Below are 576,716 nucleotides of genomic sequence, written 5' to 3' on the forward strand. Positions count from 1 at the left end.
TGGAGCATATAGTGAAGTATAAAGAGTTAAACATCAACTCTTACCCCTATTATCTCCAACTTCAACTCTACTTATGGTAATATTTTGTTGTACTTCCTGCAAATCTTTGTTCTATAAACATTTTCAGTGCTCAAAGCCTACTGTGTATGTATGTGTGTGTGTTTATACCTGGTACTGGATTCTTTATCATGTTTCATGTATGATATGCACTATGAATGATACGCACGTATGGTATGCTAGCTATGTACTCAAACAGATCCTAATTCCTCTTTATGATTTGTTTGAATTATGATGTGTGCTACATAGACGTCTTGTAGAAGATCACGCATTTCATCATTTTTTGGTATATTTATTTATTGAGAAGTGAGCAATGTAAGTAATAACCACTTACATCTTATTACTAATATAGGTATGACAGTTTGGCTTTTCGTGTTTGTGAAGTAATATTATTTTGAAGATGGTGACTAGCCTTTTTATTTTTCCATTTCCTCTCACATCGAGAGTCTCAGAAAGCCTCAGAAGTTATGGAGGAGCTTTGAGAAAGTTGGGAGAAGGATGGATGGAAGCAGGCACTGAAGTGAATGCATCTAGTTTGGGGCCATAGATATTTGATGAACAGGACACAGAGCATTTTGGTTAGCCAAGTTTTAATGAGGTCCTTTTAGAAGTGATTCATTGGTGTCTAACATTGTCTACATAATATTTAACACAAATTCTGATGTATGAGTCAAAATGAGTTAAACAATACTTGAAGGAATGACTTGAGAATTGGATTAATAATGACAAATTCTGAATAAATGCACACATGAGGATTTTATGAACGCGTGTTAAATCTCTGTCTTTCACAGGTGGGATACTCCAGTTTTCCTTCCCGACAGGTTGTTCGAAATTTTGCGGAATTTGTCTTTCTACGATATCCAGGTTTACACGCAAATTCAACAACATCGCCTGTTTCAGAATAAAGTTTCTGGTCCCCCCTCCATCGTAGTTCTATGTTATGTTTTTCCATCATTTCTGGTGATACTACACATGGATCTGAAGGCCAAAAAAAAAAATTAACACCTTAAGGGATATACAAATAGTGTAAACAAAAATTCTCACTCAAGTTGAATCTCCTGTGCTGTCCAGGATGTCGTACTTAAAACCTTTTATAAACCAACTCAGTGAAAATCCAGCATGTGGATTTAAACCACTTTACACAATTAATGATGTAAAAATCAGGTATTGTGTTTAATGTGTGAGACTAAAGGTTATAATCAAAGATTCATAATGTCAATCATCAGATGAAAATCTTTCATTAAAGAATGTTTTGTTGCTGTTGTTGCTTCAGTAACAATTTCTCAAACTTTATTGCCTCATACGTTCCTATTTGATAGCAAGCATTCAACAGAATGGTTGGTTATCAATCCATGAAAATCTATAGTAAGCAGCAAAACTTTGTATTACTTACACTGATTTTCCCAGGACCCATGAGAATACTTAAATATTTACCTAAGCATTTTGGTGGTTTGGTCCATTCTCCGTTCCTACATGTTATAATCCTGTTTCCCTGAAGTTGGTGGAAGGACTGGCATTGGTACTCAACTGTTGATCCTGGAGGATATGCTGGTGATGGGAATGTGGTAATGTCTCCATTGTCGATCGGTGGAGGGGGTCCGCATTTTCCTCTAGGGTCTAAAAAAATATTATTTGAACTATTGAAAGATAAAAAAAACCACAGGTTAAAATAAAAATATAACTCAATATGTAATATCAAGTCTTGTGATTTCTGATAACAGAAATGATTCATTGACGAAATTTTAATCGTTTAAACTGAGAGACACATTTTTAAGCCCTTCTTTTCACTCTCCATGAAAGCACACATAAAGCATTCACAGACACATCTGTTTTACAATATTCCAGTATTAAAAAATGTTTTTCTTAGTGAATATATGCTGGATATGTTGGGATAGCTAAGACAAACAAAAAAGATTCTTGTTCTTTAAACAAGATATTGAGGGGCTGTTGGATATCTAGTCATTTTTTTATCGATTTACATTTTTATTGTAAGAGAAACATCACTCCTTTAATAAGATTCAAGAATTACAAATCTACGTAATGTGAAAGGGAATTGCTGGCTTCCTGTTCTGTACAAGATGAACTAGAAAGCTTTCTGTTTCTTCTTTCTGCTTAGTATAGCTAAAAACCCTGAACATATTATAAAAAGCAACAGAAGAGATTTGGAAAGATGTAGCAAGGAAGTCCATAAGGTTAGGGACATTGGGATTCTAGGAATTAAAGTGCAATGAGTTCTTTTGGTTTCATTTTGTCTTCTATGTATACTGGACTGAGCACTGAAAGAGTCTGCAACCCAGAAATGATATCAAAGTTAGGCAGGGAAAAAAACAGTCCCGGGGGTAGTCTGCTCTCTTTAGACTAAAGCTCAGGAAGTAAGCAGCCTACCAAGACACAAACATTTTTTACAACACCTGCATTACTCTAGAAAAACATCATAGAATAAAACTAAGAACAGCCCACTCTCCACCTTCATAAACAGAGGTCAAGTGAGGAGCCTGGACTTCCATCCACACTCTGTGGGGAACAAGACACCTGTCTGCGTTTCTGTGGTGTCAGTGGAGGCAAAGTGGGGGCCTGAATTGGCACCACTGCATGTCAGTGATGGAGACCTGATAAAGAAAAGATTTCAATAAAATCCAGAGTCTCAAGCTATAATACCCAAAATGTTCAGAATACAACTGAAAATCACTCATTGTCCCTAGGACTGGGAAAATCTCCAAAGAGAAAAGATAATCAAGAGAAGACAGCATTGAGATGACACAGATATTGGAATTAATGACAATGGTTTTTAAAAATCCAATGGGAATTATAGAACTAAAAAATAGAACAGAATAAAATAACCTTACTGGATGTGCTCAGTGTTAGATTGCTGATGACAGAAGGGTAAATAAACTTGAAGGTAGAACAATACAAATTACTTGCTTTGAAAATGGACTGAAAACAAAAAATAAGACAGAACTTCAGGGACCTGTGTGAAGATAGCAAAAGGTTGAAGACTAAGGAAGCAAAAAGAAGGAAGTTAGACATGAGAAAAAAAAAATTCAAAAACTAATGCTGAATATTTACCAAATTGGGCACAAGGCATAAATCTATATATCCAAAAAGATGTGTGAATACTAAACAAGACAAAACCAAGAAATTCATGCCAAGATACATAATAATCCTACTGCTCAAAACTAAAGAAAAAGAAAAGATCTCAAAAGCAGCTAGATAGAAATTATGCCAACCTATAGAGAAAAAGGATTCAAATGACAGGGTGCTTCTCATCTGTCACCAAGGAACCAGAAGGAAGTGACATTTCTCAAGTGCTAGAAGAAAAGAACTGTCAACTCCTATTCCATATCCAGTGGCATTATCCCTTAGGAAGAAAGGGAGAAATAAAGGCACTCCCAGACGAAGGAAAATGGAGAGAATTGGCCTCCAGCAGACTTATACTTAAAACAATGGCTAAAGGAATTCTTTAATAGAAAGCAAAAGATAACAGAAGGAGGAGTGAGACTTCAGAAAGGCAGAAAAAACAAGGGAAGTGATAATAATAGGAACAAATATAATAGACTATCTTTTTCCTAATGACTTTGTTAAATTTGACTGCAAGATTACACTATTTGATAAGGTGCTGTATGTATATAAAGGAAATACATAAGACGTTTATATTTAGAATGTGGGGTACTAAATGGACCAAAATGGAAGTAAAGCTTCCACAGTTAACTTGAGGTGGCAAAATGTCAATACCCATAGGCAGCGGTAAGTTACATGTGTATGTCTTCATGCCTAGAGCAACCCCTAATAAAATTGTGCAAAGAGATATACTCAAGAATACTACAGACATATTAAAGTAAAATTATTTTACACGTTCAAAAAATCTATAGGGAAGGCAATAAAAGGAAACAAGAATCAGAAACAGAGGAAACACACAAAAGCAAATAATAAAATGGCTGACAGAGCCCCTAACAAGGCAGTAGTTACTTTAAAGGTAAGTGTTCTAAATACACGAGTTAAAAGACTGAAAATGGCAGATTGGTTACAGAAACAAGAGCCAACTACATGCTGTCTACAAGAAACTCACTTTAAACATGAAAACATAGGTAGTTTCAAAGTAAAATATTGGAAAAAATAAATACCAGGCAAAACTTAATTTGAAAAACTAGAAGTTACTCATATAATATCTCCTTTGTTGGCTCCCCTTATTTTCTGAACTCTGAACACTGGAGTGTCCCGTGACCAAGTTCTCAGACTATTTATTTTTTACATAGTTACACTAACATCGCAGATGAGCTCTACTAGTAAAATACATTTAAATAGAATCCATATGCTAAAGAAACCCAAATTTAGTTCACATTCTATGATTCTCACCCCTGCCCCACTGCCTATTTCATGTCTCAAAGTAGAATTTCAAAGGGCTGTCAAAGGTACTCAGGGTATCTTGATTACATTTATTCCTCGGCAAGTAACTGAGCATCTTAATGGTTAAGATAGGGAATTATCTGGGATTCCAATTGTTCTTCTAATCTGGACAAATCTTTCATCAAATAAATGTGCCTTATTACTTAGTCCATCCACAAAAGGAACTGGATTTTAAGCATCATCATTTTATTTGTGTTTACAAAATTTATTCCATAAGAACTGCTTCATTCTCCCTTTAAAGCAATGTATTTTGTCCCTAAGATATACTCTAACACTGGGGGGAAAATAAGACAGTCTACCTTTGCATTGAGGTGGGTCTGTCCAGGTTCCATTCAAACATGTCACCTCTGTTTCCCCAAATGGATAAAAAGGTTTGATGCATTCGTAACGTACTCTCTCCCCAGATGGATACCTCATCGTCTCATTTGAGGTAATGGCATTTTTGACTTCAGGTGGTTTCTTACAGGAAACATCTGAATAGAGAAGGAAAAAAGTATCTCCAAGGTAATGATCATTTTGAGTAGCAAATCAACAAATGAGATTCCAACTATATTTCCAGAGGGGTTTCAAATCAATCAATCTGTCATAAAAGATTGCTTCTTTTAATAAATTTACATGTAAGATTGAGGAAAAGGAGAGAAAGCAATATTTTTTTAGGAAGACTTAAGCTTCTCTACCTTAAATCTCTCCCCGATTCTTTACTAGAAGATTGATAGATATTTGTGTGTGTGTACGGAGGGAAATGAAAATGAGTTTTTCTGAACATTTCCCTTTGAATTCTCGTTATAGAAATTAAAAATGAATTTATAAACCACAAGAAAATCATAATAAATAGAATTTTGATAGCAGAATTTGGCTTGCAACCATCCTATATGTGAATTGTAGTTTTAAGCCCCTAGAAAAATAAACACAAGTAGACACTTGCTTAGAGAATAAGTCAAGCATGAAAACACTTTGAAGAATATCATTGTTGAAGAAAGAAGTTTAGTAATCAAAGGATCCAAACAGGAGGTGTAGAAAAACAACAGAAAAATAACTGTATGATTTATAAAAACACTATTTAATGACTTTTGGGGGGCAAATGCTTAAGGATACTACAATGAGTCATGTGTAATTTATCAGTGAGATTCAGGTAGATATGATGTATAATTGGCTATGGCAACGGTTCCTAACCCAAAGTGTGCATGGAGCCTCTTGACCCCAGAGTTTGTGATTCAACAGGTCTGACTACGCCTGTGAATTTGCATTTGCACTTCCAACAATTTCCCAGAAGATGCTGATGCTGCTCTTCCAGGGACCGCACGTTGAGAACTACTGAGCTATAAGACTAACTACTGAGTACACAATTCCATCCTTTGACGTTAAGGCATAAACCTTCTTTGGCCTGAAATCCCGGCCTGAAAAAATAATCTATGTCCACTTTATGATGATGCTAGAGGGAATTCTATATTATGTTACTTAAGGCACTTTCATAAATAAATTTTAAAATTTCATCGAAGTACCTCTGCATGTTGGCCTTCCTATCCATTTGCCGTTAATACACTGGACAAAACTGGATCCATCCAATTGGTAATATTCTGGACATTTATAGGCCACTTGTTCTCCTGACCTATATGATTCCTTTTTCTGGCCTATGAGTATGGTATCATTAAAGACGGGTAAGCTAAGACAATCCGTTTCTGAAACAAAAAAAAGTACTTGTTCAGTAAATCATTAAAAATATATAAAGGCCAATAATTATTCTAGAGTAATAGTTAGCTACATATAAAACCAAAGAATGCTGTACAATATTTTTCTTCACTTGAAAAAAAAAACGTTAGCAGTTTTGACTTAATTACATTGAACGGTTCTTCATTCATCAAAAGTATAACATTGAAATAGTGATTTTGAAACTATGAAGAGATATGGACACATGTAATGCTTGAGACCATACTTCTTACATTTGAATTCTTATTTGCCTATAGAGGCCACTGGCATTTTGGACATATTTCTACTTTGTGCTTCCGTCAAAATCTGTTAACATTAATTATGTCAAATATCTTAGAAAATTCTATATTTGCATGGAGATATCTGAAAAAGCAACAGTAAATTGAATAATAATGAGATTGATCAGCAGGGGCCAGCTTTGATACAGGAACAGAAATGAAAAGTCTGAGAATGTATATCAGAGATGTCACAAGCACACACAAGACGATGTGAAAATGAAATAATTTGGCTCATGTTGTCAAACTCTTCTTATTTCCTGGATTAATCATCTCTACCAGAATCCAGATCTTTCCAGAGATACCTTGTTAAATTCATAATTACTCCTTAGTTTCATATTTGTACCATTTATGCTCTGAATTAAAGATATTTGTCAGTTTTAGAATAAAATCAAATGTACTATACTTATGCATTGTGGCGGATCAGACCACTTTCCTCCTAAACATTTTATAGATGCAGGTCCGTCAATCCCAAAACCTTCGGTACAGCTGTACGTCACTTCTTCTCCATATTGGTAACTGTCTAACTTGTGAGCTAGAACACCGTGCAGAATCAAAGCTGGTGGTTCACAAGGAATTCCTTTAAAAAAATTAAAGAAATGAAACAATGAATCTATGTTTCACTAACCCTGAAATTTAATTTTATGCACCAGTTGTTATATTTGGTAGTTTTAATTTACAAGACATGGTCACACAGGAGCTACCATCACATTACAGAGAAGATGTACGAACTTTTCCTAAAACTACCATTCTGGGGTGTGTCCAGCTGTCAACTTGAACAAGAACTTGAAACTAAAAGTGTCAATATCTTTACGAAAGACTATCAATGCTTCTCTAACCAATCATGAATAATAAAAGCAAACAAACTGAGAATTAATCCTCTTCAGAAAAGTACTATTTACTGTAAGAAATCAGAAGGGATGTTGTAGGGAGAACATAAGAAATTTTTTTTAAAACCTGGAGGCAAAGCAAACACTACAACTTACCTGAATAGGTAGGAATATGAATAGGTATATCACTACATAGATAGGTTTAATTTCACCATACATCCATTTTTAATACCAAAAAAGCCAGAATTAAAAGTGATTTTATGGTGAACCAATAACATTAACAAAACTGATTGATGTGATTCTGGAAAAATTATGGGTAAAGTATGTAAAAGATAGATAAATATATAAATGACTTTATATATTAACAAACCTAAAGGATTCTGTCTCATGACAGAATTTGAAAACTGATTATTTTTAATGAATTCTTCTGAAAATAGGATTTCAGTTTGTGTACTGTCCTTACCTACACACTGAGGTGGAGAACTCCATTTTCCCATGTGGCATCTTATCCCACCGCCTTCAGATAAGCTGAAACCATCTTCACAAATATAATTTAATCTGGTGCTATGTGCATAATACTTGGGTTCAGATCTCTTTTTCCTTTCTTCTGTAGATTTAGATGATTCAATGGTACCATGTTCTATATGAGGTGGTTGAGAGCATGGGGTTTTTTCTATATGAAGAAAAGAGATCAAGGAGTCAACCACAAATATAATGTTTAAATTGCCAAAGAAAATAAAATACTCTTTGGGACTTTAAAATAAGGATAATTTGAACAAATTAAATTATTTAAAAACTGAAAACTATTTGAAACTTGCAAGGATGTAAGTCTCCATAAAAATCTATGCTACAATCCACTTCTTCAATATGCCCCTTGATTCTTGTCCTGTTCATCCTGAGGAGTAAAATAGGCCTGAACAGAAATTTTATCTGGTATTTACATAGTAATCCAAAGTTTTTGTCTGTATTCTTTTCACATTAGAAGCGAAAGAATGCTGATTGCTTTGTATACCTAGATTGTAATTCACTGTTTCAAGATAAAGTGGAATAGATACAGAGAAGGCCTTCATCTTGTTCATTTACACAAAACACAGAGGAGTATTAGCTTATTTGAGAGAATGTCATGAAACAAGTTACACACGACTGACCCACACAGCGTGGTATTGACTGCCATCTGCCGTCTTTGCACACGATTTCTTCTCCTCTCTGGATTAGATACTCTTCTTTACAGAGAATAGATATTTTTTCTCCATCCTGATAATTCACTGTAGTTGTCATGTTTTGAGCATTGGGAATCTGAGGTGGAGGTGGGCACAATTGCATTTGTACTTCTAAAAAGATTAAATTTAGATTTCTTGATTAAAAATCTTAAGTTAAAAATATTAACAAGATAATTCAGTAAATAGGAAACTCAATAATAATGCACCATAAATGATCAACTAATAATGTTGTAATCTATGCTTCAATATGTTTACCTTTCAGCTTGGATAGCCCTTTAATCTACCAGGTTTGCTTTATATTCTCATGGTCTTCCTTGGAGTTTCTTCCTTTTATTCTTTCTATGATCAATCCTGTATAATTTATGTAAAATCTAGTTTGATTATTTCTAACAATGAGGTGGTTCTAACTTAAATACTCATTCAATACTAGGCACCAAATAAATGCTGATATTGGGATCTTTTTTACAGATATTGATGATCAAATATTTTGTGATTAGATTAAAACCCAGGAAAGATGTTCTACCAATGGAGGCTGATTGGCCAGAGGAAGAATCACATTTAGTTAGTGATCAATTAATTTGATAGAGCTTCTTGGCCAAGATAAGAAGTAGACATGTTCACTAGTGGTTTATAGTGTGCTGTTAAAAGTTCAAAACTCCCCTGGAGGTACTGTTTACCAGCTTGCCTACATTGTTAAGGGATATATAGATCGATGAAAGGCACGCAGTTGAACAGGTTAGATGGCCTGGCTTCAGTTACCCAACCAGCAGCTTACAAAAGATTTCTTTGTAAACTTCTGTCTGAGCACCCATAAAACTGAGATACCTCAGATGTATCTTGGTAGTTCCTAATCTGAAGGCAAAGCAAGTCCTGTTCAACTGAGGGAAGACTCTGGATGTTTATCCCTGGAAGCTTTAGGACCTCTTTACGATTTATTGCTTTCACTTTCTGTTGTCATGCTGTGTTTTTATTTCAATAACAATAATGAGGGCTGGCCCGGTGGCCCAGTGGTTAAGCGCCCACGTTCTGCTTCTTGGCGGCCCATGGTTCCCCGGTTCGGATCCCCGGTGCGGACATGGCACTGCTTGGCAAAAGCCATGCTGTGGTAGGTGTCTCACGTATATAGTAGAGGTAGATGGGCATGGATGTTAGCTTTGGGCCAGTCTTCCTCAACAAAACGAGGAGGATTGGCAGCAGTTAGCTCAGGGATAATCTTCCTCAAAAAAAACCCCAAAGGAATGAAAGAAGTGATATCACCTAGGATACTATAGAATTAAAAGAAAAATAAAATACTAAGTGGCTATTAGAAACAATTGTATACAAACAAACTTGATAAATTAGATTAAACAGAGATATTTATTGAAAAATATGACTTCCTTACATTTGGACCAAAGACAATATAGAAAATATGAATAGCCCACTACCTATCAAATAAATTAAATTCTTCATCAGGAAAACCTTCCAAAAACACAATCTACATATCAGATTGCTTCACAGTTGTATTCTATCAATCATTTAAGGAATAAATAATACAATAATAATAGGTATAATAATCTTGCATAGGTATGTTCAGAAAACAGAAGAGCAGAGAACTCTTCTCAATTTGTTTCATGAGGACACAAAATCCCTGATGACAAAACCTGGCAGAGACATTTCCAAAAGAAATAACTGTAGATTAATATCCCCCGTGAACATAGATGCAAGAATCCTTAAAAATATATTAGCAAATCAAGTACGTGAAAATAGAGAGAGTATAATATATCACCACCAAGGAGAGGTAACTCTAGGAATGAGAGATTTGTTCAACATTCAAAAATTTATATATGCCATGCGCTACATTAAGGTAATTAAGAGTGTCATGTTATCAAATCAATAGATGCATAAAAGTCACTTAAAAACATTCAACCATGGTTAATGATACAATTTCTCACTCAGCTAAGTTGGAACAGAAGGATATTCCCTTAATCTCATAAAGGGCAACTACAAAAATCCTACACTGACATTATAGTTGTAGTAAAACATTGAATACGCTCTCCCAATGGTCAAGAATAAGACAAAGACATTTGTTCTCATCACTTCCTTTCAACAGTTTCCTTGAGGTCCTAGTTAGTGCAACAAGATAAGAAAATAAACAAAAAATAAAAATAGACCAGCAGAAATAAAATCTTGTATTTGCAATGATATAGTTGTTTACAGAAAACTGTAAGAGACCTGCAAAGCAATATCTAGAATGAATAAGGCAACTTAGTATAGTTTCAGAGGATAAAATTAATATACAAAAATCAAGTGCATTTCTTTATACTTGCAGCAAAAAAATGTGAAATGTAATTTTGAAAAGTTACATTTATAATATTAAAAATAAAATATGAAAAAATTTCCTGGAACTGTAAATCTTCTACATTTCGAACATTACTTGGGAGCCAGCCCTGATGGCCTAGTGCCTCCACTTCTGCAGCTTCAGTTCCCAGGCACAGAAGCACATCACTCATCTGTCGGTAGCCATGCTGTGGTTGCAGCTAGAAGAACCAGAAGAACTTAGAACTATACACAATTATGTACTGGGACTTTGGAGGGTAAACAAAAGGAGAAAAAAGGAAAAAGATTAGCAACAGATCTTAGTTTAGGGTGAATCTCCCCCTGTGGAAAAAAAAATGACTGGGAAAACAGAAGCAAAAGTAAACAGTTTAAAAGATATATCATGTTTATGGAATTGAACACTCAATATGGTTAAGATGTCAGTTCTCCCTAATTTATCTTTCATTATATAAACCATCCTTTTCATTATACTGGCAGATATGCTATAGAAATTAATGTGTTCCCTGAAATTTCTATGTTAATGAAAAGGCTAGAAGAACTAAAACAATCTTGAAAAGAAAGAACATAATTGGAGAATATATACACACACCAGATTTCAGGACTTAATGTAATGGAGTAGTTATCAAGGCAATGTGGCAGGGCTAAAGAGAGATAAATGGACAAATGGACTGTTCCTTTAGATTCTGCCCCCTAAATTACAGCCAGGTGGATATTCATTAACCAACAGAGGATTCCCTACAAAGCACAATAGGATGTCTGAGAGATCCACATAGCCATATCTCTGAAGGTAGGGCTACTGGATCCCCAGGAAGCATTTTGAAGGAGGTGAGAAGATACCCTGCCCCTCCACATTGGTAGTGATCTTGGTCACTGGTCCACACAGCAGACAGCACGTGACTGTAAGAGGAGGCAGGGGAGCAGGCAGGCCTGAGCCTGAATGCTTTCACTTTTGGAAGTGAAGTCCAGCCCGCAGAAATGTTCCCACTGAGTGGTGAAGCTCAGCCACCACGTGGTGCCCATACCAAGTGCAGCAGCCCCAGTGAACTGCCCATGAGGACAGAGTGGGTCCATGCAGGTGAAACAAAGTGCCCGTCCCCTTCTGACTAGCATGCCAGCTCACCTGGTACCTGGCCAAGGCAGTGGTTCTGCCTCAGAGCACCTGTGGATGTTTGTGTGACCCGCCAAGTGCCTGAGGCCAGGAGGCAAACACAGATGCATCCTATCAGCACAATTTCCAGCAGATGTAGTGGGTTCAGAAAACACAGCTGCAGCACCTCCCGGAAATGGTAGGTGGAATCTGCGACCTGATACTACTACAAATGCCTTGGCAAAGGATCAGGTCATCAAACACCATGAAAAAATGCAGCAACACTTCAAAGCAGAAGGAAAATGACAAGAATCATAAACCAATCCTGAAGTCACAGCAATTTACAATCTAAATGACAGAGAATTCAAAACAGTTATAAAAAAAACTTGAGTTACAAGAAAACTCAGAAAGACAGTTCAATTAATTCAGTAATAAAATTAATGAGCAGAAGGAAAACTTCACCAAAGAGATTGAAACTATCAAAGAGAAACAAATTTGAAATGCTGAGGATGAAGAACACAATGAACAAGATGAAAAACAATCTACAAACCTTCAAAACCAGAGCTGGCATTATGGAGGACAGAAGTACTAATTTAGAGGACAGAAATATAGAAATGCTTCAGGTGGAGGAGGAAAGAGAACTAAGGTTCAAAAGACTGAAGAAATACTTTGAGAAACTTCCAATACAATTAGTAAAAGTAACATAAGGATTATGGGTATTCCCAAAGGAGAAAGGAGCTGAGAGCTTGTTCAAAGAAATAATAGCTGAGAACTTCACAGCCTGGAGAAAGAACTGGAATTACAAGTATATGAAGCCAATAGAACTCCTAATTACAGCAATGCAAAAAGATGTTCTCCCAGACATGACAGTAAAACTGCAAAAGTAAATGACAAAGAAAAATTAGTAAGGGCAGCAAGAAAGAAGAGACTAATCTACAAAGGAATCCCTATCAGGCTTTCAGCGGATTTCTCAGCAGAATATTTACAGGCTAGGAGAGTTTAGAATGACATATTCGAAATATTGAAAGACAGAAGCTTTCAGACAAGAATACTCTATCCACTGATACTATCCTTCAGATACAATGGAGAAACAAAAGCTTTCCCAGATAAGCAAAAGCTGAGAGAATTCATCACCACTAGACCTCCCTTACAAGAAATGACCAAGCATGCCCTCATACCTGAAATAAAAAGGCACAGGTTTACAAAGTCTTGAGCAAGGAGATCAAAGGACAGACAAAATCAGAATATTGCAGCTCTCTGTCAGAATAGGTTAGCAAACACTTGATTACAACATAAAAGAGACAGGGAAGGAAAGCATCAAAAACACTTATAAACACTTTATTTTAATCACACACTCACAATACAAACAAAGAATAGTTTGTGATGATGAAAACATAAAGAAGAGGAAACGGATGGAATCTGCTTAGGCTGATGGAGATGATAAGCTATCAAAAAATAGACTACCTCTTCTATGAGATCTTTTATACAAACCTCACAGTAAGCACTAAACAAAAAATCAGAATAGAGACATAAATCATAAACAAGGAGAAAACTGAGAAAATTATCACAGAAAACCACCAAACTGAAATGGGAGTCAGAAATACAGGGGAAGAGAAAGAAGGGAAATAGAGAACAACTAGAAAAAAAGAATTAAAATGGCAGTATTAAGCCCTCATATATCAATAGTCATCCTAAATATAAATGGACTGAATTCTCCAATCAAAAGACACAGAGTGGCTAGCTGGAATAAAAAACAAGATGTAACAATATCCTGCCTCCAGGAAACAGGTCTCAGTTCTAAAGTCAAACACAGGCTCTGAGTGAAGGGCTGGAAGATGATATTCCAAGCAAATGGCAAGCAAAAAGAAGCAGGTGTTGCCATACTTATATCAGACAAAGCAGACTTTAAGATAAAAAACCTAATGAGAGACAAAGAGGGACAGTATATAATGATAAAAGGGACATTTCACCAAGAGGATACAACACGTATGAATATATATATGCATCTAATACAGAAGCACCAAAGTATATAAAACAGCTATTAACAGAACTAAAGGGGAAAATTAACAGCAACACAGTATTGGTAGGGGATCTCAATACCTGACTTACATAAATGGGTAGATGATCCAGACAGAAAGTCAACAAGGAAATAGTGGGCTTAAATGAAAAACTAGAAAAAATAGACTTAATAGATAAATATAGAACATTCCATCCCAAACCAGCAGAATACACATTCTTCTCAAGAGCACGTGGAACATTCTCAAAGATAGACAGTATGTTGGGAAACAAGGCAAGCCTCAATAAATTTAAGAAGATTGAAATCATATCAAGCATATTTTCTGACCACAATACTATGAAACTAGAAATCAACTAGAAGAAAAAAGCTGGCAAAATCACAAATATGTGGAGATTAAAGAACGTGCTACTGAACAACCATTGGATCCATGAAGAAATCAAAGGAGAAATCAAAAAATACCTGGAGACAAACAAAAATGAAAATACATTATACCAACTCTTATAGGATGCAGCAAAAGCAACCCTAAGAGGGAAATTCACAACAATATAGGTCCACCTCAACAAACAAGAAAAGTCTCAGATAAGAAATCTTAAACTACACCTAACAGAACTAGAAAAAGATCAAAGCCCAAAGTCAGCAGAAGGAGAGAAATAATAAAAATTAGAGCAAAAGTAAATGAAATAGAGACCAAAAAACATTAGAAGGATCAATGAAACTAAGAGCTGGTACTTTGAGAAGATCAACAAAACTGACAAGCCCCGAGGCAGACTTACAAAGGAAAATAGAGAGAAAATTCAGATAAATAAAATTTTAGAAATGAAAGAGGAGAAATTGCAACAGATACCACAGAAATGAAAAGGATTTTAAGAGGATACTGTGAAAAACTATATACAAACAAATTGGATAACCTAGAAGAAATGGATAAATTCTTAGACTCATACAACCTTCCCAAACTGAATTGAAAAGAAATAGAGAATTTAAAGAGACCAATCACAAGTAAAGAGATTGAAACAGCAATCAAAAAACTCCCAAAAAATAAAGTCCATGACCAGATGGCTTCTCTGGAGAATTCTACCAAACATTCAAAGAAGATTTAATACCTATCCTTCTCAAATTATTCCAAAAAATTGAAGACAGAATACTTCCCAACTCATTTGCTGAGGCCAACATCACCCTGACACCAAAAGTAGACAAGGACAACACAAAGAAGGAAAATTACAGGCTAATTCTGCTGATGAATAAAGATGCAAAAATCCTCAAGAAAATATTGGCAAATCAGGGCCAGCCCGGTGGCATAGTGGTTAAGTTCTCATGCTCTGTTTCAGTGGCCCAGGGTTCACTGCTTCAGATTCCAGGTGCGGACCAACAGACTGCTCATCAAGCCATGCTGTGGTGACGTCCCAAATACAAAATAGAGGAAGATTGGCACACATGTTAGCTCAGTGACAATCTTCCTCAGGAGAAAAGAAGACTGGCAACAAATGTTAGCTTAGGGCGAACTCCCACTCCCAAAAATATATATATATATTGGGAAACCCAATACAGCAAGACATTAAAAGGATTATACACCATGATGAAGTGGGATTTATACCAGGGATGCAGGAATGGTTCTCCATCCGCAAAATCAAGCAATGTGATACACCACATTAAGAAAATGAGGAATAAAGATCACATGATCATCTCAACAGATGCAGAGAAAGCATTTGACAAGATCCAACATCTGTTTATGTCAAAAACTCTCAATAAAATGGGAATAGAAGGAAATTACCTCAATATAATAAAGGCCATATATGACAAACCCACAGCCAACATCAGACTCAATGGTTAAAAACTGAAAGCCATCCCTCTGAGAACAGGAACAAGAGAAGGGTGTCCACTCTTGCCACTCCTATGCAACATAGTACTGGAGGTTTTGGGTGAAGCAATCAGGCAAGAAAAAGAAATAAAAGATATCCAAATTGACAATGAAGAAGTGAAACTCTTGCTGTTTGTGGATGACATGATCCTATCTGTAGAAAACTCTAAAGAACCCACCAGAAAAATATCAAAAACAATCAAAAACTACAGCAAAGTTGCACAGTACAAAATCAACTTCCAAAAATCAGTTGCATTTCTATGCAATAATAATGAGATAGCAGAAAGGGAACTCAAGAATACAATCCCATTTAAATCCCAACAAAAAGGATAAAATATCTAGGAACAAATTTAACCAAGGAGGTGAAAGACTTATACACTGAAAACTATAAGGCATTATTGAAAGAAGTCAAAGATGACATAAAAAAATGGAAAGATATTCTATGCTCTTAGATTGGAAGAATAAACATAATTAAAATGTCCATATTACCTAAAGTAACCTATAGATTCAATGCAATCCCAACCAGAATCCCAATAACATTCCTCATAGAAATAGGACAAAGAATACTAAAATTTATATGGAACAAGGACAGACCCCAAATATCTAAAGCAATCCTGAGAAAAAGGAGCAAAGATGGATGCATCACAATCCCTCATTTCCAAATATGCTACAAAGCTGTAGTAACCAAAACAGCATGGCACTGGCACAAAAACGGACACAGATCAATGGAATAGGATTGAAAGCCCAGAAATAAAACCACACATCTACGGACAGCTAATCTTTGACAAAGGAGCCAGGAACACACAATGGAGAAATGATGGTCTCTTTGATAAATGCTGTTGGGAAGACTGAACAGCCACATGTAAAAAAATGAAAATGGACCATTATGTTACACCATACACAAAAATTAACTCAAAATGCATTTAAGACTTGAATGTAAGACCTGAAAGCATAAAACTTCTAGAAGAAAATATAGGCAGCACACTCTTTGACATTGGTCTTAGCAGCATCTTTTCAAATACCGTGTCTACTCAGGAAACAAAAGAAAAAATAAACAAATGGGAATACTCAGAGTGAAGAGTTCTGCGAGGCAAAGGAAACCATGAACAAAACAAAAAGAAAATTCACCAATGGGGAGAAAATATTTGCAAAGCATATATCCTACAAGGGATTAATTTCAAAAGTATATAAAGAACTCATACAACTCAACAACAAAAAAATAGACAATCCAAACAGAAAATGGGCAGAGGATATGAGCAGATATTTTTCCAAGGAAGATGTACAGATGGCCAGCAGGTGGAAGAAAAGATGTTCAGCATTGCTAATTGTTAGGGAAGTGTAAATCAGAACTGTGGTGAGATGTCACCTTGCACCTGTCAGAATGGCTATAATTGCCAAGACAAAAAATAACAAACATTGGAGAAGATGTGGAGAAAACGGAACCCTCACACAGTGCTGGTGGGAACACAAACTCATGCAGCCACTATGAAAAAGAGTATGGAGATTTCTCAAAAAATTAAAAATGGAAATACCACACAATCCAGCTATCCCACTGCTGGGTATTTATCCAAAGCAATTGAAATCAACAATTCAAAGAAATTTATGCACCCTTACGTTCATTGCAGCATTATTCACCATAGCCAAGACATGCCCATCAATTGATGAATGGATAAAGAAGATGTGGTATATATATATATATATATATATATATATATATATATATACACAGTGGAATACTACTCAGCCATAAAAAAGACAAAATTGTCCCATTGGCAAAAACATGGATGGACCCTGAGGGTATAATGATAAGGGAAATAAGCCAGACAGAGAAAGACAAACACCACATGATTTCATTCACATGTGGAACATAAACAAACAGATGCATAAAACAGATTGGCGGTTACCAGAGGGGAAGGGGGTTAGGAGGTGGGTGAAAGGGGTAAAGGGGCACACATATATGGTGATGGATAAAAATTAGACTATTGGTGGTGTGCACGATGCAGTCTATAGAGAAACTGATAAATAATAACGTACACCTGAAATCACACAATGTTATAAACCATTACGAGCTCAATAAAATAATTTAAAAAAAATAAAATATTTTCGCTCCTCAAATAAATAAATACAAACTAAAAATGGACTAAACTGTAGATAGGAGATTTGTTTTTCTATTGCCGTGAAACCACTCTCTGTATGTTCTAGGATTGAGGAAATTGTAAAAATATTGAGGATAGTGAGTCAAGGTGTCCTACACTTAGAGAAGAAAAATAGAGATACGAAAACTGGAAAACTGGAATAAACTATGTGCTGTTCAATTCAAATTGGTGGTGTCAAGATGACTTAGTTTTTAAGATAAATATAGATAAATAGATAACTAGAGAGAGATACATACAAACATACATAAATATGTAGATAGATATATTCATACATAATAGTCACAGGTGTAGGCATAGGGAGATTTGCAAGTAATAGAAGGAATTAGAAGCACTGGTGCTCTCATAGTAATGAGCACACCTACTGTCCAGATCTTAATTTAAAGGCACCAAGTTTCTGGGTGGTTTGTTCTATAGTTGACTGCTGCACATGATACAATTAATATGTAGAATCAGGGTTTGGTTAGTTCCTAAATTACTATCCAGCTTGAAACTTATTTGTCATAATAAATAGCTAAAATTTTGAAAAATACAAATATATTACTTTTACAAGTTAGGAAGAAATAGAACAAAACTTTGAAAAGATTGCAAGTAAGGCTTACCTGGGCATGTTGCTTCAGGTTCCCATCTTCCATTTACGCAGGTTGAGTGTTTGTCTTTTCCCTTACATTTGTAACTTATGTTGGCGTTATGATTAAATTCAATCTTATGTGAATAGCTTTCCTCAAGTGTAATTAACTTTGACAATTTACACTTCGCAAGTTCATCTGTTGCTATAACATGAAAATGTTTTCTTGAAAAGACTAATTAGAAGAATCAAAGCGACTACGACAAAAAAAATAGCTATACGGTCAATAGTATTATGAAATTAAAATGTATGCCCATACATTCCACCAACCAAACTTGGTTCCAGATCATATTGCACAAGATGGGCTATTCTGTATGAAAGAAAATCCTGTGTCCAGTATTTGAAATTTCATAGAAAATATCCATCATAAAAACATTTTGCATTTAGGGGACTAGAAGAGCATAAGAGGTTGACTTTTGCGGATGGTGTACATAGCGAATAGTCATCCCATGGTTAAATTTGGTTCCATATTTAAAATCTGTGCAAATGGTCACATTCATTTCTTTCTTGATCTCAAGTATCTCTACAGTACTTTTTACCCAAAGTCTTCAAACATTAAAATAAAATAATTATTTGTGGAACTAGACTATATGAAGTTGTTAGTTTAAAGACATTTTTTCAAGAAAGGTGGGGTAATATAATAAGAAAAGTACATCTAAGGTATATTGTATAGAGTGTGAATATTAAAGCAGACATTTAAACAGAGACACAAAATTGGAATAAGAAATTGGGTTCGTAAAGTCACAATGTTTTCTATATATACTCTCAGAATTTTCAAGAAGCTAATTTATACACCAGATCATTCTATATTTCAATAATATTATAATGCCATAATAGTAAACTTTTGCTGGTTTGAGTATGAGTTAAATATTGACTATAGAAGCTTTTGAAATAGTTACATATTTCAAAATTCAATGCAGATAAGAATCCTGTTTGATTCTGATAAAATATCACTGTAGGTTTTTAGTATTACTTGTTAATGATTTGTTAATGATCAGAGTCAAGTAAGGATGAACAGAATAAAGAAAAGTCAAGTAATTGGCCAACGAAATGTAATGATTTTGTACTGCAACCTTGAAAAAAAATAAAATAAAAAAGACTAACTCAAAACACACCAGAGGCTGGAGAAATAGTGCTGTTTTTAGGACTAGTCCAGCGTGTTGAGGAAGACAAAACTAGATCTTCCTCAAGAGATGGTAACTGAAGGAAGATCAATAGTCAAAGGGAGTGGTGGTGAGGTTGTCATTCTGTTCTGTGATTTCTTGGTTTCTGAAAGGATTTCTTTGTTTATTAGGAGAAAATAAACACAGTGAGATGAGTGAACAGCCAGAGTAGAGGGAGGTGCAAAATAAACATTGAGAGGAGAAACTTGGAATAAAGCCTCTGACAGCTGGCAGGGGAGTACGTGAAGTCGAATATAGGTAGAGGATTCACCTCAGAAAGGAAAGCTCTGAGAACAGATGGCAGTAACAATTGAAGCAGATGTTTGGTATAAGTCAGAATGAAAATTGAGAATTTCCATACCTAATATTGCCTTGGGTTTTTCCCCCATATGAAATGAGATAAGATCATTTGTGGAGACAGAACAGGGCAAAGATGAGGTTTGGTCTTGAAGGACTTGCAATACTTTTGAGAGGAATGTGTTTAGAAAAATCTAAAGATTAAGAAGCAACAAAATTTACTGATTCATGTAACAAACTCCTATTAAATGTCATCTGCATGTACAGCCCATTTTTGGGTGTTGAGAATACACAGTGAGCAAAACACATATGAAATCCTGCTCTAGAGGAGCAGAGGCTCAGCTCTGCCTTCTCCTTGAATAAGTAATGACTAGAAGTCTGATGAATAACTAATACTGGACATCCAGGGCTCTCTTTGAATGCAGGACCCACAAAACTCCAGGAAAGAACTCATTCTAAAGGAAAATCAAGAGGGTCCCCAGGATTCTCCCAGTTAGTCATCAAAGACGTGGTCATCTAAAGGTGGGGATGATTCACTGACAGAGCAAAGGGCATCAATCAGGTTAGTTTCCTGGCCCGACCCTGACTGTCTTCTATGACTGAGCTACGCTACTGAACGAGAGAGCTTGTGACCCACCCACCATCCGGCTCATTAACTTCTTTTACTGCATTTGAAACAGACTGAAAAATTATCATTGTTAGAAACTCTGAGAGAGGCAAGATTTCCGTAGGAGTGTAGCAAATGCATATTTCCTCAACTTTATTTCCTTGTTTGCCAGGGCCCGAAAGAAAGAGTACCATAGAAAAACAAACATGGTATTTCTGCAAATAGAGTTCTATTTTCCTGGTAATTAGTACTATTTTAATCATATACATACCTATAGGTAAAATGTAGCTTCACACTTATAAACAATGTTAATATGAGAGACAGAAAGATTCATAAATTTCTATTGCTATTTTATGTCTGTCCTCTGGACACACATATTGAATTATCAACAACAAATGTTGGGATTCATTATAATTTAAAACCGACATTTTCAAGATTATGTCTAAATTTTTAAAAATATGGTTGTGAATACAGTTTTTACAATAAAAATATTAAATCCTATTGAATGCCAATTTGAGATGCGTATTCTCACCAATGCACTGTGGAAGTTGGGTCCACGTTCCACGAATACACATAATTGACTTGTGTCCAATCATTGTAAATGCTTCTCTGCAAGTGAACTCTACTGAGTCTCCATGGCGATAGGGAGGGTCAGAAGGCTCGACATAGCCATGATCAAGGTCAGGTACATCTCCACATGTACTCTCCTCCTCTGTGAAAATTTCACAAAAATATGTTTATTTATGTATATATATGAAAACAAAGTGTTGATTTAAGTTTAAATATTAATATTTTCATACATTACCAATACACGTAGGCAAGGTGGTCCATTCTCCGTCAACGCATTGAATTTTGTTTGAACCCTTCAGCAGAAATCCAGGTTGGCAAACACATTCTACCACTTCGCTGTGTCCATATTCTTGCTTCTGTGCTTCTTTAACTTCCCCATTCGGGAGTTGAGGAGGTGGACCACACGATCTTGCTTCAGCTACAGTAGAAATGCTGTGTAATTAGTGGTTAAATTGTCTACTTACAACTTAAAAACTCAGTCAAATGGAGAGATTTTTCTTTCATTAATTTATTATTTATTGTCTAATTTATTAAAGCATTCTTAAACAATGACAAAACAATGGTGTTTACAGCAGATTCATGTTTCCTGGTTCTATTACTTATACTACTGAAGTAGCACATTGGAAGTATATTTAAGCCCAGAAAATATCTTCAATAATCTAGATACTCTAAAGATGTATGCAAACCAGTTAATATATATAGTGTATAACTTACAGCAATATTCATATTCCACTGAAACATTTTATCAAAACTTTTTGAAAAAATACCGTCATTTGAGGCAACACATATTCGCCTTGATTAAGTCATACCTGTGACTGAACTGACTATGAGCTGCTTGAATATTCTTTAGACATACTCAGTGAAACTTGAGGTAAGACCCATGCCATGTAAAATGTCCAACATTAATGGCGGGCTTGTAGGCAAAGGAAAAGTAATAAAGGAAATCTCCCTAGTGTCCGATACCATGTATGTATGTACAGAGACTTCCACTGCGTATTTCAGGAAACAACTGGAGATTAATTTCTTAAAGAAGTAAATCTGCAGTATCCACTACAGAACACATGTCTGTCGCAGGTATATCTCTGGCTTAATTCATTAGATTATAAACACAGACTGGAAGCCAACAGAAAATTAAGAGAGAAAAACAATGTTGATATCCACAATTCTAATTTTTGTTTCAGCAATTGTAACACATATTCACCTTTACATGTTGGAAAACCAGGGGACCATCCAAAGTGGTAGCACTGAACTGAATCGGCTCCAACAATTATAAGTCTTTGTCTGCAGGAGAATTTCAACACGGCTCCAACTTTGTAAATGTCTCTCTTGGGCTCAACATTTAAATATCTTTCTATTTGGGGAATCTTGCATTCTCTTTCTATAACAAAGGTCAAATAATTTAATGAGAATGTATAATCATTGCCAAAGTAATTTTACATGTGTCATATAAAAAGAGGTGCTGGGAACTGCACATACAGAGGCACCAGGTAAACCTCTTGCTTGAAAACTGTTACATATTAGGTTTTCTACACCCTCTAAATCCACATAAGACTCTTTGAGAAATATTACGGCATTGAACAGCAATATACGTGTCCTGCAAATTTATTTGTAAAGTCAGCTTGCTTAGTCTAGACCTGATTTTATCGCTGTCACTCATAAAATTTAATGTTACATTTTCTGTACTCTCACAACATAAAAGTATTTTCTCACATTAAAAAGCTAATGCTACAATTTTTAAATTGCACAGTTAAATAAAAATTGGTATTTTTCCTGAATTTAACTGGGGAACCAGAATACACAGAAGAGGAATTTCTAATGCATTTTAGTTAGAAGAACATTGAAAATTGCTTAATAAATATTCTGTAAGCGAAGAATCACACTGAAACATGAAATAAATTGAAGAACCATGTTCGAGTCACATAGCTAGGCAAATTCTAGGTATTCCAAATAGTTATATAATATACAACCATCTATTCTTACTACACTTTTAATTTACACTACCCACTAATTGTTAATTATTTTATTCAAATTAAAAATGTGTAAAATTATCCCTTAAAACTTGTAAAATTTGTGACTGCTAAATATTAAAAAAAATGCATTTTTCTCATTTGGAATTTTTCTATCTTGCCAGTTAATTTAAAAATTAAAAACAAATTTAAAAATTAGAATTAGACTAAAATGAAATTTTATACAATCTAAAAGTCAAGTATTAAAACATATTCATAAAATTAGATATGTAAACCTTTTAAAAGTAATGCCACACAAAGAAACTCAATAAATTGCTTTTTTCTTGCTTTAATGTTGACTTCTGTAGCTTAGTTGAGAAGATAAGGCTTGATGAGAACCACTGGGATTCATCTCCTAAAATTTGATTCCAGTTTTCTACATAGCAATTCTTTCACTTGCATGTGTCTTTGTCTGTATATTTTGTGCTCCTTTTATATAAATTTTCTGTCTCATCACGTTGTGAAAAATGCTGCTGTAACAACAACAAAAGGTCTTGCTGTTGGCTATTTTAGAACTGTCATATTTATATAAGGATAATGACTTAAGTGGGGGCCAGCCCTGTGCCCAAGTGGTTAAGTTAGTGTGCTCTGCTTTGGTGGCCCAGCGTTTCGCCACTTCGGATCATGGGCGCAGACATGGCACCGCTCTTTAGGCCATGCTGAGGCAAGATCCCACACACCACAACTAGAAGGACCCACAACTAAAAGATACAACTATGTAGTGGGGGGATTTGGATAGAAAAAGCATGACCAAAAAAAAAAAGATTGGCAACAGTTGTTAGCTCAGGTGCCAATCTCAAGAAAAGAGAAGAAAGATAATGACTTAAGAAATGTGATTTAAAGAAGAGTTTGAATGGGCATACTCTGAATTAAAGATATTTATCTTTATCCAAAAGTCAAAATCCTAAATCCTAGCACTGATGCTGGAAACGTGAGTATGATTTTTTTATCTGAAGTGCACATTTATTTAAGATTGCTGTAAGTTGGGCTTAAGTGGCTTATGATAGCAACTACTCATTGGAAACCTCTCCCCAAAGGAGAGAACACACAGGATATTTGAAATAAACTCAGATTTCAGCCAATCTGTGTGCAATTTTCTGCTACATGGTTGAGAGAAGTTATTTGAAAAGAATACTGAGCTGTCATTTGTTCTTTCAAATTTTGGAGGCCTACACTGTCGTGGTGAATTCCTACCGATGGGTTCACAAGGTCATTCGTTTTTATAAAATTTGCCATTAGCTGCCACTGCTGTCTCTGTCGCTCCTACTTCCTCTCCTTTACGTTTCCTGTCATGTGGTAACACTGGAAAGAGCATGGGAATTATATATTCATGATTTTGCATTCTTGTTTTGAAAAGAAAGCTCCTCAAAATTGTAAAAGCTTTTGTCTTCACAAAACCAGCATCTGCTTCTAATCCAGAAAAGAAGTTCATGATCATCTTAAAAGCCTCCCCTTCTACTTGGAATCAAATCCAAACTCTTTTCGACCCCTCCTTAGCCTGCACTTCCAATGTCATCTCATATCTCTCTCCCCCTGTCACTCCAGACTCCAGGCTTTATGATCTTCGAATTTGTTCCGAGGTTTTCAACCTCTCTTTGCATAGATGCATTTCCCTATGAAGTAGATCTTTCCATCCCTTCCGATATTCTAAGTCCTTGGATTCTTTTGTTTCTTTGAACACAGTTATACATCAAAAATATTTAAAATATTTTTACCATTTGTTTCATTATTTGGATTAATTCATTGGTGTTTTTCATGCTGAGATGAAAGCTCTTGAAATGCAGACCCATGTTTGTGCTTTTCACCATTTTCTCCTGGTCTATTTCTAGCCCACGATAAGCGTTTTTTGACAACCTGAGTGAATCAGATTTAAGCGGGACCGAGACACCGCTAAGCACGTCTACCTCAGCTCTATGAGAGGCTCACCTGCATCTCTCCCAGAAGTCTCTCTTAGAAACTTTTCTACTCCACCTAGTGTTCCTTCTGCTCCTCTCCCCATGCACCACTCAATCTCAGATGACTGTGTCTCGTACTTCTTTGGAAAATAGAAACCATCAGCTCCTGCTTCTTCCCAGCATGACGTTTACACACTCATTTCCTTCCTTCCTTCCTCCTGTGAAAAGTTGGAAGTAGCCCTGTCCGCACCAAAGGCTGGTACTTCCACGGGAGCCCTGGTTCCCTTTCTCTCCCACCTTCACAGGGAACTATCCACCTCATGTGTTCCATCTCTGCCTGCTTCCCTCCCTACTCCATCCTCCCCAGCATTCAGCCCATTCTCATGTCTCCCAACTTTAAAACATAAATACTCCCTTCAGTGCATAATTTCCTCTAGCAATTTTCCGAAACTCCTATTGTCTGACACAGCCAACTTTCTTGAAAGAGTTCTGCCCATATGCTATATGAAATTTGTTACTAATCATTTTTCTTCAGTAAATTCTATTTAGGTTTTGCCCTGTATACTCCATCGAAAACTGCTCCTGTTACAGTTATTTTTGGCATCGATGTAGCCAAATCCATCACACTTTTATGCTCTTCAATATGGACATATCAACTGAATTAGAAATATTCACTACTTGAATTATCATAATAAAATAATATAATTGGGCTACAATTTCCTTGAGTTTATTATATGGCAGGCACTGTGGCAAGAACTTTATATGGATAATTTAGTCTATTGATCAACACAAGCCTTTGAAATATTTTGACAATTGTAAATATTAAAACACGTTACAGATAAGGAAGAGTAAACAAAGCTTCAAATAGGCTTGGTTGTTGACCTAAGATACCTGCTTAGCAAGTGTTAGAATTGGAAGTAGAACCTGGCCAGGCTGACTCCACAGGCTCCACTATTAATCATTCTGGTCTAGCTCCTCTTCCTTTAGTCATTTCCTTCTCTCCATATCTAGGACGACCTTCATTCCTACCCTTTTTTCTCCCGATTCTCAGAGGCCCCCTTTTTTCCATCTACTTAGCTGCCTATTGCTCTTCTGTCTGACACCTAAATGTTGGAGCACTTCAGGGTCCAGTCCTGAGCTCTCTTTTCCTTTCATTCTATATTCTTTTCCAATTTGATATCATCATTTATATGGTGGTAATCCCACAAGTATATCTCTTGGCTAGACCTACACATCTAACTGTGGTTTACATATTTGATTTTCATTGTCCATGGGCAGCCCAACCATAATGTGTCAGAGTCAAAAATTGTGATGGCCCTTCCAAAACGCTCTCTCTCCTGCCAGAACCACGTCACCAAAAGGCATTGCCATTTACCTGCTTGCTTAGAAAAATCGAATCAATAAACATGTGAGTTGACCTCTTACACTTTCTTATTCATTTCATGACTTCAATGTTTAAAGTTTAAAACATTAAACTTTAATGTTTTAAGTCTAAAGTTCAAATGTCTAACACATTAATTTCATAACTTTGCCTTTGCTTTCTACCACCAAAATGTATCTCATATCTCTCCTCTGCTCTGCGTCTCTCAGTCACCGTCGCATCACAATCCCCTCTCTTTCTCACCCTACATGGACTCCTGAATCTTCTTTATTCACCACAAGCACAGCGTAAAGGAAAAGAAAACTTTCAAAAATCCAAGAAAAATTATATCATTCCTTTCCTTCAAACTCCTCTATTGCTTTTGTCAACCATAAAATCAATCCAGTTGCGAACATGCACTGAAACAACCTGGATAAGCCTTCCTTTGCCTCCTGTCCAGACTCAGCTCATGAGATTCTCTTGAGTACAATTCACCCCCTGACTTTTCCTACATGTTGTATTTTTTCCAAAGCTTTGCAAACACTGTTCCTTTGGCTTGGAACACTCTGCATCCACTCAGTTTTCCACAGATTCAAGCCCTACTTCTAACCCTGGAAAACAGACAGCTGGTCGGCAAACATTAAAGAGAGTCATGTCCTAGTCCACAGAACTTGTTCAAGGTCGGAAAATAAAGAGCTCCTCTCAGGGCCTGCAGAAATGAACACTCAGGGTGGGAGGGGTAAAGCAGAAACTCAGGAGCAAAATAGCTGAGTGAGTGGTAAGAAATTAGAATTTTGCTAATGAGTGCCCAGTTTTAAAGAACATGAAAGTTTCCATTCACAATAACTAAAACAATTGTACTTTACTCACAAATCTATGGTGTATATGGCCCATAGGAAACATTACTTTAACACAAAACTTTAAAGATAGATTATGATCTTTGGGTTTCAAAACACCCTCTCTTCCCAATTTACATTAACTCAGGAGACACCTTGATTTTAATCACTGTTCCATAAAATGACTATAGACGCTTCAAATTTGTTAAAAATGTTTCATTTGGAACAAATTTTGTTAATTTTGTTAATCCAGGAAAAAAGAAGACCTGAAAAAACAGTACTTACCATAACATGTGGCTGTATCAGACCAACCATCCTTACCACAAATTATGGAGCCTGTGGAGCGTCTACCTCTGCTTTCATATCCATCATGGCACACATAGTCCAAGGTGTAATTGAGCTTAAACCATGTTCCATTACTTTTGGCTCTGGCATTCTCAAATACTGGCATATCACAATATTCTAATGCATAATAGAATTGATTTCTAATATTATTAAATGGACAATCTAAATGAGTAAGATCCATCCCAAGGGAAAAAAGGAAAAATCTTTCTCAATTCATATATGCTGATAAATTAAGTATCATATGAAAAAATCTAAGGATATCAGTGATAAATCATTGTCATGTATTCATTACACAAAACAAAATATTTCTACATAGCATTTTTCTCACCACTTAAACTCTCTGAAAGTTTAAGAATATTCTCCTCAATTCAATTATGCGTATGCATTTATCCCACGTTATTAGTGAAATAGTCCAGTACAATGTTTAGCATAGCAGAATAGCATTTTGTGAGTTAGCAGTTATAATATATATGTCAGAGAAAAATGGATTAGTTGAATAAAAAGATTAATTTTGAGCAGTGCAAGTAACTTTTTAAATATTCTATAAAACTGTGCATTAAAGCATACTAATTTTTAAAGATTTTATTTTTTTCCTTTTTTCTCCCCAAAGCCCCCCGGTACATAGTTGTATTTTCTTGGTTGTGGGTCCTTCTAGTTGTGGCACGTGGGACGCCGCCTCAGTGTGGTCTCATGAGCAGTGCCATGTCCGCGCCCAGGATTCGAACCAACGAAACACTGGGCCGCCTGCAGCGGAGCGCGCGAACTTAACCACTCGGCCACGGGGCCAGCCCCAAGCATACTAATTTTTAAAGCTCACATGCTGACGTTGATTTCCCAAATATTTTCCTAAAAAATGAAAACAGTACAGATGGATGTTCTAAATACCCTCTTCACTTAAAGTGAATATGTTAAATATCATTTCAAAATGTGTCACTGTGTGGCTTTAGGGTAATAAGATAAACTGAGCAAATTGTTCTTAGAAAAATCTACATAAACGTCCAGGTAGTGGGACAGGGAAAAATTTGGTACAATCTAGAAGTGTTTCTCAGTCTCCACTTATTAGATGTTTAGGAAGATTTACTAAGCGAAAGGATTTTTCAGAAGTGGACCTATCCCATAGTATAAAATATATATAAATTATACATAATCCAAAATTATGTATTATGAACCCATATCTTCACTTAAAAAAATAACTTTCATGCCTAGGACCAGAGACTGTGACATAAAACTCTGATCATCTACAAGCAGATGCAACAGGCACAAAGCTCTCAGTTAATAACAAACGAGTTTACAAAGAATACACATAAGGCTCCCCAACTAGTTTCAAAACCCCAGAAGTTCTTAAAGAGGAAAAACTTGAACTGAAATATGGACTGATATTCTACCCCACTAGTAATTAATCTTGGAAGGCAAAAAATTATACGCTTGTCTCAAAGTATTTTTTTTTTATCTTTTCAAATGGAAGCACCTTAGTCCCGCCCCCAAAGAAGAATTAAAGTGAAGTTTTGTGCAATGACCATCAGGATAATGAAAACTAACATCATCAATTACTTACTAATGCATGAGGGTTGAGCTGACCATCCACTCTGCAGACATGTAACTGATCCTGATGTTTTACCATCTGCTGTTACATATCCTGGCTTACACTTATATTGTGCCCGTTTATTTAAGGGATATGTAAAGTCAGGTTCAGAAATAAATCCATTCTCAATTTCTATATCTGATTTTGAACATGTTTCTAAAACGGAGAAAGCATAAGGAAAAGACAAGCACATGTCATTGGTAAAGGAAAATCTGGAGAAGTTCTAATCATTGACCTTTTCTGTCAGAGAAAATAAGCTATGCGTTTCCAAAAATATTAAATCAAGATACTCCATTAAAAAGTCTTTGGAACAAAGCAGGATTTAAAATACTCAGAATCCAGAATCCCTTCTAAGAAATCACTAGAAATCTGTCAGTCTGATGGAGAGCATGCCCGAGCTCTCATAGCAATGGGTCCTTTCCTGGGGCTTGCATTAAATATTACCTAGTTTGGATTTCTTAAGCAACCCCAGAACTCAGTTAAACAATTGGGGTATCTCACATCAGGTGATGATCTCAGAGAATCTTCCACCATAGCTACCGTACTCTTTGGCTCTGAGATTTTGAAATGTTGGTCATCATAATTGGGTGCATAAACTATATGGATATAAGGAGTTCAATGAAGATGACAAAGATCAACACATTCATTGACCTTCTAAGCCTAAAATGATGATTTCTCAAATTATGTATAATTTAACTTGAAACAGTGAAAGTAGACTCCTGTCAGTTACTGTGTCTCCTCACAGAACTCTGCTTCATTTGTTAAATACATGTGGATAAAGAAGAAATAAAAAGAGATTAAATATTTTGAATTGAATGATAATAAAAACACGTTAAATAAAATTTTGGGACTTGACACTAAGATAGTGCTGAGAGGAAAATTTTACCATTAAATAACTATAATAGAAAAGAATAAAGACTGAAAATCAAGAATTGTTTCTGCTTTAAGACATTAGAAAAAGAAAAGCAAATAAAACCCAATGCCAGTGTAAATGTGAAAAAAATAGAGAAATGTTGGTAAGATGATAGAACAGCATGCTTCGACCTCACCCTCTCCCCTAGACACAGCAAATTAACAGCTATAGGTGTATCACTTCCTTTTATTAGACATACAAAAACTCATTGAGAGATTCCTGCAAACCACGGGAGTGAGAAAATGCCAATATCTTAACTGGTAGGAGAAACTGAGATACACTCCCATCATAAGCCCCATCCCTGCTGTAGCACCATCCAGTCGGAAAGGAACACCCAACTCCCAGCTTCTACTTCAGGAGCAAATGGTTGGAAGCCCACATCTCCTGCCCCAAGTTTCCAAGTGCTACTCCAGGGTCTGGCTTCCAACTCTCTTGTCTCTGGGAGCTAGAGGCCCCCACATTTGCTAGTCTCCAGGTGACTACAGAGGACAAAGTGTCACTTATGAATGGGTGTGTGAGCACTTCTCACAGTTCATCCCCAGCTGAGTGCTGAGTTAGTAGGTGATAAGCCCAGCTCCCAGTTTCTCCCTGGAAGGAGGTGGACAGCACATCCAGACCCCCAACTTTTCAGGCTGCTGCCTAAGGGACTGGCTTCTAATTAACTCATCTCTGAGAGCTGACAAAGATCACAATTTTCCAGATACCTAGGGGATCCAGAGAGCAAAATAATGGTTTGAAAGAGCATGCAATGTGAAGGTGTATGCATGCATTTGCCACAGCTGCCCTCTCTAGCTCAGGGCAGAGCAAGTGAAATGATAAACCCCAACTCCTAGCTTTATCCTGAGTACAGAAGGAACTGGACCACACATCTAACACCTCAAATGTTCTGCCTCCTCCTGGAAGGACTGGCTACTATCTCGCCTATCTCAGGACACTCATGGGACTGGAATTATTCTAGACTCCTGGGGAATGCTAAGTACAACACCAGTAGGTTGGATGAGTGCAGAGTTTTGAGAGGCACCTAGAATCTCTGGCTGGGCTGACTGATGATTGGTTCCTCTAAGATCAGGCAGAAGACCAGTGTGCCCACTCTCACCACTTTTATCCAATAGAGTACTGGAAATCCTAGCCAGAGCAATTAATCAAGAAAAGGAAGTGAAAGGGGTAAATGGGCACATGTGTACAGTGATGGATGGCAACTTTCGGTGAGAAACATGAGGTAGTATACGCAGAAGTTGAAATAAAATAATATACACTTGAAATTTAAATAATGTTATAAACCAACGTGACCCTTTTAAGAAATTTTAAAAACAGCAAGATAAACATGTAAATAGATAAAAGGCACCCAAACTTGGAAGGAAGAAATAAAATTGTCTCTGTATGCAGATGACATGATCTTATCTGTAGAAAATCCTAAAGATTGAACAAAGAAGCTGTTAAAACTAATAAATAATTTCAACAAATTCACAGGAGATAAAATCAACATACAAAAATCAGTGGCATTTCTATATACTAATAAGAAACTGTCTGAAAAAGGAATTAACGAAACAATCCCATTTACATTAAGGGCAAAAAGAATATAACACTTAGGAATAAACTTAACCAAATAAGTGAACGACTTATACACTGAAAATTATAAAACGTTGATGAAGGAAATTAAAGAAGACAGATAAATGCAAAGATATCCAGTATTCACAGATTAGAGTCTTGAATATTGTTAAATGTCCATACTACCTTAAGTGACCTACAGATTCAATGCAACCTCAATCAAAATCCCAATGGCATTCTACAGAAATAGAAAAAACAATCCTAAAATTAATAAGTAACTACGAAAGACCCCAAATAGCCAAAACAATCTTGAGCAAAAACACAGCTGAGGATATCACACTTTCTGATTTCAAAATATATTATAAACCTACATTAATCAAAACAGCATGGTTGTGGCATAAAAATAGACAAATAGATCAATGTAAAAGGATAGAGAGCCCAGAAATAAATCCAGACACATGTGATCAACTGATCTTCATCAAGGATGCCAAGAACACCCCATGGGGAAAGGATGGTTTCTTCAGCAAATAGTGTTATGAAAACTAGATATCCACATACAGAAGAATAAAACTGGGCCCTTATCTTACACCATATACAAAAATCAGCTCGAAATTATTGTATTGCTGTTAATTTCTCCTCTTCAAACATGTCAATATTTGCTTTCTATCTTTAGGAGTTCTGATGTGGGGTGCATATATGTTTAAAATCGTTATATTTCCTGTTGAATTGACTTTTTTATTATTATATAATGACCTTCTTTGTCTCTACAGATGGTTTTGGACATAAAATCAATTTTTTTCATATAATGATAGCCACTCCTGCTTTCTTTTGGCTGCCATTTTTCAAGACATATTTTCTCCCATCCCTTCACGTTAATTCTGCGTCTTTAAGTCTAAAATGAGTCTTTTATAGATAGCGTATCATTTGTTCTTGTCTTTTACTCATTCGGGTACTCTATTCTCTTAATAGTTGGGCTTAATTCATTTACATTAAGTAACTGTTGATAGATGAGGACTGACTTGACACTTTGCTAATTGTTTTCTGCTTTGCAATAGTTTTTTCAGTCCCTTCTCCTCTTGATGTCTTCCTTTGATATTTGATTACATTTTGTAGCTATTTGCTTTAATTTTTTTCTCCTTTTATTTTGCATGTCTATTACAGTTTTCCCCACTAGGTTTATGGAAGTATAATGAACAAAATCATATATATATAATGTGTACAATGAGAGAATTTGGTACACATAAACACTGTGAAATGATTCTGTAAATCAGGTTAATTAACACATCTATCACTTCATATAGTAATCTTTTTTTTTTGTAGTTGAAATGCTTAAGATCTCCACTCATCAAATTCCAAGTATACAATACATTATTACCAACTATGGTCACCATTCTGTGCGTTAGATCTCCAGAATTAGCCATCTTATAACTGAAGGCTAACACCCTTGGATCAGCATCTCCCAATTTCCCCCACTCCCTAGACTCTGGTAACCCCCAGTCTACTCTCTGTTTCTATGAATTTGACTTTTCGTTCTTTTTTCTTTTCTGATTCCACATATAAGTTTTATCAGTAAGTATTTGTTTGTCTCTGGCTTGACACAATGTACTCTAGGTTTATCCATGTTGTTGTAAATAGCAGGATTTCCTTCTTTCTCCTGTTTGGAGAAAATATATAAATATTTTCCATCATATATATATATACATATATACACACATATATACATGAAGGAATATTATACAATGGTATATATATATGCATATATATATATATATATACACCACATCTTCCTCATCCATTCATCCATCCGTAGACACTTAGGTTGTTTCCATGGCCTGGCTATTGTGAATAATGTTGTAGTGAAAATGGGAGTGAAGATCACTTTTCCAGATGCTGATTTCATTTCCTTTGGATACACACCCCAAAAAGGAATCATATGATAGTTCTATTAAGTTTCTGAGGAACTTCCATACTCTTTTCCATATGGTTGTAATAAATTACCTTCCCACCAGAAATGTACGACTATTCTCTTTTCTCCACATCTTCACCAACACTTGTAATCCCTTGTCTTTTTGATAAAAGCCATTCTATCAGATATGAGGTGATATCTCCTTGTAGTTTTGATTTGCATGTACCTTAGGATTAGTGATTTTGAGTACCTTTTCACGTACTGGTTTGCTATTTGCATGTATTTTTCAGAAAATGTCAATCAGATCCTTTGCCCATTCATTAATTGGATTCTTTATTTAGGCATTGAGTTCTCTAAGTTCATTATCATATTTTTTATTAAACTCCTATTAGATATATGGTTTGCAAATATTTTCTCCCATTCCATAGGTTGCCTTTTAATTCTAATTTGCTGAAGAGAAGCATTTTAGTTTGATGTAGTCCTATTTATTTATTTCAACTTTTGTTTCCTGTGCTTTTGGTGTCATATAAAAAGAATCATTGCCCAGACCGATGTCAAGAAGATATTTGTCTATGTTTTTTTCTAGGAATTTTATAGTTTCACGTCTTATATTTAACTCTTTAATAGATTTAGAGTTAATTTCTGTCAGTGATTTAATATAGGGGTCTCATTTCATTCCTTTGCTTGTGGATATCCAGGTTTCCAACACCTTTTACTGAAGACACTGTGTTCCCATTGTGTATTCTTTGCACCCTTGTTGAATATTAGTTGTGTATATCTGCATGGGCTTATTTCTCGCCTCCTGACTCTGCTCTTGATCTCTGTGTCTATTTTAATGCCAGGACCCTATAGTTTTCACTATTATTGCTTTGTAATGTAGTATGAAATCAGGACGTGTGGTGTTCTTCAGGACGCTTTGTTCTTCTCTCTGAAGATTGCTTTGGCCATTTGTGGTTCCACAAGAATTTTAGGACTATATTTTATCTTTCTGTGAAAATGCCAGTGGGATTTTGATAAAGTTTGCATTATCTCTGTAGGTGACTTTGGGTAGTATGGACATTTTAACAATATTAATTCTTTCAGTTCATGAACATGGGATATCATTCCATTTATTTGTGTCTTCTTCAATTGATTTCATCTGTCGTATAGATTTCAGGTTACAAGTCTTTCACCTCCTTGATTACGTTTATTCCTAGATATTTTCTTCTTTTTGATGTGATTGTAAATGATTGTTTTCTTAATTTCTCTTTCTGATAGTTTAGTGTTAGGTGCGAGTTATGTTCATATGTTGATTTTTGTCTCCTGCAGCTTTAATGAATTCTTTTATTAATTCTAACAGTTTTTTGTGCAGTCTTTAGGGTTTTCTAAGCATAAGATCATGTCAGCTGCAAACAGACACCACTTTACTTCTTTCTTTCCTATTTGGAGTGACTTTTATTTCCTTTTGTTGCCTAATTCATTTGGTTGCGACCCCACTACTATGCCGAAGGAAAATGATGAGAGTGGGCATCCTTCTCTTTTCCTTTCTCATTGAGGAAAAGCTTTCAGCTTTTCACTATTGAGTAAGATGTTAGTTGTGGCCTTCTCATGCATGATATTTATTATGTTGAGGTACATTCTTTCAATACATAATTTGTTGAGAGTAAGGGTTTTTTCCTTATCATACAGGGCGTTGAATTTTCTCAAATGCCTTTTCTGCATCTATTGAGGATATATGTTTTTCACCCTTCATATCCTTAATGTGGTGTGCCAAGTTAACTGATTTGCATCTGTTGAACCAGCCTTGAATCGCATGGATAAATCCAACTTCATCACGGTATATGATTCTCTTAATGGGCTCTTGAATTCAATTTGCTAATATTTTGTTGATCACTTTTGCATGTATGTTTGTCAGTGGTATTGGCATAAAATTTTCTTTTTAGTAGTATTCTTGTTTGGCTCTGCTATCAAGGTAAGGCTGATCTTGTAAAATGACTTTGGAAGTGCTCCCAGCTCTTCAATTACTTAGAATGGTTTGAGAAGGACTGGCATTAATTCTTCTTTAAATGTTTGGTAGAATTCAGTGAAAACTTCTAGTCCTGGGCTTTTCCAGTCCTGGGCTTTTCTTTGTAGGAATGTTTTTGATTACTGTTCCAATCTTACATTCCTTGTCATTGGTCTGTTCAGATTTTCTACTTCTTTAGGATCCAGTCTTGATAACTTGTATGTTTCTATGAGTTTATCCATTTCTTCTAGGTTAGCCAATTTGCTGGTGTATAATTATTTAGAATTGTCTCTTGGGGTCTTTTCTAATTCTGTGGCATCTGTTGTAACGTCTTTTCTTTCATTTCCGATTTTATTTATTTGATCGCCTTTTTTCTCAGTCTGAGATTCATCAATTTTGCTTATCTTTTTCAAAAAAATTAAGTCTTAGTTTTGTTGATTTTTAATATTTCTTCTGGCCTCTATTACGTATATTTCTGCTCTAATTTTGGTTATTTTTTTATTTTCCTAACTTTAGGCTTAACTGTTCATTTTGTAGTTTTTGAGGCTTAAAGTTAGATTATTTATTGGAGGTCATTCTCTTCTCTTTCTGGCATCTATCACTAAAAACACCTCTCATAGAACTACTTTTGCAGCTCTCTAGTATATTGTGGTTTCTGGTTTGATTTAAGATGTATTCTGATGTCCCTTTTTGATGTCTTCTTTGGCCCATTGTTTTATCAGGAGTGAGTTGTTTCATTTCCACATATTTGTGAATTTTCGTTTTCCTTCTGTTGTTGATGTTTAATTTCATAAAACCATAGTCAGAAAAGATAGTCAGCATTAGTTTAATCTTCTTAAAAGTTCTAAGACTTGTTTTGTGATCTAACGTTTTATCTATTCTGGAGAATGTACTGTGTGAGCTTCAGAAAATATATACTCACCTGCTGTTGGATGGAAAGTTCTGTATGTGTCTTTTAGGTCCATTTGGTCAAAGGTATATTTCAAGTTCAACATTTTCCTGTTGAATTTCTCTGTGGATGAGCTACTCATTGTTGAAAGTGAGGTATTGAATTCTCCTCCTATTATTGTATGGCTGTCTATTTCTGCCCTCAGATATGTCAGTATTTGCTTAATATTTTTACGTGCTCCAAAGATGGATGCATCTACGTTTACAATTTTTTTGAGGATTTGGCCCCTCCATCATTGTATAATGGCTTCTCTGTGTCTTGTTACTATTTGACTTCAAGTCTATTTGTCTGATGTAAGTTTAGCTCCCCCCGGGCTCTTCTGGTTTCTGTTTGCACGGAGTGTCTTATCCCGTCCCTTTACTTTCAGCACATCTGTGTCCTCAGAGCTGAAGTGAGGCTTGTAGGTGGCGCATAGTTGAGTCTTTTATTTTTTTATCCATTCATCCCTCTATGTCTTTTGATTGGATAATTTAATTCACTTACATTCACAATAATCATTAATAGGTAAGGACTTACTAATGCCATCCAATTAATTGTTTTCTAGCTTCTTTGTAGTTCCAATGCTCCTTTCCCTTTCTCTTGCTGCCTTCCTTTGTGAATTAATGACTTTCCATAGTGCTACACCTTGATTTCTTCCTCGTTATCTTTTCTGAATCTACTATAGGTTTTGCTTTGTGGTTTACATGAAACTAACATACATATCACAGATAAGTTTAAGCTGATGACAAAGTCACTTTGTTTGCACGCACGAACTCTACCCTCTTACTCCTCTCCACGTATTTTGTCACAATTTACATATGTTTATATGGAGTATCCATTAACAAATTATTGTAGCTATAATTATTTTTAGAACTTCTGTCCTTTGATCATTCTATTGGAAATAAGTGACTTGTACACCACCATACTAGAGTATTTAAGTATTCTAAGTTTGACTATCTGTTTACCTTTACCAGTATCTGATTTATCTTTAAACGTTTTTATGTTAGTAAATAATGTCCTTTCATTTCAACTTGAAGAACTCCTTTTAGCATTTCTTTTAAGGCAGGTCTAGTGTTGGGGAATTTCCTCAGCATTGAATTGTCTGGTAATGTCTTTCTGTCTCCTTCATTTATATAAGACAGCTTTTCTGGGTAAACTACTCTTGGTTGGCAGGGTTTGTTTTTTTTTTTTATTTCATCACTTTGAATATATCATCCTACTCTCTTCTGGTGTCAAGGTTTCTGTTGATGAATCTCCTGATATCGTTATGTGGGTTCCCTTGTATGTGAGGGATTTTTTTTCTCTTGCTGATTTCAAAATTCTGTGTTTGGTTGTGCCATTTTTATTAGTAAGTTTTGTAAAAGATGCTTTTGGGTTAAATCTGTTTAGGGATTTGTGAGTTTCTTGATTTTGATTGTCCATATCTTCTCTCAGATTTGGTAAGGCCTCAGCCATTATTTCTTTAAATAAACTTCCTGCCCCTTTCTCCAACTCTTCTCACTCTCGGACCTTCTCAATGCCTAAAATGTTTCCCTTGATAAACTCCCATAATTCATGTAAGCACTCTTCACTCTATAGTTCTTTTTCTTTTGTTCTCCTCTGACTGGAACCTTTCAAATAACCTGTCTTCTACTTTACATAGACTTTCTCCTGTTTGGTAAAATCTGTTGTTGATGCTCTGATTGTATTTTTCATTACATTCATTGTATTTTTCAGTTCCAGAATTTCTGTTGGCTTCTTTTCATGGTTTGTGTCTCATTGTTTTCCTGATTTCCTTGAATTGGGCTTTCTTGTAGCTCATTGAGCTTCCATAACCAAGTTTTTTGAATTCTTTATTAGGCAAACCATATGTTTTCATTATTTGGTGTCAGCTACTGGAAAATTATTGTGTTCCTTTTGTGGCATCATGTTTCTTTGATTTTTCTTAGTTCTTGACATGTTGCATTGCTGTTTTTGCATTTGAAGGAACAGTCAGTTCCTCTAGTCTGTACTGAGTGAGTTTGGTAAAGAACTAACTTCTTTCACCCCAGCTAGGGATTCTGAGGTTTCTCCAGAACTTTTCTATCTATACACCTGCTCTACCTGTCTTATGACCTCTGGGAGGGAATTCTTACAGTATATGCATTCTCTCAAGCCTGCCAAGACAGTCTAGGTCCTGACAGCTTCCTGTTTTATTTCCCTGGGGCAGTGCCAAATGATCAATTTGGGCTCCCTTCCATTCCTGTGGAGTCAGATTTGCTTTCTGAGTCCACAGGAATGGAAAGGCTCCCATTCACTACTTTTGGAGGAGTACAGAGGGAGCCGACCATGGGAAGGGGAGTGGAGCGTGTGGGTGAGAGGAGTGATGTTTTAGGGGTGCCCATGAGTGAGCAGGATCTGCAAGCAAGGGCTTCCCTGTGGTTACTGGGTGGGCTTCCCAATGGAGGCTGCAAAGTGGTTAGTAGGATCTGTGTCCCTTGAGGGATTCTGAGCTCTGGCTACTGTGCTCCTAGTTTTTCTCAAAACCCTCAGTCATGCAGATCACCTCAGAATTATGGATGTAGTGGGTAAGAAATGAGTCCTTTTGTCAGTGGTACGCACACCTGAGGAAGCCAAACACTCACTCACATGCTCTTTCTTTCCCCAAGTGAAATATCATGGGCAGAGTGGATCTCTCTTGGCACTGAGCTGTGCCACTTTAGGGGATTGGTTAATCAGCTAAGTGAAATTATTCTTCTCATCCTCTTCAATACGTCCAGTCTTGGATAGTTTGGGTCCAGTTGTGTGCTGAAACGTCTCTGCTAAGTTCTCTAACTCTCAAAAAGACACTCTTGGCCATAGGTCATTGTCAAAGTTGGTGTTCTTTGTGGGGAAAAAAATAGAAACTCTTTCTCTCCCATCTCGTTGAAATCACCCTATATTACAGGTTTCTTTTATGCATTTCTTTGACTGTTTTCTTGACTAATGTCTATCAGTAGGCTCATTTATTTTGCTACATATGTATCAAGAATCTTTTATATCCATTCATACACACTTGAAAAAAAGAAAATCAAATAGGCCCATTGGCAAAAGAAGAAGTCGAGATAAACATTTTGTCACAGTTAATATAGATGAGTCTTAGCAAACCATAAACATATTGGGATCACAGATCAGTTTACTTACTGACACGGATACATCTGGGAGGAGGGGACCAGCCATTCTCTGTACATGTCATTAAGCTCTGCTGATCTGGAAGACTGTAGCTAGAATAGCATTCCACTTTTACAGATTCACCCTGTAAATATGTTCTTCCCCAATGTGGAAACTTTCCATTTTCCAAGTTAGTGGAAGTACATTGTCCTAAGGATCATAAATAAAAATTTTAAGAACCCATAAATTTGGCAAAAATAGCAAATTACCAACTTTATTTACAATATTTAAATTGAAATGAATAAGCATCCAAAAATAATATAGAACTTAAGAAAAACTAACGTTATTACCATTTTTTAAAATGAAAAATTAATAGTCAACATTATTTACTTTCAGTTTTATGATTAAAATATGTATAAAAGATATAGATATTCCTGTGAAGTCTCTATCTTTATCTCTCATGTGGTTTTCATGAAAATCTTCTCCTGAAAGGAAAGATCTATACTGGTCATTTTGGCTGTAGAACTCATCTTTGGCCTTATTTTTTTCATATAAAACTTAGTTCTATTCCCCTATGTGTTTTTCTCTCTCCACTCTTTGAAATATCTCTACACATACAATTATAAAGAGGTTTACTTACTGAGGCATGGTACTGCTGGTGACCATCCTTCTGCTCTGCAATAAATATAACCCCCGCGATATTTTGAAGGAGTCACAAAATTTTGATTACAGTAATAGTAATAATATTTTCCAATAGGCACTGGAAAGTATGGTTTATAATAATCTTCACCATATAGATATCCATGTTTTATTTCTGGAAAATCACAAGGCTTCACTTGCAATATAAAAACATAACAAAATTAGTATAAATAATGTTTTATCTTAATAAAAAATCAAACTAGAGATGAATTATTTATTCGATGAATTATATTCTCTTACTAGCATAATTACACTCATTGCACTAGCATTTCTAGGACGAGAAAAGTTATAAAATTCAGATGACTGAGGTACATAGGGAATTCTTTGGTAAAGAAGATAAAATTATGGCTTGTGTGTCATATGATATATGAACTTATATTAAGACTCTCCAGGAAGAAAACTGTACAGACTTATTTAATTCTCCTTGAGTACATGCATCCTAGCCCTGGTTGATTAAATGAGCATCTTGGTTGAGAGATGGAAGTACTGATTTTATCACTTAGCTCATCTGTCTTCTTTTCCTTTTTTTCCCATTCTCATCAGAAAGCAGAGCCCTGTCTTTTTTTCTCAGACCAACTCAATGTAGGAAGAGAGTAAAGAGTTTTGGTTTAGTGGGGTTTATTGGATTAACATTCATTAGTTTGTTTTCTACTTATTGGAAACAATGTGAGAAGGAGAGAGAAGAACAAAAATTTTCCATTGATCACATCATACAGAAAAATAACATTCTTATTCATGCCTCCAATCAGTCATTGAGGAAACTTTTCCTTTCTTTCTTGAACTAGAGAAATGAAGTAGGAATATTTCTTAATACCTAAATACTTAAGATTATAGTATACATTTGATTGTTTATTTCTAATTTTATTGGAGAATGAGATGTCTGTAAATATGTCATAAATATTTTAAATGAGATATAATATAATTAAAATTTGTTGATTTAATCTAATATGGTAAGTACTTTTAACATGTATGTTTAAGCACATGTTCATATAGTGATCAACTTCCTTTTTTGTTTTATTAGAGAAATTTTTCAAATTGTTTCTACAGACTCATTATGTGGACTATAAACTTTGGATCTTTGCATATACTCACGTCTTTCTTTAACAAAGATTTGTATATTATACCTTCTCTAGGTATACATTCTTGGCCTGAAGTCTACAGCTCTTATCATTGATAGATGTTTTCTCCACTTTTTGAAGCGTCCAATATTGAGATTAAAATGCTCATTTAGTCTCATTCATTTTAAAAAACATTCTAGGTTTTTTCCCAAAAATTTTTGGAGGTTTAGGGTATTTTGTCTTCACCTTTGGATGAATTTCTTCATGATATGTTACGATGTGTGTCATTTAACAATAACTCTACATTGAGCAAGCTCGAGTCTCTGGATTAGCAAAACTGATTCTTAAGGAAATTAATTCATTGTTCCATTAAATTATAGAGGAGAAAATTGAACCCTGGTTGTCTAATTTCAGAACAAGCATGGTATCCCCCTCATTATGGTGTTTCAAAGGATATGAAATAAATAAATAGTCTAGTGAGATTTCTTTTCAAAAGGAACACAAAGGGGATTGATTAAAAGTATATGTTATCATTGTCACAGGACTGAACATTTTTGCTATTTTGCTCTTTCATGTGGGCACACGTAAATCTATCCTTACCAGCTAACAAGATCATTCCTCAAGCAAGTCTAATATTTCACATATGGTCTGATCAGCACTGACATTGGCAGGACTTAGAACAGTCTCATTCTACCTCTCACACTTCTACCAATGCAGGTTGTGGTCTCATTAGCATTTATGGTGGTTCCATCATAGATTTGACTCAAACTGACCTCAAAATTGATGAAAATATTCAATGATTTTTAAAAATGTTTCAATCTGTCCATACTCCTGCAGCTAATTCCTTTGACCAATGCTCAGGATCTTATAGTTATCATGGCTAAATGCCATGTTATTAGATTCAACCTAGAGTATAGAATTCTTATTGAAGGATGAATCTGAGCTAATAAGATTCGGAACATCATGCCCTGTATCATTGCTCTTGTGAATTTGTCTATATTTCCTCTAAATCATAATACTGTTTGATGACACAGATGAGTAATGCAGTAGGCCTAAGAACAAAGTCTTGCATCTGAGAATCAGATAAGCTTATTTAATGAAATTACAAGCTATCTCAAAAACCATCTAACCCATCAATTGCCCATCTTGTCCACAAGAACTTCAGAAAGTCCCCTGTGGAATAAACTTATAGAGATCCAGATACAGTTGGGTTGATCTGTCATTTTTATAAACCAACCATAAACATGATTAAACATTTCCCTTACGTAAGTGGTTCAAGATGGCAATGTAGAAGGATTCTGAATAGACTTATACCCACAGACATATCAAATTTACAGCTACATAGAAAACAATTTCTTCTGGAAAAAAAGCAAAAGCTAGCTGTGTGACTGCTACACCTCTGGCAAAAGCAGAAAAACCCACAGTGAAGTGAATAGGAGAGTGTGGACATATCTCACCATAAACCTCACGCCTTGCACGGTGACTCATAATCAGGAGGCAATGCAAACCCCAAGCTTTTCCCTGAAGAGTGAAGGGTTTGAACCCCACATCTAGCACCCAAACTTTAAGACCTTCACCTGAGAGACAAGCCCCAAAACCACCCAGCTTTGAAAGTCAACAGGGCTTGTGCCCAAGAGATCCTCAAAGCAATAGTGAACTGAGAAATCATTTTAAAGGGGCCCACATGTGTGGACTCACTGACCGGGGACCCAGTGCAGAGGAAACCAACCAAGAAGTTTCCAGATCTTCTGTGGAAGAGGCTTATTTGCCTGTCATAAAGCATTGGTTTGAGGGGCAGGCATTTAATTTCATTCACATCTAGAGGCCTCCTGAATGACTCTCCAAAGATGGAGCCCTGTGGATCCAGTCTTTGTTTTCTTCCTCTTCCTCACTTGAGGTCTCTGGAATCTCCTGGAAAGGATCTTATACCCTTCTGTGATGCCCTGATTTTTGTGGCTGGCACCCAGTAACAGCTTGCGGTTGCCTGGCTTTGGCGGCCAGCTGGGCTTATGCTTGTAGGTTCCATCTTTACGGGACTGTACAAAGGGAGAGAGAGGTTTTAACAGGCTACCATCCCAGGGCACAGCAGAGAGGCACAGACTGAGACACCCATCTTTCTGTGAGAGACCTACTAGATTCATCTTCACTTCTGTGGCCTGAGGGGTAAGTTTCTAATTAAACACACACCGAAGCACTGACTTAATCCTCTTCCAACACCCTGGGAGGTACATGCTGTCTTCCTCTGCCATTCTCCAGAGTACCTGTAACTCCCAGATGGGAGCTGGTACACGTGACTGATCCCCAGCTTTTATGTCTGGTGCACCAGATTTATTGGCTACCACCCAGGGGATGTTCCTTGATCACCTAGCTTTAGTGGTCAGTAGGGGTTGTGGTCATGGGTCCCATGGGACCACAGCAAATGGAGAGACAATTTGTGGTCCTCTACTACACACGTGGCACAGTGCAGAAGCAGACTGAAATACAACCTCAGTCTTTCAGTGAAAGAGGCTTATTGGCTTGTCCTGGAGCTTTGGTCTGAGGGGCAGAATCTGGTTTGGCACACATCTAGCAGCCTACTCACTGTTCTCCAGGAACCGAATCTGGTGGACACCTGTGTGCTTTCCCTCTGCCTTACTCCAACTCACCGGTGTCTAGACCCTCATCTGGTGCCCCAATTTCTATGGCCGAAGCCCAGGGAACTCCTCTAGATCACTGGGCTCTGGTGGCCAGTGGGGCTTATGCTCAGGGTCCCACAGGACTGTAACAAAGAAAGAAAGCATTTTTAACTGGGTACCACCTCCAGGGCACAGTGGAAGCAAGAGAATGAGGAGTCCACTCTTACTGTGAAAGAGGCCTAATAGTCTATCTTTATAGTTCAAGCCTGATGGGCAGGCTTGTAATTAAACACACAACAAAAGGCATATGGCAATCCTCTCTCAAGAGACCTTGGAGGGGAGGTCATGTCTTCATGTTCTCCGCCTGCCAAGCTCAGAGTGCTGGTACCTTCTGGAAGGAAGTTGATGCCCTGGATTTTACATCTGCTGCCCCAGTTTTTGTGCCACTTCCCAGGGACCACCCCTTGTTTGCCTGGATCTAGTGGCCAGCGGGGCTTGTGCCTATGAGTCCAAAAGGAGAGTAGTAAAGAAAGAAATAATCCTTAACTGTCTACCACCTCACAGCTCAGCTCAGAAGGAGCAGACAGAAATGCCCACATCCCTGTCTTTCCCTGAAAGAGGTATATTTGTATACTTTGAAAGCTGCTGCCTGATGAGGCTGGCCTTGTGGCATAGTGGGTAAGTTAGCATGCTCTGCTCTGGTAGCACGCGTTCATGCATTTGGATCCTGGGAGTGGACCTACACCACTCATCACTCATGCTGAGGCAGTGACCCATGTTCAAAATAGAGGCAGACTCGCACAGATGTTAGCTTAGGGCAAATCTTACTCACACTAAAAAGAGGAAGATTGGCAATAGATGTTAGCTCAGGACGAATCTTCCTCACAAAAAAAAAAAAAAGAAGAAAAAGCTGCTGTCTATGGACTTGGCTTCCAATCAGCCTGAATCTAGGTGCTGACTGAGATTCTCCCTTTTGAGATAATGACAGGGCTTGCCACACCGTCAATTACTGAGAGCCACTAAAAGTAAATCACAAAGACTTCAGAGACAACAAAGAGCTAAGACATGGTTGAGCAATAAGGTTCATCTCATACATGAGGTAGCACAGTAAGAATTTCCACAAAGAGGTACTAAAGATAAGAAAGTACCAAATAAAAGTCACAGAGCTGAGAAATACAATAACTAAACAGAAAAATACAATAAAGTGGTTTAATATCAGAGTAGATAAAGCAGAAGAAAGGAGCAGTGAAGTCAAAGACAGGGTAATGGAATTCACCCACTTAGAACAGCAAAAAAAAAAGGAGAGAAGAATGAAAAAGAGTGAAAATAGCAGATGGGACTTATGGGAAACAAAAAGCAGACCAACGTTCACATAATAAGAGTCCCAGGAGGAAAAGAGAAGGAGAAAGGGGCAGAAAATTCCACAGGAATAATGGTTGAAAACTTCCCTACCCTGGAGAAGGAAACAGTATCCAGTTTCAGAAAGCAGAGAGAGTTCGAAATAAGTTGAACCCAAAGAGAACCAAACCAACACACCTTATACTTAAAAGGCCAAATGTCAAAGACAAGAAGAGAACTGTAAAAGTCACAAGAGAAAAAAGACTTGTTGTACAAGGGAACCTCCATTAGACTATAAGCAGACTTTTCAGCACAAACTTTGCATGCCCAAAGGGAGTAGCACAATATATTCAAACCACTGAAAGAAAAAAAGCTGCCAACAACAATACTCTACTTAGCAAAGTTGTCCATCAGAATTGAAGGAAGGCTAAAGAATTGTCCAGACAAACAAAAGCTAGAGGAGTTCATCACCACTAGATGTCATTTATAAGAAATGTTAAAGGGACTTCCTTAAGCTGCCATGAAACAGTGCTACTCAGTAACAGGAAAGAATATGAAAGAATAAATTTCACTAGTAAAGGTACATATAAGGTAATTCAGAATAATCTAATGTTCTAAAGGTGTTGGGTTGATCACTTAAAAAGTTAGTACAAAGATTAAGAGACAAAAGTAGTAAAAGTATAACTGCAATCATTTGTTGAGATATACAAGATAAGACTTAAATTGTGACATCACAAATGGGTAAAAATGTAGGACTTTAGAAGGAAATCAAATTTAAGTTGTTATCAAGTTAAAATACACTGTTGTAAATGTAAGATATTTTATATAAGACACATGATAACCACAAAGGAAAACCTATGTTAGCTAAATAAAAGTAAAAAGAAAGGAATCTAAGCATACTACAACAGAAAGTCATCGAATCACAAAGGAAGAGAACAAAAGAAGATACAAACAAGCGAGGAATTACAAAACAGCAAGAAAACAATTAACACTACGTCAAATGGCAGTAAGTGCATACTTATCAATAATTACTTTAAACGTAAATGGACTAAATTCTCCAATCAAAAGACACAGAGTGTCTAAATAGATTAAAAGAACAAGATCCATCTACACTCAGCCTATAGGAAACTCAATTTACACGTAAGGACACACACAGACTGAAAGTGAAGGGACAGAAAAAGGTGTTCCCTCCAAATGGAAACCAAAAGAAAGACTGGGTAGCTACACTTCTATCAGACAAAGTAGACTTTAAAGCAAAGACTGTAATAAGAGACAAAAAGGACATTACATAACGATGAAAGGGTCAATACACAAAAAGATATAATATTTGAAAATATCTATGCATCCAACATAGGAGCATTTAAATATATAAAGCAAATATTAACAGACCTAGGGGGAGAAACAGACAGCAATACAATAATAGTAGGGGACTTTAATACTCCACTTTCATCAATGGATAGATGCTACAGACTGAAAATCAATAAGAAAACATCAACATTAAATGACAGATTAGACCAGACGGACTTAACAGATATGCAGAGAGCATTCCATCCAAAGGCAACAGAACACACATTCTTCTCAACTGTACATGGAACAGTCTTCAGGATAAAGCACAAAACAACTTGAGTACAAAACAAGTCAATATATTTAAGAAAACTAAAATCATCAAGTATCTTTTCCAACCACAATGGTATGAAACTAGACATCAATGACAAGAAGAAAACTGGAAAATCCACAAATATGGACATTAAACAACATGCTACCAAATAACCAATGGGTCAAAGAAAAACTCAAAAGAGAAATCAAAAAATAACTTCAGACAAAAGAAAATAGAAACACAACACACCAAAGTTATGGGATGCAGCAAAAGCAGTTCTATGAGGGAAATCTGAGCCATAAATGCCTACATTGACAACAAGAAATATGAAATAAACTAACTTTGTATCTGTAGGAACTATAAAAAGAAGAACACACAAAGCCCAAAGTTCGCAGAAGGAGGGAGATAACAAAAATATGAGTGGAAATAAATGAAATAGAGACAAAAAGGCAATAGAAGAGATCAAGAAAACTAAGAGCTGGAATTTTGCAAAGATAAACAAAATTGACAAACTGTTAATGGACTCACCAAAATAAAAAGATAAAGGCCTCGAGCAGGCCTGATGGCCTAGCAATGAAAGTTCAACATGCTCTGCTTCAGCAGCCCAGGTTCAGTTTCCAGGTGTGGAACTATGCCACCCCTCAGGTGTCAGTAGCCACACTGTAGTGACAGCCCACATAGAAGAACCAAAGGAACTTCAGCTACAGACAAATATACTAGGATTTGGGGGGGGGCGGTAAAAAGTGAAGAAAAAAGGAAAAAGATTGGCAACAGATGGTAGCTCAGGACAAATCATTGCGTGCAAAAGAATAAATACTTAAATAAAAAGAAAGAGGACTCAAATAAATAAAATCAGAAATGAAAGAGGAGATATTCTCACTAATACCTCAGAAATACACAGGATCATAAGAGACAACAATGAACAATTATACCACCAAACTTGACAACGTAAAAGAAGCAGATAAATTTCTAGAAACACACAACCAACCAAGACTGAATCATGAAGAAACAAAAAATATGAACAGATTGATCAATAATAAGGAGATTGAATTAGTAATCAAAAACTTCCCCAAAACAAGAGTCCAGGACAACAGGACTTCACTGGTGAATTTTACCAAACGTTAAGGAAGAATTAATGCCAGCTCTTCAAAAAAAGTGGAAGAGGAGGGAACACTTCCAAACTCATGGTCTCCCACTGATTCCAAAACCAAACAAGGACACCACAAGAAAAGAAAATTGCTGGCCAATATTCCTGATGAAATAGACATCAAATCCTCAACAAAATGTTAGCAAACCAAATTCAACAATACAGTAGAAGGATCATACACCATGATCAAGTGGGATTTATTCCAGGGATGCAAGGATAGTTCAATATTCCCAAATCAATCTCTGCCATATACTATATTAACAAAATGAAGGATAAAAATTATATGATTACCTTCACAGGTAGAGAAAAAGGATTTGGCAAAATTCAGCATTTACTTTACTCTCAACACAGTGGGTATAGAGGGAATGAACATCAACATAATAAAGGCCATATACGCTAAGCCCAGAGCCAACATCACACAGGTGAAAAGCTGCCTCCTCTAAGATCAAGAAGAAGACAAGAATAGCCACGCTTGACATTTTTATTTAACATGGTATTGGAAGATCTAGCTACAGCAATTAGGTGAGAAAAAGCAACAAAAGCATCCGGATTGGAGAGGAAGAAGCAAAACTGTCATTATTTTCAGATGACGTGGTATTATATTGCAGAAAACCCTAAAGAATCCACCAAAAATATGTTTGAACTATTAAACGAATTTGGTAGATTCATAGGATAAGAAATTAATATATAGAAATAGGTTGCATTTCTATATACTAATAATGAATTATCAGAAAGAGAAATTAAGAAAATCTAATTTCCAGTTGCATCAAAAGACTAAAATACCTATGAATAACTCTATCTAATGAGATGAAAGACCTATATATTGAAAACTATAAGACAATGATGAAAGAAATTGAAGAAAACACAGAGAAAGATAGTCCATGCTCATGGATTGGAAGAATTCATGATGTTAAAATTTCCATACTACCTAAAGCCCTCTACAGATTCACAGCAAGCCGTTTCAAAATTACAATGGCATTTTTCACAGAAATAGAGCAAACAATCCTAAAATCTGTTCTGATCCACAAAAGACTCCAAAAAGTTGAAGCAATCCTATGAAAGAAGAACAAAGCTGGAGGATTCTTGCTTCCTAATTTCAAATTATATTTCAAAGATATAGTCCTCAAAACAGTATAATATTGGCATAAAAACAGACACATAGATCAGTGAAAAAGAATAGACAGCCCAGAAATAAACTCATGCATATAGGGTCAATTAACTAATAACAAAGGAGCCAAGAATATATAGTAGGGAAAAGACACTCTCTTCAATAAGTGACTTTGGGAAAACTGGACAGCCATATGCAAAAGAAAGAATCTGAACAAAACAAAACTACCTCAAAATGGATTAAAGATTTGAACTACGACCTGAAACCATAAAACTCCAAGAAGAAAACAGAGAGGGTAAGGTCCTTTACATCAGTCGTGGAGATGATTTTTTTGATTTGACATCAAAAGCAAAGGCAAGAAAAAACTGAAAATAAATGAGTGGGACTATATTAGACTAAAAATCTTCCGTACATCAAAGGAAAACATCAACAACTGAGATTCTCCCTACCAAATGGGAGAAAATATTTGCAAATTATAAATCTAATAAGGGATTAATACCCAAAATACATACAGAACTCATACAATTCAATAGTAAAATAAATCTAATTAAAAATTGGCCAGAGGATCTGAACATTTTCTCAAAGAAGCCATACAGCTGGCCAACATGTACATGAAAAGATGCTCAACACCATTCATCATCAGAGAAATTAAAATCTAAACCACAATGAGACATCACCTCACACTTGTGAGAACAGCTATCATCAAACAAAAGAGATAACAAGTGTTGATGGGGATGTGGGAAAAGGGAACCCTTGTGAACTGTTGGTGGAAATGTAAACTGGTGTAGCCACTATGGAAAACGGTATGGAGACTCCTCGAAGCATTAAAATAGAACTACCATATGATCAGCAGTTTAACTTCTGGGTATTTATCTGAAGGAATGAAATCACTATATCCAAGAGTCTGTAATGCCATGTTCATTGCAGCATTATTTACAGTAACCAAGACAGGGAAGCAACGTAAGTGTCCATCGATGGATGAATTAATAAGGAAAATGTGCTGTATATAGACAATGGAATATTATTCAGCCATAAAAAACAAGGAAATCTTGCCTTTTGTGACAGCATGGATGGAACCAGAGGGCATAATGCTAAGTGAAATGAAGCCGGCAGAGAAAGATAGGTACTGGATGGTCTCACTTACATGTGGAATCTAAAAAAAGCGAACTCGTAGATACAGAGAACCAGTTGGTGGTTGCTAGAGGCAGGAGTTGGGGGGCAGGTAGGCAAAATGGGTGAAGGTGGTCAAGAGGTACAAACCTTCAAGTTACAAAATAATTAAGTCATGGAGCTGTAATGCACAGCATGGTGACTATAGTTGTATCTGCATTGCATTTTTGAAAGCTGTTATGGGAGTATATCTTAAAAGTTGTCATTATAAGGGGAAAAATGTGTAAATATGTGTGGTAAGATTTTAACTAGACTTCTTGTTGTGATCATTTAGCAATATATACAAACATCAAATCATTACGTTTTAAATCTGGAACTAATATAATGTTATGTGTCAATTATAACTAAGTAAATAAATACTTTCCTTATAACTGATAAATATTGATGTCTGTTTCTTACTGATAATAGCTGTCTCTTCAAGGGTCTAATTTTTTTTTTTTAAGATTTTATTTTTTCCTTTTTCTCACCAAAGCCCCCCCGTACATAGTTGTATAGTCTTTGTTGTGTTGTGGGTCCTTCTAGTTGTGGCATGTGGGACACTGCCTCAGCATGGTTTGATGAGCAGTGCCATGTCTGCACCCAGGATTTGAACCAAAGAAACACTGGGCCGCCTGCAGCAGAGCACGCGAACTTACCCACTCAGCCACGGGGCCAGCCCCAGAGTCTCATGTTTTGAAAATTCATTTTGGACTTACGCCTAGAATTAACATCGAGGCCACTGACCTGTTATTTGTATCCATTACATTTTTCATTCATGGAATATCCAGTCTAACTGGGTTCACTTTTACAATGAACAGTGATATATAAAGAAAAGGATTATAATTGTAGAGACAGAAAACACTTGAAAAAGAGCAGAGGAAACATCCCCAGAAATAAAACACTCTGTTGAATTGAGTGGCATTTTGTTCCGTGATGGTTTTAGAAAATTCCACAATGTCTTCAACACAGCTCCCTCCAAAAAGTGAAGCCTAATTCCTCTCCCCTTGAGTGTGCTGGACTCAGTGACTCACTTCTAAGGAGTAGGTATGGCTGAAGTGACAATATATGACTAAGTCATAAACGGGATGGAGGATTCCTTCTCTCTCTCTCTCCAATCACTGGCTCTGGAGAAAGTTAGCTGCCATTCAAGCAGCCTATGGGAGACACCCATGTGATACGGAACTGAGGCTTCTACCAAAAGCCACGTGGGTGGGCTGTCTTGGAAGCAGGTCCTCCAGCCCAGCCAAGCCCTCCAGTGACTGCAGCCCAGGCCAACATCTGGACTGCAACACAGGAGTCTGACTCAGAACTAGCCAGCTAAGCCATCCCAACTTGCTGACCCATAAAAATTCTGAGGTGAGACAGTTTTGTTGTTTTAAGCCAAAAGTTTTGGGGAAATTTGTTACATGGAAATAAATAACTAATAGGCTAGGTGTTAAAAGACACCAGTCTTACCCAATGTTTTAGTTCAGATGTTAGAATTACGTTAGAGAAATATATATTCATAAACACACACACATATCTAATGTTGAAAGGCAAAAAATAGTTTTCTATTTAAAATGATGTGTTTCTGATCTGACTTAGAATTGGCTATATGAAAAGCAAAGAATGCTTTTAATGCCTCTGCTTTACATAAACAATAAGGCAAATGTTTGGATTTACTACATTCCTAGGTTTCTGTGTTTAAGAGAAAGTGATTTCAGAATTAAGAAGTAGATCAAGATAAGAATGCAACTTACAGCTACATCTCGGAGAAGGTACCCAGCCTGAACTGGTGCATCTTGCTGTATTTCCTCGAGTTGCGGGATAAAAGCCATTTGTACACTCGTATCTGATTTCATCTTCACTTCTGTGTTTAGTCCTTCGAGGTGAGTAGACACCATTTGGAATATAAGGTGGATCACATGTTACCTCTGAAAAGAAAAAGGATATGTAGATGATGTAGAGACCACTGCCCATTAAAATAATCAAGTACATGAAAATAAAGAGCATAGATGTTATGTTTTTTGTTTTTACCGCAGCACAGAATGGCATTAAAATGAGCACGGCCTTGTACCCTTCCCTTATATCACTCATTTCCCTCCACTATATCTCTCATTTGACGTATTTGTGCCTCCTGGACTCGAATCCTCTTTCTCCAAAGCCATCACATACATCATGATATTCCATACGTGGCAATGAATTCATGATCTATCACTTCGACTACTCTTCCCACTTCCTTCAACTTCCTTGGCTTCTGTAGTTTTCTTAAGGACTGTTTACAAATGTTCTGAGCCTCTTCCTTCCAGAAAGTTGGTAGGATTGCATATCCCTTCCCCTTTGAAGAAGACATGGCCACATGACTTGCACAGGACAAGGAAATGAATGTGGAAGTAATATGCTTCCCTTCACGGAGGAAGTTTTAAAAGCCATCGTGTGCATTTTTATGATCTTTTCCCCACAGCTGCCATTGTACCACAAAAGTAGCCACAAGCAATACATAGACAAATGGGCATGGTTGTGTTCCAATAAAACACTGTTTCGAAAAAAAGAACAGACTAGATTTGATCTGTAGGCTCTAGTGTGCTACCCCATGACTTAGTCTATCCTAAGTTATACAGCTCCTTCTTGGTCCTTTCCATCAACTTTGCTGTATCTCAGCAATGGATCAATTTGCAAGATTCCCTTTCTAATAAAATACTATGTCTTTTAACCATTGTAGAAATGCACTAGATTTGTATTGGTGCCATGCTGTATTTTAGACTAAACACCTGTGATGGACATTCAGAATTCCCTGAAATCCATTTATATGCCCCTAATTTATTTCCAAATCCATTTCCCAAAGTAAGTGACTTATAGTCTCCTCATTTTCCTCAAGCCACCTAACACAACTTCTCCTGCATTAAGAGATAAGCAGTCCTTGCATTCACAGAAAACAATTGAGACTACCAGTTGTGGGTTCCCTGGATTTCTTTCCGGCATTCTTTCAACTTAGCTGTATCTGTTCTGGACTTAAGCTTTTCCTTTATTCTTTGATGATAAGACTTGCACTTTTTTTCTCATATTCAAGCTAGCTTCTCAAGTCTGTCATTTTCCATGAATTATGAATCGTTATTTATTCCTTCACTCTCTCTCATTTTTGACCACTTTCCCGTAAGTGGATATGCAAGCTTCTCCAATTTTAAACTCCTCTCAACCCTGGGCCCAAGTTCGGTTAATGCACTGCACTTCTCCTTCTCTTCACAGCCCAGATCCTTAAAATACCATCTTATAATTGCTGTCACCTCTTTTCCACCTCCCATTTATTCTCCAACCAACTGTTATCTGGCATATAACATCTAAATTATGCCGGCATTGCTCTAACAACGTCACCAGTGTCCTCCAATTTCCAAATCCAAAACTCTCTGTAGTCCACATATCACAGTGGCTGCTGTATATTACGGGCTCCTTAATTATTTGTTAAACTGGAAAGATATAAACCTTCTGTGATATTTGACACCGTTGATCACTGTCTCCTTGAAGTTCTCCAATGCCTCACATCCTTATGTTCACCTTCTCTTTGTCTGAACAGCACCATTTTATCTTACTTATTTTACCACTAGTTGCTCCTCTTCCTCTGCTCTTCTTAATTTGCAGGACCTCCCTGCTTCCAGGTCTCATCTCCTACCACGTTTCTGCCCACTCTCTGCCCTACCAACACGATAGCCTTCTGTCCTGTCTTCACACAGATCAAGCTTATTCCTATCATCTGCACTTCCTGTTCTTTATTTCTGAATGATTCTCCTCTAGATCTTCATACCGATTCTTAACACCATTTCAGAAACATCTTCCCTGGAGACCCTCCAGGTATTTTGTGAATGGATATCTAGGCTTCACAGTTGGTTCTACAGGGGTATTTTCCTGGTTCTGTTGTTTTCCTCTTCACATTCTCTGTGTGATTTAAGACACTTCCATGATGAAAAGCTACCACTGTTAGGCTAATCACTTCTTCAGTGCGATCCAAATCCGTCTGTCCAACTGCGACTTCACACTGGACAGGTCCATGTATATAATTCAAAGGCATATTCAACGTCAAACTAAATCATCATCTTTCTCTCCATAGGAGCTTTTCTTCCTGTGTTCAACACTTTAATATGTGACACAAGAACCCCATGACAGAAGCCTAGACACTTACCCCATGTTCTCCTCCCCATTACTCTGATATTCAATCAAACACCATAGTCTAGATAGCTGTAATTATTGCTTATATATTGCCTTCTCTCCATAGTATACTTACACTACATATTTTCAGCTCCTAGAGGTATTGCAATAGTCTCTTAACTGGTCTTAAGTTTATACCCCATTCTGCCAGAATAAGCTATAATATATTTTTGCTGCTAACGTGATAATATACTTGTATTAGCAATGATTATATGAGAAAAAATAGAAATTATATGTGACCACCTAAACACGAATATTAAGTAAAATATGTCTTCCATGCTTGACGTTAATTGACATGAACTTCAAATGACTTTAAATGTGTTCTGTTATTTTGTTTTGTTTTTTCTCTCACTTCATTCTGCTGTATTTATGATGTTTTGATATACCCACTGCAGTCCAGTTTACATATATTAGTTTTTACTTCATATTATAACTGAACTTAATACCAATGTTTAAAGTCAAAAGCTACAGATATAGTCAAAAGCTCTAGAAAACATGAGTTTCACTAAGAGACCAACCAAATAATATTGGGAGAATTTTGTTAAATTAATGAAGAGTAGAAGAACTCTGGTGATTATTTTCAAGCAGTGGATATGAATCCTTTGATAAATTTTAATTCTCTAATCTCATAATCTCCATGAAAATAAATGATGCTATTAAAATATTGCCAGAGTAGGTGCCTCTATTCAGAATAGAAGTCTTTGACACTGTCCAAATGTGTTAGAAACAACCAAGAAGCGTTTGAAATAAGGATAATTCAAGGTTAACACTCATGTTGTGAATCAGTAGAAAATTTGGTCTGTACAGGAAACGGATGGATTTGGATGAAAGGAGGCTTTTAGTTAGTAGGTCCTTGTAGTTTTCATTATTTCTGTAAACAACATATTGTCAGAGACTGTCCCTTATGGGATTCAGAGACCAGAATTTTGACAAATCACCCTCAAATAAAACCCCTGACACACACAAATCATAGACCAGGCAGAAGAAAATCTAAGTATTTCATCCTAGATTACTTTATGCAAATTTTCTTTCATTATTTAGTTCCAAGTTTCTTACAGATTTGGAGAAAATAAGATATATGGATTTGGAATTCATCATATATCAGCAGGTAGATCCTTTCATTGCACCAAGAAAATAAGGAGTATTTGTGAGGTATTAGCTGAGGCACAGAGAGTGGAGTTGCTCTTAATAAGAGCTACATCTAGTTAATGTAAAACGCATTCCAATAGGATGAAGTATGTTGTAAGAGACAGTGCATGCTTATCTAGTTTGGGGTGAACTTCTCTTTATTTGTATTGATCTTTAGTAAACTATCTTGTGAAAGAAAGTGCCCAATTCCAGTGCATCCCAATTCTGGCATCTCTCTCCCTAAAGAAAGCAGGACCCTAAAGCATACAGTCCTAAATTTTTAAGTTATGACTTGTGAGTGAGAAAATGAAGCTCTAGAAGGAAAATGTTTAGGAAATATGGAATCTTGACTCATTTACACACACACACATGTGTGTGTGTAAATGAGTCAATTTTCATGAGAAGTAGGCCTAGGAATTATAGTAACATATATAAGAACAACAGAGATTTCCCATCGTTAAAACAAATATGTGTTAAGCAAGAGTTTTAAGTAGATAGCTAAGTGACCAAGAAAAGTAATAATCAGATGACTTCTTTGATGCAATGCTGTCCTGAGTCCTATGCCCAAGTAAAAATGAATCCTCAAAGTCTTTGAATTCATTGAAACCTGGAATGATGGCTTATTCTAATGTTTATCCTCAATACAGAGCAAGCAGCCTGATATAAATGTGTTTGATAAGCTATATTTTGAAGATTGGCTGGGGAAGTTAATCAACTATTTAAGAGAGTTTCTGGAAGTGAAACATATTGCAGAGGTTAATGTCAGAGGACTTGTGCACCCGCTTTCTTGCCTTAGGAATAAGGGATGCCATGAAGACAGACAGGCAGACTCCACACACCACCAGCCCAACATGGATCTAACGTGGGTTATCACTGTCTTGTGTTTTTTAATCCCTTTCTAAAATATTTTCTTAACAGTGTCTGAAAGTGGAGGTCCCTCAATTGTGCAGGAGGATATATTTTCCAAGGAGCTGCTTGTGAATTCAATAGAAATTTTTTTATAAAGAAGAGAACCAACTCCAAACTAACTCTAGTTTTTGTAAAAGAGGAACACTGAAACAAGGTTTATACATGGAATTATGAATCCTATGATTTAAAGTTCAGAGGACTCTTGAGAGGCCAGCCCTTCTTCCCCCCACTACGGCAGAATCTGTAAAGTCGCCCTTCTAGCAGGTCCCATGACCTCTGATTTCGTGTATGGTACACTGCCACTTGTTTCACTCACTGCAGCAGCCCTCATCAAAGCCTGACTCATCCCTTTTCATAAACATCTGCAAATATTTCAACACAGTTCTTACCTTGCTATAGATATACCTTCTCGCTATTCTTCTCATGATATGATTTCTTAAACTCCTCAACTATCTACATTCTCTCGTCTAGGTCCTGAGAATTTTACATCATCCCTTTAAAAAATGAATTAGGTTAAGTAGAACACAATATTCCAGAGATAATTTTCGGTGAGCAAAGAACACAGTTGAGATGAACTCTTTGTCTTTGTCTTTGTCTTTGTGAACCTCCTTCCACTGTGAAGCCTAAAGAGCTCATGGTTTCTCTCAGCACCATCGTCACTGTTGGTTCGTATCGGGCCTGTGGTTAATGACGTATCCATTTTCTTCCACTTAATCCCATTGTCAGTTGAGCATTTCCTCATATGATATTAATGTAATTTACTTCTTAAAGTTAAATTCTGGGCTTCAGAAGACCAATCTAACGGTTTGAGAAGTGTATATACCTGGGAATTGGGAAATCTCTTGCAGTTCTGGCTCCGCTCTAGACTTGTTCTTTGACCACAGACCAACTACTTAATGAGCTTTGAAACTTTCTGCTCCTGTTTATGCCCATCTTCAGAGTGAGAGATTCATACCAATTGATCTCAAAGTGGTCCTTGCACACAAAAAATTTTCAAGACATATTGTCATTACAATAGTTGATTCCTATAAACATTAATACTCCATTATGAGAAAAAAAATAAACTTCTTAACTAGAAGGAGTATATAAATTAAAATAACTGATAAAAAATCAAAAGATATAGAAAAGAAATATAACATTACCTCTACATGAAGGGATTGGACTCCATCCAAATTTAGTGCATGCTGCATCCCCTCTTTCACTGTATTCAAAACCCCTGTTACATTTATACTGAAATCGTTCTTTTTCTTTAAAAGTTGTCTTCTGAGATATAGCATATCCATTTAAAATTTCTGGTACTTGGCAGGAAATTTCTAAATAGAAGGGATTAAATTCCAAGTTGCTTATTATATATTAAAGGACTATGTCCAAGATAGTTATAGAAAGACACAAATTTTGTTTTCATTAGGTAAATCAGGCAACCAAACAAATGTTCTGCTTTGACTTGAATGCTTGATGAATAATTTATCTGTTCTTCTTAGCACTCATTTTTGAAGGAAATTAAAATTCTGATTAAAATTATGCTGCTAATTTTATTTGGTTTGAGGATAAATAGTCCTCTTGAAATAAATAGTAGCCAGTAACACTAGTCAACTATCTATACAAAACTAAATATAGATATAGGCTGATTGTGATAAGCATTTTCACTGAGTGACCTGTTAAAATTATGTATTTTTTAGTTGTTGATAATAATTATAGACAAAATACTTTGTCAAAGAAATTACTTTAACTCTTTGTTATTGCACCTCTGAAAAGCAACTGATTTTCTGCATTTGTGTTTTCACCGTCCATCCATGTTTTCTGTCAAAAGAAGACTGGCCATCATCTTTGACATCATCATCTCTCCAACATTTTCCCCTGGGATTAAAGCAACAACAATGAATTTCCCAGGTCCTAGTCTCTCACCTTTCTAATCTGTTTTCCTGTTTATAACTTAATGACCTTTTTTCTTGTCACTTCACTGATCCACTTAAAATTTTCATTGATTCCCAAGTCAGTTTGATACAAGGCAAATTCTTCAGCAAGCCATATGGAGCACCTCAGAACCTAGTACCAGCCGATCTTCATCCATCACCGACTTATCCCCCACCTGCATCCTACACAAGGGCCCCTCGAACAATGGGAACAGGGGAGCTGGATGCTGCATGAAGCCTCACTGCATGTGCACCTTCCTCTCCATGAGCTTCCTCTGACTGATGTGCTTTCCCCTCCTCACCTTCATCTAATCAATTCTCAATCTCCCTTGAAGACTTATCTTATGCATTAGCCATTCCAGCCATGATTCACTAACCACAGAAATTTAGTTGTAAGAAGAAAACATCACCCATGAATTTCTAGAGTATACAGTATTTACTACACTGAATATAAATATGTTTATCATCATTGACTTGACTAGTTATGTTAGAAAGAGTTCTTAAGAAGAGGAATGCTTTTCTCTGCATCTCATTGTAGGATAGACTACACTAAGAAAATATAAATATTTTGGAGATTTTAGATAATGTTAAAAAATATGGCAGAAATTTCTACCTACAAGTGTTGGTAAAACAAAGTATGGTGATTTTAAATAAATTGACCATAATGTTTCATTACAAGACAAAATCATCAGATTGTTCACGATGCATAGGTCAGCGGTATTAGAGTGAAAGAAATCTTGACTTATAGTTTACTAGAGAACTTTTTAAAAGAGACAACAATTATTTAGTGGATTCAATTCAGTTCAGCAATATTTATACTACACTCACAGTGCAAATATAAAACAGGGCCACTTCCCGAGTGGTTAAGTTCGCGCGCTCTGCTGCAGGCGGCCCAGTGTTTCGTTGGTTCGAATCCTGGGCGCGGACATGACACTGCTCATCAAACCACGCTGAGGCAGCGTCCCACATGCCACAACTAGAAGGACCCACAACGAAGAATATACAACTATGTACCGGGGGGCTTTGGGGAGAAAAAGGAAAAAATAAAAATAAAAAAATAAAAAAAAAAAAATAAAACAGGGCCACTTCCTATAAGCACAATTCAAAATCAGAATGTCAACATGATGAGTCCGTGGAAATAAATAATGAACCTTTGGCTTTTCAAATTAAAAAAAAAAAGACCTATCCTGGAAGCCAATATTAAAACTTACAGCAAAAATGCTTTGCATTTCATTTTAGCCAAAAAAGCCAATGCCAATTAATTATGGTTATGAGCATAGACTTTGGTGTCAGATAACCAGGGTTTAAATCTTAACTCTACTATATATGCCATGATAATTTTGGACATGTGATTTTACTTCTTTGCACCAGTTTCCTCAGTTATAAAATAGAGGTGAAAACAGTACATAAATCATACAGTCATTTTGAAGGTAAAATGAGATGACACTTGAAAAGAACTTAGATCAATGACTAGGCAACAGTAAGTGCTCAATAAATGGCAGTGACTATCAGTATTATTCAGATTCTTTAGGAAGCACAATGTTTTGAAACATACATTTTCATGAGAAAAACTAACTCATTCAAATAATCAAATGAACAGTGAATGTTTCTCACCCACACATCTCGGTTTTTCTCCACTCCAATTGCCATCTGCTGAGCAATGTATTTCTGTAGGCCCATCAAGCATGAGGCCTGAACTACACTCAAACCGTACCACTTGTCCGAAAGTGTATTCCTGGTCTAGTTCCAATGCACTGCTGATAAGTCTCCCATTCTCTGGTTCCGTCACTGGTAAACACTTAACAACTGAAAAAAGAAATATAACTTTTTCTAATAGAACTTGAAAACTTTATCATGAAAAATATGCATATATACATACATTTTATCTGTAAAATCATCAGCAAGTTAAGCTTGGAGGAAATTACTTAAATGTTTTTTTTTTTTAAAGAAGCATTGGATATACCTGTTTGCCAGAGATAAATTCTGCTAAGTGAAAAACAATAGTAAGTTTAACTCTGATTCTTTTCTATGAAGTGGACAAAGAAAATTACGACTTTGAATGACTGTTTCTGTTTTTGTAGTAACAAACAAGTGTTTCTCGAATAATTGAGAAATATAAAGCTTGGGACAACTCAATACAAAAATTCCATTTAAGTCTCACAATAATATAACACTATATTCCCACAAGGTGTAAAAGCAAACTTCCTGATTATATTTACTTCGACAGAGAAATAGTCTTTAATTTTCTTTCCTATTCCACATCAGTGTTCAAAGTAATTTGAGTCCTGCTTTTGGTTTTACTTAATATTATCCAACATCCCTTAGGTTATGGTATTCAAACTTTTATTTTACAGTAGGATGATCCAGGATGCTTGTTAAAATGGAAATTCTATGGCTATCTCCCTGCCCTATCACCACAGATATATTGATTCAGTAAATCTTTAATAACCAAAAATTCCAGTTTTTATCAAACACTTCAGGTAATTCCAATGTAGATGTTCCCAGAACATTATTCTCCTCCTCTCATTTCCAAAGATGAAAGATCTTCCATTCTCTTCTTTAGATAGCACGATTTTTGAGTGATCACATTTCTCCTCCACTCCTCCATCACTACCTCCTCCTTGTTTCTTCTTCCTTTCTCTCCCTCCTTCCCTCCTTCCCTGCCTCCTTTTCTGCCCCTCTCTTTCTGTCTTCCTCCCCACCATCTCTCCCTGTTTACTTACTTCCGAGCACGGAACTGGGAAAGACTACTCTGATTGGTCTCTTTTATTTCCATGATGACTAAAGATTGAGATTTCTAATGGGAAATTTGGAAACAGGATCTACATTTTCTCACTCAAATTGTTTGCTTTATTGGTCAGTAAGAAAGGGCAGAGTTCTCTCTTATTTCCTGCATCTTTTCTGATTACTGAAACACAAAATAATGTAGTAATAAAAAGGCTAGATATCCACTCAGTCCTATACTAAAAGCCACAAAAATAATTTGAGTAAGAAATATTTAATTATAGACTTTAAGGATATTTTAATCTAGGACTTTTTTACATCTTAGATATTTTAAGTATCTTAATATACTCATCAATGAATTTTACATCTACCTTCACATAGAGGAATATCATTGGTCCATCCATCTGCATCACATTCACGGTAATTAATCGAACCTATCAGCTGATACCTGAAAACCAAAAATAACAGAATGGTGAGCTAATGTGTGTTTATATGCAGTTTCAAGTTCGATACCAATCTAAATGCCCAGAAACTCCATTTCAGGGAAAATTAACAGCATCTACATTTTCTTCCTTTTCTTTCTTTCTTAAGAAAGGCCCTCAAACCCTCAGGTACACTGACTTGGAATAATCTTAATCCTTGGTTCACAGCGCAAACTCATTACTGTTTCGTGACAATACATTTTTATTTTATCATTGAGTCAGCTAATCAGTCACATTTAACACTGTACAAAGTTCCATGAACTGCTACCAGAAACAAAGCCAAAAATATGATAGTAACCAACAGCTAACCACGTTACCCCTCCTCCAATCTTATTCACTACTCCCATCCTCCATGACTGTGACATTTTGTGGATACTTTGGGCTTTTGCCATAATCAAAGATAGAGCTAGCAAAAATTTCTTAGATGAAGGATAGAGCTTCATTTTCAGCACTTGTCTCCATCTTCCCATCTCCATCCTAGAGATTCTTTCCAGACTGTGGTCATACAGTCAAGTCAATGTCAAATTTATCTAATTATGATTACTCATCTAGCCTATCCTTAAAATCTAAAATGTTCTACTTGAATGAAAGTTTTCTGAGGCAGGTGGAAAATGGGTAGTCATTGTCAGAGGCTTTAGATCAAGGTAAAGCATCCTTCTCGATATTATGGTGGACACCTGGAGGCAAAAGGCTTTTTCTCAGAGAAACAAATAAGGAGAAGGTATTTTGATAACCTATAATCTGATCATTACAAAGACAGACAATTTTGAAAAGGGGTCTTTCATAAGCTTCTAGATAATTCTACATAGACAAATGTTTCCTTCATCTGCAAATAGGATTTTTCAGCCCATTACACAAGTAAAACACACAAACTTTCTCCCTAGAAAATATAATTTTTCTTTCTTTGATTGTTATTGATTTGGAAAGAAAACATTTCAACAGATTAAATAGGAGTCACAGAACTTGAAGTCAAACATTTACTCTATATCTCTATCATATAAAGGAACAAAAGAATTGGTTTTTAAAGGTTATCTCTCTCCTCTACTGGTACCCACTTCCAACAGAGCAAGCAGATTTCCTGGTTAACATTTTCCATCTACAACAGAGACTCATCCATTCTTCCAAAGCTCTTTGAGGAATTCTGCAAAATTCTACATAAAACCTCCTAGGAGCCATATACATGGGAGGGAAGTGAGAAGAGAGAGAGATTGCCCAAATGTTGCTAGCTGGAGGAAAGTAATGCAATCCTGGCCAGGCAAAATACCAGAAAAATGTTTTACAGAGTGCCTCCTTAAAACTACTTACTTGTAGGATAATAAAACTGGATACGAATATTGAATATCCTGATAAGTGGCTAGTATTCGGCTAAATAAGTATTCAGCACAGAAAAGATGGATGGGGACAAGGGATCAAAGAAGATGGGTTGATTGGCAGAAACATGGATGTAGCAAACCCACTTTACCATTAGATTCCACAACTGGGTCAAAAAATTTACACCCCCTCTCATATGTAAAACAATCCCTCAATAAAAGTTTAAGATAGCATAAAATACTTCTGTTTGCTGACCTTGCATGGTCCAAAGACTTATTCTACTGACAAATATCTAGTCCCATTGGGGGCCCAAGTTGAGATGGAAACAGTCGCTTTTATAGCAAGTCTACAAGAGCGTTTACTGATAATGTACACAAGATGCAGGAGTCAAAGCTGAGTTAACCAGAGCAAGAGTCAGAGGCAAGTATGTCACTAACTTCTTTACCAAATTAAAAGTATTACTTATAACTGAGATTTAGGGAATCTAGTGGAAGAAGTTTATGAATCTGATCCCTTTTGCCAAGTCAAGAGTGGAATCTGAAAAAGCCAGACTAGCCCGGATTGAAGGGGATATTTCAGAGGTGAACGGTGAAGCAAATTGGCAAGTTCATGTCTGATGGTCTTAATCTATTTGGCCATGTGTAATAAGGTCAGCAGTAATGATTGAAGGTTGGGCTAAAAATGTCCTTGAAAAATCTTCCTCAAGTAGTGACCAAGGAGAGAATAAATAATAAGAACTAATACTTATTGAGTGTCTACAATATCCCAGGAGCTCTTCTAAGGCCTTCAAGTGTGTGTCTTATTTATTTCTCCTGCCAATCCTATGATGGACCTGAGGAAATGGGAGTAAAGAGAGATTTTACAAAATGCATACAGTTATTGAAGGGTGGGATTTTGGAATGCAGGCTTCAAAGCCTAAACTTTAAAATATTATATTTTATTGCCTCAAATCAAGAAATGAATGAGAAGAGAATAATAAGACCCCATTTGTAATCTCTTGATCTCATTTATATTTGCATAGTATAAAATTGTAAGGATACTGGGTTTCCCACATATGAAACTTTCTTAAAAATGACTTTTTGACCTGGCTTGGAATTACAAGGAAGAAAGAACACTGAGGAGGTAACACAGTGTTAAGATTAGCCATGCGATCCCAGTGGGTGGTTAGACACACAGAGCTAATGTTTATGAACCTAGTAGCATTTTTGGTCCATATGATAAGAATAATAATTTGCAGACCATGGAACCTTAAAGTATGGTAGTTATTATTTCAGTGTAAAAGTTTTGCTTCTCCTAAATTTTATAAGATTTTATCAAAATAGGTATCATGGAATCTAATTTGGTTACCATTCGCACCATGCCTGACGCATTGAACTCCCATAATACTCTGCACATAACAGAGTGTAGTGAGGACTAGACCTGAACCCTTATTTACCACCACACTATTTTCCAACCCTATTATAAATACACTCTGTCAGAGTAATTGTAAACCATTTTAACTTTTCAGTGTTGAGGAGATAATATGCTATCCAAATATGATAATTTCCATTAGAGTTTAATTTTTCAAGTTGGTTGTGTGCTACTTGTAAAGACGCTCGTAGAGAGATATAGTAACTTTAAAAATTATAAATTAGTCCAGTTCCTATTTACTATATCAATTATAAATGATCTCGGTTATAAACCTCTTTTTATATTGATGACTTACCCCTCAACACATGTATAAACAACCTTTGCGCCATATGTAAATTCATCTCCTACCGCGAGATGGAAAGAACCAAAAGGAGTATCCCCAGGATGTCCACAGGGCCTTTCTAAAATAAAAAAGAAAAGATAGAATAGTAGTACACCACACCAGCAAACACATCTCATGTACGTGCTCAGGAACAAAGATAGTCGATATTATATCAGAGGGCAGAATTGAAGATATGGACAAGTGAAAACTGGCAAAGTTATTATTTTATAATTGAATTTAACTGCATGCTTGCTTTTTGAATTTTGGAAGATTACAACCCTTTTTTTAAGAATAATGATGGTGTATTGTTTTGGATTTAAATGACAATAGTGATATAATTCAGTCAGTATTGGTACAATTGGAAACATTCAGTATTTTCAAAATTAAAAGTTTTCATAAATTTTACAGATGTATGAAATACTTACTCCGACATATCCTCGATGGATTAAGAGCCACCCATTGTCCATTCCTGCATTGCATTGTAATAGTTCCAAGAGTTCTATATCCAGGGCGGCATTTATATGTAGCTTGAGTGCCCTCTTTATATGTTTGTTCAGGCCAGGAGCCTGATAGAATTTCTGTTTGTTTTCTTGGAGGAGGTTCTTTACAATCTGCAAGCAATAAAAATAAGTGCTTAAAGTAACTATTTAAACATATACTACGTTGAAGTTATTTTTGTTTTAAAAAATACTTATATGGTTACAAGTCCAGCCAAATGTGTGCCTTACTTTATATAAAATATGCATTTTACCTTACAGAAATTGAATCTACATAAACTTGTAAGAATAGCTTTGCAGAGAAATAATACTTTACTAGATTATCCTTAACTGCTGCACTGCATTCTACTATTCATTCATTAATTTGGAAAATATTTATGGAGCACTATTCTAAGTTCTGAAGAAAAAGCCAATGAATAAAAGAGACAAAGAGTGGAGTGGAATTTCCTATAGTCTCGCAGAAAAAGTCAGTAAGAAAAGGGGCCTGCTTCAAATACAGAACTGGTGTCCTCATTAAGACACCTGCCATATTTGGAAGTCACTCAGGGTGAGATTTAGAGCAGAGGTCAAAACACCGGAGAAGCAAGATAAATCTATCATAGTCTTTCAGGATGGAAGAAGAGACCAACTAAGTTCTTGATAAAAACTCAAGAATTTCTCTACCTTGAGACTTTCAAATCCAGAACTGGACGGACTCAAAGTAAAAATGCAACTGGAGCCCGTCTGAGTTTGATTCCTGATTGAATCACCAAAGAGTAAACACTCTTGTCAGTGGGGGTAAATAATATAAACTTTATCATTACATTTATTTCACATAAAATGCATGGCTTTGGATAAAAATTAAAAGACACACAAGGAGTGCCGGCTCCACGGCCAAGTGGTTACGTTTGCACGCTCTGCTTCAGCAGCCCAGTTTTGCCGGTGTGGATCCTGGTGTGGACATGGCACTGCTCATCAAGCCAAGCTGAGGTGATGTCTCACGTAGCACAAATAGAGGGACCCTCGGCTAGAATATACAACTACGTACTGGGGGGCTTTGGGGAGAAGAAGAAGAAGAAGATAAAAGACATACAAAGAAGCAGAAAAAAAGTGACCAAAAATGAAGCCAAAATAAAATGGCTGGGAGAAGCAGACCCTCAGATCTAGACATTGGAATTCGTGTCAAAGTCTTTAAAATAGCTATCCTAAATATGTTATTAAAAAGATAGATAAAATGGGTAAAAGGATAAAGATATTCATATCTACTTCTTTCTTCCATAACTTCTTTAATTGCCTGCTAGATCAGATACTATGTCATTTTTGTAACCCACTATTATTTATTAGTGCCATCCATCTGCAATCATATTTATTAATCTTTTCAGAAAACTATGAGTAAATAAGAAAAACATGAAGTTTAGTGAATAAAGCAAATTATAAAAAGAGGATACACACAATAAAATATTTTAAAATTAAAAATTCGATTTATGAAAATATAATCTATGCAAAACTTAAAGGAAAATTAACTGCATAATCATTTTCAACACAAAAGCACTGCTTGCAATAATAAAAGCATTAACACCACCAAAGGGAAAATATCAGAATATGATAGATCATTTTCTTAAGAAGGAGCAAGAACATAGCCATTACTAATAATCAAAGACATGAAAATTCAATGTGAATGATATTTTTTGGTGAATTTCAATGACAGCAATGTAAAGGAGATGACAATCAATTTTGTAGGAAATGAAGTGATATAAATATTATTATTAAATAAAACTAGAAGTATAAGTGACTATAATCTTAACAGAAAGCAATTTGGTGATATATAGATAAAGAATCTTAAAAGAGCTCATACAAATTAAAAAATAACTTCAATCTAAAAAAAGTATCCTAAAGCAATAATTAAAGATTTGGTGAGATATTTATGTATAGGATATTTATTCCAACATTTTTATAGTGGACAAAATGGGAAACAATTAGAATGTTAAAAAGCATGGATGTTAAATTGTGGTACATTCACCTCAGGAAATATTATCAGGCTTTTAAAAATCGTGTTTTGGGGAATATTTAAAACTGTGGGTAAATAATAACATAAGAGTAAGGGGGAAAGGTAGTACAGACTTCCTGTTTCTAGTGAAGTTATATTAGATCAGGGATCAGAATGATTAGATTTACAACTGACTTTTCAATAGTAATAACAGAAACCAGAAGATGCTAGCCATTCACTTCAATTTGCACAAGGCAATAAGTATCTACCTAGAATTCTATATAAAGAAATAATTTTCAAGATTAAAGACTTCGATTAATAAAATTTGAGAGAATTTGCCATTATAGATTCACATTAAGGGAAAATAAAGGATGTACTTCAGGAAAAGGAAAATGATCCCAGATACAAGGTTTGCAATGAAAGAAACAAAGACCAAAGAAAACAGTACAAATACAAATAAATCGAAATGAAGACTGACTATAAAAAACCAAAATATAGTCCTACATAGTTTTAAATACATACATACGAACACACATATACATATAGACAAAATAAATGGCAACAGTGAGTTAAATGAGAGAAGGAAAAATAAAATTAAAGTCTTATAACTTTAAGGCTCACAACACCTAGAAGAATGGAAAGGAATTAACCAGCTGTGATGGCTTTCATGATACATCAACTTGGCTAGGCAACCATCCAATCATTTAATCAAACACTAATCTAGGTATTCCTGGGAAGGTATGTGGCCAGATACAATCCTAATCAATTAATTTTAAACAAGGAGATTATCTAGGATAATCTGTGTGTGCCTGATTAAATCACTTGAATGGTTGTAAAACAGGACTGAGGTTGCTCCAAAAGAGAAGAAACTCTACTGTGGACAGCAGCTTCCTTGCCTGTCAGTTCCAGCCTATGTTCCTCCTTTTCTGACTGCCTGCCCTGTGGATTTTGGACTTTTATCCAGTGCCCACAATTACAGTAGGCAATTTCCTGTCTCATGACAGATCTCTCTTTAGATAGATAGGTAGGTAGGCAGATAGGTAGATAGATAGATAAACTTTTACTGATTCTGTTTCTCTGGTTGAACCCTAACTGATAAATTAGCATTAAACTTTGATAAGTTAAGAAAGTATGTTTTAATTACTAAGTTAACTGCCAAAATTATAGAAGCAAAATTGAGATGAAAACTTCTAGCTTACTTGACAGCAAAATATTAAATTATAATAATTAACCAAATCAAAAGACGGTAAGGTCAGGGAGAGGAAGAAAGACAAAAAAAGGGATCAAGCTGAGTGTTAGGTTTTAACTCAAACATATAAGTAATTTTATTATACAGAAATGAATTAAAGGTTCCAGTTCAAAGTCAATGGTTTTTTGACAAGATAAATAATATTGATCTCATTCTGGCAAAACTGATCAAAATATTAAAAAAGAGAGAAGGCACAAATAACCAAGATAAGGAATGAAAAAGGGATACCACTAGAAATCTTGCAAACATCACAAAGATTTTAACTGGGGCCGGCCTGCTGGCACAGCGGTTAAATTCGCATGCTCCGTTTCGGTGGCCTGGGGTTCCCCGGTTGGGATCGCAGGTGCCGACGTGGCACCACTTGGCAAGCCATGCTGTGGTAGGCATCCCACATATAAACTAGAGGAAGATGGGCACGGATGTTAACTCAGGGCCAGGCTTCCTCAGCAAACAGAGGAGGATTGGTGGCAGATGTTAGCTCAGGGCTGATCTTCCTCAAAAAGAAAAGAAAAAGATTTTCACCAAATACTTTAAACAACTGTTTGCCAATACCTTTGAAAATATTGATAAAATGGACAAATTCCTGGAATTTGCACAACAAATTCCAACAAAATTTTTGTACAACAAAAAAGTACAGCAAGACTGACAATGAGATTTTACAGATCTTGAGTCCTATGACCAAAATAAACATAGAAAACTTCAGCCTCTGTTTGTGGAGTTAGTTGGCTTCACCAGCTACTTCTACAAAACGTACAAGGAGAAATAATCTTGTTTTTTTTTTTTGAGGAAGATTAGCCCTAAGCTAACTGCTGTCAATCCTCCTCCTTTTGCTGAGGAAGACTGGCCCTGAGCTAACATCCATGCTCATCTTCCTCTACTTTATATGTGGGACGCCTACCACAGCATGGCGTGCCAAGTGGTGCCATGTCCGTACCCAGGATCTCAACAGGCGAACCCCGACCACCGATTAGCAGAACATGCGAACTTAACTGCTGCGCCCCCGGGCCGGCCCCAGAAGTAATCTTGTTTTTCAAAACTTGACAAAGCTGTTAAAAAGAAAAAAAAAAAAAGTCAATGGGTAGAGGACTTGAACAGTTATTTTACCAGAAAGGAAATCCAAGTGATCAATAAACTAATGAAAAATTGCTCAAACTGAACACGAAAATTAAAACCATAATAAACCATGAATAAAATAAAATGACATTGGCAAAAACAAAAAAACGTCTGAAATCCTACCACTTGGAAAGAATGCAGAGGATCAGGAATCACTGGTGGGAAGGAAAATTGGAACCACCACAATAGAGAAGAGTCTAGCAACTCACAGTGAAATTGAAGACATGCATTGTCCCATACTCAGCAGTTTTATTCCTGGGAATATATTCTGGAGAAACTCGCACACGTGAACCAGATTTCATGTGTGGTAATGTTGATAGCCATGTGGTTTTTGTAATAGTCAAAAATGGAAATAACGGCAATGTTCATCAACAGTTGAATAGATAAAAATTTATGGTATATCCATTCAATGGAATAATACACCAATGCCACAAAATGAGACGAAAAGAAAAAATAATAATCACATAAAGTAAAAAGACACAAAGGTACACTAAGGATATTTCATCTATATAAATATATCTATTTATACCTATCTATATAAATATATAATATATATCATATAATGTTACAGCACTATTTCATCTATATAAAATTTGAGAACAGATGTATATATTAGCGATGTGTACATAGACTGTGAAACTATTAAAGAAGAGTAAAAATACAAATTCCATAAATATTAAGGTAATGTTTTCATCTACAAGAAAGATAAGAGCTTTAATCTAGAAGAAAGTGAAGGGATTTGTTGAGGAGGCTGAGAATGTTCCACTTCTTGACATGGGTGATTATAATTATTTGTAATACAGTACATTCACATTTAACTCATATAGTATATTTCACAATAAAGATATTAAAGTAATAGAATCTGCATATACAGTATGATTTTTATTTTCCAAAAACTTAATTTACTATGTGATAAATAAAGAGGAGAACACCAGGAAATTCATTAAAAAGCTCATGTCTATGATTATAACTGCTAATATTTTTAATACTGCTTACTGCTTCATTTAGATATAACTACTCGATGTTAGAATGATTGTATTAGTAAACCCCCAACACATTACTTTTAAAAAAGCAAATTCAAAGATACTCATCACCATACATATTTATTGATATTATTTTCATTGCTAAACTCTTTTCCTTACTTGGTTTTATAATAATGGTTTAACATTCTAGTCTAGACTTTTTTTTTTTTAAACCAAGGGGAAAAAAATAATCAGCTGAGCTGAATCCCATCATAGGACATATCCATTATGGAAACAGTTTACAACATATCATAGAACAGAAAGCTCCACATGAAACTACATTTTTAGGTAAGAAACAATACTTGTATGGGCTTTCATATGCTCGAACTTTCTTTTGGAGTTTTCGCAAATTTTTAGCACATTTATATTAGGGAACTTTGTAATAAATGATTCCACATCACCATCTTGATTTCTATAATTTAAGTAAACATACTTTTACGCCACTAGATGGTGCCAATATTCTATCACAAAACAACAAAAACCGCCCGTCCTCCTACTCTCCCCTCCAGAAAAAGCCTGAGTTTTTGTTTGGCTTTTTAAAATTTAATGTTCATGCTTTTACGGGAAATTTTCCGTTTAATTATGGGCTAATATGTGTGTTTTTCACTTTCAAATTTCAGATCCTCTTCATGGCGTTTGGGTTATTAGAAAAATAAATTTCAAAGGTAGATGCAACATTGGGAGTAGAAAACTATTTTCCACTAATATATTAACATTTTGGTAAAATTAGTTCCTATGCCGTTATTAAGCTAGTGTAAGGAAAGAGTAATAAAATTTTTTCTTATGAATTAATTTATTCAATTTAAATTATTGTTATTAAAGTAATGAATTTACCAACAGAGTAATCCATCCACAAAACGTTCAAAGAAACGCATCCACAAAAAAGTTCAGCCCGTGGGCTAGCCAGAGGCAAATGATTTTTCCTTTTGGTTATTGTAATATTTCCAGATAATACATTTATACCTCTAATTCCTCATTTTTCAAATTTAGTTAATTGCTTTTAACTACCAGATATAAAAGACGAAGTTATATCTCTTTCACATAATCTTCCTACCAGCTCCTCACAATATTTACTCTGCATATATCTGTTTACTCTACATCAAAGCTTCTCATACTGATTACCCTTTTCACTGAAAATAATATTCAAAACTCTGACTCTTTTTCCATGAACTTGAAATGGCATCTTTGACTCTGTAAATAAAAGGTATTATCACCCCTACTTCATTTTTCCATCTTTCCACTGCCATCTCCAAAATCTTAGCTCTGATTAGCATCATCTGTCACCTTGACCGTGAAACAGCCTGCTGACTATCTCCAAACTTGCTGCTCCATTCCCCACAGAACTACGAGTGATGATTCCAAATTTGGTCATGTCACTCCTGTGGTTAAAATTCTTCCATGATTTTCCTTTTTCTTGTAAGACATTCCAAACTCCTTACTTTGGCCTTGGACGCCTTGTCTGGATCTTGCCATTCTCTCTGATCTCATCTTGTCACCTCTAGCATTTACTCAGTGTGCCAAAGCCACTGGGGCTGCTTTGTCTATGTTTTGTTGAGTGTCGCAAATGTATTTCTTTTTCTTTGAGTCTTTTGCGCACGTTGTTTTCTCCTCCTCAAAACATTTTTCCCACAGACTTTTGAGGGTTGGCTTTGTCTCATCTTTCAGGCTCTATTCAAACATTATTTCCTCAGAGTGATCCACTTATTTCTAGTCTCCAAGACCAGCCCAGCTCAAGTCCCCAAATGTCACTATCCCATCTCTGTTATTTTTCCTCAGCCCCTTCTTTACCTCCTTCGCAACATAGTTCACGATTTGTAATTATTCTTATGTTTGCTAGGATTTCATCTATCTTCCCATCAAAATGTACGCTCCCCAAGATTAAGGACCATCTGTGTCCTGTTTTTCATAATGGAGGGATTTTCCTTAATACCCAGATCCTGTAACTTCAAATATACTTCTTGTCTACTATTGGTCTAATCTTTAACATATTTAGTATTATCAACTCATGTCATAAAAATGTTTAATGATTCATATATTGTCCTATAACAATAATTAAGCATATCTTAGGGCATGGCTTTCATTTGTCTTAATTGGCAAATAATTGTTCAAGCTAAGTTAAAACACATTCTCAAAGATTTCTAATTAGACAAAAAGAGTTATTTTAGCCCAAGTAGTCAAACAGTTGGCATGTATGTATAACAATCACATTTGCTTGAATTAAATTGGCAGTTCTTGAAGAAATAGGGCAGGGGGCTTATTATAAGTAGCATTAAAATATTTTCAAAGGCATGGAAACATTTCTTAAGGTAGAATTTATCTTAAAACTTCTATTATTTTTTTTGAATAATCATCTCACTTCTCAAGTTCTAAGTTAATGAGTAAACTAAGCTTCCTTATGTCTTAGTATTCACTTGAGTTTAAACAATGAATATTTCATCTTGTGTGTTTGAATAGTCATTTAAATGCAAATTAATTTTCTTTTTTGTAAAACACTACCTGGTGAACTTTTTTACTCACTTGATCTGATTTTCCAATTTAAAATTATTCAGTCCATAAATAAAGAGTATAAATGGACTTGGCTATTGGACAAGAATAGGATTCTTTTTTATTTAATTTGAGGCACACAGCTATAAAATTTTGGTCAAAGTTAAAAAACATACTTGACATTTTAATAATCATGATTTACCTAATGTTTTCACTTTCAAAATTTAAGGTAGTTTTATTGACAAAATGAAAACAGAGCTAATTGCTTGTTTTCAATGTCGATATACCTATAAACAGTTATTTATTTCAAAAGTTTTCTTACTCAAAAGAAATGAATCATGATAAAATTAAATATTTGAGAAAACCATAATCAAATTTATGCAGTATTCCTTTGGTAGACTAAAGTTCATCTCTGTTCCATTACTCTTGTTTTCTAAATTATTTTGTGAAAAAAAAGAACAGAAGACATTACTTTTTAAATTGCCTAATTCTAAACTTAGTAGATATTAGAATATATTATAAAGCAAAACTAAAAATCAATTTAGAAAAAAAGAAAGCAAATGGACAAAAGGGAAATAGCAAAAACAGATATTTTATGTTAAATTTCTTTCCTGTCTTCTCATTGGTATATATGCATATTACTTACATTTGCATATATATGATATGGTCCAATTAGATTTCAAAAATAAGACATATTCAGATTATTTTAAAAATAACATGAGAAGACTGAAAGGTGATTTGGGAAGTAATTTATGAATACCCGTGTAAAGAAAATGTCAGTTGCAATGAAGTTCTTTTTAAACAAACTCTAGAAAAAGCAAATGGAGATTATGTTGCATTTAATAATGCTTTGAAGAAATAAAATTATATATTTAAAATTTAAAAAGGTAGTTATACAGTTACCTTTTAAAATTTTAACAGTAAAAAAGTGCATAAAGATAATTCCAAGATCATAAAAAGCAAACTGGAGAATAGGCAATAGCTATAAGAAACTGGGCAGAGCAGCAAGTACATCCTAATTAGGATTGAAACAAGTTACTGTCAGGATGCAGCTTGAAACTTCCACTGAAACCAAGTTTCATGAAATGTCTAGTATTTGAATAGCTAACATCTAATGCCAATTATTGCTCAAGTCAAAAGTTATTTTCTTAAAATAAATTGTTAGTATATAGGGACTAAGGTTTCATAAGGCTTAACTGGTTACTACAGAAAGGAGCTCAGTCACGGGGTGACATTAAAATGAGGACCCTGAAAACTCTGTAGCAGAAATGATTTAGCATCTTAATAATCATCATGAAAATCTTGGGAATACATGTTAAAAGAGAAAGGGAAGAAAAAACACTATACCCAATTTTACGTGTAGTACTGTGGTAGTTCAGTTAAGGGAAGAATTAGAAATATGGGAGATGATCTCAGTCCTCCAGTTTTACAGAACTTCTGTGGTTGGTCCTTCATATACACACTCAGTGTCTCCTGAGTCTTGAGTGTCCTCGTCATCCTCATTTGGTGAACTCCTATTCAATCATCAAAACATACCCAAGATGCCATCACAATCCTGACATATTTCTCTGTCTTCATTTCATTGTACCTTGTACAAACCAACTCCTTAACCCTATCCCATTCCATCCTCTCATTCTGATTTGGGTTTGTTGCCTTCCCTAAATGATCCTATAGTCTCCTTTGTTTATCTTCATCACAATACTTTATATGACAAAATACCATATGCTAATAAGATACACAATCACTCCTTTTTTCCCCACTAAGTGACCTCCTTTTGGAAAGTGCAAGTCATAGTGTCCCGTACTTAGCAGTTACTTAAAAAATGATCGAGTGAAGAAATGAATGAATGAAAGAATGAATGAATATAAAACTTTCTTGGAGCCTTTCCATTATATTTGTAGATCATGGGCAACTTGTGGAAAGAGCATAGTAGATGGTAGCAAATGTAAATGATAAGAGAAGACATGGGAACAAATGTTTAGTGCACTTAAATTTCTGTTGCGTGAACTCAAGAAACTCTAACATCTGTAATTCCATTGTACGTCTCATCCATGCGTCCTAAGCTTGAATCTATGTTATACTTTTTGAAGTCAGAAATCATTTTAACTTACCTCAAAAAAAACTTTTAGGAATCTTTGAAGGAACATTTCTATAATCACTTTTCTATTTATTACATTTCTGGTTAACAAGGTTTACGAGAAACTTGGCTCTCTCAGTTAAAATGTCAAAACAAATAAAAGTATTCTGTCAAATCTTTTTTCCTCCTTTCCTTTTATTATTTTTGTGACTTTTTTTCCTGTTCCAATACTTTTGCTTTCTCTGAGCCATTTTTATAATGTTTCCTTATAATGTTAAACTAAAATGTAACACTTTTTTTTTTTCAATTACATCATGTCCTTTTTATGCACTGTGTTCTGAGGCTGGTTAAAGTTAAGAAACGGGTAAAGTATGCAGTAGTTGTGAGCTTAGGCTAGATTGGTTGGCAGAATCTCACAGGCAGGCAGGTGGGGGATGGTGTGTGGGGTGAAGAGGGGTAGGCATAGCTGGGAAAAAGAAAAAGTGGCAAACGCTGGAGAACAATCAGGAATTGAGCAAATGAAAATGGGTCAACTTAGACTTTGGCTCCAGCCTTCAAAATCAAACGCCACAAATGAGGAATCTTTGCTAACCTGTGCTTCCACTTACGTCTGGGAACTTACTTCTCGCTAAGAATAATTTTAGCAATACTTAAACAATTCCATTCTAGTTTAACATTATATGCGGGCAAAAGAGCAGCAAATGCATTTCCAGGATATGCCTAAACTGAGGTTCTTAGAGTTCCTGACAGTCCTGGGGGCATTTTCTCTACCCTTTCCCACAGCACTTGCCACAGCACTTCATCCATCAGATCTACCCCACCTGAGAATACTTCTTCATCCAGAATTGCTCAATCCTGTTCCTACCCTCCTCCTCATCATCCATTTCCCCCAAAAGATTGTTGTGGAAAGGTTATCAACTTATAATAATTCACAGTAAATTGTGGTGAATCATACTAACTTTATCCCAAACTATTTATTCAGAGCATTTGTCATTCCACATAAATTTTAGATTGGTTGAATTTAAGGTAACATCAGCATGTAGGACATGTTAGAAGGAAAGAAGATATTGAAGATGATTGGGCCATTGAAAAACTTTAAATTATACCATATAGGTAAATACCAACACTAATATTTCTGAAAATGTGGGGTTTTATGGGGGGCGGGGGAATTCTTATTTAGCACACTGGAATTGAAACATAGAATTTAGGATTATAAACCATTATCACAAGTTTTCTGGATTATAACCATACATAATTTCACATATATCCTTATGAAAGAGTAATTTTTATTAACATAATTAATTCTTATGATATTTATATCAGTTCTTTTCTTTTCCATATTAGGATTAACTCAAATTTGAAGCCATCTTGTACCTGAAACAATATAATATAGAAAAAAGTAAATTCTCCTCTCTCTGATGGGATAGAATCTCTCTCTCTTTGATCTGTACTGTATTTCAGGTCCTGCAAGAAGTGTTTTGCCCTTTAAACCTCCAGAATCAAAAAACATCTCTTTCCAAACAACACAGCCAGAGTGTCCTTGGACATGTTTCAGTAGAATTTGAATTTACTTTAATCAGCCTCGAATTTCTGGGCTGTGGCTAATTTCAAGGATGATGCAATTTTTAGACCCTCAATCTAAAAGCTCTACTTGAAAAGTTTTGTCATAATACAACCCAGAAAGCAGAAACTATGTGGTATGATTGAGGATTGAGGAACTGTTTCTGAACTTTGTCCTGTAAACCTGGCCAGATTCTGAGTAGCCTGTGACGACTCCCCCGCCATGATTTTTTTACAGGAAAGCAGCTAACTTTCCTGTACTGCTAGGAATGTGAATGCAGACAACCTACTGCATTAAAAAGGTATTACTTGGTATGTAAAAAAAGAAAAGAAATAGAAAGTTGGGCTTACAAACTCTTCCTGTTGGCCATTATTCCTCTTTAGTAGTGAATAATATTTTTGAAGGAATGTTCCCTCCTAACAGGGTGGAGGCAATTTATGAAATGCTAAAATGTTTTGTCTAGTTGAGTACAGCAGATTGTGATAGCACGCAAAACTATCTTTTCTCAATTTCTCAGTTTAGCATTCAGTATTCAGTTTAGTATTTCTCAATATCTCAATTTAGTATTCCATATTTATGTCTACGTGGATAATAAAAGCAGAGGCAAATGTTGACGTATACATGGATTTTTTTTAATGATCAAGTATACTCAGTTGAGCAAAATTTCTGTTAAGTATGGCAGACTGATGGAGTTGATTGACATTTCAAACTAATTTAGTTTCAGAACTATTTGGCAAACAAGGAATAAAATTGCACTTCTCTATCAACTGAATATTTATCTAATTTTTCTCTACTAGCTTGTGCATTAGATGTGCTTTTGTGAAAATCATGAGGCTAACCTAAGCGTTGCTTTAAATACCAAAGTTGTACTTTATCTGTTAGGAAATAGCCAGATTCACAGTTATTCTCACTATAATATGTATAGTGCGAATGCTCAGCTCACAGCTGAAACTGATATCTCATTTAAACGTTCATTGATGAAATAAGTCAGCTGGAACCAATTACATAAGCAAGGAGTTTAAATCATTATTATTTAATTTTTGTCACATACTCTGTAACACCTGATTTTAATAATATTTCAAATTCCACTTTTTAATCACTTAAGCAGTTTAATTAAACTTGGCATCGATTCTTGAGTTTTAAACACGAGCTAGAAATAAAATAAATCCTCCTTGCATGACAAATGATATCTACATGAAAACTCAGTGAACAATATGTAAATAGGGAAACAATAAAAGCATTCCTATTAGAAGAAAAGACGAAAATATTTATGTCAAGAAAAATGTGTTTGCTGCAATTGGTAACATTAACATTGTTCTGGAACTCTTTGCCAATACAACAATATTTTACTTTTAAATACTCATTGTAATATGTATATGTGCAGGGAAATGATTGTACACGTAGTTTAAAAAGTGGCTGGATATAAAACTTACAAGCTAAAAATCAAGCAATAACACATTAAAATGTATAATTGCAAAAAGGTGCTATCTTTCCAAAAGTATTAAACACACTTGAATAAGCTTTAAAAAATTACTAAAGGATATAACTAAAAAAAGATGTCTGCTTTTATTTTCCAGGTTGAAACACTCTCAAGGACAGAGGTTTTGTGTTATTTCATAATATTTCTCAATGCTCAGCAGCTGACATTATGTAAGCATTCAATCAAAATTTGTTGACAGTGAAAAGTTTTGCGAATTTATGAATGATATTTAATTCACTTGGTTTGAAAATAGCAACAAAATATCTATCACATATGTAGTTACCTATCATGAACTAGGAGAGAAAATTTCCAAGACGAAACTTTTTAATATATCAAGTAACAGTGATAGAATTAAATTTAAATATGAATCCAGAAATTGTCTTACTGAGATCAGAAAAAAACTCTACGCTCATATTGACCACTCCTAAAGGCTGCTGTTCTCAAATGTATCTTATATACAATCACAGGAAGAAACTCTACTGAACAAGTTAGCTGTTACAAAGATTGCATATTCAATTTTTTTCACCTTTATATAATATTATCATTCGAATGATACAAGTAATGCTTATCTACAAGACTTTTAAGACCATGGCAATATCAGTCAGAGATGATAAATGAAACCTAGGGAGAGTTAACATCTATATCTGAAATAAATTCTATCATTATATGATTTGAAGGATTTTACTGTCTAATTTATTTTCTGGTTCTATATATGTTCACAAACCTCTTAATACTTTCACATAAAGCATTTTGGTGAAAATTCTAAGCCAAAAAATTAAATTATATTTCATGATAATTACAAGGGAAATGATTATCACATTACGGTTTTCAAAAATATTCATTCAAACATTTTCTGAAATTTTTCATTAAATAAAATTATGACGAATAGTCAGATACGCCATCCAGGAAAGCGGCGTATGTTTTTTAAACTTAAAATCAAAAGCCACTCACACACTAAACTACAGACCAGTAATTAAATCACACTTTCTAGACCAAATTTTTATTATCACTGTGAAAAGTATATTAGCCATTGTTTGATAATATAGCTGTAGAAAAAAGTCTTCCGTTTTTACTCTTACCTTCTGCAACACACACAGTCCATAAGACAAGCCACACAATCTTCGCTGCCAATCTCATTTTGGGGGTCTTATAGGGGTACATTTAACAGCTGACGCTGCTCACACTAGGTCAGGTTCTCCTCTGCTAAAAATCTCTGACTAGCACAGGAAAGTACTTGCTCCAAAAGGAAGTTGAAACACAGCTCGAGAATTGAAAGGATTAATAGATGCTCCGCCCATGAGAAACTTTTGCAAAGTAAAAGAAAAAAATCAGCCACAAGCCCCAGCAGTGCCGGAGTTTGAACCCGATTCTCGCTGCATTCCTACAGAACGCTAATGCTGACACTCACTCTTCATTTGTTTTTATAAACCTAGGCATGTTCTCCGTTGGAACATGTTCAGGTTCTTGGAATGTGCAAAGCAGTAGCTCTGTGATATCCTCTGGATTTCATAAATCCTCCAGTTACTGCAACTCCATTCAAGTCTATTGTGTGTCAACCTCAGAAGATAAAATAATAGAACTCTTTCAAAAATCATTCACGGAACTTGAGCTTAGGCAACGCTTTCACAATCAAGACCCAGACAACGTGAGTAAACTTTGCCAAGAATGCAGTCCTGGCTGATTTGAGGAGCCTACTTTTCCCACAATTCATGAAATTCTTCTTCTAAGGACTTGTTATATAGGTGTGTAAAGCAACAGGCTCACTCTCATTAGATACAAAAAAGTTTAGTAATTCAAACATCAAGAAATTGAAATGCTGATTTTTTTAACTTTGTATGGAAATAAAATATGAATAAAGAGAATATAAGCAAGTGGTTCGCTGAATATCAAGAAGGTAAAGACAGTCAAACACAAGCAGCATCAAGGTGAAGAAACTGAATAGCATTCTCTCTCTGGAAACTGCTAGTATTCTTTTTCATTCAACCTTTCTCACCCCCTTCCTCACCACCCACAAGGTAACCACTATTCTGATTTCTAAGAACATGGAATAGATTTGCCTCTTTTTGTACTTTATATAAATCAAATAATAAGATATTTATTCTTTTTGTTGTGGAAGTTAATTTTTAAAAGCCTTAGCTAAATTAAAGTTGGAAAAGCCTGTAGGCAGAGTTCTCACGCTCCATCATATATTGTCACTTACACCGAAGCAGAAGAGCTAGTCCATTGCATCTTGGACAGAAAGTAAAACTGCTTTACTACTGAAAGAAGATTTCTCTCCTCACCCAGAAACAGCCCAGCCAATGAGAAACCCCTGAACTGTTACTTTCCCCCAACGGAGTTTCATTTAGAACAGCCCCTCCCTACTCCCGCTTTTTCACTATAAAAGCAGCTTCCCTTCTTGTTTACTGGGTTTGCCTATGGTTTGCCACAGTACATATATCCCAAGTTGCAATTCTTTTAGCTGTTCTGAATACACTCATTTTGAGATAAAATAACAAGCGAATTTGCTTTTGAAGTTCACAGTGTTTACAGCCGTTCACTAAAAATGATGCTTACGTCTCACAAACACACTGTTGGGTGTAGTTGCATCTCATTGATGTCTAGTAAAAGTGAAAGTTTGCTCCTGTCATGCATGATCTATTGACATCAATGAAAATACTGTAACACTTATGTCTGTGCGATGAGGACATTGAAAGCAAACTAGTTTACAATATCTCAATTCAAATAGTATTTGATATTATTCATAGCACAAGAACTCTTTTAATGCCCTGAATTCTTGTAGTTCATTATATCAAGAAAACTTGACAGTTTTTGCAAAATTTGACAACAATCCTAAAAATTTATAGGACATTACAAATCACGAGTTGAGAACCTGAAAGGGCTTTTCTAATATTTCAATAACAAGTAAAAAGTTTAAATCAACCATGCTAAAGACTGCATAGAGTTGTATAAGACAATTAATGTACATATTATGTTAAGTTTCTGGTTTTTATACTGTCCTTGGTATTTGTAATTTTTTTAACTTTATAATTTATAGTAATTGATTTCTAATTTTAATTTTTTTTTATTTCTAATTTCAAATAAATATTTACATTCAAATCTAATTTTTGTTCTCAGTTCGTGGTCTTTTCCTTAGGGAAGTCTGTCCAAATTGTTTGTCACTTCCCAAAAACCTCGATCTTTCCTGATGACAGCGCAGTATTAAAAGTGACAGGTAACAACCAAGTTCAGTCAGTAGTATGAAATCTACCACACCTTAGGGCAGCTTATGTAGTCCTAAAGACAAACTTAGAGGGACAATGCTTTGTACCTTTGATGTCACCTGAAAATAGTCACTGCATAACAATTTTTTTTATCAGTTTGGGATAGGAAGTTGGTACCTACGGCTTCTGAACCATTGTCCATATTGACAGCCACAAACAACTTACTACTATTCAAATTTAAGTTAACTAAATTAAAATCCAGTTCTTGACTGCCACTTCTGATGGAGATAGAACATAGGGCATGGACTTATCCTTCCACCTGAACAACTAAAATCAACCAAAAAACTGACAAAAATGTATGAAAAAGAGTTTTCAAGATAAGGGACATCAGGCCATAAAATATAGGGATTTCTGAGAGATGGGAACCAAAAGAGGTGAGCCCTATGATTGCTCTAGTTTATTTCCTTGAGAGAATTTTTACCATTGGGGAAGCCTGATAGAGCCAGATAGATTCCCTCAGTCGAGGAGAGGGAGCAGGGGATAGCAAGGTGGTTAGAGTCTGCAGGACAGAGTACTAAAAAGAGTAGCTGCACAGAAAGAGACATCCAGAGAAATGTAGATTATTCCTGCAATCATTCATATTCAGCTGAGTACTGATTAGTGACTGCATGCATGTGAGAAAACTCTCTAAAGCCAGAAAAAAAAAAAACCCATATGGAAGGATGAGCAGTAATACTCCCTGATTCTTGCACAGTACTGAGTGTATTGCCTATTCCACCAGCAGACTGAATAGTTAGATGGCACAGAAGGGTTTTGTTTCAGTAGTTGGTAGTAGTTAGCTTTAAGGTGAGCACTCTTCGACTTTCACCTAATAAATGTTAAAAACAGAGCCAAAGGGTCAAACTAATCAACTTAACTGCATCCAAGAACAGAAACCATGAATATCTACAGGAATTTTTTAAAATCCAGGATCCAACAAGGTAAAATTCAAAATGTCTGAGAACTGATCAAAAATCACCAGGCATGCAGGGCCAGCCCAGTGGCATAGTGATTAAGTTTGCACGCTCCCTATCAGCAAGCCAGGGTTTGCCAGTTCAGGTCCCAGGTGTGGACATGCACACTGCTTATCAAGCCATGCTGTGGCAGGTGTCCCACATGAAAAATAGAGGAAGACGGGCACAGATCTTAGCTGAAGGCCAATCTTCCTCAAAAAAAAAAAAATCACCAGGCATGCAAAGAAGCAGAAATATACAACCTGTACTAAAGAGAAAATCGATAAACTAAAACTGACTCACAACAGACATCAATGTTATAATTAAAAGAGAAGGACATTATAACAATGACTTTAACTGTATTTTATATGTTCAAAAGATAAATGCAAACATGGAAGATATAGAAACGACCCAGAGACTAAAACTGCAATGGGTGAATGAAAATTATACTGGATGAGAGTAAAGATAGATTAGACATTGCAAAAGAAAATATTAGTGAACTTGGAGAAATAGCAAAGAAACTATCCAAAAGGAAACACAGAACTAAAAGAGAATTAAAAAACATTAGTGAAATGTAGCACACATTCAAACTTGAAGAGGAGGAGAGACAGGAAAATTATTTGAACACATAACAGCTAAAAATTTTCCAAATTTGATAAACTCGCAGTTCCGTGAAGCTCAATGAACCCAAGCACAAGAATTCTGAAGAAAATTACATCAAGGCACATCATAATCAAATGGTTCAAAATCAGTGATAAACAGAAAATGTTAAAAGTAGACAGAGAAAAGAAGACACATACATACAGAGGATAAGAATGACAGCAGATTTCTTATTGGAAATAGTGCAAGTGGGAAGATAGTGGAGAAGCATTTTTAAGTACTGAAAAGTCACCATCAACCTAGAATTCTATATTCAGTAAAAAAAAAAAAATCTATAACCTCAAAGCTAAGAGAAAGACTTTTCAGATACAGAAAAGCTGAAAGAATTCATAACTAGCAGATCCACACTACAAAAACTGTTAAAGGAAGAATTCAGGCAGAAGGAAAATGATACTCCAGGAACATATGAATCTACACTAAGGAATAAAGAGCACAGGGAGTGGAAATTGTGGCTACATTGTTTACCGTATGTAAATAATTCCCCAATAAAGCTTTTTTTAAAAAAAAAAAAATCAAGTCTTCAGTCTCACAGTCTCATTTCAAGTACTCAATAGCTCCCTGGGCAGTGCCTGTTACCTGGGACAGCACAGATATAGAGCATTTCTGTCATCACAGAAATTTCTGTTGGATAGTGCTGTAAAAATGATTTGGTGGTCCAAACTCAGGGCCCATTATTCTCAGAAAAGCAATGAAAAAGAAGGTGGCATTTTCCATGGGCTGATCCTGATATATATTCAAAAGAGGAGGATATAAAATAACATCACAAATTCTTAATAATGCAACTCGTAGATATATCTACTAGGTAAACCAATCTAATTTATCTTTAATAATCACAGATATCAGTAGTATAATTCACTTGGGAAGATTCAGTCATCTTTTACTCAACATGTGATTTTTATTTTTCCAGTTGACATGGTTTGGTTTTTCTATCGGTAACGTCACAAAACCACTATCATTTTGATTGAGAGCGGCACTACTAATGCAGAATAAAAATTAAAGTTGCAAAAAAACAAGAGAAAAATTGTGAAGAGTCCATTATCCTTTCTTACTCCAATTATTCAGACCAAGAGCAACTTGTCATTTTCTGTTGCTGTTCTTGACTTGAGGTCAAATTTTCCTCCCCTTACTGACTCAGAGGTGTAAGAGTCTCCTTCCACTCGTGATAGAAAGAGCTTAAAACATCCTGAAAAATTTCCTTGCTATCTTTCCTCCTGGATCACAGGAAAAACAATGGACAAGTTACCATATATAAGCATGGCTTAAGGTTAAGGTCATCTTTCAGATTTATTTTAGAATACCTCCTCACTTACATGGAGAAGCCCGAAACATTCTAGAGTTCCCTTTCCCACTCCTTCAGAAGTTGGTACCTTATTCCCTACAGGACCCTGATAGCATCATCCAATTTAATAATTTGCATGGAAGTAAAGAACAGGGACTCCAGATTTTGTTTAAGTCTATTTGTGAGGAATTGAAAACACCAGGACCTCCATTCCTATTTATTGCCTTTATTTTATTAGGTGCATTTCTAAAACTGGATTGCAAGTTTTTCAAATCATTCAATCCTTTAGAGGAAAATGAAAAAAAACTACCATCTCCTTGGCAACGTCCTCAGTCAAATTGGAACACATGCAGAAAGCTTTAAAAGCCCTCAGAGAAAATTGGTTCTCCTTTCCCTAAACCAGCTGCCTCTTCTAAAGTCCTCTTTCCCAGGTTCCCAGGCATTCATCCTGGGGACAACAGACAACATACCCACACAATTCGGAGTCTTTTTTAGGCTATATTAAAAACCTGTGAGCAAAGTCACTTGTCTGGCCCTGCACTGACATGACTTTAACCATCCAAGTTCTACAGATCTTATAATAATTGCTGATTAATGATTAATTTTCATGTGTCAGGTGCTGTATTAAATGTATTATCTACTTTAAATCCCTCAGATAATTCTTTTATTCCCTTTTTATCATAGGGAAGCCGTGACTGACTTAAGTAGATTCAAACTCATGCTGTCTGGTTCCACAGCTGAACAACTGAACACTAGGCTTACTGCCTTTCTGACTCCAAGTCATATATTATTCCCAAACTTTGTTACCAACTTTTGTTCTGGACTGAGGAAACTCTTAGAGTTGGTCTTTTTCCAGTCTCTAATGAGGACTCGCAGGAACACGATGTAATATTTTGTGTAATGACACTAAGCTGCATTTTGGAAGATTATAATTTCTTTTTGTAAGTTATCCTTCTAAAAATACCTAATAAATTATGTACTGTAAGATAGAAGTAATCATTTATTGGGGAAAAAGATAAGTCCTGCTTATGATGAAAGTTAGCTGAAAGTAAATGGCTATTAGTGCAGTTAATATAACCAATTAGGTAAACTCATAGGTCATCGTTTAAATGAAATTCCATACAAAAGTGATATCTGAGAATTCACATTTGTTTAAATTTTGACATGTATCCAACAATTAAAAGGAATAAAACATATGAAAAAATCACACCGGGTGTATGATCAGGTTTCAGTAGATTAGATATAAGATTGTATTTTCATCATATCAAAAACAACTCAAGTGCTGCTGGTTCCATTGTTAAAGTTTTTATTCCATTAATAAATTCTATTAATAATTATTATGTTATTAATAATATTCCTATTTAATGTCAGCAACAAATCAGCAAAAAGTCGGTTGATTTTAAAACAGAAACCGTTTTCTTTCAGATATTCTAAGGGAATAAAATACCATTCACAAAGTATTTCTCAAAAAAAAACCTTTAAAAGTAATCTCCAAAATTTCATTTTATAGAAATATTGTAATTTGAAAATTACCTCATAACATAGTTTCAGTAAACCAAAAGATGGAACATACTCTTAATTCCTTGAGACTTCCCTTAATAGTATTACAGTTTTTATTTTTCCATGATAAACATGTTTAGAAATAAATTTGAATGCCAAGATTATGAAGATCCCTTTAGATTCCACATAAAAATCTATTTTTTTCGTTGTTCACAAATTAAAATTTGTCAATTCTGAAAGGCTACAGTGCAGCGGTCTTACGTATAAAAAAGATTGAACTGCTGAATAAGATAGTCAATTATACTCATCTCATTTGTTATCTTTAGTTCTGCCTCACTAGTGGTCCAAACTCAGGCTTATTGTAATGATCTATTTTGTGGGATACGAGGATAAGAATGACTATTCTGATACTGACATCTTTAAATGGTTACAGCATTTAATTTTTAAAAGGCATTAATAGTGGAAAAAAATTGGCTAACCCAAGACATTCCTATGATAAGATTTATAATTAATTAATAACTTATTTTTTGTTCTTAAAAACAATGGTCAAAGTCAGTTGAAATTTATTCTTGATGAAAAAATGGTTGCTGCTAGATGTTGATATAATCCCTCTACCACTTATCTAATGGGAAACACAGCACAGGATTCAGGGATAGAGGAGCCAAACAGAAGTATTTATCGAGTCCTTATGTTAGTTTAAGGTGGAACTACATATTGACCTTAGTAACATGAAATGAAATGGTATCCTGATTCTTTACACAAGAGCTGGCTGCAAAGACATACTGAATAAGAAAACACAGCAGGAAAAGATAAGAGAGAGAGACAAATAAAGAAAGATATACCTCTTCGATATAACTGTGAAATATTGGTTATGTAATATTGGCTAAAATTAATTTAGGAAGGAGATTTCTAAAATGAGAATAAATTTGTGAAGTTACAGACGCTATGAATTTTTATATTACAAACCATTTCAAATTATTGTCCCAGAACATTATCCTAATTCCCAAACTCCCAATAGCACATAAAATCATGCTGTGGGGGCTTTGCTAACCTTGTGAAATTGCTTAATAGAAAACTTTTCGATAAGTATTATTATAATAAGTGAAAAAGCATAGTTTATTTTTGTTTCGATCACTTCAAAAGATTTTGAAATAATGGTTTATGATTACGGAATTAATTTCTTCACCACTCACACACTTCTCAGTTATTACTAATTTGGGTTTACGTCTCCATCTAAAGCAATTATCTTGGGAAACTCCCAGGAAGCTCTCTAGGCATTTAGTCCTTTTCGATATGTTGGTTTCCTAGGGCTATTGTCATAAATTACCACAAACTGGTTGGTTGAAAACAACAGAAACTTATTTTCTCACAGTTCTGGAGGTCAGAAGTCTGAAGGAAAGATATTGTCAGGGCAACAGTACCTCCAGGGACTCTAAGGAAGGGCTCTTCAGGGCTTCCTCCCAGTTTCTGGTGGTTGCCGTCAATCCTTGTAATTCCTCGGTTTGCAGTGACATCACTCCAATCTCTGCCTCCATTATCATGTGGCCTTCTTCCCTGTGTGTCGAGATCTCCCCCTTCTTTCTCTTATAAGAACACCAACCACTGGATTAGGGACTCAAATCCAGTATAACCCAATTTTAAATTGATTACATCTGCAAAGATCCTATTTCTAAATAAGGTCATGTTCATGGGTACGAGGATTAAGACTTAACATCCTCTTTTGGGGAGGACATAATTCACCCTCAACACTCAATCTTATAAAAATTGATGAATTTGACACTACTGACCTTTCTTCTTTGAAACTTCCCCTTCTTGTCTTCCATGATACTGAATTTTCCTGTTCTTAACCTTCTCTAACCTTGTTTCTCTCTGTTTTCTTGATTGTTTTATCTTCTTGTTCTTGTGTCCTATATAGGATTCCCATGATTTTGCCTTTAGTTCTTTCTCTTCCGTAGTCTCAAATTCCATGCATTTAATAAGCAGGCACTGCTAACTACATGTGCTGGACACTAGTTATGTAGAGAAAAATAATCATAATTCCTGCTTGGGAACTTATGGTAAAACAGAGGGACACGTAAATATACCAGTAAGTGTAACACTGAGTAGAAAAGAACCATAAATAATGCAACAAGAAAGCCTTAAAATAGAGAAGACAGTTAAACTGAATTTTGAAGAAATGAGTAAGTGCTCAACAGGCTAGTTTTCATGAATTTCTACTACAGTTTTTTTTTTCTTGGTAGAAAGGCTTTAATTATGAAGTACATTTCGTTAATAGATATGAGAATATTCATAGTACTATTTTTCTTCCTGTTAACTTTTTAATGAACATTTTTTAGAATAGTTTTCAATTTATAGGAACTTTGTAAGGCTACCACAGAGAATCCCGGAATACCTCTCCCCAGTTTCCTCTATTGTTAACATCCTACATTACTATGGTACATTTGTCACAACTAATAAACCAATATTGACACATTGTAATTAATTAAACTCCATGCTTTACTCAGATTTCCTTAGTTTTTACCTAATGTCCTTTTTCTTTTCCAGAATCCCTTCCATCTGAAGCATCACATTATCTTCAGTCATCATGTCTCCTTCAGCCCATGATAGTTTCTTAGACTTTCCTTTTTTCTTTGACAATTTTGAGGGGAACTGAGCAGCTGTTTTGAAGAGTGTCCCTCAGTTGGAGTTTGACGTTTTTCTCATGATTCTATTGAGGTTATAGGTTTTGGAGGAAGATCACAAAAAGGAAGGGTCATTTTCATTACATCAAAGGCACATGGTATCAACATGAAGTCATTGATGATGTTCACCTGAACTACCTGGCTAAAGTGGCGTTTGTTAGATTTCTACACTGTCACATTGCAAACAAGTTACTAAGCACGGTTCATACTCGAGAGGTGGGGAATTAAGCTCCACCTCCTCATGGAGAGGGTATTTGCACAAATTATTTGGAATTCTGCAGTACTAGAAATTTGTTACTTCACTCCCATTTATTTATCTACTCAATCACTTGTGTATATCAGTATGGATTTATGGATGTTTAGTTTATACTTTGGGTGATAATCCAATTATACATTATTTATTTTGTTTTTCAAATGGTTCCAACTTTGGCCATTGAGAGCTCTTTCGGGTGACTCCTGTGTCCTTTTGTCACACCTCGTCATTTTGCTGTTTTAGCACTTCCTTACGTTCTGACACTAGGATCACCTTGTACATTCCCTGCCCCAGCCCTAGAATCAGCCATTTCTCCAAGGAGCCCTCAATCCTTTTATTGGAGGATAGTGCTAGAAACCAAGATTCAATACTGACTGTGCTTGTTGCTACTGGAGCTAGGTTCTTTCAGTTGGCAAAGGCAGGAAATATACGCATGTATATCAACCTATGTATATACACGTATGTATAATAATTTCCATATCTACCCATCTGTATCTATATTAAATTAAACATGAGCTTGGATTTGTGGCTCTGACTCTAACCCAATACTACATGGTTTATTCTAGCCTTCCTCCTTGCTTATCTGCCAACTTCTTTTTCCAACAGTGAGAAACCTGGTTCTTACCATCCAACATCTACTTACTTTTGTTCAATCCCAGGATACACGTATAGTGTTTTCAGAATTATTAACCCACATCCATATGAGAGAGAACTTCATTAACTAGAGTAGAAGTTATGCACAGTTCCTTTGCTTTTAATCTTATAGTTCCAATAATTTCCTAAGTCACTCAGGTCAGCACCTATTCTCTTTTCCTCTTTAGTGAGGTTATGTCATACATTTGTAATACAGCTAATTCTTTTGTTGCATTCTGCATTCCATCCTGAGACCCCCTCAACCTCCTAATTGATGTTGAAAATTTGGATACAGTAATGTTTACTCTATGTGCTATAAAGTTTTATGAATTTTTGACAAATGCGTAATGTCATGTGTCCACCACTACAGTACCACCACTACCATAAACTGCCCTAAAAAAAAAAAATCCTGCGTTCTTCACCTAATTAAATTGTGAATTTCTAACTCACTAATTTTTATTACTCTCTCCCTTATTCTCCAGTAAATCTCTTACTATCTTGGCTAAAGCCCTAAATTGTCTCTACTTTGAATTATAAAGATGGGGGCTGGGAGAGGAGAGGAGGATAATATTGAAACATTCACTTTGTTACCATATAAGGAATTCTAGTTTTGTAAAATTACTTTCTTTCAAGTTCTGTTTCTTAATGCATCAATAGACCTATTTGATGAAACAAATCTGCCTAGAGCTTAACACATATACAACAAATTTGCCACCAGATTCAAATTTTATACATATTATTTATCTTAAATAATTTTATTCCCTATAGCTTATCACAACTGTGGCTAGAGTGCTATATTCTGACAGTAATAGAAATTTCTTCCATTGTTTCATCATTAAACATTAAATTTTCATCTATTCAGTTTCATTGAAAAAACAGACAAAATTTTGCCAAATATCTTTACGATATATGGCAACATCAAGTGAGGGTTTTTGTTTTGATTTATTAGTATAGTCATGTGAAGAGACTCTTCAAATTGAGGCATGAGTAACCGGTTAATAGGTATCTCAAACCTAAGATGCATAAAACAAATGTGTTAATTCACCACTCCATCCCAAGAAAGCCTATTTTACCCTCAGCAGTTGGGTTGATGACAAAATGTGGACCGAACTTAAAAAACTTATAGAGATGGGACAAGCAGGATAAGGACTAGTTGTAGGATCTGGTCCCCTACTTGCCCCTCAGTTGGAAGACTCCAAACATTCTTGAACTTTCCAGATACAGGATTTTACGTGGCTATTATGTTGGATTTTGTTTCTGGACTGTACTTGCCATTCTTTTGCCAAGCTATATAGTCAATCAATTAAAAACAAGAAAAATGGATTGTATTTTGCCTTCATTTCTTCCTTCTTTGACACTCTTCTTTTCTTTACATAGATCCAAGATTTGACTTATATTGTTTTCCTTCTGCCTAAGGAAAACATTTTAACACTTCTTGTAAGACAGGTCTATCAGTGATAAAATCCCTCAGTTTTAGTTTTGGTTTTTTTGAGAAAGTCTATTTCTCCTTCAGCTTTGAAGGATAATTTTGCTTAGTATAGAATTTTAGCTCAGTAGATTGTTCGTTCAACACTTTCAATATTTTACTCCACTCTCTTCTTAATTTTGTGGTTTCTAACGAGAAGTTGGCTATAATTCTTATCCACATTCCTATAACAGGTAAAATGTTTTCTTTCTCTGGATTCTTTAGGATTTTCTGTTTGGTTTTCTGGCGTTTGAATGTGATACGGCTAGGTGTACTTTTTTGGTACTTATTCTGCTTGAATTTGTCCAAGCTTCATGGATCTGTGGTTTGGAGTCTGTCATTAATTTTTGAAAATTCTTGGCCAGTATGACTTCAAATATTTCTTCGGCTCTCTTCTATGTTTCTTCTCCTTCTGATGTTCTAATTACACGTTACTCTTTTTGAAATTGTCCCAGAGTTCTTAGAGGTTCTATGCAGCTTTTTTTTTCTTATTTCTTTTTTGCTCCTTGAGTTTTAGTTTGGAAAGTTTCTACTGACATATCTCCAAGCCATCTGATCCTCTCCCTGACCGTTTTCAGTCTACCGATAAGCCCACCAAAAGCATTCTTTATTTCTGTTAGTGTTTTTGATTTCTAGCATTTCCTTCTGATTCTTTCTCAGAATTTTTATCTCTCTGCTGACATTATCTACGTTTTTGCACGTTGTCTATTTTATCCCATTAGAGCTCTTAACATACTCTTCATAGTTATTTTGAATATTCTGTCTGACAATACCACCATCCATGTCATATCTGAGTGTGGTTCTAAAGTTTGCTTTGCCTCTTCAGAATGTTTCTTGTTGTCTTTTGGTAGATCCTGTAATTTTTTGTTGAACACCAGACGTGTTATATCAGGTAATAAGAATTGAGGAAAATAGGTCTCTACCATGAGGATTTATGATCTTATTAGGAACCAGGCTTTGTTTAATGTTTGCTGAGGCTAAAGATGACAGAGAATTCAGTTCCTCCAGTGTCTTCACTTCTGTCTCCCTTCTGGACTTTAGACTCCCTACATACTCTTCCTCAGAAAGAGACTGTGTCTATCGCTCTTTCATCTGTAATCAAGAGGAGTCCTGTTGGTGTGGTGATAAGGTGTGGGGAAAGGGGGGATGCTGTATAATCTTCCAATTAAATCTTATTCTCATGTTGAGCCTGAATCTTTGGCCAGTGACCTTCACAAGTGGGTTTTTCTTGTATAGCCTTAAAAAAAAATCCCCAGGGCCGTCCCACTGGTATAGCAGTTAAGTTTGCACGCTTCGCTTCAGCAGCCAGAGGTTCATTGTTTGGGATCCTGGGTGCGGACCTACACGCTGCTTATCAGGCCATGCTGTTGCAGGCATCCTACATACAAAATACAGAAAGATGGGCACTGCTGTTAGCTCAGGGCTAATCTTCCTCAAAAAACCCCCACAAAACTCCCCCCACTCAAGGTGAGACAGGAAGGCTACAGGAGGCTGGAGTGAGGAATAGTCTTCCTTTTGATTCTGGACAAGGCTCTACTCAAATATTCCTCTTGGAGTGTAGGCCTTTGTTATGGAGAAGGCTCTGGGCATATTTCCCAAGGATTACTCTCCCTCTCTCCTTGCAGATTCAGGAGGGGAATCTTTCTTGGGTCTTCATTGTGAGAACCTGGTGGGGTTCCTGGAGGTAAAGCCCACAAAAATGTGAGGGTCTCCTGCAAGACTGCAGCCCGCAGGAGTTGCTTGTTCTCACTCTAGTCCATGCTCAGTCTCCAGCAATTTGTCAAAATTACCGTTTAAATCTTACTAGTTTATGGCTTGGGAGACTTTTGCTCCAGATAAGTAGATCTGCGCCATGACTTTCTGGATTTACCCCTCTTTCTAGATTTCAGGGTGGTGGTTTACTTGCAAACTCAATTCTTTGTTGGTTTCGAGAAAAGTCATTGCTTTTCAATTTATCCAGCTTTTTCTCCTTTTAAGGACAAGAGTAACAATTTATTGGAGCTGAAAGCCCTCTATATTGTTGATATGAATGCTTCAGCTGCTCAAATGCTTAGGCATCTTGACTGGATACAGTCTGGCTTCTAAAATCGCCAGAAGAATGCGGGACTAAGACTGGTCTATGTCTGGGATGCTTGCCTAGTTTGAACAATTGAAACCATGTTTCAGATTAGGAGAAGAAACACTACTCTTCCGACAGAAGAATTAGTGCAAGCAGAGACACGTCTCAGATTACCTTCAATTGTATCAGCCCTGAGCAGACAATGGAAACCACTTCAAACTACAGTGGTTTAGAGTGGCCATTGTTGTTAAGATTAAATGAGGTCATAAGAGTGAGATCCTGGGGCTGGCCCCGTGGCCGAGTGGTTAAGTTCGTGCGCTCCGCTGCAGGCGGCCCAGTGTTTCGTTAGTTCGAATCCTGGGCGCGGACATGGCACTGCTCATCAAACCACGCTGAGGCAGCGTCCCACATGCCACAACTAGAAGGACCCACAACGAAGAATACACAACTATGTACCGGGGGGCTTTGGGGAGAAAAAGGAAAAAATAAAATCTTTAAAAAAAAATAAATAAATAAAAAAAAAAAGAAAAAAAAGAGTGAGATCCTACTCTGATGGGACTGGTGTCCTTGTAAGAAGAGGAAGAGGCACCCGAGATGTCCCTCTCTCCACACATGCACAGAGGAAAGGCCATGTGAGGACACAGTGAGAAGGCAGCTGTCTGCCAGCCAGTAGGAGAGGTCTCACCAGAAATCAACCCTAGTACCTTGACCTTGGACTTCCAGCCTCCGGATATGTGAGAAAATCAATGCCTGTTGTTTAAGTCACCCAGTCTATGGGATCTTGTTACGACAGCCCTAACTGACTAATACAAATGGTAAAGATGAACTGTGGTTCTGTAGACAGCAATTACAAAGAAGTTAGGTTCAACAGCTAATGAACTCCTTTGGACATTGCGGCTAGCACATACCACAGTTGGAAATTTTGTTACAGCCTCTGCACCAAGCCAACAGACTGAGAGCCAAAGCCCTACAGCTAAAACCTTGAAATCAATCCAAACATTCATAACTCAAGTGCTGCCCTGAAGCTTGTATCTCCTTCAGACGCCACAATGTTACAAATATCTGTGTACAGCCTCACAGCTTTTTGATTGAAACCTTTGGCAAAAGACCATCAGTACCTCTCAGCCTCTGGGATTCTGCTCTAAAGGGTGTCTTCATGCTGCCGAACAGCTGCACTTGCCCAATAGATTCAGATTGTCCCACTACAAGTAACGCCATAACTGTCTAATGGAATCTCTAAATAAGAGCCAAAATGGCCCTTGAGACCTTAGTCACCCTAACAAATCTATCTTTAGATGCAAAGACAACAAGGTTCATTATAAAACAGCTTGCCTCCAGGGAGGACAAATTCAGCGGAATGATGCAGCCTTCTAACATAAGGATGGCTTGCCAATAGCCCACAGCATTGACTGCTGGGCAAAATGGGCTGAACATCAAATGGTGCCCCTGAACATGGAGCACATCATCTCAATACTAACTGAAATGTGCCTTTACACAGACCTGTGAGCAGACACTAATGCCTAAAACTGTCAGACTATTGAATACACACTCAGGACTATAGTACTAAAATACACCTTTGTGAAACCGGATATGACAACTTGTTTATGACCTTAATCTCTATATTACATATGCATATGTCCAAATAAAGGGACTATGTTTAAGTAAAAGTATCTTCATTGACAAAGCCGATCAAGAATGTAGTAGGGCTATTATCTCTACTGTAGCCCACATAGTGTACTCAAACATACCACGTTAACGAAATCAGATAAGAAAACAAATATCATCTTCAAAGCCTTTACTATTTGTCATTACACAAGCAAGGACCTCTACAGGGCCAACTGATCTGATTATCTTCAAATTCCTATGTTTCACATGGCCATATCCCCTCTGCCTTGACAATGCCTCTAGAAACCCATGAATCAGGGAGTGGAGAATGAGAAAATGTTGAGAAGGAATAGCATACCTCTCCTCTTTTCATAATGGTGTTGTTAAATATATGTAACATCTTCCTTTTGTGTGTGTGTGTGTGTGTGTGCCTACTGTGACCTCTGAAGTATATGGACAGTTTTTTAAGTGCTTACTTTAACCTCAGTGGGTGGAGGCAAAGATCATATTGCACAAACAAGGATACCTGAGCAGACATGAACTTGGACATTGACTGTGCCTCAAGTGGTTTTATTGACCCTCTCCTCTGTCCCCATAGATTGCTTATGAGAACAACATGATGACTTTTGTGTTCCTATGTAACTCACCACTCTGGACATAGGACAATCAGTTTGTCTCACTCCCAAGAGAGAAATCAGACTTTAACTGGTTGCATGTGAAAACCCCCAACCCTGAGAGATGGGTGGGGGAAGAGAGGGCATAAATAATTTTCTCTTTTCCAATTACAGATATATACAAATAGCCTCCAACATCCTTCTACAAATCTTCTAGGCAATACCTTATAAGATGAATATCTCTCAAGTTTGGATATGCCACTTCCCACTTGATCCAGCTGTGTGGTTTCTCACTGATGCTCCACTCTCAGAAAAATACGGGCCAACTTCTCCACTCCAAGACACATTGTGAAACCCACTATGAGCTTGTGTCAATCAGAGCCAATAGAATTACTGACAATGAATGAGTCTCCCTAGGGGATGAGACAAATCTGGTTGGGTTGGAGGCTCATTTTCTTCCCCTTTTTGGTAGCATAGCAAAGATTTGGTCCAGCTTGACTGAAACAGTCTGAGGAGAAACAAGGTCTTTGGCTGATGTCAGCATTCTCAACATTCAAGGTTTTTCCCATAGTACTTGGTTTATAGACTTTGGTCCTTAAATGGCAGCTCTCTAATGTTCCTCTTGCAATTTCTTGAAACCATTTTTGTTAACTAAATTGTGTGTAGATTTGTCAATGATTTTGTTCTCTTGTGTTTCTCTCTCCTCAATATCTCTTCCTCTTTCTTTTCTTCCCTCTTTTCCTTCCTCCCGCCTATCTTGTTAGATAGATAAAATTTAAAACATATTATTGATTGTTAAATAAACATTTTTGTTGTTATGCACTGATCCTCTTTAACTCTGCTAATGTTTTGCAATGTAATGGATTATTTTTCAGTTCAACTTTGCAACTCTCTCTTTTCACTGCTGAGTTTAGCCGAGTTAGTGTAATCGTGATTGTCAATTGTTTTCATTGTTTTCCCTACAATCTTATAATAACTTCCTCTCTTTACTCTTTTCTCTTTTCTTGACTTTTTTTTTCAGTTTTCTTTTTTTATTCAATTGTCTACCTCTATTTTTATTCTTTCAATGGTTACCTTTAAATTTTATCATACAAATTTAATTTTATAAATATAAAGTTAATCTATTAACTTTAATTACTTTCTCAAACAATGGGACATTTTAACACTTAATAAATCAGTTTATCCTTTTCCCAATTTACATGCTATTATTGTCCAATATTTTCATTCTGACCTTCCTTTTAACACCATTAATTAAAAATTATTAATTTTTAGACAGACAATATTTATTTAAATTTACCTATAGATTTACCAACATAATTGCACCTCAGACCAACTCTCTGTTGTTATTCTACAGAAGCATGTACGGTTAATTTTATGTGCCGACTTGACTGGGTCACTGGCTGCCCAGATATTTGGCTAAATGTTATTTCTGGGTGTGTCTGTAAGGGTGTTTCCAGACAAGATTATCATTTAAATTGGTCTATTTTTAGTAAATTCTTAGCCTTTGTACTGAAAATAATTGTTTTATAATTTTTCTTCAGGACTCAATTAGAGGCTGATTTTTATTATCTCTGAGCAACATAAAGATAGTACTCCACTATCTTAGAGTTTCCATCTTTGCTGAAAGAGCTTCTTACTGTCTAGTAGTCTTTGTTTTGTTGGTGACTGGTCCTTTATCTCTACTTACTTTAAGATTTTCTCTTTGTCTTCGGGGTCCTTAAGTTTAATTGATATATGCCTAGCTGTGTGTTTATATTTACTTACTTACATCCCTTCTGCATTCTTTGCTTTCTGTTTTTCATTTGTTCTAAAAACTTCAATTTGTTCTAAAAACAAATTTCACTTATTTTAAAAAATTTCATTTGTTCTAAAAGCATTTGATGTCTTCAAGTGTTCTCTCTTTTTCATGTTAAATATTCTCTTTCTGGGACTCAGATGAGAGATAGATTATGCCTTCTCTTTATATTCTCTATTTCTCTTTCATACATGCTGCACTCTGGGTGATTCAGATTTACATATTTATTTATATTCGGTGACTGGTAATTTTGATACTTGCAGTCTCTATGACTGTCAATATTTTGGGTTTTGTTTTGGTCATTCTCACTCTTGAAGGCAAGATCCTGTGTGTATTTGACCATCTTTGATTGTCAACTGATATTTACTTGATATGTGGGAATATTGAGGGCCCATTGTTTTTGTAAGAGAGAGAATATTTTCATTTGATTCTGGCATGTTCCAAAAGTCAACATGGTGCCTTGGAACATTTTAGATATCTCCAAGTGTCCCAGTAGCTAGATAAAGTGGCAGTAAAAAAGTAAACCTAGAATTTCAATGGCTGAAGATGACATTTCTATTTGTTTTTATGTATAAAAATACGAGGCCAGCCCCACTGGTCTAGTGGTTAAGTTCAGCATGCTCCACTTAAGCAGCCTGGGTTCAGTTCCTGGACATGGACCTATACAACTCATCTCTCAGTGGCCATGCTGTGGCGGCAGCTCACATACAAAAGGAGGATGATTGGAAGCAGACGTTAGCTCAGGGAGAATCTTCCTCAGCAAAAAAAACAAAGACAAAAACAAAAAAACCTCCAAATATATAAAATGCAAACATATACAAAATGTTGTATTTGCATACGTAACATACATTCAAAAAATTTAAACAAATTTTATATATTTGATAAATGTGTTTATATCACAATATTTTATATTTGTTTATACTATTTCTCATTCATGCTACTTGCTTTTAGTGGGCAATTCATAGACTGGCAGTACAAGTTGTTCTCACTCCAACATCTAGGCCATCTGGAATGCCACCAGACACCAAGACAGAGGGAAAGAGATCTGACAAATTGCATACAATTTCTTTTTTTTTTTTTTTTTCTTTTTTTAGGAAGATGAGCCCTGAGCTAACATCTGCTGCCAATCCTCCTCTTTTTGCTGAGGAAGACTGGCCCTGAGCTAACAGCCGTGCCCATCTTCCTCCACTTTATAAGTGGGACGCCTACCACAGCATGGTTTGCTAAAAGGTGCCATGTCCGCACCCAGGACCCGAACCGGTGAACCCCGGGCCACAGAAGCGGAATGTGCGAACTTAACTGCTGCACTACCAGGCCGGCCCCGCATACAATTTCTTACGGCTTCTGCTTTCAAGATCACACAGATCCCTTCAGCTCCCATTTCATTGTCCAAAGCAGGTTCTACGCATGTATTTAGTATAGAAACTGTGAAGTACGGTCCTGCTGAGTACCTCCAACATCCTTCTTTTGTTACATACCGATTTTGTTAGCTTTAACATTTTTTCTATGGTTCTAACATTTATATTCAATTTTATAATTAATTTTTCCATTTTCCTCAAATCTTAGCTTTGTATCTAAGTGGACTTACTTTTTTACCATCAGCACTTTCCAATTGTGGCTTCTTTGTTATTGAAATCTTAATTCTGATTCATCTTTTTTTTTCCCCTTTCGTTTCATAATCAAATTTTTAAGACAGGCTCTTGGACTCTATTCCTTGATTTATTGCATATTCATGAATTATTTCCTTTATACTAAAATGTCAACTTTACTGAATCTAAAAAGTCTTAAGTCACATTCCTTTTTCATAAGGGCTTCATAAATATTATTTCACTCATTTTTAACATATGATTATGCGCAAGAGTCTAATGTCATTCCTATTTTTCTCTTTGGATAATTTGTCCCCAGGATTTTGATAGGATGCTTTTTTATTTTTTTAATCAATCTAGATGTGTTTACCTTTTTAAGTTATAAAACAACATACACTGTTTTAATAAGTCACATTAATACACAGAGGTATAGAAAATCTTAACAGCCTTTGTATCCTCCATCAATCTCATCTTCCTGAGCTTCTCTTTTCATTCTTTTAAAATATAAACATTTATTGCATTACAACACAGAAACAGAAAATGTGCAAATCATATGTCTAAAGTGAATTAATTTTATAAATGTGAACATATCAATGTAAGCAGCATATGGATGAAAGAACAATACAATGCTAGTATTCTAGAAGCCCCTCATGCTCCATTCCAGTCATTCCTTCCCCAAGGAGTAACCATTATCCTAACTTCTAATAGCTAAAATAGTTTTGCCTATCTTTTAAAAAACAGCAAACAAAGAAGTTCTTTGGTAAATAAAATTTCACATGGACACAAAGAAAGATGAAAGTTAACATTGTTTATATTTTTTGTTAATAAACACATTTTTCTACAGATAGTGTAATATCAAGTGCAAAGAGATGTATATGTTTCCAATCAAAAAAATTCAATTAAATCTTGTGAGCAATTTGAAAGTGGACTAAATTTCCACACCTGCAAATATCAATGATTGTGGAAAGGATGGTTGAGTTTTGATTCATTGCCATATGCTTAATAACGTCTTTTTGTCTTTACCGTTAGGCTAGTGATGACAAGCCTATTTAGCAAAGTTTTCGCAACATTTTGAAAAAATATTTTATTGAAATATTACATACAAATGCGCGTGAATCACCGTAGAGGACCCATGAAACCAGTACTGAGATCTTTAAACAGAAAATTACCAGCACAAGTCCCTCTCACTCTCCTGACTTCTAAAAGTAGAGTGTTTCTGTGCACTATGTAAATGGCACCATACACTCTTTACTCTTTTGTGGCTTCTTTCACTCAGCTTTATACGTGTGAGATTCACTGTTGTGGGTAGTTGTACTTTGTTCTTTCCCATTGCTGTATCTCATTCTATTGTGTGACTAACCACATTTTGTTCATCCATTCCACTGCTAATGGGCATTTGGGTGTTTTTTGACCATTACAAATAGTATTGCAGTTTTATACATGTCCCATGTCATTTGGTGCACATGTATATACATTTTTTAAGAATACGCCTAGAAATGGAATTGTTAGATTGTAGGGTGTGCATGCATTCAGATCTAGTAGATTTAGTAGCAAACAGTTAGCTAAAGTAGTTATACCGATATCCATTCCTGTCAGCAACAAATGAGAGTTCTGGTTTCTCCATATCCTTCTCAATACTCAGTGTTGCCTGGCTTTTTCATTTTAGTAATTTTTTATGGGTTTGTAGTAAGAACACACTGTAGTTTGAGGTAGATTATTGATCAGTTTTATACTATTCATCAGTCTTTTTTTCTATACTTTTATACAAAGATATACAGATTTTTCCCATTTCTTCCTATTTTTAATCAACACAATGCACACATGATTATTTATAACATATATATGAGGAATTACTATAAAACAAACCTATCCACGCTTAAGAAATAGAACATCATCTTTGTAGAATTCTTTATCCATCTTTGAAATTCAATATTTTCAAAAACGTTCATCTTCCTTTTTCTTATTTAACCATTATTTTAAATTTATCATGTATTTTGTATTAATTTAGTTCCAGGAGCAATGGAGATAATCTTACTCTGTAGTTCAAAGTCATCTTACTTATTTCATTTTCTTTACTTATTTTATTATTGCCAATCCCCCTCCAATTTCTCTTTACCTCCTTCCAATTGCCAAATATGTTAAATAATTTGATGGGTAAACATTTTTTGTGCATTTTCTTCTAAAACATGTAATTCACATTTTTGTATGAATTATTTTTCCAATAGATCTCATCCTTGTTCTTAATTCTTTTTATTCAGCATAGTGTTTGCATTATCTCCCCATGTTTGCATATATATCACTGCACAGTTTTCCATGACGTGCACCTATCACAGGTAACTTGTCTGTCTCCTTCAGTGACATTCACGTACATTATTCCAACTTCTTGCTACTCCAACAATGATGCAATACACCTCTTGTACTGTCTCCTTATGGATGATTATGAAAACTTCTAGAGCTATTTTGTTGGCCCAAAAAATTTATGTGTATCAAATATGATTTCACACTATAGATGGCTCTCCAGAATATCTACACCAGTCTGTCTTCTCACACAGTACATGAAGCTTCCAGTATCCTTATATGTCACTATTATTTTAATTTGCATTTCTCTAGTTACTAATCTGAGGAAACATTTCTTCCTATACTTCATATACTTACTATTTTTTGTTTCTTTTTCTACAAAATTCCTGTTCATACCCTTTTACGGTTTTTTAAATGAGAAAGCATGCCTTTTGTTGCTGATATGCAGAAATTTCTCATATTATGTGTTATCCACACATTCTACATTAGCTCCTCAGTGGTTTTAGGTGTTGTCAGTGTCAGATTCCAATTCTGTCACTGGTCTGTAAACTTTAACCAGGTGTCCTTCATTTAGAAAGTCTTTGCTTTTGTATGTTTATCTTGTATCCAGCGATCTTGATGAAGTTTTTCATCAATGTTAATGACTTCCTTATTAATTCAGCTTCTTCCAGTATTTTTCTTAGATTTATTGTTCTTGATCAATATTTCCTAGTATACAAATATGCCCTTTTAATCTCTGTACAGAGGATTTCCTTCTTTGCAGAAAAGTATGCTTGTAGTAAACCTTTGGATTTTTAAATTTATATTCTATTTTCATATATTACTGTCTTCTGTTCTCACAATTGGTGTTTTTGAATATATTTTCTGTTCTCATATTCCATAGCACCAATTATTCATATATTGTACTTTATTTGTCTTCTGCATCTATGATTTGATCTCTATTGAGTTTTGTTTAGTCGTTTTTTGCTCCACTTTGATTTTCTCAAGTCTGTCCTTCATGTCCCAAAACATAGAAAACAAAGTGTGTGTGTGTGTTTGTGTACTCTGCTTCTAATGTTGATTTGATTTCTATAATTATTTTATTTCTCTCTTCCATTTCTTTCTGAGCTCTGCGATCCTATATTTTACTACTGATCTTATAACTTTTTTCTCCATGTTTCCTTTAATTCATTTGAACTCAAGAAGACTTGATTGATTAGAAACTATCTTTTTACTTATGGTATATTTCTTATTCTAGTGGCATTTTCTTTATTTGCTTTTCTTTCTTCTTACATTGTTTTTTTCCTACTTAATTTTTTATCCGTGAGTATGTCATCATGCTTACTTCTTTCTGATTTTTACTAATTTTAAATGGGGCACATATATCTGGTTCAAATATTTGCTGAAATATAATTAAAAGTGAGAGATGTAAACTGAAGCTATGGAAGCTTAGGTCATGTCTTCATCATCTCTGTTTCGTCATCTCTTCAGTAAAAGTCTCCACTCATTATTTACCTTTTCCATGTTTGTGAGCAGAAAATCTTCAGCATTTTCACAGTAAAGCCCTATGTCCAGGTGTCTATGACATATTTAGCAGTTATTAATTTATTTTCATCCAGCTTTGATTAGCTGTCACCAAGAGGATGACGGTGTAGGCGCTCTCTTCTTGTCTGCTTTCTGAAAAGATGATATATCTATGTAGCTCCTTATTCAGCCTTCTCTCACTCATCAGGCTCGCTTTAGAACACCTGCCTTCCAGTCACACCTTCCATGTAGGGTGTCTTTGATCCTTTCAGAGCTGTGCCATCTTCTTTGAGGGAGCTCTGCACTATCAAAACTATCTCTAGAAGTTTGTACTTGCTCTTGTCACCTTCTGCCACTTTGGCCCCAATAATTTCTTTAAAATTTCCATTTGGAGTTTGTGACTTGGGCTGTGACTGTCTCCTTGTCCCACTGAAGATATAGCAGTCTCTCTTTTACTTATGACTTTCTTCTACTGCTTTATGGAGGTATAATTGACCTATAACAAACCGCATATACTATTTAAAGTGTACAAGCTGAGAAGTTTTAATATAGCTACATGCCCATGAAATCATCATCACAATCAAGAAAATTAATATATCCACCACTCCCAAAAGTTTATTAAAGTTTTCTGCGTTTTGGCTGCTCTTAAGTTCTTTATTGACTGTTTTCTTTTCTTTAAACTGAAGTATAACTGACATACAATATCCTACTACTTTCAGTTGTACACCGTAGTGATTCAATATTTATATACAGCATTCTCTATTTTTTATACTTGGTTTTGTTTCAGTTGGCATTACAGAAGAAAATGGATAAAATCACAGAAGGGAAGAATGCTTAATTCACTGAAATTGGGTAAAGTTTAGGTCAGTAAAATTCTTTTCTAATTTTTTATCTTTTGAAGCCTGTTATTATTGTGAAATTTTGCATTTTTTTATTGGATCAGGTGGTCTGATGCTCTGTGGTAAGTGTGTGATTATTGCAGACTGTAAAATTTGGGACCTGAACTTGGAATGTTGGTTCATGCCAATAATTAAAAAATTAGGATCCAAACAGCAGTGGAATTTTCTGAGAAACAAAATGTAAACCAGTTATATCACTTAGTTTTATTGGGAAATGATTTTGGTATCGGGTCAAAAAAGACTGGTAATTATTCATAGCAATTTGAGGAGATTGCTATATGTGACATAAATTTATCCACTAGTTAGGAATTTTTTCAGGTAAAAGTGATAGAAATTCAGTTCAAATTATCTTAAGTAAAAAGAGAACTTATTGATTCCTACAACTGGGCGTTCTAGGAGTGGTGTTTACTTTAGTTATGGCCAGCTCCATATATTAAAAAATATCTCGTGTTGCAGCAAAATGCTGGTCATTTCCAAGCCATTCTCAAGAAGGACACACAGGGCTCCTAGTTAGAAACGCCAACAGCAAGTGAATTTTTTGCTCCCAATATCCATACATGAAAGATTCCACTTTTCTATTGTTCATACTTTTGGATTCAGATCATATGCCCATGAAGGTGTGTAGGAATGGGTGGTAAAACCTGCCATGATCAAATGAAAGAAGCAGGACTTTTATATACAAGCACAGGATTTTGGTAGATGAAAAGTTAAGTCCAATACAATTAGCTGATATGTATCCCAATATCCTGATTGTAATATGATCTCAGAGAAGCCTTTACGTTTCTACTTTAAAGATGCGCAGAGTCCCTGAAGACTCTTCTGTTGTTTTGCTTTGAAAAGGATTGGAGGAAAGAACAAACCATAAGACCAGACTATTTCACTGATTTTTGTTCTTTAATTGTAGATTGGAAAACCAATAACTCAGGATATTTACCCTGGTAGGTCCAAGTTTTGCTGAGAATCCTACATTTAAAGATGCTCTCTTGTTTCTGTTGGAAGTGAATGAACTAGTCTCCAGAGTTTCTGCAACCACTTTGAAATCACAGGGACAGATACAGAAGGCAGAACAGTTAAATGCAGAGGAGGTAAGTCTTTTGCGGCATCATTAGTTCACCATATGAAGCCTTAGCTAAAGCGTCTCTAACTCTGAATTTTTTCCATACGTGAGATAACAAATTTCTTTGATTTTTTTTATGGCATAGTAGGTCAAGTATTCTGTTACTAATAATTAAGAACATCCTAAGTGATACACCAGGACATTTTGGCCCACAGCCTTTATTTTCTGTCAAAATCTCTTTTTCTGAGAATTAATAATCTGCTAATTAGCAGATTGGTCTTATTCACCTTAATGTTTTTTGATGTCCCTCTTCCCATAACTCCTCTTTCTCTATTTACCTAGGTCCGGTACCTACAATTTTCTCCCCTCTATCAAGCATCCACATTTCACTTTTGACTTGACTTGTTCACTCGGTGTTTCCTGTAGAGTCCGGTTCTGCTTCTGCAGTATCTCCAACATGGATCTCTTTATTACCATTGGGTTATCAATTGGGCTTCTACATTTTTCTATCATGTTTGATTCATTCCTAATCATTAGCTCTCCTGTTATTCTAACATAAGTGACCTAGCTTCTGGTTGCTCTTTCTAAATGAGTGAGTTTCACCTAGGAACTTGGAATCAATCCTTCCTCTGTGATTGGGTTTATCAGGGAGCTGTTCCTCAGCAAGAGTTTTTAGCATTGAAGGAAAATGAGAAAGAAGGAACAATTGGTGGGAAATTAAAAAACAAAGCTATTTGATTTATCATGTTTACCATCTTGGTCCCATTTGACCCATGTTCTGGTGTAATTAAGCTATAGAAAATTTATTTTCGAAGGGTTGCCTAAGTAAAACAGGTAAGTCATAGAGAAATCATGGCCTTAGAGAATTTGGTAGTTAATACCCAGGAAAATAATCTATCAATGATTCAGGAAATCAGTCGAAAAGCTCACTTTTGGCTGTCAGATCATTAACATCTAATGGCATTCAGCTTTTCTGTACCACACTGTGCACCTTGGTGATCTTCCTAGGGCTTCAGTTCAAGTGAGCTTGTAGGTTTGTAGGCAACAAAAAAAAAAAGAATAAAAGGAGATAGAAGTGCAAAGGACAAATTAGAGGAGTTTTTCATTTATGTTCCCTAAATCTAGGTGACTGCCTTGTCAAAAATGTTAGTCCTCATAGTCTTAAATATCATATATTGCATTTATGCATACTAACCAGTATTTCAATATATTTCATATTGATTTTTGAGTAGGAGTTTGTGAACTTTCCTCTTAATTATTGATTTGGCTATGACATTTCCAGATTGCTTTTTCCCATATCCTTATTTTCTGCAACTGTAAAGTTTGCGTGGACCCAGTGTAAAAATTGCATTACTCATTTAGCTCTGTAGCACATGTTCAGCTCGTTGCATCTGAACTCAATATGGTGCATATTTTTTTTCTGCTTTGCATGTGAATATAATTCAAGATGCTTGTTTTAATTTTAAATGCCTACATGATCTGGCTTCTAACTAGAGAATATTTAAGGTACTTTTCTGATTATCCATATTTATAATTTCCATGGGAGTTCAGAACAATCACTGAGCAGCCAGATTTTTTTTTTCTTTTTAACTTTAGTACATTGGTGTTGTTTCAGTTGCTCTGAGGGTACATACTTTAGTTTATCTCTTAAAAGGTAATCAAAGCTGTCGAACCGGTTGTGTGAAATTTGAAAAGTATAATTAAAATCATTAGTTGCTAAACAGCAAAGATGAGATTGTATTAAGAAAAAGACTTTTAAAAACGTGGATGTCTTCATTTTGAAAACCACATGTAATAACAATGGCAAACTATGTGGTGAACACCATTCTAAAATATTTAGATGTGTTAATGTGTTTCACCCTCAAAAAATAAGTACTCTAATTATTCCATTTGGTAGATGGAGAAAGTGAAGCACAGTGAGTAAATTGCCCAAGGTCAGGAGGCTAATAAATGCCAGTGTCAGGATTCAAACCCAAGCAGTACAGATTCGGAACTCATAGTTGATGACTAAAGAATATTGCTTTTCAGGTAGGTGGATGGGTAGACTAGGGAGCAATGGAACCAGCTGTGGGGGGAGGCAAAGCCTAAGGGTAGGTTTTAGGCTAAACCATGCCCATCCCTGGAATTCAGAGCCTAAATGACAGAATTGCAAGAAAGGATTTACTAAGATTTTATTTGAGTGTGTGTTTGTGTGTAAAAGACAGGATACAACTTTTGTACTCCTCTGGCTGGAGTGATCTAGGGGTGAAAATGTGGCATTTACATTGAAAACGAGATACATGCTGACCCACTACGTTCAAATAATGGATGTATATGCCAAATGAAGTAGTCCAATCTCAGATAGCTAAAAAAAACTGAAATCACTAATAATATATCACCTTTTAGATATCAATCTCTGCAATGATATATCTCTAGCTTTAATGACATATCTCACTTTCTATAATTTTGTTCTTTCCCTCAAGACTGAATACAGAATATTCAGCTGAGGCAAACGGTTGCTGCTTACGGCTATGTCTAGCAATTTCCTCCCTCTTCTCAACCCCTAAGTGAATATTCAGAATTTGTTATTAGTATTAGTATTTGTATTTTTCTGTTTCATTCCTATTTTTATAATAACAATATAAAATGTACAGTAAACACTCAAATTTTTTATACTTTGTACATTCAAATTGTACAAATCAAAATGGTAATGGACACAGAGCTACCATTTAATATGTTGAAGTGGCAAGCTATCTGAAAATAAATAAAAATCCAAATTTGGTATATGAAGGTAACATAATTAATATTTACAACATAACTTTATGAATAAAGAAAATGTATGAATGTCAAGGATCTTATGTATTCATACACACCAGTAAGCTCAATGTATCTAACACTATTATTTATCAAAAAAGTGAGATTTTCCTAATTTCTCGGATTTATTGTTATATGTTATGTTTACAACATCATGTTATTTGCAATGAAAACTATTGTTAGCTTGTAACCTAAGGACACTGCATAATAATCAGGAAAATTGGACTTCCCTATCATTTATACTGAAATTGGTTACTTAGTGATTGATTTTAGGTTTCCAATGCCTCTGTTTAATGATCTTTAAAAAGAGAAGAATATGTTTTATTAGTATAAAATATTGTCAAATTGCTATAAGTTTTAAAATAACAAGTTGAGGATCATTTTTAATACTGGAAAGAACAGACAGTAACTGTGTAATTTATGTTGTTCATGTAGTATAGAAATAATATAGAAATCACCTAAAGCTTTCCTCCTTGTAAATTAAATTTTTAAGTAAGAGGAATCAAGAAAAATTAATGACAATATTTCAACGCAAGTAAAAGCATTTCAATTGCTAAGACCGTACCCTATATATTTTTTTCCTTCTTGCAAGCATTACTTTATTTCTCAAATCAAGCCCTGCATGAGAGAACTCTTACACCTTAATATAAAGCTCTGACTAAAATGCTTTTTAAATTTGCATGCCCTACTTAAAGTATGACACATGCACGTGCATGCATACACACACGTTTAAAAATAATGCGTAAGCTACATGTAAAAGAATGAAATTGGACTACTGTGTTACACCATATACAAAAATAAACTCAAAATGGATTAAAGACTTAAATGTAAGACCCGAAACCATAAACCTCCTAGAAGAACACATAGGCAGCAAGCTCTTTGACACCGGTCTTAGCAATATTTTTTTAAATATGGCAACAGCAACAAAAGCAAAAATAGACAAGTGGAACTATGTCAAACTAAAAAGCTTTTGCACAGTGAAGGAAACCATCAACAGAATGAAAAGGCAATCTACTGAATGGGAGAAGATGTTCACCAAGGACATAACTGATAAGGGGTTGATATCCAAAATATGTAAAGAAAGCATACAACTCAATATTTAAAAAATCCAATTAAAAATATGGACAAAGGATTTGAATGCACATTTTTCCAAAGAAGACATACACATGGGCAACAGGTACTTGAAACGATGGGCAACATCTCTAATCATCAGAGAAATGCAAACCAAAACCACAATGAGATATCACCTCACACCTGTTACAATGGCTCTTATCAAAAAGAGAGGAAATAACAAGTGTTGCCGAAGATGTGGACAAAAGGGAACCTTCATGCACTGTTGGTGAGAATGTAAATTGGTTTCCACTACATTTGGTTGGTTTCACTCTATACTGTTTCCACTATTTTTCCTCAAAAAATTAAGAATAGAACTACCATATGATCTAGCACTTCCACTTCTGGGTATTGGAAGGAAACAAAAATACTAATTCAAAGAGAATATGCACCCCTATGTTCATTGCAGCATTATTTACAAAAGCCATGACATGGAAGAAACCTAAATGCCCCTCAACTGATGACTGGATAAAGAAGATATGGTATATATATACACTATGGAATACTACTCAACCATAAAAAAGGGTAAAATCGTCCCATTCACAACATGGATGGACCTTCAGGGTATTATGTTAAGTGAAAGAAGCTAGATAGAGAAAGACAACCTCTGTATGACTCCACTCATATGTGGAAGTTAAACATGTAGACAAAGAGAACAGATTAGTGGCTACCAGGGAAAAGGCGGGGTGAGGGATGGGCACAAAGGGTGAAGGGGTGCACCTACAACACGACTGGCAAGCAGTAATGTACAACTGAAATTTCACAAGGTTGTAATCTATCATAATCTCAATAAAAAGTTAAAAACAAGAAAAAGCTTTTTAAGAAACTGCTAAAAGAATAAAATAAAGTCATTATGTTGTATACTTGAAACTAATATAACATTACACGTCAATTATACTTCAATTAAAGAAAATAATGTCTTTATGTGCAATGCAATTTTACCATATTGGAATTGAAAAATCTAAGTAATTATTTGAACAAATCTTATTTCTTTCCTTGTCCTCTCCTTACTTTCCTTTTTTGTTTTCCATCACTCAGCAAACGTGTTTCTGTGTCCATACTCTGTACCTGGAGCTGTTCTGCTTGCTGACAAGATCAACAAGGCTTTTGTCCTTATGGAGCTTAAATCGTAGTGGGAGTGGAGGAGCAGGGGCCAAAAAGCAAAGAAATATATGCAATAAATTAGATAATATAACTATTTTTAAAAGATAATTAAAATTGTGATATAACAGTCTGATGTAATACCGAGTGACTAGGTGGCATCTTTGTGTTGGGTGACGAGGAGTCTTCTCTGATGAGTTGATCATGAAGTTATGAGGCAGACATGGGAAGAAGGGAGGAAGAAGAGATCAGGGAAAACAAATAGGTGATTGCCAGTCCCTCTGGTGGAAAAGAAGGTAACTGAGGCTGGGGCATCGTGATGATAGGGATCATTGGGATATTGACTGATTATAATTATAATTTATAATTTTCTTTCATAATTTAGATTACCAATTGGGAAACACAAATAGCTACTAGTTATTGACCATAAACCTTTCTCAGCTATATTGGGAAGAGCACGCACTTTGGAATCAGAAAATCAAGACTTTGAAATGTGGCTTTGCACCTTGTAGCTGGGTGATATCATCTGAGCCTGTTTTCTCATCTTTCAAATTTGGACAATGTTATTTAGTTCTCTACAAGAATTCTTGTAAAGCTCCTAATGTAACATCTGGTGTGTAATAGTCACTCACACTGCAGCTATTAGTCTTCTAACATTTGTATGTTCTTAAGCTTGAAGAGTGACAAAGATATGACCTCATCCATTCACATATGGAGCTTCTCATTCACTCAGTAGACAGTTGCTGCAAATCCACTATTTGACAGCTACTGTGAAGAAGGCAAAGTCACAGTTGTCATTACTTGCTTTAGCAGGTTTGGAGATGACAAGGGTCAGGGTGGAGAGATGATCATGAGCAGGTGCCTCCTATAATCCATCAATGAGCAGGATTTGGGACATTAGCCTTAAGGGTGGGAAGATCAAAGATAAAACCTGAAGTTTTCCAAACCTGATGGATATTTTTCCCTCACATATATATGTATGTTTTCCATATATATATATGTATACGTTTTGTGGGTAGAAAAATAATGTGGGTATGATTCCTGGATTACTGTAGGAGAACACATTTCTAAGTTATTGAATCATATTTGGCACTAAATAATTCCCCCTTTGGCTCTACATTCTCCCTCCAAAAATTCAGTCAAAGTGAAGAGGGTTTAGAAGCCAACAAATGGAGATGATACGTCTTACCATTAAGAATGATGCTGAATAAGACGTGCATTTAGAGAGTTATTTGAAGAGAGAGGGAAGCAAGGAGGAAGATCACAGAGAATTTTACTATTAACATAATAAAATGTTGCCTGTCTCCTCGCACATTTAACCTCCCAGACAAGTTTTATTTTTAGAATGACAAAAACCACTAGAAGTGTTGTGTAAATTACGTTAATTATTGGAATGTTTTTATAAATCTCCACATGGCCTTCCCCTATACGCCTTACCTGTGCTTTTCAGGTGGGAACTGTGAATCAAACGTGATATTCTGCTTTTCATTTTCTCTGTACTGCTTCTTCTTTTCAGTGTTGCTGAAATAAAAATGATTCTGCTCATGTAGCTGGACATGCTTAGAATATAGGACAGGTTTTGTTACATTTCTCTTCCTGTAGATAGAATCTATTTTAGCTTGAATCAAGGGTCACAGAATAAAACTAATCAAGAAAATAGAGGAACACACGTCTCTTTCCTCTGGCGGTAGAAGTTGAATTCCCTTCTGGCTTTGCACCCACCTCTCTACTCGATCCCTTCTCCCCAGGCACTTTTGTGGGCTCAGCCTCTGCCCTCCTCTTCTCTCACAGTACTGAAAGCCAGGTGCATTTATCCTTCCTTGGTTTCAACAGCCACCTCTGTATTGACGCTTCCCAATTCTATACCTCTGGACAAGAATTGGCTCCTAATAGTCAGACCCATATATTCAAACCCTCTTAACTTCTCCATTTGACTTTTTGCGGATGGCTCAATGTGAAATCATTTTCTCACTCAAACCTATTTCTGTATTCTCATCTCACCCAACAGCAATATTTTTCACCTACTTACTCATCCCAGAAGCTAGAAAGTATCATTGATTCTTCACTCTCCATTAACTTTCACCATTTTTCAATTGTCAAGTCCCGTCAATACTGTCTTCTTAATTTCCTGTAAATCTGTCCTTTACTTTCTATCTGCATTGTAACCACTGACTCATTTCAGACAACTGGCACATCTCACCTGAAATACTGTATAGCTCAGTAATGGTTTCCCTTCTTCCATTTTTGTCCTCCCCATCAATTATCTACACTGTTAGCGAAGTGATCTTTCCAAACGTGAATTGGGCTGTGCCACTTCTCTACTTAAAATCCTCAAAAGACTCATCATTGTCTTCAAGTTAAAACTCAAACTTGTTGGCATGGTATGCAAGGCCCACGCAGATGTGGTCCTTAGTAAATGAAAGCAGCTCCTGGCTGCAATCTTTCAGCCAACGTTTCTCCCTCCATCCCTCCCTGCCCCTTCCCCACTGAAACATATCCTGAGCTCAAACTACAAGATGCTTCGGCATTTGCTGGAAGCTGCCATTTCTTTCTTATATCTATTATTTGTACTTTTGTATTTGCTGCTGCTTCTGTCTCCATTTCACTCACTTTTTTTTTTATTCTTCAATGACATCATCTCTTCCAAAAGGCCTTCCTTGATTTTCCAAATCTAGAATTAGATGTCTCTTTGTTCTCCTTAGCAACATAGCAGCCAGTGATAGTCACTAGTGTGACCTATCACATTCTAGTGTATTCCTGGATGGTCTGTCCTCCCTCAGGACCTCTCCCTCCCCACTAGTCTATGAGGAGAAGTTCAATTCACAGTAACTACTTAACAAATCTTTGATAAAAAAATGATTGAACGCATGTCTCCTTCACATAGAGATGTTGTTATGTACCTTAATGATGCTATCTGAATAGACGTGGATTATCCTCTTTTTCTGCCTACGCAGATGAAGCATCTATAAAGTGGGTAGCCTAACATATAGAAAATTATTTTTTCTTTTTAAAATTCATTTTCAAATAGCTTTTACAGGGCTATTAGACATAATCAATGGCAGTTTTGAGAATTTTGTTGTAAAAATGATATATGTAACATGCACATACTTTTGAATTTGGGGTACAGAAACCTCATCAGACTCTATGATCGCAGCTATGTTCATTATTCACAAGACAGTTATTAACAAGTTTTTTTTTAATAAAATCATTCTTCCCACAAGGGAATGTATCTTTTCTTCTTATATTTAAATATATGTGATCAATCAATATACTGGCAATCAGAGAGTTTCTATTAATTTATATTAAAAATATTTTCTATTTTTCTATTAAAAAAGGGAAGAAAGTAGAAAATATTCCCAAATGTGTTTTCTAGAAAAGAAAATCTTAAACTGGGGAATCAGTCTTCTCCCTAATCCTAATTCTTGAGACTATCTCTCCATCAGCATAATAATTCAGATGATGTTGGGGGAGCAGTCTTTGGTTGGCGTGGGACCAAACTAGTCTATTGCTCTGATTGACACTAGATATTGATTAGCGGGCTTAAGCACACCAGCGAGAAAGGTGCAAAATCGACTGGACAGAACCAAGTTTAAAATTGTTTGTAAAAATCGAATCTGATGTTGTAGTAGAATGAAAGCTTTCACACACACAAGGGGAACAGAGTCTATGAAATAGGAGATTAAAAGAGCACAGTGAAAAAAAGAAACCCAGATAAAAAGAGCGAAAGAGGAAATAAACTTTAACAGCAGGATATGACATGACATGACATGAAAAAAAAAAAAAAGAATAAAAGTGTAGAAGGACAGGTGGGAGAACTAAAAGCCAAAATTAATAACAAAAAAATAAAAGTCTCTGGGGCTGGCCCCGTGGCCGAGTGGTTAAGTTCGCGCGCTCCGCTGCAGGCGGCCCCGTGTTTCGTTGGTTCGAATCCTGGGCGTGGACATGGCACTGCTCATCAAACCACGCTGAGGCAGCGTCCCACATGCCACAACTAGAAGGACTCACAATGAAGAATATACAACTATGTACCGGAGGGCTTTGGGGAGAAAAAGGAAAAAATAAAATCTTTAAAAAAAAAAAAAATAAAAGTCTGCCTATAGAAAACTGAAAAGAAAATATAAAGGACAGTAAAAGAATCTTCCAATCATAAAATAAGTTTCAATGACCAAATATTGCTATATCTTAAGAATGTCAGGATAGTATTTCTTATATTGCATTATTCTTTTAACTTTCTTTAATTTAGAAGTATATATAAGATTCTTCACTTTGACAATTTTAAGGCCTACAGCAAATCAGTGTATCGTTAACGTGGCGTCTCCAGCTGGTTGCGCAGGCACATTAAGGTACTTGATATCATTTGAATCCGTAACAGCTGGGCTGTAACATTTTCAGCTGAGCAGGATTTTACCTATTTAACTTTTTTTCTTTTTAATGTACTTGCTCCCTCCTAAAATATTATCTGAGCTCCTGGAAGCCAAATAATTAAGATTGTCTCAAATGTGGTAATAAAATAAAGGAGCACAGTTTTAAGTGAAATGTTGTTGCTTTTCTCTTCAACCCTTGGCATCTCAGGAGTCTGACTATAGCTATTTTTGTCTTTTTTTAGTGCCTTGTTTCTGAGTCTCTTACTAATATGTAAATATTTTAGATTCATGCCAAATATATAAAGGCAGACTATAATAATACAAATAAAAGTATAAATATTAACCTAGAACATTAAAAAAGTAAACTTCATAAAGCTATCTTAATAGCAGATGATAAGATACAGAGAGTCTCTGCCCCCCGCACCCCCCGCCCCCCGACAAACTAACAATGTAAAGATACAACATTCTTATCTGGCAAAGCAATTAAAAAAGTTTATGCAAGAGCACATAAGCAAATGTGAACAAATACTAATTCTTAGCTTTAAAACCTTTTAAAGCATCTCAACACACAGTTGTCAAGATTCTGCTATTTTGAAGGTGCTGTGCCAGAAAGATAAGTCAAAGGGACGGGGGATATGTAAGAAAAATTCATAGCTAATCACACCACAGGCCAGAATATAATAAACACTGCAAGCAAAATACAACAGGTAGGAAGGGTTCAAAGAAAGAAGGCATCACACTAGCAGGAAGAATCAGGAAATCTCATGGAGGATATGCCGTCCTAGATGGGTCTGGAAGGGTGGGCAGGATCTGGAAGACAGAGACATAGGGTATGACTTTTCTTTTTCCACTATGATGCTTCAGGTTTAGGCTCTCAGCCTATTTCATCAGATAGCACGTTTTTGCTGATTTCTCTTGCATTTCTGACTTTCTGTATCAATCCTCCACTACATAGCCTCACTGAGAAACAATCATACCAAATTAATCACTGTCTCCTGAGTAAACCAAACATTTTTAAAAATCACTTTGCCTCTCCCTCTGCTTGCTCACGGCTGTCTTCTCTTCCCTTAAGCGGGTTGCAAACGAATAGAGTACAGAAGGCTTACTTCATTTTCAGTGTCTTTCCTGACTCCCCACCCCATGAATAAGTGCATTATCTCATAGGGATTTCCCAAACTCTTTACATGGTGTTTGATTACTGTTTCTTATATTGTATCACCTCATTTATAAGCTTGTTCCCCCAAACAAACGATGAGACTCCTGAGGGCATGGGCGATGATAAAAATCTCTGCATCCTCAGTCCCGGTGTCTCTCCCATGCTAACTATCCACCGTCCACACATATATATACATATATACCCTGGTGAAATGAGTTCTTGATGGAAGAACAGTAGGCGCAAATAGAACCGGGGCTTGTACAGCAAGGTTCACATACGTAGCCGTTGATACTGAAGAACAAACTCGGGCCTCTGGGGGTTCACCTCTTCCTCTGGCTGTGGACTAATAACAGGAGCACACGGGAGGTTAAGGGCATGCCACCTGGAAGCCCACGTCGCCGCCAGTAGCAGCGACCGTAATTTACTGGTCTATAATCCTCCATGCGTTTCAACGTGCTTTCCCGGCCATCATGTAAACGTTTCTCTTCGGTGGCCTAAAGTGGCCCTTCATTCTCTTCCAGAACCAGGGAAACACCTCCCTTTCTTTCAGATTGGGAGAAAAAACCCAGGGACTTTCCTGGGGCTGGGAGCGGGGATTCCCTCTCCGAGAACGTGCATTTTTCGCTCCGCCTACCCGAGCTGCAGGCGACCAAGGCGAAGGAGCTTGGGGCACCTTGGAACGCTCCAAGCACCCTGGGTCCCCCTCCTCCCAGAGAAGGGTCTGGAGCCCGGGAATCCGCTAATTAAGCTCGCCCCCATTGGTTGTCCCCAAGGCACCTCCATGCCGTCACTGTGTTATGCTAATGAGGGGGAGTCTCATTGGCTCGGCCTCCGGTGGCCGCGCCGAAGGGCTCCTGCGGGGAGAGCCGGGTGGGCTGCGTCTGGGACCAAAGCCCACGGGACCCTCGCGCCGCCCCGGGCTGTGCCGGGCGCAGGCCCGCCGGGGGAGCTGCTGCGGAGGCTGCTCTCGGAGGAGGATCTTTACCTGCCTTTCAGGAAAGTGCTTCCCCAGCTCGCCGCGCACACTCCCACCCCTCTCCCCTCTTTCTAGGCACCGCGCGGCTTTTTTCGGCGAAGTAACTTTTGCATTCCCGCCTCCCCCGAGTCCTGGGGACCAGAGGCGGTGCCGAGCCTGGGGGCGGTTCCTTGGCAGCGTTGATTCTTGTCAGAGCCAGACTTTTGCTCCTGGGCTTGCTTTGCATCCTCCCCATCACACCCTCAGGAGAGACGAGCCAGCCCCCTTTCAGCCGCAGCTTCCGGCTCAAAGCAGACCCCCTCCCCCCATCCCAGGCCCGGTCCCCTTCTCCTGTCCCTCTGTCGGCCACAGCATTTTTCTTAGTCCTCGCCCTCTACTCCGCAATATTTTCTTTCTTTCTCCTTCCTCCCCTCCATTTGTTGTTTTATGTTTCCCACTCTTTGAGGAAGGATGGTTGATTTGGAGAGCGAAGTCCCCCCTCTGCCTCCCAGGTACAGGTTTCGCGATTTGCTGCTAGGGGACCAAGGATGGCAAAACGACGACAGGTGAGTGGTGTGGTGCAGTGCTGTTCCGTGAATACAGCTGACAAGGAGACAGAGATGGAGAGGCTCAACAGGGGAAAGGAGGGAGAGGAGGAAAAGGGAGCCAGAGACTGGGGGAGGGAGTAAAAGGGACTCTTGGGTATGTCTCTCCATTTTGACTCTATACAGCAATTGCCATAGACAAGGAACTCTTTTCCTTTTTCACTTTCTTATTCTTGCAGTGCATTTATTTGGTGCTTATTCTTTTGTCTCTATGTGCTTTCCTAGGGTGTGTGTAAGGCTGGTATGAGAAGTGCAATATGTCCAAATGGCACGCAATATCAGGGCCAAAGAATTTTCATTTTTCTCCCCTTAAGCGTTGTTCATCAAATTAAAAAATGTATCCAAGTTGGTTGAAAAAGCACATTAGAAACTTAAAATCTCCTGCACCTGTTTACTAGCTCCTTGTCAGTGTTGTCTTGGTCGGTGTCCACCTGCCACTGGGGATTTTATGCTCTTTAAACATTTGGAGTTGCAGGTAGACAATTGGTTTATATATGTAACAGGTAGTTAGTGAAAAAACGTTTGCAACTGAAAGTACTCACTTTGAACAGGTCAGTGTGACTCCTATTAATAATGGTGTTTGTATAGCATGATCACACCTTTTCACAATTAATGTATTTTTAACCTAAATAGTATATATGTCACAAAATTAAAATTGTTTCAACTAGAATATTTATCATTAGCAGAATATTGCTCATGTGTTTTATCTATAGCATCACTGCTTTGCCTAAACTTTTGAAATTCCTCCGGCTATCTCTGTCTCATTATTTAAAAAGCACTTTTTATGTTTCATTGAATTTGGTATTTTCTGGAATAGTCATTTCATGTATCACATGCCACACTTCCTTGTTTTTAAATGATATATGCATAATAACTAGGCTCTCAACTCAATTGAAATGTTTCCTTGAAGTTCAGTTTGTTATTGATGCTGTATTTTAATACGTAAAAGATCCATTATTGGTCCAATTCAAAATCTCCTCCCCGGTCACCACTGAGCAATACCTTCCTTCTTTTCCTCACCATCTCAGCGCCCAATACCAACTCCTATCCTTACACAGAGGGGATTTTGTCTTGGGCATCGAGTATAGACTTCTTTGGTCTCATATTAGTAATTTAAAGGGACACGGATGTTTCATAAAGGGTAATATTTCAATCCGATCTCTTCTTTTTAGGGAAAAACATTTATATTGGTTAAAAGTTAAAAGAATAAATACCAATTTACCAGTATGCATGGAGAGTAAGGTGTTCTGGTTGACTGAAGATAAAGAAAAGACTATTTAAACAAATTTGCAGTGCTAGTTGACATTTAGATAAACTGTATCAGCCTAGTTAAATGATTAATCCAGTGAAGTGCATCTTCGTAGTGATTGAGTCTATATTGTTACTTCGGGACCTCAGGATCATCATGGAGAATAGAAATACTCATTGTAGAAAGCATGAGGCAGGCTGACTACATAGTAGCATTGTTTGTTTGTTTTTAATATTCTATCCAAGATATGAATGTGGTTGCCCTCATTTTCCTAAGGATGCTGCAGATATATTTCAGGAATTAAGAATTTTGGTTAGTCGAATGCTCTCTAAAAAAGTCACTGCTATATTAAAAGAAAGTTTTGTACATTTATTTAAAATATCTATTATGATAAAAATTTATGCTAGTACAACTTGAACTTAAAAATTAGGCATTATTGGGCTGGCCCAGTGGCACAGCAGTTAAGTTCGCACGTTCCACTTCGGTGGCCCGGGGTTCGCTCGCTGGTTCAGATCCTGGGTGTGGACCTATGCGCCGCTTGTCAAGCCATGCTGTGGTAGGCATCCCACATATAAAGTAGAGGAAGATGGGCATGGATGTTAGCTCAGCGCAGTCTTCCTCAGCAAAAATGAGGATTGGCAGCAGATGTTAGCTCAGGGCTAATCTTCCTCAAAAAAAAAATAATAATAATAGGCATTATTTACTATTAAAATGAGGCATTAAACATTTCAAAAATTGTTCATCCATTTTTAAAGATTTGACTAATTTTGTGGCTTCATGAAAACTTAATATTTAGTTTTGGTTCCCCATCTTTGAAGATAGGATCCTTTGATTAACAGGGACGCAGGCTTCAATCCTTTGCTCATTTATTCACTAGCTGAGTGGCCTTGGGCAAGTTATTCAGCCATTATGAGATTCAATAATGTTGCTTCTGTAAGGTACAAGACTAACACTTAGTTGGCACTAAGCACTGGCTAGTGCTATATGTTAACTGTGCTATATGTTACATATATATGTGTGTGTGTATGTGTATATAGATATATAAACAAATATATTAACCTTTGCTATATGTTATCTCAGTCAATTCTCACACAATCCTTGAATGGTGGATAATTATTTTAAGGACTAGGAAACTAAGTTTCTGCGAAATTAAATACTTGTCATGGTAATATATTTTATAACTGTAAAGATGACACTTGGGCTCAGTTCTGCGTAACTCAAATTCCTCAAGAAGCTCTGAGCTTCTTTCCACTCAATTTGCATTTATAAGGATAGTTTATAGCATCTAGCATAGTTTAGGTGCTCAATAAATGTTAGTTTCCTTCTTCACTTCTGATTTGCAGTTTGAAATTCTTTTTAATTTTTCTTCAGAATCCTAAATTAACATGTAGTAAGTAAAGCTATCTCTTTGGTCTTTAATATGGTCACGAATTTCTCTTTGCAATTAAGTCTGAGTAGCAATCTCATTCTACTCGGTTGTCTCCATGGTCTCATTTCCTAGAGTTGAGAAGGAAGCAGTCTTTCATATGGGAATAGGTAGACAGGTTCAACCGACAGATACACCTAGTGCTCTGCCTATATTCCCTAGGCTGTTTTCTATGAATACCTTTTGCCTGAGGTTTTCTGGTTTATTTTGTTTTTTCCCCTGACCTTAAGAGCACACCGGGCCCACTTGGAAAGCAAGCCAGAAGTGCCACTGAGTATAAAGGGATTCGTTAGATAAATACCTTAGCTCCTTGATTGGGAAAATTCTGAACCATGGTCTACACTGTCCAGTGGGATTGAGCTCCAGTTGCCCATAGTGGTAACTGACTTGATATTGCCAGCTTTATTGGCTTCCTTCCCCACCTCTGCCCTACTGGCATTTTCTGGATCATTTCCCAAATAAACAACTTATGCTGCAGTCCTCATCTCAAGGTCTGCTTCTAGGGGAATCTGAACCCGGATAGATATCTTCTTGCTGTAGGGTCACATCCTAGAGAAGATGAGGCAATTAGATGATGGGAAAGTAGACACTTTCTATGTTGCTCTTCATTTTAAGAATTTAAATTTAATCTTAGTAGGACAGGTTGACTGACGTGTGACAATGAGTGAGGCATAAGATTGATGTGCGAAGGGGTGTTGGTATAGAGAGAATATTGGTGGGCTTATTGGGAAACAGGAAATGTCTGTGCCCCACCACAGATATTTTGTGAGCTAACCTTGGCTAGTTCAATTAAATTTATATTGTACCACCTTTTGGTAGGGACACACACACATATAACGTATGTGTAATAGATCTGTGAATATATATATGATGTATATGCAATAGATCTGTATTCTATATGAAATATAGAATGCATAGATAATATGTGTATAATGTATATATCAATGCCATTCTTACATAATCACTTCTCCCTCATTTGCATTTTGATACCTTTTCTGAATAGAATATAAGGGAACAGAGTTAGACACAGGAGTGCAGATAATTTAGCACATGAGTGATACTAGTTCTGGGAGGGCATGAGATAAGTTTGAGAGTTGCTAAATGACAACACTGCTTATGCCTTAGGGATGTCTGTTATGTATACGATGCATGTTTATTTCTTTGCCATCCTGAGTAAAACACAAAAATCCAGTTCAAATGCTTCGTCTAATATTTCTTTAATGGTCATTTATCCATTCAGCTAATATCTGAATGCATACTACATCCCAGGGCTCAATCAAGTTAGGTTTGGGGAAGAATATAGGAAAGAATGTTGGACAGTGCTTGGTCAGGAGGTGTTCACGGATACGATTAGAGGTGAACTTCAGCCCAGAATACTGACAGTATTGTTTGTATTATGAGGATATCCTTGCAGAATTTCCATTTTAAGACTGTCAAGATTGTGCACCATTTGTAGGTAGGATATTCAATGTTTGCTTGCAAATCAAGTAGCTGAAGTCACTGTATTAGAGATGGCTCAAAGTATTCAATATGTTTTGAATCTAATATTTAGAATACTTAGTATCTTCAAAGTTACTCTATGATTGAAACTAAAATGACCGGAGACTAAATTTAACTGGTTTTATATGGGAGCCATTCTGTAGTATGTAGAATTGTTGTAGTGTTAAAATCCATTGTTTTCTGTTTTAATATTTCTAAGATTTGTGAAACAATAAAGATATAGGATATTCTCCTGCAGTTAAAGGTTGGTAAATTTCAGGTTTTAAATGCCTTCAGCCAGTTGGAGCAGCCCTTCTCATCCTTCATCGTGACTTAGTAATTTTAAAGTTTGGAAGACAATGCACTTGATGTTGGATAAATTATCACAACTGTGGATAAATTACTGTTAATGGACAACTCTCAGTGGCAGTCGTACAGGAGTAGGCTATTTATTTAATTAACACCATTCTATTTTCAAATATCTGATCAGTTTCATCTCCAGTAATTTTAAGTATTCTTTCATATTTTATAGGTGGCATTTAAAAGTAATACAAGCAAGTCGCCTAATGCATTGTAGTTATTGAAAACATAAAAGGGTTTGAACAAAGAGTACAGTTCAATCGATTAATAGTTTCAGAGTGTTTATAAAATGAGGAAAATGGGTAGCTTTTGGAGTATGTTTAGATGTCATACAATGCAAATATATTACTTTATATAATCTAATTAAATTGGGGGAATGGGTTTTAGAGTGGCATATGGCATATTTATATAACTTACCAATTTTATCCCCCTTAATAAATTATATATTATTTTGAAAAATAGTAATTTAATGTAAAGTACTGACTCTAAGTTTGGAAGTTCAGGTCAATAAATCCACTTCTAAAATACTTTGTGTTATTAAGAAGAATGAAATGTTATTTTTACTGTTTAATTATATAGTGGAATCAACCATGCATATGCAATATCTATAAACAAGATTTAAGCATTTATTGTTAGAGAATCCAGACAGTGCTGTGTTTCTTAGCACTGTCTATACTGTTAAGGGAAATCTCCACGAATAAAGCAGTAAGAAGTTATGTACTACTGAAGTAGGTAATGGTGCAAAAAATGACTTTAGACATATATAGTATAAAACATAAAATGTGGAGGAAAATGCATTGTTTAATAATTATTGTTTTTTGATAGTCACCAAGAATTCAGATATTTATACTTTATATAGAACGTATATGATTTCTTCCTTTTGATCTGCTGTTATAGATAAAATTGAAATGTGGCTTTTCAAACTACTTAGAATTTCTTTTTAAAGTTTGATTCCATTCAGCCACTCTCATAGATCCACTTTTTGTAGATGGTTATGTATTAGTGATACCTTTTCGGTGAGTATTATACTTTTAACTTTTCAAAGTACCTCTACGTACAATAAATCTTGGACATGGAAGGTTGGAATGTAGTAATTTCATTTTCCACATAAGGTATCTGACATTTTCAGGAGATTAAACTTTCTACTAAAGGATTTCTCCATTGCAGCTTCAAGTTAATCTTGAGGGTAGGTGCAAAAACATTCTTCCAGATAGATGACCAAGAAAATGATTTCAGCTAACTTAATTGTTTGATCAAAATCATGAGCATACTTTTTGTCTTCTTTGTTAATAATGTAACTCAAGTTCCTCAAAAACAGATTTGGAAGGTAATATGAAAAATAATACAAATGAAGGCTAAAAACTCATAGTTTGATCTTATTATTGGTACGAAATAAAAATTAAATTAACAGTATATTTAGTTATAACATGTACCTGTACCTAGGCCACCATTTTATCTTTTTGCTGTTTTTAATAGTGAATATGATATTTATATTGGCTTTTAAAAATCATGTTCTTGTTTATTAAAATGTTTTATATGTTTGAAAATCATTTTGTCGTTGATGGTTTATCTGTTTTATTAATGTATTTATATATTGCCAATGTTGTCTTTTTATGCCCTACGCTTGTCTAATTTCCTTTAAGGAAATGGCACAAAAAGAAATATTTTTCACAGTGAAATTTAACCGGTTACTTTACGTGTTTATAGTGTGAAACTAAATTAGCTTGACCTTTTCTGAGCAATATTTAATACCTCTGATAAGATGTTTTTAAACTAGTGCTTTTCCTGAGTTTTAAATTGGTAATTAAAATTTTCTCTGTAAAAGTAATCAAAACAATAGATAACGATCCAGAGAGAAAATTACTTTTACTCTTTGGCAATCCTTGACCAGATAAGGGATTTTTTTTTTTTTTATGGATCATAAAAAAACAATTCTTTTCACAAGGATCTTAATCATCAGACAGCAATCAAGTCACAATTTAAGAGAAAATCACTTGGAGAACAGAGTGAGAAGAAAAGGTTGCATCTGGAGCATGGACAAAATTTCATCCTCAGTACAAATTCAGAATTGGTTGTGTGGAGTTGTAGAAAATGAGATATAAGTGAAGGCAGGGGATTGCTGGCCCTTCTGATATTGCACGTGCTGCCCAAGTAGAGCAGATATGGAGAAGCAGGGCCAGAAACTTCTTTCTGGTAGAAGTAGTGGTGGCATGTAAATTCTTAAATTTAAATCCTTAAAGTTGTATGCAAATGACCAAACTTTATGAACAAATTAGAAAGTCTGAGCATAGATATATATTTTACTCTTGCAGTTAAATAAAATATAAAACATTGTTGAATCTGTCAAACATTTAATCGGACCATATTAAATATATCTAATATACATTTATAAATAATGATTATTGTACTTCATTCGAGTTAACATAGAAACCAAGAAATTTGCCACATGTTACAAGCATGAGCTTTACTTTGTCAGCTAAACCACGTTATTAGTTTTCTTTTGCCTAAAACAGTCAGTATTGACAGCTTTTCTCTTATGAAGTATACCATTGTAGTTTTCTTAGTTATACACTCATGTATTACAGAACAAAGGCTGTGGTTCCTTAGGAGCTGAGGTTTCCTTGTACGCCCTGTGTAGATGCACTTGCCAACCATCTCTCCGACCTAAAGCTTTCTGCATATATGTTTGGCCTCATAATTTGTCCCAGTATCTGGGCACTGTATGACCTGGAGCCACTGTGATATTTGATCTCATGTCTCTCATGTAGAAGAGTCACCACGTAAATGCCTACAGCAGATAAATAAAAACCCAGGCTCTGTGAAGGCAAGAAAGCACCATGAAAATGGTCTTGGATCCTTCATATCTGATCATCTGGAAGCAGAAGAGTGGATTAGAAATTCTTGACCTTGATTTCTCAATAACTAGATACAATTAGAACAAGCTGACTCTTAAAAAGAATCTAAGATGTACTATAACCTCAAGGGAAGAAGGAACCACTGCACATACTTGGATAAAATGTATCATTTTTGTAAACTAATTCAGTACACTAGTGGTATTAGAATTGTCTCCTTTGACTGGGAAGTGGAGATGGGTTTGGAGTTGGGAAGAGAAGAGATTAGAGGCTGGAAAGGAATAGAGAGAAAATGCTCCTAGGTGTTGGGGAGAAGAAGACCCAAAAGAAAGGATACTGAGGACAGTGAGATTCCTCTTCACAATTTAGTTTTGGATCGATCATATTTATCTTCATCTCTTTTTGTCAAATAGAAGCAGTGGAAGAAAACAAACAGGATCCTTGACTGTCAAGCCTGGCTGGTCTATAGAGGACTGCGGTTGGCAGCAAATCCCCAACTCTTTGACCCTTTCCTGTTTAAAGTCTTAACTGGTTGTGTCATTGGAACTGTGCTTTAGTACTCTCAACGCTACTGTGGTTATGCTTTGGCTCTGAAGAGTGACAATGATTTCCCTCTGTGCATGCATTCCTTGAACTCAGAGTTGTATTACTTCCAATTTTCACAGTATGTAAATTTGTGGAAGAAATGGACTTTGCATAGAAAGCCAAAAAACCAGTGAGTCTAAGAAATAAAGGACTGCTTGTTCTTGGCTTTCTTGCACTGGACTTTGCACAGAATTATAATGATGAATTGTTATTACAAGGGCACGCTTAGCCCATCTTGTAAATCACTGTGTGAATAGGGATAAAAGCAGATTAACACATTTCAACCTCATTTAACTCCCTGTGGGAAAACTTGGAGATTGTGCACATATTGCAAACAACCATTATTAACAACGGGGACCAGATGTGTGGTTTAATAGTGGACAGCCTACTGTCTCAGGTCTGTCAAAAATTGAAATACCACTCAATCTACTGGGAATCAGATAAGGTGATCACTAAGCTGCACAAGTACCAGTAAGGGGTGATGGCAATGACTTTGGTCACTGCCACATCATGTGGTGATGACATTGGAAGATTATAGATGGAAGAGTTCAGTGTTTTGTTTTGATTTCTTGGCTCTCTCTTCACAAGAGTTCATGTGCTATTTCACCTATTTCTACTGAAAATACAGAAGATAGAAAATGGATGACGACGTTGAATACAGCACTTATCAAGACAGTGAACATTTACTAAGAGCTTAATATATGTCACACATTGTTGTAAGCATGTTGTATGTATTATTTCATTCCATCTTCACAGTGGCTCTGAGGAATTCTATTATTTTTTTCCTTTGTACAGATGAATTACCTGAGATACAGAAACACATAACTTGTTCCAAGTTATATAATTATAAGAGGTAGAACCAGAATCTAATTATTATGCATACCAGTTATATTTATAACATAAACAAATGTGCTCTAATGCTATTAAATAACACAAAGAACAAAATGCAAACAAATGGAAATGCTTTTGAAGGTAGAAAAATCACATAGTGTCTGGATCCCTCTAGGCTGGTATTACAATGCTTACTCGAAAGGAAAGTTGTGGAATTTTCGAAGTAGGTAATATTTCCTGGGAGAAAATATTTTTTTCCTCTAGAAGTAGAGTATTGTTCTTTTGACAGCCTGGAGAGAGTGGATTGAAATAGGAAATTAGTAAAACAACTAAAGCAGAGATTTTATCTCTATCTATCTATCTATCTATCTATCTATCTATCTATCATCTATCCATCTAAATAAAACCAAAGCATATACAAATCAAAAATACATCATCTAAGATTGTATAATTAACTCATCAAGACTCTTAAAATGTCCACTTTGGAAACTTCTGCCAGGGTCATCCGTCTCCAATAGCTCTTTGTTACTTTACTTAATCCGTAACAATTATCTTTCTTTTGATATGGCTGGGTGGTTTTCCCAAGTTTCTCAGTAGAACTTTGGGGTCTCCTACTTCTACTTCCTAAGGTATTTGTACCTGTGTGAAATTCATTTTTCTCAACCATCGTACTGGTGATGATGAACACTCTCTTGCAGGTGTGTTGCGAGGTGTAGATGTGGCCGTGTGAAATTACTTGACTGAGGGCTTAACACTTATCCCTACCTATTAGTATGTTTCACTTGTTCCAAAGAAGATTTGCAATGGTTCATGTAAATACATGCCATAGCATGAAATAAATAGAAAATACAAGACAATGAAAAGATAATAAGTGGAAAAACCCAAATTCAGTGTAGAGTTGGTATACAACGTGAATTCCATGAGTTCCTCTATAGTCACTGGAGATGGGCCACAGAGTTAGCCAGAGCAAAGAAGAAGATATGATCAGTCATGTAAGATGAGAAATAAACCAGTAGTTCAGGAGAAATACAGCTTTCCTTGGTGTTCAAATTGAAAGGACATTGCTCCCGTGGATCTTCAGTTAGTTACAATGTCCTCACCTACTTTCCTAACATAAAAGAATAGCAAGTTTCATAAAACTTTTATAACGTTCTCACCACCAGGTGCTGATATAACTTGAATTATTCACTTAAAGCAGATATGCAGGACACTCGTAAATGTATTTCAGATATATCTTGTAGGACAGAAAAAGGATCACCTGAGGTTACTGATGGCTTATGAGTCTTTCATATAGTCTTCCTTAAAAACTTTTGTTTTTATGTAGATGGCTTTGATTAATAATTAAGAATGCTCAGGGTTTAGAGTTGCATTCTTTGTTGTGAACCTGAAGTGTGAATGTAGTCAATAGGCAAGGACGGACAGTCTACAAGGATTCTAACCAAAACACAAGCCTGAATTGTGGTTATTCTTACCTCCTCACAGATGGTAGATTAATTCATTTATTTTCTTTTCCCACAAATGCCTAAAGAAAACATTATACAACTCAACAGTCTATTAAGACTTTGAAAGTATCCTGAATTTAGTTATTTATATGGCCCTGTATATCTTTATCTATGTATATAGAAGTAGAAATGTCTCTAGATATTTTTTTAGAGATACAAAGAGATATATAGTAAACACAAGTATTATAGCAGACTTCTGGTTGCTAAGCAATTGACATAATATGAATAGCCTCCAACTAGAACATCTTTTCAGTTTATTCATCACCACCAATATCACTATCATCCTCCTGAATTCTCCATTTCAAAACTTTAGCGTAGTTTTTTACTGTGTCTTCAGCTTGCTTTCCCAATTAGTCCTTGATCTCCATCTATTCTTGTTTGGTAGGATTTTTCTTCTTTTTGTTTAAATTAATACAGCGTTTGCCAGTGTGCTTCATTGTTCCAAGTCTCTTCTATACACCCCACCTTCAGTAATCTTCCATTGCCAACTCAAGCCCCGTTCAACCTATGCATTTTCATCATCTTCTTGAATATGATTTTAACACAAAATATTCATGTTTTAAACCTATGCTATGTCACTAGTGCTTAGTATGTGAAATTTAAACTGCTCAGCTCAGTATTCAGTGCTCTTCATTAATTGATTCCTTCATTAATTCCTCCTAAACTGTTTTTGAGATTTAATCACTGTAGTTATTCACAGAAATCACCCCACACCTCACATGCTGATACCTGCTTCATCACCTCCGCTTGTGTGATACCATGATCTGAGGCTGTCTTGCATCTCTTCCCATCCATGTCATCCCCTCCTTCATGACCAGACCCAAAACTGGCCACAGAACCAGAGTTACTAATGAAATCTTTGAAATCACCCAGGGTGTTCAATATATTTTGCTTATGCTCTTGTCGTTTAATAATTACTCTCATGCTATTTCGGATATAATATATAACTTTCTAGGGAAAAGCTATGTCTTTAATTCACTATGGATCTTCCAACATTATTTAACACAAGTGGTTTATACAAAGGCTCCAAGAATTTTAATTCTGTAATATAAAGAAGATATTTTTTAAAAAAATTCACAGCTATGAATATATATGTGCACCACATATATACATATATACATTATTATAATAAAAGTAAGGGGTCATTTGACTTTGAGATTTTTTTTCCCGCTGGGTAACAAAATAGTTTTTTAATGCTCCTTCTAAACCCAGGTATAGTAGTTTGAATCATTTGACTTGAAAATGCCTTTCCCACATCTAGTTTAATATTCACAAGGAGCTTTCCTTTGGAAATGGCAAAGCAGAATGTGCTTCAGTCCATAATTCATACTGTGACAGTTCAAATGACTGTTAAAGTGAATTCTGAAATTTACATAACGAGCTGCTCAGTGAAAGCCATCAATCCACTTGACAGTCAGCAGTGCCATTGTCCAAGGGACTTGAGGAGGTGTTCTAAAAGGTCAACTGGATCTCACACTCAGATAGGTAGAGGTAGCAATCCTTACGTAATTGGGACAAACAGAAGGAATTATTTTTTTTGGTCTTAAATCCTGTAAAAAAAATTTTTTTTCTTATTGAGGAATGTGTTTGTAATATTTTAGAGTATGTTTAATTTTGAATGTTAGTATGAATAGAATGATATTCTCGAGGACTAAAAACAATGTGAAGTGTATCAGTGGCAGTTATCTAAACATGCTCCAAGTCTTTGAATAGAAGGTGGCACATTGTTCTAAAACATGTATATTCCTATTATTATTCTATTTACCAAGCCAGATTCTTACCTGTTTGTTTTTGTCGCATGGAATGACCACTTTTGATTTAGTTTCACTCTCCTTTTCAGTACCAGAAAGAAGCTTGTGATGCATGTCTTTACACTTACAGCTTTACTACCACGTGGCAGGTAGGAGAGAGACTAACTCTAGTCACGTACAGAAGTATATAATTAAATGTATGCTTAAAAAAAAGACTAATTAAAGTGTTCATCATAAAGTTGTTCTGACTTGCTGATTCTCTTCCTCCTACAACATATTCCAAGTAACGTCTCCTTTTAGTAAACGCATATCATGAAGTGAGGGAGAAGTTGCTCTGTGCATCCAAAATTGTGTTCAAATTGAACTTATTCCTGCTCCCATATGAGGTAGAATGATGTATGAGAGGTACTTGAATGGTAAGATTCACACTATCTCTGAGCTTATATTGTGTTGGAGAGATGACATACAAAATAAGTATATAAATTAGAACATGGTACAACGAACAGTGTTATGGGAGTATTGGAAAAAGTTTCTTGGAGAGCTCTCGAAAGAAAGTTTTGTAGATTAAGATTCATGTCTTAGAAATAAAGTAGTAATGGCTAGCACAAAGGCACAGTTGTCTTCCACAGAGCTTTCTAGAACAGGGCATGTTCTAGGAAAAATGCAGTAAGTAGACTAAATTGGAAACAATATATGAATATGTGAGGATTGATAATGGATATTAGTAGTTTGGGAGGAAGATTGTAGGAGAACTTATACTGCCAAGCGAAAGAGTTTGATTTTTTTTTTAATTCTGTAGACTGTGGGGAATTGTTGAAAGGTTTTGAATAGGAAGTGGCATGATGAAATTGTCGCTTTAATGGAATTATTATTTCAGAACTGTGTGGAATGGTTGGGAAGAGAAAGAGTGGGGAGATTCAGGAAGCGACTAAATGGGCTAAAAGAAGTAGAGCTGTGATAGTGAAGAAGGCAAAAAAGATCTAATAAGAAACTTTAGAAGTGTCGTTAGCAAACTTGGGAATGGATTGGGGTGAAGAATATCGATGTTGTGAAATGAGAAGAAATACGAAAAGAGGATCAATTTGTGTTAGTGTCTGTCTTGTTCATCCAATGCAATTAGATATTATTCATTGGATTATAAATTCTACGGAACATAATTTCTAGTATCTAATTAATTTGCCTCGCAAAAACATCCAAGAAAGGTGCTATGCAGTGTACTCATTGTGTTATTGATCACATTCAATACAATTCAACAAGCAATAGTTAAGTCCTGACCGTTAGTTGTGGTCTGTGCTAATGTCTCTGAAAACAAAGAATAAGATGTTTTCAACTTTCCTTTATCTCAGGAAGGGAAGGACAAAAAACAAGTAATTACTATATAGCATACTATCTAAAAATAATGTAAGTATGAACAAATTATAGAGCTAGCACAGAGGGAAAACGATTATGTGATTATATTATGTACATGTAATATGCACACATAAAAGCAACTATATTGCATTTAAACCTTTTTAAATTTATTGTTTTTGTATTCTTCACAACATGGATGAAAAGGTAAAGCAATTCCATGTGTATTTTATAGGTAGCAACTCAACTAAAAATAATGTAAATGCCTGACAAAAATAGCAGAAATCCTCTATTGATTCTTTCAGTCGCGAATTATAGAAAACTCAGCTAGGATAGCCTTAATAATTAATAAACTCAACAAAACGAGAAGTCTGGAACCAGAGCAGTTTCAAGATTGACTTAAGAGCCCAGGATATATGCATTTTCCCCTCGGCATCCTTTGACCTATGTTACTCTATCTGTGTTACCTGGCACTGCTTCCCCTTGGTCCCTGAATGGCTGCTCTAGTTTGAGGTACTACCGTATCACATATAGTGACAAAGTCCAGAGGCAGAGAGAAGAGTCGTCCTCGTTATGCCCTTCTTAGAAGTGAGAAAAGTCTTCCAGAGGCATCCCAACAGGTTTCCTCTCCTGTTCTGTTGTCTAGAATTGGTTTTGTGCCATGCCCAAGCCAAAGGGCAATGAGACCGCTATAAATGTCTTAGAAGAGTTCCATTCAATCTAAGGAGCTCCAGGTGGACTCAGCTTCCTCTGAAGCACTTTACAACTTTGAAGTGTATGAATAAAATCAAGCGTATTTACGGAAAAAAAAATATATGTGTTTCTGCTGTTTTTAAAACAGCAATCAATGCCTTTGAAAATGTTTGCTTTGGTTTTGGAATGAGGAAAGCAAGAGGAAAGTCAGAGTTATTTTATTTTAAAAAAAAGCTTTTAGAAGGCTTGTAGGAGCACATCCTAAGTAATGCTTGGTAAAAGTTGATTTAAAATTGATATGCCTAAATTAAAAGCTGTTTTAATGAAATGGGATGAGTATGGCAGACTATAGAATCCCTAACTGAGATAATGAACTAAAGGGGCTGTTAGCTCTCTTGGATCACCTGCAGACACCCAAGAGAATCAGGAGTACATAAGGATAGCCAAATATATGTATAATAAATGTCCCAAATATACATACTCATGTTGCATACATTTTTAAGGAAGGTGACAACTTCTTCGAGTGACGATGATGGGCTTGTCTCAGAGGGGTCAGTCTTTGGTTGGGTGGACAACCCAAAGATAGCTAGTTTTAGTTGTAGAGCAGAAAAATTTAGTTTTAGAACAGTTATGTTTAAACTCATTAGAAAACTCAGTTGCAAATAACCCATTGAAATCATTTTATTCTTTTATTTTAAAAATTAAGTTTTGACCTTTAATCCTAATACTTCTAGACTATAAATAGTGTGCTAAGTAGTATTTTTGATAATATACTTTTAATGTGTAAAATTGCTAAAAGAACAGTTAAAATTCTTTGACTCCTTACATGCATACATAAACGTATGTTTATTTTATAGGGAGTGACTTTAAGGATTATATTTACACAAATGGAGTTATACCAGAGAAGATACAGTCTCATCAACTGCTGTTTCATTTAACATATTAAGTAGATCTCCTTAAATCTGTTAAGTGAAATGTATCTTTCAGTAGATTCCTGAAACAAGATTATTTATGATTGTATAATATTCCATAATATGAATATATCATATTGTTGTTGTTGTTAGACATTTAGGTTGCTTTTGTGCTGGTATTTTACATTCTTACCTCTAAATATTATAGGCATCTGTAAGGCCTCACTGATGATTTCCCTAAAATAAATTCCTAAATGTGGAATTAGCCTGTCAATGAGTAAGCACATTGTATGGCTTGTAATGTCTATTTTCATAGTGTACTCCAGAAATACGTTTCAGTTTCTATGTACAATAATTATTCCATGCATTATTATTATTTGGTACAAATTAATGAGACCCCATAACTATACAGATTCTAGATCATTGTAAAATACAAGTTTATAACATGGTTTACTGGAGGGCACTCTGTTAGTCCTTTTTACTTTCCTTGTGCCTTTTCCTTGTATCATTGTATATTTGTATCATTGGCAAAAAAAGAAAAAATAATGAAATTGACGCTCAGTGCATGTATTAGCAATAACCATAAAAGTTACTGCTTGAAAAAATCGCAAAATGCTTTCAATAAGACATTGCTTTTGTTTGCTAATAAAATCTCTATTTTGCTGTGCGCTGGTAAAAAAAAAAAAAGGAAAAAGATGAACAAATCACACGCAGACCTTGCCCTCTAGGAAAAGCTAATGATGTAAATGAAGAATATTCAGGTTTTTATTATTTCAGGTAAATCATCCTGTTTGTGGCACACTACACCCGAGTGTAGGGCAACAGCTTTTACTTTAAATGTTTTATTTGTTTCCCTGGTTTTTTCCTGCCTATTTAATCCATATTCAAATACTACCCCTGCAGAAATTGAACTGCAAAAGCTGAGAGATTCAACAGCCACTCCTTGAAATGGCAGTTTGGTTTAATAGGAAGAAGAGAATGTGCCGTCACTGTGCCTCAGCTGACAGGAAAGATTTTTTAAAATATTGATTATGATGATGATGATTATGATGATAGTAATTTTTCCACACTGTCTTATCAAGGCAGGAATCAGGCAGGTTTTGAGCCAGAGAGGTCTGGTTTTGAAAGATGGATCCGTTTTTCTCTGGAATGAATTAGATAGCTGGGAGCAATGGAGCACGTTAGTATGTCAAAACACGGTAATCTGAGCTGTCTTAGTTTTGTAGTGGACCTTTATTTTATTTTATTTTTTATGATGTTACACTTACCTAGGCCATTGGATAGTCCCTTTAATTCTAAAAGCTAATATCAAAGAGCTGGTGTGACATGCTCTATGGGTTATTTGTGGCATTTTTTTTCATTAAAACGATAGATTAGAATTTAAGTGAAAAGTGAAATAAATAATTTTCTGTATTGAATAGTAACATGAAGATGTGTCTATAAATCATTGTAACTAAAGCCTGCAGAGCTAAAACATGATACTTAGCAATCTGAATAATGATATGGAATGTTAATAAGTGATGCTACTTGGTGAATGGTAGCATTATGGTATGCAATTAAATAATTAAAAAGGAAAGGTCATACACTTTTAATGTCACTGTAGTATAGATATTGAGGGCATACACTCTTAACCAACTCTTACTGTTAGGTCTGGGTCCCTCCTCCAGCATTTAGTGACTGTCTGGCCTTGGGCATTTATTCCGTCTCTGAACTTATCAGTGTCTTCATCTGCAAAATGAGGATAATAATCTTACTGCCTTTGGGAAGTAAGATAATCCATGAAAAATCCTTAGCTCAGTGCTAGCTAATGACTACTGCTAAATAAACGTTAGTCGTTGATTTTGTTGTTTTATTAGTGGTATGTTATAAATTTTAGGATACCTAGTCAGTTTTTAGAAGTCATCAATATACTGTTACTTGATTTTTTGTTATGATTTATAAAAAATATTTTCAAAAACACAGTTTAAATATATGAAGTGCTAGTTCTTAAAGTTTTAGTTGAATTTTTCTGCATATAGAATATATTCTTTGTTTTGTTAAGTAGCTTTGAGAAAAGTAGAATCTTGATAGCAAAAGTTTATTGCTGTTTTTTGTTTCATACGCCCTGAGTTTATTTTAATGATATTATGGTGACTGTGCTTTGGAGAGTCAAGCTCAAGATAAAGAATTCTTTCTCTCATTACTTAAAGACAACAAGACTTTTGTTTTCATATGAGCACTTAATAAATACTGCAGTTAAGAGATCAAGGAAAGGACCCTTGAAGAATATATAGTTTGTAATAGTAAAATACATTGTAGAAATTTTGTAAAGTGTACCACGTAAGGTTTTTAAAAAAAATTTTTCCCCAATTTTAATTTTAGTAGCTGTCTAAACTATTTTCCTCTAACTGTATATTTCTACTTGTCTTCCTAAAAACTCATGTCTCATAAGAGAAAACGTGATTCGATGTTGGTTCTCCCAATAGCAGGGTAAGAAGGGGACAATAATGGTAACAGAAAAGAATACTAAAGCATGTAAGAAATGTTATTCTCCTACCAACCAGGGAAGTATAGATTATTGTTCAACTAGTATCAAAGCAATTTAAGCCCCCAAATGGTTAAATTCTCTCTGTCTCTTTCTTTTTTTTGGTGAAGAAGATTGGCCCTGAGCTAACATCTGTGCCGATCTCCCTTTATTTTGTGTGTGGGATGCCACCATAGCATGGCTTGATGAGCGGTGTGTATAGGTCTGCACCCAGGATCCTAAACTGAGAACCCTGGGCTGCCCAAGTGGAGCATGAACTTAACCACTACGCCACCCAGCTGGCCCCTTAAATTCTTAATATTACTAGACTTTTAAAACATTAAATCGGCAATTTACACATCCCACGAGGTTTAAACAAACCTAAAAAATAGGAAGTCTAGTAGCAGAAGAGAAGTGAAGGGCTTGATTAATCTGTTCTTATGTAATTAAGAATTCAATAGAGATGAGACGTGCTTTTAAAATAAATATTTATCTCTGGATTTGTATGCATTTAAATGTTATCCAAAAAGATAATGCCATTCTGAAATATGCTAAAGATGTGAAAATAAATGTATGTACATATGTATTTACTTAAAGTAGTGCAGAAAAGATCCCATTAGCTGGAATTAAAACATTTAAATGTCATCAGTGTTTATTGTCCCTATCAAAATATTGTTGATGCGATATAAACACTGAAGTAGTTGAAGGTATGAAGTATATCTAAAATTTTAAGTCCTGAACATTTAGATGAGCTATTCCATTTTCATTCTATGAATTACTAAAACAATATCCAAGGAATTGAATTTATAAATGTAATGGATGGGTGAATGAGAAATATTTCTCTTTCAGTAAAAAAATAAAATAATTATTGTAAAATAATTCCATTCTTCTTGTTGCTCTGTTCTTCATAAGTTATCAAATTAATTTTATGATCTTTATAATGAGCATTATTTTGAATTAGTTAGCTTTCTCTTGGCCATAATAAATAGTTCAGTCATTTCCATTAAATAGGCCAATCAATTCCATTCATTTGGACAATTTGCTTCTTGGGTTAGGTGGGATGACAAAGGGGATTTGTTAGTATTTATTGTACATTAAAGTGAATATGCCTGGTCTGAACAATCAAAATATACATAAAATGTATGTATAGAAAATCTGTGAAAACCTTTAAGCTTCTTCCGCCTCTTCACAGTTTATTCACTCACTACCTGTATTTGATGTGCAAGTCAAGCGCCATCCTCTCTTTGAAGAAATGATTTGTATAAAGTATTTGACAGAGAATGCTAATTCTCTTACCTTTCTGATTCCTTCCTTCCCCTTCTCTCGAGCCTTATGTCTACTCTACCTTTTCTCGTACTTATTATTTTATTTCATTTTTATAACTGCTACTCCCTTGCGTTGTCATTTTTCCGTATACTCTTATTCCCCCAACTAGACGCCAGATTGCTTTTACATCTTATTGTATTCATACTTGGAAATAACAAAGCTTGGCAAATACTGAGCGATCAGCCTCTTCTACCTGGGAACAATCCTTATTCTGAGCAGAACACAGGTGAGCTGCTTCTTCTCCATGGGGCCCAAGTCTAGCAGATGCACCTTCTTTACCCAGAGTTCATTTTTGCAGAACAACCCTCTCTCCTGTCTCCCACTAAAATTCATAGTGTTTCTTTTGTTTGGAACTCTGAGCAAAGTCTGCTGAATACTATACTGGTGATAAATCGTAAATTCTATTTGTACTTGGATAAAATGTATCCAAAACTCCATTTAGAATATTGAAGCCAATTAATTTTACCCTGAGACCTCAGGTTCCTGGTCTGGCAAAGCCTATCAATTTACTATTAAAATAAAATTTGATTAGAAAAAATTAAGGTTTTTCTTTTGACGACAGTATTTCTAGTCGCTGCAATTTTTAATGATGTAATTTTCTGAGAATGGCTTCATTCCTCTGTACTCTCTCTGTCTCATCTCCATACTCTGCTGATTTAACTGTCCAGGCACAGTCCTCTCTGCCAACACTTCTCTCTTCTGAGCCTTCTGGAGTTCCCACACCATCATAAATAAATTTCCCTACACCCTCAGTTTTTTTCAAAGAGAGTTCACTCCATTTGCTTATTTTAATAGGAACTAAGCTATAGCATTAAAATCTTTTCCATGAAGGCTGCTCATTTTCATACTGTTCCCCATATACGACAGGTCTGGAAGTGTGTTGCTGTTCTTACAAGCTATGGGCTGTTACATCTCCGTATCTTTGTGGTGCATGTCTTTTTATTATGATTTTTGTCTTTTCCTCTCACTGTGTTCTGTCAGCTTTTTGGCGATCCCTCCACAATCATGGAGGGTATGAGTGCAAGCTTCCCTTCTTTCTTCTTGTCTCAGATTCAATTACCCTTTTCATGCTCTTCACCTCAGTGAACAACCAATTTAAGACTCTGCCTTAACAGTTCCTTTACTTTGATGACTTTAATGTCCAGTTTCTTCAGCACTCTCTTGTAAGGCTGGACCTTAGTTAGCATGACCAGAGGTGCTTTACTTCCGGTAACTGACACTGCAGGATCCCACTGTGTGGCTGCTTGTTCTTACAGCCAAACTGTCCTTCCAACTCAACTGTCCTTCCACTTACTAAACAGATTCATTTTTACGTACCCTCAAGACCTTCAGTCTCTTGTACACTCCACTTCCGTGCTTCTCTCCCATTCATTTTTAGCCTCTGTTTTTCTTTTCTGCCTCTTATTTACTCTTCTACCTCCTTCACTCATTTGTCTTACTGCTCTACTGATGCTCCTCTTAAAGTTTCTAAGGATCTTTATGATGCCAAATGCAATGAACAGTTTTCTTGGATCCTCCTTCGCTTGAAACTTCCTTCTCTTGATTTCTATGACATCATTCTCCTTTAGTTTATGTCCTGCCCGTTGTTTCTTAGTTCTTCTTTACAGGTTTCCCTTCTTTTACTAACTCCTAGAAATTGTGTTTACCAAGGATCATTTCTTGGTGTTTTGCTCTTTTTACTTCTTACCCCTTTCTAGTTTTCTTCATTCTAATTTCAATAACTTTAATGATATATTGATGATTTCCAGATCTCTATATTTCTCTTACTCCTCTATCCACAGCTCTAAACTTATACGTACTTTTTCCCACTGAATGTCTTTGCAATAGTTGTCCAATCCAGAATGTCCCAATTAATTTTATTGTCTCTTTAAATCTATCTATTCTTGGTATTTTCTGTTCTGGGGAATGGTATCAACATGCAGCCAGCCACCCAAGCCAAGAGAATTAAATTCTATCTAAAGCTTGGTTCACTACAAGTGTCATTGATTCAACTCATAGATGGCTTATATAAATGTCTTCATATCTCCATTTTAGCTCTTACCTTAGAATCGATGTGGTCATCTTTTTCATTTGGTCTATTGAGAAGTGTCTTAATTTTTCTGCCTCAGGTCTAGTTCTGGCTGCTACCTGAGAGCTCCTCTGTCTGACATGAGTAACCATTTTTAGGCATTTTAAGGAAGACTTTCTTTTCTGTAGATCTCAGTTCTCATAATCCTCCATATTTCACTCTTTCCCAACCTTCGTCATACTTTATTTATTCTACTTTCTCTAGTTTGAATGAGCTGAAGCAGCTGCCGTGGTATCTGCACTCTGCCTTGATGCATCACTGCAGTGTAAACGGTGTGGTGGTGAGAACAGCATTCAAAGCTGAGTCTTTGAACCAAGCCCAGTCTAAGCTGCGTTGTCTTGAGTGTTTGCTGGAGGCCTAAGGTCGAGGCCAGGACTGAAAAAACTAGCAACTTGACTTTCTTTGGAAAGGCAGCTTGTGCAACTTGCCCTCTGTCATTCTAGCTAACCCAAAAGTACCCCTCAAAAACTCAGTTTCATTTTCGCAAATTTACTTTCCCTGTTTGCATAAGAAGGAAAGTAACTCTTTTTGTTTAATCTCAAATGCACCCACATTAGACATTGCATTTTTGACCCATGTCATTAGTTACACGCTACCAGAGGTTACAATTTACTTCTTAGTGTATAAAGTCTAAACAGACAGAGAGAATAAAATGTTGAATAGGGCGATGTGCTTTTTCCTTACTTTTCCACCAGATTGCGGCCTTTGTGTTTTTTAGAGTTAAAGATAACATATAAATTTAAGGTAATAAATAGGTAAAATGATGTAGAGCCCAGAATGAAGGAAGCTGGACATTTTTAGCCCTCTACAGCTGCCTCTAGGTTCTTTCCTTCTGCTCTAAGTAATATGGGTTGAAATCTGTTCATTGACTTTATTTCCTCGTTAGACCATTTATAGAATACTACTTTTTACCAGGCATTCTTCTAAGTGCTTTTCATGCCCCATAAGGAAGAATAATATCATCCCCATTTTAAAGAGGGAGAAACTGAGACATGGAAAGGTTAAGTGACTGACTGATGGTTGCAAAGCTAGACAGTGGCAGAGCCAGTAACTCAAACTTTGTTCTTCTTGACTATTAGGCTGTACTGGAAGAGGATAGTCAGGTGTAGGAAGGGGAGGTAGGGATGAGGGTCTTTATTTCTCTAAAATCTAGTGTTGAGAAATAGATAATAGATGCTTAATAAATACACGTTGATTTTGAAATTCAGACATGCGCCATATGTTTTGATTAATGACGGACCACATGTACGACGGTGTCCACGGTTGGACGTGTCCCCGTTGGTAAGTGATACATGACTGTATATAATAAATCATTTTAAGGGAAGCTTTCCTGACGGATTTGCAGTATCATTCCTTCTCCCACAGAAACATCTTATGAGAGAGAATTTTTCCAAAGTGTGAGAATTTAGACATTTGTGATGCCCAGTGTTCAACTATCATCTGTATATTCATGTACACATCTAGTATAATTTAAATAAAAGACCAACAAAATGGAAGACTTTGTTTTCAAAACATAAAGAAATGTAATGGAGGGATGCAAATTGGGCATTTTTATAAGACGACTTTTAGCAAATACTTTTTAGATTAATTGAAGATAATTTGTATTTGAGTAGGACTTCTTTCTTTATTCAGAAAATTGTTATTTAAATGAATGAAAGCAAATCTCTTCTTACCAATAATAACTCCCTCTTCCCCACCACCACCCATTTTTCTCCTTAAGATACTTATGGAATTCTCTGGAATGAGTCAGGCCACTGAGAGAATTTTGGATTATGTTAACTTCATTAGACTCTGGAGTAGCCTCAAGCCATAAGAGATGAGAAGAAAAATGAGGCAATATCCATCTGGTGGCATTCATTTTTAGTTAAGAGCAGTCAAAACCCAAAAACGTTCAGAGTATTAAACTTAATGTTTTATTTTGTTTAGTTTTGAATATACATGTCTATTTCACATATAGATAAAAATAGAACTATTTTTACTAAACTAGTCTAACACTAGATATTAGTAAGCACATGCATTTAGGAAGTTACAAAGATGAAATACTTAGGAGAAATATTCCCTGCTTCCCACTCTCTAAGTCTCACATAAAAATGATCTTTCTGATAAAAAAGTGAAGCGCTGCAACCTAACCTATAATTTATTGCCACAGATTAGCATTTCTGTGGTTTTATTCTAAGCCTTTGTGATATAAAAAGCTAAAAATGCTAAAGGATATTGCATGTAGACTGATGTTTAGATTTTTAAAAAATTTGTATGTTTTGTAAATAGTAGCTGCAATTCCTTGAGAACAAATGACTTGCTTTTAGAAAAATGTTTTTATCAAAATAGTACATGTACATGGTTCAAAAAGTCAGCTATCAGAAGCTCACAGCGAGAAAACAAGAACAGCGAAGACACTTGACCCCTCCCTCCATCTTACCAACCCTTTCATGATCTCCCTTTCAGACGGAAACCCTTTTCAGTCTTTGAACTGTTTTTTCTACAGAGAGTTGTTAACTCCATAGTATATTTCTTAGTTTTTCAATTGTAGGCAAATCCATTGGCTTCCTACCATGGGAAATAAGTTAGCACAACACACACCTTCCACTCCCCATCCGCCACAAAATAGCCCTGGGTTTTGCTTAGTGAATACCAAGTGTGTATATGGTATGACTATTTAAATATTGCTCAGACCTGAGTAATGTAGTGTATTATGATTATAGTGTTCTATTAAAATTTTTTGTTTCTTAGGACTTTAATCATTTTTGGATTTTTTGCTTGGTTTTTTAGTTACCTGTTGATAGGACTTCCCCAACAGTCTAGCAAAACTGTAAATCTTTTCTCAGTGTAGACCAGCTCATCGGGTAGTGTATCAGTCAGGATGCTTCAGGTTAGGCTCGGGTCAGAAACAGCTGCAAATCCTCGCTGGTTCTCTATGGAGTTACTCAGGAACTCCTTTTTCTCCCACTGAACCATCTTCCTGCTTCATTCTGGACTCAGAACTCTTGTTCATCGCTTGCTGTCTGTTGATGTGGGACTTCAATTAATCATCATTCCATGATCTTGGGAATGCTTCTCACTTTCTTATGTTTGGGTCTCCTATTTTCTAAATTTGTTTATTCCTTTGTGTTGGTGGAGCACATCCAGAAGCTTCCGGAGAAGGGGATTTTAGGAGAAAAGATTTGAGCTTGTGCATGTCTAAAATTATTATTATTTTTTTGTGAGAAAGATTGTCCCTGAGCTAACATCTGTGCCAATCTTCCTCTGTTTTGTATATGGGATGCCACCACAACATGGCTTGATGAGCAGTGTGTAGGTCTGCACCCGGGATCTGAACTTGCGAACCCTGGGCCGACAAAGTGGAGCATGTGAAATTAACTACTATGCCACCAGACCAGTCCCTAAAAATATTTTCATTCTACCTTTCCATGTGAATAAATATAAAATTTTATTTTGGAAAATTATTTCCTCTCCGAATTTGGAAGGAATTGTTCCTTGTTCTATTGTCTTCCTGTGTTGCTGTTGAGAAGACCCTGATCCTTTGAATGAGACTTACTTCTACTTATTGAAAACTTCCATCTCCGCTCTTCTGATGTTTCATGATGATGTCCCCTGGTGTAGGTCTTTTTATTTTAATTTTTCATTAATTTAGTCCTGAATTACCAAAAATTAACTGGAAGCTCTGTGAATGGATGAGATTTGCTGCCTGTGGATTTTACTGTGGATGATATGGAGAAGAGCTGATTATTTCTTTGTCTATCCCCCCATCCCAAATGCCAATATTTGTAGTTCTTGTCTCTTGGGTCAGTTTCTTCAGATCTGATTCGTCTAGAAGCTTGGAAGAGGAGTCCTTTCTACATTAACTTGCATTGTTTCCACTGTAGCATTAGCTCCCTGTCTTCAGACAGTACCACCTCCCTTCTCACTCTCTTTCCTTCCTGGTCCACCCTGGTCTGTAACTGCTCTGTTTCATCCTCCAGCGTTCTGGGCGTCAGGGAGTAATATTTGCCTAACTGCATGTGGTGGAGAAGGAAATATTGGTACTAACAGATCTTACATCCATTCTTTTTCCTCACCAGCCCTTCCTCCACTCCCAAGGCTCCCAGTTCCCCCATTAACGGTGTCCTTCCAGGTATCAAGGTGCTTCTTGTCCTTCTGTATTATCTAACCTATGTGTCCATTCTGGATCAGTTTCAATTGATTGGTTTTTGTCCTAACTGTGGAGTATGCAATGACTACTGATTTCTAAATTTTGATTAAAAATGAAAAAGTTTTCTAATATACATCATTGTTCTTTGAGCACTATACTGAAACAATGACCAAGGACAGCAGACGAGTAGTGTAGAGCATTAAGTAAAATCCCACAACATGCTGAAAACAGTGCAGATTACATTCTCATGGCCCATTGTCCTTTTATCCTAATGAGAAAAGTGTCCACAAACTTTCAAATAGCCTACGTGCAAAGAAAATAAAGAACTTAAAACTTCAGTGGATTATATTTTTTGGCTTTTTTGCATTCCTAGTGATTTTTTATTGGATTCCAAACATTGTGAATTCTGCTTTGTGGGGCAGATAGTTTGTATTTCTATAAATGTTCTATGCTTTGTTTTGGAATGTTGTTCTTTGGAAACTGTTTGATCCTTGTGACTCTTGCTTTTAAGACTCGTCAGGCAGCCCCAGAGCCGTGCTCAGGCCGGGGCTTATTTTTCCCCGTTACTGAGGCAAGACTCTTCTGTGTACTAAAGTCCTGAGAGTCTGGAGGTTTTCCAGCCTAGTCAGTGTTAGCAGGCACAATTCCTGGCCCCGTGTTAGTGCTGGGCACTTACCATTGCTTCTTTCCCCAGCCCTGCATCGTTTCCTAACGTGCTTAATCAGTAGTCAACTGAGTGTTTGAGGGAGCGTCTGCTGATCTCAGGAGTTTTTTCTATGTGCAGCTCTCTCCTCTCTGGTCCTGTATCCTGTGAATTCTAGCTGCCTTGGTTTTTCTAGACACTTAGCTCTGTCTTCTCAATTCACAGAGTCTGCCAGGCTCCTTCTGGATTTTCTCTCCCTGTAGGAAACATTCTCAAAGCAGTTATAGTAAACTGAGGCAACTGGAGGGCCACCTCATCTTTTTTTTCACCTTTCAGGGATCACCGTCCCTTGTTGCCTGAGGTTTATTGCCTTGAAATTTTTTTTGCGTGTATATGTTATCAGTTTTTTGGTTTTTTTCTGGGAGTGGGACATGCATAAATCTGATGCATGTTACTCCGTTGTGGCCAGGAATAGAAGCTGTAGGACAGATGTTGGTTTTTAATTGATGATTGCTGTACATTCTTGTAAGAACTCCATTTTTTTCTTCAAGCAGTTGATAAGTAGTAATCTGTTGGCATCATTGAATAAAAAATGAGAAAATTCATCGAAGAAATATTTCTTTTCTATTCGATATGCCGTCAAAAGTCCTTACAAATATATTTCCTTAGAAATTGTTTGTGCAAAGAAAAAAAAAAGTTGATCACTTTTCCAAGAAAATGCTGAGAAAGAAAAAGTTTAGTTAACTTCACTGACTTCACCACTTAAGAAAATATAGGCAGGAAGGAAGGGGAAAGATCACTGATGAGATCGATTGCTCTGTGAATTCACATTTAGCAGTCTTTAAAAACGAACTTCAGGGGCCGGCCCGGTGGCACAGCAGTTAAGTTCGCACTTCCACTTCTCGGTAGCCCGGGGTTCACCGATTCGGATCATGGGTGCAGAAATGGCACCATTTGGCAAAAGCCATACCGTGGTAGGCGTCCCACGATAAAGTAGAGGAAGATGGGCATGGATGTTAGCTCAGGGCCAGTCTTCCTCAGCAACAAGAGGAGGATTGGCAGTAGTTAGCTCAGGGCTAATCTTCCTCAAAAAAAAAGAACTTCAAAACCAACAATACCTAGTGATTTAAAAAGGTTAATTCACTTTATAATGTAAACACGTATATTTAAATGTAGCCAAAGGTACTTTTTTATTTAAAAGGGCAGGTCTGTACAGATAAGAATAAAATAGTATAAGATGTCAAAGAACATATTAGTGGTATTTTCCACGTACTTTATAATTTTCAAATATACATGTTTATTCCTATTTTGGCTATGAGAGCTTACAGATGTTTTAGAATTGTATAGTAGGAATAATGTGCAAACTTTTTACATAACCATATGTATGATAATATCTGTTTTACTCTGAAGCATGTTGTTAACTGGCTCGCCTAATGAGTTTTGCCTGGAATGTTTTTCTCAATAGTATAAGTCCTTTAGGAGACAGTATACAGAAATAGAAAAACCACTCAAATTCCTGCGATATCACTACTTGTGTCTCCTTGGATAATTAGTTTAATACACCAAATCTCAGTTTTCTCTTTATAAAATGGTAGTAAAGCCAAGAACGCGAGCTTTTGAATCAGATATATCTCTGTTTATATTGCTTTTTATATCTACTAGCCTTGAGTTAATTAATCTTGGGAGCTGTAATTCTTTCCATTGTAAAATGAGTGTAACCGTATCTATTTGCATTGCTGACGTTACGATTCATTGAAGACTTGTGTATGAGGAGCCTAAAGCACTGCCTGGCCCTTGGCAAATATCCTCCAAATGCTAGTTGCCATATCTTCCCCAGCTTGAGTTACCAAGACAGTTGGGATAGTGAATCTTAGATATAGATATAAACATATGTGGAAACTATTAAAAACAGTATGCATATTAAATGGTAATTTACATCTGTGGTAGTCATCCAGGCTGTAGGCTATAAACCAATACCCAAATTATCTGTAGGTTTGTACCATAAATTTCCAAATCAAAGTCAGCTCAACTGATAAAACTTTCTTAAGCTGAATAATGATTGAAATGTTTCCTGGCTAGAGGTTAGTGCACTCGCGGTTCTTCTATATTCAGGGACAAAGCTTAGGGCTATGGTCATTTTACTTCTGACTCATCCACTATAAAACTGTAGTATGTTATTATGTGTATCATCTCCAAAGAGAAGTGTTGAGTGAAAGGAAAAAAAATGATGTAGATATCGTTGGTGAAAGGGAAAATTAGCCAGTTGAATCATTGTTGGATCCCAGAATTCTGAATTTAAAAGGGGGGATTTAACAGGGCTGGCCCGGTGGCATCATGGTTAAGTTTGCGTGCTCTGTTTCACTGGCCTAGCATTCGTGGGTTTGGATCCTGGGTGCAGACTTACACATTGCTCATCAAGCCGTGCTGTGGTGGCATCTCGTATACAAAAAAACTGAGGAAGATTAGCACAGATGCTAGCTCAGGGCCAATCGTCCTCACCAAGAAAAAATGGAGGGGAATTTAAGGAAGTGGTCAGTAATTATATATGGATATTTAAAATCTCTCCTTGTTTGATTAGTTAAATAATTCACCATTTTCTCTGGGAAAATAGCAAATTTTCACTTCTAAACCTCTCTCTGTTCTATCATAATTTGACAACTTTGAAAAATGCTTGAACTAAGTTCCCTGCAAAATGTATGCAGGCAATTTATGTAATATAAAAGTTGCCATCAATTGATAATGAGCCTTGACTTTTGTTTGAGATCATTGAGCACAAGGCATGATGTTCCTTCTTGAAAAGTCTGCGAGGGAAGTATAGAGAGACTTGATTAAAGCTCTTCTTTACCTTTTAGTTTTTAAGAAGAAAGGAGCAACCTTTTTTCTATGTATTTTTTTTCATTTTAGTATTCCTCAATCATTTCTAAATAATGCGTACAACCCAGCACTTTCACTATTAGGCATATATCCCAGAGAAATGAAAACTGATTTTCATGCAGAAACTTGTACACAAATGTTCACAGCAGCCAGCCAACGCCTGGTTTAGAAAGCTGTGGTACATCTATACTATGGAACACTAGTCAGCAATAAAAAGGAAAAATGATTTATATTTCCAACAACTTGGATGAACTCAAGGAAATTATGCTGAGAGGAAAAAAACCAATCTCAAAAGAATGCGTACTACATGATTACATGTATTTAACATTCATGAAGTAGCATGATTATAGGGATGGAGAATAGATTAGTGGTTGTGAGGTGTTCGGGATGGGGGTATTGGGTGTGGCTATAAGCAGATAGCATGAGAGCATCTTGTGATGGTACAACTAAGTATCTTTACTGGTTACATGAAGATACACGTGCAATAAAGTTGCATAAGGCTCTGCACACACAACACACACACCAATGCATGTGTTTATAACTGGTGAAATCTGAAGAAGCTCTTTGCATTGTACTGATTTCAATTTTTCTGGTTTTGGTATTGTACTATATTGTTACATCAAATGTTAACATTGGGGGATGCTGGGTGAACGGTGCACAAGACATCCCTGGACTTTTCTTTGCCTTTTCTGTGAATTTATAATCATCTCAAAATAAAAGAGTTTAAAAAAATAGAAAGCAGTAAACATAAGTAAAATAAATGCCCCCAGAGGGAAAACAGTTCTCACATCTCCTCCATTAGCACAGCAAATTGTTAGAAATAAAATTACTGAATCTTATGAATATTTCAGCCAGTTTTCAATGAGGTAGCACATTATGATGCTCCTCTCTGCCCCCCTCCGTCTCTCTCTCCCTCCCACCCTTCTTTCCTTCCTTGTTTTAGTCATCAATTATTTAGTGTTCAACACACATTGAAGGATACTGGATAAAGAGCTAGAAGAAAGTATGAATATCAGATGTCAAATCTTCCATCTAACTTTGAGTTCTACAGAGCAACTCATCAACTTAGTTGTTAAGGTCATTTTCACCTGGTCTGATTAGAAATCAAGACTGTCTCTCAGTAACTCTTAAAAAAAATAATTAAGCAGTTAAATGGAGTGCTGAATGTATAACCAAATCAAAAGCACTATTTATGCTAATTCCTACCTCAAAACGTCCAGTTGACTTTAGATCTAAGTAAGCCAAGAAGTGATTAAACACACACACACACACACATGCAAGTACACACATACACAAATATGCTTAGGAATTATATTCTATACTTTCATAGAATTTTAAATGTATCTCTCAGAATTCTCTCCCTCTCTTTTGGTTGTGTCTGTATTTGATTCTTAAAATTTAAAATTACTCATAATGGTTATATGACTGTTAAAGTCATTCTGTGAAGTTAAATGTAATGGACCAAATCGCTGAAGGACAAGCAGTTGTCTCCCCCCCACCCTCCTGCACCTCCACCTTAGGTAGGATTTTTGTCAAGTATCCATGATGTACCTTGTAGAAATTCAACACCAACACTCAAATTTTCAAAATTCTAAAAAGACGAGGTCTGCTATGGTTGACACTAGCTCAGATATACAGCTCCTAGAGATGTTTTTCTCATGAATACATGTGTTTTATTTTATCCTAGCATCCAGCTGACCCTGAGACGTTAGAGCCCCTTTCCATTTATATCCTCATTTATATGGAGTAGAACTTAACGCTTAAGGTTTGACATTCTTGTTCTTAAAGGCTTTGCAGCAACTGTTTTTTTGGTGGTTTCCACATGTTACTTTGCTCTACAAAGTGCTTACCTTCTATCATCTCAGTAAATTCTCTTTTCCATTTTCATCAGCCTTTCTTGAAACCTGCATTTGCCTATTCACATGCATCATGGTGCTCCATAAAATAGCTTTTTTTTTTTTTTAAAGATTGGCAGCTGAGCTAACATCTGTTGCCAATCTTTTTTTTTTCTTCTCCCCAAAGCCTCCCCCAGTACATAGTTGTATATTCTACTTGTAGGTCCCCCTGGTTGTACTGTGTGGGACACCACCTCAACGTGGCCTGATGAGCAGTGCCATGTCCGCACCCAGGATCCTAACCGGCGAAATCGTGGTGCGCGGAAGCAGAGCGTGGGAACTTAGCCACTCCGCCACGGAACGGCCCCAAAATAGCTTTTTAATAATAATAATATCCACCCTCATTAGAAAACATTTGCATTCCATAACAATGATGCCTTGCAAACTATCCCACCAAAAGTGGTGATGGTGGCAGATTTGCTGACAAAGTGGCAAAACATCCTTTTCTCACTTGGATGCTTCTTCCTCTATTTCACTTCATGGCGCTCTCCTACTCTTTACTTCCCAGAGGGCCGAGATTAAGACACCAAATATCTGTTTTGTGTGTGTTGTTTTCTAGATCTGCCTTCTTTCCTAGATGCTGGGAGAGCTCCTCCTTCGCTTGTCCCAGTCACTAGGTCATCACACCAACTTCTGCCACCCCAGCTTAGGCTACTCTGGATTTGGAGGATCCTGTGTCTTTCCCTGCATTGGCTGAAGTCCCAAGTCCCTAGTGGGTCTTTGCATCAGATCCCAAACTTGAATTTGAAGGATTTAATTTTGGCCGGGAGATTGACTAAACTCTCAGTCTCAAAATACGTCACTACGACACCTTTTCTTTTACAATAAAGATTTATTACCACCAGAGGAAGAGATTAGAAGGTGAGCGCCATGTGCTCATTAGCCCCTATCAGCAGGATCTGAGCTTTATGTAAGGCAAGAGCGCAATGGTGTCCATCGGACCATTTCATTCATGGTGTTGGAATACATTATGTCTCAGGCTGTGCTTCTCATTTTTAGAATCTGCTTTAGGCAAGTTTTGACATCAGCACAAACAGGATCAGATTTTTAGCATGGATATACAGTACCAAAATATATGCTGTTTCCTCTACTAAAACAAAAGAATGGGCATTTCTGCCTTGTGAAGTCCTAAGAAGACACATCACCCTTCCATAAACACAGCTCATTCCAAGCTGAGCTGGACCCTTTCCGGGGAAAGAGATTTCTGCATCTCTGGGACAATAATGAAGTTTACTGGATTTCTGGAAATATGGGTCTCTGAGGTCCTATGCCTTCTGGATTTGCACCGGTTGTACTCTAATTTGCTAGGCATTGGGGCTTGACCGACCTGTTGATAACAACTGTCTTGTTCATACTTGGATTCCACAATGGACGCTAAATAATCAGCCTGGTTAATAACCAGGAACTCGGATCTCTTCTGAGGACACTTGAGCTTTTTTTAAAAACCAGCTTTACTCCAGTATCTTGGGTACCAAAAATTCTACATCAAGGGGCAGCCTATTTTATTCATTCCTATGTTTCTTTCAGCTCTCTGTCTGAACCAAGACTACTATATTCTGGGATGTTGCCCAAGGATATCCCTATCACCTCTCATTCTTTCTCCTTCAAAATCAATATTTTGAGCAGGGAGAGTCTGAGGAATTCTTCAGCTCTTTTTCCATGCTGCCCAAGTTCTTCCAACAGATGTAAATTGATCCATAAGCATTTTCTACAATTGAGCTCATTTCTCTCTTTACTGTTTAATAGCAATATCCTGTCCATCTCTTTGCAAAAATATCTAATCTTAAAGTATTTATTGTTTCAACAAATATGTGTTGAGCATCTCTTATGTACCAGGCACTATTCAAAGTGTTGAGGTCATATAGGTGAATAATATAGCCAAACATTTCTGCTCTCCTGAGGCAGGGAAAGGGGAGGGGAAGACAAATTAATATAGTTTGTCATATGGGACCATATCAAAACAGTGTGGCAAGAGTAGGCTAGGAGGCTGAGCTGTCTGCTCATGTAACACATTAGCCTTCTGGGCACTTCCCTTAGAGGAAATGGTGAATGCTTGATTTATGGCTGAATGGATCAGCTGCAACCAGTTATTTATGGTGCACCTTCAAGATGAACCCTCTAGTGAAGACTACTAGTCTTTACCTGGATCCAATAGCAAGCCAGAATCTTGCTGTTTCTGCAAAGGACAATACTCTCCCAAGGAAGATTTATTCTTGCTTCAGAATCCTAGGCATCCCTGTTTTGTTCTTCCTATGAGAGCCTGTCACACATTCTTTATAGCACTCTAATCTGCCACAGATGATTTGTGTACCCATGGCATCTGCCAGCTTATAAGATGTGTGTTTTCTTGCTTTGAGAATGCTACTCAAAGTAGTATTCTCTACTCACGGCTCAAAACTTTTCAGTTTACTTGGTGTTGAGTCAGAGTGTATGTGATATGAAAGTGTTGGAATGTGCTTCCCACAAATAGATCCAACTTTTCAATTCAGCAGATCTTCAGATTTCTTTCTTTATATTATGAGAAAGTTCATCTGATTGTTTTAAAGTCAGATTTATTTAGGCTCAGTCAAAATTATGTAATGAAAATGAGTTGTAAAAATCTGCCAACACAAATATTTAACAGATTTTTAACAATGAGAATGATCAAATTCCAGCAATTTCTCAAAATGAGACTTATTTCCATAATGACTGCACTTTACCCTAAAAACAGTTTATTCTTACTTTTAAAACATTTTGGGTTCTTTTTTTTTTTTTTTTTTGCTGTTTTTAATGGAATGCATTTCCTAGCCCACCATTACACAAAATGTTTTTTTTTCTGAAAGGGCTTTTTCTGTTCCAGCTCAGGCTCCCTGGGCCCTGGAGCCTTGTTGTTGGTCAGAACTTCCTCTTCATACACAGAAGACTCCGGTAGCCCTTGAGTGACCTTGGAGATGATCAACTTGGTTGCAGATTTTCTTCAATCTCTACCCCTTTCCCAACCTCCTGAAATTGTCCATTTGTCCTGTAATCAAAACAAAAGCATGAATTTATTATTAATAGAAGTTTCTGGCAGTGTAGGAAATCTCAGTCTTTTAATTTTGTTCGCAATCTGGCCAATTTGGGTGAACATGAACTCCAGGTGCTTAATTTTGAATAGGGGTCTGTAGCCCTAAGTCTGCTCTTCTCTTCCTTCCCTGTGGGTAGTGGATGTTACTTCCCTGTTGCTATCCTTTTGAATTAATTTAATTAACAAAAATAACTCAGAGGATCTTCAGATCTGTCTAGAAGTCTGAACTCCTTCAGTAGTGTTTTGCCATGAATAGCTATAGCAGTAAATTGTTCCAAATGATCCTGAAGAAATCTATAAAATTTAACTGGGATATATAAAATAGAGACTTGAAATGTAAAGGTATAGCTTTATCCTAGTGCCGTCACCAAATACATAAATTCACAGCTTTATTACAATTCCAATAATGGTTTAAATGTATCTTTCATTGAAAAATTAAATGTCACTATTAAATTAATCTGAAAAATAAATGTTTAGAATACAAGAGGTCATTTTGAAAAACAGAGATAGACACTAACTACCAAACATTAAAATACATTTTAAAAGGACATATAGTCCTTTAAAAATTTTTATTATAGATAGTTGTAGAGATCCGTGAAACAGTATAGACTGTCCTGAAATGATAGGAAGTTAATAAAAGAATTTAATGTCATCAGAGATAATCAATTAACTTTTAAAGAAAGAAATTAAGAAATATACTAACTGCAAAAGTCAAATCAGTTTAAAAATATTTCAATAGATTAAGAAGATAAACATAAAATAAAAGTCCTAGGAAAACGAAGAGGAGAAAGTAGAAATTGATTTTAGGATATCAATGAAAGGAATAAAATTCTAAGAGCAGTGACACTACCTCGATTATTCATGTCCCATCCTTTGTCCTGGATTATCTTTCCTTTAAAGGGATAGGAAACTACCTCAAGGGAACACATCAATAGATTTGACTTTACAGACTCTGAGATCTTTGAGCCCAGAGTTCTGTCTTTTATCTCTGTGTTCCTAGCATAGTGTCTCTGTGGCCTGCATCCAACCAACATATACTATTGGCTTCAATTGTGTCAGACTCTGGAGAGAAAAAAAAAAAGCCCATTATATAACATGAAGAAAGCATTTTAATTTGTGGTAAATGTAGATGGAGATTAGCACTGGGTATTAAGAAGAACAGAAAAGAGATATTTAGTCTGAGACAGGAGCAAGTTTAAGGTGTTTTTTTGTTTGTGTGTTTTCTGAGAGATGTTGCCTTCTATGCTCAAATACTAGAGCTGCTGAGAATTGTGAAGAAAACCACAACTGCATAAATTGGAAGCCAAGGCTAACGGCATCGAGTTATCATAAATGAGACCAAAGTCCTGGATGAAGGAAGGCTTGACGACGACCGAGGGAGGGTTAAGCTGTAAAGGCTGCCCAGCAATTCTTGTGCTGATTCATAATATCCCATTCCCCATGTGGGTTCTTTGAAATGCTCTCGATGCTCTTTAATGGTCCTTCTTCACTACCTTCATCTCTTTCTTAACAGAAGGCCTAACTTTCCACTTCAGGAATAAGACAGAAACCTTCACACAGGAGAATTCCCTCAGCTTCTTCTAACTGTAACAAAATGAGCACACTCCCATACTCATTGCTCAGGACACAAGGAAGAGGAGTCCTTCCAAATGGTGAACAATGTACCTTCTCTGGACCCTGTCTTTTCTCTTTCCTGTGAATTTCAAGCATCAATCACCAATCCTGTCTAAAGATTGGAGGAAAGCATTGGAAAGTCCTAGATTTATGCCAAGAGCATTTGAGATTCGATCTCATCATGCAGAGACTTGTAAGCAATGTTATCACAAGACAGACTTTGAAGAGAGAGGAGATTTGAGTCTTGTTCTTGACAGATAAGGAGATTACAAGAGATTATACTGTCAAGAAGCCATTCCATGTAGATGGAAGAGGGTATGCGAAAATGAGTTATGTTCAAGAAATGCTACTTAGTCTACTGTAGTTTAACTAAAACCTTGATGTCCAAGTAGAGGAGTGAGAGGTAGGACTGGAGAGACTAAACTGTTTTCTGATGGACCTATTTTTAAATTGAGGGATTCCTAATTACTTTTGTAATCGATATTCAGCCAGAAAAGCTTTTGATTGAGGAGTATATTTGATTAAGGAGTATATTGATTAATAACTGTCTTTCTTAATTAGGTGTTACATGAAACGTGTTTTTTTCCTGTATTAATTTATGTGTTTATGCATTTTAGTACTTAGTTTTGTCTATGGACCTTATGTGTATTTATTCATTAATTTTTCAAAATATTGTCTCAAATATTTTAAGTATATACTCAAAACCTAGCAATATTTTTATCTTGCTTTTAAAAATATCTTTTAATAGAGCAAAGTGCTAAATATCATAATCTATTTATGTACATCCTGTACTTTTTGCATCGCAGGCACCCATGTTAAGTTGATGTCCTTATGAGGCATTCATCTACCACAGTGAGCTACGGTAATGATATACAATTTCCTTCCTATCTCTAAGGAAGTGTCCTTTAGATGGCTATTTGTCAGTTGGCACTGGTGTGATCACTATAAAAATAGTTTATTCACTGAAACTACAGGTAAGCTTCCATTTAGATTTTGCAAAGTTTCCCTTTTTTCCATTCTCACTCCCACCACCTTAATTTGCCTTTTTATTACTTTATATCTGGCCTTGAAATAGCCTTTTAAGGCATTGCTTCCCTGTCCCATCCATTTGACTAATCTTGCACACAGTTGCCATACTCTTACGCATAAAAATTGCTTTGATCATGTCCTTTTTCATTGAAACAACTTTTACTGTGCATCCGCCATGTCTTCTGCATGGTCCAAAGGACACAGTCTAAACTCTGCAACTTAATATTTAAAGATCACAAATTCTGATGCCAAATTACCTATGAAATCGCTCAAGCTGCTCTGTTCAGGTAACTGTGCTTTACTGCTTTATCACTATTTCCTGACTGGAAGATCATTATTTCATCGTTTGAACCTGATTAAATTTGACCTACAGATAGGGGTCCCACTCCTCTTGGCAATAAAGAATCTTTAGTGATTTCCTGACCCCAATTATATTTTTCTTCACCTTCGGCTTCTTTCTGTTTTATTTAGCTCAGTAAATATTCATTGAGGTCTTAATTGGGAGGGGCAAAAATCCTTTAGTTATTGGCATAAAATGATAATGACAAGGTCCATCGCCTTAAAGTGATTGCATTTCAGGGTAGGCACTCAGGCAGATGATTTCAGGAGCACAGTAACTTCCACCTCCAGTTGTCACTGAGTAACTGCCCCAAGGAACTCAAGGGTGGGTTTGGAAGCATTCAACTGTTTTTCCAAATTGTTTTTTTCTCTTTTGTTATGTTAAGGAGATGCAAGCACCAACCACCCTGGACCAGACCAAGCCACACCATGAGAGCTCCGCCTATGACCTTTGCCTTATTTCTAATGCTAAGATCTCTCCAGGAGGAGCTTAGGCCTTATTACCATCACCTGAGTGTATGTGGAAGCATGTTTTCCAACTGAGCCTGTGCAAGCGACTCCCCACCTCTCCCTTTTGAATATTCATCCCCCATCCCAAATAAAAGGTCCTTGCTTCCCTTTGTTCCAGGATGCCTGGACTTTAGAAATCATTCCGCATGGTCTTCTATTTCCTGCAAATATACTTTACTTTGTGAGACAACTAACTTCTGGTGCACAGTCTTATTTGATGCGCCAGGAGGCAAACCCCCTTTTGTTTGGTCACACAGTGACAACTATATTAAGCCAGTCCGGGCAATTTTTCGTTACCCATGATTGGAAAAGGAATGGCAGGTGGCAGGCATTGGAAGGAAAATTGTTACCTCTAAGAACTAATAACAACAACAAAAATGCCTTCTCTCTTCCTCATGATCCTAATGTTGCCTGACTTTCCTGGGCAATTGGGAGGGCTAAGAAATAGGATCTAGCTTAAGGTCCCTGCATTCTTGGCAATTGTTGGGAAAGACCTAAAACTGAATGCATAGAATAATCATGATTTGAAGCCCACATCCTAGATGTAGAAAATCTCAAATACTGGATAGTCCTAAAGAATCAAATCCATACTCTTTTATATTACTGCTCTAACAAAGAAGGGAGGTGGAGAGCACAAATGAGTTTGAAGCAAAGATTCTGCGTTAGATTTAGATAGTAGAGTCTAGTTAAATTGAAAAGAAAAATATCTGGTGTGAAGGAAAAGGATATTTTTATTAGCTACTCAGGCTTTTTAGTTTGTTTCATCTGTTTGTATTTAGCAAGAGAGGACTTTGTTAAAGGCACCAAGCTAAAATGGAATTTGCCCTCGAGGTAATTAGCTCTTCAGAAAAACAGAAATTAGAACCTCACTTCACCCACCAAAATACATTCAAAACAACTCATCCAATGGCTAACTTATCATTTTTATTTGATTTTTTTCAATCACTTCAAATTCAGTAATTCCCAAACCAAGCGTATGATCTTCCGCAAAACTTGCTCCTTTTTCTTTGTCTATATTTCTTGTACTATCTGTCCTGTTATAAAATAACTTAGGTTATCTTTACACTTCGTACCATGATATCCTATTCATTACCAGATACTGTTGCTTTTATACACGAAATATCCCTGAATACATCTACTTGTCTCCTTTATCAGTGCCATCTTATTCCAAACTCCTCCCAGTCTCACCTGGACTGTTTACTGGTTGGGTGAGACTATTCCATTTCTCTAATCCATTTTCTCCTTTACAGCCAAAGGGATCATTTTGACATATAAAACTAAGTATATTTTTACTCCTTTTGCACTGTTGGGGAAAAATAATTAAAAACAAAATCTTCTTCCAACCCAAAAATTCTCTCCACCAGGGTAGGAGAAAAAGAGAACACTTTTATCGTTGAATAAGCGTTAAGCCCTAATGGGTTTATAGACATCCCAGGCAATCCTGTAAGAGACTGCAAAAATAGACATCTCACCCTCTAATATAGCCAAGCAGATACAACCCATTACATACCTATTTTCAAGATAAACAATAACTGGTCTTCAAGTAAGAGGACTTGATAGCACCATTTATCACACACAGTTCATCCTAACTTTACCTTGTAATTGGGATGACCTCCTGTGTTAATTGTTTGGCTTTATACACAAGAAAAACAAACTTCTCAGGTCTTTATAAGAAGTTTTGCAACTTGGAGCACTGAAATTAGGCTGCTATCCTACTACTGAGAGATATGGTATTATCTCCCTTGATGTTTACATTTCAAAGAGGTGGCTCCCAGGTCTTTGAGCAGGACAGTCCTGGGTCTATAAAGCCAACATGAGACTTCCTAGTTTTCAAAAGGATTTATATCATTGCAAAGGAGGAAAGTACTTAAGAATACAAATTTTCTAAAGTAAATGCTCAAAGAGAAAGGAGGATGGAGAAATCTCTTCCCTTATTTTCAACAGGGAGATTAAGCCTCTTATTTTTAATTTGTATTTGTCTTTAAAACATCAAAAACATTTTAAAGCTTTTCATTCTCCTTAGGATAAAGACCAGAAATCTTAAGAGGCTTATAGTGCTGCCTGGTTCCCTTACTATCTCTCCAGCTTTATCTTGCTCCTTGCTCTCCTCTCACACATTTTTAGCTACGTTGTTCTTTTATTTTATTGGAATTCACAGCACATTGCTTTAGCACAAGATTATTTTCCTGCTTTACCACCCCCTTCACTTAATTTAACCCTGGTCAGATCTTTAGATCTCAGCTCAAGAATTCCTTTCATTAATAGCTGTCTGTTGCACTAGATTTTAGCTACATGAGCACAGGGGCGCTACCAGATTTTGTTCACTCTTCTTTTATGCCAAGTTTAAAGTATGTTTCTTGATTCATAGTAAGCACCTTACTAATGTTTTCAGAGGAATGAATGAAAAAGAATAACATGGAAAAATTAAGTTAATAAGAAAGTAAAAGAGAATATAATTGAATGTTTATCAAATATCTCAATGGAGGAAAGCTTCCTAAGATTAAAAAAAGACTGTAGAGGGGTGGCCCAGTTGTGCAGTGGTTAAGTGTTCCTGTTGCGCTTCTGTGGCCCCGGGTTTGCTGGGTCGGATCCCGGGTGCGGACATGATACCGCTTGGCACACCATGCTGTGGTAGGCATCCCACATGTAAAGCAGAGGAAGATGGGCACAGATGTTAGCTCAGGGCCAGTCTTCCACAGCAAAAAGAGGAGGATTAGCAGCAGTTAGCTCAGGGCTAATCTTCCTTAAAAAAAAAAAAGACTGTAGAACCAATTTCTTTAAGAAAAAGAATGATAAATTTGATTTAAAGTGTCCCATGTGTACACACACACACACACTCACATGCAATCAAAAGGCAGATAATACATTGGAAAAATACAGCAATGAATTAGTTGCTGTATTACATGAAATTTTCAGATGATATTTTGCAAAGAATTAACTGAAAAGTTCAGGAAAGATGAAATCCAGATAAATACTAACCACAGAAAAAATACATCACCATTAAACTGAGAAATATGCGTTAAAATAAAATGCTCTCTTTAGCAATGCTTTTTACAATTAGAGTACTTAATATGGAAGAGGATACAATAAAATAGGAACTTTCTTACATTGCGAGTGGGAATGCAAATTTGTTCAACTCTTTACAAAATGATTTGGCAATATTTATCAAGAACCTTGAAATGTTCATACTCTTTGAACAAGTAAATCCGCTTCTGGGAAACTGCTCAAATGCAGAAAGAACTTTGCACGTAAAGGTGCTTACTATTCACAGTTAGTTTGTATTACCAGGTTTAACACATATGTATGTTATTTAATATATAATTTTAGATAACAAAAATAACATTGCATTTATTTATTTTGGCCTGTATGAAGAGTAAGTAGATTACACATAAAAAATTGTTGAAAAGACACTTTACCTTCAGGAAACCTTAAAAAGCTCTTATTTAGGTGTGTGATCAATTTAAGGAGGGCAGTCAGTGGATTTTTTTCGCCCAAGTAAACTGTTGTTTACCTACCTATTTTTTATTTAGGCATAACTTTTGTTTATATGTACCTCATTTGTATTTCAAATAAATGTCCCTCTCAGGATATTACTTGCCTTATGAAGAATAATACAATGTATTGTCACCTTTTCAAAAAAATGGCATATAAACTTGTGTATTGGAATTAGAAATTTATAGCTAAATTTTCTATATACCCTAAAAAAATTCAAAAGCTGGTGCATTTGATTCAGTGTATAGTTTTCAGTTTTACTATATTTTCACAAAATAATTAAAAATTAAAAATAAGTTTCAACTCTGAAAGAAAATGGGTCTTAATTATGTAAAGAGAGGAGTAAATAGAAAACCATCAGAAAAATATTTGGAAAAAAAGGCAAGTGGAAGAGATTAATTGCGAGCTTATTCAATTTAGCATTTTGTCTTCCTATTCTTGGTTCACAGTCTATTTGTTTTGGGTTCTGTTTTCCTGGCAAATCATTGACCAGGTCCCCAAAGACATGAGAGATTCTGGTAAGTTACATGTTACTTGGCCTGTTTCACTGGTTGTGGAAATATTATTACTCCCATTTCCCTACAAAAGCTACAGGCCAAAGCAAAACAGAGCAAAAAGAGGAAGAAGAAGAAAAAAGAAAGAAAAAACCCCATACAAGTTAAGGCAAATTTAAAAATTACTATAAAATTATAAATTGGATATAATATCCTTACTTTATGATCTTCTTTGTTAATTGATAACTAGAGGTAGATTTTAATAGATTTAACCATTTGATTCTACTTGGCACATATGATTTCTATATGCACATTTTCATATCGTATATGAGAGTTGCATATATAATTTCTTAAGCAGTGGGTAGGTTGTGGGACTGCTGCTCCTGAAGAAAGTTCATTGGTTTCCTGTTATTTTCTAATTAGAAATAAAAATCAGTCACTCACTCTATTATAATATCAGCTTGAAGTTAAAGCGTGCTTTTTGGAAAGTATTAGACATCACCCGCATTGCTAGGATACTAATTTGTAACATTTTGGTGACAACGGTGAGATCAAATATTACAGAGCATTCCCTCTCAGGATGTGCAACCTCTCCCATATTGCCACATAAAAATAATTAGATCTCAATGCTTTTTCTTAATAATTCTGAAAGGAATTCTTTGATTAGGAAGCTCGATTTTCTTGGGGACAAACACTACACCTCGAAATAGTAAATATTTTCATTTAAAAGTATATAGATAACTGGAAAACTAATTTATTATCCTACTTGATCAAGTAAATCACCTGACATTGTTCACAAATGAGACTTCAAAAATATCAGTTTTTTTTCCTTCCCCATTTTCGTAATCTCATAATCTCCTTTTTTTTCTTTTTGCATACTTCTTATCACTTTGATAAGATTAGAGGGGGCTGTGGTAAGTAAAATGAGATTACTTTACTGTTAATTAATAAATTCTCTGTGCATGCTGGGCCAGATTGTCATTTCTCATATCAGCCCACCATGTTTTTCCTACACACAGATCGTGTTGAGTCATAAGCTTTGTAAGAGAGGAATATCCACAGGGCCCATGACAAATTCCATCTTGGTTATTAATTAATACCAACCTGCCTGCTACAGATAATACAGTTCAGTGGGAATGTTCACTGGGATCATTGTAGTCCTCAAGAAATGGTATAGGATGATACTTGCTACATTTTTGGTTAATTCTTACTCAAAATTATCATACAAATTCAAATGCTATTAGAATTCTGAAAAAAATGAAATTTTGTGTCATCTTTATTTGTCTTTCTAAAATACTGATAGTTTAGCCCTTTGGGAACTATCACGGAGACACCTAGAAAATGAAACAAACTCATGATTTTAATGATAAAACAATCAATCAATTCTGCTTTTTAAAAACAAACATAATGTAGGGAGGGGCGCAGCTATCAAGACAGTTGGGGGGTATCATTTTAGAATTAGAGTCTGGTCTTTGTTTCCTATTGGCATAAAAATATTTATCTTGTTCTTTCTTCTTTTTCTACTTATCTGGGTTAAAGAGAGGGTTGGAATTGGGGAGAAAACTGCTCTAATGACTTGATAGGCAAAGATAGGAAGAACAGAATTGACAAGAGTTTGAAGTTCATTATATTTATAAATATTTTGGACATATCACAAAATCACATTACGTTTAATATAGTGCATAGATTCCTATTACATTCTGAACTCTTCAAAATTAGCTTCACATGTGGTTAGTTATAGGCAAAGCGATTCAAAAAGAATACCATCTTGAGTTAATTTTTGTGTATAGCATAACGTAATGGTCTTCTTTCATTCTTTTGTAAATGGCTGTCCAGTTTTCCCAACACCATTTATTGAAGAGACTTTCCTTTCTCTGTTGTGTGTTCTTGGTTCCTTTGTCAAAAATTAGCTGTCCGTAGATGTGTGGGTTTATTCCTGGGCTCTCAATTCTGTTCTGTTGATCTGTGTGTCTATTTTTCTGCCAGTACCATGCTGTCTTGATTACTATCACTTTGTAGTATGTTTTGAAATCGACACAGATGGACCTTGTGAGTATTATGCTAAGCAAAATAAATTAGACAGAGAAAGACAATTACTGTATGACTTCACTCATACGTGCAAGATAAACAAACAAACAAACACATAGACCAGATTGGTGATTACCAGAGGGGAAGGAGGAAGGGAGAGTGCAAAAAGAATGAAAGGGTACTTGTATGGTGATGGATGGCAACTTTTGGTTGTGAACGTGAGGCAGTCTATACAGAAGTCGAAGGATATTGATGTATACCTGAAATTTATATGATATTGTAAACCATTATGACCTCAATTAAAAAAAAAAAAACTAACCAGGGAATGTAGAAGAGTGAATGTTTCTCGTTAAAATGTAAGGGCGGAAAGTGAGTAAGAGAACTGTGTTCAAATGCCTGGAGATATTTAAGCTCTTCAGGAAAGTGAGCACCATGCTTATTTAAGTTAGCCTTTTTACCTAGCACTAAATGTAGCCCACAGTGGGTGTTCTTTAAATGAATGTAATTGGGAAAGGAAACATTTTTGGTCAGGATTCACAGCAACACTAAGATACGAAGAAACTGCAGGAAAACACGTAGAAGAATTGTCCCTATATTTAGGAGTGGACTTCATCCCAATGAAGTGGGTTTCCTATTACTAACACAAAGGCTGGATGTTCATGTTTCATGGATAATTTAGAAGGTGTCTCTCTAGGGAATAGAAGAAAGTAGCTTCTAAGGAACATTCACATTTAAATTTTGTAGGAGCTTACTTTACATGTCCTTAGCATACAAAAACTGCAGTCACCACAATCTAAATGAAATAGCAAGACAGTCAAAGTGTATTTTTGTAATCCTTTCTCTTCACTGCAGAATCCCTCTCCTTTTTAAAATAGTTCTCCCATTGTCAACACTCTCAAAAGCCCCATGTCTACCTTCCACATACTGGCTCGACTATTTCTTCTAGCTCTACTCTTCATACAAACAATTCTAAATATTCAGTTTATGTTGTGTTCCTCAAACCAAAACCAAAACCAAAACAGCTCTTATTGCTCAATGCTTTTGTGTTACAATCTGATGAAAATAATTCAACAGAAGTTATGAATTTAAGATAGACTTAATGATCTCAGAGGGTATTTGAGCCTGAGTTAATCCCCTTCAATGTGGAAGGAGTCAGGTATCAAAGAGGCAAGACAGGTAGCTTCTGAACTATCCTTCTCCTGGAGGCCATGCTGAGTTTAATGACTTTCTTCAATGACTCCCCAAGGGGCAATGCTGTAAAAACATGCACTATGAACTGAGAGAGTGTGGTCTGGAGTAACTTCTGCAAATATCTGAAATCATGAATTATAAATATATGAATGTGAAGAGTTTCTTGCATTTAGGAAAAAAATATTAGGAACATAATCTTCCCATGTTGCGTTCAAATTTTCCATGGGTCTACCTGAATTTACTCTCAGCAATCCTGCTCCTTCCCAGCATACTTTTTTTCCTTTTCCTGTCCCCACAGCCTTTGATTCAGAGAATAGAAGCATCTACTTGAAGGACCCAGAGGTTCCTATGATAACTAAGTAGAAAGGGGCTAGAAGTGAGGAACAGAGCAAGTTCAGTTTCCTGGTTTCTGCTGGCTGGTTCATTTTAGAACCTGTCCAAGTGATCTTGGGGTTATTTTTAAGCCTGTGGAAATGGATAAAATATAAATGTATTCTACATTTAAAATCCTAAACAGTGTCATATGTGTGAACACAGGAGATAACATGGAAAGGCCAAAGGTATTTTCTCGATTTTGGTGATCTTTTATTATAGTATATCTAACAGAAATTATTTATATGTCATATAAAAATCCACATTTTTCTGACAGAGTGATCACAAAATGTGCCATGTTTAAAATAACCAGTCTTCATTCTGTGTTTTTTCTTACACATGCTACTTGAAGCAAAACACTTAAGGGGAATCGAGACAATCCAAATGTTTGATTTTTCAAATGATTTTGCCAGGATCTTTGGGTTTAAGTTTTTTTCTCTCACTCCTGCTGAGAAAGTGCATACATTTCGAGATTTAGTCTATTTGAGCAATGCTTTTTTCCCTTGAAGCTGATAATAAGCATATGGGTGTGGGACTTAACTTGAGACAAGCTGTTGATTTCTATTGAACACTCAAAAAATGTAAGGTATCAAAAAAATTTTTTTTGACTATCCAGTGATAGGCTAAAATGTATTAGAACTTCAGTAAATTGGTGTAAAATCATCCTTAAATGGGGTTTATAGGAAGAAAAGTATGATTGGGGTATATTTCATAATTGGGGTTATGATTATTCTGCTTAGTCCTTAAAGTTGCAAAGTTAACAGTTTTCGAGGGAAAGAATTAAGAAACAGGTAGGGATACTGAAATTCATACAATGGCAGCAAGAATATTATTATTATACTTATCACCATTTTTTGTTACCTTTTGGGTTGTTATTTTTGGAACCAGATTAGGAATAACGTATATATGATATGTGTGTATATATATATATATATTTATATATATATTTCTATACTCCTAAGAAAGATTTTGAACATATAGAGAATATCCACAACACATAATAAGTGATTTTAGAGGATATAGTTATAAATTTTCTTCCATTGTCTGTTGAGAAAGCAGGTTTCTGAGAAATCAAGTAGAACATCTCAAAGGTATATCTCAAACACAGTGAGAAACTTGGGTTTCATCTACTTTATGATGCTAGATGAGCACAACCATTTAACTCTGCTGGTTCTCACTCTCTTCCTGAATAAACCCACAGGACTGAACCAGAAGGCCATTTCTAGCTCTAGTTCATCTGACCAGAGCAAGGAATAGGCCAGTCTTAGAACGTTTGTAAAACACAGGAGGTCTGTCTTCTCACCTCCATTTCATTCCATTCTGTCTTCCTTCTTCTTGCTCATCCTCTTTCTGCTTCTGACACCCAGGCTTCCAGGCCCACGAAATTTCCTACTGCACTCTCCTTGCAAAGGTTTGTCATGTGTTCTATAAATTGCTGTTTAGTTTAACCTCTATCAAAATATCCAGGTTCTATTCAATTAAACTTTGCTTTCAGCTAGCAATAAATAAATAAATATGTAAATGTATCTGCATAACAGACTTTACATGGTTCTCCAATTTTGGTGTCTGTTACTTATTGAAAAGCCACATTTGGAGCCTGGCCCCCTGAGCCATTTAATGTCCATTTTTAACAAACTCTCCAACAGATTCTGATGTTAGTTGAGAAATAATTGCTTTAGGATTTTTGTATATTACCAGAGATTAGGAGGATTAATTCAAATTATAAGTAGACCAGAGGTGAATTATTTGAGGTTTATGGTGTGGTGCTTCAAATCACATAATAAAATTGTACATAATTTTTATAAGTTTTACTCCATAGATTGTTCTCATTCTCTGGTGTAGGGGCCTATTATCAGCAGAATAATTCTGTTACTTTCCTCTTGTGAAAGTTCCCACATAGTAGTTAGATCACTTTGGAATACTTGGTGTTCATGTGTAAAAAGATGGAATTGCAGTAGGCAAAAATGGAAGAAAATGAACTTCCAAAATTATAAATTTCATTGAATAACAAATAGAGAAATTTCGCTTTATCAGCACATAAAATCTAAAGGAATGTTTCAAAGAACTGTGGAAACAGGTCTTCCTTAGATGGCTCATACAGAAGTGCAATGCAGAGTCAGTTTTTACGATTTTTATTTATTAGTTGCTGTCTTTTTCTCTAATTGCCATGATATCCTCATTTTCTTGGTTTTTAAATGTTTTGCTTATTTAATGAGCAACTCCATGAAATTCCTTAAAACCTGTTACTCAATGTATGGCCCCAGGTGCTTATAGAAATGCAGACCCTCTGGACTCAGTCTAGACTGATGGAATTAAAACCTGAGTTTTAGAAGATTCCTAGCTGATCTGTATTTGTTTTGAAATTTGAGAAGCACTGCCTTGAAATACTTTTTTTCTTGGGCTCTATCACACTGGCATCTACTTCTAACCTGTTCCCTTAGGAAGTGATGACTTTTTAATAACAATGTTGTAAAGGATAGCTCTATTGTTTTTGTTCAAATTATTCACATCTGTTTAGGAATAAAGATAATACAGAGAAATACAAATAAGGAAATTCACTCAGCTCCTCAGAAATAGCGTTATTAACGTGATAATTTCAGATGTCTCTATCTACAGATACTGATATAGATATAGATAGGAAGATGGTTGGATCGATGGGGAAAGGATAAGAGAGAGAATTTTACTGAAATGGAATCATGTCATATATAAAACATTTTAAAATGAAAGATATTAAGATAATGTTTTTGAATTCAGAATTATTAAGAATTGCTAAAAACAAAGACGTTTAAACGAAATTGAAGGTATTGATGAACTTAAAGCAAATATTTCTTTACAAGAAAAGATATTCGATTTTAAAAGCGTCTTCTAAAATGGAAAAACATTGTGAGATGGATGTGTTTCAAATTTCGACATCTGTTATCTGTCCAATGGAGGATGAAGAAATAAATGTCAGCACACTGCCTCACACATCTACCTCCCAATTTTGTTTCTTCAAAACAATTTTTTTTTGCAATGGCAAGGTTTCTAATATTCACATTCCAATCTACAATCATAATTTCAATAGTTATTTAAGCTTATTTCTTTAGGGGTTTTATTTAGGGCTTATTTATTTAGGGGTATGATTATCTCATCAGTAATCCTTATAGCATCTCTCATTCTGAATTTTTATTCTGATTCATCTCTTGAATGCAAAGATTTCATTAAATAGTTTTATTCTCTTTTTTTCTCTCCCCAAGAAAGTGTGATGAGTATTGTTTTCTTTAACTCCTTGCATCCTTGAGAAGGTATCTTGTCCTTTAATTGTAAGGCCAAATTGTGTGGATAAATAAATGTTTTTCTTTGTTGCTTAATACTGCAGTATTGCTGTGTTTTGGATATTATTTTCTTGAAAAAATCTCCTAGCACTCTATTTCACCTATTCCCCTCTTCTTGTACATTACCGGATATCTATGAAACTCTTTTTCTGTGAAGTTTAGTAACTTTACCAGAATATGTCTTAGTTTTGCTATCAACTTTTTCTGGTGCATAGTCTGCTATAAGTTGCTGCAGATTTGCATTTTCTTTATTTCAGTACAGTTTTCTTTGATAATGTTTTTAATTTTAATTAATTAGTCTATTTGCTTTCTTATTTTACTTGTTCTCATTTTTAGTAACTCCATTTATCTGTGTGTTCAGATTTCTGTGTTTTTCTTTATTTCAACACTGTAGTCACAGGTTTTGTGACAAGTGGGAGACTGCATCACCACCTAGACTCTGATGCTTAGGTGTTTCCTTCTATACTGTCACTGCCCCTTGGAAATTAGCATCAATCTTCTGTTTCAGAGACTAATGAGTGTTCTGAGCTGTGGCCACAGAGAACAAGCAGAGGTGACTGGGAAAACACTCAGAGCTATGCGAAGGTGTCCATCTGTTGATAATAGAAATGTCAAATTGTTGGCTGTTATCACTAGAAGGACCATATGTCCCAACAATGACAAGTAGCTCATTAGACTCCCTCTCTCGGAAGCTATGTAGTTTCCTCTATGAGAAAGACAAATGGTATGATACCAAGAGGACAAGTGACAAAAGAAAAAAATAAATTTACTCCAGCAAAATTAAAAACTTTTTGTGCTTCAAATGGCATCATCAATAAAATGAAAAGATAATCCAAAGAATGGAAGTATTTGCAAGTCATATATCTGATATTCTAGACATTTGTATCTAGAATATATATACAACTTTTTTTTCTTTTTAAGGAAGATTAACCCTGAGCTAACATCCATGCCCATCTTCTTCTACTTTGTTGGTGGAACGCCTGCCACAGCGTGGCTTGATAAGCGATGCACAGGTCTGCTCCTGGGATCTGAACAGGTGAACCCCGGGCCGCCAAAGTGGAGCACGTGAACTTAACTGCTACGCCACTGGGACAGCCCCCTATCTACACAACGTTTACAGCTCAATAATCAAAAGACAACCCAGTTAAAAAACTAGGAAAAGATTGGAATAGACATTTCTCCAAAGAATATGTACAAATGACCAATAAGCACAAGTAAAGATGCTCAGCACCATTGGCTATCAGGGAACTGCAAATCATAACCACAGTGACAATCTGCTTTACACCTACTAAGATGGTTATGATAAAAAAGACAGATAGTAACAAGTGTTGGTGAGGATGTGGAGAAGTTAGAACCCTCACATTGCTGGTCATGTAAAAGGGTGCGGCTGCTATGGAAAACTGGCAATTTCTCAAAAGGTTAAACATCGATTTACCATATGACTCAGCAATTCCACTCCTAGGTATATACACAAGAGAAATGGGAACACGTGTTCACACAGAAACTTGTACCTGCATGTTTATAGTAGCATTATTTGTAATAGCCCCCAAAAGGAAACAAACCATATGCCCATCAGTGGATGAAGGGATATGTGAAATGTGATATATTCATAGAAAGGAATATTATTCAGCAATAAAAGGTATTAAGTACTGGTACAAGCTACAACATGGATGAACCTGGAAAACGTTATGGAAGTGAAAAGAGCCAGTCACAAAAGATCGCATATGGTGTGATTCCATTCATATGAAATATTCAGAATAGGCAAATCTATAAAACACAGAGTAGATTAGTGGTTCCCAGGGGCTGGGGGAGTTGGATGGTGGGTGGGTGGGATATAGAACCACCACTAATGGATGAATGGGAATGGAGTCTCTTTTGGGGCCTGGAAATGTTCTAAAATTAGGTTTGATGATGGTTGCACAACCCTGTTAATGTACTAAAAAAACATTGAATTGTGTACTTTAAGTACATAAATTTTATGCTATGTGAATTACATCACGATAGAGTCAGTAAAAAAAAAAAAAAGCCAACTGGGGCTGGCCTGGTGGCGTAGTAGGTGGGTTCACGTGCTCTGCTTCAGCAGCCTGGGGTTTGAGGGTTCAGATCCTGGATGCGGGACTACACACCACTCATCAAGTCATGCTGTGGCGGCATCCCACATACAAAACAGAGGAAGACTAGCACAGTTGTTAAGTCGGTGACTATCTTCCTCAAGCAAAAAGAGGAAGATAGGCAACAGTTGTTGGCTCAGGGCCAATCTTCCTCCCCAAAAAAAACAAAAAAGAAGAAAAAGAAAAAAGCCAACTGGAGTGCAGTCTTGCTTCCAGGTTTCTCTTTGGTCACTCATCATGCTTAGCAGACTCCCCAGCCAGATCCTGTTTCCCCAAGGTCATAACTTCTCACTCTCCTTGCTTCGATTTCTTTATCCCTGTTGATGTTCTTCCTGCTTCCCTCAACCCATGTGATTTCCTTCGTGATAATGGTGAAGATCGGATCTAAGTGGCTGAAAGTGATTTTTTATTCTTCCCTTGTTCTCTTTTTAGTTTTATATTCATTGCGTAATTATATACCCCATGCCTTTCAAGACTTTCTCTTTTGATTCGGCAAAACCTCTTGTGAACGTAAAAATCTAAACTCGTACAATTTTTTAATAGCTGTTTTTGGGATTAAGGCTGTGGGAAACATCTCATAATTCATGGGAATTGTAACTTCTGCTCGTAGCTTTTTGCATGTCTGGAGAAAGTGTAAACATATTTGAACCAAATTATGTGTTTTCCAAACCTACTAGGCTTTCGAGAAGTCCACTGGGCTTGTTATATTTTCTGTTTTAATCTTTTGCTAAGGATGAGGATTATTTTTTCTCTTGTCCAGAAAACTATTTCATAAACTTCCGTTTTAAACCCAACCTTCTTATTTTTGTGAAGTCAGTTATTATTCCAATGTTTTTTCTCAGCTACTCTCATCCTGAGGAAAATCACGCTGCTTAGTCTCACAGGAGACATTACTGTTTGTATTACAAAACAAAGTTGATCATGAATAATGAGACATGAAAGTGCCAAGCCTGCCAATATGCCTTAATGCTGCTCAGGGCATTCTTTCTCCAGTGAACTCTATGTCTGAAAACAAATTACAATGAAAAGGCTGCTCAGTGAGAATATGGAATCATATCAAAGAAAGTGCCCAAACCATTGGAGGGTTGCTGACATCCAGCAATTCACTTCCAGACTATAGACGTATTAGGCAAATTTACTTCCAACTTCTAAATCTAAAACTCTCCAAGTTGCTCTTTTCACCTGTCTAATTGCAACCCTATTTACATTAAAATGCTTCTGTTCCTTTCGGAAGAGACTTATTGGAAGCTGAAATGCGTATATATTTATTTTTTAAAGTATTTATTTTAAAATTAAAGTTTTAAAACTTGTATAAACAGGAATAGGAGGAGCAGAGTGAAAATTCTCTCCTCTCTCTGCCTCTGTCTAGTCTGCATTTTCAATGACAATCAGTGTAGCTGGGCCTCTGTTGCCAGTACATACATGCTTCGAGAAACATTGTATACATTTGGAAGGAAATATATATATTTATGTGTATTTCTTTTTCACTTTATAAGAAGTCTTGGAGATATTTCCACAACAGTACATCAAGTTTCTCATATTTTTTATTTTTTGAGGAAGATTAGCCCTGAGCTAACATCCACCACCAATCCTCCTCTTTTTGTTGAGGAAGATTGGCCCTGAGCTACCGTCTATGCCCATCTTCCTCTATTTTATATGTGGGACGCCTGCCACAGCATGGCTTGATAAGCAGTGTCTAGGTCTGCACCTGGGATCTAAACCAGCGAACCCCAGGCCGCTGAAGCAGAGCATGTGAACTTAACAGCTGTGCCACCAGGCTGGCCCCTCATGTTTTTTAAATTGGCAGTGTGATCTCTTGCATAGGCATACCATAACTTTTTGAAACAGTCACCTTTCTTGGATGGTTAGGTTGCTTTAGAGATTGATCCAAGTTGTTGCCTGTATGAATAGTTTGTTCTTTTTGTTGCTGAATAGTATTCCAAGGTATAGATAGACCATAGTTTGTTTCATTGATTACCCATTGAAGCACATGTGGGCTGTTTCTAGGTTTGAGCTATTAGAAATATGCTATGAACATTTGTGTGCAAGTTTTTATGTGAACGTAAGTTTTCATTTCTCTGACAAACGTCTAAGAGTGCAATTGCTGGGTTACATGGTAATTTCACGGTTAGCTTTTCAAGAAATAGCCAAAGGCTTCCAGCATGGTGGCACCGTTTCCATTCCCATGAGCAATGTATGAGTGATCCAGTTTTTCACATCCTCGCAGCTTTTGATGTTATAACTTTATTATTTTGGCCAGTTTGATAGGTGTGCAATGGGTCTAATTTTTCAGTTGTGACATGTTACAAATTGCATTCAGTAAGGACCATCCAGAAATTATAGAAAATTAGAGCAGACTTTCGTTTTTCCAACATGGGATAATTCTTCAAAGATAAAAGATCCTTTACAATTTTTTTATTGTTTGATTTTTGTGCAGACTCCTTTTATCTCCCAATATTTTCTTTTCCATTATATTTCCATTATATTTTTCCATTATATTTTTGCCTTCACTTCACTTCAGTTTTATCTCTGAGAGTATTAAGATGGTAGTGTGATTTTTCTATTGCTACTCAATCTGACAAATATATAGTTCTGTGGTTATATGAGGAGAGACTTCTGATTGATAATACCCCATGAGATATACACCCGACATTTTACTCAGATTAAACTGTAGTCTTCTGATTTTAGAATTCTCACAATTGCAGAATGTTAAAATGTTAATTCTCTAAGATATTGCCGAGAGACAGATGGGATAATTATCTACATATCAAATATAATTGTTTGGAAGCTACAAATTAAATCATGAACCAAATTTCTTGTGCGTGAAGCTCAACTCTAGTGAACTCCCTTGAAGAATTGTAAGTCAATAGCTTTCAAGACCACCACAACTATATTTAAAATTAGTTTCGCTTACAATTTGCTAAATAGTTATATTATCTATTTGTAACTTAAGATAAAATATCTCACAGTACTTCTTTCTATTTTGCATTTTGCCTTGGACATGTTCTGCTCCTTGATGTTTTACCAACTCTTTCTGTAGATGACTCTTACCCTTCGTATCTCTGTGCTTTGGTTATTTTCTTGGCGAGAGCTGAATGCTGTCATCCTTGCACAGAAGCCATGCTAATATTCTCTGTATCCTTCCAATTTTAGTATATGTGCTGGTGCAGTGAGTGCTGCTGAGCTCCAGATCAGGTTAAATCCTTCTGCATATATTTCCTTAGCTCTCGTTTCATAATACACATACCGGTGTTTCCTCAGTATTATTCATCATCCTTTAACAGAACTTCTTGTTTATTGTCAAGAGGAGCACCATGTCTCTTTTGCTCATTGCTGCTTTCCTGGTGTCAAGCTGGTGCCTTGCCAATGATAGGCATTCAATAAATCTATAAATTTTTGTTGAATGGTTGAGGGAATGAAATAATGCACTTAAAAATACCTCCCATCTTCTAAGTTTCATGGACATGTTCATTACTCTTTCTCCAGTAAGTACTTTGTTCCTAACTCCCCTTTCTTGGAGGGTGAGCGGGTTGAGGAAGTCAGAAGGAAAATGATGTCAGAAGGAAGTACTGTAGAAAGTTGTCCTGGATTTAGTTTCCTCCAACCACTTTTAGATATTCTAGACTTATAGCTCCATCTCCTTTATCTGGTATGCTGTCTTTTGGGAAATCAGAGTTCTATAAAATGTATAAATGTTTACTTCAGATCAGTGATCTCTGAAGTTTTATACATAAATCAAATGCTATCAGGTTGCTCCATTTTCTTGTCTTGAAAAGACTCAATGTCATTTTGTGGTTATGTCTATGGAAGATTAATGCATATTCGGGTCAATTCATAGAAAGGAATTAAGAAATTCTAATTAAATAGAAAGTACATTTTAGAAATTATATTCTCTTAAAAGAATATTTTAGGTAGATTTTAGCTCAATGTAAACGAGTTAGTTATTTGAATGTTATGAGTCATTATTTTTAAAATTATAAATGTTCTTTTATATTTCTTCCTTTTGTAAATTAAATAGTGTATGCATTTTTTTTTAATTTTAAAGGGGAAACGATTGTGCTTAAAGTGTTTGATCATCTCATCTCTTGAAAACCGTATTTCTTTAATATTTGATTAGGTATCATATTTACATATGTTAATAATCAATAACTATACAAGAATGTAGTGAAAAGTCTTTCTCCCAACCATGTCCTCTACCCAATTTTCACTGCACCCCCATTCGATAAGCATTATTTTTTGTTTTATGACATCATCTCCTCTCATAGGAAATGAATTAAAGTGTAGAGTGTATTATCAGATAATTAAAATAAATCCTCTGTAATCAAAAAGTGAGTCTCTTAAAAGTCCTGCTAAAATGTAACAAAATAGGTCATGGCAGAAGATAGGATACCTCGCTTGTTAGATCAGGGACCAGCAAATTTTGCCTCTGGAAAGGAACAGATAGCAATTATTCTAGGCCTTGGAGGCCATAAAATCTCTTTACAACTGCTCAGCTCTGCTGTTGTAATTTAAAAGCATCCATAGACAATATGTGGATGAATGAGCACGTTTGAGCTCGAATAAAACTTTACTGATGAACATTGAAATTTGATTTTCGTGCTAATTTTTATATGTCACAAAATATTATTCTTGTTTGGATTTGTTTCCAGCCATTTTAAAATATTAAAATCATTCTTGGTTCACAGGTCATAAAACAACAGGCAATGGGCGGGATTTGGCTTATGGGCTATTGTTTGCTGACGCCCGAAGTGAATGAAACACAATTCATTTCATTTCTAATTGATTTTTTTCTGCTTACATGTACTTAAAATACTGATTATTAAATATCCTACTTGTCTTTTGTCTTACATATGCAATTCAATATAGTATTTAGGGAAGAAGACATAACAATTATTGAGTGACAATTGGGTGCTTGACACTTTTTGGACTGTCTCTCACTTAATCTAGTCACCAGTTCTCTGAAGTAGATATTCTTAGTTCTATTTTATAAATACATTAATGAGGAAGAAGGGGATTAGCAACATTTCCAAGGATGTATGCGTCCTAAGAGGTGGACTTTAGTTTTTCCCTTAGGTTTATCAGACTCCCTGTTGATAGAACTGGACAACTATTTTTCAGCCCCATAAATATGGTGCTTCCAGTTACTACAATACTCTGCTCATGTTTAGGTGTTCAAAGTTCTGTTGGTCATCAGTTTTGGATGTTCAATGCTGCTATTTTCTCAAAGATGTAAGCAAGAAAATTGAATTCATATTTATTTTCATTGCTTAACTTTTACCTGAGTGATTTTGCCTTATCTAGCTTCCTTTTAAGGAGAATTGAGTTGGAAAATTGATAAATGGAGTTTGAAATACAAGGAAATGTTTTTTTCAAATATGGTCCCTGACTTGCAGTTATATATATAATTTAATTTTTAATTTTGCAATTTCGGTCCATTGCCTGTTTAATCCTCAGATGTTCAGAACATTTGCTGACATACCCATATTAGGAGATTATTTCTCACGTGGTTGGAGGAAGAAGAAGTGTTTTTCTATGGCCATTATAAAATATATTGAAGTGCATATTCTTTTTTCTGGACTTCAAAACAATTCAGAGTGATTCTTTTATTCAACAGCAGCATCGAATTACAGTCATAATGATTGATAGTAAAATTTGGCTACCCTTCAAAATAGAATTCAACACAGGAAACACATTTTAATTTACTTTATTGTTCTTCAAATTTAAGAATTTGGAAAGATACTGATTTATTTCATAGAGATTATTTCAGAATATTTAAGAATATTATTGAATTATTTGAACAGAAAATATTTGAACAAGGTTGTTAAGGTAAAAACAAAAACTAATAGCCCGCCTTTGTAACTAATATTATCACTTGTTAGGAAAAGGTAAAATATTAAGTTTGCGTTTAAAGCTTGTACTGATAGCTTGAAATATGTTAATCAGTTGTGTGGTTAGGGCCTGCTACAGTCATCAGCCATGCCATAAGATAGTCTCTCTTTAGCCCTGGGAAATACACATTTTGGAATCGTTTTAGCAGTTTGTGGGTTAATCTCTAGTCTCCAAGAGCATTCTGTATTTAAATAATTAAATTATTGGTTCTAAATCATAGGGCTTTAGCTATCGGACAGTTTCTTTAATTTTAACGATTGTTTGAAGGCTAATAATTAGAAGATTTGCTGAATGACCTGTCGATGTCAGAGAAAATGACTTATTTCCTATCTGGTTCCAAAATTTCAAGCAGAAGCTAATACTGAGATCATGCCATTGCATTTTATTCTATTGATAAGAGGTGCAGTCATTACTTAATGATTACCAAGATAAATGGGGGGGTGCCCTTTTTTTTAGAAGACTATTTAAAGTAAAAGCTAAATACTGTGTATGATTAAATTGAAAGCACCTGCCAAGAATGTGGAATAATGTTGTCCTAAATTAGAGACATTAGTATCATTAAAAATATTGGTTGTACTTACTTTTAAAATTTTTGACAGTGTAAAATATTAATATTTTGAGATTTATAGGCATGAGTCAGAAATCTATAGTCAAAACATGATCAGCTTATTGAAAAATGCTCGGTATACCAATAATTATATTTCATGTATGCATAATAATGATTTAAGAAATCCCTGTGAGGGCATGGTATTCCCAGCAGTCGATGTAGTGCTCAGTATCTATGAGGTATTCAAATATTTATTGAATGAATTAATAATTGGTACAGATCTTCTATATACTTTGTTTTCCCAAAGAAAAATCTTATTTTCTTCTATTCTTATTTTAATCGTCAGTAAAATAAGACTATTATTTCCTTTTATAACTGAAGAAGCAGAGTTAGTTTATAATGGATAATTTCAGTGAAATATATTCGTTATTTTAAATTTTTGTTTGTATTCATTTCTGATTTCTGTTTTCAGGGAATTATTTAACACCACTGCATGAAATGCCCTTGCTTAGACAGAAGATAAATTTGTAACAATAAAACACAAAGAGGAGGCTGAAGCCATTTATTTATTTTTCCTTCAAATAGTGATACATTTCATGGAAGTGCACGCTTCATTTCTCAAGCTCTAATTCTTTTAATACGTTTTTAAGTTAATTTTTCAACAGGGTGGTGCTAAAGTAATAAGCAGAAGTTAGGCAATTTTAAGAACAGTCAATGTAAGACAGTCAAATGGTCCATTGAAAATTGAGTCTTACAGTTTAGTAAAAAAATTTTAATATGGCTTGATATTATATACAGTCATAGATACTTCAGATTAGGATTCCCTATGAACATAATTACCTATAACTTGTGTTTTATATAACATCCTTATCCTTTAATGTCCTGACACCAGCAAAATCAAGGTTATATAAATGTACAAAGAAAATAAGCATAATTAAAAAGACAGTTTTTTGGACTCTTTTTAAAGAGCCCAAATTGGCATAAATTTTACTACGTTTTCTCAAATATTAGCTAGAGTGGTTTTCATCTGTCATTTTTAATTGGAATTACCATGAACTTCTTCAGGCTTCTCTAGCTTTCCACTTTGTGTGCTACTGATATGGCTTTTAAATAGGAGGTCAAACAGTTTTACAAATAGATCACAACTGAAAAATTGGAATTTTGTTCTTTGAAATTTCAAAGATAAAGCCAAATCACAGAAAAAATGAGATAGTGGGTGGCCATTTGTTGAATACATCATCGTGTCCTTACCTTTATGAGGACCATGATGCAATGTCTCAGACTCATTTTAGAATGCATCTGATTTTGTGAGGGCAGTTCCCAGAGTTGTGCGATTTCAAACCAACTGATTCATGCTCAGCAAGCTGAACTATAACAAACCATAATGTCAGGGTAGTGATTTTGTTCGCATTAAATCATATGCATGGGAAGGGAAATTATAATCAGAATTATACTTTGATAACATGGAATCAGAGAAACAGAGGAAAGGGAGGTGTACGATGTTGAATGGTACATAGTCCTGTTGTAGCTAGTCTCTACTGGAATTATAATCGAAGAATTTTCCTCTGACGTTGGGAAGGTTGACAGTTCATCTGTTTTTATTTTCCCCAAATTGAGTTGATTCATCAGAGAGAAATCAGTGAAGTTGTGTCAGTTCTATAAAGTGGTCTGCTTTTTCTTGCAATGGACTTTCAGATCTATTTATTATACATTGATAAAAAACCATAAACTTTATTTTTGTAGGTTTTCAGTTTGCTTTTTTTTTATTTCGAGCTTTACCTTTTAATCCAATGTCAAAGAAACAAGATCTCTTTCTCTCTTTTTTTTTTCTGTAAAAATTTTAAAGGCTAAGATGCAAGCTTTCTTTTCATGTTTTTTCTATTTAATGTTAATTTAGTTGCAACAGCTTTCTTGGTCTTCCCATTGCCTTCTTATTCTTCATCTGAGAATAATCTCAGGACATAGGCGTTTCTGTATTAGCTCCGATAATTAGCCTCCCAAGTCTAACAAATGCTATGTTAATAATAATTCTGTGGCTTGCACGTATTAATTGCCTGGAGCAGGGTTTCCAAATGAGAAACTTTAAAGTAATGTGCCCAGCCAGTTGTGTACTTTGAATGCAGAGACAATCTTCCTGATGGTCTAGTAGGAAATCAGTTTACTCTGTGGAACAATACCTCTATTTATGATCTTCTCTCAAAGTAAAAATGTATTGAAAATGGTTATCTATCAAAGGCATTCATCACTGAAATACAGACAGTCAACAGCTGTGGGAAGCAATCTTTGCAAATTGTGCTTTTCTGAAATAGTGTATTATATGCCTTACGTAAAAAATTCTCCTCTTCCCCCCGGCCCCCCATCCATCACCGTCCAAGCTTTTGTCCACTCAGTGCAGGAATACTGGGCCTCAATGACAGATATCATGCATTATCTGCAAATTGTGAATGAAAGTCAACTTTCAATGAACAAAATTACTTTCTAGGCTGATTCTGTATGAGAAGAAGAGTCCATTGGCCTTGGCAACATGGTACAAGTGGAGAGGTCTTTGCTGCTCCCCACCTACTCAATCTACCCATTCTTCTAGCATCTTGGACTTTCATTCATAGCACTTATTCCAATTTGTAATTGAATATTTATTTCTGTGTTTGTTCATTTTCTGATTCTTCTGACTATAATGTAAACTCTGTGAGGACAAAGACTATTTTTTCTTTTATTCACTTCCTTATAGATGATGCCACTCACAATAGAAGACATAAAAATTATTGAAGAATAAATAAATGCTTCTGTAACCAAGCTGAGACTTTTCTTTCCACATGGATTGACTTAAAGAATTGTAGATTTCTGACCTGGGAAGAAGCTAGTCCAATCTCATTTTACTGGTGGCAAAACCAAGCATCTCAGAAGATGGAAGAACTTGAAAAGTTCCCGAGTGCATTTTGGTCTACGAGAGTGCTATTAATTAATACCAGTAGAATTGGTTCCTATTCATACTTATTTATTTCTGGATCATCATATTTCTCTTTTTAAATGATTCTTATGAGACATAAAGACATCTCTCCAGAGAAATAAAGACCATGATCTCTTTTTGTAATTGAGGGATAATTTTCTTGTTATACATAGAGTCCCGAGAAGGCCAATAATGTTGAATATTGCAAGAGCAGTTCACCACATCAGTAGCTTTTCTCATAGTCATTCTGTCAGCATCAGAGAGAAAACCTTGTGCTTTAGAAGATATTAGTAGGCAGAGGCATAAGCCTAAGTTAGATTGTGATATCCTTGATCATCATCTAGCTTGACAATACTAATTCCATTCACTACATCATTTATATAATCCTTGGTTTGCCCAGAAAAAAAATGAAATTCTAGTGTGCCTGATTAGAGGTCTCTGTGTATGTCGATTATTAGAGAATTTCCTTTCCTTTTGAATAGCTACTGCTCTCCTTCAGAAGGGGTAAAATTTGAATGACCAAAATGTATGTGGGAGGAAACAATGCTCCTAGGATTGTATGCAGAAGTAAGCATTCTGGGCCCTTTATTTCATTGCAGTGGTTTATAAGTAATAGGGTTTAAAACCTTGATTTATAAGAAGAGCTCAATAACTTGTTTATTCATCAAAGCATATTAATAGAATGGAACATTATCCTATAAACATCCCTTTACATGTGCAAAAGTTCAAATATAGCGTGCAAGTAGCTGATTTTGGCTCAGCCTCAGAGAATTTGTTAAATACATTAAAATTATGTTGCTGCTGATAAATTATTGGAGATTGCAATATATTCACAATTTTCCTACTTTTTTTCTTTTTATTTCATTTCAGAAATATTATGCTCATAGAATTCTGCTAGGGATGATAAAAATTCAGGGATGAAATAAGAAACATATGGTCTCAAGGATTATATGTATCTTCTCTCTTGTTTATCTCAACATTTTCCTTCTTTTCTGGTTAATAAGACCCATGTTCCAAGTCTGAGTTTGGAAATGTTAAGGAGTTCCAGGATGTTAAGTTTAAAAATGAACTTAACTGTTGAGTTCTGTTGATGTTAGTTCTGGAAACTCAAATGATATCCAAATACGTTACATGGAAATTGTACAAATCACCTACTTTTTCCTGTTTCTTGCTTGGCTACTGCTTGTGTTTATGATACTATTCAGAGTCAGAATGAGTTGTTCCTGGCAGCATGTACTGTTAGCCCAAACTCTGATGTTTTGAAAAGATGTTCATGGACTAAAGTTTTAAGTCAGAATATTATTTCTGTTGATCCTCATTTGCAATCACTGTGAAATAAATAAATATGAACATGTGATAAGGCATCCCTTTCCTAAGAGGGGAAAAAGACTAATGAAGACTTTGGTTACTCAAAACCCACTTTCCTGTAGTATTGAGCAAAAGAAGCTAAGTCGCAAATTTGAGTATCTTGACGGCTCTGTATAATCAGAGCAAGAAAGTTAACTCACAGATAAGCCTACCCGGGTACTCCCAGTCACCACTTTATATAATTTCTAAATGCAGGAAATACGGCTTCAGCAGCCACCTCCTCACTTCTACCAGCAACCATTTTAGTCTAATTACATTAAATTGCGGAAGTAAAGGCATCTCTTATTACTTCATGGAGAGAGATTCTAGTACAGAAAGGCTAAATATCCTGCTGAAATAATCGTGGAGCTCTCGAGTTATTTTTGTTACGTCAATAAACTTACCACAAATCTATATTTTTCAGTGATAATACTGTGAAGCCTTACTAAAATGTCTGTGTTTTGGGGTGAAATTTTTATCAAATTGGTGTGTGATAATAGTGGTTATCTTAAGAATACCAAGTTCATAACTGTATGAGAAAGAAAACAAATTGAGAGGCTTCCACATGTCAGTTTCTATATTCGATATTTCACATACATTCACATGACTGTTAGGAAGTAGGAATTATTACTGCCAGAGGAAACTGTAAGTCTCAGGACAGGTAAATAACCTTGGTGCATTCAAAGTCCTATAGTTCATCCATCTCACAGCTCAATTTAAATGCAAGTCCTATGGCTCCGAAGGTTGTCCGCTTCCCTCAAGAGTTTAATCCTCAGATGGCAGCCTGTCCTTTTGAAAGTCGGCTTGGGGATTCTGCTCTGAGAACTGTGAGGCTATCTTTTCCCTGATGGGCTGGTTGGAAAGTATGGGTCCAGCTCAGTTGGGTTAAAGAGAATACGTCCTAAGCTCTAAACGGCAAAGCCAACATGTTGTACTTGAAGGGATGGAATGAATGACCCCCGTAGACTATTCAGAAACATAAAAGTTATGAGGATTTTTGATAATAGGGCTCTTGATCCCTGGGTAGTGATAAGGTCAAGAACTTATGTTCTATAAAATCGCTATTTACAGTAAATAGCTGGCCTTCGATTTGTTCTTGTAAAGTTCTTGCCTGAACCTAACAAATAACCCTGGGAAGTTGGCAGGGGGCTGACGGCTAATTGGCTGAACTAACTAGTAAGTAGCAGTTAGGACAAGGATTTCTCATTTCTGACTCTGAGTCTGATGTGATTTCCAGCTTGACGTAATTTACAATGACCTAATGTCCCAGCCAGCAGCTATTTGGATCTTGGTAAATGACATTCAGAAGGTGATTTTGAAGGGAAAGCATTTTAGGAAGTAAAATCATGTTTAAACCTTGTTATAGTATGTTACTTGGTACAAATGGAGTGTCTTATTTTTATTACATAAGTAGTACATGGGAACTATGGGATAGGTGGAAAATACAAATTGACAACAATCACCAGAAACTTCAAAAAAACAAAAACATAATTCCAGCAATGCTAGTAGTTCTATGTATAATATTTCAGATTTTGTTTTCTATTTTTCAATCAATTGGCTCTACCTAAACAGGATCAAACCACAATAGCATTTCGTAGCCTAAATTTATTTATTTATTGGTTTTCCACTTAATAGTGTTCCATCATTATTTGTGATTGCATACTGTTGCTTACTATTGATGTACCAAAAAATATTTATCTAATTTTCTGGTATTGGACAATTACATTGCTTTGATTTTTCACAATCAAAACAAGATTATCATGAGTAAGGCTACCAAAAATGTTATGTACTCATATAAATTGCTCATATCTTCCTAGCATTTTCTTTCCCTTTTAATGAGACTTGTACATTTCATATATTTCTCCATTTTTATGAATTCATTCATACATGTATATCTTTTGTATATTTTGCCATTGTTATGCCTATAAGAAACGTCTCCACATTTACTGTGTCTCTCGATGTGTCAGCCATTTCACTGGGCACTTGTTAAACAATAGCGTCATCTTGGAATTTAATATTCATTGTGTATGCAATTTTTCATTATAGAAAGTCATTGCTGTTTGAAATATGATCACTCACATTTTTCTGAGTTGGAAGGCTTGTGTGTTTGGTAGACATGGACTCAGTATCATGGACTTTTCTTAAAATTATCATCTGATTTTCTTTGCCAGAGAAAAGGTTATAGGTTATATTTTCTGTAACCAGTGATATGTTCTATCCGTGGAATGTCCAACATCCTGAAAACTAAATAAATATAAGTAAAAGATTTTCAGAAAGAAGCAGAGAAGACTCTTGTGACAACTTATTGCTATTAATGAATGGACGATGCTCTGTAAAATAATCATGTTAACCAGTGCAGTCTTCCTGCATCATCAACCTTTCCTTAATAGTCTGTCAAGCAATGCTGAATCAAAGATAGCATTAAAGAAATTAGAATCAGCTGCTGGAGCCGAAATGTTTACATCCTATAAAATGTTTCCAAAATAGTGGTAAAAACGAAAGAGCCCATTCCTTTGATCATGCAACTGGATGAAAGGAGGTGGTGGCCATAAACAAATTTCCCTCTCTTGAACAAATATCTGAGCAGAAGATCGTAATGTCTCCACAGCTACTCCCTTATGGATCCACATTTGTGCCTTTTCCACGACTTCAGCCATCAATATCTGACTCAAGAAAAAGGTACTGTAGAGTAAGCTATAACATCAACGGGTTGAGATAATGAAAACGGTGTGTGAATGTTTTTGTTGATGTGGAGAAAGCTATCATTATTTGTTCTTTACTTATATATTCATCCCAAATAGAGTACTTTGAATAATTTGTAGTTGCGATGAACTTGTGTTGCACATTTTAAATATATTTATCTTAATGATCAACAAGAGATAGACATTTCAGAAAATTCTCTTTAACATTAGTAATATTCAGTTCGGTGATTTGTTTTAAGATACTTTAGAATAATTGAGTATATAAAGTATAATCCCACTTAAATCATTATCAAATTGCTCTCATTCAATGTAGTATCTTTTCTCTAACATTATTGTTTAAGTGGAAGGTATTTTGAATGTGCTATGCCCAACATTTGTCCCATAAAAATTCATTCAATTACGTTATTTATTTTAGGATACATATTCAAGAGTGAAATATTTATGTGTAGCATAACTGTGGGCATCAAAGGTATGGAGCAATCTAACGCACAGTTATTCATGCCTGACTTCTTCTGTTCTTGACTGACTACAATAGCTTTCTCTTGAATGCCTGCTCCTGCTTCTACTCCTTTTATCAGCACATTTTTGGCCAGGCTGCCAGCATTGCAGATGGGGTTGTTACAAATACCTTGATCTCGCCAGTCAAGGGAATAATTCTACCTAATGAGCGAGGGAAGTGCTAACCACTTTTTGTTACTGAGAAGCAGTCATGAGCCAGCAAAAAGGAAACTCCCACAAAAGATAAATGTCTACTCCATTAATGATTATATTTTTTATGATCAACACTTAAAACTAAAATGCTTCTTCCTTAAATGGTCTATGGTAAAGTAAGTGTTTGGGTAATAACCCATAATGGGTAAAGATTTATCGCATTTCCGATTGGCTCTTTAGTCAATAACACCTTTTTTGGCTTGGATATTATTAGAAAATTAGAAATCAATGGATACCATTTCTATTTGATTCTTGCTTGTACAGAAAGATGGTTACTCTGAGAGAACGAGGAAAGGATCACACATAATTCGTTTTTGCAATTGGAGTGGCAGCTTAGAATTTTCTGTTGTGCTCATAGGAAAACAAAGAGTAATAAAACTAGTGGTATCTAAACACTATTTCTCAACCTTTGTAAATACTAGGGGCTGCCCAGGATTGTAATAATGGGAGTAAAATATTTGTTCAGACTAATTCCACATCTTATTCTAACTTTCCAGAGAATATTATCTTAGGCAAAATCAAAAGGACTTGTCTGTCTGTGGATTTACAAGGATCACAGCACTGAGGTACTCAACAAGTTGAAAAATTGTTTGAAAATAAGACAGGACGTTTTGACATGAAAAACATAAGCTTTTAATTTTTTATCTGGAAGTGTGTGTAATAGACATGGTCACTCTCCCCTAGAACTGATTATGGAGATTGTTAGACTAGTAGCATGATAGCTGACATTCCATTATTGACCATTATCCTGTTTTTCTTTTATTTCCAAAAATGCTTATAAGAGGTAGTTAATTGAAGTCCATTTGAGGCTAAGAAAGTTGGTAAGTTAAAAGGTAAGGGAGAAGTAGCAGGAGAATTTGGTGCATAAGCAAGAGCCATGCTCTAAGAATCAGACTGTCACTGTGCGTGAAAGAGGTACACATCAGTTCAAATCACTTTTCAGCTCTGGGTTCCAGTTTTTTATCTATAAATAAAATATAGCTCTAAAGAATTTCCTGTATAGAAGGAGTTATGGACTTTATATCTAGTGTTGGTACAATATAAATTATAAGAAATAGGGGAGTAAGTCTTCAAAATGCATTTTTATTTTCATTGTAAAATTGCACTTTTATTAGACCCCAGCTTTATGACTCAGTAGTGGTGTGAGCTTGGGCAGCATGCTGAACTTCCTGAGGCCTCACCAAACTCATCTGTATAATGAGGATAATGATTCTTAGCTCAAAGGATTTTTGTAATATTAAATTAAAAAATACATGCCTAGCATATTGTAGGCATTTGTTAAAATGCTCTCATCCACCTGGGTGCTTAAAACAGTAAGACTGATTAATATAATAGAAGTACATTTTGGAAATGAAAATTTTCATTGGTAATGAAAATATTTTTGGTCTTGTTCTTATTGGTCATTTGGGATCATTTTGTCTTTTTATTTTATTTTTACCCATATTTATCAGTTTGCTACCTAATGATGTGCAAGGCATTAGGATAAAGAGATTGGGCTAAGTAATTGTTGAAGATGCATAGGTGGAAAAACAGGTTTCTTGAATAGTTTCTTGACCTCCAGATTGGACCTTTTCATGGCAACTGCTGAACTAAACAAGTTAGGAAATCGTAACATCTGCAGATTACATTGAGAAATGAATTCAACTCTATGCTTTTATAATATATTTCTTCACACGAATTATGTTCCTTCACATGCACTAGCCACTCTGCTTCACATTAAACTAATCGGAACTTTTCAAATTGCAACTTTTTATTTAAATGAAAGCTTCTGAGTAAGTAAGCGTACAGCTTCCATATGCTAGAAGTCCACACTACTTTCAAAGAGCACATGCTGAGTCACAAGCAGAATAATGGTTTCCTATTAATAATTCTTCCCCATGAAAGAAATTCAAGCAGCTTTTAAGGTACTTGAACTGTAAAGATAATGGCCTCATTTCGGGGAAATTTGTTAGATTATTAATATCATTGATTTCATGTCACCCTGTTTTACTAGTAAAGTGTTGGTGTTTACATGTGAATAATTCTGAACACATTTCAGGAAATTTTACCCAACTTTGTGGTGGTATGATGCATTTCTGTGTGTGCATTTTCAGCCTTCTTGGTGGTAATACCTTATATTTTACTAACAGAAGACAAATGACTGAAACTAATAAATGGCTCGGGTAAATGCTATGAGGGCCACCTTCTTCCATTAAAATGAATAAAAGTAATAATTTGCCATTTCAAAAGACCTTTTGTTTCTTCAACAAGAAGATTGAGGGATATACTACAGAATCAAAACTCGGCAGGGGGTGGTGGTGCAAAGAAGTTCAGGACACTCAGTGATTTTGGGTTCTAACTCTTGAAGAATAGACAAGAATTCATTTGATCATCCAAGTAAAACTACAAGGTCAGTCCTGACCACGGTCAGAATAAGTGATACTTCATATTATATCTATATTTATATAATGGATAGACACATAATTTATATACATGTATATGTGTGTGAACATTTGAGTTGTTCACAATTATATATCGTTTGCCCCCTGCACACACACATGGTCGGTTGTCGTTATCCACGCTGGTTATGTTGTGTGAAGTCTGTGTGAAGACTGAACTCTCAGACCTGGGCTGTGGCTCCTAGGGAGACGCAGGATTAGTTTCCTGCCAGCCTCGGCTCACGTTTTTGTCAACTGATCAACACATGACCTTGTTTATGTGTGTTTCTGTTTAGAGACAACTTATTTATTATATGTTTTTTCCAAATAATTAAATATATACAGTATTTCTTTCTAATAAGACACTAACGGAGAAAGATTTAATGTCTTCTTGATCCTGAATAACAGGACCGTAAACTTCTTTGGCTTCAGCCCTAGGACAGTGCCGTCCATGGTGCTTTTCTTTTTTTGGTCATCATCTCATGAATCCACAAATTTAGCTGATTTTCCATCTTTTCCATAGCTTCATCATGCGCTACAGATGTTAATTTAATATTTTCCAGAGCAGGCTCACATGCAGATGGGTGAATTTCCTCTTCTTTTCTCTGGATGAACATTGAATTTATAGCCAATAACGCTGTAACTCATTCCTGAAAGAGGATATCGAGCAAACGTCTTTTCTCTGTAAGGCGCATCACAGCCTTCTTGCGTTTAGGAACTAGACGGCACCTCAGCTTTACTGCTTGAGGCTTATTTTAAACGGTGAAATCACCAACAAAAAGTACAAAACCATGACGCTGTTCGGTCTATTTGGACCACAGAGAGGATGCTTGTTCAACATATGGGAGCTGGCACAAGAAGGCAGAGTGTCATCTGTTGAACCTCAGCTGAGAACTTGTCCTCCAGAAGACTCAAATTTGCTGCTTCACAAAAATCCACAAGTTACTGTGACAACGCCACGAGTGTGGATTTTGTCCCTTTCTGTCTGTCCACTCACTGTTCTTCAACAATCAAAAACCACTCAATTGCAGATCCTTTTCTGGTGTTTGCTTTTCTGTTAAATGACACTCACACCTAGTCAGATGTTCAAGCTGGGAATCTTGGAGTCAAATTTGACTTATTCTTCTTCACAGGGACCTCAATATATGACAAATCACCAAATTACCTTCTTTCTATTCCTAAATAACTGTTTGTGTTTTTTTTTTCATTTACTTAACGTCATCTTTTTTCCTGGAATACTGGTGTTTTCTCAAATGTAGTCTTGAAATCTTGACCTTTTTAATGCAATCTCTATACTGATGCAAACTATCAAAAATCTCAGATGTAATAAATAATTCTCTATTTAAATAAGTGGCTCTCCATTATCTTTAAAGTACAAGTTCAAACTCCTTCATGTGACTTAGAAAACCCTGCCAACTTTTCATGATCCCCTTTCTTCACTTTCTCTACTCCAAGCATAACAATATAAAATAGAAGAAAAACTAAAGATTTTATAATAAACCCATTGGATTTACTAAAGTTGAAATCTGACATTTGGTTTAATTTTTTCTAAGCTAGAGGACAGTTTATTTAACATGAAATTAGATCTAATATGACTGTCCTTCCTACCTGTAGCTAGAGATACATGTAAAATGAAATTCTGGTAGCTAGGAGCTACCTCAGTAGACTGAAACCCCAAATACTAAACATAATAGTGCCAATGTAGAAATATCATCATGTAATACTAGTGCCCTTTTTCAATATTATTTATGCTAATGGTATTTAAGATATAGGAACATGAAGATCTTGCTTAGCACTGAAAATAAATCTTATTATACATGACTTTAATATGAACTTCTTTATTTTACTTCATATCAAGCATGCATCATATCATATCTTACAACATATCGTGTATCATATCTCCTCTTTAGTGGACATCCGTTCTTTCATACTACTGGCATCCATTTGCTCGGTTTTGGTAACAAATCTTGATTTCTTTCTGGAAAAACACCTTTTTCTGCTTCTCAGCCCATGGGCTTTAGCGTTCTCCTCCAGCTCACCCCTAATCCAAGCCTCCAATTTTACATCGAAGAATATGATCAGGGCTAAGCCAATCAGAGAACTTCATCTGCTGCCCTCCGGGTTTAATTTAAGATGGTTACATGACACAATCAGATCCATTGACACCCAGTGGAAGTTTTTCTTGAAATTCTGGTAAAAACTTGTTCTCTTCCTTTGTGGACTTCACATGAGCAGATGCGATTTCTGGAGCAGCTGCAGGCATCTTACTACCATAAAGGAAAATCTGCTTGGGGATAAAGCAAGGGAAATGAAGTTGGGAGATGAAGAAAAATGAGCTCTTGGTGAGAGCCACGAGCTCTTGCTTTAAGCCATGCTTGCAATCATCTCCAGGCTGGCACTATTCACTTTGGAGAGAGTTTAAATTCCTTTTTCATTTAAGATAGTTTGAGTAGGTTCTTTTTCTCAATTGCAAACTAAAGTCCTAAGTGATGGAACACATAACAAACAATATAGTCAGTTCAGGCATCTGCAAATTATTTTAAGAGTCAAAACAAAAACGTGTAAGTTTAGTAACTTCATTAATGCAGATTTTACCGACTCCTCATATGTATTATAACATTGTTTTGATATCTGTACATCCGTTCTTCATCAGAAACTGCTGCCACTCTATAACACTGTTTGCATATACACTATCAGTGATTATGTGTAATAGACTTATAACGCATTTATGGACCACTAAATTAATTTTTTAACTTTTGTTAATATGAATTGACACAAAGTAAATTTACCAAAAAGTTAATAAGAAAAAAGACAGAATTTTCAAATCTGCATGAAGAAAGTGAGAGCTGCTTTGAAATGGAGTTGCCCAGTATAGATTCTTTCTGCATAAACATATCAGTTAAATATCATTTATAGAGTCCTTCATCTTCTGTGGTATATTGTTAGATAAAACTACAGATGTTACTGGCATTTCCGTTTTTTCTTTAAATGAGGGAAAATGTGATTCTATCATTAAGAAGAATAATTCCATTACAATTGATTCTCAGCTATTTTCACAAGGTGTATCCATAGTCAGACTTTAATTTCACGTCAACTTTTCCCTAGTTCTAAGGAACACCTTCCTTGTTCATGGTGAGTCAATGCTTGCTTACTCAGTTTTTGTGAATGCAAAAATGAAATATGCATATTTTCATAAATATTAGCATTGTGAGCAAGTTTGCATGCTACTGGTATTCTTGAGTTTATCATCTATGTTATAGCGTGGAATGAGTGCCTGTTAACAGAAACCTGCCAATCTTGTATTTAGAGTTGGAATGCTTCTTGACAGGGGTTTGAATGTGAGGTTGTAGCCCTCTGTGTTCTTTTGACAAGCCACGGGGTCGTTGAAAGGGTCATGCTGTAGTTGTTTCCATAGCTCTGGATGCTAGTGAAGTTACCATCATCTCAAAAATGCTCTAAAGGCTTACAACAGAATCTTCATAGTTCCTTTCCCTGAATATTGGCAATCAGCGTGAGCCAGGACCTAGAATTTTCCCAATGTTCCTATAATATTTTGAAACATATTTTTCAATTTTCCTAAAACAGAGACATGGGTTAGAACGAGCAGCTGAATCCCCAGAATGGACTGAGTCATCAATTGTGGCTTTGTTTCATTTGTTCTTTGCGATGAGCTGTATTCATTTTTGTTTCCCTCTTAAAAACTAAAGATTGAAATTCAGACTTACTTGGTCTGGGAGATAACTTCCATGTTTCATTTCAGGGACAAATAGTTTCAAGATTCTAAAAGACATGTTTTAGCAGAATTACTAAAGTGATACTTTTAGAATTGAATGATTTATTAATATGTAAAAGAAAAACATCCAACAGAATTAAAATGAATGGAAATCAACTATCCTATATTTTTATATAGATATAGAGAAGCAATTGACTAATTATCTAAGTATGTAAATTAATATTTAAATACTATACATGTACTTATTTAAATGTTTAAGTAAATATTTAAATGAATGTTCACATAGTACATATTATTAGCCACATTTTATCAGTAATTTATGTGAAGTGCAGTAGTTATTCTGAAAGTATCAGCAAGGAAAATATATATATTTTTTCAGTGATGCTTCTCCCATGCAGAAGAAAATAATGGTATTACTACAAATCCTTTGTAGGACTCTGGAGGGGAGGTAGAAGGAGATTGCTGAGTGGGAATTCCAAATAAGCCCCAACATCAGCATATATAAAGAAGGGATTAGGGGATTAGAAAAATCTTCAAAAGAGATTTAAAATTGACAGCCTCATTTTGACAGATAAAAACATAAATAAGAACAAGAGAAAAAGCAAACTTTTACATAGCAAAATTTATTCAACACTTAGCAAATATATTGAGTATCTAATATGTGTACCTATCACCGTGTTATATTCTGAAAACAATCAAAATGAACAAAATAGACACAGTTTCTGCCTTCGCAATTTTAGAGCCAAGTGAAGCCATTTCTAGCAGCTTTGGAGGGACACACAGCAAGAAACTTGCCCTGAAATCAACTCTTGATGAGGCTTATAGTTCGATGTTATTAATGATGCTTTCCATCTGGTCCTTGGTAGCTTCCTGCCTATTTCAGTCTATTTTTGCTCATTATTCTTGCAAAGCACTAAGCTAAGCTGTTTCTACTTTGCTCAAGGAAGGTATGCACTTTCAAAATGTAAATATGCCACATTTCTAATTATATAAATATTTTTTAAAGTTGCCTTTTTCCTTCTTTGACATTTCTGTGTCCTATGGCCTAGAAGCAGTTATTTGATGGCTAAGCTCCATTTGAAGGATAGAGATCCTTAAAAAGGCAATTTCAATACATTGTAATAAGTACTATGGTAAAAGAACACCAAGCAGAAACACGTGTGTCACTTAAAGATTTTGGTGAGGAAGCAGTTCAGGTCCCATCAAAAATGCAAAGGAAATGCAAAGGGAAAGCAAAAGAAAGCTTAGTTCGTTCAAGAATCACTCCTTTTTCATAAGGTCCACCTGAATATTTTATTGAAAAGTAGTGACCCACAGATTTAAAAGCCCAATAACTTTTATGATAACTAAGTCTGGTTGAGGAAGTCAAGAGGAATTATGGTATGCTAGAGTATTCATATCCTCCATAGCAAATCAGAAGCATGCATTCTCAAATTAACAAATGTGTTCTTCCTTTTGAAGCAAGGTTATTTGGGAGTTTCTGTTTCCCAGCATAGATGCCAGATGGCAGTAGCCACAGATTGCCAGCCTCTGCATGCTGATAATTGTCAACTTTGGATGCTACGGGGTGTTAGAAGCAACTCCTGCTGAGTCAATTTTAATTCCATATATATATTAGTGAATGTCCACTATATTCAAGGCACTGGGCAAACAATTATAAGCACACACTGATTAATGTCTCTTTAGTGGAGCTTGAGGTTTAATGAGGCTTTAAGAAACTGCGTGATGATGATCTTTATTCTCCCTTAAAGCAGTTCTAAATTTTTATGGAACTCTGGATGCCATAATTGGAATTAAGGAGAGGGGGAGGCTAGTCATGGGGAAAATTAGCAGATAGATCAAAGTACCTCCTTTCTCAGACACACTAAGGTGATGGGAAGAAGAAAGTGGGTGGTTATTTCCTTTCTGATACTTTCCTCTGTGTCACTATACATCACTCACGCTAGCCTTAGAATAGAAGAGTTTGCACATCAAAGTGCTTTCAATGATGTAAAATATTTTGCAGCTGTTTTTGTAGACTGATGCATGGATGGAGCTTCCATTTGGGTTCAATAGTTCTATTTATCACTTAGTTTTGTTTTACTTTGTTCTTCCACGTCTTGCCTTGAAAGTAAATTTTAACCTGATGGCAACTTTAAATATCTTTAGATCATTCTTGCAAGCTAGTGTTGACTAAGCGTGTTTATTACAAGCATTTGTTTTTCATTTTCTTCTTTCTTATTCTGCTAAAAGATTTTTACTACTCAAAGAACTCTAGAGAACATTAATATGTGCCCAAGTGAAAAGAGGATTCAGGTACAACTACATAAGTTTTGTCTGAATTACCAGAAGGATGGATTTGACATCAGCTCAGATCAGTAGAAGATTTCAGGGAAGAAAATCAGGAATTTAGGTTTGGTTTTACTGAGTTGGAGATGTCCACTAGAGATCCAAGTAGAAAAATTGAGTAGGCAGTTGAATATGTGAATTTGGGAGAGAGGACTGGGCTGGAGATATAAATTTGGCAATCTTGGACATATAGATGGATTATGCTTTGTGTGTAGCTATAAAAGAGGACCAGTTATAAAAACAGAAGAGAATGAACCAGCCAAGGATACTCAGAAGGAGTAAATTATAAAGTAGGAAGAAAACCAAGAGAATGGGGTGCCCTGGAAGTCAAGTGAAGAAAGTGATTCAAGGATGAGGAAATTGTCAACGATGCCTGATGCAGCAGAGAATGGATCAGTAAGATGAACACTGATTCCTGACTTCTGCTTTGTGCCATATAGAGGTCACTGGTGACCTTGACAATTGCAGATTTGGAGAGGTGGAAAAGGCTGAAGAAAGAACAACGGATGTGGAATTGGACTCAATGATTTCAAGGCTTATCCTTAGTGAGTGTTATGAGCTGAATTGTGTCCTGCAAAATCCATAGGTTGAAGCCCTAACCCTCAGTACCTCAAAATGCGACAGTATTTAGAAATAGGGCCTTTAAAGGGATAATTAAGTTGAAATGAGGCCATCAAAGTGGGCCCTAATCCAATCTGACTGGCGCCCTTGTAAGAAAAGGAAATTCAAACACACAGAAAGACACCAGGGATTCTTGAACACAGAGGAAAGACTCTGAGGACCCAGCCAGAAGGTGCCATTTGCCAGCCCAGGAGAAAGGCCTCAGGAGAAATCAACCTGTTGGCACTTTGATCTTGGACTTCTAGTCTCCAGAATAATAAATTGTTCTGAAAAATATATTTCTGTTGTTTAAGCCCCCCAGTCTGTGGTATTTTGGTATGGCAGCCCTAGAAAACAAATACAGCAAGTGTCAGCATTTATTTCCTTTAGTACCAATCAGAACAGTGGCCAAGATGGCCAAGTGCATTCACCATCTTCTGCTGCCTAAGGGGTTTTTCTTAGTTCGTGCCCCGATGATGGTGCCTTTCAGGAACCTGGTTCTTTGTAGGGGATTTCAGAGGGGTTCTTTGTGGGGGATTTCTTTGACAGGTCTCCTGCCTGTCAAAATAAAAACTCCATACCATCAAAAATTGGCAGATGGCAGCAAGGAGAACAGCAGCTTTAAGCTTACTTCTCTGGATTCTTATTTTCTTATCTTTTCTGGCTTCTGAGGAATTCCCTGACTTTCCAACTAGCTAAGCCATACATGTTAAAAAGCAGTGTGGGGGATATGTGTGTGTGTTTGTTTGTTTAATAATTTATCTAACTTTTTTTTTTAAAGATTGGCACCTGAGCTAACATCTGTTGTCAATCTTCTTTTCTTCTTCTTCTTCTCCCCAAGGCCTCCCAGTACACAGGTATATATTCTAGTTGTAGATCCTTCTGGTTGTGCTATGTGGGATGCCACCTCAGCGTGATGAGTGGTGCCATGTCTGCACCCAGGATCTGAACTAGTGAAACCCTGGGCCACCAAAGCAGAAAATGAGGACTTAACTACTCGGCTATGGGGCCGGCCCCTCTAACTTTTTTTAGATATTTCTTTTGGGGAGGGTTTATGGGACACGTGTTCTACCATATTGTCAGAAGCAAAATCCTGAATTAGTTTGAAATCTTTTTTGGGGTAAAGCAATTTGCTGTTATGGATATGTTGCCAGTTTTATCACAGTCAGTAACTTGCTTTTTGATCAAGTTGAGTTACTATTAAACTCATAGATGATCTGTATAACGTAATTGCCAGTGTGTCTGGTCAGATTCGCTCGAAGCAGACAATGATAGGGAATTTGGGTCGTGGGCTCTCCTAAGAAAGGTATGATCTCAGGCTAGGTGGCTCATCGCAACTGAGGCAGACCCTGAAGCAGCGGACACTGGAAATTATCCAGCTATTATTGAAGGAGGGGGATCTGGGGGCCGCATCTCCAGGTCTACCATATCCAGTCATATGGTACTTCACACATGATGCAGTCTTAGGCAATAATAGTGACTTACTAAGGTAGTGGAAACCGAAATTGTTAAGAATTTTTTTGTGAAATTCAATTTTATCCACTAAATTCCTAAAATGTCCATCAACCGTGGCAGTACATTTTATAATCTGTTTCAGTCTATTTTGTAATCAGAAAAAACATACAATAATGTAAAAAATAAAAAGCAAATTTGGAGTGAAGGTGGTCAAAAAGTACAAACTTCCAGCTATAAAAAAAGTAAGTCACGGCGAGGTAATGTACAGCACGGTGACTATAGTTAACAATGCTGTATAGCGTATGTGAAAGTTGCTAAGAGAGTAGATCTTAAAAGTTCTCATCACAAGAAAGAAAGGTTTGTAACTCTGTATGGTTATGGTTGTTAACTAGACCCATTGTGGTGATCATTTTGCAATATATACAAGTGCCGAATCATTATGTTGTACACCTGAAACTAATATAATGTTATATGCCAATTATAACTCAATAGATAGCCAGAAAAGTAAATTTGATTCATGTAACATATTATTTTTTTCTTTCTCGGTAACGCTCATATATCATTAGGGTTAAGTGTGTGGGCTCTGGAGCTAGACTGCCTGCTGTGAATACTAAGTCCACTGTTTATGATTCGTGTGAACTTGGGCCAATGCCTCTGTTTCCTTATCTGTAAAATGCAGATAATTAATAGGACCTGTTAAAGGTTCGTCTTGAGAATTAACTATGGAAATAGATCTGTGTGCTCAGCGTAGTGCCTGGGTATTTTCCATAAGTAGTTCCTCTTGATAATGTTATCATTGCTCTTTATTAATTCATTTCTTGGCTTCTATTCAAGTTTGTTTAATTGTCTTCTTTTCTGCCTTTCCTTTCACATATTGCTATTACCTGATACGCTTCCTGTGTGCTAGCCATTTAACTCCTTTTAATTCCCTGAATGTACTATGCTTTTTCTCATACTTTTTTTTCCCCTTGTACCTGCTATTTCTAACATCAGAAAAGGCCTTCTGTGTCTTTCCTCCCATCCATGCTTGGCAGTCATATTCTATATGGCCCCCTGCCAAATTCCTACTTGTGCTAAAGATTTGATTCCTATTCTTACTTGGTAGAGTATAGAAATTTCTTCTCACGTAGCGCCCTGGAGTCCCTCTCATCCTCGGTATTTATAAATGTAAAATATTTAAGAATTTTTTCTATCCCCAGAGGCTCAGAATTAGTTTAGTTGTAATTCTTGTTTGTGGCACGCTCTCTTCATTGTTCTATGGAGAGACGCTTGTTTCATTCATTCATTCATTCATTCCTTAATTTATCAATAGGTTATTGACAATGTGTAACACCTATGGACACTCAAAGAACTAATACTTTATTGATAACTTACAATTAACTCTGGATTCCTCCCTTCTCTTCCCTGCTTCCCCCCAGAGGTCATGACTATCCTTATTTTGGCTTTTCATTTTCTTGCTTTTAAAGAATGTAGTTTAACAGATGGATGTGTATCCCTAAATAACTTATTGTTTGATTTCAGATATTTTTGAGCTTGCTAAAGGTGGATACCATGCTACATGTAGTCTTCTTAGATTTATGTCTTTCATTCAGCATTTTAAGATCAATTCATATAGTTGCATATAGCCATAGCTCATTATTTTTTACTGCAATATTCCTTTATATAAATATGCCACAATTTGCCCATTTCCACATAAGTGGATATTGAGTTACTTCTGGGTTGTCTCTGTGCTCTCGTGAACAGTGCTTTTTTGAACATTCATGTACATGCATCCTAGTGCACATGTGTGATTTTCTCTATGGCATTTATCTAGGAGTGGAATGGCTGAGTTGTAAATATGTGAATATTCAGTTTTATTAGATAATGACAAATTGTTTACAAAAGTGATCCTACGAACTTATATTCCACCCACAATTAAGAAATACTTTGATTCACATTCTTTCCAACATTTGGCATTATTATTTTCCTAATAAAATGGATATGGAATATTATTTCACCAAAGTCTTTTTACGTTTTCCCGAGTATTGATGAGGTTGACATTTCCTCCTAAGTTTATTAACCAATATAGTTTCTCTTCTATGAAATACTGTTTCATATGTTTTGGCTACGTGTTTGTTATTTTCTTAATGATTTGTTAAGAATTCTTATATTCTTGGTTCTTAACTTTCCTTGGTTTTGTATCCAAATATTTTAGCCCAGTTGTGAGCCTAGTCTTCATTCTCTTTAAAGTTAAAATATAAGATTTATAAATTGGGCTGCAGAAAAGTCCTGAGCCCATCAGTGAAGATATTTATTGATTTACACTCTTATCTTTCCAGGTAAGAATTTTATACATATTTTATGATATTCTTTTTTTGTTTATTGTAATTTAAGTACTCATTGACTATTCAAAGATCAAAAAAGTATTCACCGTTTATTTTTTAATAAGAGTTTAAAAATTCCCTTAATTTGTCTGCAGATGATTTAACCCATATGGTATGCGATAGGGTTCAATTTCATTTTTTTTTCTTATTTGGATAACCATTTAAAAAGTATGTTTCTTGAATAGTTCTACTGTTTCCTATTGATCTGCCACAGCAAACTTGTTATATATTAATATTCAATATATGCATGAGTCAATTTCTTGACTCTCTGTTTTGTTCCATTAATCAATTTGTCTTTCTTTGTGCTACTTCTATAATGTCTTAGTTACTATAGCATCATAATAAGTCTTGATATCAGGTAGGGCAAATATCTGCTCTTTATTCTTCTTTTCAAAAGTCTTGTTTAATTTGATCTTTCACTCTCTATACAATCAGCTTGTCTAGTTCCATAAAATTTCCCATGTTATTTTCATTGGAATTTTGTAGAACCTATGGATTGTTTTATAATACAAATATCAAGTTGTTTTCCAAAGTGATTGCATCAACTTAATTTCTACCGTTAATTAATACGAAATCCTTATTAATTTGAGGAAGAACTGTTAAAGTATAATTTTAAAAAGGTTAAAAAACATCTCCCTCATACAAATGTAAAATAAGAACATGTCAAAAATTATATTCAACTCATTAATTAATGAGAGAAACATAATACTTTAAAACTAGTCCACAGAGCATTTCAGAAGCTGGACATTTCTAGGCAAGGTTAAAATAAGATTGCTAGCTTAGCAGCCCTCTCCCCAAAGTCCTACAAGGTCATAAACTTCAACCTTTGGAGTTATCTCTTTTATTGGGTGGAAATTCTTGGCATGTTTATTATACACAACTATGCGGTAATGTCGACTTCCTCACAGTTGTAAAACTGTACCGAAATCGAAAGTCAAGATCAGCATTTCACTGAAAGAATATCTAGCAATCTCTTTTACCTATTTCTGAGTTTTGGATAATTTTTATGACAAAACTGACAGCAAATTTGTCTCTAGTGTAACAGTTTCACATTTTAACTATATCATTGTTTATCTTCTGGGACAGTTTGGGAAAAATGTGTCAGGAAATTTCCGTAAGGGAGGCTTATTTTACTATTAAAATAGTGAGATGATAACCAAATTTTTAGATTACTGCTGTATTCTTTGTCATACATGTAGATTTTAAAATAATTTGACATTTAGTTTTCACATTATTTAGTGAAAGTATAGAAAAAATTTATTTATTTATTAGTAAAGAGATGATTTTTTAATTGTTTATTTAAGTAGTAAACAAGCAAAACTAGCTAAAGATCCATTTATGTCTGCAAAGGATTTGTGAGAAAATCGTGGACTGTTAATTTTCATAAGAGCCTTCTTAACAGAAGTAATATCTGCATTTTACAGAGATTAAAAGTTAGCACATCTGATAATCAAATGCATATCATTTGATTCTAAAGTCCATGCTTTTATCCCTTCTAGCCCTTATACTGGATTACGAAATAAATTAAACAAATGAAAACACAAACTGTTATAGGAAAAAAGTCAGCTTCCCTAGAAAGCCCATTAATTTTATCTTTGTGTTTTCTTGAGGGAAATTCTATTTGTGACTATTTTCTCCCCTTCCTTCAAATTGTGTCACCTTGTCTTTAAATGTATTCAACCCCATAAGATTTACCTATCGAAAAGTATAATTTAGTTTTACTTAAGTAAGAGAACTAAGTATAAGAGAGAGCCTAAAGAAATCTATGTGTCCCAGCGAGCTGTGCCCATTACTGAAGTGTGACTTCTCCCTCTCAGCTGCAAAATGGAAGAGGCTCTTTGGAGGGTTGATTTAAAATCTTATGTCGTTGGTACAAAGGATTAAATAAGCTCAGAGATGCTTCTTTCACTGCATATGAGTGTCTTCATGTAATTTCCAGTTTTATACTAACAACTAGCATCTGTTGAACATGACCTGACTATTTGAGAGCCAATGGTTCCCTAAAACACACGCACTGCTCCTCACATTGGACTTTCCTATTTACTCATGTCATTTCCAGCATCCGTGGGCTGTGGGAGTATCATTATATTTTCCTTCAAGGTATTAAAATGACTAATGCAACATTCCAATCTGAGTTAGAGATTATATTCCACCTTCTATCATCTTCTTATAAGTCTAGAGAAAAAGAAAACACGATTGACATGTTGTAGTTGTTATGACTTTTGATTGGGAGGCTGTTAGGTTTGTGGTAGTAGGACTGTGCTGTCTGCAGTCATACTATGTAAGCTTATAAGCCTTTCTGGAGCTAAAAGCTTTATGTTTCCAGAATGTATGTGTTCATGTCTGTATGCATGTGTGTATATTAATGTATATATATGAACATGTGTATGTGTGCATTTTATCTTTCAGGGTTTCTGTGTGTGTGAGTGTGTGTGTAATGGGAAGGAGTAGAGTTGAAGAAAAAGAAAAAAAGTGGAAATGATCTTGAAGCATCTGATCTTTCCTTTATTTTCGAGGTGGTGGTGGTAAAGATACGTGATCCCTACCAACGATTTATTACAAGCCTAAATGCTGTGATTGTTGCTACTCTTTATTATATATTTAGAATAAAAATTAATAAATGTTCTATTATTTGCAATTTTCCTTTTCTTTTCTTTTTTCTTTTTTTAACAGCTTGACCCAGACCTGCCCCCCCTCATGCAGTTGGGTGGGGGCATGAAGAAACCAAATCTCTTTGCAATTTAAGGATGAACAAATGTAACTTTATACTTATTCTAACTTTCTTTGTCTTTTGCTTCCCATACTTAGATTTAAGTTAAATTGAGGTTGCTTCAATTTAATTATTTTAAATAAAGTGAGCAGGTACAGAGAGTAGGCCTTGCAAGTGAACGTTGCACATGAGGACATGAGTTTTCTATCCGAAGAGGGACTTGAGTACAAAAGTACTTTTGGGTGGACTTGTAATGTCTTTTACCATGGAAACCACAGATGCTGTATTTCCACAAGCCTACAAGCCGTGATTACCAAGGAATGGCAGCAGCATAAAGGCACTTGTTGAAGAGCTATCAGCATTATCCGTAATGAAAGAAAATTGATGATTGATGAGCACTCCAGATTCTTTTCTCATTACCATTACGTCACTCTGTGTGTGTGTGTGTGTGTATATACTTGTATATTTAATTACACATACATATATGTATATATGTACATGTAGTAGCTGGGTTCTCCTTCCAAAAAATGACATTATTTTAAATTTTATTTTAAAACTGCAGAGAATGCTATCGAAAGTCATCAGAATTAATCTCTGCCTCCTTATAAGATGTTACTGACTAAAGGAAGTGAGAAAGTTAGGCTTGAGTAATTATGAAAAGAATTAGATGGGCAAAAAGAAGTTGGGGGATTCTTTAGGAGACTCCAACGTCTTTAAAGTGAAGTCATTTTGCGCATGTAGTAACGTTTGGAAGCCGGATGGAAATCCCTTGGAAGCGCTTGAGCATGAACTGGGGAAACTAAGTTTTTAAGATGAAAAATCAATAGTAGGCTTACTTATTAATTTACTTTTTATAGGGCTCCATTGGAGTGGTTGCTCTGTTAAGTAATTTAGTTACCAGAAGTTAGGGGTGAATATTTGGAAATGGATAGGAATCTGGTTTACAGTCAATAATCAAAGGGCAGAACTACATAAACATTTCTCGGTATCCCTGTGTGAATCTGGTGTTTGCAATGCTCTTTTGTAATATTTTACAAATGACCTAGAACTTTCCTAATAATGAAGAGTCAACTTGATGAGGAGGCAATAGGCAAGAAGAAGAAATGGAAAGACCAATGTCCCAATTCTATCCAAGTACCAGCTGAAAGAATTTGGGCAAGTCACTAAAATTATTTGAATTAAATTTCTTTTTTTGTGAAATAAAGTCCATGGTTACCTTACTCAAGTCATAGCAACATTGTAAAACAAATAAATCAACAGTCATCTATTTCTTTCCTAAATAGTCATTAAGTCATGGGGAGATGGTGCAAATAAACAAATTGAAATTAATAAAATTGAAAACGAATTTAAAACCTGTGCGGAATTATTAATCACAAGGTAGAACAATTTGGAATAAGAAAGAGCTTCCACGGATTCAGCTCACCACAAACCCAAGTTTTGCATCCTCAAATAGTTATAACCTAAGGAAGATGCTTTTTCTCATCCACCGTACTGTTGACTCAGAGTCCTTAATGTTTCTACTAAAGAAAGAACTGGGGATCCCACTACTCCTTCATTCAGGCATTCAGCCAATAATACTTAACACCTAATAGGTCCCAAGCCATATGTGAAACGCTAAAGATATAAGTGTGAACAGAATTCAATGTGCTCCTCCCTCTCATGGAGCCTACATTCTAATGGACTTCCTTCACGTGACCTAGAAGTGCTCCTGTCACTGTCTTAGAAAACAATTGTATTGGTTTCCTAGGATTGCCATAACAAAGTATCATAAACTAATGCCTGAAAACAGCAGAAATTTATTGATTCACAGCTCTGGCGTATAGCAGTTTGAAGTCAAGTTGTTGGTAGTGCCATGCTCTCTTCTAAGCATCTGGGGGATAATCCTTCCTTGTCTTTTCAGCTTCTGGTAGGTGTTCCTTGGCTTGTGGCAGGATAACTCCTATCTCTGCCTCTGTGTTGACATGGCCATCTTCCCTCTATGTGTGTCCAAATTTCCCTCTTCCTATAAAGACACCAGTCATATAGGATTAAGGACCCATCCTACTCCAATATGACCTCGTCTTAATTTAGTTATGTCTGTAATGACCCCAGTCTCAAAGAAGGTCACATTCTGAAATCCTGGGAGTTAGAATTTCAACGTATCTTTTGGAAGGATATAATTCAACACATAAGAATGACTTTAGAGAAAATAGGGGTATACACAGTAATGTAGTACATTTTGAAATGGGTAATTCTGGTAAGTGTAAATGGAACTGAGAGTTTGGTAGGGGTGAGAGTACAGTAAGAGAAGCTTGGCAGAAGTATATCGAGAGACTTGAATCTTTCTCCTTAGTCACTGGAGTCAGAGCACCAAGCATGGCTTTAGGAGGATGCCACAATACAAAAGCACAGAAATGAGGCCAGGTGAAAAGTTCTTAGAAATGGGAATTGCACTGGGAGCTGTGTATGTTAACTTGCCATCCAGATGTAAATTCTCCAAAGGAAAATCACCAAGCAATAAATAGCAAGAGGGCAGAACCGACATGCATCCACTGAACTTGCCTGCTTAGACCAGAATGTCTGGGCAGATACTGCCCTGTTTGAGGTGAGAATAGTAATAAAAACTCAGACATCGACACCATGACCAATATTGTGAAATCAGAGGGAGGCAGGAAGGGAATAGCACCAAGAAGACACAGAGGAAGAATTTTCCTTGGATAATGATCTATATCTACTACAAGTTCTAAAGGAGAATTTCTGCAAAAGTTTGACATTCTAAACAGAGTCTAGGGCATTATTGAAAAAAGCAAAATAGTGCTTTTGAAAGGACTATTGACAACTTGGGTCAGAATTATTTTTTGTGTTGTTAAAATGATAAGGCTTACCTTAAAGTTACTGAATAAGAATTTTAAGAGTGAATAAAGGAAGTTGCATTTTAACAAGATCCTGCACGATTTTTACCCTAAGTTCAAGTAACCGGAGCAACAGAATGAGGGGAAAATGAAAAAAAAAAAAAAAACACATTAAAATCAGTGTTGAAGCAGATGATACTGTTAGAGAAAATTGATAATGGTTATCCAAAAACTTCTCTACAGTATTCAAAATGTTTCAAGAGTATAGAAAAACTTGGAGAGCTTTTCAATTCGTATTAGAAGATATTAGAATAATCTAAAGATGATAGCCCGTCAATCTTAGTTATAAATTTAGAAGAAAAACTCCTAAAAATATAGGAAAGTGAATCCAGGAGTGAATTACCTAAATAGTTTATTGTTACAAAAACAATTTTTTCCAGAATTGAAAAAATAATTGCATAATAAAAAACTGTTAAAATAGTTAACTAAATAGTGTCCAAAAAAACCCAACAATGTACCATCAGCTTGATAGATTCAAGATAAGTGGTTGGTAACAATCAACATCCATCCACTCTGATGTAATTTTTAGTAATTATAAGTTTTTAGTAAAATATAAATACTTATTGCAATTCCAGAATCAACAATAAAATTACTGCTAAGGCACAGAGGCATTCTCTTCTAAGAATGCACACCACAGTTGATATTTTCCTTTTAAAAGTGCTAGTCAACATCGTAAGACAAGAACAATGAAATGTAAATAGAAATATTAGGGACAGTTTCCAGGGGACATGATTGTCGTCCTAGAAAACCCAAGAAAAAAACCTGAAAAAAATACCACTACATATAAATGAATTCAATATGGTAGCCATTTACAATACCAAAAAGTTAAAGGTCAGAACAAGGCACTTTTAAAATAGCAACCAAAATTATAAAATACTAAGAAATAAATGTCACAAAGAATATGTAGGACCTACTCAAGTAAAACAATAAAACATTTTTGACCAATATAAAAATAACATCATTAAACAGTGAAAAGATGTCTATTGGAGCAGATACCATCTAGTAATGATTGCAGTTCCACTTTATTTTTTATTAAGTACAATTACTTAATAAATTAGAGTTGTCATTAGATTGAATAAAAGAAAGCTCCACTTTATATTATAAACAGAAAGCCTAAAGGAGATTTTTCTGTACCTGAGAGAAGACATGGATCAAAAACTGGTGTGCTTGTTTTTTGTTTGTTTGCTTTTTTAGCTCTAACTTTAAAAAACATTTGTATAAATTCGTATTTTGATATCATCCATGATCCTCAGTGAGAATATTGAATCAGAAAGATCTCTGGATTAATGAAGAGTTTTACTTCATGTAATATTATAATTAGAAGAGAATGTGGGATTCATTTAATGAGAGACCCCACTCCTTGCAAAATTGTCTTTACCATGAGGAAAAAAACCCAGTTGCTTGCAAGCTGTTATCCAGTTTTTGGCACATTTATATGTATTGGAGAGCTTTCCGCTTCACAATGATGGCCATTTCAAAATTGGGTAATCTCATTCATAATTCTCATATTTCTCTATGATTAGTTCTGTACTATAGAGCATCACATTATGAGCCACCTCATTTTAATCATAATGGCCACATAAGTGTTTAAAGACAGCCATTCGGTTATTGCTAACTCTTCATATTTAGGCTAAACATTTCCAGTTCCTTAAAGCTGTCCTCATATGAGAGACTTCCCAGATCCCTCATTATTTGTATTAGGCTTTAGATGATCGATTTTAGTTAAAAAATATACTTCTGTTATATACTCAGCACTGAATTCAGGCTATTATCTGAAGAATGGACTAGTATTCTTATAAATTTGATAATTCTAGGAAGCAGATCTACATGGCCTTTGCTGAATTACTTGTGTAATAGCCATATGTCCTCTCAAATTTGCTTTTGTATCCATAGCAAATTTGAACTAATTTAGCTTGATTATCAGTATTACAGTTACTTTATTTAAAATGAACTGCCTTTTCATTTGATAAACAAGGGAAACAGATCCAAGGATAGATTTCCGAGACACTAGTGGAATTCTGTGTCTGGATGTACTTTTGTAGCATGTGTGAGTTTGTGTATGTGTGTGAGGTGTGTGCATGCACATAGGCATGCATATGGAAGTGTTCTGCTGGAAGACATCATTGCAATTTTCATGGCTTCTCTCTGGAGAAGTTAGCAAGTAAAGAGAATCTTGATTTCTGTCCCTTCATTTCACCTTACATATAAGGTGAAAAAAATGCGGAAAGAAAATAAGTATATGATGAAAAGAAAAGAAAAAATGTTTATGAATGGAAATATTTTCTTTAGGGGTAAGAGATAAAGTTAGAGAGCTTTCAAGCCTTTTAGAAGATATAAAAGATAAAACTTGGTTTGCAATTGATAACAAAAGCCCTTTTACTTTTATGACACAAGACACGGCTTTAAAATATTCATGAATCTTCTTGAATATATATACAGCGTAGAATATAGTAGTGAAATATTTCTGTAGTACATAAGCATCTTCATATGTCCATTTTTATCTCCCATGTGTACTCCTGCAGAAAGAAAACGAAAAACAACTATCTAGTTTATATGAATTACATTATCAAAATTTTGTGATGTTAGGAAAAATTAAATCTGTTGTTTGTATAAACATTAAAATGCTTTCTTAGCTGTTTTGGGAATCCTAACTTATAATGCATATTTTTGAGACTATTTAATTAAGAAAATTTCAAATGATTATTAACAAGTCACCATTCACTGAACACAATTTTTCTTTTCACTTAGTATTTTGAAATATTAATTAAGCCCTATCACATGAGAGACTTTGCCAGAATTTAGGGAGAAAGCAAATGGATTTATTAGAATGCTACTATTTTTCAGACTGTTGATCTTATTTTATAGTGGACTAAATATACAATATTCAGTTTTTTAAGTGATTTGTCTGGTTTACAACCTACCTGTGTTGACTTTAATATTCTACTGGCCATTACCACTCCTTTGCTGATCCATATATATATTTTCATTTGAGCCTAAATAAATAAATAAGAAGGTAAAGTGTCCCATAATGTGTCCCACAGAGAGTCAAGGTGGAGCAAAGGACTTGTTAAAAGTAGATTTTCAGGCTCAGTCCCTTAAGATTCTGATGTGGTGGATCCGAGGCGATGCTGCTCAAAGTGAATTTCTCAAGCATTCAGTTGATTCTTGTCGTATGGGCAAAAATTGGGAAAACGCTGATTCAAGCTTATTGCAAAGACATGTTAAAGAGTTCTGCATGATCGTTGTTTTGAATCATCCATACCAGTCTACATACACTAATACAGATCATTGAATGACCTACATATGATATTTAAACTGACTATATCTAACTGTTTCTCTCGAAACAGTGCAGTATTTTACTCAATTCTTATTTTTTGTGGTGGGAATTCACTCAAAGTGTATAATGCATTCAATCAAATAACTTTTTATTTTCTTATATATCAGTCTTTAGATTAATTATGTTTTTATTTTCTGTTTGCAGGGTACAAGTTGAATTTTATATGAACGAAAACACATTTAAAGAGAGACTAAAGTTATTTTTTATTAAAAACCAGAGATCAAGTAAGTCATTCATTTTATTCTCCTGTCTATGTGTTTGTACATCTATTTACCGCAAAAGATTCCAGCTGTGCAATCATTTTGCAAAATATCTTTTATACTGAGGAACAGAACTAATAATCTTGTCTGCCAGGCAGTAAAATTTTAGAAAATTATAGATGTTACATCTGGTGGTGCTAAGGTTTCCTGAATACCTTTAATTCTCCATATCCCATACCAATAAGTAGACTTCTGAGTGGACCATCTGGATTAGTAGAAACATTGAGGAAAATAATTTAAACAAAGAGTTTCCCCCATTTTAACTATGAGGGACACCTAAAACTTACTTTGCCAAGGCTCTGGTGATTCTGACTGACCCTAATGGGGAATAATTGTCTGCTTTAGTGGAGAAGTGTTCAGAGTTTCCCAATCATGCCTAATAATGAGAAACATCTTGGGGGTTGTGAAATGTACAGCTTCCTAGCATCCTTCTCTGGAGATTTTGAATCAGGAAGTGTAGGGCTAAGCTCAAAGTTTAACGTCCTCATGATTCTTATCATCAGAACAAGTTGGGAAACAGTGGAACTTCAAGAGGACATGAATTTGGCATAGTCATTGACCTCCTAAGCTTATTCAAAGTTGACATTTCAATGATACTTGTTACTTCCCCATAATACCAAGTATTTTTTGTGTGTGTGTGTAAGGAAGATTGGCCCTAAGCTAACATCTGTTGCTAATGTTCCTCTTTTGTGCTTGAAGAAGATTGTCCCTGAGCTAATGTCTGGGCCAATCTTCCTCTATTTTGTATATGATGCCACCACAACATGATCAGTGGTGTGTAAGTCTGCACCTGGGATCCGAACCCATGAACCCCAGGCCACTGAAGCAGAGCACATGAACTTGACCACTACACCACCAAGCTGGCCCCCCAAGTATTTTTAAAAGCGATATGTAATGAGCCAATATGTAGTTTGTCATATGATTATTGCTTAAAATGTCAACAAGCAATGGAGAGGTCTATATTAGGTTGGTGTCTCTGAGTTTTGGCCCCTGAATCCTCTTGGGGTGGTCTAAATTAACTTGTGCCTCTATAGCGTTCAAAGAGAAAAGCTTGAGTTGTGAGAAGTTACCCAAATATTGACTGTAGAGGATATTTCAATATGTAAGGCACACCGGCTAGGGACTCTGCATGGCAGGTTAGCTTCAGGGTTGAGGCTAATAATAATTAATGCTTCTCTAATCTGGTTGTTTAGAATTTGCAAGGAAGCACCACTGATCAATATGACCTAAAGGAGCCACATCATCTGAATAGAAGGTTTTCTTGATTTTAATGCTAACAATCCTATCTCTCCAGGCCAGAAAATATACATGCCTTATTTGAACACTTCTCCAGCCGCCAGCCTTAACTAAGCTGTCATTGGGGGAGACCAGTTCTATAAAACCAGGGCAATTTCATTAACAGTTTAAAAGACTTTCTGAAGAGCCTAACCCGTAAAATGTACCTAACATTTTAATAAGAAAACCTAGGAAAAATGACATGATTAATCAGCATTAACCTTTAACTCTTAAGAAATGTTGCCTCAAATACACTCACATATAGCAGAGTAAAAAAAAAAAAAAGACATTTCACTTCCAGATTTTATTAAGTAATAATTATTTTCAAGATTTTGTTAAGTAATAATTGTAGGAAGGCCTTTCTCAAAATTTTGTGATGTGTGAATCAGATACCACCGGATAATTGCTGGGAAGGTAAAGCTTCTATTCATCAGATTTTAAGCATGTTTTGCTTAATGTTAATTGCTCTTCATTATTTTATTTATTTATTTTTTTTGGAAGATTGGCCTTAAGCTAACATCTGTTGCCAATCTTCCTCTTGTGTTTTGATTCCCAAAGCCCCAGCACATAGTTGTATATTCTAATTGTAATTCCTTCTAGTCCTTCTATGTGTGATGCCACCACAGTATGGCTTGATGAGCGTTGTGTGTGTCCGCACCCAGGATCCGAACCGGCGGACCCTGGGCCACCGAAGCGGAGCACGCGAAATTAACCATTATGCCACTGGGCTGGGCCCTAATTGCTCTTCTTTTTAATCAAGTATTACAGGCTTCATAACTGTGACCTATACAATTTCAAAGAAACATACATAGCAGTCTTAATTCCCACAAAAATTTTAATATTGCATTGGTATTTAACCTAAAGTGAAAAGTTAGGTTTAACTCAAACTAAAAAATGTGTGTGTGCGTCTGTATTTCTCAGCATATGCTGTTCTGATTTCTCTATAATTACATGATTACTAATTAAATGCATCATATATAATTATATACATGAGTATCATTTCTCTATAATCAAATCTACAAGGCGTTCTGAAGATACGAGATTTATAACTTATTCCATGAATTTGTAACCAGCTAGATTTTCTAGCTAGCTAAAATCTGTCCCCAAATTGATAGATAAATAAAATGCTTACTTCTTAGTGTATTGGAAGTAATCTTGATTGGACATGATTTTTGTGGTTTCTGAATGCTCAAACTTAGATTTCCTCTCAGTGTATAATATTCACCGTCATTGACAGTTCATCCATTCTGTCCTTTTTGTTTCAATATTCAACTAATTAAAATTCAGGTACCTAGAACTTCAGAGAGTTTAGGCAATTATGGTATTGTAGTTTGTAAATACAATGTAAGTGGTGAACTTAAAGTTTACAGTTGATATTTTTGACAATTCTTTCTAGTCTTTTGAGAACTAAGTTCAAATGAAAATCAAATTTTTGTTGTTTGTTTAAAGGTCTAAGAATACGTCTGTTCAATTTTTCTCTAAAATTATTAAGCTGTTTATTATACATAATCCGAGTGCTTCTCGAAAACCCTTCACAAGGAAATGAATGGTAAGGTATCTTTGTCTGACCTTCAACAATATTCTTTTGATTTCTTTGAATTCTATTATAGTTTTAAAGGATGTTATATAGAATACATTTTTCTCAAGGACGTTTCAGGTGTTTGTCACAATTAAATTGATCCAGCTTTCAGTTAATGTGTGAATATAATCCTTGTAAGTTCTTTTTAAACATCTCTTATTTTATTGTTATCTATTGTTTATTACTAGTATAATGATAATACTGGACACTTACCCATAAAATTTTTATTGCTAATCAAAGTACCCTAAGCAATTGCTTAATATGGGTCAATCTCTTTAAAGGCCCAAATACTTTTCTTTTCTTGGCTTACAAATACTCCCAAAAGTTCACTCTACTGTTAATATTAGCGATAGTATTAATTATTGTTATCACTGTTAATAATAATATTATTATACCAGCTTTATAAACGTTTTCAGTATAGTCTAGTTGTTACTTTTTTTTAAGGTTTCTTGAGGACATTATGCTGAGTGAAATGTCAGACATAAAAAAGAGAAATAGCATATGATCTCACTTATGTGTGGAATCTAAAAAAACAAAACAACGAATCTAGTTGTTACTCTGAGAAACACTCCAGCATTTATTGGAATGCATGACTATCTCAAGTCTGAGATTTTGCTTGTATGGTTCTTTATCTTATTTGAGTTAAATGACATTGATTTATTTTAACTTCTTTTTCCATTCATTATCATATTACTTTTATTAAATTGCATTTATATTCTTTTGTGGACTTTCCTTTTTAGGCGTCATCTTTTGCGAGAAGCAATCAGGAAGGGGCCTGGGTGTATAATGGCATGGATAATCTTTATCTCACCACCACCTTGGGTCCCTGTCCAGTCCACTAAATTTAAAATAATTTTCAAAGCAGAAAACAAATTTGATGGCTAACTTCTGTACAATTATTTTTTCATGTAGAGTTTGCCCTAAGAAAATGAAAAAATAAAAAAAGATTACGGTAAAATGGAAAATGAGGGCATAGTATGCTTTTAAATGAATTGGTTCTTCTTCAGCTTATTTAGATAGTGAAAATGATTACATATTTATTAAACAGTTCAGAAATAAGTTAAAGATTAACAAGCTAAATTTTATTGTGTAATAATTTATGAGATAATTCTTTATAATTTATTTAATGAAATATAATTATGGATATTTCACTATATGTTTATTGACTATTTACCATGTATTCATATTGCTGTAACTGAAGATATAGCCATGAAAAGGAATATTTAACTACTCTCAGGGAATTTTCAGCTTGTGGAAAGGTTGTATATTTTGGAGTTCTCGCTATTTTCTGGCATTGGGTTTTATGTATATGATTTCCTTCAATATATATTTAATCTTGTTGTACCTACTTTCCATATAAAGAAGCTGAAGTTTCTCATATTTGCCCTCTTCTTTGACTCCCTCAGCACTAATCTTTTTGTGTCTTTTATCCCTAACTCATTGACCACAGGAAGCCAGCACTTTTCCATTGCCCCAAATTCTAACTGTGTGTTCAGCTTCTCTACTTGGATGTCTAATAGGCATTTCAAACTTGCCATGTTCCCATGGGCTGCTTCTGTGATCTCCCACATCTCAATGAGTGACAGCTCCATCCTTCCTCCAAACCCTGCTCCACTCCCAGCCTTCCACGTTTCAGCTGATAGGAACTGCATCCTACCAGCTTCTCAGGCCAAATGCTTTGGAGTCATTCTTGACTTCTCTCTTGTCTCACACTCTGCAGCGTATGCAAAGCCCTAAGAAAATCCTGTTATTTCTACCTTCAAGAAATATCCAGTGTGTAGATGCTTCTCAATGCCACCACCCTAGCACAAGCCACCTTCTTTCACCTGTATTACTGCAAAGGCCTCCTAATTAGTCCTCCTAGTTGTACCTTTGCTCCCCTTTGGTCTATTCTTACTGTAGTAGCCAGTATTTCTTGAGAATATAAGTTGGATCTTGACATGGCTGTGCTCTGAATGCCAAAGTGCCTGCCATGGCCTGTAAGAACACATATTTTCCCTGTAATGTCACCTCCTACTACTCATCCCCCACCATTTTGCTCCTGCCACATTGGCCTCTTCTCTATTCCTAGATCATTCCAGACACACTGCAGGCTCAGGGCGTTCACACCCGCTGGTCCTTCTGTCTGTAATTCTCTGCCACTAAAAAACATAGGGACACTTCCTCAGATCTTTACTCAAAATCATATTTTCAGTGAAGCCTTACCAAACGTCCTGTTCAAATTGTAATCTCCTCACAAGACTCCCTTGAATACTTTTTTCTTCTTCCTTCTCATTTTTCTCCGTTGCCTTTCTCACTTTTACATATTGTACATCTTTTACTTGTTTATTTGTTTTCTGTGTATTTCGTATGGATGGCAATGGATATTCCATGAGGGCATTGTTGTCTGTATCCTCAGAGCCTGACACAAATTCGGCGCTCAGTAGTTATTTTTTAAGTGAGTGAGTGACTAAATGAGTAAATGAGGATCTTTTATAATCTGATCTTGCTTACCTCACCTCACCAATCTGCTACTCCAGCCATGCTGACCTACTGGAAGCAACTTATACAAACTCTGCTCTCCATCGTCTCCAGGCCAATGAACGTTTTGCTCCCTCTCCCTGGACCCCTGTTTCCAGTCCTGTCCCTCACTACCCACTCTTTTCTAACCTGCTCCAGGACTCCTAGTCCTTCAGGATAACAATTTCTTGGATAAAACTTAATCTGAAATTCTTACCTGACACCATGACATATTGCCCAATTCCACTCTGGATTAGGAGTGACTTTTGGGGACTTTCTGATCATGCCTTGAATACTTCTGAACTTAGCATATTGCCATTGGTTTTATTATGTACTTCTCTGTTCTCTCTATATGCTCACTGAGGGCAAGGACCATATTGTATTTGTCTCTGTTGCTCCCATACTTGGCGTAGGACTTTGTGGGTCAGTGAATGTTACTGAATTGATGGAATTATACTCAACAGTTTTATTAATAATTTTACACAATCGAGATGATTCAAGACCACTGCCTAGAGATGTCAGTGTATATTATATTTCTCTATGTGTTATTAAAAATGGTTCACATTAAAAATCCTTCTAAAAACATTCCAGAATTGTTTTTAAAACTTGGTAATTTATAATTAAAGTGTACATTAGAGAGGCTTGAAAATCATAAAATGAAGCATGAAGGAATCCTTCTAGGGTAAAAGGGCATTGCCTGGTGACAGCAGAGTGGAATTATATTATTTGAAAACGTTAAGATGGACAAAGTTTCCTACAATTAACTTCTATGCCGTATTACTAAGAATATTCAGCCATAATTATGGAGGCTATACATTTGAAAAATCAGATTACTGCAATTAAAAAACATAACAAAATAGCTCATGGCTCCATTTTGAATACAATGTTCTGTTTAGTTCCCATTGTCAATGCGGTATTGTTTAATGAAAACCAGAAGTGGCCTTTATGGGCACAGGCTCTCTTGTAAAATAATGAGGGTTAATTCAGCAAAGAGATTTATTTAATTAGAGCTCCTGGCATAATAAAGCTGCAGATATTTTGTGTGGCTTTGCTTTATTTTAAGTCCCTTCCAGGAGTCAACACTGATTGGAAAATGTTGCAACTATGGACAAACTGAAGGATATGCAAAGAATTTTACTGTTAATGTATGAAACTGTGCACACGACAAACTCTGATGTACACACACTTTACAGTAAATGATTTAAAGGCATCAGCACAGGAAACACCTCCAGCACGTAGGTTGCGACTTTCATTGAGAGATGGGCCATCAGCATTGACTCATTGCCTACTGGTGCTTAGAGTTCTGCGCTGTGCGTCAAAACTCAGGCATCCTTTCCACCCTAGAAGCTGTTGAAGTAATTATTAGTTTTTAACATCAAGTGATAGAGACAAAGGTAAGAAGCACATGAATGTGCTTATATTTCATGGAATTTGGATTTGCATTTAAAATCAGTGCCTAATATAGCAAGGAGTGTGTTCAGGTGACATTCAGATTTTAAAAATTATTTCTTCTTTAAGGTGTGTTCAGGTGACATTTAGATTTTAAAGATTATTTCTTCTTTATAAGAAGAAATAAAATTTTGACAATATCTTTTAAGTATTTCATGACCAATAGGAATGAATAGCATAATATAGACCTTTTCTCTCACGTGTATTGGTTACAGTAAGATTAAAGCAGCATCAAGTACTCTAACACATAGTCTCAAAAATTCTAAAGAATCTTTTTGGTTCCTGGAGTCTAATGTTGGTGTTCCTAGTCAGTGTAGACCTTTTCTCCATAGAGTGGTTCACAGACACACACACACACATATTATAGAATACAATATATACAGACAATATTTTAAGTACAATATTATACATACAAGCCACTTTCATTTTGTGACTATGTGCTGTCCTAAGACCTAAGAACCCTTTGCAATGAGCTTCCAGAAAGGCAAGGAGAGCCTAGAGAAAGCACATACACTGTTTAAAATTCTTGGCCAACATATGACAAGCATCATTTACTTGTATTTCATACTTAGACCTCATGTGAGGATCAGTCAGATCATCACACCCTGACACAAAGGCTGAGAAGTGTAGCCTTTGGCTGAAGAGTGGCTTTTTGCCCTCACCTTTACACTACTGAAGGGAAAGAAGGCATGTTCATAGATAGAAAGCCACTTCTATCTTAGCCAGTGTGTGTCTGTTGGAAAGACTCTTAATGTCCGTTCTCTCAAAGAGTCAGTGTTTAGTCCTTTCCACAACACACTGACAGGTGGTTGTCTAACCTGGTATGAAGTCCATGCAGTGCTTTGGAAAACTTCCATTATTGAAAAGTCTCCCTAATGTATTGTCAAGATTCTACTATGCTTCGGTGTCAGTTTTGGACTGAATACTAAATTGGTTTTGGACACATATTAAATTTGGTATGTCTTTGAAATATGGTACTAGTGCCATACCTACAACTCAGTTCTTGGTATTTGTTATGGTTAGGAGAGTTTTATAATGGTCCTCCCTGGTTTAGGATACTATACTTTCATTAATGAAATACAACCTTACATTCATGTTTTTTCTTTGGGGAGCTATCAGTCTGAGTTCATCTTGAGTTTGTGACCCACAGGTCCTTCCTATGAATTATGCCCCACATGTTGACCCTATTACTTTCATGTGTTTACCAACTGCTCTATTCTTCTGGTTAATGTATTCACCCCCTGAGGTCCCCCTCAGCTGCCGAAGTTGATCTGACATCAACAGCAGCTCTCTTCTCGCCTTTACCAGGAGCCATAAGTAAGCTGTGAAAAGTGACTGAGGCTACGCATCACGGACGTCCTCTATTTAACTTCTGCCACTATTTCCTTTGTTTGACATGACTCTTCCGGTTCTCACAATGATGCTTCAAGCACGAATTTTATCTATAGGCCTAGTTTAATTCAGAATAGTATGCATTTCATAATTTTATTTTATTAATTTTAATAATGTAAATATTTCAGAATGGTATCAATTTTGCTTTTATGTTTTCTCTTGTTTTTTAATTTTTTTAAATTTAAAAAAGTGAAATTTATTTTTTATTATTTTATCAATGATTCATAATTAATGCAATATAAATAAATATGGCAAGAGCAAAGGAAGTAAAAAGTACCTAAAATCTCGACACGTATAAATAAGCGCTTTTAGTATTTTGACTACCAATCTTTTGTAAATTCTCTACATATGCACACTGACATATAACACACTTATACTGATATAGTTAGGACAATAGTATATACATCATTTATATCAATGATCTTTTTCTCATTTATGGCATTTTTGCTGTTGTTAATGATCATAAGGCTACTTTGTTTCTCTTCTTCTTGGATATTCAGGTAGATTCCGATTACTCTCCTGCTATAACTGACATGGCAATAAATATTCGTGTCCGGGGTTTTTTCTTCCTAGTGTTTTTTTGTCAATGGGATTGAAGTTTCATTTAGAATTATGGTCTGGCTGTCAGTTCCAGTTTCATTCCTCATTTGTTTTGGACATTTTCTAGAAATGTGTAGATCAGATCTCATATGCTTTTTTTATGATAAATCCATTTTATGAAGGAGAGGTTGGACATTAGCTTTTCATTAGAGTTTGTACATTTTCCTTCTATGTATTTATCCACTTTAGTGCTTAGTAAACGGGCAAAAGAGACAACTTTCCAGTGGAGATCTCACTTTGCATTGAAATTTATATGTGAGAGATTTGTAGAAATACTTTTTACAGATTATGAAACCTATTCCACACGACATAGTCATGTCCAAAAAAATCCTTTCTTTAAAGTCATATTTAAATTTAAATACTCTCTGATATTTCAAGACCTATGAAAACATCCCTGACCAAAGAAAATGCTGTTGGTTTGGTGTACTAGCTTTTAGTAAATCCATGTTAATTACCAATTTCCTTATGAAAATGCTCACAGATGTCTGTTTAGCAATTTACTTTTTAATTTTCTGTATATTGCTGCCTACTTAACTACTTAGTAGTTTTTGTAGCATATCATTTTCCTATCTACAAAAACTATGTATCTATGTCCTATCTACAAAAACAATGTATCTCTTTACTCATACATACCTCATTTTGGTCTGATTTCTCAAATGTCACTGAGAATATAAGAGATGTGTTTTGGAAAGGACGATGTGACTGATCTCATCAGCCATAGTTTTGATTTTACTGGCCCCATCCATTTGTTTCTATTGAATGCCTAGCCTACTATCTGCATGTACTCAGAACAACATTATTTTTACAGCGGTCAATAAAATAGACATACTCTTTCCTCTTATGGAGCACACAGTTTAGTGAGGAGACATCTAAAAAGATATACATTTATAAATAAATACAAAGTTACAACCGAGGTGAGTGGCAGGGGAGGTTTGGTGACTAACACTGCCTGAAATGAGTTGACTGCATTGATCAAGTGGAAGCCTCGGAGAAGGTTTCCGTGAGAGGGGGTTGAGCTGAGAGGTCTAGGATGAGGGAAGACTCATATGCGAAAAGGGCTGTGATGGAAGGATCATGTGACAGTTGGATAAGAATGCCGTTTTAAGAGTTTTAGTCTTTATCTTAATAAAAGTGGAATGCCCATACACAGTGGGGCAGTGTGATCAAAATGCATTTAAAAAGAATCAGGGTAGTTGTAATTTGGAGAAAAAATGTAGAAGGCAAAAGGAGGTTTTGGGTCCCTGTCGGTAGGCTTTTGCAAGAGTCCAGTTGCAAAAAATTGTAGTTTATATTAAGGTGATTGTGGTAGTGGAGATGAAGAGAGGTAGATAAATTCTTCACTTATTTGGTGGGAAAAATCGAAAAGATTTGGTGATTAACGTATTACATATTTACAAATAGAAGAGAGGAAAGCGTATTAAGATGATATCTAAATTTTTGGGTAAACACATATAGTGGAATTTGGTGCCATTTTCTGAGATGTGAAAAAGTGAGAGGATCGGTTTTTGGGAGAAAGATCGCAGGTTCGGTTTGGAGCAATTGAAGATGTCATTTACTCAGGTAGATGTGACATTCTGGAGTTAGAGTACTTCAGTTGAATATACTAGGTAGTCTCTGATTAATCTTTTAAAGTTTTGTAATTCTTTTTAAAACAGGAATTTTAAAGAGTTTATTGCTCTTCATTATTTTTTAACATATTCCCCAAAAGAAAATGACATAAAGATTTTAAAATACAGTTAATAATGGGGCTTCTCTAGTATTTATAACTATAAAGAGTGAGTAGGCTTTGTTCTGTTTTGAGTTTTTTATTTGCATTTTTTGGCAGCATAATATGACTGTTTTCATCTTTTCCCAAGTAGAGTATATTGCTGTGAATGACCCTGTTTGAATCAACTTTACAGTAAATGAGGTAGATAAGGCGGGTAGGGTATAAATAGTGAAAAATTATAAGTAGCAGGACATTAGAAGCGTATGGTGTTCTTGCAGAGTATAAACAGTTTTTAACATTAGAGATGACAAGATTTTTAAGAGATATTTAAGGACAGTCGCTCCTTGTCCTGCATAATGTTCTATGCTAACCTCAATCACAGGTTTTTTTTGGTGGAATGTTAAACATTTTATAAAAATCCAAATCCAAAATATTAATGTGCTCTATAATCTGTTACCGATTTTATTCTGATCATTTATACTGTTCAATTTGTATTGCCAAAATATTGACAGGTTTAAAAATAACAAAATCTTAGAGTTTACAGAAGACTCTTAAGTGACTTTTCAATGGAGAATTGACTGGTAAAAAGGTTGAGGTTTTCTCATCCTTCCGTAATCACTCTTTATTGTTTTTTTTGGTTTTCTGTTTTGTTTGTTTGTTTGTTTCTGAGGAAGATTAACCCTGAGCTAACATCTGCCACCAATCCTCCTCTTTTTGCTGAGGAAGATTAGCCCTGAGCTAACATCCGTGCCCATCTTCCTCTGCTTTATATGTGGGACACCTGCCACAGCATGGCTTGATAAGCAGTGCGTGGGTCTGCCCCCAGGATCCGAACTGGTGAACCCCGGGGTCACCAAAGCGGAGCACGTGAATTTAACTGCTGCGCTACTGGGCTGGCCCCCTTAATCACTCTTTAAATAAGGGCCCATTATCTTTTTTATTATTAACATGAGACCAAAAACGAAATTAAAAGGGGTTTTTCCTGGAACAGAAATGAATATTATCTAAAAGAAAACTGAAACAGTATATAGTTTCCTAATTTTAATTTTGATATTTTATTGTCTTTTTATGCTGGCACTATTTAAGTATTTCCCTTTTCAATTGAAATTTTTCAATGAATGCATTTTTCACATTTTTTAAAACTAACATCTTATCATTCTTTTCACAGGTCTCATATCTTTTGGGTGAACAGAAGTCTACCTTTATGGGGCTTACAGGTTATGTGCAATTTTGTTTATCCCTATATTTCTGGATTTATTATATTTCACAGAGAAATACAATTGGAAAGAAAACTATTGATATTAAAAGTGAATTTGTTTTATTGCTTAATTAATCTTGATGCTCATCTTAGACTAACATTTTTATTCCTTTATCCATGTTTGCCTGAACCCTACATTCCATCTTTTGAGAATTTCTTCATAATCAGGATTAGATATAAGATTTTGAGAGTGTGGAGAAAACCAAAATAAAACCAATGTTTTAAGGAGCCACAAATTCCCCAAACTACTTTAGATATTCCTGTTACATAATCCTTGAAAAGTGAATCAAAACCCATAACCATGTTGAACCATGTTTGCTTTTCTACCTTCTATCCTCAGTGTCTGGAACATGGTGGAATCTCAATAAGCAATTGTTAAATGAGTAAACTGATGAATGAGAGGCTCATATCACCAACAGCAAGAGTTGGGTCCCTAAGCAGATAATTTTGTAAATAAAACAAAAAGCAGGCCCTGGCATAAAAGGAGTCCTGAAGAAAGAGTAAGAAAAGGAGAAAAACATGTCTGAATTACATTATTGAGGTCCCTAGAGTGCTCTGTGTCATTTCTTGTTCCTTTTTCTATTGAATTTCATGCCCAGCAAACTTTTTACAAGTTCTCATCCATGCTACTCCTGTCTCCTTCCTACAGATACTTTTTATTTTTTGCTATTTTTCAAAAGTGAAAATTATTCAAAGCATAGAGTTACTAACATAAAACAAAATTTAGAGATTGGAAGACAGTTAAGTCTAGAAGAAGTGGAAAAACTCTGAGACTTACTGTTAATAAACAACCCTTAAAATCCTTAAAAATGTTTGGTTTGTCTTTTAACGTCATGATTACTGTGAAGTCTGTACATTTCATATTAATAATGAATTATTTCAATTATGTATGCATTGCAATCATAACTATGAAATCAAGTTTTTACTATGTCTGGATATTTCATATTTTGTTGAAGTCAAGTTGTATTTTGTTGTTTCCCATTGACTTTCATTGCAATGTCATTAATTTACAAATACACTTTTCAAATATTGAAGTACTCACTAAAAATGCAGTGAACCTCTAGCTAGATTCTTATATTATCCTTCAGTGAGGTGCACAAAGTTAGTTAATATGTTTATGAATAGTCACATATGGCCTTGAAATATATTTTAATCTATTCAAATTCCTTTTATCTAATAGCGATATTTTAAAATAATAATAATCCTTATTTTCAAATAGAATTTTGAGTAATCCATGCTAAAAATGTTCTAGTGATCACTTAACATGTTGTACGTATAGAAAAAAGCATGGATGATTATGATACAGGGGACTTGTGGAGAAAATCTAAGTGGCGTGAGTTTTCTATCGTAACAATGCCTGGCTGTTGTATGCACTTCTGAACATGGTTGACTTTTATTCCCATGCACTCATATATTTTTGATTGTCCTTATGTTTGGATATTCACTTAAATCAAAGTTTTCAGTCTACAGGAGTCAAAATTTGAGACTCCAGAGTATCTGCTTTCTAATGCAGATTGTCTTAAACCTCAAACATCTATAAACAAATACATTGATTATCTGAGTCATTTCTTGTTTGTGGTACCTTATTCTCTCTTCCTCTGTCCTAAAGTGCATAGAGTATTTAACACATAATAATGTGGACATCTTTCCTGGTTACTTTTTCTGTTGCAGTCACAGGTTTTTGGTAGCTCAGCAGTGGAAGTTGAATATATGGTAGAGAATATAGAGAAAGGTGGAGCTTGTCTAGGAGGACGCAGGACTAGCACTTTCAGCTGCAAAAGGGGAGTGGGTTGTGCAGGTCATTCTCATATAGTCTGAAAGTATCTTGAAGTGCTCGCGCAGACTGTTTGGTTTAGTGTTCTAGGATTTTGCTGTTGGGTTTTGTTTGAGGTGGGGCATAGGATAGAACGTATCATTCAACTGGAAGCTTGTGTTCTTTTATTTTCTGAAAGGAACTGCTGTTTTTGCGGATGTACTGGAGATGGTCGTGGTGGTGCTGGAAGAGGGCATTACATGGGGCGGCGCATTTGTGTGTGATTGTGTGTGTTAGGAGCCCACACACGCAAGGACCTATTCTTTACATATCGAGCAAACTCCAGCCAGTCTGACTATTCCAAACCCACATTTACATTTGAGATATTAAATTTAAAAAGATATATTAAGGAGTATTGGAAATTACAAATCTAAGCTGTAATGCTAGAGATAGCCTGCAGCCTGCCATCTGTATATAGAAGTTAAAGTGCCACCCAATGCCTCCTATATCATATGTCATATATATATATATACCATACAAATATATAGAGACATATATACACATATTATGCACATATTTATAAAGTTAATAGTATTATAATCATGAATAGATATTTTGGTTTCATTGCATTTTCTCATTAAGGTGCAATTTATATTTTAGGTTTCAGTGGCATTGATAAGTCTATTTGAAACAATACTACTTGGTTATCTCAGTTATAAGGTAAGTTATTTTAATTAGAAGTTTTCTGCTGGTAGAACACAATGCTAGCATTTACCCAGTATTCCTCTATTTATAGTTCATACTCTGGGGATATAACAAGTTCTTCTTAAACTACTTTAATTATTTTGGATCTCTCTAGTATGTGATATAAAACTGTAGCAATGTAGTAAAGTTTTCCTTGGTGGCTTAAAAATATTTCACTAATTCTTATGGGTTATTTTACTCCTTCTATGAATGCTTATATGAAGCAAGCAAATGTACTTGTCTGGCTTTTTATTGTTCTCAACCTCTTTCCCTGATCTGTACACAAAACACTGAGGGAGGAAAAACATCTCTGTTAGGAATTATTTTAATGAATTCTCTTAATTTTTGGTGAAGCTTTATTTGGCTAGCACAGTTTAACAAATATTTATTGAACTCCTATTTGAGGAAAAACTCCACACTGTGCATTGTTCTTTTCCCAATAAGTTTATAATCTAGAAAGGGATTTAGGTAGGAGTGAATTACACAGATAATAATAATACAAGATGGGATAATAGGTGCTTCCAGCAAAGTGCAAATAAAGTCCTATGGGGGTTCATAGAGAAAGGTCATATTAAGGATGAAAAGAAAATGCTTGACTGATTTAAAGAGAGTCCTGGAATCAGTGGTTTCACCAAGGAAAGATGAAAAGACAGGACAATAGGGATTGACAGAATGAGCAAAGGCATAAAAGGATGCATGTGCATATAGAATTAGAAGAATATTAAATAGTGACGTTTGGGCAGAATATAGGGTATTTGGGATAAATTGGTGGAAAATGTTTGGGACAGTGTTGTGAAGGCCTTGTCTAACAACGTAGAGTGGGAAGTTAACAGAGGATGGTGAACGTGAGAGTCCTATAATTGTAATTAAGTTTTAGGAGTATTTATAACATCTGTGCAGCACAGGACAAAGAGAGATCACACTGAGGCCATGTGCTCAGTTCAGACACGATCATAGCATGAAAGGAAAACTGGGAGTGAGTTTTTGGCTGGGTGCAAGGAATAGACGGATTTGTGGCAAGATAAATTAAGAAGGTAGAATCTAAAGAAATCAACGGATTGGTTGGCATAGGTGAGGAAAAGGAAAAATCAAAATATCATTTTAAGATTTTCTAAATCCAAATGACTGGGAAACTGGCAGTAAATCTAAGAAAAATTACATCAAGAAAAAATATTCAGCTGGGAGTCGTCATAGATGAAATAATGGAAATGGTTTTGGAAATGATGAATTTGAGGAGTTTATGGACAAACAGGTGGGCATGACTTACAGGCAAATGAAAATAAGGATCTGGGACTTGCAGAAGAGAGAGGTTTATTAGGATTTGTCAGGCATTGTCAGAGATGGATAAGGACGTGCGCAAGTCCATCGAGTAAGGGATAATAACCAAGGGAGAAGCTAAAGCTCATGTTGATGGAGATGCTTCTCTTGTGGTTGTTGGAAGAAGAATAGAGCCATCAGAGAAGACAGAGAAATAGACAAGAAGGGTAGAAGGTCATTGGAATGGTTGTCATATTCCTCACTAATGCTCAGGTCACAGTTTCTGCATGTACTATATCAACAAGTGTACTCAAGGTTATGTTTTGGGAAACTCTTATCTAACATATAAATTTCTGTCTCACTTTTTAAAACATAGGTTTTTGAAGATATTTCTTAGACTACTTTTTAATTCTAAATTTAGAGCAAGAAGTCCTTACAAACTCTTTCACTGTTTCCCTCTGGCTTCATTTTGTAAATTTTTTAATTCTCTATTAACTCCATCTAAAGAAAATAATTCCAGTATCAAATAAGGTGAGATTGATGAATTAGAAAGTGCAGAAAGAAAAGAATGAGGGCTTTTCGGAACATATAAATGGGTTGATTAAATATTTATGAGAAAAAAATAGAATGTTAGAAATGTCTAAAGCAGAAGAGTGTTACATGATAGCATGTCACCTATGGCAGGTTTAGTCAGAAGCTTGAGAAAAGGCCACTGAGTTTACAGTTTAGGAGATCTTTTGCTATTCGCCTTTAAGAATACAATTGAAAGTCAGTTTTAAGTGAAGAATGTTGATTTTTGCAGGGGCTCGCCAGAAGTAGTAGAATGAGGCAGGGAAGATTGCCTAACAATGGAAAAAATGTGCATCATTTAAAGGTTGTAGAGAGGACAAGAAAAGATGATGAATGAAGCAAAGTTTCTAAAAAGTGAAAATAAGTGGGAATAGAAACCTGAGGTCTGTTGATCAGCTTTGATAACATTCCATTCTTTTGTGAGAGCACAGAAGGTGGAACGTGGGACTTGAGAGGATATTTTGAAGGCAGCAAAGGCAAGCTGAAAGAGCTTACACACAGGTGGTCCCTCATCCCTAAATAACCTGGCAAGCACTAGCTCAGTGATGAGCAGTATTGACCAGGATGTTGAGGAAGGATTTTTTACTGGTTTATCAGTATATCTCCTTGTCAAAATAGGTGCTCTATAAACATGTACTGATTGAGAAATCTGGATTTTGGTTATCTAGAAGAACAAAATAAAAATCAAGTAAATTAATATCCAAGATTTTATCCTTTAAGTTCCTTAGTATTCAAGTATGCGATGAATGTTGAATGAGGTATACAAAAAGCGACATGCTAAAAAATTAATCATGTGGGTGTTTTTGGTAAATTAATTAAATCTCTTTTACTAGTACAAGAGTGTGTGCAGATATATAAGCTCGCCAAAATATTAATCTGCATTTGTGAATGTATTTGCTCCAAATTCTAACTAAAAAGTAATATGAAATTAACTTTGTGCTTTGCTAATAGAACTCTTAACCCTGATTTTAAAAGTCATTAAAAAACACCAAGCAGATTCAAGATAATTTTCCATTGTAATCCTATGATGCTGACATTTGTAATTAATTATTTCCTTCCATTTATAAAATGAGAGCAAAGCATTATAAGGCCTTCTAGGCAGAGCCGGATGATATATATTATTTCCATTCTGACCTTCATGAAGATTAGTGGCTTTGATGAAGGAAAAGTAGATGGTGGTTGAATCTTGTGTGTTACAAAGGAATGAAAGGATAAAAAAGAGTTATGTGATATTGGAAAGATGGGTTGTTGTTCATCACCTTCTTTTTCCTCTCATAAATTCAGTCAAACTCATGAACTCTTTTGACTCCTTCAATAGACTGTTCGACAGATGTTTTGGAATGAATAAATTATGTAATTGGTAACTATTTATAGCCTATAAGTCAGGCAAGTTTGGAGAGTAGAACTTCAAGTGAGCTCCTCCTCTCAAGTTAGAATTTTAGGAAACATTATAGTCAGGTACACAGAAACGGATATTGCATTAGCAACTGTATCCATCCCTAATACTGTTCTTTGATACTTTTAGTTCTGAAATATCATTATTAACAGCAGATCAGCATACACTTTCCTATTTGTTTACATATGTGTGTATTTATATATACAGATAATGTATACATATACAATATCTGTATATATTCAATATTTAAAAATGAATTTAATATAATATTCTGGGGGCTGGCCTGATTGCACAGTGGTTAAGTGCACACGTTCCGCTTTGGCAGCCCAGGGTTCCCAGTTCGAATCCCAAGTGTGGACATGGCACCGCTTGGCAAGCCATGCTCTGGTAGGCATCCCACATATAAAGTAGAGGAACATGGGCATGGGTGTCAGCTCAGGGCCAGTCTTCCTCAGCAAAAAGAGGAGAATTGGTATCAGTTGTTAGTTCAGGGCTAATCTTCCTCAAAAAATAACAATAATAATAATATTCTGTAAGCACTTTATAATTCTTGAAATTAGATAATCTAAAATTAGCATGACTTAATCCTTAACAATTAAAACAGTTTAAATTATCATGGAGACTACAGGTTTGGAAAAACAAAGACTGATGAGTAAAAGCAATAAAAGCAAAAACTCTTTAAAGTATATGTTGAGGTTAGCACATAAGGATTAAAAATCCCTGATATCAACTTACTTTATCTTCTATCATACAGAAGTGCAGGTCTGTACTTAAACCATCATTCTACTCATGTCGATAGCTGCTTGGCAAAACAACCACGTGATTCACCCAACAGTAAAGTCCTTATTCCTCTGTCACCGTAAATACCCTCTATGTCTTTATCAGCTGCTTTCAAAATAGAACTCTATCTATACACACATTCATTAAATCAAAAGGAGATAAAACAAGCCCCAGCGTAGTTCCCAAACCTCTGCAAACAAAAATTCAACATACCTAGAAAGTTTTTGCTAAATTTACGATTTTTTTCCTGTAATCACTTTATAAGAAGCAACGATTTTGAAATTTTAGTACCATGATGGGCTTATTCCTGGAAAAGAGTGAAGAATCTGGAGCTAGGACTCCTCGATACTCCTAGATAGTGGTGATTCTGCTTACTAACCCATGGAAATGGTCACTCTAAACATTGTAGAGTTTACATTTGGATATACAAAATACGACTGCCGCAGGGTTGCTGCACTATTTTAAATTCATTGAAAGAAGATAAGTTATCAGCCTTTTTCGTTAAGTATTTTAAATATATTCTTTTTTTTTTTTTATTAATGTTATGATGGATTACAAGCTTGTGAAATTTCAGTTGTACATTTTTGTTAGTCATGTTGTGGGTACACCACTTCCCCCTCCGTACCCTCCCCCCACCCCCCCTTTTCCCTGGTAACCACCGATCAGATCTCCTTCTCAACATACTAATTTCCACCTATGAGTGGAGTCATATAGAGTTCGTCTTTCTCTGACTGACTTATTTCGCTTAACATAATGCCCTCGAGGTCCATCCACATTGTTGTGAATGGGCCAATTTCGTCTTTTTTTATGGCTGAGTAGTATTCCATTGTGTATATATACCACATCTTCTTTATCCAATCATCAGTTTCTGGGCATGTAGGCTGGTTCCACGTCTTGGCTATTGTAAATAATGCTGCGATGAACATAGGGGTGCAACGGACTCTTGAGATATCTGATATCAGGTTCTTAGGATAGATACCCAGTAATGGGATGGCTGGGTCATAGGGTATTTCTATTTTTAACTTTTTGAGAAATCTCCATACTGTTTTCCATAGTGGCTGTACCAGTTTGCATTCCCACCAACAGTGTATGAGGGTTTTAAATATATTCTTAATATTGAAGAAGAAACTGTCTTTCAAAAGTCTCTTGGTCCAACCTGGGCTAAGAGTAACTAAATTACCATAAGTCTTATGATTTTTAAAGTGCTTTTTAGAGTTGCCTGGATTATAGTTCCAAACTGCCGCTTTCCTTTATGATAACATAAAAGCCTGATACACTTTAGAAAATCACCTGTTTTCCTGCATTTTTATTGGTTAAGGAAAGTTACGTTCATACCAAATGTTGTAGATAGTTGGATTAAGGTTTATTTATATTTTACTGAATTCTGTCAATAAGAAGAAGATCATAGAGAGTGAAAGCACATTTAGAACAGATAAAGCAACCTCTTAGAATTATTTTTCCTTCAAGAAGTTACCTGGTGGAAAAAGACTAATGTCTTTTATCTCCTTCATGAAAATAAGATTAAATGAAACAAGTATTTAACATAATTTTGAAAGGTGCTATGCCTGCCTTTTGGATTTTATTGTATGCTTCTCACCATAGGGACATTCTATGATGTGTATGCTCTTTTTTCATTATAATTGCTTTTATGATGTGGATTTATATCATGTGCTTTATATGTTAGACTCCCTAACAGCCAGTGAAACTTATAGATACTTTCTGTATTTATTTTTCATTAGCTAATCTTAAGGAAGATAATTTATGAATATACCTTTAAATTCAGAAGGCAACCTGAGGTCTTAGAATTAACCATAATGAATATAACTCAAAAGAGATTCATTTATTTTTAGCAATGAGCACATTGCCCCTTTGTGTAATTTTAGATCACGAAAATTAGTCCCCAGTGGAGAGTTCATTCATTTGCCACAACACACACACACGCATGCACACACACACACTCTTGCTATGAATCAACAGTAGCATGTTTGACATAATGTGGTTACAGTTTTCATTTAGGAGCTTCAGATTGTCAAGCACTGTGCTAGCAAGAGAGCATAGAATCCTGAACTAAACTGACACTCATCTGGACGTCATAGAATTTAAAATCAAGTATTGTATTAAATATATCAATACAAACTGAAAAAAGTCATGTGAAGGACATTGATGGAGAATCAAAAAACCTAATGTGGGAGTCTGAGCTTGTCGAGAGTGTGTGTGATAAGCGCGTGAGGAAAGTGTCAAAAAACTCAAAAGCTTTTGAGCTGAGAGCTGAAAGATATGTGTGAGTTAACTAGGGAAATTGAAGTTGGAAAGTAAGGTGAAGATTTTTCAAGCCTCTTAAAGACCCTGGAATATTCTAAGGACTGAAAGTTCTTTGGAAAGAATGACCTTTAAAATAAGGGTGGAGAGATCATCAAAAGCCAAATGATATAGTGCCTTGTAGGTGGTAATAGAATTTTTGTGTTTGTTGTGAAAATATCTGCATAGTTCAAGAATCTCAAAGTGAGTGGGTATGGGGTGGGTTAAGTGTGCAGGGGATTGGCATATTAGGTGTGCCTTTAGACAAATAATCCTGATATTGTTTTAGGTGAATGGAATGGGGCAAGCATGGAGGGAAGGAGACCAATTAGGAGTCTCGTCCAGGTCAAAGAGTAAGAATGGAGTTAGAATGAGAACAGACACACTCAAGATCTATTTGTGAATCAGAGGTCTTAGTGACCAGTTAGGTAGCATCAAAGGAAGGTTTAGAGTTTCTCCAGGATTTTTGGTGCGTGTTACCAGGGAACCAGTCAGGGCAAAAAGTAAATTATCCTTTTAGACATATTATACACCAGGTACCTTTGAGGCATCTGTCTGAAGCAGTGGAGATCTGGAACAGAATCTGGAACAGAGATGCAATATTGACCTGGGCTAGAGATCCAACACGGGAAGTCATTGGCTTATTATTGATAATAAGTTGAAGTTGAAGCACAGATGAAATTACCTAAGATGGATATGTAGCCAAGTACTCTTGAAGTGCTCTCCTCCAGGAAATTTCTATTGAACTCTGTGGTTACAAGTTTGACAACTTGTACATAACTACATTGAAGAAGACTTTAAATAAGAAAATTATTTCGAGTGTTTCCACTTGGATCCAATGAAAGGGATATAGATACTTTAGTTCAACAAGTAAAACAGTTATACCAAGAAGGGGCAGAGTATGTATAAAATATTTGGGAGTTTCATTTATTTCTTAACATGCTTATTGAGCCCTAAAGGCATATAAACAAGTAAGTTCTATAAAGTGTCACAAACACTTGTCAGGGAGATTAGTGGTGAAGGCATGGGGTGTGGGACATTCCAAGCAGAGGCAGGAGTATGAGCAATGCTATGAAAGTGTGAAATAGCCTAGCTTGTTCAGAGAACTGTATACAATTCAGTGTGGATGAAGCTGAGGCTGAATTCAAGAGGGGGAGAGGAATGAGCAGGTACAAACCAGACCAGTAGCCAGAGTCCAAACTATGAAGCTTCGTAGAATATAATGAGGAGTTTGTATGTTATTATATTGGCAATGGAAATTTAGCATTTTAGAAAGAATCTTCTGGCTTCAATATGGAAGATAATTCAGAAATAAATCCAACCAAGTCAGATGCCAGTTATGAGACTTTTTTAATGATTTGAGAAAAAAATCATAAATATCAAATTGACGTGTTCTAATTGGAAATGAAGAGAGCCATCAGAGACACGGAAGGTTTTTGTTTACTATGAACTGAATTTGTCCAGTGTGTCACAGCTAAGAAAACTCCTAATGCTAATCTCGCTGTATATTAGTAGAAAGATCTTTCTACCATATCACCAGTGGTAACTGTTCCCATACCCTCCTCTCCCTACTGTTCACATCAGTCTCTTTTCCTGTGAACAATCATTGACATCGAGGAGAAATGTACAATGAAAAGTAAAAAGACAACCAGGAAAGAGTAAGCTAGATGTTAAGCATTCTGGAAACTGAATCATGCAAAAAACTGTTGAAAAAATGGTAATATTAACCTGCACAATTGAAAAAAAAAACTTTAGCACAATTGAAATCAATTATAACTAGTTTATTGAAGAGACCTGACTCGGTGCAAGTAGGAAAGCCTTCCTGCACTTCTTCAAATCCATGCATCCTCCTTACTATCTGTGCTCATCAGAAGAAACCTCAGGCAGGTCCCAGAGCTTTTCTAGTCTCTTCAATTGCAAAGCAAATCTCAGTTTAGTATTTAAGAAATTATGATCAATATACATATATTAATTTAAAATTCTCGTCCAGTTTAAGGCTTTAGCTGGTCCTCAGCTCCTAACTACAGTGGGCAGGGAATGCTTGTGGGGGCCCTCTCCTATTTCTACCTCCTCTCTTCTTTGATGGCAGCTGATTTTGGCCCCCGCAGGGCTGAGGAGGCACAGGGAGTGAAGGGAAGTCAGTGTCTGGATGAATCTGCCTAACTGGCACCAGTGTAGTCTGGCGTTGGGCTGCTCTGCATGGCAGATATGAGCAGGGCTGTTGGGGTCCTCCTGAAGCCTTTGGCTAAAGCTTCCTGGTTGCCTCAGTGCCTCAGGCTGGCCACTAGGGCTCTGCTCCAGACCCTGGGCTTCTGAGGTCCACTGTCTGTTGACGTCCCATTTCCCCTTCAGGATACAGCCCCCCTGAGTGTAAGCTCTTTTAAAATGATGGTAGGTTTCCTTCTTTAAGGTCTTTATCTGGTTCCCAGAAAACAAGTACCTTTGTCTTAAAATTGGCATAACTGTGGCTTACTCTCATTTCAGCCCTCATTCTCTCTGCTGTGTTCTCTCCTCATTTTTAGATGTTTTAGGCATTAGCCAAATACAGTCTCTACGTCTGAGCCAAGCTCTCTCAGGGGTCCTTTGAGCCCTTCTCACTTACCTTGAAGTGATGAGAGAAACACCATAGCACCTCTAACATCTCTATACAGAGGAGTTCTCATTGCTTCTATTTCTTCCACCTGCTCCCCTCCTACCACTTTCATATAGCCTGGAGGTGGATGATGAACTAATGATAAAACCTATTGCTTAATATTTTAGCATATAGCCAACACCCCATATAGAGGTTTGTTTTGCGATGCGACGGTATTTTGCATCACTGTAATGTTTTAAGCCTCCGGGACATCAAGGAAAATTAAGAAAGACGTCAAATTTTATAGCCAGTGTTGTAAAATAATTGGAACTTACAGGGAGCCAGCTTGCAAATTGCCTTTCTAATACATAGATCTCTCCATGGCAGGATAAGCTGCTGTAGGAAGTTCTGAGTTCTTCTTCATTTAACACCATTCAAGAAAGTTTCAGTGATGGCCTGTTAATATCAGGGTCAGCTTCACGGGCGTGTGATCTATGCAGTTGGGCAGGGCTGCACAACTAGAAGGGCCTGCCCTTGTTTTAATGTTCTGATGTCACCATCTTGAAATGGTTAGTAATTTGTTAATAAGAGGGACCTGCATTTTCATTTTGCGCTGGGCCCTGCAAATTATGTAGCCAGTCCTGATTAATATTATTATACTATATGGGTTGGGAGATTAGAATTTAGATGATTGAAAAAGCCCTTCTTTTAAGTTTTATTAATGTAAAAAGTGTTAATGCCAATGAACATTGTTAACAAGCATGTGTATTTACACTGTTTAATATACTTTACAGTTTGTGAACATAATTCTTATAGTAAAAAAATTAAGATTGAGTCACTTTTTCACTGATTCTGTAGGTTTTTTAATGTTTTATTTTTACCAGTAATTTTTCTTCCATGAAATATTGTATGATCAAAATGTGTTACTCAAGGCTTGCTATAAACATTTCAGATTCAAGGATTACTATAAACATTTGTTTTACTTCTTACTATAAAATTGAGAGAGCACAATTACCTTTAGAAAAATCACCTCTAAAATTCATTGCTACATCTTTATATAATGATTCAGTATTCTGTTAATGTCAGCATCCTTCTTGCTAGAGAAATTCTAAGTGCTGTCTTTTTTCCCTTTAATGGGATTCAGTATAATTGACTTTCATTTTTATTCATTCTTTCTTGGAAGGGAAACATCTGGGAACAGATTTTACGAATACCCTTCATCTTGGAAATAATTAATGCCGTTCCCTTCATTATCTCAGTAAGTCCGAAAAGAATCTTTAAAATAAATGATTTTATTATTAGAGTTAAGTAAAGTCTTTAAATCTAAATGCTAATAAATAATATATTAGGTCAGATAAGTGAATTTAGGCTTTGGTTAGAATCACAGTGTTTTTAAAAAATAAAGTCAAATCATTTGGATAACTGGATTATAAAATTGAGCAAAAACTAATCAGATTTAGTACAGTAGCAAAATGAAATACTTTTTAGAAATATATGCTCCAGAGGTGCCATTTAAACAAATGTCAATATTGTCTAAACAGACTAGAAATTAATCAGTCCATTTCTTGTGTATATTCTGGAACTGAAAAAAAATAGAAACCAAGTAGAACCAAGGATTTATAAAAGTTTCTCATGCTGAGAATATATTTATGCCTAATTTAATCACAGGACTTACTAAGTCCATTCTGTCTTTCATAAGAAATTTACCAAAAGCCAACAACCAGCAAGTTGCTTCTTTGTCACAGTACTGTGGAGTACCAGTTCCACGATGATCCCTTGCAACTACAGTCCCATAAATACATAACAAGCACTTTCCCATTGCAAAATGAGGTTTTAATCTCTATTTGATAGAGTTATAATAATGTCTGTTGGGAATACGCTTTCTAACACTTTATTTGAGTTCGGTTTGGAAAATTGTGAAAATCAGTAGATACTATCTGAAGCTGTTGCTCACTTTTGACAATTATTTTAATTTGCGTGATTTGTCTAGAGGATCAACTGAGCTAGATAACCAAGCTAACTGAATAAAATTCCAATTGAATATGGTTCCCCAATGTCACTTAAACTGTTTGAATCCGAAGAGAATAAGTGGTAATGTTATAAATTGGCAAAGTCTTCTCTCCTTTTTCCTGCTGTTCACCTCAAGTTGCAGAGAAGAGAGAGGCGATGTCTGTTATAAACTGTCGCACTAAAAGATTTAATGATAGAATTAGCATATTTATAGCTGACACCCAGTGAGAGCTTATTATTTCCTTTCCACTTCTACAATAATTTCCCAAGAATTTTCCCCTAAATAAGACTTAGATAATGAATGAAAAGATCATATCTGCTCCTTGCATTTCATTAATGAGTTTAAAGTATTTGTCACATGTTGGAAATCATTCTATTGTCTTTAATGACTTTTTTGTTTTACATTTCTTTTCAATCGACTGGGTATGATTTCTTGCTTTGAGATAAAAGTTTAGTTTTGACTTGTTTTTCAGATTTTCTGGCCTTCCTTAAGGAATCTGTTTGTTCCAGTCTTTCTAAACTGTTGGCTTGCCAAACATGCCTTGGAAAATATGATTGTAAGTATAAAAGTCAAGTGCAAATACAAAAATACTTTTTAACCTCCATTATTTCTTATTCACTTTGACTTGCTCAGATTAAACATGGAGAGAAGACGATTTGAGCTTTTAGTCTTGTACTTCCTCATTCTGCTTTCTTCCATAAAATATAAGCACATACTATTGGAATTTCAGTTATAATTAAATTTCTAAATGTTTCACTTTTAAACTGCTTTTAAATTAATTTAGTATCTTAGTAATTAGTTTTATTTAAATGTTCGTAAAAATAAAGAAGTTTTGGTAAAATCCTGTCAAATAATTAAAATGATATGTTGCATAAATCTCTAAGCTAATAGGCCTAAGTCTGCTTGTATCCTAATCAGAATGAAAGTTATAAAATGCCCATATTGCCAAGATGCTACCTTTGTAAGACTCTGTGAACTGGTATACAAAAATGGTTCCAATTTTCTAAATCATCACCAAACCAAAGCTAACTGCTGTTTGGACTGGTCCAACTTCTTAGCCAATCTTCTGAAGACAAACAGCCTTCCTCCCAAGGTAATCTGTTGATGCATAATGGGACCCCGGGTTTTAAGGGTTCAGGTGGCAATGTTGTCAAGCGGTTCCTAACTGTAAGTAGTTTCACATTCCACAAAAATCTGTGGGGTTTTGTAAGGCTCTGTACTGGATCTAGAAGCTCCTCACTTGAAGTCATCTGTTTAGATTTGGCCAGGTTGGGTTGTGAGCAGGATATTAGGAAGGAGAAAAGGAAGCAGGAAGTAAGAGTTGTAGAACTCAGAGATGGGCCACAGTTGCATTTTGCTCAAGGCTGACTTTGTTTGGAAGGACTGGTTTATAATTATGAACAAAATACATTTACGGTAGGCTTCAATGCTTATAAGTGAGCTGTAAGACATTGGCTCTTAAGTCATGTATTCTACAAATGTTAATATGAGTCCCCTATATGCTAAGTACTCTGATATGAGAGGCAAATGATGTAACTTCTTTGCTAATTTCCTCATCTTCAAAAGAGAATCAAAGTGGCTGCATTACAGACTTGCTGTGAGAATTAAATGAAATTGTATATACATGCGTATATATCTATGTGTGCATTCATAGATATACATGTTATTTATAATATAATATATATAATATTGTATCAGGTATAAACATAGTACGGGCTCAATGTTACTAATTTTACTACATTGTAAATGAAATTTGTTTGGAGGCAAGCTTGTTTTTCTTTTAAAAAATTATGAAATTCTGACAAAAGTTTTGGCCAAAAGGAATATGCGAATAACATTTGAGTATTCACACCCGTATGAATGTTTCCAAATATTTATGCTAAGTAACCACTGGAGTCTCATGAAAGCACATGGCCAGAGGATGGGAGAGTATGGCCAGGGGAGTGGTTTGCAGAAACATCGGGCTGTCTTAACTGTCCCAAAATAAAACCATTTCACTAAATATAGATTGCCCAAATTGCTAATGAAAAACACACACCAGGAAAAAATAAACTTCTTGGCTAATTTGCATTATTAGTTGTTGGAAAAAATAACGTAACCAAGAGAGGAATCATTAGTCAGTCACTGAGAGTAAGAACAGTGCTTTGCGATATTAATTTAGGATTCATTTTCCATTGTATTTATTTTGCTTCTCCTCCTCTCACTGTTTGCTAAATTTTAATTTATTTTTCTGCTCATTAACACCACTGTCAGAAGAAAGTAAAGGATGAGAAGTGAATTTCTAATCAACTTAGTTTTTTGTTGTCATAACAGTTCTGGTTAAATGCATAGTAGAGGAAGGTAAGATACTGGCTTATTAAGATTTTATGTTGGTGAAGTTATTTATCTCACGCAATACTGATTTTAAGACTGTTAAAGCTTTATTATAAAAAGCTGAGATGAACAGAAAAGTATAAAGTAAAAAATTATGAATACCTACAAATCTACCACACAGACTGAATACTAGTGATAATTTATATCCTTCTAATATTTTTTGTGAAAAATTGTGCACATATATGATACATGAAATTATATTGTATGTTCAACTTTATAATTTGAATTTTGTCATACACGTATGTAATGGACAAGTTCCTATGTCATTAAATATTCCTCTTCAAATCATTTTTAATGATGCACCTAAATCCACTATATAGTTTTGATCACTTTATTCAACCATTTTTTATTGCATATTTTAGTAGTATCGAATAGTCATTATTTCACATAATATTATAATTTTGTAATAAAGATGAACATGCATAAATATTGATTTCCATCTCTGATGATTCTCATGTGGTTAATTTTTAGAAATTGTATTATTGAGTAAATACTCATTAAATGAATGAATGAATGCATGAAATAGAAAGGACGTACTTGTGAATTTTGACCTATATTACCAAATTAACTTCAAGAAATTTGTAACAAATTACATAAGCGGTATCGTATGTGAGTTCTCATGTTTTGCATCTTAAACAATGATGGATATTATTATTTTTTAATATCCTTCAGTTGGAAAGATAAAAAGTGTATCTTGGATTCACATGTCTCAGTATTAATGAAATTAAACTTTTGGAAAATTTGGTCATTCTTTTTATGATAAATTGTCTGGCATAATTCATGTTATTTTTCTGGATTCAGAGATGGAGAGGTGATTGTAGTTTGACCCAGCTATTACTTTCCCCTTAACGAATACATTATTTTCTGATTTTTAAAATTAGAATTTCCCATAAAAGACCATGCTTACCATGGAGGGCTTTTGGGGTGTCTGTGTAACATGTCTAAAGATGTTTGTAAGGCAAGTAAACTGAAATGTGGTTCTTTGGTGGTCTCCCATAGTATTGTCTTTGTAATATGAATGCTATCATAAGGTATATTTAGACCTAGGCAAAAATGAAAATATGCTGCTATATCCATTTAAAGTATATGTATTGAATATGCACAAGATAGTTGAAATGTAACATAGTAATAAATGTAATGAAACTCGTGAACATTTATCAAAATTTAAAATATGCTTTTTCTGTATTGTTTTAGAATGATCTACACAGAGCCATTCAGCGTACACAGTCTGCAATGTTTAATCAAGTTTTGATTTTAATATCTACATTACTATGCCTTATCTTCACCTGGTAAGATTGTACATCTCGGCATTTTAATTATGTTTGATTTAATTATAGTTTCCTAGAAAGCAATGTTACAAACAATTTTAATTTAGAGTTGGCTAAAATAAATCATAGGAAAATATTCACTATAAAATGTAGCGGACCTCCTACAGAGGGAAAAGTGAAATTCTTACTTCGGTTTTACATAAAAACAAGAAAGCACATCCAACCTTTGGTATTGTTACTTACTGCAACTCGGATGTTTTCTCAACTGCTGTAAACAGCCAAATCATGAGAATTTGTACTGCATGTCATAGTTGTCAGACAAGAATTTTTCCTTCAAACCCCTGACATGGAGCTGCCCTTAATCTTTCTACAATCTTCAAAGCAGAAACACTGCTGAGAAAACTGTCATTGCGCGTCACTGTCGCTGCCTGTGGCTTCTCCCCTTGATGTTTTAGTGTGCAGTCAGGCAGAAAGCAAGAGCAGATCTCCTGACAGTGCAAGGCAAGGTCTAGTGCTTTGCTTTATTACGGAAAACAGTTATTTATTCTTTCGGATAGTCCCACTTCTTTTGTTTTGTTTTGTTTTTTTTCTGGTGAGAAAGATTGGCCCTGAGCTAACAACCATTACCAATTTTCCTCTTTTTGCTTGAGGAAGGTTGTTCCTGAGCTAATATCTGTGCCAATCTTCCTCTATTTTGTATGTGGGATGCCGCCGCCACAACATGGCTTGATGAGCCATGTGTAGGTCTGCGCCTGGGATCCGAACCTGCGAACCCACTTTGACAATTGTTGGGTATTCCTATGTGAAATGGTGCACTGCACAAACAGATTCATGCAGATTCTTAGCTAGAGAAAAAAAGGTGAAAATCAAAAAATGAGTTAGAATAATATATCTATTTTTCAGGAGACTTAGATATTATGTGCAATTGTGCTTTGACCTGAATTTGACCTATTGAGAAAGAGAAAAAAGCTAATTAGGAAGTTCTAAAGTAGGAAAAATGCACTCGTACACTAGTACAACTGAACTAGGTATGAATATACTTACAGACACATGTATGTAAATATAGATCTAGATATATAAGTATGAAGACTACTTTGAATCAGTAATATGCAGTTAATATTTCTATTAAATGGATTTAAAATATGTTTTATTGCATACTTTTGTATTTCACAAAACATATTTTAGGACATTTAATGTCTTTACATATAAAATATCCCTCTAAAATTGACACAATGCCATCTTATCATTTCAATTTTGTCTTTCTTTTCACAAATTGTGTTTATTGTTCACCTGGCAAATATTTAACTGTGTAAATATGAAGTACTGACAGCAATGACTTCCCTCCTTAAGTTGCTAAATTCTTAATTTTAGAATAATGACATATTTTGAATAATTTAGGAGATTTCTCATTTTACTTGAGGAAAAGTGCTTAAAATTAAAAATTTTTATATACATATGCCCATGCCAATATTTCAATTGCTGAAAAATTACTAAAGGTAAAATGAATGCTTTCTAAATATTATGTGGAGTCAGAGTAAATTTAGTAAAGAGGAAGTTGAAATATTAATGCTAAAATAAGGACAAGTTATTTTTAAATGATAACACCTAGTTCAGTACTGTTGTTCTGGAAGCATCCTCAGCAAAATGAATCATCTATATTTGGTTCTCTTTTGGATCTTAGTTTCTGCTATACATCTATTTCCTGAGTAGTTTTTATTTTCAAAGAAAGCACCTAGACAAATTTTGCCACCTTCTTATGCCAAGGGATACAACAGTGCCAGATGAAGCGTTTTCATGATCTGTATGACATTTCCGTTATGCAATTTATGCATCATTTAAATATTTGCGTTTCACTGTTTGTTTTATTTGCAATTATAGTTGCTTTTGTTGTTGTTGGGTGTGTATGTGTTTAAGTTTTGAGTGGCAGTTTTGACAGATATTATCTAATGTCACAGCTGTCGCCAATATGTGGATATTAGTCTGTCCCTTAACATGCAATTATTATATAGAGTTATGTTTTGTTACATAAAATGTTGTTTTTAATCATATGTACATTAATACAGTTACATTAATATATTTTTAAATTACAGTATCTAGAATGGTGAAACTGAAGTTTGATTTCTTTGCATAATCTTCTCTAGCCTTACAAGCAAAAATCTTCTTAAATCATGATCATCACAGTATGGTAGAATAAGTCTTATTTGCATTCACCATCAAAAGTGTAGTTATCTATAAGAAAAATATAAACAATGTTATTTTGGTAATAGTATATCATACAGCTGTTTTAATAAAGACTTGTGCCACACACTGTGAAATATAGATATACACAAAGATACAACTTAAATGAGTAGAAATGTCTAGGAAGTCTGTGCAAGGCTGTCACATCAGTTTAATACTGTTGGAGACTAAATTTCCTTATATCTTGCTTTCTGCCATTCTTAAAACATAGTTTCTATCTCATGGTTCAAGATGGCTGCTCTAGTCTTGCAATTACATCCTAACTCCAGCCTGTAGGAAGGAGAAGATAAGATACAACCCAGAAATTGTGTGCATAATTTAGACTAGAATTTCGTTATCCATCCACACATAGTTGAAAGGGTGTCTGCAAAAATGTAGTCTAGCTGGGCAACAGTATACCCAGCTGGATATTGTCCTAGCATGAAAAAGAGAAAAACTGGATACTGTGGAAGAATGAACAATCTCTGGCACGAAGTCATGAAAGTTTATATGTTTTCAAACATCTCTTGTTTTAAACTCAAGGCTATACTAGATTAGAGCCCTTGGCCAATGTACTTAATTTACCTAGCCTTATTTTCCACATCATTAAATGAGGATAACATTAATCACCCTATAAGATTTTTGCTGTTTTTTTAAAAATGAGGTTAAATTAGATATGTTTATAAAATGTCTAGCAGAGGGCATGGCTTATGGTATGAACACTCCAAAAAACTTTTTTTCACTTCAAATGTCCTCTTATATAAGATGATTAAGTTATCCTGTGAATCCACAAGAACTAATTTACTCTAAAATATCAAAGGATGGTAACTTACCAATAAAACTGTGAACTGAACCAAGATGCCTAAAGTATATGTAATGGGTAACAAGAGAAAACATCTTCCTCTACTGTAATGTATTCAGGTTTTCTGTACTCCCTGCATATTTCTAATATTTGTTTCTTCTAGTTAGCCTCACTAAGTTAAAGATAGTGGTGGCATCTCCCTCTCTCTGGGTACATTTATTATTTTTAATTTTCTGAACACAGCATCGCAACGTGCCCATGGCTCCAATCTGACTCCAGTTATCATGGTTTCTTTATTTAACCTTAGAATAAGATGACAGGTAAAAACCAGGGAATGATAAGTAGGAGAAATTCTAGGCAGCAGGCAAGGGAGTGACTGCTTTTTAAAGATAAAAATAAAAACTAGTTTTTAGACTGTTTAGGAGTATTTCTCTTATGAATAAAGATCTTGTCATTTTTGGCTTACTCTCTGAACATTGAGCCATATACCATGCCAGAAACTCCCGTTATTTTCCTTCCTGACTTATCAAAGAAGGATATTTCAGATATATATGTGTATATATATAAATGTATATATTTGCATATATGTGTACAATTCATACATATATTTTACATTCATGGTGAAGTTAGTCATAATTAATTGCTGTTACATTATATCATTGAGGAGGACTATCAATGCTTGTCCAAATGAGAACTTTTAATACATATATCAGAACTTAAGCCCCCAAAGATTGGGGAACTAATACTTGATGAATTGGCTGTGTTGTTCATGGATCTCACAATCTTAAAATTACCTATTTTGGAAAACTGCTATATAGTTGTAAAATGTATCTTCTCTTCATCATTATTAGCATTACAAAGAACTATCATTAAGCATCTGTCTATGAGAGACACACGCTCAATGCCAAACTGAAATATAAATTGAGCTGCTGACCCCCTCTCTGCCGGGAATGTGCTCGGAATTGTTTTTTTCTGTCATTGTAATGGAATTGGACTAAACTTTCCACATGTTGGCTGTGTACCCCTCTTGATCAATAATACACACTTCCAAGACAGCTGGGGATTGTGATTCAGCCTGTGTCTCTGTAACAAAGCAGAGGAAACTCGTATGTCCGGGAATTAAGTGCATTACTTTAGCTTAATTATCAACATATTCTAACCAATAATAAGTACTCTAATTTATAATGCATTTCGTGTTTCTAATTTTACAGTAGTAAACGTTTTGCACCTATTTTGTTTCAAATCTTAGTTTTTACGTATTTTCACATTGTTTCATAGAGTTATAACATAAAGATGTATATTAGGTTAATGGATATTTTATATTTTTGTCCAATGTAAAAAGTTCAGTTCACGTCCTGAGTCTTATTTAAGGAGAAAATAAGTCCACTTACCTATTGTTTAAAAATATGATCTAGTTAACATTATTAACATCGTTAATTCAAAAGTATTTGGCATTTTTTTGCACATCTCTGATTAACACTTATTTGAAGGTTGGATGCTTAAGTTCTTGAACCCTACTTACTGATTCAACTCTTAAGACAAATAGTTGCTTGGGAAGTGGACAGTTGTGAAGATAAGGACCGGAGTTTGCAGAAAGCATTAGAACATTGTCTAAGGGTGTTACCACCATCATGATTCTTGATTACTAGTTTTGTTTAGTCAAATTTTTTTGCTTACATTATAAATGAAGAACAGAAAGCGCATTTGTCTAAAGATCTGGCAACTGACTAACAGCCCCCAGGTTTGTATTACGCTAGAACAAATAGAAAACTATTTGTCCCGACTAAATTTTGCATAAGTGCGCTACCAGATTTTAGGTAGTTAATTAGGCAAATAAGGTAAATTCAAGTTGGGAAAAAGGAAAATATGATTATTTAACATCTAAATAATAATAAGGTAATTATTGTTAATATAAAAATCTAGGAAAGGTAGTTTTGAATTAAAATTCTGTATCCAAAAAACAATTTTTGAAATAGGACAACAATGTATAGTTATTTTCAAACATGAAGATACTGAGAATAATGGCTAACATTTCAGGTGGTTGCTAGGTTTTAGGCACTTTTCTGAGCACTTTATATGTATTAACTAATTTAATCTTTAATAGCCTAAAGGTAAATTCTGTTATCTTCATTTTATAGATGAAGAGACTAAGGCACAAAATAATCAAGGAATTTACCAAAAGGAACAGCTAAGTAAATCTGTCTTAAAGGTCTGCTGATCTGTGGTCTACACTAAAATATCAGGAAGAAATAAAGACATTACCTACACAGGAAGAAAAATCAATCTGATACTGTATTCTCATCTCAGCTAATAGTTTCTAGAAGACTGATCACAAGTTTCCAGGGTGAATTGACTTGCAACCTAAAATTTGGTAGAATTTAAACCCTGATTGAGTTGGAAGGGTAATGTATAGTTATTTTCAGACACACAACAACTTAAAAAGTATGTTACCTGCATATTAAGGATGCAATACAGAAATAAATTGACAAAGATAAAGAAAAAGGAAAAAAGTACAGATCATGAGAAGCAGTCAGATATGCAATAGCAATGCGTTCGATCTCTCTCTGGTAAACCCATTTTCACAGTGCATTTTATCAGAGGTGCAGTTGAAGGTTGGTCCAGGCTGAGGTGGAGACACCATTTTTATTTTCCTTGGCATGGACACCTAGCCAAGAGAGGCTTCCAGTTAGAAGCTGGGGTGAAGGTGTGAGAGAAAGCCAAAGTCATCAAACCACACCAAACGAGAACTAACGACTTCCAATGGTCTTTATAAGAAAAGTTCTGTGGGAAGGGCTCTGTGACATTAGTTTTATACCCCTCAAGATGGTCAAACACATGTAAAAGCAATCAACTGATAAGCTCAAAAATGAATATACTTAGAGAGTATGAAGAATATGAAGTCTCCTGGAAAAAATTACTCTATGACAAATCTAGCCAATTAAAAAATAAAATTAAGGAAAAATAAACAAGAAAATAAAAGAGTTGAGATAAGAGATGAATCTGTTTAATTGTAGCAACAGACATGAATGCTCAGTTCCCAAAGAGATCTTAAAGTGTCACATGATCATAAGAATAATAGTGAGTACTTATTTAATGTTTACCATCTTTGCCAGTCTTTTTTTTATTGCTTTACGTGTGTTTGTTTAATTTTGTACAACAACCTTCTATCATAGGTATTATTATTCTCATTTTACAGACAAGAAACTTGGCACAGGAAAGGTTAAACAAAAAGATAAACCTTAGTCTATCTAAGGTCCACAACTAGTAAGAAGCAGAGCTTGGACTGGGATCCAAACAAATTTGTTCCAGAACCCACGTGCTTAACCATTGTAATGTTATTTGTATGATGTTCTAGAAGTCATTAACCTAGATGTATAAAAATAATAATTGAACTAAAACAGTCAGTTAGAATTATAATTTTCTCATTTCAATTATTGTAAACTTACTTTTGAAGTAGAATTATACTTTAATTAAACCTTAAGATGACAATATGTTAATTTTTGAAGATATTTTTGGGACCAGCCCCATGGCGTAGTGGCTAAGTTCGCATGCTCTGCTTCAGCAGCCCTGGGTTTACAGGTTTGGATCCTGGGGGCGGACCTAGCACTGCTCGTCAAGCCACACTGTGGTGGCATCCCACATAAAATAGAGGAAAACTGGCACAGATGTTAGCTCAGGGACAATCTTCCTTAAACAAAAAGAGCAAGATTGGCAACAGATGTTAGCTCGGGGCCAATCTTCTTTACACACAAAAAAGATATTTTTCGTTAACCAAAGAAGAATACTTTAGCCATTACTATCTCTTTTGTGTGAATAATCAGTTGTCTCAAATACAGCAAGTTTCTAATCTTTACTCTGTTTTATTTTTTAATTTCAGCAAAAATTTATACAATTTGTTTAGATAAAATTAACATGTATGCATGATTACAATTTGTTCAAATTATTTCCATTTACTTGTTCATCAATCTCTCTGTATTTCTACGTATCCATAGAGATGTAGAGATAATATTTCAAGTGATTATGTATAGATACAGGATTATGGGTAATTTTTTCCAACTTTCTTATAATTTCTGCTGTGGTTTAATGAATAATTTTCATAATGAATATATATTAGTTTTGGAAACAAAAATTCATTAGTTTCATAATGAATATATATTAGTTTTGGAAACAAAGCAGAGTCACAAAAATTAAGGAATGTAAAAAGAGACAATAAACTACAACATAAAATGCAAATTGTAATGGTCACATTCAGTGTGATTTGTGTATTTAATTTCTTCCCATTACTTAAAGGATTCTCATATTAACTTTTTTAAAAATCCAAATTCCCCATCTTTCTCTCCTACTTGTTGGTTGAGTGTCAACTTTTAGATTGAAGCTCTTCTGTGCAGTTTTCTTGAAGACTAGCTGAATTACTGGAGATGCCCAAGCTTTATGCTTCTGTTGGAAAAAATTGTAAAATGTATAATGCTGCTGTAATTATCAATGTTTTTTGCTAGATTTTTATGGTATATAAGAACAAAGATTCAATTTTCCTTTCTTACGATTTTATGCCAAGCATCTCTTATGGTTGGAAAATACTAGATGCTTAACAAATCTTTGCAGTTGATAGGCAATAACAATTAGGGGCTAAAATCCCAGAGCAATATCCTTATCAATTGAAAAACTTAAATATATTGTAAGCTAAGCATGTTCAAGCCATATATTTTGAGAATGTTCCTTTAAATACCTTCTTTTCAGAGTTAACTTTGATGTGAAGTCTTGGAAGGAATCTTTATAATCATAACCTTCTGCGCCAGTATAGTTTCATGAAGGCGGTATAGGATTGTTAACTTCTACCAAAGAGATATAATTGGGTAGTAAAACTTCTACAAGTTTTTAATTAAAAAGAAGTACTCTGAAATAATTGCAGACACATACCTCATAAATAGGAACTTCCAGATAAATAGAATTTTGGCTGTTAATTTTGTCTCCATATAACTTCTGAATTTTTGTCTTGAGAAGTTTTCTTCCTTGAATTTTAGAATTTGTGAAAGCAGAACAATGTAATAAAATTACTAAAGCTATCACCTCCTATGTTGAGCTCAGAAAGAAACTGATTGAATTCTAGAGAGCATTGTAGGACATGTGCTACTGTGTTTCTCACTTCCAATCATCTTTTAAGATTTTTTAAGGTTTTTTTCGACTTCTTTCTTTGATTTTTTTTGGTTCCTGAAATCTCTCTTTTTGCATCTCCTATCTGATCTAAATTCTGATCCTCTCCTCAAAAGTCTGCTGGTAATCTATCATTTGGAATAAAGAAAATACATGTTTGTGTCTCAGGGTATGGGGGGTGTGGTCGCTTTTCATGAATTACTAAATTGCTGTGTATAATGACTTTAGATTAATGGCTTATGGTATGATTCACTAACTTTTTTTGCATAGAGACAAAGACAATGCCCAGGAGAGTAAGAACTTTCTTTTAATAATAGAAAAACTAGATTTATCATTACTTCAGAAAGAAAATTTCTTCCTAGAAAATATAGAATCCCAACATCTCAAATTATCTTGAATTCCATGGGAATATTAGGTTTTAGGCAGATCCTCTACAGGAAATAAAAATGATTATTTGGAACAATTTAATTGGCATTCATTTGTTAAATACCAAAGTGCATGTTGTGGGGTGATTTGAATGCTAATGTCTGAATTACAAGCATGAAATCAAAGTGTTAAATGCTTTCAGCACAAAATGCCCCACTGCTAATTAAATTTTTTCAGTAAATGCACAACGATGGCATTCATAGAGAGTGCATGGATATTTAAGTTTATTTATTTCTGCCATATGACATTTTTCCCCTGAAAACATTTTCTTGTACAAATTGACATTTACTAGGTAGCGAAAAAGTTTACAATCTCAATATTTTCTCTCATTTAAACTAATATTTTCCTTATAAACCTTGCCAAAGCTTGAAAAATTTGTATGACTAAATGTATAGCTAACATTTTAAAAGAAGCAAATTTTAAAAAACACTAAATACAAGTGATTAGTAATTAAGGTGCCTTTGTTATTATATATAGGACCCATTTAAGTAAGCAAATCCATTATGATTTTTCAGTCATTTTCAAGAGGATAACATAAGAGTCTATATTTTAAATCCTAATTAAATGTTCAGATTTTGTTTTAGGATTGCATAACACTGAAATTTTTTTATGGCTCTGTGTCAAAGATAATACTTAAGAATGTTTTGTAAAGAAGGAAACCTCACAGTAGACTCTTAAACCCAACATTCTTCATGAAACATTTCAAAAATAAACTGCGTTTTTCTTATAAAACAAAAAAGAACTTTAACATTGAAGCTTTAAAAAAACTTTCATTCATTTAAATTCTTGTAATATTTGAAATATATGCTTATCTAGTATAGTTTTTCAATGCCTATGTTATTTTTTGGTTCCTAGTGTTGCCTTTTTAATGAAGCAGCCATATATTAACAAAAAATACGTATGACGTTGTGATAGGGTAAGTGTGACCCGTTGCAGGTTGGGGCTGAGATGACCGGTAAGTCTCACACTACATCTGGTCAGCCCCAATCAGACCAGCACTGGGAACTTTGTCTTGAACAATTCCAGAAGCTTCCCAGTGCCCAGGGCCCCATCTTGTAATGCTAGTTCTTATCATTGGGAAGAGCCCAGGTCCATCACTGCTGTGAGTGGTGCTCCTTGAGGCCATCACTCACCTGGGTGCTCTCCCACCTGTCCTCTCCTGCAGTGGGTGAGCCCATTCTCCTCTAGGTCAGGACAAGTTGTACACTGACTTATGTTACCTACTGGCTCCTTCTTATGAATGATGTGTGAGAAATCCTGACTAAAATTTGATAGCTTTAGAGTCAATGAAAAAGATTCTCCATCCTGGTTCAGTCTGTGCTTAAACTTTCGTGTGCATTTCATGTACATTTCACCCTGGTGGTTCTTAACACAATCATTTTTGGTTACTTATCATGAACGTCCTCAATTTCCAACTTAATGACAGCTGTTTTCACACCAGAATGAATACGGAGTTGCTTTCTTCGGTAAACTTTAAGGCGTGCTTGCTCTTTGATATAATGGCAAAAATCACAAATTGGAGCTGTACCATCCCTGGGTTTGTATTATGCTTTTTCCATTAATTAATTCCATGACTATATCTTCACATCATGTATTGTCCTCTTACACATTTTTTAAGAGGGTAGATCTCATGTTAAGGTTCTTACTACAATTAAAAAAAATTTCAAAAACAAGTGACACAGTTTTGATGGCAGATTGAATGTAATATATGAGAGAAAGAAACATTGAGCGATGACTTTGAGATTTTCATTTTGGGAAATTGACTGAATGATAGTGCTGTAGAGGAGGACGAGGAAGTCTGGACAGGAACAAAAAGCGGAGGAGAAAGAGTCTATTGTAGTTGAGACGCCTCTTAGAAAACTAAGGTGAGTGTTGACGAGCTACATGTTTATAAGAGCCCAGAGTTCAGGAGACGGCTTGGGACTATGTGATAAATTTGGTAATCATCAGAATACGGATATTCATTAAGGCAGGGATTAGAAAAGAGCACCTAAGTGATGAACAAAGTGGAATTTTTAAATTAGAAACAAAGCAAAAACCTCAACGGGGTAATAGATACATTGTATAAGGATAAATGGCACAATTTTTAAGGAGGCAGGATCTTCATTCGCCTCTGTTTCTAAAAAAGGTGGCAGTTAAATATGTAAAGTAAAAACTAGTGAAATTGCAAGGAGAATTTGATAAAAATATAATTGTAGCAGAAGATTTTAATATATTACTAAAATGGATCCAAGAATATTTTTTATTTTCTACTTCTCCAAACATAGCCTTTCCTATACCATCCAACCCAGATGGTTGTCTATTTTAAACCATAGTCAACGTCAGAGCTTTTATAGTACATTTTCATTAAAATAAAAGCATTTTCTTACCATCAAGCAACCAAATCTGTGCAGAATTCATACATCTTTTCAAAACATCATAAACTCTATTTTTTTCTCTTTTAAAATTCCACCTCATATTTCCATCCGTCTTTCCCTTCTTATGAATTCCTCTTCTGTTACCTTAACTCCTCAAATTGCTTAGACACATGCATTTCAACTGACTTTTAGAATATTTATACTCAGGATCGTGTATCGTTGCTGTTCTTCTCACAATTTCCTATTAGTAATTTCTGTAAATTATTTCATCGTATTATAATTGACCCTCCTTCTTGCACATAATGTTTGCAAATGTATTTTAAAGTATTTCAATTCAGTGTTGAGAGACTCATTTCAGCCTCATCCGCTTTCTCTAGATTCATTGTTTAATATTATGCTATCACCCCAGGGTTATATTAACTTTCACCAAAATTTTGCCATACAAATGTTATACATACTATTTCTGATTATCCCTAAGAATCCAGATTCCTTTGATTACTTCATATTCTTTTTTAGTTCCTGTCTATTAGTCCACTGAATCATATTTATTATAGATTTTTGCTATATCTTTATATGTAAGATTTTGGTATTTATTTTAAGGTTCCTGGTTTGGTTGCAAATTGATCTTAGGATGTTTTAAATACCTCATTTGAATTTTATATGAGCTTGTTCCCTCTAGTGTGCCTTCTGTGAAGGTGAAAACCCACTTTCAATCCCCTGGTTTATAATGATCTTTTACAGTGACAAAAATGGCCCAGTGCTGAATAACCACAGAGACCAAGATAATTTCTGTAAAAGCATTTTATAGGGTCTGGCCCAGAGGTGTCGTGGTTAATTTCGTGCGCTCCACTTCAGCCTCCCAGGATTTGCAGTTTCAGATCCTGGGTGTGGACCTAGCACTGCTCATCAAGCCATGCCTTGGCAGCATCCCACATGAAACAGAGGAAGATTGGCAACAGATGTTAGCTCAGGGCCAGTCTTCCTCACACACAAAAAAAGCATTTTGTAAATTATAAAGTGCTATTTAAGTATAAAGTAGTGTTTTTGGTTTTTTTTCCTTTTTCTCCCCAAAGACCCCCGGTACATAGTTGTATATTTTTAGTTGTGGGCCCTTCTAGTTGTGCTGTGTGGGACTCCGCCTCAGCATGGCTTGATGAGTGATGCCATGTCTGCACCCAGGATCCGAACTGGCGAAACCCTGGGCCGCAGAAGCGCGGTGTGTGAACTTAACTACTCGGCCACGGGTCCAGCCCCTAAAGTAGTGTTTTTTATTGCCATAATGTAGGGGATAGATTTCCAGTTTAGCAAAAAACTTGTTCATCTTAGGCTTTATTTCTCACAGGGGCATATACATAAAAACAGCTATCTGGAGGGACTTTAGGGAAAGACAGAAATTCATTGGGTTTGAAGATATGTTGGCTGTGTCACTTTCTTGCTCAGTGACTTTAGTTAAATGATAGCCTCTCTGAGCCTTAATTTATTCATTTGTCAAATGGAGACCGAAAAATAGTATATAAACTTCCACAAAAGATTTGAGGCAGTTTTAAAGACAGACATGAAATTGGGTCATTATCACAAAATAGGAGAAACAACAAATCAACATAGAAGGGAGAAAGTATAAACCTGTTATGAAGCTTCTAGGCAGCTGAGGTAGAGGGAGAAATGTAATTTTACTTAGCTCTCATCATCAGAGGGAAGAAAGCATGTAAATTCCTCAATGGAATTAATGTCCTCCTCTTCCCCTATTCCTGCGGGATTTAGGAATCTCATTCTGTAGGCATTATGATAGAGAGATGTTATATATGATCTGTGTAGAAGCACAATGTATGTTATTTCCTATAAAAATTTTTATAATGGAAAATTAGCATTGCTTTCCTGCCTATTGGCTTAATGTTTTCTAAGCCTTCATAAGAGCCATGTGACCCTCTGAGGTATGTGTTATTATTTCTAGGTTAGAAAGGTGACAAAGAAGGTCGGAGGAAGGAGATAAGCAATTTTGGGGGGACACGAGCAATGAGCCCAGGTTTGTCTGACCAGGCTCTTTGTCTTTTCCATGCATGAGAGGGCTTAACAGTTTCTTGAAAACAGTTCTTTCAGGGCACAGTGTGTTGTGCTACAAATGCTTTGTAGGGTTCAACTTTATCCTAGGAGATAAACTAGGACATGTAGAGGAGTGGAAGGCTAATTTGTACTTTCACCTTTCTCCAACATAAATTTCTTTGCAGACATTTGATAGAATTTAGAGAGAAGGTTATCAAGGTTCTTCTTGCTCCCCAGGACCTGCCTACTTTATCTGCCTAGGTGAGCTCATCGATAACCACAGCATCCAAAACCATTGGGCTGATAACTTCAATGGTCCAAAACAGTATATTTGATTCTTTTCTCTTTCCAGGCAATTTTTCCCTCTATCTTCTCAATTATCCCACTACTCACCCAGGCCCTTAAAAAAGTAACATACTTGGAGTCATCTAGACTCCTCGTCTTTCTTCATGCTGAGCATCCAATCTGTCAGCAAGCCTTAGTGGCTTTAGGGCCAAAATCTTTCCAGGCTCCATCCACCTCTCAACTGCACTGTCCTTAGTCACCAAACAGCCACTCTCTCTTGCTCAGATGATCTGGTCTTTCTGTTGACTTCTTTGCTCTCTTACAATATATTTCCACAGAGCAGTAAGAATATTCTTACAAGGTTAAGAACCTCCACTTGTTTCCCAATGCACTTGTACCAAACAAACCAAAATACTTAATGTGGCTTTCCATGGTCTGGTCCATGCTTACCTCTCTGACCTCAACTTAGACTGTATATTCTCTCAATTGCTGGGCTTCCACACCACTGCTTTCTTTATGTTAGTTGATGACACTATGATGATTCTTAACCTGGAGTTTTTTAACTTAATGTTCTCTTTGCCTCACATAATCCTCACTTAGCTTTTGGCCTTTTGAAGATCTCAGCTCATATGTTAAATCCTTAATGAAACTTTTCTTAACAACTCAATCAAGGGTCCTGAACGTTCCACTACACCACCCCCCACCAGTTGTTCTGTAATATATTAGCCTTCTGTTATCTTCAATCATTTGCCTTTATCAGAAATTAGGTTTTTATCTTTTACTTTATAGAATGAAACTGAGTTTGTACAATATGTTTGGACAAAGTATTTGATTGAAGATGTAAAAAATAAAACTGATTTTATTTTAAGTTCAGTTATATCAAAAGAGATTAATAATGACACCTTGAGGGCTATTATTCTCTCCTAGATTAGTATGTTTTACACCTTGCCACAAGTATTAAAAACGTATCAAAATTTTTTAGAGGTTTATATTTCAGGTGGTTAAAGACAGATAGTAGTTAAAGGATTGATGTTAAGTGAGTTTCTCTGTACATTACTTAAGTGAAGATAATGTAGGCAAATTTGTCACTTGGGATAGACATCAGAGCTTAGTCAAATTTCACCTTATGTGGGACATTCACCCTAGTTAATTAGTAGCAAAAGAGCTAATTAGTCATTTAGTTCCCTAGATTGTAAATTTGATTTACTTTTGGTACAGAGAAAGATTTAGAACATAGACCCTAAATAGACTAAGTCCTTCAAGGTAAGTGGTTTCCTTCCTGACTGATTTCTCTTAAATGAAAACATGTCTAATTTCAAAATTTTCTTACAGAAGGCTTATATTATTTGATTTCTACAAAGTTGGGGGGAAGGTATTAAAAACTTTGTTATGTCCCAGGTGCTACCTCTTATGGGTAGAGAGACCCTTTATCAAGTTTTTGACTCTTTCTTCTTAAGATGCTGCCTCTGTAGAGAGAGGAATTAGACTAGATGTGTTGTTCTTAACGGGTGTGCTGTGGTTCCCTGCGGGCCCCAGAGCATGCACAGCAGTGTCATCAAAGCTATATCATTTTATGACATTCATAATTGCTAAGAATGAGGATAAATGCTAGGAGGATAATGTCTGTTAAATGAAAATTTTGAGCTAAATGGGTCTCATGATGAGAAAAAGTAAAGGAAATAGCATATTTATTGCATACAGCATATTTAGCATTCTAAAAATGCTATCTTTGCTTAGTTGATTTTTTCTTCATGAGAAAAAAATACAAAGTCAAAGAATTTCTTGAATAGTATTATCTTAATTGGGATATTAGTTGCTAGTTTAATCTCTTTGAGTATAAATAATCGGATATAGTAAAGCTCTTACAAATTTTTTAAAAATTGGACTCATAGGAGCAAAATGTACATTAGGTAAATCTTAAGGCAAATCATGGTTTCCAGTAAATTTCTTTGGTTTGGAATGTGTCATTGACCTCCTGAAACTATTCTTTGAGCAAATATCATTGATCAGGAAAACAGTTGTAATTTCCAGTGAAGAAGAAGAAGAATTGTTTACCTAGGAGACCATCTAATGTCTTTGACATTAGCTTACAAGCAATTAAATGCACCATGAACAGAAAGGTTAGTCAAATGCTCAAATGAACCAATCAGATACTTATCAGGAGTGTGCTTACTCACATAGGGTAATATATTGTATATTACAGAATTATCGGTGAAGATTGCACTCTGTGAAATAGATATAAGTTCACTTAGCCATCTCTTAGAAAGGGGATATTTTTCAATTGATTTTAAGCAGAAATTAAGTATTGTGAAAGTAAAGAGCTATCATTATGACAAAAACATTCTGTTGCCAAACATGATATTTTTAACATTACGCTTAAAAACTTAGATTCAAGGAGCTGGCCTGGTTGTGTAGTGGTTAAGTTTGTGTGCTCTGCTTCAGTGGCCTGGGGTTCACAGGTTTGGATCCCCCATGTGGGCCCACATGCCGCTCATCAAGCCATGCTTTGGAGGTGTCCTACATATAAAATAGAGGAAGATTGGCACAGATGTTAGCTAAGGACCAATCTTCCTCACCAAAAACAAACTAGATTCAAGTAAATGATTACATAAAATCAAAGTGACTTTTGCTATGAGGTTAATTCCCACTACTTACAATGTGAAGTAACATGTTAAGTTGTGTGTTCTATTTTATTTTATTTTTTAGTTTTATTTATTTTTTTATTTTTTGAGGAATATCAGCCCTGAGCTAACATCTGCCACCAATCCTCCTCTTTTTGTTGAGGAAGACTGGCCCTGAGCTAACATCCATGCTCATCTTCCTCTACTTTATATGTGGGACGCCTACCACAGTGTGGCTTGCCAAGCAGTGTGTAGGTGCGTACCCAGGATCCGAACTGGCGATCCCTGGACCACCAAAGTGGAACGTGCGCACTTAATCACTGAGCCACAGGGCTGGCCCCTGTTCTATTTTATTTTTAATGGCTAACTGAATTTGGATCATTTCAGATAGAATCAAATAAAGCCTTAATTTTTATCTTACTCAATTTTCAGAATCTGTTGACTAGAGACTGAATATTTGGGATTGCTCTTGTTATGTGGCAGTCACTAGCAGGATATTCTTGTGGGAACATGTTAAATGAGTATAAATCAGCTTAAATTAGCTAATATTTATTTGTTGCCATTTCTATTCCACATGTGCAAGGACATATAAATTGAATGCTCAACTTCTTGATAGTAAAAAAGAAGTGCATTGCTGAATCAAACCTTTTATGAAGAGAATTGGGATGTGTACTTATTTTTATCAGCTCTAAATATGAACATATCTTTAAATATGTAATGGGAATTAATGGTAAGTAAAACTAATATTTCATTGGCTATGCACTTCACTTCTAAGAACTGAATCAGATAAGTAAAAAAGAATTTCAAGCAAAAAAAAGTAAATTGCAAAGAAGCAAGAGCTTGCAGCTTAGAAAATGCTTTAGGATTGAATTTCGTAGCTTTTCTAAATCCATTGTTTCCTCTGCTCAGAGCTGTGACTTCACTTGGATGATTTGCATGGGCAGGATCTTAAAGGTGATTTGTCAGCCTGGAGGCGAAGAGTCTTGTCTAGCTATAGTAGCTGCTTGGCGCCATGGGACCCACTCAGGGTATCAGCAGGCTGTTAATGAGCTCAACACTACTCAATCTGATCACATCGTTTATTTTCTTGCTTAAAATTCTTCGTTTAGTTTTCAGAGTTTTCAGGATAATGTAAATCCCTTAGTGATGTTTATAAAGTAATTTATAGTTTGTCCTTGCTTACTTCACTGGCCCCATCTCCCCTTATTTGTCTTATTCTCAAGGCTGCACTGTAGCCATATTGCACTATAATAATGCTTTTCACAGTTGAGTTTTTTATGCAAAATTCTATTATATCTTCTTTGCAACCAATAGAAGTTACTTTGAACTGTTCTTGACTTGATTTTGGAGTTTTTCCTTTCATCAAGAACACTTTTTTTTTTTTAAGTAAACTAATGGTTGGGAAGGAGAAGTGCAAATAAAGAGAAAAGCAGAATAAGTGTCCTGCTTTTTTGTCTGTTTTTGAAAGTTAAACGTGAAAAAGGGGGAAAAAAGGAATATGATCCTTAGATCTATGGTCCTTATTCTATTACTGGGAATGCAGCAGAGATCTAGTTAGTAGAGATCTCTAATATTACAATAGAACTCAGAAAGCCAGTGTAAGTCACTCCCAATATTAAAGTCAGGAAAATTACATGAAGAGTCATTTACATGTACATGGAAGTTATGAGCACGCATGTGGGCTTCTGAGGCACATCTATCGACTCGCAATACACGCACTCCATAGGGGCCTGTACACCCATATACACATACACACACTCTCTTTTGTGTCCATTGCAAGCTCATCTTCTTCTATAGCATATCACTAAATGATATAGTTTCTCAGTGATCAGTTCTCAGCCTTTTCATTTTGTGTCTACCTCCTAGGAGTATATCACATATTTTGGCTATCTTTTCTGTGATCCCATGCATATTTCAGGATAGTGTGGTATATATGTGTCCAGACAAGTCAAAATCCAGGAAGGGCTGCTAAGCATGTGAAGGATTCGAATCAGGAATCCATGATCAGCTATCACTCGTTTTAAGCATCCATATCTGTGTCAGCATCCTTACAAATTAACGTAAGGGTATTAGAAATATTTTTCAAGCCACGTGCTTGGCAAGAAAGTGTTGTCTGATTATTTCTGCCCTTGTGTAATTGGATTATCACAATACAGTGGGCACTGCAGCCTAACCCTTTAGGGAAGGGGTGCCACAGGTCTAGAGACGCTTTCAAATCTGTTCACACCTAACAGAGGATTCTGTCATCTGATTCCACAAGACTGCTCGTTGAACCTACCCTTGGAGCATTTTCACATTTCCTTGGCATTAACCTTTCTTTCAATGTGTTTGTTGTTATGCGCAGAAAGACAGAGAACAAGAACCTCTTTGATCTTACTCCACAGGGATTAATAAGTGTTTTATGTGGCAGAATTTGGTCTAAGATTTGCTCTCATTGTATAATGTTTGGCAGCAAGTTTGTTGGGGTAGGGGGTCAGCCTGAAGCCTCCACTTTTCCTCTTTACATTGGAGGTTACAAATATGCATCTGAAAGGAGCTGGTGATTGTGACCGGACAAATTTCTATGGCTTTAATTACATCCTTTACATCCAACTGTCTGTGTGACATTTCCTTTTAGATTCCTCAAGATAAATATGTCTCAAAGCAAATATATGCTATTTCTTCCCCAAATTGCCCACATCTTTGAAACAGCAGCCACTCTCCATTCTCTTGGGCAGTCCCAAAGAATGGAGTCATTTTTAACACCTCCTGTGCTGTTACACGATGCACAATCAGCTAAGCTCATAGATTTTGCCTCCTGAATATCCTGCATACCTACCCACTTCTGTCCCTCTCAGTCACCGCCTCACTCGTCTAAACTATCGTAACCTCTTTACAGCAACGGCGAATAGCTGGTTTATTTATGTCCACTCTGGCTCCATTCCAAACCATGCATCTCATGTTAACCAAAGTGGTATTTGTAAAATGTAAATATGATTGCGTCAGTCCTGACCTAACGCTTGTTAAAGGTTTTCTGTGTGTCTTGGGATGAATACAAAACGCCTTAATATGTTTTAAATTCCCTGCTTGTTCAGGATTCTCCTCATTTTTTTCATTTTCATCTCACATCCTTGATTTTTCCTCTCTGCTCAGGAGTGCTACTTGTTTTTTTCCTACTTCCTCCATCCCACTAACTTCTTCATCCCTAGACGGCTCTACTTTCCTTGTCTGCAGAGTAAAGTCTGACTCATCTTTTTCATGTTAATGTAAACATCACTTTTTCATTGAAGCCTGACCTGCCTGATTAGGTCAGAATGTGCTATTATAGAAATCGTATTTGTGTTTGTTTGTTTGGTTTTGGTGAGGAAGATTGTCCCTGAGCTAACATCCGTGCCCATCTTCCTCTATTTTATATGTGGGACACCACCACAGCATGGCCCAATGAGTGATGTGTAGGTCTACACCTGGGATCCCAACCCATGAACCCTGGGCTGCTGAAAGCAGGGCTCAGGAACTTAACTGCTCCACTGGGTTGGCCACTGGGAGGCTCTTCTTTATATATTTTTATATATTTACATTAGTCATCATTTTCTTTCTTCTCCACTAAACTCTAAGCCTCATCAAGGAAGTGGTCATGCTAGTATTTCCATATCACTGTCTCCCACAGTACCTAGTACTGTACCTGACACAGAGGCACTCAATAAGTAGCTGAACAAATAAATGTAAAGCTTTTTCAAATGTGCATGATCTACAACAGAGCAAAAATAAAATTACAAGCACTTTATGGAAGCTTCAGGAGAGGAAAATCCTGAACGTTTTCCAAGAAGCAAGAAGTAGTAAATAAAAAATGTTTTCATTTATTAACAGCAAAATAAGATGATTAAGTACCACACTGTCTTTATTTACTGTCTTAGCCATGTGACTTTGTTTTAAAAATATGAAACTAATTATAATAGCTTTCTGCTGGTGATCCAGGTCCCCATTTTTTCAGTAAGGGTTTAATTTCTTAATATTGGAGTCTCCTAAAATGAGAGTTTCAAGAATATGATCATAATTTTACTTGATTCTTGACTTTACCACTTCATTGCCTTTGACCATAAGGATTTGGTCTTCTTATTTTCACCTAGTTTAATTTGTTTTAATCACCTCTTTTATCCCACTGCCTTGTTTCCTTATTTGTCTACTTCCTTCACAACTCGTGGTAGAAAATATATATTACACTGAGACACAGTACATATTTCTTAGTAAATGTTTATGGATGAATATGAACACGCTCAGTGCAGCATTTAACTGGAGGAACACAAAACAAAACACTACAGTCATTATAAGTCCCATTCTTCCCACCATGCACAAGAAAAACCTACTTCTATCTGCATGGATTATAATAGTAATGGCCATACTGATAAGTCTATGAATAATTTACAAAGTCTGTCCAACAGATGCTGTTATATTGTTTAAATTGTTAATAATAAAAGGAAAGGAAATATAATAAACTGCAATATAATGCAATTTTGTTAAAAGAAATATATTCTATAGGACAGGTAATGGACAATGTGGAATCTCTTTAACTGAAGTATTTGATATAAGAAAGAAAGAATGCTTACCACTCCTATGGTTGGTGTAGCCTTAGATAGTTTCTACCTCATACCCTGGTGATCATTCTTGCACTTGGTGAGTGAAAGAAAAAAAAAAGGTAGATTTTGAAACATGTAAATTAAGATGTTAGCTTTTCTACATGGAGGGATATTTAGTTAAAATGAGACTTAAGAAATGGAATACTTTATATTAGTCTTTTTATTTCTAAGGGTAATTAGAAGTTAAATACTTGGTATGATATATATCATGGTTCCATGTATTTAGTACAAAATGGGCCCTCATCCTTTTTTAATTGATGTGGTTATGATTTTTGCATAAGTGTTTGAATAGATTCTTTAACTAAAATTATCCTTTGTGAGATTTAACAGTATTCCAGTTAACAAAAAAAGTAGAAGATTTAATTTTTTAAGGAGATACAATTTGGAGTCCTCCTTTCCATATGGCATGCTCAATTTGGTGATCCACATTTCAAATAATTTCAGTGCTTATGGAAAAGTTTGTTCTGTTCTCTTAGCTTCTTTGTGAGCAAGGAGAAGAAGCTGCTTCTGTGCTTTTCCAGTGCTCGGTGTGGCTGCTGTGGGCCTGTATTTGTAAACCATACTTTGTCAAATGTGCTCCAAGTTCAGATTTGTAGGAAGTCAGTAAAGATCAAAGAATGATGAGTGAGGCATTTTGATTCTTGTGGCTCTATGGCGGGAATGGTAGGTCATTCCGAAATGCATGTTTATGAGTTTTTAAGCAGTGTTAAATTGAGATTAAGGGTAGAGATGGAGCATTTTTAAAATGTTGCATTTTAAAATTATATCTTTTGATCTCCATTAAAAAAAAAAATAAAAAGCAACTTCAGGGCCTGACCGTTTCACTGTGAAATTTCCTTAAGGAACAGTTAATCCAGGGCATGGACAATGGTAAAAAGTGACTCAAATCATTAAATGGTCAAACTAAACTGTGATTCTGAAATACTCAGACGAGGTATAAACTATGGACTGGTGTTCTCCTAGCTAAGTTCCTACAACCCTCGTCCCTTGGATACTCTATCAAAACTAAGAACTTTGCAGATATGTTTGGTTAATCCTGTGAAGATTATTCCGCTCTCAGAGATTCTCAATAAATATTAACTTGTTAAAAGGATCTAAAAAGTCTTTTGCTAAATAAAACAGCCTTAACCCAGAGTTGCCAAATGTATTTGACTGCAGAGCCCTGAGTCTGGTTAACATCTACTGCCAGATTGGGTTTTCAAGGAACATAAATTGGGAGATAGAACTGTAAACCAAAGTCACTCTTAAAAAGATGGACATAAAAAAATCCCATAGTAACAAATGGCCAAACTAAAGTCAAAAGTAACTTTACATCAAAAGCTAAATAAAAGAAAACGGAATATCAAACAAGCAGAAGAACACTTGCTAAATACTAATTACCTCAAGGGTAGATACAAGTAGAATGACATTAATAACTGCTCATTTATATCTTTGTTATTTGTCTTGTAATCACAAGTGCATATTACTTCTTTTTTGGAATTGACAATGTTAGAACCATAAAAAAATTGCCATCATGTAGAGTTTATCCATGGAGTGTAAGAATGGCTTATTATAGGTTTATACTAAGAAAATACATTATTGCAATGGATTGGACATACATATCTTAAAAGGAACTATAAATTAGACATATCTAAAAATGAAGTAATTTTCACCCCTCTCTACCTGCAAAATTTTCTCCAATATTCCTTAACTTTTATTATTATTATCCGTTGCCTTTAATCCCTGTTATCTATAGGTCATATTGGAAAATCAACAAATATTGGTTGTAAACCAAATAAAACATTATACGTCTCAAGAGCTGTATTTTTTTCATATGGTTCTAGTCACATAGTCAATCTCTTATCTTTATTGATTGTGGAAGTATTAGATGATATAAATTCTCAAGGGCATTTCTCTATGTTCCTGGTGTACGTTGGCAGTAAACAAGTTCTGAGGAGGTATTTAAAGACATATTTGACTAATTGGCATTTTGGCCTCTAGCCTCCATAGTTTAAATGCATGTCCATTTTGATTTAGAAACTTGCCAAAGTATCATGTTGTAAAAATTCTTTAAGTGTTTTTATTCTGTGACAGTGATCTTTACAATTTGTCACAAATGGGTATTCATAGAAAACTAAATTGCATTAAAGCAGAAAAACTATTAAAACTATGTGAAATAGTTTTGAAAGCCCAATTTAAGCTCAACATTGTGAATATTGACTACAGGTTATGCAAAAACGTAAATATGTGTATGATGGGAATTTGCTGCTTCCCAAAATGCACAGAATTTCAAAAAATAGATATATTTAATCTTTATGAAATAGAAAGTCCGTAAGTTATATAAAATTAAATACCTTTTTAAATAACAGTGAGTATGAGTGTATGTGTAAAATAATATAAACAGAAAATTCTGTTGGAATTTTTTTCCAAAATATTACTATTTTAATGTTCAAATCTTAAAACATTACCATATAATGATATACTTAGTAGTTACCTGGGTCAAGGAACTATGTAAATATATACATATATGACTTGCATATATGCGGTGTTTTATATAATTACAATAGAAATTCTTTCATTCGAGCAATCTCAGTGATAAGTAGTCCTTTTTAGAACAAATCCCTAGCCTGATATTGACATTTTGGCCCAGAAATAATGCCTAATCTTTTTTTTCTTTCCCGTACTGCATTGCTAGGAATAGCTGTCAGTTTCTGTAAATGATGACAGTGAACCCTCCAAAGGTCAACTAATATCAACATGTTGCTCTTTCTAAATAGTTACAAATTATTGCCTAACTCTTCTTTTTGGAGCCCTCAATGCTTGCCCATATTTCCGCTCCCATAGCAGTTGAAGCCTGCTGGGTTCAGAAAAGATTGGACAAGATTACAGCTACTCATTAATCCATGCATGGATGGTTTTCTGGGGCTGATAACTATGCTAGCAAATCCATAGCAACGAGAAATAGACGCTATTTTCTCATCATCCTTCTCTTTCGCCATAGTCCTGGACTCTCTTGTTAATAGTACATTTATTTTTTGTCAAGTGGAAAACAAAGGTTTCATAACACTGTTGTGTACGTATTTGATCCTTATATTTGACTTACTTTTGTGCTTCTGTTTCTTTTATCCTGGGGCTGGAATAGAAATAACAAAATTACTACTGAATTCATTGAACATTATTATGTGTCAGGCATTTTACTGAACAGTAGTTCATTTAATTCTCATAACAACCAAATGAAGAAGTTAGTATTATTACATTTACTTTTCAATGCGGGAGCATGAAGTTTCAAAGGCTTCGGTAATTTACCTAAGTTAACATTAATCATGTTATAAGTTAAATGTTTGATTGTTAATTTATGGTATTATTATTAGGAGTAGTTGAGGTCGAAATCATTCACTTTAGGAATTCTTTTTTTTTTTTAAAGATTTTATTTTTTTTCGTTTCTCTCCCCAAAGCCCCCCAGTACATAGTTGTGTATTCTCCGTTGTGGGTCCTTCTAGTTGTGGCATGTGGGACGCTGCCTCAGCGTGGTCTGATGAGCAGTGCCATGTCCGCGCCCAGGACTCAAACCAACGAAACACTGGGCCACCTGCAGCGGAGCGCGCAAACTTAACCACTCGGCCACCGGGCCAGCCCCAGATTCTAGGAATTCTTTTGAGTGTAGGCTAAGGTGTCATATTCATATCTGTGTCACTAACATACAGCACGATGCCTGACACAAGTAAAACATCAATAAATGTGTTCGTGTGGATAAACATGACTTACTTTTATGTTAGTAGGTTATGTTTTTCCATTATGAAACATTTACATAAAACTTTATAGCACCTATTGGTTTTATAAAAATCTTTTTTTCTTATTTAAAATTTACAAGTATCTTTACAATAGAGAAATTATAAGAAGATTATATTCATCTGCAACTGTCCATTTCAAAGTCAGTCACCACAGTGAACCTGAGTAACTTGTATTCATATTAACTAAACAAGAAGATAAGTAGAACATAGTGTGATATTGATTTATTTTTTATATCTTAAAATTGCAGTAAGTTATTTAATTTCAAATGTTTAGGTGAGGGATACAGGGCAATAAAAACTTTGTTACAAATAGACATTCAAGCATTTTAAGCAAGCTTTTTCAAAAAATTATTACTGCCCATTCAGAAAACAATATTAAATTTGATTACTAGAAAATTTAAAGATAACAGCATTTGCTAGTATTCGTCAGCTATGATTACTTATCTTTGCATTCTGCATTATTAAATTCTTCTGCTACTTTCAATTCAGGATATGATTTAAATAGTTAACTTGGTCTTTGATTGACTGAAAAGATGTTTCTTTTTTACGATAAGGCAAAATAGAACATTTCGTTTATGAATGTGCTGTATTTGGGCACGTTCTTGGATTTAGTTATCAGAAAATCTGCACCCATCATTAAAATCACTTCTGGGTACAGACACAAAATAATAATTAACTGAAATTCATCAATTATGATCGGGGAGAATAGGCAGTTTTCATTTAATAATGGCTCCAAAGACATCTGTGGAAAAAATGAGATAACAATCTATATTAAAATGGATTATAATCACGGAATAGCTTCAAATCTTTGTATTGCATGCTGTAGCATTCACAGTTCTAGGAAAAACAGCTAAATGAAATATATATAAGTGAAATATTAATGTTTATGCATAATGCAAACCAGGGTTATTTCAATGCTAAAACTGCCTTAGCCTCAAGAAGTATATAATGAAGTAACGATAAACGATCTGTGTATCCACCTATCTTGTAGATACACTTTTTCTATCCCTTCATAAAAGTAGCTGATTTATTGTTTGGATAGGTAGTTTATGTGATCAATCTAAAAATATTTTTATGTGAATGATTAACATAGTTCTGTAATATTAAGTTTTTATACTTCTTATCTTCAAAACATTCCTAGTTGTGTTGCCTGTAACGAAAAGAGATTGTAATAAGTTGGCAGATACTCTTAACATTCTCCACGTGTTGCATACATGCTTCCTAAGTGGCATCAGGAAATGATGCTATGGACGTATAACGTGATCACAGCAGTCTGATCTCTGCCTTCTTAGTACACTCCGTGTCTTAGTGTTTACTTTTGTAAAATAAAAACATGGAACAAGTGATTTTCAAAATACTTTTTAAATCTAATTTTTATGATTCTATGAGGAGGTTTGAAAGACTTTTTTTTTTCTCCTAAATAGTACGAATATTCTATCTTTAGAATTTGATAAGCTACTGCAAATTTCTGCCAATTTCCCTTCTAAACTATTTCTAACCATCATGTAATGTGATTTTTTATAGAAATACGAGAGGGCAAAAAAAAAAGTGGTTGCAGAACTTAATATGAAAGTAACAACAGAGTCCAGATTGTATGTTTATTGTAGGCAAATCTCTTTCTAATATTCCAAGTGATTTGTCTCTTCCGTAAAAGCTAAGCTAGACACTTATTTATTTAATTAATTTATTTATTTATTTATTTGAGGAAGATTAGCTCTGAGCTAACATCTGCCGCCAATACTCCTCTTTTTGCTAAGGAAGATTGGCCCTGAGCTAACATCCATGCCCATCTTCCTCTATAGTTTTTATATGTGGGATGCCTCCCACAGCATGGCTTGATAAACGGTACATAGATCTGCAGCTGGGATCCGAACCAGCAAACCCCGGGCCCAGAAGCAGAACGTGCAAACTTAACCACTGTGCCTGCGGCTGACCCCCTGAGCTAGATGCTTTTCATGTTGCAATAGTAATATAACTAAGCTGATTAACTGAACTCAGTATTAAAGTATGCAATATTCACTAACAGTGGCATGAATGGGGTATCAGGTAAAGCTTTTGATTAGTATTTAATTCAATAATTCAGATAGTTTCTAAATATGTTAATGACAGAAAATTTAGAATGTAACAAGACTAAATAAATACAAATTTTATATTTGAATATTTAATTTGATTTTATAAGAAGACAAATTTTTAGTTATACAATTTACTTGTATATTATACAAGCAGAATGAGTTTCAATAAGTACGTCAGTGACTTTCAAATTTCTCATTTATTGTATTATTTAAGTAGCGCTATCTGAAACAAAAGCTGGGGTTACCAATGCTAATTACGAGGGAGAGTAAAACCTAATTTTCTTGTTTACAGTACTTGAATATTTCAATTGATACTGATTAAAAGGTAGTGGGAAAGTCAATAGATTTATGGAACCATCCGCCTCCTTTAACAAAGAAGTATTTAGTCTTGCCACTTAATTATATTAGATTCCACAATTAAGGCAGCGTTCAGATAAATATTTTTGTGTGCTTTTTCTTTCTTAAATTGTATTTACTTTATATCTAAATATAGTAAATGGCTTGGTGATTTAAATATCTTCAATAGAGATCTGCATATTTTAAGTTCAGGCCCTCATTCATTCATTCAACAAATATTAACATCATTCTGTGTTTGGCACTATTTTAGGTGCTCAAGCAACCTGAATGAAGGAAGCACATGGCTCTCTGCCCTAACAGACCTCCATTCTTATAGAGGGTTATAGACAATGGACATCAAACCCAACAAATGACCACACTGTTTTGTTTTTTTTTTTAAATTAAGCGTGATTAGGAGCGTATATCATGATGAAAACATGTAACAGCTTATGTGGGAGTCTTCATTTTCATGTTGATTTAGAAAGCATTAAGGTATACCAAGTCTTTAAGCTTGAGTGTGATATTAATAAATATGTGAAAGGCTCACATGATTTTCCTAGATCAAGTAAAATGGCATTTTGCATAAGGATTATAAAAAATGATTGTTAAGTATGGATTTAACTACAGTTATATCAAGGAAATTAAATACCTTGGATAGCAGCATGGTTTACTCAACAAAATTTGTTAAAATTTATAAAGGTCATGATAGGTATTTTCATTTGTATGGTTTGGTAGATCAGAAAACATGGCCATAATATTTTGTGGCTCCTCTTATGAAGGGATGGAGTCTATTTCTACACGCTTTGATGTACACCTCTCCTGTGACTTGCTTGGCAAATAGACTGAGGCAGATACAGCTAAGTCTTAGCAGGGCTTACAGCTGCCATCACTGCCCTGAGACAGTATGGAAGCTGGTAGAGTCTGGTGGAAGATCAGAAGTCACATACAGAAGAACCAAGGCACACAGCCAACAGTGAACAGTGACCAGCTGGCAGAGGAGTGGGGTCATCTTGGACCTTTCATTCCAGCCAGACTTCTATCTCAGTGCAGCCACATGAGTGAGCCCAAGAAAATCAGAGAAGCTTTCCCTCTCAAGGCACAGAATCATGTGAAATGATAAATGGTTATTGTTTTAAGCCACTAAGTTTTGGGGAGTTTGCTATGCAGTAATGAAAAAGTGAAACATATGAAGGAAATATTTTTTGGAGTTTGTTTGCACATATAATTTGAATATGGTTTAACCAGGTCTTCTTTTATTCATTTAGCAGTTAGTTACTGAGTGGTTACTACGCACTTTGTACTAAGTGCTTTAGGAAAGAAAAATATAAAGTATGCATAGTGTCCTTAGGGTAGATAATAGTTGAGTTTGAGTGAGAACTATTAAACACTAAATATAGGTGTTTTTGTAAGTGTTTTCATCTAAGACATGAACTCGTACTTGCTCTAGGAGTTCAGCAGGAGCACTCCCACTTGAGATTCAAGGAAGACTTCGTGAGGGAGGCCATATTTGAGCCAGGACTTCAAAACAGGGGAATTATAATCGAAAGGAGTAGATGGGGCAAACGTAGACACAGGGGTCAAGGATTATATATTCTGATAAGTAAACAGTCCAAATGGTAAGTGAAGGGAGATAAAGGAGAGCAAAGCTCAAGGAAAAGCAGATTAGATCCAGATGCTGGAGTCTAGATAATTCTCTATGTACCACGTATCTATTGATGAATAACAAGCCGCCCCCAAATGGAGCAGCTTAAATCAGCACAATTTGTTGTTCCTCACAATTCTGTGCTGATAACCAGGGCAGTTTTTCTGCTGGTCTGTCCTGTGATTACTCTTGGCTTCAGTCATGTGAGGACATGACAGGAGCTGGAGAGTCCAAGATGGCCCCAATCTCATGCCTAGCAGTTGGTGCTTGCTCTCAGCTGGGACATTTTGGTTTTCTTCCGGAAGGTCTCTTATCCTCCATTAGACTGTTCTGGGCTGCTTCGCAGCATGGTGGTCTCAGACTTCCAAGAGATTGAGAACAAGAGGCTCAGGGTCTCACAAGGTCTAAGCTCTGCAACCTACACAGCATCACTTCCCCAATATTCTACTGGCCTAAACAAGTCATTAGGCAGCTCAAATTTAAGGACATGGAGAAATAGATTTCACTGTTGATGGGAGGTACAGCAGTATGTTGCAAAGGGGTGTGAACCTAGGGAGGCAGTTTATTGGCAACTATTATAATAATCTATCACACCACAAATTTGCGAGTGTTCTTAAGCAGTGAGAATCCAATAGCTTCCTTGAACCCAGGATTGACATATCCAAGCTGTGTTTAAAGAATAAGTATATGGTGGGGCAGCCCAGTGGCATAGTGGTTAAGTTCGCATGCTCTGCTTTGGCTGGCCAGGGTTCGTGGGTTCAAATCCTGGGCGCAGACCTGCACACTACTCATCAAGTCATTCTGTGGCGGTGTCCTCCATACAAAATAGAGGAAGATTGGCACAGATGTTAGCTCAGGGCCAATCTTCCTCACCAAAAATAAAAGAATAAAGAATATGAGTATGGCCCTCATCAGTAGGTTACATTAGAATAAAGACAAACTGAAGACCAAGAAGCACAGTGGGAGAATTTTCTAGTAGTTTAGGTCAAGGTAATATATGTCTGGATTAGGAAATATATATTTTATCTATGAACAGAGATTGGCTTTTAATGTATAGTTATGCAAAATATAGTAAGCCTTTAAATAACATATGAATGCTTAAAAATAGGTACCTTAATTATCATCCTTTCTTCTTCGTCTATTTTATTATTTTAAATTAAAAAAAAACCCTACTCCACAGAAATGTTTAGTGTTATCAAAGAATTACCTTTGGTTACCTTAAGCCTCCAGCTGAAGAGTCTTATAATTAGCTTGGCTATGATACTGCATAGGAGCAGCTGAGCAAATAAACTGAGATGGATCAACTCATTTGACCTGGCAGCTCACACAAAATTCCGAGGCATAGAACAAGGACAGCTTTGCTGAACCCTTCTGGAGACCGGGAGTTAAGAAAATACAAAGAAAAAGAACAGTTTCTGCCTCAAAAGTAAAATGATGACAAACACCTACTGTTTCTCTACTGTCCCTTGATCCGTCTACCAGTGCGCCTACCCGTCTGCCTAACTACCACTGGCTTATACTCTGCCTTAAAAAAATAACTTAAGATAATTGAATATTTATGATACGTAACTGAGAAAAATAGGGAGATTATGTTAAAAGGCTAGAAACAGAATGTCTGGAATTTAAACATTGAATATTACTTCTTCATGGCCATGATGATTGAGTTATGTCTGTTTGTGCATAGAAGTTGAAATGTGCATCCAAAAGTATGTAGTAATGGTTTTGACTGCTTAAGAGAGGTATAATTTGCATACCCTAAAATTCACTCATTTTAAGTGTAAATTTCAATCATTTTTAACATATTTACAGAGTTCTGCAATCATCATCACATCTAGTTTTAGGACATTTCCATTATCCCATTCTCACCATCAGTTCCAGGCAACCGCTAATCTGCTTTCTATCTCTTTTCTGGGCATTTTATATAAACAGAGCCATACAATATGTGGTCTTTTACAACTGGCTTCTTTCACTCAACGTGCTTTTGTGGTATATCCGTATTATAACATGAATCATTACATAATTCCTTTTTCTTGCTGAATAGTATTCCATGATACACTGATTTTTATGTTGTAAATCTCATATCTCCCTCCAACATTCTACAATATATATGTATTATTCACGGTCTTACTTTGCTCTTTTTTTTTTTGGCGAGGAAGATTGGCCCTGAGCTAACATCTATAGCCAATCTTCCTCTTCTTGCTTGAGGAAGATTATCACTAAGCTAACATCTGTGCCAATCTTCCTCGGGGGTGTTTAATGTGAGACGCTGCCACAGTGTGGCTTGACCAGCAGTGCTAGGTCTGCACCTGGGATCCGAACCTGCAAGCCCTGGGCTGCTGAAGTGGAGTGCATGAATTTAACCACTATGCTACCAGAGTGGCTTCTGCTGTTTTTTTTTTTTTTTAAGCTAGTAGCAGCAGTGCTATTTCTAATGTTCTTTTGACAATTCTACTTTGGTACATCTTGTAACAATTTCTATCCTGCTCCCTTACTTTCATTCCATCAAAAGCTTTGTAAAGATGATTGATCCATTTAAGAACTTATTTTGAGAGTCACTTGGCAATTGTTCACTCCTCAAGCCTTTCATACATATATATGAAACACACACACACACATACAGTAAATTATCTCTCTTCCTGTGGGAAAAAACAAGGGAAGACCATTGATAATTTGACAGGGAATAGATTTAGCAACGTCTGGTCTCTACGCTTCCTTGATGTGCATTCAAAATGTTTGTGTGTCACCTGTGAAATTCAGTCTGTTCATTTTACATGCTACTCAAATATAATTTGTGATATTTTGGCTACAATTTTTGGCTATTAATCAAAATAAGACTATATCTGGTTGATGTAGGGGAAAAAACTTAAAAGTTATATTTTCCTGAGAATACAATATATTGTACAGTAGAAGATCCCAGCTACGACATGCCTTTATGAAATGTGCTTTAGCTATCCAAAGAATAATGATGAGAAATAATGTGCCCAAATGCAAAAGTTTTAATTTTAATGCACATTCGTTTCTTTAGCATTTGTGGAATCCAGCATCTGGAACGAATAGGAAAGAAGCTCAATCTCTTTGACTCTCTTTACTTCTGTATTGTGACCTTTTCTACCGTGGGCTTCGGCGATGTCACTCCCGAAACGTGGTCCTCCAAGCTCTTTGTCGTTGCAATGATCTGTGTTGCTCTTGTGGTTCTGCCTATACAGGTAAACATAACCGTGTTAATTTCTTCAGAAATCTGCAAAGTCTTATGAAATCTAACCTTCCACATTTAAAAAGAAATCTAGCATGATTTATTAATCTAACAGTAACATATAAACACATGCTGCTATTTCATCTAGTCAGTTGGTTAAAATTGTCTCAGAAATGCCTTCTTATATGATATTAGAAACACTGAGAGTTTTTTTCCTCCAGTCACAACTGATAGCTCACATTTCATTTCAGTTCTCCTAGATGTTTCTTTTAAGTTTAGGGTATTTAGCTATATTATTTCTAGGATAATATAGTCGTTAATTATAGAAGGATAGATCAAGGAAATAAACTTGTGAAGGGTTGAATTCTCTTGATTCTTGAAATAAGCTAAAAGCCATACATTGTAATGAATAAAACTTGGGTACATATGTCAGTCAACCAAAACAAACAAAATCAGAAGTTGGGATGGAACTATTATGCACTGTTTGGGGAAGTGAATAGGGAGGTTGCAAAGGAACAGAGATATAACGTGAAACTAAAGCTACGTGGATGCAATCTCCAAATCTTTTACTACGAGCTCTGGGTGTCCGTGGGCGGGCAGGTCAGAAACACGATATAGCAAATGCAAAGCAAACTTGTATGGTCCATTACACAGCCTTTGGCCACAATGTGTCTAAATATACTTTACATAGGTATAAAAATGATCTTCCTACTCCTATTCAATCACGCAGGTCGTCCTTCCCAACGTCTGTACCCTATAGCCTCCTCTTCCCTTGCATGCCAGCTACTAACAACTAGATGATGGCCTTGTGTGTGTGGTAAGGGCATCTGCCATTGCATGAAATGTGGGCTGAACCTGACGGAAGAATGTGGAAGAAATGCCAATGAGGCTTTTCTCTTTGACACAGCACGTGTCATATCATGGCTACATGCTCTACTGGACATAAAGCAGAGGCACACACCTCTTAGTGCCCTATTATAATATAATAGGAAAATCATATTGATATGTTTCCTTAGAGACCGAAACCCCTGGGAGGCATTAGCAACCTCTGCAGCAACCATATGAAAAGCCTATTGTTGAAGGGAACACTGATAAATTGATAACTCAATGAGATCCATCTAATAAATTGAGCATATCTCATAAACAGTAGATGTATTAAATTGATTTTTATTTTCATGTCCAGTGTTTTTCATTTACATGTGGAAAATACATTACAGTTTGAACAGCTGGCCTATTTGTGGATGGAGAGACAAAAGTCAGGTGGAAACTACAGTCGACACAGAGCTCAAACTGAAAAGCACGTTGTCCTGTGTGTCAGCTCACTGAAGATTGATTTGCTTATGGACTTTTTAAATGAATTCTATGCTCATCCGAGACTACAGGTCCGTTTAAATTATTTTGTGCATTATACTGAATCATACCTACTAACATATTGTCCAAGTCAATTAACTGATGGTACAGTCTGCATTCTGGAAGATTTTTATTTATACACTCCAATTTAGAAAGAGTAAGTGAAGAACTACAAATATAACCAGGAACATAGAAAAAATATTGGAGAAATGTACAGTATTTTAAGTTTCGTTCTGTATCTACACTAAAAGACAGATGGACTTATGTTAATGCTACAAAGAAAGGTTTTCTTTGAATTAAACGGATGGCTTTTTTTCTCCCTTGGGTAATGCATAAATGATATTTTTATGAAACAGTGAAATTTAACATAAAATATAATAAAACAATGAAAAAAATCATTTCAATATCATCTGCTCACTTGAATATTTCAGAATTTTATCAAGTGTTGCTGATGGAAATGTGGAAGTCTGGAAGTTCCATTTTTTTCTTTTGTTTCCTGGAGTGTAACTAGGTCCTATTTATAGTAACAATAAATGACCAAAAATTGGATAATAACTAGCTGAATTGAGAACATGAATTCAGAAAAATCTCTTCGTCTATCTATGCAGATAAAATTCTCAGATACTTCTTTCATTTGCCATGGTACTAGGCTAATGCAGATTTAGTAATGTTCCTTGCTTAATCCAGTCCAAACATCAAAGAGCTACTTGAAAGTCTTATATTTCCTCCATAATTTGTGTCAAGAGGTTGGAAAATCTCGAGATCAAGACAGTACTTAGTATATCTAATTACCCTTCCCTTAAAAAAGATAAAGAGTTTTTTTGTGAATAATTGGAAATATTCTTAAATATTATTTTTTAATATATTTTTAAAAATCTAAATTGTAAGTGATACTTATATAATACATTCATTTGTTTTCATATAAATTAATTTGCATTTTTGGAGAAACTCCATATTTACTTATTGGTTTTTATATTATTCATATTAAATAATTTCAAGCTTGCTCATTATGACCCACAAAGAAAAATCTATTATGGGGAAAATCTGATCCCCCCCAAAATTTGATCCTTTGTAATTTATTTTGTCTAATATCAATATAGAGAATTCTGAAAACTCCAAAAATTCCTGCTGGATATTTTTTAGAGTGATAAAATGGTGGATATTTACCAGAGAATTTTAATTCCTGTAGATCAGTTGTTTTAAATCATTTCATCACTAAATACCTTCGTGTTTTTTCTAAAGGACCATTATTTTGAAATATTTTCATCTCAAACTTTCTTATTTAATTTACCTTGTCAGTATTACCAATATTTTTATGAAACCTTATCCACTCAGATCGTCATCAGAAGTTTTTCAAAATCGTCAGCTCATAATAATATTACCAAATGATAAAAATCACCATCACAGTTTTTATTCTGAAAATAAGAGCTTGAAGTATGAATTAATACTTAAGAACTTCTGCCTGGTGTACAGTGTATGTTTTAGAACGAGCCTGAAGTTATAGCTGAAAACTTCACAGGCTAGAAAAGTGTGCCTGGTGATGATCACCTTCTCTCCATGGTACTAAGAAGATTGGAAAAGGTCAGGAAGAATTATCAATTTATTATATTTTTATATGTTTTGGTTATGTTTATTGTAGTATCATGTTATTTAAAAAATCCCTAGGTTTTAAATGCAAAATTTTATTTATTAACAAGAGTTCATGTCTATTTTATCATATTGCACAATGTTCTTAGATATTTTGTTACCTGTGTAGCATAAAACGAAGCATTGCTCTTTCTATCCCACTGCACACTTTGTTTTGAATAGGATTACTACGTGGTGATTTTGTGTCCTACTGAAATGGATGTGCAGGTTCGAAGGGTACTACAGATTCCAATGTGGTCACAAAGAGTCATCTACCTTCAAGGATCAGCCCTGAAAGATCAGGATCTCTTGAGAGCTAAGTAGGTATCCCTATCTTTTTTCCACTTTACCATGCTTTAATATTTTTTCTCTCCTCCAAATTTTAGTAATTTCAGTATTATAAGACGTATTTTAGTATTTTTGAATACAGAGTTTGGCCTTAGTCCCACTGCTGGTCAAATTGAAAGGTTAAAACTATAAAATCAGGTGTTTGGTCCTCTTTCTCAGTGCGAGGATGTTCAGCAGACTGTGTCCACATGCCTCAAAGAGGGTGGCGTGGTGCAATTATCTCAGGCTGTCAGGCATCAGCTGCGTTATCCAGACTCCCTGTTGAAGAACAGTGTCCCACTCCCTGAATGCCATTTTTATTCCACAAATAAAAATCTTGGGCAAAACGTTGTGTGAGATGCCCAAGCAGTTTGAGTTGGGGTTTAAATTTTAGAGAGTTTGTATTATGTACTGGGCAGGTAACACCTGGATCGCCTGGTGTCAGAGATGCGAGTCTTTGGGGGCTGGAGGAATGAGGAAGGTGACAGGACCTACTTAGTCGTTCTCTTCTTGTTGCACGTGTGCCAGCAAACCCGGCTTGAAGGTGGCATCGTCTTAAACATTTGTCACAGGTCATGGGGGTTATTGCACGTGCACAGCGTGAGAGCAGGGACCATGGACACCAGGAAGGTAGGGTATCTGCAAAACAACATATGTCGTTTCAGAAGCCAGAAGAGATCCGTAGCAGAGGTAGCTTTGCTCCATCTTTTCTGTTGCTTTCAAAGTTTTGAACGTCTTCATGTTTATCCTTGAGTTGTCCTACATGCTCTTTTAGATTGAAAAGTCTCCTCATTGTGTTTTATAGCATAAGTGTTTTTTATTTGTTGTTGTTGTTTCAGTCTTTTTTGGACAGCTTGAGTATATGTGTTAGTGGGTATGTGTGTGTTTGTGTTTGTTTCTGCGTGTTCTTTGCGTGTGTTTATGTGTGTGTGGGGGAGAGGAAGGTTGGTGGAAAAGAACACAAGAAAACTCCCAAACTCCTTTTCACTGCTTAATCCTGCAAGTGAAGACTAGATATCTTGTCACAGGAACTCTGACATTACTTTTGATTTATGTATCACAGTTCAATTTAGCTGAGATTTTTTTCAATGATTTAATAACTTCTGAAACAAAAAGTCATTAGAAACTATCAGGATATAATGAATGGTACATGATTGGAAAATTAAGCTTCTTTGAGAATATATTGGTATTTTTGGTGATTAAACACTTCAAATATGTTGTCACTGTACACATCACAGTTCCATAATTAATCACATTCTCACGGTACCTCAGGTAAAACACAGCTTGAGATGTTTGCTAATTATTTGATATCTGCACTCATTATTTGAAAGCTCTAAAGAAATAGTTGCTTAGGGGGCTGGCCCCGTGGGGTAGTAGTTGAGTCTAGCGCACTCTGCTTTGGCAGCCCAGGTTTGTGAGTTCAGATCGCAGGCACAGACCTACACTACTCATTAAGCCATGCTATGGCGGCATCCCACATACAAAGTTGAGGATTGGCACCGATTTTAGCTCAAGGCTAATCTTCCTCAAGCAAAAAAAAAAAAAAAAAGAGGGAGATTGGCAACAGATGTTATTAGATCAGAGCGAATCTTCCTCACCAAAAAAAAAAAAAAAAAGCAATGGTTGCTTAAACACTAACATATGTAATTTTGATCTTTATATTCATATGGGTAGATAATCGTTATACCTAATTATTGTGTAAGAGCTAAGTTCTTCACACAATAAGAATGAGTAATGCCATATTATGTTCAATATGCATTTGTGTGATAAATGAAGACTTTTTACTCCCTAATAGATTAATCTAAGCTATTTGTATTAGCTATTAGTATCTTAGGTAGATGCCATCTAGGATTAACATAACTCATTTATTATTAATAGTATTAAAATTATTTCTTAGCAAAATCGCATTACAGAAACATTCCTCCATAGGAATGAGAAAGGGTGCAAATGAGGGTCAGGGAGAGGTAGCAGGCTGGTAACACGAGAGCTGGGTTGAGAAAGAAATGAGATGACAGAGTATCCATCTTTATGTTCATTTCTTATCGTAATGTCGTGTAAAGATTTGGGATTTCACGATAATTAAAACATTCTGCAACACAATTCTGCATGCAAGAAACCAGGAGTTGGTTTCTGCAAACCAGTTCGGAAGCTCAGTTGCATGAGTTTTGAATTTTTCATTGAAAATGATGTTTAGAAGATGTTATGCAATGCTCATATTATCTTAATAACCGTGGCTCAACATTTTCCCAGAACAGTTTGGTTTGGTCTAATTCCACTTTTATCTTTCCTCTCTGAAGAAAATATTTCTTGGAAGGAAAGATTTATTTTATCCTCTTGAACCGGAAAGATAAGTCATTCCTCATTTTGGAAATAAACATTTTTATGCTTTGAGAACATTATTTATCAAGCACTGAAATGTACTGTTTATCACTAAATTTAGGAAGTACAGAACTTTAGCATGAGGGGAAGGGGTCTGGAATGAGATGATGAATTATCTCTATTTATTTATACTAAATTATTTATACTAAATAAATATTATATTTATAATATAAAATCATAGTATAGTCTGACGTAGGAAGACGAAGTAGCTTTCTTCTATTATCTCTCTTAGTTTAGTTGAGGCATTGCAGTTAAAATGTAATTCATCATAAAATAAAGGCCAATACAGCTTCCTTAACATAAACAAAGCACATATATGAGAAAACATATAATCATAAAAGAGAACAAAATTTGACTTTTTCTTAACTTCTCTCATTATAAACTATCGAGTCATATAGCCAATTCAGCAACAATTATTTTGTTCAAAAGTCCAGTCATGGTCTGCTGAAATCCAGCTCTCATTAAGGCTGAAGGATCTTTGGAGTCTACTTGTACCTTGTGTGCATTAAGCACTGCAATTCTAGCTTTCAGATAATACATAGATATTTCAGTGTGTGATTATTTTCTTTTGCTGTCTGCATTTAGGATGGATGATGCTGAGGCCTGTTTCATTCTGAGCAGCCGTTGTGAAGTGGATAGGACATCATCCGTAAGTTTCTAAAATCTCTTAGTACTGTTCTTTTCACTTTAGAAGTTTTTTGTGTGTGTTTTTTTTTTTTTTTGTGAGGAAGATTGGCCCTGACCCCTAACATCTTTTGCCAATCTTCCTCTTTTTGCTTGAGGAGTATTGTCCCTGAGCTAATATCTGTGCCTGTCTTCCTCTATTTTATGTGGGATGCCACCACAGAGTGGCTTGACAAGCAGTGCTAGGTCTGTGCCCAAGATCCAAACCTGCAAACCCCAGGGCGCCGAAGTGGAGCACGTGAACTTAACCACTAGGCAACCGAGCTGGCCCTGCAAGATTTTTTTAAATTAAATTAAATTTAATTCTTTTTTTCTTTGCTGAGGAAGATTCGCCCTGAGCTAACATCTGCTGCCAATCTTTGTCTTTTTTCCTTTCTTTTTGTGAGCCACCACTACAGCATGGCCACTGACGGACAAGTGGTATAGGTCCGTTTTTAAATCTGCCAACATTAAATATCCATGACATTAACATTTTATTAAAGGAAAACAAACATCTCTAAACTATCTTTGCCATAATATGAAAATAGTTGCATCATTGACTGTGTCAGCAAAAGTGTTTTTGAAGTGGTTTCTACTAATCCTTGGGTTTTCCGTTGGTCACAATGACACAAGTCATATATAAACAGATCTAGACCATTTTTAATTAAATATATCCTATGCTGTGTAATTTCGTTAAGATGATCTCAATTTCCTCAACTCAAAAACAAGGCAGATGGATCAGACAGTCTGCATTAGAATCAGCTGGAGGGTTTCTCAAAAATATGCATTCGTGAAAATTCTATTCAGGATACACGGGGTGGGGATTGGGAATCTGTGTGGTTTAAAAAGATCCGCAGGTGATGTGGAAGTACCTTCTAATTTGGTAATCTTTGTCTTGTATGGTCTCTGTGATGCATTTTTTAGATCTAAGGTTCTATAAACTCATAATTAACGGAATTGTATAGTTTACTAAATTATAACTTCTGTTTTTTAAAAGATGCATTTTAATTTTATTATTTTAAAAAAGTGCCTTATTATTTTAGGTTTAGTAGGTACTGTTACCTCCTGCGTTTCTAAGCCAATGAGCACATCTCTAGCCATATCTATGGTGCACAGACAAATGAGACCCTTGGGGGCTTCTGTAGCGATGGGGGGAAAACAAAATATGCATGGGTCTTTTAGGGACCTGTTTTGCCCTTTCTGGAACATCTAATAGGTGTGCTCTGTAGGTCCTGAATGTGGCTGGTTTTGTGTTGTCCTCACTCTAATTTACCTAAACTTCTTACTCATTTTTAAACCAACTTTCTCATCCTCTGTTTGAAGAGAGCTGTTACGGGTTGAATTTCATCCATCCAGAACTCATATATTGAAGTCCAAACCCCCATAATGTGAACTTATTTGGTGATAAAGTCTTAACAAGAGATAATGAAGTTATGATGAGCTCATTAGTAGGGGCTTAATCCAGTATGAGTGGTGTCCTTGTAAAAAGGGGGAATTAGGTGACAAGTATCAAGGAGAATGCCTTATTTACATAAAGAGAGCCATCTGTAAGCCAAGGACAGAGGCCTGGAACACATCCTTCTATCACTGCCCACAGAAGGAACCAACCCTACCAACACCTGATTTTGGACTTCCGACATCCAAGACTGAGACAATAAATTTCAGTTAAGCCACCCATTTGGTGGTACTTCATCCCCACAGCCCTAGTGAACTGATATAAGGGCATAGACCAAATAAATGGTTGCAAAATTTGTAAGATATTTCTCTCCAAAATGTATATTTTTAAAAATTCATCTGCTCCCCCCCTTTCTCACAGTTACTATCTTAATTCAGACCAGACTCTCCTCAGTTCACTTAAGTACTATTCCAGTAGATTCTTAATTAGTTTGGCACCTTAAGTGCTCCAAGCATGTTTACTGAATAAGTGAATTTGAATTGAACATATTCTACTTTATGTTTCTATGGTTATTCGACTTATGTAAGTGTGAATTGCGTGCCCCTCAAGTAGTAAGCTGGTTTCCAAACACTTGCAGCCCTCTGGTAGGTATCTATAATGCCTTTGTGAACAATGGGAGTTTAATATTAGGAAATAAATACACAGTGCCTTTCAGAGTTCTCTTTACAATGAGAATTTGGGTACTTTCAGTTAAACAAACGCATTCCATTTCCTCCTGACATTCTACTAAATTGACGGGAAAGGGATAAAAAGGTTTCACTCATGAGGACAAAGGAGATAGTAGATGAGACAAGTTTGGAAGTTAGAAAGCAGATGGATGAATGGTGACTGACTTAACAGACAGAAGGGAGTTAAAATTTAAGTTGAGAGAGGAAACAAATCGCGAGCAGGCTGCTTTTTGCCATGGAGCCTCAGAAGTCTCAGGAAATAGAAGTACCAGATGCCTCTGCAAGGAGGGTTATATGTAGGACTAAATATATGAATAGCAATTAAAAGTCTGTAAGAGAAGCAATTCTATTCCCTGAATCCCTCCGTATATCCATTGCCAGGCACTTTCCCCACCCTGGGAGGAGAGGGTTACTGTTTGGAGAATTTGGTCCATGGATACCTGCACTCAGAAACACTGGGTGCGGCTGAAGGTCCAGATAAAATTCAAGGTAATTAAAGAACAAGTCGTCTCACTGAATGTGAGATGCTTCCCTCAAATGACTCTGAGGTCCCTTACAGCCAGGTCCACATCTCCAGTGACACAAGACTGGAGGAGTTTTCTCTGGGGAAATGGTCCCTCACAAAAGAAAATGCCATATATATATATATATATATATATATATACACACACACACACACACACACACACACACATATACATATATGCATACAGATATATATATACCTATCTATATAAAGTGTGTGCATAGATATAGAGTCTGGAGTTCCCCAGTACAATATCATAGATTGATCACCTTATTGTAAAGTTCATGTGAAAATAAGGTCCCTGTGTTCACTCAGGTCCCAAACAGCGTTTGAGTGCATCCCTCCTACATATGTTCACACAACAGGGATCACTGGACATTTAAGGAAATTCCTAATAAGAAAAAGAAAGAATAGGGGCTGGCCCCGTGGCCGAGTGGTTAAGTTCAAGCACTCTGCTGCAGGCGGCCCAGTGTTTCATTGGTTCGAATCCTGGTCACGGACATGGTACTGCTCATCAAACCATGCTAAGGCAGCGTCCCACATGCCACAACTACGAGGACCCACAACGAAGAATATACAACTATGTACTGGGGGGCTTTGGGGAGAAAAAGGAAAAAAGTAAAATCTTAAAAAAAAAAAGAAAAAGAAAGAATAAATGAGCAAACAAGAAAAAGTCACCCAGAAAAGAGGAACTCAGAGGCAACACAACAGCACTGTGCAATTTTGGGAGAAAAAGTAAGTCTTAGAATATATGATAAATATCCTCAGAGTAATAGGAGAAGATGAGGAGCGTGAAAATATATAAAACAAGAATTCTAGGCTACAGAACAAAGCAATTCAAGACAAAACAAGAAACAGGGAACCAAAAAGAGCTCCTGGAAGTTAAATAGAGAGTAACACATGAAAAAGCAAATAAAAGGTGTAGAAGAAAAATTTAAGGACATTGAAAGAATGAAGAATATTAAAATGAGCACTTAAGCCAAATAATGGAAAAGTGGAGTCAAAACATGAGAAAATAAAAGGATTAGTCAGGGAGAAACAAAATAAAAGGATTAGTCAGGGAGAAACAATATCCATATAGTAAGAATTTAAGAAAGGGAATCCAGAAGGTGGTGCAGGGGAATATTATCAAAGATATGATATAGTCAAATTTCCCAGACTGAGAGCATCAAATTGAGAGGGCCCACCTATTACAGAATAATGGTTAAAAAAAACCTGCACTGAGGGCTGGCCCGGTGCTGTAGTGGTTTAAGTTCGCTCACTCTGCTTCTGCAGCTCAGTGTTCACAGACCCAGGTCTTAGGCACAGACCTACACACCGTTCATCAAGCCATGCTGTGGAGGGGTCCCACATACAAAAACAGAGGGACATTGGCGCAGATGTTAGCTCAGGGTGAATCTTCCTCAAGCAAAAAGAGGAAAATTGCAACAGATGTTAGCTCAAGACCAATCTTTCTTACCAAACAAAAAAAGAAACAAACCAACAAAAACCCATTATACTGATCAGAGAGAATGAGAGAAGAGAAGGACCAAGAGAATGAATGAGGAGAATGAAATTGAAGAGGAAAGAAAGAAGAAAACATTCCAAACTAAGGATGGAGAAACAACGTTTTCAGACTTCTCGACAGTAATACCAGAAGCCAGAAGACAATGGGACAATGCTTTCAAAATTCAGGAAGATGTTTTGCCACCTAGATTTCTGTATCCTGGCAGAATTTTGGTCAAGTAAGAAGGTAGAAAGAAAGTTATTTACAGATATTAAAGATTTCAAAAATGTGCAATCCTCAGGAAGCTGATAGAAAATGTGTTTTACCAAAACCAGAAAGTGAGTGAAGATAAAAGACGACTCAGAGGAGAAAATGGGAATTCCCATGGTTCTGGAAAAAAGCAGATACTAGGCCAACAGCTGAGCAGCAGGTTCTGAGTGCAACAGGGAGGGCTGCCTCTGGAAAGAGAAGAAATCGATGCAACTGATGTGGGTGAAGGTATGGAGAGGAGATTTCTGCTTCTGGGCAGATGTTATGGACTGCATTGTGTCCCACCCAAATTCAAATTTACATACTGAAGCCCTAATTCTTAATACCTCAGAATGTGATTGTATTTGGAGCTATGAGGTCATTATGCTGGGCTCTGATTCCGTCTGACTAGTGTCCTTCTAAGAAGAGGAGACTGGGACGTACAGAGAGACACCAGGGATGTGCGTGCACTCACAGGAAAGGCCACATGAAGAGGCAGCAAGATGGCGGCATCTGCAAACCAAGGAGCGAGGCCTCAGAGGAAAGAACCCTGCCTGCACTCTGATCTTGGTCTTCCAGCCTCCAGGACTCTGAGAGGATAAATTTCTGTTGTTTAACCCACCCAGTCTGGGGTATTTTGTTACAGCATCTGTAGCAACCGAATACAGCAGATTTTGAATTAGTGGTGAGTAGTTAGGAAACGAAACAAATGCCAAAAGAGGTCCTTATTACCTCTAGAGGAAAACAGATCATTCAAGATTGGAAATATAATTATAGCACTCACCATGGTTTACCATAAATAATAGTCATAATAATATGAACACTGGATATTGATCTCACCGAGATTGTTATTGAACTTTTCAAAAGATGGAGGGAAGGGAAATTGAGAGTGGGTTGGAGTGGGGAAAGGAAACCTATTTCTTCTGTTCCACAGTAGGAAGCCAGGAGATAATATGTGAAATTGAAAAATTAAGAAATGGTAATAAAGTCATGTTTAGACATATGGAAGCAAATAGCAGAATAATAAGTTTTAGTGACTGCCTCTGTGGAGTGGAAATATGGTGTGGGAGTAGGAAAAAGAGAGGAAGCTGTTCTTATCTGTTGTGAAACTTATAGAATTATTTGTCTTTTTGAAGTATGTGTGTGTATAGGTTTGATAATATTTTTAATTAAGCGGGATTTGGAAATATTTCTTTGTCTAGGAAAAAGTTGATTAGGCTAAGAAATTAGCCTTTTGTTTTGGGGAGGTAAACGGGTTTCTTTTCACACCAGCTCAAAGTCGGAGATGCCAGCCAACTGGTAGATATTCAGTTGAACTGCATATGTTTTGTATATACTTAGATTTTTTTTTAATTCAACTTTCGTCCAAAACCTCGATTAATTTATTCCATGTTATTCACACCTGTGATTCAGGAGATGCTACAGGTCCTGCCCACAGAAGCCTAGTAAACAAGGTAGAATTCGACAGCTGTTGTTGAAAGAGGTGGCACACCATAGCTGTGAAAATTTTGGCAAGGTAACAAGAGGCGTTGCCTGCAGCCGCAAAGGGCAAGGAATGACAGGTACCGCCAAGGCTACTTGGTTGTTTAAGCAATCAAAGTTTATTGATAAAGGGAAGCAGAACAAGGAGCAGGGATAAAGGGGAACAATAAATCGGTACTTACAACATCCACACCACAATCAGCCGGGGATGTCCCAATAGCGTGTACGGCTGATGGGAGTGCTGATTGTGCGGGTCTGAGGCAAAGCGTCCGTTCCTCCATGAGACTTCCCCGGCTGATTGTGGTGTGGATGTTGTAAGTACCGATTTGTTGTTCCCTTTTATCCCTGCTCCTTGTTCTGTTTCCGTTTACCAATAAACTTTGCTTAAACAACCAAGTAGCCTTGGTGGTACCTGTCATTCCTTGCCCTTTGCGGCTGCGGGCAACAAGAGATCAGTAGATAGAGAGCATGTAAATCCTTAACTGCCCAACAGGGGACTTCTGGTTGCCAGTTCCCCATGTGAAGAGCGTGGAAATAGCCACTCTGTCCAAATAACAAGTAAAAACAGACTGAACACACTGAAAAATGAACAGCTCTTCAAAGATCTGTAAGACAGGTAAGGACACAGGGCAAACCACTGCCCCCGAGATTGAAGAGCCCATCAGGCAAATACAGAGAACAACAATTTTCCAGAGAGGAGACTTAAGAGTGGCTACCACCTTGGGAACCAGGGCAGGGGCAGGAAAACGTGAACTGTAATTGACGAATTGCTAGAGGCTTGGTGTGGACAGTTCTGAAAATTAAAAACTCCAGGAGTACCCAATCTTAGGGCGTGCCCACAATTTTGTGAGAAATTCCCTTCTCCAGCAGGAGGAGGCAAAAAGGAACCATTCTGAAATAGCCAGGGTACTCTGTTCTTAACAAGGCCTGCCCTCAGGACCAAGGATGTAAATTTGGGGGTGCTAAATGTGTGGATGTAATTTAAAGCCACAGGACTGGGGGATCCCACAGAGATTGCATATAACTAGTGAGGAGGAGTTTTTAGAGGGAAGCTAGGTGCAGCCCGTTATTTAGAAGTCATGATGTGGAGGAGAATTCAGCAAAGACAGAAAAATGAGTAAGGAAGAGATCCAGCAGAAAGGGGGGCTCTGCAAATTAAGTGAAAATTGTGTTTCAGATGGTTGGGCCTGAATAATGGTCATTGGATTTGGCAATGTGAAAGTCATTAGTAGCCATAAAGGATGCAGTTTTTGATGTAATATTGGGTAGTTAAAGCCTGAAACAAGTTTGAGAAGAAACTAGGAAACTCTTCTGCTTCCAGCCATATAGGAGTAGTTAGGACAGGAATAACCCAACACAAATGTTTAAATACTGGATAAAATATACAAAACAATCATTTTCAGACTGGACAACAGACGGCGCAAGACTTTGATCTATGAAGGGAAGGAAACCAGTGAGATCAGCCCTCAAACCTACTCTGCTTTCTACCTGGAAGCATTTACCAGATTCTGGTGCAGAAAAAGTGAAGCCAAGCAGTTTATGAGCTGAGGAGACAGAGATCTGAGACGACGGGAGAGTGAGTGGGGATGTACGGAGCAGAGTACCAAGAGGAGAGAGCCATGCATGAAAAAGCTCCAGTAATCTGCATAGGGGTGCCCTTGAGACTTGGCTGAATACTAAGCCACACGGGTGTAGGATGAGACTCCATGAGACCAGGTGGAGAACAGTAATTAGGAAGAGAACAACTCCCAGGGCGATGCTAAGAGAAGAGCCAAATCTGGTGCGCGGTTAGGAAATGTAGACTTCTGACCAAAAAAAGTAGAGACTTCGTCTAACACTCTAGATGTTCACTAGAGACTTGAGAAAGGCACACTATAGGTGTAGGGGTGAAGTCATTCTAGAATAGAAGTACTCTAAAAATAGCTTACCAGAGCTTAGAAACAAGCTTGCAAAGGATAAAGCTTTGCACAAGTGATTCTTGCCAGAACAAAACTCAACATTCTTGGAAGGATAACAAAAAACTTAGAGACTCAACAATGTACCATTCAAAAGGCCCAGCCTCAAATAAAAAAGTACGAGATATTCAAGGAAGCAGAAAAAAGTCTCTCATAACCCTGGAAAAAAAAAAAAAAATCAGTCATCATGAAAAGATCTAGCCGTGACAGAAAAGATGAAATTACCAAACCTTTTAAAATAACTTTAGAAATATGCCCAAGAACATGAATGAAAGCATGAACACGTTGAAGAGGGAAATGGAAACTATTTTTTAAAAAAAGGTATTCTAGAGCTGAAAAATAAAATATTGAAACGGAAAATGCCACTGGATGGGCTCAACTGTAGATTAGACGCTGCAGAGGAAAATATCAGTAAATTTCAGGAATGCACGGTATAAACTATTCAAACTGAAGTGCAAACAAAAAGAAAGAGGAGCAAAAAAAGAAATAAGACCAGCCTCAGTGACCCATGGGATTATAAATATATATATTATTATGTGTACATGATAATATATATACACACAACTATTAAGTAAGTGTTGTGTCTGCTTTGTTCAATTGCCTATAAGTTGGGAGCAAATTTATTTACATATATTATTTTAGGTTTCATAATTCAATTTTACGTTATTAGTGATCCTAAAATATTAAGCATCCAATAGATAAGTTAGCAAAATATATTCAAAATATAAAAAATAAGTCTATCTTATGCTAAGTGCTACAGATGTATTTTATAAATTGAAAAGTCAGTTGAAAGTGCCCTTTGGTCAGACCAAGGTCTTGGCATTTTCTGGGTCATAGACTCTATCTGAGAATCTAACGAAAATTAGAAATTCTCATGGAGGAGACTATTCATGTATAAAATTTCATCTACAATGTCTGAGTTCTTTCATGGGTCACTTGGAGTTCAGTTAAAAAAAAATCTCTGCCGTAGGTAAACTGCTTTATTTGAAATCCTTGGAACGTCAACAAATAACTTTTAGATATTTCAAATTATAATTATTGAATTTTCTGGAAACATTTTAGCTGATTTCGATTTATAGATAAACTGACTTGAGGTAAAATATTCTGTTTTCACAGGAGCAGTAGACACCTAGGATGATTTGATAATACTCTTTGTTACTTGTTTTATTATTATAGGCTGTTTATTCCAAAGTTGTCACCGTCGATACTTTTAGTTTTTGGTTATAATTGAGTATGTGATATAAGGATGAATTTGTCAGCAAGGAAAGTAAAAAAAGAAAAATCAATATCATCCTCTGCTTTTAGAAGAATGAATTAAAAATCTTGTTTCTGTGCCAGTTTTATTATCTATTGCTCATGTGACATTTGTGCCATAACATTCTGATTTCCTTTATCCTTAATTCTCCATTCACAGGATCATAGATGTTTATTATATCTTAATGGAGCACAATGCATAAATAAAACCAGGAAGATTTATGGGCCTTTCGGATAAGCACTTCATTCCATCTATTTATCCACTGAATTGAAATATTTACTATGCTGTCTATGCACCTAATGCTCTTTATATTATCTCATTTAATGCTCACTATATCCCTATGAAGTAACTATTGTTTTTCATCTTCATCTGTGAAATGTGAATGAAAGCTAGTTGCTAGGGATGGGCTCAGAGTGAGTAAAATATTAAACATGGCCCTTGTCTTCATGGAGCCCACGGTTTAGTGGGCATCAACTTAAAAATCAATTAAGTGGAGCAAATACAGAACACGATGGGGACAACTAGCATGGACCTGAGTAGAAGAAAGAGCTTCCTAGGGTACGTGACAAATGATTCTAGACAAATCTTGTCATATCAGAAGTCCCGGAGGCTCAAAAGTGGAGACGGCATAGTCACCGGAATAAAGAGTCCAAAGGCTGGGGCAGTAGTTTGGGGACAGTTTTAATAAAGCATCTTGCAGGCCCTGTTAAGAAGTTTGGACTTGATGCTAAGAGTAATGAAAGCCACTGTAGGATTTGAAGCAGCCGAATATAGTGATCATATTTTAGTTCGAAAGGGGAATGAATCTGATCAGATCAAAAATTAGTAAAAAAAATATATATTTATATAAAACGAGATAGATAGGCTGGCTTGGAGGCTGTTGCCTTTACTCCGAGCCAGAAGTGACAGTAGTTCATCTGGACTCAGTGAGGCTGGGGAGAAGTGGACATTAGAGCAATATTTAGAAGGCATAACCAACTTGAGAACTGACTAAATGTAGGGGTGAGGGAGACGGGGCAGCACAGGATTTGGAGTCTGGGAAAAGGAATAATGACCAGCAGGAAGATGAGCTCCATTTGGGATGAGAAGGTCAAAGGACAACCAGGGCCATGGCGTCAGAGAAGCCAAAGGAGAAGCCAGTGCCCTACATGTCACATGTTGCCATGAGTCCAGTAAAACAAGAAGAGCGAGAATCAGATCTGTTTAGTAACTTTTCTCTACTCACACAGTTTGTAAATTCTGAAGTGAGATTAGAACCCAAGATTTATGACTCTGAAGCTTAGCTTTTCCCACCTACTTTTTTTTAAATAGACTTTCTGTTTTTGAGCAGTTTTGGGTTTACAGAAAAATTAAACAAAAAATATAGAGAATTCCCATACACCCCCTCCCCCCCATTATTGACATCTTGCATTAGTGTGGTACGTTTGTGACAATTAATGAGCAAATGTTGATCTGTTATATTATGTTTTTTTTGAGGAAGATTAGCCCTGACCAACATCCATGCCCATCTTCCTCTGCTTTATGTGTGGGACGCCTGCCACAGCATGGCTTGCCAAGTGGTTCATAGGTTGCACCCAGGATCTGAACTGGCAAACCCGGGGGCTGCCAAAGCAGAGCACATGAACTTAACCCCTGCACCACTGGGATGGCCCCTTGACAGCTCTTTTTTCAATTGCTGAATAATATTCCATTGTCTGGATGTACCATGGTTTGACCAGTCACTATTGAAGGACATCTTGGTTACATCCAAGTTTTTGCAATTATGAATAAAGTGGCTGTGAACATTCAAATGCAGGTTTTTGTGTGGTTAAAGCATTTGGGTAGGGCCCTCCCAGTGGCTGAGTGGTTAAAGTTCCATGTGCTCCCCTTCGGCAGCCTGGTTCACGGGTTCAGGTCCTGGGCAAGGACATATATCACTTGTCAGCCATGCTGTGGAGGCCTCCCATGTGCAGATTGGAGGGGGATTGTCACAGATGTGGGCTCAGGGCTAATCTTCTTCAAGCAAAAAAAAAAAAAAAGAGGAAAATCAGCAATGGATGTTATCTCAACCAAAAAAAATAATAATTTGGGTAATTGCCAAGGAGCGCCAATTGTTGGATTATGGCGTAAGATTATATTAGTTTTATGAGAAACTGCAGATTGTCTTCCAAAGTGGCTGTACCATTTTGCATTCCCATCAACAATGAACGAGAGTTCCTAATGTTCCACATCCTCACCAGTATTTGGTACTGTCACTGTTTTGTTAGTTATTTGTTAGTCATTCTAGTAGGTATGTCTTTCATTCTTGTTTTAATTTGCAATTCCCTATTGTATATGATGTTGAGCATCTTTTCATAGTCTTATTTGTCATTTGTGTATCTACTTTGGTCAGGTGTCTGTTCAGATCTTTTGCCCATTTTTAAAAGGGGTTGTTTGCTTTCTCATTATCATTTAGATCTTTTATCCTGTTAGTAACTTTATATGTAAAATGCCTCTCTCCTAAACAGCTTAGAGTTGGGTCTTACTTTTTTTGTCCTTCTGATATTCTTTATGTGTTAGTATTTAATCCATTAACATTTAATGTCATCACTCATACGATTGGATGTTGGTCTAACTAAATTGCTTTCTGCTTTTCCCTACTGATTTTTGTTCCTCTGTTTCCTCTTTTCTACTTTCTTTTATTATTTGATTTTTTTTTTCTTTTGGGAATTCAAGTTTAATAAACTGATTGGCTTTTTAGAACTATCTTTTGAAATTTTTGTAATGGCCGTTACAGGGACTACAATACACAGCCATAACTTTTCATAGTGAACTTCCTGTTAATATGGTACAACTTGTTAAAGTCAGAAACTTTGCATTTATTCTTCTTCTACTATCCTGGATGTTGTAGTTTTCAGATGTCAGTTATCATCATACGTTTGAAACCCCACAATTGTCTTTTATAGTCATGCAAATATTAACCATTTTTGATACTCTTCTTTGATTTCTGAAGTTCTAACTTTCTGTCTGGCATCATTGCTCCATTGTCACCTGGTTTCCATGATTTCTGATCAGAGTCCTTGGTCATACGACTGTTTTTCTTTGGCTGCTTTCAAAATACTATCTTTAGCTTTAGTTTTTGATAATTTGACTATAACGTCATTAGCTGTGGTGATCTTTTTGTTTATGTAATTAAGGATTTGCTGGGCTCCTTGAACTTGTAAATTTATGTATTTTACAAAATTTGGAAGTTTCCAGCCATTATTTCTTCCAGTCATTTTCTGCCCTTTTTTTCTCTTTTGTTTGCTTCCCAGGAATTTAATTACATTATCTAAGACATTTTTACCCTGTTCCACAAGCCCCTGAACTCTGTTCCTTGTTCCATCCCTTTTCTCTTTCTTCTCCAAATTGGATAATTCTATTGATCTATGATTAAGTCCACTGACTCTTTCCTATGGCACCTCCATTCTACTTCAAAGACCATTCAGTGCATATTTTTCAGATAGTTTAGCTTTTCACTTAATTTTTTAAATATTTTCTATTACTATGCTGGTTTTTTCTATTTATTGTGAACGTTATTTCCTTTACCTCATTGATCATACTTGTAGTAACTGCTTTAAGCCCTTGTCTGGTAATTCAAACATCTACATCATCTAGACACTTAATGTCTGTTAGATATTGTTTTGTTTGTTTCCTTTGAAAATAGGTCACATTTTCTTGGCACTTCATCTGTTGAATAATTTTGCAGTGTATTCTGGATGTTATTTTATGTTGTAGAGGCTTGGATGCTCCTATATTCTTCCAATGAATGTGGATGCTCTTGTTTAAGCAAGGAGTTAATTTCATTCAACTCAAAATGCAAACTGTATCAGCTGACAGAGGTTCAAATTTCAGTTGAGATTGCTTTTATTCTGTCCCCATGCATGCTTGGTTCAGAGGGCAGCCAATGTTGTACAAATTTATACACGGGATTTGTGATTTCTGTTCTCTGCCTGTCCATTTTCTGGGGTTTCCCACCCTGCCAGAATAATATTTAACCAAATACCTGGTATATAAACAATCTCTCAAATCTACCTCTGTTTTTAATCCTCCTTTTCTTTCCCTAACAGCATTGTCAAGTAGAACCTTCTGTGATGATGGAAATGCTCAATATCTCTACTCTCCAAGATAGCATTGAACTAGACACATGTGGCTTTGAACACTGGAAATGTGGCTAGTGTGACAGTGGAACTGAATTCTTAATTTTAATTGATTTAAATTTAAACAGCTATATGTGGCTAATGGCTACTATGTGGGCAGGGCTACCCTAGAACATGTTTTTGCTTCTTTTTTCAAAATGTGTGAGCTACCTATGTGGCGTATTTCTTTTATAATTCGCTTTGATATAGTCAGTTGATAAATAATAATTTAGGGGTGACACAACTTGTAAGATTTCATGTTAAGCATGATTTTCACTTCTTTTCTAAGTCTTAGCATCTTCTTTTTGAAACTTTTTCGATATTTTTTGATATCTGAAAGTTGTTGATCTCCTCCAACACACACACACACACACATGCATGCACACTCACACACATACAAAGTCAAAATCCTTTTACCTTTAGTGTTATATAAAAAAGTAAAGTAATGTGTTCTCTATATATATGGTCACTGTAATCATGCCCTTGTTAAAATTATTATAAATCTGTATTTTTTTCATGGAAACTGTTACTACAAACTTTCAGTTGTGCTGCATTTCTGAAGGCTTCTGATCCTCAACTATTTTGTGGGAAAATTATTTTGGAGCTTGTCAAGAGATTCCTCTCTTAATCTCTGCTATTTTTCTCCGCGCTGGTAATTAGCCCTGATTGGATTCTGTGTGGTTAGTCTCTTCCACAGAAATAAGAAGTATCTTTAAAAATAAGTCCTCACAATGAATTATTTTCTATGTTTAATTTTAAATTGTGGATGTGACCATTTAACACAAAGATTGATGATTTTTTTCTTTATATATTATAAATTTTCCAATTTATTTCATGGTATTTTGATATTTATCATTTCAGGACCACCAAACAATTTTGAGAGCATGGGCTGTAAAAGATTTTGCTCCAAATTGTCCTCTGTATGTCCAGATATTAAAGCCTGAAAATAAATTCCACATCAAATTCGCTGGTAAGTTTAATCTCGAATGAGATACTTTAAATTTCCTCAAACTCCCATTGTGGTTGTAAGAGTTATTTCTCTGAAGTTAGTGACAACTTAATATATTCATGATTCTGTGGAATAGAAGGATTTCTTTCTTATCATCTACTCGTTATAAGAGAATTTATTCAGTTTCAAATGTGAGAAGATAATATTTTGGTGTGAATCTTTACCTGTGTATATAATTTGGTGATTTTAGCAACTAAACTTACCGGATAGCTTGGTAAGCATACATAGATTAGCACTGATATTTTTGTGCATAGTAGAGACACAGGTTTCAAATGCTCATCTATTAATTTGTGCTTAGAATTTACACATAGATAAATAATACTTTGTTATAGATTATTTAATATACATATAAACTTACCATGCAACAGAGTAATATATTAAAATATATTCAAGTATATTTAAATAGGTTTAAATTGGGGGTAGATTTTAAAAACAATTCAAGAAAAAGATACATGTGAGTTTTTCTTGGAGGCACTTCTTTTAAAGTAATTATTACATGATAGTATACTTTAAAATGTCAGGAATTGAACAGCAAAATGGTACTTTATTATTTTTTTAAATGCTACTGTAAATTTTGGTCCAGGCAGTAATTTGTATACCTTTTTTTTTCAAATATAACAGCTTTGTTTTTTAATATTATATTTCACCTTAATAGTCTGCAGCTTCAAAAGCCATTAAAATGTAAATCATTTTAACTATGTGTTAGCAAAATGTCTTTCCTTCAGAAGACATGTCTGCATATCTTAAAATGTTTGCTTATTAGTACATGATTTTTAAATTAAAAATTATGAACGCTAAGACATTTTTAAGCAATGATAAGAAAGCCATAAAATTATTGGCACTCAATATGCTCTGTATCTTGTCTTTTAGCCTTGCTACTAGTGACATCAGTTTTTTCTAAAAATGTATCACAAGCAACTTAAAGCAACGGCTCTCAATTTTGGCTGTATTTTAGTATCTCTTTGGAAGATTCCTTTAAGTACTAATCACAGAGATTCTGATTTAAATGGTTGAGATGGTGCCAGGGTTTCTTTAAGCTTGTGTCCTAAACTGAAAATTAAAAATAACTGTACCTTCTCTGTGAACAACTTTGTGAAATTAAATGGAAAAATACATGTAAGATACCCTATCTGCTACTACCTATTATATATGTAAATAGCATTCAAGAAATGCTGATTATTTATCTAAAAGAACTTTGTCACTAAGCTATCTTATTTTTATTGTTATTTAGCAAAAGGAATATTTTTGCAAAATTTTTATCGTACTTGGTAATGACTTGCTATGATAAAACTTTTAGGAAGGCAGTAATGACATAAACACTAGGGGAAGTCCTAAAAATACAAATTTAAATTCAAGTGCCCCCACTTAAGATTTAGATATGCAAATTAGTATTCGGAGACTTATTTTCCTCTCCTGCTAAATGACCATAAATATTTGATGTCGCTATTCCATTGGTTGGGATTAGCAGTGAGGATTAAATAATGTCTGAAATTTATTAGGTGCTCCATAAATAAGTATTGAATGTGGATCTTAAAGCAATATGTAGTTTGGGAAGATAATTTGTAATTTTGAATGTGTTAAAACTAAAATTCAGAACAGACTCTAGTTCTTTGCTCTTTCTTTAGCAAGCCATTGACATGCTCACAACAGGTAGATTACACTCACTGAAATAGTCTACTTTTAAAAACAAAAAATGACAAAGACTGTTTTCATTGATTCTCTTTCATATTCTTGTCTTGCCGTTATTTTGATAAACCCATTGAAACGAATGGAATGTTTAAAAGTTCTATGCCAATGGTTTATCTTAATGTTTCTCATTTATGGCATCTACTGAAATTCCTTCTAATAATGTCTGTATTCTTTTATGGCTGAGATTACAACATCTCAGAGGAGCTCTTTCTATATTTGGAAAAGATGAACGCATCCCAGTTTCATTAAATTGCCATGAAGAATAGGTTGGGTTGATGTATGAGACTCTCAAACCAATGCAGTAATATACTTTATATCTCAGCATGATGTTAAAAAGATTATGGAGTTTACCTTTCAGAGAGCAGTGTATCAAGCTGTCACTTAGTTTGTGTGGTAGATTATTAAAATAATGGTCTTCAGTGAACCATGCTCCCTGCGTCTGTGTCCTGTTCTGATGTGACTTTGCAGCTTATTCCATGAGAAGGTGAAATGCATTTCCCACCTTTGAATATGGGCTGGTCTTGTGACTTGCTTTGGTCAATAGACTGTGACAAAAGTTATATCGTATGACTGCAGAAGCTATACCTTAAAAGGCCATACAGCTTCTGTTTTCCCTTCATTGGAACACTGCCCAGAGCCAGCACATGAAGAATCCTAATTTAGCCTCTGTAAGAATGAAATTGACGTGGAAAGTGATGCTCATCCATCGCGGACACCCCCCCCCCCCCCTTTAGCTCCTAAGTTACCCACCAGCCAACTCAAGAATCATGCAGACCTCTAGAACTTTAAGAAATAAAGTGTTGGTTGTGTTAGGGTCACTAAGTTTTATAGTTATTTGTTATTCAGCGATAGATAACTAATATAGTTTGTAATAAGATAATAATTGCTTTAATCTTGTCATATCTACTTGATAATATTCATTGTTTTTGTCCTTGTATTCTCATGACTGTTAATAGCACAATTCCAATTATCACAAGATGTAAAATGAGATATTTTTATTTCTGTTTAAAATAAATAGCCTCTTCAATTCACCCTAAATTGTGGAACTACTACCATGATTATAATTTATGCATTTTTAAAAAATAAATTCATGTTTTCAAAAGATGAAAAGGAAAAACTTCAAAATTAGACTTATAAGTATATAAACTATTGGAAAGCAAAAGCAATGTAGCAACCTAGCAACTATTACTTTATGAAGATCTACCATTCATATAATATATGATCCTTTTATCCTGAACAAAACGACTATAGGCATTCATTAAAGTAAATTACTGAATTGCTACACTATTATTTGAAGGAATTCTTACATTAATTATTATACTATTAATTATAATTAAAATAATCTTCTACACTTTGATCATATTCACAGGGGAAAAGTCCATATAGACAGGATTTCAGCAATAGAGAAAATATGCTCTTACTCATATCACTAAGAGAGGAAGGTAAAAATAGTAAGCCTAGAGATAGACAGAAGGAGTAAAATCCTTAGCAGAAAAATTGTTATGATAAGAGAGTTCTGCATATAAACCAACACTGCGATCTGCATTGTACTGTATACAAGTGCATTGCAAATTATGAGATTCAAGTAACATAGAAATATATCTCACAAATAATTTGATTATTTTTTTTAAAGATTTTTTTTTTTCCTTTTTCTCCCCAAAGCCCCCCGGTACATAGTTGTATATTCTTTGTTGTGGGTCATTCTAGTTGTGGCATGTGGGACGCTACCTCAGCGTGGTTTGATGAGCAGTGCCATGTCCGCACCCAGGATTCGAACCAATGAAACACTGGGCCGCCTGCAGCGGAGTGCGTGAACTTAATCACTCGGCCACAGGGCCAGCCCCTATAATTTGATTATTTTTAATACCACAGATTTCCTAAGAAAAAAGTAAACTCAAATTGACTCAGAAAAACAATGTTTACTTCCAGCAATTTGTCCTTTTTATGATAAATTTGTCAAAGTAAAGAGATTTATATTGCAAATTCTGGAATGAGACCATCCTAGTCAAATCTTCGTTCTACTAGACATTAACTGAATGACCTCAGGCTTCTTAATCTCCCTAAGCTTGATTTCTTCAATAAATAAAATGAGGATAATAAGAGAAACTATCCCATAGGGTTGTTAAAATTTAAAAAAACTGCTCAAAAGAACATCAACCACTAGTCATTGGTACCTATCAAATCGATGATTATCATTAATCTGGAGTGCCTGTTTTTCATCCTCCTAACAAATCTATATTATCTTTGTTTCCAGGAATAGTAACTGAGAATTGCCCAGGATATTTTATAAACAACTTATTATATACATTAAAAAAACACATAGTTCTTAGCATGCACATATTTTCCAGAGAATAGAAAAACTATCTCCTCAAGTCATTTTATGGGCTAACATAGGCTTGATACAAAACATTAAGTATAGTATGAGAAATGAGAATTACAGACCTAAATTAATTGGTTAACAAAGTTGAAAATTATATAAAATATATTAGCAAAATGAACAAAGTAATGTATTTAAAAAGTAATATATCATCATAAAGTTGAAATTTTTCTAGAAATAGAGCATCATGTTAAAGGAGAAAACATCATCATTTCAATGGTTACAAAAAAGCATTTGAGAAAGAATTCAATAACCATTCACAATTTTAAAAACAGAAAAAGAAAGAAAAAGTATAGCTTTATACAGGTGAAGAACTCCTTAACCTAAGGCAAGTAATGTACAAAACAACAGAGGAAAAAAGAATATTTAACGATCACATGTTGAAAGTCTATCCTTAAGATTAGGTACAAACAAAGGTGCCTATTAAACCCAATTTTACTTTTCATTTTCCTGGAAATTCAAAGGAGTGCAGTAATGCTACAAAAATAAATAAAGAAGTAAGTATTGGAAATGAATAAATAAAATTGCCATTATCCACATATCAGAAGATTCTCTACAAAGAAAATTTAAAAGAATTTTCCTTTCTCCCCATATAACATTTCCCTTAGGGGAGTTCATCCATTTATCTGATTTCCAAAATTAAATCTCTCTCAGCACCCACCATGAGCTCCAGTCTTGTATCTCTAACTGCATAGTCAGTGTATCCTATTAGGTTTCTAATAGCTATCTCAAAAGTAAGATATCTAGAAAGTTATTGATTTTCCCTGACCTAAAATCTGTTTCTCCTCCGTTCTCCCCAGCACCATCTACTTAGAACTCAAGCCAAAAACCTATGAGTCATTCGTCCATCATTTCCATCTAATCCAAACCCTATAGGTTATACTCCCTAAATATCTCAGCCTTATCGGCTGACACAACCCTAGTCCATTCCATGATCGTATTTCACTTAGGCTATTTCAAAACACTCCCCTTTCCTTTTCTCCTGGGTATTCATAAGTTGTATCTCTAAGCTTACTGCTGCTCTTCATATCCCCCAGCACATTTGCAATAGAGATTGCCATTTGTCTATTAAAGTTAGGCAGCTACATCTTCATACCTCCAATGTCAGCCTAAACTCACTAGTTTCCCCTTTCCGATACAGCGGTGTCAACATCATTATTTTTAAAAGATTCTTTCTGGTGGGTTATTTTTTGTCACCCTCTGTAGATCCAAAGTCAAATGGTCATGTAGCGTTGGTTATGTTAAATCTCTTGTCCAGTGACAAATATTTTTATCAATGCACTTCTCTTTTAAGAATGGCAATTGGCATGAAACATAAGAAGAGGTAATGGCAGTGTTCTGGAGCGATGACTAATATAAAAACGTGGGTGTACGTTTCGTGTTCTCTGTCAACCTCTTGTGTGACGATCGAGTCTAGTAAAGTCTCTCCAAGGTCACAGATCTGATCTGAAATCACCTGGAAAAAAGATTATGCCTCCACAAGATTGAGCCCTTCATAAATTGTCTCCCCTTAGTGGCAAAGCCATGATGAAAAAGGCAAAACATTATAGTAGTTCAGTTTTCGGACTGTTTCTGTAGCCCAAATTTAATCAGAATTTTTAAAAACCAAACCCATGTCTCTTTCTCCACTCTACATTCCAAAAATTACTTAAAAAATAAACACATAAAACAAAACAGACGAGGGAAAAAACGTGTACTTTACTAGAGAAGAACTCCTTTGTTGAAAAGCCTTGAATGAACTTAAAGAATAAACTGTGCTCTCCAATTAGTCAGTTGAATCTAAAAGAAGTTTCCTATTTGTCTCCTACTCAGATGAAATGACTCAAAAAATCAGTGGGAGATGAATCTGTGTAATATGAGTAAATTACTTGCTAAATTTAGGTTACCGCTCTATCCCCAACCCCTCAAACAAAGTGTTATATCATCTGTGAATATTCAATTCTCGTTTCTTTGTCAACTAATTTTCTTTCCACTACTGGGTCGTATGAAACTTTCCAACTTCATTTTAACAGATGTAAGATGTAAAAGTCAAATTGGCAAATTTTCAGTCACAAGTACTAGAGAATGTAAAACTCAATTTGTAAATAAATTTGTGAATTTTCTGGAATTGTATTTTCCATGCTTTGAGTGTGATATTTCATAAGGAACACGATTTGAATTAAAGTTCATGAATGAAAGGAAGAATCGTACCTCAATCGTAAAGTGTTGACTAAATGAAATACTTTCCACTTCACAACTAAAACTTGCCTAGAAGAATGATTCATTATACTAGAATTGTAGGAGTTAGTTCTGGAAATTAAAAAAAAAACTTGCAATTGCAATAAAAATTAAAAGTATAGACAAAAGAAGATATTTTTTAACAATATATTTGACAATATTATATAAATATATATCTTTCTTATAGTAGATAGTCATGGCTATCGCTATAAAAGTGTTGTTTAAAATACACACACATACAGATGCACACACAAACACTCACATCTTGGAGAAATGTTTTGACTGAAAAATGAAAGTCTTGTCTCTGTTTAGCTACCATCGATTTTTTTACTGAAACACCAGGCAGTCCAATGCCTCACTTTTTCCTACCCCAAAAAGAGAGTGGAAAAATATTTCCAAGCAGTATAAATATTGGAAATTATCTTAGCTGTTTCTGAATAACATATGCATGTACAAGGCTTGATTTTCACCAAATGGTGAGGTGAGAGTTTTTCATGCTGAATAATTTCTTCATGTCCCATACAACACCCACATAGACATCATTTTCTACTTCATTCTTACAACCTACTTAAAGAACATAATGCTTTGAATTCCTATATTTTCAAAAGATAAAACTCCAACACTTTGAAAATTCTTCATTTTTAGATGGAAATACTTTGTTTGACTTTTGTCTTACTGTGGAGATCATCAGAAACCACTTAACATGAGACCATGTTCAAAACCAGCACAATTTGGAGAATCTTAATTTTTGTTTGTTTCTTCATTATTTTTTACTTTGCAAAAAAATCAAACATGGGGTTTAAAAATTATACAATAAAAGCATGTAATCCCTTCATTTGCATTCAACAATTAGCATTTTTCCACATTTTCTCAATCTTCTCCCTGTGTACACACAAACACACAAGTGCACATTTTTACTTCAGCATACTTTTTCTAAGAATGGCATTCTGCTACATACTCATGATGATCTTTTCACCTCTCAGGGGGTTAAATAATTTCATGGGTCTGATTCATATTCCAATGTTGTCCATTGTCCCCAAAATGTCTTCTGTAACTGTGCTTTAAAATTCAGTATTAAATCGATATTTTATTTTGCATTGCATTTGCTCTCTTACTTTAAAATTTTTTTTGTTGAAATAATTTTGGATTTACAGAAGAGCAGTATAGACAGTACAGAGCATTCCATATACCCTCCACAAGACACATCTTCCCAGACTGTTAACTTCTTATAAAACCATGGTCCATTTAATCAAAACTAAAAAAATAACTTTGTTGTGAATTATTTTTTAAGTGAGATATATTCTTGTATTTCACTTCTTCTAACAAAATATTACTAACTTATTTGGTTTTCCTTTTTGTAGCTTTTAAAATTTTAATGTGTGAGTCTATTAAATAGCCAAATCAGCTTTCCTGTTTGTTGTCTTTGACACTTGATTAAATTGCTGATGAACATTAGGTATTTTGAGCCATTTTCTTGTGGACCACTCCTAATTCGATTAACTCAGAACATCTTTATGTTTTTCTCCATTAATTTTCTTATAATTATGTATTTCTCAAAGACTCAATTTCATGGTTCTGAAAACCAGAGTAGCATATTTCTTCTTCTGTCTTTGGAAAATGCCAGCATATTCTCTTACAGTCTAGATCTACAATTTCCAGTGTGTAAAGTAGTTTCTTGATATCAGTATTTTATAACGAAGACCAGGTATATCCTCCTTCTCTCTCGTGGACTCATTCAAACATTTTTATTGAGTCCTACTGTGAGCAATTTGTTGCGCCAGACACTGATGGTATAATGATGAACAAGATGGACCAATTGTCTGTTCCAATGGCAGATTCTCATTTTCTTTACCTCTCTTCCTTTAATAACCAGTGAGCCGGGGTGCTTTCACATTCTGCCCAAGAATACCAATCCCACTGAGCCTGGCCTTTCCTCCTAAAGCTTCAGTTGTAACCTTAGGGTCCTCCTTCCCCACCCTTTGCACTCTCATATATATCAAAACTCATGATTCTAATTAGGTTCTAGTCTTATCAGATTTTGCTTGATGAATTTAAAATCAATCTGATAAACCTATTTTAGGCAACGTTTTCATGATTTAATATAATATCCCCATCCCTGGAGTAATTATTTTTGTATTGAAAAGAGTCTCTTAAAATACCTTTTTATTTTTCCTGAGGAAGATTCACCCTGAGCTAATATGCATGCCAATCTTCCTCTATATTTTTAGCATGTGGGCCACAAGCACAGCCTGGCTGCTAGTAGTGTGGTATAGGTCCATGCCTGGGAACCAAAACTGAGCCACCAGAGCAGAGCACACTGAACTTAACCTCTAGGCCACTGGGGCTGGCCCTTAAAATAGCATTTTTAACCCCAAAAAGAATGAGCTCTTTATAGGATGGCCAGTAATTGGAGATGACAAATATTGTAATAGGATGTTTAATCCAACATTGCCTCAAATCATACTGCCTAAGAACGTATTGTACACACACAAATGTGTGTGTGTGCGCATGTGTGTGTGAGTGATTGGGGGTTAGGCTTTACTAAAGAATGTTATTGGAGAAGTAATGAGAGACTAATGAAAGTTTTAGATAAAGGTATCCAATTTTAACTTGAGATAACAAAGTAACTCCAAATGTGAAGTGCAGTGGAGAGGACAAAAAGGACCTCATGGAGCGATTATTTAGGGAGCTATTAAGGATGTTAAGGTGAGAGATACTGAGAGATTGATCCAGAGTGGTGATAATGGAAATGGAGAGTGAGAACCATTCAGAAATCATTTCAGATTCATTCTGTAGACTGAGTCATCAATTTACTGTGGGAACCAAAGAAGAGAAATCATTTTATTTTATCTTGGCAACTCCCATCTCGTTTTGTGTATATCCTCACATTTAATATGAATTCTATTATAGTAGTGAACTGATTGATTTCAGTTGCTTAGATGTTCATGTAACTCCAGAATATGAGTTTCTTAAGTCCTTTTTTTCTCCAGTGATAAGCACGGTGCTTGACTTACAGTATCTATTTCTATAATATATAGAGTATTTTATAAGATTTAAAAACTTAAAAGACCCAGTAATAATGTTAAAAAGCAATACTTATAATTCAGTAAGGTAAAAGTATGCCAAAAAGTATGAAATAGATTTCAAATATACAAGTAATCTTCTGTCATGGTGCGGTAAATAAGAATTCTGGAGGGGAGGGAGAGACACACAAAAAGAGCTCCAGAAATCTAAATGTGGGTCCCTGTAATTTTTTCTGCATCACTCATTTTTTTCCAGCAGAAAATATATGTTCTTAGAATGCGCTCTGGAGATAATGTTGGGAATTGCTTAATAGGGAACATAGGTATGAGTGTATTTCTTGTATAAAGTAGTAAAAAGATGCATATGCAGAAATCTAGAAAGGATGGAGTCATTAGCCAACGTCTGTTTACACAGTTACGTGGAGTTTTCATGAGGAAATGATATGAGCTGCATACAACATTTAAATAAAAAGACCTCCATACAATTTTATTTATAATAAGAATAAACGTACAAATGTACAAAGAAGCAGAATGTCTAGCCATCCGAGAAGAGATATATAAGATACATGAGATGTGATGTGTGTATCTATTATCCAATTATGTCATTATTAGAAATTATCTTAATATGAAGGGCAATACAAATGAAATAAGCAAGATATCAAATTCTTTAAAGTAGGATAACAATTTTATTAATACTCTGTGTACATTAAATTATATTTCATTTTTATGTAGAAACATATAATACTAGCTAGAAGTTGAGCTTGTTGCTGATGGTTGTTTTTAGTTTATTTCTAGATTTTTCATATTTTTTTCTCACAAGGTCCAAATTATCAAGTGTTAATTAATGCCAAGAAAAAATTTGTGTTTATATTTAAGCAGCAAACATATTATTCATTTAATTATGACTAGGGGTTATGTTCGTGTAGACTATAATAATTTGTTTATGTGAACTGAAATATCATTATTATGTTGGTAAAATATACTGGATACCAATTTATGAATCTGAGCAATTAGGATATTATTACATTATAACCCATGGCCACATCTCATTTAATATTTTAATATAACAATAACTTTCACTGGTGCCAAGTTATCATTTAAACCATCAAGCTATTCTGCATAATAAATCATTGGGACTAAAATTGGTGAGTCTGCCATTAGCTACTTCTTTCTCGAGAATGTTAACTCACCTTCCATTACGGGATAAAAAAACAAGGCAATTTAAAAAGTGGTAGCTATTTTTAAAAATCATCAAGATGACTCTACTTAGCTGAGATAAGTTATTTCTGCAAATTTTGGAAGTTCATGTGTTTGAAAAAAAGAAAAAAAATTGTAATATGTTGAAATTGTAGGAGATTAGTAATTTTGATGAAATCACTTTCTCCTTGCAAGGTTTATTCAGTATTGTTTGGTTTTCAGCTTACTAAGGTTCAGTTTTGTCCAGAACTAAAAAACAATGAAAATAAAAATAAAAGCTCAATGACCGTAAACGTGGTTTTTATGAACTTGAGTGATAATAGCCTTAATGATGATCTAGTGGAATTTGCAGGTTATTTGTAGTATGGTATGTGTACTTTTATGATTTTTAATATACAAAGCTAAATTGGTCTCCAGAAATGTAAAACTTACTTTTGCAGAAGTGGGCAATATTCCTTGTGACTTTTGCCTCTTGGTTGAATGAAAAATAATATAAGAACTATATTATTAGTCTTATTATTATAGTAATCATGGCAGTCGACATTTATGTAGTGCTTACTATGTGCAAGGACTACTGTTCTAAAGCACTTTTTATAGATTAGCTGAATTATTTTTCATCACGACCTTGTAAGGTAGTACATTAGTTATCTATTGCTGTATAACGACCCCAAAACTTTGTGGTTAAACAATGAGCATTTATTACTTCATCATCTCTGTGGGTCAGGAATTTGGGAGAAGTCATAATCAGGACATTTATGATGTGGCAGTAGAGATGTCATTTGGGACTGGAGTTGTCTGAAGGCTTCACTTGGGCTGGAAGATCTGCTTCTGAGGTGGTTCCCACTTCACTCACATGGTTGACAAGTTCGCGCTGGCTGTTGGCAGGAGGTCCCAGTTCCTCAACTTGTGGACTTTTCCTTAAGGCTGCTAGGGTGTCCTCATGACGTGGCAGCTGGTTTCCCCCAGACCCACTGATCCAGGAGAGAGCAAGGCAGAAGCCACAATGTTTTTTATGACATAGCCTTGGCTGTCATGTTGCCATTTCCGCAATATCCTATTGGTTACATAGATCAGCCCTATTGTGCGTAGCAGGGAAGTATACAGGATATGGATACCGAGATAGGAGAATCATTAGTGACTGTCCAAGAGGCTGGTTACCACTGGTAGATTCTATTATTCCCATTTTACAGATGAGGAAACTGAGACACAAAGATATTAAATGAAATACTGATGATGCCATACTAAGTGGTAAAACCAGGACTTGAATCCATGTTCTTTGTCTCCGGAATATGTGTCATTAAGAGATATATGGTATTGTCCCTAATAGTTCATTTTCATTTTCAATTTTTGATTACTAACAGAGTTGCACATTTTCCTGTATCTGGAGTCCATTTAATTTGTGTGTGCATTGTATGTATAATGCATCCTATACCATTATTTTCTATAGAGGTGACTATTTTTCATTTAGTGAATTATAGAGATTTTTCCTATTCTAAAATTATTAACATTATGGCTTTTTAAAAGTTGCATCTTTTTTTCATTTTCCAAGTTGGCTTTGGGTTATGTTTATGGTATTTTTAACTAACAGAAGTTTTCTCTCTTTTTTGCACATCTATCAATGTTTTCTTTATGATTTTTGCCTCTAGATTATCTATGGATTCATCTTTAATCGTTCACAAATCAGTTTATTTTTCCAAAAGTTACTCTCTTTAAGACAGAATTTTTAGCAATCCCTAGAATTATCCCCTAAGGTCTAAAAGTGTATGTGGATGGTGAATGACTGAAACGCCAAATTGATTTTATTTCTTGGACTCTGTTGATGTGAATATCATGTTGAAGCATTGTAAGGGCTGTTCCATGAAAGGTTGATGGTTGTTGAGGAAGGACAATCCATGGTGGGCAAGGACTCAGCAAAACAGAACATTTGGCTCAATTATCCTATTAAATCAACCTCACTTTGCATTGAGAAACTCCTTTTAAATTGCATCTGTCTCCTGGTAAAACTGAAATTTCAGTCTTTTTTGTATGTTAATTTATTCAGATTGTTAGGTGAATGTACAGTTTATAGTAGCAACTATGCATCCATCTATCTATCTATGTATGTATCATCTATCCATCGTCTATCTATCTATAATTTATCTATGTATGCATGCATGCATGTATGTATGTATCTAGCTAGCTAGCTAGCTAGCTAATCTAACTATCTAATTCAGTAAAGATGGACATTTTGGAGGGAAAAAGAGAGATTTGATTGTTGTGGAGGATTGCCAGAAGACAAGCAGTGGCCAATAAGTGTGTTCTAAATGTCTAATACCAGAGAAGAGTTGAGACTTCCTTTGCAATTTTGTCCAGAATACATGGCACTGCCATTTTAGGTGTTTAAGTGTTTATGGCACTGTCAAAAAAAGCTGTCATAGTTTATCCATGACAACTCTAACTATGGCTGTAGGTTGTCGTTTGCCTGGGAGAATCAGGCAAATCATGCATTGATAAGGGAAAGGCGTGGATTCATATAAGTGCATATTTCATTTGTTGTCTATTTTTACAAAAGAAAAAACCTTACTTGCTATGGGACTCTATAGTTTACTGCATGCCGTCCTGTGTTATTTCAATCTGAAGTTTACATTTTTGTAAGGTAGATATAAATAGCTATACCTATTTGTCTAATATGATCCTAAGCATAGTTGCCCAAAGACTTACATGCTTAAAGACATGGGATTCAAACCTGTGACTTATGACTCCAAATCCAATGATCCTTTAAATCCAATACAGGACAACATTTGCAACATTTTCCTACTTTTCATTTCTACAAGTGCCGGGATTATGTTACATTTTGATTTTCATAGAATGCTCAATTCAGAAGATCCATTCAGTTTAACTGACAAGAGTTTCCTGAGAGTTAGAATGAAAAAGATGAATAATGGAGGATATGCCTGGACCTTAACATCATCCCAAATGACTCCAGTCTAATTTACGCTATTCAAACCTCACAATACCCAAACTCAATCTTCTGTCTTTCTATTTTGCTTATTTAACCATCTGGTACTATCTAAACATTCTCCTTCTGCCTCATCAAGTCTTTTAATGCAGTGCTGGCCAAGTGTAGTCCACAGACCGCATTTGGTCTACAGACTTTCTCTAGACTACAGGATAAATATGGCCAGTGAGAGTAAGCATTTAGAAACTCTAATAGCAAGTTGACATTGCCATGACATCCAAGTGCATAACCAGTGTGTTGTCTCTTTGGAAAGTGTGTCGATTAATTGGGGTCCTATCAAAATCATAAAGGAGTCACATATGGCACGAGTTCTATACCAGTCATATGCAATAGAACTGCATATGTGTCTGCAGTGGGTGGGAAATTAAAAAGAAAAAAAGAAACACTGGTCCTTCCTCATGAATAGCTGAGAAGCATTACTCTAATGCCTCATTAGTCTAGATTCTTCCACACTTCACCTTCCTTTCTTTGATTCTGTCTTCTTGGAACAACCTCAACTCTATGGTCAGCCATTTCTGTCAACCTCGTATTCATATACTAATTTCTTTTGCTTTCATTATTTTTTTTATTTTTTATTTTTTTTAAATATTTTATTTTTTTCATTTTTCTCCCCAAAGCCCCCAGGTACATAGTTGTATATTCTTTGTTGTGGGTCCTTCTAGTTGCGGCATGTGGGACGCTGCCTCAGCGTGGTTTGATGAGCAGTGCCATGTCCGCGCCCAGGATTCGAACCAACGAAACACTGGGCCGCCTGCAGCGGAGCGTGCGGACTTAACCACTCGGCCACGGGGCCAGCCCCCTTTGCTTTTATTTTTTTATAGCTTCTGATTGAAAATAAACAAACATACAAATAAAAAAATCCTGTACAGATGGATTCTCTTTTTCTGCTCCTTGACTGAGCACTGCTGGAAAAGAAATCACACAGTTGGTCAGATTCATGTCTCTATAAACTCATGTTCAGGCAGCTCAGAGGCCCAGAACAGTGTGGAATTTTTTCTTATCAAAACACTCTTAATCAGGGCAGGCCCGCTAGCCTAGTGGTTAAGTTCGGCACGCTCTGCTTCCATAGTCCGAGTTCACTCCACACCGCTCATTGGTGACTCAGGTACAAAATAGAGGAAGACTGGCAACAGATGTTAGCTCAGCGCAAATCTTACTCAGGAAAAAAAAAAAAAAAGACACATAAAAACACCCTTACTCTTGCAGTTACAATTTCAAACTTTATCTCATCTCCTAATTCTTACATAGGGGAAGCCAGTACATGAAAATTTCCTCAGATTTTTGCTACCATTTTCTCCAAATGTTAATTCATCTTCACTTACCCCTTCCTGCTTTTGTCCTATTGCAGTAGGATTTCCTTTTCATACCTATGCTGGATCCCGTTGTCTCACACTATCAGCAACCTTGTGATATTTTTCTCTCCTTAATCTTCCAATCTCTTTCTTTGTTAATTTATTTCCATAAAAATTTAAATATCTTCCTACCTCTCTGATTTTATTTTTAAGAAAATTACCTCTGTATACTTTATTCACCTTTCAGCTAATTTATTCACAATTATCCTTAAAATTTGAGTTTAAATGACACTTCCTTGGGAATATTTTTTTTTTTAATTTTATTTTTGTGAGGAAGATTGGCCCTGAGCTAACATCTGTTGCCAATCTTCCTCTATTATTTTATGTGGGATGCTGCCACAGCATGGCTTGATGAGTGGTGCTGGGTCTGTGCTTAGGATGCGAACCTGCGAACCCTGGGCTGCCAAAGCAGAGCATGTGAACTTAACCACTATGCCACCAGGCCAGTCCCAAGGGAAGACTTTTCTTTATTCCCCCAGAGCAAGAAAAATGTCCTTTTGTGTCCTCTCATAGCAGCTGCGTTTATTTCCTTCATAACATTTATCACAGTATTTATTTCCTGCTAATAAATCTCCTAGAGGTCTTTCAAAATCCCTTTCAATCAGCAACTCAAAACATTTCAGTCCAGATACAACTTTGGCTTTTTATGGTTGAAAAGTAAGGAAATTGATTTCAAGGGCATGCTTGGCAAACGTTTCTCCCAAACTCCTTCAATAAATGATAGTGTGTGGGGAACATGGTGGTTGTATTTTTTCAGTCCTCAGCTTAATTTAGTGGCTGTTGAAGCCATTGCCCATCTGGTAGCAAGTAGTAACCTTTAAAGTGGCTTCAGGAGAGAGAAAAACCACTTGAATATGTCCCTTATTTTAATGTGTGTGGTTAATCAATTTTAGAATTATATAGCTTGTAGAATTCTTTATAGGCAGTTTGAATTCTAATTAGTAACAGATTTAGGCAAGTTACTTTACCTCTCTGAACGTATAAGTCCTTATCTGAAAAGTGTTAAACACAGTATACATCATAGAGCCTTTGTGAGGTCTAATAATATACGCATACACACTTATACACACTACATACTTATGTATGTATCATTTAGCATAAAAGCTGAAATATCATTTGATATTATTATTATACTACTATTAAGACAATTCATTTACCATATCATTAATTATCATGATGTCGATAACTATCACAAGCTAGTGAGGAAGGAATAGTTTTGGTTAGAACCTAAAGAAATTAGAATTGTGAGGACAATAATTTTTTTTAAAAATTGTCAGGACTGGAGCCCGCCTGGTGGTGCAGTGGTTAAGTTTGCATGCTTCACTTTGGCCGCCTGGGGTTTGCAGGTTTGGATCCCAGGCGGAGACCTACACACTGCTCATTAAGCCGTGCTGTGATGGTGTCCCACCTACAAGATAGACTAGGATTGGCACAGGTGCTAGCTCAGGGCCAATCTTCCTCAAGCAAAAAGAGGGAGATTGGCAACAGATGTTAACTCAGGGCCAATCTTCCTTACCAAAAAAACCCAAGACTGCCATGTTCTTCTGACATGTTTAAAAGAAAGGGAGGTTAATAAAATTAAAACTGGTTTGCTCTAGAATGCAGGAAACTTGATTCCCCTTTTGAGCATTTAACTAGTATGATACATTAAAAAAAACTACAGCATTAAAATAATGTAAATATTCAAGCAATTAGAAAAACACAAAAATGCTTTTTGTACTCAGTATTATTGAAGTGAGGTAAATCTGTTTTACAGAATATTGCCAATCTCATATTGGAGTGAATTCTATATGTTTAATAAGTATTCTTATATTTAGATCTTGTGAAACCAAATGACTTTTAAAGGTTTCTTAAACCTATTCTTAGCCATTTAGTGGCTGAATGGCTCACAGTCCTAGAATTGACAAAAGTCTCTGATGAGTGTGCATTAATATGCGTGCATGTGCATGCACACACAGACACACACACACACACATTCACTGGTTGGTTATTTTATTGATTAAAGCAACAGGACCAAAATAAAACTCGATTGGTAGAGATTACCTATTCTCCTGCATGGAAAAGAAGCAATTTTCATAGCAATCAACCCACTCATGCTTATAAACACAGTCTAATAAGCAAAGGATATATGAGAGATTTTATAATGATATTTTTCAGTCGGTCGATGTAATATACTTTTCCCCCATAAAATAAAAACAAATAACGTTCAATTTTTAAAATTTACACTAGTTTGTGTTTCTGCTTAAATGCGCTTTTCTGGAGAATATTTGATTTCTGTAAATCAAAACCCAGGAGTAGATTGGTTGAGCACACTTTCCGCTGTTGTTTATGGCTGTTCCAAGCGCTGTTACCTAGCAACTCCCTGAAGGAAGCTTCTAGTACTTTAAATCACACAAGAGCTCAGAAAATACTGTGAGGCAGACTTTTAAAAAAATGTTCTGACTTATTAAAATGTAATTAACAGTTTTATTTTCCATAGAGTAAAAGGGTCTTGAAAATAAATTTGATTCGCATCTATCTATAAATTTGCATCTTTAATTATAATTGCTTATCTTAAAAGCTTTTAAATTAGAAATAATAAAAATAACAATAACAAATAAACCAAACATCTCACATAATCCTACTATTTTAAAAGTCCTAACCCTTGAAAACTGTTCCCTAGCCCTTGAGGTAGTTACTGTTTGATTCAATTTGATTCCTTACAGAAAGTTTTTTGTGCGTTTTTAGACATCCCTGTGCACACATGAGCATATATGCAGAATTCAGCATTTTGATAAGACTAGGATCATGTTTTAATTGTACTATAACAATGGAGTTATGTTATATTGTATTGCTACTTAATTTTTAAAATACATCATTGACATTATTTCAAGATGCTTTATTGAAATCTGTATTTTTAATAATGTGTGATTGTGATGATGCATAATACTTGTTTAGAATTCTGACCAGCATTTTATATCATTGTCTACTTTTCTCCTCAAAAAAATCCCATGAGGTTTAAATACTATTATTCACATTAAAAAAAATTTTTTATTGAGTTCATAATAGTTTACATCAATGTGAGATTTCAGTTGTACGTTATTTCTCGACTGTCACCACATAAGTGCTCCCCTTGACCCACTGTGCCCACCCCCCACCGCCCTTCCCCTGGTAACCACTGAACTGTTTTCTTTGTCCATATGTTCGTTTATCTTCTACATATGAGTGAAATCATCTGGTGTTTGTCTTTCTCAGTCTGGCTTATTTCGCTTAGCATAATGCCCTCCAGTTTCTTCCATGTTGTTGCAAAAGGGATGAATTTGTCTTCTTTTCTGGATGAGTAGTATTCCATTGTGTATATATACATATATATATATATACCACATATTCTTTATCCAATCATCTGTCGATGGGTGCTTGGATTGTTTCTGTGTCTTGGCTATTGTGAATAGTGCTGCAACAAACACAGGGGTGCATATGTTACTTTGATTTTTAACTTCAAGTTGTTTGGGTAGATACTCAGTAGTGGGATAGCTGGGTCATATGGTAGTTCCATTTTTAGTCTTTTGAGGAATCTCCATACTGTTTTCCGTAGTGGCTGCACCAGTTTGCATCCCCACCAGCGGTGTCTGAGGGTTCCCTTCTCTCCACACCCTCTCCAACACTTGTTATTTTCAATCTTAGTGATTATAGCTATTTTAACAGGCGTAAGGTGGTATCCTAGTGTAGTTTTGATTTTCATTTCCCTGATGCTTAGTGATGTTGAACATCTTTTCATATGTCTATTGACCATCTGTATATCTTCTTTGGAAAAATGTCTGTTCACATCCTCTGCCTCATTTTTTGATCAGGCTGTTTGTTTTTTTATTGTTCAGTTGTGTGTGTTCCTTATATATAATAATATTATTTATTATTATTATTATCATATTATATATAGTAATTAATTATTATTATTTATTAATATTAATAATATTATTATATATAATAATATTATATATTATTATAACCCTTTGTCAGATATATGATTTGCAAATATTTTCTCCCAATTGGTGTGTTGTCTTTTGTTTTGATCCTAGTTTCTTTTGCCTTGCAGAAGCTCTTTAGTCTGATGAACTCTCACTTGTTTATTTTTTCTTTTGTTTCCCTTGTCTGAGAAGACACAGTATTCGAAAAGATCCTTTTAAGTTCAATGTCAAAGAGTGTACTACAGATATTATCTTCCAGGAGTTTTATGGTTTCAGGATTTATCTTTAAGTCTTTGATCCATTTTGGGTTTATTTTAGTGTATGGTGTGAGGTAATGGTCTACCTTCATTCTTTTTCATGTGGCTGTCCAGTTTTCCCAACACCATTTATTGAAGAGACTCTTTTCTCCACTGTATGTTCTTGGCACCTTTGTCAAAGATTAGCTATGCATATATGTGCGGTTTTATTTCTGGGCTTGCAGTTCTGTTCCATTGATCTGTGTGCCTGTTTTTGTACCAGTACCTTGCCGTTCTGATCACTATGGCTTTGTTGTATATTTTGAAGTCAGGGAATGTGATACCTCCAGCTTTGTTCTTTTTTCTCAGGATTGCCTTAACAATTTGGCATCTTTGGTTGCCCCGTATGAATTTTAGGATTCTTTGTTCTATTTCCCTGAAGAATGTCATTGGGATTCTGATTGGGATTGCATTGAATCTGTAGATAGCTTTGGTAGTATGAACATTTTGACTATGTTTATTCCTCCAATCCATGTGCATGGAAACTCTTTCCATCTCTTTATGTCATTATCAATTTTTTTCAGTAATGTCTTATAGCTTTCATTGTATAAGTCCTTCACTTCCTTGGTTAAATTTATTCCTAGGTACTTTATTCTTTTAGTTGCAATTGAACATGGAGTTGTATTCTTGAGTTCTCTTTCTGTAAGTTCGTTATTAGAGTATAGAAATGCTACTGATTTATGTAAGTTGATTTTGTACCCTGCAACTTTACTGTAGTTGTTAATTATTTCTATTAGTTTTCTGCTGGATTCTTTACGGTTTTCTATATGTAAGATCATGTCATCTGCCAACAGCGAGACTTTCACTTCTTCAGTCCCTCTTTGGATTCCTTTCTTTTGCTTAATTGTTCTGGCCAAAACCTCCAGTACTATGTTGAATAAGAGTGGTGATAGTGGACATCCTTGTCTTGTTCCTGTTCTCGGTGGGATGGCATTCAGTTTTTGCCCGTTGAGTATGATGTTGGCTATGGGTTTTTCATATGTGGCCTTTATTATGTTGAGGTAATTTCCTTCTATCCCCATTTTGTTGAATTTTTATCATAAGTTGTTGTTGGATCGTGTCAAATGCTTTCTCTGCATCTATTGAGATCACCATGTGGTTTTTGTTCCTCAATTAGTTGATGTGGTGTATCACATTGATTGATTTGCAGATGTTGAATCATCCCTGTGTCCCTGGTATGAATCCCACTTGATCATGATCTATGATCCTTTTGATGTATTGCTGAATTCGGGTTGCCAAAATTTTGTTGAGGTTTTTTGCCTCTATGTTCATCAGCGATATTGGCCTGTAGTTTTCCTTCTTTGTGTTATCCTTGTCAGGCTTTGGTATCAGAGTGATGTTGACTTCATAGAATGTGTTAGGAAGTGTTCCATCTTCCCTAGTTTTTTGGAATAGCTTGAGAAGGATACATATTAAATCTTCTCTGAAAGTTTGATAGAATTCCCCAAGGAAGCTGTGTGGTCCTGGGGCTTTATTCTTTTGGATGCTTTTGATTACCGTTTCATTGGTCTATTCAAATTATCTGTTTCTTCTTGATTCAGCTTTGGGAGGTTGTAAGTCTAAGAATTTATCTATTTCCTCTAGATTATCCATTTTATTGGTATAGTTTTTCATACTCTTCTCTTATAATCCGTTATATTTCTGTGGTGTCTGTTATTTCTCCTCTTTCATGTCTAATTTTGTTTATCTGAGCTTTCTGGGTTTTTTTGTTTGTAAGTCTGCCCAGGGGTTGGTCAATTGCATTTATCTTCTCACAGAACCAGCTGTTTGTTTCTTTGATTCTTTCTACTGCCTTTTGTGTTTCAATAGCATTTATTTCTTTTCTGATTTTTATTATTTCTCTCTTTCTGCTGACTTTGGGCTTTGTTTGTTCTTCTTTTTCTAATTTAGTTAGGTGTAATTTGAGATTGTTTATTTGGGATTTTTCTCGGTTGTTAAGGTGAGCCTGTATTGCAATGAATTTCCCTCTTAATATGGCTTTTGCTGCATCCCATATGAGTTGGTATGGTATGTTTTCATTTTTATTTGTCTCCAGATGTTTCTTGATTTCTCCTTTAATTTCTTCAATGATCCATTGCTTGTTCAATAGCATGCTGTTTAGTCCCCACATCTTTGTCCCTTTCTCAGCTTTTTCCTTGTAATAAATTTCTAGCTTTATAGTATTATGATCAGAAAAGATGCTTGTTATTATTTCAATTTTTTTAAATTTATTGAGGCTTGCCTTGTTTCCCAACATATGGCCTATACTTGATAATGTTTCACGCACACTTGGGAAGAATGTGTATTCTGCTCTTTTTGGAAGGAGTATCCAAATATGTCTGTTAAGTCTAACTGGTTTAGATTTTCATTTAATTCCACTGTTTCCTTGTTCATTTTCTGTTTGGATGATGTATCCATCAATAAAATCAATGAGTGGGATGTTGAGGTCCCCTACTATTATTGTGTCACTATTAGTATCTTCTTTTAGGTTTGTTAATAGTTGCTTTGTGGACTTTGGTGTTCCTGTGTAGGGTGCATAGATATTTATAAGTGTTACTTCTTCTTGATGGAGTGTCCCTTTGATCATTATATACTGCCCCTCTTTGTCTCTCTTTATCTGTCTTATCTTGAAGTCTACTTTGTCTGATATAAGTATTGCAATACCTGCTTTCTTTTGTTTGCCATTAGCTTGCAGTATTGTCTTCCATCTCTTTATTCTGAACCTGTGTTTGTCATTGGAGCTGAGATGTGTTTCCTGGAGGCATCATATTGTTGGGTCTTGTTCTTTAATTCATCTTGCCACTCTGTGTCTTGTATTAGAGAATTCAATCCATTTACATTTAGTGTGATTATTGATGTATGAGAGCTTAATGCTGTCGTCATATGACTTGTTTTCCGGTTTTCCTGAATTTCCTTTGTTTCTTGTCCTGTGTGTTTTGGTCTACCCATTGAATTACATAGTTTTTTATGATGTGATTCTTTGTTTTTCTCCTTATTTATTATTTGTGTCTCTGTTCTGCTTTTTTGTTTAGTGGTTACCCTGAGCTTTGTATTCAGAATCTCGTGTATAAGATAGTCCATTCTCTGATGGCCTCTTATTTCCGTAGTCTAAACCAGTTCAGTCCCTTTCCTCCTCCCCTCCTAAGTTGTTTTTCTCACTTCTTGTTCCATCTTGTGTTGTGAGTTTGTGGTTATAATGACAAGATTATCTTTTTTTTTTTTGCTGGTTTCCTTCCCTTTAGCTTAATGCTATACTTCAGTATTTGCTTGCTATTCTGATTCTGTCTACCTATTTATCTCCTTACTGTGTTTTGTGACCCCTTTCTCCCTTTTTTTCCAGGTATGAGGGCCTTCTTGGGGATTTCTTGTATTGGGGGTCTTCTGGCTACTAACTGCCTTAGCTTTTGTGTGTCTAGGAAAGTCTTTATTTCTCCCTCATTTCTGAAGGATATTTTTGCTGGATAGAGTATTCTTGGCTGAAATTTTTTGTCTGTAAAGATTTGAATATGTCATTCCATTCTCTCCTAGCTAGTAAGATTTCTGCAGAGAAATCTGCTGGAATCCTGATAGGGGTTCCTTTGTAGGTTATTTTCTTCTGCCTTGCTGCCCTTAGTATTCTTTCTTTCTCATTCATTTTTGAAAGTTTTACTATTATATACCTTGCAGTAGGTCTTTTTACATCGACTTATCTAGGAGATCTGGAAGCCTCTTCCACACAGATTTCCCTCTTTTTCCCTAGCTTTGGGAAGTTCTCTGCTATTATTTCTTTGAACATACTTTCTGCTCCATTCTCTTTCTCTTCTTTTTATGGAATACCTATAATTCTTATGTTGCATTTCCTGATTGAGTCGGATATTTCTTGGAGACTTTCTTCATTGCTTTTTGGTCTTAGTTCTCTCTCCTTCTCCGTCTGGAGCATTTCAATTTGTCTATCTTCGATTATGCTGATACCATCGTCTATGATGTCCACTCGAGTGTTCAGGGAATCCATATTTTATTTTATCTCTTCCATTCTGTCTTTCATCTCTGATATTTCTGATTGATTCTTCTTTATAGGTTCAATCTCTTTTGTGAAGTAGTTCCTGAACTCATTGAATTGTTTCTCTACCTTCTCTTTTACCTCATTGAGTTTTTTTATGATAGCTATTTTGCATTCATTGTCATTTAGATTATGAATTTCTGTGTCCTCAGGACTGAATACTGGGTACTTGTCATTTTCTCTCTGGTCTGGAGATTTGATATATTGCTATAGGAGGTGGGTCGGATCTTACGCATCCTCATATTTGGTTGCAGTTACCGGCTATCACCACTGGGTGGGGGTCAAGAGCTGCATATTCTGAGCCCTCCACCTTCAGCCTCAGGGCAGCAGAACAGTTGCTGGGCAGGAGAAGGGAGGGGCGCTTTCTCCTGCATGCTCTCTGGGCTTTCTCGCTCAGCTCTCACTATCTATTCTCCTGGAGTGTTGGCTTGATGAGGTCACCTCTCACGAAAACTCTCTCCCCGGTAGAGGTCTTCCCTCTAGGTTGTATGGGCCCTCGGGGGTCCTTGATGTTCCAGCAAATGAACTTCCGCTCCCCCGTACCTTCCTTCACAGAGACTGCCATGGTCACAGACCACAGTCTTTAGGGGAGGAAGTAAAGTTCTCTCTTACTCTGTTCCATCTCCTCCGAGGGGGGCTCCAGCCTCTCCTCCCTCCATCATATGGCTGTGTGTCTCTCCAACGTTTTTGTGTTGTGTTAGGATGTCCTCTGTTGGAGTTTGGATGCCCCTTTTCATTGTATGTTGGAGGGGAGAGAGTCCTGGGCAAGTTCACTCAGCCATGATGCTGATGTCACTCGATTATTCACTTTTTAAAGATAAGGCAAGTTAGGCTCAGAGGGATCAAGAACTTGCCCTGGGGCCTGGCACGCTCAGTAGTGACACCAATTGATTTCATGTGCTTACACTTTATCAGCAAGAAACAGAGCAGAGATATTGAAATCAAAACAAAGGAATACAAACTTTAAAAGGATGAGAAGAAAGTACAAGATGAAACATATACAATTTTGAAAGAGGAAATGCTTTCTTCAACAAGGGAGGGAAATTAGAAACCATAAAGCAAAAATGCACATATTTCATTATTGCTGGGGAGTTATTTTTGTCTGCATTTTCAAAGCTGGGCTTCTGCCATATATATGGTCCCACCAGCAGGAAGGAAATAATTTAGGGAAAGTGATTTTTGTCTACAAAATATGATCTAGAAGTAAGACAAAACCTAGTCATGTGACTGTATTTAACTAAAAGGGAAGCTAGGAAATGTAATTCTAGCAGGGCTGCCATGCACCCAGCTGAAACTTGGCCATGGGTCAGGGGAAATGAGAGCCTCTATTCCTAAAAGGAAGAAGGAGAGAAAGAATATGAGGTGATAGCAGTTTCAGCCACAGTTCAAATCTTTGTTCATTCAAGTATCCATGTACAGTATTTTCCCTATGTATTAAGATACTCATCCAGTATTATGAAAACTACTCCAGAGTTACATCAATTGCTGCATCCAACTCAAAGTCCCGGATATCTGGATAATGCAAAGTCAGTTCTTGATGTGGCTTCTAATGGTCTGGCCACACACACTAATACATTAGTTAGCTACCTCCACCCCCATCCCATATGCATATATAATAGTGGAGCAAGATACCTGTAATATTGGTCTTTGGAAAATGGAAGAATGGGAGACACTCAGTAGTCATGGGTCCATAGCAATGATGAAATCCTGTGGGACACGAATTGCAGAGACCTTGCAGTAAATTCCTTGATTAGACTCTCATTCTGCTCTTACAGGGTAACTCCTTTATCTGTTCATAAGCATCACTCATTGTTCACTAGTCTCTGTGGCCAAACAGAAGGTTGAAATTGGAACATATTTCTTCCAGTCCTTTCTGTGTGTCAGTAACTGTGCTGAAAATTCTTCTCCAAGACCTTTCTTAAACCTGCCTTATACTCTGGCTTTTGTTGCCCTGTCCATATCTCCCTCTTGATTGTAATGGCAGCTACCTTGGCATCATCTGAAACAATAGGTTAATGAGAAAGCAGTCCTTTAGTCTGAGCCTTCCAGCAGGTCTGGCTCTGTCCATCTGGCTGAGAAGTCTTAATGGGTGGCCTCTGATAAAGACTCTGAAAGAAAATACCATCTCCTGCTCTTTAGGGTATAGGTCACTTTGTTTGTTCTGCAACTGTCCAGATTTCTAGACTCTTTTTTTATTTTTTTTTCCGGTGAGGAAAATTCGCCCTGAGGTAACATCTGTGGGCAATCTTTCTCTTTTTGCTTGAAGAATATTGTCGCTGAGCTAAAATCTGTTGCCAATCTTGCTCTATTTTGTATGTGGGCCACCACCACAGCATGGTTTGATGAGCATTGTGTGGGTCCATGCCCAGGATCTGAACCCATGAACCGTGGGCTGCCAAAGCAGAGCATGCAAACTTAACTGCTATACCACTGGGCTGGCCCCCAGATTCCTGGACTCTTAGTTTAGATTTCTGGTTTCAAACAAACAATGCCCTACTTAAGAGAGCTCTATTCCCTTCTCTCTCTGCTTGCAAAGTGATCCTTTCTTACCTCAGATCACCTTTGTCTGTATACCTGATTAAAATCAGCAGGGTGCTGTCAACACACATTAATATTCTTGTCCTTTCCAAACATGTCTTCTAAACGTGTCTCCATAGACATGTGGTTTCTGTACACAGAGAGGAAAATGGATAATAGGGGAGAATAGCAATTTCTGTCACTGATATAATTCTGCATTACACATTTTTGTAGTACCTAAATTTTATAGAACTTTGTCTTATATTTTTAGTTAGAAAATTATTAGATAAAAATTGGCTGCTTGGGACTTGAAATGTCCCTAAAAGGCAATGTAAGTAACTGATAAGTCTGGAAAACGTACTCATTCTCCTAGGTCACTGTCACTCTCTCCAACACTCCTTGGTCATAATAGTTAATGATATTGATAGCTGTGAAAATGGTTCTTTCAATGCCCTAGACTTGTGCTTCTGTAATTCCTTTCTTTCACTGTTCTTGCCCACATCTTCTCTCAGCACCCACTTTCAGAGGCATAGTCCCTGGATCATGTCATTACCAGTAAATGTGACCCCTCTTAATCTCTATTCCTAGCACCCCCCTCTCTTGCCACCACCTCTTATCTTCCCAGTTTACTACCTCTCATACAGAATTCCAACTCTCTTTTGAATACACTGGGACCTACAATTCATTGATTCTACCAAATTTCCACTGTTATTTACACCCACAGGTCCTGTCTTGGCTTCTTAACTTGTTTGAATTCCATGGCACACTATACTCTATAATTACAATTCATCCTTCATTCACTGGCCCTCTCTCCATTAGTTAGACTTGTTTGTCAAAAGTCAACTCTAGTGAAATCTAACTGTCTGTCTTGATGTTTATTTCCATGCATTTGAATGTGACCAGAGGAAACAAAATAAACAAAAGACAACCTGCAGACTATTCCCACTTTAAATTCATGATCACTAATTTCTAGGGGTCCAGAAGTCATCAAACAATCATTCTGTGTTTCTCTATTCTGCTTCCTCTCCCACTCTCTTAAACAACTATCCCACATTTTCTTCTCTCACCTCTACCCTCTTCTATAATGTTTATTTCCACCCATTTCACTAAGAAAATAGAACCATAGGAAGAAAAACAAAATTTTCATAAACTTTTGCCCATCAGCCTGCATGTACACCCATATATTCTACTTTCTCTCCTGTTATTATAGATGAGCAATTTTAGAGGTGGTGTGACTGAGAAGGGCATGAAAAGAGTACACTATGTTAGTAAGATTACCCAAATTCTGACAGTCTATGAGTCACATTTAAAGGAATTTGAAATATATCCGATAAGCTTTAGGATTTGTGAAAAGTCATTAATCCATTTGGCAGACCAACAGCCGTATCCAGTTATCAATGATAATGGAAATGTTCTATATAGGCGTTGTCTAATACTGTAACCAGTAGCCGCAAGTGTTATTGAGCACTTTATTGCTAGAAATATGGCTAGTGTGATGGAGGAACTGAATGTTTATTTGTACTTAGTTTTAATTTATTTAAATTTAAATAGCCACATGTGGCAGTGGCAACTGTATCGGACAGCAGAGTTTTAGGAGGGTAATAGTTGGAATGCTAGAGAGCTGGAAGACGTGAAGAGCAAATAGGAAGCTGTTGCACTAGCCTAGGTGAGAGATTATCAGAGTTTGAATAAAGGTCTGCAATCCCTTATCTATAATTCCAAAATCCAGAAAGTCCTGAAAAATAAACTATTTTAGTATTTCTGTTAGTTGTAAGATCTGGCCTGACGTGAAATTATTTGGTGGCAATCTCTGCAGCGAACTTGATTTTTTCCACTTAGTATAAATATTCACACATTTAACTACAGAAATAGTAGGATTTTTCAGCATAGATTGTTTGCTAGATGTCTTAGATAGGGTCTGGTAGATGAAGCATATTGTCTTTCTAAAATCTGGAAATAATTTTTTTTTTAAACTAAAAGCTGATATCTGGCCCTTAAGAATTATGGATAAGGATTGGAAAGCCGTCTTAAGGAGGGAGTATGGGAATGGGAGAGTAGGGAGTGAGAAAGAGAGAGAGGGGACTTTAATAATCAATAGACCTTGTCAGTCATATGACACTGGGAAATGAGGAGCAAAGCAGCGTGAAAGAATATTCTCAATTTTTAAATTCAGGTTAAAGGATAGTGATTAGTATTTTAAAAGTATCCCAGGAACACAGATGGATTTGGATCTGAGGGGAGAGGTCTAGAGATACAGTCAATCTATTTTTCAGACTGACTTTCAGATTTCTGTAACTTATGCAAAATAAAGATTACGATCTAGTTGAATATTCTATCATATTTCTTTCCCTGTGTTAATCATCCATATTGATTGATGTTTTATTTTTTTTTTACGAAAAGAATACTGATTCTTCTTTTTGTCTAACAGGGACTTCCATAATAATTATATAGTAACTCGGTTATCTAAGAAAGTGGTTTTCAACTGATCTGACCCAATACCTTCTTTTTACAATAAATATTTTGTAACACTTCCCTTTCTACCCTGGAATGAAATTCAGAGTAAATATAACTATCTATATAAATACATTGTAAATAATTAATGTAATATCCTAATTATAATATGAAAGAAAAACAGGAGGGAAATAGTAATACAGAGGAATATTTTTCAATGTGTAAATGCTCAGGTATGAATCCCCAAGAAAACAGTGGAAAAGAGAGATGCTTGCAACAATAAGGATGCGCCAGCTACTGACACTCACAATGTTATTAATCAAACATCCTCAATTTGTATTAATCACTCACATACAATGCTAAACAGAATAAATTTTCTCTTAATTTACACAGTAGTCGTGTTCCTGGATAATTCAGTATATATTCAAACAGTGCAAAACATACTTCGTATTTGTAAAATTGCCTCCGGTGATGTATACTTTGCTTTCTGGGCTAACAGACACTTCAAAACTTTTACTTACGTGTAGAAAAAAGCATAGGCTGAAATAAAAATGACTACCAAAAATTTATTAATTTTTCCCTTCTTTCCACTTCCTACTTTTTGAAAAATTTGCCAGTGCAACACAATCCTCCGTTAGCCATCTCTATCCAAATGCAGATGCGCACATTCACTAAGGAAAAAGGAAGGAAGGGGACCCAATTTTTTTCTTTTTTAACCACTGAAGGAAAATAAGTTGGGATATTTTCAAACTATCACACAAGTACCATATTTTCTCATGGTCCCTACTAGAAGAAATTTGGTTTGTGTATCACAGCAGGGAGAGTTAGTAATTGTGTGTGGTATCACCTATATAGTAATCATACCTTCCAAATTTTGTAGTACAGTTTGGATTTTAAAATATTGTGTTTCATGTTGTAATAAATGCACACATTTTCTTAGATCATATGTTCTGATTTTTGGTTTGAAATTTATGGACCCCCGTGTGTATTGCTATGGTACAATTCTAAAGTTATAACTCTGCATTTAGCAGTTTTGTTACTTTGTTGTCACAAATTTAGCATACATGCTCAAAAATTATTTTGAGTGGGCCGTCCCCATGGCTGAGTTGTTAAGTTGGTGCACTCCGCTGCGGCGGCCCAGGGTTTTGCTGGTTCGGATCCTAGGCACAGACATGGCACCACTCATCAGGCCATGTTGAGGTGGCATCCTACATGCCACAACTAGAAGGACTCACAACTCAAATATACAACTATGTACTACTGGGGGGATTTGGGGAGAAAAAAAAGATTGGCAACAGTTGCTAGCTCAGGTGTCAATTGTTAAAAAAAATTAATTTGAGAAATAATGAAATAGTGGTTTAAAGTCACTGTCCTTTTGCAAACATTCCATATACTTTTCCACATTCAAAATTTGATTTAGAATCTACCTGCCTTTCTGCAAAATATTAAGTATCATGGTTATGTATTTTTTAAAATTTCTTAAAGATCATTATCATATCCTGAGAAGTAAAAATGAGAGACAGAGAGAGAGAAAAACATTAATAGCAGATCCTTGATTTTTTTTAAAGTGTAAATCCTGAGATATAACTATAGCATACAATTTCTTCCATGAAATGTGAAGAAAAATAAATAAATAAGGAAATGAAAGAAAAAGAGAAGCAAATGGGCTCTTTCATATGCTAACTCGTATTATAAAAACAGGAGTAGGGTTAATATTTACCTGTGTGGAGCATTACAGAACCATTTCCCAAGTAATTTTTTCTTGTTTCTTCACAAATTGTATTGTGTACGTGTTCATTTTATAGGTCTGGCTCACCAATTCAACCTTCTATTTCTTAATTTAGCTAAAAATTCTGTTCTCTGCCCAAGAATATTTATTTTCTTAGAACTTTAAATATTGGCTTTAGTCCCAATGCCAGCTATAATTGTTTACTTCCAAAGGGAAAGTTTTTTCCCAAAATAAATAATACTTTAATCACTTCTATAAAATATGACTCCTGTGGAAAATTGAATATCTGGCATGGGGGCCCTCATTTCTGCATGAGAATGATATCCTTGGGCTGAGTAACATTATCTCCCTTTCCTGTGGCCTGCACCGTCTCCTGTGCCATCATCTCTAGCCTCTTTATTGTTTTTACATCATTGAATTTCAATTGCCATTTATTTTCCTTCCTGGTTGGACTCTGTCATTCTTTGAGTTTATGACCTTAGGTCTCCAGGTTAAAGTCAAATTTAAATTTAAATTTACTTTAGCATTAATTTTTATTGGTTGATATTATAGTTTTGATTGTACAAAATGTATTACTTATGTGTTGTGCAAATATTATCTACCGCGTCTTTTAATAATTACTGTCTTTATGCTGTGTGACTATGAATTTGATAAATCAGTACTGCTTTAAATCAATCCTATTGTATTTGATGCTGTAGAATTATCAGAACTAAAATAGAGTTCATACAGTCTCTGATCTATTTTCCAGACTGAAATCTATCTACGTCTTATCTCCTTGTACCAATAAGGCATAGGAAAAATTAAACATTTTGCCAAAAGCTGCCAATTTTGTTAAAGACAGAACTGGGGCTAGAATCCCCTCCCTTCTGAATCACTCATAGTCTAGTACTCTCTCTCATGAAATATTTTTCCTGGGGGTAAGATTGCACATGTAGAAACATCTCTAGCACAAGTGTGTTTATGTTGAAGCTTTTGTAATTTTATTCGTTGTTTGATTTTTCATATTATTTTAGAATATTACTATCCCGAGGTAAATTATTCTAATTTACCTATTTTATTTCAAACAGATCATGTTGTCTGTGAAGAAGAGTTTAAATACGCCATGTTAGCTTTAAACTGCATATGCCCAGCAACATCGACCCTTATTACGCTACTGGTCCATACCTCTAGAGGGCAGTAAGTATATTTGTTCTTTAAGATAACGTATTTTAAATTATAAAAAAATAATATAAGTGCAATTATGTGATTTAGAAATATAGTAAGCCAAACTAGACAGCTAGATATGTACCTTATATTTGTATTTGTGTGAGTTATCACAAAATACAGACACGTTAAAAGGTCCAAGACATACAGAAAATTGACAACGATTTGCTCTCTTTCCTATCTTGAGAGAATCTTTTTCATACTAAATTCTAAGTGACTACCTCATTTGTTTGGCCCAGGATTAGGGCATTGTTTCTATTTTCCAGATTAGTACTTAGCAAATGAAACTTTAAAAAATAGGATAATGAAGGTCACTAGTATAAGATCTTAAAGCCATTTTTCTCTATTCCTGAGGTAAGTTTTTATCTTAAAGCTGTATGAACACAATTGACCTCAAAATTAAAACGTTACGATTCTTATAGCATGATAACAAAGTCGTTGATAAAATTAGGTAATGTAGGGAAAGAAATCATTTTTTATATACATTTCAAAGTAGATGAGGGAAGATTATAATATCAGAATATTTTGCTCTTATTTATTTATTTTGATAGAGTTTGATCGAAGTTGTTTGTGACTTGGATGATCAAGGAAAACAGAATCAATGAACATAGTCACCTGTCTTATTGAAAGAGATAAATGTTGCACTGCATTTCACACTTTTTCATATTCCTTATTTGGTATTTTAGATAAAATGTTGATTTTCAAAGTAAATTCCACTGTGGTGCTTATAGTTGTGATTTATTTAAATTTAGTAAATTAATTGATAGTTATTTAAGTGAAATGCCAAGTCAAATAAATCAAGAAAAAGGAAAATTCTTTCTTGGGATTTAATATTAGATGGAGTAAGTTACTAATTGAAAAATAGTAAATACCCTGTGGTATTTTTAAGTAGATTTTACTGTCTTACATCTAATTACATCTCTGCTCTATTGGGACAGTCAGAATTTCCCAGGAGCAGTTTTCTCAAAGTTCTGAATAGATTCATTTCTATTCTACATATTTACGAGCCTTTAATCTTTGCAATGGAAAGGAGGTAGCAGAATCATGAATGAAATTGTTTTTCTTTGAAGAAAGTACTGAGCGTTTTGACAAAATTAAATAAAATACTGAAAACTGTTTTGACACAGTCATTCATAGAATTCATCATGAGTTCTTTATTTTGCTGCCCGTCTTTGTCATAGAATCATACAACTTTAGAACTGAATATCTAGTTCAGTGTCATTGTTGTACAAATAAAATGAGGCCCGTCAACACTAACATGCGTCAGTACTCATAGACCGGTTAGATTACATTGTCTGACTCCTAATAAATATTATTTATTGACACAGAATATGGCCTGGTGAACAAACTGTACTTGGCACAAATTAAAAAAGAATTTCAGCGACCCTTAAAATAGTACTTTTCCCAAAATACCCTAAGGAATTTTGCCTTATTAAAAAAGAAAGTGATGTTGTTGAAGACATTGTTACCACATAATTAAGGATTTCCCATAAATGAGTATGACCTGAAAAATTATTCCACAACTAAGTGTCACAATCAATGCTGTTGTCCACCAGAATCACTTTCTTTATTGCAGCTTTATTGAGATGTAATTTGCATAGCATACAGTTCATCCATTTAAAGTGTACAATTCAATGTTCTTTAGTATATTCATAGACTTGTGCAACCTTCACCACTAACTTGTGAATATTTCCCTCACCCCGTAAAGAAAGCCTTTTAGCACACACATTTTCCCCCAATCCATTCAGCCTTAGGTAACCACTAATCTACTCTGTCTCTATGGAGCTTTCTATTCTGGACTTTGCATATCGTATATAAATGAAGTCATACAATATGTGCTTGTTTTCGTCTTCTTTCACTTGGCACCATATTTTCAAGATTCATCCATATTATACCATACATCAGTACTTTTTTCCGTTTTATGACTGAATAATATTCCATTGTATGGATATATCGCATTTTATTTTTCTATTTATCAGCTGATGGATATTTTGGTTATTTCCAGCATTGAGAATATGTTTACTCTTAACATTTTTATAAAGATTTTTTTTGTCAACATATGCTTTCATTTCTTTTGGGTGTATGTCTAAGAGTGGAATCACTGGGTCCTATGGAAACTCTGTTCAACCTTTTATAGGCCTGCCAGAATGTTGTCTAAAGCTACTATAACATTGTGTGTTCCCACCAGCTATGTATCAGGGTCCCAGTTTCTTCACATCCTCAGCAACTCTTGTTATTATCTGCCTTTTTGATCACAACCATCCTAGTGAATGCAATGTACTCTCTCATTGTGGCTTTGACTTGCCTTTCTCTGATGACTAATTACATTGAGCATTATTTCACGCATTTATTAAATATTTATATATCTTCCTTAAGAAAAACCTCTTCAAATCCTTTGCCCATATTTAATCAGGCCATTTGTCTTTGATTATTGAGTTGTAAGAGTTTTTATATATTCTAAATACAAGTACCTTAATCAGATATGTACTATCATTTGAATATAAATAATCATCCAAACAGGAGATCACTTAGTTTAACATAGCTAATATATTTTATTAAGAATATTGTTGGGGGGCCAACCCGGTGATGTAGTGGCTAAGTTTGCATGCTCCACTTCAGTGGCCCAAGGTTCACGGTTTAGATCCCGGGTGTGGCCCTACACACAAACCATGCTGTGGCAGCATCCCACATACAAAAAAAAGAGGAAGATTGGCCCAGATGTTAACTCCGTGACAATCTTCTCAAGCAAAAAAAGAAAGATTGGCAACAGATGTTAATGCAGGACAAATCTTCTTCAGCAAAAGAAAAAAACAAAAAAAGAGAGAATATTGTTTGACTGAAGTAATTTGTATCAAGTCTTCTGTATTATACATTAATTGAAGATATAGTCAAGATTCACTATTAACAGAACATGTTTGAAATTTTGCCCTGGAGCATCAGCAGGAATTAAAGAGCTCAAATATATTGATTTAATAATAAGAGAACAAACTTGGGAGTTGAATTAAGTAGTTTAGTGGGGAAAACGTTGAATAGTCCAAACAATGCTTTATGCAAGGATTATCAAACTACAAATTAAAAATGAAGCTTACACTAATATTCAAATTTCTCTATTAAAAAAGGAGAGAGAATAATATTATTAAAACTTCATTTTATAATAAGTGATGATTTTGACTAAAAGTAATTGATATTCACAAGGTATTGTGTACCCTATTAGTTGGTACAAAGTGACAAAAGAACCTGAGACTTTAGGATCCAACAAGCGTAGAAATAAATATGATACAAAACCTAAAATGATCTAATTTTAAAATACATTTTTTAAATAAAGTGCTATGTAGATTGTAGGTATTTAAAGAAAATAATAAATGTGAGTTCTGAAACAAATGAGTTAGACAAAGGAATCAAGAACCGGAAATCATTAGGTAAGCTCTTTTAGTGACAGACCTGCCATCGATCACGGTAAAAATGGAGCTCCTAATTCAGCCTGAGACTTAGACTTGCCTACTCAGACAGCTTCATCCTTTTCTTAGTCTGCCTCATCTTCTAGCCAGTAGAGATGGGGACAAGATGAAAAACACATATCAAAGATGAATTTCCTACTTCTGGACTTTTATATAAGAGGAGTATTAATGTAAAAAAATTCTATCTTGTATTTTGGAGTCTCTACAGCAAATTAGCCAGTACCTTGACTAATAAAGCTCTCAAGACTGATCGACACTCATAGGGTCTTACATTTTCTTTTCCCGCATGTTAACATATTCATTCTGGTTCTAGTTGATCTATAATTCACAAGGTAACTTTTAGATGACTTCAAGTAACTAGGCTCCTTTTATTCACTGAAAGTTCACTCTGTATTTTAGCAGTCTACAATTTTTCCCCCTCACTCATTTTATTTGTAATTTGAGTGTTCAGTGCTCTTGGCGATGATATTTCTTATTGTTTATTAAATTAGCATTTCAATTTATTTGGCATTCTTGTTAGAAAGATGAACATAAGTTTATTCTTTGGGCAAAAATTGCTGTAGGCTGTTAACAGGGACTGTGATGCTTTTAGCAAGGAAATGACAAATTATCAGGCCAGGTGCTAGACAATCAACTGGCCCATCTTGGTGACATTTTCATTCATATCAACATTTAATTTTCGTTTTCTATTTCTTTTAATTTACTTTTATGAAAATACCTATTTCATTAGTCCCATCCAAGAGGTAATATTTTGATCTCGCTGATGGCCAATGGGAAAGAAAAAGAATTGATAAAGGATATTACAAAGTTAAAATTTATTAGACTTGGCCACTGGTTAGATATGAATGTAGAAAACAGATAAAAGAGAAAATCTCTTTACACTTTGACCCTGGACAGTAGAGAGCTATAAAATATGTAGTTCGGTGGAAGGAAAAAAGGAGTTTGTTGTTGGATATATTTGCTTTCTAATGAGGATATAACTGGTGATGGGAATTGCTGCTACTCTTCGTTCCTGGGAAGGGATCAGTGCTATTCAGGGTCTTAGAGGTGAAAGTAGCGATAATGGGGATTGGGGAGAAATGACAACTTAAGACGTTTCCTTGGGAAACTATTACTTTTAAGAAACAGATGGAAGAAAAGGAATGCAAATATAGGATAGCTAATGGAGTAGAAAGGAGTAGAGATTTATAAAAAGAACTGAACAGTTAACAGTATAGATGGCTTAACATTAATGGAGACTGAGCAAGCAGAATTAGTAGGATTCGTAGAATTAGTAGATCACTAGTCTCTGGGGAGTTCTAAGAAAACAATTTTAGGCATGGAGACTTTCTCATATTGAGCAAGAATGAACAAATATGGAGACACTAAGAAAGTGAAGCCTGGTTGGAGAGTACCGCTTTATTAGGTTTGTTCATGAAGATAAGGAAGAAAAATAATGAAAACTATTGTGCAGAAATCTTGAGGAAAGCATTTTCTAAATATATTTGCTTGTATGTCTGTATGTATTGATCTATTTATTTTTTGTTTGCTTTTAAAGTTTGATTCACGGGGTAAGTATCAGTGAGGAGAAGGAGATTAAAAATGCACTAAGAGAGTAGGGGATGGGATCCAGACACTGTCTGGAATAGCTCTACCAGGTAAGGAGGAAAACTTTTATTCCTTAGAATGGAATGGGTAAGGAAAGGGGTAATTTACAGTTATTTTATTCATTCATAGTAAGGAATGTTACACTAGCTAAAAATACATTCTGCCCACATAACATAGTATCTGACTAAAAGTAGGGGTGATTATTTTACACATCAAAAGTCTGGGACCAGCATTCAGAGCAGGTTGTCTGACTCAACGATGCCAACAGAGCACCTAGTTCTTTCCATTTTTTGATTCCAGCATCTTTAGCCTGTAGACCGTAACCCTCAAGAGTGTCTCCTTGTAATCACAAAATGCCTGCTTTGCTGCAGGTATCTGTTTCTAGGTAGAAAGAAGGGAGGATGACAAAGGGGCAAATTTATTGACGACTGAGGCTATTTAAAGCTTTCCATGAAGTCCCACCCATTGCCTTCTAACATCTAAGGATACGGCTATATTTTGCGTATGAGAAGATGGACTTGGTTCTAGCTATATCTGTGAACGATGTAAATAACTTCAAATTAAAAAGTATATGTATATATATACACACCTCTATGTTCATACACATATATACACATATTTTTCTAAAATGATATGTTTACTCTTTTTAAATAATTAGGTCACATATCATAGGAATGAGAAGGTAAATGAGAGGATCTTATGAGGGGATATATTGAATCATACAAGTAATCATGAGAGCAGGATTTTTATATGTGAAATACAATGAAGGTCACTGCTATTTCATTAAAGAGAGAGCTCTAGTCTGGCGATGCAAAGTTAGCACTGTTAAAATAAAAGAAATAGTATTAAGTATATTGGAAGTATAATTGTTAATTATTACTTTTTTATAATTAGTCCTTTAACCTGAGTTTTTAATATGTTATCTGTCAAAGAACCAAAACCGAGCATATTATTATTATAAAACATGTGATTCAGAAAGTTCTTTCATTACATTAGGAGTCTTTTGGAAGTGCACATCCTAATCAAAACTAAAATTCCCTCTGTTTGGTAGTGTTCATGCTATAAATGGAACTCATAAATCCAGGGAGGAAGTGTGGCAGAAAGGAAAGAACACCAGTTTTGGCAGATAGAGATGGTTGACTCACTCACTGGTAAAGCCAACTAACGTTGAGCCAATTATGTATTCCATTTAATTCTCTATCATTTTATATGGAAAATTTGAGGTAATAATTTCCTCATCCATTCCTTTATTCATTCATTAAACAATTATTTATTCAATGCTTACTGTATGACACAACCATTTTAGGTGTTGTGGTTTCAGTAAGGAAACCAACCGAAAAATCTATCCTATCATGGAGATTTTATTCTAATTAGGGAGATAGACAATAAACAAAAATAAATAAGTAAAATATATAATGTCTCAGAAGGCAGTAGTGCAATGGAGAAAAATAAAGCAGGAAGGACAATGGGGAGTTCAAGGATGTAAGAGTGGTCTAGCTTAAATGATACAGTCATGCAAGACCTCATGGAGGAGTCGATATGTGAGCAATGATCTGATCATGTTAAGGTAGTGAGCCATACAGATATCTGAGGTAGGAGTTTTCCAGGCTGAAGGAAAAGCAAAGATTCTGAGATGCAAGCATCTGATGATTTGAGAAGCATCAAGCAGGCCAGTGTAACTACAACAGAGGAAAGAGAAAGGCAGTAAAAGGTGAGATCCGAGAGGAAACAAGGGGCCAGATCATGTAGCGTCTTCTGGACCCTTATAAGGATGTTGACTGTCACTCTAAGATGAGAAATCATTGGAAGATTCTGAGCAGAGGAGTGATGAGATTTGAATAATAAGAGAAAAAATGCATTGACTTCTTGGATGAGCAAAAAAGTAATTAAGAGATTACGAGAATAATCCAAGTCAGAGAATTTAAACCTTGTCTTGGACATGGGTACGAATGTGGAAGTGATGAGAAGTGCTCATATTCTAGATATATTTTGAAAGTATTGTTGTCTGATGTGGGATAGAACAGAAAGAGAAGAGTCTAGGATGATTGCAAATGCTTCCACTGATCAACCAGAACAATATAATTTACCATGATGAAGAAGACCACAGAAGATCAGGATTTTTATTTTGGATGGGATTAAGTTTAAGATACTCATTATGCTCTTAAAATTTTGTCCAGTGTGCCGTCTGATCGTGAGGGAGAATTCTACATTGAAGATATCAATTTGGCTGTCATCTGCATATAGACATCATTTAAAGCCTTGAGAGTAAATGAAGTCACTTCATAGGATTATTTCAAGGATTGCACATAGCCATGCCAGACTGTAGTAGGTAGTCTTCAGTTCTTCGTTGGCTCTCTTAGTCCGTGTCAAGTGAGTCAGATTCGATGTGCATTGAAATCATTCTTTTAATTTGGGTCACAGACAGTATGAAGGTGGCAGGAGAGAAGCTTTAAAGACAAAGCAGGACATCCAGCACCATACATTGTGTTCGTGATGGAGTGGAAAATGACTCAGGCCTTGCACACATGTATTTCATATCTGAGCCAGAATATTTCAGGGCCTCTACCAAAATATGGCAATTCTAATGACTGCAAGAGAATAAAGGTTTGTAACTTTATTGGATATTTTGTGGAACAAAGAATGACATGAATGAGCAAATATGTATTAGAATGCTTCCAAGAAATAAAGAGTGAAGGCATACATCTTCACTGTGGTCAATCTTTTGAATCACTGTCGTATTACAGAAATTAGGATTGAATATATTTTGAAAAAGATGCCTGAAATACATACAATGTCAAGCATTTTACTTTCAAGCGATATATCATATTATTCAGTCAGAAGATTTTTATAGAAGAAAGCCAAATAGAGTTATGGGAGGCATAAAACTCTTTTATCTCCTTAAAAGATACAAGATTTTAGTGACCATTTGAAAGTTTGTTTGGAAGAAATGCATTACAAAAATAATTTAAATAAGAGAAAATGATTAAATGCTATAAACATTATTTTAAAATAAATCAGAAAACAGTTAAAAAAGATATGTATCAGAGAAAATAGTGTCGTTATATAAATGTAAGCAGATTCAGATAATGATAACACATTATTACAATATGCTAAATAATTTTATTTTTATGTGGCCAAAAAAGGAGGCTTCAAATAGAAATCAATTGGTATATGATAGAATTATATGTTAAGTATTTTGAGTAGATAAAAAGATATAAGAATTCCAATGCTACATTCCATAAATAGCATTAGAAGTAAAAGAGAAGCAAAGTTGCTTTTATATTGTAGCAGAATCAATTTTTAAAAAGTTGTAATTTTGTAAATATGTTCCGCAGAGGTGGTTATCACATAAGAAATCCTTTATTCACTTACTGAGCAAGTATGTTATGTTCATCAGTAGCATCTGGAAACAGCAGGTCTGGGTATTGCTACAATGCTCCTTGTGAAATGAAAATTAACTTATAAACACGAACTATTAAGTTTTGTCTGTTGTTTCCAAAGTAATTGGTATCTTTAAAAATAGAATATCTTTGGAGGCCGGCCCCATGGCGGAGTGGTTAAGTTCGGGAGCTCTGCTTTGGCGGCCCGGGGTTTCGCTGGTTCAGATCCTGGGCGCAGACATGGCACGGCTCGTCACGCCATGCTGAGGTGGCGTCCCACATGCCACAACCAGAAGGACCCACTAAGATATACAACTATGTACTGGGGGGATTTGGGGAGAAAAAGCAAAAAAAAAACAAAAATAGAATACCTTCACTCATGGTTGTTTCCTTAGCTTGCAAAATTTTATCACCTCTCTAACCAAATGCAAAGTGTTCATAAAATAATAGAGAGATGGGCTTGTTCAGCTTTCTTCACGAGCATTATAATTGTGTACATTTAAACTTAAATGAAATTCAGGCTTTCTCAAATAACTATTTCACCAAAGATTGCTTAATAGTTTTGTGAAATCTGCAACCACAGTAGAAGCACATGAAGCCAAAATGCAGTATAATTAATTTGTGTGTGGTGCATATAAATAGTGGTTCTGTTATTTCATAGAATTGCCAGATTTGTCTTCCAAGGCACAATTAATAATGCTTTGGATGGATGTTAATACTTTTCCTGAAAAATAAAATTACGTACCCAAGTAAGAGTGGAAAATGCTGGATTAAACATTACATTTTTAATGGCTTGTTTTTGTACCTTTTTATCTGAACTATTTTAGACTTACAGAGAAGTTGCAAAAACTGTACAGAGAGTTCCCACACAGCTTTCACAGATAAATTTTCTCTAATGTTTACGTCTTACATCATCATAGTGCATTTATCCAAATGAGGAATTAACATTGGTACGATACTATTGACTAAATTATCGGTCTTGTTTGAATTTCACCAGTTTTTCCATTAATGTCCCTTTTCTGTTCCAGGATCCTCTCCAAGATCCTGCATTGCATTAGTTGTTATTTTTCCTAAGCCTCCTCCAGTCTATGGCAGTTATCATGGGTGAGATTGGAATCAGAATAAACTAGTGACTTTTAATGCATATATAAAAAGAGAGAGAGATAGAAATATAGATGTGTGTCTGGATGTGTCTGTTAGTATCTATACACATAATTCCTAGCTCATCTACTGAGAGAGGCTGGAAGCAATGACCCCTCTGTAGCTGTGAGCGCACAATGCACTCATCTTGGTTACTAAACCTCATTCTCCAGTAAGAGGAATCAGGGCTCCTTGGAGCATTGGTTGATTCCAGGACTGGGGCAGGAAAATACAGGAGGAGCCTGGAAAACTCTTGTGGTGCCAGAAAGTAAGGAATTGCTCGAAAGAGTATGGGAATTTGTCATAATGAACAAGAACCCACCTAAGGAGTTTCTAGTGAACTAAGAGGGAACAATTTGAGAAACAAAAGAAATAATGACAACGTTGACTTTTAACCCATAAAATCAAATAAGTATCCATGAGACCATACTGATAGAAATAAACCATGGAATGAATAAATAGAGAACAAGGGACAGCTCTCTCTTACTGAAGAATTCCAATTAATAAATATAAAAGGAAAGAAAAATAGAAAGTTATCATTAGACAAACAACTGTTGTAGACAAGAACCTCCAATGGCTACTCATATTCGTAGGTGAAAGTTTGAGGACCAGGATAATTGTGTGGTTTAAACATGTCTCTCAATCATATTTAAGAACTATGAAAGGACAAATTGTGACTCCACAGTGCAGAAAGCTGACAGACACCACCTTAACCAAGAGATCAGAGTAAACATCACCAACAAAACAGATGTCCACAGCGTGTAGTCCCTATCATGCCCTAAGAAGTACACAGCATAATTTCTTTGGTATTCCTGCTAGCATTTTCTGATCATGAGGAAACATCAGACACACCCGTATTGGCAGCATCCTACGAAATAACTGGCCAGTATTCTTCAGAATGTCGAGGTCGTGATAGACAAGGAAAGACTGAGGAATTAAATATTTATTTTTAAAGATTTTTTCATCAGCATGATTTGAGAGTGATTTAAATATTTTAGACAGCATTTTGGCTGGAGGAATTCCGTCAGCAAAATCTTTAAGAAAAAATATATTTGATGAAAATACAGAGCAAATGGCAGGCAAAGGAATTTTTGTTATACCCTACTGCTTTGAACGCAGATCCCAAGCGGAACTAGAGGCCTGGGCTAGACCATGCAGAAGGCTCCAGAGCTTCTCTGATCATTGGGTCAATGACCTCAAATGAAAATCAGCCATGAGACCTCCCTTGTGTATTAGAGTCCAACATCCATGAAGTCCCACTTTTAAGCCCTGTGATGTGAGGAAAAGAAAATCCAATGTCTTTTGCCATTACCAGGAAAAGGACTGTCCCTGTCTCAAAGGACAAGGGAGGGGAGGAAGGAAGGAGATAGAGACCAGAGGGGAGGGAGAGTTTCTAGCTGTATTACTGAGCAGGTCACAGAGGGCCTGGGGACGGGGCAGCCATGAGTAAGGAGGAAAGTTTCTCAAAAGTAATAGAGATTATAATTACCACCCTGATGGGAAGAAGGGAAAAGGGAAAACAAACCTTGGAGGGAGTGGGGAGCATACGCAGATGAGCTATCTTTAGCTCTGTTGGAAGGTTTCACACTCCAAAACTGTAACAGAGGATTGTAGTTTGTAATCTAGCAAATCTAATTCCGTCGCCCTCCTCCTGTGGGCGGATAAAATAGGGTGCCCATCGGGATGGGAGGCACTTGACTCCCTTTTAGAGTGAAACACATTTTTTGAAGTTTTAATAAGTTTTATTGTTCTATTTCAACTAATTGTCACTTGGAGTATAAAACTTGAACTTTATTTGATAGAACTTTCTTAAATCTGAGCCTCGATTTCCATTGCTAGATTAATGTGTATACTTGCCAGTGGTGTCAGTCCGATCTGAGAGTATTAACAGGCTTTTTACCAAACCTGACATCTTCCCATCACTAATGCCCCACACCGTTAGCAACCTCGTGACTTTCCAACAACGGCAAGATGGGAAAGTGTCCTGTATCAAAAGTGCAACTGGGGGCTGGCCGGGTGGTGCAGCGGTTAAGTGCACATGTTCTGCTTCTGCCGCCCGGGGTTCGCCCCGGGTCCGGGAACGGCACTGCTTGGCAAGCCATGCTGTGGCAGGCATCCCACGTGTAAAGCAGAGGAAGATGGGCATGGATGTTAGCTCAGGGCCAGTCTTCCTCAGCAAAAAGAGGAGAATTGGCAGCAGATGTTAACTCAGGGCTAATCTTCCTCAAAAAACTAAAAAGTGCAACTGGCCGCAGGACGGCTCCATGCTTCCTTACGGTCTCACTCACTTCTCAGGTGGACAGTGTGGCTGTCCGCTGTTCAGCTGCTGACCACAGTTGAAGTCATCTTCTGGGTGGCTTCCTGGTAAACCCTAAGCCCAATGGCTGACACTTGTTGTTCTGAGGGCATACATCTGTGCCAATTCTTATCCCACCAACTTTCTGGGGGATGGTCCCACCAAGATGCAACTCCCTCTCTGACACTCCTGACAGGCTGTCCAGACATCTCTCCAGTTGTTTCTTTATTTAGGCTCCTCCAGGAGACTTCTTGGGCTTATACATTAGGTCATTAATGGGCCCTTAAGAAATATATAGATATATCCATGCCAAACGCACTTCCCTATGTGTGTGTGTACGTGTTTGTGGTTCACCTGGTTGCCTCAACCTACCCATACTTTTAGCTGGCTTTATGCCTCAGGATAGGCTGCCCTTTGGCTGACGACAGCCTGGGAAGGAATGTGGAATATTCTGCTGCTCAGACTTCCAGACTCCATGGAAAAGCCCTTTTCATATTTCTTTCTGGTGTCCTTCCCATCTTTCCCACTCTGAGGTGGGAATTAATTTCACTGTATCCAGAAAGTACTCAACAGATCTCAATTGCTCTTCTTCTAAAACTGCCCCCTCACACCTCTCTGCTCTAGACTCCGTGGGTTCTCTTGACGGCTGTATCAGTTTTCTAGGGCTGCTGTAACAAAGAGACGGGGTGGGTTAATAACAGAAATTTATTTTCTCGCAGTTTTGGAGGCCAGAATTCCAAGATCAAGGTGTTGACAGGCTCGGTTTCTCCTGAGGTGTGTTTTCTGGCTTGCAGATGGCCAACATCTGTCAGATTGGATTGAAGTCCACAAAAGCCCCTATCTCTGAGTACTTTCACATTCTGAGGGACTGGGGGTTAGGACTTCAACGTCTGACTTTTTTTTTTTGTTATTTTTGAGGAAGATTAGCCTTGAGCTAACATCTGTGCCAATCCTCCTCTTTTTGCTGAGGAAGACTGGCTCTGAGCTAACATCCGTGCCCATTTTCCTCTACTTTATATGTGGGACGCCTACCACAGCATGGCTTGCCAAGTGGTGCCATGTCCGCACCCGGGATCGAAACCAGTGAACCCCGGGACGCCAAAGCAGAATGTGCAAACTTAACCACTGCACCACCGGGCCAGCCCAGTTCAATGTCTGACTTTTGATGGGCTACACTTCACCCATAACATCTGTGGAAGTAGGGGACACCATAGGTTTTACTGGAACACATCTATAATTTGTTACTGCTTCCACTATGCAAATAGTTCTGGTTCCATAGAAGCCTGCCTTTTCACCATAGAAATTAAGGAAAATGGTAATGTCTGTGTATTCTTGGTGGTCTTTCTGCATTTCTCCCATGACAAAAAAATTTTTAAAGAAATGACTTCAAGACTGGAAGTCTGAATGGAGATAATCCCAAGAAAGGGAAAAGATACACCTCTGAAAGTTGCTCTTATTTTTTATAGAAGTCCACATGTACTGGAAATCTCCACAGAAATACATGTTATTAGGTGTATCCAAAATCTGTTTGATTACTTCAGAAATGTTTTCCTAAGCACGCCTATTAAAAGATCAGCTAGAACAGTATTCTATTAAACATATTTGGAGAAATACGCATACTGCCCTAGTCTGGCAGTCTTCTGCTTGGAAAGCCTTTAATAGCTCATCATTCATTATCAGATTAGATTCAAATACATCCATTTCATTTATTTAAGACCCTCTATGTTCTAGTCCCAATTTATTCTTCTACCCTTATAGCCCATGATTCTCCGATATGTATCGTGTTCTTCAAATAACATGATCCTAAATATACTTTGTGGTTTCTGCCTTCTACATCTTTTTTTTTAATGCTGTTCCCTCTGCCTTGAATTAATTCCTTCTGCCTTCCTAGAGGATTTTGCTCAATCAAAAATTCTGTCTCCTCATGAACATTTTTAAACTCCCAAATTTAATCTGATTTCTCCCTTCTATGGACTCGCATGGAATTTCATTATATTCTGCCAGAGGTTGTATTATGGTTCTCTTAGGTATTTATTTTTTTTATACTTAGTAGGCTGTAATTTCATTCAAGGTAGAGAATATGTCTTACTCATTCTTATACCTCCTATAATATTTTTCACCGCATGGACGCTCCATGCACATGAGTTAAATAAATGAAGTAAAGGGTGCAGTAAAGAGGATTCATTGAGGCCCCTCGTTCAGTGTAGTTTGTGAACCACATGCCTTCATCTACTCTCTCTCATGAGATTCCATTGAAATGACGACAAAGACATAAAAAATGATAAGCTTTCATCAATGACAAAGAACGGGAGGGGCTGAGAGATTGCCATGAATTTCTGGGACATGGAAAATGGATAAAGGAGTGTTTTCTGGTGAAACCCCCATCCTAGAATATGTTTAGCGGGTGATGCAGAAGCAAAAAGTTCCAACCCCTAGTGAGGCTGTGGGGTGCAAGTTTCCTAGAAAAAAGAAGACAAATTTTAATTGCATTGCTGTATACAGACCCAGTTACCAATCTTCCACCCACCACAGTACCGTTTCCTGGCAATTAAGTTTAGTCAGACACATACCACTGGGAAAAACCAGATGTTTCCTAAATGAATTAGAAGAACATGCCGGAATTATATGCTAGTGGATAATTTGGGGTTGGGGTCCAACCTTCTATAATCTGGCATTTGGAGGTCCCAGACTAAATGGCCCGATCCTTTCTCAATTACCATGAGGTGTAACCTGCTGCTTAACAAATGCTGTTCACAGACAAAGGAATCCACTTAATAGCCGTATATCTCATATTCAGAATTTTGAAAAATGGCTCTTGTCATTTGCTGAGTATCAGCATACAGGATGAAACGAGGGACATAATTCCAGCCAGATGGGCAAAACTACCTCTATTCACACTGGAATTGTTTTGGGTCTCTACAGAATGGTGGTCTTGTACTCACTGGTAAAAAATGTTATAAAAAAGTCCAAAGACTATAAAATTTGAAACGAGAATCAACTATATATTTTGGAAACAAGGAGAGTTTCAGTAAATAAGAACAAAAATACATTAAAAAGAAATTTAAATGTATTTTTGAAAAGTAGAGAAGTATAAATGGTAGTTCAGGAAAATATTGAAGGATTATAGAAGGGTGATAATGTTTGTTCAAAGGAGTAAAATGCTGAGGAAATTTTTTTTGTTCATTGAGTTTTAAATTTTAAGAATATTTATCTTAAATTTGTGTTAATTATGATTCTGGAGGATCTGATTTTCTCTTCAATAATAACAACAAAAAACCCCTAATAAATAAATACATAAATCCAGAATAGATTAAAATAATTGTAACTATTATTCTCAAGAAGATTCAAAAAGAACAGAAGTGGGGCCGACCCAGTGGTGCAGCGGTTAAGTTCACACGTTCCGCTTCTCGGCGGCCCGGGGTTCACTGGTTCAGATCCCGGGTGCGGACATGGCACCGCTTGGCAAAAGCCATGCTGTGGTAGGTGTCCCACATATAAAGTAGAGGAACATGGGCATAGATGTTAGCTCCGGGCCAGTCTTCCTCAGCAAAAAGAGGAGGATTGGCAGTAGTTAGCTCAGGGCTAATCTTCCTAACAAAAAAGGAACAGGAGTTATGGTGGAGAAATAAAAAGTAAAGAAGACCTTCTGAAATTCACAGAGTGATTGCTGAAATTAAAGTTCAATAAAACTCAATAAACCCATACAGCTAAATAGCAAAAAATCAATCTGATTAAAATATGAGCATAGAATCTGAATAGATATCTTTCCCAAAAAGACATACAAATGGCCAACAGTACATGAAAAGATGTTCAACGTCACTATCATCAGGGAACTACAAATCAAAACCACAATGAGATATTATCTCACACCTGTTAGAATGTCTGTTATCAAAAAGATAAGAAATAAGTGTTGGCGAGGATGTGGAGAAAAAGGAACCTTTGTACACTATTGGTGGGAATGCAAATTGGTGCAGCAACTATAACAAACAGTATGGAAGTTCCTCAAAAAATTAAAAATAGAACTACCACATGATCCAGCAGTTTTGCTTCTGGGTATTTATCCAAAGAAAATGAAAACACTAATTGAAAACAATATGAGCACCCCCCCACCCCTATGTTCATTGCAGCATTACTTACAGTAGCCAATATATAGGAACAACCTCAATATCCATCAATGGATGAATGGATAGAAAAAATGTGGGTTACATATGCAATGGAGTACTATTCAGCCATGAAAAAGAATGAAATCTTACCATTTGTGACAACATGGATGGACCTTCAGGGCGTTATACTAAGTGATACATCAGACAGAGAAAGACAAATATCTGAATATCTCATAATTTCACTTATATGTAGAATCTAAAGAAAAACAAAAAAACCAAGCTCATAGATACAGAGAACACATTGGTCATTGCCATGGTGGGGGCAAAGGGTGGGCAAAATGGATGAAGGTGGACAAAAGGTACAAAATTCCAGTTATAAAATAAATAAGTCCTGGAGATGTAATGTACAGCATGGGGACTATGGTTAATAGTACTGTGTTGCATATTTGAAAGTTACTAAGAGAGTAGATCTTAAAAGTCCTCATCATAAGAAAAAAAAATTGTAACTATGTGTGAGAGTGGATATTGACTAGACTTATTGTGGTGATCATTTTGCAATATATACAAATATCAAATCATTATATTGTAGACCTGAAACTAGTGTAATGTTATATCTCAATTACACTTCAATAAAAAATTCAATGAAAACTTTGAAAGATAATATCATAGAAATTTTGAGGATTTCAGATGAAGATGCAAAGAGATAGAATATATAAGAAAAAGGGTTTGCAGCACAGGAGATCAATTCAGGAGAGGGGATATTCGATTTAATGGGAGTTCTAGAGAGGATAGAGAAAATGGAATGAAAGAAATTATACCAGAAAAAGGAAACTTTGAAGCTTTAAATTGATAGGGTCTCTTGCTTGAAAATAATAATGAATGAAAAAGAACCACAGCTAGGGACATAGCATTGCCAGATTACAAAGAGCTAATAGTGAAGAAAAAAATTCCTAAAGCTTGTAGAAAGTGGGAAAAATCTTAGTATTGACTGGGGTTCTTAACTTCAGGCAAGACTATCCATTTAACTAGCTTAATTGTAAAGAGATTTATTAAGGAATATGGGTAACTCAAATAGCAAGAAAGTTAGCCTCTATCTAGGCTAAACTTGTGTGAACAATTCCCACTGCCACACGACACAATTAACCTGATAAGGAACTTTGACCTCTAGACATCCTAGAACCATACCACCTCTGCAGCCACCCACTGCAACAAAATGGATGCCCCTTGCCAGTCTGTTTTTTCATTTAGCTCCCTTCCAGACAAACTCCTGCATATGTGTCTGATTGAGCACCTTAGCTAAAACCAGATTCCTAAAAGTTATGGTCAAGATGTGAAAAGTCAGACACTGAATCTCAACAAGAGACCAGACTAGATTAAAAGCAGCACATACAATGGGATGTGGCAGAGGACACAGAGTGTCTGTGTCTGTTTTCCCTAACAACTGGGAAAAAAACAGGCAATCATAAACTCTGAGAAAATAAAGAGGAAACTATAATAATGCAAGTTAAAATATGCCATAATACTGAACAATAGGTGACCGCCAAGAGAAAAATTTTAAATATTCTCTCTTGAATAGCTCCGGGAACTACAGAGAAGGTTATATAATTATAGCAGTCTGCTTAATTCTTAAGTGAACTATGTTGCAGTAATCATAATAATGTAATCACCCCAGAGTTTCTCTGTTTTTTCCAGTTTTATTGATATATAATTGACATTTAACATTGTGTAAGTTTAATGTATACAACAGGTTCTCTACTTTTAATCTAAAGCAATTGACTTACTTATAGCCAGTGAACAAAACACAAATATTTACAATGTCAACAATGCTAAAATAACTGTGCAGCAAATAACACCGGAGTCAAAGTATGGAGAAGATGTGGAAGGAAGGAAAGTAACTAATATCCTCAGCTTACAAAATGAAAAATAAAGAGACTGTGTCTACCGTTAGTGCAACAGTTTTAAGTATGTTATTTAGACTTGAAAAGTACCTGGTAGATCTAAGCTTATAACCTAAAAAACAATGGACCAAATTCTGCTAGCAGATAGGTTTTGCTTGGCCACCAGCCTGGTGTAAATATTTTTTCTTTTGAGTTGTTTTCTTTGAATTGCCTTTCAGTGGACATGCAACAACCAACACACCACGAGCCTGAACACTCCTCATTGTTTTACATCTGATCTGATTCGCGTATTTACTTTATTAAACTTGCTCTGTCGACAGTAGACTTGCAGAGCAACTCCAAAAGAGGAATTCCAAAGAGAAATTAAAAAGAGCAATAGGATTATAGGAGCAGACCTATGGGGAATCTGTGTGAGATAATTCTTTTCTCTCATACCTCAGAGAGGGCAGTCAATAGATAATGCCTACAATGATATAGTAATACATTTGATAACATGTTATTATTAAGAGATACTCCTCAAAACTCTTTGAATTAAGCTCAGGATTTGGAAGCATTTTTTTTGTGTGTGTGTGGGGGGGTGTTCTAAATTTAAGCTATGGATGAAGTAACATGCTAGAAAGAGCCCTGAATAGAGTTAACATACTGCTATGGTTTGGCCATTCACTCATTCTTTCATCCCATAAATAACAATCACATACATCCATACAGTGCAAGCCACTGTGTTAGGAGTTTGGAAATGCAGACATGAATACATTCTGATTACCAAAGACTAATACTCAACACAGGGCAGGACACAATGTACGCAAGGCCTATATATAGATTTGGAAGGTCTTATAAATTTCCCCTAGTAGACTTATTTTGTTAACAAAGTATTTTTAGCTATGGTAAGATTAGTTTACATACCTTGAGAATAAATCAAATGACAACAGGGAGAGGTAATAAAGAAACTTTCTAGTTACAAATAATTTTAAGAGTGCAAAAAATACTCAAATGATAAAATGTAAATAACAATAGGAGTTTCTGAAACTCCTATATCTGTAAATATTAATTTATGTGGACTATAACTTTCCTGGAAAATTCACTATGATGTTCGAAACTAAAGGGACAGAGGAATGCAGTATAAATGCATTACCAGAGCTTGCAGCACCAGAACAGACGCCAAACGTGGGGTGTTCACTCAGCGAGCAGGTTGTGTTCTGAGAGAGATAGAAAAGCACATTTTAACTATAAATTTTTATTAGTGCTAAAGTAGAACAGTTTAAAATCAGTGGGATATGACTTGTTTAATAACGGAGTTAAAGAGCTCAGAAGGCGATTTCGTTAGGACAGACAAATTTGCTTTTTCACCTGACAGTTTAAAAAGGAGATGAAAGGTCTTTACAGAATTTTAAGATTATTTTGTGTCAGGTAATTAGGCAGCTTCTTGAATTCAGTGAGCACTTCAGAAAAACACTTTGGAGTTTGTGAAGGACAAACCAACTTTTAGGGTAGTGAGGTTTGGCCACTTTTATGTACAATCAGCCTTTCAAATTTAACGTTTGAGCTCTATTTCTTTCTTCTCGAACTAGGTCCCTTTTGAAAGAATGTACACTGTTCATGCTCACTATTAATAATGCTTGAAAGCTATATAGCATTTCTCTATTGTCTCCACTACAACCACAATTTTTTCTTATCCTGAGAATGGCAAATGGTTTTCTGGTTCCACCTAGTGGTAGAAAATCGATTATCATTCTCTCTATTTTAATCTTAGGACTCAAGTTTCCCTCTTGATGTCTGATGACATAAAAGCTGGAGAAGTTATTCTCTTCAAGAGTAGGAACACATGAGTCTCTTGCTAGTAGACTTAGGCATCTTAATCTTGTGTTTTCTTACTTCTTCTACCCAGAGTTCTGGAATACTTTTCTTTTCTGGAGAAAATAATCATACTTGTGTGTCAGTTCTATTTGCAGACTAGCAAGAATAAACGTTCGTCCAAAATTGTGTGTTAGCTGTTTCTTTTGTAACCTCACCTGTTTTGGAAGCTTCTCTGAACTCTAACAGGCCCTCTCGATCTCATAAATTACTATTATATTTCCAGTGACACAGGCTACCATTTGTCAAAATAATTTCTTTGACCTACAGTGTTAACTGTAGATTCTTGAGGTTGATAGTAAAGGCAAGATGGTAACACCATTTACATATTTCAATTTTTAAATAAACTAAAAGTTTGAGACCATTGTGAATTAATGCAATTCATGTGTGTTTGCAGAAAAGTAGCCTGTAAAGAATATAAACAACTACCTGGAACCAAGCTGATGTTGAATTGGTGAAATGCTAGAGTATTGAGTTAAAATTGTTAATTTTAGTTAGATTTAAACCTTTGGGTCACTTGTTTTAGACTGTTTAAATCTACTTTCAGTCAATATAATGAGGTAAGAAATATATTTCTTATCTTCTTTAAAATGGAGCCTCAATAGGAAATTTTATTGTAATAAACTCTTCAAGTAGAAATCTAAATGATATCCTTTTTCCTAAGGCAAAAATTTCCACCTAGTTGGATGTAAAGTCTTTTATTACATAGCAAAGAATGGATTTTATATGAAAGAAACCTTGTGCCAAGGTGCTCTTTATTCCCATTGGTTGGAAAATAATTTAGTTGGATCATAAAAATAAGTGTATAGAAGCAACTGGTTTGGCAATCTGTGTCAATTTTGGTGAATCTGAAACTGATCATTTATTGTATATTTAACTACATTATTTAGACTCGAAGAGAACAAATTGTACCAGCACAACTGAATGCAATCATTAGAATGTGGAGACATTTAAAACAACAAATATAATGTGAAAGAGGGAGATTCCCACTGATGATCACATTTTACAGCCTTGAAGGCAGTGCTTCATAACACCCTGGGCACTCTTCTTTAGTTTACCATAGATGGCATCCTTCTATACATACAGAAAATATGAGGGTAAAAATCAAATTTTACTTTCTAAAACTTATTCATGTGAGTTTTACAAAAACATACATCGTCATAAGAAATGGGAAGCTGTCAGTAGAATAAGGTTTTCTGCTGGGTTTTTTTCTTTTTTTTTCTAATGCAAACTATATTACTGAGTCCTGAGTAGTTCAGCCTGTTCCCAAAATAGGAACAGAGTGTGTAATATAATAAGATTTCAGCTTATTGTTTCTGGAACAGGAAATTCCAGTTAAATCCTTTTTCTCTCCCTTTGGGAAAATTTGATGTGCGGAAACGTTCAAAACAAAAGCATGTGAGATTCTTTTGCTGCATTCAGAAGCCTGAATTCAAATACATTTCTGCAGAGAGCAGACCCAAGTACTTTTTAGCACACTGTCTTTGTGCCACTTGGTTGATCATAGTGGAGCACAGGAGACTGGTATGTGAGTTAATTTGCTCTCTGGCGGTAAATACCCATTTACCTTGAAAGTTTGTAATCGTGAGGAATGTGCAACTTGTGTTCGAAAGAAAAATAAAATCAGTTGTCAAAATTGATTTATGCACCATCCACAAGTTAGCTGGAACAAATAATATTTCCAACTTGGGAACAGTAAACAGAATAGAACAAACATACTTTTTTTTTTTTTTTTTAAATCAATGCTTACTATACTGAGAGGGACTTTTTATGTTGTCCCAGGATTGGTGACTATAACCCAAAACTGAGGAGAAAGAAGAGTCAAGTATCCCATTTTCTAATCTCCCCACCTTTCTATAGAAAGAGAAGATCAGAGAGGGGACACATAGAGGAGCACACTGCTTCTGTACCTACCCCCAGCCACATGAGATGAAGTCCAAAAGAATTCCCCATCACTCATGGAGAACAGGGGTGCCTGCAGGAAACTGGGCGCGAGCATCTCATTCCCCAGTTAGACATCTGCTTATGTAGTTTTCTGTGACTATTTGAACATGAGGAAAAAGAAATTAGAGAGACATGGTAGAACTAGCAAACAGCCTTCCCTCTCCTGCATGGGTTTCTTGTGGCACAGCTGATAACTTAAAAAGATTTGAGCTGTCTTTCTAGTACCCCATCCAAGGGTGTTGGCCACAAGGTGAGGAAACTCAAGGATCTAGAAGCTCCAGGGTGTACCACTGGGAAATAAGAAGGGGAGAGTGGAAGACAGTTTCTTGCTCACCTTTGACGTCTACAGAGTCCTACCTCTCATGCCCCACAAAGCATTTTCACATGTCTCTACAAGACGCCTTCATAGAAGTCACTGATGACCAGTTAGAATTCAAAGGGCACAGCATTCCAGGGGGGAATAAGCCTGAGCTGGTAAGATAGAAGTTTCAAATTGGATGGGACTAGGCTTTTCAATAACTGAACATGACGTGAAAGAAATGGAATCCGTGCAAGTCATTGTTATGGGATGACAATGGGGGATTTGACAGAGCATGGCTGAAGGCTACAGGTCTTGAAGCCTTTGACATGGAGTTTGTAATGTATTTACTTCACTAGACTTTTTTTCCCTTTCTCCTAAACAGTTCTCTATCATCTTTCCTTACACTTTTATTGTTTTTTTCAAATATTTTTCTCGCTAAGCTGTTTATTTAGGGTTCAAAATGCAGAGAATAGCAGACATAAGTTTATTTTCCTCCTAGGCTGCCCCATTGAAGTTTTTCTAAGGCTCTCATGACTTTAGTATTGGCTGCGTGAATTCCAGATTTATTCAGGGGAAATAGACATCTCAAAGAGATTCCTTCAAGTATTAAGTATGTACTTTACTCTGGACTCCATTTACTTTCTTGATAGAATATTTCATTTTCATATTCCTATTCTTGTTTTCTTTCTTTTCGACTAATGCTTTTACAAACAGCTGTAGCTGGCAATTATTTTGAAAATAAAGGTGGACATAAAACTGTCCAGGAAGGATTTATTACTGTTCAATTTTCAGTCAATGTGGTAGAGCAGCCTCAAAAGGGTGTGAAAGAGATGTCAGACTGTACTGTTTTACAGGTTGGAGTGTTTTGTGAGGTTAACCATAAGTGCACAAGACATTTATTTTCCCTAAATGTTCATTTGATTAGTATAAACACATCTTAAATCTTCATTAAATGGCTTTTCATAATTTTGACGAAGCTTTCCATTCTGTGCTTTTCATCCCTAATATCTTTTGTGTTTTCCTGTTGCTGAGGTTAAACTCATGTCTATTAATGATTATGGAATTATGGAATGCAGTGATATTTTTTTCTAATTCTAATGGCAAATTCATCATAGAGAAAGTAATTGGTTAGATCTAAAAAATGATTCTGGTGAAGGATAAAGGAATTATGTAATTAGAAAAGCAGAACATTTACTAATTGAGCATGAAGAACATTGTAGAGAACTCTTTGTTTGTTTAACAAAACATTTATTAAGCACTTACTCTGTGTCAGAAGCGATGTCAGGTCTTGGAGATGCAGCAGTAAACAAGGCATGATCCCTTTTCTCATGGAGCTTATTTCACAGGGAAGTAAGACTGAGGATTAATTACTAAAATTTGGTGTTATGATATTATGAAAGAACAACATTGCAAAGCTCAGGAAGGAATGACTAAGCTGTGGGTCAAAGAATGAGTAGGGCAAAGGAGGAAGGAACAGCATTGTGAAAAGGCCTTGATATAGGAGAGAGTTTCTTGTTCAAGGGGAATTAAAGAGCGCTCATGGCTGCAGCGTACATGAGAAAGCAGACTAAAGGAATAGATGGAATTTGAAAGACGGGCGTGGCGTAGGTCAGGAGAGTTTTCTAATGATGATAAGAAAGTTCACATTTTTAAGTGGAAGGAGGAAACCCTTTAAACATTTTCAACAGGAGAGCGACATGAAGTGATTTGAGATTTTGAAATTCACTCTTATGACAACACCATAAATGGACTTGTCAGGGGCAATCTGGAGGCAACAAGGCAAAAAGAAGAGTTAGGACTTCTTGAAGACTAAGATTGATGACGGAGAAAGGGCTATGTGGTGAGTTCAAGAGCCACTTAGATGGTAGAATTGAAGAATTCTCTTGTATAACAAGTTTAGAAATATATTATCTATTTATTTATGTGATTATTTTGCTGCCATTCAAAAACCATCTTGAATTAATTCTGCCTGGATACGTAGAGTAAGATAAAACAAAGAAAAAATTTGTGTAGAATGGTAAGTTGAAGACAAAGCATGTTTTTTTGTTTGTTTTTACGGATCTACAGACCATAAAATACCCTGTATTCTTTTTTTGAGATATAATTGACATATAACGTTATATTGCTTTCAAGTGTGCAACATATTGATTCAACACATGTATATATCGAGCAATGATCACCACACTCAGTCTAGTTCACATCCGTCACCACACATAGTTAAAACTTTTTTTCTTGTGAAGAGAACTTTTAAAATTTACTTTCTTACCAATTAAATATTTAATACTGTATTATTAACTGTAGTCATCGTACTGTACATTAAATCTCCAGGACTTATTTATTTTATAACTGGAAGTTTGTACCTTTTGACTACCTTCACCCATTTCATCCATCCTCCACCCCCACCTCCGGCAACCACCAGTCTGTTCTTTGTATCTATGAGTTCAGTTTTGTTGTTGTTGTTGTTTTTGTTTCACATATAAGTGAGATCATACAGTATTTTCATTCTCTGTCTGACTTATTTTACTTAGCAGAATGCTTTCAAGGTCCATCTATGTTGTCACAAATGCCAAGACTTCCTTCTTTTTTATGACTACATAATATTCCATTGTGCATATATGACACATTTTCTTTATCCATTCATTTGTGGACACTTAAGTTGGTTCCACATCTTGGCTGTTGTAAATAACGCTGCAATGAGCATGGGGGTGCAGATATCTTTTCAAATTGGTGTTTTGATTTCTTCAAATAAATACCCAGAAGTGGGATTGCTGGATCATATGGTGGTTCTGTTTTTAATTTTTTGAGGAACCTCCATACTGTTTCCATAGTGGCTGCATCAGTTTACTTTCCAACCAGCAGTTCACAAGCGTCCTCTTTTCTCCACAGTTCTTCAGAGTCCCACAAGCCTTCTTCACCAGAACTTGTTATTTGTCTTTTTGGTGATAGCCATCCTAAGAGGTGTGAGGTGATATCTCATTGTGGCTTTCATTTGCATTTTCCTGATGATTAGTGATGTTGAGCACCTTTTCATGTACATGTTGACCATCTACATGTTTCTTTGGAAAAATATATATTCACATCTTCTGCTCATTTTTTTTTGTTTTTAAGATTTTTTTATTTTTTCCTTTTTCTCCCCAAAGCCCCCCGGTACATAGTTGTATATTCTTCGTTGTGGGTCCTTCTAGTTGTGGCATGTGGGACGCCGCCTCAGCGTGGTTTGATGAGCAGTGCCATGTCCGCGCCCAGGATTCGAACTAACGAAACACTGGGCCGCCTGCAGCGGAGCGCGCGAACTTAACCACTCGGCCACGGGGCCAGCCCCTCTTCTGCTCATTTTTTAATTGGATTGTTTTTGTTTTCTTCTTTTGAGTTGTATCAGTTCTTTATGTAGTTTGCATATTAACCTTTGATTAGATATATCATTTGCAAAATTTTCTTCCATTTCATATGATGCCTTTTCATTTTGTTGATAGTTTCCTTTAATGTACAGAAGCTTTTTAGTTTGATTTAGTCCCACTTGTTTATTCTTGCTTTTATTGCTTTTGCTTTTGGTGTCAAATCCAAAAAATCATTGCCAAGACCAATGACAAGGAGCTTATCACCTATGTTTTCTTCTGGGAGTTTTATGGGTTTCAGGTCCTACATTCAAGTCTTTAATCCATTTTGAGTCGATTTCTGTGTATGGTGTAAGATAGTGATCTAGATTCATTCTTTTGCATGTGGATATCTAGTTTTCCCAGCACCATTTATTGAAGAGGCTGTCCTTTCCCCATTGTATATTCTTGACTTCTTTGTCATGAATTAATTGACCAAATATGCATGGGCCTATTTCTGGGCTCTCTATTCTATTCCATTGATCTAATATCTCTCTTTTTATGCCAACACCATACTGTTTTGATTACTATAGGTTATTTATAAAAGTAACAAGAAAATTTGGCTCTTAAATTCCTAGTAGCCTGAAGAAACATTCACGCTGAACATGGGAGTTACTCAGAACTGAAGCTGCTGCATAAAGTATAGCGTTTGTAGCCAGACTGTCTAGGGTGAATTCTTTTATCTCCTCATGCTGGCAAGATACTTGAAACCATTGATCCTCAATTTATTTGTCCTTGCAATGGCATAATATTAGCATATATCTTACAGATTACCAGGAGGATTAAATTCTGTAATTAGACAAATATTTTTTGAACATTTACTGCATCCTATAAAATGTTCTAGTTCCTAAAGATCCCACAGAGAACAAGATAGATAATGTGGCGCAGAGGTTTTGGTGCTTACATTCTGTCAAGAATTGACAATGTGTGAGAGGCTGTGGTGGAAATAAATAAGTAATAGACATACAAATGAAGGTATAATATGTCAATAGCTTAAAGATGTCAATTTCACCCAAATTTCTTAATTCAAGGCCACCCCAATAACCATATCAACAGCATTATTTTTGAAGCAGCCAAGCGGATTTTAAGTTCATATGGAAAAATGAAGAAACCAGAATAGCAAGAAAATCTGAAGGACAATAATAATGAGAGGGGATTATTCTTACATATTTTAAAATATTTTATAGCTATGATAATTAAAATAGCATGTTGTTAGTGAATGGATAGAGGCAAATCAATTTGACAGAATAGAAAGTCCAAATAGAGGCACATTTAATTAGGAATTCAGGGTTTGACAAAGAAATTATTTTCGATCAGTGGGCAAAAATAAATGGATTATTCAATAATTTGAATAACTGGAAAACTGTTTAGAAAAAAATTAAATTTGATATCTTTTTTCTTTTTTTTATTATTTTAAAGATTTTATTTTTTCCTTTTTTCCCCCAAAGCCCCCCAGTACATAGTTGCATATTTTAGTTGTGGATCCTTCTAGTTGTGGCATGTGGGACGCTGCCTCAGCATGGTTTGATGAGCAGTGCCATGTCCGCGCCCAGGATTCGAACCAACGAAACACTGGGCTGCCTGCAGCGGAGCGCACGAACTTAACCACTCGGCCACGGGGCCAGCCCCTAAATTTGATATCTTTATCATTGAAAGAGGGAAAAATGACTACGTTCTGCCTGAACAAAATGTTAGTCTCAAAATTGATAAGCAGAGAGGGGCTTCTGTAATGTGGCTTGTAAGGCTGCCTTGAAAGGTAGCAAGGAAAAATATATAAATAAAAGGTTTATATCCTCACTACCAGTTCTGTATTTCTTTCCTCTTTTATGATGCATTTTATTTTTCATTTATTAGAAATATTTCAGACTTTCAAAATTTACAAGAATATTATCATGAACATCCAGGTACCTAGCATTCCAAATTTAAAAAATAGACATTCCAAATGTTTGTGAAGCCTACATATATCTCTGATTGATGTCTCTTCTTTCCCAGGACCCAGTTAACTATGCTGCTGAATATGGAGCCACTCACTTCTTCCATTTAACATTTTTGTATTTGAGATTTCTTCATAATATTTTACAAGCACTAGTACTTGCCTTTTCAATGTTATCTGTATGGATGTTTTTTATTTAATTAATTAATTTCCATGTTTCTGATAGACATGAGTACTTAAGGTTTTTATTTTTATTTTTCTCTTCTGTCAGCAAATCCTTTCAGGTCCACTTTCATCACACACCGAGAGTCTAACCTGGTCCAAAGCTTCACCTTCTAGCTGGATTATGGCAGTACCCTCCTCACTGGTCATTGCTCCTTCTTCAATCTCTTCTCAGCACAAGGACCTGAGATATTTTTGTAAAATATAAGTCAAAATCTTTTGCACCCATCTTAGAAATCTTTCAGTGGCTGCCAAATGATCCCAAGTAAAGGTCCAAGTCATTGTAAAATTTTATAAATCCCCACGGGACCGTCTTCCTGCCCAGTTACCTCTCTGGTCTCATTTTCTCCACCTCCCTCAACTCCAGCAGAATGAGCCTCCTTGCATTTCCTTAGCCATACCAGACCTTCCTCTGCCTCAGGAAAATTCTGGTTGCTACTTGTGCACATAACGCTCTCCTCCCGGGTACCCATATGGTTACCTCTCCCACCTTCTTCAAGATTGGTTCTCAGATGTCATCTTCTCAGCCATACCATTTACATTCCAACCCACCCCTAAAAATTATTTCCCTCTCCGCTTTATTTTTCTCCCCAATACTTATCACTTCTAACATATAACCTAATTTGCTTATTTCTATTGTTTGTCAGTCTTCCTCCACTAGAGGATCCAAAAAAGAAAGCATTTTTAGGGGCCTGCCCGGTGGTGTAGTGGTTAAGTCTTCATGCTTTGCTTTGGTAGCCCCGAGGTTCACTGGCTCGGATCCCAGGCACAGATCTACACACCTCTTATCAAGCAATGCTGTGGCAGGCATCCTACATATGAAATGGAGGAAGAGGGACACAGATGTTAGCTCAGGGACAATCTTCCTGAAAAAAATAAACCAAAAATAAAGCATTTTTGCCCTTTTTGCTAACTGCTATAACCTTTGAATCTAGAACTTTTCCTAGCACTTCCCAGCTGCTCAATATTTATTTTGTGTGGGAATTGATAAGTGAGAACTGGACATAGCCATTAGTATTAGATGGAATTACTAATTTCCAACATTTCTCAAGCAATTGACATGAGCTGAAAGAAGAAAAATTTGTATCTTTACAATTAGCTGAACTTAGAGATTCTCCGTTACCTATTAGAGCTTTTTAAAGAAATTCTAAAGAAAAGATGTCCTCTGAGGTGAAAGGTGCCAGTATATAAAACAGCATGATAACAAGCAAACGATCTAAGGACATTCATGCAGACTGTCCTTGTCTGACCCTCTTCTTTTCTGTTCCCTTCCAAGTTACCACATTATATTCCCCTTTCAGCCCCTGGAATTAGATTTATGATCCTCTAGAATAGCTTTTAGTACACTTGTATGACAATTATCTGACCCCATGCTGCCTTTTGGATCTTAAACAAATCCTGCTGAATTACCAGCACCTTCTCTTGCATTTCCAGTCCTTTAAGTGGATTCTATCTTTGCCAAGCACCATCTCGCCAAGTAGCAAATGTGCTACATAACAAGCATAATTTTATTTTTGTTTGCCAAAGGAAATGTTTTCTCCACCAGGAACAATCATTCTTAGGAAGTAGTAGTTAGGCAAGGCCATATGCAGTCTGTAGTCAAAAGTGTTTCATTTTATTTTATGTTTCCATTTCCAAAAATATATTAACAGTAAAGAAGAAAAGGTAAAGGATTTAAGAGTATTATTGTTTAATAGGTTGACTAGACATGTTGAAAGTGGCTCCAAAATTTAGCAATGAGGAAGGTATAACAGCAAGATGATAATAATGGAAGCTAACGTTTACTGAGTGGTTTCTGTGATCCCAACAGTTGCTAAGTGATTTATTTGTATTACCTCATTTTAGCCAACCCAATGAGCTGGATGGTGTTTTTCACAAAAGTAGAGAATCAATGAAAAGTTAAATAACTCACCCAAGATTGCAGAGTTAGGATGCAGATCAGGCAATGAGACTCCAAAGCTCAGGCTCTTTACTCTTACACGTACTTAAGAAAGAATGAAGTACACGTGAAACATACCTGGAAAATGTACAATTTTTTTAAAGCTTATTGACACTTTGAAAATGTTGGTAAATGTATGATCTTCCTAATAATCCTTTAAACAAAACTCAGAGTCTATAACTGCTTTTTAAACTCTAAATATGGTAGATATGACTTGTTATCTGCCTTTATCCTTTCAGAATCTGCAAAGATTAAGTATTTTAACTTTTATATATTTATTGCTTTTCTTCCTGAATGTGCATTCCTTGTACTTGCAAGGTTCATAAGCTTTATTCAGCAAAAGTAAATGGAATTTATTGTACAAAGTGGGAAAAAGAACTATTGTATATTCACAATAAAGTTTTCATAGGTTGAATTTTTTAATATATTTCCAAGGCCACTGAGCAGAACCTTCCAGAAAAAAGAAGAAGCACTTTCTGTGATAAACTTATCTTCTTTTCAAAAATGCTTCTAGGGATCTCTTTTGGAGATCCTTAATTTTATCATGAAGAAGTATCTTTTCTTACCTGCCACACCATTGGAAGAAAGCTAATGCTATAATATGGACAGAAATTATTAGTATACTTTCTATGAAATCAAATTGATGAGTTGACATACGTACATTTATAATTTTAAATGAAAAGCAAAATCAATTACCTACAAGTCCAAGTAGGTATTGTAAATGAGATGAAGTGGACCATATTATTGAGACTATAAAACAAGTATTATATATACGATGTGCATGACAGGATCTGCATAGACAGGGACTAAAAACCAAATGCTATATCTCATTACTTCATGGTCAGGATAAATGCCTTCATTGACTGGGTTGTGAAATACTCCTGCTTTCTGGGAATCTGCCAACTTTCAAACTTTTACATTGTGTTTCAAAAATTTGGTGGTAACTCTAAGTATTTGTAAATAATACCGTTTAGAGCACCACAAGATACTTCTTTCAGCTGTGCTTGCCAGTTCTTACATTTGGGAAACGCCAGATTATGTTTGACAACAATTGTTTTCCTAACCACATTCACTGTGTTTTTCTCTTTGTGTGTGTGTATGTGTGTGTGTTTTTGTTGCAGAGAAGGCCAGCAGTCGCCAGAACAGTGGCAGAAGATGTATGGTAGATGCTCTGGGAATGAAGTGTACCACATTGTTTTGGAAGAAAGTACATTTTTTGCTGAATATGAAGGAAAAAGTTTTACATATGCCTCTTTCCATGCACACAAAAAGTATGTTTCTGCTTCCAGACTGGAATTAAAATATAAATCAATCATATCTTTTAAATACAGTTTTCTAAAATACAACCCATGTTGGTGCTCATGAGTTGCAAGTATTCTGAAATTTTTCACTTAATTAATGAGACATTAGAACTCTGGCCTTCTGAATGGTCTCTAAAGTCAGGTGTAAAGTATAATTTCATAGGAATAGAGACTTTAGTAACTTTTAAATTATCTTGAAACATATTTCAATCCATTAAGAATTCACAAATGCATGAAAATGAAACTTCTTTGTAGATCTAAATTTTAAAGTGTTGATTAAAAATTTCAACAAAGTAATAACATTTATAAAAACTAGATATTTTTAAAAACTCACTTTGGCCAGAGAAATAAGTTAAAAAACAAATGATAATACCTTCCAATTCAAACATGGAATATTATTTTTTCTTTTTCTTTTTGAGTAAAATTTTTTACTTAAGAAATAAAAATGTGTGCCTATCATGGAAATCATATATTATCAATATTTTACTATATTAATGTAATATATTTTTAGGATTTGTAATAAATCTAGTATATTTCACTAATCTGGTATCTAATGTATTTCACTGTAATTCTCGATATGATTCTATCTATACATACACTTTTGACGTTTAAAATATATTTTTAAGCTTGATTTATTTGTAATGCTATAAGACATATCAAAATAAAGATATTCAGGACATTTTGTGTTTGGAGCATAACCTGAAAAAGTTATATGAGAAATTTTTAAGTAACACCTGTTTCATTCACTGATTGTTATTTCTCCTAATTAACCTGCATACCTATTCAAGACTATTTAAAAATTTTCTTTTTCTAAAATTCCAAGTAAATCAAATATGGTAGAAACAGAACAAAAAGAAATTGAAGGACCCTGATTCTTTCTCACGTGACCTTGCTTAAGTTTCTTCCTCTCCTTTCAGCCAATGGCTTTCAAACTTTTAGAGTAAAGTAGGAAATGCTGGTTTACATTTTTTGACCAAAGTAAGATAGACATTTTATGGTAAGACCCAGTACACACACAAAAAAATTTACAAAAAATTATTACCCTTACTATATGATATGCACTCTGATGTTTCTATTATCTTTTATTCTATTCTTCTTCATTAAAAAATATATATATACACATATTTATGCTGCATTATATTCAACTAAACTGATTTCACAACACACTAAGGACGTAGTTTCTTTTCCTTTAAAAATGAGAGTCTTGAACTTTTAGGATCCCTTCAAGCTTTGAAATGCTCTGGTTTGAAGTTTTAATTTCTGTCTGCCTTATAATAGTTTACTAATTTTCTTACATATGCAAACTTCAAAAAAAAAAAAAACCAAGACCTTTGCAGAATTACAATTCTTAAACTCTTTTATTTTCTTTTTTAAATTAAGGTTTGGTGTCTGCTTGATTGGTGTTAGGAGGGAAGAAAATAAAAATATTTTGCTGAATCCAGGTCCTCGATACATTATGAATGCTACAGATATATGTTTTTATATTAATATTACCAAAGAAGAGAATTCAGCATTTAAAAACCAAGACCAGCAGAAAAAAAGCAATGTCTCAAGGTCATTTTATCATGGCCCTTCTAGATTACCTGTACATAGCATAATTGCCAGCATGGGTAAGTATAAATAAATTTGAAAATACCATTAGTTTCTTTCTTTACAAAAAAGAACAATAAATATACTTCAATTTTTGTTAAATTTTCTAAGTCCAATGTAAAACATACTTGTGTATATTGCAAACTTGGTGTAACTAAGTTTATAGAACAAAATTCCTAAGCTTTACGCTGGTAGGAAATTAGACTAATTCAAAACTGCCAACAATTATTTCATATTTCTGATTAGAATAGAAGCACCTGACACTTCTGTATTTTTTTTGTAAGTTCTCTATCCAGTTATCAACAGACGCTATTTCAAATGTTCTCCATTTTTGTTAAAACTTTCCTTCCATCCTCTGTCTTGTTCTCACCATCGAGCTTGGCTTCAATTACACAGAAGTAAAAGAAAAAAAAAAGATCCAGACAAATAAGAATGTCCTTTAAATTTGCCACCAAACCCCCTGCTAACCTATAAACATTTAGTTTCTGTCACAAGGAAAATGTGTCCTTTATTTTAACTTTTAATATTTTAATATTAATGTCTTCATGTATGCAACGGACCCATCGCTTTTTCCTCCTCAGGGACATCACTCTGCTTTAATTCAACCTCATTACCTAACTTGGTTTTTTTTTTCAAAATAACTGGCTTATTCCTTCCTCTCTCTCCTTTGTCTCTCCCTCTTCATATCTCTACACACACACACACATACACACACCCCTCTGGATCTCATGTGATGACCTCTTAGATAAATTCCTCAAGCATCGTCTTCAGTTGCTGGCTTGAAATCTTATTGTCCCCTCCTGTCTCTAGCCAGTTCAACCTGAAATCTGCATTCGTTATATTCCTGAAACTAGGCTGGCAAGGCCACACTTTCCTCTGTGTCACTAAATCCAGTGGACTTCTTCACAGCATATGACAAAATTGACCATGTCCTTCTTGAAGCGCTCCACTGGTTTTTCTCTGCATCTTGTACATTCATTTTCCCGGAATAGTTGAGTCTGCTCTCGTGGATTCATTTGTCCTTCCTAAATTGATGATTCCCTTACCTAAATCATTGACTTAAACTTCTCTTCACAGCAATGTATTCAACTATCCACTGGTTATTTCTAGCTGGGTGTCTTACAGGAAAACCAACACAGCATATTCACATTGAACTAATCTTTCTACCCTCATTTCAAACCATTTCCATCTCCATTTTTTTGCTAAAAACCAGATGACATCATTATCCTCCAATTCACAATATCACAGTTCTGAATTTTCAACGTCCCTCTCCTCTACTGCCTCAACCAAATTCTTTTAAATCTGATCACTAAGTAGCCCCTAAAGTCATTCAATTCTATCTCCGCTATCAGTGTTGTCATACTCTGAGCCTCCAGCATCATTTCCCTCAAGTGCAGGATCAACCTCCTAATCTTCTCTCCATGCCTCCAGTCTTACTACTCCACGTTCCTCTCCACCCTGCAATGCGAGTAATAATTTTTAGATAATTTGGATAATGTTATTTTTTGCGTAAGTTATTGAATTTCTTCCTATTACCCATTTGGAAAAAGTTCAAATTCGATAATGTAACATGGCTTATCATTGGAGGACCAAAATTTCTTGTCTGCCTGAGGCCATCCTAGTTTTCCCAGGACAGTTTCAGTGTCCTGGTTTCAGTTTACACTGTCCTGGTCTAATTATTAAGAGCATCCCTTTTGAATCTCAGGAGTATCCTAGTTTAGAGGATAAATTTCATAATGACTTTACTTATTTTTAAAAAAAATTCCTTCTTACATTTCTAGTCCTACATCTTAACTTTCTTTCAACTGCTCTCCTAAATTCCAATCATGCTAAATTCCTTTAAATCTTTACTAATGGACCTTAACACATTAAATTTTCTCTGACTAATTCTCTAGTTCTCTGAACTAATTTGCCTATGCAATTACTTCTAATCCTTTGTATGCCAGTCTCAATATCCCTCTCAGACATATTCCATGGTCCTGCCTGGACTTTGTTAGGTAACCCTGCTTGTCATTGACATATTATTTTTCTTCTATAGTAGCACTACTCTTTTTTTTTGTATCTTCAACAATTACTTATTGAGTACTTAATTTGCACTGGGAACTCTTATAAGTATTTGTAATAAATTAGTGAACAAACAGAAAAAGATGCTTAGCTCATGGAGCTTACATTCTATCATGAGGAAGACTGGCAATAAACAATATATGTGAAAAATAAGTAAATTATTATATTAGAGGATGATAAGTAATAAAAAAAAGAGAGAGGAAAACAGAGCTAGTAGAAGGGTCTCTGAATCCTGAAAGGACCGGATTTTTAAATGAGGTGGTTAGTAGGCCTCATTAAAAAGGTGACATTTGAAAAAATACTTGAATTAAATGAGGGGATGAGCCCTGTGGACATCTGGAGGAAGAGATCATACAGAAATAGCATTTAGTACAAAAGCCCGAAGTGGGACCTGAGTGCTGTGCTCCAGGAACAGAAAAGAGGCTCACGACAGTGAGCTATGGTAAGAGTATAGAAGATGAAGTGGAAGGGGTAAAAAGAGGCTAGATCATGTTGGCGTTTAAAGTCAATGTCAGCATTATGACTCCTACTTGGAGTGAACAGGAATCAAGGCAAAGTTTTAAGCAGAACAATGGCATTACCTCACCTACACTGACCTATGTTTTAATACCATCACTTTGGCTGCTATTGAGGATGGAGGGTTTGGGCCAAGGAACAGAGTATTTTCAAGTGCAAGTGGTAAGAAGGAGAAAATTCTGGATATAGTTTGAAGGTAGAGTAACCAGGATACACTGAAGAATTGGAAGTGGACTATGAGGAAAACAGAAGTGCCAAGAACTCCAAAGTTTTTTGTTTAAACGACAGGGAAAAGAGAATGGCTGTCCATTGAGATGGGGAAGACTTGGGGTGGGGAGTGCAGGCTCGGTGGGGTCAAGGGAGATAAAGAGTTTAGTTGGGGCACACTGCATTTCAAATGTCTGTTAGACATTGAGTGGAAGATGTAAAATAGGAAGCTAGATATAAGAGTCTAGAGTTCAGGAGAGATGTGTATACTGAAAAAAGTAAATTTTGGCTTCCTGAGATTATGTATTATATTTAAAGCCATGCGACTGAATGGCATCACCAAGGAAATGAATATGGACAGAAAAGGGATAAAGACAAAGGACTGAATTCTGCAGCATATCAACATTAACTATCAGGGAGATGAGAAAAAACCAGCAAAAGAGACCAAGAAGGAGCTACTGGCAAGGTAGCAGGAAAATCAGATGAGTGTGGTGTCCTGGAACCCAAATGAATCAAGAGAATAGAGCCATCAGCCATGTCTAAGGCTGCTAATAGGTCAAATAACATGAGAATTGAGAACTGGCAATTGAATTTCACGAAACAGTGATCATTGTTTATTTTGAAAGAGCTCTTTCAATGGAGTGGTAGTGGAGAATGCCAGATCGGGGAGGGGGTTACGACAGAACGGTGGAAGACAAAGTAGAGACACTAGGTCTAGACAACTCTCAACAAGTTTTTCTGCAAAAGGGTGCAAAGAGATGGTCTGAGAACTGATGAAGGATGTACCAGGAAGTGCAAAGGGCAAGACAATCAGGAATATATGTAGAAGAGTAAATATAGTGATGGATTATGGAACTTAATTTAGAAAACGAAAGACCTCTGTTGGTTAAAGGAGACTGAAAATGTGGTAGATTGGCAGATTATAATTCCAGTGGCAATGAAGATGGAGGGAGCTGGAAAGAGAAGAGGTGAAGGCAAGCATCAGAGAATGAGATGCCAGAAATAGAGCTTATGTGTAGTAAACAGTAATGATAAAATCTAGGGTATGACCATGAGAGTGAATGACTAAGGACTGGTGGAAGAAAAGGCTATTAGCAGAAGTAAAAACAAGGAACTGACTGCCAAGAGAACACAATGGCGCAAAAATGGGTCAAGGGAGCCAAGAGTATAAGCAAGAAAATGATAAGGCTTAAACATGGAGTTTAAGATGGGTAGGAAGAGAAGACAGAACGTCAAGGGAGTGAGGGAAACTATGAAAAGTGGGTATCAGAAATAGAATTGAAGTTCCAGTAGAGTAAAACCTTAGCTGGAGCTAGGAAATAAATGAGAGTGACCTGAAAAGACGGAAATAGTGGCAGTCAGAGGGTGAATGCCTGAAATGAATAAATGCAGTGTTGCTGTTCTTGGTTATAACAAGGTCTAAAAAGTGACTGTGGAAGTGAGGGGCTGGGATAAGGTGAAAAACAATTTCTTCAGTGAATTCAAGGAAGTGAGAGCCCAGGATGTGGGAAAGTTTATTTACCTGTATTTTGAAAACACTGGCTGAGGCAAGAATAGTGTTATGAATTGAATTGTGTCCACCAAAATTCATATGTTGAAATCCCAACCCCCAGAATCTCAGAAAGTGAGCTTATTTGGAGATAAGATCTTTACAGAGGTAATCAAGTTAAAATGGAGTCACTGGGGGGGACCTAATCCAGTATGGCTGGTGTCCCTATAAGAAAAGGAGATTAGAACACAAAGACACATGGAAGAAAGACATTGAGAAGAGACAGAGGGGCAACATTGCCATCTACCAGCCAAGGAGTGAGGTTTGGACCAGATCTTTCCCTCACAGCCCTCAGAGGAAACCAACCCTCTCAACACCTTGACTTTGGACTTTATCCGCCTCCAAAACACAGGCACCTCTTTAAAGTCTTGCTGGGGAAGATGTCAGGGAAGAGCCAGTTTTCGCTAGAGGAATAAAAGGTTCAAAGAAGAGCTTGTTTCTGTAATTTTAACTTTTTTAAATTGTATCTTCCCTGCTATTTCTAACTTTCTCATGATCATATCCCCCATGCCCAGGTTGGTGCCAGATATCAGTGTTGGCAGAATAATCGAGAAGTGATCAAATTTCCCTGTGTTGGGCGGGAAAATGATAAAGAGGAAGTTGGAGGTGATGTGGAGTCAAATATATTTGGGAGGGCATGGAATTAAAAGATCACGATTCCTTAGGAAATAGGAGGGGATTTAATCCCTAAAACAAGAGTAGGAATTAGCTTTACATAAATGGAGATATGTCTGTTTCCTTCTAAACAGAAATAAGGGAAGAAAATTTTGGTGAAACTCATATTTGTTGGTTTAGACAGACAGTTGAAGAATTTCTTCGATGATAACTTCTCTTTTCTCTCTGGATTAGACAATATGGTCATCTGCAGAGGATAAATGTCATAAACATGAATTTTAATTCATAACATTAGGATGCAAATCACATCATATGGGTTTTCTTTATTTTATAAATCAAATTTATAAAATTTAATTTTTAACCAAATCCACTCACCTGCTTAATGGAAAATTTAATCTCATTTTCTCTTGAATCACAATCCCCAATGCCCCCAAACATAAATTGAATTATAGATTAATCATTATTTACGGTGCTAAAAAATTGGCTGAGTGTATCATTTCTGATGGCAGCCAGCTTTACCCCTGCTCAGGTATCGGAATGGCTGAGTGCTGGTAGCCACATCTTTGTCTTGGGCACAGCAGTTCTAGCCATACTCATATATGTCCCTCACTAAAGGTTTCCCCACCAACAACAGAAACACTAGGGCACGTCTCCCTCTAGTCTGAACATTGTGTATGTGAAGAGGTACAAGCCTCTGAAACTTGACCCCCAAAATTTATGCCCATCTTGAGGAATATCCCAATATTCTCACCAGTCTTGTCTCTGCCAGGTCACACTCAAAGGCATTCTCTCTTTATCTCTTCTTCTATGAAGACTTGGAATTGCTCTCAGAGGTTTCTAGAAATCAGTTGCTGACCTCCCTTTCCATGGTACACGGAAAGAGATACTAAAACCTAATGGATTTCTTTTCCTTTTTTAAAAACTCACGCTTTATGGTGAAGAGGGTGGCAAGGTCAGACAGAGATTTGAGGGAAGTGGAGAGTGTTTTAATAGTTGCTTCAAAGGAATGGGACAAAGTAAGACTAAGGGCTTTTTAGAAGGATGACCAGCTATCACTGAGTGCGTAAATGAAGTGAGAGGGCGTGGAAACGACAGCACTCATCAGTTTTATTGTATTACTTTCTCCAGAAGGGGAGGGACATCAACTTTCCATAAATTGATGTTTAAATTAATTTTTAAATTCCAATAAAAGATTCCAAAGGAAGTTGTTTCTTCCGTTTGCTCTTCCGTGGGTACCCAAGTATTCAAAGGCCTTAAGTTCTTTACGTTTGCTGTTCTTACTGCCTCAAGGTATTCCCACGGCTTGTGCGCTCATTATTGTCTCTCAGGTCAAAAATCAATGTCATGACCTCAGAGCGCCCTTCTTTTCCACCTAGTGAAAGTTCATTCCCCCTCCAACCCCCCAACCCCGCTATTCTTTATCACAGCATTGTGTTTTATTTTCTGCACGATATTTACTATTATCTAAAATGACTTTTTTCATTTATTTGTCTACTTGGTTATTTTACAGATAAATCCATATGTGTAGAGACCTTGTCTGTCTTATTCCTTGCATATCCCAAGAACCTAGAATAGTGCTTGTCACATAGTAGGTACTTAATAAATGTGTGTTGAATAAATATAAAATATTAAGGGTTGTAATATAAGAAAGTGGTTACAAATCAGTATGAGAAAGATAACTCAACAAAATGAGGGGAGAAGATGTAATGAGAAATCCACAAAACTGAAGGGGCCAGAAAATTTTTTGGTTAATTTTAAATAAATGTAAATGGAAACAAGGTATTTTTTCACTTTAATTCCTAAGTATATCAGGATTTCACAGATCTTGTGCTTTGTGCTACAGAGCTAGACTCAGCAAATACAGTTTTGTACAAATATAGAATTTTTTATCCATGTGGATAAAAATGCCCACATGAATAAGATATAAATAACCTTTGAGATTAAAGGATAAACAATATCTTTCCTAAGGGTACTTTGTTTCATTTTGATCGTTAAGTGGTCGGCATGTCACACAGGTGGCAAATGCTTTGATGGATTTTCTTGTTTCATTGTTTTAGGTACTGTGGCTATAGACTTGCAAGACACAAGCTGTAGATCAGCAAGTGGCCCTACCCTGTCTCTTCCCACAGAGGGAAGCAAAGAAATCAGAAGACCTAGCATCGCTCCTGTTTTAGAGGTTGCAGATACATCGTCAATTCAAACCTGTGATCTTCTAAGTGATCAATCAGAAGATGAAACTACGCCAGATGAAGAAATTTCCTCAAACTTAGAGTACGTTTAGATACTTTAAGGTGTAAGATTTCCTGGGATTTGGGCTTCCCCTAAGGAACTAATATCCTTACCTTCTGGGCATTCTAGAATCCATCCTACATACTTCTACCAAAACACTCTTCCTATTGGCTAGTATCTCTCTCAACTATGGAGTATTCTAAGCCCTCAAATTTGTCGTTTCAAGATATATTTCCAGGCTCAGTTTTATCTAAATTATCCTTTATCCTTAAAGAAAAAAATACATAAATTAGTATTTCCATGATATAAGCTGCTTTTTCATAATTGCATGTTTTTTTAAATTATATTGTATCTCTACCTTTAATTTGTTTTCTCCCATGTCCATGTTGAAGTTCAATCAATAATGACATGTAACACAGCTTCCTCCAGTAAGCTTCCTTTATTCATCTCAGCATTCTGCCATCTTTCACACAGTATACATCAATAATATTCTGAATGAATGAGTAAATGAAGTACTAATTCTCTTTTCTAAGCTTCCATAATAAACAGTACCAATGTGCATGCTATTAATCACATTTAGCCTTCCTAGAGATTCTTTACCTGTCTTATTCACATGTCATATTGCCATTTCTTGAGGAAAGCACAGCAGTCAACAGGCTTATTATGGAGTCTGAAAGAATTTGTTCCCCATAGCAGTTCCACCTTATACTGGTTGTGTGCAAGTGACTTTGATTAAACAATCTGCCCCACAATGCCTTTATCTGTAAACTCAGTATAGTTACTGCCTCAGTGTTCATATGAAGAGTAACTGAGAGGATGGAGAAAAGGTGCTTAGGACAATGCTTTGTGTAGAGTAAGCATTCAATAAGTATTAATTACTGTTAGGTATAGTGCTGGTGTTAGTGGTAACGGTAACACCATTCGAACATTTCTCCCAATATCTTTCATATAATAAATGTTCAATTAATGTTGAATTAAACTAAAATGAACTGAAATATCATAGAAACTTAGAAAAATCCTTTTTTTAATCCTTCACACTTTTTAAGAGTTTGTTACAAGAAACTTTGATGTGCCCACGGAACACATTCAGCTCTCCAAGAAATCAATAGTACTCAAATATATTTATGAAATATTTGATGGCAACAAAGAGAGGTTAGACCACCAGTATATTTCTAGAAATGGTGTCGTATGGTAGGACTGAAATTCTTTCTTTACATATACTTCTGAAAAGATGGAGAGGTGGAATTCTTTTATTTCTAGAAAAATGAAAAAGATGTTGAAGTAATAGTGGAGATTATCAACTTCTAAATTTGCAAAATGTGCTCCATTTTATCCTCCTAGCTAATGATGTCAAACTAGGTTTGAAATTTCTTGGTTTAGAAGGTACATTTTTATCAAAGCAAGAGCTTTTATGTCAGATAAAGGAATTTTGCCTCCACTAAATTTTCTTTTTTTCTTAGTTTTCAGTTATGCTGCTACTTTTTGATAGTTCCATTTTGAAAATTAGTACAGGCATAATGGGCAGGTGGCTGCTTTTATAAAGTCAGCAAACAAACTGAGTATCTTTGATGATATTTTAAGCATGATTCCAGCAAATTTCTATTTTTGGTAGGGGTTTAACTGAATAATTAACTCAATCATTTACTCCTTTTTGGTTATGCATCCGTGACTAATGAATATTGATAGAGTGAATCATAATAATACATTTTGCTTTAAATGTGTTTTATAAAAATTAACATTACTATTTTTTATAATCTATCTAAATCTTTTAAACTGAGAATTGGCGAACTTTTTCTGGAAAGAAAGAGCTAGTAAATATTTTAACTTTATAGACCATATGGTCTTTGCTGCAACTACTCATCACTGCTTTTGAAGCATGAAAACACCCATAGACAATACATAAAATGAATGAGCACGGCTGTGTTCTAAACACACTTTGCCTATAGATACTGAAATTTGAACTTCATGTAATTTTCATGTGTTGTGAAATATTATTCTTCTTTTGATTTTTTTCCCAACCATTTAAAAACATAAAAGCTGCTTTTAATTTACAAAACCAGGTAATGGACCAGATTTGCTCCATGGGCCCTATTTTGCCTCTTCCTGTTGTAAACTATTTCTTTATCAAATTCTGATTGCAACGTAAGGAGTTACTGTATCTAACTTTGTCAAAATAGAGGAACATGGCTATAACTTAATAGTCTAACTTTGCATGCATTATTCAAGGCGATTCAATATTTCATATTGTTTTACAGATATGCTAAAGGCTATCCACCTTACTCTCCATATATAGGAAGTTCACCCACTTTTTGTCATCTCCTTCATGAGAAAGTGCCATTTTGCTGCTTAAGACTAGACAAGGTAAGTACTTGTTGCTGTTATTCTCTCCAAAACTAAAATTATGGCATTGTATAATTACATATAGTTAAATAATTTTATATAGTCTTTTCACTAAAATATGTTCAAATGTAAATATAGTACATTGAATGGTGAATTTTACCTTAACTGCACTAAAGATTACCCAAATGCTTTACTTCTCTTCTAAAATACCCAATAAGTCATTAGGCATGCTTTCAAAGAGTAAAACAAAGGTGACAGAATCTCAAACCTATGAATTCTCAGCATCCGGTCTCCCAAAATCACCTTGGCCAGATGTGTACTCTATTTTACCAGGCATTTTTGTCTCAAATCTGTGTGGAATCGCTTGACATGGTGAAAGTAGCTAGTCCACATGTCAGCCACAGAGATTTATTATTGACTAGACTGGAAGCTAGTATCAGTGTCTTGCTTGGTGTCTCCTTTCCTAAATATTTTACTGTAGTTTTTGGTTCCTGCATGGATGTTCTAGAGAAGCCATCCAAAACAGAAAGACTCTAAGAATGCAAGAATTTTTATCTTTCACCATATGGCCATTGGGCATGACCTGTACAAGAGTTTCTTCTCCTGATGAATAAGAAAGCAGATAAAAAAAAAGAAAAAGATTCTCAAATGCCCCACCTCCCAGGAATAAAATGTGCCACTAATTCTAAACAGGAATTTCTTCTTTTACTCTAAATTTTGGAGTTAGCCAGAGTTAAAATCCCAGCTCTCCTCTTATAAGCTTTGCAATTTGGGCAAATAATGTCACCATTAAATTTCAGTTTCCACTTCTGCAAAATGGTTGTAATTTTAATAGGAACTTCATAGGACTCTTGTGAAGATTATATAAATTAGTGCATCTAAAAAGTTTCACACAGTGCCAGGTACTTAATAAATGGATAGGCACTTACTACATTTTGTTAACATTCTTGCTTCCTTTTTTTTTGTATGATAAACATTATGAATCTTGGCTGTTGCTGTCACTCTTGAGGAAGATTAACAGAACATTAGAAAATTTCTCCCTTCATCTTCCTGACGTTGTTTTGTGAATATTTGCCTTTTCTCCCAAATATTCATCTGGACTCATTAAGATAGACAGTTCAGTCTGTCAATGCGTTACTTTTTTTTTAGTCCTTGTTTTACTTGATGTTCTGCAGCATTTGATAGCGTTGGCTAGCTGTGTATTTTTGGCAACATTAATGAATCTTAAGCTTTAGGGTCCTTCACGTGTGTTGGCCCCTTCCAAGAACCTATAATTATTTTTTTATTTATAATATTTGTGTTATTTTCCATAAAGAGGATTCCCCAAATAATATAATCTTTAGACCCACAATACCTGGATTTGCTTCTGGTGGTGTTTTACTTTATCACACAGTTAAAGAGAAAAAATATACTGGGAGACCAAAGAGTGGAAATGATTGATCTCCAAGCAGGGAATCTGATACAACTAAAAAGCTAAGATTTCAGAATTAGTGGAGGAGCAATAGAGGGTCTTTGAAAGCCGAAAGACTACACACTGTCTCTTTCCCATATTGAGAAGGCAAAGTTTCTGGGTGTTGCTGACTGCCTGATGACGTCTTGGATCATCCATTGTTTAGGTAGCATTGGCTGGCTGGAGGTGGTGGTCTGCTATGCAAGTGAGTGCCCACTTTGTCATTAGGGGATGGGACTAGGCAGTCAATCCTACTGCATCTGTGAAGTGTGTGAGTTGGGATTATGTTGCCAAAACCATTCTGCATCACTATCAGTAGGCTGGTTCCTGGTCAAAGTTTATCAACACTAAATCCCTTGTTTTCTGCTTGGGTTTTTTTTCCGTACTAATTGAACTACTTCTAAATCTCCTAAATTAGCTCTTTTTTCTCATCTTCTCTCTCAAATATTGAAGTTCTTGATAATCTCAATGTCAACCTGTCACTCTTCTCCTTCCACGACCTCTTTGTGAGTGACCTCATTCCATCATGTGGCTTCAGATCCTGCTCATTTTCGTAATTCTCCAATCATACTTCCAGTGTAGACTTACTGCCCTTCTTCTTTATCATTTCCCTTTTCTCTGTTCTTTCTTAGACCTTAAACCTTCGTTCTGGATGCATTTTCCTATTTCCTAGTTTACAGCTTTAAAAAAATCCTTTTAATAAGATGTTATGAGTGGTAAATTCTTTTAATTTCAGCTTCCCTAGAAATGTCCTTACTTTGCTCTCCTTCTTGAAAGATGGTTTTGCCGGTGTTCAATACCAGGCTATGAGTTTTCTTTTTCTTTTTAGTACATTAGGATTTTCTTTACTGCCTTCTGGGCTCCACATTGCTGTTGAGAAGTTAGCCATCGTTCTGATCTGTGTTCCTTGTGGGTATTCTCTTTTCTCTCTGGCTGCTTTTAAGATCCTCTCATTGTCTTCGTACTTCTGCACTTTTATTGCAAGGTATCTGAACTAGATTTCTCCTTATTTATTTGGATTAAGATTCATTGGCTTTCCAGAATCTAAGGATTTGGGTAATTCATTAATTCTAGAAAATCCTCAGACAATATTTACATGAATAGAACTTCTTTCTGATTCTCTCATATCTTTTTCACGTGTTCTCTTTAAATACATGTAAGATGTTCTCACACTATTTTCCAAGTATCTTAATTTTTCCATACTACTTTCTATCTCGTTTCTTCTTGCATTCTGAGTAATTACTTCAACTTTATCTGGGAGTTCATCCCTTCAGCTTCATCAAATGTGCAATTTAGACCATCTTTTGAGTTTCTATTTGTAGTTGTTATAGTTTTTAGTTCTAGAAGAGAATATATGTAATTTTTAACACTCACCTGAGTATTTTAAACAGCCTCTTGTTTCTTGTTCATACTTCAAATGTTCTTGTATCTTTTTAAACATAATAAAGATGCTCATTTTATATTCTGCATCTTATAACAGCAAAATCTATAGTCTTTGTGAGGCTAATTGTTTTGTTTTTTGTTTCTACTGACTCATGGTGCCTTGTTCCCAAGTGTTTTGTAATTTTTTATTACAGAATTAAGGCAGAGAATATCCTAGAATTGATGATGAATCTATAGAGAACCAACTAATCTCAACCCAAATAAGAAGAAACTCACATAGAGACCCATAAAAATGCAACGGCAGAACGCTAAAGTGGTTCTTCATGCACATAATTTAGTTTAAAAGAATCTTGGTTTAATAATACCAAGTCCAGTAAGTTTTAGCCCCCCAGGAAATAGCAAAATACTCTCAGGACAACGAGTTTTAGTAATGTGTGATTATTATGTTTTTTATTGTTATTATTTGTATTAGTATTTTACTTTTGAGTATTTCTATCATTATCTTGCCAGTTCAGGTATTCATTTATAATTAAGGGCTTTTTTTGTTTCTTAATAACAAAGACAAAAATCTCTTTTGGTATCCTTCCCTTTAGTTATTCAGTATTTGGATTGTTCCCAGGTTATTTATTTATAATATTGTTATATTTCTGGAAATGAAAGTCAGAGATAGATAATTTTGTCCAGCTTTATTGAGGTATGATTGACAAATAAAAATTGTGTATATTTCAGGTATATGACGTGATGTTTTGATATACATACACATTGTGATCATTTTTAAATATAGATATCGAGATGTCATCTAACAGTGAGTTTTAGGTCACAACAGAACATATGTACACACATATTGCTAAGTTCTTCCTCCCCCACATCAAGCTACATACCTGCAACTCATTTGTCTCATCCATGCACACCTTCATTTCCTAAAGCAGCGTGGACAACTGCTTAGCATAGAAAAATCTAACTATTTTCAAATTTGTTAAAAAATAAAGCATTTCCTAAGTTAGGATAATTTTACATGTCCCTATATCCTAAATTTTTGCACTGAATTTTAGTGGAGTATAAAAATGGCGTTTCTTTGTATAATTTTTCTTCTCTAGAGTTGCCAGCATAACTACTATGAGGACGCAAAAGCCTATGGATTCAAAAATAAACTCATTATAGTTGCAGCTGAAACAGCTGGAAATGGATTGTATAATTTTATTGTTCCTCTCAGGGCATATTATAGACCAAAGAAAGAACTTAATCCCGTAGTACTGCTATTGGATAACCCGTAAGTATGTTTTAAAATACACAAACAACACAAAAAGTTTTTAATGTTATATCAAAAATAACTTATTTTCATTTACTTGGAATATTTTAAATCAGATGCATTATGGCACATGATTCATTGGGAGATAGACTCTGTGCGGTGGTGCAAAACAATCATTGAGCATGGTTATGTTTCACAAATACTGCTTAAAACATCACTGGAGGGCTCTGAGCTTTCTATTTAAAACTATTTTGCAAGTGGTCATTACCTAATACCAGTGGGAAACACGCCACTGAAATAATTATACTTATTTTCCCTAAATTAACCAACTAGCCTGGCGAATCTCTGCCAAAACTGGACAATTTTATCCTTCTAAAGAAGCATTAATTATCAAAGAAGCATATTAATCATCTACTTTTATGTGATACCATGCCACATCATCATAAATTATGATTCTTCCACTGTTAAAACATACATTCTATAACATAACATGAATAATTAATGCTTTACCATGTTCTTTTATTTTGAAAAGTTTGGATTGGTATACTCTTGTGAAATGAGACTACTTAAGCATTTCAGAATCCTTATGCAACTATAAATATAAGTCACTAAATGCTATGGTCAAATCCATTGTATCCTAAAATTATGGTATTCCTCTCTGTGACTTGAAATTAGTAGCAGATGGTCCTTAGATCAATACCATATTATATGATTCTCCAACTCTCATCTTAAATTCCAAAGTGATGCAAATTTCCGGGTAAACCGAATGGGGCCAAAGTCTGTTCCCTTGTCTCTGCCTTTAAAATTTATAAAAAGAAGTTTCTCAAAACAGAGATTGCTCCCCAATATGTCATAGCTTCGCAGTATTATTTATTCTGAAGATAGCAATATCAGGATAGTCACTGATGCATCTTTTTTAGCATCATCACAATGATAACCAACTCTAAAAATTGTGCACAATTCTAGAGGCTTCAGTTGTAGAATTTTCAGGTATGATGACTCAATGGCACTTTTTGATACCACTTTGGCATCCAAGGGGATGTGAGGTAAATTTAGGGCAGGTGTTGGAGAACAGAAACTTGGACCCAATGTCAGAAGAAATAAAACCTTAATAAAACAAATCTTAAGAGAATGCAAGTTGGGTTGCAGGAAGGCTATGGCAATGGAGTGGTTGCCAACCACCTCCAAGGCCTTTGAATATATCTCTTATTCTGGAACTTCTCTGATAAGAAGCTCTGAGAGACTGGTTGTGCTTGCCACAAGAGATGCTCGATTAACTATGTCAATTCAAACATGTCAGGTTTTGGCTCTCTTTGCTTATGGTATGTCCACTCCCTTAGGGATAGAATTTAAGACAGGGGCATTTACAAGCTGATTGCCTTAGAGCTTCCCCATCTTGTATGGCTTGAATCAGAGTGGATCAACTCAGGCCCCAGAATACAGAGAGAAAGATAGGAAGAAACTTGAAAAGAAAGAAACGGAACTGTGCTTGTGGCATCCCTGTGGCAAAGCAAAGGGCAGAAACTGTCCCTTCCCCTGCTTTACATTATTTCAAGGTAAAACTTCTTGTCCTGATGGGTAAATCTCCTAATTGGTTCTGAGACCCAATTTCAACGTGTGTGTGTTCGGGGGATTTCCCCATACCTCCAACAAGCAATGCTCAGGACATGAGCTGAACATCTTACAGTTCAACCCAATTCTGACACTATCCACCCAGAAATAGCCTCAAGTACCATGGGTTAAGGGTTTAGTCCTACCAGACTACCCACCCCCCAATCCCTGCCCCTTCAGAAGCCATTTGCAAGCCCAGGTTATCACCTGAGCTTCTGACCAACCAGCAGTAGATTAGAGGTTCCAATGACTTCCTCTTTGGACTTTAGACGCCAGTTGCAAGTCCAGTTTGTTACCTGTACTTCTGACAGACTGGCTATAAATCAGACCCCCTACTCAAGTTCGATTAATTTGCTAGAGCAGCTGACAGAACTCAGGAAACATTTTACTGATTGGATCATCTGTTTGTTATAGAAGGATGTAACTCAGGAACAGCCAGTTGGAAGAGATGCATAGGGCAGGGTATGGGGAAATGGTGTGGAGCTTCCATGCTCTCTGCCGGAGCACCACTATCTCCAAATCTCCACATGTTCACCAACCTGGAAGCCCTCTGAACGCTGTCCTTTGGAGTTTTTATGGAGGCTTCATTACATGGGCATGATTGATTAAATCATTGGCCATTGGTGATTGAACTCAATCTCCAGCCCCTCTCCCCTCCCTGGAAATCAGGAAATGAGACTGAAAGTTCCAACCTTCTTTCTGTTCATGGTTGGTTCTCCTGGCAACCAGACCCCATTCTTAGGTACTTTCCAAGAGTCGCCTCGTTAACATAAACCCAGTTGTGGTGGAAAGGGGCTTGTTGTGAATAACAAGAAACCCATTTCACCTTTATGGCTCCGAAGTGATTTCAGGAACTGAGCTCAGACAAGAGACAAAATATTATGACAAAAAGATGCTGCCATTGCTCTTATTGCTCAGAAAATTCCAAGATTTTGGGGAGAGCCAGGAACCGTATATGAAGACCAAATATATATGAGAAATGAATATATTCTAAATTTGGTCATCTTATAAATCACAATATCACACTTTCCAAAAGAATTAGTCTCTCCAAATTTGGGAGTGCAGTTTACTCCACGGGATGGAGTAAACTTTTTCAGTATCCAGTCTTGCTAAGTAATCCCATCTCAGAATCACTAATTCCCTCTTCTGCCCCTTATCCCACTGAGCAGGTGGTGGGAGCTAGAGTTACTTAGCATGTGCAATTTATGCAGGCTTTGGAATGACTATAACTAAATCAGACTCTTTCTGTTAGGTTTTGAATAAACAGTTTGCCAAAATGCCCAATTACTGATTGGTTGATTGATTGATTTGTAAATTAAAATTATAAAATCAAGTGATTGTGTTTACAGTCTCAATTCCTGAATCTGAACAATCACAGAAAAATCTGAAAACTCTGTTTCTCTCAATTACTGGTGCACTGGTCAGTATTTCTGTATAAATATAGATGTAGCTTTCATCAGAGAATGTTTTATCTGAATGAGACCATAAAGATCGTTTAATAAAATTAATATTCTTTACCTCCACTCTCTGTTCATAATAATAATTTGTGAGCACTTACTACATGTCAGCCATTATACTAATCACTTTACCTTTATTTTACATTTTATTCCCATAAGAAATATATCCACATCCTTTAGTGATGATTTGTCCTTAGAGAGATGTACCAAGCATCTTAAAATGTCGAAGCTTACGAGTTCCATGATAACATTTAAATAAACCAGTCTGTGTGACTTGGTTACACCAGCATCCCTATTTTATAGACAAAGAAAAACAGACCAAAGAAGTTAAATGGCATTTTCCAAGGTCAATTCTAGGATTAGAACCTTCTATGCAATTCCTAGTTCATTGTTCTTTCAACTATATGATCTTACCTAACTTGCAGGTTTTTGATACATGCAAAAAATACATTGCCAATTCTTTTTAGAAGCAAGAATATATTTTAACTTTGGATTATTTGGCATTAAAAATTTCCTTTGCTTTCCTAATGACTTAATGTTTTGGAATCAACTATACATATGATGTTGTGTGTTAGATGATTTTTGTGGGGTTTGACCTTCTTGCAAAGAGTTAGGATAGAAGCGCACGCTGTAAAATTGGTTAGCTTCCTCCGTACTTCCAGAAAGGTGGGTCTAAGCTTCTTCTTTGTTGTCCCCTGTTCATTTGGTCAAGAATGAGGAAACAAAACTGAACACCAATAAACAAATGTTCCAGGAAGTTTTATGTGTTTTTTTTTTTTTTTTAACAATAAGATGCCTGTTACTCTGCAGTGGGTAGTGTTTTGCAATCTATCCTACAATGTTGTAAAGAAATATGATGCTTTCTTCCTTAAAATATTTTCACGTTAGAATTTATACACTAATGATTGTACGCACTTCTACAATTATTGGTTACCTTAGTGGTGCCTGATTTTGTTTTAAATTCACATGAGCAATGCTCAATAGAGTACTCAATAAATGACTATTTAGGAAATTAAGTTGAAAGACCAATTAATTCAATGTAATGGAAATAAATAATAACAGATGTCATAAATATAGTATTTTAAAATGTAAATTAAATTTCTAATATTCACACACATAATATGTCAAAATAAATATTCACAATGTTTCCAAATAGAAAGCCTTCTAGTTCTCATATGGTAATTAAATAAAATCCAGTCGCTTTGGAAAATGCCTTGCACTTGATACTGGTTCCTTAGAGCTGGTCTCAGTTCTGATTGGTGGGCCGTCTGTTCCATTTGGTTTGTTATTGTGCCAGACTGATTTTAAATATTTTGATTACCAACCCAACATTAGTCATCTGATAATACCACTTCATATGAGAGACAGAAAAGACAGTCAAAAGCTTTGGAATATATTACCCAAAGCTACACAGAGTTGAAGTGCAAGATTCAAGCTTACGTTCCTCATTTTTACATCTTGTTTACACTCTCCCTTTATTCAATCAATCTTCTTTTCTCACAGAGTGCCAAGTCAACTTCAGTTCAGCTTATTTCAAAGGTAATGACTAAATGTCTGATATATCAGGGTTCTTACTAAGATATTCAAACTTTGGATTCATACAAATCTGAGATATAGCCTCAGCTTACCCTCTTAATAGACCTGTTGCATGAATTTCTCTAAGGCTCAATTTTCTCATTTTTAGAATGAGTAGAACATTTTTCTTATTTTGAGATTATACGGGGTAATGTATGTGAGACACTAGTGCAATATCTGACTAATGAAAGGAGGTCAGGAAATGTTACTTTCCCTCCCTTCTACCTATCAAGAAAATGACATTGTCACTGTTCAAACCGATGAGTGGATTTGTGTGGAATCCCAATTAACAAAGAAGGGGAATTTATTTCGTGTTGTTGAAATGAAACTCCTTATATAATTTTAAGTAAGAAATAAACTACTTAAAAGTGGAATTATGAAATACTGACAAAAACTCACTACATTCATTTTTTTGAATATGAAATAAAGAAATTAAGTTCATTGCAGTTATTAGTTAAATGGAAAATAATGATCTTCAACTTTGCAAATCTATGCAAATTCACAAACCTTTTCACTTCCTAGCAATCATTAGCTAATTAATGTTTGCATATCATGATAATTTTTATAGTGAAAGATTTTGTAGGATATGATGTTTAGACTCATAAGTACTCATCTTTCTTAATAAAACTTCTCTTAGACCTCTGATTAATGATGCAATCATTTTTCTCTGTTTATTAATATCATTTTTGTGTTTGTTGAAGTTTTTATTTCTTTTCATACTAGTTAGTTTCAACATGTTTTGGTTTAGTCTATGCGTATTTATTTCGCCCTAGATCTATTTTCCTGTCGTGTTTGATTTGAAATACTTCTTTATATATTAAGCAAATTTCATCTACAAATTTCGTATAAGTAACATTTTTAAACATTTTTTTAAATGTTAAAATTTTTGTGGTAAGCTTTACAATTGAATCGATCAGTCATTTTCACTACTTTTCATTAATGTAATTGCCAACATAGATAGACCTTCTTTATTTAGCAGTCAGATTAAAAAAACTGCATGCACTTTATTCTATTTTATTAGTGGTTTTATTTTTCTACATTCTACTCTTCATGTCTACTTTGGGAGTGTATCATAAGAAAGGGACATCTACTTTTATAAATGTTTTCCCTTTTTTGCTTAATATTTTTCAATAATAATGCTTCTCAATGTAAAGTTTATGTTTGCCAATTAACTATCTCTCAATAACTAGGAAGATTAGTCTATGAAGAGCCTATGATATCATTTATGTTACTCATTAATTACTAAGCAGTTCAATGTCACAAACTCTGTTGCCATTTCATTTAAATGAGGCAACATAATATATGTAAATATACAATTTATATATTCGTTATATTTCAGGTTTCCCTTTAAACCACCTTTACTGAGAGAAGTAGTGGATGATCTATTTGTTATACAAGTTAAATTTTGCCAAGAGTATGGCATTAATTAGACTTCTTACATTAGATATGCTTCATCGGGATGATATATACTTGATTTTCCTTGTAACAAAGCTGAATTCATGTTATGATGAACTCTGCTAGCACAATACAGACGTTAAAGTAATTTCTCAGGATTTGGACGATTGCTTGAGCATTGTAAATACACGTTTGCGGCAGAATTGCTTGTGACTGAAATTTGTGAGTTTCCTAAAACAAGGTGATAATTCTGATGTCCAAGTACTTTTAATGATTCCTATTGGACAACACAACAAAATGCAAAGGCTGTATCTCCAGTTTTAACTCTAACAGAAGGTTGACATAACGTAAGGGCTTACTTGGTCCCCAGTGACCCCTGTGTGCTTCTTATTACACAGAGGATTTTGAGTATCCTGGTTAAGTTGAATTATTCAATAATATTAAATAATGTTGCAAGATGATAGAAGAAAGATATGTCACATTGGGCAGATGGTCAGAGAAGAAAGCATCAAGATTCTGAAATAATCTGAATTTAAAAGAATGAGTCAGACTAAAAATGAGATTATTCCAGCAAGGATGTATATCTATAATTAATAACGAAGAATTATGTATCCAACTCTGCCACATAAATTGTAGCTACTCACTTTATCTGACTGGAACTATAGAGAAGCAAAGAGAAAACAATAGCCAAAACAAGACACAGGTGAAAGGATTTTTCAACCCATCCTAAAATCTCAGGGTTGCCCCTCTCTTGTGGTACGTGCCTTCTCACACATGTTTCTACAATCACGAGGGAAGGTAAGAGAGACATGGAAGGTTTGAATCAGCAGTTAGAGTGATCCTTCTAATTTTAAGAAGCAAGCAGTGACCAGAAAAAGAACTAGAACACACTGTAAAAGATGGTTATCGGGAGTGTATATTGTTATCATATTTGTTGAAAACAACATACTTCACAAGCTTTAAAAATATTTATAGTCTTGATTCACTAATATCTCTTCTATGAATGTTTTGGGGTCAATGATAAAAACTAATGCTGGAAAAAGGTCATCCAAAGATGTCTATCTCAGTATCATTTGTAATAGTAAGAATTGGAAATAACTTGTAGCTTCAATAATTAATAGCATAAAAGTGAAAATAACTGAATAATTGAAGATTTTTCAAATGAACTGTGGTGCATTTATAATATGTAATAACATGGGGCTGTTTCAAATGGCTGTGAAGAAGTTTAATGATGGGAGGAATTACAACAGTGGTGATCTTGGAATATTTCTTCTTCCTCTTCACTGTACTGAGCTTTCTTTTTCTTTAAAGGGTAAAGGGATACGGGGATGATCCATAGGAAGAAAATAAGTCGGGGAAGAAAAGACTTCATCTAGTTGTGATAAGCATCTGAGATATTATAACTTCTATATTCCCTTTGCCTGGAATTTCCCTCCTTCTCTTTTACTGGGCAAATGCCTTTTCATCTTTCAACATCCAAATTAAAAGATCAACTCGGTGACGTGATCCCCAATTTTGCCTCCTGAGTGCAACCTATTGTTTATTTTTTCATATTAAGACATATATTATAATGGTGCGCTTTGGTACATATGTTTCAAAATCTCTCTTTGAGTACAAGTTAACATGATATTCTTTTTTACATATGCTTGAGTATATTAAAATGTCTATTATATAAAATATTTTGGAAACATATATGCTGAGTGAATAGATGCATGAAAGAATTAATAACTTTATAAAATGAATACAATAGATTAAGTGATTGCTAAGGAAGCTTCCAGGTTTATGATTCTTTCCCTAAATATGTATATAGTAAAGATTTCAGTTATAATAAATATTTGCTCAACAGTATATATTGAGTGAATCAATAATTTAAAAAGTGAACTGCTTTAATTTTAATTTTATAAAATACATAGAGTGCATGTGTACATATACATATTTGCTGATTGGTATGTTGATATATTAAGAGGCATGTTGTAATTCTATATATCCCTTAGAGAAAGTTGCTCTTAATAGGCCTGCTAATTTAGTTCCCAAAACTTTGGGTCATCTAAGAAAAAATTATTAGTTCCTCATTTTATCAGGTTTCTTCTGCATGAATAACTTTTAAACTCGTTGATAAGACTTTTTAGTCATAATTAAAAGTATCACTCCAGTCTTTTTGTAGAACAGTGCCATAATGTTTCTGATTTAGAAAGCAGAAATACAACTTGTTTCTATAATTCTGAGTTCATTATATTATCCACAACAAGTACAAATGACATCGTCTAATTAACGTTAAGAACAAAGGCGCTTAAAGTTAATTTTGTCAACAGTGTTTAGTTTTGGAAATGCAAACTAAGTCAACTTACTTCCTTTCTGTAGAAGTGCTGCCACTGTTGTGACATTCTGTTTCATTTTGTAACCCATCTGCTACTTAGGCCAGATATGCATTTTCTGGATGCAATCTGTTGGTTTCCAATGGTTTACTACATGGTGGGCTCTATTGACAAGTAGGTGACAAAGTCTTTGGAACACTAACTACTGTGGTGTCCTGTGGTTTGTCATGTGCTGTGCCCCCACGTTGCATGATGAGTGTAATTTAGCATTTCAGTATTGCAATATGATGTATTTTGCATGTAGAGCTTATGTTCTTGTGTTATACATCTGCATTCAAAATTCCTAAGCAGTAATCTGTTGTTGAATTAAAACCAATCTTGTTGCATGTCAATTTTGTCAGTTTTGTTCAGTTTCTAAAGCTATTTCAGTTTCCTGCCATCTACAATAAAAACTTTATTACTTTTGACACAGTGGTAGAGGAAACTAAAGGTTTTATGTTGTGATGCATTAATTGATTATTGATTATCATAACTTCTGGAAACCTTCAAAATAATTTAGAAATACTCCTTTGTCATATTTATAAATTGCAGCATTTCCTTAAGAGTTTCTTCTAGTTACACATATCAGAGTCTGTAATTTCTGAAACTTTAATTAAAAGGTCATATGTATGCAATGCATTAGTATTAAAATACAAATTATTTTATATGCATGAACATGACATTATAGAAGATATAAAAACTGAATGATCATATAATATGCTTACAAAATATGTTAATTTTCCATTTAAAAAAAATGTCAGCCAGAGCCTTCAAAATAAAATGCTAAAAGTTACCAATTGAGGGGGCTGGCCCCGTGGCCGAGTGGTTAAGTTCGCGCGCTCCGCTGCAGGCGGCCCAGTGTTTCGTTAGTTCGAATCCTGGGTGCGGACATGGCACTGCTCATCAGACCACGCTGAGGCAGCGTCCCACATGCCACAACTAGAAGAACCCACGATGAAGAATACACAACTATGTACTGGGGGGCTTTGGGGAGAAAAAGGAAAAAATAAAATCTTTAAAAAAAAAAAAAAAAAAAAAAAAAAAAAAAAAAAAAAAAAAAAGTTACCAATTGAGAACTTTCTTGCTAACATTTCATCCTGTAGATGTTGAACAAAGTTTTGTAGATTTGAAAGTGTCTAGTGGCTGTGGATACCTTGAAAGGCAAACACACTAACATGTATATTGCCACCATTCTACTTTAATGTAATTTACATTATCAGTTGTCATGATACTAACCAACTAATTAAATGAAGTTAGATGTACTAAACTACCATTTAAATCCATGAAAGCAAAATCAACCTCTATTTTATCACTAGTAATGTTACCTTGAAATGATAGTATTCTATTAAAATTCATTAGAAAAATAGTATATTTAAAAGATAAACCTCCCATCTATCTTTGCTGATATAAACTATGAAACAAATTTTTCCTCTGTAAAAGTATTTATGGTGAGGAAAAGCAGAACTGAGAGAATCAAGTTTGTAGGATAGAGATGAAATAGGATTGGCTACAAGTTGATAATTATCGAAGCTCGATGATTGATCCGTGGAGGTTCATTGTACTATTCTCCTGATTTGCTTATGTTTGAAATTTTTCTTAAAAACGACAACAACAACACCTCTAAATGAATTAAAACAAAATCACAAACACTCCCTCCTACTCATCCATTCACATTCTAGTTCTCCTTGAAAAGGAAGTTTTAAAGAAGCACAGGATGTGTTGCCTTTAGATTATTTGTATCTTTTTTTCATCCGTGTTGACTTTTTTTCTTGGGTAGCCATCTGGTGGCCAAACTGTGTAAAGCACCCACACTGAAGGAAAAGATAAGACAGCGGCTTTGTAGATAGGATAGTGGGGAGAAATTATGATGGACACGGAGTTACAAGAATAAATTGGTAGCGTCATAAAAAAAGGAAAAAAGAACAAAATTCATCATTAAATGAATATAAAAATAATAATTTAAAGATAAAACATGAAGAACAAAGATGTTTCTACATAGTTCAGAAATTCCATTCCACTTTTATGCGTTTTTTATAGCTTTAAACACACATGTAATCATAATTGCTGTAATCATTTGCCAAGATTATATGTAAATGACAGCAGCCAATATTTTGAGTATGGAACTCACTGATACATATATTTGTAGGTAGCTGTTGGCTATTTAGCACAGGTGCTTTCTTAGTGAAATTTTTGTCAAGTTTCAACTTCACTGATTTATTGCTGATGAAACATTCATCTTTCCTATCATAGCTTCTGTCTGTATATCCTTTTCCAGTCAAGCTTACTTCCTACTGCCTTATCTTTACCTTTTTCTTTATAAATAATTATAATGAAGAGATTATTTTTTAGTGGGAGAAAAAAGATTGTAAGAGCTGAAATACGAGAAAGTGATTTAAAATTATAATAAGGTGGGTTGAAGACATATAACTTAACCATCATTTTTATGGTCCATAAGTGACCACATCACATTCATTTTCCACCTGCTTCTTTCTTTTTTTAAAAAAATAAATATTTTAATAGAGGTGAGAGCAATAATGATGAATTTCCTAGATAAAAGGAACACTCAAGTATTCCCAGGAATTTAAACTTGATCATCATACTGGTTGGATGTTATTGTCCTGGCCCCTCTCATCATAGGAAATTTATTTGGAATAACATTCTGTTTCCACAGTTTTAGCCCTAAAATCTCTGCCACAGAACATTATTCCTGATTCAAGTGAAGTATTTTTTTCTGGACTACTCCTGGGGATTTCTTTTTTTTTTTTAGGAAGATTAGCCCTGAGCTAACTGCTGCCAATCCTCCTCTTTTTGCTGAGGAAGACTGGCCCTGAGCTAACATCCATGCCCATCTTCCTCAGCTTTACATGTGGGACGCCTACCACAGCATGGCGTGCCAAGTGGTGCCATGTCCACACCCGGGATCCAAACCAGTGAACCCTCGTCTGCCGAGAAGCGGAACGGGCGCACTTAACTGCTGTGCCACGGGGCTGGTCCTGGGGGCTGGACTCAAAGCTTTGGTAACACTTTCTTGCCTTATAACAGAGTAAGAAATCCTGCCTCCTGCCTTCCCATAAAAGGGAAATAATTCTCTCTAACGTGACCTGGCTAATTCAGCCAACCAAGTGCTTGGAAAAGATCCTCGGGGAAGTGACTCTTCCATTTAAAAATCTAAAAGGCACTACTGTTCTTCAAGTTTTACACTTCCTATTTTAAATCAGAAGATGTGCAAATAAACCTGATTCTTACCTGTCTTCAATCGGACTATGTCTAGGACATCCTTAAACTCATTCAGTTTAGTGTGTCATCCAATTCAGTCCTATTTTTCTAGTTTATATGAAGCAGAGGTAATGAGATAATAGTTTCCTTGTTTCAGCTTTAATGGTAACATTTTCTTTTAATTCAATGGGAGAATGCTAATGAAAGGTTTTTATCAGTGATAGGGGAAAAGACTCACTCTATTATAACTCATAGGAACTTGTGTCCTAGTTTAGTAATAATTTCATGCAACCGAAAAAATCAGGTTATTCAATGACTTGCTCAAAAACTTAAGGCTGGCTAAATGGTAAGCTTGAATACAATTGACATTTATATATTTTACATGCTCTTGGCTGTGTAGAACCAATTTGTAAGGCATAGCTTTACACAAAGAAACAATAATTAAAAAATAAACATTTCACAGTTCTATATTTCTTTATTAGGCTTGACCATTTAAATTAGCATAAGTATTTATTTCTACTCTTACCAAAAGCACCTTAGGGATAAAAACTATAAATGCCCTGTCTTTGAAATAGTGTGCTAACTGTAAAAACAAAGTTTTAACATGCTCTATTTGATTGCAAATGGATGTTTTCCATGTTTTACTTATATAATTAGTAAATATTATTATAGAAAGATTCTTCACGCCTATGCTTTGAGATCTAATGAAACATAAAGAGCCCCAAAATACAAATTATTTGATGCCAATATAGAGTATTGTGTTATAATGCCCATCACGATCTGCCAGTGCACACTCTAGCAAAACCACCTACAGGGCAACCTCTGTGGACGCAGGGGGTAAGCAAGTTTTAGCACCGATCCTAGTACTGTGATTTATTGAAAGTCCGTTTTTCTCTGTTGATTGTTATCAAAGCCTAGATGATTTACTCAGGTGTGGAGTGACTTTTGCTGCCAACATGGTGGTTGTGGACAAGGAGAGCACCATGAGTGCCGAGGAGGACTACATGGCAGACGCCAAAACGATTGTGAACGTGCAGACGCTTTTCAGGTAAATGTCTGAACAAGCCAGCCCTGTCATTGCCTCCCTGCTAACCGTCTGTGAAATATTTGACTTCCGTTCTGTGTATAAGGAATGAACATGAGACACTTACAATGAAGTTATGTTCATGCATTGGATCATAAAACAAATACTGATTTACCACCTAATGTATGACTTGTACTGTGGGAAGGTTAATTTTTAACACAAGGTCAGTAATTCTTTTAAAAGTAAATAGAATAATCTGTTTTCTTGTCTAGTTTAAGCATAAATTCTAAAAAACTGTATGCAGTAGTGGTCATGATCTGTGACAGATCATGCATGTCTTAATCTTAGTTTTATGCCTAGCCATGGCCAAAGGTTAGCATTTACATATTGGGTAACTAGCAATGAAAGATGGCAAGGCTGCGAGCAGGCAATTTACTCATGTTAGGAGCCACGTCATAACCTTATCCTCACTGAGTTCCAGTCTTTCATTAATTAAACTCATTCACATAGAAATTCCCAACGTGGTCATCTTTGGGTGAGAGAGAGCACTCCTGACCAGGGAAAAGTCCACGCGATAGAAAAGTCAAAATCATCTGCATCACTTGGAATGACTCTTCCTATCATTTTAAAATGTAAATATCTAAAATATCATTATTTCCGTTTGATGAGTTTTGCAGAAGTCTAATGGAAATATCTGAGCTACCAAATTACGAAAGTAAACAAAACAATTGGAACTCTCTCATCATCTGTCCTCACTCCACCTTCCTACCTTCATATGGTAGCCAGGCATCTATTGAGGGTAATCGTCTCTTTATAGTTTGGGTTCAGAATTCAGAAATACACCCTCTAAATTTAATATAATGCAGCAGTTTATTTAGCATACAGCCAATTAGTCATTGAGCCATAGTAAATATTATATTTAAACACAGCATAGCATATGTTTAAAATATGACAGATATAGGCAATTTTTTTTTTCTGTAGAGAATGAAAAAGAAAATTACAGGGTAGAAAATTAATTCAGAGGGATGAGATTCATAGCCAATGAATAAAGTAAAAATCACACTTTTTGATTCCATGCTTGGCAAAAGCTAATTATAGTTTTAACAGGAGAGGATCCTGGGTCTTTTTGATTAAACATGCCATTTTAATTTTCATCTTACTGTGAGTTTATTTCTATTATGGTGAAGTTTCTATTGAGTTGACTTTTGTTATATATTCTCTAAGTGGATTATTTTGATTCCAAGATAATAATAAATCCCCATTTCACTGAGAGGTGCAAAAGCTCTAACTAATTATTTAAAACAACCTAACTGACTAGATACCTAAGGGCAGTTGTGCACGTGGTAACTGACTGAGCAAAGGCTGCTTCCCCTGAGTACCCGGGTGGGGAGGCAACAGCGTGTGGAAAGAATGAATGGTTGAATGAATGAATAACTTTGCATCAGTTAACTATTAAGGTTACTTATCTTCAGCAGAACATTTTAGAAATTATGCAATTTTTATGGTGCATATACACATCTAGATTGAATAGTTTCAAGCAGAGCTTTCAAAGGATTATTAGATACCCAGATTGTAAAGTAATTATTTCTATTTTCTCCTTCCCTTTGCCTGTAAAGGCATCATCATTATTTCAGTGACTCCATAACCATATTTTTCGGGAAAAGAATCCTATGGAACTTTTTTAATGGAGTAATTCATAAACTGTTAATCTACGCATGCTAAACTAGTCTACTCTTACATACTAAAAAAACAAGACACCAACAGGTCACTATGATATACAAAATATCATTTCTGTAGATAAATGACCAAAATCGTGCAGACTTGGTAGTTTCATTTATAGGTCCAGTCAGTTAACACCCTTGAGGTCCTGTTTCACATTCCTTGAAAATTTTAGTTCCTGATTCACTGTGACTCTTGCCAAGCCTGCTTTTACCATAATTCCTGATGATTTCAGCAACCCTACATAGATGATTCTTTCAGTAGCTTACCTTAGCCACCTATCTTCATGGTGATAGATAGCCTCTACCTTGAAGTACCAGTAATTTTACCCTCCATACTCGCCATTTCATTCAACTCTGAGAACTACTGCTTATTTTCTGCCTCATTTCTCCTAATACCCCTAACTCCTAACAGTCATTTGTCTCCACTGGAAACTACAGTAGAGGAGGAAGAAAATTCCTCTACTCTGTGAATCCTTCTGGCTGGGCTATGAATTATGTTGACATGAGACAGAATAACAGGAGAAAATCAAACAAAGCTTTATAACATGTATACGTGGGAGACACTCAGGAAAACCGAGCAACTCACCAAAATGGCAGAGGTTCTCATCTTGAATACCATTTTCTTCGGCTAAAGACAAAGGAGGATGTTGCAGGTCATGGGAGACCCTTATGGAAGATTAACAGAAAAGCACAGTAAATAAGAATAAGGTTATTATGCAGATTTAAGTCCTTGCCTTCCACACTGATAAGAGTTTTTAGAGATAATGTCATCTCCGCTTCTTCCTGGTGCAGAGAGGAAGACATCTTTACAAATGGAGATTTCCCTTACAAGTGCAAATGTATCTTACAAAGGGTAAATTCTACTTTTCAGAGCTTCTCCTCTGTCTGCAGTTTTTAAAAGCAACCAGCCCAAAATAATCCTCATGCCAAAGAGACACATTTTGGAGTGGCCAATTCTGGTCCCTCACACTACCATCCACTGATTCTACACCTTTTCACTGTCCTTAGTCACCTGAGGGCTTGTCTTCCCTCCTGAACCAGCTTACATTCCAAGATCAATCATTATAATCACTCCTGTACTGAAACCATAAACAGAGAATTGCTGATTAGCTACTATGGGCCAACACTGATCTCAGCTCTGTTTCTTTTTCTCTCTTCCTCCTATGCCAAGTTCTCTGTCCTCTCAGGTTCTCTACCATCCACCTTGCATGAAATTCTCTAGAGGCAGATGACAACATTCCGCAGGTGGGATCCAGGATCCTTACAAGGAAGCATCAGGCAACCAGAAATCCAGGCACAGTGGCCGGATACCTGAGCCTCTTTAGGATGAGAGCCTTGGGCCCCATCTCTAAGGGAAGCAATTTTACGCATTGAGTATGCCTGAGTGTTTAGTGTTAAAAATGATTTAAAAAGACAATTTAGGCGATTCAAATGAACTTTATTCAGCACTTCGTGAAGCAGGGAGTGTCCGTTCCCAAGGATCCAGAGAACTACTAAATGAAATGGGAGGTATGAAGCTTTTATGAGACAAAGAGTAAGGAACAAAGAAGTTAAAAATAGCAAATGCATAAGGAATAAAGAAATAGGACATATAGATTGCAGAGTTGGCTTGGCATCTGGGGACTGCCTGATTAGATATGCTGTGTTTCTGGTCAAGGGGAGCATTTATAGAGACAGGAAAGCTGTCAAAGTTTCAGTTTGCTGACATGGCACTAGGGCAGGAGCAGCTCAACCTTGGGCCTAGAAATTTGTTTCAACAATAGTGCCTCTAAAATATCTCTGCCAATCCTTCTGTCTTCATGAACGTCATTAATTTCCTCAAACAAGAGCCAATGTCTAAGTGGTTAACTAGTAAGGCCTGTGGTGTTGATAGAACTATGGATAACAGAAGCAGTTTTAATTCTGGGACGTGTGCTTTCTGATTAAAAATGAAACTGAGCCACCCTGAGTGGTAAAATAGAGTGCTAGCTTATCTTAAACCAACACTTGCACCTATCATGCTGTTTCCGCTGAAGTATTTTAAAGTAAATGAGAGATATCCTAAGAGTCATTCAACTGGTATTGATGGAGTTGGAGATTTCAACGAGAAGTCCAAGGTCTGAAGCCAATTTTACGTTCGTCTAGGCAGGCTGAATGCGCCCATACTATGGCATCATAGTTGCTGAAATGAAGATGTGAGATGGTTTCCGTGAAGCGTTCAGAGCCGTGCAAGGCAGAGAATAGGCAGACAGTAATTGGCGGCTGCTGCTTGTTAAAAACATATGTCTTCAAGGTGATGTTTCTTAAATAGTGGTCCCAAAAATGTGTAAGCAGATATCATGGTTATTTTATTAGTTGGAATTATTTGGGCAAGAAGTTAGACGCAATATTGTATTTGGTTTGTTTATTTCTAGAAAAAAAAAACAAATCCTGTGATCTACTCTGTGTCTATATGTAGAAGGCAAATCAAAATTACTGTATGATGTCACTTTATATGGGGTGATGCTACATTTTATTTTGGCATTTGTAAGTGACTGTGGGACTATTTGGGCTGGTGCCATTTTGACTTGGTTATTTTGACATTCCATTTTGATGTGGGGCATTTTGACTTTTACATTTTCAGCTTCTAAGACTACTAAGGAAAATGTTAGAAAATCTTCCATCTGTGCGTATATTAGAGCCCAGGAGACAAGAGGAGATGGAATTCGAGTAGGAAATGAAAGTAAGAGTGCTCTAGTTCCCAAGTTTTTGGTGTAATTGCCATGAACTGTTTTGCCAGTCTGGAGGAAGGTTAAATTTGTTATTCAGAGGCCCAAATTGATCACCTGAGCCCCTATCTGCCCAGCTTACTAGGACATACAACTTCACTTGACAGGACTCTTTTCTCCCTAAACTGTCCAAGGACCCTTGAGAGTAACTCAGTCCAAAAAGATCAAAGGCAAACAGGGGCATCTCGTTAATTCTCTGGCAGTGTACACGTGTGTAGGAGTTGTGGGGGGAAAGAGGACTTAGGGGAGAGTTGAGGCCATGGGGAGAATTCCTTTTCATCTGGTGTTGCAGCTATAACTTAAACACATAGTTTTGTGATTGAAAACTGGGCTGTGCAGTTGAATGTGTCTCCATCCAGTGTGGGGATTATGCATTTGTTGGTTTGGTCCCTGCGTGTTCCTCCCAGCGAACCTACCCAAGGAAGTGTTTCGTCATTAACATCCAAAGTCTAGAGCATGGCACCCAAAGTTTTCACTCTCAAACAGTTGAGCATTCCTGGAGATTATGCTAAGATGGTGGGCCAAGAGGAGCCGCCAGCCTCAGTCATGCTCTGCACCAGAATGAGCTGTCTGGCCAAAACAACCAAAACAGCCCCTTTATTGATCACTCACCCGGATTTGTTCCTTCCCTCATGCTGAGTTTTCCTTTCTGGGCTCTTGGTAGCAAACTTCCTCTGGGACAACCTCTGTCCCAGGGGTTCCAGATTGCCCAGGTAAGAGAATATCTCTAGTACTTTACTCAGAAGAGAGTCCTTGAATCCGAAACAATTGGTCCACCTGCTCCCCAAGAGACCATTTCAGAATACTGAAGACGTTAGGAGGAAAGGTCTTTGCCAAATGAGATCCTGTTAAACCTTTCTCTCCCACTTGCTTAAGGACCTTTGTTTACACACCTAAGAGAAAACACTCAGGTGAGCCTACCCAGTGCAAAGGTCCGTAAAAAGTGAATGTCTGATTTCCAAATTGAAATGCAGATCCTCACTTTTAAATGTGAATCTCTCTTGCTGAAGTTTTACCTAACAAGGTACTGGGTCCACTTGGGAAATACTGCACGCTTTCACATTTTTATAAACAAGTATTAAGATCTAAGGTAAATTTAAGTAGGCACGTCAAAATGTGCCTTGAATTAAAAACAAGACCTTCAAAGTGGCTCTGTCAGATTGACTGATCAAAATGCCCTACTTTTGGAATGTTTGTCATGTCAAAGACATCTATCTTTATTCTCGTTTTACTGAGAAAGCAAACAACCTTGAGAGCGACATACTGGCTCGTCCTAACCCATATAGGGAAAAAAATGGCAGATTCAGGCCTGAGTCTGTGTGTCAAACTTTCTGTAGTCATTGGGAAGGTATCATTTCTCTGGAGAGCACCCAGAATGATGTTTAGTGCAGAGTGGGTACCAAATTAGAAACCTGTTGGTTTAATTTGTATTGTCAAAGTCCAGGAGTGATTTAGTCTAGAAGTCCCTTGGGGTTGACTTTGTTTTAATATTGTTAAAAGATAAACTGAGGCAGATTAAAAATTTTGAGGATTAATTTGAGGAAAATCGATTTGAATCAGGCCACATCCAATCTGGCAGATAGAAAGAGCTCCAAGGAGCTGTACAAAATGAAAGACTTTTATAGGCAGAAGGGAGCAGGAACAGGAAGTTATACTGCAAAAGAGTGGGGTGGTTATTACAAAATTACTTTCCTTTAAGGGATGGCAGGGGTCTAAAAGGCAGATTACCTGACTAGTGCTGACCAGGTGATTTCTGATTGGCTAGTTTAAGATTCCATCTCTGGGAGAGCCAAACTGTAATGAAGTGTCGGTTTGGTGATGTGAGGCTTAGCATAAGTGACTCCATTTGGGTCCCGTTGTCTTGTTTTTAACAATATGAAGATATTTTTGTTTTTGCTTTTGTTTTCTAAAATGTAGCTGGCCAGACTTGTAAGATAATGTGTACTCTATTGATGGAAACATTTAAATAAGTCATGGATCTGTCATCTGGAACAGAGGAATTCCTGCATTAGCTGGGCGGCAGGTCAGGATCAGCTCCACAGCCACCTGCGATTGTGATTTGTTAATGTAGTATTAGTGAGCATCTACTAAGTTTAGGGATTATACAGGATGGTATGATTAAGGCAGACATAGCTTCTGGCCTCAGGATGCTAATCGTCTAGCATGGAAAGTCTTAAGCAAGTCATTGAAAGATTTAAATAGAGAATTATAAGTGCGGCAGCTAGTGAAAAAAATAGAATGTTATATAGACCCAGATATCAAGAATGTGTGCTCTAGCTCAGTGGGTCAAGGAATGCCTCCCCAGGCAATTGATACTCGGTCTATTCCTTGAAAGATAAAAAGACGAAGTGGGCAGAGAGATGAGTTGAACCTTCCACATGGGGGCAGCATGTGCAAAGGCTCTGAGGTACTAAGCCTAGCATATTCAGTGACTTGGAGCAGAACAAGAGGAAGATGGCTCTGACATGAGGCTGAAATGGAAATCAGAAGCCAGCATATTAATGACTTTGTAGAACACGTTAATAAGTTGTGCTTTATTTTAAGAATAACAGGAAATCATTGAAGGATAGAAAATTTTAAAACATTATGTCAGCTACAGTGTGGAGAATGATTTTGAGGATAGCAAGAGAGGGTGAAAATTGACCAGTTACAAGACTTTTGAATGGCCAGGACTGTAAAAGCATAAGTGTCAAGTTAAAAAATAAAAATAAAAAAGGAATATTGTCTTTAGCTTGACACAAGTAGTCATAGTCTTATTAAGGAAGTAGCAAGTGCGTATGGAAAATGACATAATTAAAAATACTGATACTGAATATGTATAAATGTAAGAGTGATTCCTTTATATGGTACAAAAATGTTTTTAATGTTTTGATTGATTTACCTGGATAAAAGCTTTAAATACAGGAGATAGCTGATATTTATTATACTCTCATTTATTACTACCTCAGGCTTAGATCTAAAGTGTTTTAAAAATATTTGTGAAAGGTTGAAATATATTCGTATTTGTTTTACTGTTGATCATCGATTGTATTCTAAAACTGGTGTTTCATGTCTCTTAGTGTGTCTATATATCTATATATTAATATATACTCCTCATTATTCAGAAACATTCCCAGACACCACATTAGATCAAAATTTATAGTGTAACACAGTAGCTCAGTAATATTTTTATTAAAATATTGTACACATCTTCCAGATTTGTATGTTCTCATGTTTGTTTTGCTTTAATATAATATATGAATGCAGGTAGTCTCAGAGTCCTCCCAGTAGTCCATGAAATAGAGTATATGGGATGTTTTTCATCTTTGTATTGGTTAACATAAGTAAGCATGTCAAAATATTTATTGAATGAATTAATTCAGGCAGATAACTATTCCATAGACATTTTACACAATTATGCTTACATCATTGAGTCAGAACAGAAAATAATTGTAGAAAAGCTTTAAGTAGGACAAACTATATTATTTTTCAATTACAATTTTACTTTATTATCAACCTAGCACCTAGGGAAAAGAGACTTCTCATGACATTTTATTTCTAAAATGCTACATATTCAAAATGTGTTTAGGTCATATGAAGGCCCAGAAATAGATTTACAGTGTTAGTATTTTAAAGATACATAATTAGATCTATTAGATAACCAAATTTGTAAATATAAAATATTATCATTGAATATAAGTAATACTTTATAGATATGAAGGACACTACAATAAAACATTTCATTCTTTAAGTATTATTTAGTTCTAGATTTTTCACTAGGTGGCAGACTTAGATAATACATTCAATTTCTAAGTTTCACATAACGTAAATGCATAGGTTCGTTCACATAGAACAGAAATGGCACATCACATAAACTTTGTTGTCCTATCGAATTTCAACTCTACAAGTCGCTTAAATATAAAGACCAGGTCACTCAATCATATTATTACTCATTCTTACTAAGACCTCAGATATATCTAGCTACATATGTGTATATTTCTGTTTGATACAATGTGTTAGAAAGAGATTATAAACAAAAGAATTCAAGTAATCACAGATTTGTCTAAAGTTAGAAAAATAATATAAATGAAAGATAAAAGCCATATTCTTAGCAAAAATAAACATTTCAAAAAGATAAATAACTTTTCATTTGTCTGCAGTGATGTTTTCCTTAGAAATTCCTTCTCTGGATTTATATCTCGATGCTGTCCCAGATGTTTCTCACAGGATATCCATTCATTAGTGTCTTAATGCTACTTATTCTGTGAACATTCAGTCAGCCACATTTATCACCCCTAGAAAAATATGTACAGCTTTATAATTCATGAATTTTCACAGTTTTCTCTATTAAAGTTGCAGAGTATAATTTAAAACCGGGAGTTTCACTTTATGTATTTTTTAATCTTCCAGAGACCGAAGCTTTCCAGTAGCAAACCCTGATAGTTACTTGTTAAATTAAATGTTAAATATTGTCCTCAGTAAATAAAATTAACAATCATGAAGGTCTGATCTAAAAACACTATTTAGGGTAGATAGAGAAATAGACATTATAAGAGATTAAAATGAAGTTGACTTTTAAGATCTGAAACTCCAACTTGTTGCTAGATATTCTTAATAATTTATTATTGTCTCTAGGTCATTGGAGTTCACTTTGCAACGGCCTACCTACCTATTTATTAGAATGGGGGGGTGTGTTCTAGAACATGACTCCTTGGGTGTGACTCAGCCTCTGCTACCTACTAGGATATTACCTTGAACATTTCTTTTTGTCCCTATGCGCCTCAGTTTCCTCATCTGTAAACTAATAATTATAAGTAAATCATAGAGTAGTTTTCTGGAGTTTGAAGAAATAATTAGTGACTCTCTTGATTTCTAACACGAGTTGGAAACTATTGAAATCCAAAGAAGTCAGGCAGATAGAGATCTAAGTATCAGGCAGGACCATGTAGCTTTGGCGTCTGGCAATAGTGGGCTTCTTAAATCTTCCCCCAAGATCCATGACCAGGGGCCATGCGGGGCAACCACAGGACTTGCTCTGTAGGGCTGAGCTCAGCTCATGGCTTGGCACAGACCAGAGAAAGCCCAAAGAGGCTGAAAAGGTAGAGTCAGGGTTGATGGACAATGCCCCCAACTCTTCCCAGGGAAGGAGGGGGTTCAGATGCAAATACAATACAAGGAGGTTCCTATGAGATGTTGTGAAGACTTCATGAGTTAAGACATGGAAAATGCTAAGAATAATGCTCTATAATTTTAGACATTATCATTTTGGGGGTCTTTTTTACCCTTGCGGAAGATAAAAAAAGGAAAAAGGCAAAGAGGAAAACCTTAGATTAATTTTCCTTTTCGAAGTATGAACATGGGATTTATTCTCTAAATGAAACTATAGAACTTTTTGTTCATTGATTCCTTTTGGGACTACAATTTATTCATTTTAGTTTCTGTCGTCACAGATTATTGAATATTGCTTGTGACAAATGGTATTATGGTAAATATCTTTAGTGACATTGTTATTTTAAAATATCTTAAATAAATACTCTTGAAACTCCCAGATGGCATGAGATTTGGCAGTTGGTGGCATTTCCTAGGCTTACCAGATGGAGTTGTGCCGGCCCAAAAATCAATTGACATTTTTTCCATCACGCTGCTCTTCTAATGTTTCAAAAGTTTCTGAAGAAGTGAACTTTAATTAATCAAATTTGCTCTCATTGGTGACTTTGTACTGAGAAGAATAGAGCTTCTAAAAGAAAGTCATGAGAATACAGATTATACGATGTTTCTCCATAAACTAATCTAGTTAAATTGCAGCACTCTCTTCCTCAAGATTTTATCTGCTAAACCAAAGATGCACAACAAGAATTGAGAAGGAGTTTATTGTAACAAAGACTTATTAATTACAGGAATATAAGGTGCACTACGAGGTGCTGAGAGGGAGACCCTGTCTTCCTAGCTGTCACGATTTAGTAGGAGAGCTAAGGCATGGATAAAACCAACCAGAATTTAGTGCAAGTGCAGGGGAGGAAAAACTGCTCCTCTATCCTCTGGGTCCTTCTGGCTGGTACATAAGACAGAATAACAGGAGAAAATCAAACAAAGTTTAATAGTATGTGTACATGAGAGAAACACAGGAAACTGAGTCACTTGCCAAAATGGTGAAAGCTACCAAGTTAAAGACAAAGCAGGATGTTGGGGAAAGTGATTTGGGACTTCAAAGGGGAGGAAGGCAATTCACATGGAGATGGAAAGGCAAATGTTTGGTAAACAAATGTTGACCCTGCCTTATAAAGACAATGAAAGGGGGCTGGCCCAGTGCATAGTGGCTAAGTTCACAAGCTCCACTTCAGAGGCCCGGGATTTGCTGATCCGATCCTGGGCATGGACCTACACAGAGCTCATCAAGCCATGGTGTGGTGGCATTCTTCATAGAAGAACTAGAGGCCTTATAACTATGATATACAACTATGTACAGGGACTTTGGGGAGGAAAAATAAAAAAGGAGGAAGATTGGCAAGAGACGTTAGCTCAGGGCCAGTCTTCCTCGTGAAAAAAAAAAAATACAATGAGAGATGGAGAGAGTTTTGATTAAATGGTTCTTGCTAGGTTCCTCCCTGTTTGTTACCACACAAAGGGCACGATCTGCTCGCTGCAAGACAAAAGCCAATTGTCAAGAGGCAAGATGGTGGCAGAGAAAGGGCATTTTATTACAGCTTGCTAGCAAGAGGGAAGATGACCGACTCATGTCCAAAAGAACTCTCTTAAGAGGGGCACAGAATCTTGAAGTAGTTATATAGGCCAGTGGGTTGTGGGGAGGGGTTAGGAATGTTGACCCAAGAGTCACCACAGCAGTTCTTTCTGTTTTCATTGATGATGGCTATCAGCATAGATGCTCTGTTCGGGGGTCATCACATTCCTAAGGAACTCAAAAGAATGAAGTTATCATCTTATCGCAGCTGGGAGGTATACGCACTAGCAGGGGTCATAAAATCTACAAAGCAGGTAGATCTCCTGGAGGGTGCATATCCAGCTGGGTTAGTTAGTTTGTCAGAGGTCATTCAAAGTTACAACATGGTTTCTTTTCTACAAAATGGCTTCCCTTATGTCAACCTTGTGTTGAGCCGGTCTCATGTCTACCACACCTAGTTCATATTATACTATAGTTATGTAGGGTGATGGTTCCTTGCTGAAACAGGCTTCTATCTTAAATTATTTTAGGCAGTTAGGGAGAAGGTCAGAGTTTCTTCGTGAGTCTTTTGTTCTTGAAAATAATCAAGCCTTGGGGCTGGCTCAGTGGCCTAGTGGTTACGTTCCCACACTCTGCTTTGGCAGCCCAGGGTTCACAGGTTTGGATCCCAGACGCAGACCTGCACACTACTTATCAAGCCACACTGTGTTGGCATCCCACGTATAATAGGAAAATTGGCACAGATGCTAGCTCAGTGACAATATTCCTCAAGCAAAAAAAGAAAAAAAGAGGAAGATTGGCAACAGGTGTTAGCTCAGGGCCAGTTGTCCTCACACACACACAAGATAATAATCAAGCCAAAGAGACACATCCTGGGGTGGCAAATTCTGATCCCCCACACATGACACACCTGATGATATAGTTTTCCAAGGCTTTGATTAGGTAAGGCTCAAATATTAGTCTATTCAGGTAACCAAGAGAGCATACGCTTTTTATAGATAACTCTGAAAGAAAGTATTTTGAAGAATCTTTTAGCATCTCAACTGGGATGGTGACTGAAGCTCCATAGAGACAGACCTGAGGGTCAGGTAATCAGGAAGGCCCCACCACAGGCTGGAGAACAGACCCCTTCAGGCTGCGAAGATGCCAGGCAGGCCCACTCTCCCTGGAAGGAGGGAGAGCTTCTGGCAAAACGTCAATGGGCATTAGAGGGTTAGAGTGGAGGGAAGTTCTAAAGTTGTGGGCAGTGCTGGAGCTCGGGGGTGGAGCTCTCGTCTCAGAGGAAGTGTTTTCCTCTCTAAGGCACCAAATCAAGCGCTCAGGTGCATGGAGGTGGCAGAGCCCTCACTCCTGGAACTAACATCACACGGGAGTAAGATGAGCTGGAGAAGCTGATTTGTTTCTGAGCCACAAAGAGGATGTTTATATCCTGCATCTTTTCAGTCAGTTCTAGTGTCTGAGTTCAGGGTATGGGTTCAGCCTAGTGGTAGGAATTTTAAGTGGCCAGAACTGAGTTTAAAGACATATTGTGTGGAGGGCAAACCTGATTGTCACATGAAGTGTCTGCCACAGAGAATCTCAAAATATTTGAACCGGAACAGCAGCCAAGGATGTATAGTACCAGCTAAAGAGAAGATCATCAACAGTAACGATAAAAAGGCATTCGCTGTGGTGTTATCTTGTCCCTTTTTTCTGGGGGAAAAAAATCTGTGTGCATGCATGTGTGTGTGTGTGTTTATGCGTGTGTGTGTGTGTCTTGGGGGCAGAGGTGAATGAGAAGACAGTTAATGCAAAGCTATGAACATGTGGAAATTCTCAGGATCCTTTTAGAACAGCACTATCAATTGAGCCTTGGCCTAAATTCATTATGGTGAAATGTTAGTTCGATTAAAGTAATTTCCTCTTCGCAGAAGTTCATTGTAGCAAGATTTGACATTTAAAATTGCATCCTATGGGAATATGAGAGCTGTAGGAGATCAAAGAGCTCACTTTATGGGCAATAAGCACATCACGTGAAGTTTTTGCGAATCAGCACATTCATCTTAGAAATTTCCATTTCACTGTTATCCAGACAGTAACCTTGTAACTTCTTAAATCAGCTTTATGAGTTTCTCTTCTATGCTGTTTCATGATTGTAAAGAGAAAAAGTCTAATAAATTACTGAATTTTTTTTTTCTTACAGTGCTAAAATGTTGGTTAAAATATTTTTTGGAAAATAGAGTTTCGTTTTCCTTGTGTTGTACAGAACAGCTTATGTGGTGCTGCCTCCTGTTGCAATTGCATGTACTTTTATGCCTAAGGCTAGGAATCACTCACTCGTAAATATGTTGTTATAAAAAATACCATATTGGATTGTTAGTGTAATGCAAATGTTTTTTTGAAATGTAGGTTGTTTTCCAGTCTCAGTATTATCACAGAGCTTACTCACCCAGCCAACATGAGATTCATGCAATTCAGAGCCAAAGACTGTTACTCTCTTGCTCTTTCAAAACTGGAAAAGGTAAGACTCCCCGTTATTATGTAAGTTGCATTAAACTATTTTGCTTGAAAGAAATTTCTAGAAATTTCTGGAAAGAAATGCCATGCGATAGCCAGAAATAAAAATGCTGCTTTGAATTTCTATTTGGAGGCTAAAATCTTAATTTATAATTTTTTAAACAATGTGAATTGATGGATTTGAATCATTTATATCACAAGTAAACTTAATGGGGATACCTTGCCCTATCGTCATTAATCGTAAATTGAAAGCATGACTTATGAAAGAATTAAATGCAATGGGAATGTATATACTCAGTTATAATGTCAGTTATATTGATAATATCATGAGTGCTATGTCAACAAATCTATACTTATGTAGGGCTTTGCAGTATTCAGAAAGCCTTAAGGTTTTAGAAAAGTTGTAGGCTTTGTTGAAAGTTATTCTCTCAAATGGCGCCAACACAATCTGAGACCAAGTTGAGTTTATTGCTTACCTAGGTAAGGGAGACTATCACCCAGGAAAGCTTTGGCAATGCCTCAGAGTGAGGAAAACAAGGTCAAAGTTTATTGAGATTTGGAAATTTTATTTAATGAGAGACTTTCAAAGCATGGACTTAATTAGGATCAGGAAGGGATCAGGATAAAGCTAATGGAGACAGTGGAATTGCAAAGTCATGTTACGTGGACAGAAAGATATGGTTTCCATTCTTTGTCCAGACTGAGTGTGGGGGTAAGTGGTTTTGCATTCAGCATTTACCTGATATTAGCATACTGGGAGAGTTTGATATAAGAGAGGAAAATAAAATTCAATCTTGTACATAGGAAAATGTGTTAAATCTATGCTATCTTCCTTGTTTATAACAATATAAGACATGAGACAACGGTGCCTTACATTTTTTTGGTTAGTTCTTTCTTTCACTTAATTTTATTTTGATTACCAGATACTGCCAGATACTGTCCTAATTCCTGGGAGACATATTGTTGAGTAAGGTCATTTCTGCACTCTTGTCTGTTGAGTTCCGAATTCTAACTGGTCACATATATTGTGTTGGTAGAGTCTCCCCACTGCTCCTTTATAGTCTACTTCGGTTGCTTTAAGTTTCTGCTACTGCAGTGACTTGATAGCTTATAATCTTGAAAAGTTATTTAAATGCTGAAGACAGAAAATTTCCATTATGCCATACTGCTTTGACTACATAGAAAGGGTGGCAAGCACAGCTAAACTGACTCAGCGTCCACAGGCAAATCCAGCAATTAGGAATCAAGCTGGAATTGGTACTGGTGTGGTGTAGCGTGGCCTCCTTCATGACAAGTGAGGGAGGATCACCTAATGATGGAGAATACAGGCTCTGGAGTCAGACTGGTCCGTTTGTCCACTACTTTCTAGGAATGGAACCTGGATAAGTTATTTACGCTTTCATAGCCTTGGAAGTCTCCTCTGGAAAACAGTAGTAATAGCTAAATAACAGGATCATTGCAAACATTATACTACACAATCTATCCAAAACATTTAGCCCACTTTTGGCATGTACTCAGTGCTCAAGTAAATGATACTGAAAGCATAATTATAGATTATTATTGTTGATATTGTCACTAATAAATATTGTGTTCTGTGTATTCAATTTTATGCCAAGTCAGTTGAGGTAGCAAGGTCATAATTGTGGGAGGTATTTTCAATCTTGGTGAGTGTGTGTGTCTATATTGTGTACTTGTTGCATTAGAGGAAAACAACAGAATGAGCTTTTGATCTTTGTTGGGGAAGTAAATAAAAATAAAATCTTCTGCCAACCTAGAAATCCTCTCCACAAACAGAAAAGTTTCCTTCGAATAGGCATTAAACCACACTGTGATGGGTGTCTCAGGCAATCCGCTAAAGAGACTGCAGAGACAGAAAGACATCTCATCCTTTTATGTAGCCAGGCAGATACGATCGTTTACATGCATGTTAATTGTCTCGATCCAAAGGAAAAATGAAACTTCTTGTATCTTTGTGGCACGCAAGAAGTTACAGCATGGAGGCAGGCACCTAGGCTCAACTCTCAAAGAGAGAGAGAGACAGGAAGCTTTATGTTCACATTTCAAAAAGATCGTTCCAAGGACCCCAAGAAAGACATTCCTGGGATACAAAACTGGCTAGAGGTTATTCAGGTTTTCAAAAATTTTGCATGCTTCTCAGAGAGACAGAGAAATGACTTACAATTGCAAGTTGTCCAAAGGAAATGCTCTAGGGAAAAGAGAGGGGAAGAGCAAGTTTTCTTTCATTTTTGACATCAGGGAAATTCATTTATTTTTTTAAATTTACATTTACCCTTATATCTTCTAGATGTTTCCCTAGAAGAATAAAGGAATTTAATACATTTCCTAATTATTCAGGAATAGAGGAATTAGGGGAAGTGGTATTGAAACCAATTGTTTGGATGTTATAAAGCCATGGAAAATTCTTTTTAATTCACTTATTATCATTTTATCCACTGAAATAGGGATTTTTGTCACATAGAAATCTTTTAGACTTCTATGCTGTAATAGGTTGAACTGTGTCCCTCCTCTGAAAAAAAAAGATGTGTTGGAATCCCAACTTTCGGTATCTCAGAATGTCAACTTATTTTAAGATAGGCTTTTTATAGAGGTAATCAAGTTAAAGAAGGCTATTAGGGTGGGTCCTAATCTCATATAACTGATGTAGGGACAGAAAAATTTTCCCTTCTTCCCTTCTAGGTTCTTTGGCTTAATAATTAAATTGACATAAGGCAGATTAATAGGAGAAAAGTAAATTTAATTTCATCTGTACAACAGCCTCATAAAATGAGACCCAAAGGGCATCCAGGTAACTGTATAACATCTTGAGCTAAGGAAAGGCTTAGGGGCCTGGGGATACAAAGTGGAGGAAGGCCCTTCACAGGAAGACAGAGGAGATGTTTGGAAAACAAAGCTTGACCTGTTATGCTGGTGAGTTTCTTAGGAAAAAGTTATCTTCTGGTAATAGCTCTTTCTGGTACAGGCAATTGAGGTGCAGGTGAAGAGGTTTTCCTGAATCTGCTGGGTTTTAATTGCCTTCATCTCAAAATAATCCGCATGTCAAAGTAGCATATTTTAGGGAGACTTGCTCTGAACACCTTTGCTGATATCCTTAGATAAACAGTAAACTTGGAAACAGACAGACACACATGTGAAGAGAAACGGAGAGAAGACAGCCATCCATAAGCCAAGGAGAGAGGCTGGAACAGATTGTTCCCTTACAGTCCTCAGAAGGAAGCAACCCTGTTGACACCTTGATTTTAGACTTCCAGCATCCGGAACTGGGAGAGGCAATAAATTTCTGCTATTTAAGCCACACAGTTTGTGATACTTTATTGCAGTCCTAGCAAACTGTTACATGTGCCATCAATGACATGGTAACTGTTCATTTCTAACTAGTACTTTTTATCACTGATATAAATACAGCTAACTTACTGTTGAAAGTAATTATCTTTTTATATTTGTCTTCTGGATACAAAGAGGTATTTTCAGGTTTAGGAAACAGATCTTTATTTCCAGTATTTTAAATGCATTCCCAGTAACATTTTATAGAGTTATTGTTGGCTGAGGAATAGGTGGATTTTTATTTTTCTGAACATAATTATGAATATCATTTGATTCTATTTATAATTAGATGTGCCTGTACTTTCGCAGATGAGGACTTCACCTCTAGAAACACAATCAAGGTTATGGATTAGAAAGAAATACCAGCTTGGCTGCTTAACATACATTTTTGCTACTAAGTGGTTCTCAAATTTAAGCAGTGATAGAATTTGCAAGGACGTGTGTGAAAGGTTAGACTGAATTGACCTTGGTCACTTTACTTGTGTGTTGATTACATTTTGATGTTTCCTGGTAGGCTTTGGGTTCTAATAGATAGCTGGTTGCCATTGGTAACACTCTGCAAGGATGCTCTAAAAGAGGCTACTCCCTGAAGATAATAACTTCCATTAGGAAAAGGAAAGCATGGAAAACACAGAAGGATCACTGGTCCGTGGCAATGATGGGAACAATGATTGCCAGGACCCCCCCTGCTCTTGTGAAAAGGAAGTTTCTTGATCAGTCCTTGATTATTTTTTTAGATTTACAATCTGGAGGAATTCTCTTGCCCGTTGTTTTGTGTGGCCCTTGTCTCTCACCTTAAGCTTCCTCCTTACGCATTATTATCCATGTCACTTTAGGAGTACGTTCTGCTGTTTTTTTTTTTTTTTTTAATACTCCTGCAAAGCACTCTATTTTATTTTATTTCTTTTGTATGATTTTTTGGGGGGGTGGGGTGAGGAAGACTGGCCCTGAACTAACATCTGTTGCCAATCTTCCTCTTTTTTTCCTCCCCAAAGCCCCAGTACATAGTGGTATGTCTTAGTTGTAGGTCATTCTAGTTCTTCTATGTGGGATGCTTCCGCAGCATGGCTGTTGAGTGGTGCACATGTCTGTGCCCAGGATCTGAACCAATGAACCCTGGGCTCGCGAAGCAGAGCGCGTGAACTTAGCCACTTAGCCGTGGGGCTGACCCCTGGCAGAACATACTTCTTGCAGTCTGTGCAGCTTTTGTAACCTACTTCTTGTTTATGCAAGTTTGAAACAAATATAAAGATTTTTAAGTTTATAAAAGCATTTTTTTAGACTTTTAAAGTCTAAAGATTTTCAGAATAGACTGCTAATTTCTCTCAAAAACTGATAAACTTCTGTTTACTTCCATTCATTTTTCTGGCCAGAATATACCCAAAGTTCATTCCTTTTTTTTTTTTTTTTTTGCTGCGAGGATTTTTTTTTTTTAAAGATTGGCACCTGAGCTAACAACTGTTGCCAATCTTCTTTTTTTTTTTCCTGCTCTTTCTCCTCAAATCCTCCCAGTACATAGTTGTCTACTCTACTTGTGGGTCCTTCTAGTTGTGGCATGTGGAATTCCACCTCAGCACGGCCAGACGAGCGTTGTCACGTCTGCACCCAGGATCCTATCCATTGAAACCCTGGGCTGCCGAAATGGAGAGTGTGAACTTAACCACTCGGCCATAGGACTGGCCCCCCAAAGATCATTCTTTAACATAATTTTTAGGTTCTTTATTTCTTTACCTCCTCAATCCCTACCTCCTTCTCTTATCTTCTTGGAAGCTACTTTGAGGTTATTGAGACAATCAGGTTGACTCGAGCTTTGTTGTTTAATGCCTTTTTTCAGTTTTACCTTCTATTCTTTCGGCATCCAGAAGCACACACTTTTTAAATATTGGAAGTTCTTAATCTTTGAGCTCCCTATTTATTTCAGTCTCTACTTGAAACTAATTCTTGCCTGAGCTGCTGTCTTTCTTGTAATGTCCGACCCAATGTAGCAAGTAACAGTATCCACAGACCAATATTAAACAGATGCAAGTTTTTATGGGCCAGGTCTGGGAGTGGCACACAAACTTGTGTTCATATGCCACTGGCTGGAACTCAATCATGTGGCCACACTAACTTCAGGGGAGTCTGGGAAATGTAGGCCAATTATGTCCTAAGTAGAAGTGGGCAATGGATTTTGGTGGGCAGTCAACATTCTCTGTCACATGCAATATATCACACTTATTTTCTTCCATTTTGTAAAATCTATCAAAACATTTTCTGGACATCATGCTTTCCCTTGCATTTTCCTTTCCATCTGATCTTTCTTTTGTTGTTGTCCGCGTTTGTTGCTGAGTTGTTTTGTGTTGTTTTACATTATCCTTCTTGTCCTCCATATTCCCGTCACTGCCACTATTTTCCCAATAACCCTTCTCCTGTTTGGTCGTTGGTCCTTTTGGGTTATTCACACTCCCCCTGACAAAGTAGATGTAGCAGGAATCCGAAACACAGTATAAGAGCTAAGCGGAGATGGAAAATATGACAGATAATAAAGAAATAGAAGAGAAAGACAATAATAGAAAGAAAAGAAGTTTTCATTTTGTTTCCCTCTAAAGACTTTTTTCATTTCTCTTGTTTTGATGCATTTCATAAAAAAGCCTTTCATTCATGCTTATGGCCCAATTTGCCTCAAGACCGCTTCTTTTAAAATTGCATTTGAACTGTCACCATTCCCCAATGGTGATCCTAATTACACTTGAGCAGTCATATGGTAATTACACACTCATGTAAGAAGCAAAGTCATGAAAATGTGAGATGAATAGTGTGGTATAATAAAAAAATACATATTTTGTCTTTATCCCTAGTTCCTGACACAGAGCTTCAAAAATCTTTGAATTTCCTGAGTGAGAGGAGTGTCTTTTGTTATTCATACATTTCAACCATACCTGATGTTGTGCTGACTAAGCAATTCGTGGAGGGGCCCCTAGATAGATTAGGGATGAGGGCTGGTTGCCAGAAAAAGCAAACACATGATTAGAAAATTGAAACTTTCAGGCCCTCCTCACTTCCCCACCTCCAGGGACAGGAGAGGGACTGAAGATTGAATTTAATCATGTGGCTAATGATTTAATTAACCATGCCCATATCAGAAAACTTTGATAAAAACTCTGAAACATGAGGCTCAGGGAGCATCCTGGTTGGTGAACATATTGAGGTACCAGGAAGGTGGGACACCCTGGCTCCATGGAAACAGAAGCTTCTGTGCTCAGGAACCTTCCAGACTTGCCCTATGAACTTTTTCATCCACTCTTCATTCATTCATTTGCATTCTCTATAATAAAATGACAGTCATTAAGTATGGCACTTTCATGAGTTCTGTGAGCATTCTAGCAAATTATCACACCCTAGGGGATTGAAGGAAGCCCCAGATTTGTAGCTGGCTGGACAGAAGTGCAGCTGGCTTGGAGATACCTGGGATTTGCGACTGGTGTCTGAAATGGGTGCAGTCTTGTGGAACTGAGCCCCTTAATCTGTAGGATCTGAGCCAACGCTGGGGAGTTAGTGTCAGAATTGAATTGAACTGTAGGACACCCAGTTGGTGTCAGAGAATTGGTGTCAGAATGCAAATGGTGATGTCTGTAAATCATATATCACTTTATAGTCAGTGGTAGAGCAAGGTGATAAGAATTGGAGGTAGCTTCTGGGAGAAATAGGCAAGAATATCAGTTATTTTTTAATGTATACACTGTGTAGAAGAAAGAAGGCAAAATTTTACATATTCTCAATTTAAATCCAAGCCAGTAAATATTTACTGCACACCTACTATGAGCAAATACCATGCTAAATAGTAGGAGTTACGCATTTGAATAAAACACGTAGAAGTTGTAATTTGACAGGAGACGCAGATATATAATAACAAATGAAAACATGTTGTCTTACTCTTTTTTTTCTGTGCAAACAAGTTGGACTACTTCTTATTCATAATCTAAGCTAGCATGGCTCAGTGGGAGTTTGATGCTATCTGCCCACACTGGATTTGATTTCATTAGGAAAATTTCTTATCTTGTTTTTAAGAAAATATTTACCTTTCCCCATATTGGTCCAGAAAGAATTTGAGCAGAATACTAATTAGATTCTATTTCTTTACAATGTGGAAAAGCATTGCCTAATCTACTCTGGAGGAGTGATAAAATGTGATTTATATGGATAGCTATTTTAATGTGCAAATTTATCTATTAAGAATGTGCGTAGTATTATCGCTTCACACAACAGGTCCAAATTGCCATAGACTGAATGTTTGTGTCCCAGCAAAATTCATATGTTGAAACCTAACATCTAATGTGATGGTATTAGGAGGTAGGGCTTTTGGGAGGTGATTAGGTCATGAACATGGAGCCCTGTGAGTGGGATTAGTGCTCTTAGGAAAGAGATCCCAGAGAGCTCTCTCCCCGCTGCCACCATGTGAGGACAGGGAGAAGATAGTGTCTATGGACCAGGAAGTGGCCTCTCACCAGACATCTAAATCTTGACCTTGTCAGCCTCCAGCACTGTGAGAAATAAATTTCTGTTGTTTATAAGCCACCCAGTCTAGAGTATTCGGTAACAGCAGCCCAACTAGACTGAGACAAAAGTCTTGATGTTTGGCCAATAAGACCACACAGTGCACAGTCCAGGATATGCATTCATGTATCCTATGATGTAAGCAGCTTCCCTTGGAACAGAACCCAAAAGCAGCCATATATGTGTCTACTGTGAATATGAAAACATATATCAAACTTTTAAAACTATTCAAAGGGAAATATCAAATGGAGGAAAGTAATGGATTTATATAACCCAGTTGGAAAAGTTCAATTATTAAAATTTTATAATTGTACAGAGTTAAATATGTTATGAAAATAAGTAACTGTAATATAGTGGTTAACCACCATTATTGTTTGCAAGGAGGTCAGCAATTGCTTGTCTTCTAATAAACTTGCGTAGATTGATATTGATATGAGTGTAGATATTGGTATAAATATATAGATATGTATGTGAGAGAGAGAGTTTGCAGAATCGATTTTATTTCTTGATAGGCTGAAAAAATGCCTGTGAGTCACAAAAAGATGCCATCTAGGATAACAAAGGTAACTCTTGGGTATGCTTTCTACTTGAAATATTAAAATGGATATCACACTAGACAAGGACTTTAACCCAGTGTTATATTTTCCTTATTACTTCTCTCTCTACATTAATCGGCATTTCCTTCATCATTTGATAGTTTTACTAGTTTGCAAGGCATAACTTATTTTTGAATCCAGAGTCACATAAGACAGTACACTTAATCAGCCCTCCATTTTTAATTAAACTAAGAACATTTGACAAGGGACCGTCCAGGTGGTACAGCAGTTAAGTTGGCACGTTCTGCTTCAGTGGCCTGGGGTTCGCTGGTTTGGATCCCAGGTGCGGACGTTGCACCACTTGCTGCTGTGGCAAGCAAGCCATGCTGTGGCAGGTGACCTATGTATAAAGTAGAGGAAGATGGGCATGGATGTTAGCTCAGGGCCAGTCTTCCTCAGCAAAAAGAGGAGTATTGGCAGCAGATGTTAGCTCAGGGCTAATCTTCCTCAAAAAAAGAACACTTGACAAGCACTGACCACAGGAAACCATCTGTAGTTATCCTTAGAAGAAATATGCATAAAAAGGGAGTAAGATTGGTATCCAGAAGACTAAAAAGAAACAGGTGCTTCTGGACAAATTTTTATTTTAATTTATTTATCTGGGCTCTCTAGTCTGTTCCATTTGTCTATGTCTGTCTTTGTGCCTGTAGCATACTGTTTTAATAACTGTAGCTTTGTAATGTATTTTGAAATCAAGAAGTATGATACTTAATTCTTTGTTCTTCTTTCTCAAGATTGCTTTGACTATTCAGAGTTTTTTGTGGTGCCATATGAATTTTACAACCAAACCCGGGCCTCTAAAGCAGAGCATGCTGAAATTTAACTGCCCTCAGGGCTGGCTTGGCCATTATATTTTCTTAATTTTTTGACGTAATTTTCTTAACTTGTTTTCTGGAGCCTTCAAATGCTATCATCAAAGCATAAAATTAGACTCATGACAGTTTATTTTTAATACATCAAACAGGCAATAGTATATTCATGTATGATTTCCAGCTACTTTGAAAATGATTTTGGTCTGTGGGGCCCCATTTTTGAATGCCAAATCATGCAAGACAATTATACCAAAAATTCCTCATGTGCTCGTGTGATTATAACTTATTTAAGCAGCTTTTAGAAGCATAACACATGGAACAGTCATTTGGAGGTAGTATGAAAACAAAAAAATAGTTTAAGCTCAGAAGAGAGTCACTCTTTGAACTCCTGTTAATCTTTCAAAATCATGACATAATTTTCATTGACAGCCCTCCAAGACCTAAAACGTTCACAAAGAATTTATGCATGCTGTGTTTGTCTTCCAAGGACTCAGATATTTAAATATTATCTTTAAATTCATAGCTTTCCTTACTTAAAGCTAATCTCTTGAATGATGGTTTTATGCTTAATGAAAATAAGGCAAAGTCTTTTCCTCAGCACCACTCCAAGCCTAGTTTCTACACTGATACCCTAGTCAAAAAGAGTGGGATCTCTCCTTTAATTATCGTGTCAAGCATATTTTCTAAACTTTCTGTTCCAAAATTTCCCCCAAGGGGAGCTGCCAACTGCTTCTGCTGACTTTTTGGATCTCTTTTCAATGCGGTGCCTGCATTTTACAAGCTGTTTTGTTTTTCCGGCTTTCCCTCACCATGGGGATTATTGTTGATTTAGTCTCTTTTAGTTATTTTGAAAATTATAATTGTATTTTATGAGTTACAGCTTTTGAACAACAGTAAGTGGTACACAACTTATCTTTATTAGCTGTTTTTTTGTTTTTTAAAGATTGGCACCTGAGCTAACAACTGTTGCCAATCTTCTTTTTTTTTTTTCCTTTCTTCTCCCCAAATCCCCCCAGTACATAGCTATATATTTTAGTTGTGGGTCCTTCTAGTTGCGGCATGTGGGACGCTGCCTCAGCATGGCCTGATGAGCAGTGCCATGTCGGCGCCCAGGATCCAAACCAGTGAAACCCTGGGCCGCTGAAGCGGAGCGCATGAACTGAACCACTTGGCCACTGGGTGGCACCTAGTTTTTTAAATAAATAAATGTAATTTATTTTATAGTTTTATAAAAGCACAGGAAAGAGCAGTGATTGCTTTTCTCCAAATTGTAGCTTATAAAGTACAAATACTTTAAATCTCTTATTATATAAAAGAACAAAAGTATTAAGCTCATGTAGATGAAATGCTCGACGGTTTCCTATTGCCTTGCAAACTTATATCTCCTTCAAGGCTCAAATCCGATGCCATTTCTTTCATGACACTGTCCCCATCCTCCTTACGCCTCCATAATAGGGACCTCTACAAGCCCCTGTCATAGAGCCTTGTAAATGTTTAACTTTAAGTCTCTCTCCTCAGTAAAACTATAAATACCTGCAAAACTGGAACCTTCTGTTAATTATCTTTGCCTCCTATCAACCTAGTTCAGCGCCTGACACATAACAGCTAATTGATAAATGTTTCGATGGCACTGCTTAGAATTCTTCCTAGGACGTGGGGATATTCTGTAGCCATTTCAAAGTATTTTTCTCTTTTCTCTTTAATTTAACACACATTTTTAAATGTATTTTTTAGTTTACTGTTATTTCTCATATAATTACTATTCACCCCAGTTACTGCTTAAACCAGATATGAGCTAGCAGATCCCCAGCTCATTTCTGACTAAGTATCTTTTCTTCCAAAGTGGAAAGCTTGAGAACCTGTTGGTGCAAGCAAGGGATGTAAATTTAAATTAGTAAAGTGAATTATGTGTAAGAAAGAATGAATCTAAAAGGGAGCAGAAGCTTTCAATTCTGGCCACTTGTTGCCATGATCTATGATATCAGCTTATCCAAACTTAAAAGATATCATAAATTTAGATTTTTACGTTAAATGTTGAAAACTCATGAAACTTCAGTAAATGTATGCAAGCCAAATTTGGACTGTTCACTGCCAATGTGTAACTTCTAGCCTATATGTTGTTTTTTTGAGATAAAGAGAGGTAGATAAATGATAGTGTCACAAAAATCAAGCTGGAATGGATGGCTAAGTCAAAGTATTAGTCATCTCTAATTCTTTTTTATAAGTTAAAAATAGGGCTTATTAAATGCAGCTTAAAAAATTAATCCAACTTCTTCATTGTCTAGAAGTAAAGAAAGTAATTTTGGAATGTGTTCTTATCAGGATAGAATTAGTCTCTTGAGTTCTTACTTTTTTTTATATAACTTTAAGACTAGTAGGCCTTAAAAATAATGTTATAAAATCTTTGGTGATTTTTCTCCAATGTAAGTAAAGTTAATAATAAAAAAGACAGTAACGGGGCTGCCCTGTGGCCGAGTGGTTAAGTTCTCGAGTTCCGCTGTGGCAGCCCTGGGTTTCGCTGGTTTGGATCCTGGGCACGGATATGGCACTGCTCATCGGGCCACACTGAGGCGGCATCCCACATGCCACAACTAGAAGGACCTGAAACTAGGGTATACAACTATGTACCAGGGGGATTTGGGGAGATAAAGCAGAAAAAAAAAAAAAGATTGGCAACAGTTGTTAGCTCAGGTGCCAATCTTTAAAAAGAAAAAAAAAAGTAACTCATAAGTGCAGAATTATGCACACATGCAGAAGGACAGCATCACTGGGTATGAAAGGGTTTCAGAGGTTGTGATGCAACACATGCATTTGAGAAGACGAGGACGACTTGGACAGCTGACGTGAAGAACCTTGAATTCTGTACAATGAGGATGTTATCCACAGTGAGGTTGAACCTGAATGTGAGGAAGGGATTTTCAGGATTTCACCAGCCAGCCAGTCTGACTCATCGATAGTCCATTCTGGGAAGGACTGAGGCATCATCCTGGAAAAGAGTCTGGGGAACCAGACCACGGAGAGCCCTGCATCCCGAGTCTCTGAAATTTCTTGTGCAGTGAGTGGAGGGTGACAGCAAGTTTTTGAGTGAGGACATAGGAGATGTGACATCATCAGACTTGCGCTTTCATCAAATTGATGTGACATTTATATATTTATCTGGAAGGGGACACAGTGGCATTGTAGGAAAGAGAAAAAGAGCAAGTTATTTCAATAAATCAGTCATGAGATAATAAAAGCCTGATTTAGGACTGGCAGGGTGAACAGATCTGTGTCGGTTAAAACCAAAGAGAAAATTCTGGGCAAGACTGACTTTACTGAGGTAGCTAAAACATGTATTTATCTTAAAATATATTAAAGCCGTAGTATGGAATAAATAAGTGGTGATATGTAAAAGAAGCTCAGAAAAGGGATAAATGTAAAGTCTTAAGATAAGTTTTCAAAAGAAGAGAGCCACACGGGAGATAAGTTTAGTTGAGGTTCATAGAGGAGTGTCTAGGAAGAAGATAAATCAGAGGAAATGAGTGAGGAGTCCAAGAGATAGGCTGGAAGCCAAGACAATGATGTCAAAGACAGACAGATTTCCACAATTAGAAGACATGGTGGGAGGCCTGCCCAGTGGTGTAGTGGTTAAGCTCGAGAGCTCCGCTTCAGTGGCCCAGGGGTTCACTGGTTCGGATCCTGGGCATGGACTTAGCACTGTTGATCAAGCCATGCTGTGATGGCATCCCACACAGAAGAACTAGAAGAACTTACAACTAGGATTTACAACTATGTACTGGGGCTTTGGGGAGAAAAAAAAAAAACCATTGTGTCAGTCTACCATCACTGTGTTGTCTTCATCAAGTCAGCACCAAGTTTTCAAGGAGACGGAAGTATGGCTGTGAACAGAGCAGGAGGGACCAGACATAGGAAAAATGACTCAGTTCTAAAGAACATTGGAGAGACAACAGCTTAAAAGATTTAAGAAGATACTTGTTGGTGAGGGATGTGGAAACAGACGTTCTCATACATTCCTGGTAGATATTTACCCTCAGACACACAGATATTGTGTGAAATAGCGTACACACAAGCATCTTTCTTCTTGAAAATCTATCTTGCAATCCTTCAACATCCTTCTTTTCTTCACTTCTGAATCCATGCATTTTTCGAAAACTTCCAATTTTCCGAATTTCTCAATTTTCAGGAGCACGAAGGCCTTCAGGGGAGAGCAGGATACGGGAAGCCATTATCTTGTGTGTCGTTTGTGAAGCATATGTTCCTAAGTCTTAAATGTCATGGTCAAAGTCCTAGTTTGCCCAGGCTCTCCTGGCGTATGGCTATTGTCGCAGTATAATTACTAAGAGCTCCTCTCATAGACATCCTGATTTGGATGATAAATTATATGATCACCCTGTTTATAAGGCAAGGACCACTTGTATTTTAGTATAGGAGAATAACTGCCTGGATGACCTTGCATTTCTCTCTAAGATAAAGAAGAGGGTCCCTCATGCCACAAACTCCCTCAGCATGGACTTGCCTTGGGTGGACTCGAGTTAGCCTTGTTTCCTCATAAACGAGACGGAATCCCTGAGAGCTCCAGCAAATGCACCTCCTCTAAGCTGCCACTTATCCAACTGGAACAGAGTGTGTGTGTGTTTGTGTGAGTGTGTGTGCACGCACATGCACACATGAGTGTGGGAGGAACCTACTAGATAATGGGTAAGAAGAAAGGTAGAAGTACAGAGAGAAATGCTCGTTATTACTGCATTTGCCTCCTCATTCTGTTTGCAATACAGAGAGAGGGGAAAGGAAAGCGAGAGAGACAGAGAAAGATTTAAGGCCACCCAGGACTCCAGGGCCCTCTCTCTTCCCCACTTGCCAGGCACACAATTCAGTGAGAGGCTCTGATAGGAAACCCGTTCTGGAAGAGGCAGCCTGTCTCACAGCTGCTGTTCAGAGCCTCTGTGATGTGGTAGTTTCCATAGAGACGAGTCTGTTTTCTAGCAAAGCTTCATAAGCAGGATGCACAAAACCCTAGCAACCGGTTGACGCCTTTATTTTTTTTTAACATGAGGATTCTCTGTACTTGAATTGAAAAGGCCCCTCCCTAGGCAAGCAGCTTTGTGGCGCACAGGAAAGGGCGGGTTAGTTTGCCCAGGCCCTGAGAGTTTGGAAACAAGATTTGAAGGCTGTTGGTGGACTAGGGTAGGGAGAGGGAGGAAGAGAGGAGAAAGAAAGAAAAGAAGACTGTGTCAAACGCTGTATAAAAGGTCAAGCAGGATGAATGCTGAGCGAAACCCCTAGTTTTGCGGATTACAGTGTGGTTGAGTCCAAGCTGAAGAATGAAGGCATGTAACAGAATTGTCACTGAGAAAGGAGGGGATGGAAATCATTAATTTATGCCAATCAAATGCTTGATCTTTTCACCTCCCATACTGTTCTGCTAAATCCAATAATTTTATCATGGCGTTTCCTATGGCATTAGATGGACACAGCTTAAAGAAAATAAAATTTGTTCCAGGAACGAATTCCCTCTTCTAACAAAGACACATGTTCATGGTAGCAAACCAAATAGAGGAGAGAGGTAAGACCAAGTATATTAAAGTGTCTGGGATCCTGTAATAATGATTTGCATGTCTCAGATTTCTTGTAGGTATTTTTAGATAAGTAGTTAGGAAAGCACAAAATCATCATCGAAACTTCAGCTGAATGCAGAATTCTACTAGGAAGGAAACATGATATTTTTTAAAAAAAGGAATTAGGGTAGGTCCCCCTAATCCCAGGTTTTGCTTTCCACAGTTTCAGTTACCTAAAGTCAACCGCAGTCCGAAAACATTAAATGAAAAATTCCAGAAAGAAATAATTCGTGTTTTGAATTATGCGCTGTTCTGAGTAGCACGATGAAATCTCATGCAATCCTGCTGCGTCCCGCCTGGGACGTGAATCATTCCTTTTTCCAGCGGATCCACGCTGTGGATGCTCCCCGCCTGTTGTCGCTTAGTAGCCATCTCGGGTGTCAGATCGACTTTCGGGTATCACAGTGCTTGTGCTCAAGCAACCCTTATTTTACTTAATACCCGCCCCCAAAGTGCAAGAGCAGCGATGCTGGCAATCCAGATATGCCAACGAGAAGTTGTTCGTCTCTTACTGTGCCTAATTTATAAGTTAAACTTTGTCATAGGTATGTCTGTATAGGAAAGACATAGGATGTATAGGGTTTGGTATTATCTGCAGTTTCAGGCATCCGCTGGAGGTCTTGGAAGGTATCCCCCAAGGATAAGGGGGGACACCTATATACTATGTGTTTGTACTAGAAGCAATCATAGAAAGATTTATTATTGTATTTTGTAAATAAAATAAAAATAGGGGGCAGCCTGGTTGCTTAGTGGTCAAGTTTGTGTGCTTTGCCTCAGTGCCCTGGGGTTTGTGGGTTTGGATCCTTGGTGCAGGCCTGCACAGGGCTCGTGCAGCCACGCTAAGACGGCATCCCACATACAAAATAGGGGAAGATTAGCACAGATGTTAGCTCAGCGACAATCTTTCTCAAGCAAAAAGAGGAGGAGGATTGGCAGCAGATGCTAGCTCAGGGCCAGTCTTCCTCACTAAAAAAAAAAAAAAAACAAAACAAAAACAAAACCACAAAGGAAATACTAAACTATGAGAACTTTACATAACACCAACATTGCTATCCTTTCCATCTTCAAACCTCCATTAGAGAAACCAAGTGAGAAAGGTCTTAGTGAACCTTAGATTGTTTGTTTCTTGCTTCCTCATATGAACGTTATAAATTTTATGATACCAATTTCCTTTTGATGTGGGCAACTACTATTAGTAGAACAGGTTTAGTCATTTGTACAATAAAATTTCATTGACCGTCTGTGTACTGGGCATTGTTTATGAAACAGAAAGCAAAAGCAGGGTCTTTCCCTCCTGGAACTCATAGTCTATCTCAGAAGGACAGTTAACGAATAAAAATATCAACCAAGTATTGGAGATTTCAAAAGAGCTATGAAAGTCGTAACAAGGTCATATTCCGAAGTAACTGGAGAAGCCTGCTTTAAAGAAGGTGATAAAGCGAAGTCTCTTGGGAGAGGTAGTATTAGAGCTGCAGTGATCACACCAGACCAGCCCCCTAAAAACTTGGGAAGAAAGCAAACACTATGAAGTCCTTGGAGGTGATGCTGGCGTGTTCAGAGAATTAATAGTAATAGAAAATAGTATATAAGTGCTTAATATATACAATACTTTCAGATGTTTTATCTTGTTTAATTAGTATAATGGCAGTGGGACGTAGTCAGCAATATGAATCCTATTTCACAGGTGATGAAACTGAGGAGCAGGGAGTGTAATTTGTAGAAGGTTGTACAACTGGGAGTGGCAGCTCTTGGCTGGAAACTCGTGTGTGTTTCTAGACTCCAAGCTCCCAGCCACTGCTTGTTATACTGCCTGTTGGGTCCATATTTTCAGCAATGGGACATTCTGCTAACCTTGAAACTCAAGTCCAAATTAACTGAAAATCTGCTCTTCTTCCACATTTTCTTTTTTACAGAAAGGCACCACTATCCACCCATTTTTCCAGAAGCGGGTATCATCCTCATCTTCTCTCTACTTTACTACCAAATTCGGTCAAAAGTCCTCTCAGATTTAATATCTGATGTCTAAATATATTTGAAGATCTTTTCCTGCAAATATCCTAGTAGAATGTGCCTTCATTTTTCACTTGAATTGCTGCGCTAACACCCTCGTTGATCTTGCTCAATTTCCCCATGCCATCTCCTGATTTCCAAGCCATTTTCTACATTGTCATCAAAGTGAGCATTCTAAAGCTATGATCATATTGCTCCTCCTCTTAACAGTACTTTAGTTTTTCCTCATTGCACTTAAGATGCAATTCAAAATCCTTAACATGGTTTCAAACCAGGATGCTCACACGTCCTGTTGTTCCCGGGGCAATTCCAGTTCACGCCGTTGGTTTCAGTGTAATTCTTGATAGCCTCCCTTTTCTCTCAAGGATCCTGGTACTTTAACGTCTAGTTCATGGTTACTATTCCAGTCTCATCTCTGCCCTCTTCCCCCAGCCCATACACTCACACTCCATACTGTATTCTTACACAATTGCTTATGGTTCTTCCACTCTTTCAAGCTTTCTTCCTCTTCCAGCTTCTAGCATCTGCTGGACCTTCTGCTTATAGCTTTCTACCTATCACCCACCCTCTCCAAATTTACCAGCTAATTCCTACTCATAGTTTGGGTCTCAACTTAGACATTACTTCTAATTCAGCCTCTTGACTTTTCCACCAAAAAACTGAGCTAGATGTCCTTCCTACATGCTCCTAAGGCATCTCTCTCTGTATCATTACATATACTCACCTTGGTCTTTTTGTCTGTTTCGTTATTGGGACCACTCACAGTTTTCTGAGTTCTTGCAGGCAAAGAAAGTAGCCCTCTTTCTTTACTAGTGCCTGGCCATATTCAGCACATAATAAATTCCATATTAATAGAATTTATTAGTTCTATACAGGAGCTCTGTATCCCTACCTCTGAGGATAATGCCCTACACAGAATAGATTCTCAACATGTATTTGTTCAGTGACTGATTTAATAAATAAATGAATGAGTCAATGTTTGATTGACACTTTTAATAATGAGTGGAATTAATTTCTGTATTTTTCTTATAAGATGATATTTACCAATAGGATTCAGATGCGTGGAGATAGGAGGGTAGTTCATTTCCTTCAATGTAAACCCTGGAAGTAAAAAAAGAGTAAATAAATGTTTAATGAACAGATGAATAGGTTAACCTTTCTTAAGTATTGAGTATTTTAATTGATTAAGGAAACTTGGTTACGGAAATTAAAGGGACATCTTAAAAATACAATTATAAGTGAAATAACAACATTTATAGCTAAGAACCATATAATGAGAATGTCTTTCATTACATGTCTCTGGAAAACTTAACTAAGCAGAAAGGTATAAAAATGGTCACAGATTTTTCTCTTTCAAATTTCTGAGCAGAAAGAACGAGAGAGGGGTTCCAACTTGGCCTTTATGTTTCGACTGCCTTTTGCAGCTGGAAGAGTGTTTAGCATCAGCATGTTGGACACGCTTCTCTATCAGGTTTGCTGTATTTCTTTTGTTCTCTCTAAAATATTTATTTTATATTTCATTTAGATTTTATTAAATCCATAATGCATCTAATATTTCTCTGGAGCTGGAAGTAATTCAATATTTTATTTCATGTATTTATGACATAAATGGGCCTATGAAACATTTTGTAAGGAAAACATTTTTCAGCATCATCTGTGAAATGGTTTTAAGGCAGTCTTTGGCACCAGTGTCCTACAATGCTTATTGTGACATTTTAAGGCATTTCTCATATTCTCTAAGCATATTACTAGAATGAAAAAAGTTAAGGAAAAATTGTTAGGTTAAAAAAAAGGCAACCTTCTTCATAATACTTTTTTTTGGAAATAAGATGCCAAGTTGATATCAATTAACTGATAAGCCAAGGACATTTTAAGCATCTACTAATTACTGCCTACTTTAGAAAAATATAAAAAAGATTTTACAACAACTAAGAACTATTTAGTTTATTCCTGAATGCCAAAGTTAACTTTGTCATTTTATCATAACTAAGAAGTTCATGGAGATGTTATTTTACACAAATATATCTTAATCTTTTTTTTAAAACTCTGCCAGAAATCGAACAGCAGTAACATTTCATATTCCCTGATTCAAGTAATCAGACACTTTCTAAATATTTCTATTAAGAGAAAAAAAATATACGCATAGGGCTTTAAATTATTTGAAAACTTTAATCTCAAATTAAGCATTCAAGCATTTCTTTGTGCCTATTCTCCTTTTGATGACAACTTTTATGTACCCGCTTCTATAATGCGTGACTGAATAAACTAATCCAACTTTAGTGAAAGCTTTTCTACTGGCCTTTGGGCTGATTATGCCCTGGAGTATGCCTCTAGCAATGTCACGAACCATCTGCTTATGCCAGATGAGTGCAGGAACAAACACAGCGAAAGAGAGTAAACATCCCTGTTTGCCCTCAAGTTTCCAGACACATTATTTGGGCACTCCAGGAGGCAAGGCTTTCCTCCCAAACACATACTTCTAATCTCTTAAAGAGAAGCTTGGAGGAGGGTTTGTTTAAGGAGCAATGTAGAAGCTGAAGAATTTGTATCAGTGGCAGTCAAATGCTCGATGTCATTACATACCAGTGCTTTTCAGACTTGGTAGCCACAGTATCTTTTCTTTAAATCTCATGAGCAAGTCTAACATATAAGCTAAATAGAAGAAAAACTGTTAGGTGGAAGGGGAAAGCCGTAGGTATTTCTTTCTCATCATTTTTGCCTCATATTTTCTGTTATAAATAGAGATATAACAAGTGTATTTTCTCAAGCTCCTGAAGAAGGAGTGAACTAGAACAATAATTTTCAAAATAGTAACAGCCTATTTAGCTTCTCTTGACATCAAATGAGATATTTTAATCGTCCATTTTTTGGATAGGCAAAGAGTGCTCATTTATGTGTTAAAAAAGATATTAGAAATTAAATATTTAATTCCTAAAGTTATACAATAAGCATTCTTGTATTCTTAAAATATACCCAATACCATCTAATTGTTTTTGTTAATGATTTAAACTTATCTCCTTAAGGATAAATGTTTATATTATGTATATAGAACTATTTTATATTATGTATAAGAACTATTGTTAATGACTACAAATCTGTGGGTATCTACTATTAATATAATTCTATCCTAGACAGCATTTCATTTGTTTCCCCAAAGAAAACTGTGATACAGTCAGTACTGTCAATCACAATATGTAGATGAGCCACAAGGGCTCAGAAAGATAAGCTATTCAGTGGTTAGTGTGAATCCTCATCTGCAGGCCACCCGTGCCTCATTAGATTACTCCCAACCCTAGCTCTCGGGTAAATAATCCCACACTTGTATAATGTTGGCTTTTCTTATGGTCCTTTTTTTTTCTTTAACTTACTGGTTGGTAATTTTCTTTTGTTACATCTTCTCAATGGTCCCTTTTTTCCTTCCCACTCGAAACATAGATTGCTCTTATATTTTTAATAAGTTTTATTAGTTCTCTTCTTTGTACAGCTGGAAAACCAACTATTAAAAAATAACTATTATATCAAATAAAATTAAAAACATACTAAGTGAAACTGAATAAGACTCTTCTGTGATTGAATGGCATGAGATCGAATGCACAGATTTTGTGATCTCAAGCAGGGCCTGTTCACATCTTTTTGACTCCTTCCTACCTCTTGTTTGTGCCCTGATGAAATTATGGGACAAATGGCTTCTGGACAAGGAATGCGTGAGAGGTGAATGCAGCAAACAAATTAGCTGTGTTACCACATCTGGGTCTAAAATAATTTAAAATAGTCATTTGCCAATTCTTCAGTTTACTTTTTCTACCATGAATACTTTCTATTTTTTGTTTGGAAAATAATAGTTTTCAGTGCCTGAGAATCTATTTAAAAATTCTTCTTCTCTAGCATGCACTGAGGTACACATGAAGTTGAGCTATGCTCTCTAACGGTGCATGTCGCAACTCCTCCTGGTGGCCCCCGATGTGTTCATGTCCTAACTACTAAGAGACTAATATACTTGCAAAACTAGAATGCCATTTCTTTGCCCTGAAAAAAGGGAATGGACATGTTTCCTTGTGTTCTCCTTTAGATGAAGGGTTTACTTTTCTGAAACTAGCTGTTGGTAAAATAAAATAGTAATCAACAAAGTAGTCTGGTAGATGTATTTAAAAGGTATTATAATATTTTAAAAGTCTTTGCTATGCAAAATAACTAGATTATTTACATTTTTCACTTTTTAACACTTGAAGATCAAACTCAAGGCAGTCATTTCATACGTTTATTAAGTAATTGTTACATGTCATGGTGAAATTTGCTTGTATGGATTGAAAGGGTTTTTTTTCAGAGTTTAGAATAAATTGAAGAAATTGGAAGTATCATTAAGTTAATACTCTAACTATTGAGTGTTGTTCTATTGAGTAGTGTTCTAGCAACATATCAAAATATATCTGATATGTTAGCACATAAAATAGTCTGATAATGATATTTAATGTTAAACTATTAATTCATTAATATTTAGATTTACTTAAATATTAGAAATGTATTCTAATAGCATGGAGCTTAATCGTAAAAAGATCTCGTTGAAATATTTCATTGCAAATTTTTGTTCTTTCAAGGTTTTTGATATTCTTTATTCTATTTCAGCCCATACTTTGTTATTAAAAAATCCAAAAATGTTTTATCATGTCCAACAGCATGCATAAAATTTAAGCATGTCAGGGTATTCTAGAGAATAATCGTTTCCCCTGTTTCCTTATGGACAACTTAACTGCACATGCGTACTGACAAGATAGATTTTTATTTCCTTTTTTATGGAGGCTTAACAATGTGTTATGAGAAGGAAGCTTTAGAAATGGTAAGGCGTCCATAGTCAGCTGTTCTATACATTTTTATGTCCGTAATAAATACATATTTTGTTTATATTGCAGTCATTTGTGAAGGATTATATGATTTCTATCACCAGACTCCTGTTGGGATTGGACACCACACCAGGATCGGGGTTTCTTTGTTCTGTAAGTCAATAATCTCTGGAGCAGAAGATTGTTCTGGTAGATTCTGAAACCCATCCATAATAGACTTTGGCTAACTCTTCTATGCCATGCTTTTCCTAATATGTGCTCAAAGAAGAGCATTGTAGTTTTTTTAATCCCTAAAAAAATTTTCATTATTTTAAATTAATAATCATGACCAAATAGCCATTCTCCACAAAATTCAGAACAGGTATTTTTTTCTAGCTGGCAATTTGAGACTGACGGTTTTTGACCCAGGGTGCCATACTATCAAGGAAAAGAGTGATCAGGCACTTTTAACCCTTTTGTTTAATACATGAGTATACTATGTGCAAGTGGATTTAATGAAGTAACTTGCTAACAATTCAGATTTATGATTAGCAAAGAGAGACTAGTACTTATGCCTCCTGTCTGTGAGCCCTGTGCTCATTCTGCTACAGCTCTTTCTCAGTACGAGTGTTATTAGAACTTTGGATGGACAATTCTTTTTCATACTGGATTGTTGTTTGCACTTTAAGATTTTTATCATCAGCATACTCTGTCCACTAAATCTCAGTAGCAGCCCCTAGTTGTCTTAGCATTTAAAAGTCTCCACATTTTCCAGCATCTCCCAGTCAATTACTGGTGACTATTACCTACTGATATGGAGCTAATACAATCTCTTGTTGCCACAAATTGAGTGGTTGGTTTCTTACGTTTGGGGGAACCCAAGGATAAGGCTGAGGTGGAATGTAATAAATAAGTTTAATGGATGAGCACCTGTGAAATGTCACTTGGAGACTTCAAAGTATCAATCAATCCTACCTTTAAGATGTGTAAATAACCACTGGGTTTTTATTTCTTAAAGATTTAATATATAAATAATTCATCGTATTACAGATGACAATCACTGAGGATGACTTATGGATAAGAACTTACGCCAGACTTTATCAGAAGTTGTGTTCTTCTACTGGAGATGTTCCCATTGGGATCTACAGGACTGAATCTCAGAAACTTACTGCATCTGAGGTTTGGAAATACCAAAATATTCCAGTTTTATTGTTTAGTCTGATTAAGTACAGCCATTCCTAAACTTGGAAATTGATTTCTGAAAAATGTCATAGAAAGTAAAAAAACAATGCTGAGCACAGTGTCAGTTCTCAGATGCAAAAAACTTAATTATTTGTTTTAGTAAACTATGTCAGAATTTCACAAAATGCTCTTAGCAAAGGGGCTATTGCAGAATTTGTGGGTTTTGGACTCTGAATACGTTTTGTAGATCTAGGGTCTTTCATTTCTACAAGATTGTCAGGAAGCAAATTAATTCTAAGTAAACTTCTGACACGTAAGAAAAGTTCTTGGCTAAGATGTCCAGCTTTTTAATATTCTCTCCAACTCCATATATTACCATTTGGAAGAAAGCAAAACAAGGATAAGTTAGTAAGTGCTGAAATTCACATTTCTCAAACTTTAGCATGAAGACTACTCTGAAGCCAAGAAAATACTCCAGTAGCCATGCCAGACCTTCCCAGAGGAAAGCTCAGTAATTTTAAAAGCAAACTAGAGTCTATTAATATGGAACAGATTTCTGATGGCTGCCTGCAGCTGCAGACATATCCACATTTTGATCTGGTCACATTGTGTGGTTCTAAATAGTTTATATTTCCTTAGTAAAACATCACATTTTAAATTCGACTCTTTTATGAAATAAAAATTTTGGATAAATGCACTCTCCTATCAACATCTATAAAATTATTTAATATAAATTATGGCTTACATTCTTGAATTATTTTTCTTCTTCAAATACTTCAAATTTATTTGAAGTTTGGTTAGCCATTTCTTTTTTTTTTTTGATCTTATACAAAATTACCTCAACTATGAGGCTTAGATCAGTTATATGCATTTCTTTAGTCCATGTTATCATCAAGCCAGTTTGTGGTAAAATCAATGATTCCATGTATAGAAAATAAGAAATTTATAGGAAGCATAAGAGTAACGGAGTAGATTTTGGGGTTTTTTTTGGTTAGAATTTATAGTTTGACAGTTAAATAAGTGATATTGAGTTGGTTTCACCGTAGCGTCAGGAATGCTAAAAGGAACTTTATTGCTATCTCTTCTACCGAATCTGAGTTCATCATTGGCTGTGGTCCCTGTGTTTCACACCACAAAGAGCAAGACCAAATCAGAGAAAATCAGGAATGATTGACAGGAGAAAGATACCAGATAGTTAAATATGTATGATAGTTTGTCTAGATATGACTAACATTTTAGGAATACTGGATTCAAAAAATTATTTGATTAAAAGTTAGAAGAGACAAGTGCTTTCATAACTAACAACCATTTCATATTTGAACTTGGTAAGTATGAAGAAGGTTTCCATACATCAGAGTTTTATCATGTTCTTATATGTAGGCTTCATGAATTTGAAAATTGTAAATTCCGCCTTTGGTCTAGCCCATATCCATGTCAGTCATTTCATACTATGAAAGGACTTCATTGTATGCTGTTTACAGTGTAGGTAGGGAAAGGATAATTAAATATTTGTATTGCCATCAAGGAGCATTTAACATTACATTTTGGTCAATTCTTCCCATCACAAATAAAGGTCACCTCAGTAAAATGTTTGTAAATCCCCAGACATCTAGTTCATTTGAAAAACACACATTCTTAAGAAGATCAAGTGAAATTGGGCTAAATAAAGGTGATACCTCCTGTTTTCTTGCATTGACTTCAATTCATCTTTTGGCACAAATATTTTCATTTAAGTTTTGCATTCCACCTATTGTAGAGAAAAAGAAGGCAATTAAAATAATTAAAGATAAAAATAGGACCATCAAGAATTTTTACAACAAAGTATATTAATATAGGCAGAGAAATTAATGTTACTCTATGTCTAAAATGAACTGACCCCTACAGTTGAGTTGGAATTCTGCTTTTATTTTCCTGGCAAATAAAGCAAAAATACAACTGTTGAGGTATGTAATAACTGTAGTCGGATAGATAAAAGATACAAGTTCATCTCGAGAAAGAGTTGTTTTTCCTGCTCACTATTAAAAGAATGAGTATATTGTGAGTTTCCTTATAAGAAATTTTAAGGTAATGTGATGAACAGTATCTACCTTCAATCATAGTTTTGCAAGATGCAAAAGTACCATTAAAGTAAATATCCCTTAAGTCAATCTTCTTTTTAATAAAAAATAGGGAGACGTTAATTAAATATTAACTCAGTAAAGACATTGGCTTTTGTGTGAAGAGGAGCACATTCTTATTTTCCCAATCATATAAAAACACAGAATAAGAGTTTAGTGAATCTAATAAAATGAAAGAATGGTTCCTCCATTCCACTGTCTCATTCAAATCTCAGATGGTTCAAGAAAATTCAAGTGTTAGAATTCAAATAATTAATCATTGCCCCAAATGCCAATATTCTCTTACTTTGATTAAAGAAAGACACCAGATTTCAGAAGGTAGAAACTTGATCCAATAATTAGAATTGAAGAGTCTGACATATTCCTGCTTGGAGAGCTGTCAGATCCCCATTCTCCCTGACAGTTTGCACAGCTGTGCTGCTGTCCCTCACCCCACACTGGCAAAGACTGAAGACTGATTCTACGGAGAGGCTACCCAGGTGGTCTGTGGACTGGGGGGCACTGGGCGGCACTGAGGGCAGTAGTACCACACTGAATTCGGAGAGCTAAGTGAAAGGGTACAGTCTGTATACTTTAGATTTCAGTAGCAGATTGAAAAGTCTTCCCTAGGAGATCTGAGCAAGCCAGGTAGAAAGACCTAAAAATACAGACATAGGAGATTCTCCAGTTCATTCATTCATCCAGCCGGATGACCAGGAAACTCACGAGAAGAATCTCACCCAGAGCTTTCAATCAATTTATTAGCCCTCTACTCTTATATATGGGAAGACAATTAAAAATTCCCTATTTCAGGAAATAACATGAAATAGAGAAACCAAAATAAACAAAGAAGAGAAAAGAAAATTTCAAAACATAAAATAAAAACTTCCACTCCTAAGTATTTACCCAAGAGAAATAAAAGTATATCTACACAAAGACGTGCACATGAATGTTCTTAGCAGTATTATTCATAATAGCCAAAAATTGGAAACAATCCAAATGTTCACCAACTAGTGAACAGATGATGAAATGTGGCATATCCATACCATAGAATAGTAGTTAGCAGTAAAAAGAGACAAGCTACTCATATGTGCTGCACCTTGGCGGAATCCAAAAACATCATGTTAAAGGAAAGAGGAAGACTCAAGAGACCACATGTTGTGTGATTCCAAGTATATGAAATGTCATAAAAGAGGACTATACAGACAGAAAGTAGATTAGTGATTGCCTAAGGAATGGGGAGCAACAGTTAATGAACATGATGGCACTTACTGGATTGATGGAAATATTCTAAAACTGACTTATGGTGATTGTTATAGAACTTGATAGATTTACTAAAGTATCCCTGAATTTTACACTAGATGAGAGTGAATTATATGATATGTAAAATATGTTAGTAAAGTTATATATTGAAAAGCTATAATTAATATTATTAAAATGATATTACAAGGATGAAGGGTGACCAGGAAGCTATAGTTCTAAAAGAACATTCAGAAAAAAAAAAGAATTCTTGGGAAATGAAATATACTAGCAGAAATGAAAATGTCTGTACCATGAAGTTGAGGAAATCATTGAGAAATTAGAGCAAAAGTTCGAACATGGAAATAGTAAAGATAAGATAAAATTAGAGAACAAATCCAGGAGGTCTAAGATATGAATTATAAGACATCCATGAAGAGAAAATGCAGCAAAATTGAAGAAATATCAGTGCAGTAATTTAGGAATAATCTCAGAACAGAAGTGTATTAGTTTCCAAACCTGAAGGGTCACCAGGTGCCCCCCGCAAGACATTAAAGTAGACTCATACAGCATCATAAAATTTCAGAATACTGAAGGAGAGGAGAAGATGGAGACCAAGGGATGGTCACTATTTGGAGGGTCACCAGACATTTTATGGGAACCAGGCAACAAGTATGAGGCCAAGGAAATTTCCAGAATGGTGAGGAAAGGACCACCAGGCATAAGGGCAACATGGAGCAGATCAGAAGGCTTCAAAGAGATTTCTTCAGGAAGATGACATCTGTAGAACCTGATGCATCTTAATGTTGCAGAAATATCTTATACAATTGCCAAAGAGTTTATGGTGAATTCTTAAGTACATGTCTAACTAAACAATTAATAAAATAAGACAATTATTAACTCTAAGAGTACAAGACCACAACCAACAACAAAACATTTGTGCAGGAAATGAATAGAAACTATGTTTCCTATATTGCCCATCTGTAAATTGTACTTAGTCATAATATGCCCTGAATTTTGATCTAACCAAAATTACACTTGAACTATTTTGAAATAATGGGAGACGGCAAGGGTAGTTGAATAGGTGGAAAAGATTAATTCCTCTTCTTCCAGAGGGAGAAGTCAATAGATAAATGCAGAAACTGAAAAAATTTAAAAATAACAATCAAGTGTGTTTCATAGAAACAGAGAGATAAAGAGCAGTATATTCAGTTTACAGAGGTAAAAGTTGATGGTTCCTATGAGGGGGAAACAAGAAATTATGGTGGAAGGTGCTATTTTTTAAAATAAACCGTAGTATTTTCTGACTACTTAAACTATATATTTATAGCTAATAAAAACAATAACCAATACATATATAGCCATAAAGTAGTCATATTAGACCCATTTATTGATCATTTCTTTGGTTTATACTTTCCAGTGTTAAATTCTATCCTATTTTATGAAGAATTTTTAATTAAATGCCAACATTTAAGAATATAAAAACTCTTGCTTCCTTCTTATTTCATGGAGTCAAAAAAATAAAACATTTTAAAGGCAGATGCACATTCTCGTGCCACATCATTTTCTAGTCTGTCTTCAATATCTTCTCGTCTTCTATGTATGTAGAGAAAAAAAAAAGTTATTATAAGTTATATCACCGCTTTGGCTGTGGGTGTGGGGGAAGAACTGAATACTTTAGCAGACATCTTTGAAAAGACAAATGATGATAAAGAATATTCATAATTAAAATTATAAAATTTATAAAAGACCTGGCAAACAATCTCAGGGTTTTGGGTAGACTATATATCAGTGGAAGGAGGATTTATACAAACACATAGAAAAGTGGAGGTGCATATGGGGACGAGAAAAACAGTCCATGGAAAGTAGGGTACAGCTGGTCTGCCCCTTTTTTACCTAGTCCTGTATCACTTTGCCAGAAGAACTTCTACCACCTTCTATATGGGTCTATTTAAGGGTATTTTGGTAAACATCAGAATCTCCTGGTTCAAAAAACAAATACAGGATAGACAAGGACTCTTGCTCCTTTTGGGGGCAAAGAAGAACAATATTTCTGTCCACTATCCTTTATCCACAATTCTGAAACCCAAAAAGCTTACTAAACTCATTTGGTGACAAAAGCTCACTTGAATTGTTATGAGATTATTTATAACATTTATTATTCTACTTAAAGTGAATATTTATACTTTTCATTGCTGAAATACTGATTTTTTATTATAAAATGCTATCCAAGACCCACTAGGGGTATCACTTACCATACAGTATATGATATAGCACTATTCTTCCAAAATCTGAAAAATTCTGAATTAATAAACATATTTGTTCCTATGGTTCTTTGGTAAGAAACTGTGGAACCATATTTGCCTCCAGTTTTCCAGTGTACTGAAAATCACATTTGCCCGCAGTGTACTATAACCAGTGAAATTTTACTAGAAATTAGAAAGAGATCATTTTAAGATGTATTAAAGTACCAACATCTTTAAAAACCACATAATAAATTTGTGGAATATGTTACTCTAATTGTTGGTCACCTTCATACGGTCCATAAGCCCTGTAGCTTTAAAAAATATGCATAATGGAATAATTATTGACTGTCCCATCTACCAATCAGTAACTCTTTACTATTAAATTGGAACATAATATTTTAAGTCTATTATTAAAATAAAAGTATACCTTTCACAAAATCACATTAACAATATTATTTTGGTAAGAATTAAGATAGAATAGTTTTGAAATTCTAGCCGCCCATTCTCTGCTGTTGTTGACTCAAACAACATTTATTCCATTAGGTCGTGTGTTAAGAATCCTGAGATAAACAGTTTCAAGAAACCTATAATGAAATGTTTATGATGCAATTTTCATATTTATAATAGTTAGAATGGTAGATAATGAGTTACACTTGAGTTATATTACGCCAAAGAATATAATTGAAAATTTCACTTCTATGTATTGAAAAACGGATAAAATATTCTTCCTTAGAACTGAAGAATAAGATAGCGTGATTTTTATAACTTCTAAAATTTAGGGGTTATATGGTGACTGAACAGATCAATTTTTATACTCTATAACCCATGCGAAAGCTCACAATATTTCTATAACTTACTTAAATGTATACTTAGTAGGAAACTAATCTTACTATAATTTTCTAAATTTTAAAATATAGCACAGGTGTTAATATCAATACTGATTATTGAATGTCAATAATTATGTGAAATATTCTCTCATGAATACAGTAGTCTCATAAGCTTCTATCAATTGTTTTATTTCCTTATACTGGTGCCATTTTTTCTTTCTATCAAATCTTAGAAAGACAATTTTAGCAGAAACAAAGGGGCCAGCCACATGGCTGAGTGGTTAAGTTTGTATGCTCTGTTTCAGTGGCGTAGAGTTTCACTGGTTTGGATCCTGGTCACAGACCTAGCACGACTCATCAAGGCCTGCTGAGGTGGAGTCCCACATAGCAGACCCAGAAAGACCTGTAACTAGAATATACAACTATGTACTGGGGGGCTTTGGGGAGAAGAAGAAGAAAAAGAGAGAGAGAGAGAGAAGATTGGCAACAGATGTTAGCTCAGGTGCCAATCTTTAAAAAAACAAAAAACAAAAAAACCCAAAAACAATCTAATGAACAACATTCTGGTAAACTTTAAAGATGATAGCTTATTCTTTACCTAATTTTATTCCAAAGCCCTATGATAAATAAACACATAGTTCAGTTTTAAGTGTTCTGTGGGTAGCTGTCCTGTTTTGTCTTTGTTGTTGATTGTTTCATGTATGTATTGTTTACTCATTGTCTAAACCACATTTTGTGTGTTTCTTTTTTCCTCCCTTTGTGTCAGTCTCGAGAAATAGCATCACAAGTAAGTACTTTGCTTGTCTCCCTTTCCTCAAATGGTTTCATATAGGAATTCAGAGCTGTTAAAGGCAGAGAATATTAAAGATTGAATTCAATATTTCAGATTTTAACACACAAGAAATTAAGGTAAAATGCTTTTAGATGTTCTATTTTTAAGTTAGAGTATTCATATTTTCCTAACAGAATTGCAAATTAATGTTACCTGTTTGTCTTCAAATTGTGTTTAGATATTAATGCAATCGTATGTTTGACTGTATGGGGTCATTTCCAACTAGTCAGTTACCCTCTGTGGATGGTCTGTCCTTGAGCAATCAGCTGGAACTGAAAGGGAGCAAAGGTCACGTGATGGAAAACATCCTTTTAGTGTACTTCCTTGTCGGCTGGTCCCTCTAGAAAGAGTTACGGAAACAATAAGACCTGTGATCGATTTCTTTAGTACGCTCTTTAATGTTGAACGTATTCTTTAATACCTTTAACTTAGTGTCTTAAAGAGGCCATTATTTGAACATTTAATAATATTAACCTGTGATAATAAATGATTTACTACAATATATCTAAAATTCTTAATAACATATGTATGTATACATATGCTTCTTATATTCCCAAAACCTTGATGTTATCTTCATGTGACTTGCATTTTTAATTTTACTTCCCATTTTCTTCATAAAAACTACTTTAAATAATCGTCATTATAGTCTTAGTACTTAACACAACCTCCTAAGCATTAATATAATTTCTGAAACCGTTACAAATATAAAAACATATTCAACTTTAAAAACTGTTTTGAATGTCAAAGCCACAGCAGAAGGCAGACCTCGAAGTATAACCTTGTATGTCAAAGTTATACACTAAGAGTACAAGTCTATTTTTGAGCTTGTTTAATTTTGGAGAAAAGTCCTATATTATCATAATATCCACATTTTTGACACATGATTGCCGTTGTTTCTTCTACATCATAGATTTGGATCCATATAGTGAATGCAAATTCTCTTTATTAAATTATTTTGAACATCTTAAATTATTTATTTAGGTTTTATAACCTTTAATTCTATTGTATTTTTAAATATTCTTATTTTGTTTTCCTGTATATTGAATCTTTCGGAATTTACTAAATGTTTGTCAAGGAAGCTTCACTTTGGGCTGTATGAATATGGTTTTAGAGCAGAGCGTTCCAACCTTTTTCACATCTTGGTACACATAGAAAATGTTAATGTTAGCTTGGCATGAAGCTGGTCAGAAGATGCAGCTACCATGGCAGCCTGCAGGTTGAGCAAATTAAAATTTTCACTCATTGCAGAACATATCTCTGGCACATACCGGGTTTAGGGAGCTCATCTTAGAGTTCTTATATTTGCTGTATTAGATGTATATTTTCTGTTTCAGATGCAGGAAAGCAAAGGTTTGACTCATTTCTGAATCTTGGTAGCCAAGTTGTAAGTTGACTCTGATAAATTTTTTTCCGCTAATTGCTTTCTTTCTCATAACTATTATTCTAGCTCTCAAAATCCTCCAGTCAATTCCCTGTATAAGTAAAGTGTTTTCCCTCCCATTTGCTGGCAAATTTGAGTCTTCTCATATAGGCATCCTTCTTACAGTCCTTTTTATGAAAAGAAGAGCTCTAATTGTACTTTGGATATTAATGTATTTATCCTTATAATTCCACTTATTTCTTCTACAATTTCTTTACTGTCCAGCTCTAGGCTTTTTTGGTATGTTTGTTTTTCCCCTCTCCCTCAACTCTCTCCTTTTACCTTCAAATATGTACAGATTTCCCCAATTCTCAAGGATTTTCCCCCTGTTATTCTAGCTTTTTCTTATTTTACTGTTCCGTTAAACACAGAAAAGTTCAGACACACTGTCCATTCTATGCCTCTCCATGTCTCCAACAGTTTCTCCCCACTGCTTTGTTAATCCTCTCCTTGCATCACTAAAAATCTCTTTCAGCCCAAATCATTGGAATTTGAATTAGTTTTAATTCGTTTAAACATCCTATAAACTTTCCCAGGGTTCATTATCTCCTACATCTTAAGATTCCCTTATTCTTGCTTTTCATATTACAAATTATTCCTGTTTTATCTGTTTTCACTGGTTTGTTTCTTAAACTATTTTTTTCTCCTTCTGCTGCTCAATTTCAGCCTGTAACAGCTCGTTTTAGATGCTGCTACTGTGCTTTTCCATCTGAAGGCTTGTTTCTAATCCCTTGTTCCTGGGATTAGCTCTGAAACTCAAGAGTCCAAGGAGATACAGCAGTCCGCCTTTGTCTCCTTTCTTAGCACTGGGTTTCATCTTCAGTTTCCAGAAAGTACTCCGTTATCCACCTGAGGGTACGCTAAGTTCCATTGCAATTAGTCTCTCCCAGAGCCTTAATCTTGATTCCTGCACAACGCTAAGCACTTTATTATTTTATTTAATTCTCACAACAAGCCAATATGGCAGATACTATTACTCCCATTTTTAAGTGAACAGAGACTTAGTTAACTTGACCAGGATAAAAAACTCAGAAGATAGCAGACCTGGTTTTAGAATTTATCACTATGTGACACCAGACCCTCGTTGTTTAATTGCTAGCTTTCACTGCAGCAACTGCTACCACTTTCTGGCCACTTCTCTCTTTCCACCATCTGCTTTGAGGTCCCCAAATGCTTTGTTTGAGAATCAACATGGGAATTGACACTGAAAAATAATCAGGTGTTTACTAAAGCTGTGTTTATAGTCTTTTGCTACACTCATTGCTCAGAGCACTCATTGTCTCTTGTGGTTCAGTGGTTACCTCTATGTTGATGGATAACAAATTCCTATTTCCTTCCCTCACTCTTCTAATTCCTAAACATGAAGAATAAATTCATTATCTTCCAGAGCCTCTCCATTTTATCATCTGCTGGAATTATAAATATTTATTGAGCACCACTGGGGACCAAATGCACTCATCTAAGTTTGGAATGCATCATTAAACATGAGAAAGATTTCTCAGAAACTGACATCAAAGTTTTATGCCTATTCTTGGATTTAATTACCTCTTAGATTTGATATTTCCAAATGTTCTTCCCTTTAATGTCTTGCATGGTGCAGATAGATAAATGATCATTTTCCTTACTTTACTCACAGGATGAAAAATCTATAATGGATGCTTGTTGCCTGCTACATCAAGTCAAATTTCTTGTTGCTATATTTTAAGATACTGTATATTCTAGTCGTTATTTATTGATACTCCTTCAGTCTTGTTCATGGTACAAATCATTTATCCAATTATTTTACCTGGCCAAATGAGCACTGAACTTGAACCAAATGCTCTGGGTTTAAATGTTGGCTTTTCCTTTTACTAGCTGCGTATGAACATGAGCTATTCTCAACACGCAGCAGAAGAAAGGTTAAGAAAGGAGTATATATTATCACTTCACAAGTTAGAAAAAGTAAGAAAAGTGTAAATGAATTTTCAGAATAAGTGGCAAATAATTCTGTGGCAAAGAACATAGAGTAACGTAGATGTTATTGCATCATTTTTCACTGGTGCATCATTTTTGAGTGATCTGCCCCAGAAATGTTTGTGTCAAAACATTTAAATTTATAAGTAAGGTAATAGTAAATATTCTTGTTATTTCAATAAATACCTTGCAATATTAGTCAAACACATAATTTCACTAACCTCAGCGCCTTCTAAATCATAGACACACACACTCCATAAGTCTGAGTTCCTTTGTAATTTTCTTTCATAAAACTTTTACTCGAATCTTTTTCTTACTTTATTTCATAATTCTTATTTGTAATATTTTCTAGCTCTGATGATTCTTATCTTGTTCCTTTCCAACCCCAGGAAAGCATTTCTTATTTTCATTATTTACTTTCCTTAACTTAATAAGAGTCTTACTGGCATGCATATTAGCAAGAAGCTATTTAAATGCATCCAATTTATTTGATTTAATTTAACTGCATTGTCATGGCATTCTGTCCACTATCTTCAGCTGTGTGGAAATCTTTCTTTCATTTCACACTCCTACAGGAAGTAAGTTAAAAGCCTTTATTCACAATTCCTTGTTGAATGAATGGCTGCTAGAGTCTATGAATTCAGAACCAGATGGAAAGTTATCAGGTTGATCTATGCCACCCAGCTCTTCATGAGGGAGTGGTGATCTGTAAGCAATGGTTTACTTGGACCCATAAAATTGTTTTATGCAGATTCTTTAGATAAGAATATGAATATTCATATCTACCAAATCTTATATCATTGTATCTATTCTTTAATTAAGGCATTACATATATCATAGAAATTTTCTTTCAACAAGCTCATTTATCCACCACTGGTATATGATTTAGGGCAGCGGTTCTCAAATGCTGGAAAAGAGAGGGGGGTTCTGTGTGCATGTGTGTGTTTAAAATGTTTTGGGCATGGTGAAATTGGTGCTGTACTCATGTTAGAATCACTATAACAGTTTTTCAGAACTTTCTGTGCTTAAGTCCTTTCTTCTGGACTGGAATGTGCTGGAGGGGATAGAATGATAGCCCCCTGACCTACCCTACAGTATGTAGGGTCTACATACACGCACACATAGACACATGGTCGAAACCATTGCTTTAGGCTCTATATTCCTGTAATTCTGGAAAATCATGTGAAGATTGTACTGTGAAGATGACAGAGCTGGCAATCAAACTGATTCTAATTATACAAAGCATTTCAGTGCCTTTATTGGTATGTTAAACCTGTCCGCTTATACCATACTCTTCTATTTGTTGATTTTCTTTGTTTTAGTCAATTTTGGAGTTTAAAGCTATTCAGCTGTATAAAAATATACTCTACACACGTATATAAGCATATATAACTCATAAAACCTTAAATATATATATACTTAAAAAGGATGTTTTATGTAGAAAGCAAATATACTCTTACATTTGGTTATTTCTAAACATAAACCATTTGTTTAAGGAAAAGCACTTTTTAGTTTATAAACCAAAAGTTGATGATGAAATCAGTCTTGATTTGGGCTGCACTTTGATTCTGACCTATGGGACAGGCATCAACATGGGACATTACAGTCAATATTAAATAACTATTAGAAGAGAGAAGACATGTCTTGAGACCTACAAAAAAAGTAGTTACCAAATGTACAGTAATAATAATTCTGATGCTGATAATATTATCTCCCCACCTTTAAAAGAACTTATGCATCATTTTGAAGAGAAAAGAGATGCTATACCTTCAGAGAACATAAAAACATTCCCCTACTGCACAGTGAAAGAAAGTAGAGATGTCCAACTCCATAAGAAAAATAATGAAAAAAATAGTGTTAGTGGCATTGGTAGAGCCATATGCTATAGAAACATGACATAAAAGCAATTTTGTTAAACGCTTAAATATATTTCTGAACACCACACCTCAAAAGTGTTATGAATACTTTAAGAAATATTAACCCTTAACTATTGCAAATTGCTCTTTAGAAAATTCACTTCTCAGGATCACCAGTAACCTCGATACCACACACTTGTATGAATGGAAGATGCAGAATATATTAAAAAAAACCTCCCATCATAAGCAATGCTATGGTCCGAAGTAAACTAATGCCCTCTTGTTACTTTTCCTCCTCCGTGTCTCTAGTACAATAAATATTATTTGTGACATGGATATTAGAAAGGGAAAAAAAGCTATAGTAAGAACTATTTGATAAAATTCATCACCCATTCCATTCCATGAAAATTACTCCTTCCTTGGCTTCCATGACAATCAAGTTTCTATATATTCTCATATTCTTAATTTCCTATTTCTTTTCTACTTTATACTCTGCAACTGAAGGTATTGAGATGTAAAACTTGAAATAAGGGGATTATCTCTATACCACATCCATCTTTTCATTGTTGTATCCCACATACTTTGGACAGGGCCTTGCACACGTGTTCAATATATATTTACTGAAACTCAGTCACTGGTATCCTTCTCCAAAAAGCGTTACCCTTTCAAATCTGCTCAAACTTATATAATTGTGTTTCCAATAATTTTATTGAGATTTGAATGGTTTATAACTATGTAGTTTTGGATGTATTTTCTTATTTATCATTTTCTGGCTAGATTTCATTGTGCTCACCATTAGTAGTCTAATCTTTGTCCGTCACCATACATATGTGCCCCTTTACCCCTTTTGCCCACCTCCAGCCCCCTTCCCTGATGGAAACTACTAATCTATTCTCTTTATCCATGTATTTGTTTATCTTCCACGTATGAGTGAAATCATGCAGGATTTGTCTTTCTCTGTCTGGCTTATTTTGCTAACATCAAACCCTAAAGGATCATCCGTGTTACTGCATATGGGATGATTTTGTCTTTTTCTATGGCTGAGTGGTATTCCATTGTATCTATCTATCTATCTATCTATATCACTATATATGTATACACCACATCTTCTTTATTCATTCATCCGTAGAAGGGCTCTTGGATTGCTTCCACATCTTGGCTATTGTGAATAATGCTGCAGTGAACATAGGGGTGCATAAATTTCTTTGGATCGTTAATTTCAAGTTCTTGGATAAATAGCCAGTAGTGGGATAGCTGAATCATATGCTATTTCTATTTTTAACATTTTGAGAAATCTCCATCTGTGTTTTCCATGGTGGCTGCACCAGTCTGCATTCCCACCAGCAGTGCATGAGGGCTCCCTTTTCCCCACATTCTCTCCAACGTTTGTTGTTTTTTGTCTTGGTAATTATAGCCATTCTCACAGGTGTAAGGTGATATCTCACTGTAGTTTTGATTTGCATTTCCCTGATGATTTGTGATGTTGAACATCTTTTCATGTGCCTGTTGGCTATATGTATATCTTCTTTGGAAAAACGTCTGTTCAAATCCTCTGCCCATATTTTGATTGCATTGTTTGTGTTTTTGTTGAGTTATATGAGTTCTTTATATATTTTGGAGATTAACCGCTTGTTGCATATATGATTTGCAAATATTTTCTCCCAGTTGGTGGGTTGTCTTTTCATTTTGTTCATTGTTTCCTTTGCCTTGCGGAAAGTTTTTAGTCTGATGTAGTCGCATTTGTTATTTTTTTTTCTTCTGTTTCCCTTGCCTGAGTTGACATAGTATTCGAAAAAAATGCTGCTAAGACCAATGTCAAAGAGTGTACTGCCTATATTTTGTTCAGGGGTTTCATTGTTTCAGGTCTTAGATTCAAGTCTTTAATCCATTTTTGGTTAATTTTTGTGTGTCGTGCAAGATAATGGTCTACTTTCATTCTTTTGCATGTGACTGTCCAGTTTTCCCAATGCCATTTGTTGAAGAGACTTTCTCCATTTCCTTTCTCCATTGTATGTTCTTGGTTCCATTGTCAAAATTAGCTGTCCATAGATATGTGGGTTCGTTTCTGGGTTTTCAGTTCTGTTCTGTTGATCTCTGTGTCTGTTTTTGTGGCAGTACCATGCTGTTTTGATTACTATAGCTTTGTAGTATATTTTGAAGGCAGGTATTGTGATGCCTCCAGCTTTGTTCTTTTTTCTCAGGATGGCTTTTGTTATTAGAGGTCTTTTGTTGTTCCATATAAATTTTAGGATTCTTTGCTCTATTTCCGTGAAGAATGTCATTGCGATTCTGATTGGGATTGCATTGAATCTGTAGATTGCTTTGGCTAATATGGACATTTTAACTATGTTTATTCTTCCAACCCATGAGCATGGAATATCTTTCTGTTTCTCTATATCTTTTTCAATTTCTTTCAATAATGTCTTATAGTTTTCAGTGTATGGGTCTTTCACCTCTTTGGTTAAATTTTTTGCTAGGTATTTTATTCTTTTTGTTGCAGTTGTAGATGGGATTGTATTCTTGACTTCTCTTCCTGCTAGTTTGTTGTTAGTGTATAGAAATGCAACTGATTTTTATAAGTTGACCTTGTACCTTCAACTTTTGTAGTTTTTGATTATTTCTAATAGTTTACTGAGGGATTCTTTAGGGTTTTCTGTATATAGAATCATGTCTTCTGCAAACAGCAAGAGTTTCACTTCTTCCTTTCCAATTTGGATTCCTTTTATTTCCTTTTCTTGCCTAATTACTCTGGTCAAAACCTCCAGTACTATGCTGAATGTGAATGGTGAGAGTGGGCACCTTTGTCTTGTTCCTGTTCTCAGAGGGATGGCTTTCAGTTTTTCACTGTTGAGTATGATTTTGGCAGTGGGTTTGTCATATATGGCCTTTATTATGTTGAGGTACTTTCCTTCTATACCCATTTTGTTGAGAGTTTTTATCATAAAAGGGTGTTGGAGCTCATAAAATGCTTTCTCTGTGTCTATTGAGATGATCGTGTGATTCCTATTCCTAATTTTGTTAACGTGGTGTATCATATTGATTGAATTGTGGTTATGGAACCATACCTGCATTCCTGGAATAAATCCCACTTGATCATGGTGTATAATCCTTTTAATGTACTGCTATATTTGCTTTGCCAGTATTTTGTTGAGGATTTTTGCATCTATGTTCATCAGCGACATTGGCCTGTAATTTTCCTCCTTTATCTTGTCCTTGTCTGGTTTTGGTATCAGGGTAATGTTGGCCTCATAGAATGAGTTAGGAAGTGTTCCATTTTCTTCAACTTTTTGGAATAGTTTGAGAAGGATAAGTATTAATCTTCTTTGAATGTTTGGTAGAATTCTCCAGAGAAGCCTTCTGTTCCTGGACTTTTGTTTGTTGGGAGGTTTTTGATTACTGTTTCAATCTCTTTACTTGTGATTGGTCTATTTTGAGATCCTCTATTTCTTCTTGATTCAGTTTTGGGATGTTGTATGAGTCTAAGAATTTATCTATTTCTTCCAGGTTATCCAAATTGTGGGCATGTAGTTTTTCATAGTATTCTCTTAGAATCTTTTGCATTTCTGCTGTATCTGAGGTAATTTCTCCTCTTTCATTTCTAATTTTATTTATTTGAGCCTTCTCTCTTTCTTGGTGAGTCTGGCTAAGGGTTTATCAATTTTGTTTATCTTCTCAAAGAACCATCTCTTAGTTTCATTAATCCTTTCTACTGTTTTTTTTAGTCACTATTTTATTTATTTCTGCTCTGATTTTTATTATTTCCTTCCTTCTGCTGACTTTTGGCTTTGTTTGTTCATCTTTTACTAGTTTTCTTAGGTGAAGTTTAAGATTACTTATTTGACATTTTTCTTGGTTGTTGAGGTGGGCTGTATTGCCCATTGGGCTATGGGTGTTATGACCGTGGGGAATTTAAGCAAGGCAATAATTCTGTTGCTTAAGATGAGGCATACTTATTTATCCTGTATTTTACATTTGATAACCCCACCTTAATTTTAGCACACTCTCCATACTTAGGGTACTTTGTTTAAACTTAGTGGGATCTCCAGTCATAGCTATAATTTGAGGCCCAACTCAAACAAAAAGGCCCTGCAAATTTGCCAATGGGCACATCTCAGATGTTAAAGTTAATCTGGAACCTATGTTGTAAAGGCACAAAGCCAATCAGCTCCCTTTTATCTTTTTGTCTTACATGAATTGCTTTAGCAAATTCAGAATTTTCAAGTCGGACAAATTGTGGACTTCTTTCTCAAGAGTTTGTTTCTTCCCATGAATCCAGTTATTTTGTTTCCTCTCCATGTATGCCCAGCTTTTTCTTGTTGCTGTCTTTGTGTGTTAGACACTTTGGGGGATCTTTTCTACCCTGCTCATATTTATAAGTCTTTTCCTCTAGAGAGTCTCAAATCAGTATCATCAGAGTTATGGGCCTCCTTGATGGCAATGGTTGCTTTATTGGATTTTAAGGACCTAAGGCTTAACTCAGTTTTGAATTCACCCCTTGGCTATGCCCATGGTACTTTTCCTTATAACTGTAGGGGTTGGGATCTTTGTCATTACAGAGGCATAGGCAGAGTCAGCACCAGAAGCATTTCGTAGGGTCCTAGTGTGCTATCTGTTTTCAGGAGTGTGGACCTCAGCATGACAACTACTCTCCCTGTACACAAGCAGCCACACAGTGGACCTGTATAATGCATAGGCCATCAGTCATTGCCCTGAACACTCTATAGAATGGAAACCAATGCCTGGTTGAGACACACAACCCAAGGTCACAAGGCAAGAATCACTTCCCTGAACTTATTGTCAGACATGCTTCTTATCAGAATCTACACACACAATTCGATATGAAACTCACAGAGAGGTCTGAGACATATGACACAGGGCCGCTTTACCAAGAGCCCCAATCTCGTACTCCTGTCCTTAAATGCCGATTATCGAAACTTCCAACTTTGATTAGTTAAATCTAAACAGAAACTTGGGAGGACTCAACAAATGCAGCATAAAATTGCACAGCTCAAAGCACGAGCTTGACAGTAGGCAGCAACACAACTCAGAAAGCACGCTCACCAGCAGGAGCACAACTGGTTAACAAACCAAAGCAAAAGAAGAAAGTGGTGGTCAGTGCTGGTAACCATTGCCTTGGCTCTTCGCTTGCTGTGCCAATTGTCGAGACCAACCTTCACAGACAGGATGGACACCTCCACCCAAAATCTGTTGAGGATGTTGAGACTGATGATTCCACACATGCACCAAGAGGGTATCGTAAAGGGCTATAACTTACTCTATTAGTCTGAGTTCTCCAGAGAAACAGAACCAATATTATATACATATATATATATATATATATATATATATAGTATTATAATATTATATAATTGCTGACCTTGTGCCCTCTGTATAGTGTCCCTAGGGCTCCCCCTCTGGCCCTGAGTGGCTCTGGCCCATGTGGTTCCCTCTGCTGATGTCTAGTGTTTTGTTTTGCTTTTTTCTCTCCTGTCTTTCTGTCTAAGACAGGATACAAAAGCCCTATGCCTTCCCACATTTGACATCAAGTTTGGATGTTGTATATTGTGGTGGGTTTTGTTTATTTTGTTTTGAAAGTAAAATACACAGAGAAGATGCAGTTAGGTCTAGGGTTAAGGTTAGGGTTAGAGTTAGGGTTTTATACATATGTATATGTGTACGTATAGATATATATATATATATGCCTCTGTGTGTGTGTGTGCATGTTTGTATTTATTATAAGAAATTGGCTAATGAAATTATGGAGACTTTGAAGTCCCAAGATATTCAGTTGATAAGCTAGAGACCCAGGAGGGCTGATGGTGTAGTTCTGGCCTGAGAATCAGGAAGCCAATGATAGAAGTTGCAGTCCAAGTCTGCAGGCCTGAGAACAGGAAAGTCAGTGGTGGAACGTCGAGTCCAAGGGCAGGAGAAGATTGATGTTCCAGCTCACGCAGTCAGGCTCAGGAATTTCCTTCTAACTTAACCTTTTGTTCTGTTCAGACCTTCAGTGGCTTGGCTGAGGCCCATCTACATCAGGGAGGACAATCTGCTTTCCTCAGTCTACTAATTCAGATGTTCACCTCATCCAAAAACACTCTCGCAGACACACCCAGAATGATATTTGGCCAAATGTCTGGGCACCTCATGACCCAGTCAAGTTGATACATAAAATTAACCATCACAAGTCCACTCCTTCTCAGTTTGGCACCCTTACACATCTTTTTAAACCATACTTAATCTCTAAATAAAGACAATAACAAGGTCCTAATTCCACCTAACGTAGTACAACTCTCTTGCATACAAATTAAAACATACTAACTCCTTCACAAAAGGGGAGCTGAAGTCCTTGAGTAATGTTTACTCATCTCCCTGATATCCCATAACTGAAATACTATGATGTAAAATTAACAGTACTTAAATACTATGATATGAAGCCTGTACATCTTATGTACATGATGGGTGATAAGAGTGACAAGAAAACAAAAATATTTGCTTGATACACACACCGGCAAATATATTTACAACAAAATAACAAAGAAATGTGTGTGGCAATTGCAGCTGTCATTTCTGTAACTGTTTGTGTGGTCATAGCTGGTATTTATGACTTTTTCTTCCACTACTCATTGTGTTCTGTATTCCCTTTGCCTTCAGGGAGCACCTCCCCCGGCAAAGTGACTCAAACCTTTATTCTTAATGGTCAGAGCCATGAGTGGCTCTATCCAGATTGGGTTGTTGCAGTTTTCCATTGACGTGAATCACAGAGTATGATGCTACTAAGAGATGCTTTAAGGAATCTCTGTATTCTCAAAGGAGAGTAGTCATTCATAGAGGATGGCAGGGCTTTGCTCCAAATTCCTAAGGGCTTGAGCTGCCATTCACCCATAAGGGCCTGCCCAAGGCTCCAAACTACATCCCTATCTGCTAATGACACCATTGGATTTGCTAGAACTCATAGCCCAAGTGGCAAAGCAGGTTGCACAGCAGACTGAACTTGTTGCAGAGCTTACTCTTGTCTGGGATCCACTAAAAATTGGCCATTTTAGGGGTCATTCTGTAAATGTTCCAGACTAACACACCCAAATGAGGAACATATTGCCTCTAAAATCCAAAGAGGCCCACTAGATGTTGTGCCTCTTTTTTGGTTGTAGGAGGAGCAGAGGTAACAACTTATCCTTCATCTTGTAAGGATATCTCAACATGGCCCACACCACTGGACTCCTAGAATTTTCAGTGAGGGAGAAGGGCCCTGTGTTTTTGCCAGATTTATTTCCCATCCTCTGACATGCAAATGTTTTACCAATAAGCTGAGGGTAGTTGCTACTTCTTACTCACTAGGCCAATCAGCATGTCATCCATGTAATGGACTGCTGTGACATCTGGTGGAAGGGAAAGTCTATCAAGATCCTTGCAAACTAAATTATGACATAGGGCTGGAGAGTTGATATTCCAGTGAGGTAGGACAGTAAATGTGTTTTGCTGGCCCTGCCAGCTGAGAACAAAATGATTCTGCTCTTCCTTATTGACAGGGATGGAGAAAAAGATGTTTACCAAATCAATAGCTGCATACGTGGTAACAAGGGATGTGTTAACTTATTCAAGCAATGAAACCACCTTAGATGCAGCAGCTGCAGTTGGAGTCACCACCTAGTTAAGCTTAGGATAATCTGTTGTCATTTTCCAAGATCCATCTGTCTTCTACACAGGCCAAATAGATGAGTTGAATTGGGATGTGGTGGGAATGACCAAACCTGCATCTTTCAAGTCCCTGAGGATGGCACTAATTTTGCAGTCCATCTGGGAAGTCGGTATTTCTTTTGGTTTACTATTTTCTTAGGTAGAGGCAGTTCTAGCAGCTCCCACTTGGCCTTTCCCACCGTACTAGGTCAATATGGTCAGAAACCCAAAGCGGGAATTCTGCCAGCTGCTGAATATATCTATTGCAATTATGCATTCAAGAACTGGAGAAATAACCACGGGATGGGTTTTGGGACCTACTGGGTCCACTCTGAGACAGACCTCAGCTACTGATCACCTGACCTCCATAAGCCCCCACTCTAACTGGTGAACCAAAGTGATGTTTCGGGTCTCCTGGAATTAGTATCAGTTCAGAGCCAGTGCCCAGTAGTCGCCAAAAGGTCTGATTATTTTCTTTTCCCCTGTGCACAGTTACCCTGGTAAAAGGTTGTATGTCCCTTTGAGGAAGGCTGGGAAAAAGATTATTGGTACTAATTTTTGGCAATATACTGGGGCCCTTCCTCAAAAGGAGCCAGCCTCTCTTTCATTCAAAGGGTTCTGCATCAGTAAACTGGATCAGATCGGGGCATTGTTTGAGGGGCTGTTGCTCTCTATATTTATGATGCAAGATAGATTTTTGTTCATTTGACTTAGAAATTTTAGGTGTATGCAGATCAAGAAAAATTTAATAGGCTTCCTATCTATTTCACTTTTAAGAACACTGTGATCAATTAGCCAATGCCATGGGTCTGTGCGAATCAGACTATTTTTTTTTAATTGAGATCATATTGGATTATAACATTGTGTAAGTTTCAGGTGTACCTGGTTCTATTTCAGTTTCTGCATTGTGTCCACCATCAATAGTCTGATTTTTATCCGTCACCATGCATATGTGCCCCTTACCTCTTTTGTGCACCCCCCACCCCTTCCCCTTTGGTACCACTAATCTCTTCTCTTTATCCATGTGTCTGTTTATCTTCCACATATGAGTGAAATCATATGATGTTTGTCTTTCTCTGTCTGACTTATTTTGCTTAGCATGCTTCCCTCAAGGTCCATCCATGTGCCAAATGGCAAGATTTTGTCTTTTTTATGGCTGAGTAGTATTCCATTGTGTATATATACCACATCTTCTTTATCCATTCATTCTTTGATGGACGCTAGGGTTGCTTCCACATTTGGCTATTGTGAATAATGCTGCAGTGAACAAAGGGGTGCATAAATTTCTTTGAATTGTTGATTTCTTGTTCTTTGGATAAATACTTAATAGTGGAGTAGTTGGATCAAATGGTTTGTCTATTTTTAACTTTTTGAGAAATCTCCGTACTATTTTCCATAGTGGCTACACCAGTTTGCATTCCCACTAGCAGTGTATGAGGGCTTCCTTTTCTCTACATCCTCTCTAACACTTATTATTTCTTGTCTTGTTAATTGTAGCCATTCTGATATCTCACTGTAGTTTTGATTTGCATTTCCCTAATAATTAGTGATGTTGAAGATCTTTTTGAGTGAGACTATTCTGATTGCTGCTTTGACTCATTACAGTAATGACGCCTACCTTGCCTGTGGCATTGAGTGCCACCAATTGACGCTGCCACCTCGGGACTCAATTACTCCCATTGCATTTAGGTGTCCCAACTGAGTGACTACAATTGCTGTAAACACAAGTCCGCTAGGACCAGTTCAAACCGAGCCCATCTTATCAACAGAATAACTGAGAGTTGTTTTTCAGACAATTTGCAAAGTCCCATAGAGAGAGCATGCATAGAGGAGAAAATCTTGACCTGAAATGAGCGCAGAACCAAAAATTCTCCCCGCATAGAACCAAAGGACCAGGACCCAACCAGAAGTTGAAAGTCGAACTCTTATCAGAAGCAAGGAGTCCATTGTCTAGGAAGATCCAGTGTTAAATCCCCTTTCACACCTTACCATAAATGTTTAAAACCTTACCATAAATACCTAAAGCCCTCCAATCAAAACCTGCTCTTCCAGTGTTTCTGCTTATCAGCCTATTTTCCATAACCTCTTAAATTTTACCCCAAATCTTGAATTGGGGAGACAGATCTGAGAGCTTATGTCTCCTGTCTCTTTGCAGATCAATTTTTCAATAAAGCTTCTTTCTTTTCTCAACAGCTGATGGTATTATAATTGGCTCCTCATGCACATCGGACAAGAGAACCCCAACTTTGCACAGTAACATAGCTATTCTAAGGTCTGCCCAAGAGTGAAGAGCAGTCATGGAGCTCTTCAAGGATGTTAGGGTTTCCCTCACAAATTTATTTCTCATAGTTGTGATGGAAGGTATGCCTTCTGGACCCTCTCAATGTGGATGAGTAGGTTTCAAATGACAAATCTACTCTTACATTTCATTCTCCCTGAGCCTTCAAACCCCTTGCTCTAGATTAAACCAAGCTAGGTCCTGCATTTCCAACTCACTTACTCTGGGCCACCTTTTGGTTCATGTTTCAGCCAACCAACCAAACAATCTGTTTGAGCCCTTTCTGACTCCACAAGCTGCAACTTTAAATGCAGAACCTCTGCTTAGCAAACCCATATCAATAAATTCTGTGATCCAACTTTGTGTTTCTTCCACCATTTCCCACCCGCTTAATATTCATTCCTATGTACATTCCCCAGATTTTAGTCTGTATAAATTAGAAAACTCAAGTAGTTCTTTTGGAGTAACTTCCTAAACATGTGATGAAAAATAAAATAAGTAACACATGTGCCAGCTATCATCTACATATTTATGAGTCACTTTACTAGGACTCAGATGAATTATTTAAAGTCTGGGAGAGGACAGCCCCCATAGAGTTAGCAATTACATGGTAATAGTACTCAGGTTCTAAAGAAGGAAGAAAAGTAAGATTTTCTGGGCTTAATGCACTAGGAAAGGCATCAGGCAATTGCACCCCTCTACACTAGTTGTTTCTGAATGACAGTTTTGAAAGCTCGGGGGAAAAAATAACCACCAATGTGAGAAATAATACCAAGACAATAACTTAGCTAGGTTTCAAATTCCACAGAGGCCAAAGAAAGCAAAGATTTAATTAAACACACACACTCACACACACATACACAGAAAACCACATCACCAAAGATGTGTGAATATAGAACTTAATGTGTAAATTTAGAACATATAGTAAAAAGGAGACTTACCCCATAAAAATAAAAATGGCTATGTTTGGTGCTGGCCCAGTGGTGTAGTGATTAAGTTAGCATGCTCCACTTTGGCAGCCCAGGGTTTGAGGGTTCGGATCCTGGGCACAGACCTACCCACCACTCAGCAAGCCATGTTGAGGCAGCGTCCCTTGTACAAAAAATAGAGGAAGTTGGGCACAGATATTAGCTCAGGGACAATCTTCCTCACCAAAAATAAAAAGGTGACTAGGTTTAATTTTCTTTTAGGATTAATAACACAAACATGGGTGCTAGATATGAGAGACAGAGACGGAGAGAGAGAGAAGGAAAAAGATAGGAAAGAGATGTGCTCTGTTCAACTGGAGAAGAAAACTAATAGCATAAGCTTGTGGATTATTTACATTATCTCTGGGTAGAGAACCTGGAATTTTTTTCACTTGGATATAAAATTAAATTTTGACTTTTGGAGTTATCAAATTGAAACGGTGTGTTAATGGAGATTCCACCTACTGTGAGTAAACCTTATATTCATAGAATAATAGATGAAATTGAAAATTACCTAAGAGAACGTGTAGATGAAATATCTTATTTTCAGATATGGAAAATGAAATCAAGAGATTGAAATAATTTTTGTTATTCCACCAATTGATTAGCTTTAAAAAAGTAGTTATTTGAACTTCAGTTCTTGAGTAGTTATTTGGTTTATAATTTATGATAGAGTTTTACTATTAGATTCTCATAAGTTTTGTTTACTTTTCTCAGGAAAACCAGGATAAGTATTATTTTCACTATTTTTCTGGAAGCTTAATTGGTTTGCTCAAGTCATATGGAAAATGGGGAAACATCTTTCTTTGTTTTTTTTTTTAATAAAAAGGAATTTCCATGGGAAACTCCAGAGTCACTAGCCTTGGTGCATATGGATTAAATTTAGATGCTCTTTCAAATATTCTTATAATTTAACCTTTCTTTAATGGAGAACATTAGATAACAATTCTTTTATAAAATGTTAAACTAACACATCTTCATTTTCCTCTGTTTCATGATTTGATTTTCCTCTGTTTTCTTCTTTAGCAACATTTCAGAATGTCTTCAATCACAAATCAGATAACACAGTTAAAGTCTAAAGTCTATAAAACTCTTCTTAAGGGAATCATAAATGCAGATTACCAACACTCACTTTCAAAACTACTGGGTGAAATGATTTGTTTTAAAATATTACTTAGTTCCACAGATTCCTCAATAACCCATGACATGATGCCTGTTCAATAAAAAACTGAAAGGAAGTTGATATGAGCCATTTCAGAGTGTGTGGAGGGGGGAGGGGTGGAGTGTGGAAAAGAATGTTTGATGTCTTTTGTGAATCTGACACTTTCTATCTTTCTGAAAACAATGAACGTAATTAAGCTATTTTAGGCACCAGAAACATTTTCTCATTTATAAAGTTTTCAATTCTTTTCATTTTTTGGAGAAAGATTTTTAGCCTTTTTTCAACCACATTAAATTTGATAGTTGGAAAATAATATAACTTTCCAAAAATGATAATATTTTAAATTTAAGCGAAAATTGTTGGGAGTAGCCATATGAATTTTCCATTTCCTTATTGAACTATATGTTCCCAGAAGCATTTCATATAAAATGTGTGCCTTAGTCCATTTGGGCTGCTGTAACAATGCACCACAGGCTGGGGAGCGTACAAACAACAGAACTTTATTGCTCACAGTTCTGGAGGCTGGAAGTTTGAGAGGAGCGTGACAGCATGGCCAGCTGAGGGCTCTCTTCTGGCCACAGATTTCTTGTATCCTCACCTGGTGGAAGGGGCTAGAGAGCTCTATGGATCTCTTTTATAAGGGGGCTAATCCCATTCATAAAGGCTCCACTCTCATGAGGCAATCACCTCCCAAAGACCCCCCCTACACACACACAATAATACCATCACCTTTGGGGGTTAGGATTTCAACATGAATTTTGAGGCGACACAGATATTCGGCTCAGATCATATCAATATGCAATACCTTTTCTCATTCTCACAAACTTTAGTATTAAATCTTGATTTTTCAAGTTCATAATTATATTAGGCTTCTAACAATAAAAGTACAAAAAAGTCAAACTCTACAAGGCAAGTATCTGATTATGAATGAACTAATGTATTCATTTTTGCTACAAAGTACCTATAAACTGAACCTACTGAATAAAGATTGATATTCTTTACTGATGGTAGGTAGTACTCAAGGGTTTATGTATTTTACTTCCACAGAAGAGGATTTTCTGTCTATTATCAAGTAGGTGAGACAAGAGTAAGTTAAGACTCATAAGGGTATTCATTATTGCAAAAGCATGGTGTTAAAAATTTTAATACTTTCAACTTAAATTCTGACAGCGAAAATAAGGTTTCTAAAAATTTTTTAATGAAAGATTCTCTTCTCAAGATATGAAGGTTAAATAAATCATTTTTGGTTTCACTCTGATACAGTACTGTTTTGGAACAGAAATGTGCGTGAATATTTACATTTTTTACTGAGTTCAAGTGTGAGATACTTTCATAGCTTGCCGCTAGGAGTTGTATGAAGGCATTGACAGAGCTTCCATAATTTATATCCACTTTTAAAGGCTTTTATTGGATCCCTTCCTGACCTTGCTTAAATTGGTAATTTAAATTCTATTACTTTGAAAGCCAGCAACACACGCATGTTATAGCTGAAGCTCAAACTTCCCTCCATAGAAGGGAAACACGGTTAGTAGATTCAAGAATGCTGCCCTTATGTACGATAAAATGCAGGAAGCTGTTTATTTGCATGTGCATGCTTTCAGAAAGTAAGTCTTTCTGCTTTGATCATGTGGCATTCATATGACTTCCTGGTATGGAAAGCAACAATTTTGAAACAGGAAGCTTTTCTATGAAGGGCCTATAATCAAAGGAGAGCTTCTTACTTTAAAATCAGATTTAGTAATAAAAGTAAATAAAAATAGATTTTATGAGTTTGCTCATTGTTTTTCCCTCCTATGGAAAACAGCCTGATGTAAGTTTTGTGATTCTAGGATACATTTGTGAAATATTAATATTTACAATATATTTTCATTTAGAATACTGAGAACAGTTTCTAGGATATGTTTTAATATTTTAATCAGAAAACATTTTATTTGGTGAATAATGGCTGCATGAATTAAAAAGTGCTTTTTGAGGGGCTGTCCCAGTGGCATAGTGGTTAAATTTGCACACTCTGCTTTGGCAACCTGGGCTTCATGGTTCTCACTCATGGGTTCAGATCTACACCCCACTGATCAAGGCATCTTGTGGCGGTGTCCCATATACAGAATAGAGGAAAATTAGCAACAGATGTTAGTTCAGGGCCAATCTTCCTCACCAAAAAAAAAGGGGGGGTGGTACTTTTTGTTTTCTTCTGAGTCATATGAAGGAATAAAAAGATTCATATTTATAGAGTTCATTCTAATGCCATCTTTAGAAAGAGCAATAATTCCAAAACTTTTAAAAATATTAATTTAAAACATAAAACCATTTTCACAATCTTTATTGAAAGTTTATGTGAAATACTTGTAGTAGATTTAGAAAAGTCCATTATATGGACTTTATTTGAATAAAATTATAAAACATCTAGTCTTTTTGTTTGTGGTTTCAAACAACTCTCTGCTAGGAGTCGTTTGATAAGATAACTGATGCACAAAACAGTAAATCTTTTGATTTATATTGGAGGATGCAAACATATTTTATCTGGTTCATATATAAGTTCAAAAAAAATATTTTCTAATAATATTTCTAGTAACAGAAAATTGGTATCAATGATTATCATTTTGCTCTTTCTGTGAAAGCTCATGAGATGTATAATTGTATGAAGATATTAGCAACAAATATATAACTCCAGGCTACAATGATTCCTTAAATATCTAATTGTCAATATCCATTTCCTTTAAAGTCTCAAATATCTATCAGTGTGGAAGAATGGGAAGACACCAAAGATTCCAAAGAACAAGGTCATCACCGGAGCAACCACCGGAACTCCACCTCCAGCGACCAGTCAGACCATCCCTTGCTGCGGAGAAAGAGCATGCAGTGGGCCCGAAGGCTGAGCAGAAAAGGTCCCAAGCACTCCGGTAAAACTGCTGAGAAAATCACCCAGCAGCGCCTGAACTTCTTCAGGAGGTCAGAAAGACAAGAGCTTGCTGAACTTGTGAAAAATAGAATGAAACACTTGGGGCTTTCTACAGTGGGCCATGGTAGGCTCCTTAAAAGTATTGTATGATAATGGACTGTGATTTCTTGCCATTAGTCGTTCTAGAGTTGGCTCTAATTTAGTCAGTTAAGAATTCTATTTTTGTTTCACAGGGCAATGTGAAGGGACTACTGACACATACCTAATCTCCTACGGAAAATTATAACGTTGATGATAATAAAAATAACGTGCTAAAAGTTTGAAGTATTGGCTTAGTTCTCTAGGCACTCTACTGGACCCCTTACATGAATCGTCTTCGTTTTAATTTTCACGAAAACTCTTCCATCTTAGACATAAGGAAACTAAGTCAAGTAACTTGCTAATTAGCCTGTTAATAGCATGGGTGAGATTTAGATCCAGTTCTCCTGACTCCAAAGTGTCTGCTACACACACACACACACACACACACACATCCCACATCTTCTTCTAGATCCTGGGATAAAATGAATTTGAGGCTTTGGCGAGTAACTAAAGGTACCAGCCATCAATGAACCAAAATATTCCTATAAAATTTATATAGTTTCTTGTGGTCCAAAACCAAAAAGTCTTCAAAAGCTTTAATTTGAAGCTCAAACTGTGCTTGATCTCATACAGTGCAGATTTGTCGCAATAATTGTTAGGCTCCTGTGGTGAGCTGTGATTGCAACATAGACCATACAGAGCAGCTTAAATAATACAAAAATAATTTTAAAATATATCATTTCTTTTGTATGCATTTTATTTAAAAAAGAAATTTAGTCAACTTAGAGGAAAACCAAGTGATACATAAAGTGTTTTGTTTTGTTATATATATGACTCGGGTAGACCAGGAGCTCAAATAGTGTCAGTATCATGCAGGTTAAGGGTAAAATAGAATGGGTTCCATATTTGCCCCCATCTCATCTTTATTATTAAAGTCTCAACATGAAACAATGGACATGGGGAGAAATTTTAATCATTGAATTAGAGTTTAAAACACCTGTGTTTTTTGGCCCAAGAAAAGGAAACATATTTACTGAGTACCTCCGCTATGCCAGGAACTATGCTGGACACTTTATGCATATTTTCCCATTACTCCTTACCATTCTGATTAGATAGGTGTCAAAATTTGAAGCTCAGAGGTTAAAGACCTTGCTCAAGTTCATACAGCTGAAATGTGTTGGAGTCAGGATTCTATACGTAGTTGAAATTCTCATTATCTTTCACTTACTTGAAAGTAGTACAGACTTACCCATGACCAATAATTTTTATAGAACCACACAAGGTCTTACGTTAAGAAGCAAACTAAAAGAAGAACAGAAGATCTTCACTTAAAAAATTATATTAATAGCTTTTTGCCAATTTAATGACATTAATTATGATTGTATTTCTTATAGAAATATTGTCCTATATTTATGTGACTTTTGTTAGTTATTCTTCAGCTATTTTGTCTTTTTTTGAAAAGTGCTAGTAACTAGTTGTTCATCCAAGTTCCAGCTGTGCTTCACGAACATTATAGCCCCAGGCTGGTCCCATAAGCAGCGTGGCAGATAGTTTGACTCTAAGAGACACAAAAATGGATGCACTGACTGCATGAGAGAATCGTCAGGGAATATATTATGTTTTTGCTAATGAAACTTCTATTAGGTATCTTGCATTTAGTTATTGTCTATGGTTTACTTTTTTATATAAATTTGTTAATTTCATTCTCACACTAGCTATTACAGATCAAAATGGATATTCTCCACCTTCTTTTCCTCTCTTGTCTTCTTTCTTCCTCTCTCTGTCCATTATATCCACCTATCTATCCATAGATCCATTAGTTGATTCTAAAGCCATGTACTGGACACCTCCAATAACACAGAGACTATGAAAACAGGATTTGGAGTCTAACACATCATGAGCTTCCGGACTTCTCCATGCATTCCTGACTCACAGTAATTCATCTGTCCAACAGATATCATTGGGCTGCCCTCTCAGTGCCAGGAACTGAGAGGCTTTGGGATTAGAACAATGACCTTTTGAGATAAAACCTCTGTATTTATGGAACCTATATTCTAGTGTCAGCCAGTAGATCTTTTGAATTACTTAACCTTTCCAAGCCGTTTATCATTGTGAATTGAAGATAACAATACCTATCTTGTACGTTTGTTGTGAGGGACAAATGGGATGATGAATAGTAATGTGCTTAGCCCAGAACTGGCATTCAGTTAATACCACAGTTCTACCATTTATCTAAGTACTATATGTATGTCTGTGCTTTATACGTAAAAAAGTAATTTTTTTTTGCCCACTTCAAAAGAAATACACAAATCTAGCATCTTTGGGGGCAACATTGTCTCCACTGAGGATGCTTGCTTAAAACAATTATTATTTTGCATGTTTGCCTTCCTTCCTTGAGGGAAAGCAAATGTCTTGCTCATCTTTTCATCTTTATACCTTCAACAAATCACACATTTCCTGACACATAGGAACCCAGTAACTGCACATTGAGTGCATGAACAAATAGAGTGCTTACAGGTAAGAAAACAAGTCTTAAATATAGATGATTTCCTTGGGTCACCTTGCCTGTTTACACTCAAATCGGTACTTTTGCTTGTGACTTTTGACTCTATAGCTTTGTATGTTTCCACTATGCCACATGTTCTTCTTGTATTTTTGTCAATATTTTGTAGTGCTTTACAGATGAAAAATGTTTTTAAATACTTTACACACAATACATGATGTTTGAATTAACCACGGGTCATAATCTGATTTTTTTCTGAGTAGGTCTGGCCTACTCCAAGAGAAGGAACAGATTACTTTTGACTTATTGGGTGTGAGGCATAAAGGAGAGGGAAAGGGAAGAGTCAAAAGATGACTTTGAGGGCTTAAGTGTAAGGCGGTGACATTCACTGACCTTAGAAGAAGAAGACAAATAACGTTGTAGAGAAGATAATAAATTTATGGGGCCTGGAGTGGTCAGAGGCACCCCTCAGGCTGGTTACTTCCAGCCAATGTGAGTACAATATCATTTCCTATAAGTTCTGTGATGTGAGAAAGTGTTGGACTAGCATCAGTGAAACGGTGTGTGTGCAAGCCATATTGGAGTAATCTGAGGAATGATGTTAGGGAAGGGTTTAATAAGGGTTTAAATAGATTTAAATATATTAGGGACTCCAAGGTATTGGAAATTTAATCTATCGTATTGCTCCACCATCTACTGCTTCCATTGCCAAAGTCATATTGTGGTACTAGATGGATGTTGGAACTCCAATGATTTTGTCCACATTTCATCCAGCAGGAAGGAGGGAGATATCAAAGAAAAGGTTGTCTGTTCAATTAAAAGATACCACCAAGTGGTTGCACACACCCTTTCCACTATGGCCAGTTGGCAAGGAGGTGTATTTTATTTTGGGTGGGCAGATCTATATTAAAGAAGACAAGGAGAATGGCTATCAAAAGGCAACTACCAGTCTCTGCCACTGTAGATATTTTTTAAAGAATTTTCATCGTGAAGGAGAGGTGAGAAAAAGGGAGATAGCTGTCTGGGAAAGTGGAGAGGGAAGAGAGACTATTTGTTTTGAAGATCAGAGAGATGTGAGGATGTTTATTAAGATTAAGCCGTTAGTGAGGAAGTTGAAAATACAGGAAAGAGATCACAGTTGGAACCCTTTACTTAGACATTTGGAAATGAGGAAAAGGTACGTGTTTTTAAAGGCAGCAAATGTGTGGGTATTTTGACAGGAAGTTGAATAATATTTCATGTGGTATTAAGGATACAAGGATCTGCTGAGGATGATGGCAAGAGTGGAAAGGTGAGTGTTTTGAAAATAATTCACAATGTTTGCCGTCTCAAAGGAAAAGGTGTCCTTTCTGTGCAAGATGTCTCTCTCTAACTTACTTAAAAATTTTTTTAATTTTAATACAGAAAGTTTCAAACATGAATAAATGTAGCAAGAATAGTATAATGAACCCACTTATTCTCATTATCCTGTTTCAACAGTTATCAACCCATGGCCTGTCTTGTTTCATAGCTATTCCCATCAATTTCCCTCACTTCTCATATTATTTTTAGGTAAATTTCAGGCATCATATATTTCAGCACATACCTCCATAATTTATGGACTAATTTAAAAAATATAGTCAACTACCATTTCACACTTGAAAATAATTTTTTTTTAGGAAGATTAGCCCTGAGCTAAGATCTGCTGCCAATCTTCCTCTTTTTGCTGAGGAAGACTGGGCCGAGCTAACAGGCATGCCCATCCTCCTCTACTTTATATGTGGGACACCTGCCACAGCATGGCTTGACAAGTGATTTGTAGGTCTGATTCTGCGCCCAGAATCAGAACCAGCAAACCCCAGGGCCACCAAAGGTGAACATGCAAACTTGACCACTGTGCCACTGGGCCGGCCCCTAAAAATAATTTTTTAATGTCTGCAGCTATTTGCTTTGTGTTCAAATTTCCACTTATCTCACAAATGACATAATTTTTTACAGTTTATTTAAATCAGAGTCAATTAAAGTCCACGAATTGAGATGAGTGACAAGTTTGTCGTTTTTCAGTTTTTCCCATCTCGTATTTTTTCTGTTTCATTCTATTTCTTGAAGAAACTCACTCGTTGTTCTATGGTTTCCTATACTCTGAATTTGATGTCTAAATTTGCCCATTCTGTTCCCCACTTTGACTTCTTTAACCAGTTGTTTGTTATTATTATGAATTAGTGAATTTACATGCGTCTGATATGTTTTAATCCATTGCAATTATTATATTATTGATCAGGTTGTCCTAAATTGGATCAGTGGGACCCTCTTCAGATTGCCTCTTGAATCCTTTTGCCATAACATCAACCATCTATGATAAACTTTCTTTGCTCTCTTTACGACTAAATGCTCCCCACCAGGAATAAGTCATTTTTTCAAGGATCCCCAGTTTCCTTTAGTGGGAAATGAGATTTCAAAATGATAATCAAGTTTTAGAGATGCTCATTTTTACTGAGTTTGTCATTATTTCTAAGTCTTTTCAGTGGACAGAGCTAAAAGATAGATTACAGATAGATAAATAGAGATACAAAGTATCTCATGGATTTATACAGTTACAATAACAATCCAAAGCCACAGTATTTTTATTTAACTTTTTCTCTTATATCTGTACTTTCTTTCTGTACGCTGAGATTAATCATTGTCAACAGCAATAGAAATGATAGAATTATAACATCTTTTTGCATTTTTTCACTATATACATAAAACAGTCTCAGGATAATAGTATGATGCTAATATCAACAATATAATTGCTAAAAACATTTATTTTTCTTTTGTTATGCAGTCTTTATGGTAGAGACCAATAGAAATGTATAGCAAAGTTATTCTAAGTCTTGGATAGTTATTCTGATGTGGTTATGCCACCAACTGGATATAAATTTAGACTCACTTCTTTTTTCAGGGATTAGGAATTTCTTTTTCTGAAATTTATTTTTTTTAGTTACGTAAACTATTTACATAGTTTCAAAGTCAAATGTTTAATTTTAGGTATATTCAAAGAAATTTAAATTTAGACTCACTTCTTTTTTCAGGGATTAGGAATTGCTTTTTCTGAAATTTATTTTTTTTAGTTACGTAAACTATTTACATAGTTTCAGAGTCAAATGTTTAATTTTAGGTATATTCAAAGAAATCTGACATGTCCCCTGTCAGCACCTCACAGTCTCCTCTTCCTTCATAGGTAACTTTTTTTTAACTTTAGGTTTATCCTTCCATTTTTTATATATAAATTTTAAAGTATAGATGGTAGCATGACATGTTTATTTTTTTTCCCTGTTGCTTCTTTTACTTAACTGTATATCCTAGAGATCATGGATTTGGTAGAATATAGAAATAGTCCTTGTTTCTTTTTACAGCTGCCTAATACTCCATTGTGGAGATACACCATAGTCTATTAAATTAGTCCCTTATGTCTTTTGTGGTTCCAAAGATTCTTGCAATTAACAGGCTTATAGATAAATCTTTTTGTATTTTTCCCAGTGTATTTTTGGGATGGATTTCTAAAAGTGAGATTACTGGGTAAAAGATTATATATATATGTAATTTTACTTTTGGCCAAGTTCCCCTCCTTAAGAGCGTACAATTTTGCCTTTCTGCCAGCAGTGTTTGACAGTCTGTTTTCCCCAAATCTTGCCAACTGAAAGTGCTGTCAGACTTCTGGACGTTTTGCCAAACTGATAGGTTTAAAAAGATGATATCACAGTGTACCCTCTTAATATAATGAGGTTTAGCATTTTTTTCATGTGGTTAAGAGCCATTTTCTGTGAATTATTTATTTCTCTAGACAATTTTTTGTAGATTTATTCTTTAAAATTTTTGCAGCTTTTTATGTATTAAGTATATTAATACTGTGTATATTAATTGTAGAGATTTCTTTCTCAGCTTAGGCTTTTTCCTTTACTTTTGCTATTCAATATTTTTATACAATTATTTTTTTAGTCATTTCCATTATCGCTTATTGATTTTGAGTAATAGAGAAGCTTTCCGCTCTCCCAATTTAAAGAGGGAGTCTCTCACGTTTTCTTTTAGTAATTATCTGGTTTCATATTTTGCATTTAAATGTTTGATCTATTTGAAATTTACCCTTGGATGTAGGGTGAGCAAGGGAACATATTTTTGTGTTTTCCAGTGTATTTTTCCATATTTAGTTATGCAGCACTCTTATTAAAATACATCCTTCCAAGGACTTTAGATCCTGGTTTTTTCAGATCCCAAATTAGTACATGTTAATGGGTCTAATTCTAGACTTTGTGTTGTGTTACAAGAATCTGTCTGCCTATTCAGACAAAAGCACTCTGTTTGAAATACAGAGTCTTTATTTTAATATCTGGTAGAGCCAGGGGCCATGCCCTCTTCTTTTGCAATATTTTTCTAGCTGTATTTGGATGTTTCCTTTTCTGAATTAATTTTATAATTAACTTGTTTGCTCCAGAGAAAAAGAAAAGATTATTTTTCTTTCCTTTTAATCTTCCTTCTTCCTCGCTCTTTGGAAACCAATTCGACCATCTAATCTCACTTTTTCTTAATCCTTCATGTTTCTCCATCTTTTCTCTCCTCGCTCCTCTTTTAAGGAACCAGGTCTCCTTCCCTCATCCTGACACAAATACACACGCACACACACCCCTCAATCTTCACCTTCTCTCTTCTTTTCTTTCTTTTGTTAAACTAATTACACTCCACGTCTTCACCTCATCACCTCACATTTACCCCTAACACGTTTCTCCCTCTCCTACCCTTTTTCAGAGAATGTTATCAAACAAAAATGATCCTTGTTGTCCTTGATCTGTTTACAACAGGGTACTCTCCTGGGGCCTCTTTCTCTGTCGTCCTTCTGCATTTAAGTTTTCAACTAAGTATTTGCATGAAAACCACCTCCAAATTATCAAACTTGCTGAACAATGACGTTTTAGAAATGATATATTGGAAATTTTATTTTTATATAGTCTAAAGGGAAAAAAACGAACTCAAATCATAGTAAATCATAAACATTGAAAAATAATTAAAATTTTAAAAGTCACTGTATTGTTAATATTTGATAATTAACTCTACTTCCTGAAGGTATGGATAACCTCTCACTTGTCCACTTCTATATTTCCAGCTGCTGGTATAGAGTATCTAGTATGTAGATAATGCCTAGTATGTAGTAGAAAGGAAAATTTTCTGGATTGCAGTGTGAAATAGAAAAGTTTAAAGAAAACTACATACACAGATAATTTAAAGTGAAATAATGATATCCAAAGTAACAGCAAATAGTCTAATATTTCAAAGAGAAACATGTGGCTAAACATAATTATTATAAATTCTACTTAGGCTTTGGATGGCTTATCTTTTCAAAGACACTTTTAGAAATAGACTTTCTTCTGTGATCTTCAGAATAAAATTTTAAGTATAACCAGATGAATTTATGTTAAATAAAGGCTGGATCCGTGCTTCATGATTTAAAGAAGCTGTAATATTTTTCAAACACAAATGGAAAATAAAGCAAACATAACTGTGTTTAATAATTCAGCCTTTGGAATGAAATTTTAACTACAGATTTTTTTTTTTTAGACGTTCATGACCTTTGTTGCACAACGTAATCATAAACAGAATAAAATAGCACAAGACTATCACTGAATTCTGTGAGGTTTGTATAACTTTTCTTGGAAACAATTGGCAGTAACTTTTAAAGAAAGAGTCACTAATGACTTAGGGCAGTCAACACACTATCATAATACCTATTGTATAATACATGCTGGACCAAGTATTTCCAAATTATTTTTGATTGACCACAAATTAAAGGATGTTAAATTACGATTTATACAAAATTCTCTCATGGACCATGCATTGCGGCGGATGCCATTTTTATGTGGCCTGATAATTCCATGACTGATGTCAGAGTTTAAAATTTGAGAAGAATGTTAGCTCTTCTTTAATAGTGAAAGATATACCAGGCTTAAAAAAAAAAAAAAACCTCAAAGGTACCAAGTTGATCAACCCTGCTTCAGTAAATTTTGAAAGTTTGATGCTCGAGACTAGAAATTATTGCTTTATGGTCGTGAAGGAATTGGCAGTGATTAAGGGAAACTGTGAGGATAAGTATCAAAAAGAAGACGTTAAAGAAAATTATAAGACCCATGGCAAGTGTTTTACACCTGTGTTATGCTTATATAACACTACATGAGAATTCTCAACTGTGAAAGAATGGAGACACATTTTGTTTACTTTTTGAGAGATGAAAATGAAGCTTGGAGACATTAAATGCCTTTCACAAGGTGATTAATTCAGAAAAGGGACTGAAATTCTGACATTCTTCCCTGCAAATTTATTAGCAGCACTAAATTTTTTTTAAAGATGCAACTTTATTTTTTATTGTATTTAATTACAAAAGGAAGGTGACTCTTCAAAAACCAGAGGATACAATTTTTAACATTTCCTGATGTAGGGTCTGTCTCTACAGGTTAGATTGAAATAATATAAATGCTCATGCATGCATTATCTGAGATAAACGTATACCTATCCATCAAAACATCTTTATTCAATTACATGTATGTAATCCCTCACTTGCAATTCCAAAATCTAAAATTTTTAAAAACCTAGTTTTTAAGTAAGTTTGACACTAAAACTTATTTAAATGCAGAAACTAATCTAAACTGCGTGAAATTATTTTTATCCTTTATTTACCCTATTTGTTGTGACTGTTCATATGTTTTGCTACAAAAATATGTATTTGTCTGCTGCTTCAGACCCTGTGGAGGCTACTACATAACATACATTATATACCAAATATTGCTTTCAGAAGTAAAAACTTCAGCTCTGGAACACATCTGGCCCCAAGGGTTTGAGAGATGGAATTTGAGGACCTATATGTTTTGGGAAAATAGCTAAAGTGGCAATCAACAATTTCTGCTTGCTTTTCATTGAAATTGTTTGGGAAATTTCTTCAATATAATTTTAAAAACTTATTCACCTCAAGGTTCATGGCATTATATACTACTAACCAGCCATGTGTTTTGGGGCAAATGGTTGTCTCTCTGAACCTCATGTTCTTCAGCCATCAGTTAAGTGTAATAAAGTCCTCTCAAAAGAGTGCGATGTGAAATAGTAGAATGCATGTGAAAAAGATTTTTTAATCCATAAACTGTGCTGCAAAAGAGAATAATTATTGTTTTTATTTTTATACTTGGCATTATTCTTCAGCAGTCTGTAGAATGGCTCTCACACTCACTAAAAATTATTCGAACTGTTGACAGAGTCTTAATGATTAGCCCATAGAATGACACACATTTTTAGTAGCTAAATCTTGGCAAGCAAGTCCTTCCGGTGTGACTGCCGCTACAGGTGCCAGACGATTTTGACCTGTTGTAAGTTTCATACTCTTACTAAAATATGAAACACCCAGGAGAGGAAAAAGAAATCCTTTTAAGTGACAAAAGAAGTAACTACTAGTTAGACCCCGGCTTTCCTTACTTGCATCAGAAAGCCTTCATTTCTTTGTAAGTTTACAATGTGCCTGGAATAATGGATAGATCAACCAAGAATTGTTTTTATAGCTAACAGAATGGCTTAATTTTTAGTCATTCTCTTTCTTACAGGAAAGAAATAAGCAAAATTAACAGGAAAGGATTGTTATTCCTTTCTTATCCCAAACCTATGAGAGAGAGAGATGGTGGTGGTAGTAGTGGCAGTAGTATAGTAGTAGTGGGAATAGTAGTAGCAGCAGCAGTAGCATTAATAGTAATATTAGCACTACTACTAGTAGTAATAGTAGTAGTAGTAATAGTAGTAGCAGCAGTAGTAGCATTAATCGTAATATTAGTAGTAGTAGCAGTAGTAGTAATAGTAGTAGCATTAATGGTAATATTAGTACTACTACTAGTAGTAATAGTGGTGGTAGCAGCAGCAGTAGCATTGATAGTAATGTTAGTACTAGTAGTAGTAGCAGTAGTAGTAATAGTAGTAGCATTAATAGTAGTATTAGTACTAGCAGTAGTTATAGTAGTAATAGTAACACATCAACTTCTATTTCAGACTCTTTTATTGATCCTTTTCATGTAAGTTTTTAACAAAAAATTCCCCCAAATCTTAGTAAGTCAGATACCTTTGTCTAGCATAAAATTATTCATAAATTTATCCTAAAACAAATTCCCAAAGAGGGAAAAGGCACCATGGCTAAATATTTCTTCTAGAATGTTTTGCAGCTTTTAGGACTTAGGAGGACTAACATAAGCATCTGAGATCACTGTAATGACTTCCTCAACAATTTATTATTTCAAAAGAAATTGACACTGAATTTTTATTGCCTTTTTGAAATACATTATTTACCTTTTCTTAATATAAAAATGAGTACAGTAATATGGATAATAATACTGATATGACAATCAATATACTCCTAGTGTAGATTCCCATAAAATGGAAGATTTTACGTTATTCTGTATTTTCAGAACTGATCCTCTCTCACAAGGAGACAGTCAGAAACAGAAGGATACACTCACGGGTTTGTTTTCTGTTAATCTCATTCTGTATACAAGATGTTAATAGAAAAAAAAACAAGCTCAATGGTTTTCTTAATAGATAAAGTAATGAAGCTTTCAAAGGGGATAATTACTGAGCTGATAATGATTTATAGTAAATGAAAATATTTGGGCAATGAATTTTCCATAGCTCCCTAAATTAAAGCTATAAAGTTTTGATTCATGAAGTTGTATCAGATCTTTCCCAGAACATTAATTTTTCAATGATATCAATATTTCTACATAATTTAACACCATAGTTAACTTAATTGCACTTAAATATACATATATTTCATCTTTACAATTGGAAATTCAAATGTTGTATTTTGGCATATATTTAAGAAAAATGTTGCCAATTTTAATAAAATAAAATGCTTTTTGTCATTGAGAAAAAAAGTTAATTGGTTGAGTGAAATTTTTACTTTCAGCACTTTATTATGGGTTGAGTATAAATAGTCAATGAGAGAGCAAAGAATGAACTTTCTAAATGCATTAAAACAACAAGAAGAAACTTTCAATTCTGACAACTGTTTATGCTCAATTTAAATAACTAGAAAAGATAGAAATTAATAATATGCAGACAATGGGCATAAGAAAACATATAATTTTGTTTCCTGAGAGAAGGGAAACAAATGAGTTAAGGGTTTTACCGGCTGGAAGTTAAGCAGATGGACCCAAAATAAGAAAATCTGACCTGCACCAGTAGAAAAATCAATCAATAGAAACAGATCCATAAAACACAAATATTAAAGTAGTTATTACTATATGGTCTATACGCTCAAGATGGTAGAGGAAAACAGGAGCGTGTTAAGGAGACAGGTTGAAGATATAAATATAGCCATACTGAATCTCCTGGAGGTTAAAATTCATAGTGCAATATTCAACATGAAATGTGTACTCCATAGGATCAATATCAGAATAGCTATTGCAGAAGAAAATATCAGTGAACATAAACCCATGGCAGCAGACTATCCAAAATGCAGAATAGAGAGAAAAAGAACTTGAAAAACTAAATAGTGTTAGTTACTAGTGGGACAATTTAAAATTGTCATGTAATTGGAGTCTCAGAAGGAGAGAAGAGCATGGATATTTGAAGAAATGACAACCAAAACTTTTCCACATTTGATAGGAACTCTATTCAGGATCTAAGAAGCTCAATGAAACTCAAGCAATATAAACATAACAAATAAAATAATGCCAAGACACAATATATAAGATTGCTAAAAGCCAGTGATGAAACATTTCAAGAGGAGCCAGAGAAAAGGGAACTTTATGAATGGGGAACAAATATAAGGATGACAGCAGACTTCTTGTCAAAAACCTTGCAAACCAAAACACAACAGAGAAACACCTTTAGAGTACTGAAACAGAAATCTTCTACTCAAAACTCCATACACAGTAAAAATATCTTTCTAAAGTAAAAGCATGTAAAAAAAGTTTTAGACAAACAAAAGTTAAGAGAATTTGTCAACTATGAAATTTTCACTATGAAACAATGTTAAAAGAAGTTCTTAAGATGGAAGAAAAATGATGCCATGTGGAACTTTATATAACAAAAGAAAGTAATACGGGTAAATATAAAAGATATGCTTCTAATTTTTAAATTTTGTTCAAAGATAATATACCATTTATAACAAACGTTGTGAGGTTTATAGCACGTATAGAAGCAAAAACGTATGGCAATAACTCAAATAATAGGAAAAAAGAAATGGAAATAAAACGTAGTGAGGTTGTTACACTACGTGTGAAGTGGTGTATTATTTAAGAGTGGCTGCTGATAAGTTACAGCTGCATATTGCAAACCCTGGGCAGGGGACAGCAAACTACACCATATCAGTTTTTTTTTAAAAAAAATGCAATCATCTTTGCTTGTTTATGTGTTGCCTATGGCTGCTTTCACTTTACAGTGTAAAAAGTTTAATAAGTACAACAGAGATCATATGGACTAAAAAGTCTGAAATGTTTACTATCTGGCCCTTTACAGAAAAAATATTTGCCAGCCCATGACCTAGAGAAACTACAGAACATCAATAGTGCAGATAAAATGGAACGATTCTAAGAAGAAATTTTAAAGACTTCAATTAATCCAAAGAAGGCAGAGAAAGAAGAAAAGAGGAGCAAAGAACGTATGGAACAAATGAAACATAACTAGCAAGATGGTAGATTTAAATCCAACTATATTGATATTTATCTTAAATATAAATGCATTACACATTTCAGTTAAAAGGTAGAAGTCATCACACGGGATTATTCCGAAGATCATATCACATAGTACACTGCCTCTCCAGAAAATGGCTGAAATGCCTATTTTGTTTATTGTATCCACAGATTTAGAATTATTGGTGACTCTAATCATACCCAGTTAACATCATTAAATGAGTAAATTGGAAAGCAAAATAATGACTATCAGGTGATAAATTATGGTTATCAACTAATCATAAAAATTCCTCCTGTAAGTCTTAAAGAAGTACTACAGGGTAGCAGCAAAATTGGAAAACATGCTCTATGCTTATGTTTAAATTCTGCAAATAACATGTTCAATGTATTTTTCTTCAACCTCAGGTACTATTTCAGTTGAAATACCTTGAAATTTAAAGCAGTGGGTTCAACTTTTAAAATGAAAATAATAATAATAAATATGATCCTCCCAAAATCTTTTAGACTCTCTGTAGTATATTGATTTTACTTTTTCAGATTATCAAGCAGAGTCATAATTTTAGATTTAGAAGTGCTTCACCTGAAAACATATTGAACCCATTGCTTGAAAATGTAATTAATGTTCCATTTAAAAATAAGTATACCTATGTTCCTTACTTTGCAGACAATCTGTATAGTTTTGGCCTACATCACGTAAGATAAAATAGCTGTCATTATAGTATTTACAAAGAAACTAGCATTTATTGAGGAGCTTTCATTCACCAGGGACATACAATAGCCCTGAAGGTCAATGCAGTGACAAGCAAAACATATATTTAAGAACATATCTTTTAACAACATGTGTTTAACAAAATATGACTAGACTTTACATCATTGAAGAAATAATATATTTTTAGACACATTGTTCATTTTTTTAAAATTCTCTATCACGTTAAAAAATAGCAAGGGAGTTTTGATCCTTTAATTTTTATAAAATGTAGTAATACAGATTTTAAGGGTTAAGAAATATTGAATACTATTTTAAAGAGAAAATTGAGTCTGAAGTGACTAGTTTTGTGTATGAAGCTACTAAGTGATGGAGTGGCTCATGGCAGAGTTGAAACTGAGCAATTTCTGTAGCTTCACCTTATATCATGCCACTTGTTCTGTTAATTGTTTCATCTAACCTTGAGTTTCGAATGTTTCTGTAAAGGGAGGTTAAGAGAGTACACTCCTTGATTTTTATCTTGTGTGTCATAAAATAGTCTAAATTATTGGAAGAGAATGAAAATCATTTTGAATTGAAGTGACTAAGTAGGATTATTCTCTTATCTTTATCTCTAACCACCTTTTATTTTCCTAAAATAGACTGGTAATTTCAATCAAATGGACAAAATAGCAGTACTTAGAAACATAGTTTGGTACTAAATTGGAATATGTGGGTGGATTAGGTCGGCACTGTAAACCAGCTGGTTTTATAGATGGATAACACATAATGTGAACAGAGGTTCGGGTGTGGGAAAATGTAATTATCAGTGGGTTACTCTATTACTGATTATTTGGATTATTGGACCATGTGGGAGAAATAAGCACTGTGCAATAGAGTATTTTCTCTGGTAAGATATTTCTTGTGGTAACTGAAGGAAGATGTGCCCTTGCTCTGGTCCAGCACCAATCTCTCCCTTTCTACTTGCTTTTTCCATCAGCATTCAAATATGCTGTGGTGTTTCCCATCTTAAAACAGTCTCTGTCTCTCCTTCCCTCTTCCTCTTCCTCTCTCTCTCTGCCTCTCTCCTCTTCTTCTCTCTCACTCTCAAGCTCTCTCGCTGTCTTTCCTTCCTTCCTTCCAAACTTCCTCCATTTCCTTGCTCCCAAGCCATCATCATCTCTCACCTGGGCTTCTGTACTATTCATCTGCTATTCCTGAGTTCCAATTTCAGCCCCCAAAGTTCACTTCCCACACAGCATCAAGGGGATATATTCAATAGCAAATCAGATCGTGCTGCCAAATCTCCCGCCCTTACAACCTTTCAATGGCTTCCCGTTGCTTTTAGAATAAAATTCAAACTTCTGACCAAGGTCTACAAAGCCCTATGGGATCTGATCCTAGCTTGCCTTTTCATCATCGTCTCCAGTTAATTTCCTCCTAGCTCACTTTAGTCCATCCCCAAGGGTCTGCTTTCTGAAAATTAAAACTCAACCATCTCAGCCTCTCTCATTTGCTATTCTCTTCAAATACTTTTCATCTTTACTTTTGTATTATTTGAAATGTTTCTCTGATTACACAACACAAAACGGATATGTGTTTTGGAAGTTTTATTTAATGAAACCTACACAGAGATATTGTAAGATTTCTATTTCTTTCATATCAGATTTTATTCTTCTTTTTTTTTTTTTTGTGAGGAAGATTGGCCCTGAGCTAACATTTGTTGCCAATCTTCTTCTTTTTGCCCAAGGAATATTGTAGCTGAGCTAACATCTGTGCCAATCTTCTTCTATTTTATGTAGGATGCCACCATAGCATGGCTTGACGAATGATGCTACATCTGTGCTCAGGATCCAAACCTTCAAACTCCAGGCAGCCAAAGCAGAGTGCACGAACTTAACCTCTATGCCACTGGGCCAGCCCCCTATTCTCCTCTTTCAAACGTGCTCTTAAAATATTTAAGCAGGAAAATTTTAAAAACTAAAACAAACCAAAAGAACAAAACCTACGTGTGTGGAATGGAACTCACTCAATTATTTTGTAAGAACAATAGGATTATAATTCTATTTCCTTTCTAATATGATCTATTGACATGAAACACTCTAAGCAGAATATTTGCTATATGGAGATTTTGATTGAATAATTGCTTATGCTAATTAATATAGCAAAATAAATTTCTTATTTTGTAAGTAAATACTAGGCAATTATTGAATTTGACTCTAAAATTTCTTTTAAAGTTTTCAATATTCTACTACATTTAGTTCAATTTTTCACAAGAATAGTTTCATTCAGATAATTATGTTAATGGCGAAATAATAATTTTAAAAAACCAATTTAAACTAGATAGCAATTTTTATTTGCCAAAGTCAAAGATTACTTATCAGAAACACGTTGAATATCCTCACAACAGATTTCCTTAAGCAGATATTTTTGCTGGATAAGAAACAGAATCTTGATTCTGGTTCATGAGCCAAATTTTCCAAAGAAAATTTATTTTACTGACTACATACGTTATTATATTTGTGGTAAAGAGTCTTATTTGATCCACTTGTGTCTGCCACCACCAAGGATGGTGATTGTGATGGACTCTTAAAGAACCAGGAAACCTACTGCACTTTCCCCTCCAGAATTCAGTAATAACTAACCAATAAACATAGGGAATGACCTACAGAAACAAAAATACCGGACTTATGTCTGATAAAACTAGATTGCTGAATATGGTTTTGATGTGTGACCACAATGGATTTGTCAAACCTGGGTTCCTAATTCTTAAACACAAAGTCACAAGGAGAAAGAGAGTGAACCGCAGGACTTCCCAACAGAGCAGCATGGCAGAGAACGAGCAGACCAGAATTAACTCTACCGCAAGGCCGGTGTGAAAGAGGCAGAGAGAATGGCTTTGACCTCAGCAACTTCTTTTACCTTCTTTTAACCTAACACTGAGGAGAAGTCGGTGAGGGATGGGCAAGGAAAGAAACCAGGAGTGCTGAGCCCTGATTGTGATGTAATTCATATCTTGAGATAAACCATATGGGATCATTGGATGGAGCACATTAGCAATACACTTGCTCCCATTCATGGAATGAATGAAAAAACTAAAATCTTCAGAATAATCAATAAAACAGGCTATTTGAGCAGAAAAAAGGGACATAATAGTTATATCTACTGCTACAAAGTTCTCAGTTATCTAGATGTTTTTACATTTGTAATAGGCAAGCCAAGTCACCAGGAGATTTTGATTTCATCTCAGAAACAAACATGAGTACAGCATCATTTTGATAACCGAGGAGAAAGGCTGAATATTGCTACTGACTGAGAAGTTATTTGTTAAAACTGTTTTCCCTCTAATGCCACTGTTCAACATGATGCCACTGTTCATATAAGAAATTGAGTTATACCTAGTCAGATGAGATGGAGATTTTCTAGTAGACATATTACATTTCAAAGTATTATACTTTAGTCCCCAGAATGTGCTATCAATCTCTGTTCCTTCGTACAGTGGTTGTTGAAATTCACACAAGGGAAAATTTCTCAAAAAGCATACATAAATCAAAATCGCCTTTTATATAGAAAGATGATCCTGATAATCTCCTGTCAGTACAATATGTTTTGAGTTGGATTTGTACATCATTAGGAGTAAGCTCATCAGAACTTATTGGAATTCCACTCTCAAGCTGGTTGAGTTAGCTACCCCTGGGTATGACTGACAATTTAGCAAATAAAAATATAGGATTCCCAGTTAAATTCGAATTTCAAATAAACTTCAAATAATTTTTTTGTGTAAGTATGTCACAGGCAATATTTGGGACATATGTATGCTAAAAAATTATCTGAAATTCGGATTTCACTGGATATTGTCTATTTTGCCTGGCAACTTTATCTCTATAGCAGGCTATCATTCCTTGTATCTACCCCTGAAGATATGTACAACTGAATATATTCTTTTATTTGAATATTAATTTGATGATCTTATGATTATAATAGTTTTACTGGCAAACTTATGGTGGGTTCAATTATGCTACTGTTTATCTGCGTTTAAGGCAAAAATTTTCACTTGTCGTTTTTAAAAACAGGGCACACATCTGCATCTCAACTTGAAATATTTTAACTGAAAATATTAACTCATTCACATTTCAAGCGACGGGTTTCTAGTTAGGTGAACACAGTGGTCGACATTATTTTATGAAAATAATACGTATTTTCCAGTGCAGGAGATTATTCATCTATGTTGTCTTAAAAAAGACTTTTACTTTATTTTTATGTAGTTATTTGAGTATTGATGTATCTCTATTGGTGGGAAATGTATTCTTAGATTTTGGATCAAGCTGCAAAATTTGGTACTTCTTTCAGGAACCACGATTGTGTGCAACTGAGGTGGCTGGAAGGCCACTATGACTGTTGAGCAGGTCTTTACACAGCACCCTCACAACCTAGAAACTTTGCTCTTGGGAGGATTAATGTGTATTGAAGTGTGTGTTCACACGGTCTTACATTTACATCTTATCATAGCCTTGGCAGCTACAATTTGAGATCTTAAAGTTGTTTTCTTTTTCAATGTCCTGTATAATGTCAAGTTGGCTCTTCAAACTTGAAGCCTGATGATGTCTTCAGAGTGAATTCACAAAATGAAAAGGACACAGCCTTTTATTTTAAAAATATATATTGTTTTAGAGGAAAAACAAATGATTGAGTAGTATATGTCCTTTAAAACTTACAGTTAAATGCTGGTCCACAGGATTCCTTGCATTCTGCAAAAACATTAGAATGGCTTTTATCAGATATATCATGAAACCAAGTCAGACATATTTAGGGCCTTCAAGTTTTTAGATATATTTCTGTTGTGGTTTCTAAACACTATGTCACTAGATGATTTTTAACAGCATATCCCATATGAATATTCCTTTTTGGGATGGCCATCTAAACCACAATTATTTTTTATAATTAAAAAGGCATAATTAATCAAGTAAACATCTTGTCTAGCTATGTCTTTAATAGAAATACTTTTTCAGTGTAATAGCTTAAGGGGTAGAATATAACTGTGGCTGTTCTGAACAGAATTAGATACTTTATTTTCATCATTTATTGAAACAAAAAATGAGTACCTGTCCGATATTTCCAATGACAGTAATTTGAAAATAGTCAAAGTTATGTACACAATCATGCTGTGGGCAAAACTATGGTAAGTTCTTGTTGACAACTAAATGGTTTGATGCTAAGATGCTCTACAACAATTGCTGCAATTTTCTGTAAGTGTTATAACAAAATTGGCATTTATTTATCTTCTAGATGAAATGAATGATCATCAAAGTACCCTCTCCTACATCCTGATTAATCCCTCTCCAGATACCAGACTGGAGCTGAATGATGTTGTGTAAGTTGACCCATAGCTTACGTAAGGTATTATTTTTACAAAAGCACTATTTATTTTTATATTTTTATTTCCACCATTATAATTCCTTATTCTTCTTGCAATATAAATGCTTGGAAACTCCAAGTCTAACTTTTGCGTTCAATGAATAAATGCATTTTATGTATTGCTGTGTGTAATGCTATAAAAAAGCATTGTAGGATTGTAGAAGTATGAAAGAAGGAAATAGCAGCATTGAATCTGTATTCTGTGAGCTAATATATATTTGGGGAAATAAGAGAAAATATGTGGAATAATAGGAAGAAAGCTTAAAGGAAAACCTGCAATATCCCACACTATCTAGTTCTAAATACCTTAGAGTTCCTAAAAGCCAAAATGAAACAGGTCAAAACACTGATTAGAAAAAGCTAGCAATTTATTCATCAAAAAATATGTTATGCACGTACAATTGTACTAGTGTTGTCTTAAAAGTGTGACACAGAGATGAATAAGACATTTCCCCTGATTTCGAAGTGCTTATATTCTAATTAACAAAACTACAATTTAAGCCTAAAGAATTTGATTGCAATCTAATATGACCTTGTCACTAATGAATTAAGCGTCAGTTGAGTGAGAAAGTGTTTTCTAAATTCAGGGAGGGAGATGTTAGTGTGACTTACAGTGATTACGAAGAAGGCAAGGTTTGAACTAGACTCTGAAGGGAGATAGAATTTGTGTAGGTGGAGAGCAGAGGATGTTCCAGGACAGGGAGATGGCTTGAGACATGCACCACATGGGGATACATTGTGTGTCTCAGTTGGCAACACTACGTAGCACTTTGTCTCATTAACATTTCTGCTGTTTAATTAGTTAAACATAATATAGAAAACGTATATTAACCCAGACTTTGGAAGGACCTTAGATGACAAAATAAGGAGTTTAAACTCCGCCTTACAGGCAATGGGCAGCACTTAGCGATATAAGCAAGATTTTAGAAAAGGCATTTTGACAGTTCGTATAATCCTAGCAGAGAAATTCTTAATAAGAATCTGCTCTTGAAGTCCATGGTCCTGAGGATGGCCTGGATCAGGAGCTGCTTACCCCAGGTAGCTAACTCCAGATTGTATTAGTGACGTAAAACGAATGCCAAAGGTCCACAACTCTTGCTGGGTGTGAGTTAGGTCCACAGGATGTGTTTGTATCTATAATCAGAAAAATATGTTATTAGGTCAGAGACTACGAGGGGTGAGAACATTCTGTGATGCAGAGCCTCAAATGTATCCATGTAAGTGGTTTAAAACTAAAGCTGGTTATACACCACGAATTAGAAGACTACTTTTGTTGTTGCTGTTGTCCTTGTTCTTGTTGCGAGGAATATTGGCCCTGAGCTAACATCTGTTGCCAATCTTCCTCTTTTTTTTTCTCCCCAAAGCCCCAGTACCTAGTTGTATATCCTAACTGCAAATCATTCTAGTTCTTCTGTGTGGGATGCTGCCACTACATGGCCTGATGAGCGGTGCTGGGTGTGTGCCCAGGAGCCAAACTGGTGAATCCTGGGCCACCAAAGCAGGGCACATGAACTTAACCACTCAGCCAGGGGCCGGTCCCTTTATTTTTTTTTAGTATGTTGCCAGTAATGTGGAAGATTTTGGCTTGGGTGGAAAGGGTACGATTTTCTTTTTAAGAGCTCTGCAAGAAGCAATAGAGTTGATTGGCAGGATGGATTAGGGTTGAAGCAAGCCTAAAAATAGAGAAGCCAGTTAAAAAGCTGCTATGCAGGTGTGAGGGAGCTAAGAATCTGTTGTAGCATCAGGATAATGGATTGTAAAGGCAGTCTTGTGTAGATAAATTTATACAGGCAAAGAGTGAGACTTGTTCATTGGTATGGGAAATGGAAAAGGAATCTAACATGGCTTTAAGATTTCAAATCCATGTGATTGCAAAAAAATAAAAAGGATGGCTCACTGAAACAAGTCAGAATAGGGAGGCAATTTTTTTAAGCAGGAAAAGAGTTGTTGGCTGGGGAGGAAAGAGAGACGATGGGCTGATGTTCAGATACATTGTTCAGTGTGCTCAGTGGAAATGTCTAGAAAACATATATAGAGAGAGTAGTGGAATTTTAAAGAGAAGCTAGTTCTATATAGAAAATGTTTATTTATTTTTCGTCTTTGAGATGAACAAAACCAAAAAGAGAATGACTTTTCCAAAGAAGATGTACATAAATTAGAGAAAGTAGTTGGATTGCTGACTAATGTTCAGTTTTAGGGCAGAAAGATGAATGTGTTTCAAAAGCTTCTTAGGAAAATACATCAGCAGGAGTGACTGACCCGAAATCAGTGTGAAAAGATTTTTATAATGCACCTAAGATACAACCAGCAAATATAAAATGCTTTATTTTGCCATCTGATGATACTGGTTACAATATAAGAGTTTTGGGAATCGGAATGGTAATTTCAGCTGCTAGAGTTCTTAAGGCAACTGTCAAAATTACATCCAGGGGAGACGTCGAATTTATGAAAGACTAAGTTAGATGAAAATATCTTATTTATGATGCATCTGGCTTTCAACTGCCCCTTCTGGAGACTTCACTTAGGATGTTACTATAATAAAACTAAACTACTCTGTTTTTCTTGTGTCCATATTTTTACATGTATTCTTTCCTTTAAACCCATAAAATCAGGCAATTTTTATTAATTGTCCAATCTGCCACTGTAATTCCAACCTTCTTAGACCTTTTTTTCAAATTATTTTAATTGTATTAACTACATAGAGTTTTTAAAAGTTATGCTTAACTTATTCATATTTTGGGCCTTACTTATTCGTAAGTTTCTTGGGCCTAATATAATAATTATTTACCGTGATTATTTTTGATGGAATGGGAAGATGTTGTTAGCATTTTGAGTCTGTGACCATGCCCTTCCATCAAATAGATGTTTATAATTTGAAATAATTCCCCAAACTTTTAAACTTACAAATAAAATACATATGTTACAATGTATATGGGTAAAACAAATGTGACATTTTGTACCTTTTGAATACTACTATTTTTTATTAGTTTTAAGCTAAAACATTAGCTTGATTGCTATAAAAAACCTTTTTTGCAATGATGTGTATTTGTGGCATTGAGATAATTAAATTTTATTATAACTGAAACAATGATAAATATCATGAAAAAAATGCCAACTGGGACCAGTAGTACATAAAACCACTTTTAAGAAATTTATTTTAATAGACTCATAGGTTTAGTAATGATAATAATAGAGAAAGAAACATCAATGAATTTCGGAGACAATGGATTATACTCACACCTTTTATGTTTTTCTAAAAAACCACTTTCAGAAGTTCATTTTAAATGAAGGAGCAACATTAATTTGATTCAAAGAAAAATAAATCACTAGAAGATACGGTGTTAAAAAGCTTAATGGGCACTATTAGTTTGCTTCATCGATCTATGTACGACGCTACTGATATTTAAAGTAATTACTAGGCAGAATGCATAGATAACAAAATCCAGTTAATAGGTCCATGGACACGAATGTCAACTTTTATTTGATTGAAGGAAATAGACTGTAGTGTTTTAAATTGCCTTTTCTCATTTTTATTAAGGGGCCTATTTTATGAATATTTTTCCTTTACTTTATAGAGGAAAAGTATAGTCTTCATTGGAGTTTTCACTTTTAAATTAGCTTCTCTCTTCATTTTTTGGACCTCCTAAAATTATTATAGAACTATGAAATACTAATTTCATTTGTACCTGACACAAGACCTTCTGAGATGCTGCGTTATGCGTAGATACTTTTCTTCTCCCCCCCTGTGTCTTCCCCCTGCCTTTGGAATAGAAATTGAAACTACTTATCCTGAGACTTCAAGTTCTTCATTAGCTGTTTTCTATTTTTCTTCCTGAATTTACCTACCACTGTTTCCTGGCCTAACCAGTCTTCTGAAGTTCAGCTCACCTTCTAAACGTATCAGGAGCATCCCTTGCCTATGCCCACTGCTGTCCATGTCTGGGATTGCCTCTCTGTGCCTCTGTTCCAGCCTCCAGAGAAGCACAAGCCGACCTCCTCAATCGTGTTCCATTATTCTCTCTGTTCTTTTTCTTTTTCTGTCATGTTTGGAATTTCTGTTTCTTCTTGATATCTGCTTCATAAATTAAACAATACAAATCTTCTGCAGGACAGGGCCAGGATTTGTGACTTTTTATATTCCCAGGTCCTAGCGCAGTATTCTTGAGGTGCTCAAGAAGTGGATGCTCACATCACTTGACAGTCTGAAGTAAAACATCTCTCTTAAAACAAATCCTAACGTTATTGAAATGTGTGAGTTTGGCAGATGAACATTTTCCTATTTACTAGTAGAATGAATTAAGAATTATCTTTTATTCTTTTGCATGATTGCTTACTCTAGCATCGTCTAAATCTTAGATTAATAAATTTCCAGGTAATTAAAATATTATTGGGGCAGCCCAGAGACATAGCAGTTAAGTTCGCATGCTCCACTTTGGCGGCCCAGAATTGCCTGGTTCAGGTCCCAAGCCATGCTGTTGTGGCATCCCACACATAAAATAGAGGAAGATGGGCACAGAAGTTAGTTCAGGGCCACTCTTCTTTATTAAAAACAGGAGGATTGGTGGTAGATGTTAGCTCAGGGCTAATCTTCCTCAAAAAAAAAAAGCTATCTATGCATAATGTTCTCTGTAACCTTTACTAAATCATTAATTTAAAGAATCATAGAATATTTAAATTAAAAAGGCTATAGAAATTATTTAGATCAAATTTATTTATGAATAATAAAATAAGGCTAAGAGGAGTTAAGTAATAAAAGAATCGTGGCTAGGATTTGAGTCTCCTTAATAGAAAAATCGCCAAAGTAGGAGATGATAAATCAAAATACTAAAATAGGGGGCTAGCCAGTGGTGTGGTGGTTGACTTCGTGCACTCTGCTTTGGTGGCCTGTGGTTTGCAGGTTCCAATCCTGGGCATGGACCTACACACCACTCATCCGGCCATGCTGTGGTGGCGTCACACATGTGAAATAGAGGAAGATTGGCACAGATGGTAGCTCAGGGACAATCTTCCTCAAGCAAATATAGGAAGATTAGCAATGGATGTTAGCTCAGGGCCAATCTTCCTCACCAAAAAAACCCCCAAAAAACAAAAAAAGACTAAAAACATAAACTTTGATAAGAGGAGGGTGTTGAACTGAGTCATAACTGAAGGATAGTGATACTTGAGTTATCAGCATTCATCATCATAATCTTCTTAGGAATAGAAATAATACAAGCAAAATTCTACAGGTCACTAAATGGTGAGTCTTTCTGCCAATGTTATATATAGAGACACAGTTTAGATTCCCCAAAAACTGAACAGATAAATTTGAAGTAGCAATCTGAAGTGTCAGTGTGGATTAGTTTTGCCTTTATTTATTATTACAGTTATTGCTTTGTTTTCTTTTGTTAGATACTTAATCCGACCAGATCCACTGGCATACCTTCCAAACAGTGAACCCAGTCGGAAAAACAGCATCTGCAATGCCGCTGGTCCAGACTCTCGGGAAGAAACTCAGCTTTGATAAAAGAAAATAAGAGACTTTTTTTTCCTACAAGGATGTGTCTTGGAACAACTCTAAGTCTTAGAGGAAAAAAATGTTGCTGGAATGAAATAAACTAGATTGGAATATATTCAATTCTCTCATATTTTAAAAAATCCATCCTCTTAGAAGTGTAGATTATTTTGAAATTTAAAGTATTGCTTATTGGTACTCCTACTGATATATAAAGACATCAATGGAATGATTTTGAAAACCCAAATTAAAACACAAAAATTTAAAGCTGATATTTAATTGTTTGACAATAATCCAAACTGTGTGAAGCCAATTTTTAAAAGTATTAAGGTTTTATGAAAGTAAAATGAAAATCCAGCTATATTTGGTGCATCACAATGGACGTAGAAGATTGTCACCCCTCTTAAAAATTAAATGTGTCATATTATCTTCTTTAAACTTGCTGTTTCATAAAATTGAGCTCATCATAAATGTCTGGTCTTCTCTGAATAGACATTAACAAACTCCTGTGGCTGACTTTTGTGTAAGAATCATAGTTTGCTTTAGAATATAAATCTTTAAGTCATTTTAATCTTTTTTGTTGCCTTTTCATATGACATCATATTCATCTTAGAGTTTGAGATATTCATAGCATGTTTTGTCATACTGAAGACACCAAAACAAACAAAAAGAAATAAGTACCTAAATTTTTGCTAACTTTCTGTCTCACACACCTTGTACACCAAGAAAAGTGTACCAAAACAAATATTTGTTGTTCTCTTAAAAGAATGCCTAACAGAGAAAATACTTAAAACGCATTGGTTGACAAATTTAATCCAAGAATTGGATCATTAGCTGAAATACGCAGTAATGATTTTCAATAGATTCTTGAGCTTTAATATTTTTCATTTATCTATACAGTATATTTCATAAGAAAGATACTTTAAAATTCAAAGAAGCAAAATTATACTTTTCATGGGATACAGAGACATTTCAAAACTTTAAAAGTCCTCCTTTGTGCCTTTAGTATTGAAATAATCATATGCAAAAAAATATGTTAAAAAATTTGGAAAATTTTGAAAAATTATCTATGGGAATTATGTTTTAACATTGTGAGGGAAAAAGCGTATGATAAAAGTGGGTAGTTTTTGCCATTTGAATTTAATATAAATCGTGCAGAATCTGATAGTTTTAAACTAAATATAAACTGACCCTTGGTGACACCAATGCTTTTATCTGGATTGTTTTATTCCACTTCAAAAACAGACTGAAAAGCACGAGAGCATAGCTTGCCAGGTAGGTGGAATGTGTAAAGCTATTGCCATGAAAGAGACATTGGTAAACTTAAAAAGATATTTTTCTTCTAAATTTTAATTTTTTTAATTTCTGAATTTGACATTGAATTTTCATTCAACAGAAAATAGGACATATAAGACTAGAAAGAGACATTTTTTTATCCTTTCTTTTAATAAAGAGGCAGATAAATTGAAAGGAAAATAGAAGGATTAGAAAAACATAGATAAAGAGGGGGCTGGCCCTATGGCCAAGTCGTTAAAGTTCTGTTTGTTCTGCTTTGGCAGCCCGGGTTCATGGGTTGGGATCCTGGGCGTGGACCTACTCCACTCATCAGCCATGGTGTGGAGGCATCCCACATACAATAGAGGGAGACTGGCACAGATGTTAGCTCAGGGCTAATCTTCCTTAAGCAAAAAAAGAGGAGGATTGGCAATGGATGTTAGCTCAGGGCAAATCTTCCCCACACACAAAAAAAAAGACAAAAAAAAAAAACAAAAAACACAACATAGATAAAGAAAGCCCAATATTCCCCCAAGTAATTCTATGGAAATAAAAATATAAATCATAAAATGTGAAATTATAGATTATAGCCATTGTATAATTTGGCTTAGAGAATATGAAATACCTATTGTTGTTGGTTTTTAGTATTTTACCTTACTCTCATTTCAGGACAACAAGAACACCAAGAACTTCCTCTAAAACAGGGAGAGCCTATCTTTAATTTTCTTTAACCAGATTGGGAAGCAAAATTTATAACGTGTTACTTAAAATCGCAAGCATACCTTAAAACAAAGACTGTATGCATATGTGTGTATGTTATAAACACAGGTGAAATATATTTGACAAACACATATTGATGTAAATTATTCAAACTAAAGGCAGAATTGAACTAATATATATAATGAAGAACAATAATGAGTTTAATTAACATGTTTCATATTTGCACATCAATAGTCAAGTATGACATTTCTTTGAGTTGCCATTTCTTTATTCCATTACATTTATTTTTAGGATTAAATATAAGATTTTACAAATCTTCTACTTACCCACAAGATCTCAAATTTAATATTTTTGCATTATGACAGTCAGCAAGACTAGGATTTTAAGCTAGGACATGACGATATTTCCTATAAAACTAAAAATTTTGTTTCATAAATTTTACAATAATTATTTTTGATTATGAACATTAGTCCAAATTTAATATTTGACACAATTCATATCAGCTTGCTATAATAAAGATAGTTTATTAGTCTTTCTGTTATTTAAAAAATAAAAAAACATGCTTATAAAAGCCTTTTAACAAATTGTTGCCTTTTTAAAATACACTTGCACATGAAAATAAAACATAAAGTCGTTACTAGTCCTTGTGACCCTATGGGAATTGGTTCTGTCTATTGTCTATGTACCATTTTGCTACCAGTTACATTGAATTGCTTTAAAATAAATAATAAAATTATTTCTGATGATGAACACTCTTGGTGTTTTTTTGCCAAAACTTTAATTGTTTAGACAAATTATGTTTTGAAAGTACGAAATTTATTTGTCACTTCTATATTTCAAAGCCAGCGTAAGTATAAAGGTGACCTCATTGGAAAAGATAGGCATGAATAAAATGTTGAATTCCTTCTTCACGTAAAAGGTTCTGAATAACTATGGCGGGAAAGGAGAAGGGAGGAGGAAAGGTCAGGGAGCGTGGAGAGAGAGACCAGGAAGCTAAGAAATGGAAAGAAGAGAAAAGAAAGAAGGGAAAAAAATAATGTAGGTGCCAGAAGAGAAATATTTCTTTTACAAAACAGAATATCCCAAACACACTAATTTAAAAATCAGAAAAGCACTGGTTAGAGAAAAAAATAATTTTAAATGCAAAGGTAGACTTTTGATTCCAGAAAATGGAGTAGACATATTTCTTCCTATTCTTCCCGCTAAGCACAGCCAAAACCTAGATAGGGTGTGTCAAATAAGCATGAGAGACTGAAAAGATGAGAGAAGAAGGAAGACAGGAAACCAGGACTTGAAGAACAGCTTGGTGGTGAGCTCCCTCCATTTTCTTTATTTTTTTTTTTTTTTTGCCCCCTATGCGTCTTGGCCTGCATATTGGGAGATACCAATGAGCACAGACAAGAAGTCCCAAGCACCGCCTGCATTCTCCTTTCAAAGACTGACTCCTCCAGCAGGTGCAGCCTCCCCAGCACCAGACTCCTGATGCCCCTGCAGTGTGGGTGGCTTCTCCAGAGAATGGTCCCTGGAATATATAGTAGTCAGCATATCCAGTGGCCAGCAGCCACCCTCACCACTGCCTTGGATGGCTTATTGTAGCCAAGTACCTCCAATGAGTTGCTGCACCGTGAATCGCTTTCCCCATATTTCCAGCAAGTTCTACCAGTGCAGCACCCCAGTGGCTTTACCGCAATTCTGAGCTGCAGCTGTGCCATCTCCAACAGAGTCTGGATTTCAGTCCTGAAGTGTCTTCACAGGGCAACTTTATGTCAGCCCTGAAGATAAGGCCTGCTCCTTATATCTGTTATGGCAGATATAATAGATTATTTTCAAGTTCTCTTTGCTTATTACTATCCAATCTGTCATTACACCAAAACTCTGCTGCAGTTAATAATTCTATTAAGCTTGCTTTGTCCAAATCACTGTGTGGCTTCTCTCTCCAGATTGGACTCTGGCTGAGATGTGGTGCACAAGTCGCCAGCTCTCCATCTGATTAATTCTGAGATAATGGTGATATCAAATTCCTCAGACTGCAATCTGAAGGCCAGATTTTGGGAAAATTCAAGAAATTGAATAGCACCTGCTGGCAAACTTTAAAGAGAGACAGTGCTCATTTCATGAAACATTAGACCACTTTTATTTCTTTTGATCTTCTTTGCGCTTTTTATGGGACTTCTCTCCAGTCTATTTTATTTGGAGAGACAGTTAGCTTTAATTATGGCAGATCTGTCTAAGATTATAGCGAACAGTTCTAAAACAAACAGTTATTTGGCTTACAATTAAAGTTTATGTACTATCTTAATATTCAATAGAATTATATTTTATTCCTTATATCTAAAAATGTTTCAGTAGATCAAAACAATGATCCATCTTCCTAAATATAAGTAATAGAACAAATCTTTAAGAAATGACACTATAATTTAGTCACATTCCAAAGAAATAGATGGTTCTACACAAAGGTTTATATGTTCCCCTTTTCTACTATATACAAATATGTTTCATTTCATGTGTCACCATGCTGGATATGTTTGCACTGGAAACTTAAATACAGTTCTAAAGGAAACATCCCACTGTCAACTTGTGAGCCAGCCTGGATGGCCTACTGGTTCAATTTCAGTGCTCTCACCTCTTTGGCAGCCCTGGTTTGCTTTCCAGTCACAGAACCACACCACCCATCTGTCAGTTGCCATGCTGTGGCAGTGGCTCATGTAGAAGAACTAGAATGATCTACAATTAGTATATACAACTAAGTACTGGGGCTTTGGGGAGAAAAAAAAAAAGAGGAAGATTGGTAACAGATGTTAGCTCAGGGCAAATCTTTCCATGCAGAGAAAATTAAAAAAAATATTTTTAAAACTTACAAAAATAAAAAACCTCTCAACTTGTGAAAGACAGGGACTATGTGACAACCTTGTTACTAAACCTGAGGTTGATACTGACGTTGAGGTTTGTAAATACATCTCATAGCCATATAGGCACAAATAAATTATATAGTGCTAAAGTAGTAATTTTAGAGTTGTAAGTACTTTTTAATATTGATTATTGTCATACCTCAAAAATTACATCAATTTGCATCAAATGTAATGGATTCCAAATTTTAATAGGTACCGCAGAGTGAGATCCCCAAAAGATCTGTCAATCTATCGCTGTCTTAGTCCATTCTGGCTGCTATAACAAAAGTACCATAGTCTGGGTGGCTTAAGCAACAGACATTTATTTTTCACAGTCCTGGAGACTGGGAAGTCCAAGATCAAGACATCGACAGATTCAATGTTTGGTGAGATCCACGTTCTGGTTCATATATGGCTGTCTTGTTGTATCCACACCTGGCAGAAAGTGGACAGAAACAAACTCTCTTGGGACTCGTAGGGCGTTAATCCCATTCATGAGAGTTCCACTCTCATAACCTCATCTAATCCTAATTTCCTCCCAAAGATCCCACCTCCTAATATCAACACACTGGGTGGGGGGGAGGCTAGGACTCCAACATATCAATTTGAGGAGGATACAACCATTCAGTCCATAAAATTCTGCCCTTGGCTCCCCCTCAAATTCATGTCCTTCTCACATCAAACATTCATTCCGTCCCAACAGCTCCAAAAGTCTGAACTCTTTTCAGCATCAACTATAAAGTTTAAAGTCCAAAATCTCATCTAAATCTCATATGGGTGAGACTCCAAGTAACATAATTTATCTTGAATCAAAATTCCTTTCCAGCTGTGAACTTGTGAAACCAGACAAGTTATGTGCTTCCAAAACATAATGGTGGAACAGGCATAGGATAGACAGTCCCATTCAAAAAAGGAGAAATAGGAAAAAAGAAAGGACAGGTCCCAAGTCAGTCCAAAATGTAATAGGACAAGTTCCATTAGACCTGAGGCTTAAGATTAATCCTCTTTGGTTCATTGCTCTGCCTTTGAGGCCCTGTGGGGTCATAACGTCACTCTCACAGCTCAGCAGCTCCCTGCCTGTGCCCTGCCACTGTGATGGCTCTGTGACTGGGTGCTGCCCCTGCACCAGCTCTCTTCCAATATTCTCACAGAATAAACTACAGGATACAGATGATGACCAAAGGTAAGTAATTTGTTTTGTGTATACAATATTGACCAGTTCTCTAGAATTATCTGAGTCATAATTGTCACATCTTGCATCCTGCAATGGTTCCCTGAACGCACTTTCTCAGAGGTAGTTACTTGGCCCAGGGGCGTGCAGAAACTAAATGGTAGGGCATTTTGCCCACATGTAAAGGTGTTGGTCACCCACCATCAACTCCCCGATCTTGTAACATAGCGTGGATGGTGCTCTGGGAGCCAACAAAGGCGAAGTTGTGTCCGTGTCCATTTCTTACCAACCTGATGCAAAGAGGGGATTGCTTAAAGTCACAGAAGGTTCTGCCGAAAAGAGCGAGAATTGAGCTTGCTCGTGGAGCCAGTGCTCATTCTAGCTGGCTCCATCAGAGGCTCTGAGGAGCATGAAACCACTAGTCATGGTACCTGGGTGATGAAATTGGAAATAACTTTTGTAGAAGAAAACTGTTGTAAATTTGGACATCTCAAAATTATTATGCAGAAATTATATGTTGTCATTAACTAAAAAATAGTTGACATCAGAAAAAGATCTCCAACGAAAATTATTAAAAGTATGTTCAGCTGAGGATGCCCATTTTTTATCACACCAATCAGACTGCTATCCGTTCACAAGATATAGACACAGGGCCGTTGTTTTATACTAGCACAAAAAAGAGATCCTGAAATGCCTAACGGGAAACTTGAAGCCCATCTTTGATTTTCCTCTTCTCTTTCTTTATTCCTTCAACTTCATCAGTTAATTCCCAAGTCCTGTTATTTCTACCTCCTAAATGGCTCTCCAATCTTATATTCTCACCACCGCTTTCCTAGACCAGTGTATTCAGACACTAGCCTACGCCTGGGCTATTCTAACAAACCTACCAAACTCAGTCTCGCCCTCCTCCATCCTTTGCTCCAAATTATGGTCTGAAAGAGTCTGCAAAAATTTAACTTGATTCTTAGTTAAAATCATCCACAGGCTTCTCATTACTTTTAGAATAGAGATCAAAATAACTAGCAGGCCTAAAAAGTATGATCTGACTCTGCTTTTATCTTTCTGTCTCACTTCTTGTTCACTATGTTTCACTCACATTGAGCTGCTTTCCGTTTCTCAAATATGCTACAGGCTCTTTCTTTAATGAAGATATGCATACACTATTTCTTCTGCCTCAAATTATATCCCTTCTGCCTTTGGCTATCTAACTCTTACTCACTCCATTGTAGGGTAGCAGAATTTGCTGCCCAAAAATGTGCCTCTTTGACTTATTATTTTTAAGAACAAAAGACTCAGGAAAAATCTTTGACCTTCCTCCTAACTGCCTAAAAGAATGTAGGATAGAAGGTTCCAGGAAGTAGCTATCGCCATAGATAACTATAATATAAGATGAACCAGGTGTGGTAGACAGGGAGGAACCTAGCAAGGCCCATTTAGTCAAAGTTCTCTCCATGTCCCACTGTCTTTGCAAGGCATGGCAAACATTTGTTTACCAAACAGTTTCTTTTCCATCTCCCTATGAATTACTTTCCTCCCCTTTGAAATCCCAAATCACTACCTCTAACATCCTCTTCTGTCTTCAGCTAAAGACAATATTCAAAGTAGTGTCTTTAGTCATTTTGGTGAGTTACTCACTTTTCCTGGGTTTCTCCCATGTATACATGTTATTAAACTGGTTTGATTTTCTCCTGTTATTCTGTCTCATGCAATTTAATTCTTAGGGCAGCCAGAAGAACCTAGAAGGGTAGAGAACTATTTCTTCCTCACCTACACACCCAAATTTAAATACATTAGTTCTCAGTGTCTAAATCCCTTACTCAGAATCCTTCTCTCATCCCCCAATCTACATTGCCTCCCTTATCATACTTACTCACAGCACCATTTATATGGTCACCATTTGTGTAACATAGTTACATTGTTCTTATTTGCTGAATGTCTGTTTTCCCTTAGATTGACAGCAATTATTGTGTATTTTAATGATTACTGCTGCCTGGGATATTGTCTAAAATGTATCTGTGTATATATCTGTGAATACATATAAATATACATATTTCTAAAACCAATGAAGAATTTTTTCTGTCCTATCTATCCTCAGTAGTTTTGGTATATGGGAGAGATTTGTAAACTGTATTCACCATGCCAATGGAAGAAAAAACTTTATTGAATTCATTATAGTTTGATTGTATAATCTGGAGTATGGTCAAGCATTTAGTTAAACCTGAGAAGGGAGCTGTGTACAACTTTCAACAAGAGTGTGAAAACTTGAGATTTCCTACAGGAAAAACAATACATAGAAGCTTTCCCACAAGCGTAGTTGTAATGCAGATTTTTACGGAATATAAAGTTGGAAATGTAAGATTTGATCCAATCAGCAAAGAGAAATCATCCAATATAAATAAATCTATATCCACAATCAGGGGATGTTAAAAAAAATAGCACGCTTTATCACAAAGGCTTAACAGTGTTTTTACTTGAGTAAGGTAAATGCACACAATATATCTAAATAATTTGGGCTATTATTAGTTATACATATGCTTGTAGAGATTTTGGGATATATACCAAAACATAAAAGAGACAATCATTATAATTCACAATACCAGCATCCAAACATATTTTCTATTAATATATGCATGTTTATCTTTATAAGACTATCTCAATGTGGAATGTATATTGAAAATTATATTAGATGCATCTGCAGCATTATATCCTGATTTTTAAACTTAGTATTATACCACGGAGCTTTCCAAAGCTTTGAAGCATTATTCAAACATCCTTTTTAAAACTGCATAATATATTATCATTTACATACACCAGAATGTAACCATTTTCATATGGCCAATTATTCAGCTATTGTCTCTCAGCACCAAACCCACTCTCTTTATATTCTTCTTCATGAATACTGACTATACAATGAATATTTAGGCCCTTTTCCTTATAGAACACTATAATGAATATTGTAATTAATACTTTTGGGTGTTGATGTTTGTATCTCTGACTATGGCTGATGATTCATTTCTAGACATGTGTTAGAATGCTTATCTGTACTCCTGGTGTTTGCCAAGAGGTAGAGACAGTCATTAGGGCAACACTCTTGGCCACTGAGAATGATAAATTTGGGAGCAGGAACTAGGAACATTCAGAGCTCAGCGCCTGTCCAACCCCTGCTCATTTGGGGATCTGTAGGCCCATAAAGATCATGGGCCCTGCTGGGCTTTTGTGCCTTGAGTTTATGGATTAAGGCTCTGTCCTGCTGGGAAGGCCTGAGGTTCTTCATGGCGGTCTATGATCAAATGGGCAAGTCTTTGATTTGGGGCTCCAGTGTTGAAACATCATGTTGTCACATAACTAAGGAATGTTCTCTTAAAGCTCTATCAATGGCTCGGTTCTCAGGCAGAGAAAAAGGTTGCTATTTATAGGAATTCTGTGTTAGAATTTCTGAACATTGTAAGAGTTTTAGAATATATTGTCAAGCTAGGTAATGCCAACATAGAATTGCAATAACGGCAACCTGACTAAGGCTAAATATTATTATTATTTTAATAAGGCATTTTGATGGGGAAATTATGTATAATTTGCTTAGTATTTTTAAACTATCACTTAGAATGTTATAGTTTATTATCACAAATATTGGGAAAAGAGCCAAACCTACATAATAGTCACCTTTGCTAGCACATTTTGGATACGACTGAGAACAGAAGATTGATTTGAACTTTTATTCTTGTTTTTCTAGTCAAGTTTTTTTAAAAAAAGGGCAGAAAGAAGTGATGGTGTGGACCTAAAGCAATGTTTATGGAAGAGGAAATAACTTCTGTAAGTTTATGGCATTGACTTTGTGAGGGCCAATTGAAATAATTATTGCTATCATTTTGACTTCTACAGATGATATTTTTCTTGACTTGGTATGTCCAAAGACTCCACGAATTAGAGATGGAATTTTACCCTATTTTGTCCTTTCCCTCTCTCCACACTCTGCCTTACAAATTTGCAGTTCCCTCCTGCAGAGGCAGGGTACAATTTCCTGCCCCTTGACATTGTGTCCCCAACCGTATGACTTTTCTTGGTCCAATGGTATGCAAGAAGACATGATGCAAGCAGAAGCTTGAGATGTGCCATCTGGGTTGGACTTGCTCTCTTGCTCTTCTGTCTTCTTATTGCAATGAGAAGAATGTGGCCCAATGAACCAGCTGGTCCAAGGAGGATGAGAGGGGCAAAGGCAGATTTGGACCCTACCTGCTGTGTGGAGTCGAACCCAGCTGTGATCAACGTAGATCAGCTCACCCCCCGAGGGCCCACAGAAATAAGCAAAAATAAACGCTTTTTGTTTCAAGCCTCTGTATTTTGAGGCAATTTGAACACAGCATTTACTGGGATATGTAAATCGGCGAGTTCTGTAGTGGGCATTTTTGCATTCATTCTATCAGTTAACACCCCTAACGATCATATGAGGTAGGTTTTATTATCTGCCTTTCAGATGAGGAAACAGATGTAGAGAAGTTAAGCAATTTTCCCAAAGCAATATAGCTAGAAAACAAAAGAGCAGAAACCTATTTCCAATGGGGAAGTTGAATTCTCCCATTAATAAAAGTATGCAATTCGCAACAGGATTGTTCTCGGTCACTAAGAATCAGTTTCAGTTGCGCTGCATTTCCATACAGGCGCCACGGATGTATTTTGCTTTGATAGATTTAATGGGACTAAGTTGGCATTATGCCAAAGAAATTAAGAATGTGGGCTCTGAAATCAGACTCTCTACGTCTCCTGGCCTCTGGTTTACTATTTATATGACCAGTGGGCGAGTTATTTAACCTGGTGTTCCATTTTCTTCATTATGACATGGCCATAAAGCATGTACTTTATGTGGTTGTTGTGAGATTTACATAAGTTAATATATTTAATAAGCACTCAACAAATATTATTATTGTGTCGAAATGACCAACTCTCATATACCAAAGTTATATATGTAGGTGGCTATAGTGTTCCTTGTGACACTGTATATACAGAAGGCTAGTTCTAACACCTATACTTCAACGAGGGTGTGAGAAAATCAATCAGTTAATTAGCAGCAGTCACCAAATATGCATGATGTGCAAGCATTCTGTGAACTCTGAAATGGTCCAAGACAGTTCCTAAAATCCATACCCACAAATTATAATAATGTTCAAGTAGGCAGAATATTATGAACAAGGCATACATGGGGCCGAAAACATTGGAGTCTGTGTAGCAAAGAAGACAATGCTGATTTTTTGTAGAAAAAGCAAACACGCATGAATGGAAACAAGAGAGAGAAGAGTAAAGCCAGGTTGGGATTAAATCGATGGAGATTTGCAATATAATAACAAGAACTTTCTGCTTTATTTGGGGGAGGGGAGTTAAAAATGAAAGGAGATTGGCAATACCAAATTCCTGATTGAGGAGAACACTCATCCAGCAGTGGCGGTGAAGATGTATCAGTTTGAGTAAAACTTGGAAGCATGGAGACGAATTCTAAGCTGTGAAACCATGCACATTTCCAAAAGATACTATTCATCCACAAGGGTAAGTTTTTACAGCACGAGTTTGTTTGTTTGTTTTTGACAGCATGTATTTCAGGTGTAATTGCATATTTATTGAATTTGATTGATATCTGTCAGCCCTGCTAGTTTAAACGCCCTGATAGCAGAGAGCATGTCTGTTTGCTCAACATATCATCCTCAGCATCTGTAACAGAGATTGGCCACAGTTGGTTAGTAAATATTTAAATCAGTGAAAAGGTGAGTGATGAATGAGAGAGGGAGGGACTCTGGATAAATAGAACTTAATAATTTTGAGACTAAATAGTATTTAATCAAAGTTTGTCAGTTTCCAATTGTCAGATTAAATGTCTTGACCAAGACTATACAAACTGAGTGAAATGAATTTTTTAAACTAATTTTTGATGGCAATACAAAGTTTCATTGAATTTCAGATATCAGGAATATTCAAATCCAAATACGGGAAAACACTTTCATTCTATTATCTTCTGAAATATGACCACATACTCTTGTATGTGTGTGTGATATTTTAGCCAGCATTTCTAGGTATTTTGTTGTGGGAGATTTTTGGGGTTATTGGACCATAACCCAATACTTTTGAAACATAATTTAGGCATTGAAACAATGCATTTGTGGCTTTAAATTTCACCTGTTTCCCCCAAGAGATTGTGAGCACCACAAAGTCAAGAACGTTGGCCGTTTAAGCTCTACACTTCACAAAATGCCTGCTGCGTAATTGGCACTCTACATATTTGAAGGAATGAATCTTGATAATGTTAACGTGGAATTAGATGTAAATATGCTCTGAGTTCCAGAGAATAGTGATTCTTTTCACTCAGCTTCATCTGCCCGAGGAATGGATGTCTCTCCTAAAGCCAGTACCACACTCTCTCAATTACTGTGTCTTTATAAGAAGTTTGAAATCAGGAATTGTGAGTCCTACAAGTTTGTTCTGCTTTTCGACATTATTTTGGTTATTCTGGTCCTTTGCATTTCCATATAAATTTTAAGATGAGCTTATCTATTACTGAAAAAAATGTCAGCTGAGATTTTATTAGGGATTGCTTTGAATTGTTGTTCAATTGGGGGCATACTGTCATATTAACAATATTAAGTTTTCTGATCCAAGGACCTGGATTTCTTACCATTTATTTATGTCTTTAATTTCTTTCAGCAATGTTTGGTAGATTTCAGTGTACAAGTCTTGCATTTCTTTTGCTTAATTTATTCCCAAGTATTTAATTTCACCTATTTTTGTAACTAAACTCTATTGGAACAAATCAGGCTCACATATTTTCTATGACTCTTCTTGCAACAGTGGCAGAGTAACCGCAGCAGAAAAAGTTTGCCCACCCCTGGTCCAGAAGAAATCTCCTGAATATACTGTCTGCTAACAAGTACAGCAGAAATGATTTTCCATAAACGCTTGGAGAAATTTAAGTTTTCTCTCCAGAGTTAGAATTGAGCAATCTTTACAGCACATGGAGTGTCTCATTTTTTATCCTTAGACCATTAGCCTCTGCAATTTCGAGCACAATTTATTCTCTGCTTCAACAAATCGTTAAATTGCTATCCTCTAAGTGACACACCGAGGGTCTCTAGGACCTTCAGCTATTACACTTAGATTCTAGACAAATTGCAGTATTACAATCCTGAATTTTTTTTCTGAGCCTCAGAAACAGTAATAGTAACAATCCCCTTTTGACACAGATCACAAGATGCAGTGTGAAGGATGTCAAATCATCTGGGAACGATACTTTGTTAAGAATTCCTCGCAATTTCTGTGTGTCTCGGAGAAGGTCCTTAATTGTTTGTTTCCTCTGCTGGCTGGGCAAACCTTTCAACACATGGAGATCCAGATGGTGAGGAAAGAGGAGGACCTGACCAAACGAGTGAAAATATTCTTTCAGCCTATTACTCAGCTTGTTATTCTCCCAAGTGCTTGCTAGCTCTGTATGTGACTGTTACATTAACTGACACTGTGGATCCAGGAGAAGGCAATATCTTTTCTGTTCAATAACAAGAAAGAAAGAACAATAATGAATACAAATAGAAGTATATTGTTTTTCGTTTTTGAAGTATTACTTTACCAACATTGCATATAGTTTTCAAAAAAGCAGACTTAATTGATCTCTTTTGAGGGGTAGTCAATCTGCAATAGATGTGAGAAGCGCAAAAACACAGCGCAGACATGGAACAGATCTTGAAATACAGAATTGTTACATTTAAAGGCTCGGCTTGGAAAGAAACACAAAGTACAAATAATTTGGAATATAATTTGGCTTATCTTTGGAATTACTTTGTGATAGCACCATCTTGTGGCCAAATTTAAAATAATTTTCCGACTTGTGGCCAAATTTAAAATAGTTTGCAAACTGATGGAGGCTGAGTTTATCTGAATATAAAACCACCCATGAATACTGTAGTCTACTATATTAGATTTATACAACACTGTCTTTTTAATCGATCTTACTGTAATTTTAAGAACTGGTTTTGTGTTAACTAAAATTCAAAAAAATTATAATTATATAAATTATTGAGAAAAATCTTATTGTACTCTTCAAGGCTAATTTAATACTTTAAAAAAAGTATTTAATACTTTTAAAATCCAAAGTTATGTTTTAACAAAGAAAAAGCTATTAATCATGCATTATATATAATAACGCATTTAAAGTCAGAAATATTTCTGCCTATGAACTTACTTTTTAAACATTCTAGAAAAAGTTGAAGAAAGTATATTATCATTAAACTTTTAAAATATTTTAGAACCTAAGGGCTTGATAAGATAAGGATAACAATATTTATTTTACAAGAAACACATCATAAGTGTAAAAAGTGTAATAGGAAAAAGGCCAGCAAAATTTGTATTATTCATTTTAAGCGTTAATAGTGGGATGCACAAAATATCTTCAAATTTAGACTTCCTGTGGGCCATTCCTTATGCTGGAATGAGGAGCAATTTCAATCAATTTCCTTTTTCTTGGACATCATCTCACAGTGCCTAATTTCTGACCATTCCCAACCTTGTAAACCCAATGTTAATTTTTCTCCATAATGCAAAATTTCTAATTGATGATCATGGGCCTGTTTGTAAGGAATATGGCCTCATTTCAGTCTTCTTCCCTAGGATGTATTTCCTGTCACTGTTTAATTCAGATTGTGAGTTTATTACATTAAGGTCGTATTCAGCCTCTCTGCCTATAGGTGCAAAGGATGATGAGAAGGAATAGAACCCAGAGTCTTCAATCTGAAAGACAATTTAGGGAGCAGAAGTACAAGCCCTTTGGTTTTCCAAGGAGGGAATTCAGAGCCTGAAAGTGAAGCCCTTTCTCCAAATCACTTTTTCTTGCAGATAGCATAGAGGTGCGTCTAGCTTTTTAAATCCCAGTCTGACAGTCTCTGACATTTGATTGATGTGTTTAAACCATTCACATTGAAAGTGATTATTAGCATGGGTCAATTAATCAAAGATCTAATTGATTTTTAATAGATCTAATAGATGTTTTCTTTTTTTTTAAAGATTTTTAAAATTTTTTTCCCTTTTCTCCCCAAAGCCCCCCAGTACATAGTTGTATGTTCTTCATTGTGGGTCCCTCTAGTTGTGGCCTGTGGGACGCTGCCTCAGCGTGGTTTGATGAGCAGTGCCATGTCCACGCCCAGGATTCGAACCAAGGAAACACTGGGCTGCCTGCAGCGGAGCATGTGAACTTAACCACTCAGGCATGGTGCCAGCCCCCTAGCAGATGTTTTCTATTTTTCCATTTGTGTTTCCTTTTCTTTCCCCTTCATTGTCTGCTTTCTCTGAGTTGGAGTCTTTTTTATGATTCTATTTTTATTTCCTCTATTGGTTGATTATTTTGTGATATTGATTTTTAAGTAATCTGAGTCTGTATTCATATAATAGTATATCACCTCTCAAATAGTATGAGGACGTTATAACAGTATATTCCCAACTTCTCCTTCCCGTCCTTTGAGTCATTTTGTCATACATTTCACTACTACACATGCTACGAACACACAGTATATTGTAACTAGTTTTCATAGTCAGCTATCTTTTAGTACAAAGATAAAAAAATAACATTATAGTTTACCTTCAATTATTTAATTTCTGAAAATTCTTTTTACTTTTTTGGTAAATCCAAATTTCTGAACTCTACCTCATGCTTTCTTACAGAAAGCTTTTTAAAATACTTTTAATTGAGCAGGTCTGCTAGCAAGAAATTCTTTGTTAATATATTACTGAAAAAAATCTTAATTTTCCATCTCTTTTGTAGGATAATTTCTCTGAGTATAGAATTGGGGGTTGATACTTTATTTTTTCTTTTGGCACTTTAATGATGTCCCTCTGTTTCTTCTTGCTTGCATGGATTGTGGCAAGAAATCTGCTACAATTATTATCCTTTCCCTACTGAGTCCGTGTGTCTTTTTTCTTTGACTGTCTTCAAGATTTTCTCTTTTCCTTTTTTTCGTTTATTTGTTTTACCAGTTTAAATATGACATGCTAAAGTTTTTAGAATTATTTTTCATACTGCTTGGTGTTCTCTGAGCTTCTTGGATCTGTGGTTTCACATCTATCTTCATGCCATTATTTCTTCGAATATTTTTTCTACCCCCTTCTCTGTCTTCTCCCTCTGGAATTCCAATGACACATATATTAGACCAATTTATATTGTTCCACAGCTCTTGCATGCTCTGATTGTTTTGTTTTACCCACCCAGTTTTTCTTTCCATTTCATCTTTTTGTAATTTTTATTGACCTATCTTGCAGGTTGCCAATTTCCATTTGACCTTTAGAATTTCCATCCCTCTGATGAAAATATCTATTGGACCCTGGATGTTCTCTACACTTCCCATTTGAATCTTTCACATACTGATCACTTTTCTGTGCCTCTGTGTATATATGACACGTTGTACAAGACAGTTGATACTAAATAAATATCTTTGTTGCCTGCACGTGAGTCCTCCTTTCCTTCTGATAGGACTTTCGTGTGGGGATCTGTGCTACTCTCTTCAGGAGTTGGACTGAGTTTAAAGGTTTTTACTCCTTTGTTACTCTTGTTACACAAGAGATTTCAAATTACTCTGGTCATCTCATCCCTTGTGTTTCTAGTGAGCGAATTGGCAGTGATTTTATCCCTGAATGTCTTTTCCCTGCTTGTCTTTGGCCCTCTCCTTTGTACTGTTCCTTCAAGACAATCTGCCTTTTCAGCTCTCCCAGGTGTATTCCACTTTTCTTTTTATTTCCTGCTTGTTCTTGCAGTGGGAAGAGTGAGGTATGGGCTATTCTCTGCTGTTCTGATTAAGCCTCACTCTTAGGCAGGCTCTAGGAACCCGGGCTTTGGGATATGGCTCTCACAAGTTTTCCTGCCTTTATATCCTGTAGATATAACGTTGAGCTAATATGTGTTCCTGCCCCATCCCCAAGGGGAGAGATTTTTGTCCCCCTTTCTCATCCATCAGGTGCCATTGGTTTCTGCCATGCCCTCGGGCTAAAATTCTCGTGGTCCTTCCCCATGCAGATGAAAGGTTTCTGTAGAGGATAGAGAGGAGATGGACACTGTAGAGTTTGGGCAGTGACTGCTGTTTGCGTCTTCCAAGCAGCAACACAGGCCAACCTCTTTCAGGATCCTCCCAAACTTCCCTGTAGAAGCCTGGTGATGATTCTGGAAGAAAAGCCTACAAAAGAATGTGAATCTCCTTATGTCCTCAGCCACCAGGGCGTCCCACCATCACCCACACTCAGTCCTTGCCAATCAGTGAAAGGTTCTAGCTCAATCTGCTTGCCAGCTTCCATGTGACAGGCAGTGGCATCTGTACCAGGTGAGCAAATGCTTGGGGCCCATTTGTGCCTGCAGGTGCTGTCTCTCTCTCGAGAGAGAGCTGGGATTAATTGCTAATATTATTAAATTAGTGAGTTTTTAAAAATCCGCTCCTTCCATAATTAAATGTTTTCCTTAATCTGTAGTCATCAGAATCTCTGGTCTCAGAGTTATTTGGTATCTTTAGCAGCATGTCTAGCAACAAACGGTGCCCCGTAGGAAGCTTGTAAAGGTCTTTTAAAGGGTGTGTAGTGACTAACTCCATCAGATAGACATCTAGTCCAAATGACTGATGCTGTGGACCTCATTCTGACTTCTGCCAGAGGCTGCACTTGGCTTGGTCTCTGTAGCTGCATTTGCAGCGTCAGAGGATCAGGGTTCTCACAAGGCCCTGGGGGAGCTGACTGGGCTTCAGTCTTTTTGACTCTCCGTCAGTTCCTCCTGCTGCTCTTCCACCTGTTCAAAACTGCACTTTTTATGTCTTCACTGGTATATAGACCCCAAGTGTGCATCTACAAGTAGGCTATGATTCTTTCAGCATCCAAATAGTCAGCCCTCTGCCAGAAAAGTGCACAGCTGTCATGTCAACAGTTTGTTCGGATTGATGGAAAGAGCAGCCTCAGACACCACTTCCACAAATCAAGCAAGGATTACTATTTAAAGGATGTACGAGGAGGTCTGTGCTGTTGGCACTTATGGCTGAGCGATTAGCGATGCTGGTCAGATCACTCAGGGCTGCAGGCTTTTGATCTCAAAATTCTTACCAGAGATTTTAAGGTTTCAGCGGATGTCACCTGAGTGGAGGGCCATTTCAGAATGCCTGCAGTCCTGGTATTTTATTGCCAAACCTTGAGCAGGCTTGAGCAGGTCAACACATAGACTGAATCAGGTGAGTCTCATTAATCTCAGTTATTCACTCTTCGCTATGATTGCTGGGTACACAGTCAGACTTATGTACATTAAAAAGAAGCTGCAATTCAGTCAAAGCATTCATAATCCTTCTGTCATTTTCTTAAGTTGACTATTGGGCTCTGAGGTCAAATAGTCCTGTATCATATGCCTTCCCTACGGCCCTGCCCACCTTCTCACTCTCAACACACACACACACAGACACACACACTTCATCAAAAGAGAAACAAAATTTGGGGTTTACTTAATATGACTGGGTGATGTCCTCTTCAGTGAGGAGATTTAAAATAGTTGATGAAAATGGCAAAGCTTTTTAAAATATGCTAATTATTTTTGAGAAAAACCCCAAAGTCGTGTAATTTTAGTGGGTAGATTTCATGCCAACGTATCCTGATTGCATAGGCAGATGTTAGTTTTGATTTTTCAGGCAGTCACAGGCCACTTGCATTTCAGGTCCTGCCAACTCAAACGCGTCCTTGAATCCAGCTAAACATACTTCACAGGATGCAAAGCAGCGGACAGCTGAAACAACACGGGCAAACACGCTCTGACAAGTTGCCACTGAATGCGTCCACGCGAACTTGCTTCAGGTTCAGATTTAAGTGTAATAGGAGGGCTGACAATTTGGGATTCTTTGGCAATCCAGTTCAGGTAGGGAATTTCCCAGGGGTCAGCTGTCTGCCCAGACTCCTGCGTTAGGCACCTAACTGATCTCCCCTCTCTCATGCATTTTTTCAAGCAGCGCATTCTCCTCATTAAAGCTAGGAAAATATTTGTAAAATGCAAATCATATCATATCATTCCCTTGGGCAATAGGTCCCTGTCCACTTTAGACAAAGCTCAAAATCACGAAGGGCTTTGCAAGGTCAGAATGATTTCCTCCTTGCCTCCCTCTAAAGACTTTCTTACGCCACACTTGCCTTCACTCCTTGTGCTACACTGCTGAGAATTCAAATTTCTCATGCTTTTTTCCTCCCCTCCAGGTCTTCGAGCATGTGGGTCCTCTTCATTGCTCTCTCCGTCTGGTTAACTCCTATTCACCCTTCAAATCTCAGCTTCGTTGCAAGCCCCCTCTCAGCTCTCCACCATGAATTAGGCCCACTATAGACGCTCCCATGTACCCTTTCTGCAACATTCGGCCCAGCTTGAATTCAGTTCAGTTAACTGTCTGAGGTGATTCATCTGATGTTTGTTTCCCACTGAACTATAAGATCCAAGGGGGCAGGTACCATGTGGACTGTTTATTTTGTTGACTCTAGCATTGAAGACAGTGCTCAGAAGATATAACATATTTTGGGGCTGATTCACTCACGAGGATTCTGCTTTGGGGATGTGATATGGAAGTCCCCATTAATGACAAATGTTATCTTTCTTGCTTCATTCTCTGTTCATAAATTTCCCTTAGGGAACTCTGGAGGAACATGTGGGACAGACCACTCGTTCCCCAGCCAAATACTGTCATAATTTAATGTTAATCATACACTATTCATCACCATCACTTAAAATTCAAGCTAATTTTTTCTTCGTTTTCTTTGTAACTTTTTTGCTCATAATTTAAGATCCATTTCACTAACAGCTAAACAGTCAATGTTTTATAAAGAAATAAAGTTGACAGAGATTTTTCCTTCAGGTTTCCTCATAAAACAGTTTCAAAGAAATTCAAATTCAAAATATGCATATTTTCAAGAGAATATTTTTTTCCTTTCCAACATGCTAAGTTTTTATTGTATTATGCTTGAATCCTTACCTCATTAGTTTCTGTTTCAATGTTTTATTGTTTTAATTTCACGTGTTTTCTAAGTTGTGTTGGAGATAGAACAAGATGCTTTTTAGATTGGGTCCCAGTGAGGAACTTGAGTGTACTGTTTGAAATTGCAGTTTATCTCAGTCTATATCCAAACTCAGTGTCAACCAGGGTTTGCTAGTCAAACAGCAAAGTCCGAAACAGAGACACACATACACGTAGATTTTGCAGATATGGTGTTGAGAACTTTTTCGTAGTTCATTTTCACTACCTTAGTAGCTAACTGAGATAAATCATGATATATTTACAATAATATTGATTTTCAACCCCACCTATGGAGCAAAAAAAGGAATTTCCAAGTTATCGCCTCACCCAAGATTTAAAGACATATTTTATTTATAATTAGAAATGTGAAAAACATTTCTTCTGATCTTAAAAACAAATGCCATGATATATCAGTGCATGTTTTGAAACCGTAAAATAAATTTATAGTTAACTTATACTATTATTTCCCAGTACATTTTGGAATAATAATAAGTGTTTCTGTAATAGGCATTTTTTTTTTTTTTTTTTACTTTGAATCTGAATCCCATCTCTATCTTTAAGGGACTCACAACTTATGTATCTGGGTAGAAGGAAGAGCGATTGGAGTTGAGAACATCAAATACTTGCTTTCCCAGCATCCCTTGAGCTTGGGTACCCTCATCTAGGCTAGGTCAATCAGGTGTGCCTGCCTAGGATGTCGAACCTGGATCCAGAGACAGGAAGGAGTAGAGGTTACGGGAAAATCTGCGCTGTTGGGCAGAGCAGCAGCTCCAGCACTCCCAGCTCTCCAGACACAGCAGAGGCAGTGGGTAACGGTGGTGTCCTGTGGAGAGCAAGCAGCAGCAACAGTGAAGTCCTGGTGTAATAGGAGTCATTCCTCATGCCTTTGTGGTGTGATTCTCCCTAGTGTGCAGTATTCCCGGTCGTCCTGTGAGCTACTGAGATCTATTAATTATTCAATATCCATTTGAGCATTTTCTGCTTAAATGAGCCACGCTTAGTTTCTGTTGCTTTCAATCAATATTCCTGATGGAAACAGTGTGTACACTTTGCAGAGTGCATATTTATCTATTCACTTTGATTATGAATAAATGTTCAAAAAATTCTTAATATCTTCTTAACTTTTATATAGCAAATGCCACTTACATTATTCCAGGTTTTGAATTTATAAAAGTGTCAGATGCAAATTTTTTCTGGTAAAATAGATTACATTTAAGTAGGAATTAATAACAAAGTTACTACTGTTAGGAATACAATGAGTTTGGTTCAGTCATTGGGGCTCCCTTTTTTGTTGTTTAAAATAGTGAACTTCTTTGTGTTGTAATAGGACTATACCTCTTGAACTGCTAAAATAAATTGTATGGATGACATTCTAAATAATTTGTGATAGTCCTAAAGGAGTGGGACTACTTTATAAAATGAATATCATGTCACCAATGTTCAGCACATCTTGTATCAAGAAAAAAAAAGTGATGTGAGTAAAATTCTAATAATGTTAGCTACCTGATAGAGTAACACTCTTTTGTCGCATTCAGATTTTCTTTTGTTCACCCAGGGAGCTAATTCTTTATTTCCTTCTCTTTTATAATGTACAAGAAATAAAAAACATAATCTCAGCTCAGTAGGAAAAGGCTATACTAGCTCCCAAGAAATCTTTATTCCTTGGAAGTCTTTAAACATAGGAATAAGCATCTAGAAATCAGGGCGGAAGGAAAATGCAGACATAATAAAAATTGATTCCTCTTTACCAGAGACTGCTCTTAATATTTTATTTGAATTAACTCACTTAATCCTTATAACAACACAATAAGGTCCTTATTATTACCGTCCTCATTTTATAGACAAGGAGACCAAGTCTTAGAGATTGAAGTAAATTGTACAAGGTCACAGGATACTATTAGGTGAAACCAAGAGTACAGACTTCGGTATTTTGCCATGAGTGGTTATTTTTTGAAATATCATGCTATCATACACTACTTCTCCACCCCTCGACTTGCATTGGCCTTATGACTGCTTTGACTGATTACATACAAACATAGGTCCTGTCTGGCCTGGAAGCTTCTGCCTCATTTCTCTAAGAAGCGAGCTTTGATAGAACCCTGGAGAGCCCCAAACAAATGGAAACCACACTTCCAGCTGGTGGTCCCAGCTGAGCTCCCACCTGATGGTCAGTGTCGACTTTCCCACCCTGTTAGTGAAGATGAAGAAGCCATATTTCATACTTCCTCCCGAGTTGTTTCAGTTATCTCGGCTGAGGCCTCTGTTACCATGTAGCAGATTTTGATCTGGTACCATAATCGGATGATACTTTGGGAATATTAGGTATGATGTGAGTGTATCTTTCATGTGAATTGTTGTGGCCAAAAATATCTCCCACAGGCTATTTTACATTGTGATCTTGTCACTGCTCCATTGAGAGGTGAGGTCTTTTTCTCTTTATCTGTTGACTCTGGCCAATGACTGCTTTGACCAACAGAATAAGGTAGAAGAAAGTTCTGGGTTACTGGACTGGCAATCTCTGCTTGCTTTCTCTTGGTACCCAGCTGCCATGCTGTGAGGAAGCCTTGGTGAAGACCATATGGAGAAGAAATGAGGCCTCCAACTAATGTAGCTAGTCTACTATGCGACTGAAGGGGACATATTGAATGTTCTATCCCAAGCATTTGCTCCACTCCAACTGAGGCTCCAACATTGGGGAACAAGAACAGACCATCCCTGCTGTGCCCTATTTGAATTGCTGACCCCAAAACCATGGGATTGCTTGATGCACTAACTTTTGGAATTTTATACAGTAATAAATAACCAGAACATTCCTACCATAGACCAGTACTTTTCTTGGTGCTGGATGTACAACAGTGAATAAAATAGACAATATTCTGCTTATATTTGAGTTGTGAGAAATAGAAAAAAGTATAACAGTAAGCAGAAAAGATGTAATTTCATATAGTGACAAGTTCTATAAAGTAATACATACGGATATTCACACATCAACAAAGGTACTGTGAATCACAAAGTAAGACGTTGAGTGCCTCCAGGGGAGAGAGGTAACTTAGGGTAGGAAGGTTATGACAAAATTTCCTAGAGAGATAACTAAACTAAGATATGAATGGTGAAAGTAGCTAGGCGTGGAATTTCTTAAAAGTTCTCCACAGAAGAAACAGTAAATACAAAGAACCTCAGGTGGGAATTACCTTGACATGTCCAAGGGGAAGGATGGAGGCATTCGAGATGGGCACAGAGAGGTGGCCAGGGACCCTGTGAGCTGTGACAGGAGATTAGTTTCATTGTGTGAAAAGTAGGAAGCCATTGAAGGGCTCAAAGGAAAGGGTTAATATGGTCTGATTAAATTTTTTATACTCTTTTTATTTGGGGATAATTTTAGATTTATAGAAAAATTGTACAGCTGATATAGAAATTACCTGCATACACCTCAGTCAGTTTCTCCCATGGTTAGCATCTTCCATTACCATGCACAAGTGTAAAAACTTGTAAAATCCGTAAAGCATTGGTACATTGCTAGTAAGTAAACTCCAGACCTTACTGGGATTTTACCAAATTTCCCATTGCATTTAGTTGTCACGCTCTTTAGTCTCCTCTGGTCTAGTTGTCAGGTACTCGTAGTCTCCTCTGGTCTGTTAGTCTCTCAGACTTTTTGTTTTTCATGACCTTGACAGTCTTGAGGAGTGATTTATTGATTTCATTATGCCTGCTCCAAGGAGAATGGATTGTAGGGAGAGAAGAGTGAAAGTTAGAAGAACAGAACAAAGAGGACTGTGTCCTCTTGTCCTAAGTCTTCAAAACCTAGTGTGCATTTTACACGAACAATACATCTCAATTCAAGTGCTCAATAGCCACATTGGACGGCATAGCTCTAGACTATGGGAATTGACATGCACTAGAAACGACACTCTTCCAAACAAACAAACAAATGAAAAACAATAATAAAACCCAAACCTTTCATGAGACTATGATATTCTAAAAATCTAAGAGGGTCAGGGCACAGTAATTTTTTAAATCAATGTTCTTCTGGAGACTCTATCAGTCCACAGGCATAAGACAATAAGCCTTGCCCTAGGAATAAATTAATTAGACAGGAAGAAGCTAGCTTATGCCCGGATTCTCAAGCAAGAGGATAAGGTCAGAGTCCATGTTGCCATTGTAGGGAAGAAGCAAGGTGCAACATCTGAGCAGAGAAGCCAGCTTCAGTGTCTAGAGTTCCCTCTTGGTTGGAGGGACATACTGCAAGGCAGGATCCAAGGACATGTAGGGAGATGAATGGTCCAGGATTCAGACTGGATATGAGAAAAGAGTACCTTCATATCCAGTACAACTGGGAAGTCCCCCTATTCCCTGTTCTAAAGTCTTCCTTCATGAGATTAACCGATATAGATTGGATCATTTGAACTCTCCTAGTAAGGTAGGACTTTTCATGGATCTGCCATTGTTGAGCATACTCAAGCCCAAAAGGTGGTCTTCTGAATTAATGCTCACAAGGAACCATAGCACGTCGTGTTATAGTAGAAAGCAGTGGAGTAGTAAAGACTCAAATGGAATGGGGTGACAATGAGCAATCCACCAAGAGAAGAAAATCTAATGTGGCAGTTCCAAAACCTTCATCTCAGGATCCCTTTAGACTACTAAAAACTATTGAAGACCTCCCAAAGTTTTTGTGTTTGCAGATTATCTCGATTCCTACATTAGACATGAAAGCTGAGACATTGAAAAATATTAAGTACTTACTTAAAATTAACAATATACATCCATTTCATTTGAACACAAACAACATATTTTTTATGGCAAATAACTATATTTTTCAAAAATATAATGAGAAGAGTGGCTTTGTTTTATATTTTTGCATATCTCTTGACTCCTGGCTTAACAGAAGACAGCTAGATTCTCTTATTTGCTTCTTCCTTTACTCTGTAGTAATAAAAACATCATGCAGCTTCTGAAAAGCTCCATTGAACAGATGTAAGATAATGAGAGTGAAAAAGGTTAATTATGTCTTAGTGTTATTTTGAAAATATCTCGACCTCATGGACCCTCTGCAACTGACTCCAGGAGTCCCCAAACCACACTTTGAGAACTGTAGAGTTGAAAGAATCAGATAGTTGGGATGGATGGTTGTAGCTGCTGCTGCTGCTGCTTCTGGATAGGACATTGCCAAAGGTAATACGGTGTCCCTCCCTCTTTTGGCTGGGGCTTGCTCTGTACAAGATGCCAATATCCTTAAACACTGAAAGAAGAGAAAATACATCACATTTCAAATGTGTCAACTTTGCTATTTGTTGATTTCACTTTATCTATTTCTCTCAACACTCTGAATTATTCTCTCTCCTAACAGAAACGGTTAATATCCATTTTTACTCAGAAAGATAATGAAGTTCAAAATGGTATGTAACTTTACTTGGTATGCACAACTAAATAATACCAGAGATGGTCTCCCAAGGCTATGTTCTTTCTGTAATATTCATGCTCTCCCTTTAAGCAATAATTATACAATATGGCAATAATTAGGAATTATGGGGAAACGAAGATTAGCTATGAACATAGCATAAATAAAAAAATGAAAGGACTTGAAAAAAGTCTTTCGTGAAGAAGCTACAAATAAACAGAAGCCTTGGTTCAAACGTAAAGAAAACAGATTTTTGTGTAATCTGCATAATAGTAACAAAGATGCTGGTACCTACTGAATAAAATTAAAGCTTATATGAAGAGCATCTTCAGGAACAGGTGGTTCAATTAAGCAATAGAGGGATGACAGAGAGGAAACACACTGTGGAATAAATAGGCTTTGTTTTAGAGGAATGGAGGGGAAAGGGAAATTTAGAAGCAGTCAGCCTAAGACATGGCTGTGGAAGATGTGAAGTTGTATAGACATTTTGGTGATTGGAGTCATTACAAGGATTTTCAGACTCAGCTCTTTGGCTGATCATCTATGCAATTTATATGAATTCTATCTTAGTAAACCTATAGATGTATATAAATAGTTTTTATGAAGACTTTTTTACATGAAATATAAGATTTCAAGTGTGTGGCTTATCTCATTTCATTATTCCTGCTGCCAGATTCACTTTATTTCTGCATAAAATGGTGACACCTTGGGTTATTGGGTTAGTTTTTCCTTTGTAAATAACTCCAGCACTTTCCTCTGATAGGCAATTCAGATTATTACTTATGAAGGCCATCAAGCTACGGATGCATTTAGCTGCATCAAAAATAAAATGCCCATTGCCTTACGATTCATGATATGTCCAGAAAGCTTAAATTTTTTAGTGTGTATAATATATTTTGTCACTGTAAGTCACTTTCACAACTGACTGTGCAAAAAGCTATTAGGTGGTTGCCAATATTTTCTCCAATTTGAATTCACCTGTGTGTCATTTGCCAAACAGTTTCTGAGACTAAATCACATAAAGAATTGCTATAAGGTATATGAGAGTGGGAATACGTCTAATGTTATCTACAACTACAATGAAACATGTCTATAATCCTGGGGCTTTTGTTATTATCTTATAACCATATATCACATAAAGATAAAACTGGTCACACTTATCTATTATCATAATGAAATTCATTTGATTCTCCATCTTGAAGATCAAATGATGGGGTAAAGAAGGCAGAGGAAAGCTATCGCAGTGTTTTTGTGGGAGTGAGATAGAAATTCAGCCCTTAGGACAATGCTATCTGCTACGGATGGTTTCAACCCCTTTACAGAGGTAGAGAGAGTACAAGGGAATAATCAGTTTACTTACGATGTCTATTAGTTTCCTACTGGTGCTGTAACAAATTACCACAAGCTTATTGACTTAAAACAACACAAATTTATAATCTTACAATTCCGGGAGTGAGAAGTCCCAAATGAGTCTTAAAATCAGGGTGTGTGTTGCTTCTCGAGGCTCCAGGGGTAATCCACATCCTTGCCTCTTCCAGTTGCGAGAGGCTGCCTGCATTTCTTGGCTCATGGCCTTTTCCTCCATTATCAAGTGTCTCACTACAACCTATGTTTTCACCCTCACAGCTCCTCTTACCTCCCTCTTATGAGAACTCTTATGATTACATAGAACCCATCTGGATAATTCAGGATAATCTCACTATCTCAAACTTAATCAAATGTGCAAAGTCTCTTTTCCCACATAAGGTGCCATAATCACTGGTTCTGGGAATTAAGATGTGAACGTCTTTGGAGGCCATTATTCTGCCTCCCACAGCAAGGAGCTTCATTACTGATTCCCTCACAGATATTTTTGTGTGCCTACCAAGACATTTTTTGAAGGCTTATTTCTTCCAGATACTTTTCCATGTGAAAAGCACAGATTTTGCCCTCAAGTAGTTCAAAGTCAGGCTTCCTATGATGTCTGATGGATAATTCGGTTACTTTAATGGATTGTGATTAACAAGCATGGAGTATTATCATGGGAGCTTATTGGAGGAGCAGTCCTCCTCATCTGTGGAGCTTAGGGAGCTTTTCTGGAGGAGGAAAGGGAAGAGTTGAAAGATGAACAGTAGGTAGCCAGTTAAATTGCATGTGATTTGAGGGAGAAGAAAGAGAAACACATGAATTCAATCACCTAAACTCCCATGTCTGTGAGGCTTTAGACACCACCTGGACCTATAGTCCACTGCTTCTCCTCCCTTTTCACCCCCTCCCCCATATCCTTCCTATAATCACTGACCTCTAACCCACCTTAAAATCAATGGTTCACCATTATAACCACTCTTTTGCACCCACTCGCAACCTCTTTATCTCTCCTCTGCGTTTTTGCCATATCTGCAACACAGTGATTTATTCCAGCTCTATGATATTTCTGTACCTCCAGCTATGCTGCTGAATGAGGCAAGAGAAAAACAAGCACAAATACTGGCAGATCTCACTTTAAATTCACAACCTTGAATCTTAAGTGGGCTCGGAATGACACCCGGCAATAGTCCAGTTACTCTCCTTCTCTCCCAGGCAACTATTGCACATCCCCAGCTCCCTTCTCAAAGCTTCACCAACTCCTCTCTGATCAGCTAATGATTCTGCCTTCCAGCACACTGCGAAAGTCATGCAATCTTCCCCCACCACATCCATCCACCTACCACTACTGTGCCCCAAACTTCAGGAATCATAATCTCATCTTTGCCTTCTTTAACCACAGATAAACTGTTAGCACTTCCAGGTCCAATCTTTCCACTCATACACCATTCTTATGTCTTTTTCACCTCCTCAAGGACATCGTTTCAGTAATTCTGCTAACCTTCTCCTGCACTGAAAAATTGTCTTTCTCTCTGCTGAAACATTCCCCTTAGCCTGGAAGCATGTTGCTATTTCTCTTTTCTTAGAAATAAAAGCTCTCTCTTGATTTAATATTGCTCTCCAGTTATTCACTCATTTCTCTGCTTTCCTTTATGGTAATATTCCTCAAAAGAATACACATCCCTTTCTCTTCTCCAAATATCTCTTAAAATTAATCCAGATAGGGTTTTATTCTCTGCACTCTAGTGGAACTGCTTATGTAAAAATGTTACTAATAATGGCTCATGCTAATATATTATATAAGCATATGAAACATTCTAAGCATTTTATAATACTATTTAGTAGTTTAATACTTGCAACAGCCTGCAAGGTATCTAGTAAGAAGTAGAGGTGGGATTGAAATCCAAGTAGATGCCTCTGAAGCCCACAGTGTTAGCCACTACACTATATCACCTCTATAACTCAAATAATCTCCATATTCTAAATATAATTATCAATTATTGGTTCTTATCTCCTTTAACCTATCAGCAGCATTAACAAATTGATTGTTTCTTCCTTTTCAAAAACCTACCTTCCATTGGCTTCTGGGGCTCCACATTCCTCCAATTTTCCTCTTACCTCGTTGATCATAGTTCTCGAGAGAAACAGGGCAGATAAACAGATGAAAAATATCTGGCTCCTTGCCCTTAAGGGTGTGACATTTAGTTATGCATGAGGTTGGCTGGTGACTAAGTAATCTTTCTATAATGTTTTCGGAGAGAGAAATTCAAGGTACTGTGGTGTTTAGAACTAGAAGATACTTGTCCTGTGAAATTGTTGACATTTTCAAGGAGTGGTATTAAGCCTCATTTTGAAATATAAATAGGGTGCTACCAGTTTGAGAAGGTGCATAAGATTTTTCCAAGCAGACTGAAAGTGCATGAGAACATAGAAACCTATGGATATTTGGGAAGTAATAAGAAGATCAGTGTGGTTATTTTTACATCCCTCTCTCCTCTATTTGATTTTGAATCAATACACCTGAAAATTAGGCTAAATTGCCAACAGAAACAGCAATATGCAGTAGTGGTAATTTTCAACTACTTTTCAGCCACATGCGCTTTAGTCTCATTTAGAGAACTTTTAATAAATATTTCTGCAGAGTCTCTGCTCACAGTGATTCTAGTTTAATTTTCCTTGGGTGGACCTGGTCTTTGGCTCTCCAGGTGAGTCCAATGGGTAGCCAGAGTTGAAAACCCTGGTGTGAGAACATAAGCAATTTGGGGGAGGATGAGCTAGAAACCACGTCTGGAGGCCAGGTGAAGGCCGGATTTAAAGGCCTTTTAGTCTGTGCTAGACAGTTTGGACTTTATACTGTAAACAAAGTAATGTCAAGGAAGGTTTTATGCAAGATCATGTTGTGATCAAATCAGTGTTCTCAGAACAAACATAGCTTTAGAGAGTAATCTGAGGTTGGGGTAAGAAATATTGTTGCAGTAACATAGGTGTAAGTTGATATTGGTGGAGTCTCTTGTCTTCATTCTCCCAGAACTTACTATGTATAGTGTCTGGCTCATGTTGCAAGATGATAAATAAGGGAGAGATTTTTACAAGGTAAATGTGGAGAATTTGCTGATCGGATGGACTGTTGAGGGAGAGGGTTCAAGATTTCTACTTTGTTTTAATATAAAGGCTTCAGTGTGTGTGTTATTATGTTTAAATTTAAATTTGTAAATTCTTGCATAAGTCTGGAAATGAGTGGGGGAAACTAAGACAAACATATTCGAGTGGTTTGAAGCAATCAACTTGCCTCTAAGAGTTGCAGGATTGCCTTTGTATTGAACATATGCCCGTCCCATAGTTTCTTGCAAAGTCACGTGCAATCACAGCTTGAGAAGTTGATTACATCCTACTATGGCCTAATAACAGCATCTGAGGCTTTTGTTAAGAAAAGGAAAAGAGAAGATTTTAGTAGGTTCTTGGCACAGCCCAGGAAGAACTGAGGTCAAAGGGAAAGAGAGAGGACAGAGATGGGCAGGGCTTCATTTCAACAGCCATTATGGCTCATTCCACACTGGCCCTCTTGGTGTTCCGCAAGGAGGCCCCAAATTCTCATCTCTATGTCTTTGCACTCTCTGCTTCCCGTGCTCAGAACACGTTCCATCCACAGTTTGGCATGACTTTCTTCCTCTCTTTATTCCAGATTTCTGCTCAATTATCACCCGATCAGAGAAATATTTTATGTATCAAACTATACACCCGACCCCGGCAGTCACTTCATCCCTTTTCTCAGATTATTCTTTTTTCTCAACACCTATTACTACCTCTACTAAATGAATTATTCTTGGAAAGAAGAACATTGTAGGCAGAGAATGAATTATTCGTGGAAGGAATAAAGAGAGGAAGGCAGGAAAGCATCTTAGCAGGAAAGCTTATCTCGTGAAAAATGACTGTTTCTGCTTTGAAGTCCAAAGGGCCATGCTGAAGTGTGGATGTTACCAACATCTCTCTCAAGAGAATAAAAATAGAAAATAAACAAGAAAGAGTGACCTGGAATTATATGAGGATATTGGTTCTATAATAAAGGGAATAAGAGAAAAATGTGCAAGTTAAAGTTTCCAGTTTTCACTTCCTCAACCCATAGATAGATCTGATAACATCACAAGCACATTCTCAATGTTTATTCAGTGGACATTTCATTTGTGAGAGGTGCTACCATTCAGGTCACTGAGAGAGAGTGGCTTTAGGAGAGAGGACAGAAAATGCAAAGTTCTTTGAAACCTGGAATCACATCTATAATGCTTAGCATAGTATTCTGGGGAACTAGGATGATGTGAATTCAATAAATAATTGTTTAATTCACTTACTGAAGTATTTTCTGAGAAGCATCTGTGAGTCAGGCACAGCACTAGGCTCTGGTGATGGAGGTGTGAACTAGAATTATTGCCCTCATCAAGCTTGCAGTTTACTAGAGGCAGACAAATATTCAAAGAAATTTTTACAAAATTGATGTATAACACATTGTTACATAGTTTACGAATTAAAAGTAACAGAAGAAGGAAAAACAACGGTCCAAACTTTCCGGATATAAGTGAACGTATGTATTCAAAAATTCTTATATGTTTAGCCTCTGAAGATAATAATCAAACTACCCTAAGCTTTCCACTCTGAGGTTGAAGTAGAAATAGAGCTGGGACCAGATAGAGATAAAAATGTAAGACTCACTTCCGGTAGATTTGCATTGGGGAACATCAAGTCAGAATCTTGGTTTCTCTGCCTTTTCCCAGTCCAGAGCTTAGGATCTAACCAAGGGAAGAATGAGGTTTACACTGACTCTGATGCTGCCAGGAAGTATAGCTTGGAAATGTAGAGCTTGGAAGTATAGCTTCATCAAGGGACGAATCCTCCCCTAGTGTTGGAACACGCGGCGTCAAAGCTGATGTAGTGGGAGGGCTATTCCTTAAAAAGAAAGATCCCAGACTGGGTGAGCCACGTGGGCTCTGAGCTTTTGCCAATGTCTCCAATCAGACAAGTGCACAAGTCACTCCTGCATGGCAAGGAGCCTGTGAGAGAGAGAAGGAAGGGTTGAATCTACTTGTCTAATACTTCCAGGAAGGCAGAAATCTCTACTTTCTAGACTTCCAGTAAAGAATCAAATGAAAAGGGTGATAATCCCTACATTATGAATCATTTAATTGGCATTTAAGGTTTAAAGTATCTGTAAGATTTTAAATTATCAACTTACCTTTTGCCCCTCTTTGCCATAGATAACCCTCTTGTCAATGAATAAAGACACTTCATTTGATGGATTACCTTATGCCACTCACGTATTATAGTCTTTTCATTAAATACTGCTAGTAATAAAACTCTTAATTTAGTAATTAATATTCCTACTCTAATGTAATAGTATTTAAAAAAATCACATTTCATTTAGAGTAAAAACTTTTCTTTTGCTGTGTTTGGGGCCCTGGAGAAGGAGGGCCCGTAGTCAGTTTCTCCTCTCTTTCCCATGCAGTGTTTCTGCCCTCTCTCTCCCAACTTATTAGCCACAGGATATTTTCCCCTTCCAGAGACTGAGCTGTAGGGTAGGAACAGGGATAAAAAGACTGGAAAAGTCCTAATGGATTGGTCCTCTTGTGATCATTTAGCATGCATCTTTCCCGGGCAGAGCAGATGTTCAATTTCATTTTCTTTGCTTCCTCCTTGGAACTCACTCACAGCAGTCTCCCACCCTACTTTAGACTGTGGCTTCATTTGTGTTGGGGCCTCAACTGAAAATGAGATGTAAATGGTTCCATGGAGCATCCTGCTATACTTATAACTACTTATTTATTTATTATCTACCTTTCCCATTAATATTTTTACTCAATGGAGGCAGATATCTGTATCTTCTTACTGTATATACCATTCCAGTGCCTGGTAATATACTTGGTGTTCAAAACACGGCTGTGTGCATGAACTGAAACAAGGTTGTAGATGTGGACAGGTGTTTATGGTTCCATCTTTGCAACTCTGAGTGTGTATTTATGTTTACCATCTGATTCTATATTGAAATGTAATACACATGCAATTCTATCAGTCTAGTTTTACAATTCTTTATCAAATCTACATTCATAATGAAACCGGGGGCTGTGAAAGTGTCAGCTTTAGCGAAGTCCAGATTGGACATGAGTAGGGAGCGCTCTGTTTTCTAAAATTGAGAGAGGAGTTACATGTTGGCAAAATAAATGCTCCCTCTGATTCTGTTTTAGTCCAAATTCACATACATATTTTTATGCATGTGAACTGGGACATAATTTGAAAGAGCATTTATAGAATACAGAAGTATGCTCCAAGTGTTCTCATTCTCTGGGAGGAAACTCCATCTTCTTAATTCAGGCCCAGTTTTTCATGACTGTTTTTAGGCAGATAGGCCAAGAGTCTGTTGGAATGGATCCCCTCAAATACCCAAGATGTGGCATTGTACTATCACTTTGAAAGACAATCTCCAGAATTAAACAAAAGGAGACTCAATTTAGAGTTTACTGTGGTAGTCTTATGCTAAATAACATGTGTTTTAGTTTACTTTTCTACATAGTTTTCTAAATACTGTTGTGAGGCGATTCATTTGCATTTCGGCCACAGAATTGGGATTCTTGGAAAGTCAAAGCTGGTACTCAGAGACCATTGGAGGCCCAGAGGGTGTACATCATTCTCCCCATCACAGCAGGAGGTGGTTGCCAAGTGAACAAGGAGGCCTGGGGCTCCTGATGGCAAGTCCATCTGACCTTTGTTCTTTCAACTATCCTCGTTTGTTTATTTTATTTTAGAATACTCCGGAAGCATGTTTCTGTTCATTTTTGGAATTTCTTAATATCCATCACAGAATACAATTTTATATACCTACCCCACAATTAAAAACATGTTAATATTTTTCCAAATTTAATAAACCAGACATAGCTAAAACTCCTTCCCCACATATCGTCCCATTTCTCCACTCACTCCTTCCTCCTCAGAGGAATTTGGTTTCTTTCTTTCCCCTGCACACAGTATAGAACTACTGTGCTTCAAACTTTTACAGAAGTCTCTTACTCTGCATGTCTATTTTCAACTTGCTTTTTTCCTTCTGGGTTTGAGTTTTGAGATTTATCTATGGTACCATACATAGATTTCACTCACTCATATCAAGTATAATATTCTTTTGTATGAATTAGCAATAGTTTTATTTATTTTTCCTATAATGGGGGACAGTCTCGTTGTTTCCAGTTTTGTTTCTAGGAAGAGTGTTACAACAAACATTCTTGTGCAGAAAAATAAGTTTTTTTAGGGTAGACATGTATAAATGGCATTATTTTATATTAGGGTATCCACAAATTCTAAATTAATGGATTTTCTCAAATTACCCTCTACAATGGTTAAACCAATTCATGCTTCTAGCAGCAATTTAGACAAATTACATTCTCTCTCCACTCACAATTAGATTTTGTTTTCCAAGTGAAACGTCAGATTATCATCTTTCCATTTATATAATACAGTAAGCTTATTCTCTAAAATGTTATCATTCAATGTTATCATTTAAATTTTTGTGCTTCCAATACTTTGAATGCATTATCCTTCTGTCACAGAACTAATCTTAATTCATGTGATTTTTTATTTTCTATACAGCTGCACAGCCTTATAGCAGGACTCATTAAAGGATAATAATAACTATTTAGATTATGTGAATATGAACTTCCAATCTTATAACACCCTCAATATTTTAAAAAAATTAAATGAGGTGAACTAATATATATTTGAGCTCTGAAATGCTGTGAGGACAAATATTTACTAAAGATCATAGTGAAATATGTGTATTTTAATGTCATCCTTTTCTGTTAGTCAGTTTTCCTATAAAAAGGATGAATGAGTAGCTTATGCTCTAGGAGCAATTTAGTTTTTGAAAATAGAATTTTAAAAAATGCATATATCATTATTGTTTCTAATGATTTATTTCTTTTAGGCCTTTTGCTGTTTTTTCATTTTCTTGAGCAAACTTTCATGAGAATTCAGACTGCTTTTTTGCCAATAAAGGCTGGAGCTTTTGTGAAAAAATAGTGCTCAAATTTCTTAAATGTATACTTATTTTCCTTTGCAGCTCTACTAATGGCTTTATTATATGCACATAAATATTTGTATTTTATTTCTATTTCAGTGAATGAAAATCCAATTTAAATAAAAAAGGATGCTTGTTTAAGCTTGATGAAAAGTGCACAGAAGATTTTAAAAATTGTTTGTCTGATTTAAGATATTCAGACAAATGGATTACCAAACATGGGTGCCAAAGGAGCAAAACGGAATACCACCAAGCTGGAAAACTGTGTTTATGAGTATTCAGCTCACAGGTGAAGGAGCAGGAGAAAGAGGAATGTGTACCAGGGAAACGCTGACAGATGGCAGACTGGCAGATTCCTCTCTCGTAATGAAGCAGGATGCTCAGCTAGAGTTGCAAGCCAGATATTAATGCATTTTTCATTTACTAAAGCCAATAAGGTTTTATTGCTGTAATGGGTAATATTTCTAGCTGACGATTTATTCAAATATTAAATTAGATTACTAAAGGTAAAGAAACAGTGCCAGAAAAACAAAACGAAAACAAATCCACAGTACAACATTTAAAAAAGGTTCATGTCAAAGATGGCTAAAGGACAAAGGCTTTTTAATTACACTCTAGGGGGAGTCTTTGTAGTAAATACACTATACACAATCACACACACACACACACACACACACATATGCATACACATATAGTAAGTTTTTCTCCTTCAGGTATATTTTATACAGTGTAAGTAACGTATATTGTGCTAGTTTTTAAGCTATTGTCTCTCAGCTCTAACTCCATCATTGTATACTTGACTTTGTGACAGTGAGACTTTGTTGCTAGTGTCATAGGGGGTCGATTCCCACTTGTAGCAACCCTGTGGACAGCAGACTGGAAGCTGCCCGCTCACTCTGTGCCATCTTCTTCCCTTCTGGTGATCTTCTCAGACAATGCTCCACTGTTATTCATAGGGTTTTCATGGCCAATTTTTTTTTGGAAGTGAGTGGCCAGGTCCTTCTTCCTAATCTCTCTTAGTCTGGAAACTCCATTGAAACCTGTCCACCATGGGTGACCCTGCTGGTATTTGAAATCCCAGTGGCAGAGCTTTCAGCATCACAGCCACACACAGCCACCACAGGATGACAACCACAGACACTCTGGGGCTGGAACTCTGCAAACCACATTTCTGCTTCCCTGTTAAACTCCAACAGTTGAAGCTGCTGGAAGGAGACTTATAGGTTTGCAACGCATTTCTTCCACTTCATTCCCGTCAGCTTCATGTTCCTGTGGGAATCATCCTAGCGACCTTTTCCTGCAGCAACAGTAGCACCTTCTCATGGCAGCATTCCAGCTTGCAATTGTTCTAACACACGCAGGACCAGTCTCAATGCAGCTCCCTCACATTCCCCGACTCAGAGATCTGAGACCCAGTCCCTGGGATGCCTCCTCCAAACTCAGAAATACCAGCACCAGCCAAGAAGTGGCATGCCCTTCTCAAAGAGCTGATTTCAGCATCCAGGGCTCATCCCCAGGTGACGAAGTTGAGGAACTCTAGCCTCTTACACTTGTTCCTCCAGATCTAGCTGTGGTAGCTGCTCCCTGCAATTGCTCCTTCCATGCTAACTTTTTTTGCCTTTTCAGTTGCCAAGGTAATAACTTCACACCAAGTTAATATATATTTTTAAAACTTTACCTTTTTCTGTTAAAATAACCAGTGTAATTTCTCTCTCCTGTTGGACTCTGATACAGATATGATACAGAAAGCTTAGAAATTTCATAGCATATTACTTCAAGAGAAGGTTGGAAAATGCAGTTCTTTTAAGGCATATATAGAAAATGAAACTTTTCTTAAAGCTCAACTCTCATCTAAGGTGATCTAGCTACTTTATTAACAATGAGGAAAAGGAAATTGTCAATGAAACAAGAGTTTCTAGGTGAGGGTGGTTGGCATGAAGCCCCAGGTCCTCCTTGAAAACAGACACCTACAAAATCCAGTCAGACTTCCTGCTGGCTCTGCCAAGCCTCTCACCTCCAACTGAGGCTTCAGCTTACACCTCCATTGGCTTTCTTTTTTTTTTTTTTTGGAGGAAGATTAGCCCTGCGCTAACATCTGCTGCCAACCCTCCTCTTTTTGCTGAGGAAGACTGGCCCTGAGCTAACATTCATGCCCATCTTCCTCTGCTTTATATGTGGGACGCCTGCCACAGCATGGCTTGCCAAGAGGTGCCATGTCCACACCCGGGATCCAAAACGGCGAACTCCCTGGCCGCCGAAGTGGAACGTGTGCACTTAACCGCTGCATCACTGGGCTGGCCTGTCCATTTGCTTTCTCATGCTGAATTTTATCTGAACGTTTGAGGCTGATTAATCTTGCATTGCTTACCTCCTTGTCGTCTTCGCTGTTTGCCTGTTATGTTATGCCCTTCCCATCACCTATTTTTTTCCCCTTAATTCTCATCCTAAAAATGCTCTGAGATTCTTTTCCCAGGATCCAACCTCCCATTGCACTCTGCTCTTCACAATCTTTTGATTGCAAGCTCTGCAAAGTTCACTATATGATAAGCAAAATATCTTCAGCCTGTTTACAGAATGTTCATTATATCATCTTACCTTTAAAAAAATTAGCTCCATCTCTAAGGATATCACTTGATAGCAGATCTCTGGATTGGAGGGCGCTCAGTGTCCAACACCTCAGTCTAGAGGCTTTCCTGTGTCCCCAGTTCTGGACTAGGTAACTTCCTGTGTGCTCCCCTATCCTGTTGTATAACTACGTATCCTATGGACCTTCCAGTTTGGGGCAGTTTTATATTCTCCTTGTTTCTGAAAGACACTTCCACACAATTCCAGACAGTTAAAATCATGCATTGCAGGCAAATGCTGTCTGGTTCTCATGACCGTCCACTGACCTTGTGTTGACTCCTCACGTTCAGTGCACGTGATTTCTTGTGGTGTTATTACTGCCACCATTATTCCTGCTCCACTTCTTTCTCCAGTCTTTACCAAATCAATGTTTTCCTTCTCAAATGGGTAACTCTTTCTGTCGCTTAGATGCTTACAATCCTTTAGGGATTTTTAGTGTAAACTCCGGGCTCCTAAACTTTTATTTATCTCTCCAGCCTCTTATCTCACAAAACCTACCTTCACATTTGGTGTGCAACTCTAGTTCCAAGACTGCTTAAACTTCTGAAACTCAGAGAATATTTTTTATTTATATGTCTTAAAGTAAAGGAGTATTTTCTTGACTTTGAGCCCCAACAATTGTTCCTCCCACCTTAATGAATGACCTCCCACCATAATTCCCGGTTGAGTTTTATTTGACTTTCCGGATTGACCCTCAGTAACACTTTCCTGTGTCCCCACTTCTGGATTAGGCAGTTTTCCATGTGCTCCTGTATATTGTTATGTATAACTATTGTATGATTTATCATTCTGTTTTAACTGTCTTCCCACAAAACTAAATTCCTTTATGGGTAAGAGTCTTATTTAAATGTATATTTCCAGTGTCCAGGGTCCAATAAAAATGAATGATAAATACTAATAAAAATGCAAACAAATGAAGAATGAGCAAATTAAGTAGGTAAATTAAACTAAATCAAACACATATCCAAGAATCGGGGTAATTACCTTCATAGGAATTTTCAAACAGCTGGGAGGACCACACACATTTTCCTTTATAAAAATTCAAATTCAGTCCCTGGCATTAGGTAACAAATAACCAAGGAATAGTTAGAGGCTGTGAATGAAAGTACAGACAATTATCAGGCACAGGAAGAGATGTTCAACTACATTTATTTATTTAAGCCATGTTGAAACATTACTTTTTACTTATCATATTGGCCAAGTTCAAAAAGTTAGATTAAGTGTTGTGGGCCAAGAGGATGGGTACCCAGTACACTCACACATTTCTGCTGAGAGAATAAATTGGTACAAGCTTTATGGTAAAATTTTTGCAAAATTGATAAAAATTACAAATGCACATTCTCTTTTTACTAAGTTATTCAACTTCTAGAAACCCAATTTATGGAGTAGTCTTTCAGGTGTAAATGACTAGTTTATATACAAGGTTATAGACAACATTGTTTCTTGAACTAAAGGTATAAAATAAAATGAATTATGATACACCATAGGCTACTAAGCAGTTATGGAATATGATTCAGAAGCTCCTTATGAACTGATGGAAAATAATCTAGATGGTATTAATGCATTAAAAGGAAGGTGCAGAACAATGTGTAAAGTAAACCATCCTCTGTATAGTTTGGGAATTAATAGGTTGATTATAGTAATGGCACCAATTGCTTATATTTCCCTGTGTTCCTGTAGTGTGAATATTTTAACAATAGCAAGTCTTCCAATCCATAAGCATAGAATACCTTTCCACTTATTTGCATCTTCTTTGATTTCTTTTAGCAATGTTTTGCAGTTTTCAGTGTACAAATTTTTCATCTCCTCAGCTAAGTTTTTCCCTAAGCATTTTACTCTTTTTCATGCTTTAGTAAATGGGATTGTTTTCTTAATTTACTTTTGGGGTTGATCATTGCTAGTATATAGGAATGCAACTGATTTTGAGTGCTGATTTTGTATCCTGAAAAATTTTGATTATTAGATGAAACTTTTTTTTCTGGAGTCTTTTTTTTTTAACATATATCACCTGTGAACAGAGATAATTTTACCTCTTTTCAAATACATATGCCTTTTCTTTCTTTTCTTTTTTTTGTCTGATTGCTCTGGCTAGAACTTCTAGTACTACACTGAATAGTAGTGGCGAGAGTGGGGATCCTTGCCTTGTTCCTCACCTTAGAAGAAAACGCTTTCTGTCTTTTCTTATTGAGTAAGATATTAACCGTAGGCTTTTTGTACGGCTTTTATTATGTTGAGGGTGTTTCCTTCTGTTACTAGTTTATTGAGTGTTTTTATCATGAAAGAGTGTTGAATTTTGTCAAATACTTTTTCTGCATCAAGATGATAATGTGGTTTTTGTCCTTCATTTTGTTAATGTGGCGTATTATACTGATTGCTTTTCATATGTTGAAACATCCTTATATTCCAGGTATAAATCCTACCTGGTCATCATGCATGAGCCTTTTAATGTACTGTTGAATTAGATTTGATAGTATTTAGTTTAAGATTTTTTCATCAAAATTTGGCAGGAATATTGGTCTGCAGTTTTCTTTTCTTATTGTGTCTTTGGTTTTTGTGTCAGGGTAATGCTGACCTCATAAAATGAGTTTGGGAGTGTCCCCTCCTCTTTGATTCTTTGGGAGAATTTGAGAAGGGTTGGTGTTAATTCTTTTTTAAATGTTTGATAGCATTCTTTAATAAAAACACTGATCTTTCCTTTGGTGGGAGGTTTTTGATTAATGGTTAAGTCTCACTAGTTATAGGTCTGCTCAGATTTTTAATTTCTTCACGAGTCATCCTTGGTAGGATATATGTTTCTAGGAATTTATTCGTTTCTTCTAGGTTATCAAGTTTGTTGGTGTATGTTTGTTCATAGTAGTCTCTTGTAAGTCTTTTTATTTCTGTGGCATCAGTTGTGGTCTCCTGTTTCATTTCTAATTTTAGACATTTGAGTCTTTGCTCTTTTTTCTTAGTCTGGCTAAAGGTTTGTCAACTTTGTTGAGCTTTTCACAAAATGACCTCTGGTTTCATTGATTTTTTTTCTAATGTTTTTCTATTCTCTATTTTATTTGTCTCTGCTTTGATCTTTATTAGTTCCTTCCTTCTACTGACTTTGGGTTTAATTTGTTCTTTTTCTAGTTTCTCGAAATGTAAGGTTAAGTTGTTGATTTGAGATCTTTCTTCTCTTTAAATGTAAATGTTTACTGCTATAAACATCTCTCTTAGTACTGCTTTGGCTTTTCCCCATAAGTTGGGTATGTTGTATTTTCATTTTCAAGTCTCTAGATATTTTCTAAGTTTCTCTTTGATTTCTTCTTTGACTCATTGGTTGTTTATGAGTGTATTCATTTTCATATTTTTGTTGCTTTTCCTAATGCTATTGATTTCTTGTTTCATTCCACTCTGGTGGATGGTTTATGTCTTTGTTCTCAAAGACCCTCAACCTGGCATCCTGTTCCTGTACCTGGATACAGGCAAGACAGACACTGGTCCTTTACCAGACTCCCAAAAAGGCAGTTAGATGGATGTTCTACTCCTTTCTCTTCCCAGGGAGAAGATGGGAATTGGGGATTCCTCTCTGTGAGATAATACGAAAATATACATTGGTCTCTGCTCCCAGTTCCACAGAGCTCTTTAAACCCTTTAAATTTCCTAGGTGATTAGAGCACTAGGAGCATCTTTTGTTCTAACATTTGGTCTTTGACCCTGGTTCCTGACAGGGCTTCTGAAAACCTTGTAATTTCCTGGGAGATAGATGCATCTTTTGTTCTATTGAGGTGACTCTGGGTGGGCTCCTAGTTGGGGCCTGGTAACCAGGAAGACAGAGCCATGATTAGAAGCTTGAAATTTTCAGCCCTACCCCTCATCCTCTAGCAAGGAGAGATGGGCTGGAAAGGAAGCTAATAATTGATCATGCCTACGTGAAGAAACCTCCATAAAATCTCAGTAGTATGGGGTTCAGAGAGCTTCCAGATTCGTGAACACATCCACACTGGGAGGGTGGCACACCCCAATTTTACAAGGACAGAAGCTCCTGAGCTCAGGACACTCTCAGATCTTGCCCTACGTATCTCTTCATCTGGCTGTTCATTTGTATCCTTCACCATATCCTTTAACAAACTTGTCAATGTAAGTAAGCATTTCTCTGAGTTCTGTCAGCCACTCTAGAAATTAATTGAACCTGAGGAGGGGGTCATGGGAACCCCTGATTTGTAGCCAAATTGGGCAGAAATTCTGGGTAACCAGGTGGGTAACCCCCTTCTACTTGTGATTGGCACCTGAGGTGGGGTGGGTACAGTCTTGTGGGACAGAACTCTTAACCTGTGTAGATAATGTCAGAATTGAGTTAAACTGTAGGACACCCAGCTGGTGTCACAGAGAATTGCTTGGTGTGGGGAAAACCATGTTGGGTGACCACAAGCGTCAGAAGTCAAGTGTTGCATGTGAGCAGTAAAGGAGACTCACAGGAGAGACACACAGGAGGAGAGGACTGGTTTTTCCCTACACAGAAGGCAGATGACTGAGGTTTTTCCTCTTTACTCCCAAATGCTCTGGGCAGTGCAGAGGCGGGAGGTGAGAGGAGGGTTTCTGAAAGAGAGAGTAGAGTGTCACAAATTCCAATGTGGCTTCAAAGTGGTTGGCTTCCTGCTCTCCTGGGATGCAGGAATATTTTCACCGGTTTCTCGATTTCCCACAGAGGTTTTTTTGTCAGTTTGTTGTTAAATCTGTGTCTCTGAGGGGGAAGGAGAGTCTAAGTTTTCCTCTTCTGCCATCTTCCTATCATTCTGCTCCACATTTTTGAATTGGTATTTTAAAAACTACTTCACAGAGTTGTGAGGGTTGAGTGAGAAAATGTCTGTAATATTTCTATAAATCCAAGAGCAGGGGTAAAGCTGGGCTAGAAATGGGGGCAGAGGCCCCAGGTGCTGGCCAGTTCATTCTTGTTCTCTCTTACATATAGTTTTATTGTTTTTTTTAGTATGCTGATTTCATAGGGGTAAAGAATTTTAAAACCTGTAAATATGTTGGGCCTGGGCATATTTATTCATATTTATGGGCATATAATTAATATTTAGGAAAATCTTGCTTTTTTGTTACTGACGAAAAAGTATTTCGATTTTGGAGAAATAGTATCAGTTCTAGCTGTTGGGAGTTTTGGGTTCTAATATCTGTGCTGAGTTTAAGACTGTAAGACTTTGGGTCAGTAAATTAATTCTTCTAGGTGGCACTTTTCACAATTATTTAATAGAGATAATAGAATACGATATCAGAATTTTCCTCCTCTCAGGGGAGCTGTAAGGCTAAAATTAAGCTAATATATAATATTGACTTTAATTAAAATTACTACAGAAACGCAGTATTACTTTATGAATCAATAGTTTGCAGGGAAGAGACCGTGCTGATAAATCTGAAAGAAATGTTACCCCATTTCATTTTGCTTCTCAGTAAGTGGAGGTGGGTGTTTCACTGAAAAATGACCATCTGCCTACCGTAAAAATATTGGATCATTCTTTGAGAGGAATAGACTAGTAAAACTTTGGAATTGTGACATAGGTTCGCTTTTTAATATTTCAGTTATCAAGGGCCTCTGCCTGGTTCAGAGACAGTAAGATATTGCTGAAGGTTTTATAGCTGGCTCATTTCTAAATACTCCGAAATCTTTGCAGGTAATAAAACTACATGCCAGGTCTATCGTAAACTCCACCTGCCTCGCATATATTTTTGGCAGCTAAGCTTATAGAGCTTTCAGAGAATTTTTACCCTTCTCAATATTCAAGGCTATTGCTAATGCTTTTTCTGTGATGCCCTTAGATCTCTATTTTGATAATGTTGGTTATTATTTTTACGGCTGATCTTTTGTTTTTAAATTTCATCAATATTTCAAAAACCAAATATATGTTCAAGAGTCTTCTCTGATTCAATCTGTACTAAACACTCTACTCTGGTTCAACTGTTGACCCACTGCTGTCCATGGATCTCATACGCACACGCACAATTAGTTGTCAAATCTTATGCTAAGTCTGCAATTCCCTTTAAATTTGTTGTCTCTCTTCCATTTTTTCAGCCTGGCCGTAATTTAAGGTCTCACATGTCTTATAATGGAATGTTGTAGTGTCCTCCTTACTGATCTTCCTGCCTTCTTTGAGTTCTCTTTTCAAGCCACTTAAATCTTTCTAGAACACAACTAAAATCATTTTACCTTCTCATCCACACCCTCGTATGAATCTCTACTAAATGCTAAATCAGAATCGTTAAGGAATGTATCCTGGTGGAATGTCTGGGCTCTGAGCTGGACATAAATTTACTTTCTATTCTTTGTTGGGCAAGTATTTGAAACTCTGAAAGCCCCATTTCCCTTATTTGTACTAAAACCTACAGCATGGCTACGAAGATACCATGAGTTGAAGTACCAAAGACACAGAATCCTTCCTGATGTATTGCTAGTTCTCAAATTGGTACTTCTTCTCTTTGTTCTTTAATATCCACATATTTGGTTTTCTTAAACTTCCAGTGTTAATACACACTGTTCTTTCTTGTTTCCTACAAACATTCCAGAAGCTTTTCCTATCTTTTCTGGTTGTTTCCACAAATGGAATAATCACTAATTATGTTCCTTCCTGATCTCTCCCCTGTAAAAGTTTCATCTTTCCTTCAACAGTCATCTCACATTCCAACTCTTGCATGCGTTATTTTTCAGTTTCTTCCCTCTGGAATGTGGATTATTTCCTTTGGAACTCCACAGCACTCTGTTCTTTGCTTATTATGATATTTGGCACATTCTATGTTGTATTAAGTTACTTAAATTTTTGTTGCCGAATTCCATTCCAGATGGTTAGCTGATTCAGGGACTGCATGTCCTAAGGCATCCAGCAATTTCACATGCTGGAAATTCAATAAATATTAATGTGATTGATTATATTTTACAAAGATGGCTGCAGTGAGAACTCCCATCCCACATGGTCTTATGCAATGTGACACTGGCTGTTCCTCATCCAGAAGTATAATGCCTTTCTCTGCCCTCTTGCATCTGGCCAGACATTGTTCCTATTTTGGCCAATAGAATAGGACAGAGTAATGCTCTTCTTTCCAACAGCTTTAACTTGTTGCTTCCTAGAATGTTTGCTCTCGAGAGACCCCCCTTCCCCCAAATCTTCTTTTTCTCTTTGTGTTTCAATTTATATAATTTCTGTTGATTTATCTTGATATATCTTCAATATACCTTCAAGTTCACTGATTCTTTTCTTGGCTGTGTTGGTCAATGATGAGCTTGTCAAGGGCATTTTTCTTGCCTACTACAGGATTTTTTTTTTCATTTTGCCTATTTCCTTTGGAATCTTTCTTACAATTTTCATCTCTGCTAAAATTGCTCATCTGATCATGCACACTGTTCATAGAGCCCTTAGAATAACAATCATAGTTATTTTATTTATTTTATTTTATTTTTTTAAGATTTTATTTTTCCTTTTTCTCCCCAAAGCCCCCTGGTACGTAGTTGTATATTCTTAGTTGTGGGTCCTTCTAGTTGAGGCATGTGGGACGCTGCCTCAGCGTGGTTTGATGAGCAGTGCCACATCCGCGCCCAGGATTTGAACCAACGAAACACTGGGCCGCCTGCAGGGGAGCGCACGAACTTAACCACTCGGCCACGGGGCCAGCCCCCCAATCATAGTTATTTTAAATTCACTACTTGATATTGTAGTATCTGAATTGTATACAGGTATTGTCTTATAGATGGCTTTGTCTCTTTATGATGTTTTTCGTAGTTGATGTTGAAACATGGATGTTTTGTCTAGGACAGTGGAGGCTGAGATAAATAGTTTTATACCTGGAGTGGGCCTGCCTTGTCTTCTGCTAGGCTCAGCATGGGGGAATTGAGTCACACGAGTCAGGAGTTGAGCTGGGTTTGGGATTTGTTGTTGCTATTATTATCCTTAGTGTAGGTAGCATAGGCCTCAAATATCTCCAGTGTGACTTTACTTTTAGAGTTGGGATTGGTTTGCCAGTGGGTTTTTCTCAATATTTATTCCACCTTCAAATGTAAGTATTTCTTTTGTGCTGCATCTGAGAGAGCCTCTCTCTCCAAGTTCTTTTGTTCTTGCCCTTCTCCCTGCAGTAGACCATTTGGTAACTGGTGGTGCTGGGCACAGGGCATTCTCTGTTGCTCCAATGAAGCCTCAGTATTAGGGGTGTGGCCTTCTCAGTAATACAGTTTCACCATTAGCAGTGGGTCTGTGGCCAGCATGTATTCCTGTCCCAGCTCCAGGAGTGGATTTTTTTCTCCTCCTTTTCCCTAGATATAATGGGTTTTCACTAGTGGCTTCAGGGTGACCATGTTTGTTGTCTTTCTCCCCCGGCAGTTGAAATCTTTGCTTTGTAGAAGAGATAAGGGAGAAGGATCGAGGAGGATCCTTCACACAGCAGCTGCTTTTCCTCTCTACCAGGCCTGCACCATGAGACTTGGGTCCCTGTTGCATAGAAACTGAGCTGATTAATGTTTATTGTTTTAAGCCCTAAGTTTTGGGGCAGTTTGTAATACAGCAGTGGATCTCAGTAAATGTTATCTACTAGCTGCCATCGTTTTTTTTGTTGTGTTTTTTGTGCATGAGGAAGATTGGCCCTGAGCTAACATCTGTACCAATCTTCTTCTATTTTATGTGGGATGCTGCCACAGCATGGCTTGAGGAGCAGTGCTAGGTCCATGCCTGGGATCTGAACCTGTGAACTCTAGGCCACTGAAGCAGAGCACACGAACTTAACCACTACACCACTGGGCCAGCCCTCCTGCCATCACGTGTTAGTGAGGAAACTTTGACTTATATTTGGGAGACTTGTCTAAGGAAACAAATTTAATAACAAAGCTAGAATTATGAGTCAACTCCCTGAATCTGTGATCAGTGTTTTTTCCTACCATTTTATAGTACCCTCAGCTTATTCATCTATCTCTTAATGAATGTAAATTTACTTATTAATGCTATTTCTCCTATCAATTTAGGATTGTGTGCTTTCAAGCAGCATCAAACCAGTCATGTTTAGAAATATCCTTCCTCAGCTAAGGGCAATGGTTATAAGATGATTTGTCTGCTTAGGATTCAATGGAGGTTCATTGTGTGCATAGAAAAACATGAGTCTATATGGAAGGGAAGATATTGGTGACTCTTTAACCATATGGCCTCTGAATAATAAGTGGGGAATTTCTGTGAATTTGCCAATTGTGAGTAACATAGTCTGCTTTAAGCGAAATGTAACCAGGAGAACTAAGAGAGTTCAAGTCAAAGTTTATTTAACTAGGCGAGGGTCATACTGAGAAGGAAAACTTAGACTGATTTAAAAATTATAAAATATTGTATTTCTTAAGCATCTGTTTAGCTATAATATTTGGCATGAGGGGGTGAAGTGTGGAGGTCTTTTTAGTTAGGGTGGATGAACTGCTATAAAAACAAACCTAAAATCTCAGTGGTTTACCATAATTAAGGTTTGTTTCTCATTCACATTATGAGCCAATATGCAAATGCATAAGTGGAGTGAGTGTGTTTGAAATAGGGCTGCTCCATGCAGGTGAAAGGGACCCAGGCTTCTTGTACCTGTGGCCCCACTACATTTCAAGGGCTGAGTTCTCTTAATCTGATTCTCAGGCAAGTGAGACTCAGAATGTGGTGAAGGTACGCATGCTCTCAACTACCCTGGCCACAGGTGACACACATCAGTTCTATTCTCATTCCATTGATGACAACAACCATGTCTGATTTTGTAAGGAGTCTGGGCAATAAGATCTAACATTGTGTCAAAATAAAATAAAAATGTTGGCAAATAACTACCCAGTTTCAGCCACAGAGTGCATGTCTTTATAATTCTATTAATAGTTTTGATAGTCTCCTACATCAAAAAGAAGCCAGGAAGGAATATATATGGAATTGAATGGGAGGAAGTGATGAGCCGAACAGATTAGCTGAATCACATCTGTAATACTGATGTTATTTCTGCCTCAAATGTTTGATATAATTTGATATAATTTACTAGTGAAACCATCTGGGCCTCAAGTTTTTTTTTTTTTTAATGTTTTTATGTACAAACAATTTTCAAAAACCAGATATGGAACTATTCAGTTATCTTTTATCTTCTTGGGTATAAAATCTTGTCAGTGTCACTTAGCTCAGCTGGTGGAGTTCCGATCTGTACACCTACCGCTGCTTCATTGTGTTTTGTGTTGGCAGGCAGTTGAATTACTGGAGAAGCCTCTTGATCCTGTCAGGCTTAATTTCATTCTTTGTTAGGGCAAGCCTATTTCAGTTTTGTCCTCAGTCATCAGAAATGGACTTACTCCTAAACTTTGGTCTTTCAGGTTCACAGAAATCTCCCACACCTGGCTGGCCTGGAACTCTAAACTTTCTCTGTATGGAATAATCTCTGTACCTCTCTGTTTGGCTTTCCAACCCACAGCAGCCACTGTCAGGTGTCTTCATGGATCCTTGCCTTGCACATTGCAGCCCAGCCCTTACCTAAGGAAACAGGAAAAATCACCATGCAAATAGCTGATGCCCTTCCTCTGTGCACCTCTGTCTTCTGTCCACCCTTAGATTCCTGTCTCCTCTCCAGACTTGACCACTGCACCCTCAATGTAGGGAGGCTGTCGTGTTTTGTTCAGACTCAACTTCCCTCTACTGTGCAGTGAAAAGTGCCACCAGGCAGGGGGCCAGTCCGAACATGGGCCGGAAGTAATGTATTTTCCATCTTTCAAGGAAAGATTGTATTCCTGCATTGGAATTTTTGTTGGCTTGAAATTCTCCAGTTTCATAGTAGTTTACTGCTATAAGGCAGGTCCTGTACCAGTTTCTCCACTGTGGTAGGAATGACGAATTCTGGCTGAGTGAACTCTGGTGATCAGTGGTTTATAGATTGATGTCAAAGTTTGTTTCCCCTTTCATTCATGTTGTGTAATATTTTTAACACCATATAGTTCATGTAATATTATTGTATGAATACAATGCAGTGTCATGGCTCCTAATTTCACATCTAATCACAAGCTTTATGATTAACATATTGATGGTAATCATCCATCTCACTTTTAGAATAATAAAAATCGACAGGCAATACGAATTCGTCTTTCAGATGCTACTTATTCAGAAGACACTTAATCACAGTAACTGCTTTACTTGGTTATTATAAAAGAAAAGAAAAAGAGTAAAATGAGGACTGCCACTTACTGAAAAGCTAGTCCGGCTTTTGTTTTTCTGAAAATAGCTATGTGTCCCTCTGATGCTTTTTTTCACATTTTATATTCCATGGGCCCCATCCTATGAGAAATAAAAGACAACTGGGGAGCAGAGCCCTCTGGATTTCACACATGAGCTCCCACTCTGCTGAAAAAACTGTCAAAAATAATAAAGTAAGATTTTGTTTTTCACCATATACTTCCAAAAATCCAGTGTTAATAATGAATTAATTAAACTGAATAGAATATAATGTAGACGATATTAAATTATTGTAGCTTAATGAAAGTCAGAGGTCTTGGAATATATAAATGCCAGCTCAAATGAAGAAGTATGTGGTATGTTTCTGCTAGTTGTCTTTGGAGTATATACGCAATGATTAAGAGAAATTGCTTTCTAAGTCCTCTAGTGAGTAGAGATCAGAACAACGTACATTAAAATAAATAGAGTATTGACTTTAGTTAACTACTAAATTAAGTGAATTTTCAATTTTTTAAAGGAGCCATTTAAAAGCAATTTTACTTTGGTGGGAAAATTATGTATGCTTATTTAATTAGTCTAAATTTACTTGGCGTATCTTATTTATTTCTATTTTCTTAATTTTAAGACTGCTTATGAATTTCACTGATTTATTATGTGACTTCAGACTCCACAGGAAAATTAAGTATGAGAGGTTTTTAATGTGGAAGATATGGTTAATAATACACATGCAATCTATATTCTTAGGTAACTTAGAAACATACCTCAATTTGCCTTTAAATTATTTAAGAAAAGTTTGTTAAAATTCCTCTATATTACTATTATGTGTCATGACTTATTACACATCACAGTATACACTTATTTCACATGTATTCCATGTAATATATTTCATAGTATATAGCAAGAAGAAAGAATAAAAAATACTTGTTTTCTCCAATGCTGACATTTCAAAAATGTCATAGTTTATAGGGAAATAATGAAAACCCGTATTACATGGCAGAACACTCTGACCTTTTGCTCAGAGATTGCTCTTGGCCAAGCTCTGTAAAGAAACACAGAGGTAAAATTCAGTTCCTAATAAGTAATTGACGATTTCAAAGGTCACAGATCTAGCAACAATTTGGTCTACAAGCTAGGGCATGGAATAAATTTATTTTTCAATTATCAATTTTCCTTCCTAATGTTATTTTAGAAGCAACGGTCTTGTGTAGAGTGTATTTTCTTCAGATGCCTTTGGATATTGATTTTTAAAGTATTTTTTCTTTTTTTAAAAAACGGTTTTATTGAGGCGTACTTATTTAAAATATGTGCTTTGATAAGTTTTGACATATGTATACACCTGTGAAACCATCACCACAATCAAGATAATGAATGCATCATGCCCCAAAATTTCCTGGTGTATCTTTGTATCCATTCCTCCTTATCCCTATCTGCTTTACAAATGCACGAGACAAAATCTTTTATTAAAAGACCACTTTATTGAGGTATAATTGACATACAAAGAACTATAGATATTTAATTCATACAATTTGATGAGTTTGGAGATAGGTATAAACCCATGAAACCATTATCACCATCAAGGCCATAAATTTGTCCATCATCTCCAAAAGTTTCCTCTCATACCCCTCCCTGCTTCTCTTTTATATTGGTTTTCCTTTCCTGGTAAAAGCCCCTAACATACAGCCTACCCTCTTTGCAAGTTTTTGAGTATATGATAGTGTTGTGAACTATTGGCCCTATGTTGTACAGCAGATCTCCAGGCTTCATTTACATTATTGAAACTTTGTTCCTTTGACCCATGCCTCCTCCTCATTTTCCCCTCCCCTCAGCCCCTGGTCACCATGATTCCGCTTTTCGGTTCTGAGTGTGACTATTTTAGATTCCACTTGAAAGTGAGATCATACAGTATCTGCCCTTCTGTGTCTGGCTTATTTCATTGCTAACACAGTGTCTTCCAGCTCCTTCCATGTTGTCACAAATGGCAGGGATTCCTTTTCTCTGTAAACTGCATAATATTCCATTATATGTAAATACCACATTTTCTTTGTGCATTACTCCACTGGTGAACATTTAGAATGTTTCCATACCTTGGTTATTGTGAATAATGCTAAATGAACTTGAGAATATAGGTGTCTCTTCGAAATCCTGACTTCAATTCTTTTGGATATATACCCAGAAGTGAGATTACTGGAGCAAACAGTAATCCTATTTTTAATCTTTAAGCGTCTCCATGCCGTTTTCATAATAGCTGCACCCATTTCACTTCCCACCAACAGTATGCAAGGGTTTCCTTTGTTCCACGTGCTCAACAAAACTTATCTTTTTTTCTTTGATAATAACCATCCTAACAAACAAGAAGTGATGTCTTGTGATTTTGATTTGCATTTCCCTGATGATTAGGGATGTTGAGCACCTTTTCACGTACCCATTGGCCATTTGTATGTCTTTCTTTGGAAAAATGTCTATTCAGGTCCTTTGCCCATTTTTAAATCAGGTTATTTATTTTTTTGCTATTGAGTTGTATGAGTTCCTTATACATTTTTTATATTAACCTCTTATCACGTATGTGTTATGCAAATATTTTTTCCCATTCCATAGGTTGCCTTTTCACTGTGTTGATTGTTTCTTTCACTGTGCAGAAACTTTTTAGTTTGACTTAATCCCACTTGTCTACTTATCCCTATGTTTTCTTCTACACATTTTATGATTTCCGGTCTTAATGTTTAAGTCTTTAATTCATTTTGGTTTGGTTTTTGTCTTTGGTGTGAGATAAGGGTTCAATTTCATTCTTTTGCTTGTGGATATACAGTTTTACCACTACCAGTTATTGAGGAGACCATCCTTTCCCCATTGTGTATTCTTGACACCTTATTGAAGATCAGTAGGCCATATACAGGTGGATTTATTTCCAAGCTCTCTATTTTGTTCCATTGGTTTATATGTCTGTTTTATGTCAGTATCATACTGTTTTGATTACTGTGGATTTATAATGTATTTTGAAATCATTACGATATCTTTGGGTTTGTTCTTCTTGCTCAAAATGATTTTGGCCATTTGGGGTCTTTTGTGGTTCCAAATTAATTTTAGGATCTTTTCTATTTCTGTAAAAAAATGCCATTGAGATTTTAATGTGGATTTCGTTGAATTTGTAGCTTTGGGTAGTATGAATGTTTTAATTCTTCTGATCCATGAACACAAGATGTCCTTCCATTTATGTGTCTTAATTAATTTCATCAACGTTTTATACTTTTCAGTGTAAGTCTTTCACCTTCTTGGTTAAGTTTATTCCGTAGAATTTTATTATTTTGATGCAATTGTAAATGATTTTTTTTTCAGGTAGGTCATTGGTAGTGTATAGGATTGCAACTGATTTTTGTGGGTTGATTTTGTATCCTGCAACATTACTTAATTCATTTGTTAGTTCTAATAGTTTTTTGTTTGTGTGTGGAGTCTTTGGGTGTTCTACATATAAGATCATGTCATCTGCAAACAGATAATTTTACTTCTTCCTTTCCAGTTTGGATGCCTTTTCTTATCTAATTGCTCTGGCTAGGACTTGTAGTACTATGTTGAACAGGAGAGGTGAGAGTAGGTGTCCTTGACTTGTTCTATATCTTAGAGGGAAGACTTTCAGCCTTTCACCCTTGAGTATGATGTTAGCTGTGGGCTTCTCATAAATGTTCTTTGTTATGTTGAGGTAGGTTCCTGCTATACCTAATTAGCTGACATTTTTTATCATGAAATGGTTTTGAATTTTGTCAAATGCTTTTCCTGTGTCTATTGAGATGATGTAATTTTTTTTTTTTTTTAGATTTTATTTTCTCCTTTTTCTCCCCAAAGCCCCCGGGTACATAGTTGTGTATTCTTCGTTGTGGGTTCTTCTAGTTGTGGCATGTGGGACGCTGCCTCAGCGTGGTCTGATGAGCAGTGCCATGTCCGCGCCCAGGATTCGAACTAACGAAACACTGGGCCGCCTGCAGCGGAGCGCACGAACTTAACCACTCGGCCACCGGGCCAGCCCCGAGATGATGTAATTTTTATCTTTCATTCTGTTAATGTGGTGTATCATGCTGATTGATTTCCATCAGTGAAGAACCATCCTTGCATCCCAGGGATAAATTTTAGTTGATTATAGTATATGATCTTTTTAATGTGCTGTTGACTTTATTTGCTAGCATTTTGTTGAGGATTTTTACTCTATGTTCATCATACATATTGGCCTGTAGTTTTCTTTTCTTGTGGTGTCTTTTTGTGTCTTTGTATCAGGGTGATGCTAGCTTCATAGAATGAATTTGGAAGTCTTTCCTCTTCTTCTATTTTTTTGGAAAAGTGTAGGAAGGATTAGTATTAATTCTTTTTTAAGTGTTTGGTAGAATTCACCCATGATGCCATCTGGTCCTGGCTTTTCTTTGGTGGCGGTGAGGCAGTTACTTAATGCTTCAATCTCCTTATTTGTTATTGGTCTGTTCAGGCTTTCTATTTCTTCCTGATTCAATCTTGCATGTTTCTAAGAATTTATCCACGTTTTCTAGATTGTCCACTTTGTTGGTTTACAATTGTTCATAACGGTCCTTTATGATTCTTTTTATTTCAGTGGTAACAATTGTAATGTCTCCTCTTTTGTTTCTGATTTTATTTATTTGAGTCTTGTCTCTTTTTTTTCTTAGTCTAGTTAAGACTTGGTCATTTTTATTCATCTTTTCAAAAAACCAACTCTTAATTTCATCTATTTTTTTTCTGTTGTTTTTCTAATTTGTACTGCATCTGCTTTTTCTTTAATCTTCATTATTTCCTCCCTTCTGCTAATTTTTTTCTTTTTCTTCTAGCTTTTTGAGGTGTAAAGTTAAGTGTTTTATTTGAGATCTTTCTTCTTTTTTATCATAGGCATTTATTGCTATAACATTCTCTCTTAGTACTACTTCTGCTGAATCCCATAAATTTTGACATGCTGTATTTTTATTTTCATTTGTCTTGAGATATTTTCTAATGTCCTTTTTTACCCAATGACTGTTGAGTGTTTTGTTTAATGTTCATATATTCGTGGATTTTCTCTTTTCTTTCAATTACTGATTTCTAGTTTCATTGTCTTGAAATCAGAAAAGAGACATGGAATGATTTCAAACTTCTTAAATTCATTAAGTCTTGTTTTGTGATCTGGCATATGATCTATGCAAGAGAACATTCCACATGCACTTGGAAAGAATGTTTGTTCTGCTGCTTGTGAGTGGAATGTTCTGTATATGTCTGTTAGGTTCCTTTGGTCTATGGTGTTGTTCAGTTTTGCTATTTCCTTATTGATTTTCTGTCTAAAAATGATCTATTAATTATGAAAAGTGGAGTATTGAAGTCTCTTACTATTATTGTATTGATGTCTATTTCTTCCTTCAGATCTGTCAATGTTTGCTTTATCTGTTTAGGTGCTTTGATGTTGGGTGCGTATATATTTATAATTGTTGTATATTCCTGATGAATTGATCCTTTTTTCATCATAAAATATTCTTTAACTCTATCACATTTTTTGTTTGTTTGTTTTGAAGTCTATTTTGTCTGGTTTTAGTACAGCCACTTCAGTTTTCTCTTGACTTCAATACCCTGGGATTTAGCCTCAGGAGTACGTAGCTGGGCAGGATGAGAAACTCTGAAGTCCTGCTTCTCTGGGGAAGAACACTCTCCAGCTGGGCTTTGAGGAGAAATGGAGCCCCGTGTTTTTGGCTGCTGAAATCTGGAGTAGAGTCTGTTTCTCCCTGAGGTGGAAGATGGTGGGGGAAGGAATGGTCTCCGTTAAAGCAATAGGTTCTCCTCTTTCTTATCAAGTTTTTGTAGATTCTCTTGAATCTGCTGTTTTCATTTGCTTGTGGCTCTTAGAACCATTTGCGGAGGCTTTAAATGGTTGTATGTATGCGTTTTAATAATTTTCACCAATATCCTGGAGGGTAGGTCAGTGGAGCTTCTCATGCTATCATGTCCAAAGTCAATCTCTGGCAGTTCTAATTGAAGCATAAGCTTTGTCTTTCAAAAGTCTGAAGTAAAGATGACAACATGTTTATATTTATTAAAACTTGGTTCTTACTTGGGTTTCAGTTATTTATTTTCTCTGTTGTTTGTATATTATAATATCTCATAGTTTTAAAAAAGAAAGGAATATATCACTGAAAGTATCATTGCACTGGCTAAACTGTTTTGGATTTTTATTCAATGTATATTATAGATAAATAGATTATCATGTGATGGTATTGCTCATATTATTGATTAATCAAAAATAAATTTTATTTACAGGTAACTTATCACTGCCTGCTTGAATACTCCAGTATTCACTCCTGGTTCCCACTGTCCACACAACCTAGTCCACACTTATGAGCAAGGCACTTAAATTTTTTGCTATCAGGACCCAGTCTACTTCTCTAGCCCTGTCTCCCACCACTCTCTTTGTATAGATTCTAGTCATAACAGAATATTTGATATTCCATGTACATGTGCTGCATTTCCATTTCTGTCTATTATTTACGTTTTCTCTCAAATTGAAATTAGCATTCCTCATACTCCATCTAGAGAAATAGTAGTCATTTTCCAGGATGAGTTCAAATATTACTTTCTTTGTGAATAAATTTAATAGCTAGAAATTACATTAAGTACATAAGATTGAGTAAATTAAACCCAATGTTGCAATGTCATAGGCGATTGACAGGTATTTCTGACACGATAGCCTATTCTCATTTCTCTAGAACATTTGAGTTCCCACCAATCTTTAAGACTTTGCTCCATAACACCCTCATCTCACTTTCCATAAACAATATAGTTCATTTTTCCTTCATCTCTGCTGAGAGTGTTCGTCATAATGTTGCCTCGTAATTCATAATGCTGAATTCATAGTTCTGATCACTTTGATAATTGCTTGTCAGTGTATAACTCTTCAAATAAATTATGAAATCTTTCAGGCCATTTGGTTTTTGTTTTTGTTATCCTCAGAACTAAGAATCCCAAAAAGCCACAAATTCTCAGGAAGTATTTGTGGAATCTTCAAATTTTATGATTCTTATTTTAATGGATAAATAACTTATAAAGGTTTGGGATTTATTGGTACAATATAACAGCATTTGTCTTTTTATTCCATTAAATTTAAGAATGATTCCACAGAGACCAATAAAATATTATCAGAAAGGGAAATATGACATCCAGTGAAAATCAGGCATCATATTTTAGCTGCAGCTTTAAAAAATGAAGCTTGAAATTTTCTGGAAAGAAATCAAATTTACAAGGGTACATATGAATAATACAAAACAGATAGTTAATGTAATTTGCTTGGAATTCTATTGCAGTGTAAACATATATTACTTGATTTCTCTTCTATTAACTATAGCAGACATGAAATTTATTTCAAACCCTTGAGATAGTTCCATTTTTCAGTCTTTTATTTCTCCCCTAATCTTCAATAAAATATTATTTTAAAAAGTCATGCTAGCAAAACATAGGGTAATGGATAGCATAAACCATTTATCAGAAGGGATATTTTCCTAATAATTATCCTTATGCCATCTGAAATGTATCTTGCAGCAATTGATCCAGGATTAATCAATTATAAAGCTCAGGCAAACTGATGTTCATTCATTTTGGTCAAAGGCAAAATGTGAACTCATGTCAAGTCACTGAAGGATTTTCCTACATAAATCTCAGATTTTTAAATTTGAGTGTGCATATCTACTTTCATTTAGGCTTCATGAATATTAATAAACCTCAGTGTCTAAGATATGCACTACAGGGATTTTTAGCCCATATGATGGAGTCAGAGAGAAATTCATTGTTTCTTTTCCAGTTAAATCCCTAGCCTTCTGAATTTCTTTCTTTTTCTCTTCTTTTCTTCACAGATTTTTTTTTACACTAAATTGAAATTACTGGCATAGTTTAAGCAACATCATAATCCTCAGAGAAAGAAAAAGCCAAGGATGTATGCTTTCTTTAAAAATGCAGTCTTAAACAGAGCAGCGTAGACAGTAAGGTTCATTATATACATACTGATGATAGTATTTGATATTGTGTGTGATATGTACATGGATGCCCAAGAGTATATGTGTTGAGGTAGTAATGGTCAACAAGATGAGGCAAAGAATTATTCTATTATCATTTAAACATATTCTACATCATATGGGCATATGAGAAATCAAAAAATTGGGGGAATTATTTAGAACAAGGCAGCAGTTTAGAACCATGTGTTTATTTTCACCAGTTTCTCCCTACAGCTTTTCATACAGATCTCAAATATCACCTAAAAAGTGATATAATTCCAAATAACGTAAACATAAGACTTTCCTCTTTTGTGCAATACATCTACTGTGCTCATCTTTTGTTTTAAAAAGTAAAACACATTTACATTCATTCTAGATGTCTTTGAAATTAGACGAAAATAAATATTGAAGTAAAATTTTTCTCACCTTGGTGATGGAATGGAAATTCTCTTGTTTTCAGTATATAAAGTGATAGGACCTAACAATAATAATGATAGCTCATGAATACAGCACTCTCACACCAGTGGAATAACTTGTGCAAATTGACGCTGAAGCAAAATCCAACACAGGTGGCTTTGGGGGCTACTCCCTCCTCCTTCTCATACAGGCTGTGATTTTAAGCAAGGATGAAGTCTTGGGGTTTGCTGGGGTGGACCATGGAATAGGAATTAGCGGAAGTGGCTTTTTCCTAGGTATCTGGAGTGCAATTGAGTACTCCTAGCCTACCTACTTCTTTTTGGCTATTTCCTTGGCCAACCAACGCTACCTACACGAACACCATGGGGAGGAGCTCTCATAGGTCTCATATGAAAAGTTTTGGTGGCATCAATTTAACTTTGCTACTTTTTCTCATATTTTATCTCATTTGACGTTCATAGACCTGCAGGGCAGGTTTGGTTCTATTTTGTGCATAAGAAAATAGACTCTCAGAAGTTAAGTGTCGTATACAAGCATCAAATAGCTAATTGCTTTTGCCATGACTTACAGCTAAATCACATTATCCCCAGTCTAATTTTCTTTCCACCATACTGCATCTATTGTGGCAAATTCAGTCAGCACATCAAGGGTGGCAGATAATTTAGACACTTTATCTTCATCTTCAAAACAACTCTGAAGTTTAATTTTAGAATGTCTATTTTTCACATGCAAAACTGGGTAGCTGAGATAAATTAAATAAGTTACTCATGCAATTAGTGGTGGTCAGAAGTTATGCATGCGTCTCTTAGTTTGCAAAATCTATATTGCACTGTTTTTCCGCAGCAAGTGTTCCTTGGAGTTTGACAATTTTATAATATTGGAAATTATACAACCCTGTAAGCAAGTCTGCAATTCTTTAATTAAACCTGGGTTGTGAACAGCAATTCACACACTTGGGGTGGAGGTGATGGAAATTTATAGTAACATATAAAGTATTAATGTAATAATTGCTAATTTGCCATTAACAAGTTGAAACTTTGTTTATTACTTCATATGCACCATAAAATTTCATGGAAACATTAAGTAATCAATACTTAATAAGTAGTCAAATGTATTACTCTAAGCATAACTCAAGAAAGTTTTTTCAGTAAAATGAATATTTAAAAATATGTAGCCCTGACTGAAGTTTTTGGTTATCAAGTTAATTCCATTAACTTTAAACTACACAACTAATTGATTAATAGACTATATATAATAAGTGAAAAAAAGAGAAAAAAATGAAAAGAAACAAACCAAAAAAGAAAGTATAACTAAGGCTAAAATCCTTTTTGGCCACTAGTCAGAGCTATTGGTCTCTACTAATTCTGAGGAGCTGAGTTTGTGGGGTTTTTTCCTCCAAATTTCTTAATTATTCTATTTGGTCTTTCATACATATATATGTGTATGTGTGTGTATTATTATCAATATGTGTATCATGTAGTTGTGAGTGTATGTATGCATGTTTGTCTAAACATCCTCCATTCTCCAAGTGAGGATCTCTTTATATCACACAGGGAAAGAAAGAAAAATAATTCATTATACTGTTAACTGACTTTTGAAATTTTTTATTGTTGAATCTCTTAATATCTTCTTTACCTGGTATTCATTTTCTGTTACCCCCAAACCTTCAGTGAGTCAATTCTTAACCAAGTATTCTTCCTCAAGTTCCAAAATCAACTTGATCAAGTGCCTTTATAATACACCTTCACGCCATCATGTGCCCTGCCTTCATATATTCATCACAATTATAATTTTCCATTTATTTTGTGATAATTTGATTAATGCCTGGATCTCTTGCTAATATGTTTCGGTAACAATAAGGGCAATATCAACTTTCACCCATCTTTTATCTCTCAGTGCTCAAAATACTGTCTGGAACATTGCGTACATCAATAAATACTTAAGTGAAAAAATTAGGACCATCTCCTAGTTTTATTGTTTTTCTCTTCTTTTTTAAACTTTATAATAAACCTTTTTATAGAGTTCAATAAGTTATTTTCAATTTAAATTGCATATGTAAAGGTTATAACATTTTTAATAATACTTATAATACTGAGTTGCTTATCCATTCTTCATTTTGGGTCATATTTATGACATATTTTAAATTTCCTTCTGGCTTTACCTTTTTAAAAAACACATTTCCGTTCTGTAGGCTGTACTTTTAGGCTGGAGATGACAGTTAACTTTATGAGGTTAACCTAAAACCTTTATAATGTTTGTAATCTTTATAAGCTTTGTTTTTTGTGTCAGCTATAAGCAAATTTTTTAAAAAATGTAGTGGTTAGGTATTATAACATACACACATAAAAGGGTCCAAAATTTCCAGTTTTCTATTTGCTTTAAACTGCCTGAAATTTTATTTTATGTTGTATTTAGTAATGTTAGCATAATAACAATAGTATTATTAGGTACCAATCTGCGTTGAGTATTAAGGATTTGGTAGTTTAGTCTAATTGGGACATATTGATCCAGATTTGGATTTCTATGCAGTCACTTCATTACTTTTAAAAAATTTTTTTCGCTGTATTCCATCAGGAGAATTATTTCATCTCTTGATATCTCTGGTTCCTCATCTCTTATATGAAATTCATAATGATCACCAGTTGGTGTATGGAATAAATAAATTTGGACGTTAATTAAAACAACATATATATATTTGTATATATGTGTGTGTGTGTGGTCCTGACAAATAACACACCATCACAAATGGTAGAAATAGCATACTAGTACTACTTCAAGTAAGAAATTAACACTGGTAGTAATGATGTGAAAAAAATAAGGTAGATGCCAGATCAGTAATGGATACAATTTGCAAGTTCTACTCTTCCCTCACCCAACACACACGCACACTCTCTTTAAGGTGAGGAACTAAGGGGTTCACGAAGAATAATAGCGCTGTCAGCATAGAAGTTGTAGTCATCTTGGTTACCTTTATAAACTTGTCAATGTTTGAGGTGAGTTTGCAGGTGAGCTATTTTCTCCATTAGACTTAAAAACACATGTACCTCTTCCACCCTTCATAGCTTGGTGGATGCTTAGAGCTCAAGATGCAAATTCAGTCTTCCTAGTTAGATGCTTTGTTGGCAATTAAGAAGGCAGAAAGAGAGACAGAGGCCATCTTCCTTACCCTTTTGGTCCTTCCTGCTAGTATGCAAAGTTGTGGAAAGTTGAGTTCTGTCTGCGGCAGTGTTCTGTGATCCATTCTCTGACCTCCTGTGCATACAAAGGAGGTTTCGGTGGCTATCCAGGATCAGCAGCTCGTTTATTTGTGTTCCCTAATTCTTAGAGGGCAGAGGAGTGTTGTGCTCATGAACTCTTGCCTTCAGGGTAACTTCAGAGATGACTCTGATGGGTTAGCTCGGATGAGTTAGTTTAAGGGATTCATTCTAAGATCCCTGCAGCATTTCCAACAATTTGGTGAGATGAAGACCTTCATTACCTTTTACCTGTCTTCCATTTTATCTCCTTTGTTATACATTAATGGATTCAAGGACGGTGGCCTAGAAAAGGGAAATATTATTCCCCACCCCACAAAATAAGACAAAATTCAATTGAAATAACTTACAGGCGAATTGCAATATTTTTATCTTCATCTACTATTCTTACCTAATAGCCCTTAAGAATTCAGAGCAAAAATTAAATATTTTAAAAAAGAGTCTGAAATAATTTGCATTGAACATTTTGAAAAGTCTATAAATTATTTCATAGCATTTATAGCCTAGTTTGCTGGTCCTCAATCATAATACTATGAGATGTTTTGCAAGTTACTTATAACTAATGGTAAGGAACTGATTATTTTGAATGCTTTCCTTTACAAAATTAGAGATGATTCAGGTCATTCCTCTATCAAAGTAGCGATTGTTCATTTTATCCAACATTGTTTTTTAGAAGGAAGTAAAAGTATAAGGCACACAGCTTGCACACTACTAATTGTACATTATAGATTACCTAGTTTCTCAGTGACAGAGCTCTTTGGGTATACAATGATAATTACAAGTAGTTTAGCCCTTTATTATTTGTCATTGCTATGGCTCTGTGTTGGAATTGCAAACAGTGTTAATTCGTATATTCAAGAAATATTTATTGAGTTTCTACTATTCAGGTTGACAATGGTCCAGTGATCAACAAAACAGACATACAGTTGGCCTCATAGAAATTCAATTCTAGGAAAGATGACAGACATCAACCAACTAAATATATAATTAGTTACTTTTTTCACAATTGTTGGAAAAGAGAAATATAGGTTACTGTGAGACTATAAAATGGGGGAATTGCTGAGCCTCAGAGATTAAGAAAGACTTCCTGACAATGGGATTTTTAAGTTGAGGCTTTAAGGAATCAGTAGAAAGTGATACTGAGTGTTCAAGTAAAGAGAATAATAGTATATGCTGTATGAAGATTCATTTTGGAAGTGTGTGGTAATTCTAAGAACAAAAAAGAAGGCTTTTATAGCTGTGTAGAGCTCCTAAGGAAGATTTAAAGGATCTGGGTGGAAAGGCAACGGGATGCTATTGGAGGTTTCAAGGAGAGGAGTGATATGATCAGATTTGGGTTTAGAATGATACCTATGGATTTATTATTGATTAGAGGAAATGCATGGGAAGATTGAGGATGAGCCTGTTTTGTGAGTCCAAGCAAAAGGTGATGCTAACCTGGACTGAGGTATTGGTAACAATGTGTCAACTGAAAGGTGATGGAGAATTGTTGTATAAATGTTATTCAAAGTTCCATTACTCCCTAAATTGTATCAAAGGAAAAGTATCAGCCTTAACCTCTACTGTAACCGAATCACACTTTTTCTAGAATATTGTCATGTGCATTAAATCAAAACAAATGAGAAGCTCATTTACTTGTGTTGTGATACGGTCCAATGTCAATACTGAGTTAAGAATTACCAAACTTATTGCACTTGAGAATAAAAATGGTGTTAATAAAAAAATAAAAGCAGATGGCATAGTCACTAATCTTCTTCAACGTTGCAATAATATGATTCTTGTTTGTGCAGTGTGTATGGAGAAAAGAACCCCCCTGGTTTTTCTGATTTATTGAAACTCTTTGGGAATCCAACAAGCTGGATTAAGACTGTTGAAAGCTTCTGGTGTCCAGGGAGTGTGTGTATTGTAGCGTGGAGACTTTACTTGTCAAATATCTCAACTACAGTGAAAGGCAACACTAGCGTGACAAAAATGGTGCTTGCTGATGTGTATAATGCCCCTGGGACTCGATGTCTAGGGCAATCACAGCACACAATTCCCTCTCCACGCAATTTGCTTCTAACATCAATGCTTTCAGGAAACAAGGCAGGTTTTCAATATATTTTTTCCCAGCGTTCTAATTAACCACATAGTTAATGAAAAGTATCGTGAATATGTTTTAGCACTTTGAACTTACCGAAATCAATATGACATGCTTGCTTATAGAATGTTTTCTTTTTATTTAATAGGAATAAACAATTTATATATTGTCACATTAAAATTTTTGTTGGTATCTTTGCCAGAGACATATTTACTGTTACTTATTGTGAGTCTCAATATTTATAGTACATGGAAAGAAGACTGCTAAAGCTTGTAGGTATGTTGACTATATTCCCCCTTATGTAGAGAATTTCAAATAGGCTCCTCAAAGGGTATTGAATGGCATATGATCTGGTATGTATGGTCACCATGACAACAAGGGACAATTAGAAACAAGATATGAGAAGGTGGAAGCAAAGAGTGGGGCTTTTAAGTTTAAAGAAGTTTTATTTTGTTAATATCTAAAAACTGAGAATTTACATTTTAGAGAGAATAATTTGTAAGAGTCAACTTTAAATCCACACTTTTCTTTATTTTTGGATTTTTTAAAGGTCTAGATGTTCATTAAAACATGGACATTAAGTGTGCACTGCTTAGAGAGGGGCTGTGTCAGTTAAGAAAGGCTGCTGAAGAGTAACTTAAGAAGCAACAAGTTGATTAGTCCCAGTATTAAGAAACCTAGATTCAGCAGTCCAGGATTTCTGTAGCTGCTCAGTGATGTTACTGAGAACCCAAAGATCCTCACTTTCTGTTCTTATCTTTAGCATGTAGCTTTAAGCCACAGGTTTTCAGGATGGCTGAGACTCTAAGGATTACCTTAAGATTTCAGACAGGAGTAAAGGGAAAAGGAAAGAACCAAAAACCAAAACCAAAAGCAGAAAGAAAAGAAAGAGGGCCTTTCCAGCTGAGTTCCTCTTTTTAAATACCATCTTAAAACCCCCACTTCTCCTTTTTTTTAAAGGGTCATATCTAGCCAAAATGTACGTAGGACAGGTATTTTATATTTTTCATATTCTTTACTAAGAGAAGGCTTGGAAAATGAAGCCTGAGAGTAGCTTTGAGTAGCCAATCCATAGTTTGCTACAGTGCCTTTGAGCTTTTTCTTCAGACAAGAAGAAGAAAGGAAGTATTTACTTAAAAGTAGGTGATTTTTATACAGCATCTAAAATGTGACAATGTGAAACGAAGAGCAAGAGAGGTAAAAAAAAAAATGGAGAGAGGATACATTAACAAACTTCCAGAAGCTAAAAACCATAAAGATGGATTGTCAATGACTTCATCAGTACATGGAAATCTGAAACCTAAACTTGTGGAGAGAAAAGCCAATAAGAAATAAGTAAATTGTGGCTGTGGAATCCTAGAAGGCCTCAGGAACTGGAGTCACAGTTACTTTAGAAGATGAGAGTGAGAGATGGTGAACTTGGAAGTGTTTGAACAAAGTTAAAATTTGCTGGTCTTCCTAAGAAGACCCCTTTTCAACCATGTCTACTAGCAGAGCAGAGGCTCTATGTGAAGAGATTGATCCAGACTACCTCTGGACTCAGCAAAATAAGGAAGAAATGAAAGTTGGCATATTAGGTAAAAATACCTCTTAAAATTCAGCTATGGATACTTTTGGTTGAGATGTTATTCTGTAAAAAAGAATTAATCAAGAGGGGCCAGGCTAGTGGCATAGTGGTTAATTTAACACACTCTGCTTTGGCGGCCCAGGCTTTACTGGTTCAGATCCCAGGGACGGACCTACGTACTGCTTATCAAGCCATGCTGTGGCAGGCATCCCACATATAAAATAGAGGAAGATGGGCACAGATGTTAGCTCAGGGCCAGTCTTCCTCAGCAAGATGAGGAGGATTAGTAGTGGATGTTAGCTCAGGGCTAATCTTCCTCAAAAAAGAAAAGAAATAAAAAGGAAAGAATTAACCAAGAAAAACCCAGTGAGGTAACAGCTTCTATACAGAAATACACTGGTATTCCTCGAATGCAATTTGTAAACTTAAAATATACGTATATAGATTATTCTATTATATATTCAGTCATTAAAATAAATCTTCTGTTTCTTAATTTCGTAAAGCTCTTAGTTTCATCACTGAGTCAAATACTTTTAGGGAGAGTTACGTAAACTGGATGGATCTACTTGAAAATAATAAATATCTTGTACCCAATAAGAAGATCAGGAGAACTGAAGCCCTCTCACAATGGTCATTGGCTAGTGCTCAGTTTTCTTTGAAGCATCCTTCCTTAACGTATGAGTTTATTTTGCTCCTACTATTTTTCTTCATAGTTCAAGACAACCAAAGTGCTATAACTAGATTTACAATTCTTTCCTAGTTAATGTGCCCTGATGAGGTCTTCTGAAATCTGTCCACGATAGGGCTCGGTCATTGCTCAGGTTTCCCCTTTGTAGACAACCATATTTCATAGTCCTCTGACTTTCTGCACAGGGAGAACAACTTATAGATTCAATGCTACTGAAATTCTGCCTGCTTTATGGCTCCAGAGCTTGAGCTATCAAGTTTCTTTGATAGTCAATACGCAGAATAAGAGACACATAAAAGATGGAACTTTTAAAGAGACACGGAAAATTATTTATAGATGATATATCAGTTCCAAAGCAAAGATCGAGAGCATCATTAGACAGGAAATATTGTGGATGAGCATGGAGTATAAACTACCTTGAAACACAGAAGCTCTTATCTGGAAATATCATGTAAATTCAGAATTTATTACACTTTCTATTTTATTTTATTATCATTATAAAATGGAAACCTAATGAATTTATTTTTGCCAACCCCATAAATGTACCAAACTCCCCTCCAGCTTATTCTAGCATGCCATACAAATATTACCATGCCAATTGTTATGCCATTGTCTTAGTCAGCTTGGACTGCTACAAACAAATACTATGGACTGGTTGGCTTACACTACAGATATTTATTTCTCACAGTTCTAGAGGGTGAAAAGCCCAAGGTGAAGGCATGCAGATTCCTGGTTCACAGACGGCTATCTTCTCACTGTGTCCTCACATGGTAGAAGAGAAGATGGAGCTCTTTGGGTCTCTTTTAGAAGAGCATTAATCCCATTCATAAGAGCTCTGTCCTCATGGCCCAATCACCTCCCAATGGTCCCATCTCCAAATATCATCACATTGGGGACTAGGTTTCAACATATGAATTGTGGGGGAGAGGGAACAAACATTCAATCTGTAGCAGCCATGACGTGGAAAAGTTTCAGAAGCACTGCACAAGAGATTGACGTACAGAGAGCCATTCTTACGTCAATCATAACTCTCAGTGGCTTGAGAATGATGACAAGGCATTGTGGCAATTAATACAAGAAACATTTTCAATATTTTTAAAAATATAGTTTTGGGGCAGGCCCCATGGCTGGGTGGTGGGGTTCGCATGCCCTCCCTTGGTGGCCCAGTGTTTTGCCGGTTCAGACCCTGGGCATGGACGTGGAACCACTCATCAAGCTGTGCTGAGGTGGTGTCCCAACATAGCACAACCAGAGGCACTCACAACTAGAATATACAAGCATGTACTGGGGGGCTTTGGGGAGAAGAAAAAGGAAAAAAATAAAAAGAAGATTGCCAACAGATGTTAGCCCAGATGCCAATCTTTAAAAAAAATATATACGTATGATTTTAACAAAATGGAAGAGAACCTTGAGAAGACTAAATTGACAAAACATGGTACTATGTATGTTTCACCCTTTTAGGTCTACAATATATATTCTGCTTAGGAAATACCCATTTAACATGTCTCCATACAGTAACACCAAAACTATGAAAAATTTAGGGATAAATATGACAAAAGATGTGCAAGACCTGTACACTTAAAACTACAAAACATTGCTGAAAGAAATAAAAATGATACGAACAAATGGAGAGATACACTGTGTTCATGGATTGTAAGACTCAATATTGTCAAGATGCCAATGCTCCCCCACATAGCATGTGGTGTTTGTTTTTTTTTGTAAAAAACAGCAAACTGATTCTAATATTTATATTGAGATGTAAATTTGGAGGATTTGTACTACCTGAATTCAAGAATTATTATAAAGCTATAACAATCAAGACAGTCTTAAGAAAGACGAATAGATAATGCAACAGGATAGAGTACAGAAACCAACCCACATGTATATGGTCAATTGATTTATGAGAAGAGTGCAAAGGCAATTTACTGGAGAGAGGATGGTCTCTTCAACAAATGCAGCTGGAACAATTGTTTATCCACAAGCAAAATAATTGTCTTTGATCCACACCGTGCACCATATGCAAAAGTTAAGTCAAAATGCATTATAGACTTCAATGTAAAACCTAAGGCTCTGAAATCTCTAGAAGAAAACAGGAGAAAAATGTTGTGGCTTTGGATTATCCACTGAGTTCCTAGACATGACAACAAAATAAAATAATATGATCCATAATGTACCACATTTACAAATTTGACTTTTTCAAAGTCAGTGTTATGAGGATGGACAAGGAAGCCACAGATGGGGAAAACTGCTAATGACACATTTGATGAAAGGTGTGAATTCAGAATAGTTTATAAAATCTGAAAACTGAACAATAAGAGAATACACAATCTAGTTTTAAAAATAAGGAAAATATTTGAAAAGACACTCTAAGGAAGATATACTGATGGCAATAAGTATGTGGAAAGATATTTAACACTAGCATTTATGAGGGAAATGCATATTAAACTCAGGAGATACCACTATAAACCTATTGGAAAGGCTAAAATTGAAAACACTGATATATTGTATGTTGACAAGGACATCGATTAACTGGAACACCTGTGCACTATTGGTGGGAATGTAAAATGCTATAGCCACTTTAGAAAATAGCCTGGGAGATTCTAAAAATGTTAAATATTTACTTACTATATAATTCAGCTCTTCTACAACTAAGTTTTTACCCAAAAGAAATGAAAGCAAGAGTTCATGAAAGCTCTAGTTCATAATAGCCCCAAACTGGAAACAACCTAAAATTCCATCGACAAGTGAGTGGATAAACAAACTGTGGTACATGCACACAGGGCAGAGCTCCTCAGCAGTATAAAGGCATGAACTGTTGAGATACACAAAAGCATGGATGAACCTCAAAATAATTGTGTGCAGCGAACCAAAGAAGCTAGATTTAAAAAAAAATTTTAAAAACGTGTTGTGTGATTCATTTGTACAAATTCCTAGACAATTCAAATTTACTGTTAGTGACAGAAAATGGTTCATTGGTTGCCTGGGAATGGAAAGGAATGACAAGGGGTGGAAGAAAGGGTTTATAAAAAGACAGAGGGAAACTTTGGGGGGCGATGCATACCTTTATTATCTTGATTGTGGTGTCAAACATTAAATTGCATACTTTAAACATATGCTGCTTACCGTATGTCAATTATAACTCAATAAAGGTTTTACATTTAAAAAACAAGTAGCCACATGTTGCTAGTAGGTACCATATTGAAGAGTATAGCTCTAGAAGTTGGGCTTTCCTTTCAAATCCTACAGTCATTATCTTAGTATAGAATTTTTAAAATATTTTATGCAGGCAGGATTATATGAGGTCACGTTTATTTTCTTTGCCTCTGGAAATGCCTTTTTACCCAACTAACCTTCCAGAAATAGTGCTTCTAGCATGTCATTCCAATTGCCATAACCTTCAGCGGTTCCTTTTGTTTATAGACTCTTCTTCCACAACTGAGAGTATTAGAGCTGCAAAAATTCTTAACAATATTCTAACAGCCTCATTTTCTAGATGAGGAAATTAAGGCACAGAAAGACTGTGACTTACCTTATGTTACCCAGAAAATCAGTGATAAATTCATTCCTAGAATCCAGGTCTCTGGGTTCTTTGTTCAAGTTTTATTTTCGATTATGCTCTATTTTATTTTATTTTTTTCTACAAAACCGCACAGTTTCCATTATATACTCTCTTGCAACCCCTATAACTCCTCTTGCAGATCTGGCTTTTTCCTACCTACCCAGCCTTATTTGTCCTTGCTTTCAAATATTCGACTCTGTCGTTTGTGTTGTAAATATCACTGCTATCCTCAGCTCTGACATGATTGTCCCAGTCATATTATGGGCATCCACTGCCTTTGTGTGTTGTGTCCCTTTTCCAAACTTTATTGTCTTCTCCCCATCTGCTCAGTTTTGCATTCTGCAATTGTGACTTACTATAGGCCAATGTCAAATATTATGAGTTTCCCGCAAAATTTGTTCTTCCCTTCTTCCATTATACTAGAATTATACTCAGGTACTTGGCTGCCCAGCAGTACTTGATTATCCAACCTCCTCTGTAGTTAGGCATGACTACGTGACCACGTCCTGACCCATGGAATTGGTAGAGATGTGCCATTTCCTTGATGGAGCTTTCCGACGGTAATATATGTCTCATAAACACTTTTTTCTAGCCGGAATCTGTATATATCAGCCTAGCTTTGACCTTGACAACGATGACAATACTCCAGGGAATGGCAAAGTTACAATCTGTTACTCACATTTCTAAAAAAACACCTGAAACATAGTAGTCCGCCTGCTTAAAATACTCTGAGGGTAATAAACTATTTTTTTTCCATAAGGCACTGCATTATTAGGTATTTGCCTTACACTGTCTTACCCATCTAATTAACGCAAGGCCTGAAGTCCCTCACTATGTGAACTTAGCTCTGTTCACCGCCTGAATCAATCATTAAGAAGCCTGACAGCATATTAGTGGCTCCATTTTCTCTAGTGAATGAAATTGGAAATCAGACTCTTGCTGCCCTAAACTTGAGAAAGGTTATTTTTTTTTTAAATTTTACTTTATTTATTTATTTTATTGCAGTAACATTGGATTATGACATTATATAACTGTCAGGCGTACATCGTAATATATTTCGAATTCTGTGTAGACTACATCATAGTCACTATCCAAAGACTAATTACGATCCATCAGCACATGTGAGCCTAATCACCCCTTTCACCCTCCTCCCTCTCCCCCTTCCCCTCTGGTAACTACCAATCCAATCTCTGTTGCTATGTGTTTGTTTGTCGTCGTTTTTATCTTCTACTGGTGAGTGAGATCATACAGTATTTGAATTTCTCTCTCTGACTTAGTTCACTTAGCATAATACCTTGACGAGGGTTCTTGACAAACACATGTCAATAAATTTATGTACCTACTAATATTCCACCTTGTAGAACTGTGGAGGCTTTAAGAGATTTGCACTGGAATTTCTGAAATTCTTCCTTCTGGCTGTGTGATATTAGGCCATTTACTTAACCTCCTTACACTACTGTCCTGTAAAACAAAATAATGCCTATGTAGACAAGTTGTGAGGATTTAATGGTATTTGATAGGAAAGATGTTAAACTGATTTTTCCCATTGTCTCAGAGTTTTGACTGATGCCTTCTTGTTGATGACAAGGAGTATTAAATACCCACACATTCAAAAGAGGGATGCTGGTCACATCCTGGTGAGACTCTCTAAAAAATAGCCAAAAATATCTTCTAAACTCTGCAGCCCATCCCCTCCTTCCAACCTCTGTACAGGAGAAGTTTGGAGGACCATGAAGGAGCTTGATCAAAGTCAAGATTTCTTTGCAAATAGCTGTTTGTGTAGTAGAGAATACTGTGGTGTTTTCCATGCCCTGGCTATGTGAGAGGGGAGAAGCCTGCTAAGTTCCACAAGCCGAACTCAAGGCCACTTGAGGGTCAGTGCTGTCATGGGGTCACCTGAGAGTGAGGGATTTTTGGAAGCGTTGATATGTATTTCTTAGAGTTTGAAAGGTGAAAGTCTGGTGCTCAACTTGCATAAAAGAGTCAAAATTAAGAAGATAATGGAGTTCTCATGATATAGGGTAGGAATGAGGGCTGCAGTGGAAGCAAGCTGCTCTTCCATAAATATCAGTGCAAGGAGAGTGAGCCCATGGTCAAGGGGGTACTGTGAAGTCAAGCTGGGTTAGATTCTTTTTGAAATAACCCCCCACAAGGGCTTGCCAGAAAGGGTTATGTGTATGTACAAGATGCTTGTTTTCTGCACACGATGCTTCACTACTTTTTTTCATTTCTTTGATGGCTCTCTATAGAAAAACAATTTTCCCTTTTATAGTAATGGAATATAATATAAAAGAATCACTTCCAGGTTTCTGCACAAGAGTTTAAGTTAACTCTTAACAAGAGTTAATATTAAGTTTTTAATATTTAGCTTCTAAATTAAAATTACTTCACTGAATCAGATTGACACATTATTTTAAAACAAAACGAAACTTTACCAAATCATTAGTGTTGAAAGGACGCTGATCCCTAATATAAAAGCGCAATTCACATTTGATTCCCGATGACCATAACATAGCAGTACAAATCTTATACCAAAAACGGACATCGTAAATTTCAGGGAATATGTATTTTATGTTTTTTTTTTAAAAATTAATCCATCACTCTCTCTTTTTCCACATTTACATTTTTCATAATGGAGAAAATAAGCCAGTTTTTATAGTCGTTACTTCAAAAAGAAAAGAGTACTTGAAGTTAGGGATCATTTTGTGATATGTCTTCTATATCGTTTACAGTAGAATTATGTAGGACAGTGAAATACACACTGGTTGATTCAATGGTTTGTGGAATTTCAACAGCCTTATACCTCATATTGATGTTAATATCTTGCCGTGATTAACATAAGAAGCCATGAATCTGATTTTAAGTTTCCCATATTGGTTCTGAGTCAAGTGATGAAACATTATGAATCCAATCTTATCACTAGCATAATAGTAAATATTGAATATGAAATGAAAATTTTAATCTCATTAATTTTAGAGAATTTCATAATGTGCACTATAAAAATGTTGCTTTAATTAATCAAACTGTATTTCAGACAATGTGAAAAACTTTTCATTCCAACTGCACAAAGATTACAGAGAAAAAAGTGCCAGATAAATTTCATATTGCTCATTTACACAATTTTTTAAAAAATATTTATTTTAAACCGAAAGGGAAGCAAAACTAACATTTTTAGAGTTTCTGATAGTTTTTATAAACATTTTTTTCAAGACATAATAATATGACAAGCAAATTTTTATTATCTCCATTTTATAGATAAGAACTCTAAGTTTAGTGATTAAATAATTTGCCCAAATCAAACTGGTAATAAGGAATTTAGCAAGATTAAAAAGTTTGTTTCTCAGGTTCAAAATAGTGTGTATGATTTTTCCACCATTATCACATATTCTTGAAGTTAAAGAGATATAAATGAGAATAAACTTATAGTCATAAATTAGAGATTAATCAACATCTCTACAGCCCAAAGAAAATGGAACTTGAGAAATTATTCCTTAGGACAACATAGATCGGTGTTCATGAACAAGGCTGAAATGATACTGATGTGACAGGGGTCCTGTGGAGAAGAAAGTGAAGAGCAAAGAATTTCACAGAAAAGGAGATCGGAAACCCAACTGTCACTGGTTCATAGCAGAACTATACTTTGATGGTAAATAGTTTAGTGTTACTACCTACTCTCCCATCCCGGAGATAGTTCCCAACATCTATTACTAACATCCAGAAACATGTGCTAAATTAATTTTTACTCACCAGTTCTCTACATATTCCATGACATATTGCCCAACTGAAGCAGGTGGATTATCATGCAGTGCTTTTATTTTTAATAAGTGGAGACCATCGTCTCACTGCTGGGCAGCATAATGCAATTTGATACGAAGCACGGGGAATAATTGGCCTTTTGGAGGTCTGCTATTATCTCACATACAATTTGCTGTCTACCATCACATGATACTTCGTATGGCAATTACAGCCTTCTAAGTAACTCTTGCCCTTTCGTTTGTGTTTCAGATTATTAATTTTTCCTTGCATGTATTGTGGTACATACCACTTCCCTGTGTAGAATCTCATTTTATTATTTTATCTTACCTCTTTCTCAGTTCTCTACCTTCTCTGCAGGGTAGTTTGAGCATGAGACGTAGAGCCTGTAATACATACCAGAGGCAGTCTGGCACACAGTAGGTGGTCAATAAATGTTGGCTTTCTCAATTTTTGTGAATGCTGATGGATAGAATCTGTGCTCCTTTCATATTTGTATTCTTTATAGCTAAGACGTTATTTGGCAGAAGTTCAATGAATGTCACCTGAATTAGACCTTGAATCAAAATAATCAGGGTTTGAAATAATTTCAGTTAAAAATAATCCAAAAAAGTGTAGGAACAACACACAGAATGGGGATAAACAGCAACAAATGACAAGTATTTTAGAACAAAGACCATTTACAAAAGCTAATTTTACTTTTTTAGGTTGGCTAGTTAGGACACTAGAAACTAGATTTTCATTGGAAATAAGCTTTTCATTATAACGTGATATTTATTTGTTTGAATTATGAAGCTTTAATATCAAAAAAGAATAAAAGTCAGAAATAAAAGTTGTGCTGCTAAAATCAAAAGACTGAATGTTTATGCTCTAATTTCAAGTAATAAATTAAATAGAACTAAAATCAAACAACCAGCGTAAAAAATTTAACATTATAGGATTAAACAGTCCTGTACTGTTAGCCTTTAAATTATCCAATGCCATTGCCTTTTTTTCCTGGGAAAGAGAATAGAAAACATCATAGCAGGAGATAATAAGATTTTTAATTTCCTGCTTTCTACGGGTTTCTGCTAAAGATGGTGAATCAACTTAACATCCGATTTAAAACTGACTTTTGACTTTCTGTCTGCAGGACACTAGCAATTTCTTATGTGATATAGAGAATATAATAAAAACTGTGTCTTTAGGGAAAAGAATTCCAACAGGGTAACCAGGAAAAGCCTGCAGCCTAAATGACATTCACGATATTTCTGAAATTGAACTGATCATTTGCAATCTTAGATGTGCAGCTTTGACTAAGAGAATAGAAAAACGCTGAGAAAATTCTCATCTGTAAAAAAATGTCTGCATTGAATAAAGGTACCAAATGAGAGAAAAAGAAATGACCCATATTTTGCCTTTGTTATAATAACACTCAGCTATACAAAAAAACAACTATTCAATCTTGTTAGCACAGATTTCATATCACTTAGTTGGCTATGAATAAAGTTGAAAACTTGTATGTCATTATCTATGCAAAAGATAATATGCAAGCAATACTGATTTTTTAAAGAAAACATGATATAAAATTAACGATGCATTTTGGCATGGGGGGTCTGTAATCTTCAACTATCTCTATTCACCAAATACTATCTAATAACGGCCTTTATTTTAAAGGTAATAAAATATTTACAATTACATTAATGTGAACATGATATTTTGGGACTTGTGGAAAATTTATATTTGTTAGTAGGAACATTATGTTGATATAAAGTACATAGGAATATATACCAATTTCTGTTATAACTATCATACTCATCATGCATTTGAAGCATCTAGATATGGATAGGGACATGGCTTAGATGTTATTATAGATGTAGATAAAAAGACTGATTGTTGCTTCACAAACCTGGGAGCTTCCAAGGTAATCTGATATTGGCTTCTGTATGCAGAGGGCATGGAGAGACCAAAGGAAGAGGCAGACCACTCCAGAATGGCAGGTGGCAGGTTTAATAAGCAAGGGAGCTTACTTACAAGGTTTGTCTTGGGTGGCTTCAAGATAAGTAGATTTCTACACCTGCCCGCCAGAATCTCAAATGTTTGTATAGAGGCCTTAACTGGGTTCAGTCATATACATAGTCCAGAGAGCATCATCATCACATTTCTATCTCAAGACTGTATCCTTGGGACAGCTTCTGTGAGCTGAGAAGGCAAGCAGAGCATCCATTCCAAGAAGGGGGCCGGAGGGAGCCTCCAATTGCCCAGGTCCAGCTCATGAGTCAAACCCATCATGTCTTCTTGATGATCTCCTCCAACACTAATTTATTCGCTCCAGATTATATTGATGCTTCTGACTTTTTAAAGCAACAATAAAAGCCCTACCACCAAGGGCAGGGCTGGAATGCAGAGTAATTGAAGGAGGACTAGTGGAAAGATATGTCATAGTGTCAACTAAAGGATAGTTATCTTGTGACTTGATTGTTCGATGACTAATAATAGAATTCTACACATAATACTTTTTGGGTTATTGTAGTATAGTAATTTACCTGGCTTAGAAGTTAATAATCTGGCCTGTTCAGTGGTGTAGTGGTTAAGTTCACACGCTCCACTTCGGTGGCCCAGGGTTCCCTGGTTCAGATCCCAGGTGCGGACACTGCACTGCTCATCAAGCCATGCTGTGGCAGCATCCCACATATAAGATAGCAGAAGATGAGCACAGATGTTAGCTCAGGGACAATCTTCCTCAGCAAAAAGAGGAGGATAGGCAGCAGATGTTAGCTCAAGGCTAATCTTCCTCAAACAAAAAAAAGTTAGTAATCCACTAACATTCGTCTTCTCTGATTTTTCCCTCATGACTTCTTTAGGAACTGGAACCACATTTAGAGTGAAATTTCTCTGGTAGCTAATACTTCTAGCTAATGAATCTAAACAAGAAATCATGACTGAAACTGTGGCAAAGAAAAGATGAGGACATTAATGTACAACTATAAAGCATGATTTCAGAATCTCTTTCCCTTTCAGAAGGGAGAAAATAAAGATTTTTTCTGATAAATGCAACCATAAAAAACGTATGATTTTTTCATAAATATCTCATGATTTATATATAGTATTGTTATAATGTTACTTGGAAGATCAATCTGGTAATACTACAAACCAGTAGTATATGGGTATAAAATATTGAAAAGAATATGGTTAAACATGAATTCCAATACAATGAAAATAATAAAATTAAATATGACTTCCAATACTAGTATCATAAATTACTACTCCCTTTTTCCTGGTAAATAAGATGTATGATTTGTTATATACAATGACATACAGAGAAAATTCACTTCTACGCACTTTTAAAGGCAGGTGTATGTCGTGAATATACATCATATGTATAAATATAACACACAATTATGTATGTATATGTATACATATAAAAGCACATATAAACTTGAGTATGTATGTATATTTACATGTGTGTATGTCTGTCTATCTATCCATATATACCTAAGTAACTGTTACACAGAATTTTTATGTTTCCTCAATCACAATTCTACTGGCCATCTGACACATTTATTAAATTTCAATTGCATTTAGAATTATTGTCACTTGATCTCTCTCTCATGTGCTTGAAATACTAGTTTCTCCAAAGATTTTGACTAACAGGTCTGAGGATGCAAAAGAAATGCAATGGGACCACAGCAATTGCCTCTGGGGTGGGAGCAGATTTGGGACGACATCCTTTCTAAGATGTAATGTGATGAAGATATGACTATATCATGATACTGGAGGATTCAAACTCTTTTTTTTTTTTTTTTTTTAAGATTTTATTTTTTCCTTTTTCTCCCCAAAGCCCCCTGGTACATAGTTGTATATTTTTCGTTGTGGGTCCTTCTAGTTGTGGCATGTGGGACGCTGCCTCAGCGTGGTCTGATGAGCAGTGCCATGTCCGCGCCCAGGATTCGAACCAACGAAACACTGGGCCGCCTGCAGCGGAGCGCGCGAACTTAACCACTCGGCCACGGGGCCAGCCCAGGATTCAAACTCTTGAAGAAAATTTGTCTTATTTGTAAAATGAGAATAATTAATAACTGCTATCATTCACAAAGTTTTAAAAGTTACATAAAAACAAATTGAAACTTGTAAACTCTATTCAAAAATAACATAGTAAGAAAATATGCAATCTATATCCCCAAATGGGCTTTCACTGATGCTTGTAATTACAATGGTGATAATTTAGTTCCCACTAGCAAGGTAATAAAAGAAAAACAATATCAAAAATCCTTAATGCCAGACATTGTATTAGTTTTTAGAGCTCCAAGAATAAAGACTATGTTCCGTGCTCTCAAGGAGACGATGTTTAATGAGGGAGGTGGAAAAGTAACCCAGTAATGACAACAGCATTTGATTCATGCTATGATAGAATTTTGCAAATAATGCTACATTGTTTCAGCTTGGGGACATTTTCTTGAGGTCATAGGAAAAATATCTCAGAGCAAGTGCTACTTGAAATGAATCTTGAGACCTATGTTGTTAGCCAGAGGCAAAATAGGGTATGTCTCATTTTCAGAAAATCAATTCATTCAGAATGATTAGATCCTATAGTAGGGGTATGGATGTATAGGAAGAAGAATTTGGGGAAGTCATTGCTATATTTCTATCCAGAAAATTTAGGACATTTTGTAATATAGAAGAGCTTGGACTTTTATTCTGAAGATAATGGGAACTAGTAAAGAATTCTAAAGGAGTAGTACAGAATCAAAATTGTAGTTTTGAAAATTCATTTATGATGCACTGTTGAAAACGGACAATTCTTAGAAATCATTATTACATGAAGAAGATAGCAACAAAGTACTAACTTAATGCCGTAGTAACAGAGATGACAAAGAAGGGAAATATATTTTGGTGTAGAAAAGCTATATGTGGGCAAGAAGGAAGCACTGTCTTGTACACCTCCCAGGCTTCTAGCTTAAGGTACTAGGTGTCTTTCATGGATGGAGAATACAAGACCAGTCTATTATGGGGAAAATAAGCTTATTTTTTATACATGATGCATATGGGGCATTCAAGTACAAACAGAAGTTGAATATATGAAACAAATAAAGAAAACAGAGGCCTAAGCATAGTGCATTGATTGATTTGAAGTAAATTAGCATATTTCAAGCAAAAACAGTATTGGGTGTGGAATAAATTTCCCAAAGAAAGAGGTTGGAGTGAGGAAAGATGACTAAGGATAAAATTCTGGGTTTCGTTAGCCTTTAAAAGTACCAGGTGAATAAAGGAACAAAAGAGTTACCACAGAGGTTAGGAAAAACCCTGAAGAAGATGGTTTTTCTTGGCTATGGAAGAGAAATTAAGATTTATTTGTTCAACACATGTTTATTGAGTATCAACCATGCACATCAGTTCCAGCAGATACTCAGATCGGGGAGATAACCGACAGAACAAGAATGCCAGAGGCTCTGTCCACAAAGAGCTTATCCATAGAGGGAAATGAAGATAATTACATAAGTAATTAAAATGTAAAATAAGTTGGAAAATAGCAGAGTTACACATTTTTATAGGGGAACGCTGGAGAAGATGCGAATCTGCATTTGGGGAATCAAAGGAAGCTTCTAAGAAGAAGCAATGTAGAAGTTGAAGCCATAAATAAAGAAGTCGTCAAAGTCAGGTATGAGGAAAGAGAGGATGCTGTGAAGAGGGAGGCAGAAGGAAAGACATCGCTGAAGACTTGGAGGTGAGAGAGCGCACAAGATAATAGAAGCAATTAAAGCAATTTAAATATAATTAGAACGTAGAGTGTTCCGTAGAATAAGCATGAGTAGTAGAGGTAAGAAAGAGGCTGGGAAATTAAGAAGCAAAACTACTTCCCATATTACGTTCTTCAAACTCTCCTGTTTATTTCCCCATGGATAATTATGGAGGAGAGACCTGTGGTGCAGGCTGAGGATTCAATTTGGTCCAAAGGAGAAAATTTACTCCTTTTCAATTTAGGTAAAGGTAAGGAGGAGGTCTCCAACCAGGAGGGTTAAAATAGCGGTGCTGCTACTATTAACTAGCTGATAAGGGGGATATTACCTAACTTCTCTAAACTTCAGTTTCATTATCAAACAAGAGAAAATGGTGGCAATTATAGCGTCTATCTCAGAGCAGTGTTGTCATGATCGAATACCTTAATTATTGATAATGACTGTGTTTAGCGCAATTCTTTGTATGTATTAACCCAGGGTATTATTATGTTTTTATTATTTCTGAGACTGGAGGGAAAGGTGGGGGCACAAACATTCCTCTATGGTATAAAAAGTTGAAGGAATTTATGAATTAGGAATCATCATTTGAGAATTACCAGGGAGTCTAGCAGAGATGAGGATTTGAGGAGAGTGCCAGTTTGAAAGAGCAGCTGAGGAGAGAGACTAACAGGCAGAGTCAAATGCCCTGATGAGAAATTCAAAGATTAAGTTATCAAAGTACATATAGATGTGCTGAGTGGTGTAACTTTCCCCGGTAATGCTGGGCATCTTAGGTGTAGGATAAGAGATGTGATTTTTTTGTTTATTAGTTTGCTTGTTTTGTTTTGTTTAATATATATATATATATATATATGTTATCAAGGAATATCTTATGAAGTGCTCACCATTAACTACCAACTAGAAGGTTATTCATTATCATATTAGTTAATTTTCAATATAGAATGTTGTTGAGGGTGTTGTTGCAGAATGATCTGAGTAGAACATTTTGTATGTTTTACAAGGGAAATTCATGGCACTGATGATTCCCAGGACAAGCCACTGATGGGCTGCTGAAAGTTCAAAGGTATCCCAGAAATATCGTGGTAGCTCTGGTCCCCTTAGTAGGAATTGGGGAAATATGCACCAAGGAGGGGGTGAGAGATACCAAGAGGGGGGAGAAGGATGCCAGAGGTGAAGGTAAATGGTAAATGCTCTTTCTTCTCTTCTCTCCTTCTCCCTCCTGCTCCTCTTCTCACCTCCTCCTTTGCTCTTCTCTCTTCCTCCCTCCTGCTTTTTTTCTATTTCCTTCTTTTTTTTTTTGGTCCCAACTTGGATTTACATGTTTGCTTAACAAAGAACTTTAAACAGAATGTTTTCAAGAAATGTACTGATTTGAGTTCAAAGTGAGCGGCTCAAGTAAGCAGTCACTTTGTCTGTTTAAACTTAAATTCATTCATTCACTTAACAAATATTTATTAAGTTCCTTACTGTGTGATTGGCACTATTTTGTGTACTGCTTATATATAAATATGCTAGAAGTTTATACTTCAATATTTAGCAAACTGGTTATCTTTCATTTATATGTCTATAACTATTTTAATCAGAACATTAAATCAGAAAATACTAGTTTTAATGTAATTTATAGTGTGCCACACTTGTTATGCATTTTGATAATATTTTAGGATTAAAATTATTTCCCAGAACCATCCAGCTCTAATTTTATGCAAAGTTAAATAGAAAACTAAATGAAAGATAAAATAATTTACCTAAACAGCAACTCAAAGATTCTATCTACTACTAACATCTTGTATTAGACTATGAAATGATTTAGAAAACATTTCAATAAGCCATCATTTCTTTTCAAAGACACTTGATACTAAAATGTAGCAATTCATAATCTATTATAGATAATATTATTTTTCTTTCTGGAGTTCATTAACAAAAATTGAAAATACCATAGACACATAATTCTTCCAAGTAAATGTGTTTGAAATCCTCTCTAAATTAAGCACAATCATAATTTAAAAAATGCAACTCTGTAAATCATTATGATACAATGTATCTTCTCTCTTCCCTTCTGAATGGTCATTTTGTAAATAAATTTATCTTTTAGTAGTGTAATCCCTGAGTATTGTCAAAATATTAAAATATTTTCAAGAACCGATTGCAGGGTGCTAAAGAAATATCGTCCACACCCTCTGCCCCATTGTGAATTATGTGAAAGCACAGTTTATCATGCACAGTCAGCATTCACTAATTATTGTCACAATGAATGAACAGATACCAGATCTATTTCTACTAAATGTTTTCTACTAAATGTTTTATGAATATCAATTTTAAAACTTTTACATCTTAACTTTGATAAGCTGATTTACACTATTTCATTTTCATAATAATTCATAAACATTTAGTGATAAATAGCACTAGTCCAATGGCTAGTCCAAATTTAGAGATTACATTGAGAAATTAATTTTTTAAAAAAAATTATCTCCATGTGCCTTCTGCTGTCCCCACTCTTTCTTTATAGTTCCCAGAGGCCTGTGTCTTTCCTTTCTGTCTCCCCACCTGTCCAGAGACTATATTTACTTAGAGATGAGCAAAACTCTGCACTTTGCAACATCCTCAACACACTCTGCACAATTGAAAGACAAGCAAAAGTGATTAACTTAGGTTACAGTTTCTGTCCATCAATAATCTTGTTGGAAAGTTATTCAACAAATATATCCTCTTAGAGAATACAGGTGATCATGTTTGAACACATTATCTATTTAGGGGAATTTGCATTTTAACAGAAGGATCAGGATGCCTTAACCAGAAATACTAAATTTTTATTTGTTTAAACAATTCTTGGAGAAATGGCGGAGGCATTGAGGACATGAAGGAAGGTACGTGCATCTTGTATGTGTAAAAGATTATCTCAGTAGGTAGAACTGGCTGTGTGTTGATCTATTTTAATAATACCAAAATGAAAATGTAAACCTTCAAAGTTTATTTTAATAAAAATCAGAATTTTATGTAGTCATTCCAAAATGAATGATTAAGATAATGAGATAATAAAAATACAAGACTGGGTATTTTAGAATAGAATTCTGATGGGGAAAATGTTCATTTAAAAAATTGTACATGTGAAAGTGAGATTGCTATCAGGAACTTACAACAAAACAGAGAGACTAACTTGTATATTCCATATGAAGAAAAGAAATAATAATGGCTGAACTTTGTCAATAAACAAAACATTTACTTGTATTCTCTTGTCTTATTCCCTTTACTTCTGTTCCACTAGAAATGATGACAGAGCTTTTGATTTACAACATTTTTAATTGGTCTCCTTGGTGACATGTTCCATATGTTTATTATTCATTTAGCGAAACTTCTCTCTGAACTTGATACAATACTTGAATGTTAATTTTCTACTTTCTTAATCTTTAATATGTATCTTCTCCTTTTCAAAGACATGGCTAGTATAAAGAATCTCCTTTATCACTTGCAGAAACTCCTGTCCCTGTTTTTCACAGCATTGTTTGGAAAAATTTCTCAAATGACAAATAAGTGTAAGATCAACACCCTTAACCTGGGAAAAATAAGTAAATAATTGGGTTGTTCTCTTACATTTAAAACCATCGTAAGAGTGTGTTTTCTAAGTAAAAAGTCTAAACAATTCCTTGAAGGTACACTCTATACAATTCAATTTAGTTTGTGTCAAACTTAGCTTTGTGTCAAAACAAACACAACTTGGTGTGGAATATCAACTCAACTTAGCTTTGTGTTGAATATCAGCTCACTTGGTCTATTTTTATTGTCTTGTAGTCTTTTTGAGTAAAATTAATTAAAAGACATCTTTAGAAATATTGTATCTTTATAGTAGTTCTAAGTTTCAACATCTTATCCTAATTATCTGGACATACTACAGACTACAGACAGAGTATTAATTTGTATTATGTGTAGCTAAAAGGTAGTAAGGGCTTAGACAATATAAATGTAAGCAAAGAACTGGTACTATTGTGATATTTTAGATAAATGCCTGAGCCTCCATCACTTTAAACTAGGGATAGGCTTTTTAGTTTTACACACTTAGTTTATATAAATACAGATACTTCAAGATGGCAGTTAATGTTTTGCTTGGAAGGTATACCAGATGGTGTAAGGTGAACAAATATATATATTTGTACCATCCCAAATATATTCCAACCAAGACATCAGCTGCTATCCTTAACTGCTAGAGACCTTCTGGTGGGTTTTCCAGTCCTCTGTAGAACTCAATCACTGCAACTTTCTCAGCTAATGGTACTTGGGGACCATTATTGTCATGTAGGCATAGTCCCAATGCTGAAGAGATGTGTTATACTTTTTGAGTTTAAATGCTAAGCAGGATTGGATTTGCTTTGCAAAAGGGCTTTAATGCCCACTCTCCTCACGTGCTAATCTCCCTCTCATCTTCATAGTGTCTAGATCTCAGACAGATGGGCAGCTCTGTGCATTCAGTCAACATCTGGCCACGTACACTGGAGGAAGGCAAGGTTATTTCTTAAAGACACAATGCTTAGTATATAAGATTATACTTTAAGCAAGGGCAAAAGCAATAGATTGGCACAATTGGCTAAAAAGAAGCGAATGCATTTGTTGATCACTCTGAAGAGGGCAAAAACTATAGAGGGCACGCCATGTAGGATCAAGACCAGACCAGAATGATATTTCAAGTGCATGGGTAAAGAGTTTCACCATATCCTTAGTGAGGAGGAAGGGGAGATTTGTAATTCATTGTGTGTTGGAATTTTCATTTCAGAGTATGAGTTCAGTTATCAAGAAGGTATGTTTATCATCTTTATAAAATTTTAAATAAAATAATCTATGTAGATATTATTACATGCGAATGGTTTGAATGGTGAACCCGAAGTGGCTGTTTGCGGTCAAGTCATTTGGAATACAAAGCACACAAATCTGGGAAGTTGCCTCTGTTCTGAGTCTAGATGAGGTCGGCTGCTTTAGATTTGCACTTTGCTCATGATCTATATGGAAAAATGGACAAAGATCAGGTGGAACGTTCAAATTTTAGAGCTTCCAGTAATAAAATGAACTCTTTAATAAAGTAGTGAGTTCCCCACTACCAGAATCGTTCAAGCAAAGACTATTAACCATGTTTCCAGGATATTATATAGGCGCTTTCTGCATTAATGGAAAGGATTCTTTCCCACTCTAAGAATCTAGGGTTCTATTATCTAAATTTCTTCTATGTGAATTGATTGGTTTTTATGTTGTTATATTGTGGCTTTTCTTTTCCTTAAAGACTTTCTTTTATTCTTTAACCTGAATACCTATGGCTTAAAGTGTTGAGGTTAGAAAAGGGCAGAAGGAGATGTAATTTGCCTGAAAGTGACACTCCTTATCAGTGAGAGGGAAAATTAACAGAGTGATTTGACTTTCAAGAATTATCAGAATTCTTTGGTAATGTTGACAGTATATGGGAGGGTGTAGGTTAGATGGTCCAAGACACTACAACAAATTTGTGAAATGGAAGATAGATGGAGAGATAGAAAAGAAGATACGAATAGAAGAAAACCTGTCCGTAACAGGACTGAACATGTTTTTGAGGCTTATGGAACGACATTGAGGGGTTTTTTGTGCCTGAAATAGAGTGATGAAATGATGACTATAATTTGTAGAGGATCTGAAATATGACACAGATTATGCTTATGGTAAATGAATGTTTTTAATTTTAACTAATGTTTTTGTTAATATTTTCTTGGTGGTCTTCATGACGTTTTGCTATGAAAAACTTTGTGTACCATATTTGTGATTAAGTATTCTGGAATGCCCTCTCCTACCTGCTAAATTTGAAAGATGATGTGACCTGAATAAAGATTAATATTTATATTTATTTAGGTTGTCACTGTGTGACTTCCCTTGGTTCAACAAATGATTTTTTATGACTTCATTAAGAGAGAGAAAAAACCTTTCCCGTGTGTTCTGAACTCATTAGTAGGCCCAACAAACTGCCTCCTTTGAATGATAAGGTGATTATTAAAGAAGAAAATCATGTGCCATATATACAGATATCCTTCATTCACTTAGAACGATGACTTTGTTGATATCTCCCGTGCAATGGTGGAGCAAATTAAAATTAAAAGTGCTTCACTGGATTTACAGTTAACTCTCATATTTTAGGAGCTTTTTAAGAACTAATTTTAGTGTACATTTTCCCAGAAATACTGCAGAAAAATGTTTAGAAGGCTAACAACTACATACAGTAAAATCCTAATATTAAATTATTAAACAATTTGTACATCTACTGTTAGCTCCAGGCCCAATTCCAAAATTTTGGCTCCGCAGAATTTCCTAACATGTTCTAAAACAAAATCTAAGTTGTAATGTAGTCTTCTACTTCATATTAAAAATATGTAAATCACAGTGAATGATCTTGAATAATATGTGGCTAACAAAAGAAATATCCAGAAGAAAATTCTTACTGGGTCCTACTGTTCAAAATGGTCACTAACCCATAAATAAAATTATACAGTATTCTGATAAATTAATGTACCATATTGGTTCAAATTCAGACAAATGTTAAAATATTATATAACAGTAACAAATATGAAATGCTGAATGATCAATTGAACAGATGCCATGTTGGTTCAACCACTCTAATCTGTCAATAAAAATTTTGAAATTAAAGATCACATTTGATGGGGCAGGCCCCGTGGCATAGTAGTTAAATTCACACGTTCCGCTTCGTCCACCTGGGGTTCACTGGTTTGGATCCGGGGTGCGGACCTATGCCCAGCTTATCAAGCCATGCTGTGGCAGGCATCCCACATATAAAGTAGAGGAAGATGGGCACAGATGTTAGCTCAGGGCCAGTCTTCCTCAGCACAAAGAGGAGGATTGGCAGCAGATGTTAGCTCAGGGCTAATCTTCCTCAAAAATAAATAAATAAAAATAAAAAAGGGTCACATTTGGATAATACTCCATCTCTCAAGCCTATAATTTCCTTAGATCCTTTCACATAAGTTAATAACTACTTAAAATATGTTGTTTTTCCTGTATACTCCTTTACATTGATTTTGTCATCTATTAAAAGACAAAATAAATCAAAAGAACTTATTGATATTTGCATGTAACAAAGGTACTGTATACATAGGAAATAATCATGCAATTATATGTTTATACTTTTCCTTTATTATCCTCTTGTATATCACATCATATAAATAAATAAATACAATATTATGATACATTTAATATATTTAAATATATACAATATTCTATTTAAATATAATAGTTACTTAAAGTTTATTGGGTGTTTAATATTCTAGGCTAGAAGATAGATATAAAGCAGTAAGTCAGATATACAAGTTCTCTCACTTCAGAGAACTTTCGACTAAATCAAGACCTTTGTCATCAAGTGAGCTAGGCATGAGTTCAGATAGATTTCTCTGAATCTGAGTTGCGTGGTCCTTAGCTTACTAGAGTCAACTACTGTGCAATATATTTGATTGACATATGGACAGAATCGTGTGCCTCATAGTCCCTTCTTTTATTCAAAACAACATATGTATGTGGTTTTTAAGTGTTTTCTAACAAATGAATGCAAGTAGTAAATTGAATTAAGTGAAACATGCTGTTTTTCCACCCAATTATAGTTCTTAAAGGTCTAAAAGAGAAACATCTGTTTGAACCAGTTATCGAGCTGGTTGCTGACTGAGAACAGCAGGAGAGTTTCAGTTAATCATCTGGATTCCTACAAGGAGCCCGCTCACCAACGTGGGTGAGTGAGGGCTCATTCACCCAGGCTTCCTGAAGGATCAGACACTGCGCAGTCTCCACATAAAAAAGCAGTAAAAGTCCCAGCAGGGAGAAATGAGTGTTGGCACTTTAACAAAAGGAGGAGGAGCTCTTAACAGTTACATGGGTAGCTCGGGGGTTCGCATCAGCACCTCTTTCAAAAACATGGAACAAAACCAGCGTACAATGAGGTATTAGTCTTAAATACAGCAAATAAATGAGCAAATTTACTATATTTTAACCAGGTGTTAACTTATATACACAACAATAATATATAAATAAACCTTCTGTTTAATGTTTGTACGTGTAGCGGAGACAGAGGCCAAACAATTATTCCTGTTGGAAACAGATCTAGGCAAACGAGAAGTGGAGCAGAGCATTTTTTTATAGGCAAAATCATCTGTTTACTCAAAATTTAGACTTTGCCTTACTATTAAATATTAGTCACGAATATAAACATTTGTAATTTCTGGATTATAAACATAAATTATAAGAATGCAACTAAAAGAAATCCAAATACAGCCCTTTTTTCTGTCATTTTTGGTTCTATGTTGTAAATTGTTGCACTGAGAATCTGTACTTATCTTCTTTTTTTCCTTCCTTTCTGTTTTTTTCCTTTCTTTTAAATTCACTGGAGGAGGAATTTTCCATCCTTTTCAAAACATAGTTCCTTTTAGCTTTCTCTTTTATAGGCTAAATCATCAGCATGCCTTTCAATTTTCTCCATTATTTATATTTACCAATACAGTACCATATTTTATGGATTTTCGTTTACGGCTTTGTGTGTTCAATCTTAATATTTCACCTCTAGAAGTCAGCAAGAACTGATTCTACTGAAATTAATAAACTTACTACATTAACGTCTTCCAGGATTTTTAACGAAAGAGAGTATCACATTAATAGATCCATAGGTACACATTACCACATGGGCCAGGAATGGAATCAATGATTGAAATACATTTTATTTTTGATTAGGAAACCATCAAATCTTTAAAGAGCGGCAGACGGACATTCTGAAATTCCCTGATCATGTATCTTTATAAATGTCTCCAAATCTGATTTGAACTTTTGTTTATTATTTAGGAATCAGAGTATATTTATACAATATTAAACTTGTATATCTCCAGGAAATCATTTCAACTACCCCAAAGACTATACGAATTAATGGAACTTCTTATTTTGGTGTGCCACTCCAACCCATTTACAAGTGACTCAAAAAACCGCAGTTTTGAGTCAGGCCCCAAATAAGAGAAGGCTCTGCAACAGGTCCAGGCTGCTGTGGAACAACCTGCCCTGACCCCTGGGCCATACGGCCCAGCACATCTGATGGTGCTTGAACTATTGGTGGCAGATAGGGATGCTGACTAGCGCCTTGGGCAGACCCTCTTAAGTCAATCACTATACAGACCACTAGGATTTTGGAGCACAGCCCTGTGGATAATTACTGTCCTTTTGGGAAACAGCTCTTGGCCTGCTACTGGGCTTTAGTGGAGACTGAAAACCTGACCATGGAATACCAAGTTACCATGCAATGTGAACTGCCCATCATGAATTGGGTGTTGTCTGACCCACCAAGCCATAAAGTTGGGCATGCACAGCAGCGCTCCATTATCAAAGGAAAGAGGTATCTGAGGTGGGGCCCTGAAGGCATAAGTAAATTGCATAAGGAAATGGACCAAGTGCCCCTGGTCCCTGCTCCTGATACAATAACTCCTCTCTCCCAGCCCACATCTGTGGTCTCATGAGAAGTTCCCTACAATCAATTGAATGAGAAAAGAAAACTCAAGTCTGGTTAATCTATGGTCCTGCACAATGTTGAGGTCCCCTCAAGAGAAGTCAGCTGCAGCACCTGAGGCCTGCTCTGGGGTCGTCCTGAAGAACAGTGGTGAAGGAAAATCTTTCCATTGGGCAGAACTTGACAAGTGCACCTGGTTGTTCGTTTTTCTTGGAAGGAGAAATAGCCAGAGGTACAGGGCTATGGCCAGTTGTCTGGTTGAGTGGTCAAGGTCTTGGAAAGAATGAGATTGAAAAACTGATGACAAGAATTATGTGCAGATTCTTCTCCAAATAGACACAAGATGTGAACATGTTTGTGTCTTGAATGAAGGCTCACCAAAGGGTGACTCCAACAGAAGAGTATTTTAATAATCAGTTGGCCAAGATCACCTGTTCTGCGGGCGCTAGCCAACCTCTTTCTCTAGCCGCTCCTGTCATTGACCAGTGGGCTTAGGAAAAAGTGGCCATGGTGACAGACATGGACATTTGCATGGGCTCAGCAGTGTAGCCTTCCACTTACTAGGGTTTATTGGCTTACAGGCACTGCTGAATGCCCGATCTGCTAACAAGACTGCCTTCTGTGTACTGTAAAATGCCTTATCCATCATCGTGCTATTCCCCACAGCATCATTATTGACCAAGGAATTTACTTCATAGCAAATGAAATGTGGCAATGGGTACATTTTCATGGAATTAACTAGTTTAACCATGATTTTCTTTATAGAACAGCTGATTGAATAGTGGAATGGGTTTATGAAAACTCAGTTATCTTGCTGGCTAGATGGCAATACCTTTCAGGGCTGAGGTGATATCTCCAGGATGTTCTGTATGCTCAGCATTAATGTTAGTGTTATATCTCCCATTGTCAGAGTTCATGGGTCAGTGAATCAAGAGATGGAAATGGGACAGACTCCTCCACTATTACTGCAAGTGATCCACTAGCAAAATGTTTACTTCCCATCCCCATGACTTCAAGCCTATGAGTCTAGAGATCTTAGTTCCAAAGAGAGTAATGTTTCTGCCAGGAAACATGACAGCAATTGCACTGAACTACAAGTTGAGACTTTGACCTAGCCAGATTAGGCTCCTGAATTAACAGGCAAAGAATGGGGTTTCTGTACTAGTTGGAGTCATTCTTCTATCAAGGTGAAATTGGGTTGCAACTAAACAATGCAGATAAAGGAGGGTATGTATGGAATGCAGGAGGCCCTCCAGGGTGCATCTTAAGATTCTCATGTCCTGTGATAAAAGTCAGTGGAAAACTATTATAACACAATTCAGGCTGGACTGGTAATGGCCCAGATCCTTCAGGAATTAAAGTTTGGGTAGTTTCACCAGACAAGAAACTATGATCAACAGAAGTGCTTGCTGAGGGCCTAGCATATGTGAAATGGTAGTGGAAGAAGTTTGCTAATACCTACCAGCTACGACCATGGACCAGTTGGAGAAACACGGACTGTAATAGCTATGAGTATTTCTTCCTTACTTTGATATAAATATGTTTGTATGTGATGTGTATGTGTGTGATGTATCTCACACAAACATGTGCACACATAACACATTTTTTTCTCCCTTTTCATCCTCTAATCATGTAAAATAAGATGTGTTAATAGTAGTTAATTTATATCTCTGTATTTAAGCCGCATGTTATCAATAAAAGAGTATGAATCAACTAGTAGAAAAGTGAATATCACCCAAAAACAAAAAAAAAAGGATTTTGTATCCTTTCTGTGGAAAGGATGAACCTGTTTTCAGTTGTATCTGGGATACTCATACCATGCTAGGTGAAGCACGACTTGGAAATTTTCAATATTTGGAGATTAATATAGTTTAAGGAGATGTATATGGGTGCCAGTTTGCCAAGGGGTGAACTGTGGCGGCTTCGTGATGTGTCCACTTGTCTAGGCCTAACTACATTTTCCAGAATTTTCTTTTCTGTATGTTTCTGGTTATGGCGGAGTACAATAGAATTTCTTACAGGATCCTGGAGAGGAGAAGTGAAGCAACAGCCATTTTGCATCTCACACACGTTGTCATTTATCTGCTGGCTCACCTCCTTGGTGAGAGTCAGTGGCCGGGTCTGTAATTGCCCTACTTTCCACTGGATCTTCTTTCAGCTTCTTCTACTCTTGGAGTAGTGTGGGTATTTTGTTCCATGAGGAAGGGCCTTGACCTCTGCAGGCCTACCACACAAGCTAGGTCGGAGGCAATAAGGATTGACATAGGTTACACGGCCTCCAGCTTATGTTCATGGGTTCCCGATTGTTCTTGCTCTGCTTTATATACATCTTCTCTCCCTCACTGCTTACTTTGTGAATCCCAAGCTCCAGCATCAGACACAAGTCCTAGGGATTTGACTTTGTGCAGTTGTCTAGGTAAGACTGTTGTTTATGTCTGATATTGGAGCTTAGAGGCCACAAGACAGGTAGCTGGAGAGGGGAGAAGGATGGATGTATATAATTTCTTAGTGGTTTTCCTTCTTTAGTTGAACCAACACTGAAATATTTCACTTCTATTTTGGAAATTAATAGTAATACATTAGTCTCCCCTTGTTCATGGGTGGTATGTTCCAAGACCCCCACTGGATGCCTGCAACTGCATATAGTACCAAACCCTATATATACTATGTGTTTTCCTATATATTCATGCCTATGATGAAGTTGAACTTATAAATTAGGCACATTAAGAGATTAACAATAATAACGAATAATAAAAGGGAATAATTATAACAATTTATACTGTAATAAAAGTTACTGTAGATCTTAGCAACCTAAGCGTATATATTTTTTCTTATTAAGTTAAGAACTTTCACCTTTTCACTTAAAGGGTGCACTTTATGACTTCTCTTCAGAATATCCAAATTGCCAGCATCACTACTCTTGCACTTTGGGGCCATTATGAAGAAAAGTAAAGGTTACTTGAACACGAGCACTTGAATACCCCACAGCTGATCTGATAACAGAGGCAGCTGCTAAGTGACAGTGCATACACAGTGTGGGTCTGCTGGACAAAAGGATAATTCCTGTTCTGGGCAGGATGGAGTGGGGTGGCATGAGGTTTCATCACGCTACTTAGAATGGCAGCAATTTAAAATTCATGAATTGTTTACCTCTGGAACTTCCCATTTCATATTTTCAAAGGGCGTTTGACCACGGGTAACTGAAACCATGGAAAGAGAAACTGCAGATAAGGAGGAGACTACTGTCCATACTTTTTTAGAAATATAGAAGAAAGAAATATGATGCCACTAATTTATCCTTAATTTTCCTCAAGATCCAGAATCACATTGTGCCTTTTTCTCTGAAAGTCAGGGGTAGTGTAATACCCTAAATATTGCTTATCTTTCTCTCCTATCAATAATTAATACAAAAAAAGAGGGAAAATAAGAGTCAGGAGAAAAACAAATGGCTCAGAAAATCCACAAAAAAACCTGTTAACTCTTGAAAAAGTCAGTGATGACTAGAACGTCAGTTTTTCCCTTTTAAATAGTAATAACTTCCCACCACAGAGAGGCGCTGTTATACTTGATTCTCCCAAATTTGCAACGCTCTACATTTCCTAAAGGTTGTGCAAAAATTTTTCATATGTAATATTAAACATAGGGCATTTTCACTTAAAAATGATTATATGCCATAGCATGAAAACAACTAATTCTGTAGTCTTTAAAAAACAATCGTTTGCCTGTGATAAAGTCATCCTCTCCCTACCCTTGAGCCACCACATCACAGGAACAATAATCCCCTAATATGCTAAGTCCTTGATGTATTATGTTTTAAAACAATACGTCCTGTGTATACCATTAGTGCAGTTTGGGCGTTATCTCACTATGTGGTACATGCATAGAAAACCACTTATTTATACCTGTCCTTTTATTTTTCTTCCTAAGATGCTTTAAACATTTTTGCTTTGTAGTAACTTTTACTCCTTTTTGTTAAATAATATCACCTTTTGCAAGCCGCTGGTGATTTTGCTTGAAAGCCCGGCTGTTTATAAGAAACGCTCTTCTCCTTTTGTTTGGCTGAATTTTCTCTAACAGAGGGAATATGGCACCGTGGTGAGGCATTGGGCTTCAGCGATAACTGTAGGCTTTAAATAAGCCTGGCTCTGCTCCTCTCCTGCTGTGCAACCAACAGCATGGCTTAATGTCTCTGTGCCTCATTTCTTCTCATTGGTAAAACTGAGATGATAACAAAATATCTACTCCCAAGCTTTGTTGTGCGGATTAAAGAAGCTGGTTCATGTAACGTCCTTCAAACAGCGCCTGGCATATGGTAAATGCTCAATCAATATTACCCATTATGATATTGTCTTCGGTGCTTGCTAGTAAACTATGAAAACATATGACCTAAAGGACAAAACTTATACTTAACAAAAAAAAGGAATAAAGATCTCAGTCCATAAAAGTAAAATAATGTATCTTCTAAATATAGGTCTTTACCTGGAAATATTGCTAAAATAATAACAGTCAGACCAATAGAAGCACATCACTGTTGCGTAACTAGCAGTTAGGATTTTACTTAACTTTGAAATGAAATTGTAAAGAACAACACATTTCCTTCAGTAGTTGCTCCAGATTCCCTTTGAATTTGTGCAGGCCCAGTAGGTGTAGCCAAGCACTATTTGATAAAACACTACTTTTCAAAAAGTAGGCACAGCACATAATTGCCTCTGTATGATATTTCTTTGGAAATTGCAGATAAAAATTGATAAAAATGTCTCAACTACTAGGTAAGCAGAGTATTGATTGCAATTTACTAGGCTATCAGAAAAAGCAATTTTTCTCTCAAGTTTTAATATAAGTACTTACTTGTTTTATTTTATGACAAATACAAACCTTATATCAGCAACTCAAAGTCCTCATGGAAAAAATCGCAGGATTACTAATCCTCAAGATTGGCTCTCTATATTTTGTTCAAGTATTTGCCTGCTCATTATTTTCCTGTTGAGCAATTCCTAAAAATTACATTTTCTATAAGGGAGAGTTTTACGAGTTCATTCTATCAATATATTTTTTAAGTGCAGAACCATCAGAACTTTCTGATCATGTTCTTTTTTTTGAGGGGAAAGCAGAAAGGTCACAGATCCTTCTTTTTCCCCCCACATTTCTTAACCTCACACTCACTCACACACACACATTTATTTTATATCTTACAAATTCATGGAAAATTTCCTTCCAGTTCTGCTGTCGATTCTTATTTATTTTTGCTTTTGTTGACACGCAGTCTCCTTTAAGGGAAATTGATTAACCCTTTATTCTGAAGAGAAACTATGCGCTGTGTGGCTTGTAATTGGGGCTGCGCTGTTTGGACACTGTATTGAATTTTGTCTAATTATTTACGTTTCTCATTTCTTCCTCGAATTGATCTCAAAGGAAATGTGTGCATTCATAGCTCATTTATTACTGATAGTTATCCTGAGTGTAACAGCATGCAGTCCACTTAGCTCTAATTATAACTTGTTTCAGTTAACCAAAAATACACTTTTCTCACTGATTATAGGGTTTTGGATTCATCACAGATTAACAAGGGATGTCACAGCGAGAGAGTACAGTAAGACTCGGTTTATAGACGGGAGAGGGGGGTTTGTACCTAAATGAGGAAACTTGATCAGTAATGACACTGGTTTATGACAATGTCGGGATGACACCGGACAGCCCTGTCATGTTACCTCTGCACACAGTTCTTCAGCTACTGGGAAGTGGTGTGAACACCTGAACAACCTAGCTGGTCAACTGTGACTCCCCACAATCACACATTCCTCCTCTAAAATCTAGGGGTGACTCTTGTTCTGTCGCAGAATCAGGTCGCCCTAGGTAGTTCTGTGTATGCAAACAAAAATGTCACCGAGGACAGTAAAAACTAATGTTAATTTATCGAGGACCATAATTCAAGTATAACATTTCATGTCATTTATTTTATTCTAAAATTAGTTAAAATTTTTCCATAAATTTATGGGCACATTTGATAAGTTCCTGGAGAAATATACATAATGAGTGGACATGATGATGTTAAACAGTGCAAGGTTGGAGCTGTTGCAAGCAGGAAAGGAAATTAACAATGCATAAAAATTATCATGCTATTTGAATTCCTGACCAAAATGCAATCTATTCTCCAATCATAGTTTTTCAGGAATATACTTTTCTAAGCCAAAAGCAGTTAGAATGGTCATTTTGGAGATTGTTAAAAAAGAACTATAGCCCCGAGAAAACCTATATGTCTAGGGAGCTGGTGGCAGGCATATTGAATGACATTATTTAGCCTTCAGTTGATAGATAGCATAAAATCTGAAATTTTCAACAGCTGCAGATAAAGTCTCCTAAACATAGGAGGCAGGATGATGTCTTCAGTTTCCCTCACTTACGTTATCTTTCTTTCCCTTTATCATTCTTACTGGTAAAGAATCTCCCTTAGCAGATTAACTCATTAAAGTTTTGCTAGGAAAGACTGTAAGCAACAAAACAATAAAAGTTTGTTTTAAAGATACTCCGCTCTGAATAATCTGAATGAAGCAGTTGTTTCTATGGAGGTTTATAAAGTATCTTCTGTTATCTTCCTCCAAGAATAGAGCCAGGGATGAAATTCTCTGAGGCTCTAACTTGGCAGTGTACTGCTAAAATGAAGTCATACCTCTTGTGCAGAAGATGAAAATACTGATGGTGACATAGAGGATAGGAAAAGACATCCACATGAAGCTGACTCTTTAGGGACTAAAACGCAAGTCAAAGGTTACTTATTGGGGTCACCCCCGTCGTGTAGCAGTTAAGGTACACACTCAGCTTCCGCTGCCTGGGTTCATGGGTTTGGAATCCAGGTGCAGACCTATGCTGTGCCAGGAGTCCCTCATAGAGGAAACTAGAGGAAGATGGGCCCAGATGTTAGCTCAGAGCTAATCTTCCTCGAAAGAAAAAAGTTACTCACATGACTTAAGTCTGTAATGATATAGCATCCTTTCAACTGGCTGAAATAGTAGGACAGCAGCTCTCCTCAAAGAACTGTACCCATAAGAAAACTCCCTTCAGAACTTAGGGTAGCAACAGGGACAGAGGACATGACCTCTAAGACTGCTCGTGGGTTCAGGCAGCACTTTCTCACCACAGCTTATGTTTCCCACTAGACACAGATCACCTCTGCCTCTGTTCTTAGCCCAAGAACTGGCCGTTCAGTAGCGCCCTACTGTTGCCAGAACCTCTGGCCCAGATGTCCTGTAACTTAAGGCAATCCCTTCTCCCTAGTCATCAGTGTAATATGATGGGATCACAATGTATTTGACACTTGCTCTCTCTTAATCGCGACACACAGACACGTGAATTTCTGGGCATTTCAATTAAAAGGTTTTAGGATCTTGAAAGGGAAGGTAGAGGGACTTCTTGTAGCAAAAAGTCTCTCTTTGGCTCCGTTTTCATGGGTTCCCTCATCCGCGGATTAAACCAACCACTGACCGAAAGGCTTATGGTGGTTCCACCTGTACTGAACACGTACAGACTTTTTTTCTTGTCATTATTCCCTAAACAGTTCAGTTTAGCAACTATTTACATAGCATTTACATTGTATTAGGTATTATGAGGAATCTAGAGATGATTTAAAGTATATGAGAGGATGTGCATAGGATTTATGGAAATACAATGCTGTTTTGATCTAAGGGACTTGCACATCTGTTGGGTTCCTAGAACCAGTCCCCTACAGATATGAGAGCCTACTGTGCTAGCATATGGAAAGTGAGCATTTAACGCTGACTCCTGAGTTACCCGTGTTACTTGTCTGTGAGAGAATTTGGAATTGACATCATTACAGTGAAAGAATGGGATTCATTGAGCGCAAATATGAAGGAACCTTATTTTTCTCTGCCACTGTCCACTCCCCCCATGCCATGAGACTCATTTTGCCTTTGCTTCCCTTGGGCAAAAGGTAGACCATATCCCATGCCTGCCTCGTCACTTTCAGGCAATAAAAGTCCTCAGGCAACTTACAGTTTCCACAGAGTCTCAGTTCAGCGATTATTTTCTTCAATCCAGTGCATTAGTTTAAACATTATGAACTTCGTTTTGTGTTGAAACTCATCTCCCCATCAAGGAGAAGTTTTCAATCCACACTAGGGGTTGGAGAGTGGCATGCATGTTCTCACTTGATTAACAATGTTGGGCATTCCTGGTGGATGTTGAGAATGGACACTTTCTCTCATGCTGTGTGGTTTCTTCAGAGCGCACTGCCCCACACCTGGGAAACTCTTTCCTGTGGTTCCCTTAAGAGGGACTAAAAACAATTCTATTCTGGCTGGTTACTCTCAGCTATTGCCACATCTTGCCCCATGCAAGCAGCCTACCCATTCTGTTGCCAGGAAAACCTATAGACCTTTAGGTATTATATTGTCAAGAATTTATTTAAAAATAATTCAGCATCAGAAGTGTGGTATTTATGTAATATGTGTTGGTATTATATCCTGTAGGGACTTGGTTAACAGTTGAAATACTTGAATCAAGAAAACTTACTCCAGGGGTAGCATGTTAGCATTGAAAATTAAGAACTGTTTCCATTTCTACTGAGAGAAATAAGGAATCCTTGGAAGAATTTTAAAGTCAAAGGTATGTTTCAACTAGAAACTGCTGACTATCATTATCTCAGCCTGCAACAGCGGATTTGTTAATGAGCATAAGGGAGTTCAGAAACATATATGTATTTGCTGAATGAGTGTGGTCGAGATGTGGTTATTGACTAGTAAACTTGTACAGGCTCTTGGCCCTTGAACAAGCTCTAGAGAGCTCACAGCCTAACGTCTTCCCGAGTCGGGTTCTTGGTCCAGGCGTTTATTCAGTGCGATGTGTCCTCATGTTATGGAGGAATGTGTCTTACAAGACGAGAATGTTCTGGATGTAGAACTGAATACTGATGAACTTGTCAAATGTACAACTGAGTACTGCTACTATAATTGGTCCCATGACTGTTTGTGGTTTGTCTATAAATGAATTTTTCTATGAATGTGGTGGAATTTAGTCTAAGCCTTGCTTTCCCCAGGTTGTGAGACTTTGAGAGAGAATGCTTATAATGCTCATGTCCCTCTAATCATTTGAAGCCTCTGGTCTTCACTTGTTAAGTGACAGTGTGAAGAAGTTGACTACTGTCAGTTCTCAACAGAAGGCCAATTTCAGCTCACACTCTTCTATCCTTGATTTGACCTGATAACATCTAGTGATCCAGTCTCTTGTTCTGTAGGAGGAGATGTGTCAGCCAACAATATACTGCATTCCTCAAGCTCAAGGGGAGCCATATTAAGTAACCCACGTGGTCTTTTTAAATCCCCTATCTTTTCACATTAAATGAAGAGGGAAGTACCTCCCACTCTTTTCCTTTTGGGACTGTGGTTGGGTCTCACAGCACATCAAGAACTCTCTCTAAAAGTCTCTTAATCTCTAAATCCTTGCACTTTTATTGTCTTTATGAGGTTAAGAAGCATAAGGTTAAAAAAAAAACAAAAGCTTGCTTTCTACTCCATTTCAATTAGTGGACTCACAATTCCATTTGGAAAATGGGAACAGCTGGCATCTACTGTGTTTGAGTCTCAGCCCAAAACTGAGATAGAAATAGTTCAATTGATATCATACTATGCATAATAAAATTAATATAATTGCTAGTGAATAATATAGTCAGGTAAGCTACTGCTTTGATATTTTATCATAAAATCTGTAGTGAACCAAGAGTTTTCAGGCTGCCACTAGACCATTTACTATATTAAAATTGTGATTTAATCTAGTAAACCAATTGATTATGCCAAAATATAATTTTTAGAAAAATTATGTTACTCATACAAATATAAAATGAATGTATCATTATTGAGAGGACCAGAGAGATTGTAAGGCTAGTTCAAAGAACATTTGAAGAACTGTTATAGACATTTAAAAATAATAGAATAAGAAATATTAAAAATACCAGGTAAGACATGACACTGGTAATATCTCATAGGGCAGTAAAGTCATAAACCTTGCATTTACCTTTTTTTACTGTTGAGCAACCTGTAAGCTAAGATGTGACTTTACAGCATCTGGGCACTAGTCCCATAGTAAAGAGCAAAGTCTAACTCAGGTCATTCTCTTAACAAATTAAACAATTTTGGGGTGGTTCTTTTAAACAATGTCCCTGCATAACATTGAAAGGACACACCATATTCCCTTAGCCTTATTTCCAACTTTTGGATCGTTTTCCCTAATATATGACAACATATCTCCCAATATTATTATGTAAAGCATTTTAACCATTTTAGACAGTTAAATGAGAAAATAATGATGGATACTAAACATAACATGGTGTAAAAGATATATGTTTCATATCCCTCAATTTCTTTGGATTTCAATTTCACATACTAACAATAATAAATTTGGAATAGCTGGTTTCTAAGGTAATATATGACACCAAGAATAATTAATTTATTTTTCTAATGGCTTGACCTGTTCGAACTTTCAGCACTGTGGCTTCTCTTTCTTTTTGAACAATCCCTTTTCGGCTTCACTGACAGCTCTCTATTCTTCTTTCCATTCTAGGTATCTGCTTATGTTCATCTTTGTACTCTTCTTTGTACTATTTATAGTCTTTTTCTCATATTCATCTTTGCTGAAAATTTACATCTTCTTTGCTAAAAACTTACCTCCTCTACCTAGCTGTTAAATGTCAGAGCAATGAAGACCTGGTCCCAGACCCCATTCTTATTTCACTCTACATTCTCTCTCCTGGTAATATGATCCATGCCTATTGCTTTAAATGTCATCTCTAGAAAATAATCTCTGAATTTATAGCTCTAGTGAGACCCAGACATCACCACCAATTGCTTAATCAGTATCTCCATATGGATAAACGAACGTTAATTCAAAGTCACTCAGTCCCAAACCAAACCTATCATCTCTCTTTTCCTGTTTCCCCTTCACTATTCTCATTGTAATGAACGACCCATGGTGAATCCAGTTGTCTAAGGCAGTCTCCTAAGAGTTGTCCTTAATGCTTCCACTCTCTCCCTCCCATATACAATTCACCTTTGAGATTTTTTCAGGTTCACTTCCTAAATATCTCTCAGAGTCATTCATATTTTCTACATCAATACCGCTATCACTCTAAGCCCAACACTGCCATCTCTTACCTGGACTAATACAGATTCTTCCTAATTAGTCTCACTAATATGTACTTTCTGCTCTCCAATCAGCTCTCCACACTACAAAAAGAATACAGATTTTAGAAATCACACCTCTTGACGTTGCCCTTTAAAACTCTTCAATGGATTCCTATTTCTCTTGGGAGAAAGAGAAAAAGTTCTCCATTTAGCATATAAGCCGTGTATGATCCTTCACCCAGCTGTCTGAACATGTTTATCTTGGTCATTATAAACAAGAGCTGTGGAGCCACACTGCCTGGGTTCAAATTTAGCTAAGCTCTTCCACACTTCAGTTGTGTGAGCTATTCAAGATGTTTTCTTCTCTGAGCCTCTGTTCTCAGATGAGTTATTAGTAGTACCTTATTCATATAATTGTTTTAAAAATTGAATAAGCATATAAAGAACTTCGAACAGTGGCTTTCACTCAATTAGACATTATTTACCGTGGTATTAGTATTACTTTTTAATCTCATTTCTTGATTATCTCCCTCTCAATCTCTGTAGTTTAGTTATGATAGCGTTTGTTCATTTTAGTGACTGAAAAACCCATGTTCAGCCCCACCTCGGCATTTGTACATACTACTTCCTCCACTTGGAATGCTCTCTTCCCCACCTTCACCTCTGGGGGCCTCAATATTTATTGTCATTTACCTTAAGCCTGGCCCCACTTCTCTAAGTAGTACCTTCATTAAATGATCTCCATATGAACCAAGTGAGTTGAATTCTATGTTCTGCCAGGAGCCTGAGTGATAGAAGCTCTACCCACTGTTGACACTCGGGAGCCATGGCTGATGGAGACTCAACTCAATACACGCTTCTGTGATCCTCATGGCAAGGAAGAGGGTATAGTAATTAATTCACCAGCTCTTACAGCTCCTTCCTGGACTTGAGAGACTTCTGCTCACATTTAACTGGTCAAAGTGGGTCACGTGTCCACATCTCTCTTCAAAGGGAGCAGAAAAGCACAGTGTTACCATTCTCTTGGAAAATGAACTAGAACACTTATGAGCCTTTTACGGCTACCAAACAGAGCATAAGTAAAGGCATTAAAACATGAAAGTGCACAGACTGTTGGAGATTGATGGTCCAGTATGAGGCGAGCTTCTCAAGTCTTCTAAGATTAGATTGAAACATCTGTGGGGTCAGGCGCTTGAGGGCTATATACGTCATGTACAATGGGTGTAATACCCTTTTCTTAGAGTGGTAAAGGAGGCATTGGAAAAGAAATCTAGGAAGGAGAAGATAGAATCATGTCTATATTTTGCAGTATTATAATTCAATCATTGTATTCTAAGCACAGATTCTTTGATGAAGGAAGATTATACAAACTGTTTACATATAAATTTGGAAATGTAACACACTGGGCTCAATATTTTAGCATCTGGAATGTAGATTTGACTAAGATAATAAATTTTATAATTTTCTATAATAGGCAGAGGCTTCTATAAATGGATCAAGGAAATTAATTAGACAGATCAAGCCATTAGTTTATTCAATCGGCACTGACATAATCACAGTCTCAGAGAAAAAAACAAGATTGCGATAGAAAATGTTTCTTAAAATATTCCTTAATAAGAATAATTGTTTGGAAATATTCTATCACGAATGTATGTGTAAAGCAGTATTACACATCACATTTGAAATTTTCCAAGTAAATAACAGATAGTAAGAATTTTATATAAACCCATGGAAATAAAACTAGAGTGGCCAAAACATTACAGAAGAATTCTGAGATAAGGACAATAACTATATGGTGCACAAATAAAGTGGCATAAAAATCCCTCTATGCTTTGAATGTAATTCAGTTTAATTATTGACTCTCATATGCACAGCTAGAGTATCATCAATCACCATAGATAATATTTTTTCTAAGTCACCAAAACTAATTATAGTCAGTAATCTCTACTCACTGAGACTAATCACTACACTACATTAAAAATCAATCTGTTATGTGGTGTGATGAAGCTCTGTTGAGTGTAGTGATTTTTTATGAACCTCAAAATTCCATATTAATTACCAGAATACTTTACGTCGATGTATCAAATTTTTGTCCAACTTCTGTTTGTAAGCAATAAAAACACTGGTGGTTTGTATTTCATTTTTGTGTTAAGGGAACAACTCTGTGTTGAAAAAGCGTTTCATGAAAATTGCCATCGTTCAGATAATTTCTGAATTAGAATTTTTACAAAGGGGAATATACTGAAATACATAGGAAAATGCTGGATAAAGGCAGAAGTAGACCTAAGGAGACCCATCTCTATACCAAGGGGTCCTCCTTCACTTTTTCTTAAAATGCATTGGATAGATTCTAAGATTGCGTCTATGTCACGCTATACAACATGTTAGGTTTCTCTTAGTTGACTCTTCCTCAACTCGTTGTATGAATCAGTTCAAATGTAATATTTCATGTTCACGGAATTTTGAAGATAAAAAGACTCGGTAGGTTAGTTAACCCATGACCAATATAGAAACTGAAAAGGAGATTAAACAGCAAGGTTACACCATTAGGAGCATTATTAGAACCTATGTTTCCTGTTTCACGGAAATCTTGTCCCCAAGTCACAAATAAACATTGAATGTTTACAGTTATATTTATATCAAAAACAAATTTTCCCCACTTAAAAGAATAGTATATCTTTTGAACAAATGATGCTGAAACAACTAGACATCCACATGCAAAATAATGAATCTATTCACAGAATTTATAGCCTCCCAAAAATTAACCCAAAGTGGATCATAGACCTAAACATGAAATGCAAAACTATAAAACTCCTGGAATGTAGCATGGGAGAAAACCTAGATGACCTTGGGTATGGAGATGACTTTTTAGATCCAATATCAAAGGTACAATCCATGAAAAAAATAATCAACAGGCTGGACTTCATTAAAATAATAATTTCTGCAGTATTTCAGTTTCTTACAAAACTAAGCATACTCTTACCATACAATCCAGCAATGGCACTCCTTGGTGTTTACCCAAGGGAGTTGAAAACGTATGTCCACATGAAAACCTGCACGCAGATGTTTATAGTAGCTTTATTCATAATTGCTAAAACTTGGAAGCAACCAAGATGTCCTCAGTAGGTGAATGAATAACTAAACTGTGGTACGTGGACTTCGGGACTGCGATGTGTCAGTGTGTATGTTGAGCAGTTGTAATAAGTGCAGTACTCTGGTGGGGGATGTTGATAGCGGGGAAGGCTATGCATGTGTGGGGGAAGAGAGTGTATGGGAAATCTCTGTACTTTCCTCTTAATTTTGCTGTGAACCTAAAACTGCTCTAAACAAAGTCTTTAAAAAAATAATAGTTTAATAAACACCCATATGTTCCCCCTTCAACTAGAATTAACCAATTGTTAACATTTGCCATATTTGTTTTTTTCTCTTTATTTCTCCTATTTCATCTCTCTCTCTATTCTCTCTCTCTTTAAACACACACACACTTTTTGTTTAAGTTAATCATTGTAACCTAGTTATTGCATCATATCTCCTAAGAACAAAGGTATTCTCCTGCGTTACTGGGGTACCTTTATCAGGTTCAAGAAATCTAACCTTACCATCATAATATAGTCTAACATACAGTCCATATTCATCTTTCTCCCATTGACTCAATAATGATTCACATTTTTTAAATCCAGGAGCCAGTCCAAAATCACATATTTATTTACGAAGTCTCTTTAGCCTCCTTTAGTCAATGTATAGCTTTCATTGTGTTTTGCTCTTATATTAAGAGTCCTAGATAGTTGGTTTGTAAAATAACCTTTAATTTGAATCTCTCTGATTGTTTCTTCCTAATTAGAATCTTTTTTTTTGCCAAGAACATTACACAGGCGATATTGTGTCCTTCTCAATACAACATTAATTTGTTGTCATTATTAGCATTGCTAAGTTTTCTATAACTTTATAAGGATAGCTTGCACCAGATTTGTAAAGGTTCTTTCTTTCCCTTTGCAATCAATAAGTAATGAACCTGTGGAGTGGTACTTTGATGCTTGAATATCTTGTTTCCTAAGGGAACCAAGGGCTTTAGCATCCAGTGACGGTTTTTGCCTACATTAATTTTAAAATTGGTAGTTACAAACTGGTAAAACAAACTCTTTATATATATATATCTATATATATGTATGTATTTGTTTTATTTTTCAAAGAAATTTATCATTCACTATCTTAATTTTTAATCTTTATGCATCTCATAAATTTAATATGTTTATACCAATGGTACAGATTTAAAGAACATTTGGTATAAATGCACATAGTTAGTAAATGATGAAATGGAGGTGAGAAACCAGCTCTGGTTTTTCCTATATAGCTCTCTTTTTGAAATACGGAGTTGAGTTTGGCCAGTGTCTAACTATGTTCAGGCCAAGAAAGACTTCAGAGAGTGACTTAAACACTGACAGTGACCATCTGAATTGAAGAGATCTGAGCATCTTATTTCACTTCCTTTGGTACTGAGGCTTTAGTGCCTTTTACTTAATTCCTAAGTTCTTCATTAACTTCCTTTTTATTCAGAGCTCCTTACAGTGAGAAACTCCATATGGCATGTTGACAAAGGCAGACTGAAGCGTCTCCATGCGATGTCACTGAAGGATACATTTTGCTTAAAATGTAAATAAAACTAAATATCTCAAACAACAATAAAAAGTTAGTGGTTTCTATTTAGCATACAGCAAACACAAAGTTTTCAATAGCACATGAGTCATTTGGGGGTTAGAATCTCTTCTAAATAAATTGTGTCTAGAATCTTGATTCTCTCAGGAGAGACAGTAGAAAGGTTATCAGATGCCTGAATTCAAATCCTAATTCTTCCACTCATTGCTCATGTCAACTCGATCAAATTAATGTCCTTTGTGCCACAGTTTCATCATTTGTAAAATGTGAATAATAGTAAATTCTGAAGTTATTGTCAGATCAAATCATTTAATATTTGTAAACATTTTTTAAAAAGAGTCTTACACATAGTAAGTATCCACGGAAAGTTTGTAAGTGTGGATGAGAGACAATATGTGATTAAGAGTGAGCTCTGCAGCTAGAGAAAGTGGCATATGAATCCTGGCTTCACCTCTGCTTACTGTAGTATAGAGGAAAACTTGCAAATATTAAATTGCTGATGTTTAATTGCTCTTTGAAATCATATTTCTTTGCAGCCTTCCTTACCTAAGGTTGAGCCAGGATACTTATTGAGCCAAAGCAGGAGGAGTAAATTTTGGCTTTTTTTGAGTAAGGAAGTATAGGAAAGTTGGGGTTTGTGAAGAAACTGGCAGGGGCAGGGGGCTTTTAAAATTTGTTTTGCCCCAAGAGGCAAGGATATCCTTGATATTCTTAGCATATTAAGGCCTAGTCTGGTGATCTGGGTTGTTCATCTTCATTTCTGCTGTAGGAACGATGGGCAGAAACTGACTTGAACTGAGAAGAGGCTGCATCTTATCTAGTTTCTCACACTTCTTGTGGATGTGTGTATATCTGTATATATAGATATAGAAATGTCAATGTGTTTTATTAGGAGTACCACCTCACATCCCATTGAGCATATAATGAAATATGTAGTATATGCATGTGGTCACCTTTCTAAAACCCCCCAAATTCTGAATCCTGAAACACATCTGGCCTCAAGGATTCCTAATGAAGGCTTGCCGACCAGTCCTAAGGCTCCAGCTTTTTCCAATTGCCTCTCATATCTGACCCTGAGATGTGGCTTTACATACAGACAACTACGAAGGAGACCTAAGACAGATGTTTCTCATTAAACTCTGTAAGGAGGAGGCCTCGTGAGTTGACCTTGTCAAAGTATACTATTGGACACATCACTAGTTGTCAGACAGAGGTCTTGAATTTAGCTACCAAGAGACCTTTTTGGTCTGGACTACATACAGAAGTCCATGCACAGCTTGAAGAGTGAAACGTTAGTGAGCTAAAGGTGCAGGCTGGGTGAGTACGCCTGAGTTGGTCACTACAAAAAGAAGGGAGGTGGACCTGTAACATGCTGTGTCAGGGACCTAATGGGGGTCATAGCCCAACTTCAAACCTTAGAGCCAGTTCAGCAGTGCCAGAGCTCAAAGGACGGACCTGCACTCATTAATTGCAAATTCTATTGTAAGATACAAGCAGAGCACTCAGGGACTAGGAAACCCAGAGACATAACTGTGGAGATGGGAAAACCCAAATGGCTCTGTTGAGATATCTCGGCGACCCTTTGTTGCCACTAAGATGACTTTGAACATCAAGGGTATCTGAAAACTCAGTGAATCACAAGTTATACTTTACAGAGTTTTTTGTGAGATGGAATAGAAAAAGCCTTGATTTCAGTCATTTCAATTTTGGAAGGTTTTATGGTTGTACTATATAATCAGTACATATATCCATCCTGTTATATACATATATATTAAAACAAAGGTATGTAATTACCTGTCCTATTTTTTTTTTTTTTTTGAGGAAGATTAGCCCTGAGCTAACATCTGCTGCAATCCTCCTCTTTTTGCTGAGGAAGACTGGCCCTGAGCTAACATCCATACCCATCTTCCTCTACTTTATATGTGGGAGGCCTACCACAGCATGGCTTGCCAAACGGCGCCATGTCCACACCTGGGATCTGAACCAGTGAACCCCGGGCCGCCAAAGCAGAATGTGTGAACTTAACCACTGTGCCACCAGGCCGGCCCATCTCCTATTTGGTTTTACATTTAACTTTATAAGATAATTTTTAAAAGTAAAATAACTACTGGATATATAGAAAAATACCCAGAATAAAAACACATCCTTTATTCTCATAAGATAGTAATCAGATAAGAATTTTAGTATAATCTATACTTTTATAAGTATACCTCTTCTATATACATCTTATACATCTCTACTTTTAAAAGCCTTTACATTTTTCCAAAGAACTTAATGAATTTCTACTGAACCTTTTATTAAAAATGCCACAGAGGAGAATATGAGTTTTTCTAAATATTACTTCTATCATTTTACTAAAATCAGTAAAAGTAATTTTATGGTTGTAATAGTACTACGTTTCAGCTCCCTCTCTCTAGAAATAGAGTGAGAAAAAAGCAATAATAATAAGAGATGATAGTTTCAAATGTTAAAAAAAAATCATTTCCAATTGCATACCCGTTATCAGCCGAAGGAAATGTGGGCTAAGGTGGGAGCAAGATGACAAGCACTCTGCAAAGCATCGTTATTTTAGAGATGGATCAATGTAAAAGAAAAAAGAACTCAAATCATCTGAAAACACTGTAACATTAGAAGCTTTGGGGGGAAATGAAGCTGCAGTTTGAAAAAAATTATACACTTACAAAAAAGGAGGCAAAGAGTTATTGCGTTAATAGTCACCATAAAGATGCGAGAAAAACTATACAAAATCCTTTTATAACTAGTCACTTGAAAATTAACCAATAATAGGTCTTCAATCTACTTGTGATTAATGATATTTACTTGAATTAATGCAGGAAAACCTTTAAACATAAGAAAAAGAAAAATGACTGCAACATTTTTAAAACTTACCTGGTTTATATCGTAAAGAAACAGCACCACCAAAAGAACACTCCTAAAAGAAACTTTAGGAACAGAGTCTGGCTGAAAACCACCGTATGTTTACAAGAAAGGCGTGGTGTACCATGTTGAATAGTGTGCCTCCCCGAATTCAGGTCCATCAAGGACCTGTGAATGGGACCTTTTTTGAAAATAGGGTCTTTGCAGATGTAGTTAGTTAAGATGAGGTCACGTGAAGTAGTGCGGACCCTAAATCCAATGACTGGTGTCTTTATGAGAAGAGGGAAATTTGAACGCAGAGAGACAGACACAAAAAGAGGGAAACAGAGCATGTGATGACAGAAGCCTAGACTGGAGTGACACACTAGGAATACCAAGAATTGCCAGCCAACACCAGCAGCCAGGAGAGAGGCATAGACCACATTTTCCCCGGGGTCTTCAGAAGGAGCATGGCGTGCTGATCACCTTGATTTGAGACATCTTAGTCTCCGGACTGCGACAGTATAAAATTTGTGTAGGTTTCAGCCATCCAGTTTGTGGCACTTTGTCACAACAGCCCTAGGAAATTAATATACTTGGTAAAAATCCAACACAAGTAATTTTTATTTTGATGTAAATTGTGAAACTAAAACCTAATGAATGCATTTCTCATTTTGCTTCCATCACTGATCTTGTTTTCGAAAGCCAGCAAGGATTTTTTTTCTCGATTATATCTTCAAAATAAAAGTGTTGATTTTGATGACATGTCAGATAAAATCTTTACTCATTTTTCTGGCACAGATTCATTTATTTATTACATCAAAATTCATTTACCGAGCATCTCATGGAGACTACGTTCTAAATCTCATTTTTGATTTCTCTGATAGTTCAAATCTTCTCATTTGTGATAAACTTCAAAAATTGCCTGGCTAAATGGATGGTGTATTAACTGTCCAAAATATTTTCTTGAGTTAATAATTTTTTTTAATTCCGTTCTTCCATTGTCATTTAATATATAGGAAAGATTCCAAATATTCTTCTGGATCATCTGCTTGTTGAGTTTCTAGCTGCACCAAGCCAGCACATAACAGAATTAGTCACAATCTTGGATGACTAATATTGCCCCTGTAAAACTTTTACTCCTTAGGTCTTATGCACCTGCCATTATTGCTGCTACTTATGGCCTGGATTTGGATGTCATATATGTTGATTTAAAAAAATTGAGAACTTACAGGAATTTCTAATGTCACAACTGGGGTGGAAGTGTGTGTTACTTGCTGCAATAGTCACGTTCCTGTAGCAGCCACTTTGTTCTTGTATGCATTGGGACGCCTACCTTCAACAATAATTGTACCTGGATTTACTTATAAGTGTTAAAATTTATAATGTTCTGCTCCTTCTCATCATGTTTTATTTGTAGCCAGTGTGCCATTTTGACTCCCGATCTGAAAAAGGAACTAGTTAAGATTTATGTTTTATCCTTCTATATTAGGGCTATGCCCGGAGATTTTATGTTCCTCAATCTTCACATCACACTTGTGAATTAGGTCTTATTAGCTCCATTTTGCTGACGAGTTTAGGATTAAATTTATATTGTAAAATGTAAAATTACGTAGCACTTCAGATTTATATGAAACGGAATGCCTATTTCATGAGATTCTGACAACTCTAAATCATTCCCCCAACCTGGTGAGATATTGTTATTCCATCTTTTCCAGGTTGCCATTTACATGATTTGTACTATTATTGCTATCATCAATATCATGGCCACTTGCTGAATACCTATTAAGTGTCGTTCATGGAAGAACAGGGATTGCCAACGACTGGGCCTTCATTCAAATCACAGTTCAAATGCCAACAAAATAACAAGCCAAACAATAACGGCGTACAAGTCCTTTATTAGTTTCCTATGGCTGCTGTAGTAAATTACCACAAACTTGGTGGTTTAAACAACACAGATTATTTTCTTCCAGTTCTGAAGGTCAAGAGGATGAAATTATTACTTGGCTAGTGTAGGGGAGCAGAATTTGATACCCTAAAATGTGTCTCTTTCGCTTGATTATTTTTAAGAACCAAAGACTCACGAAGAAACTTTAACCTTCCCCCTAACTGCCTAAAAGGGTTTAAGATAGAAGGCCCATTCCAGGAAGGAGCTATCACCATAGATAACTATAGCATAATATGAACTAGGTGTGGTAGACAGGGAGGAACCTAGCAAGGCCCATTTGATCAATGTTCTCTCATTGTCTTTGCAAGGGATGGCAAACATTTATTTACTAAACATTTGTTTTTCCGTCTCCATGTGAATTTCCTGCCTCCCCTTTGAAACCCCAAACCACTACCCGCAACATCCTTCTTTGTCTTTAGCTGAAGATTTAAGTATTTAAGGTGGTGGCTTCAGCCATTTTGATGAGTTACTCAGTTTTCCTGGGTTTCTCCCATGTATACGTGTTATTAAATTTGTTTAATTTTCTCCTGTTATTCTGTCTCATGTCAATTTAATTCTTAGACCAATCAGAAGAACCTAGAAGGGTAGAGGAATCTGCCTTCCTTCCCTACATTAGAGAACTTGATTCTCTACACCATTGCTATGACTCTACAGCAAGAATTTCAGCAAGCAAGACCAGGTAATAGAGTTCCTGCTGTCATTTTCAAGCTGTATTTTTCTGGGGCTGCATGATTCTTTTAAAGAAGTATATTTGCTGTTAGTATGGGATGACTAATAAAGTTAATTCCCTTTGTTTGCTTAATAGGCATAATCTTAGAATCGCTGAATGACACTGTTGTTTCAAAGAGTTTGCATTGGGAATCAATCGATTGTTATGATCATTGATAACAGGGATTAAAATATTTCAGCATTTGTAAATCCATCATACAAAGCATTGTCTTTGAGAAGATAAGATTATAAAACCTAAATATCCAAAAGCCATGAAAATGGATAGAATCATAAAAAAAATAAATGGATCACTTTGTTGCAGGAGACAGGGGTAGTATTCATTTATATGTATATATATTTATATATATTCTGCATTTTTAGACTTATTACAACTAATGTCTGGTTTTTTTGTCATTTAAAAGATAGATTTAAGAAATTGGACATTATTTTCTCCAAGAAAAGTTATTTTTTAAATCCTGTGACTGCTTCTGTGCAATCACCTTTGATTTTGGATGCCTGACTCAAAGTTTTTGAAACATTTTAAAAAGAAATTTAATAAATGAATTGTCAAGGCATAAACCTTTCTTAAACTAACTGAGATCAAATTGTACAGTCACCTGGAATGAAAGACTGATAACTTGGGACATAGGTAAAGCTGACTCTTCATTGGTGGGGAGAGGAATGGCCTGAAATCCAGAAACATCCACCATGAAGATCAAGAAATAATCTCTCTGTGAAGAAGAACTGTAGGGAGAAAATAGAAATTTTAGGAAGTGAAACTGTTGACTTCTTTGTTATTTCTACTGCTGGTTACATAGTTTGAGAACAAAGTGTGTTCTCTTTGTCAATCAATATAAAAAAACTAGTAACCTAGGGGCTGGCCCAGTGATGTAGTGGTTAAGTTCATTTTCTCCACTCTGGCGGCCCGGGGTTCATGGGTTCAGATCCCAGGTGCGGACCTATGCACTGTTCATCAGGCCATGCTGTGTTGGCATCCCACATACAAAAGTGAGGAAGATTGGCACAGACCTTAGATCAGGGCCAGTCTTCTTCACCAAAAAAGAAATGAAAAGCAGCCTAGAAATGGTTATGCTCGCAAAAGTAGAAACAATGAACAAAAATTTGAGTGTTCCTTTCTGCGCCTTATCTTGCTTCATATTCATAACAATCAGAGAGGTAGATACAATAGGACAAGTGATGTGACCAATATCAAAGAAGCATCAAAGGGCACTGATTGAAACTTGCATCTGTGCAGTATCCTATATTGTTTTTATAATGATCAAAAATATACATTAGAGTTTCTAAAGAATTTGTCTTCTATGATTCACAGCAGACTTCATGGGAATTTAGCCCAGATATAAAGGTTATAAATCCAAGATTGACCTGAGAAGTACTGTGCCATTCATATTTCTATCTGATACTTGACATAAACATGTTTTCTGTTGGGCACGACAACACTTCCACTGTAACAGGGAAGATTCTTTTGTTTTGAGCATGATTCACACTGTACTGATATCCTTCCTTCTTGGTGACTCATATAAGACATTGCAGCTGCCTTGGCCAGACCATGGTCTCTTGTGGCCAATGTCCCCTCTGGCTAGAACTGCCCAACCTACAACCCTTGGCCCAGAAAAGTAATGCTAGGCCAGGTCTTGTGCAGAGCTGGTGACTCACTGAAGGAGCGCTGGCTCCTGACCCAGACGGCTGGACCCCCAGGGCTGGCCAGCAAAACATGCGAGAGCCTGTCACTAAAGGCACTGCCCAGTAGAGGTGATAGATATTAACCAATCAGAGCAACAGCCTACTGCCTTTGCACTAGCAACGCCAGAGACGATTAGCCAGACAAGAGCAAGTTGACGATGGAGCAAACCCATGCAAAGAAGCTAAGAACCCATGAAAGAGAGACCGTGTGGACCCGAGAGCTGCTCTGGGCCCTGAAGAGCTTTCCAGTCCCAGAATCATTTGGCCAGTGTTCCACCACAAACCCGCCTTTGCTCTGTATGATCTAAGAAAATCTCCATTCCTTGAAGTTGTAGGTCTTATAAATATATATATATATATACACATTTTATTTTAAGAATATAACTTAGTAGTACATTATAAGTGAAACAATTCAGTTGGTTATCTTCTTTAATAGATAAAAGATGCCTTAGATTGTTCCTTAAAGAACATGACAAAAAGAATTAAGGCCCCTCCCTGAATTCTTATTATAGGTTTTTCACTGTCTATGATAGAGAGATAAGAGTTCAATAATCACATCTGTTACAACCCTAAGATTGTTCATTTTAAGCAATCTGCACACAAATGGCTCATAGCTGTCACTTGGTAATTGGAAATGGATTCTTAAAGAAGTTAATGCTTAAGTTACTATACACAGATTATTACTGGCATTAAATGTAGATTCTTATCTCTCTGTACACAATGTTAAAAATGTCGAAGAAGCATCTTTTCTATTTCTAATGTGAAACTAGATAACCATATTGTGTCACCATTATTAAATACAAATTCCAAAATGTATAAGAAGCTGTTTTTTAAATATCACCTCTTCCTTACTGGCATTTAACATCCAAATTAGACCACGTCATTACATTTAGGAAGGTCCTGCCATGATAAAGGTTGATGTTTATCTGTTATTTAGTTATTTGTTTATTTATTGATTGATTGATTGCTTTGTTTGGTTTGGTTTTACAAACCTGCCTCTGGCTACAATGTATTTGAAGTGACTTGAGAAGTCTGGGCCTAGTACATATTGAAAACAAATAAACAGAAAGAGAGTAACCAGAAGCTTATAGTCAGTAATTACAAATTAGTATTATTTGTTTAACCATTTAAATTGACTAAATTTAACAGTGGCCATTGCGTAGATAATCTATGGCTGAACTAGAAGAAATAGAAGGCTAGCTAGTTACACATATTTATCATTCCCCAATGTGTATCTAGTACCTCAGAAATTGAGAAATTATAGAGTGGTTAAGCACAGAGATGCTACACATAAACTGTATGTGTTCATCTTTACACCTCTGTTCCTTTCCATGTGACCTTTGGCAAACTGCTCAAACCCTCTGTACCTTGGTTTTTACCTATAAAATGCAGATGATAAGAACATCGTCTAGTTCATAACATTCTCAAACCTGAGTTCGTAATGTATTTAAACCAGTGCTTGACACACCATGAACACTTTTCTCATAGAGTATGTTTGTTCCTTCAGATGGAGCATTTAACACGGTTCCATTTGATATGCAGAATAAAACACTTTGACATCACTTCTCTTTCTCTTATTTTTAATTCTATAGTAGGTTTAGATCCCTTTTAAAAAATAAAATATTACATATATTTTAAGCATATTTTCAAATGAATAAAATAAACAGGAAAGAGAAAGAAGTAGCCTATCTGATAGCCTTTAATTGGTAGAATTTCATGACCCAATGAATTTAATACAAATAGATTCATTCAACAATTAATACAGCCTAGAATAGCAACAGACTCTGGGGATGCAAAAAAACACTCCACAATGTTGGCTTTGCCCTTGAGAAAATTACAGTGGTGGACTAGATGAAAAAAATCCATGATTGTCGTGTGATAGATGGTATTATAATGATACACAAAGAATGCTCTAGGAGCGGAAACTTCCTAATCCAGTTTTGCAGGCATGGGGGTTGGAGGAAGAAAAGGAAGTGATGTGTGGGTTGAGTTCTAAAGGACAGTAACCAGGTATTGAATAAGGCAAAATGTACCAAGGCTATGTACGCGGACCAGAAGGTGAGAAAGAGATCTGACTAATTCAACATGACTAGAGCTAGGTGATTGGAGAGAGATGAGGTTGAACATGTAAGGTGGCCATAGAGCACCTGGGATTAGGCTTACACCTTATCCAAAGAAGCCAGCCTAAGTGGTCTGGTGGTTAAGACTTGGCACTCTCACAGCCACAGCCCAGTTCGTTTCCCAGTCAGGGAACCCTACCACCCATCTGTCGGTCATCATCCGGTGGCTGCTGCGTTTTGCTGTGATGCTGAGAGCTATGCCACCAGTATTTCAAATACCAGCAAGGTCACCCTTGGTAGACGGTTTTCAGTGGAACTTCCAGACTAGACAGACTAGAAAGGACATGGCCACCCACTTCTGAGAAACTTGGCCATGAAAACCCTATGAATAGTAGATATAGCCCCAGAAGGGGAGAGGATGGTGCAAAAAGACCAAGCAGGGTTTCACTTTGCTGGACACACTGTCACTAGGAGTTGGCCTCAACGACACCAACAAAAAATACATATATGGAGAGAGAGAAAGTTGGACACTCAGACAGGCAGGATTTCTATGTTGCAGTCTTGAGGAGAATTGCTTTTTCTTGGGGAAAGCTCTTTTTGCCTTCAAATGATTGGATGAATCCCACCCACACTATGGAGGATAAACTGCTTTACTCAAAGTCTGCTGATTCGGGTGTTAATTCTATCTTAAAAAATACCTTCACAGCAACATCTAGACTATTGTTTGACCAAACATCTGAGCACCATAACCTAGCCAAGTTAACACGTAAAATTAACCATCATATGGAATTTTTAATCAGAACAGTAACAAGGCAAGTTTTGCGTTTCAGAAGATAACTTTGGGGGATGGAAGGACATAGGAAGAGAGAGCCCGTATGAAGATGAAAGCATCACTAGGAGGATGATGCATGAATAAAGCTCAGAGATGATAGTGATAAACTGGGTAGTTCTTGTTTTGGTGGAAGGATGTAAAGAGTTGGTAAGTGATGGTATATATGATGTAAAAAACAAGGACAAGGAAGGCATCAAGAATAACTCTACTATCCTTCCATAATTAATTAAATTTTAAAATGGAAGATTTTCTGTTCCTTTACGTTAAAGCAAAGACAAACTATTGCTAATTTACAATTATAATTATCCCCCAGATATCTTAATATGCAATATTCATCCTCTCCTGAAGAGCATTCTTCTGAAGTTTCTCTCTTTTAATTGGTTTATTTTTCCTGGTGATTTTTCTTTTAATAGGACTCAATTAATTGTAAGGTAAAATTTAAAAATGACAATGAGTTCCAGTCCATTTATACAGGGTTTTGTAGTTCTGAAATCACTTTCACAGATATAAAACCAGTAAAATATTCCTTTGCTATTAGGATATGATCCAATTAACTTTTATAAGTGATGCTTAGTGTAAGAAAAATATAATACTCCAACATACCTTGAAAGCACATTCTCATTTCCAAACTGAACTGTGAACTTCATAGCACAGACCTTGTTATACTTTTACAAGAAATAAGGGACAAGAGATGAAAACAACAGCTCACCTTTGGCAAATAATTTTTTCTGCAAGTGAAAATTAAAATAATGCTGTCAATATGTTATTTTCTTGTTCTTATTACCTATCATTTTAATAATTATTAAAAGAGAATTTTCATCCCCTGTCAGGGAAAATATAATTTGGCACCATAATGATACCACCTCCTTAGCATCATTAGGCTACTTGATAGGGGATATGATTAATGCCTGTGTAGAATCATTAACTACAGGAGGTCTATTCAAAACAGTAGGAACAAAATCCTGTTCCCTGGTAAACAGAATTGCAATAACGGTCTATTAGTTTAGCAGTGATGAACAGATACTTAGAAATATGATTTCACTGGATCTAGAGTAGTACGTGATAACTCTCTAACAAGTTCAGAATGCTATTCGGCCAGTCAATACTGCAACCTGACATCACCTTATAGGAAACACATATTTGTCAAATAATATTACTTATTAAGACAGTTATGATGAATGAAGCGAAACATATATAAAGTTAACTTTTGGAGTGTAAGTACAGTAATGATAAATGTTTTAACGCTTTAGTCATGTATTTCTAGACTAGAGATTTATAAATTTCATTTTAAAAACTGCAATCATGCTAAAATTCCAGCAATGAGACATCTGACATCTTTTACTGTTACTCTATATTAAACGATAAGAGGTAAAGATTTCTTTAAGAAGCTTAATAACGAAGATTTAACCTATTCAGAAAGTCATATCCGGAGATGAATAATTCAGTTCAGACAGCCAGTTCTTTTCTTTTACAAATATTCCAAGAGTTGACTTGGCACCGCTTTAGAGATCTAAATAATTTAGATAAGAACTTTTCCTGTTTGGGGGGGTTCAGTATGGCCAAAGAGAGCAATTTTAAAACTCTAAGGCAAAGGGACCCTGTTGAGTTTAATCCTGATAAATTAGTGTCCTTCTCCACCGTTCACTCCGAAACAGGAAAGTACAGCGTTTCATCCTTCGTGATTATTAGCCAAGTGTTAAACAGCTACTATCTACTTGGAGAATCAGTCATTTAAATAAAAAATCACAATGGCAAATACGAGTTGTCGTAGGCAAAGACTGTTTTATTGTACAAAAACACAACATCTATATTTAATATTCCTCACAGTAAGTTTTTGGAATGGTATTTTAATTTCTGTTTTATAGTGGAGTAAATTTGAGAT

General features: G+C 36.0%; 2 protein-coding genes and 1 pseudogene across 17 annotated transcripts; 1 reads left to right on the top strand and 2 right to left on the bottom strand.

Moving 5' to 3' along the window:
- Nucleotides 1–630: 630 nt before the first annotated feature.
- CFH (complement factor H) lies at nt 631–79,684 on the bottom strand. Of its 7 annotated transcripts, XM_044762748.2 has the most exons (22): nt 79,215–79,684; nt 65,112–65,297; nt 64,660–64,765; nt 61,533–61,609; nt 60,052–60,243; nt 57,667–57,837; nt 52,048–52,221; nt 40,238–40,432; nt 39,631–39,807; nt 29,184–29,366; nt 27,569–27,745; nt 22,388–22,564; nt 21,422–21,604; nt 21,149–21,328; nt 18,524–18,694; nt 8,422–8,604; nt 7,737–7,946; nt 6,850–7,023; nt 5,964–6,140; nt 4,761–4,934; nt 1,492–1,674; nt 631–1,035 (listed from the first exon to the last, which is right to left on the bottom strand). In XM_044762748.2, exons 1-22 carry the CDS (start codon nt 79,294–79,296, stop codon nt 815–817), a joined length of 3,753 nt encoding a protein of 1,250 aa, XP_044618683.2. In that variant the 5' UTR covers nt 79,297–79,684; the 3' UTR covers nt 631–814. The 7 variants fall into 7 exon arrangements, 6 of the variants coding, with proteins under 6 accessions (XP_044618683.2, XP_044618684.2, XP_070357738.1 ...); XM_044762749.2 differs by lacking the exon at nt 27,569–27,745 and having other exon boundaries at nt 79,215–79,654; XM_070501637.1 differs by lacking the exon at nt 18,524–18,694 and having other exon boundaries at nt 79,215–79,654.
- A 35,915-nt stretch (nt 79,685–115,599) lies between these two features.
- KCNT2 (potassium sodium-activated channel subfamily T member 2) lies at nt 115,600–463,541 on the top strand. Of its 10 annotated transcripts, none has more exons than XR_011499411.1 (29): nt 115,600–116,262; nt 202,387–202,466; nt 205,227–205,326; nt 214,173–214,221; nt 216,676–216,735; nt 226,816–226,890; nt 228,116–228,199; nt 231,211–231,305; nt 262,642–262,822; nt 264,027–264,191; nt 265,969–266,105; nt 269,077–269,140; nt 283,229–283,337; nt 314,252–314,360; nt 344,935–345,084; nt 346,495–346,724; nt 353,713–353,926; nt 356,140–356,245; nt 360,155–360,327; nt 368,762–368,833; nt 372,828–372,962; nt 386,453–386,564; nt 404,838–404,939; nt 408,376–408,459; nt 409,336–409,464; nt 416,642–416,662; nt 436,741–436,967; nt 456,140–456,224; nt 461,660–461,690. XR_011499411.1 is itself a non-coding variant. In XM_044762850.2 (29 exons), exons 1-29 carry the CDS (start codon nt 116,168–116,170, stop codon nt 461,769–461,771), a joined length of 3,429 nt encoding a protein of 1,142 aa, XP_044618785.1. In that variant the 5' UTR covers nt 115,601–116,167; the 3' UTR covers nt 461,772–463,541. The 10 variants fall into 10 exon arrangements, 7 of the variants coding, with proteins under 7 accessions (XP_044618785.1, XP_070357654.1, XP_044618787.1 ...); XM_044762850.2 differs by having other exon boundaries at nt 115,601–116,262; nt 436,741–437,041; nt 461,660–463,541; XM_044762852.2 differs by lacking the exon at nt 368,762–368,833 and having other exon boundaries at nt 115,602–116,262; nt 372,846–372,962; nt 436,741–437,041; nt 461,660–463,541.
- Nucleotides 169,365–169,442, bottom strand: LOC123282329 (U6 spliceosomal RNA; annotated as a pseudogene).
- Nucleotides 463,542–576,716: the final 113,175 nt, after the last annotated feature.

Source organism: Equus asinus, chromosome 30 (genome assembly GCF_041296235.1).
Source record: "Equus asinus isolate D_3611 breed Donkey chromosome 30, EquAss-T2T_v2, whole genome shotgun sequence".
NCBI classification, from domain to species: domain Eukaryota; kingdom Metazoa; phylum Chordata; class Mammalia; order Perissodactyla; family Equidae; genus Equus; species Equus asinus.

What these genes read in the sequence shown, in the direction of transcription:
- KCNT2 (XM_044762850.2), top strand. Translation starts at nt 116,168, where the DNA reads ATGGTTGATTTGGAGAGCGAAGTCCCCCCTCTGCCTCCCAGGTACAGG. An exon ending in CCGTTCCCTTCATTATCTCA is followed by an intron (nt 226,891 to 228,115) that starts GTAAGTCCGAAA and finishes CTTGTTTTTCAG; the next exon opens with ATTTTCTGGCCTTCCTTAAG. An exon ending in CTATGCCTTATCTTCACCTG is followed by an intron (nt 231,306 to 262,641) that starts GTAAGATTGTAC and finishes TCGTTTCTTTAG; the next exon opens with CATTTGTGGAATCCAGCATC.
- CFH (XM_044762748.2), bottom strand. Translation starts at nt 79,296, where the DNA reads ATGTACCCCTATAAGACCCCCAAAATGAGATTGGCAGCGAAGATTGTG. An exon ending in TCCAATCCCTTCATGTAGAG is followed by an intron (nt 52,222 to 57,666) that starts GTAATGTTATAT and finishes TTTTCTTTTCAG; the next exon opens with AGGTAACATGTGATCCACCT. An exon ending in AGCTCAACCCTCATGCATTA is followed by an intron (nt 27,746 to 29,183) that starts GTAAGTAATTGA and finishes ATTATGCATTAG; the next exon opens with AATATTGTGATATGCCAGTA.